The following is a 516,140-nucleotide window of genomic DNA, read 5'->3' as shown; positions in this document are numbered from 1 at the left end:
TTTGACTGGAATACTGGGGAGCTTACCAAATGGGGTAATGAATGCTTGACGTCATGTTTTTCTGTTAATTCTATTTCTCCCCCCGAGGAGGTGAACACGCTACCTGAGTTTGTTCAGGACTTCGCTGATGTTTTCTCTAAGGAGGCCTCCGAAGTGTTACCTCCTCATAGAGAATACGATTGCGCTATCGAATTGGTACCAGGAGCTAAGCTCCCTAAGGGTAGGATATTTAATCTTTCTTGTCCCGAACATGAAGCCATGAGAGAGTATATCCAGGGATGCCTGGCCAAGGGTTACATTCGCCCATCTACTTCTCCGGTAGGTGCTGGCTTCTTCTTCGTAGGGAAGAAGGATCGTGGTCTTAGGCCATGCATTGACTACCGTAACTTCAATAAGGTCACTGTAAGGAATCAGTATCCCCTTCCTTTGATTCCTGATCTCTTTAATCAGGTTCAGGGGGCCCAATGGTTCTCTAAGTTTGATCTATGGGGGGTGTATCACCTTATCCGCATTAAAGAGGGGGATGAGTGGAAGACTGCGTTTAACACGCCCGAAGGTCATTTCGAATACCTCGTCATGCCCTTTGGGTTGTGTAATGCTCCTGCGGTCTTCCAGAATTTCATAAATTAGATTTTAAGAGATTACCTGGGGGTATTTCTTGTAGTGTACCTTGATGACATACTGGTGTTTTCCAAGGACTGGTCCTCCCACATTGAGCATGTCAGGAAGGTGCTCCAGGTCCTTCGGGAAAACAAACTGTTTGTGAAAACCGAAAAATGTGTGTTTGGGGTACGGGAGATACCATTTTTGGGTCAAATCCTCACTCCTCATGAATTCCGCATGGACCCCGCCAAGGTCCAGGCTGTGGCGAAATGGGTCCAACCTGCCTCCCTGAAGGCGTTACAGTGTTTCTTGGGGTTCGCTAATTATTACAGGAGATTTATTGCTAACTTCTCGGTCATCGCTAAGCCTCTTACGGACCTCACTCGCAAAGGTGCTGATCTCCTCCACTGGCCCCCTGAGGCTGTCCAGGCTTTTGAGGTCCTTAAGAAGTGCTTTATCTCGGCCTCGGTGCTGGTTCAGCCCAACCAAATGGAGCCATTTATCGTGGAAGTTGACGCATCCGAGGTGGGAGTGGGGGCTGTCTTGTCCCAGGGTACCAGGTCCCTCACCCATCTCCGTCCCTGTGCCTACTTCTCCAGGAAGTTTTCGCCCACTGAGAGTAACTATGATATTGGCAACCGCGAACTCTTAGCCATTAAATGGGCATTTGAAGAGTGGCGCCACTTCCTGGAGGTGGCTAGGCACCAGGTAACGGTCCTTACCGACCACAAGAATCTGGTTTTCCTAGAATCTGCCCGGAGGCTAAACCCGAGACAAGCTCGATGGGCGCTATTTTTTACCAGATTCAACTTTTTGGTTACCTATAGGGCTGGGTCTAAAAATATTAAGGCCGATGCACTGTCGCGTAGCTTCATGGCCAGCCCTCCTTCGGAGGAAGATCCTGCTTGTATTTTGCCTCCTGGTATAATCATTTCTTCTATTGATTCTGATTTAGTCTCTGAAATTGCGGCTGATCAAGGTTCAGCTCCCGGGAACCTTCCTGAGGACAAGCTGTTTGTTCCCCTGCAATACCGGCTAAGGGTACTTATGGAAAATCATGACTCTGCACTATCTGGTCATCCAGGCATCCTGGGTACCAAGCACCTCATTGGCAGAAACTATTGGTGGCCTGGGTTGCCTAAAGACGTTAAGGCCTACGTCGCCGCTTGTGAGGTTTTTGCTAGGTCCAAGACTCCCAGGTCCCGACCAGCGGGCTTACTACGTTCTTTGCCCATTCCCCAGAGACCTTGGACCCATATCTCCATCGATTTTATCACCGATTTGCCTCCATCTCAAGGCAAGTCGGTGGTGTGGGTGGTAGTAGACCGCTTCAGTAAGATGTGCCACTTTGTGCCCCTCAAGAAACTACCTAATGCCAAGACGTTAGCTACCTTGTTTGTCAAACACATCCTGCGTCTACATGGGGTCCCTGTCAATATTGTTTCGGACAGAGGGGTACAATTTGTTTCATTGTTTTGGAGCGCCTTCTGTAAAAAGTTGGAGATTGATCTGTCCTTCTCCTCTGCCTTCCATCCTGAAACTAATGGTCAAACTGAGAGGACTAATCAATCTCTAGAACAATATTTAAGGTGTTTTATCTCTGACTGTCAATATGATTGGGTCTCATTCATTCCCCTCGCCGAATTTTCCCTTAATAACCGGGTCAGTAACTCGTCAGGGGTCTCCCCCTTTTTCTGTAATTTTGGGTTTAATCCACGGTTCTCCTCCGTCTCACCTGGTAGTTCCAACAATCCCGAGGTAGAGGTCGTTCATCGGGAACTGTGCACAGTCTGGGCCCAGGTTCAGAAGAACCTAGAGGCGTCCCAGAGCATACAAAAAACTCAGGCTGATAGAAGACGTTCTGCTAACCCCTTGTTTATGGTCGCTGATCTGTTGTGGTTATCGTCTAGGAACTTGCGCCTTAAGGTCCCGTCCAAGAAGTTTGCTCCCCGGTTTATTGGGCCGTATAAGGTCATTGAAGTCCTCAATCCTGTCTCCTTCCGACTGGAGTTGCCCCCATCTTTTCGAATACACGACGTGTTTCATGCCTCCCTCCTTAAACGCTGCTCCCCGTCCTTGGCTCCCTCGAGGAAACCTCCTGTTCCCGTTCTCACCCCTGAGGGGTGGAATTAGAGGTGGCCAAGATTGTGGACAGCAAGATGGTCCAAGGCTCCCTCCAGTACCTGGTCCATTGGAGAGGATACGGGCCTGAGGAGAGGACTTGGGTACCCGCCCGGGATGTTCACGCTGGGGTATTGGTCAGGAGGTTCCACCTCCGTTTCCCCAATAAACCAGGTCCACTTAGAAAGGGTCCGGTGGCCCCTCATAAAAGGGGGGGTACTGTAAAGGATCTGCCAGGCACAACTTCTGTATATACACCCATAGGTAATCAGTCTGCACCTGAGTCTATGTCTCTGAGACTGACTCCAGCTTCCACCACTCAGGATGGCAGGCTTAGGAGTGGGAGAGCCTATCGCAGCCTGGCCAAACGGAGCTAGCTCCCGCCCTCTGTCTATTTATACCTGCCTTTCCTGTTCCTCCTTTGCTTGTGATTCTTCTCGTGTGGTTTCCTGGCCCAGCTACAGCTTCTGACTATTTGATCCTGCTCCATACTGACCCTGGCTTTCTGACTACTCTCCTGCTCTGCGTTTGGTACCTCGTGCACTCCTGGTTTGACTCGGCTCGTTCACCACTCTTGTTGCTCACGGTGTTTCCGTGGGCAACTGCCCCATTTCCCTTTGCTTTGTGTTCCCTTGTCTGTTTGTCTCTTGCACTTACTGAGCGTAGGGACCGCCGCCCAGTTGTACCCCGTCGCCTAGGGCGGGTCGTTGCAAGTAGGCAGGGACAGAGTGGCGGGTAGATTAGGGCTCACTTGTCCGTTTCCCTACCCCTGTCATTACACTCTGGTATAGTTTTTTACGTTTCTTTTTTACGCTGTTCACCACATGCAATAAATAATATGTTTATACTTCAGGTCGCTATGGTCGCGGCGATACCAGATACGTATGGTTTTTGTTTTTTTTTCAATAATAAAGGGAACAGGGCGATTGTGTTTTATTTTATTTCTGGAAACTTTTATTATGTTTTCAAACTTATTTTTTTAAACATTTTTACACTTTTGTTCAAGTCCCACTAGGGGACTTGAATGTCCAACTGTCAGATTTTTTTTTCTAATACATTGCGCTACCTACGTAGTGCAATGTATTAGATCTGTCAGTTATTCACTGACAGCAAGCCGATTAGGCTTCGCCTCCAGGCGTTGCCTAATCGGCTTCCGTAATGGCAGAGCAGGAGACCATTGTGTCTCCTGTTGCCATAGCAGCAGTCGCCAGTCCTGATTGCCTGTCGGGGCTGGCGATCTGCTAGTAACCGCTACGATGCAGCAATCACTTTCGATCGCTGCATCGAAGGGGTTAATGACAGGGATCGAAGCTAGCTACGGTTCCTGCCCGTACAGGTGGATGTCAGCTGTAACATACAGCTGACTTCCATCGCTGATGACGCCGGATCAGCTCTTGAGCCGGCGCCATCTTGCCAGCGGCTACGGAAGCTGTTTAGGCTCTGCCGCAGGGCGGGGGCTTAAAGTTTTCCGTGCTAGGCAGACCGGGAGGCCAGTATTAGGCCTCCGGTTGCAAACACCTTAAATGTAGTGATCGCGTTTGACGGCTGCATTTAAGGGGTTAATGGCGGGGATCTAAGCTAATTTTGGTCCCCGCCATTACAGACGGATGTCAGCAGTTAGATACCGCTGACATCCGGGGATCATGACACAGACTCAGCTTCTGAGCCGGTGCCAAGCATTTGGCGTATGGATACGGCAAAATGCGGGAAGCACTAGCTTTCCATGGCGTACCCATACGGCAAATGTCGGGAAGGGGTTAAAGGTGGAAAAAGTTCTGAAATTATATATATATGAAATTGTGTTCAAAAGTGGACATACCCATAAAGAATGGTTTCTTGTACAATGGTAGGAATGTCTTCAATAATTTCCAGACCTTTACATTCTGCTGTTGACCTTGGTATCAATTGGAACATATAAATCTCTCACATAACCAGATGAACACAGTCCATATTGTATACAGGTATTGTAAAATATAGTTTTTATGTTATGTGTTTGCTCCTGATGGACATCATGTTACACCATGGCATTGCTCACTCATATATTGAAGCAACCTGTACATGTAATTTTCGTTTTACATCATTTTATAAGGCAGAAAAATAATTTTGGAACTTGTTTCATCACTAGATATTATTTTATACATTACAACATTAGAATATATAAAGCTACTACTATTAAAGGGGTTATGTGGGGGCCAAAAATTATTATCTGTGTAGTCGCTGCAGTATATGAGTACACTCGCTAATATACATTCCGGTCCCCCGTCGTGCTGATTCTGAGATTTTCATAGATTTTTATTGCACTGCCGGGGGACCGGAAGTCTAGTTGCACAGTCTTCTTTGATGACAATACAACTCTTCATGTGACCAATCCCGCTGTACCCCATGTACAAACAGGAGCAGTAGTACAGCGAGTACATGGAGTACAGTGGGGTCCATCACGTGACGAAGAGTCGTATCATCATCATAGAAGACTGTGCAACAAGACTTCCGCTCCCCCGGCAGCGCTATAAAAATCTATGAAAATCTCAGAATCAACGCAACAGGGGGACCGGAATGTATATTAGTGAGTGCACTCACATACTGCAGGGACCACACTGCTAATAATTTTTGGTTCACGCATAACCCCTTTAAATCCTAACAAATCCTTGTATATCACTGTGAGATTGTAGAGGAGATGTAGCCAAATATAATCGCATCTATTAAACCTGTTCATTCTCCCGTGTGCAATAAATAGTCTACTCTTGCATAAAATTAGCATAAAGACCAAATAAAGAACCAAAATGTAGGTCCTAGGACGGTGGATGTCAAACTTCTTCACCACAAACCAACTAGAGACCCCACATTGGTACCCTAACCAGTTCTCCACATGCATGTCACGTTACCAGACAGCAGTGGTCATGTTATTGGTCACTGTGGAATGGTGATGTGTCATCCGTACGGACCATACGTCAACAGTAAACCAAAAAATATACCCCATCCCATTGTATAGGCCCCACATCCCAAAGGAAGGCCCTCCTCTTCTCTATGTTAAGGAATGCTGGAAATGTAGCTAAATTCTCCTCTTTGCCGCATCAGTAAGGAAGGAAGGAAGGAAGTTGCTAACTTCTCCTCCTTGCAGCATCAGTGAGGAAGGAAGTAGCTAACTTCTCCTCCTATTTGGATTTAATAGACATCAATATACCGTAGGCGTCAGCCAGAGACATAACTGCATGAAAGGTAAGAAAGGTAAGACCTGGAATATTTAACAAACAAATGGAGCAGTTTTATTTTACACCCTGCGGCACAAGCCCTGAATAGTTTTTGTTTCATTTTCTAAGTATAAGCTTTCCCTGGTTTTAACCTTGGATTCTGCACATCAACTAATGCAGAAAGATATTGACTAAAACGACAACACGACCCGCTCGCAGTGAATAAATAAGAACCATCAAATACTTAAATTATATTTGAAAAGGTTTTTCCATTTTCAGCCACGATTTACTTATTGACATATGCGGGTAATGATAAATGTAGAGCTTTAGCTTTCTTTGTTCATTCTGTGGGGCTGGGGTTACACTCAGTTTTTTTTGTAGTGAAGCCGTTGCCACAGCATCTATATGAGAATACACAGTCATATGTACAGACAATTTTGATGCAACAATCGAGCAACAAAATATCACAAAAGACATCAAGGGTGAAAAAAAGTTGCAAGCACTATAGTTGCTATCGAAGCAGCCGGACTATCTGCAGTGCCTTCAGGCTGGGTTCACACCGTGCGTGTTTGTTGCATCTTAAACATGCGTTTTTGTTTTATGAACTCCCATTAAAAGACATGGGATTATTTCTACCCAAAAAAAAAAACGCATGTTAAAAAAACGCAACAAAATGACAGTGCGAACCCAGCCTTATATTACGAACCGTAGGTGTTTTTTTCCCCCATTGACCTGTAATAAGATTTCGTTTCCAAGAGTAGTGAGAATAGTTTTATATATGGGATAATGTAGCCTGTACTGTAAATTTTAAGAATATTCGGAGTTACCAATGAGGTCAGTAAATATATGAAAGCACAAGGTTGCCGTCTGAATGCATTTATACATGTGCTGCAGCATCTGAGGTGTGTATGATGATGTTCTGCAGCAGCTGAAGTGTGTATGATGATGTTCTGCAGCAGCTGAGGTGTGTATGATGTTCTGCAGCAGCTGAGGTGTGTATTATAATGTTCTGCAGCAGCTGTGGTGTATATTATGATGTTCTGCAGCATCAGAGGTGTAACATGATGTTCTGCAGCAGCTGTGGTGTATATTATGATGTTCTGCAGCACCAGAGGTGTAACATGATGTTCTGCAGCAGCTGTGGTGTATATTATGATGTTCTGCAGCATCGGAGGTGTAACATGATGTTCTGCAGCAGCTAGGACCCAGTACTGTCTAATCCACACTGCAGCTGCTGTATAACCTAATTTTAAAGAGAGAGGGAGCACTGCATGTCAGTCAATCAGTGTTTGGCACAGAAAAGTGACACTGCCTCCGCAGGAAGAAATAAGCAGCGCGTATGTGGTACCTTTCATCTCTGTGTAATTGTCAGATTCTGACATCAGACTGTGATGTTTATACAAATATTATTCACAAACATGTCTATGCAAAATCTCCATTGATGGGCATTATATACACATTGCTATGACATTATTATTATTATTATTATTATTATTATTATTATTATATGTAGTACTATGTTACATTTTGCTACATTCCACTTACCCTAAAAATTGAGAAACAATATGGTCTACCTACATTAGGCTATGTTCACACGGAGTATTTTGCCGAGTTTTTTGACGCGGAAACCGCGTAGCAAAACTCGGCAAAAACGGCCCGAGAACGCCTCCCATTGATTTCAATGGGAGGCGTCGGTGTCGGCGACATGCCCTATCTTCGGGCGCTTCCGCCTCTGACCTCCCATTGACTTCAATGGGAGGCAGAGAAAGCGTATTTCGCGCTGTTTTATGCCCGCGGCGCTCAATGGCCACGGGCGAAAAACGGCTCGAAAATCAGCGTGCAGGGAGAGGAATATCTGCCTCAAACTTCCAAACTGAATTTTGAGGCAGATATTCCTCCTGCAAAATACCCCATGTGAACATAGTCTTAAAGTGGATCTGTCATCAAGGGCAGCTTAGTATGGGGTCAGGTTTGCTCTTCTAATAGCCCAAAAAATATTGTGCTGTTTGGACTTGTATTCATGAGTCCGCTGTTCTCTTTTTAGGCTCTAATATTTTTTGTGCCGTTTGGGCTAATAGTAGAGCGGACCTGTCTACATACTATGCTGCCCTTACATAAGGCAGCATAGTGGAGATCTGGTAAATATATTTGTATACATTTAGACCACAAAGGTTGAATGTCCAGCTTTTCATGTAATAGGATATAAAGATATTTTAGTCCATATTTTATACATGTGATACACATAAATGTACTGCATGAATGTTCTTCAAAAAGCGATAAATAACCTTTCCTTGACAAAACAACACGCTTTAGGAATTCTTTGCCTCCCTTCCTCCCGTCGGCTGTATCTGCTGTACAAAACCGCTGCACAAATCCACAGCATAAAACCCTAATCAATATGTTTAGACATATTTTATATTCTCTTGCAACGTGCATGTGCTTTCGAGTCAGCGGGGAGATGTTATTTCCATCTCCCGGAGATGTAGTAAAGTACCTTTCCAGAAAAAAAAGACCCTTCCTACACCTCATTCCCATTCTCTGTGCATTCCTCTACTTATGTCTCGGGCTCCCATGCTTTGTGTATTCTTCTGGTTGTATTTCCGAGGGGCCTGTGGTGAATTCATAACACCATGTTATCAGGCATTTCTTTACATGGCTCGCAGTTATACTTCAGAAGCGGCCAGGCACTTTGAAGGAATACCAGAGGCACCCGTAATAGTTTTTTCAGTCCACGTTAGGAGACTTGACAAATAAAAGGAAACGGCGCACTCCTCCTAACCAATTACCGAGAGACCTGTCTAAGATCACATTTAGTTAGTGTGACTCTCGGAGAGCGATCCCGAGGGATAGAGCAATGAATAAGCACCTCATCTTGAGTGTGTAATTGTTTTGTAAAGCATTATTGCTGCATCCACATGATAATCAGGCTCTGTCATTGCAGCAAAAAATAGATGTTATTCGTACTTACGAGCGCAATATGTTTTTCTTGTTTTGTTCAGGATTTCGGAAAAAAACAATGCGAAAATGTCTCAATTTGTCATCCCTCATTGAATATGTTACTATGCATTGATCTTGTAAAGCTTATCCACTTCCTTAGCAGTCGCTTGAAATCCAATCTCATTTTTTTCCCCTACAATTCCGCTGATGTTTTGATATACTGATAACAAAAAATATACTAATACAACACACATAGAAAAGAATGGATGCACAAACCTTTTCCAGTCTTTTTGGAAAACCAAAAAACATAATCTACATCTTAACATCATGTTGTTTTTTAGGTCCGGCATTCTGCACTGATTCATTTCTTAATATATCTTCATAGGGTCGGATCTCCGTTTTCTGATACAGAGCTCCAAATCCCCTGTATAAACATAGAGTTAAATTATAATATATTGGCTGCCTGAGCCACCACTAGGGGGAGTTAAGGAGTTTACTGCATACAACTTATTCTGCTATTGTATAGTGAGAACTGCATTGTTAGCAAACAAGGGTGTGGAGAGGGAAATGAACACCAGACCCTGTAATCCTGGGTGGCAAAACCCAGCACCATAATGTATACCTCCTGGACGCCCATGATCGGGTCACAAAGTGGATGTTGCTTATTCAAATTTGCATACTAGTGGGATTTATTTGAATGTTTTATGGGCATTCCAGGGTGGATCGGGGCAGGACTTAAAAGTGTCCTGTGAAAAGGGGTGTAAATGTTGGGAGGTGTGATAATTGGGCCCATTTTATCTTTGCTATGAGCTCCCATGCTTTCTAAGGCTATGTCCACATTGGGAGCTTTCCTAACGTACATGCTAAACTTAGGGCAAAAACGTGATGTGGCGGGAATCACACATGCAATTTTTGAGTGCATGTAAAAGAAAGGAGATGTATAAGGGTATGTTCAAAAACGGCTGAAAATTATGGAGCTGTTTTCAAGGGAAAACAGCCTCTGATTTTCAGCCGTTTTTTAAGCAACTTGCGTTTTTTGCAGCGTTTTTTACAGGTGTTTTTGGAGCTGTTTTGCTATTGTGTCAATGAAAAACGGTTCCAAAAACGGCACAGGAAGTAACATACACTTCTTTTTATGGGGCGTCTTTTTACGCATCGTTATTTGAAAATGAGGTGTAAAATAACGGCCCTTCAGAACAGAACGCCATATTTCCTATTGAAATCAATGGGCAAATGTTTGTAGGTGTTCTGCTTCCGATTTTTCATCCGTTTTTCGTGACGTTTATGGGCCGAAAAACTGCTGAAAATAGCCTGTGTGAACATACTCTAAGGGCATGCCCTCACGTGGCGGATTTCCTCCGCAAATGTCCGCATCAATGCCGCACCTAATCCGGGTTGCGGATTACGGCTGCGGATCTGCCCAAAATGTGCAGTAAATTGATGCGGACTAGCTGCTGCGGACTGCGGTAAAAGTGCTTCCCTTCTCTCTATCAGTGCAGGATAGAGAGAAGGGACAGCACTTTCCCTAGTGAAAGAAAACGAATTTCATACTTACCGGCCGTTGTCTTGGTGACGCGTCCCTCTTTCGGCATCCAGCCCTACCTCCCTGGATGACGCAGCAGTCCATGTGACCGCTGCAGCCTGTGATTGGCTGCAGCCGTCACTTAGACTGAAACGTCATCCTGGGAAGCTGGACTGGAGACAGAAGCAGGGAGTTCTCGGTAAGTATGAACTTCTATTTTTTTACAGGTTGCTGTATATTGGGATCGGTAGTCACTGTCCAGGGGGCAGAAACAGTTACTGCCGATCGCTTAACTCTTTCAGCACCCTGGACAGTGACTATTTACTGACGTCTCCTAGCAACGCTCCCGTAATTCCGGGAGCCCCATTGACTTCCTCAGTCTGGCTGTAGACCTAGAAATACATAGGTCCAGCCAGAATGAAGAAATGTCATGTCAAAAAAGCAAGACGCATCCGCAGCACACATAACATGTGCATGACAGCTGCGGACTTCATTGCGGAATTTAGAATCTCCATTGAAGTCAATGGAGAAATTCCGCCATGAGTCCGCAACCAGTCCGCCACAACTCCGCAACAGCCCTAGCATGCTGCGGACACCAAATTCCGCTCCGCAGCCTATGCTCCGCAGCGGAATTTTACGCATCGTCTAAACGAACACTTCTAAATTTAAGTGGAAGTCAATGGAGAAACGGCTCCGCTGCGGATTAACGCTGTGTAGTGTCCGCAGCGGAATTCAAGTGAAATTCCGCCACGTGTGAACCCAGCCTAAGGGTGCAGTCACGTGCAGCAGATTTTGTTGCAGAAATTTCTTCGAGTAAGAACAGTTCCATTCATCTGAATGTGGTTGTTTCTGGAGCAGGTGTATTAATTTTTGCAAATTCAGAAAATTCTGAAAAATTTCTGCAACAAAATCTGTGCCGCGTGACTGCACCTTCAGGCTAGGATCACACACCCAGTTTTGATGCAGTTTTTTGTGCAGTTTTTGGAGCCAAAGCCAGATACGGATCCAAAAGAAAGTAGAGATATAAAGAAAAGACTGACACTCCTGTGTTTGGCTCCAAAAACTGAACCAAAATGGCACCAAAACTGTGTGCACCTAAAAGCCAGGATCACGCACAAAGTTTTAACACAGTTTTTGGTGCACTTTTTGGCAATGAGTTTTTTTTAGCCAAAACCAAAAGTGACCCAAAGGAAAAAAAAAAAAAAGACTGATGCATGTCCTTTCTTTTGTGCCAAAGTCCTGTGTTTGGCTAAAAAAAAAAAAAAATGCACCAAAACTGCGTGTGTGTGATCCTGGCCTTAGTCTTTCCTTTGTACCTTTCCTTCCATTTGGATTCACTTCTGGCTTTGGCTCATAAAGCTGCATCAAAAACTGCGCAAAAGACGGCATGAAAACCTGCATGTGTGATTCCGTGTTTACCACCGCCGGCAGTTTGGTGCTGGATTATTGGATTCCTGATGAATTGAAATTCAGTGTTCTTTGAAGTGTCTCCGTATAATCCCTTAATAGATTTGCATAGGACTGCTTATCCATTGGTTCATTATTTTGCATATTTTCTGGAATGCTCAGATTATTTGTGAAATGAGAGACAATATAATCTAATATAATAAATCGAATACAACATTACCTGGTGGAACCACTTACGTTGCGCCACATACTATATAAGTTGCATTAACGGAAGCTTCCGCGTATGCTCCATTACCTTAACTTGATTGATCGCAGCTGTGAGTGTATGATAACTGTTGGAAAAGTGGTAGGAAACGACTGCATTAGACGGTGCCGCGGCGTTATATTATATACCACACTAAATAGCTTATTGTTCGCGTCAAACCTGAGCGCCTTTGTACTGCCAATAACATCCTCATCACATTCTCGGCTCTCGCTGTTTTATCACCTCATTTTGGGGAGAAATATAGCTGCTCACTACTCACATAAAGCATAACATTGTCTTGTTTAAGGCATATTAACCATAAATAGTTGTTGCTACAGGAAAGAAAACATAATGATCTGTACAAATATATATGGAAAGAATTCTTTTGAACTGACAGGACATAAAATAAATAATTTACTTGTTTAAGTTCTCAGTACAGTGATTAAAGATATGTTTCCTATAGCTCCGTATGTTATTGGTGAGTAGATGCCATAAAACAAAGCAGGAATTGTATGTATGTGCGGGGAGGGGGAGGGGTGCATATTCTTATTAATAGAGTCGTCCAACAAACGATATTGAGCTTTATGCTGATTGGGGACACAGGGCGCAGTATCTTAGTGACTCTACGGTGGTTCTTTAGATTCCACGGTCTGGTTGGATTATGAAAATAGTTTTCTGTCATTTCCCATACACATGGCCATATTACAGTTGTATGGAGGTGTAGTGCAGCACCCAAGTTTATAGGGTCCTACTCTACCTCTGCATGCCTATGATTACATAGGGAGATGTACGGAATTTTTTTTCCTAGTTGCATTCAAATGGAAACATGGCATGCCGGAGATATTCTACCTGCGCATGACTCCATAGTAAGGAGCTGTATAGGAGCTATGCAAGGTAAATGATGCCGAAAGAATGCAAACAGAAAAAAGAATTGATGAATTTGGATTTGGGTGTTGGTGAAGACTTTTCATCATCCTGGCCGTATTACGGCACTGTGCGTTAGCATGAGGGTATGTTCGCACGGAGTGTTTTCAGACGTTTTTCGGAATTAACGTCCCGAAACACGGCTGGAAAATCGGAAGCAGAACGCCTCCAAACATCTGTAAAAAAATCCCGACTAAAAATAAGTGCATGTCACTTCTTGAGCCATTTTTTTAGACGTTTTTCATTGACTCTATAGAAAAACAGCTCCAAAAACGGCCGTAGAAAACGCTGCAAAAAACGCAAGTTGCTTAAAAAACGTCTGAAAATCGTGAGCTGTTTTCCCTTGAAAACAGCTCCATATTTTCAGACGTTTTTTGCTAAGAGTGTGAACATAGCCATATATGTAGAGCCGAGGATGGGATCGGAGCCAATCCTGGAAGATCAGGAAATCCTTGAGAACGTTTTCCCTGATCTCCCAGGATGGGATGTGATCCCATCGTTGGGTCTAAGTATATCGCTCATGCACAGAGACGTAATACGGCCATGTGTATGGAGCCTACGAAAACATTGGATGGCAAGGAAAACAAGTGGATCACTGGCCAAGTATAACCTATTGTTCTTGAAGGCACAAATGAACAAATAGTAGCTTTGTTATTATCATTATTATTATTATTATTATTGACATTTGAGAAGACTCAGATCATTGGACAATTGTTCTGAGAAAAAAGAGGAAGAGGACGGCCAGCAACAAGATGGATAGAGACTTGACTTTGCTTCCACAATCGAGTGACTTAAAGGAAAGGTGTCATGAATTTGAATTTTTTTTTTATCATATTGCTTTTAGTATGATAAAAAAATAAAATGTATTTATTTGTGTTTGTGTGTTCTACTTTTTTATTTTGTTTTATTTTTACTTCTCTATGGGGGCTGCCATTTTTTTTTTCATCTCTGTATGTGTTGATTAACGACACATACAGAGATGGAATACGGCACATACATCCCCATAGAGAATGCGAACGGGAGTCGTTCCATTCACTTCAGTGTACGCCGTCTGTGTGGGAACGGCGCATGCGCCGCTCCCACACAGACCAAAACGAAGCTCGTTAGCAGAGCGAAATCCGGCGCCATTTTCATGTGGACCGGATGCTGCTGCAGGACAGTCAGATGACGACTTCCGGCCACGGCTTCCGGACATATGTTCAACGAAACGAAGGCGCAAGGAATAGGAGCGGAGGCGGCAGCGGCGGCAGGAGCAGGTAATTTATGTTTGTGCATGTGATGTGTGTATTATGTTCATGTATCTTCGTGTTATACTGTCTGCTGAGCACTGTATCTAATCCTCCTACACTGTGCATTCGCTCAGAAAATGGCGGCACACAGTGTAGGAGGTTTGAAGATTCAACCACCTCCTTCTCCTGCCACTAGCCAGAATAAGAGAGGGGGGATTGTGTGAGGACACTAGAGCAAGTGTGTCTACCCCACAATTTGCATCATAAAGCAATGAGGTTGCTTTACCACATTGACCATGCTGCCATTTTGGGAACTGCTCCCTCTAGTGACCAGCACACGGAAATGTTATAAATTAGAATCTAATTTATAATATTTCCTGACTTGTGAAAAAATAAAAAAAATTAAAACAATGTGTAATCACTCAAAGGCTGGGTTCACACGACCTATTTTCAGGCGTAAACGAGGCGTATTATGCCTCGTTTTACGCCTGAAAATAGGGCTGCAATACGTCGGCAAACATCTGCCCATTCATTTGAATGGGTTTGCCGACGTACTGTGCCGACGACCTGTAATTTACGCGTCGTCGTTTGACAGCTGTCAAACGACGACGCGTAAATGGACTGCCTCGGCAAAGAAGTGCAGGACACTTATATACATTATGTGCGGGACACTTATATACATTATATGCAGGACACTTATATACATTATATGCAGGACACTTATATACATTATATGCGGGACACTTCTATACATTATATGCGGGACACTTATATACATTATATGCAGGACACTTATATACATTATATGCAGGACACTTCTATACATTATATGCAGGGCACTTATATACATTATATGCAGGACACTTATATACATTATATGCAGGACACTTATATACATTATATGCAGGACACTTATATACATTATATGCGGGACACTTATATACATTATATGCGGGACACTTATATACATTATATGCGGGACACTTATATACATTATATGCAGGACACTTATATACATTATATGCAGGACACTTATATACATTATATGCAGGACACTTATATACATTATATGCAGGACACTTATATACATTATATGCAGGACACTTATATACATTATATGCGGGACACTTATATACATTATATGCGGGACACTTATATACATTATATGCGGGACACTTATATACATTATATGCAGGACACTTATATACATTATATGCAGGACACTTATATACATTATATGCAGGACACTTATATACATTATATGCGGGACACTTATATACATTATATGCAGGACACTTCTATACATTATATGCGGGACACTTCTATACATTATATGCGGGACACTTATATACATTATATGCGGGACACTTATATACATTATATGCAGGACACTTATATACATTATATGCGGGACACTTATATACATTATATGCGGGACACTTATATACATTATATGCGGGACACTTATATACATTATATGCGGGACACTTATATACATTATATGCGGGACACTTATATACATTATATGCGGGACACTTATATACATTATATGCGGGACACTTATATACATTATATGCAGGACACTTCTATACATTATATGCAGGACACTTATATACATTATATGCAGGACACTTATATACATTATATGCAGGACACTTATATACATTATATGCGGGACACTTCTATACATTATATGCAGGACACTTATATACATTATATGCGGGACACTTATATACATTATATGCAGAACACTTATATACATTATATGCTGGACACTTATATACATTATATGCGGGACACTTCTATACATTATATGCAGGACACTTATATACATTATATGCGGGACACTTATATACATTATATGCAGAACACTTATATACATTATATGCGGGACACTTATATACATTATATGCGGGACACTTATATACATTATATGCGGGACACTTATATACATTACATGCGGGACACTTATATACAGGACACTTCTATACATTATATGCGGGACACTTATATACATTATATGCAGGACACTTATATACATTATATGCAGGACACTTATATACATTATATGCTGGACACTTATATACATTATATGCGGGACACTTATATACATTATATGCGGGACACTTATATACATTATATGCGGGACACTTATATACATTATATGCGGGACACTTATATACATTACATGCGGGACACTTATATACATTATATGCGGGACACTTATATACATTATATGCGGGACACTTATATACATTATATGCGGGACACTTATATACATTATATGCGGGACACTTATATACATTATATGCGGGACACTTATATACATTATATGCAGGACACTTATATACATTATATGCAGGGACACTTATATACATTATATGCGGGACACTTATATACATTATATGCGGGACACTTATATACATTATATGCAGGACACTTATATACATTATATGCGGGACACTTATATACATTATATGCGGGACACTTATATACATTATATGCGGGACACTTATATACATTATATGCGGGACACTTCTATACATTATATGCGGGACACTTATATACATTATATGCGGGACAGTTATATACATTATATGCAGGACACTTATATACATTATATGCGGGACACTTCTATACATTATATGCGGGACACTTATATACATTATATGCAGGACACTTATATACATTATATGCGGGACACTTCTATACATTATATGCGGGACACTTATATACATTATATGCAGGACACTTATATACATTATATGCGGGACACTTATATACATTATATGCAGGACACTTATATACATTATATGCGGGACACTTATATACATTATATGCGGGACACTTATATACATTATATGCAGGACACTTATATACATTATATGCGGGACACTTATATACATTATATGCAGGGCACTTCTTTGCAACGTAATTTGAGCCGTTCTTCATTGAACTCAATGAAGAGCAACTCAAGATTTACGAGCGTCACAGACGCCTCGTATATTACGAGGAGGAGCATTTACGTGTGAAACGAGGCAGCTGTTTTCTCTTGAAAACAGTCTGTCTTTTCACACGTAAATGCCTGCTATCGTGTGCACATACCCTTATAACGCAAAGTGCCCGTATACTTTAGATAGCTGTCGGTCGAACAGCTATTCCTACCGACTCCACCAGAAACATGTAGGCTCGGCTGAATGTTTTTTTCAATGGAGAGAGGAGAATAAATTGACACAAGATCATAGGATCGGGCATTTTGTAATCCAACGTGCCGGCTCTTCTTTCCCCCGACATATGCCATCTGGAAAGAGTCGAGAAACCTCCCCATACACATTAGAGAGTTGTCCAGTTCTGCTGAAATCATCGGGTTTGGCAAAAGTTCATCTAATGTGTATGGGCACCTTTAAGGCAGAAAAATTGTGGCTTCCAGATGTTTTCCAAAATAAAAATACATTGAAGGACCGATCAGATTAAAGCTTATTGTAATATTATCACATTACGGGATGTTACCCATCCCTTCTTCTGAAAATCACAGGCATGAATATCATCCCGAAACGTGTTACGATAGCAGTTTGGGATTATTACTTCGCAGATTGGTTGGGAGTCGAAAATATTGTCTTAGTTTAGCTGGCCATACACTTGAGATAAAAGTCAGCCGAACAATCTTATGTGTGTGGGGACTTTCCGAATGTTCCTCGGGGGCAAATGTCAAAGAATAGAGAGTTCGGGCATTTTAAATTTCAACATGCCCATTTTTTGTCACCGTCCCAGAGGTCATTTCCATCTCCTCATTGACATATATACGCAAGCTTGGCCGTCGGGAGAAATCTCTAGTGTATGTCCGGATTTACACACTGGGGCTGCCCGCACAACCGGAACAGGTGAGTAGATTGACTTCCCAATTACATTGATATTTTTGTAGTTGAGTTTTTGGTCTTTTTGTATTTTTCCAGTACAAACAATTCTGACTTAGTACAATTAAAAGTAATTTGTTTCCGTTAAAATACAGTAAAAATACTAGCGAATAAAAGCACCGCTGGTAATTATCATCCAGATTGGTTTCTAGTTCGGGAAGATCAGCCTGATTGAGACGTGACAAATTCTCTTTTGTTACGGGCAGGTTAGGTACTTGTATTTAATTGAATCAGGGAAATGAAAAAGAAATGAAATTCCAACTATAGATTCCAAATAATGGCGAAAACCTTAAAACCAAACAAAAAAACGACCTGACACAACGCTCCTTCACATACAACAACGATCGGAGACAGGCAGTGAAAGGTTAAAATAAATCTATCAACCCAAATCCTGCACTTTGCTGCTAAATGTAGACTTTGGAACATAGGCCAAGCATAAATATGTTTTTGTCACACAATATAGATAACTTTTCTTCAATTGCTGTCTTTCTTATCTGTTTCATTTCGTTTATTTTACTGAATGTGCCTAATTACTTATTAACAGCTCTCCTACCACGCCGCACGCCCTTCCACCCCCCGCCTGTGAGTTAAAAGTCAAATCTTATTAAATTTTAAAAGGAGGTTATTTCCGTAGACCTTTGGAAGGAGGTGGGTTGAGTGTGGCTGCATTTGCAAATTTTAGCAGATTGCAGTGGGGGAGGGGTTCCTGTGAAGAAACATTTGTTTCTTTGTTAGAATCCGTGTTGTGTCAGCAGTTACACGTGTAAGAAATGGCGAATGGTGTCAAAATAACATTTTGAATTTAGAGATGTTGCAGCTACAGTTACTTTTAGTAATTCTGTGACATTTCATGTGTTAAAATGTTGCTACTATCCTAGAATTCTCAGCTCTGCATTGTATAGGCAAAGGTTTCATGACACGTCCTGATGAGGATTTGCTGGGTACGGAGAGGAAATAAAAAATGGTAATTGTGTTTTATTCAGGGTGTATAAATATGAACGAGAGAGGAGGGGGGATTTATTTATGGGTTAGGTGCCTATACACATGATGAGGTCAGGTTCTCCGAAATGCAGAAATTGCTTTTGATTTGTTTTACATATATTTTTTGTGTGTTAGGGTATGTTCACACGGCCGTAAACGCTCGAAAAACGGCAGAAAAATCGGAAACGGAACGCCTCCAAACATCTGCCCATTGATTTTTATAGGAAACGGCGTTCTGTTCTGCGTGCATGTCACTTCTTGGGGCGTTTTTGGAGCAGTTTTTCATTGACTCTATAGAAAACAGCTCCAAAAACGGCCGTAAAAAACGCTGCGAATATCGCGAGTGGCTTAAAAAACTTCTGAAAATCATGAGCTGTTTTCCCTTGAAAACAGCTCCGTATTTTCAGAGTTTTTTTGCTAAGCGTGTGACCATATCCTAAGGGTATGTTCACACGAGGTCATTATGTCCGTAATTGACGGACGTATTTCGGCCGCAAGTCCCGGACCGAACACAGTGCAGGGAGCCGGGCTCCTAGCATCATACTTATGTACGACGCTAGGAGTCCCTGCCGCGCTGCCGGACAACTGTCCCGTACTGTAATCATGTTTTCAGTACGGGACAGTTGTCCAGCAGCAAGGCAGGGACTCCTAGCATCGTACATAAGTATGATGCTAGGAGCCCGGCTCCCTGCAGTGTGTTCGGTCCGGTACTTGCGGCCGAAATACGTCCGTCAATTACGGACGTAATGACCTCGTGTGAACATACCCTAAGTGTAAAAACCACGCGTATCCGACCTGGATCGCACGTACGTTTTTTCGGATGGAATATCCACTGCGGAAAGCAGCGGTAAAAAACGCTCATACTTACGTAGGTCGTTGTTATGGCGATGCGTCCCTCCATCGCTGTCTGATCCGGCCGCCCTGGATGACGCTGCTGCCCATGTGACCGCTGCAGCGGTCACATAGGGTGCAACGTCATCCTAGGAGGCCGGACTGCAGGAAGGAGGAGGGTGTTCTGGGTAAATCTGCTGCAAATACGCCGCAAAAGCTGCAACACTGGGCTTTCTGTTCAGGGTTTTGCATCCCCATTGAATTCAATGGGGGAAACCCACAACGGAAAATCAACAAAAGCGCAGAAATTCCGCACCGCAGGTCAATTTATTAACATTTACGCTGCGTGTTTTCCCCGCAGCATGGGCATGAGATTTTCTGAATCTCATCCACTTTGCTGCTACTGTAAATGCTGCGGAATTTCCGCACAGAATTCCGTTGCGGAAATTTCTCAGTGTTTACGCTACGTGGGAAACCGGCCTAAGGCCTCATGCACACGACCGTATTGGTTCTGCGTCCACAAAATCACGGGTCCATTGCTGTCCGTCAGACCGCAATAAAACCCTTGTTGTGCATCCGTGTGTTATCCGGGCTCAGGGATCCACAACAATTCACCAGTATTGGGGAATCCAGACTGTAAAATGACTTGTCCTGAGTTTTTGCGGTCCGGAGTTCCGTGTAAATCACGTTTGTGTGCATGGGGCCATAGAAAAGAATAGGTCCGCAATTAAAAATACGGTCGTGTGCATGAGGCCCAATTAAGCAAATAATATAATAATACATTTGAACTGCTGGATTGAACCGACCACTGAACTTAGGTTTAGTGTCTACGCCAGGACAATCTTCCGACGTATACTCCAGATGTATCTATGGACGGACCAGACGTATACCAAAAGGCCTTGTTCACACAGTGCAGATATTGCATGTATTTTTTAAGCCAAAACCAGGAACTGAACATAAACAGAGGAAATGTATAAAGAAAGGCCTTAGGACACGTTCAGACATGGCGGATTTGCAGTGGAAATACGCATCAGATTTTTCCTTCTCCGGTTTCTATAGCTTTTAAATTTACTCAGTGCTGATGTTGCAGAAAACAACGGTGTGTAAATGTCTTGCGATGAAGAATATACATTTCGCAGTTTGCTCAGTCTTTTGCAGAGAAGCAGCGAATTTCCACTTCGGATTTCAGCCTTTGCAAAGCAATGTCTAAAGCCCTTGGTAAGTCTTCTGCAAAATCCGCCACATCTGGATGAACCCTCACATATGCGGATTTTGCAGCTAATTTTATTCGTAATTGCCGCAAATTTGTGGCAAAATCTGCAGCGAAACATTTCTGCCAAGTCCGAATATGCCCTTAAAGTGTCTTCTCTCCTGGATCCAATTCTGATTTTGGCTTAAAATATACATGCAAAATCTGCATCAAATCTGCACTGTGTGAACAAGTCCAGAGAGTGTCCTTGCGGCATACATCTGGCGGGTATATGCCAGTATACCTTTTTTCAACTGTATAGGAAAGCGTAGTCAATACGCTTTCTAATACAAGGGCATCCGGCAAAAATGATGGGACTCCTGTACCTGGCACCTCATTTTATTTTGTGTTCATACTTGAGAAGTGTATACATAGGGATACAAGAGAGCTCCAAATCCCCCGCATAGACATATCAGATTTATTAAAGGGTAACTAAACTTTCAAAACACTTCTGACATGTCATAGCGACATGTCAGAAGTTTTGATCGGTGGGGGTCCGAGCACTGAGAGCCCCACGATCGCTAAAACGAAGCTGCAGGAGCTCTCAGGTGAGCCCTGTGCCCCTTCAATTATGATCATCTTTTCTCAGAAAGCCGAGCAGTTGGTGTACAGACTCATAGACTTTCTATTGCGCCTGTACACCAATTGTTTGGCTTTCCGAGAGAAGCCAATCAGAAACCCAGCGGCTCAGCGCTCACCCGAGCGCTCCTCTCACTTTATTTCAAATGGCAGCCTTAATATACAGATCGCTGGAGACAGATGCACCTCATTTATTAAGAGACGTACGCCTCTTAATAAATTAGGCGCATCTTTGCCTGTCCATGCGCCAAAAAGTCAAACCTGCTCTACCTACGAATTAGAGTGGATTTGCACTATAATTTACGCCAGTTTCTGGCGTAAATTGTAGTAAATTTGTTGGGCCACGGATGGCTTTGCCGCTTTTGCTAGGTTCCGGAAGCGGAGATGGCACAAAAAAAATTCTACATTTTTACCGCAAATTGCCACTTTTGTGCCATTTACAACTTTTCTTCATGAAAAAAATGCTGTAGAAAAGTAAATAATTTCTCTCCATAGAGTTAAAGGGCTTTTCCACTACCGGACAACTGATGACCTATCCACCGGATAGCCGGATCCCGCACCGATCAGCTGATTCGGCTGCCTGCGGGCGCCGGATGTCATTGCACAGTATATAATGTATGGAGCTGGAAGCAGTTGGCTTGTTCTGAAGCTACAGACACAGGGACTGGGGGAACGTGTATGCAAGTGGGTAAAGAATTGGTTAAGTGACAGAAAACAAAGAGTTGTTATTAATGGAACTTACTCACAATGGGTTGAAGTCAGCAGCGGGCACCACAAGGATCGGTGTTAGGCCCAATTATTTTTAATCTCTTTATTAATGACCTTGTGGATGGGATTGATAGCAAGGTGTCAGTTTTTGCTGACGATACAAAACTTTGTAGGATACTTAAAACTCAGCTTGACTTTAAAATATTACAGAAAGCTCTAGATAAGCTGGCAGCATGGGCAAAAACATGGCAGGTGAGATTTAATGTTGATCAATGTAAAGTAATGCACTTAGGACGCAATAATAGCATTAATTCATATACATTAAATGGAATAAAACTGGGGATAAAGGAAGACGAGAAGGACCTGGATATTCTGGTAACAAATAAGCTAAGCAGCACTCAATGTCAATCAGCAGCTGCAAAAGCAAATAGGATTTTAGAGTGTTTAAAAAGAGAGATAAAAACTTGTGATTCAAATGTAATATTAAGATCACCATCTGTGGGTATGTGGACCTACTAGGCCGCACCACCGTAGCGGGGAGGTACCTGGCCAGATAACAGAGTACCCAATAATACAAAGTCCATCACAAGGGTACCTGAATAGTCCAGACAGTCGCAGTGGCTAGGCACAGATGGTACTTCAGACGGCTGATGATGCAAAGCGTGGCAGATGATACCAGGCATGGTGTAACACGGCAAGCGTGACCAGCACAACATGACTCGGTAGCACGGGATGCAGGATACAGGTAGCAGGTACGGGAACACTGGGAACAGGATAACACTAAGGGACCATTTACAAGACTAACACTGGTAAACACAACGCTCAGGCAATGAGTGAAGGGGCAGGGCCCTTCTTATAGTCCAGGGTGTTCATGGGTTAAATGGTAATTATTTTCATGTGCGCGCGCTGGCCCTTAAAGGCCATGCACGAGCGTCTGCGCGCATCCTACGGGACACAGCTGAACGGAGCGGAAGTGAGCGCTGGTGTCTCCTAGGGAGGAGATGCGGCCCAGCGATCGCTGATTCATGGCTGCAGCCAGGGGGGGGGGGGGTGAGTAATCTGGATCGTCCGCGGCCATGGAAGCTACAATTACCACCCTATAAATCACTTGTAAGGCCACATCTAGAATATGGAATTCAGTTTTGGGCTCCACATTGTAAAAAGGACATAGAACTGGAGAGGATTCAAAGGCGGGCAACTAGATTATTAAATGGGATGGGAGGTGTCGCTTACAATGAAAGGCTACAAAAATTGCTCTTGTTCAGCTTGGAAAAAAGACGTCTTAGAGGTGATCTTATTAATATGTATAAGTATATGTGAGGTCAATACAGAGAACTAGCACATAATCTGTTCCTTCCAAGGACTCTACAAAGGACAAGGGGACATTCATTACATGTAGAAGAAAGATGTTTCACACATCAATATAGGAAAGGGTTCTTTACAGTTAGAGTGGTCAAACTATGGAATGTCCGACCCCAGGAGCTAGTGATGGCAGATACTATGTTAGCATTTGAAAAAAGGCAAGATGATTATTTATTGACGAATGACATTGAGGGTTATAATTAATCAATCAATGAATGATGGGTAATTTATTGAGAAAGGTTGAACCTGATGGACCTATGTATTTTTTCAACCTATGTAATTATGTTGCCTTTGTACAATCAAGATTAGTTTAGAGTTTATATTTCTTTCGTTTTCAGTTTTTTTGCAGATATACAGTAGTTATTCACATAGACGTCTGTGGAGTTTGGAGTTGTACTGAGCCTAACAGGGCACCTATAGACTTCTACGGATCTCTACTGTACCTCTGTATACATCTGATTTCATATGGAGGCATATAGAGGTTTTTCCATACAAATCGAAAATTAAGTACATTGCAACATGTTCCATCGGATGCCGTATTACGGAGGTGGTCTACCCTATAAGCACCACAAAGATAACCATACGACATGTGACTCCATGTACCATCGCACCGTCTTCTTCACCTGCCGTGTGTGAGTTCTTATGGCGAATTGCATTGAAATTGTTTATAATCTCTGTGCACAATTCTACCAGGGTTTAAAGGTAAACCTTTGAAATAAACACCAAAAAATTATCCCAAAACGCTACAATAAGACCAAATCAATCGTATCATAGAAAAAGACAAAAATACTTTATTGAGGACAAACAACACAGTTAGTCAAGACTCTTTAAAAATTACACCCATAAAAACAATGTACAATCAGTACAAAAAATAGACAGTGTTGAATATAAGGCAGGGCAAACAATGGTGATACTATGCATACAATATCAATGTATATAAACCATATTCCATGCGTATTACTATATTTATACCAACATTACACAACCTCCAACCTCAGTGGGACCATAATATCATCAATGGTAATAATCCATAAGACACGCATACCCAAACCCACCATGAGCCATTCCACTGCCACAACACTGTCAGAACACCCCAACGCGCGTTTCGCACCTGGCTTCGTCAGGGGGTCAGGAAGCCAGGTGCGAAACGCGCGTTGGGGTGTTCTGACAGTGTTGTGGCAGTGGAATGGCTCATGGTGGGTTTGGGTATGCGTGTCTTATGGATTATTACCATTGATGATATTATGGTCCCACTGAAGTTGGAGGTCGTGTAATGTTGGTATAAATATAGTAATACGCATGTAATATGGTTTATATACATTGATATTATATGCATAGCATCACCATTGTTTGCCCTGCCTTATATTCAACACTGTCTATTTTTTGTACTGATCGCACATTGTTTTTATGGGTGTCATTTTTAGAGTCTTGACTAACTGTGTTGTTTGTCCTCAATAAAGTCTTTTTGTATTTTTCTATGATACAATTGATTTGGTCTTATTGTAGCGTTTTGGGATAATTTTTTGGTGTTTATGCTATGTACGGGTTCCCATATGCGTAATTATATACATTGATTATATGACCTTCAAATAAATAGGTATTCTTTTTTGGTTAAACCTTTGAAATAGTATGTAGATAATTGCGGGTGAATTGCGGTCCCATTAATTTCTATGGGCCCATGCACAAGACTGTGGTTTTCATGGTCCATGCATTGCCTGAGAGCCTGGACCGCAAAAACATAGGACATGTCTTATTACGGCCGCATTTTGCGGTCCAGGCTCATTGAAATGAATGTACACAGCCATGTACACGGCCCGTGATTTGCGGGCGGCCCACGGGTGACACTCCGCGGCCGTCCGAGTCCCAAATCACGGCCGTGCACACCACTACATGTGTGTGCATGAGACCTAGACTGCAAGGCAATACAATATACAAAAATGGCGACAGCACTCTGCGAACGCTATGCCTTCTAAGCACTATAGATAAATAAATATGCATGACTGCTAAATCTACTTTCAATAGTGAGGTTCTTAGCGCACATTTTGATTAAATTGTGTGAGATATATATAGAAAAATGTCTATCAGTATGTTCGGTTCAACTTTCTAAATATATTTTATAAAAAATTATTTTTACTTTGTGAGATCCAGCTTCTTTGTATTCTGTAAACAGAGCAGCCGTATCTTGTGCTGAATCCTGTATCCGTCAGGTCAGCGGCGCTGACGGGTTCAGTGTCACGCAGGTTGGAGCTGTTACCGATCACATCTAAGTTCATAACTTAGATGTGATCGATAACAGGTGGATCTGAAATGCAGCATCCGCTGTCACTGAAGCCATCAGTGCTGCTGACCTGACAGATTCAGGTCTCAGCGCTAGATACAGCTGCTCTGTATACAGGATACAAAGCAGCTGTATCTCAAAAAGTACAAATAATTTTTAATAAAAAGTATTCAGAAAGTTAAACCAAACAGGCTGATAGATATTTTTATTTAAAAAAAAAAGCAAAAATTGTGATTTCAAAGGTTTACATAGCCTTTAAAACTAGAACAATTCTTATATGTTCAGGATCAAGGGAGGAACCTCAATGTACAGCAAATAAAATATACACCTTCCACATAAAACGTAGCTATGATTTCTTACTAGTAACTTGCTGCTGGTTATCTCAGGTATATATTTGGCCAACAAATTATAGCCTTATAATAAAAAACACCCTGCGCTTGGGGTTAAACTGATTTTTACTGGGCCGTTTGTTTGCTTACAGGTGCTATTAAGAATTTTACTGCTGTGCCAGGCAGAATCTGAGTGCTCTGCCATAGACGTGATCTACAAGACCCAGACTTCAGCATTTTAGCAAAAGTCTTCACCACCTAGAACGGAAAGGCATTTGACCTCTGCGGTCATTTCTAAAGTTTGGATCTAGCAAGTTTTTGTTAATTGAAAGAAGCTAGCAACGCGGGGGAGACTGTTTATGTTGTATTCTAGTTCAGGCCGGTCCGGTAAAATGGGATTTATCCATTAGACGTGAGGAGTGTAATACACAGTAAAGTAAGGGTATGTGCACACACACTAATTACGTCCGTAATTGACGGACGTATTTCGGCCGCAAGTCCCGGACCGAACACAGTGCAGGGAGCCGGTCTCCTAGCATCATACTTATGTACGACGCTAGGATTCCCTGCCTCGCTGCAGGACAACTGTCCCGTACTGTAATCATGTTTTCAGTACGGGACAGTTGTCCTGCAGCGAGGCAGGGACTCCTAGCGTCGTACATAAGTATGATGCTAGGAGCCCGGCTCTCTGCACTGTGTTCGGTCCGAAATACGTCCGTCAATTACGGACGTAATTAGTGTGTGTGCACATACCCTAACATGCCTGCCGTTCTCCATTCTAAAATGTGCAATGCATGATACAGTTAGAAAAATAAGAGTATTTTCACACTTAGCGCACACGCCGCTGATTTTACGTCCGGATTAGCAGGCAAAATATCTGCAGCGTATAACAGTAGCAGCAAACTGGAATCTCATCCACACGCTGCGGAAAATTGACTTTAGTGCGGATTATAAATCTGTAGCATGTCAATTTATGCTGTGAATTTGCTGCGCATTTGTTGCAGAATTTTTCGATTGAGTTCAATAGGAAAGTCAAATTCTGCAGCAAATGCCATTGTTTGGGGAATTTGCTGCATTTACGCTGCATATTGAAAGCAAATTCCGCAGGATGAAAAGATAAAAAATTCCTATACTCACCCTTTCGGGCATTGCTATAACAACGCGTCCCTGCACTTTCCGACTGCTCTTTTTCCAGGCTTCCAACTGTGATCGCATTTCAACACATGTGACCTCTGTAGCCAATCACAGGCTGCAGCGATCACTTGTGATAAAAGGTCATCATTGGCGAGCGCCTGAACTTAGAGCAGCTGGAAGAGCAGGGACGCGTTCTTATGTCAATGCCCGGAAGGGTGAGTATAGAAATTTTTTTATTTTACCAGCGGCTGTTTTCCGCAGTGAAAAATCCGGTCAAATAAATGCACACCATTTTGTGCGAACATTCGGCCGGATTTCTCTGCATGTTCTGTGTTGTATACGCTGCGGACAGGTAGGCCCGGTGTGACGGATGCCTGACAGCGGCATCACTATGGTATCTCATCAACTTGCGATCAGTGGTGGTTTGACCTGCGAATGAAGGGTCCATAGCTCGGATCTAGCGCTGCGACCCCTTCACTGATTTTTCCTGAGTGTAGCTTTGCAGGGAAAATTAATTCAGCGCCGTGTCCCCTTAATTGAAAGGATCGGTGGGGGTCCTAGAGTTCTGACCCACACCGATCATAAAGTGATGGCATATCCTAGAGACAAGCCATCACTTTATAATATAGGAATATCCCTTTAAGTTTTATGTTACTACAGTCGCATGGATTTTTCGCCAAAAATGAATGTATGTTACCTATTCTATGTCCCTCTGATAATTTGAAATAGTCCATTTGTATCTTTCAGAAGAAGCGTATTTAATGTCTGTTTCTAATGGTTTTGTCACAGAGCTGTATACTGTTAACAAGAATATATGGCTAAATATACCTTCCCGGGCTGGGAGAGAACGCTGATAGTAGTAATATACGTAATGGACTGACCAATTTGCAACCATCATTTAAGCTGTCAACTATTTTTCTACTTTTTCTTAAAGGAACATTATCAGAATACCGCTAGACATTATACCGCAGCCTCAAAAAACACATCGGCATATAGATATAAAAAACTATAAAATAAGTAAATCATTTAAACCTTAAAAAAAAAAAAAGATCTAAGGCCGAAGACCTTACAAAAAGGTAAAGAGAGCAAATGACGCCTTCTACATCTGCTCTAACAATAAGATCATTTTGAGGCGTCGAGGAAGCTGAGGTTGGGTCCAGACCTATTTTTTATCTGACAAATGACAGAAACACAGCTGTTAATTCGTCTAATGGAGACGTAATATAGAGAGGGGAGAATACAGGCAAGTGCTGGAGGTTGGATTTCCGCAGAGCTGAGTGGATCTGGATTACTTGCGTGAATGTACAAATTAAAATTAATCCGCTCCTGCTGAAACGAACACTTTTCGGATTGGACGACTTATGACATTTCTCCCAAGCACCATGTTAAATTGTTATTTAAAAAGACAGGTATCCTGTAATACGACTTTATTAGTATGAATTGTACAGCTCGCCGGGTGATATCTGCCTGATATTGTAGAATATAAAAGGTACAGTTACCATTGCCCTGGGATTCAGCAAGCAGAAAATCTCCTTTGTATAGAGGCACTAAATTTAGGACCCAGTCACATGTAGCATACTTGCCTTGCGTTTCCAAAATTTGGGAAAAATATTCTGCAATACGAGAAATCTGTCAGTATTGCGGAATATTTTTCTCATTCAACATTGTACAGTGCGAATCCATAATATTTTTATACTGTGGAAATGCAAGGCAAATAAGCCACGTGGGACTGCACTCTTATTCTGCTCTGATATCAACTCTGCCTGTGTTTAGCCGACCCATGTTGACCCCAGTGCAAAAGCTATACCTGAGCCCAGGGCCAGTGGGTCCACCCGGCAAGGTCGGCAGATGCCGGGGTCCACCGGATGGAGGAGGGCCCATTGCTGCTCTCTACATTACGTCCTGTGTAGTTTCTCTTACTCAGGACTATCGGAGAAGTTACATGGGGCTTTACAGTGTTCATTTAGGCTTCGTTCACATCTGCGCAGGGCTTCATTCATGGGTTCTGTCTGAGCTTTTCGTCAGGGGAACCCATGAACAGAACCCTGACTGACATAGTTTTCCGTTTGCATCACCATTTATTTCAATGGTGATGGATCCGGTGCAAACGGTTTCCGTTTGTCACCGTTGTTTAAGGGTTCCGTCGTTTTGACAGAATGAATAGCGCAGTCGACTACGGTATTCATTCCATCAAAACGACGGAACCCTTAAACATTGGTGACAAATGGAAACCATTTGCACCAGATCCGTCACAATTGAAATCATGGGTGATGCAAACGGAAAACTATGGTTTCTGTTTGTTTCAGACAGGGTTCTGTTTATGGGTTCCCCTGACGGAAAGCTCAGACGAAACCCATGAACGGAGCCCCGATGCCCTCCTTGCCTGGTATGTGAGTTTTGGTAGACGTCCTTCTCTTGTCAGGTTTGTAGTTGTGTCATATTATAATAGATCCATGGGATGTTCAAAGTTTGGGATATTTTTCATAACCCAATCCTGATCTATACTTCACCACAACTTTGTCTCTGACCTATTTGGAGAGCTCCTTGGTCTTCATGTTGCTTGTTTAGTGGGGTTGCCGACTCAGGGACCCCTTAGAATCGGTGTATTTGACGTTAATTGGTTTGACCAGACCATATTTAGGGGCTTTGTTTAAACAAGGTTTTTTTTTCTTTCATTTCACTGTAACAATTTGGAATAACTTGTCAGGTCCATTGCATAAAATCAAATTTCAAAAATTAATTTTAATTTCAGGTAGAAATGCGACAAAACAGGAAAACCACCAGCAGTGTGAACACTTTCCCAAGGCACTGTAGATCCACATGTCAATACATACACATTTACTTCTGGATTTCCAGGATATAGCCTTTAATTCTGTGGATGAAAAAAGACAAGTCTTTCCTGTACATTTTTCCTTCTTTTTAGAATCCACTCTTGGCTTTGGCCTAAAAAAAAGCTTACATTCAAAAACTGCATCAAAACTGCATGAGTCAATCCAGTTTAAAAAAAAATAAAAAATGCAGTGATGACTTGGGTGTCATGCATACAGCAGCGCCATGCGAATGGAGCTTGACTGGCACCACACTACGCAGCCATAGACATTGGGTGTGCCGCTGTATGGTTCCAGGGGTGAATAACTTTGTTATGCCGCATCCAATGGAGCATGGTGCCATTTTTTTCTGTCCGATTCCGTATGCCTCCTATATCATAGTTACAGTAAGGCCACATAGACTTCTAATTCGGAACTAGTACTGAGCCAGAATATGTCCATGTGCATGACCCCTCGGGAACAAGACCATTAATGTAGTCTCCAACATCCTGAGATCAGAACAAACTTTCTTTTAACTTCAACAGGAAAAAGGTTCTGTATTTAGACTTCAAAAAGATGCAAAAACACAGTAGAAGGAAGTTTTTACATTTGTTCTTGGAAAAAATAATGCAGCACTAATGCACCAAATGTAAAATGCAGTTATATTACCACCAGCGCTTATGTTTTTCTTAACCGCATCCAACATCCCTGTATGAACCCAACCTTAGCCCAATCTGACCTCATGTCTACATCAGTCCAGGCAGTGAGTAATTCTTGCAGCAATGTGAAAAACAGAATAGACCGGCGGTATGATAGCTTCCAATTAGTAATTATCACATTACTGCCATCTATTTGCTACTTCTTGCTAAGGCATAAATAAGATAAACCCACTGTACCTGGCATTGTCCTTATTTTGCCTGCTTTGATATTTTTATTTTTGTACGTCTAAGGGGACTGTCGGGTTTTGACAACCCTGTCCTATATACCTATTGAGATATATTCAACTAATACATTCCACTCTATTAGCTGAGGCTGAGTTCAAGGAAACCATGACACAGTGACGGAACATGAATGCAGCGCTATTCTTCTACCTGACAGGTTCTGCAACGGAGCCTCCGACACAGATGGGAACAGAGTCCATTGTGTTTTTGGTTTCTAAAAAGAAAAAAATCACTTCCGTCCCATAGGAATGAAATCGACCCATTCATGTGTTTTTGTCAACATATGTGTCAAATGAATGTAAAGACTGGTGTGAACCCAACCTAAATCTGGCCGGACACATGAGATAGCTGTCGGCTCATTTGGCCAACAGGTATCTGATCTGGCCTCCCCGTGGACATGCATGGTTACCTCGACCAAGGGGGCAAGGAATAATCCTCTGCCAGAGACTTATCTTTCGTGAGGATTAAACTGTTTTAATATGCAAAATCCTTCTTTTTCCGGCATATGTCTTCGGGGGACAGTCAGACGACGCTCATACACATTAGACCATTGGCCAATCCTACAGCAATGGGTGGGTTTGTCTGACTTTTATCTAGGGTGTATGGAGTGCTTTTGGGTGCACTCACATTGCCACAATCTTAGTGTTTGAAATATAGGGACCTAACGCCAGCAGAAAAAACAGGGATATGAATGAATTTTTAGACAGGCCGACCATCTAATGTGTATGAAGGAGATGATGATGTCATGGGAAAGAAGGATCGGGCATGTTGAATTTCAATGCCCGATCCTTTTGTTTTCATGGGAGATATAGTTAGGAATAGTTGCTCAGAGGACAGCTATTGAAAGTATATGGCCACCTTTTAGCTTCTTTTTCTCTTCTTTTTTTCTCTTTATTCCGAAATAGAATCTTAAGTTTTTGCAATTCTTTGGATTTCGAGAAGTTTATTAACTCACTACAGTCTTTATTAAACTTGTGGCTTTATATTGTTAGGATCTTAAATGGGTTTTCCCATAATGGACATTTATGACATATCCACAGGATGTCATAAATGTCTGATAGATGCGGGTCCCACCTCTAGGACCCGCACCTATCTCTAGAACGGGGCCCCCTAAACCCCGTTCTAGCTTTTGGTGCTAACGCTGTCTCCCGGCCACTTCCTGACTTTATGGTCGGGATATGGTCGGGAGTTATGGAAACAGCGTAGCTCAGCGAGTTACGCTGTTTGCGTAACTCCCGACCATAAAGTTTGGAAGTGGCCGGGAGACAGCATTAGCACCAAAAGCTAGAACGGGGATTAGGGGGCCCCGTTCCAGAGATAGGTGCGAGTCCCAGAGGTGGGACCCGCATCTATCTGACATTTATGACATCATATCTTGTGGATATGTCATAAATGTCTCTCATGGAACAACCGCTTCAACTACTAGATTAGACCTTGCCTTTGGTCAGGCTCCTTTTTGTCATGATTTATTAAATAATGTTTGCATAGTAATGGGAAAAGGGATAATATAGTTGAACCTAAGAGACCAGAAAGAGAAGTAGAATCGTTCTTACCCTTTCCAGTTATTTGTTAAGGGCAGACTCACAGCTCCCATGCTGTTTAGGCTTGGGAGCTGGTGACTATAGGGTATGTCCCCTTAAGGGATTTACCCAGCAGGCTTTTCCCCTAGGTAGGGTGGGGTTTTTGCTGGGTATCCCGGGTGGGCAATCCCACCCATATAAATTAGGATACACGGGGGAGTTGCTTCCTCTTGGACTCCCCTTTGGATTGTGGAAGGAACCCTCCCCCCGAAAAAAGTGTATTTCAAGGACTTGTATCGTTGTTAAGCAATGTCGTAGTTTCTTCTGTCAGCTCCAATTATGTTGTTGTATTTAACTTGGTTTGTTGGCAAGTGTGCCTTTGTTGTTACAGTGAAGGAAATAAGTATTTGATCCCTTGCTGATTTTGTAAGTTTGCCCACTGTCAAAGACATCAACAGTCTAGAATTTTTAGGCTAGGTTAATTTTACCAGTGAGAGATAGATTATATTAAAAAAACAAAACAGAAAATCACATTGTCAAAATTATATATATTTATTTGCATTGTGCACAGAGAAATAAGTATTTGATCCCTTTGGCAAACAAGACTTAATACTTGGTGGCAAAACCCTTGTTGGCAAGCACAGCAGTCAGACGTTTTTTGTAGTTGATGATGAGGTTTGCACACATGTTAGATGGAAGTTTGGCCCACTCCTCTTTGCAGATCATCTGTAAATCATTAAGATTTCGAGGCTGTCGCTTGGCAACTCGGATCTTCAGCTCCCTCCATAAGTTTTCGATGGGATTAAGGTCTGGAGACTGGCTAGGCCGCTCCATGACCTTAATGTGCTTCTTTTTGAGCCACTCCTTTGTTGCCTTGGCTGTATGTTTCGGGTCATTGTCGTGCTGGAAGACCCAGCCACGAGCCATTTTTAATATCCTGGTGGAGGGAAGGAGGTTGTCACTCAGGATTTGACAGTACATGGCTCCATCCATTCTCCCATTGATGCGGTGAAGTAGTCCTGTGCCCTTAGCAGAGAAACACCCCCAAAAAATAATGTTTCCACCTCCATGCTTGACAGTGGGGACGGTGTTCTTTGGGTCATAGGCAGCATTTCTCTTCCTCCAAACACGGCGAGTTGAGTTAATACCAAAGAGCTCAATTTTAGTCTCATCTGACCACAGCACCTTCTCCCAATCACTCTCAGAATCATCCAGATGTTCATTTGCAAACTTCAGACGGGCCTGTACATGTGCCTTCTTGAGCAGGGGGACCTTGCGGGCACTGCAGGATTTTAATCCATTACGGCGTAATGTGTTACCAATGGTTTTCTTGGTGACTGTGGTCCCAGCTGCCTTGAGATCATTAACAAGTTCCCCCCGTGTAGTTTTCGGCTGAGCTCTCACCTTCCTCAGGATGAAGGATACCCCACGAGGTGAGATTTTGCATGGAGCCCCAGATCGATGTCGATTGACAGTCATTTTGTATGTCTTCCATTTTCTTACTATTGCACCAACAGTTGTCTCCTTCTCACCCAGCATCTTACTTATGGTTTTGTAGCCCATTCCAGCCTTGTGCAGGTCTATGATCTTGTCCCTGACATCCTTAGAAAGCTCTTTGGTATTGCCCATGTTGTAGAGGTTAGAGTCAGACTGATTAATTGAGTCTGTGGACAGGAGTCTTTTATACAGGTGACCATGTAAGAGCTGTCTATAATGCAGGCACCAAGTTGATTTGGAGCGTGTAACTGGTCTGGAGGAGGCTGAACTCTTAAAGGTTGGTAGGGGATCAAATACTTATTTCTCTGTGCACAATGCAAATAAATCTATATAATTTTGACTATGTGATTTTCTGTTTTTTTTTAAATATAATCTATCTCTCACTGGTAAAATTAACCTAGCCTAAAAATTCTAGACTGTTCATGTCTTTGACAGTGGGCAAACTTACAAAATCAGCAAGGGATCAAATACTTATTTCCTTCACTGTATGTGTGTAAATTGTATATTACTCATTTTGTCCCTTTGTTTCTTTGTTCCTAGTCACAGCTGGCGGTGTGGAGGGGCCTTGTCCGTTCAGGCTATGGACGATGGAAGAACAGTCACCTGCCGTACCAACTAGGACGTGCCCACCGTGGCAGCGGTGGCGTGGCACGCGAGGTGACGGTTAATGTCAACGAGATTAAGATCTTCCGGTTTTAGCTGCGGACAAGGTTTTTTCCCTCCATGCTATAATAATAAAAGCTGTGGCCTACCCCCACTTCATACCCCCACTTCATACCCACACTTCATACCCCCACTTCATACCCACACTCTTGTGTCAGTTATTTGGGAGAAGACAGACCGTTCATTTATATCCCTTTAAAGCCTTGTTCACATGGTGTGTATTCTAAGCATTTTTGCCAAGTTTTACGCACCGAAAATCGCATGCTTTAAGATTCCCTTTTACATCAATGGGAAAACGCATTGTAGTGCATATGACGCGTTGTTTTTACGCGTACGTGTTTAAAAAACACGAAAATTCAGGTCAATTCCTGGCGTGTAAAATGCACCAAAACTGCGCCGATAATTCACCTAATTCCCATAGTCAGTGGGAGGCCTAATTACCGACCCAAAAAATGTGGCAAAAACACATCTAAAAAGCGGCAAAAACGCCTATACTTTAAAAAGCGTTTTTGACGCGTTTACACGTCGTTTTTTGTGAGCGCCATGTGAACAAGGCCTAAAGGTGATGTCTCAACAGAATGACCCACATCTATATCCCTTATTACGGTATATGGACGTCATAAAGGAGATCCCCAATCGGAACCCGCTCTATGAGCCAGAGTGGAGAGCTGCTAACAAGATGCGTCCCTCGCTCTGGCAGACTCCGGCAGTCCATGTCTTACATGGACGGCCATTAATTAGAGTGGGTACATGTAATAATACATTTGCCCTATAGTGGCCGCTGCAGCGAAAATAAGCAGCCAACCCAACAGACTCTGATTTTACGAGAGATCTTATGATATGTTCACACTACGTTTTTCCTGTTCATTTGTCGTATTTTACGGGAAAGCTCCCAGCGCACACATCGAATGCACCCATAGGCTCCAATTATAGCAACGAAGGCCAAAAGAGCTTCTTTTGGCCTCCGTCAGGTGGTATATATTTTGGGCATACCGTTTTTTGCTGAATAGAATAGTGTAGTCGACGACACCTTTTTTATGCCACAATAGCCTATGGGTGACGGATGTTACTGTATGGCATCCATCACTGGCCTTCATTTAACATATATGTAGGGAAGCTCCTGTGACACAACTGTCTTGCGGTCCCGGGGGATAGGGCTGATGTGCGGGTGGTGTGTGGCCTGGCCAGTTATGACAATGGGGCTGCCCCAGAGAAGCTCCAGCGACGTAGCTTTCCCAGGCTGCGAGCTTCCTGGCGTATACGTTAAATGGAGGCCAGTAAAAATAAATAACAGTGGCTTCCGTCACCCATAGGCTATAATGGTATCCTTTTTACGGATACATCATGCACAGGGTCATGAGAGTTCATGACGTATCCATTAAATGGATACCATTATAGCCTATGGGTGACGGATGCCACTATAATTCATCCATCACAGCATCCAATTACCGTATACGCCGGGAGATTTTTCCGGCGTATACGCTAAACGGAGGACAAAAAACGCAGTGTGCACAGTATCTTAACCTGTCCGGCTCTTTGTTAATCCCGACGAGGAGAGGTCTTTGTCACCCTTCCCCATTTGGCCCTGCATATAAAAGGAGGAATTACTCCATAGCTTTTGAATGTCTATGGTCAACTAGAAAAAAAACTTTGCAGTCATTAAGTACCAAAAAAATTAAAAAAGAAATAAAAAAAGGTTAAAAAAAAGTAAATATTTCCCAGGTTACAGAATCACATAAAAATGTGCCGGAATGAATATATACAGATGATAAGTATGTAAGAATCATTACATGCGATATTTAAGGAATGAAACCTGGTGATAATCCTCTTTAGTCCCTGATTTCCTAGGCCCTCAATAGAACAAGGAGAGCAATTACAATTAAGCTTAAATGTAGCACTTGTCTTTCAAAGAAACGCGGCATAAGGAGCGAGAGATGTGATCGATGGGATTAGCTGCACCAAACATTTTCACTTGTAAAATTCATACTTCAAATAGTGTTTGCACAGGCCGGGCAAGTTACACAAGGAGGATAAGAAAGCGCAGGCTGAGCCGCTCCCTAATATCCTGGATAAAAGCACAGTAAAAACACGAAAGAGGAACTTCAGGACTCGGAAATTAGGTCGTGAGACCATAAACCTGGTTGATTGAACCCACGCTCCTCCAGCTTTTGCTTACAGTTCTTTTGGGTAAATATTTGCATATTTCCCAGGAAACATTGTTTTCCATAATTCAGGTCTTTATTCGAGTGTATGGCCTGTCACCTGGATTACAGTGCGATTTCTAGGCAGCCGTGCTAATAAACTCAAGAGTCCTTTTTGTTTTGAAGAGGAACAGGAATGTAACTTGACACTGCTGCGCCCAGAGCAAAATCTACACCAAAACCTAAACTGTAAATGGAATGTAGCATCGGAAAATATAATATTCTTGAAATCAGGTTGTTAGTATAAACATAATTTTTTGTTTTTATTTTATTTATTTTTTGGTTGCAGCTATCCGCAGAGAAAAAGTCTTGAAATATTCCACTTTCCACACTGGAGTTCACACAATAGACTGAATTTTTTTTGCAGCTTTGCTGTGTAGATTGGGACAGGGTCAGCAGAAGGTGAGCGATTTAATGACCGTTCTTTTGTACTGCTGGTGGCCTAGATAATGTAGAATAGTAACATTATACACTGTACACACAGATGTATTCAGCTCCCCTGTCTGTGATGTCTTCTGCAGACATTATAAGGGTATGTGCACACGAGAAGTGGCTTTTACGTCTGAAAAGACAGACTGTTTTCAGGAGAAAACAGCTGCGTCGTTTCAGACGTAGTTGCTCGTCCTCGCATTTTGCGAGGCTTCTTTGACGGCCGAACATTTGAGCTGTTCTTCATTGAATCCAATGAAGAACGGCTCAAATTACGTTTCAAAGAAGTGTCCTGCACTTCTTTGACGAGGCAGTCAATTTATGCGTCGTCGTTTGACAGCTGTCAAACAACAACGCGTAAATGACAGGTCGTCGGCACACTACGTCGGCAAACCCATTCAAATGAATGGGCAGATGTTTGCCCACGTATTGTAGCCCTATTTTCAGGCGTAAATCGAGGCATAATACGCCTCGTTTACGCCTGAAAATAGGTCGTGTGAACCCAGCCTTACAGGAAATTTTCAGGTACTGCCCTGCCAGGACTGTCCTCCTAAGTGACATCACCAGAACTACATTTCCCTGCACTTCTTTGTGTCTTCTTGTCTCGGTTTACAAGTTTCGCTTCACCCAAAAGGAACCAGGAGCGGTGTGACAATGGGAGGGCCCCCATACCGACTGTCTGAAAGGGTCCTATGTAAGGCCGGATTCACACGAGCGTGTTCAGTCCGTGATATACGGTCCGCAGGTCGGCCTCATTTCCCGGACTGAGCACAGTGCAGGGAGCCGGGCTCTTATCGTCATCGTTATCTATGACGCTTGGAGTCCCTGCCTCTCCGCGGAACTACATGTTTTCAGTACGTGACAGTTTTCCCGCAGCGAGGCAGGGACTCCTAGCATCATAGATAACGATGACGATAAGAGCCCGGCTCCCTGCAGTGTGTTCAGTCCGGGAAATGAGGCTGACCTGCGGACCGTATATCACGGACTGAACACGCTCGTGTGAATCCGGCCTTAGTGTCAGTCTCTATAAAGCAGTAAGACCACAATGAACAAAGCTATAGGTCCATTGAGGGAGTGTCTGAAACTGTGTTGCAATGTATGGAACTGTCAGAGGAAAGATATAAAAAAAGAAAATAATAATAACGCCTTAAAGGGAAGGTGTCATGAATTTTTTTTTTTTATCATATTGCTTTTAATATAATATTTTCAAACATTTTATTTAATTGTGTTCTCATGTTTTACTTTTTAATGTTTTTTGACTCTTACTTCTTTTTTCCATCTCTGTATGTGTCGATTAACGATACATACAGAGATGGAATACGGCACATACATCCCCATAGAGAATGCGAATGGGAGCCGTTCCATTCTCAGTTGCGTGCGCCGTCTGTGTGGGAACGGCGCATGCACCGCTCCGACACAGACCAAAACGAAGCTCGTTTGTAGAGCGAAATCCGGCGCCATTTTCATGTGGGCCGGAAGCCGCTGCCGGACAGTAAGATGACGACTTCTGGTCGCGGCTTCTGGACATATGTTCAACGAAGCGAAGGCGCAAGGAAGAGGAGCGTAGACCAGCGGAGGGGGCGGCAGGAGCAGGTAATTTATGTTCGTGTATGATGTGCGTATTATGTTCGTGTATGTTCGTGTCATACTGTCTGCTGGGCCCTGTATCTAATCCGCTCAGAAAATGGCGGCACACAGTGTAGGAGGTTTGAAGACATTCAAACCCTTCCTTCTCCTGGCACTAGCCAGAAGAAGGGAGGGGGGATTGTGTGAGGATACTAGAGGAGAGTGTGTCCACCCCAAATTTGCAGCATACATCAATTAGGTTGCTTTACCACAGTGACCATGCTGCAATTTTGGGAACTGCTCCCTCTAGTGGCCAGCACATGGAAATGTTATAAATTAGTGTCTAATTTATAATATTTCCTGACTTGTGAAAAAATTAAAACAATGTGTAATCACTTAAATACTAATTGTTTAACTGAAAAAAAATTTATTATAATTTCTAGCGACACATTCCCTTTAACAACCACCCATTACTAACAGCTCCAGCTCTACGACCAGGATTGGAGGAACCTCCGATCCTGTCTGTTTAACCCTTTGATCACCATGGTCTGTGACTACGGAATGATCAAAGGGGACTCCACCTTCAAACAGTTCACCAGGTTTACCGGTGACCCCATCAGAAACTGGGGGACCCCCCTGCAGTCAGCCCTGGGGACATAGAAAGGACCTCAGGGCTGTCTGTTCAGTATGCCTGGCTGTTATAGGGACACAAAAAATAATGTACTAGCATACCACAGGAGTATGCCAATACATTATACGTTAAAAATAAAGATGTAAAATAGTAATCCCTAAATGACATTAAAACATTTTTAAAAATGATTTCATTTTTGTGCAAAATATCAATAAAAAAATTCAATTATTTAGTATAAAATACATTTTATTGCACATAAAATACATAAAAACAAAAAACCTACACTTATTTGGTATCCACACAATGGTAATAACCCGAAGAATTGATTTAACTGGTTATTTAGAGTGAAACGTGACCATTATAATTAAAGAAACAAAACAAAACAGTGGTAAAAATATTTTTTTCTAGATTCACGTGATGAAAAAATAAAAACACAAATTACACAGTAATTTTAATGTGCCCTTAAACTGCGCATAAAAATAAAAATCTATTTTTTCATAAAGTAAGGCCTCATACAGCTACGTGGCTGCTGAAATGCAAAATCCCAAAATCCCAAAATTTAGTTGGTCGAGCCCAAACATTGTCATTTTTTTTTTTGCCTGTTCGTTTCATGCAATGTTCAAAGCACAACATCAAGACGTGAGCAGGGGTGAATATAATAATATGGTTTGCCATTAACACACAGCTTTTTCCAAAGTCTTTTGCGCCATATTCTGCGTTCTTTAATTCTGTATCTTTCTCCAATGACTTACGGTAAATAATCAAAATTAAAAAACACATGTGACACAGATGCATTTCACATACTAGTCTAGAACTAAAAAATCCTCCTGCAAAAACACGCATTTTTTAGGTGTTTTTTGGTGCTTGGGTTCAACTATTTGTGAATGTTGTGCTGGCGCCACCTGCAGGACAGCAGCTGGGAATTGCAGGCAGGTTATGCCACTAATATATTAAGGAGGTCTAGAACTGCAGCCACCAGTTACCAATAATGAAATAAATAATCCTGACATGTATATGACTTCGGGATGCATGCCGCATGGTCTCTGCTCATTATTTGGATTAGTCAAACTAATTACCGGTTTCTGATATAATGTAATGGAAAAAAAAAATCATCTAATCTCCCGTACTGCAATACCCACAACATAATGTAAAACCGATATCCTGCAGGTTGTATTCCGTCAGTCAAATTTTGTTCTCTAGTAGCCATGGAAACCAGCGCGGTTCTACGAAGGAGACTTCTCCTGTGCACATGGCGAGTGGACTTAAGTTTACAGTGGTAAAAAAAATTGCAATAAAGAAATGTAAATTCTTTGAGAGGAAACATTAACCCTTTAGGTCGAACCTATTCAGGGCCTCAGGACAGAAAATGTTTTTTAATTTCTTTACCGCCACATTCTGAAAGCCAAAACGATCCCCCCCCCCCCCCCGCTATTCTAGCAGTATGATGGCTTGTTTTTTTGCAGGACGAGTTGTAGTTTTTATTGGTGTCTTTTTAGGGTGCATTTATTTTATTGGCTAAAGAAATTTTTGGGAGATGGGGTGAGAAAAAAATAGCAAATCCACCATGTTTTGTTTTTTTTGTTATAAATAATATTATCTTTATTCTACAGGTTAATATTAGGGCAGATTCAGACGAACGTTGCGTTTTTGCGCGCGCAAAAACGTGATGTTTTGCGCGCGCAAAAAACACTTGACAGCTGCGTGTGTCATCCGTGTATGATGCGCAGCTGCCATCATAGAGATGAGGCTAGTCGACGCCCGTCACTGTCCAGGGTGCTGAAAGAGCTAACTGATCGGCAGTAACTCTTTCAGCACCCTCGACAGTGAATGCCGAACACAATATCGAGAAACCTGTTAAAAAAAAAAAGAAAAAGTTCGTACTTACCGAGAACTTCCCTCCCGGCCGTTGCCTTGGTGACGCGCCTCTCTTGACATCGGGCCCCACCTCCCTGGATGACGTGGCAGTCCATGTGACCGCTGCAGCCTGTGCTTGGCCTGTGATTGGCTGGAGCTGTCACTTGGACTGAATTGTCATCCCGGGAGGTCAGACTGGAGGAAGAAGCCGGGAGTTATCGGTAAGTCAGAACTTCGTTCTTTTTTTACAGGTTCATGTATATTGGGATCGGTAGTCACTGTCCATGGTGCTGTCCATTTTTTTGCCAAGTTCGGCCGAACCCGGTGAAGTTCGGTTCGGTTGTCCGGGTTCGCTCATCTCAAAGACACTCCGTTTGGATGTTTGGAAACAGAAAAGCACGTGGTGCTTTTCTGTTTACATTCATCCTTTTGACAGCTGGTGCGCTGTTTCAGTCGGTTCGCACGGAAGTGCTTCCGTGCGACCTGCGTGGTTTTCACGCACCCATTGACTTTAATGGGTGCGTGATGCGCGAAATACACGGAGATATTGAGCATGTCGCGCTTTTTGCGCAGCGGACAAACGCTGCGCAAAAAGCACGGACTGTCTGTACTGCCCCATAGACTTGTATTGGTCTGTGCGTGGCGCGTGAAAACCACGCGGCCCGCACGGACCCAATACACGCTCGTGTGAATCCCCCCTTATGGTGATACTATATATGTATTTGATTTTATATGTCTTTATAAAAAAAAATATGTCAAGGTTTTAGGTGGGGACACTTTTTATTTTATTCAACTTTATTCTACTAAATAAAAAATTAAAATTGGTGGGGATATTTTTTTATAATTTACTTTATTATACTTAATTTTACATTTTTTTTTTTTGTCCCACTAGGGACTTAATACTACAATATAATATTGATATATACTGTATATAATGCGTTGGCATACTTAGTATTAGATGTTTTAAGAAATTGCTCACTGCAGACTCAGTGGCACCCCTTCCATAAAGGCAGATCACATGACTGCTATGAGTGGGGCCTGTGGTGGGAGGGGTGCCTCCCCTACTTCCAAAACATAAAGCCGTAGCGTTTTCCTGTATCCACCACTAGGGGGAGCTCACTGTTTAGAATTTTTTTTACAGGTCCGTAGCAGCTGTATAAATTCATATGCAATAAGCTCCCCCTAGTGGTGGTGGCAGATAGCCAGAATTTTGTCATTTAATTCTATGACTATATGAAGGGAATCAGGGGGTTTGGAGCTCTGTGTGTGGAAAACAAAGCTCGTACCCCTTTAAAACTATGTTAAAAAATTACAGTGGACATTCATTTTAATAAAAAGGTATGTCGGAGCTCTCAGTAGGGGGTAGGAACGATTCTGAGCTTTGCTATGTGACCTTATGTTTTCTGTGTACGCCTCTAGCGATAATACAATGAAACCTGAAGTTGTACAGTAAAAAAAAAAATGTCCAAGAGGCTGCCCATGTGGTTTCCATTGGTTCCCTTGTGGCCCCAGCGCAAGTTGGTCCGATCCGTTTTCCTCAGGACTCCACACATCATCCAATATGAGCGGACAAGGTGACATGAGATGATGGTGACATGAGATGATGGTAACAAGTGCTGGACACTCCTGTCGTGGTATGAAGAGGTCTGTTATATACGAACCTTTGCCAGGAGGGGGCCCCATTAAGATTTTGCTTTAGACAAAATGTTATGTATACCCCGGATCTGCTCAGAAAATATCCTTTTTGTGTCTATATTAATAGTCATATGAGAATTTTTTTTTAGAACAGGATTGTAGTCATGTATAGAGGACAATGACACCCATCATTTGCACAGGAGCGCTTCCATGTTAGGTAGGAAGTTGTTCTGTCTGCTTTGTAGGTTTTGGTTTGGACCGATATAATTCCTGATCGCTGTCTGTATTTACATTGCTAAAGGCGACAGGCTCCCTCTCAGACAATAGCAGCATTCTTGCTTTTGCCGTCTTCATTAAATGCATGTCAAGGTTGTGTCTTTGAATACTCCGGGTTTCTATGGCAAAATTGTTTTTAATATCAGTGAATACATTTTTCTTGAGTTTTCTGAGCATTTCGATAATTCACAAAAGGTCAGGAATATTTTGACATTAGTATATTGGGAGGATTTCCAAACACCTAGTATAAGGTGTAATGGTCTTAAAGGGGAAAACACTACATAGTGTTTTTACCTCTAAAACCATCTATAACATAATAATTACTTTCCTTACACATCGTGTCCATCATGTTTCAGTCTGAGAGCTGCAGCGTTTCTTTACGTTCTGGCTTATAGATGGTGTCCATTTTAAACATTTCCAGGAGGAATAACAGAGGAACAGAAAAACCCACCATGAAAAGATGCTCCAGAATTATTTCATGGGGAAAACAAGTATTTACTAAAAACAGACGGGTCAGAAGAGCTCTGTAATAGGTGCTCGGAGGTCGTCACTTCCATTGCAAATCACCAAAACAAGGAGCCTTTTGGCTCATTCATTCCACCACACCACAACCTTACTATAACATAAATCTGAAAATGTATAACATCACAGGTGTATCCTACACCGATCAGCCAAAACATTAAGACTACTGACTGGTGAAGTCAATAGACCAGGCAGTTCTTGAAGTTGATGTTGGAAGCAGAAAAAGTTGGCAAGTGTAAGAATCTGAGGGACTGTGACAAGGACTAAATTGTGATGATAGACAACTGGGTCAGAACATCTCAGAAACGTCCGGTCTTGTGGGGTGTTCCCGGTATGAAGTGGTTAAAACCTACCAAAAGTGCTCCAGGGAAGGACAACCGGTGACCAGCGACAGGGTCATGGGCGCCCAAGGCTCATTGATGTGTGTGGATAGTGAAGGCTAGAACGTCTGTCCAATCCCACAGAAAATCTACTGCAGCACAAATTACTGAGAAAGTTACTGCTAACTATGATAGAAAGATGTCAGAACACGCAGAGCATCGCAGCTTTCTGTATATGGGGCTGTGGAGTCGCAGAATGGTCAGAGCGCCCATGCTGACCCCCGTCCACTGCCGAAAGTAGTGATGGGGAGTTCACGAATGATCAGTTCAAAATGAACTGATGTTCAATGTGAACAAACTTATTTAGTTCACTTCCCTGGCAAAGATTAGTTCATCAGGAACTAATGCAAGTGGGAGAGTCAGACAGTGAGTGTGGGAGGAGTCAGACAGTGAGTGTGGGAGGAGTCAGACAGTGAGTGTGGGAGGAGTCAGACAGTGAGTGTGGGAGGAGTCAGACAGTGAGTGTGGGAGGAGTGAGACAGTGAGTGTGGGAGGAGTGAGGCAGTGAGTGTGGGAGGAGACAGTGAGTGTGGGAGGAGTGAGACAGTGAGTGTGGGAGGAGTGAGACAGTGAATGTGGGAGGCGTGAGACAGTGAGTGTGGGAGGAGTGAGAGTGGGAGGAATGCGACAGTGAGAGTGGGAGGAGTGAGACAGTGAGTGTGGGAGGAGTGAGACAGTGAGTGTGGGAGGAGTGAGACAGTGAATGTGGGAGGCGTGAGACAGTGAGTGTGGGAGGAGTGAGAGTGGGAGGAGTCAGACAGTGAGTGTGGGAGGAATGAGACAGTGAGAGTGGGAGGAATGAGACAGTGAGAGTGGGAGGAGTGAGACAGTGAGTGTGGGAGGAGTGAGGCAGTGAGTGTGGGAGGAGTGAGGCAGTGAGTGTGGGAGGAGTGAGGCAGTGAGTGTGGCAGTGAGAGAGGGAGGAGTCAGACAGTGAGTGTGGGAGGAGTCAGACAGTGAGAGTGGGAGGAGTCAGACAGTGAGAGTGGGAGGAGTGAGACAGTGAGTGGGAGGAGTGAGACAGTGAGTGTGGGAGGAGTGAGACAGTGAGTGTGGGAGGAGTGAGACAGTGAGTGTGGGAGGAGTGAGACAGTGAGTGTGGGAGGAGTGAGGCAGTGAGTGTGGGAGGAGTGAGGCAGTGAGTGTGGGCGTGAGAGTGGGAGGAGTCAGAGAGTGTGGGAGGAGTCAGTGAGAGTGGGAGGAGTGAGACAGTGAGTGTGGGAGGAGGCAGCGAGTGTGGGAGGAGTGAGTGGGAGGAGTCAGTGAGTGTGGGAGGAGTGAGACAGTGAGAGTGGGAGGAGTGACAGTGAGAGGAGTCAGGCAGTGAGTGTGGGAGGAGTGAGACAGTGAGTGTGGGAGGAGTGAGACAGTGAGTGTGGGATGAGTCAGACAGTGAGAGTGGGAGGAGTGAGGCAGTGAGTGTGGGAGGAGTGAGGCAGTGTGTGGGAGGAGTCAGACAGTGAGTGTGGGAGAAGTCAGTGTGTGGGAGGAGTCATACAGGGAGTGAGGAGTCACAGTGAGTGGGGGGAGTCAGACAGTGAGGACTGTGGAGCTGCTGTGCTCATTCACTTGCTGTCACATTACCACTTGCTTTTTAGTTCCTAATGCTGGTAAAGGAACGCTGCACACTGGCTACTGTGCCCCCTGCACCTCCCCCCCCCCTCTCTGTGGTAGGTGCTGCACTGCTTTTCAGCTATTATACAAATTCACTTAGTCAGTACCTGTAAACTACAATAGGTGGCGCTGTTTCATTGTGTCATATGCTTTATTGCACTAGACGGTCATGATTGGTTCTCCATGGCAGATTATTTCACAAATCACATGATACTTTCCCTATCGAGAGAAAAGAGAGTGCGTGCCTGTTTTACACGTTCCTCTATGTATTTTCTGTTTCCAATCACTTCTCCAGTGTCCCAGAGCTAAAGACACAATGAACTGAATGAACTGGTTCCTAGTGAACTAATCCACAAAATTAACTACATTTCCCATCACTAGCCAAAACCACCTACATCACAACTGGAGAACGGCACCTGGTCTGATTAACAGCGTTTTCTATGGCCGGCCAGGCGCGTGTGCGCCGCATACCTGGGGAAGAGATGGCACCAGGATGCATTATGGGAAGAAACCAAGTCAGCAGGGGCAGTGTGATGATCTGGACAATGTTCTGCTGGGAATCCTGGTGTCCTGATATTCATGTGGATGTGACACGTACCACTGACCTAAACATTGCTGCAGACAAGTACCCCGTCATGGCAGCGGTATTACCTAATGGCAGTGCCCTCTTTCAGCAGGATAATGCCCCCGCCCCACTGTCAAAAGTTGCTCAGGAATGTTTTGAGGAACATGACAAAGACCTCAAGGTGTTGACTTGTCTCCCCAGATCTCAATCTGATCGATCATCTGTAGCAGTTGCTGGAAAAAAGAAGTCAGATTAGAGAATCTTCATTATATGGTTCTATGGAGATCTTCTATTTAATAGCCATGTAAACCCTTGAAAGGTGTTTGTTGGTTGTTTTTTTTTCTCAAATGGAAACGGACAAATCAGTGTGATTGCTGCAACTTTATAACTACTTTTTATTAAAAATGATTTAACTTTGAGATACAGCTGCTTTGTATCCTGTATATAGAGCAGCTATATCCTGCGCTAAGACCTGAATGCGTCAGGTCCACACGACTGACTAGTTCAGTGAAAGCGGGTGCGGTGTGTGTGACACGCAGGAGCCACATGTTCTTCATCACATCTAAGTTCATAACTTTGGTCAGCGGGTCCGACAGATACAGGATTCAGTGCACGATACAGCTGCTCTACATACAGGATACAAAGCAGCTGTATCTCAAAGTAAAAAAAAATGTTTAAGAAAAACGAATAAAGCTGCAGAATCCACACTGAAGGACCTTTTTGGATATCTCCCAAAAGCGGTCTCTTCTTTATGAAGGATATGCCACATTGTGAAGTTTTGTTCAAAAGAGATCAATACACTCCAACATGGATGACATCAGAGAGCAATAGAGCACCATTACTGCCATGAATTTTTAGGCAGGCTAAAAGTACACAATAAAAAAAAAAAAAAAAAAAAAAGACACTGAAGTCCCCTTCCCACACATTCGGCTGGGCACATAGGACGCATGGACATGTACGCAGAGCACTGAATGGAGTTAGACCAGGGTCACGTCCTTACTCTAGACATGTGGCGAGCTGCAAAGAAATGACCTATAATTACATAGCAATGATTATAGGAATATTTCACTGCAGACCTGGCAGTAAAAATTCTCCATCCACATAGATCTACAGATCAGGGATGGATGCAAATATCTGATTCTCTGCTGAGCGTGGAACAAAAAGAGTCAATTAAACAGTTTAATGTAACAAAAAACCAGCAAGAGAAATATCAGAACAGTAAAGATAGAGCGTCCACAAGCGCCACCAGGTGGTTACAAAGTGGTAATGCACCTACAGAGAATGCAAGAGTACAGCAAGGGCCTCGTTCACATGAGCATCTTTCAAGTCTGTAAGGGTATGTTCACAGGGCAGCGTCCGTTACGGCTGAAATTACGGGGCTGTTTTCAGGAGAAAACAGCTCCGTAATTTCAGCCGTCATGGCATGTGCAGGCGTCTTTCGCTGCGTCCATTACGGACGTAAATGGAGCTGTTTTTCCATGGAGTCAATGGAAAACGGCTCCATTTACGTCTGAAGAATTGACAGGCACTTCTTTGACGCGGGCGTCTTTTTTTACGCCCCGCCTTTTGACATCGGGGGGCAAAAAAAAAATGACCGTCGGAACAGAACATCGTAAGACCCATTCAAATGAATGGGCAGATGTTTGCCGACGCTATTGAGCCGCATTTTTGGACGTAATTCGGGACTAAAACGCACGAATTACGTCCGTAAATAGTGTGTGTGAACATACCCTAATAGTTACATATTTAGAAGGGGAGGGATGTGGAGCTAATGTTAAGGGGATGGTCTGGTTTAGAAAACTGAGTGAATACAGTACGGTCTCCCATTAAGGACCCCCAGTGGCTACTAAGAGAGTCTCTAGATCTGGAGGACCCAACATGTCCATGCATTACATAAATAGCACATCGATTTCAATGGGCACTATGTAATACTTCATTTTACCTGTGGAAGTGCCGCAGGGAAATTGAGTACTTACTGCCAGGGCCCCCCCACAGATTATAGCTGGAAAGTACCAGCAGTCACAAAAAGCAATCAACCAAAACAGACTACCCCTTTAAAGAGGTTCTGTCACCACATTATAAGTGCCCTATCTTGTACATGATGTGATCGGCGCTGTAATGTAATGTAGTGGTTTTTATTTTGAAAAACGATCTGTTTTCACCATGTTAGGAGCGATTTTAGATTTATGCTAATGAGTTTCTTAATGGACATCTGGGCGTGTTTTTACTTTTGACCAAGTGGGCGTTGTACAGAGGAGTGTATGACGCTGACCAATCAGTGTCATACACTTCTCTCCATTCAGGTACTCCGATATCGTGATCTTGCGAGATCACTATGTGCAGCCACATACACACACATTAACGTTACAGAAGTGTCTTGAGAGTGAATATGCTGATATACAGAAAAAACAGAGTCTCAAAGGGCGCTGCTGCACATTACAAGTACACAGTATCCAAAGAACCTTGTTGGTCAGGCCTGACCACCTGACCAACAAGGTTCTTTGGATCCTGTGTACTTGTAATGTGCAGCAGCGCCCTTGGAGACTCTGTTTTTTCTATATATCAGCATATCTTCTGCGGTTTTCCTTGGAACACCGGCACGGAGTACTGGCAGCAGCAGAAACTATTCTCTCAACTGTCCGCTGTCCTCTTATCCTAGGTGAGCACCTATTTGGATTTTTGGATATTGTACCTCTATTGCCCGGGTAATCTACACTATGTGGCGCTGTGTTTTCTATTTCCTATTTGAGAGTGAATAGACATCACTACCAGCCAGGACGGGATGTCTATTCACAATCCCGACACTTCGGTAACGTTTGTGTGGGACTTCCAGCACAGCAAGCGTAATCTCGCGAGATCACGCTGTAAATGACAGCCCAGCGATCTCGATGTGCTGTAAGTCCCACAGAAACGTTACTGAAGTGTCGGGATTGTGAATAGACATCGCGTCCTGGCTGGTAGTGATGTCTATTCACTCTCAAGACACTTCAGTAACGTTAGTGTGTGTGTATGTGACTGCACATAGTGACCCTGCGTTGTTCACTATGTGCAGAGTACATGAATGGAGAGAAGTGCGTGACGTTGATTGGTCACTGATTGGTCAGCGTCATGCACTCCTCTGTACAACGCCCACTTGGTCTAAAGTAAAAACACGCCCAGATGTCTATTAAGAAAGTAATTAGCATAAAGCTAAAGTTGCTCCTAACGTGGTGAAAATAGATCGTTTTTCTAAATAAAAATCATTACTGTCACCTACACTATAGCGCCGATCTCCTTATATAGGAGACAGGGCACTTATAATGTGGTGACAGAGACTCTTTAAGTAATGCATTAATCTGCAGGGCCATATTTTCATAAATTTTGAGCCGTGTTTAGTGACTTGTCAGAGCAGCCGTGTCCGTTCAGTTGTCTATGTCCCCTCAGCTGCTCTGGTTATTTCTGAAACCGTGACAAGAGGGAGTGCAGCCTTATAGGTTATCATTTTGTATCATCTTCTGACATCTGTATCAATAACAGGGTGTCATTTTACCGAGATGATTTAAAAGGTGACGACCAATACGGCGGCACTTCCTTGGCTGCTGCTCTGACTCCTGATACATTAGTACATGACGCATTTTATGTTTTGGGATAGAAATCCTCTTAGAGCCCATGCACATTGGATGAAAGTAGTTTGAACTCGCTGACTAATGTGTATAGGGGTGTCCCTACCCTTCCCTGACAGCCATGTTGGACTTCCTTTGTTCCTGCGGAAGCTATTCCCTACTCTTCATTGATAACATGAATGCTTGGGTGAGCGGGCATGTGGCAGTCGGAAGGGCTATTGGCGAAACGAGTGTAAGTATATGGGGAGCTTTAATGAGATTGCAATAAGAATATTGCCACCTAGTGGGCAAATGTTTGAGAAAAATAAAAAAAAATTCTTCTGGGCTTGTCCCCCTCTTAAAACATTCATGTTGCACCTGAATAACACACAAGGACTCATTTCATATTATATATTTATTATTGATCTGCATAGTGATTTCTCTCATCATATCTGCGCAGTCAATTCCAGAGTGCACATTACGCGCTGTTAAATAGGTTAGAAAAACAAATATCATTAAAAAAAATGTATATGTCTAAACCTTTTTTATGATTATTTTTTTTTGTTTATTTTAAAAAAAAAATAATAATCCAGCACTCCCCCCCCCTGTGATGATGGGAGTCTCATGCTTTTATTTAGTGAATGGCCTTATCCAGTGTCTGAGGTAAACTTTTTGGTAATACATTACATAATTCTATCGTACTCTGATCAGGCGGCTGGGCGTGGTGTTACCTCCGGTGAGACTTTTGCGCTTGTTTTAATAACGTATCGAAATCTAAAGCTTCAAATTTATTTCTAACAGACGATGGGTCGTATTCTTTACAATTCGAATCTGGAAAGAAAAAAAAAAATCTCAGAAAAAAAATATATATTCTGTATATACAGTAATGGACAAAATCACGCAAACACCTCTTCTAATCCGTGCCATTTGGGCCATGCCCATTGCAGAAAATCCAGTAGAAAGCCAATCTAGTCAACATGGCACCATCATAGGATGCCAGCATTACACGCCCGCTCAGTCATGGAGGGGTTGACCACGCAAGCAAATGCCACGGATCATGAAAATGCCACGGATCATGAAAATACTGTAGTACAACTAGGAAAGAAGTGCCACGCTGCCTCTGGATGAAACAAAGCAGGAATAGGACACCATCTTTGTAATTGAAGACCGCTTCGCTTCGTGTCGGATCTGAACTCAAGCTCAACACATCCGGCGCAGGTGAGAACATGGTCGGTTTTGCCGCCTGGATCTGCACACGTGCCAGACGTGTTGGGCCAGATTTTTAGCTCCTGCACAGAAGCGGTGACCACCGAGGAAGCAGCCATACGGGTAACTCCAACGTGCGGCAGCAGGTGCACTTACAAAGCCGGTGCCCGCTATCAAGGTAGGTTATTAGCGGCACAGTTTGAGGACTTTTAGCAAATCTTCCCATAAAGTGGACAACCATATAAAAAGACCGTACCGTTTATTGGAAATCTTGTTGAAAGATTCTTAAAATTACCACGTCCACTTTTTAATCTAGCCCAAGACGGGACAAAATACGTGGTATCAGGTCAGTTAGTGAAAGACCAAGCCAGAGTTAGGCCGTCTTGACATATAGCAGCCCCGTGACATTTCACCTCAGCAGCAAGATGGTCAATGTAAGGAAATGTGAACCTAATAATGCGATAGTTACAAAGGTAAAAAGACACGTCCAACCAAGGGATGGCAGAACGGGAAGGGCATCGGGCAAGTTTTAGATGTGCGATGAATGGAAATGACTAACAGGAGGATTTTCCGAAGTTTAGTGCAAATTGCAATTTCTTTTGTTGCCTGAAGACTCAACGTCTCCTTCTCGTGACTTTAATAGGGACAGTATTATTGATACTACGGGGTGGAGTCCTACTCGAGCTCCATCATTAATAAGAGTGCCGTATATCTCCTATACTTTCATAGGGACAGACCATATTTTATAAGTCCTCATGCACAGGACTGTGTTCGCCAAACAACGGTGTTCGGTACGTGATATACAGACCGCATTTCCCAGACTGAACACCGTCCAGCGAGCCGGGCTCCTAGCATCAGTTATGTATGACGCTGTGATTTACTACCGTCCCGTACTGAAGACATGTTTCATTACGGGACAGTAGTCCCACGGGGAGGCAGGGACACCTAGCGTCATACATAACTGATGCTAGGAGCCCGGCTCCCTGAACGGTGTTTGGTATGGGAAATGCGGTCTGTATATCACGGACTGAACACAGTCGAGTGCATGAGGACCTATTTTTGGTCCTTGTACTCCCCCCGCCCCCCCCCAAACTATTACATCAAAATTTTGCATGTATAAATATGCCGTAGCATGCATCCAGACGTTGCCGTGTAATGGATGATTGCTAATAATCACCGTGTAGGTACTTACCCAAATCAACATAATTACTTTTACAGAATTGCCTTCTGCCTCCGAAGCAGAGATCAAAAGGCAACTCATCTGGAAGGCGCACTTGGTGTCCATTTTCTATAGCAGCAAAGGCTTCCCTGGTGCAGCGGTAAGTCACAAAGCCATAGTTATCACTGGCGAGAAACGAGAGCACCGCACGTTAATACAGAGATGTGTAAAAGGTAAAATGTCAATATTAGAGGGATTGTCCCAGCAGGACGTCCCCTTTAAGACAAATAAACAGCCTCTGGAGAGCTGCACAATTCCTTGGATTTTGGCAATATACGATTTCCCAGTAAATGACCCTCCTACGAAGCCGGGATGTGACGTCACCTTGTAGAAATGCTCTATACATGGAGGTTGTTCCCAACTAGACAATTTCTTTAAGCCGGGCAGCTGAAACCCCCGGGATGCTAAACATTTAGTAACATAGCATTACAAGCCACCCGCACGTAGTCACGCCGAGTCTGCCCGGTCCTGAGTACAGGTTGAGCCGTTCTATTAATTTACATTAGGCTACTTGTAGGTGGAGGGCCAGGACCTGTGCGAACGCCCCCCAAGAAGCCAGCAGGGTCCGCAGCAAAAACAAGGAGGCCAACGACAGGGTCCTACAGTTTAAGCTTTCGATACCAATAGCTTTATCAAGAACACTCACCCCTCCTCTCTGAAGTGAATGGTACATTCCTCTATATCACCGAAAACGGAGAATCGCCGTCTCAATTCTGATCTGGTCATTCGGTTGTTGATATTGCCGATGTACACAACTCTCCTCTCCTCCTGAAATGTCCGGGACAATCATATTAAAATGGCGTATACATACGTATCAAAAATACCCGACAGTAACCGCGATATACACCTAGAAGTCACAAATGGATTAGGCCTTCGTCACATTGTATTTCTGAACTACGTTTAACGTCTACGTCGGGAGCGCTCCTTTAGCCCCACAGAAGCCATGAGTGTCCTTTTGGCCTCCATCGGGTAGTATACACCGGCGAACCTGGTTGGAATACCACAATATTCTACACTTCTCCATCCTGAGAGACCTCCAACATACGGCGTGGTACATGTTTTTTTCCTAACATGGTAGCATATGGGTGACGGATGCACAGGTGTTTAAGGACGGGTGTCGCAATTTTTTATATATCAATTTGCTTTTAGTGTTTTATTAAAATAAATTGTATTTATTTGTGTTACTTTTTTTTTTTCCCTAACTTTTTTTTTTCCATCTCTGTATGTGTCGATTAGCGACACATACAGAGATGGAATACGACACATACAACCCCATAGAGAATGCGAACGGGAGCCGTTCCATTCACTATAGTGTACGCCGATTGTGTGGGAAAGGCGCATGCGCCGCTCCCACACAGTCCAAAAGGAAGGTCTTCGGCCGAGCGACATCCGGCGCCATTTTCATGTGGACCGGAAGCCACGGCCGGACAGTAAGATGACTACTTCCGGTCACGGCTTCCGGACATGTGTTCTGAAGTAAGGACTAGGAGCGGAGGGAGCGGCGGCAGGAGCAGGTAAGTTATTTTTGTGTATGTTCGTGTTATACTGTCTGATTACCACTGTATCTAATCCTACTACACTGTGTGTTAGCTCAAAAAATGGCGACACACAGTGTAGGAGGTTTGAACATTCAACCCCCTCCTTTCTCCTGGCACTAGCCAGGATAAAGGAGGGGGGATTGTTTGGGGACACTAGAGCGAGTGTGTCTTCTCCAATTTTGCAGCATAAAGCAATGAGGTTGCTTTACCACATGCCAATGCTGCAATTTTGGGAATTGCTCCCTCTAGTGACCAGCACATGGAAATGTTATAAATTAGAATCTAATTTATAATATTTCCTGACCTGTTGAAAAAATTAAAACAATGTCTTATGTATTTACTGTTTAACTAAAAAAAAACAAAAAACATTTTTCTAGTGACACATTTCCTTTAAATGTAGGATGGAAGTTCCTCGTGGCCGGAGTCACGGGGCAGGGAAGTAAATGGCCTAGTAAAGCTGCTGACATCACTGTATAAATAAGGTGTGACGTCAGGAATTTCCCCGGGCACAGCGCTTCATGTAGTGATCGGCCCTGTGGGTCCGGGCTTCCGCTGCAGGTATAGGATTGGTAGTCCGCCCGACGTATACCGCCGACGGAACGAAAAAGGTGGCCTTATACATATCATATACACTGTAAATCAAGGAGTCTATACACTATTCGGGTATGTTCACACGGGGCGGATATGTTGTGTAAACGTAGGCAGCGGATCCGCCCTCGTACCGGCAAGGAATTCTGCCCGAAGAACTGCAACAAACAGATTTTTGGGTGGACTCTCCGCTGCGGAAAAACTGCTGAAAAAAAAGTCAATACTTAACCCCAGGTAACGTTTTTTTTCTTCTTGATTTGCTATTTTTGCGGCAGAATTGCAGCTTTTTCGCCACAAAAATCACAGCATGTGCTATTGGTTGCAGGTTTGACCGCCCCATCAAATTCAATGGGGAAAACCCGCAACGTTTAAAAAAAACAAAAAAAAAACACACCGCAAGTCAATTAGTGAGCGTTTTTTGGGTGGATTTGCAGAGGAGAAGATATGCCAAACAGGTCATCCAGAATTATTACATACCAACCTTAAAGAGCCATTAAACCTGTAGAGATTTGCATTTTACTAGGGATCACGAGTTCAGGGATTTATTTATTTTTCGTCCCATTACTATAAACTAAAATGGTTGATAACAGGGAGCAACAGACTGCATTCAAGTGCGCTGCAAGTGCAGATATGAGACTTTCAATGTAAAGTTCCTTGTAAGACAGTATTGTATATCCCCTACTAGAAAAGAGCATCTTCCATATGTACTTTTGCAGGTCTATGGCCAAGTTGTAAGGACGTGCAGTATTTCTATCGCCCGTGGCTGGGAATACTTACTATGGCTCGCTCTTTGTGATACATCTTCCTCCTGCTAAAACTTTCCCTGGACTCGCACCTGTTAAAGAGACGTCACATTACCAAAGGCAAGCAAAACTACGACGACACATAAAACCCTATAACGTGCCATATAAATATACCTCCGGCTTCGGTATCTCTCCCTGTACGGTGAATTGGATCGTGACCTAGAGCGACTGGAAGACGGCGAGCACGACCGGGATGAGCAAGATCTAGAGGAGCTACTGGAACCGTAACTAGATCTGGAGGAGGATCGTGATCGGTGTCTACTTCTAGATCTGCATCTGGATCTAAGAAAAAGAAAGAGAACATGAGAAAGCCGCAAGCGATGGAGGAGATCAGACGGAGGTCACGCGCTTACACAGGCAGCTTCAGGCCCAAAAGCCTGCAATTGAATTACGGCTAGGTCCCCATGACAACACTTCCTGTCAGAACACAAGAAATCAAAGCGGGAGATTGCGTGGATCACCATCCACATATTCCAGCCAGTGGTTTGACGGACAGCGATCGTGAGGACCCAGCAAGCTTAAAACTTCAAGGTTCAAAAAGTTAATATCTGCAATACCCCCTCCCCAATGACACCCGTACAATTAATTTTTACGCTTTCAGTCTCCGCCGTTTTTTCTACGCACAAAACTGCACCCTGTAGCTGCAGCGCCGAGGCAGGAGCGGCAGAGTCAACGAGAAAACTCCTTAGTCATCGCCAATGGTAGGCAGCGATGGAGTGTTTTCTTTAACAAGCAGGCAGCAGCTGATACGTCTGCCCTACTGTGTGCATTCACCCCAGTCCAGGGTCTGAATACCTCTTAAAGGGGTAACCCGGTAATAAATTATACCCTATGCACTGGATAGGTTATAACTGATAAATCGGCGGGGTCCCACCTGCAAAAGCGCTGCCAGAAGTAGTCGAATGGATTGGCGTTAGAGCATGCGCCGTGCTACTCCCTTCAAAGCCTGTGGCATCCATCCATCCAACTCCTATCCACCGTCTTGTGGCTGGGAGGAGCGGGTGACACGGGGGACCCTTCTGGCGATCAGTGCTATCCCCCCCACCGATCTCCAAGCCATCGCCTATCCAGTAGATAGACGATAAACTTGTTATTACCAAAATACCCCTTTAACCCTGTTGGAAAAGATGGCAGGTGTCTTTTTTCCTTTTGCCGTAATCCACAAAACCGCATCTTTTTGCCATTTTGACGGTCGCGTGAATATACCCCAAGGCCTCATGCACACGACCGTAGTGGTTTTCTGGCCCGCAAATTCCTGGACATTTTGCAGATGAAATATCATCCGTAGTGCATCAGCGTGTCATGCGCAAAATGCGGGTCATAAAAAGCGCAAGGAAAATGATGCCGATTTCCTGTCATCACTTGAACGCAACATGAACACAAATTACAGATGACACACTGAGGTGTATCCGCAGTTTTCACGGGCCCATTGACTTCCATGGGCAAATCCGTAGCGAATTTGCGGGCCGTAATAAGACATGTCCTGAGTTTCTGCGGCTCATATTTGCGGTCGTGGAAGGAACCGTGAAAACCACGGTCGTGTGCATGGGCCCAGAGCAATGGATGGGTCCGCAATTCACCCGCAGGTTTATTGTGGACGCAGAAACACATACGTGTTCATGAGGCCTCAGTGTTTCAAGATAAATTCAGTGTCTAGAATGACCTAAATCCTCAAATGACACATGGAAGCATCAGTATAAGTTATAGTAACGCCTCGCTGCATAATCTGTATGTTTTTAACACTTTGTATCCCTAAATAATATTAACTTCAATTTCGGATGACAACGCGCTCCTCCTTGGCGGGAAAAAAAAATACTCAAAAATCCTTCAGGTAGTATTCTTACTCTGCTGGAGAATGTAGTACAAGCTCTGCCCCCCCTCTCCGGCATAGGGAGAGGGTAACAAGTCAGTCCAGACTGACGGGACTAACCCTCACAGTCCCGGTGCGACAGTCCATGGAAAACACCACATCTCGGATCACGAGTTCTGGTTATTTCACTCGAAAGTCTAATTCACGGCCCATCTGACAAACTACGTCCGACTGCACGTAACAAACCAGGTTTCTGGGACCCCATTCTAGATGAGCATCACACAGGAGCAATTACCAAGAATCCAGGAGACCTGCAACATCATTACTGTCTTACCTGACACAAGGGTCATTATATTAGCCAAGAGGAAAGTGACTGCCGGTCACTAAACACCAACCAGAATAATATTCAGCAACAGAGAAATCCCAAAACTAATACCGGGAAGAACGTCGCAAGCCGCCCCCCGTAACACTGACGGATATTGTTTGTCCCTCGTGTGAAACGATCGTCTCGGACGACAACATTTCTGGCAATATTGTGGGCAGGAATCTGCACTGTAATTTGGGCTGCCCGCCAGACGAATGCTCACATCTACACCGTCACAAAACGCCCAAACCTTATCAGGTAAAGCAAACAGAAATGAAGTGTCCAAAGCAAAACAACCCCTTTAATACATCACATAAATATGCCTCAAATAAGCAGTTATTTTAATTTAAAAAAAATAATGTGTATCAGTGTGTTTAATTCAACTTTCTAATTAGTTTTATTAAAAATTATCACTTTTTGAGATACAGCTACTTTGTATCCTGTATATACAGAGACCCGAATCCGTCAGGTCAGCGGGAATGACTGATTGAGTGTCTGCGGGTCCTGTTTGACACACAGGATCCACCTGTTATCGATCATGAGACACACAGGACCCGCTGACACTGAACCCGTCAGTCCTGCTGACCTTACGGATTCAGCGCACGATACAGCTGCTCTGTATACAGGATCCAGAGCAGCTGTATCTCAAAAAGTAAAAATTATTTTTAATAAAAACTAATTAGAAAGTTGAACCAAACACACTGATAGACATTTTTATTAAAAAAAAACAAAAAACAACAACTCTTGAAGGTGTACTTAGCCTTTGCGTATCAAAGACTGATCTAGCTTAGTGCCGGTAATCTCGATGTCAAAATCCCATTTTCTATGCCCCGCCGAAATGTAAAATATTACTTGGCTTTTCATCTAGTCACATAGCCGAAGTAATAACACTGCACAGCGTGGAAGGGAGCGAGTCACTAATACAATATCCGTTTTCATTTTGTGACTATACATCCGGTGTCATTTTTGCATGTGGTTGTGGTCGGGGGGGGGGAGATCATCCAATGCAATGTTAATTCTGTTATCTGTTCAACTTACCCAACCCTAAGCCTCACATATCGCCATTATAGAAGTGTAAAGCAGCGTAGTCACTGAACACATGTTTAAGGGCCTATTCACACCATCACCTATCCTGTAGTATAAGCAGATAGGACGTCACAAGATTTAACTTGTATTTCGGTGGTGGGACAAAAGAAAAACCTGCCGCACTAGAATTGTAAACTCCTCTACATGTAAGTGTGAGATTTATATTGTAGTTGATCATGCTTCTACATGTACTGTACATAGGACAACCAAAGGCAATGTATATACATGCATAGCAACTAGTCAACGTCATGTCTTTATACGGACGGCTATAGCTTAAAAGGGTAACTAAACCTTAAAAAAATTTGACATGTCAGAAGTTTCGATCGATGGCGGGCCCGAGCACGGAGACCCCCACCGATCACTAAAACGAAGTAGCAGAAGCGCTCAGGTTAGCGCTGTGCTGCTTTGTTTCTGATCGGCTTTCCTTGGACAGCCGAGCAAGTGGTGTATGTGCTCATAGACAGACTACTGAGCCCATACACCACATGCTCTGCTTTCCAAGGAAAGCCGATCAGAAACAAAGCGGCACAGCGCTAACCTGAGCGCTTCTGTCACTTCATTCCATCGAGCAGTGGGGTCTCAGTCCTCGGACCCCCATCGATCAAAACTTGACATGTCAAAAGTTTGTTACATTTTAATGAGGAATTTACAATACCAACAGATAAAGCTTAGGGTGTATTTACACTACATTTGCAGTGACATGGTGCCGACACATATGCTGAACATGTCTATAAGAAGTGTATATGTGTATCTCTCTCGCTATAGATCTATATTTTATCAGTTTTTATATATATATATTTATTTTTTTTAAAGCGGCTTGCTGTCAGTGAATGGAAACCTTCATAGTTCTTTCCAGAGCCGTTTACCCGTGAGCTGTGCCCTACATGACCAGGACAGATTTTCATCCTCCGGAAATAAGCAATGAATGACAAAGCAGAGATTTCGAATACGAATTTGATACGCAATGTATATTGAATAACTTTCATGATGCAATATTTGCTGAAATGGATAAACCACCTTTTAAAAAGGGTCTGTCCTCTTTCTACCACACATCGACTAATAGAGACGGGGATCCCTATCAGCACACCCAATCATTTCCCCGGCCTCCATGCAATGCATCATTTTGTAGGGTGGAGTGATCCAACGCATAGCGGCGAGAAAACCTCCGAGAACAAAGTCACGCGAGGACCCAATTACAAAGGGTTGCGCGCAGAGAGGACACGCCTTGAAATTCAGCACAAAACAATTAATTGCTCAATATCAAAAGAATCAAACCAGAAACTTACGTTCTTCTCCTCTTTGATGCCGGTGACCCTGACCGAGACCTTGAGGACGAGGAGGAGAAGGAGGACCTCGAATCTGAACGACTACCACTAGATCTGCCTCTCCAGGATTTTTGGGGACTGGGGGAACCCTTGTATTTCCTGTAGCAGCGCAGAGACCTCCGTGACCCCGAGGCACTTCCTTTTTTCAGATCAGTTCTACTCTCTCCATTTTCACTACGACAAGGCGAGGAATCCGGAGACATTAACACTGAACCTGGTGGTGGACTTTCGACTGCAGATTCTGCCATATTAGTCCTATGGTCCAGGGGATCACTGCTAGCTTTTTGGATGCCGTCACAAGGTGCAACAGGCTTGACGGGGCCACAGGTGGTGCTTTGGTTGGTGACCACCGAAGGTGCACTTGGCGCAGGCTGCTTTGAGCAGGCTTTGTTTTGCGGAGGTTTGTTGAATTGCACGATGGGCTTTATGGTAATATTTTGATGGTGCTTCACGTTCCAGCGGGAGCCTTCTTCACACTGAGACGGTGGGGCATGAGACGGAGAGGTGGTGGTGGCCCTGCTCTCCGTGCGCTGGCTCGATAGGATGCAGTAATCATGGTCACCAGAGGCCACATGTATGGGAGGCGACGCTACAGACGGAGCGCAGCCAAGATGGCGTTTTTTCAGACGGCTTTGTAGTAAAGGCTTCGGATCGATTAGTTTCGTAGTCTTCAGAGGCGAGCAGGTCTTCCCTTGGCCACGCAAAGACTTGGTAGTAAGAGGTCCCGCAGCGACAGACTTCCAGAGCTGATGAGGTGGAGTCGCAGGAGGGGTAAGACCTTGGAGATAAAAATGACTATTTTTTACAATGTGTAATATGACCTGGAGTCACTTCGTACTAATACAATATTACCTATAAAAATACTCTGCTTTACGGTTTATGTGCGGAGTCAGTTTATTTTCAGCTTTCATGGATATACGAAGCCGTTTAAAAAAAGATTCAGCTGGTCACCATTGGGAGATAGAAATCAGTCTGGACAACAGCTTGGCTCCAATTTGACAGATAAAACAGGTGGTGATGCCCCTCACCTGCTAGAATCAGAGGAGTCGGACTCCCCCATCGATGCTCCGGTGGTCTTTGTTTACGTTGCTGCAGCGATGACGTGCCGTACATCCATGTGACCAGTGTAGCCATTCATTGGCCTTAGCGGTGAGGCTTGTATGTACAGCGCAAGCGAGCGATGAGGCCAGTGATTGGCGGCAGTGGTCACGTGGACGTATGGCATGTCATCGCTTCAGCTGAGTCGATGGAAGACGTAAGAAATGAGTAATGGTAATTATTTTTTTTTGTCGCATTTCCTGCTGTTTGCCTAATTTTTTCAACTCCCGGACAACCCCTTTAAGTGAGAACACTCCTCCCGCCAGCAACAAGGGGAAGCTTCCTAAGGACTGATGAAGGGCTTGCCCACACGTAACAGAATTTCTCCGGAATTGCGGATGGAAAATACACGGCGGAATACAGTAGCAGCAAAGCGAACCACTGTCATCCACACGCTGCGGAAAAACTCAGTCCAGAAATCCACCTGCGGTGCGTCATTTTATTTCCGCAGCATGTCCATTATTGCTGCGGAAAGTGAATTCAATTCCTGCGTTTTTCTAATTTCCTGCGGAATTTGATGCAAAATTTCTTACAGGGGTGGAAATAACAGACCTTGAAATGAACCGCAGCAAAAACGCGCACTATTTTCGAAAGTAAAAAAAAAAACGCTGGAAATGGTGCAGGTTTTCCGCAGCGGATTGTCTGCTAGTTGATGCGTAAATTACTGCAGCAATCCCGTTACGTGTGGACAAGCCCTTATGATTCAGTCAAAAATGTGTATGGACTTCGCTCCCCCCTAGCGGTGGCTGAGTTTTAGGATTTACCTATAGCGGTGTGAAGGTAGGAAGGGGATTTGGATTACCCCCTATAAAGCTATAATATGATGGTAATCAGCAAAGCTCTGCTCAATTCAGAATTGAGCTTTATGTAATGCATGAAAAACAAAACAAAAAGTAACCTAAAAGCAGAAAGAGAGTAAAGCAAAGTATCGGAAGTTTAATGTAGATTACGTCCTATACTCACCGGCCGTATTCACCAACTCCGGTGGCAAAAGTATTTTTTTCTCCAGCGATCTCCCAGACCTGTCAAAGCAATAAAATGTATTACAACGACAATCACCGCTCACACAAGAGACACCAACAACAAGACGCAAACCATAAAGTGCTCTTATTCTTCATCCTTATTCTCTATGCATAGGTTCAGGTTCATTTTGGGGGGGGATAAAATAAGTTTAGAAAAATTGTGAAATTCAGAAACAGGCAACTAGTACAAACCAGGAATTCAGGGAATTGTAAATACTTTGTACATGTAGTTGTGAGGGGGCAAAAACAGTAATGCAAGCTACACAGCGGGCTATGGGATCCCTTTTAAAAGGGGTTGTCCAAGAATTAAAAAAAATGATCACCTATCCGTGTGTGATCGCTGGGGAACCCACCGCTGGGACACCCTCTGATCGACCGCAGCGAGAAGCTTGTATGTAGCGGTGGTTGAGCATTTGCTTGTCACTACATTCACCGTCTATGAGCGCTGTACTCGGATGTTTATGTCATCTCCATACACTTTGAATGGCGCTCGACCACTGCTCCATTTAAGGTCCTCCTCACTGCGGTCAAGCCGTGAGGAGAATCTGGGGTTTCGGGACTCCTGTTCTCATGATCGGTGGGGGTCCCAGTGATCAGACACTTATCACCTTTCCTGTGGATAGATCATTTTGGATTCTGGGACGACCCCTTTAAAAGGGTTCTGATGGTCTGCCCTGGTCTGAATCCTTGACTTTGTCTGGTACTTCAGCTCACCCAATCACTTGAATGGGTTGCGCTACAGATGTTTGTACACAATGAAGTGGACCCCCGCCGATAAACAGTCTATTATATAGGACCCTATAAACATTCACTGAAGTACTTTACAGCACCGTTCACAAATTTCATATTTACTCCATAACGACATTGTGCAGTATTTGTGTAAGTACATCGCTGCGTATTTTGCGTAGGCAGCAGTGTGTAGCTGTAGGGTAACTCTCCTACTTACCCTGAGTTTCCTACAGCCAATTTATCAGGACTTTGAGGCGGCCGTTCCTCCTCTTTAGCTGCAAAGAACCAAATGTGTTAAACTACTGTAATCAGGTTGGGGGGAGGGGAGGTCAACAGGTCATGTACAAAAAAAAATTTAATAGACTACATTATATGAAATCCAGAACCTGGAAATAGCATTGTGTTCTCAACTTCAAATTACTCTAAGCAAAGGGTAAACGGTAAAAAATATTTCTACCTTTGAGCACTTTTAGTTTACTCTGTAATACATTACTTATCCTGCGTTACAGCCTGTATTATACTCCAGAGCAGCACTCTCTATTCTGCTGGTGGAGTCACTGTGTACATACATTACATTACTTATCCTGTACTTATCCTGCGTTACAGCCTGTATTATACTCCAGAGCAGCACTCTCTATTCTGCTGGTGGAGTCACTGTGTACATACATTACATTACTTATCCTGTACTGATCCTGAGTTACATCCTGTATTATACTCCAGAGCTGCACTCACTATTCTGCTGGTGGAGTCACTGTGTACATACATTACTTATCCTGTACTGATCCTGAGTTACATCCTGTATTATACTCCAGAGCTGCACTCACTATTCTGCCGGTGGAGTCAGTGTGTACATACATTACATTATTATCCTGTACTGATCCTGAGTTACATCCTGTATTATACTCCAGAGCTGCACTCACTATTCTGCCGGTGGAGTCAGTGTGTACATACATTCCATTACTTATCCTACACTGATCCTGAGTCACATCCTGTATTATACTCCAGAGCTGCACTCACTATTCTGCTGGTGGAGTCACTGTGTACATACATTACATTATTTATCCTGTACTGATTCGGAGTTACATCCTGTATTATACTCCAGAGCTGCATTCACAATTCTGCAGGCTTCAGAACGGAAATAATCTAGTATCCCCTTCTAGTTTAGTGTTGGCACAAAATTCTCTCTGGTGATTTTTTTTTTTATTGGATTATATTTACAACATTATGCAGTATAGGACCTCAGCTAAACTCTTGGGGATATGACGGTCAACTGTTTTTATGACAACCATCAGAATAGTGAGTGCAGCTCTGGAGTAGAATACAAGCTGTAACTCAGGATCAGTATAAGACCAGATATACAATGTATATACAACGTTACTAAACTTTTTTTAACCATCGTATGAGAGGATGCTGAAAGGTTTTATATTTAGTTTCAGATTTTGACTGGGGGGGTGCCATTGCTGAAAACTTTGTTGCAAAAGTGTCAGCCCCTAGGACCATGCTATTCAAGACTCAAGCATGTATATGTGTATTGCTCCATATTAGTCTGATGAAACAATAACTTGCCACAAAAATAGAATATTTTTGGTATATAACTTCAGCAACCTGGTAAAAAAAAAATAAAAAATATCCACTAAACTTCAACAATCAACTCATTTGGTTTACTTTACGACGAAACTTGGGGCTGTTTATATCCTTCACAAATCTGAAAAACCCCTACTAAACGCACCAAACAGTAGGTGAGACAAAGTTTTAAGAACTGAAAGTTATCCTTTTCCACAGGGTTCTGCACCCAAATATTTTTGGCTAGAGAACCGCTTTCAAAAACCAACAAGAGCATGTTCACATGTGGCGGATTCCATCCATCTGAATGGGGTTGGCAAAAATTCACACATACGCTGTAGAAATGACCCCATTCAGATGGATGGAACAGATTTTGCTACATAATTATTATTTTTATGTATTTTTTAAGTATGAAATTTTTTTTTTTTTAAAAAAAAGGTCTCCGTTTATTATTCTCAGTGGTCGTCCACAATACTAGAGCGGGCTGCATCATAAAGGAAACCTGATAATTGTAGCAATCTTTACTGTAAACTTTCTCTGCGTTCTGTATGTCACTATGGTGACACATTCTAGAGCATTAACCCTGTGATGGGCGCAGGTTGCTTTGTCTAACGTAACCGGATGGTCTATACCGGTGCTCCATAAACTGCGACCAGGTTGTCACATTACGAGCACGCCGTCATTTTACAATAACATACTTTATCCCGTCAAATAGTTACTGCAGAGCAAGCTGTTCCCACCAAAACAGGCCCCCGTGCAGACTAAGCACATTCTCCCTCAGACAAAGAGGGTGCAGTTCCTGTATGTCAGAGACCAGGGGAACATAATTGGTTCATACACGAGAACGTGTTTGTGATAGGAAGAGGGGGGGAGGGGGGGGGGGGACACACCAAATCATCATTGTTAAAAAAGTTCAAGGTTAAAAACATCAACCCGTGCTTACCTTCAGACTTCTCAAACTGCTCTAACAAGCTGGTAAGATCTGACGCTTCGATACCTGGATTAAATAAGAAAGTCGATTAATATACTCATATTTTTATAAAAAAATATATATTTCAATCAGTGCGTTTGGTGCAACTTTCTAAACACTTATTAAAAATTATTTATACTTTGAGATACAGCTGCTTTGTATCCTGTATACAGAGCAGCTGTATCTAGCGCTGAAACCTGCATCCGTCACATTAGCGGGACTGACTGGTTCAATGTAAGCGGGTCTTGCGTGACCCACCGGTTATCGATCACATCTAAGTTATGAAACTGTCAGACGCGCAGGACCCGCTGTAACTGATCCCGTCAGTCCCGCTGACCTGACAGATTCAGGTCTCAGCGCTAGATACAGCTGCTCTGTATACAGGATACAAAGCAGCTGTATCTCAAAAAGTAAAATTATTTTTTTTCATAAAAAAGTAATTAGGAAGTTGCACCAAACACGGATAGACGTTTTTATTTCAAAAGGTGTACATAGACTTTAACCCGTTAGTGACCGGCCCATAGTGTTTCTACGTCGGTCACTAACGGGCCTTATTTCGATGCCATAGACTTTTTACGTCGCGGCATCGGAATAAGTAAACAGAGCAGGGAGCGGTCAAAACTCCCTGCTCTCAGCTGCCAGTGGCAGCTGAGGGCTGGGGGTGTCCCTGCTCTGCCGGGTGAGATCGATATTAGTATCGATCTCACCCGTTTAACCCCTCAGATGCGGTGCTGAATAGCGTGCACCGCATCTGAGTGGTTTTGGAGAGAGGGATGGAGCTCCCTCTCTCCCCCACTGACACCTGGTGATAAGATCGCCGAGTGTCTGTGTCTCCGATGGCAGCCGGGGGCCTAATAAAGGACCCCAGGTCTGCCTGTGGTGAATGTCTGCTAGGTCATGCCGTACAGAAGTATTGCAGTGTATTATAAATTCGATTGGAGGATCGCATAGTGAAGTCCCCTAGTAAAAAAGTTTAAAAAAGTGAAAAAGAAAAAAGAAAAAGAAAAAAAAAATGAAAAACCCACTTTTCCCCTTACAAAGTGCTTTATTATTAACAAAATAAAGTAAAAAAGTTACACATATTTGGTATCGCCGCGTCCGTAACGACCTCAACTATAAAACGTATTACATCATTTAGCCCACACGGTGAACGTCGTAAAAAAACTAAATAAAAAAACATGCAAAAATTGCTGTTTTCTTTGAATCCAGCCTTAAAAAAAAATGTGATAAAAAGTGATCAAAAAGTCGCATCTACTCCAAAATGGTACCGATAAAAACTACAAGTCGTCCCGCAAAAAAAAAAGCCCCCCTACAATTGCATCGGCGAAAAAATAAAAACGTTACGGCTCTTCAAATATGGAGACACAAAAACAAATAATTTTGAAAAAAAAGTGTTTTCACTGTGTAAAAGTAGTAAAACATACAAAAACTATACAAATTTGGTATCGTTGCAATCGCAACAACCCGCTGAATAAAGTTATTGTATTATTTATACCACACGGTAAACAGCGTAAATTTAGGACGTAAAAAAGTGTGGCAAAATAGCTGGTTTCTTTTCTATTCACCCCCCAAAAAAAGTTAATAAAAGTTAATCAATAAATAATATGTACCCCAAAATGGTGCTATTAAAAATTACAACTCGTCCCGCAAAAAACAAGATCTTATACAGCAATGTCGACGCAAAAATAAAAAGTTATAGCTCTTTGAATGAGACGATGGAAAAACGTAAAAAATGGCTTGGTCATTAACGTCTAAAATTGGCTGGTCATTAAGGGGTTAAAACAAAAAAAATCAAGGGGGGGGGGACGTGCTACAAGTGCAGCCATGAAATGTACACAACTATGTGCAAGGACCGCATCATACTTGGTTAGATATTTGCCCATCACAGACCGTTGCTTAGGGTGTCCCGAGGAAGAGTTGTGGTCGTCACCTCATTACACAGGACCACGGCAGGAAGAGAACATGTATAAAGGGTAGTTCATGCTCAGGACGCCCTTCTAGTCGCAAAGTCACTACAAATAGCTTCTCCCACTCTGGACAGCCAATGGGCATCGTGCTAGGGTTAGCGGTCACTTTCCCCTGTCAACCCCTTTAACTTTTTCGATGTGATCACAAGACTAATATGTGCACTTAAACGAACGGCCTCATCAGACAACCGGGAGACACAGCAGTAATCATCTGATCGGCGCGGGTCCGCTTTCCAAGATCAAACAGCAGACTACCGATTTTGCCAAGGAAATTTACCCATCTGGCCATTCAGATGAATCGCCTAACTCCGTCAGAGCGAGAGTCACTGCTTGTTAGTAGCTCCTCACTCTTGCTCGGAGGGGTCCCGAGTGAAGTACCCCCTCCATGATCTCCATGTTCTCGAATAGTCCTGATTGACTTTAATTATTAACCATATAGATCAGTGAAATCGGCAGCAGGTGTCTATCGTACATTGATCCTAGACTTTGGCGCTACAACCTGGCAGAACGTACAAAAACTGCTTCAATAGCAATTCCCGAACATACTTTATTCACATATCTGACACTCCTGCCCATTAGAGGGATTTTTAACACCATATTTCAGGCTCGTCAAATAATATGGATTACTGAAGTAATGCCCTGACCATAAGGCTATGTTCACATGGGGTGGAAAAGCTGCGTAAAGATGCACACCCTGCATACCGCAGAGACGCACCAAATTCTGGTGAACTTTTTCGGACGGAACGTCCTTTGAGGAAAACAGCACGTTAAAAAAACAAAAACCTCTATACTTACCCGTAGCCCTGGAGAGACATCCCTCGGACATTCTGCAGCCCGACCTGCTGGGAGGACATTTCATCCCATGTGACCACTGCAGCCTGTGATTGGCTGCAGCAGTCACATGGGATGAAATGTCATGCCAGGAGGCCGGGCTGGACGCAGAGATCTGGGTAAGTATAATCTTTTTTTTCTGAGTTGCGACTGACTCGCAGCTTTTCCGCCACGAAAATCACAACAACTGCTATTTGTTGCGGGTTTTACCTTCCATTGAATTCAATGCGAAAAACCCACAACAGAAAACCAGCGATTCCTCAGAGAAATTTACACGGCGATTTAAAAAAACGCAGCTAAGGTGAATTTGTGAACCGTTTATCAGCGGATTTTACACGCAGCGTTTGGAGATTTGTTCAAATCTCATCCACTTTGCGGATACTGTAATACATTGCGGAAAATCTGCAGTATTTATGCTGTGTGTGAACCCGGCCTTATATTAGTGGAGATGCACCTTGACTTTTTACCTGATTCCCAATTAAGACTTCTCTCTGGTTTCTTCTGATCAGATTCTGCTGTAGTCTGGAAGCTTTTCTCTGATGTACACAGCATTTCCACAGGCGGTAGGACGACCGGCTCCTTGGCTTCTTGGTTAGGCACTATACAGGCTGATGCCAGTTTATCTTTTGCCACTTCATGGGCAGTTACACTTGGTGCGGTTGGCATCATCTCAACTTTTGCTACAGGTAGAGGGGTTTGTTGTGCGGAAGATTTGTCTATTACAGGTGGGGCAACTTCCTGCACCTGAACATCTGCAAGCGCCATCTGCTTTGGCTGCGCCAGTTTTACGGCTGATACAGATGGTGACCCCTGAATACCCAACTGTGTATTCACAACGGCGGAGTCAGAGGACGGCTTTATTTGGAAGCCTAATTTCTGGGCTTTCTTCAAAATTTCCATTATTTTAATGACCACTTGGTTTGCAGATTTGACATCTGGAATAGGAACATTTGCCTTCTGAGAATCTGGGGGTGGCGCAGTTTGAGATTTCGCAGCCGCTATTATTGACAAGGACGTAGCATCAGACTTGAGAGCAGGACCCACGTGTGGTCCATCAGAGGTTGAAGACTTGATACTTGCAGGTTTCGGCTCTTTTGGCCCTCCGCTAGTCTCAGCCTTCAACACTGGCATCCTGCTCGTTTGTACTATATGAAGTGCCGCAGACTGGGTTCTGCGCTCTATAGGTGGGACTACACTTTCCGGCATCATCCTCTGATCTGACAGCGCATGGAGATTTGATGCACTAAAAGGAACAGACTTTTCTGAAGATTTGTGAAGGGAACGGCATTCTGGCATCCCTTGTGCCACTTGAGCATTTGACCAATAGAGTGCTGGTGGCCCCGAAACCCAACCAGTAGGATGTACTGGTGGCCCTGCGATAGGCGGAGGTGGAAACGGAGGCCAACTCATGACTGGTGGTGGTTGTACAGGCAAGATTGGTGGCATACCATTAGAGTAATGATGTACTGGTGGCAAAGGTGGCATGCCAGAATAAAAAGAAGGATGTGGAGGGACAGTAGGCCACGCAGGTGGATAAAATGGTGGCGGCAAATTAGGCTGGGGTGTAATCATTGGAGGTGGAGCAACACCCACAACAGATGGACATGGTTTGTCATTGCATTGCTTTACTTGCAGTGTCGTTGCTGCAGAAGCTGGATTAACAGGAACATCTTGTCCAGGAACACTGCTAGTCTTGTTTGGTGGGCACGGTCTTCCTTCTGATGGCTTACTTGGTTGTGTAGGTGCAATTAAACAAGGAAGTTCTGCCAACTCTGTAGGGGGCTCGGGAACGGTTGGCCATTTGCTACAAGACAGATTTTCCTGGTCTCGATCAGGGTTGGGTTTGCGGTGCTGAAGTCTCTTCCTATATTCGCTTAAGCTGACCGACTTGGGCTTTGCTTCTTTCGTCGGCTGCAAAGAATCACCATCCTGCACATCTTCAACTTTTGAGGGACCGGATTCTTCCATACTAGAGGACTCGGCAGCAACCAACAGGTCCTTACCGGACTGTAAACCCTCAACCTTGACAGAAGGATCTGGAGTCTCCTCAGATTTGGGCTTCTCAAGTTTTGGGTTTTGCTCTAAATCTTCAGCCACTACTAGTGTACTCTTGGCAGGTTGACTTTCTTTCGAAACCGGTTTTATTTTCCTGTCCGGCATTTTTTTTTCTGGGTTAGAACTGTCGAAGCTTGCACAAATTCTGGCTTTGGTGCGGCCGATCTTGGCTGAACGGAGCTCCATCTGGGAGTCCTTTTTCACCTGGTCCAATGTTTTAGTTAGCAAGTCAGATTCCTGTAAGGAAGGGTTACTGGGGCGGCTTGCAGGTGGTTGGGTGATAGTTTGCACGGTTATTGGTACCTCTGGAGATCGGACTTCAGCAGCACTCTTCATTTTACTTTTTGCCTTTGATTTAGCGGGTGGCTTATCTTTGCTGGATCGCTTTCCCTTCAATGGCAGCTTTTCCTTAGCAATTATGGACACAGTGATATCTGGTTCACTATTTTTCTTACAATCCGGAACGATTTCCTCCGAGTTACAAGTGTCGTCGTCATCGTCCGAAGACTTAACCACGACGTCAGGGGGCTGTGGAGATAAATCCTGTATTTTAGGCACAGTTGTGATAGTCTCGTAGTTCTTCTCCATGGGTTCTTGAACCTCATGTGATTTTTCTATACAATCAGTTTGTTCTTCATTATTCATTTCTAACTCTCGTACACGCTGCTCCGAGGAGGACAAGTGGTTAATTAGATTTCCGGTTTCAACATCCATTTCCTCCATACCATCCGAAGACTCGGAACAAAACACGTCTTCTGGTGGCTCCACCACTACGGGTACTTTTATACATTCTCCTTGGTCGGACACAATCTCAAGAAACACTTCATGGTTCAGGTTTTCATCATCCTCCGACTCTAGGCACGTGGTGATGGCAGGAAGGCAGTAAGGGTGCATGTATTTAACCAAGTCGTTGAGAGCGAAGTTTTCAGTGTTAATGATGCACGGTGTTCCTTGTTTTAAGATTTTCTCATGATCCAGGTCATTAATATCTGCTCCCGCATCCACAAATGCTAGTAAACTGGAGTTTTTATCAGTCATTTCCACTGGACTCGGCGCCTCCTCATCCTCTCCATCACTTCGTTGTAGGGTTTCCTCTGCTTCTGCCCTGCGAGGTAAACATCCCCTGACACTTGTATGTCTATTAGGTCTTTTTGGTGTAGAGCAGATAGTATCTGGAAACAGCTCCCAGTTTGGACCAGAATAGCGACCGTCTATCTGTAATGGAAGTATGAAAAGCGATCACCAAAAGTGGATCTACTAGTTGGAAATTGGCACCAACAACCAACGGTTCACCTATTGAAAAGGCTGGCCATTTTACTCACTTTGATAGGATTAGTTCTGCGCTGGTCACCCAGTGGGAACATCTCACGTTCAGGCGGCGTACGACACAAACTAAGGAACTTCTGCAACAAAAAAAGACAATGGGCCAAATTTATTATTACTGTCCTAAACTCAGACCACGCAGGCAGAAGATGCACCAAATCCATCACAGCGCTGCATCTTGCAGGACACTTTCTTATGCCACCTCTTGGTTGGCTTACTTTAGACCAATATATAGCGGCAAAATCTGGGCACAATTTGGCGCATCCTTTTCTAGTCTGATCAAAATGGTCTAGTGAGGCGCAAAAACTGTCTAAAACACATAAGCCTGGCACAAATCACATACACCAGTTTTTGTGGCGCAAATTGAGGCAGAATTTTGGCGCTTTGAACTTTGTAAAACTCCGGTAATGAATCAGATAGGTCCATACCTTCGATAATAGTTGAATAAGAGGGTATAAATAATTTCGCCTCCTGACAAGGATCCATGAACACCCCTACAATAGTTCTGTAACTACTACAAAAGTCAAAGACATTCGATTTATATCTGGACTTACCGCGCTGCCATCTCGATCTTTCGTTGACACCAGGAAGTCTGTATCTGGAATAGTGTCAAATGGTGACATGTTTTCATCATCCGCGTTGTCCAGGATCTCTGTTAGAGCGGTCAGGAGGGACAATTCATTCTCATCAAAATGACCTTTATGCTGCAAAAAAAGACATAGAACCATTTAAGATCAGCAGCCAATACAATATCCCATCCCCATCACATATCTGTAGTCTGGAAGTGTCCTCAATGCTCTAAGCCAAGAAGAGCCTAATAGAGGGCATAAGTTCGTAGGCCGCGGCTAGAAACGCTCCAGGCAAGAAGTGTCCTCAACTTGCTCCCGCTTTTTTGGTTATAGATCTGCCTTTCTTCTGCTCCACAGACCTTCCAAGAGGACAAGGCTCAACGTAGAGTTGCAGGAAACCCTCGATAACCCATTCGGATCCTCTGGCGCCATCTGCTCTATGTCTAGTTGGGTCACTTCCCTGCAGAGGATCCCTTCCCCTCTCCGACCTAAACTATTCTTCCAAGCGTTTGCCAACTACTGGAGGTCTGTTTAACAGCACACTACTATTCACTATGCTCAAATATTGTCCGGATTGCCACACAGTCCTGGAGATGCCCTCCTGTCCGGAGCTTGGGCTCTGGTGCCCAGGAACCAGATGTTTTGCCTACACCGCGAACGGCTGATCAGATGGGTCTCTTAGCTGGTCTGGAATGCCAGTCCCAGGTTTCATGACCTGAAAGACCTTGGGACCTGCTGTTTCATGCCTGCCATATGATCGAGACCTCAACTCTTACCTGCCTCCATGATCTTGGCTTATAGGACCCAGCACTCTCCAGTCTCATGGATATGGGTATGTCCTTGATCAGGACGTTCTCTGCCGTACGGTATTGAGCGTCAGTTTTAATTGGTTGTTTTTGCCTTCAGCTTTCCACTCGCCATAATCTTCACCCACCCCCCCCCCCCCCTGGGCGAAGACTCTTGATACCCAGTTCTAAATTGATTTGCTTGGCGCTGTGCCCCAGTTTCATTCTTTAAATTAGTTATCCAGAATATGCAGGGACCTAGGGATTATGTTGTCTTTATGTCCCCAACTCGATTATGATAAAACAAAAATAGAAAGAATAAATTTACATAGGTTCTAAAACCAGCTGCAAAACATCAATATCACGGCAGAAACGTGAACATTTTGGGAGTGGAATACCCTGGTCAAATGCAAGCACAGATAGATCGATTGTAGCACGCCTATGGGTCATACCTCCCCCTGTGATCCAGGATCGTCAATGATGGAAATGATAGAGTTGTCAATGTAGCCCTGGAAGGTTTCCAGGATTCCTCCTGCGTCCAGGGATGACAGAGTGAAATCAGAGAGGCCATCGCAGGTCTCGTCTTCCTCCAGGTCATGACACTGCAAAACAATGCATTTCTTAAACACACAGCCTACTGGAATAATGTGTTACGGCTACTCTTACACAATTGTGCCAAAGACACAAATAGTTTTTAGATAAGTTTAATACCTCATCGGTGACCAGGGATGGACAAAATACTACAAGTCAGATGAATCCAGGAGCCAAAAATATAATTTTTTTTAAGTTGCTAGTACAAAGAATTTTCAGAGAAAACAATGCAAAAAGTTAGGCACCTGCAGCAAATTTCTAGACACGTTGACTAGATGGCTTCTAGGATTTGAAAAGCGGTCTATAAACCCGCATTTGCATGTAGGATAACATTCTTAAGGCAAATGTCTGACCGAAGACAACTCCTTTAATCTTAGTCACGAGATGATCGTCGCACATCCTGAGATCCATGGCAATCCGCTGATTTTGCCGTCTGCTACTTATAGCGGCCACTACAGGAGAACGGTAGTATTACATGCAGCTATTTAAATAAATGGGTGTCAATGTAGTACTTGGGTGCATCAAGTCCACAAGACTTCTATTCTGGCTTATAGAGGGTGGTACGGACCAGGGTTATGAGCTGTTCAGATAGGACGACCCCCTTTGATATAGCCTGGCTTAGCTTTTTAGTACAATTGACTGACCTTTTTTTGGTTTGTCCTTGGTTAAATACCACATACGTAAAGCAAATATTTAGAGCGTTACGAGTAAACAAAGATGACAAATAGTTATGTTATTTTACGCCATTACACAGTAGAGCGAGAATAGTCTTCCGGTAGAAAGGAAATTAAATGCATTAACGTAGTAAGAATGACAGACAACACAAAATCTAAAGATATAGCCAAAGTAGTAAGTCTAACACAAGCCCAACTACCAAGATGTGGTGAGACAAGAAATACAGGTCAGGCAGCAAGCACCTGAAGCAACGCTCCGCGTGTAATACAGATGTAGAAACTTCAACGTCCAGACAAACATTAAACGCCAAAGTAAATTCACAGAGTGTTATTGTATACCAGCAAATACGGTATTCTATGTAAACTTCCTTCAAATACAGCGGGGGAGATTTATCACAACTAGTGCAAGGAAATAAGCTGATCCCAAAGTGTCTTCCTGCTGGGATCCCCAGCGATCAGCTATAATCTGTATCGAAACCTGGCAGTAAGTGTTCAATTTCCCTGCAGCGCCACCACAGGGTAAAGTAAGCATTACACAGTGCCTATTTATATCAACATGTTGTGACAGGACAGGTTCTCCAGAGCGAGAGACACTTTGTAATCGTTCCACATTCAGGCCAAGAGATGAGGATCTTGAACAGAGGACCCCCCCTTCATTAACCCAATACAGGATATGAGAAAAATGGGTTTTCCAAACTGGACAACCTCTTTAAGAACCACAGTTGCAGTGACCACAACAGTTTATACATGAGTTCCCAGCAGGGCCAATCAGGGCCATACAAAGAAATACCACTATATAGTGCCCACATCACACTGCCATATATTTCTAGCCCGGTCCCCAAGGGCCCTGAGCAATTGCCCAGTTTGCAACCCTTGAAAACTACCCCTAGTCATGCCGCACTCCATTGAAAGTCTTTATGGGAGTGTCCGGTCAATGCAGATCAGACGGCCCACTCATAAGCCGTCATCCAATTCCCTTTTGTTGCAGTCGTCACCCATTATATGGTCTTAACTGGCATCTAGGAGGAAGTTACTGTCATGTGATCCTCATTTGAGAATCTGATTGGATGGTTTAAATGCTCATTCGCATAAACGGTGGAAGGCCACCTTGTTGCAACATCTCAGATGTCCTTTAAGGATAATATTTTGATACCCCCCACATACGAGGGTCCATCACTTCGGCCACCAGGCTCAGGACGTATACACAGCCTTACTTGAGCCCTTCTCTTTGGCTCTCATACCTTCTCGTCATCCTCGCCTATGCGCTGTGTCAGATACATCTATGTGCTTTGTGTTTATGTCATACCCAGGAGATAAGTGATAATCCTGACAATCCAGCCCAAAAAAAAAAAAAAAAGATTGCAATTTTGGGCAAAGGTTGCAAATTGCTCCTAGTACCTTATCCTCTTAGCTCAGAGAATCTATAGATTGCCACCCTTTGCTCGGGACCTATCAGACCACCTCCTTAAGCAAATCAACATAACCTGTAAAATCAGACACGTTACCACAGATTCTAAACACGGACGTCCCTCAGAAGACCCAATGACAAATTACCTAAATTTCATGGTACAAAAGGGATTGTCTAGCAAATGGATTTACATGAAGCGTTCAGATGTACCTCCATCGAAAACTCCTCCCACCGTCAGTTTTTTTTGGACAGGAAGCAGCCGTATAAACACTACTTCCTGTCAGCCATGTTAGATCTCACGGGGCTCAGTTCTCTGTCACTGACACCCATAGAGTTGTTCTCCACCCTTCCTCTCTCTTCCCACATCCTCTTTGTGCAGAGAAATGCTTGATCGACAGCAAAATGCACAATGTTGACAGGAGAAATGTCACTACAACTCCAGAAGCTAACAACCCCCCAAAATAAACTTTGGGATATGAGGCAATACTCAAATTTAGCACTTCAGGAGCATCATGTAAACGTCCCTGTCTAAACTATACCTCAGGACCGGTACAATTTTCAGTGCTCTGAAGTAGATGGGTGATAAGTATATGACCACTGGAGGCTCCACCAATCACAAGAATCTCGTGTACCCTAAACGGAGTGGCATGTGCACAGCCGTTCCATTCTCCATAGGACTGATCGAGTACAGCACTCGCCTAGCTCCGACATTGAATGGAGTGGCTCTGCGCATGCTTGACCACTGCTCCATCCAAACTCGTCCCCACTGCAGTCATGCAGTGAGGAGTAACGGAAGGTCCAGTACCCTCGTTCTAGTGATCAGTGGGGGTCCCAGCAATCAGACATTTACAACCCATCCTGCGGATAATTGATAAAATGTCCCTCGAGAGATAATTCCTTTAAGTTTCAATTTTGCAGCACAGCGCGGGTGACTATGTGCCACCGTGAAGTCCAAGTCTAAAAATGACCTCACGGTGGAAAACCACTATCAATATGTAGCAAAAAGACAAAAAACACAGAGTCATAAAGTTGATCGAGTGATTCATTCATTTAGACGGTCAGTGATTCATTGTTTCATGTGGAGCTGTAAATTGTTACAATGAAATGACTCCGGGATAAATTGTTACTATTCGAAATTTAACGCTTTTCCTTTTAAACTTAAAGTAGTAGGACACAAAAACCATCACCTATCCACATGAGTACAGTGCTCGGCTATCTCTGTCAGTCCCACAGACCGTGAAAGGAGCACGCGTGACCGTCGCTCCAAACGGGGCACATGGGACCATTTTTTGTACAATTTAAGTTGAGACAGGAGTGCAATAGTGAGTGCCAACTAACCGGACCTGCTAGTTACTCTGGCACATGACTAGTTAACAGCAGCTCCCTAATGTCAACAAGGAGTAATGGAGAAACTCCACACATAGCACAAGTCTCAGCAGCAGGGCTGCGTGCACATGGCCGGGATACTCCCCATCCTGGGAACTCATACAACTAATACTCGACAGAAATACGGGGAAAAATCCACAGACATCAGCAGTCTGTGCCACACGTGGGCCCCACTCCCCCGCGCCCTCTGCTCTGCCTGCTGGAACATATGGAAAGAGCCATCCAGGGAGTCCTGCACTCCTCCACCAGTACAAGTCCTCATGTACACGTGTATATACCGCCAATACCAGCTGCAGCGGACACCCACTAGAACAAAAAAACTCAGCACTGCAGAGCCACCCGGGACCAACACACATGGCTGTCACAACATCGCAATCCAGAGGTGGCATTGAAACGTAACAACCGCAGCACCGCATGAGAAAAAACATGGCAGAGCTGTTGTGAAACTACAATTCCCAGCATGCCCTAACAGCCTTTGGCTGGAATACTAAAGTCATGGCCTGTCAGGGTATGCTGGGAGTCGTAGCGTCACAACAGCTGGAGTGCCGAAGGTTGCTGACCCCTGACTAGTCCTAAACTGGGACCAATCCTGAAGTCTCCAGCATGTGGCATTCTAGCTGTCCAGGCATGATGGGAGTTGTAGTTTTGCAGCCGCAGACCACTACTATGATGTATCAGGCTGGCCACATGATTCATCGCTACAATCATTATGGTTTAGGAAACCGTGCAAAATAAATAAAGTACATGCTGCACATCATATTTCAGCCGTAAGCCTCGGGTGCAATTTTCAGGCATATTATTGGTGGGGGTCCCATGCTCATGACCCCTCGATATTTGCTAGAATGGACAGATACTCCCTCTGTTGAGAATTTGGCGCAGTTGACTTCAATAGTCGCCATGTAGCACTACTATCCCACATGTAATCCCCTGCGAACATCAGGAGGCCGGACCCCCATTACAGACCAAGATCTTGCAATGGGAAGGGAACCCCTTTAATCAGCTCACAGGTGGCAGATATTTACTACTGACCCCTAACTTTTTGGGTTGTTTAATGGTCTATGGACCTGGAGGGGGGCACTGGCCCCTGAACTCTGCAGTAACAGGATTACATTATTATGGGAGGTCGGATCACTGACAGGAAGAGACCCGACTTGATGACCGGAGGCAGTCACACTGCAGATGATGAGAGTATTACTGGAGATGTTACATTGTGGCTAAGACGGTCACTCCAGCAACTTGTTGCCTCCTCCAGTCACGTTGTCCCTACAGCAGGCGGAAAAAACTGCACCAGACTGCTCTGTATGAACCTGCAATATTACCACGTAACCCTCACACAGGAGGAGAGTTCATACGTCAAAAGGGTAAAATCTGGGTCAAAACCGCGACGTGTGAACTCAGCCTTAGCGGGAGATAACAGGGCGTTTTTTTTGTCAGGCAGAATATTGCTTCAGGAATTTTGAGGCAGATTTTGAATTGCCAGCGTTTTTTTTTACGCTTTTTTTTGTCAGCGTTTTCTATTTAGCCGTTGAAACTAATGCGAAAACTGCCACAAACGCCCAAAACAAACTTTTTCCTGCATCTCATTCATTTCAATGGCAGCAGGTCCGAGGTGGTAACCCGCTCTAAGAAACAGAATGTCGCTTTTCTTTTCCAAAAGCAGCCAAAAGTCGCCAGAAGAAAATAAAGTTTCTGCATCCCAATAAATTCAAGAGACGATTCTTGGCGCTATTTCCCCGTTAAAATTAGCGACAAAAAAAAAAAGTGTGCAAACTGACCATTGAAGTTATTATGAAGTATTACAGACTGGGGGAGGAGTCTCCTCCACAGCTCCAGGTAATCAGGGATCATTGGTGGGATTATATAGGGGTACATTCCCACGACAAAAATCACGCCATGCAGTGTCCAATGGCTGCACGATTTGGCTGGGACTGTATAGAGTTATTATAGAGTATTACAGTCCAGGGAAGATTATGGGGCGTATGGGAAGTCTATTAGTGCAATTGAGGGGGGGCAGATAAATGATTAAGTTATTATAAACTATTAGTCTGGGGGGGCAGGTTGAAACATTAGTGCATATATTTGGGAGGGTCAAATAAAGTTATTAAAGTATTATGGGGAGGGGGATAAAGTTATTATAAAGTATTAGACAGGGCAGGTTGCAGCAGAAGCAGACATTATTATTAGGTGGAATATTCCATTATTGATATGGGGGGGGGAGATAAAGTTATTATAAAGTATAACAGTCCGGCTGTGCACACGCTGCCGGCCGCTGGATGATAATACTCATGGCAGTGTAAGCAGCGTGCACACTGCAGGCAGGTACCGGGGCGTCTCCTCGTCCTCCCGGGCTGTACACGTCTCCACATGTGGCCGGCAGCCTCCACGTGTGCCCCCGGCACCAGACACACAGAGTAGCGGCGGTGTCAGCGGCCGGGAGGGAGCGGCGAGGTCTCTTGGCCTGGCCCCGGCACACACACGCGTGTCCCTCCCATCCACGTGTCACAAGCAGCCGGCTCCCGCAGCGCTCTGCGACCCTCACAGCGGCGGCTCCGAGTCCGGACAGACTCAGCCGGCTGCGGCCTTGCTAGCGCAGTACCTGGAGAGGGCCGCCAGCGGTGAAGAGCTCCATTCCTCCGATAGTTAACGTCTCCTCGCCCGCTCCCCACCGCGCCGCCATCTTGGCCCCTCAGCTCCGATCCTGAGCCGGCAGCAGCAGCACAGCCGTATGGGAACACGTGGTCCTTGCCGCATGGGAGGGGGCGGGGACAGCCGTCAGTCACTGCCGGGAATAGAGGGACTGGGAGGGGAGGGCGACCATCTTGGTTGTGGCAGATAATCTCACGTGAGTTTGACTATGATGAGGATTTATCTGAGGTGTAAATAGTAGTCCTGTCATGGGGGGAACAAGATGCTCACACTCCTATCAATATGTATCATATAATAACATTAACTGCTACAAATCTAGTTTTATCACTAATCACAGAGAAATATTTTGAACAAGAATTAAAAAGTTAAAGAGGTTCCAGCGAAAGTGTAAATAAAATAGTGCCCCATAATAGTGCCAGCCACAGTGCCCCTAAAATAGTCCTCTTACAATAGTGCCAGCCATAGTTTCCCCATTAGAGTGCCAGCCAAAGTGCCCCAACAAGTGTCAGCCACAGTGCCTCTAAAATAATCCCCATACCATAGTGCCAGCCACAGTGCCCCTGCAATACTACCAGCAACAGTCCACCTAAAATAGTGATAACCACATTGCCCACTTTAAAGTTCCATCCACAGTATCACCATAAGGCCTCATGCACACGAACGTGCTCGTAATTACGACTCGTAATTACGGGCACGGGCAGCCGGGCGCTTTTGCGAGCCGTGCTGCCATTATAAAGTATAGCAGCACGGCCCGTAAAATGAAAAAATAGAACATGTTCTATTTTTTTAACGGCACGGGCACCTTCCCGTGAGAAAACGGGAAGGTACCCGTGACTAACAGAAGTCTATGGGCCCGTTATTGCGGGTCGTAATTACGACCCGCAATAACGGGTGTTTTTACGGTCGTGTGCATGAGGCCTAAGAGTGACCCTAAGGCCTTATTCACACGAACGTTTTTAAATCACGCGCGTCGCACGGACCTATGTAACTCAATGGGGCCGTTCAGACAGTCCGTGATTTTCACGCAGCGTGTGTCCGCTGTGTAAAACTCACGACATGTCCTATACTTGGCCGTTTTTCGCGCATCACGCACCCATTGAAGTGTGTCGCGCGTGATTCGCGCAACAGTAGATAAAGAAATGAAGGAAAAAATAAAAGCACTTCCTTCATTTCTTTTTCTAAACGCCAAAACCGCGTGTCATAAGGATGCGCGAAAATCACGCCACCACGCAGCAAACACTGCAGACACACGGAACTGCAACGTGCAAAAAACGCAGCATTTTTTGAGCGTGCAAAACGCACACGTTCGTGTGAATAAGGCCTAATCGTGGCAGCCATAGTGCTTTTTAAAAACATGCTAGCCACAGTGCCCACATTAGGGTACGTTCACACGGCAAACTATATGGAACAGCCTCTGATTTTCAGCCGTTTTTTAGGCATCCGCACGTTTTCATGCGTTTTTTACGTCCGTATTTGGAGCTGTTTTTCTATTGAGACAATGAAAAAAACGGCTCCAAAAACATCTCAAGAAGTGAAATGCACTTCTTTTTTACGGGGCGTTTTTTGACGTACCATTTTTACAGTCGGCCGCGTAAAAAAACGCCCGTCTGAACGAAACGCCGTTTTTCCCATTGAATCTGATTGGCTACTTTGGGCAACTTCTCCATTTTTTCTTTGCACCAATTTTGATAAATCTCCCCCATAGTCTTCATGGCTGCTTAGATAGTCGGCTGGTCCCGCTGAAATTTCGTCCGGTTCAGCCGACATTAATCTAATATGTATGGCCGCCTTTTCTACAGTATATATCTTAGGCCATACTAACAGAATAATGCCGGTACATCGGGCGCAACACAGAACCTATAAAGTGGTTCATTTGTGGTCAGACTTTATCGCTGTAAAGCAATGATTACACCACGTTTTTGCCCTACGTTTATCGTTAACGTTGGGAAAGCTCCCGAAACGTGTCCATAGGGCGCCATTATCCCGACGGAAGCCAGAAGAGTGTCCATTTGGCCTCCATCAGGTTGGTATACGTTGGTTTACCAATTTTTGTTGGAAGTATGGAGTAGCTTAGTAGATTGCTATTTCATACAATGGGATCCAGCAAAAGAACGTATGCTGCGTGGTATAAGTTTTTTTTAACATAGGAACCTATGGGTGACGTATGCCACTTTATTGCATCCGTCACAGGTATACATTTAATGTAAGACGTATACGTTAAACGGATACCATTATGGGTGATGGATGCCACTAGTAGGTTACCTATGTATAACATATAGGCCGAGTATACGCTAAACGCAAAGAGGATTTGCCGTTGGTTCGCTGTAAAATCTGCGGTGGATTTTTTACGTTACGTCTGGCCTGGGCCTAAGTGTTTTTTAACTGTATATATATATATATATAAATAATGCAATTTTTTCATCTCTTTCGGGTTTTGAAACACTCACTTTTGTCTCCACCCTATCATGTCCAGGGATCTGTATATAGAACCGCTAGTTATATTGTTTAATAAGGCGGCAATGTATATAATTATACAGAGAGTTTGTGTCTCACTATGATTTATCTGTATATTATTATAATTGCTTACGGACGGTTTTCCGTCATGGTTTCTGTAATTTTGCCTGACAAAACATGCTGCTGCGCTATTTTGTACAGCAAAACCTGCGGAATCTGGGACGGACGCCGCTAACGGAGCATCCGACGCAGATGTGAACAGAGTCCTAACTAAATAAAGTTAATAATCTTGATAAGTAAAATTGCAAATAAAATCTTTTTTTTTTTTTTTAAACAAACTTTAATAAATAAACAAAACATTCTATAACACATATTTGATACCATAATTTTGTTGACAAAGCGGAGTCAGGGTTTGTTTTTACAGGGTGAGCTGTAGTTTTTCTTGGTTGTATTTTGGGGAAGATATGGCTGTATTGCAGTGTATTATGCCTGACCGCTATTGACCACGGCATCTAATTGGGTTAAACGGCCGGGATCGGACATATCTTCAACCCCGGCCGTTGCAGCAATGTGCCAGCTGTCTGTTACAGGTGACGGACGCTGCTGATGGCGCAGGATCAGGTCCTGAGCCCACGCTATCATCTATGTCGTGAATGTACGGCTAACCGCTTTAAGGACCACTAGCCCATAATGTAAACATACGCCAGTTCTCCTGTTGCCCCCATGCTGACAGACTTGTGATCCCCCCTGGCACTTGTTTACTTGCCGGCAGCGGTGATGTCAGTATGGACGGGACGTCACATCCGCAGACAGTGATTGGCTGCTGCAGTCATGACTAGTACAATACGTCATCTAAACAAATATCAGCAGGGCACCAAAAAAATCGGGGAGGGGGGGGGGTGACAATTTGGGTCTTATCAAATAGTGCATTCAAATCAAATTTTTGCTGCAATTTTCGTGGTTTTTAAGCGATTTTGCGTAAATCAAGCCAAAAAAAAAAGCGTGTGAATAGACCCTTAGTTATTTTGAGACATGATTCCTGATTTTTTTTTTCAGAGCCCTTAGGCCGGGTTCACACGAGCGTGTGCGGTCCGTAAAATACGGATGTCGGCCGCATTTCCTGGTCCGAACACACTGCAGGGAGTCGGGCTCCTAGTATCATAGTTATCTATGGCGCTACGTGTCACTGCCTCGCTGCGGAAAACTGTTCTGTACCGTAATCATGTATTCAGTACAGGACAGTAGATCCGCGGGTCAGGCAGAGACATCTAGCGCTATAGATAAATACGATGCTAGGAGCCCGGCTCCCAGCAGTGTGCTCGGTCCAGGAAATGCGGGCGACTTACAGTCCGTATTTTAAGGACCGAACATGCTCATGTGAACGCGGCCTAAGGTTATAAGTGACAGATGCTGTTACACTGAAGTGCGGCCGTGATTCAGGCGAAAAACCATGCTGACATACGTTTTTACCATGAATCCGTGTTTATGATTAAGTCTGGGCGTTTTTTACAGGAAAAACACAAACGCACATTCCGAACCCACTCCAATACACAATCAAATCGCATGTCCGCACGTTTTTCACCCGCATCACGGCCGCTCTCTTTAATGTTTGTCCCAATAATGATCAAATATTATATTCATATAATATCTCTCTCCTGTGCTGTCCGCTCTCCCTGGTCTGCAGATCATTACGTTATAGTGAGACGAGCTGCAGACCGGGGAGTAACATTACTATGTACTCAGATGGCGCGAAACCCGAGCGCTGGGCTGCGTACTGCGCGCTGATTGGCTGTGTCGCGCCGAGACCACGCCCAGACGCTTGTTTTCCCGCGAATTCAGCAGCGTGTTTCCTGGGGCTGGGTCTTTACACGTGGTCGGGCCGAGGAGGAAGTGAGGGGCCCCGGTGACGTAGCGGCGGGGGTGAGCGGCCTCAAATGCATGAGACTTTCTGGGTATCCAGGGATCAGTAACCCTTTCATGGCTGTATCTTACTGCTATAGACTATCAGAGAGGATATAGGTTCCTGAGTTTAGTTTTTAGCGTAAATCTGCATTAAATAGTTCGTTGGGAGGTTTTATTTTGTGTGGTGACCGGGATCCACGCGATTACGATTATCGCACCGTGCAACTACAATAGGTCACAGTGCGATTTTGTATGTTATTGGGCAGAGGCGCTCGCTTGATGGCGCGTGCGTGTATTTTTTTCATAGACGGCAGCTACTCGGATCAATAAGGTGCGATCTACCCTGATTGGACGGTGTGATGATCGCCTTGAATGTATATATTGGCACTCCTGCTCAGGTGGTATATTGCCGGCTATACGTGTATGTATAATGTGTTCATTTTATGTTTGGCCCATTATTTATATATATTTATAAAAAGAAACCGTATGTGAATATTTGTAACAGTCCTGTAAGTTTCTATGAAGTTATAACAGATGTGATCGGCGCTGTAATGTAGGTGACAGCAGTGCTTTTTTTTATTTAGAAAACCTATCATTTTTGATGGAGTTATGACCTATTTTAGATTTATGCTAATTACTTAATGGACAACTGGGCGTGTTTTACTTTTTGACCAACTGGGCGTTGTGGAGAGAAGTGTATGACGCTGACCAATCAGTGACCAATCAGCGCCATACACTTCTCCCCGTTCATGTAATCAGCAACTAGTGATCTAGCTAGATCACTATACACCACACACACACACACACACACACACACACACACACACACACACACACACACACACACACACACACACACACACACACACACACACACACACACACACGTTACTGAAGTGTCTTGACCGTGAATAAAAAGTAGAGGGTTATCACAGCACCGAACCGCCAGGAGGGTGCACGCCTCTTCAGAACCTGGTCCAAGGTCCTCAAAATCAGGCAGAAAAATGGACAAAGAGGCAGCACTTCCAAAATGTAGAAAAACCTTCATTCACCCATGCAACGTTTCAATCCCTTTCTCAAGCATAATGCTTGAGAAAGATCCTGAGGGATTGAAACGTTGCATGGGTGAATGAAGGTTTTTCTACATTTTGGAAGTCCTGCCTCTTTGTCCATTTTTCTGCTTGACCGTGAATAGACATCACTACCAGCCAGGACGCGATGTCTATTCACAATCCCGACACTTGGGTAACGTTTGTATGGGACTTAATGACCGCAAGCGTGATCTCGCAAGATCACTATGTGCTGTGTAAATGAATGGAGTGCATGATGCTGATTGGTCACTGATTGGTCCACGTCATACACTCCTCTATACAACACCCACTTGGTCAAAAAGTAAAACACACCCAGTTGTCTATTAAGAAAGTCATTAGCAGAAATCTAAAATAGGTCATAACTCCATCAAATTTGATAGTTTTTCCAAATAAAAAAACCACTGCTGTAATCTACATTACAGCGCCGATCACATAATGTACAAGATAGGCCACTTATAATGTGGTGACAGAGCCTCTTTAATTGCGTAGTCTGTTGGGCTGCAAAAAAATCTACACAATGGTCCTCGGATACCAGGACTCCCCACGGCCAGTTTGCCTGGTGATTACTTTTTTCCTACATATTGGCCTCCGAATTGTCCCCATTTTAGTCAGTATAAGCTCCTGATGGAGAGGTCACTGGTAATGTTATAGACATGAGCGTAGGATCTGTGTTGGATCTGTATAAAGATTCCTGTCCTATTATTCAAGCTTCCTGCACTTTAAGAATTTCTATAGTCCGTAGATCCGTTTCATATGGCTGTAATATGCTGCGTTTTAGTGTTCGTAAAATGCAGGACTCACAGGCTCTCTGAGTGGGTGGGGGTAGCAGGACTCACAGGCTTTCCTAATGAGTGGGTGGGGGAAGCGGGACTCAGGCTTTCCTAATAGGTTGGCGGGGTAGCAGGACTCACAGGCTTTCTCTGAGTGGGCAGGGGAAGCAGGACTCACAGGCTTTCCTAATGAGTGGGCGGGGGAAGCGGGACTCAGGCTTTCCTAATAGGTTGGCGGGGTAGCAGGACTCACAGGCTTTCTCTGAGTGGGTGGGGGTAGCAGGACTCACAGGCTTTCCTAATGAGTGGGTGGGGGAAGCGGGACTCAGGCTTTCCTAATAGGTTGGCGGGGTAGCAGGACTCACAGGCTTTCTCTGAGTGGGCAGGGGAAGCAGGACTCACAGGCTTTCCTAATGAGTGGGCGGGGGAAGCAGGACTCACAGGCTTTCCTAATGAGTGGGCGGGGGAAGCAGGACTCACAGGCTTTCCTAATGAGTGGGTGGGGGAAGCAGGACTCGCAGGCTTTCCTAATGAGTGGGTGGGGGAAGCAGGACTCGCAGGCTTTCCTAATGAGTGGGTGGGGGAAGCAGGACTCGCAGGCTTTCCTAATGAGTGGGTGGGGGAAGCAGGACTCGCAGGCTTTCCTAATGGGTGGGTGGGGGAAGCAGGACTCCCAGGCTTTCCTAATGGGTGGGTGGGGGAAGCAGGACACGCATGCTTTACTAATGAATTGGTGTGGGTAGCAGGACTCACAGGCTTTCCTATTGAGTGGGCGGGGGTAGCAGGACTCACAGGCTTTCTCTGGGTGGCTGGGGGAAGCAGGACTCACAGGCTTTCCTAATGGGTGGGTGGGGGAAGCAGGACACGCATGCTTTACTAATGAATTGGTGTGGGTAGCAGGACTCACAGGCTTTCCTATTGAGTGGGCGGGGGTAGCAGGACTCACAGGCTTTCTCTGGGTGGCTGGGGGAAGCAGGACTCACAGGCTTTCCTAATGAGTTGGTGGGGGTAGCAGGACTCACAGGCTTTTCACAGGAAAATACTAACTACATTTCTAGCCCCTTGCGCCCCTCTCGGGTGTGACTGGCAGGCTTCCGTGTATCTGCATGTAGACATGGCAGCTATCGATCACTGTATTCTTTGTCAGCTGCGATTTGCCAAACGGCACAATATTTTTTGCATCTTAGTTTTACGCCGTTTACTGTGTGGTATAAATAACTTTATTCAGTGGGTCATTACAATTGGGGCGATACCAAATTTATGTAGATTTTGTAAGTTTTACTACTTTTACACAGTAAAAACACATATATTTTTTTTATTTTTCAAAAAATTATTTGTTTTTGTGTCGCCATAGTTTAGGAGCCATAATTGTTTTATTTTTACGCTAATGCAGCTGTATGAGGGCTTGTAGTTTTCATTGGTACAATTTTGGAGTACATGCAATGTTTTTATCAAATACATTTTTACGCCGTTCACTATGTGGGATAAATAACATAATAGCTTTATAGGTGGGGTCGTTACGGATGCGGCAATACCAAATATGAGCAATATATTAAAATATATATATATATATATTTTTTTCATATTAAAGTATTTTATAAGGGAAAAAGTGTTTTTTTTATTTGGGATTTTTATTTATTAATTCTATTAAAATGTTCAATTTTTTTTATTTTTAGTCCCACTAGGGGACTTCACTTTGTGACCTTCTGATTGCTTTTATAATACACTGCAATACTTCTGTATTGCAGTGTATTATTGCCGGTCCGTGTAAAACTGACAGGCACTTTCTAGGTCATGCCTCAGGCATCCACTACAGGCAGACCTGGGGGCCTTTGTTAGGCCCCCGGCTGCCATAGAAGACATCGGCACCCTGCAATTGCAGGATACCGATGGGATGAGAGAGGGAGCGCCCTCCCTCCAAAACAACTTGGATACGGCGTTCGCTATTGAGCGCCACATCTAAGGGGTTAAATGGGTGAGATCGATGTTGAAATAGATCCCGCCCGTTAGATCAGGTGCCCGGCTGTCTTTAGACCGCCTGACATCTGCATTAGCTGGCACAGGACACCTTTGCCGAGCTTATGACATAGCGCCGTGACAAGACGGAGCTCTGGCATAAGTACCCTTAACAGCCGCCGTGAAAAGGCGTATTGGCGGTCATTAAGGGGTTAGTGTTTTCCTATATCTTGGACAACCCCTTGAGCCCTAAGGCCCCCTGCACATGACCGTGCATTTGCGGGCCATGCTCCCATATAAAGTATGGGAGCACGATCCGTAAAAAGCAAAAAAAATAGGACATGTCCCATCTTTTGCAAAGCCTTTCTAGAGCCCGGACACTTTCCCGTAAATATTAGAGAATGTGTCCGTGGGTAATAGAAATGAATGAATACAGATGAATTCTGCGGTCGTGACTCGTGTGCATGGGGGCTAAGAAGGTATGGTAGTTTTTCTCCAGAATGAAAAACCTTTTCGGCATGTCTCCACTAGGTGGCGATATACACATTACAAAAATACTGTGGGGCAGAATGTGAACAACCTTTGCAATGAAGAAATACACATTTTAGCTTTCTTTTACGGATATACCAGAAACTGATACAGAAGTCTTCTACAATTAATCATTGACATGAAACTAATAATGTGTGAAACCTATTCCCCTGAATAGTCTACTATAAAAAAAACTGATTGATTTAAGAGTGGGTGCTTACGGCTTTATATTGCTAGTAACTTCAATAGGAGGTGTGGGGTATGAAGCAGAGGTGAGTGCATGTCTCCAATTTTTTTAGGTGGAAAAGAAAGACAAAAATACGTTCCGTACTAAAGTCTTGAAAAGCACGAAAGAGTACCCCCAAACCAGCAGAAAAAGGTGCCCATGAAGCAGTGCCCCAAAACACATCCAGCATGAAACCGTGCCCACCATGACAGATCCAGAATAAAAAAATGTGCGTGCAATACATAGCATGAAATTGCCCCATAACCGAACCGGCATCAAGCAGTATTCCCAAAACCGATCCAGTCTGAAAAGATGCCCATATATCAGAGACCGCATAAAACAATGCCCCCATAACAGAGCCAGCATGATAGTGCCTGCATAACCAAGCCAGCATAAAGCAGCGCCTGCATAAGAGCCATGATAAAAACTGTACCCCCATAACAGAGCTTGCAGGAAACAATGCCCCCATAAGAGAGTGCCTGCAACATGTCCGATCCCTTGTTCTGTCGGGAGCTAAGCCGATGCGAAAAATGTTGGCTCGGCTGAACGTGCCCGTTTATTAGGAAGTTGGAGGAGATAGCGGTCAGTTGACCGAGTGCCCGTCTGAAAGCCGAGCTGACATCCAGATTGTTTTCCATTGGTATCGAATTGTAGCGGCTTGTAGTGTAACTGGCTCCTAATCTCTTAAAGGGGTTTGGTTTTCCCCAGGAACAGCACCACTCTTGTCCATGGTCTGCGTCTGGTATTGCAGTATTCAAGTTAATGGGGCTGAGCTGCAAAAGTAGAAGAGGGGCATGGCTCGTTACAGTTATCGGAGTTGTGTCTTGTAACGAGTCGTTCACCTGTGTGTCCATCACATCAATAGGACAGATTTTTATCCCCTGGGAGTAAACGATGAAGATTCCTATTGAATGGCAGCAAGCAGAGATCTTGAAAACTGAGGAATTGATACAGCAAGTATATTGGAATTTTGTATAACTTTTAATTGTACAAAGAAAAAACGTTATTTGCTGAAACCGGGATTCCCCATTAATATAAGACACAGTGTAACATCCTGCTGCTGCGATGCGGACAACTGATCCAGTGACCTGAGTTGTGGCCAGTTTATACTATTGTAGATCTCCTGCTGTTCATGGTTCTCCTGTCATATTCCATCAGCCTCTGAGGTTTCCTCGGTATTACGTTGTCCTGACCAGTATCCGCCTGCTCCTATATCCATGTCACTCTGTACTGCTTGTACATGAGTCACCCTATAGTCATTCTGCGCCACGTGACCATTAAATGCATATTGATCGCCGTGTGTCATTTTTTTGTTCACAATCTTATGTGACGGTCTAGGAACATACCAGTACTTGTCTGACCCATTGTGCATATATATATATATGTATATATGACATCGCTGGTGATTAGCGTCCGGATATTAATCGAACCTCGGATGAATCATTCTATTCTATAGTTTAACCCCTTAAGGACTGGCCTATTTTGGGCCTTAAAGAGGACCTCTCACCTATCCTGACATGTCCGTTTTAGTAAACCATTGTATCCCCCATGTAATTTTCTTAGAATGCTACATTGTGCCATTCCTCTGTTATTCCTCCTAGAAATGTATGAAGAAATTTACTTCCGGATTTTACTATTGGGGGGGACGACGACGACGACTGATCCTGTCCAATCAGTGTTACAGGGTGTGACTGCTTAGGGACACACCCCTTTGACAAGGTGAATGATAAGACCGTTGTGCATAAATTTCTAGGAGGATTAACAGAGGAACGAAAAAATGCAGAGCTATATGCCATTACTTTTTTTTATATTGACATAGCTATATGAGGGCTTGTTTTTTGCAGGACAAGTTGTGTCTTTTGAATGGCACCATGTGGTGGTACAAAATTTTTTTTTTTAGGTGAACTTTTTTTTAACAATAAAATAATTTTTGTCAAAAAAATGGATTTATTAAACTTCATTCAACTTTTATTAATGCTTCGGATGCTCTGGCATTACCGCATAGGCAGATGTTTATGGTCGACCCAGGGGCCTTTGTAACACATTGGCACCTCATAATCACCTCACGAAGTACGGGTGGGCTTAGACTCTGCGGTTGCTATTGACCAGGGCTTCTAAGGGGTTAAATGGCCAGGATCAAAGGTTTCTCTGATTCGGGCCTGTTAAAGTGGGAGCCCAGTGATGGCATGGGTACAACTATTGTGCCCACGCGATCACCTTCTATGACCCCGCAATCACCTACTATGCCCACATGATCACCAGTACTTCCTAGTGCGTCATGGTGCCTTAGTGAAAGGCAATCCATGATGTACAGTTACGTCATGGGGCGTTAAGGACAAACTAAGGTCAAATTCTTTATATTAGTCAATGGCAGTCTGTGGCTATCAGGGCTTGCTGGGAGTTGTAGTTTTGCAACAGGTGGACAGCCGCAGGTTGGAAACCACCGGTTTAGTTTGCTACCTCCTTACAACCAACCTCTGCTAGCTCTGTACTGTCTTCCCAATGGGTCCAGACAACTACTGAGATATGATCCTATTGAGGAGATCATTGACTTTTATGGGAACAGATGTCTGGTGCACAGTGAGCGCCCACGTACTGATCATCCCGGGGGCAGTATGGGCTGGAAATTGTGCAACCTGCTACACTTTTTGCTCACCTTAAAAAAATAATAGACCGTTGATGTTCGCTTTGCACCAGAACCCTCTACAGCTAATTCGTGAGGTCAGTGATTTCCTTAATTTGATAATTTCTGTCCCCAATGGCTGAATAAATAGGCCCGTTTTAGACGTCTGTTATGCTGCAGTATATTAGCAAAGGTATTATAGCCGCAGTACCTGTATCTACCGGTTTTACTCGACCGAACTTAGACCACCATCGGGTTCAATCAAATCATGGGAGGTCTGGGTATTGTGGCCAAAATAAGTACACTAATATAGGGCTATAAACCATCTGTCTAAAACCGGCTGTATAAAACTAGTCAAAAACAGACAGAAGACCAATATTTTTGTCATAACTGGAAAAAATAACTAAAACAAACGAGACCTACAAACACAGTTGTGCATACAGCCTTAAAGGGTAACTAAGACTTCTGACATGTCAAAAGTTTAATCGGTGAGGGTCCGAACACTGCGACCCCCACCGATCGCTAAAACGAAGTGGTAGAAGCGCTCGGATGATCACTGTGCCGCTTTAGTTTCTGATCAGCTTTCCTCGGATCGGAATACAGACTCATAGGCTTTCCTCAGAGCTCAAAAGAAAGTCTATCAGAAACAATGCGGCACGGTGCTCACCAGAGTGCTTCTGCCGCTTCGTTTGATTGGTGGGGGGTCTCAGTGCTCAGACCCCCACTGATCAAAACTTTTGACACGTATATGTCAAAAAGTTCTTAAAAAGTTTATATACACTTTAAAGGACGAGTGTCGCGTAATTTTTTTTTTTTATATCAATTTGCTTTTAGTGTTTTATTAAAAAAATGTTTTATTTATTTGTGTGTTTTTGTATTTTACTTTTTTTTATTTTTTAACTTTTTGACTGTATGTGTTGATTAACGACACATACAGACATGGAATACGGCACATACAGCCCCATAGTGAATGCGAACGGGGCCCGTTCCATCCACTATGCTGTATGCCGTCTGTGTGGGAACGGCGCATGCGCCGCTCCCACACAGTCCAAATTGAAGGTCTTCGGCCGAGCGACGTCCGGCGCCATTTTCTTGTGGACCGGAAGCCGCGGCCGGACAGTAAGATTACTACTTCCGGTCGCGGCTTCCGGACTTGGAGCGGACTTGGCGGCGGCAGGAGCAGGTAAGTTATTTCTGTGTATGTACGTGTTTTAGTGTGTGTTTACTACTGTATGTTAACCTACTACACTGTGTGTTAGCTCATAAAATGGCGAGACACAGTGTGGGAGGTTTGACCGTTCAATCCCCTCCTTTCTCCTGGCACTAGCCAGGATAAGGGAGGGGGGATTCTGTGAGCTGACTAGAGCGAGTGTGTATTCTCAAATTTTGCAGCATAAAGCAATGTGGTTGCTTTACCACATGCCAATGCTGCAATTTTGGGAATTGCTCCATCTAGTGACCAGCACTGGGAAATGTCATAAATTAGAATATTTCCTGACTCGTGAAAAAAATGAGAACAATGTTTAATCACTTATACACTAACTGTTTAACTAAAAAAAAAAAAAAAAATTTCTAGAGACACATTCCCTTTAAATATATGAGAAATTGCTTAAAAAAATCTGTACGTAAATGTCAGGCAGTCTTTACTGAGCGAGTTGCAGTAAAATCTAGATCACGCCACCACTTTAACGTTTCCCTATGGAAAAAAGTTGCAAGTTACTTTGTGACCATCGTAAAAAATTCATGCTGCAAAGTTGCTCGCTACTTCAATTCCCATAGAGAAACATTGAGGTTCCAAATGTTATTTTAAAGCGACTTGTGAGCGACATTTTGTCGCCATGTAGCCTTACCCTTCTTCTTCGAAGACTTGTCTCCAAGTTAATGCCAGACGTGGTGGATATTGTAATTGCTAAAGACTGAAATGTACTACATTTGCATGTACTCAGGGCCGGCCTTAGGAGTGTGCGACCTGTGCCATTGCACAGGGCGCATCACTCCAGCAGGTGGAAGGGGGCGCTGCGCTGGCTCACTTCCTCTGCTTATTTTAGAGGCTTTCCGGCCGGGGCGCTTCTTCTCTCAGTGGCGTTGCTGGCGATGTAGCAGCCATAGCGGTTGCTAGCGGAGACACCGAACATGAGGGCGCATGTGCCGCCCATTGGGATGCCCCCCCCATGACAGGCGGCGGCGCCAGCAGTGACTGTGTCCATTACAGCGGTAGCCACGTTCAATAGTATTTGAATGATACTAATACTATTGAACACCATAGCAGAGCAGGGAGGTATCGCCCTGCTCTATCTACTAGCGCCACTGTAGCTCCCTGAAGGAACGGAATCCCCGCGTGGCCGGGGATTCTGCTCTTGGATGGAGCACTTGATGGCTCTGTCCATATATGGACAGTGACAACAGAGGCAACTCCTGAAGGGGAATCCCCAGCCACAATGTTCGTGGTGATTCGGCTCCAGGAGAAGCCCTTGATGTCACTGTCCATAAATGGACAGAGACGTCAGGGACTTTTCCTGCAGTGGAATCCCCGGTCACAGCGTCTGCAATGCTGTGGACGGGGATTTCTCTTCAGGAGTTGCCTCTGATGCCACTTTCCTGAAGGAGCGGAATCCCCCTACCTACAAGTGTGGGGGGCTGTGTGTCACTACCTACAAGGGGGCTGTGTGGCGGGCTGATGGTCATTTTTTTGGGGTGGCGGGCTGATGGTCATTTTAGTGTGAGTGGGGGGGGAGCTGGTTGTCATTTTAGTGTGGGGGGGGGGGGGGCTGATGGTCCTCAAGTGGTTTCCACCTCTGACCTCCAATTGAAATTAATAGGAGGCAGAAAATACCTGCGGCGCTCTTTTGGTGCTTTTATGCCGCATATTTTGCATTAGCTTCAATGGCTTAAAAAAACGCAAAAAAAGTCAAATAACACTTTCAATTCAAAATCTGCCTCAAAATTCCTAAGGAAACGGGACAATATACTGTGTCCTTGAAGGGGTTATAATATATTATTTATTAAGTATTATAATACTGTATGGGGGTACTAAAGGGGAATTATACTGTGTATGTGTGGGAGCACTATATAGGGCATCATACTTTTTTTATGAGGCATTTTTTCTATTATAGGGTGGGGCGCCGAGAAAATTTCGCACGGGGTGCCATCTACCCTAAGGCCGGCCCTACATGTAATATTTTGTTTATTATGCTATATAACTATATTCTGTGTATGAAAAGTCCATATGATGGAAAGATTGCCACCTCATACTACATATACTGTCTGCAGGAAGTAACTCTGATAACTACATGTTTCATGAAGATTTGCCTGGGCATCATATAGGGAGGTATGATCTGATTTATTAAGATTGCAGAGGTAAGAGTCATATAGATTATTCAAAATTGTGAGCCGGAGAGGCTGCAGACCGCGCTCTGTACAGCAGCATGCATATCACAGGCAGTGAGAAAGCTCCAGCTCACTGCAGGGAGAGGTTAGACATGAGCTGTTGGCAGTAGGCAGGAGTGTCACAATCTAGAGTTATGTTGGCCAGGTACTATACAGGCTCAGAACAAGGCACAGCACGAGATACAGGATATAGGAGGCAGGACAAGGGAACACTGGGAGCAGGAAAACGCTAAGAGACCATTTGCAATACAGACATGGGAAAACTACAACACTCAGGCAGGGAGTGGAAGGACGGAGCACTTCTTACAGTCCAGGATGGACAGGGGTTGATTAGGGAAACGTGTGTGAGCTGGCCCTTACAGGCCGGGGCCGCGTGCACACCTTACCAGTGAGAGCAGGACCAGCCGGCTGCGAGTGCTTGAGTCTCCTAGGAGGGAGACGCCGGCAGGAAGACAACGGACTGTGATAGTGGGCATCGCCAGGTAAGGAATGGCGGCAGTCCGCAACCATGGCCGTGACAGTAAAACCCCCCCCCCCCCCACACCCCCTCTTAAGTTCGGAGCGTGAGAGGCACTTCCTTATGAGGGTAGGAACATTGAGGTTCTCTTCTGGCGCCCAGGACCTCTCCTCAGAACCAAACCCTCTCCAATCCACTAGATAGAAGGTTCTTCCTCCTATTCTCTTATCGTCCAGAATCTCTTTTACCTCAAACACCTTAGACAACCTGCTGGGAGCAACTGCAGACCTAGGAGCTTTACTGAAGCGGTTCAGAACCACAAGCTTATGGAGGGATACATGGAATGAGTTGGGGATCTTGAGAGTGGGAGACAACCAAAGTTTATAGGATACAAGGTTAATCCGTTGCAGGACTTCAAAAGGACAGAGGAACATGGGAGCGGATTTGTGGGTGGGCATCTTGAGACTAATGTTTCTCGAGGATAGCCGGACCTTGACTCCAGGAGAGAACTAAGGAGGGACTTTTCTCCTTTTATCGGCGTGCTTTTTCATGCGGTCCACTGCTTGGAGAATCGCAGACTTGGTCTCCTGCCAGATGTGAATAAAATTCCCAAAAGAAGAATTTACTCGCAGGTACCTGAGTCATGGCTGGAACAGGAAGAGAAACTCAGATGCTGGCTGTACATGATGTAGAAGGGAGACGAGGCAGTAGACTCACTTGTGTGATTGTTGTACGAGAACTCTACCCAAGGCAGAAGTTGCACCCAATTGTCATGTTGGGCAGAAATGAAATGGCGGAAATAGTTCTCCAAAATTTGGTTGGTCCTCTCCACTTGACCATTGGACTGTGGGTGATAGGCAGAGGAGAAGTCCAGTTTTACATCTAAGAAGTTGCACAGGGCTCTCCAGAACTTTGATGTAAACTGCACTCCCCGGTCCGAGACAATATGCAGGGGAGGGTCGTGCAGGCGGAAGATGTGTAGAATAAACAAATTTGCCAGGCGAGGGGCAGACGGAAGGCCAGTCCGTGGGACAAAATGTGCCATTTTTGACGAACGATCCACTACTACCCAGATTGTAGTACATCCAGCAGAAGAAGGGAGGTCAGTGAAGGACTCCATTGCAATATGCTGCCAAGGGGCATCATGAATAGGCAGGGGTAGTAGCAGACCATAATTCGTACAAGAAGAGACATAGTCCGCAACATCACCAGGCAGAGTGGGCCACCGATAGTGACGAGCTATCAAATCCTGTGTTTTATGGTCACCAGTCAACTACTTTGGAGTTGTGGCCCCAGCGGAGAATTTTCAGCAAGACGGAAAAAAGTCTTTCCAGGCAGAATGTCTCTGATTTTCAGGGGGTTAGCAGCAATAATCCTAGAAGGGTCTATGACGTATTGACGGATCTTCTCAAAGTCATTGGTTTTGAAGGAGTGAGGGCGTCTGCCTTCACATTCTTGTCTGCAGGACGGAAGTGAAGCAAAAACTGAAATCGGGCAAAGAACAACGACCATCTGGAAAGCGTGGATTTAACCGTTGGGCCGACTGTAGGTATGTGAGGTTCTTGTGGTCTGTATAGATGATAATAGGATGACTAGCACCCTCCAGCAAGTGTCCCCACTCCTCTAAGGCCAACTTGACAGCCAGCGATTCCCGATCCCCGATGGAATAGTTGCGTTCTGCTGGGGAGAATAATTTTGAGAAGGAGCCACCAGCCATTATCTTGCCTTTGGAATTATTTTGGCACAGTAGTGCTCCCGCACCTACGGAAGAGGCGTCCACCTCCAGAAGAAATTGCAGGGAAGCATCAGAGTGATGGAGAACAGATGCTAAGGTGAAAGTTCTCTTGAGATCAGAAAACGCAGATTCTGCCTCTGGAGGCCAGACCTTGGCGTTCACCCTCTTTTTGGTGAGGGCCGAAATTGGGGCAGTCTGAGATGAGAAGTTCGGAATGAACTGCCGATAGAAATTTGCAAATCCCAGAAATCGTTGTATAGAACGAAGATCCTGAGGTCGTGGCCACTTTAAGACGGATCTCACCTACTCAGGATCCATCTTGAGACCACGGTCCCATGTAGCCCAGGAAGGGCAAAGCGTTCTTCTCGAACACACATTTCTTGAGTTTAGCATATAGACGGTTCTCCCTTAACTGCAAAGAGGACTTGGCGAACGTGCTTCCGATGTGTCAACAAATCAGGTGAGTAAATCAGTATGTCGTCCTGATAGACCACCACACAGACATGCAGTAGGTTTCGGGAAAATGTCATTCACAAATTCCTGGAACACAGCTGGGGCGTTACATAGTCCAAAAGGCATCACGAGATATTCAGAATGGCCGTCTCAGGTGTTAAATAAGGTTTTCCACTCGTCACCATTGCAGATACGGATCAAATTATAAGCTCCGCATAGATCCATCTTTGTGAACACCTTGGCCCCACAAATTAGATCAAAAAGTTCGGAGATGAGTGGTAGGGGTTACTTATTCTTGACCGTAATTTGGTTCAGACCCTGGTAGTCGATACATGGGCGAAGAGATCCGTCTTTTTTTTCACGAAGAAGAATCCAGCTCCTGCCGGGGAGGATGACTTCCAGATGAACCCTCTCTCGAGGTTCTCTTTAAAGGGAATGTGTCGCTAGAATTTTTTTTCAGTTAAACAATTAGTATTTAAGTGATTACACATTGTTTTAATTTTTTCACAAGTCAGGAAATTAGATTCTAATTTATAACATTTCCATGTGCTGGCCACTAAAGGGAGCAGTTCCCAAAATTGCAGCATAGTCACTGTGGTAAAGCAACCTCATTGATTTATGCTGCAAATTTGGGGTGGACACACTCTCCTCTAGTGTCCTCACACAATCCCCCCTCCCTTCTTCTGGCTAGTGCCAGGAGAAGGAGGAGTTTGAATGTCTTCAAAGCTACACTGTGTGCCGCCATTTTCTGAGCGACTGCACAGTGTAGGAGGACTAGATACAGGGCTCAGCGGACCTTATGTCCCATTTTTTTCTGCTGGTGTCTTTAAATTAGGAACGAAAAGTTCTAGTTAGGGACTCGCAAGGCACTGGGGACCCCTGACGTTGGGTTGCGAGCTTTGCGTATTTTGGCCAAAATAACAACTAATAGCCCATGTTTCTTGGATATTTTTACTATGTCTACTTTTTTTCAGGACGCGGCCAGGTCTTATATTTTGGGAGGGCATGATGTGCTGGCATTTGGTTTGGCATGCAGTGCACTCAACCTTAGCTAACAGTAGCGGCGTTACAAATAGGCTGTGATTCGGCAAGATATGCTATGCCTGACAACCAGCAGATTATCCCTCCACGTATTAGACATAGTACTGACACCCCATGTACTATTCACAGCACTGACCCCCATTCATCACACAGATATTTTTTTATTACATTATCACACAGTTCTGACACTTCCATACATAAACATTTATTTTTTACCATACATTCACACCCTAGCACTACACTAACACTGACACTCATTTATCGCACACTTGTGAGCACTTAGTTTGCCACTCCCCTCAAGACTAGTGGGAGTGGCTATCACTATTTAATGCACCCTCCTTCTGCAGCATTTTTTGACCGGTCTGCGTCCTGCTGGGAACGGGTTTTCACCCACCCACTTAGTAAGTATGGCCTTTTTTGTGGTTTTGCAGCAGACAGTATAACACGAACATAATACACACATCACATATTCGATCATAAATTTCCTGCCGCCGCCACCTCCGCTGGTCTACACTCCTATTCTTTGCGCCTTCGCTTAGTTGAATATATGGCCGGAAGTAGTCCTCTTACTGCCCGGCAGCTGCTTCCGGTCCACATGAAAATGGCGCTGGATTTCGCTCTACGAACGAGCTTCGTTTTGGTCTGTGTGGGAGTGGCGCATGCGCCGTTCCCACACAGACGGCGTACGCTTCTGAGAATGGAACGGCTCCCGTTCGCATCCTCTATGGGGTTGTATGTGCCGTATTCCATCTCTGTATTTGTCGTTAATCGACACATACAGAGATGAAAAAAAAAATATGGCAGCCCCCATAGAGAAGTAAAAATACATTAAAAAGTAAAAAATGAGAACACCATTAAATACAATTTTTGTTAATATTATATTAAAAGCATTATAATAAAAAAAATCATGACACCTTCCCTTTAACGTAGGCAGACATGGCTAGGGTCTCTGGCAGGGAGAGAGGATAAACTCGACCTCGAGGTGGCGAGGCATCAAAGTAACTCAACAGGGCAATCGTAGATACGATGGGGAGGAAGCGTCTCTGCCTCCTTACTGAAGACGTCTGCAAAACTGGCATATTGTGACGGTAGATCGGAAAGTGACTGAGGCAAAACAGGACGAACCTGTGGCAGACAGTGGGCAAGGCATTTGGGGCCCCATTGGAGGACCACTCCAGTCGAGGACCGGAGCATGTAGGCGGAGCCAAGGAAGGCCCAGCAGGACGGGGTTGATGGCTTTAGGCAGGATGAGGAAGGTGATCTGTTCTAAGTGAAGAACTCCGATTTGTCAACGGTTTAGTAATGGACACAATAGGATCAGGCAATGGCAGTCCATTCACAGAGGCAACAGCCAGGGGTCTCTCCAGAACAACTACTAAATCCAGCTGGATGAAATTTCAGCTGCTCCGGAGTCAAGGTAGGCTGTAATGACAGGGATAGGGAAACAGACAAGTGAGCCCTAATCTACCCGCCACTCAGTCCCTGCCTACTTGCAACGACCCGCCCTAGGCGACGGGGTACAACTGGGCGACGGTCCCTACACTCAGTAAGTGCACGACAGACAACCAGACAAGGAAACACAGAACAAAGGGAAACGGGGCAGTTGCCCACGGCAACACCGTGAGCAAAAAGAGTAGTAAACGAGCCGAGTCAAACCAGGAGAGTACGAGGTGCCAAACGCAGAGCAGGAGAGTAGTGAACAAGCCGAGTCAAACCAGGAGTGTACGAGGTACCAAACACAGAGCAGAAGAGTAGACGGTAAGCCAGGGTCAATACGAAGCAGGGACAAGTAGTTCAAGAAGCTGCAGCAGGGCCAGGAAACCAACAGAGAAGAATCACAAGCAAGGAGGAACAGGAAAGGCAGGTATAAATAGACAGAGGGTGGGAGCTAGCTCCGTCTGGCCAGGCTGTGATAGGCTCTCCCACTCCTAAGCCTGCCATCCTGAGTGGTGGAAGATGGAGTCAGTCTCACAGACATAGAAGCAGGTGCAGACAGATAACCTATGGGCGTGGATACAGAAGCTGTGCCTGGCAGATCCTTAACAGTACCCCCCCTTTTATGAGGGGCCACCGGACCCTTTCTAGATGGACCTGGTTTATTGGGGAAACGAAGGTGGAACCTCCTGACCAATACCCCAGCGTGAACATCCCGGGCGGGTACCCAAGTCCTCTCCTCAGGCCCGTATCCTCTCCAATGGACCAGGTACTGGAGGGAGCCTTGGACCATCTTGCTGTCCACAATCTTGGCCACCTCGAATTCTACCCCCTCAGGGGTGAGAAATGGGGACAGGAGGTTTCCTCGAGGGAGCCAAGGACGGGGAGCAGCGTTTAAGGAGGGAGGCATGAAACATGTCGTGTACTCGAAAAGATGGGGGCAACTCCAGTCGGAAGGAGACCGGATTGAGGACTTCAATGACCTTGTACGGCCCTATAAACCGGGGAGCAAACTTCTTGGATGGGACTTTAAGGCGCAAGTTCTTTGACGATAGCCACACCAGATCCCTGACCATAAACAAGGGGTTAGCAGAACGTCTTCTATCTGCCTGAGTTTTTTGTATGCTCTGGGACGCCTCTAGGTTCTTCTGAACCTGGGCCCAGACTGTGCACAGTTCCCGATGAACGACCTCTACCTCGGGATTGTTGGAACTACCAGGTGAAACGGAGGAGAACGTGGATTAAACCCAAAATTACAGAAAAAGGGGGAGACCCCTGACGAGTTACTGACCCGGTTATTAAGGGAAAATTCGGCGAGGGGAATGAATGAGACCCAATCATATTGACAGTCAGAGATAAAACACCTTAAATATTGTTCTAGAGACTGATTGATTAGTCCTCTCGGTTTGGCCATTAGTTTCAGGATGGAAGGCAGAGGAGAAGGACAGATCAATCTCCAACTTTTTACAGAAGGCTCTCCAAAACAAAGAAACAAATTGTACCCCTCTGTCAGAAACAATATTGACAGGGACCCCATGGAGACGCAGGATGTGTTTGACAAACAAGGTAGCTAACGTCTTAGCATTGGGTCGTTTTTTGAGGGGCACGAAGTGGCACATCTTACTGAAGCGGTCTACTACAACCCACACCACCGACCTGCCTTGAGATGGAGGCAAATCGGTGATAAAATAGATGGAGATATGGGTCCAAGGTCTCTGGGGAATGGGCAAAGAACGTAGTAAGCCCACTGGTCAGGACCTGGGAGTCTTGGACCTAGCACAAACCTCACAAGCGGCGACGTAGGCCTTAACGTTTTTAGGCAACCCAGGCCACCAATAGTTTCTGGCAATGAGGTGCTTGGTACCTAGGATGCCTGGATGACCAGATAGTGCGGAGTCATGATTTTCCCTAAGTACCCTTAGCCGGAATTGCAGGGGAACAAACAGCTTGTTCTCAGGAAGGTTCCCGGGAGCTGAACCTTGATCAGCAGCAATTTCAGAGACTAAATCAGAATCAATAGAGGAAATGATTATACCTGGAGGCAAAATACAAGCAGGATCTTCCTCCGAAGGAGGGCTGGCCATGAAGCTACGCGACAGTGCATCAGCCTTAATATTTTTAGACCCAGCCCTATAGGTAACCAAAAAATTGAATCTGGTAAAAAATAACGCCCATCGAGCTTGTCTCGGGTTTAGCCTCCGGGCCAATTCTAGGAAAACCAGATTCTTGTGGTCGGTAAGGACCGTTACCTGGTGCCTAGCCCCCTCCAGGAAGTGGCGCCACTCTTCAAATGCCCATTTAATGGCTAAGAGTTCGCGGTTGCCAATATCATAGTTACTCTCAGTGGGCGAAAACTTCCTGGAGAAGTAGGCACAGGGACGGAGATGGGTGAGGGACCTGGTACCCTGGGACAAGACAGCCCCCACTCCCACCTCGGACGCGTCAACCTCCACGATAAATGGCTCCATTTGGTTGGGCTGAACCAACACCGGGGCCGAGATAAAGCACTTCTTAAGGGCCTCAAAAGCCTGGACAGCCTCAGGAGGCCAGTGGAGGAGATCAGCACCCTTGCGAGTGAGGTCTGTAAGAGGCTTAGCGATGACCGAGAAGTTAGCAATAAATCTCCTGTAATAATTAGCGAACCCCAAGAAGCACTGTAACGCCTTCAGGGAGGCAGGTTGGACCCATTCCGCCACAGCCTGGACCTTGGCGGGGTCCATGCAGAATTCATGAGGAGTGAGGATTTGAACCAAAAATGGTATCTCCTGCACCCCAAACACACATTTTTCGGTCTTCGCAAACAGTTTGTTTTCCCGAAGGACCTGGAGCACCTTCCTGACATGCTCAATGTGGGAGGACCAGTCCTTGGAAAACACAAGTATGTCATCAAGGTACACTACAAGAAATACCCCCAGGTAATCTCTTAAAATCTCATTTATGAAATTCTGGAAGACCACGGGAGCATTACACAACCCAAAGGGCATGACGAGGTATTCGAAATGACCTTCGGGCTTGTTACACGCAGTCTTCCACTCATCCCCCTCTTTGATGCGAATAAGGTTATACGCCCCCCGTAGATCAAACTTAGAGAACCATTGGGCCCCCTGAACCTGATTAAAGAGATCAGGAAGCAAAGGAAGGGGATATTAGTTCCTTACAGTGACCTTATTCAAGTTACATTCGCCCCTCTACCGGAGAAGTAGAGGGGCGAATGTAACCCTTGGCCAGGCATTCCTGGAGAAAACATCAGCGAAGTCCTGAACAAACTCAGGTAGCGTGTTCACCTCCTCGGGGGGATAAATAGAATTAACAGAAAAACATGACGTCAAGCATTCATTACCCCATTTGGTAAGATCCCCAGTATTCCAGTCAAACGTGGGATTATGCAACTGCAACCAGGGAAGGCCTAAAACCAAATCGGACGATAATCCCTGCATCAACAGTACAAAGCACTGCTCCAAATGCATGGAGCCAACAAGGAGTTCAAAAACAGGGGTATGCTGTGTAAAATAACCATTAGCAAGAGGAGTGGAGTCGATACCCACTACTGGGACAGGTTTAGGCAAATCAATCAAAGGCATAGCTAGAGACATAGCAAATTCCACAGACATGATATTAGTAGAAGACCCTGAATCCACGAAGGCACTGCCGGTAGCAAACCTACCACAAAAAGAGACCTGAAAGGGAAGCAAGATTTTATTACGTTTCATATTTACGGGAAATACCAGTGCGCCCAAGTGACCTCCCCGATGATCACTTAGGCGCGGAAGTTTTCCGGCTGCTTATTCTTACGCCTAGGACAGGTGTTCACTTGATGCTTGTAATCCCCACGATAGAAGCAGAGACCATTCTTCCTGCGGAACTCTCTACGTTGTTGGGGGGACACGGAGGCCAGAGTTGCATAGGTACCTCCGAGTCTTCCGTGGAAGAACGAAGCAACGGAACCTCGGGAGGCATCATGGGGGAACTACTATACCTATATGGAGAGCACCAAAGGAGCAACGCCAGCCAAACCCCAATTCCCAAAGGTTGAACATTAATTAGATAAATATCTATATGTTAATATGAGGTATTCTAGAGGGAACAAGAGAAAGAGAGGGGGGCGGGACTTACAAGCCCTGAATAAACATGATAGTATCGGTGGGGATACACACTGAATGAATTATAAACCTAAAAACGGAGTCCGACACACCAAGAGTTGATTAAAAGTAACAAGTTTTATTAGAACAATTAACAAAAAGACAAAAGTTAAAGATGATTGCCACAGTGTAAAAAAGATACCAGACAATGATACCGATAATATTAGAGTTGTAATACACTAGGTAGCAGAGTGACACTGGAAAAATGAAGATTAACAATTGATTAATAAATAATTAATAAATAATTAATAAGTGTGAGTGTAGCCGTGATGCATAAAGTCCTGCATCCTATTCAATAGGTGAAGGCCACAATCAAGTGGTACATAATAATCATAGCCAGATGCAGGAGTACAGGCACAACAACAGATCACTCACACATATAAGCACCAATGGGTGTATGCATGAAAGTAATAGCAAAAAAGGTCAAAAGTAAAAGCTCTGAAATGGAGCAGAACACCTTACCCATGTCACAATCAGCACTGTCTGGCATCAACCCCGACGCGCGTTTCGGCCCTCGAGCCTTCGTCTGGGGGTGGTGTCAGAAAGTAGAGAGACGCTATTTGAACAGCACATATATAAAGACTTTGATGATCTTTTATATTTTATATTGTAGTTTATTATACACATCTGTTCATTATTATTACTATCTCATTTTTTCTGTTACACTTCAACCACTGTTGTGTACTTTTTGTATTGTTTGTGTATATTTTATTAAAGTCATATGTGCTTGTAATTCTTTGAATGTATTACATATCACACATGCAATTCGTTATTTTTGGTTATGTGAGGGGGTATACATGTGCATATATTATGTGTAATATGTATATCATTTACATATATAATTTTTGCTATAGTTTTTTACATGCTATATTATTTTGCATATATTCCTTTCTTTATGCATGTATATTGGTGTGTGTATGTGTATATATATATATATATGTATATATATATTTTTATGTGTATGTACATGCACTTTATATAACAATTGTTTTTTGTGTGTGTGTGTATATATATATATATATATTTACCTAAAGTAAACTGTAACATCAAAATTTATGTGGATTTATTTTATTTGATTGCATCTATATATGTTTGGTCTGAAAATATAGAAATATTTCTTGGCATGTGGGCATATATGCAATATAATTTATATCACATAATGTATATCATGTAATTGTAGTAGGGAAAGTAATAGGGACAGATTGACAAAGAATGAACTATGACCAATTCATGTTTATATTTATATTTTTATTCTCATTTCTTCATCAATTTTCTACCTTTATTATTTTTCATTTTTCTATTATTCTCAATTACATTCATTTACTTGTACTCATTTTTTCCTTCTTTTGCGTCATGTATATTTCGGACCAAATCTAATAAAATAATTTATTATTTTCCGACTTGTGCAATTCTATGCGCAAGTGTAAATTTATTATATATTTTTCTACTCACGGTTTATGTCGCTCCACTTTTCCTTGGTGCGCATGCGTGGCCTGTCAGTCTGGGTCTTCGCTGCCTCAGCCGGAGCATTGTGGACACGTGGTTTGCGTCTTCCGGGGCCTGGTGCCGTGCCTGGGATGCTGATACGCCGGAACCTCGTCCGGGTGTCTGTGTCCCTGGCCGGACTAGGCTGAGGGACGCGTGACCCTTGTTCCGGCGGCTGATACACCGGACTGTCGGGCGACGGCACACTACGTGTCAATAGTGATTTCTAGCAGCTTCAGCTGTTCCCCTTGTATCCCGATTGGCTCTTTGCTGTTCAAATAGCGTCTCTCTACTTTCTGACACCACCCCCAGACGAAGGCTCGAGGGCCGAAACGCGCGTCGGGGTTGATGCCAGACAGTGCTGATTGTGACATGGGTAAGGTGTTCTGCTCTATTTCAGAGCTTTTACTTTTGACCTTTTTTGCTATTACTTTCATGCATACACCCATTGGTGCTTATATGTGTGAGTGATCTGTTGTTGTGCCTGTACTCCTGCATCTTGCTATGATTATTATGTACCACTTGATTGTGGTCTTCACCTATTGAATAGGATGCAGGACTTTATGCATCACGGCTACACTCACACTTATTAATTATTTATTAATTAATCAATTGTTAATCTTCATTTTTCCAGTGTCACTCTGCTACCTAGTGTATTACAACTCTAATATTATCTGTATCATTGTCTGGTATCTTTTTTTACACTGTGGCAATCATCTTTAACTTTTAATTGTCTTTTTGTTAATTGTTCTAATAAAACTTGTTACTTTTAATCAACTCTTGGTGTGTCGGACTCCGTTTTTAGGTTTATAAGGCATCATGGGGGAGTCAGAAGAGAAAACACAAACGTTCACGTTGTCGTTCCCTGAGACGTCGGTCAAGTCGTACCGCTAAAGTCATAACCTGGTCTAGGGAGTCAGAAGAGGGATAGCTAACTAGCAGGTCTTTCAGGGCGTTCGACAGACCCAACCTATACTGGCACCTTAAGGCAGGGTCATTCCACCGAGAAGCTACGCACCACTTCCTAAAGTCAGAGCAATACTCCTCAACAGGTCTCTTACCGTGACGTAAGGTCACTAGCTGACTCTCGGCAAAGGCAGTGCTGTCAGTCTCGTCATAAATGAGTCCGAGAGCAGAAAAGAAAAGATCAACGGAGGAAAGTTCAGGGGCGTCAGGAGCCAAGGAGAAGGCCCATTCTTGGGGCCCTTCCTGGAGCCGGGACATAATTATAGCCACCCGCTGGCTCTCAGAACCTGAGGAGTGGGGCTTTAAACGAAAATAGAGCCTACAACTCTCCCGAAAGGAGAGAAAAGTCTTCCGGTCCCCTGAGAACCGGTCAGGCAACTTGAGGTGGGGTTCAAGAGGTGAGGTGAGGGGCACTACCATGGTAGCATCAGGCTGGTTGACCCTCTGACCCAGGGCCTGGACCTGTAGGGAGAGACCCTGCATTTGCTGAACCAGGGTCTCAAGGGGGTCCATAGTGGTGTGAGGGACCAGGGTAGAGTAGGTATATAGGCTTGTTATTATGTAATGACAGGGATAGGGAAACAGACAAGTGAGCCCTAATCTACCCGCCACTCAGTCCCTGCCTACTTGCAACAACCCGCCCTAGGCGACGGGTTGCAACTGGGCGACGGTCCCTACACTCAATAAGTGCACGACAGACAACCAGACAAGGAAACACAGAACAAAGGGAAACGGGGCAGTTGCCCACGGCAACAAGAGTAGTAAACGAGCTGAGTCAAACCAGGAGAGTACGAGGTGCCAAACGCAGAGCAGGAGAGTAGTGAACAAGCCGAGTCAAACCAGGAGAGTATGAGGTACCAAACGCAGAGCAGAAGAGTAGTCAGTAAGCCAGGGTCAATACGAAGCAGGGACAAGTAGTTCAAAAAGCTGCAGCAGGGCCAGGAAACCAACAGAGAAGAATCACAAGCAAGGAGGAACAGGAAAGGCAGGTATATATAGACAGAGGGCGGGAGCTAGCTCCGTCTTGCCAGGCTGTGATAGGCTCTCCCACTCCTAAGCCTGCCATACTGAGTGGTGGAAGATGGAGTCAGTCTCACAGACATAGAAGCAGGTGCAGACTGATTACCTATGGGCGTGGATACAGAAGCTGTGCCTGGCAGATCCTTAACATAGGCAGAGGAGGAATGTGATGTCTCTCCAGAGATGAGGGTCACAGGTATAGATAATTTGGAAGAGGTTTTGATGTTTGGCGTCGTCCCCCCTAGAGTTGCCTTTCCAACCAACCCTAGGTGCTGGAGTTTCCTGGCTTCTGTGGACATTGGCGCTCAAAATGGCCCTTAAGGCCGCAATACAGGCATAAACCAGAAGAGCGTCTGCACGGTTTCTCCTGCTTGGACAACTTGACTCTGTCTACCTGCATCGGTTCTTCAGGTACTGCAACAGGGGAAGGCAATAGTGGTCTCTGCAACGAGGGTGCTAATCTGTGAAACAGTCTCTCCTGCCGAACTTCCTGAGTGCGTTCCTGAATCCTCAGGTCGACCCGGGTGGCCAACAGGATGAGGGTATCCAAGGTAAGAGGGAGGTCGCGGGCTGCTATCTCGTCCTTGACGTGAGAGGACAATCCCTGCCAAAAGGTCGCCACCAACGCCTCATTGTTCCATGCCAACTCCGCTGCCAGGGTACGAAAAGAGATAGCCTACTCTCCTACTGTGGAGCCTCTTTGTTTGAGGGTTAGCAGAGTGGCTGCGGCAGAAGATGTTCGGCCCGGCTCCTCGAACACAGCACCGAAAGACTGCAGGAACAAGGCTAGGTTCGAGAATTCAGGTCCCTGTTGTTCTGAGATGGGGTTCGTTTATGCAAGGGCCTTGCCACCGAGGAGGGAGATAATAAATGCTACTTTGGCCTCCTCAGAGGGGAATAGATGCGCTCGTAGTCTAAAAGGAATGATGCGTTGATTGATGAACCCTCTACAGGCTCTAGAGTCCGAGTCATAGCTAGGAGGAAGAGGCAGTGAAACTGTGGATCCGGAACAAACAGGAGGAGTAACGGGCAGTGGAACGGCAACAGTCTCTGGAGGAGGAACTGGAGGTGGAACAGGGAGTTGATCCAGTCAGACCATGATGGAGTTTACAGCCTCAAGGAATTGATCCTGACATGCCCGTAAGTCATGCATATCCATCTGTATCCTCTGAACTGCGGTCTTAGGCTGGCCAGCGGGTTCCATGGCCTGAGCGTACTGTCACAATCTAGGGTTATGTGGACCCACTGGGCCACTCTGCCATAGCAGAGAGGCAGCTGACCAACTCACAGTCTACGCACAAAGTCTATGGTAGGAGTGTAGCACACGGGTACCTGGGATAGTCCAGATGGCAGCAAGGGCTCTGGCACAGATGGGGCTGGAGGTGGTGGGTTGCGCCAGACATAGCGGATGGTATCCAGAATGTCAGGCGACTGCCGACGTGGAGTATTCCAGCAGGCGAGGCAAGCTACGGCTCAGGTACTATACAGGCTCGGAACAAGGCACAGCATGGGATACAGGCTATAGGAGCCCTTCTTATAGTCCAGGATGGGCAGGGGTTGATTAGGGAAACGTGTGTGAGCTGGCCCTTTAAGGCCGGGGCCGCACATGCATCTTACCAGTGAGAGCAGGACCAGCCGGCTACGAGTTCTGACGTCTCCTAGGAGGGAGATGCCGGCAGGAAGACAACGGAATGTGGTAGTGGGCGTCGCCAGGTAAGGAACGGCGGTGGTCTGCGACCACGGCCGTGGCAAGGAGGACATTCCATGCAGTTACTATGAGGCCTTGAGTCTGAGGGGACCCATTTAGGTGCAGAAACGTTCATTTTCTAGGAAGATACACAATGTGCAGTCTAGCTCTGCTATGTGTTATTATTTCGAAAATCCGATATATCCTACTATTATCCAATTCCCTTGATTGCTATCTAATAGCTTATCATAGAGCGCCCCCTTACGTTTTTTTAATAATCCATCAGTAATTGTGAGCTATTGCATTCATTAGCTCAGTATCTTATATGCAATCCAATAGACCATAAAAAGCTGCTTTTAAGGTGGCAGTGGACACAGGTTGCACCTATGGTAGGTCCAACCCGTAAAAGTAGGTAATTTTTTTGTAGGGTACAATTGAAGTTACGCCCCTGCTTTTCATGGCAAATTCTTGTATGTCTATTTCGCCAGATTTGAGAATATGACACACATCCGACAAACTAATTTTTGCCGGCATGCCCCCAAGTGTATAACCCCACGTAAATACTTATATACTACATTACATACCAGTGGATGATTCCATGTTTTCTATACATACAACCTGAGAGAGGATTGTTGGGGCTAGCTTTGAAGCAGTACGTAGCTAAAAGGGGAGCAGAGAAAGTATTATCACACAGGCCCTGATGCCTAAAGCCAAATGCCCCTCTGCCACATAAGAGGTCACCAGAATTATAAATTGCACATGGTAGGTGGGGGCTGTTGCAGATTTTATTTTGGGGCGGACTTCAAGTTTTGCCTCTGGTTAAAAGAAAAATACCAGAAATCTGAATAATAATAAAAGCTTCATATTCCGTTATTGTTATGAGACCTGACAGATTGCTGGAGCAGAGCGGAGACTGACCATGCATGCAGTCACATGAACAACTTCTACTCATAAACAACAAACAGACAAGGTCACCGCGTAACACACCAATAACTGTGTATGGGCAGCGTTGTCAGCATTTCTTACACAGCATCGGGGGTGTTTACAGATGCCACAGCCGCTATTCTTTCCAGGTTTAGTTCGTTTTACTGGAGGAAAAAAAAAGTTACCAGAAGCTGCAACAACATGGTTTGTGTGATGTATTTATATACATTTTATATTTAAATTCTATGTCTCATGAAGGGCAAAAAAACTGCACCTTTGTTGTCAGAAATCTGATGTTACCTTTCTTTCTCTGCAATTGTCTTATATCTACCCCGCCACTTAAGGAGGCTCTGTCACCACATTATAAGTGGCCTATCTTGTGCATAATGTGATCGTCGCTGTAATGTAGATTACAACAGTGTTTTTTATTTTTTTTAAAAAACTATAATTTTTGACGGAGTTATGACCTATATTAGCTTTATGGTAATGACTACCTTAATGGACAACTGGGCGTGTATTACTTTTTGACCAAGTGGGCTTTGTGGAGAGAAGTGTATGACGCTGACCAATCAGTGACCAATCAGCATCATACACTTCTCTCCATTCATTTACACAGCACAAAGTGATCTAGCTAGATCACTATGTGCAGCCACATACACCCACATTAACATTACTCAAGTGTCCTGACAGTGAATAGACATCACTACCAGCCAGGACGTGATGTCTATTCAGAATACTGATACATCGGTAACGTTTGTGTGAGATTTACAGCAAGGCAAGCGTAATCTCGCGAGATTACGCTGTAAACTGTCATTTAAAACGAGATTACGTTTGCTGTGCTACAGAAGGGTCAGAATTCTGAATAGACGTCCCGTCCCGGCTGGAAGGAATGTCTATTCACTGTCAGGACACTTCAGTAACGTTAATATGTGAGTAAGTGACTGCACATAGTGATCTAGTAAGATTACCATGTGCTGCGTAAAGGAATGGGGAGAAGTGTATGGCGCTGATTGGTCAGCGTCATACACTTCTCTCCACAACGCCCACTTGGTCAAAAAGTAAAACACGCCCAGTTGCCCATTAAGAAACTCATTAGCATAAAGCTAATATAGGTTATAACTCCGTCAAAAATGATCGTTTTTCTAAATAAAAAAACTGCTGTAATCTACATTACAGCGCCGATCACATCATGTACAATATAGGCCACTTATAATGCGGTGACAGAGCCTCTTTAATATATAGTCCCCACCCAAAACATCCTCCTACGTAATCACCCCTGAATCATGATTAGTGCACATGCTGTACAAAGGACATGGGAAGATATGTCTTTATGCATGGCACAAAACATAATATACCAAAACTCTGAACTTCACCAGCACCCCCAGATTTTACAGCACTTAACACTTTACTAGCACGTTGAGACTTCACCAGTCTCCCCAGACTTTACCAGCATCCCCAGAGTCTCACACTTTACCAGTATCCACAAAAACTTCACCAGTACCCCCAGACTTCACCAGCACCCCCAGACTTCACCAGCACCCCCAGACTTACTTTTATGGCAGTGTGAGAGGTCTCCCTTTTTTCCATGAGGATAGGCAACAACATTGAGTTACTGCCCAGCCCCAGCTATATTGATTTAATGAAAACCAAAGTAGAAGGAGAAGCTAGCTACTTCCTCCCTCACTGATGTCAGCATTATACTGCACTTCCTTGTTTTTCAAAAGCAAAATTTTTGTTTTTGTTACTTATATGGAACCAGTGCCAGATTTAACAGGACTATATACGCTGCATTACTATCAGTCATTGTCCCCATTGGGACTCAATATCTTCATGATGAGGTGCATAGCTGCAGTACCAATCTCTTCCTCCAGATGGCAGTCCTGTTGATTACATTTTATATTAGCCTTCTGTTATTACAGCGCTAATATTATCTCCTTAAAGCTCATTACCTGAACACTGTCAGCAATTGACTTTTATTTATCTAACACTAATCAAAAATAGTTTTACATTGATTTGGTTATTAAAAGCGATCAGACGTTAATAAACATGACATTTTCAGATGTCTTGCATTTGTTGCCGTATTTGTGTGTTTTTACTAGTTTGTGGGGGAAGAGCATGTAGTGCGGGGAAAAAAAAGAATTTATATAAAGTCCCTTTGGGCCGAACATAAAAAAATAAAAATAATAATAATTTTTCAATATACATATTTCAATTCTCTGTTCTCCCGAAACTGGTCCCCTGTACTCCCACCACTCTTTGATGGTGAGGTGATGGGCTAGTGGACTAGTGATATCACAACATAGGTTTTTGTCCATAGGCCACAAACCAGTGTAATAAATAATTGTGTGTGTGTGGAAGGGGAGGGGGGTCAAATACTTTTTAGTCGTTCTGTAGATCTGCCCGTCCTATAATAAAACCTTTGGAGCAGGATATATTGGCAATCCCCTTACTCATCACAGACAACACCTTTCATATTAGAGCTGCTGCCTGCAGGGATCGGCCGATTGTCTGAGTCCTGATTTTCCCAGCGGAAAACCAAATCAGACAGATATTTCCCCTGCAGTGACCTCTGTAGGGCAGATGTAGTATTACATGTGGACCATTCAGTGTGCGCAGCGGGGCCCCTATAGAGAGTTACATGTGGTATGACCACCCCAACTCACTGCTTCTATAACCAAAAGAACAGTCCAGAATAAAACTGAAACACTGTGACATGCTTAGTGCAGGTCCTGAGGGGGCGGAGCATGACACAGAACACCAAAAATAGGAATCCTGCTCAATTCATACCCTGCAAAAGGCATAACAGAATAGCAGCTTTTTATTCTTTTTTTACATTTACAGGAGTCTCTACATTTATCGTCATCACCTGTATCATAATACCATTGTATGGAGTATTGGGGTGTCCGTATTTGGGCAGGTGAACACGAGCAGGAGACCCTCCGCACGCGTCAGGGATAATGTGCAGCCCCATATACCGCATTGTATCTCCTGCTGAGCTCTATTATGCTTCTACTTAATTATTTAGGGTTCTATCTGCTTTATGGCTGTTTATCTCCACTCCACATTTGTTTGCAGAGATTGTGCTGTCAATCATTTCTGCTCTCCTCCAACATTCATTGGAAACGTTATTCCTTGTTCGGAAATCCTGAATGCAGCGCAGGATGACAGAGTAGGAGGTTTTCATTTTCACATCAATCAAGCCTAAATCTGCAACTCTCTAATATACTTTGTGTTTCAAATTCTCATCGAGATCCGTGTGCTGTTCGTGATGCAATAATGTGTCATGGGAACGTGATTGCACTTTTCCATAGGATAAAGAGGTCGTTGCTAGTGCTCTAACCTTGCCCGATGCTCCCGGCCACCCGCTGTGCACTTGAATGGACCCTGGTTGCGGTGACCTGCACAGCAAATAGCCGGGCCGCCGCCATGTAGGAGAAAAGACGAGGGGACCCAAGACCATTTATTCTCAGGATCGGTGGGTCACAGAGATCGGGCACCCACCGACCATAATGGGAATATACCTTTAACAAGTGGTTACGGTACTTTTTCTTCCATAGTAGTGAGGCCATTCTCTTCTCGCGTGCATCCAGCGCTATCCTTATCAACAGGGCACATGCCACGTAGTAGAATATGGCACAGTTGGAAAACAGGTCCGACCTAGACTTGTTTTCCGGATTTTTTTTAGTTATGCCAGTCAATCATTCGGATGCCCTATTTTTATTATTATTTCTGCCACTAAATTGGTCCAAATACATTGGCAAATTTGCCCCGTAAAGTTGCCTCGTAAATCTTTACATTGCCATCAATGTCGGTGACTGTTATAATATAGACGTGCCCCTGCTCGGATCTGTTTTTAGATAATGATACGCGTCAGACTGCGGCGACTAACAAGCCCCTCCCCCAACACAACCTGGCAAATCAATCTGCCACTTTTTATAATTGTGCCCTAGTGCCAATAATAATATTTTTAGTATGACAAGTGCAACATTTCTTCTATTGTGTAATGAGTTTTATTTTATTTTAATCCGTCTGTTAATACATTTCCCTCGTGTGAGAATATCGATTGTCAGTGAACTAGTTTTATCAGTAAATGGTATGAAACATCACACCAGCCTCCGCCCATTATCTTGTGGGCAGGTTATCAACAAGACAGCGGGGAGCAGTACTGTGGTATAATTATACGTCTCACTTCCATGAGATGAATCAAATATCTTAGATCTACACTGACAACATGGTTCCCGTGACTCTTCCATAAAGGGGTCCTATGGTTGCCCGGTAGGCAGTGATCTGATGCAACGTACATGCACCCATCCTGATTATACCTCCACACACCCATCCAGGGCGGATCACATGCTATACAAAAAAACGGTGATAAATACGGAGCAGTTTTCAAGGGAAAACAGCCTCTGATTTTCATCCGTTTTTTATGCATCATGCGTTTTTTTACGGCCGTTTTTGGAGCTGTTTTTCTATTGAGACAATGAAAAACGGCTCAAGAAGTGACATGCACTTATTTTTTACGGGGCGTTAAAACGGCCACGTAAAAATGGCCACGTGGGGACGGAATACAGTTTTTCCCATTGAAATCAATGGCCCGTATTTTCACCCGCTTTTCGGGGCGTTTACGGCCCAAAAAATGGCTGAAAATAGGCCGTGTGAACATACCCTGACTTTCGAAGTGGCTATTACATAATATGCCACAAAATGCCTCCCTGCTGCCACGTCGTTTGCTACCTATGGGGCAATAGTGATCCCTGCTGCATTTTTCACACTTTTGACATACACAAAAAAATCATATTTTATACCCATACTCATATAGTTTATGAAAGTAGACACTACACATTGTATAAAAGCCACGGAGAAGATTACACTCATGGGCGCCTTCATGCAATTTTGCATCAAAGCGTAACTTTGTGTAAAAAATGCATAAAACTTTTTTTTTGGCCAATAGTCTGTTTTTGGAGCCGTTTTCAATAGAGTCTATGAAAAACTGCTCCAAAAACCACCCAAGAAGTGACATGCACTACTTTTTCGCGGTCGTTTTTTTACGCGGCCGTTTTTAATAACGGCCCTTCGGAAAAGAACACAGTTTTTCCCATTGAAATCAATAGGCAGATATTTGGAGGCGTTCTGCTTCCAATTTTTCGCCCGTTTACGGCCCGAAAATAGGCCGTGTGAACATCTGCTAAGTGCAGTCATTTAATGACATCTATCTACAAATTCTTAGGGAAAATGTAAAAGCCCGGACTGCTGGTAGTGAAAGGGTTACAGTGCAGATATTTTATATTAAGTATCTGCATGTACGGTTATATTGGCTACAGCCGGGTAAGGTTCCGTAGATCTATGGAACTGTTTTGTAAATTAATTATATGTCTCAGCTGAAGAAGTGAAATAAAATTGCTCAATGCAAGAACTACAATGCGAGTTAATAAGTCAATGATACATTCAGTTCTTGGAAGATACTTCAACATCTGCAAATGTTGCCTGGAATGGGATTAGCGGCAGCAATACTTATAGTAGAGAACGCGATGATGACATCTGCTGTGTGAAGGTCGGCTTCCGTAGGAATACATTGAGCCACACAATGTGAGTGATTCAATGCACCGATGACGTCATAACTGCACTTACAAAAATTTTCCCCTAAAAAATGTATTCTTTCTTGCCTCTTTATCAACTTTATATTCAATAATTTCTTAGATAAGTGTTCCCTAACCTGTCTCTCCAGCTGTTTCCAAGCAAAAACTCCCAGCATGGCTTAACAACTGGCATGCTGGGAGTTGTAGTTTTGCAACAGCTGGAGAGTCGCAGGTTGGGAACCATTGCCTTAGTCCTATTTGTTTCTAGGACAGCTGGATAACAATCATATCGCCCTCATTACAGCTCCCCTCAGGCCTTACCACCCAGCTTTTTCACAATTATACAATGCACCCATATCAGTTGATCACCATTTTTAAGATTGCTGCTTGCTGTCAGTTAAAACCATGTTTATATTCGGAGGCTACTCTTGCTCACATGATTTCTGATCTATTCAGGTACACTTTAAGCTGTGTTATTAAATGAACAGGGTAAGACATGCAAGGGGGATTCTCTCTAGTGGTTTATGGACCTCTGTGTCATGCTCTGCCCCCTTAGACCCTGCACTAATCATACCATACTGTATCAGTTTTGCCTGGAGTGTTCCTTTTAAAGGGGTTGTCCAGTCTAGAAACCCCATTTTCACATCCTATTACGGAGTACTGAGTTAATAGGGGGGGGGGGGGATCTCATGTTCAGGACCCTCATCTCTTGGCCAGAGTGGAGAGCGGTTACAAAAAGCTCTGGAGGACCTGTCCTGTCCTGAATTACACAGACAACACATAGATTTAAATGGACATTGTGTAATACTTAATCTCTCCTGTGGTAGCGCTGCAGGGAAACTGAATGCTTACTGCCAGGTCAATCCTGATCGCTGGTGGTTTAAGCATGGGGAAACTTTATCTGCTTATTCTCAAGGGACCCTACTAACAAGTAGGGACTGTCCAAAGCAGTGATCTCCATTAACATAATACTGAACAACTCCCATAATATAAAATTCAATGTAAATAAATGGCAGCAATAATAGGGTGTAAAGATAAAAAGAAAAGTTGTGTGAGTCACATGATGTTACGTGACGCAATGTCGCAAGTCGTCTTTTAACTGTGACCTATTGTTAGTCCTGTGATTTTTTTTATTTTTATTTTTTAAGTAAACTTTCCCTCTTCAAAGCGATTGTATCATCACAAGAAGAAAACAGTCACTATATTTTCCTGGAACGTCTCCAGTGTCTGAAGACAACGTTACATTCCAGGCTGAGGACTACAACAAAAACTGTGGAGTTGGAAGAACGCCTCACGTCATTGGCTCAAGCAGAGCCCTCTTTGACCCTGAACACCCCCCCCCCCCCCCCCCCCCCCCCCCCGCTGTTCTCAGACAGTAAAGTGTCTCCAAAAAATTCAGCACTCAGCAGCTTTCCTTACAGGAGGGGCTCGACCCTACACAATATATTGAATTCAGACCTTATGATTGAATCTGATGGTTCCACTATATTCCGCGTCCAACATTCCCGTGTGTGTCATGCGGACTGTGCCCATTGGGCCGATCAATGATGCACCATTTATACAGTCCGTTGTAATCAAGTCTCCAGTGTCTGCCAGACGGAGAAGCTGGTGCACTTTTTCAGGGGAAAGGTTTATGAGGTTTTTTCTGATTTCCTGCACGAGAAGAATTTTCTTTGTAGACATCGAGACATAAACTAGTTTCAATGGCCGCGTTTGAAGCCTCCATATAAAATGACGGCGGGCTGCAACGCGGCTACAGGAAACAATGCGCACTTAATTTACTCCAGCATTAATGTGAAATGTTGCTGTTCAGCACTCATGCCTCCTGTCGGCTTTTGATAAATGGCCCCCCACTATGTGTTTTACCTGCAGTCCCTTCTTTGCTCAGCATCCCAGTCTCCATGGTTACTGGGATCTGATACCCACAAGGCGCTTTCTGTAATTGTTAACACTTTCCGTCTTTAAGGACTCCGCATGAGTTCTCGTCATCTGCCCATCACTGCGTTCTTACAAGGAGTGCGTACTCGGCAGGCAACAAAGTGTTAATTCACAGCCTATCTGTAAGCAGCAGTATTGCTGTATGGATTTTATATGAGCAACTTGTTGCCAAAACTATAGATGATCCGCCTGTAGATAGATACATTTTTTCCCCCCTTTGTATGGGAGCGGGCGACGGGGTTCACTTTTCGCATCTTCAATATAGGGAATTTCTATAGTGTGTAACTGTCTATGCTTATTAATATCTTACCTGAAAGGAGCGCTCCAGCTTCCCCTACTCCTCAGCAAGGGCATGGGAACAAGGTTGTCAGACATGAGCTCTTTCCCTGTCTAATAAATGTCTATGGTCTAGAGGAATGCTTGTGATATAAGTAGACTTAGCAAAACGCTATCTTATCTATCTCTATATCTATCTAATATCTATCTACCTAATCTATCTAATAAATATCTATCTATCTATCTATCTATCTATCTATCTATCTATCTATCTATCTATCTATCTATCTATCTATCTATCTATCTATCTCATATCTATCTATCTATCTATCTATCTATCTATCTATCTATCTATCTATCTATCTATCTATCTCATATCTATCTATCTATCTATCTATCTATCTATCTATCTATCTATCTATCTATCTATCTATCTATCTATCTATCTATCTATCTATCTATCTATCTATCTATCTATCTAGTTTGACAACCACTAGTAGCAGGCTGAAGTGATCTGAGAGTTACCTTGTTATAAAAGTCATGACTATATTTTACTAGTTGTATAGAGCAATTACTCCTTATATACTGTATAGTGCAGCGCGTCAGGCACCTGTTTCACATTGACCTGTAAGTTTTTGATTGCACATGATTTCAGTCGAGTAATCTTGTTGATGTTCAACCTTGTTACTTGGAACCGTTTTATGCTTAATGTTTCTAGGTTGAGAATTGAGATGATGTGTATGAAGACTAGTGGTCCCAGTAACTGGAAACCAGTGGTATACCTTTTTTTTTTTTAAACTCGTTTTATTACGAACTGTTTCAGTAACAAGTATAAAAACAGTCACACATCACTAATTACAATATATGGCATGTTGGATCAAGGAGATGTACAAATAGCAAGTCAAGTAATGAGTACATATAAAGCATTTCAAAAAGATGATTTCCCACAAATAATGGCGCTTAGACTGGTTTGCTTGGACGTATGTATGACAATTGCAACAAAAAGACAAAAACCAAAAACAGATATAAAGGAAAACAAAACAACCTAGGACCCATGTTACCCACGAGCAACTGATAAATCCGGTACAGCAAGTTCATGGAGATACATAATAAAAATTTGTGGGTCACCTATATTACTATCTCACAGTATCTGGTGAACCAGCGGCGGGGTTGACTGTCAGAGGGGAGTTATTCCAAATATCCCAAACCTTAGAAAATTTAGTACTACAACCACGATTCAGAAATACAACCTTCTCAAAAGGTATTACAGAATTTACCAATCCCTTCCAATAACCAATGGATGGAAGTCGATCATTCATCCAATGTTGTGCTATTGTTTTCCGTGCTAGAAACAGAGTTTCTCTCAAGAAAATTCTAGTATGGTGATTCCATGTCTCCCCATCCAGTATACCAAACAAACATATCTTAGGACATAAAGGGATGCCTACATGCAATAAGGACGATAACAGGGATAGTATGTCGTTCCAGAAGTCCCTTATGACCGTGCATGACCATATCATATGCCAAAAATCTGCCTCCGGAACATGGCATCTCAGACAGTCTGAAGAAGGCAAACGACCCATTTTGTATATCCTAACCGGGGTCAAGTATGTCTGGTGTATTATATATAGCTGGATCATAGTTACATAGTTAGTACGGCTGAAAAAAGACACATGTCCATCAAGTTCAACCAAGGGAAGGGAAAAGGGAAGGAAAAATTTCATTTTATTGTTTGCGGATGGGGAAACCTGAAGATGAGACTCCAAAGTATCATCCCACTCATCTGTCTGAATGGTAGGAATCCATCGTTTAACCAGTGGTATACCTTGCAGATCTTGGGTTCCGTTACCTAACAATTTTAGTGTTCCACCATATTTGCTTACATTAATCTCTACAGGATTTATATGATCTATAAAAAACAAGATTATCTCTATAGGCTGTGGATTAAATAATTTGACAGCGCTCCCTGACTAATAGGAAATCCTCTGCACAGATATAGAGATAACACATAACATTCTGGCTACCTGCAGTTACCACTAGGGGGAGCTTAGGAGCTTACTTCTACACATTGAACTTAAAAGGGGGTTGTCCACGCATGACCACAGGATACGTCATCAGTATGTTATCGGTGGGGGTCCGACACCCAAACCCCGCACCAATCAGCTTCTCCGTTTCCTCTGTGTGCAGGATGTTATGTATGAAGTATTCGGAGCTGAAAGCAGATGGCTCAAATTACTGCATAGCGGTCATGCTGCAGAACTACAGCTCTGCTCCTAGTCACTTGAATAGGTGCGGGACTACAGCTTGGCCGCTGTTCCGTGACAGGAGCTATCTGCTATCGGCCAGGAGGCAGCCAGAGCAGCTGATCGGTGCGGGGTCCGGGTGGTGGACCCCCGCAGATCATATACTGATGACCTGTGGATAGGTCATCAGTTGTCCGTGCGTGGATAACCCCTTAATAATAACACAGTATGTATGCAGTAAGCTCCCTCTAGTGGTGGCTGCAGGTAGCCATGTTATGTTTTACCTGTACGTCTATGCAGGATATTTGGAGCTCAGTATCAGAAAAACTGAGCTCTGACCCCTATAATGATATATTAGGAAATTATTCAGCACAGAGTTTTGGACCAAAAAAACGATACGGCGACTAAAAGTGGAGATTCTCTTTAAACTGGTCCGTCCCGTTTTGTCACATAAGTGATTAACTTTAAAGGGGAAGTCCATGACTTGTAAGCAGATGACATCAAAGAGGGTTCCTAGGCTCCAATTTCCAGTTGTGGAGGATATATGTATGAAAACACGGCCTTCCAGATGTTATTTATTACTTATGACTACGCACACAAGCGTCCTGCGGTCTGCAAGCACCTGTTTATGGGCATGTGTGTTCTTCACCCATGAGTAATGCCTTCTGCTGCATCACTAAATATGTTGTGAGCCACTTCTGATGCCCGCTCTGTGCCCGCTCATCCCCTCCTCTAATCGCGATTGCAAGAATGACAAGAGCTGTCGTCTTATGTGTCAGGAAGCCCTCTCCGCTCTGTCCTTCTGTTGCTTCTCCCTATCAGATCTATTCATGCTTTGTGCCAGTTAAAACAGGTCACTGGACACAGTTTTGCTCTAATTCTCTCAATCTTCTTTACAACCCTTGGCTGCCGGATACGAGGCACTAAGGGATTGCTATGCAGCCTACGCCGGCACTAAAGGGTTCAAGTTCAGACTAGAAAATATATATATATCTCTAATTTGATAAGCGCTATCGACGTTCTAGTGCTTCCCAGAAAAATCATTCCAGACCTATGATCATCAATGATCGCCAGGATTTCCTTATAAGGATGACTAATTGTAGCCATTGTCTCAGGCATTCGCTACACAATGTTTTAAGGCCACCGATGACAAACAAAAAAGCAAATGCGACACATTGACAGATACATTTTTTTTTCTTGTTTCTATAATTGCTCTCATGAGGAAGAAGAAGGAGGGGAGACATTGCCCAGAATATCCCATTGGTCTCCAGCAGAAACCTCACCTCTAAGCTTGAGGCAGCGGGGGAGTCATACAATGATTAGCCCTGCCTTTTCCCAATGAGATAGCAAAGCAGAGGGTGCCTTTAGGGATTTACCGAGGTGGCTGACTAAGTAACACAAAGCCTAGGCGGCCAAGTGCAGATGTTCGGAGTTATCAGTCCAGTTATTTTTTCTTCTTTTTTTTTTTTTTCCTCCCCTTCTGTCCTCACACACAGTCCATCTTTATGCAGTTTGTACAGGAATGTAATGTTCTCAGCAGCTCAACATGCAGATCCAATCCTGTAGCCAGATCTGCTCAAATATGTAGCCACGAAGGAGTCAGGTTTCAAGAGTTTAGGAACTGGGCAGTTCACGGATTCAGAATCGAAGCATTTTTTTTTAAGCTAAGAATTCAGCTCAGTTGAGGTAGCAGTGTGCAAAAGGCACCTCTGCCACATAAGAATACACCAGTATTATAAATGGGATGATAGGTGGGGCCCCTGTTACAGATTTTGCATTAGGCCCAGAAGTTTGGGACCATGATGCAGTTAAAGGGGCTCTTCGCTTTGGACAATCCCTACTTCTTAGAAGGGTCCCTTGGCAATAAGCTGATCACAAAGTGTCCCCCTGCTGGGATCCCCAGCGATCAGGTTTAATCTGTGAGGAAACCTGGCAGTAAGTGTTTAATTTTTCTGCAGTGCCACCACAGGTGGAATTAAGTATTACACAAAGTCCATTCAGATCAGTGGGTTGTCTGTGTAATGCAGAACAGGTCAGGTCCTCCTGAGAGAGACGCTCTATGGAACCACTCTCTTATCTGGCAAAATGATGAGGATCCTGAACATGGGACCCCCGCTCTTAACTCAGAATTTCCTAATCGGGTGTATGAAAATTAGTTTTTCTAACATAGGCCCCATGCACACGAACGTGCTTTTGCGGCCGCAATTCCCCCGAAAATCCACGGGAGAATTACGGACCCATTTATTCCTATGGGGCCATGCACACAACCGTGGTTTTCATGGTCCGTGCATGGCCCGGGAGCCTGGACCGGGCATGTCTTATTACGGCTGTGTTCTGCGGTCCAGGCTCATAGAAAATAATGAGCGCGGCCATGTGCATGGCCCGCGATTTGCGGGCGGCTCGCGGCTGACAGTCCGCTGCCGGCTGACCCGAAAATCACGGTCGTGCACATGGCTATGTTCGTCTGCATGAGGCCTTAGACAAGCCCTTTATAAAAAGTTAAAACACCTCCTAACCTGGGCTGGAGTTCTTGCTTTGTTTCAGCTTCTCTATGGGGCAACCTTTCCTGACACCAGAAAAGGATGTTTAGAGTAGTTGTTATTTTTTCTAGTCAGGTGAGAGCAGACATTTTTTTACTACATTTAAAAGGCTCAAGCTTGGCTAAAGCTGACCGTACACTAGAGACTTCATATGGTCGAAAAGTCAGTTGACGGGCGCTAACGCCATAAGCCCCCCCTGTAGAGAATGCCATACAGCCCCCCCCTGTAGAGAACGCCATACAGCCCCCCTGTAGGCAACACCATACAGCCCCCCCCCTGTAGGGAACGCCATACAGCCCCCCTGTAGAGAATGCCATACCCCCCCCTGTAGAGAACGCCATACAGCCCCCCCTGTAGGCAACACCATACAGCCCCCCCCCTGTAGGGAACGCCATACAGCAACCCCCTGTAGTGAACACCATACACCCCCCCCTGTAGGGAACGCCATACAGCAACCCCCTGTAGGGAACGCCATACAGCCCCCCCCTGTAGGGAATGCCATACAGCGTCCCCCCTCCCAAAAAAATGCGACCTACAGTGTGTCCTACAAAATACATGTATCCCCTCTCCACAGGATCTCCACAGGATAGGGGATACATGTGTGATCGCTGGCATTGATAGGGATAACGGAGGACCGAAAGTCCCCCTGTAGTTCTCCATGACTAACCTCTGACTTCCGGCGTCTGCGCAGCTCAATAACAATGAAAGGAGCGCTGGTCACGCATGCGCACAAGCGCGACCGGCTCTCCATTCATTTCTACGGAGCTGCCGACACAGACCCCGGAAGTCCGAGGTTTGTGATGGAGAACTTCAGGGGACTTTCAGTCCTCCGTTCTCCCTATCAATGCCAGCGATCACACATGTATCCCCTGTCCTGTGGAGATCCTGTGGAGAGGGGATACATGTCCTGTGGAGATCCTGTGGAGAGGGGATACATGTCTTTTGTTTAATGGCAGAGCGGGGAGATACCTCTCTGCTCTGCCGTAGTGTTCAGTGGCGTCCCACTGTAGCAGCCATAGCGGCTGCTAGCGGAGCCTCCGGCCATGGTGGGGGCCCGTGCCGGCGGGCGACACGGGCCCCCTCATGCCGCGGGCCCTGTAGCAGCCGGTAGTTACGCCACTGTGTGCTAGGATGTCTGAGCTCTGGAGCAAAGTGTATCTGGAAATAATTTAACAATATTTGGCCGCCATTCAGTCCGCTGAAAAATTCTATAAGATAACTGAGAATTGGATCCATGTACTACACAGTATAAACTACAGCTGGCCGTAGATATTCAATAGCCATTGGCTGAATAATTATCCATTAAAACGGTTATGAACTCCATATGGCCAAACATACGTGTTATTTTAATAGTGGGGGAGATAAGCAGCAGCATGGAGCCGCTTATCTCTAGGAGAAACAAATAATAGGCTAGGTTAAAATTCATCAGATCCTTGTTTTTTCATTGCCTGTCTTTCAGCCCCCATGGACTTTAGATGGTTATCAGATACCATCTATGGCCAGTGCAAGGCTAGCCACATTGTCCAGATCAATATTTCCAATAATATTATCCCCTTATAATAAGAGCATTCTTATTGCATCCCTGTGTAAATTCATATTAATTGACTAGCATCATAACCCAATATTTCTTGTGTCTGGCCCTGACATGATGAATGCATTATTGCAGATCACTGCTAGCCTTTCACCTGCAATGTAGGATAATACAACAACAAGGGTTCTGACTTGTGCTGCACGGTAAAGCTGAGGAGGCAAGAAGACAGGTGACTTTATTATTTTGTGCAGCTTTAGGGTTAATGTTGCAGCAAATGGACTATTAGTTCCTATGTTCTAATTCTGATGATCTGGACTGAAAGTTCACAACATCTTGAGTTCTTTCCTCCCAAAGCCAAAATGTTAAAAATGTACAACAGCTAGGAGTTTTTACCATTACTGTACTTGTACTGCTACACCAGCACTTAATACACAAAGGGAATTTATTACTTTTATTGAACCACCCCCCCCCTCCTTTTGTTACTTGGTATGACCTGCTCAGAAGTGGGAAGAGAGGTGACAACTCCCCAGAGCACATTTCTGGTTTAGAAAACTGGTTGTCACTTTTCAAGCATTAACTACAGTAATACTTCACGGACAAAAATATTAATCTGGGTTGCTCTTTAAATGGGTTGTCTAGTTTTTAAAATCCATTTCCATATACTCTATTAAGGAATTCTGGGTAAATAGAAGGGGGTGCTCTGTTCAGAATCCTCATCTCTTGGCCAGAGTATAAAACAAAGTGTCTCTTGTGCTGGAGGACCTGTCCTGTCCTGCGATACACATCCCATTGATATAAATGGCACTGTGTAATACTTAATTTCCCCTGTGGGAGTGCTGTAGGGAAATTTAACACTTACTGCCTGGTTTCCAAACAGATTACATCTGATTGCGGGGGGATTATTTGTATCAGCTTATTCTTAAGGGACAAAGTATGGATTCTCCAAAGTGGAGAACTCCTTTATTGTCGATATTAGTCATTTGGCCTCCTATAACAATTTGCTGAGGCTCAAAATAACTTGAAGTCCAAACATTCATTACTGCTGAATTTGCGGAGTGATCAAAACTTTGGCGCAATTGGTAGATAATATCACAGAATAGTAGATGGCTGGGATCTGGTGATCCATCAGATTTGGCTGGTCTCCAGTTGTCTACTTCATCTCTGTGATGCTCTTCTTTTGGCAACTGAATCATAAATAAATCTGATCATGAAAGAAATTAGTAAAAGGAAAGAAGAAAAAATGGAATTTAAATTAAATTTAAATATTGATAAACAACAGAACCTATGGAATACAGCTGGCCTTACTATGACAACCCTCGTATGGACGTCATCGAGTAGATACTCATTCTCTTGCACTTTATTTTAATAGACGAGGGGATAAGAGGTTTTGCTTATCTATGGAGAAACAAAGGATACGAAAGCTTAAAATCCAACCTTTTGGCAGAAGATGGTCTGGTAGTCGCCACAGACATTTAGCCAGCCTTACACATTGGATACTTGTCGGACAGAAGATTGATCTTCAGCGATCAGTTGGTAAGCTCCCCCATAAACGTGTCCATTTTCCTTGGTTGTACAGGGACGTTGTTTTTATAGAGGGCACCAGAGTTGTCTGGCAGCTTTATAGTTTAAAGGGGGTTAAGTGGGGTCCAAAAATTATTCGCAGTGTAGCCACTGCAGTACGTGAGTACACTCATTAATATACATTCCGGTCCGCCAACGCGCATGATTCTGAGATTTTTATAGCGCTGCGGAGGGACCGGAAGTCTAGTTGCACAGTCTTCTTTGAAGACGATACGACTCTCCGTCATGTAACCGATCCCGCTGTACTCTATATACAAGCAGGAGCAGTTATACGACGAGTACATAGAGTACAGCGAGGCCGATCACATGACGAAGAATCGTATTCTCATCAAAGAAGACTGTGCACATGACTTTCAGTCCCCCGGCAGCGCTATAAAAATAATTTCAAATCTCAGAATCAGCGTGACTGGGGACCGGAATGTATATTAGCGAGTGCACTCACATACTGCAGTACCCCTTTAAAATTGTTGAAGATCTAAATCAACGGGACCTACCAATGAATATTTGTATGTGTATGATCAGGTTAAAGAGGACCGGTCACCTCTCCTGATTGTTTGTTTTTAGTAAGTTATCAATTTATTCATATATTTCTAGGAGGAATAACAGAGGAATCACATAATTCGTAGTTCTAAGAGAATATGTTTTCATGGGGAATACAAGTATTTTCTAAAACAGGCAAGTCGGGAGAGGTGACAGGTCCTCATTAGGAGAACATCATATCGATCTTTTAATGGAAAGTTCAAGGATCATATTAGGAAAGGGGAATTACATCGAGTGGCTACATATTGGCCAAGTACCTTCTCATGAAATTGTCGCTAGCATATTATTCACTCATATGATTCTCCTTCAAAAGTGGGATTTACAGTTTCAAAAAAATTAGATAGTGACCCTACAGTCTTTATCCACCACTGCGGCATGGGTAATACATTTCTAAATCTATTATAGTAAAGTTTTGTACACATAGGGTTAACTCTAGTCTATTCAGAGACTAAATTACATTAAAATATCATGGACATACCTGATAGATGAATGGGCTACATCTGACTTAAAGACTCGCTGCCTCTCCTGCCGGGTTTGTGAAGGGACTAAAGTCCGGCAAAAACCTTAGATAGCGGTCAGGCAAACGCTCACTCGGCTGACAGCTATTTCTCCTGGCCGCATATGCTGACCGTGCGTGTGTTCTCATCTTGGAGAGGGGTGCAAGCCGATGCCAGACACCTCTAATAGCTCTTTATCTCCTGTGAAATACAACCAGCCTGATTCTTCTTTCTCCCGACATCAGAGGAGTGTTGGGACACCCCCATACACATTAGATGGTTGACCGGTTACGCCATCGGCAGGTTTGGCTGACGTACATCTATTGCGTTTGGGCTCCTTTGAGCTGGTTACACAGTATATCAAGGTTGGCCAAACTCGCCAATTTCAGTGGGATCAGCGTACTAATATGTATAGGGGGGCCTCACAACTTTCCAACCAATCCTTCAATGATTTTCATATTTTAGGAGAAAGAAGGATCGGGCATGTCGTAGAGGACAAGCTGCTGCCTAATGAGTATGGCCAGCTTTAGGGTAGAATAGTGTGAAGTCAAATAAGGAAAGCAGATTTTACCGAATATATATTTAGAATTGGCTTTGTAAATAATAAAAAAGCAGTAGATAATTATCCAGACTTAAAGTGGCCATTAAAGTCGGGATGTGATAGCGGCATGGGCTAAATATCTCATGTGTATGGGGACATCCCTGATGGCAGATATGGGGATAGGGAAAAAGATTGGGCAGCGGCTTATTCCCTGCTCCACGTTGAGATAAACATGCATGCTCGACCGATCGATCGTCTATGTTTATGGTGGAGTCGGAAGAAATAGACGGCTGATCTCAAGTGTAGGGCCAGCTTAAAAGTGCCGTTAGGAGAAGTCTATACCAATCCAACATGAAGAACATGACCTAGATTTATGAGATCTTCAACTCAATATATTGTTGCTTTGCCTTCTCAACTACTTGGAGTAACATCATAAATGGAGATGAAAATATTTCCCTTTTCGAGAATTCGAAATTCCCGTCTTCTAATGTAGACGTTGTGATCTCCATCTTTGGCACTAAGCAGCAATGTGACTTTGCCGCAGAGCATAAAACGACCTTTACAACCCAAGAGAGAAACAATTTGGTCACCCCAGATGATAAAATTAAAAGACGTCAACCATCCATGTCATTGGAAGATGTAGAAAACAAGAACGAGTTGACGTCAACATCAATCCTCCCTGAGTGCTCTTTTTATGGAGTTTTTTGGCATATCGCACCTTGGGCCCTCTCTTGGCTGCCAAGCGGCGCTTGAAATCCTTTAATGTGCGTCTACATTAATGATGGGCAATGCCACTAAGTCTACATGCCATCAGAGCCGCCGTAAACTGCTTGGATGTCACCCAAACTCTGCATTAATTTTCTGCCTTGTTACAAAACAGATATCTCTATGGAGTGGAGCTTTGTTGTGTGACTGAGGCAGAGCCTTTTCTATAGGTTTTGATCCGCGTATTGCACGTTTTTTTATGTCTCGGTGCCTCTCCTTTGCTTTTTTTTTTCTCTTCTTTTGCCGTTGCGTGTACATTGCCTGTCTGTGTCTGTCAGCTTGTGTTAGAACACAGTATGTAACAGAGGAGAACACTCTGTGATGCAGTATCCCTTGTAGGACACCTACAACCGCTTCTCCCCGTCTGCCTGTCGTCCTCTCCAATCAAACGAGGGCGCAATCATCAAGTCAAAGTCGCCCCCTACCCCCCCATATTACCATTTATGTATATATCTTTCTATATATGTGTGTATGTGGGTGTGCGTCACACGCTTGTTATTCATTGCACCCATTCTATCTTCTTCTCTCTCTCTCTCGCACTCTCTCTCTCTTCCTTTTCTCTCCCTCTCTCTTTCACTCAGGTCACTTTGACAAGCTCGCTCTCCTCCCACTAGCATTGCAATTAGCATATTAATAAACCACAGTACTGCCAGCAGAGAGAGAGAGCGGAGAGCGAGCGAGACACACACAAGCACACATACAGAGACAGAATAAAATTCCTTCTGCCTGCTTCCTCTGAGGCCCAATTTCTGCCTTTTAGGGGGGCTTGTTTTGTTCTTTGAGATCTCACAAGGGCATTTTATGCCAGGAGCCTTATCTGTGGGCAACCAGTACCTGCTCGTCTCCAGACCAGGCATGTGAAGATGTCAGTGGGTTGCGCATGTCCTGGTAAGTGTTTTCATTTTGCTTCTTCTTTTTTTTTTTTTGGGGGGGGGTGTTTAATTAACTTGAAATCAATTAGGTAAAGATATGACGGCATTTGCTGCAGGAGTCGGGGCCTTTGTTATTTCTTGCAATGGAGTCCATTTAATTTGCGAAAGTACCTGCTTTATTTTTATACCTAGTGGGGGCGACGGACAAAAATTCCCAGAGTTCCGAAATGTCAGCCAATCAGAAGTGCTTCTGGACTTTTGACCTTAGGTCATGGGGGTTATTGCCATAAGCTCATTTGAGACAATACTCATTGAATGACGTTAACAGATATTGTCATAGGGCTGATTATAGTCTCCGCAGAGGAGCGCAACTTCTTCTCTCTCTGGGCACTTAACCGTACAAGCCTAAGTCATTATCCACCCCCCCCCCCCCCGCACCAAATCCTGTGCCCCCTCCAGGGGTTACTAAAGGTTGTTGCCAGTCCTGCCGTCAGTGAAAGACCCATTTTGGACCTAGTTTGAATGACATGCTTGTGCGTTTCCTTCTCTGCTATTCTAAGTTAACTCCTACGGTGCTGGCGAGGCAAACTACCTCATAGTCATCCAGTTGCCGGAGTCGCCTGTTGATCCCTAACGCTGAAACCCTAAAAGGGTGATACGATCGGTATTATTCTAAGGCTGCTGTGATTGCTGAAGGATTGTAGAGATTCACTTTAAGTCAAAGTAGCTTTGCTTTCTGGATCTGAAGAAGCGGTGGACTTACTGCAGACTGGGGCACATCTTGTCTGGGTATACATATTTCTTGCCGTGTTTAGCAAGGACACCTTTCCGGAGTAGTATGCACTGCGCTTATATCTGCAGGGACTCATTAGAGGACTATTTAATGGTGTTGCTGCTGAATGGGGGTTTAAATATGGAACGCTGCGTGTCTTTAACAATGCCCCCCCCCCTCTCCCTACAGACTGAACTCTATAGCAACAATGTTACTCTGTGTTTGTTTTGGAGATCAGATGGATACATTGTATCGTTTTTTATGGGGCGGTTCTAAAAAAAATATTGTATGTTTTCATTTTTGGTGTTCGATACTTATGTCAACAAATGCAACTTTTTGACTGTTTTTGCCGATCTATCACCTTTGGCCCCAGTTGGTTTCTTTAGATCAGAGTAATGAGTCGTGACTGATATTGTGGTCTCCACATAACAATACCACAATCAACTAGGGAAGATTTTCCACAATGTTTTGCGGACTGAAATAGATCTGGGGCAGGACCTGTTCTGGTTACGTCTGTCTCAATGATATCAGTAGATTTCTCACAATTTTAGGTTGATGTTTTGGTTCAACGCATTTTTGTTTTTGGATCTATCGTTTTTTCGCATTCTGGGTACATGTTAAAGGGCCTTAAAGCAGTATTCTCATAAAGGACATTTATCACCTATCCACAGGTAATAAATGTATAATCACTTGGGTCCCCACTGCTGGGACTCCCACCTATTATTAGAATAGTGGTCCCGAGTTTTACATCCATCCTCACCGCAAGACCACAATGAAGAGTTTGGAGCGACGGTCGGGGATGAGCGATGCCGCTCCATTCAAAGTCTATGGGACTGAGGTAGACAGCAGCGCGCATGCTCATCCGCCACTCTAGTCAAATTCTTTATCAAAATAATCGTACAGTGTGCAGAAACGGGGGAATCGGAACCCCCGTTCTAGTGATCGTTTGGGGTTTCCAGTGATGGGGCCTCCAGCAATCATATATTTATCACCTATTTTGTGTATATCTATAAATGTCCTTTGTGGGAAAACCCTTTTAAGGGCATAGTGGGTATCATGTTAAACAATTTGTGTGGTTGTAAATGGCTATAAAAATGTCTGCGTTAAATTCACAGGAGTATATATAAGAAATATATTGTGTAACAGTCATCACCTGGTCTACATTCATAGGTGGCGCAACAATAGACATAAACTTACATAGACAACAATAGAATACAAAAGTTAGTTGCAAATTTTTGGGCGTATTGACTAACTCCAGGGATTTATCCAGCCGTGCCTTGCACTGTGTATAAATAAATATATCACATGAGGAACTATAACCACATCCTCGTTTCAAAAAATTAATGGTTGTGTCTAATAAGGTCTGTTTTACCTGCTATAAATTTTGTTCTCTGCTCTATTTCTACATTGCCCTTCCAGCAATTTGCAGCCCCAATTCTTTTTATACATGACCCCATTATATTATTAAATTACTGGAGGGCCATGGGTTTAAAGAGGTTGTCCAGTTCAGAAAACCCATTTTAAAATACCAAATTTTGAATTAATAGGGGGGGATCTCCCATTTAAGACCCTCATTTATTAGCCAGACATAGACAAGAGTGTCTCTTGCTCTGGAGGACCCGCCACATCCATTCATTACGCAGGCATCCAATTGATTTCAATAGAAGCTGTGTAATGCTTAATTTCTCCTGCTGTGGCGCTGTTGGGAAGTTGAACACTTGCTGCCAGGATCCCCCACAGATTAAAGCCCATTGCAAGGGGTCTTTCCCTGCAGCGCCACCACAGGTGAAATGAAGCATTACATAGTTCTCATTCAAATCAATGTGACAATGGTCCTCCAGAGAGAGACAGAGAGACACGCTGTGTAGTCACTCTCTGATCCAGCTAATTGTTCTGAATGTAAGACCCCCCTCTAATAACTCAAAATGCCCTAATAGAGTATTTGAACAACTTTGTAAACAACATTTAGCCTAGAAGGCAGCACAGACGTTCACCAGTCCGTGCTCCTGTATCTCTCAAAAGAAGGATAAACAACTAAAAGTCCTGCAACATGTTATGTTCTGTTACAATCGGAGGTAGACTTTAATAAAAAAGTGCGTCTCCAATTGTGTTGTTTTTTTTTCTTTGTTGGCTTTGTGTCAGACAGAACGTAGTCAACAAACTGGTAAGGCTTTGTTCACATCTGCGTCAGGGCTCCATTCCGTCGGCGCTTTCTGTCGGAACGGAGCCCTGACTGACACAAACGGAACCCGACAGAACCCCTGTACAACTGAGACAAACGGAAAGCATTGACACCAGATGCTTCACCATTGAAATCAATGGTGATGGAAATGGAAACCTCTGGTGTCACTCTGTGTCACTCAGGGCTCCGTCGGAATGGAGCCCTGACGCAGGTGTGAACAAAGCCTAAATTTGGTAGTAACACTAAGGGCTCTACATACTAGATTTATGTTGTTTCTAATCGTAAACAAAAAAAATAAATTAAAAAATGCATTATTATCCGTGAACTTAACAGCTAAAACGCTGTCTGTCACCTCTGGCTGATATTTTTTGGGTAAAATAGGACAGGGAGTAAATAAACTGTTTCATTCCACTATTCACTATTGCAGTGACTTATACCGAATATTGATGGCTCACTGTATTAAATGAGAATTTAATATTAACCCCCCTTCCATATACCCTATAAGGGCATATGGATGTCATAGAGCGGGTCCCCCACTCAGGCACCCAATCTATGAGCTAGAGAGAAGTGCCACTTACAAGGGGACCTGATCATTTGACTGGACGGCATGTAATACTAGATTTCCTCTGTAGAGGCCACTGCAGGGAAAATGTATGGCCAGCCGCAGCTTTGTCCTAGCGGGCGAGGGAGGGGGACACCTGCGGTTACAGCTGATTACTGTGCTGACTTTATTTTATTATAGACGCCCGCTTTAATATTTGTGTTTTGCGAATTAAAATGGAAATGAAACAATGTTACTGATTTGCTAAAATAGTCTATACATGTTGGTGTTGAATGGTTGCCATAATACGTTGTGAATGATAAACCGTTCCAAATCTCCTGCTGCTTCCCACTAAAATGGGGTTGTGTTGCAGTTCCCTGCACAGTCGGCGGCCGGAAGGGCCGCTGTGGATGGAATAAGCCGATGAAACCTCAGTCTTTGGTTCATTTTCACCAACGGTCGGATCCCCACCAATAATAATATTATGGCATATCCTGGTGATATGGCATTACATTATACATTATTAAATGGGAATACCCCTCTAAGAGCTATCAGCCTGGCGTCCATGACACAAGAGAGATTTTTTCTGCTGCTGTGTTCAGCACAAAAAAAGTTACCTACCCTGATACATTGTAACAAGCCCAGCAGCTGTGTGAGCAAGACTAAGTCAGGGCAGGTTTTCACAAGAGTGTTAATATTCGCTGGCAGCAAGCAGAGACCTTGATAATGGTGAGGGAAATAAAATACAATGTATATTAAAAAGTTCCTTTCTTTTAGGTCCTTTCACATGGGCCAATTATCAGGCAAACGCTCAATGATCGGCAATATGAAAATATAATATTGATATCTGCGCGTTCTTGTGTTGCTGGAGGCCTGGCTGAATATTAATATGATGTACTATTATGGTACTAGTAATATCTTGTCCGTTGTTCTTGTCCCTTCATGACTATGATGGATTCCTCCACCAAACTGATTGTTCCCAGCATTGAAAGGACCACAAGTACAGCTGGATTCCAATAGTCCAACATCTATGGGACAAGTGTTTCTGGACTCTCAGAGTTTCCAGACTGTGAGTCTTTTAGAAACAGGAATACTTATAGTCTGGAAAACCAAGAAGTAAAGACTCTGGTCTCCAGTACCGGATGTCTTCAAGTGTACGTCTGATCAGGGGGAATTCTGGACCATCTGGTGCTTGACTGTTGGTCTTTTGCCAAGATGAAGAACATGTATTTATGTATATATACAACGTATTGCTTATTCATGTCTTGCATTCAGTAATATTATCTATCTATCTTTTCTAAGTATATATCTATCTCATATATATCCATCTATCTATCTTGTACACAAGAAAATGGCGACCGCACTCTGTGAACACCAATGGCACCTAAGCACTATCAATAAATAAATTTGCATTACTGCTAAATCTACTTACAATAGGGAGGTTCTTAGCGCACATTTTGATCAAATTGTGTGAGCCCACCTGCCACAACAACCGTCCTCTATAAGGTGGGTCCCTACTCTGCACATACACCCAGAACTGGGACTAAGCCTACATATTTTTGGGGATCATAGGAACCAGCATTAAACTAATTAAAATCACCCAGTGCGAAATGGGAGGAGTGCAACATCAAAAAATGGAGGCAGTCACCAACCGCACATATATGCAATACATAAGAGACAAGAGAGTTTGATCAGCACATTCCAGCAAAGTGAAACAAAACGTGTATACATGTGCAAGTACTCCTGTGACTGCAAAACAATACAGTACACAAGATAATGGCGACAGCACACTGCGAACACAAATGGCACCTAAACACTATCGACAAATAAATATACATTGCTGCTGAACCTACTTACAATAGTGAGGTTCTTAGCGCACATTTTGATCAAATTGTGTGAGCCCATCTGCCACGACAAGGCGACCTCTATAGGTTCCTACTATCCCCAACTATAAGTAGGCACAGTCCCGGTTCTGGGTGTATGTGCAGCGTAGGGACCTACCTATAGAGGACGCCTTGTCGTGGCAGGTGGGCTCACACAATTTGATCAAATATCTCATATCTATCTATCTCATAATCTATCTATCTATCTATCTATCTATCTATCTATCTATCTATCTATCTATCTATCTATCTATCTATCTATCTATCTATCTATCTATCTATCTATCTATCATCTATCTATCTATCTATCTATCTATCTATCTATCTATCTATCTATCTATCTATCTATCTATCTATCTATCTAGTAATGAAGGCAGTGTAATTATGAATGATGTGGATTTGGTAATGACATTACTTTGCTGGCAGTGGCTAAACATTGTTATCTGTGGGTCGCGACGTCTGCTCTTCTATACAGGACCCACAGACGCCTGCTTTATAAATCTCTCATCTCATTGTCCCAGGCAGACTGGCGTTTGCTGTACCTGCAGTTCTTGCGGAAGCTTTTACAGATTCTATTTTAAATTCTGTTTACAGGGTCATCTTTCAAGGATGTTGGTTTAACTGTATTAGAAAAAACCTCAAACACCATCTATAGAATACAACCAGTGTTTGATATAGTGATAACTTAAAAACCTCTGAGGTTACAGGAATCGTGACATATTTATGATTACCATGGGATAGCATTCATATTAAGTAATGACAGGGATATGTTGTATCTGTCTGATCAACATAGTTTTTTCATATTCCAGATGCCAAGTTGAATGGCTGTGATGATAATTGTACTGTGTCTATCAGTCCATATACACACAGGGCGCAGTTCTAAGCCAGCTGTTTTCTTTATGTAAAAATGGGACTAATTTAATCTTCATAAGGGAGGGGGCCAAATCCCCTGCTTTCCTTCACACAGCCATAGAGGTAAATGATAAAATTCTAGCTTCCTGTAGCCACCACTAGAGGGAGCTGACTGCATACAAATGTATCATTAAACTCAATAATACATTTGCCTTTGGTAAGCTCCCCCTAGTGGTGGCTATAAGCAGCTAGAATTTTATAATTTAACTCTATGTTCTGACCCCTATAAAAATAGATTATGACATTAATCAGCACATAATTTTGGACCTAACAATGAAATAATGTTGATAGTTGGAGATACATATAAAGGGGTTGTATAGTTAATAAAACACTTTTTTTTATACCCTATTAGGGAATTCTGAGTTAATAGAGGGGTTCCTCTGTTCAGGATCTTTATCTCTTGGCATGAGTAGAGAGCGGTTACAAAGGGCGTCTCTCTCTCTCTCTTTCTGTCTCTCTCTCTCTCTGTCTCCTGCCCTGTCTTACACATGATTGATTTGAATCGGAACCATGTAATACTTAATTTCCCCTGTGGTGGCGCTGCAGGGAAATTGAACATTTACTGCCAGGTTTCCCAATATATTACTACTGATCGCTGGGGGTCCCCTATGATCAAGGGACCCTTCTAACAAGTAAAGATTGTCCAAAGTGTAGCCACAGCCAACAAAATTTTACAAAATATGCAATTTTTTCCCCATGTTTCTTTCCTCTTATATTTCTATGAGATCCTAAATCTCTTAAAGCAGAAGTTGCCAACTATTTTAGGACCACCATTCCAAAAATACTTTCACAGCGATCTTATAATTATGTGTTGACCGTATATGTCCTCAAAGTGTCTTTTCTAATAGGTTACGGCTTCATTTCATGTTTGGACTTAATCAATATAGCTAGTGCTTGCCATACAGGACCCAATATTATGCCCATGTGATCAGGATGTGAATCAGGCCTTGTAGATCATGAGTATATTGCAAAATGATTTTTTTCTAATATTTTTAATACGTAACGACTAAAACAAAAAATATATATGAATAACTACAAGACCTTGAGTTTCCTGCTGTTAATACTTTTAGGCCAGATTCACACGAACGAGTGAAAAAGTGCAGTTTTTTCACGTCTGAGTTGCACCCATGCAGGACCGGTATTCACGGATCCCTCATATACTTTAGTCTATTGAGGAATCCGTGAAAATGGGCGAAAATAGGACATGTCCTATCTTTTCACAAGCCCTTGACACGATCCGTTAAAACAACGGCCATGTGAACAGCCCCATTGAAATACATGCGTCCATGTGACGGCCGCTAAAAAATAAACGGCCGTCACGCGGACTCATAATACGTATATCTGAATAAGCCCTTATTCAGACATTTTTAGTTATATCTGTTCTTGGGATAGCAGAGTGACAACTAATATGGCGGCCATTACAGCCCTGAAAGGGATTGTCACCCAGCTTTCCCAGGATACTAAAGGGCAATTATGTCACGTGGGACCCTGTTATAGCAGCTATATGTCATCCAGCTTTTCCAGAAACAGATAAGTTAACACGAGACTAAATAGAAATTTGACAGAAAATAAGCTATACAACTCTGTGTGAGTGCGTACTGGCCCCTTACAATGTGGGCAAATAATATTATGAAATTTAAAGAGGATCTATCCCCTATCCTGTCAGTTTAAGTAAGTACTTTTATTTCCCATGAAATTCTGTAGCATCTCTTCTAAGAATACGTTGTGCCATTCCTCTGTTATTCATCCTGGAAATTAATGGAAAAATATCGATAACTGAGTGTTACTATCTTCCTGGTCAGAGGGGCGTGTCCCTACACACTCTGAAACTGTAAGCACTGATTGGACAGTGTCAGTCTGTGTAGGGACACACCCCCAGCTGGTAACACCCAGTTGTCAATTTATTCATACATTTCTAGGAGGAATAACAGAGGAACAGCACATTGTAAAGTTCTAAGAAAAGATGCTCCAGAATTGTTATTTCATGGGGACCACGGGTATTTACTAAAAATAGACATGTCAGGAGAGGTGGGCAATTTTCTCATATTTTTTCTTCATGTACGTGTTACCAGTTTATAGTGAACTCTGCAACTTTATTAAGCCAGACAAAAGTGTAAGTAAACGAATTTCTGCTCGGAGAAGTCACGTCCAATAAGACAAAGACTTCATTTCTAGTTTGTTGTGAATCTTCTCGGTGGGGGGCACGGAGGACAGGGTAGAGAAAACAACCGCTGCCAATTTAGCACCGAAAATCTTGTAAAAGACAAAAAAACAAGCTGATCCAGAAGAAATTCCACAAAAATCGCACACTAATCAATCCCACAGGGACCCGACATTCAAAGAGCCTCACGTCACAGGCATCTCCTCGCATATTGTCTAAAATCACATTTTGTCTACAAGCAGCAGCCCAGCTCTGATGTCTGAAACAGAAACGCTTTGACTCTTAAGACCATCTTTACAAAAACGCAGCTTTTTTTCCCCCCTTTAATTATTCATCCAGGAGACGACAGGGCATTAGACTACATCTGGTATCCGGCATCTTGGCCTATAGAGAATAGTGTGATCATTCCAGACCAGCAATCTTAAGAGCAGGGCAGTCCTGGGAAGCCATGCTGTTTTACCGCCAGACATCTGCACGCTGTCGCCAAGTTAACACTTTATTATTGTATAAAAACGATGATATAAAAGGACGTTAGACTGAAAGATTTGGATAAAAATAAGAATGTTGCATTGTAGATTTTTATAAGAAAATTTAAAGGAATGTCTCATGTATTTGATTTTGGCTTCATGAATTAGATGTAAGTCTGTAGAAGACAAATAATGTGTTTGTTTCCATTTCTTAAATGTTTTAGCAATTTATTTAGTATTTTTTTTAAACTTCCCTAGGGTCAGCCATATTGAAAACGCACACTTCCTTCCTGTATTGTCTAGACAGTGCAGCAGAGTGTGAGTACTTTACGGCTGCTGCAATGAATGGTAGTCAATTGACAGAAATGTGTCATCGATTATTAGGTAGTGGTTATAGTAGTAGTAGTAGTAGTAATAGTATCATAAATAATGGAGTACAGCTCCCTTTCCCAGAGACCAGGGAATGATAGGGGCAGAGGTGTAACTGGAAGCTTCTGGGCCCTCATACAAAATCTGTATTAGGCGGAAATGAAGTTTTTGTCCTATTGAACGTGACTTACAATGCACCATTCTCATATGACAGAGGGGCCTTTTGGCCCCTTCCAGCATCAGGGGTCAGGTGTGACTGCTACCTCTGCTTCCCCTTTAATTATGCCCTGGACAGGGGAGCTGAATACAGAGACTTATCTATGTGTATAGTGTTACTCTCCTGCCTTATCTAGGCCTTTAGCAATAAAATAGAGCTGTCATTAAATCACCCACCCTCTTATGATAATGAGATGACTCTGCTCATAATGTCCCCATCTATACAGCAAAGCTAACACGTGAGCTACAGAAAACAGGAAGTGTCAGCCTATTGTGACTGTTTAAGTGGCCAGTGTGAAAACTGGAATAGTTCAAGAATTTTTATGTGGATAGTAACATCATTTTTTTTTAAACAAAAAAAACAAACATATCCAATTTTAAAAAAAACTCTTTGTTCATAATAAAAACCTGATTTGAATAATATGTAATTTTTCATTCCTTTGGCGCAGGGCACTGTTCCCCTGTTCCCTCGTACTCCTATTTAGAGGTGCCATTCCTCTGTTCCAGCCACACACAAACCTGTAAAATTCTTGGCTGCCTGTTAGCACCACTAGGGTGCTGATCTGTATGCAGCCTCAATTCAATTAAATGGGAGCCATACACAGCTGTATACAGATCGGCCCCCTAGTGGTGGCAACAGGTAGAATTTTACAGGTTTGTCTGTAGGAGGAACAGAGGAACGGCACTCTGTACTAAAATAACACAATAAAATTAGCAAATATATTAGGAAAATGTTCCAAGTCATTTATACAGCTGAGAAAAACTCATAATGGTAGGTGCCCTTGAAGCACACATTTATTGGTGGTTTTTGCAGATTTATTAGCTTGTCCATTAACTTTTCTCCAACTTTGTAGACATTTTAGGAAATATTATAGAGTGGCACCAACAAGATACAGGTGCATTCATGGAGGTCTATATTCCTTTTATTCCATGATGTTGATCTGAGATTATAGTGGTTATCTCACTATAGACAATGAGGGCATATCGATATCCAATCGGTATGGGTCCGACCGCTGTGACCCCTGCTGATCAGTGCTGTACACATTTGGCTCTTTTCGGAGGCCATTGACTATAATGGGCCATTTATGCAGCCACTGAAAAATTGGAGTGGAACCATCAGGATCAGCACTTTTCTAGCACTTGTAGAGATTGGCTGGGGTCATAGTGGTTGGACCCTCACTGGTCGGACAGTGAAGGCAAAACCCTTTAATTGTGTATTATTTCACCAAGACCCAACACATTTGTGTAATAGAATTATTTTTGGATCTCACGCATCGTCCGTGATGTCACCGGTTGCCGGACATTGATTACCCCATTACAGCCTTGAAATGAGTTGTCTCCACGGTTTGCTTGGTTATGGTTGACTGTAATTGTGATTTTCAATGGTGTCAGTACTGATCAGCTTTCCACAGTCATGGCTTTTTGGAGAGAGATCAGATTAGCTATATGGGCAGCCTTCTCACTTCCTAACATCCAGTATTCTCAGTGTTCTGAATAGGAAAGGGTAAGCTCAGTTCCCAGTGTCTATATATATATCTCAGCCGATGGTGTGTGAGAAGGAAAACAAGACTTTCTGTCTCATTCAATGCCTGGCAACTCTATTGCAAAATCTCTACCATGGAAAATATTTAAAGGGCAATTCCATTTAGATATAAAAAAAATCTCTTACCTCGGCCGGCCCATATTGTAATCTACAGTGGGAAGTTTCATAGTGGTTTGTGCTGGTGTAGTAAACTTATTGCGCTTAGTTTGTCTGGACAGTGGTTAAATGCATTTAAATGGTGACAACCAATTTTCTAAGCCAGAAATGTGCCCAGAGCAGTTGTCACTTCCCATCCCCCACTCTTCTTGGCAGCTCATCAAAAGTACATAACTTTGCAGAGGGTGACGGCACGCGTAACCTCCTCCCAGGCGAAAAGAATAATTTCTCCATCCTGAGGCATGATGGGAGTAATATACTAGACCTTATTATAATGGCTATTGGGTCATGTTACTCATACGTTCCAGTTTTCCCACGTTACTTTGGGTGTTAACCACTGGATTATGTAAAGAAGTTGTCTAGGTGGGACAAACCTTTTCCGATTTGCAGGTTACCCGGTGTCACGCTGAAGATCCTGCTGATGAGACCTCCTGTGGTCAGCTTCTATGCTAAAGGTTGCCATACACCTTAAATAGCTGTCGGCTGGAAGCTCATTTGGCCGACAGCTATTGCTCCTGACCCCCTCATACACATGCACGCTCGGCGGAGCGTTCATGTGTACCCAATGGGGACAGGGGAATAAGCCACTGCGCGAGACTTATCTCCTGTGAGAACAAAGGACTGGGCATGTTGAAATCTGACATACCCCATCCATCTGTCCCCCGACATCTGCCATCGGGGGAGAGTCGGGACACTCCCATACACATTCGATGTTAGTCTTATATGTATGGGCACCTTAGGAGAATCATTGGGTGCCCATCAATTTCAGTGTATGAGGTAGTCCTCCTTTCAATTAGATAAGCCATTAAAGTCTCATTGGTGGATGTACAACCACTGGCAAAGTCACCAATCTTGACAATGAGGGCGATGGATTCCCTGTCTGTACATACACGTGGTCACTCTCCATTATAGTCTATGGGAGAACTACATAACCAACAGAGTAAGCGGAGCTAGACTTCCCAAAACGTCGAAGGCGCTAAGCAACACATAACCCCTCACTGTATTTTGGACTAACTTGAGAGAGCTCAACTAAGAACAGGGGGCTGTATTTCCATTTTGAACTAATTCTCCTTTCAGCGATCACCTAGTAGGGAGTTTTAAGGGCAATGCTCCATGGGAAATAATATTAGCTCTAGTCCCAAGTGTCACCTATAGGTAGCTACCTTGTAAGTCAATGTCCAACTCTTTAAAGAACCTTAAAACATGACTGGGGTTATGAGCTAGAGCCCGATCTGTGGACAGCACTGTTTCGGTGTTGTTGCTCCTCATCAGTACAGAGTAGGTTTCTGCTTGACAGTGTGACAGTACTGATTCCCCTTGTGGAGAGTATTTTCCTATAGGTGGCACTAGTGAGATTCTTTTCTTCCATTTGGAGGAAAGCTGTTTTGCAGCCAACCCGATTGGCATTTTAGGGGGCATTTCGAGGGCTGTTTGGTGGGTCCAGGGTGACGCCCACGAGGAGAAACTTCCACCGTGTTTGTATCCTGCTTGTTTCCTTATGTGGGGATCCTTATTTTTAATGGAGTTGGCCCTAATTCCAACATATTTATATTTTTCCACTCCAAATATTGTTCCAAGAGACTGCCGTAGGAGCCCTGGCTGATCACCCATGAAAATAAATACGCCGCGTGGTAGCGTTGTTATGCTTTTTAACCATGTAAGACACGCTACCGGATCTCGTGTATCTGAAGTCTGATGTACCACCTGTCATCTCTATACGAGCTAAGGGGATTATCAAATTCTGCAAGCTATGCCAGCTCCTTTCCTATTCTGATCTGTCTGAAATGCAGCCAACAAGTATTGGTTGAGATGAAGTTTGGAAGCTTTCATGTGGTCCTAGCAGAAGTGTATATGATAGTTATATCCTCCTGTCAACATACATATCCGAAACACTATTTATTTTTTAGAATATTTGGGCTTGGATCCATACGATGAATTTGACCACACGTCTTTATGACACAGCAGCCCCGTAGCAACATTTTAGCCATAGGAATGAATGTCATTGAATTTATTGACTGCCGTTTGGGTGGGATAGGCCTGTTGCAGTTGCATTTTGAAGGATTATTTAATACATTTGACTTGGTTAGTAAGAAGAAGGGAACATATGGAAGGGAGCGTGACTGCAGGATCAGACTACACAGGGTTGGTTTGTAGTCTGTAACCATGGAGACGTATAGGTGTGCAAAGGAGCTTTAGACATAAAACAGTAATTTATTTATGAACACTAAAAACGGCTTCATTTTATATTGTAGATCATTTGGAGCAATTAAAAATATATTATTGCATCCATCATTTAACATACATTTTTGAATTTGTACAAAGGTACCATTTTGGAGGTGACTAGAAAAAAATGAGGGGTGAATAACGATTTACAGCAAACAGTTTCTTAATACTCTGATTTGTTATTTAAAGGGGTTTTCACATCAGAGGCATTTATGACATATCCACACGGTATGTCATAAATGTCAGATAGATGCGGGTCCCACCTCTGGGACCTGTACCTATCTCCAGAACGGGGTCCCCTAAACCCCGTTCTAGCTGTTTGTGCTCACACTGACATGATCGGGAGTTACGGAAACAATGTAACTCGCTGAGCTACGCGGTTTCCGTAACTCCCATAGTAGTAAATAGCAGTTACGGAAGCATGTGAGCTACGCTATTTCCGGAACTACTATACAATTCTATGGGAGTTACAGAAACAGCGTTCTAGAGATAGGTGCAGGTCCCAAAGGTGGGACCCGCATCTATCTGACCTTTATGACATACAGTGTGGATATGTCATAAATGTCTCTAATGGGAAAACCCCTTTAAGGACTATCAATGGTCACCTGAATGAACTGCTTAGGCCTTATTCACGCAAACGTGTAATACGTCCGTGTGACGGCCGTTAAAACAACGGCCGTCCCACGGACCTATGTAATGCAATGGTGCCGTTCACACGGCTGTGTTTCAACGGACCGTGTGAAGGGTCCGTGAGAAAATAGGACATGTCCTATTTTTTGCGCTTCACGCATCCCTCCGGAGACTCGACTCGACTAACGCGACCCGCAGAGTACAGCACAGATGCGCCTCGGACGTGAAAAACTGCAGTTTTTCACATCTGAGATGCGCAATGCTCATGTGAATCTAACCTAAACGAAAAGATTTCTCAACCAGGGCCAGAATAGGGGGTAGGCTGAGTAGGCAGCTTCATAGGGCTCCATTGAGAGTGGGTTTGAAGACTTCCCCATCTCCAAAAACATGCAATGCCTTTGTGTTGCCTCATTCTGTGTATACAACATGAGACATTTATGGCATATCCATAGGATATCCAATAAATGTCCATGCGCTGGTTGTTTCTATAATTCCTATAGACTATAATAGAGAGAGACGCGCACATTCTTGGCCAGGTTTACTCTTCTACTCCTACGCAGACACTGATATCCTATGCATACGCCATGAATGTCTCTAGTTACAATATCCCATTAAACAAACATTTACTTCTACAATGTAGCATTATGCCTAGTTCAGGGCCCAAGGGGGTGGTGCATGACACAGAGATCCCGCCCACTCAGGCCCTGCCGTAGGCATAACAGTGTATCAGTTTTGCACGGAGTGTTCCTTTGAAGTGGTTGTACAGGATTAGAAGATAACTGGCTGCTTTCTTCCTGAAACAGTGCCATCCCTGCCCATACGCTGTGCCTGGTATTGCAACTCAGCTCCGTTGAATTGAATAGGACTTAGCCGCAATACCACACGCAACCTGTGGACAAGTGTGGCACTGTTTCTGGAAGAAAGCACCCATGTTTTTCTAATCTGGCAACAACCCCTTTAAGGTACACAAAACAGAATAAAATGTAGCAAGAATTATATTGTAAGCTTAAATGGGATTTCAATTTCAATTTACTATTCCACTAACCTATTCCAGGGGATAGGTGATAAATGTTAGTTCAGTGAGGGTCCATCCACTGGGACCCCACCGATCAGCCAACCATCGCTCCCCACCAGCGTGTCCACGGTGAGGAGGAGTTTGTATGGAACAGTGATTGAGCATGTGCACTGATTTTATCTGCTGGAACGCTGCTCCATACTAACTGGGGCCCCGACCATGTAACTCCCGACCAAAAATCAGACCCCCACCCATCACCTTGTTCAGGATTCGAAAAAAGGGTCTGCTTATTTATTTTTTTTACAAAAAAAATGGTCTATCCACATCTGTCCATTGGCTGGGTTCAGATGAATGCAGATGAGCTGCAATACTAGACACAGCCTATGGAGAGGAGTGGCGCTGTTTCTAAAAAAAAAAACATACATTTTTTATAATCCTGGACAACCCCTCTGATAACCCCACAAGACCTGGACGGCCATCTGAACGGGTCCTTGAACAAACTTTAAAATGACTCTCCTTAAAAGCTTACAATCTAATTAAAATGCGGGTGACTGTGGGCTCTTCGGCTCTTTTGCGGGGTAGGCAGAACAGCTAATCAACATATGAAATACATTTCCGCACAAGCCATGAATGGTTTGCTGCTGCTGTCAATTATATGGGAAGATAAAATTTACCTCATCAAGGTCATAGCGAGAATATATTAAATCAGACTTTGCGCAGTGATGACAGCAAGTGACCCTAAACCGCAGGATTGTCCTTATAATGGGGTGTAATGTCTCTTTGCGACATCCGCTTCCTAAATAGACACCTGATTTAACCCTTGCGGTAAAACCTCAGGCTGTACGCAGTATATAGGGGATTGCCTCTTCCTAGCGTAGTAGATATTGATGTTGCGGTCCGGCGGAAACATCATATTGAGTATCAGATGACATTATTAAATGTGTCCGTCTATAGGAAACACTGAGAGACGCGGGACAATAAGCGGAGAGATTTAAGATGATCCGTGAGATTGGGAGATATAGAGGATCATATACAATGCTGAGAGATATAGAGGAATAGATTAACAAGGAGATTGAGAATCTTAGCCCGGTGGTTTTACTTGGGCAGATATTCCCGCATTTACCACCTTAAAAATGACAATACAGCTTGTCGATCGGCGCTCGATTGCTCCCTTCAAACGGAGCAATGATCGTTTAGCATGGGGACGAGCAATCATTAATATGATCGTTCATGCCAATGCATTTGCATCATGACGGCAGGACATCTCGCTGTTTACACTAGTGACCATTTGTTTGGCCACATAAAAGAAGCGATCAACCCATGAATGAGCGTTTGCTTGTTCATTGCCTAATGGTTGCCCTAATTACTAAGGGCAATGATCGGAAACGAGCATTCGTACGAACGTTCGTTCACCCAATCATTGGCCCACGTAAAAGGGCACTTAGTCTGGGTTTCCAAAGGGGTTTTTTTCATTGCAGTTTTGATGTGCTTCTTAATTGCCTAAAAAGACGCATTTTAAAAAACACATGTGTTTTACTATGATTTGCCGTGATGTTGTGGTGCATTTTTCGGTCTTTTAGTTATTACAGGTGAAGCACATGGATCAAAGTTCTTCATCTGTAATAGCCGCACGACCGAAAATTGCATTGTTAAATCATGGTAAAAGGGTTTTTAAAATGCAATTTTTAAAGCAATTAAAAAGCACAACAAAACTGCTGTAAAACGGAATAACTTAGATGTGATCATTATTAGCTGCATTCTGTGTGTCAGAGTTTTGCAGGACCAACTTTCACCGTGGCCGTCAGTGCAGCTGAACTGTCAGAATCGGCTTTGACGGCAGGATACTGCTGCTCTGTATACAGGATACATAGTAGCTGTATCTCAAAAAGTAATTTTTTTCTTATAAAAAAAAACAATTTAAAGGAGCAGTCCCAAAATTAAATGTTAGCACCTAACCACAGGATGGGTGATAACATGCTGATCGGTGGGGGTCCGACCGCTGAATGAATGGCGCAGCAGGTCGCACATGCGCTCTGCTGCTCTATTCATTCTCTACGGCACTGCCGGAGATAGCCGAGCACTGTATAGCTATGTCCAGCAGTCACATAACCAGTGAATGGAGCGGCACTGCACATGCGCAACCTGCTGCTCCATTCATTCGGAAGAACGGGCCCCCATTATCGTGATCGGTCGGGGTCCTATCTGTCAGACCCCCATGTTATCACCTATCCTGTGGTTAGGGGATAACATTTAATCATGGGACAACCCGTTTAAATATCATTTCAAATCCAATAAAACATTGATTTATTTAAAAAAATAAAAATAAATGTTGGCTTCAAAAGTGTACGTTGCCTTTAAGGCAGGTCAGGTAAGAGATAGCAGGATAATTTTGTTTCTTCTTACAGGTTAAAGCAAGAGCCACCCAACCAGCCCTTATCATAAGTTTAATTGTGGTGTTTTGTTATAAGGCGGGATTGTGGCCCTTCACACACACATGGAGTCGGTAGCTATGGGCCACAGCGAGATAACCAGCTGTGGGAGACCAGCTGTGTTGATAGTCCCCAATTCGGACAAAGATTGGTCAGGGTGCCCCAGCGTTGGCTCAGGGGAAGCAAGTGGAGGTGTGTGGGCACCACTGGGTCCTAGTCAGTGAACGGACTGAGGCAGGCATGCCCCAGTCCATTGTGTGAGGTGCCGTAGTTGGTCATGTTCACCCAACTGAGCTGTATGGTATTGTAAGTAAAGAGTGGCTAGCGCCACAAATGAATAGCCACAATGTTGTGGTTGTGTGGTTATTTGTTAGATGAGAGGGGGTTTAACGTGTGTCCTCCTTACCAGCTATTGAAAGACTATTGTTATCTATTAGTATAGCTGTATAACTTTCATCTTTCACCTCTACTGATTGGACCAACTGGATTTCTATAGGATCTTGCTTGGGGCTAGTCTACAGTGTGTGTGTACAGGTCTTCATCCTAAACCCCCACAAGGAGTTTTAATCTTTACTGGAGGGAATCCACAAGTAAGAATTTCTTGGATAGTTTCCAGTAAGAACAGCTGACCAGAGTAAAAGGGGCTATCCAGTTTGGACAATCTCTTTGTTTTAGAATTTTCTATCATAGATAAGATGATTACAGGTTGTCCCGTTGCTGAGGCCCCCAGCAATCAGCTATAATCTGCGGGGGAACCCAGCAGTAAGTATTTATTTTCCCTGCAGTGCCCCCACAGGAGAAATCATGCATTACACAGTTCCCATTGAAATCAATGGGCTATCTGCAATGCATGGACATGCTGGGTCCTCCAGATAGAGCTGCTTTCTGTAGCCACTCTCTGATCTGGCTAATAGATGAGGATCCTGAACAGGAGACCCCTATCTAATGGTTCAGAATTCCCTAAAATGGGATTTCTAAACCGGAAAACCCCATTAACGAGAAATTCTTTACAGAGCTGTCAGGCAGAATTATAGCCAGGAAAAGCCAAAGGTTCGGGCAGACTGTGTTCGTTCAGGCCCAAGTTGGAAAAGGAGCTTGTCCACTATTACACAGAGACTTGTTTTTTTTTTATCATTCCATACACAGGACAGATCATCAATGAGATCAAATAGAATATTTTGTAATTGATCCCTTAAGAAATAGTGGCAAGTGATCGACTACAATGACCGCTCGAAATGGGGTTGCCTTCTGCTAGACCTTTGGGGCCCATTATTGAGTCAGAACCTGGGCCCACCGGAGGATTCTCCGGTATACTGGTGGGCCAGTACAACCCTGCTCCTTAGTAGCCAAATTAGATGTAAACCTATATGCGAGATTCGGGCTAATTAGTATTAAATGAAGTTTGATACATTTCTTTCTTTTGTTCATGTTGACGAGTAGCTTGTTACAATGTATTTAAGTCCAACCATTCGACTATGACTTTCTGGATAAATCTATGAGCCATGAAGTAATACATATCTTACTTTGCTCATTAGCTATAGGACGTGAGCATCTAGGTTGTTCCCCTGGGCTGTTTAGTATGGATTCATGTTGATGATGTGATGTTATGTATCATCTTGACAGCAGTAAACAGACAAAATCTAATATGATAAAAATGAGAAAGTCAATGTAGAAAGTATTACCATCAACGCAAACATCAAATGTGGAGACATTAGGAATAATCCTAAACTAATTCGTTTGGGGTTTAATTTAAAATAATTGTGCGAAAGTAAAACAATGTTCTAAATAAATGACTGATACCTAAAGGATAGAGTCATTCTATAAATTACATACTCGAAGACATATCATTTATGCGTGTCATCCCCACCATTATAAGTGAAGAGCAAAATATAATAATTATTGTGAGGGCCTAAATAAAGGAAGATCAAAAGGGGCAAGTGCCCCAGGGTCTACATCATCTAGGGACCTCCACCGCCATCCTTTTGGTGATTTACAACAGGGTTTAACTACCGATCTCTGAAACCCAGGACCTCAGCAGTGTTATCTGGGCATTGTATAGCACTATAATGTAGGCAGTGTATGGCGGTATAATTAGGGCACTTTGTGGTTGTATTTTTTAGGAAATGTATTGTGGTACTATTTGGGTATTACATAAAACTCTTATTTGGGACATGTATTGTGGTATTTGGGCACTATATGGTGGTATTATTTGGGCACTGTATGGTGGTTTTAGTTGAGCACTATATGGTGGTATTATTTGGCTACTATATGGTGGTATTATTTGGGCACTATATGGTGATTTTATTTGAGTACTATATGGTGGTATTATTTGAGCACTATATGGTGGTTTTATTTGAGCACTATATGGTGGTATTATTTGGGCACTATATGGTGGTATTATTTAAGCACTATATGGTGGTATTTGAGCAGTATATAGTGGTTTTATTTGAGCACTATATGGTGGTATTATTTGGGCACTATATGGTGGTATTATTTGGGCACTATATGGTGGTATTATTTGAGCACTATATGGTGGTTTTATTTGAGCACTATATGGTGGTATTATTTGGGCACTATATGGTGGTATTATTTGAGCACTATATGGTGATTTTATTTGAGTACTATATGGTGGTATTATTTGGGCACTATATGGTGGTATTATTTGAGCACTATATGGTGGTATTATTTGAGCACTATATGGTGGTATTATTTAAGCACTATATGGTGGTATTTGAGCAGTATATGGTGGTTTTATTTGAGCACTATATGGTGGTATTATTTGGGCACTATATGGTGGTATTATTTGGGCACTATATGGTGGTATTATTTGAGCACTATATGGTGGTTTTATTTGAGCACTATATGGTGGTATTATTTGGGCACTATATGGTGGTATTATTTGAGCACTATATGGTGGTTTTATTTGAGCACTATATGGTGGTATTATTTGGGCACTATATGGTGGTATTATTTGAGCACTATATGGTGGTATTATTTGAGCACTATATGGTGGTTTTATTTGAGCACTATATGGTGGTATTATTTGGGCACTATATGGTGGTATTATTTGAGCACTATATGGTGGTATTATTTGAGCACTATATGGTGGTTTTATTTGAGCACTATATGGTGGTATTATTTGGGCACTATATGGTGGTATTATTTGAGCACTATATGGTGGTATTATTTGAGCACTATATGGTGGTTTTATTTGAGCACTATATGGTGGTATTATTTGGGCACTATATGGTGGTATTATTTGAGCACTATATGGTGGTTTTATTTGAGCACTATATGGTGGTATTATTTGGGCACTATATGGTGGTATTATTTGAGCACTATATGGTGGTATTATTTGAGCACTATATGGTGGTTTTATTTGAGCACTATATGGTGGTATTATTTGGGCACTATATGGTGGTATTATTTGAGCACTATATGGTGGTATTATTTGAGCACTATATGGTGGTTTTATTTGAGCACTATATGGTGGTATTATTTGGGCACTATATGGTGGTATTATTTGAGCACTATATGGTGGTTTTATTTGAGCACTATATGGTGGTATTATTTGGGCACTATATGGTGGTATTATTTGAGCACTATATGGTGGTATTATTTGAGCACTATATGGTGGTTTTATTTGAGCACTATATGGTGGTATTATTTGGGCACTATATGGTGGTATTATTTGGACAATGCACAATATTGTTATTTCTGCACTTCATAATTTATAAGTTTTTCAAAAACTATTATTGTGTTTCTGCTACTATTTGTAATCCTTTATTATATTGTAGCTGTATAATTTACTAGTCTGGTTTTCCTGAGCTCATCTCCTATGCCTTCCCTCCAGAAAAAAAGAAGGACAATGTTTTTGCCCAAGGGCCTTCACAGGCATCTATCCAGCCCTGGTCATTGTGAAGTATCAAAATGTTTAAACTATGGTTAAAGTGATAACATTACAGATAAATGCCGGTAAACGAGCACCGATCGGCGATGTATCACGTCGAACTGCGTTCATTTAGCTCCATTTACGTGGAGCAATTAGCAAACTACACGAGGACGAAAGAGATCGTTCATCCCCATACAGTTTGCATCACTGTCGGCAGCACATCCCCTGTTCACAAGAGGAGTTATGCTGCAGACAACCATGATTTTTTGGACCACATAAAAGATGTGATCTGACGACAAATGAGCGTTCCGTTCCCCCCGATCATCGGCCCGTGTGATAGGGCCTTCAGGCGTTATTCCAGACGGAATCTAGCAAGTTATAATAGCCCAATTCTTTATTAAACCCAATGGTACAATTACATTAACTGTAGGGGTTTAGCACTACTTCCCCCCATTTACTCACAGCTATGACACTCCTGCACGGTGTCAAACTGCTGTACCATGGACCCACCTGACAAAATGAATCTGAGGGCCCACTGTCCAGCTATATTACAGGTGGATGTCTCCTTTTAATTATTTGGGTGCATTATTCTGTAATAACTGAACACAGGCCATATAACCAATAAGAATTAATTTTTTTTTTTGTGAAATAATCCCCCAAAAATTAACAGACCCCAAAGGGGCAAGGCTCATACAAGTGTCCCCCAAACTGGGAATTTCTGGGAGGTTTTTTGGCGTTCCTGGTCGGATATGTTATGGTCCTTTTAATTGTCCTCTGGTGTGTCTGTCCGACCCTTCTGTATTCTCTCTGTCTGCAAAGCGGACAACAGGTTATCATATCGTGCAAAAAAATAAACCCGTTGCCTCCCAGTCCAATATGGCGGAGGGGAGATTGCTGCAACTGCATCTCCAACTATCTAGTCCCGGCTGTTTTATTTATCTGGACGGTCCGGACTACGTATATATCTGAGGACAGGACTATGAAAATATCCCACCTGTGTTTGGATACACTATAAATAGACACTAAACCACTTGTACTAAAGGGCAGCGCCGGGGCTATGAGAAGTTCACATCGAGCTCGTAACTGTACCATTTCCACAGCAACAGAGTTGTGAGGTCACAAGCAGAAAATCATTAAATCATGGAGGATGAACACGGAGCAGCAGTGATTCAGATGTTACAACACGCTGTAAGGGAAATAAACCCCGCAGATCAGTATAGAGCCGCATCCCTCTAATGACTGCACCGTCTAATGACAACGCCGCTCTGCGACGAGACTTTTGTGTGATTTAGTCGGTAGGATTTGACCCTGATCCGACTAATCTGCAATATTTTTCGGAACAGTCACATAGGTAAACGATATATGAAATGATGGAAATAATTTCCAGGGTGATTGCAAATTTTCGCATTTGCAAAGCCATGTGCATGGGTGGGGACTGTAGAGCGGCCAACGGAGTCCCTATGGTTCTGTAGTATGGAGCCATAGGCACTCCATGTGCCACCGTATGGTGACTCCATATGCCAACGTATTCTCCCCTAGATCCATGGTACCACTGTAATATGGCTGTGGTGGAACACATTGCTCCACAAATTGATGGGGGATTGCTACAGAGGGGGACAGAGGTAACCGTTGCGCCCGGGACTGGTACCTGGGGGGGCTCAAAGGGTTCTCGTCCACATAAGAAGACGTCAGTATTATAAATGGCACATGGTAGGTGGCCCGCAATGTTAAATATTTTGCGTTGGGGCTCAGGGGCTTGAAGTTACGTCTATGGATGAGAGATAAGCGGTTGCCAGACACCAGTGGTGCTGCTCATTTCCTGGGCCAACAAAAAGATTGGATGAGATAAAGTTAAACTTGTAAGATCCTTGTCTGATCCAACTGCACATGTTGTGAGCCTCATCAACATTAGATTGTTGGCAGATCCCATATGATCATCCGTTGTCATCAATCTATTAGATTTGATTTTTCTGGCCGCTTCTATTGTGTGCCCGAAGATAAGAGGCACCAGAGGTGTCTGGCAGCCACTCAACCCACCATCTCCTCAAGGATTTATATGGTCATTTGGCCGATCATCCAGCAATTATCTAATGAGTATGGCCAGTCTTATTCACGAAGATACAGTGATATGGATACGGCATGGGTTGGGGTAGAGAGAAGGGTTAAAGGGGTTTCCCCATCAGAGACATTTATGACATATCCACAGGATATGTCATAATTGTCAGATAGATGCGGGTCCCATCTCAGGGACCTGCACCTATCTCTAGAACGTGGCCCCCTACACCCCGTTCTGCCGCTCTGTGTTGCGGCTGAAGCAGGAAATTTCTGACCATGAAGAAATTCATTGTAGCCCTGCTGAGCTGCGCTGTTTCCGTAAGTCCCATTGAACTGAATGGTAGATACGAAACAGCATAGCTCGCATGTTACACTGCTTCCGTTACTGCTATTCACTACTATGGGAGTTACGGAAACAGCGTAGCTCAGCGAGTCAGGCTGTTTTCATAACTCCCGACCATGTAACCAGGAAGTGGGCGGGTGGCAGCGGGAGCAGAAAAAGGTAGAACGGGGTTTAAGGGGGCCCCGTTCTAGAGATAGGTGCAGGTCCCAGAGATGGTACCCGCGTCTATCTGACATTTATGACATATCCTGTGGATATGCCATAAATGTCCCTGATGGGAAAACCCCTTTAATATATCGGTTTCCTTTATTTTTCGGGGATCATTGGAGGATTTAAAGGGAATATAAATCCCACACAACACATTCCCTGCAGACTTCTATGGGAAGATGCAATATTTTGTTCTTCTTGCTGATCGAAACACCAAGGTCTCATACACACGACTGTTTTATAGGTCCGTACAATACATAGAAAACTATGTCCCATACTTTACCTCTGGATTCATCTAAACAATGGTGGCATTCTCCATGGCATGCCGAGTTATGGGGATATTCTCCCCGGGGGCGATTAGAAGGCATCGAGCAGCAACATACAGTGGCACATGGAGCACCTCCAGGTCCATAATACTGTAAGAACTCTGTGCTCTTACAGCCGTGTACATGAGACCGGACGCTGGCCATAGCAATATGATAAAGTCACCAAAATCCGCCAATTTTGGCACGACCGACATTCTCATGTGTATGGGGGCCTCCAGACTCCCCTGACGGCACATCCTTGGCTCCTGACGGAGAACTGCTGCTGCTACTAGAGATGTCTGCCAGCAGCTTATCTCCCTCCCCCCGTTTAAATAAACATGTCCACTCAGTGTTTCGGCTGGCAGTTATCACACATGCATTGCTGGTTTAAGGGGTTGTCCTGGATTAGATAAACATGGCTGATATTTTTCAAAAACAGCGCCACACCTGACCATGGGTTGTGTCTGGTATTGCAGCTCAGCTCCGCTGAAGTTAATGAAGGTGAGCTGTAATACCATACACAGCCTGTGGACAGGTGTGGCGCTATTTTTGGAAGAAAGCAGAATTTTTTTTATAATACCGGACAGCCCCTTTAAGGGTCTATTCACTCTGTGGGGTCAGATCACGATTTAAAAAAAAAAAAAAAAGCATAGCCAGGCTGCTATGTAGACTAAAAGCTTTACCGCCCCATACACTGCCCTACGCAACTGCACAGTACAGCGCTCTGCTTTCTCCGTCCAATCTCTAGACTTTGAATGCAGCGTCAGGGTGCAAGCGTGACCACATCTCCATTCCAACTGGTCGTGCGTTGAGGAGGAACTAAAGATCCCCGTTTTGTTGATCGGTGGTGATCCCACTGATCAGACATTTATCAATAACCCTGTGGACAGGTGATAAATGACGATCTTGGCACAGACCCTATAAATAAATTCCAAGAAATCCAAGATCCAGTGCACAGCCCGCCATCCTCCAGACAGCCAGGGCCAAAAGTGGGTACCAGGTATCAATATGAGCTGTCATCCCATCTTCTATATAAGGGTATGTTCACACACTAGACTAAAAACTACTGAAAATACGGAGCTGTTTTCAAGGGAATTTTTCGCTGCGTTTTTTACGGCCGTTTTTGGAGCTTTCTTCAATAGAGTCTATGGAAAACGGTTCCAAAAACGTCCCAAGAAGTGACCTGCTCTTATTTTTCGTGGCCGTTTTTTTATGCGTAAAAAAAACGCAGCGAAAAAAGCTCAGTCGGAACAGAACGCCGTTTTCCCATTGAAATCAATGGGCAGATATTTGGAGGCGTTTACGGCCCAAAAAATTGGCGAAAATAGGCCGTGTGAACATACTCTAAGGGTATGTTCACACGGCGGGGGTCCGTAACTGCTGAAATTACGGGGATGTTTCAGCCTGAAAACATCCCCGTAATTTCAGCCGTACCGGCATGTGCAGGCGCTTGAACGCCGCGTCAATTACGGCCGTAATTAGCGCTGCTATTCATTGGAGTCAATGAATAGCGGCTCCAATTACGGCCAAAGAAGTGACAGGTCACTTCTTCTACGCGGGCGTCTATTTACGCGCCGTCATTTGACAGCGGCGCGTAAATATACGCCTCGTGTGAACAGACAAACGTCTGCCCATTGCTTTCAATGGGCAGATGTTTGTCAGCGCTATTGAGGCGCTATTTTCGGGCGTAATTCGGGGCAAAAACGCCCGATTTACGTCCGTAAATAGGCCGTGTGAACATACCCTAAGAGTGACCCCCTTAGATCTCCATAGAGATCGGACATGATCACTTATTGGACCCACGTTGGGTGAGACATTACATGGGTTGGGGGAGTTACATCCCATAGATATATATAGTGGCTTACTGACAGTAATAAAGCTTCTATACCTACCACATTGATTCCCACCTGAAAAAAATCACCAAACCACATCAATCAGTAATTAGCAGTAATTTGTCTACCGCCAATTAAAGTAAGCGTCTAATTGGTTGCTATGGTAGATTCTAAATGCAATGTTTGAGTCTCGAATAATAAATGGAGCTTGCGGAAAACTATAATAGGCCTTTCATGTTTATAAACCTTTTATTGTAAGCGTCGCCTAAACGTTCAATGTCTGACAAATGGTAAATCATCATTATAATATGATTATAATTTTAAAAAATAAAAATAAAAATATTGACAATTAGTCACACAATTGTCCTTTAATGTGTTTCTTTACTTTGGACAATCCCTATTTGTTAGAAGGAACCCTTGAAAATAAGATGATCGCAAAGTGTCCTACTGCTGGGACCCCCAGCGATCCGCTGTAATCTGCGGATAAACCTGGCAGTAGGTGTTCAGTTTCCCTGCAGCGCCACCACAGAAGATCTGAAGCATTACACAGTGTCTATTCATATCAATGGTTTGTGTGTATAATACAGGACAGGACAGGTCCTCCAGAGAGAGAGCGAGAGACGCTCTTTGTAACCGCTTTCCACTCTACCCAAGAGATGAGGATCCTGAACATGGGACCCCCCTCTATTAAATCAGAATTCCCTGATAGGGTGTATGAAAATGGATTTTCTAAACTGGAGGACCCATTTACAAGGTTTACTTACAAATAACATTTATCACCTCTCTATAGAATAGATACATGTTAGATTGGAGGGGGTCTAACTGCTGGGACCCCCACAGATTACTAGAACTAAGAGTCCTTGGGCTTCTCCACTCTATTTATTGGTTGGGGGTCTCAGCAGGTCAAACTCCCAGAGATCTACTGTTTATTATCCTATGGTTAACTGATAAATGTTATTCATGGCGGAACCCCTCAAATTTACTAATAAAGCATACCATGTACTAGTCTTAAAGTGAATTGCCAAATTCTAACAGCACAACATTTTTAGGTCTAACATTTGGGGCTGATTACATTTATAACATATGATTATAGTAGTTGGAGCTCTGTTATTCTGATACAGAGCTCCAAATTCCCTGCACAAATATAGCCTGAAACCACCACTAGGGGGAGTTTAGGCTTAATCCATTAGGTTTTTAATATTCAATGTACAACTGTATACACTAAGCTCCCTCTAGTGGTGGCTGCAGGAAGACAAAATTTAATCAATGTTTATGTTTTTGCCGTCTATTTGGAGATGTGCTTTAGAGAAACGGAGGTCTGGATGCTATAAAAATATTTTAAAAGAATTTGCACAAAATTTAGCATGTCATTGGGGGTGGACTTTGTCCTATGACCCGCATGCTCGCTAAATTGAAGGGGCCATGGCACCTTTAATATTCTATCCAGTCATTTCTCAGATACCTTGGTGTCTTACAGGGAAACAGATGCAAGGCGACACCACTCAAGGGCAACCATTAGGTCAGGTCGATGCAGTTTTTTTTTTTAGCCAAAACTAGGAGTGCATCATAAGGAGAGAAGTATTAAAGAAAAGCTTAGTTATTTCCCTATTTTTGGACCCAATCCTGGTTTTGTAAAAAAAATTAAAAATAAAATAAAAATCAATACTGCACCATGTGAACCTGGACTTACAATGCCCAATGGGGCCGTCTTTCAGCCTTACACAGACTCTGAATGGCATATAAATCTGCATTGCTGTTTAGCGAGTTACATTCCATGCTCTCTCTGTAAATGTGTCAGTCATCACTGTTGTACGGCATTCTATTCATTCTTCTGCTGACCAGTAAAACATTTCAGTAATCAATTTCACCCCAATTGGTAAGTTTTTTTAGATTAAGGCCGGGTCCACATATAGCGTAATAAATCTGGCACGGATTTTGCTGCAAATCATCGTGGAATACGCATCAAAATCTGCATGTGTTACGTGCAAATTTTGCAGCGGATCGTGCTGTGGATACACACTGTAAGGGTATGTGCACACACAAACTCAAAAACGTCTGAAAATACGGAGCTGTTTTCAAGGTAAAACAGCTCCTGATTTTCAGACGTTTTTTAAGCCACCCGCGATTTTCTCGGCGTTTTTTACGGCCGTTTTTGGAGCTGTTTTTCTATAGTGTCTATGAAAACTGGCTCCAAAAACAGCTGAAGAACTGACATGCACGTCTTATTCGCGGCCGTTTTTTTACGCGGCCGTTTTGAAAAACGGGCGCAAAAAAAACGGCCCGTCGGAACAGAACGCCGTTTTTCCAATTGAAATCAATGAGCAGATGTTTGGAGGTGTTCTGCTTCCGATTTTTCAGCCGTTTTTCGGGACGTTTACGGCCCAAAAAATGGCTGAAAACACTCCGTGTGAACATACCCTTAGGGTGAATTCTGCAGGGAAACTCCGCAACAGAATGGACATGCGCTGGATTTAAAAATCCGCAGCATTCTAGTTTTTACGCACTGATTTTTTTCCATTACATGTGGATGGGGTCTTTTATGGGGTCTTTATAGAATAGTGGGTAAAATCATTCGGATCCTATGAGAAAACGTCATCCCATCTGCCTGTCTATGGTCAGCCGTACAGTCAGCGGCAGTCCTATCGGATTCTTTTCTAATAGATAACTGGAAATCCAGCCAGTATCAGCGCAAATTAAAAACTCCTAAGCTCAGATAGTTAAGACGAAAACCAGCCCGCTACTACCGCCTTCCGAAAAAACTAAAATAAAGGCTGCATATGGGACTCGGACTTAACTCTTCGTCGTCCAGAAGACCTTGTCCCTAAAAAAGGCCTATGCACTTATCTGTACCCACTCATTACTATCATCCCTTGTATTAATTTTTTTTTTATGGGGCAGTGGGAGAAAAAAAGCGAATGTCGAATGCAACAAAGACATGAGACAGAAGCGAACGCCATCTCGCTTATTTTTCTCCTTGTGCTTTAAATTTTTACCCTGGCTCACGAGAAAAGTCATGTGACTTTCTGCTTGAGGAAGCAGAGAGCTGGCAGCTTCCAGAGGGAGAAAGAAGTAGGAGGAAGGTGGGGGAAGGGGCAGCTTAAGCTTAATGGGGAGCAGAGCAATGCAAAAAGGAACAAAGCAGGAAAAAAAATAAAAAAAGCCTTGTGATACAGATAGGGATGCTGAATCATAGCATTGCTGAACAGAACCGTGTAAGGAACGTGCTGGGAGCCAGGGGGTCAATAACAGAAGCTAATACTCCATTCCCCATAGCTTTGTATTGGGGTCAGCTGTATAGCAAAATTAAAGGCGTCGAAGGTCCAAGTGAGGGCAAGATCTGCACATGTACTGAGAAAAGGAAGCCGACCGACCTGGGAATAGCAGCTGCTGCATTACATCCTTGTTATTTATTTTTTTTTGCAAATTATTCTTCCAGTAAGGCCGGCAAAACGAGTTTGGGATTTTGTGATGGGACTCGTTCTATGATGCATTATTATAGATCATGCGGCACTTATATTAGCACTTGGGGACACAGTTGATGTATTAGATCACTCTCAGTCTGTGACCTTCTACTATAGAGGCAGACCAGGCAGCTGCCATGGGGAGAATGGGGCCCCCATTGGTGCTCATTGGGCACACTTGTGAACATTTAAGAAGAAACATCAGGGAGATTCTACCAAAGTCGATGCAGAGAGGCAGAAATGGGATAAGGAATTCAGAAAGACATTTTTGGACACATGCCCCGCCCATTTAGATAGGACACGCCCCTACCCACGGCATTTGAATCCCAAATAGTACATATGACCCCCTTTTCCCATCCCAAAATGAATACAGACTCCATAAACTATTACAGATTCCAGCCAGACACCCTAAATAAATAGGGACCCGACAGAGCCCCTGATCTAATACAGGCCGCAGACCGGACTTCCCCTAAAGACCCTAAGAGAGAAGACTACCCCGAAAGACCTCAGACCAGACTATGCCTATAACACAGACCCCAGACCAGGCTATCCACTTATACAGACCCCAGACCAGGCTATCCACTTATACAGACCCCAGATAAGACCATCTCATTATACAGATCCCAAACCTGACTATACTCTTATACAGACCCCAGAACAGACTGTCCCCTTATACAGACCCGACTATCCCCTTATACAGACACCAGACTGTCCCCTTATACAATACCCGACTATCCCCTTATACAGACCCCAGACCAGACTGTCCCCTTATACAGACCCGACTATCCCCTTATACAAACCCCAGACCAGACTATCCCCTATACAGCCCCCAGACCTGTCTATCCCCTATACAGAACCCAGACCAGACTACTATCCCCTTATATAAACCCCAGACCAGACTATCACCTTACATAGACCCGAGACCAGACTACTATCCCCTTATACAGACCTCCAAATCCGACTATCCCCTTATACAGACTACAGACCAGACTACTAACCCCTTATACAGACCCCAAACCTGACTAACCCCTTATACAGTCCTTAGACCAGACTACCTCTATACAGACCCCAGACCGGACTACTGTCCCTATAAACAAAGCTCAGACCAGACTATCCCCTAATACAGAGCCCAGACTAGACTACTGTCCCCTTAATACAGACACCCCAGACCAGACTACTATCCCCTTATACAAACCCCAGACAGTTCTTTACAGTTAGGCTGTATTTACACCTTCATATTAGCGCTTAGGTCATGATCCTTCCATGGGCAGTTAATGGGTTAATGCAGCCATAAAATGGTGCCCGATAGGTAGCAATTAGGAGAAGTGGCAACTTTCTATACCTGATCCTTCCTCCCTGCATCGATCACAGGACTTACAATGGAGGAGCAGTGCTGTTTTTGGAGAGCACACCCTGAACATCTTATCCGGTGCTTCCTATGTGCATACTTACTCACCTTTACATCCAAAATTGCGGAACATTTTAAGCCCCACCCCGTTCCAATTGGGAACACCCCCAAGTAAGAACTGTAACGCACAAACTCATCCCTTTTCCAGTCTACAGGATGGTAAGAGGGAATGAGAACTGTTGTCAAGCATGCAAAGTGCCGAATAACCTATTCTATAACTTAGCTGCTTATGCACAAGATGTCCAGGACTTGCTCCTACATCTCTACGGCTCCTCCCCCGAAGAGCCGTGATCGATGATCACAAAATTTCGCCCTGTCCCTATTGCTGCCATATAGCACAGTTTTATAAAAGTAGAAGATCCCTTTAAAAAGACGGCAATTATAATAGAAAGCTAGCTACACCCAATACATAGACGTTCCTTTACACTTCTTGCACACGACCGAGTTCGGGCGGTGAAAAACGGCCGCATTTCCCGGCCCGACTGCGGTACAGGTGAACTCCTGGCATCATAGACATTTATGATGCTCGGAGTCTCTGCTTCCCCACGGAACTGCTGTTCTGTACTGAACAAAATGATAGCACGGCCGACACACGGACCGTTTTTCACGGCCCGAACTTGGTCGTGTGCAAGAGTTGTTATAGTGTGTATTAGTAATGGCAGCCATATTTTTGTCACCCAGAAATAGATATAATTAAGAAGCGGTTGGATAGAATCCAATGTATAACAAGAGGACTGGTCATTATTTGGTCCTTTCTGGTGCTAATCATGGGTGCAGATGGGTATAATGAATGAAATGCCTATACGGTGCGGTATGCCGAAACCATGGATGAGCGTAAAGAATGGGTTAATGAAGGGTCACCTCCGCTCGCAGTCCAGGCTATGCTGATGTCCCTGGTGCTCCATCCACTGCTCATACTTGGCCGCACATAACTCAGTGCGACAGGCGCTTCAGGGAGGGAGCCGGGCTCATTGTGCAGCAGAGAAATTGAATTTACTCTGACCTGTGGGAGTATAGATGTACAAGATCAGTGCGGGGGATGTGAAAGAAGTAATGACCAAGGATCGGGCAAAGTTTTACTACAGATATGTAGAGGGACAGTCCATATCAATCCACAAGTCTGTGGGTAATGGCTGATACCTGCGAGTATACATGGCAATACAACCCTAGAATAACAGCCTCAAAATCTGAGGTCCAGCAGAAGACAACCCTGTTTGGTGCTGACTCTTGAGCAAATCACTTAGGCCCCATGCACACGACCGTAGATTTCATCCATCCGTAAATACTGTCCGTAAATACAGATCCGTAGTCATTTATAGTCATCTGTAAATCATCCGAATATACGGAAGAGTGTCCGTAAATACGGTCCATAGTGCATCCGTAATGCATCCGTATTTACGGATCCACAAAAATAAATGATATGCAACGTCTAAAAATCTGCCATTGCCTATCAAAGCTTCCATATTTACAGATGACTACGGGTACACACCGATAGCCGTCCGTAATTATGGAAGCGACCATAGACTTTTATGGGGAGTCTGTGCCATAATTACGGACAAAAAAAAGGACATGTTCTATAATTTGTATCGCACGGACACCCATCCGTAAGACTATGGAAAGGTGTCCGTAGCCCAAAGAAATTAATGGGTCCGTAATTACGAATGAAAAATACGGATGTGTGCATAGGGCCTTACATTGAGGCTTTTTCACACGGAGTGTATTTGACGTGTTTTGCCGTGTTTTACGCACCGAAAAACGAGTAAAAAAAACCCACATGCTTTAAGCTTCCCATTGACATCTGTGGACATGGGAGTCCTAATTACATGCCCAAAAAGCGCACCGAAAACACGTAAAAAACGCAGCAAAAAAAGTGTCAAAAACGCGTCAAAGTTACAATAGCCGAAGCTTTAGTGTAACTTTGCAGAATCACTTCTAATAGATATATATATATACACACATTTTTATCTAAATATACATGTACACTCGCTAATATACATTCCGTCGCGCTGATTCTGACATTTTCATAGACTTTCATAGCACTGCCGGGGGACTGGATCTCTATTTGAACAGTCTTCCTTGATGATGATACGACTCTTCGTCACGTGACCGACCCCGCTGTATTCTATGTACGCATAGTACTACTGCTCCTGCTTATACATAGAGTACAGCGGGGTCCGTCACGTGACGAAGAGTCCTATCGTCATCAAAGAAGACTGTGCATCTAGACTTCCGGTCCCTCGCCAGCGCTATATAAGTCTATGAAAATGTCAGAATCAGAGCGATGGGGGACCGGAATGTATATTGGCGGGTGTACTCACATACTGCAGTGACTACACTGCTAACAATTTTTGGTCCCCACTTAACCCCTTTTAATGATAAAATTCTGTATGCCTGTAGCCACCACTAGGGGGAGCTTACTGTGTTATTATTGAATTCAATTTATAACCGTAAGCTCCTGAGCTCCCCCTAGTGGTGTATGCAGGCAGCCAGAATTTTATCATTGACTTATGGCACGGTGAGGGGACATTCTGCTCGCAGTATTATTTATTATGTTTACTCTGCTGGCACTAAAAATGGGGTTAGTGAATTTCTTTAATAAGGTGTTTCAGATATCATGTCTCCCGTAAAATGATTCTTAAAGGGTAACTAAACGTTCAACAAACTTCTGACATGTCAAAAGTTTTTATCCGTGGAGGTCCGAGCACTGGGGCCCCCACCAATCGCTAAAACGAAGCGTCAGAAGACATTCTATTGAGCCTGTACATTGCTACATCGGCTTTCCAAGAAAAGCCGAACAGAGACCAAGCGGCTCAGCGCTCACACAAGCACTTCTGCCGCTTCCTTTTAGCGATTGGTGGGGGTTTCTGTGCTCGGACCCCCCCCCCCCCGATCAAAACTTCTGACATGTCACTATGACGTCAGAAGTTTGTTGACCGTTTAGTTACCCTTTAAAAGTAGGCAAGTATGTCCTACCTATGGTTTTCTTTAAAAAACTGTCTTCAGCCAACCATCATAGACATTAGGACGGAAATCATTCAGTAGTAACGAACGTCTATTAGCAGCTTTAGATAAATCAAAGTTGTACATAAAAAAAAGAGAACTCCAAAAATAAAATGGGCCCTCATCCTGTTGTGGGGTCACACCAACCCAAGACTTGTCAACTCTCCCGACTTTACAGAAAGTCATCCTATTTTTAGCCTTCCCACCTGGTCACCCGTTGATATATAATTTTCTCATAAAAGAAAAAAATAAAATAAAAAATCGACATGTATACTTACCCTCCTCGCTCCCGACTCTTGCTCAGCTCCGGGCATTGTTACACCGGGTCCTGACGCCGTCAAGCTCAGAAAGTCCTGAGTCGCCCGTACCTCAGCAAGATATGGGAGGGAGGAGCGTAAGCATAGGGTCTGGGGTCTGAAAATATTTAGGATGTCTAGTCTGGGGTCTAAATATAGTTAAGGACATGGTATGGGGTCTGATATTAATATAGAGGGCCGTAGTATTTTTAGCCACACCCTTTTATATATGCCACACCCTCGAAAGGCCGCTCCTATTATTGCCGTGACCCGCTGCTCAAGCATCACTCTGTGAAGGGCTCTCCCAGGTTGACATCCCTGCAGCCCATCCCTGCACATAGAGCAGGAGGGCACGTGTTTGTTTGCCCCTTTGTGAAGGACAGCATCATCCTCGGGCAAGTTCCTCCTTTGCTAGAGGTTCAGATGGTTAGATCTGAGGTTGACGGCAACCATGGGGCCGAATTCAACTGGGGCCGCAATATTCCCAAACAACTTGGCGGAGAGAGTATGAAGAAGCGCATATTTTATGCTCCCCAGATATAGTAGAGAACATCTGCGCTCCATCTGACCTACAAAGACTTGTTTACTGCGGCAACTATCAGGAACCCCATCGCTGGCCCTTGTCACATCTTATGGGGCTGATACATTCCATTCACCTGAAAGCATATGCACATCATGATTGTTTCAACACGCTGCTAAACATGAAGCACCGGCAGCACGAGCGCACGCACAATAACAACGCAAGTTACTTCATGTATGAGAAAAATTCATCACCCGTCCCAGGAAGTTCATTATCATACTATTCATTATCGGACTATTACTAATCATCATATGCAATTGAGCGGAGAAGTTTCTCACCAGAACCAGACATATATATATATATATTTATTTTTTTTATATTAAAGGGGCTCTTTGAGACCACATCAACCCATTGGCTATAGAGTCTGCCATATGGACGTACATGTGCAAATGTCCATAGAGCTGTGGTCTCCGAAATCTCAAAAACGGGACTGGAGTTGGAACAAAGTTTAATTTTATATACAGTATATGATGTATATTATAATATAGGAGCGGACATATCATATCTTCAACCTGTGCCACGGCAGTGGACCCCAGTAGACCAAGGGACCCGCCATGTTTAAAGACAGATGATGGTATTTTCTACTAGTTTGCATAGAAAGGACTGCGCTAATGTCCCATGTCTTATGGTTTGCAGTCCACCAAAGAAAGTGCTGAGGGTTTTGGTGATCGATAATATGCCTTTTACTGTTGGCTGTTGGAGAGCAGGGGGTCCATAGTTCTGCACAGGGGCCCTATGTCTGCCAGATCTGTGAACTTCATTGATATTTGTTGTGGTAACTATACATAGGGCGTATTATGTACCATAGAGGCAGCCTATATAGCTGCTATGGGGTTTATGAGGATAGGGACCAGCCCTCACTCCCCTCTCCCTTGATATGGACTATGAGACACCCCACTCCAAGTTTACAGCCATGTTATTAAATGAGGGGAAAGCAGCCAAAGTCTAATACCACCCTTCTCTTCTTAGGATAAGAAAGCGGGTTGGAGGGGCAACAAGCTCTGTGGCCTTCTGTTTTTTTCATAGAAAAGGGAATGAGACTAAAAAAAGCCCCTTTGTTGTGCCGACGGCGGGGATCTGGGAGGTCGGACCACCCCTGATCAAACATTGAAGGACTATCTTAAGGATAGCCATTAAAGTTAAAGTCCTGGAAAACCCCTTTAAAACATAACATTATGTCTGCCTGCAGTTACCACTAGGGGGAGCAAAAGAGCTTACTGCGTACATTGAACTCAATGGTAACACCGTATGCAGTAAGCTCCTAAGCTCCCCCTAGTGGTGGCTGCAGGCAGACAGAATGTTATTATTTGACTGTGTGTCTATACAGGAGATTTGGAGCTTTGTATCAGATGATCTGAGCTCTTACTGCTATACAGATATAATAAGAAATTAATCAACACAGAATTGTTGATTATTTAGATGAATAAAAAAAACTAAACGGAGTCGATATTCAGTTCAAAGTAACCACAGGTGCAATTAATTTTTTGCCTGATACAACCAATTAAGAACCCTTGTAACAATAAGGCCCTATGCACACGAACATATTTTTGCATTTTTTTTTTTGCACTAATTTTACCTCAATTTTCCGCAGCAGTAGTTATAATAATAACCCGACAGAATTTAGAGCCCACATAATATTATTTGCAAAACAGTCAGAAAAATCTCATGTGCTGAGATGAGGATTTTTTTTTTTGTCCCACAGTCACAGATTAAATATTTAGCCCTGAAAAGTCCTTGGAAGGTGCAAGTCAGCAGTGGTGAATTCTACAGCTTTGTATTCAGCATCTCTAATTGTCCTTCAGTAAATCCTGAGCTGCATATGTGTAAATAATCAATGATTTACAGGGAACTACCAGATAATCAGCGGCTGAAATATTTAAAGGACTTGTTTGTTTCAGGTATAGAAAAAAGAAGAAAGTCCTTAAAGTGGTTGTCCATTACCGGACAACTGATTATCTATCCACCGGATAGGTCATCAGTATATGATGGGTGGTGGTCCGACACCCGGACAACGCACAGATCAGCTACTCCTTGCTTGCAGATAGACCTGGGGGCCCATCTGATGGGCCCATCTGCGATACTATGGACTATGCAGGTATAGAAAAAAGAAGAAAGTCTTTAAAGGGGTTGTCCATTACCGGACAACTGACTATCTATCCACCGGGTAGGTCATCAGTATATGATGGGTGGGGGTCCGACACCCGGACAACGCACAGATCAGCTACTCCGGCTGCCTGCGGGCACCGGATGTCATTGCACAGTATGCCATGTACGGAGCCGGAGCAGTTGGCTTCGTACATTGCATAGCGGCCGTGCTGCAGCTCTGCTACTATTCACTTGAATACTGCAGCTCAGCCGCTATTCCGTGGCCGGAGCATCTACCTCCTACATGGACATCTGGTGCCCGGAGGCAGCTGGAGAAGCTGATCTGTGTGGGGTCTGAGTGTCAGACCCCCACTAGTCATATATTGATGACCTCTCCGGTGGACAACCTGCCGCTTGCAGATAGACCTGGAGTCCTATGGGCCCCTTCTGCAATACTATGGACTAGGCAGGTATAGAAGAAAGTAGAAGGAAGTCCTTAAAGGGTGGACAACCCCGGTAGTGGACAACCCATTTAAACCTCATGCACATTTCGAAACACATGGAGTCAGGAGTTTAGCTACAGGGGGTGCAGAGGTATCAAATACACCTGGGCCCTGAACGGCCACTCTGCTATAAATGGCGCATGGTTAGTGGGGGTAACATAACAGATTTCACATTGGGGTCCAGGAGCTTCAAGTTACACCTCTGTATAGAGTCTCTATGATTCTGTATTAGGGACACGTAACCAGTCGGTGTGCCGATATATTGTGCCTCCAGGAGGCACCATAATCTACCTCCGTAATACGCATGCAATGAAACATGCTACAATGCTATGTATAAAACCAACATGCTACATATGAAATCAGAGGCACACTGAAATACAGTATGAAGCCCATAGATTTCTATGGGCGGCGTATTACAGATCCGTATAAAACACAGATCTGTAATAAGTAGACCTTACACTACACTACATTACACTACACTACACATAGATGCGTTTGTTTCTGGCAATTAGATACAGACTTTCTATATAAGGAGAACATTTTAAAGTAGGGGTTTTACTAGGAAGCTAACCAAATATTTTAAGGCTGTTGCATAGCGATAGGCTCGGCAGTCATTGGGTGACTACTCGGATTCTCCTTGCTCTCATAGAGACCAGTGTAGTCACTCTTCAGCATTGCGCACCACCGGCAGGATTTCACCTGGCAAAATGGTCACTAATCTCTGGAAAACACTAATTAGGTAACAATTGTTTTATTTTTTGGTTTCATAGCGTGGATTTGATGTTGTCTTGGCCAGGACCTGCTGAAGGAGAGAGCTGCAAATGTATAAATAATGTAATTTTTTTTTTCTTTTTTGGCCTGTTGTATCTGTTTTTCTACGAGGTTGCGTCAGTCAGAACATGTAGGTTCTCCATAGGGTGAGTGTCCTCCCTGTGGATCTGCGCTCAGTGGCTATCACAGGCAGTAAATAAGTGCCGCAGGTGAATGCTATATAAACACTGGGAGATAATCAGGTGATCTCAGTGTATAATCGGAAGGAAAAATAACAGCTTATGCCTCCAGGTTACAGATTATGCAGACACATTCATGATTCCCACTAACATATCGAGATACTTTTCTACCTGCTGAAGTCACTCCATAGATTACCATTAACACTAGAAGTAGGGAAAAAAAAAAAATAAGCTGGCGCCCAAATTTTTAAGAAAGGTTTTTATTTTACGTTTAATTTTCCAGTTGTACATTATATTTACCTATAGAAAAAACTGATCCTGAAAGTCGAAGGTCTATGGGTCCTGGCAGAGTATAGGGGCGTAAGGTTATCTATGGAAAGAGGGACTGTCTAAAATTCTTAAGAGAGGGGTTATCTGCTTTGGACAATCTATTTTGGTAGAGGGGTCCCACGACAATAATCTTTTTACAGGGTTGTTGCTACGTTTTCCTATATTTTACAGTGATTAGCTGTGATCTGTAGGGAAAGTTAGCAGAAAGTGTCCACCTGCAGCGCCACCGCAGGGGAAATGAAGTATTACATAACTCTTATTGAAACCAATGGGCTGTGAGTCCTCCAGTGCAAAGGTCCTTTTAGATGGGCCGTGAAAATGAATGCCGATCAACCAGACAGCTCGTTGATCGGTACTTGTTCGCTCTTTCACAAGAAGCTATGATTGGTTATGTATGGAGACGAGCGCTCATGACTACAATCGTCCCCATACATTTCCATCATGTCGGCAGAGCATCTCCCTGATTACACAGGGAGATGTCCTGCCATCAACGAGCAGATCAGCCGATGACCCAGCGTTTGCCCGATCATTGGCGTGTGTAAAAGGGCCTTAAGAGATGTTCTTTGTGGCCGCTCTCCACTCCACTAAATTAGGGAACTTAATGGGGACACTCCTTTAGTAATTTAAGCTGCCCATATACTATAATAACGGTCAGCCAAACACTCGTTCAGCCGACAGCTATACCTCCAGACTTCACCCGGCCATATCCTACATGTCATAGAAAGAAAGAAAGATACGAAAGAGAGAGTAACAGGAGCAAAAACTTGCACATAGTCAATGACATATAAAGACTCCATGACCCAGTAGTTTCCCAGGAACCAAACTGCACATTTAGGTATGACCACTTAGCCCCATCCACCACACTATTAGGGCATATGGACATCATAGGGATGGGTTCCCCGATTGGGATCCACCACTATGAGCCAGAATAGGGAGTTCTGGCGGACTGCTGCCATCCTTGCATTAAGTAGGCAGCCATTCATCTGAACAGCCGCCATGTAATACTACATTTCCCCTGTAGCGGCCACTGCTGGGGAGATGCCCGACTGGCTGCTGGAAAAGCCAAGAGCAGGACATAGGACAATTAGCTGATCGTCCCGATCGCCAAATTTTTAAAAGGGGTTGTCTCTGATCACAAAACCCCTTTAACATTGAGTATGGCAGTCTCATACCCTGTCCCCTCCAGTTGGCCAATACAGCTGAAAAAGAGTAGTAGAAAACACCTCTACTTATCTTCACATATGGGAAACCTCGGGGAGTTTAAACATTTTTTTTGGGGGGGGGGGGGCTTAAAAAAACAGAAGTGGTTTCTTGAGAATGGTCTATAGGTAACAGTAAATACTACAATTTTCAAGTAATCATATTTTACGCCACTGTCTTGATGTCAAGATATCAAAAATGTGTTATGCAATTAGACTGCATTTTCTTTTACACAATACACCCGTGGGAACAATTTAGGACTTAACGTCCAAGTTCTTTTTCTTCCCTTTGCAATTCTTTCATAAAACAAGTAATAAAACAGCCTCTTCTCATGGCAGGCGATGAGATATTCCCAGTGGTGAGGTTTGTTCCACATGTCTCTTGTGTTCTTCACTTATCCTGTGATGATCATCGTGTCGCCAGGTGATTGTGACCTTGAAAAAGAAAAGATGTCGCCGGCTTCTTAGCTCCTTACCAGGGTGCCATATATTTTTTTTCTTTGGGGCATGTCTCAGAGGAATATCAGTGCAGAAATTCGGGGTATGAAGAGACTTCAGTGTATGTAAGAACAGTGTACTGGCAGTGGATGGATGATCCTTTATTCAATCACACACCCATGCCTTGAGAATCTGCTAGTATAGGAACCTGGTTGGGGAATATAACCCTGGTATTATGACTGGTTCTTTCCCAAAAAGTAAATTCTTAAGCCACAACCAGGTTGGCACTGGCTCGACTGAGCTGCGGAGTCTAACCCCAGCCTTAACCCCCGCAAGGAGATATGGTCTTTCCCAGTCGTACTACCAGGTCGTGGTCCTCAGAGTAGTCACCAATTTTCTGTAGCAGAATCAGAGATGAAGTCAGGAACAAAGGCCGGGGTCATCACCAGGAGAGCAGTCACGATTCAACAAGTCAGGGGAGGAAGCAAAAACGAGGTCCAAAAACAAACCAGGGGTCAAAACCAGGAGATCAAATCTAAGGTAGTGGGACAAGAGCAGAATCCAGTAACACGGCAAGGTCAAGGTTCGCTTTAGAGTCCAAGTTATTGGATACATGCAGTTTCTATTGCCAGTTATTAGGGGTATATGTGTAGGGGCGTTCTCATCCTTTAAGCTGGCCATACACATAAGAAAGCAATTGGTCCCATCTGCCCCAACCTCCCCATAAACACGCACGCTCGGATGAGCCAAGTGTGTATTTTTATTTGGTAGGGGAGTGGGAGACAAGCCGGTGTCAGACACTTCTGACAGCAGCTTATCTCCTGATACAACAGTGTGAGACCTCCATACGCATTAGATTGTTGGCGGTTCTAATGGGTTTCTCATTTATCTAATGTGTATGGGCAACTTTACACTCCAAAGGAGCAGAAAGTGCTGTGAAGGAGCCTGAGGATATCATGGCGGCCGACAAGGCTCAGCGAGTCGAGATAGTTCAGGATGCAGTTTGTAGTCGTAGCTAGGTTTTCCTTTCACCAGGTCAAAGATTTAGTTTGCTGCCCTAGCCCTACATTTATATACCCTGGCCAAGGCAGAGTGGCTTGTTGGCACCCCCCTCCCATGCATTACCCAGGGCACGTGGCTTCCCAGACCCCTTACCAATTGGCACTTTGAATGGTGGTATTCATTTCTTGCACTTGCACCATTATTATGGCATCTAGTAGATGGCGCAATGTAGAGGGCCTGACCGGCGATTATTTTTTTTTTTAGGATTTCTCGTTTCAAGCCGTAGAATTCACAAAATGATCTATTTTGCAGCTTCTCATTTTTGTGCAGAAAAATAATAACACTAATAGTTTGTCTGCAATGAAAGGAAGATAAGAAATATACGTATGTTACAAGTGGCCAAATTACCCCATTACATAATGAATATTACCAAATGCAACAAATTAACAAATCGAATTTCCTACTTTAAAGCCTTTCTAGCAGCATTGTAACGCGTACGGTGCGGTGATTGTACTACAGTTAATAAGACTTTAATCTACGAAATAATTAACTACAATTGTCGCTGATAACAATATAAATACAGATTTTTTTTAGATTCACAGTGCATAAAAAGAATAATTACCAAACTCTGCTAATTCTATTTAAACGTATTCCAAAAAAATAAATGCAGATGTCTCCTCCCTTACTTTCTCTCTAAGGCTCTGTTCACATTTGCGTTGGAGGTCTCCGTTGAAGGTTTCCGTTCGTTTTGTGGAACAAAAAAAAAGCGCAGCATGTTGCACTATTTTGTTTGGCAAAATGACAGACACCATGATGGAAACTAAAGGAACCCATTAAAGTCAATAGGTTCCGCTGTGCGCCGTTGGTTCCGGATCCGGTGGCAGCGGTTTTCCGTTGTTCTACTCTTATGACAGATCAGAATGGAAAACCCGAACTCAGATGTGAACGAAGCTTTAATCCGATAGAACCTATACATCTTGGGTTCTGTCAGATTAAAGGTTCGTTCACATCTGCGTTAAGGTTTTCCTTTGTTCTGCTGTGTCATAGGAGCAGAACAACGAAAAACTGGAGCCACCGGATCCACGGTATGACCGGAACCAACTACGCCCCATGGGACCTGTTGACTTTAATGGGTTCCGAGAACATTAAAAAAATTTTATACTTCTGATGGATCATCCATCAGTTATCCATCGCCCAGCAATACCCATGTTAAATATAAGGTATACATCACAGCCATCCAGTAAGGAATGTATATGTTAAACGTATACGTTTTCTTAACATGTGAGTCAATAGGTGAAGGATGGCCAATGGATGACATGTATCAGAAGAACCCATCTCTCTGAAACTCCTACGTTAAAAAAGTTTACATTTAACGTATACGTCTTTTTACTGGATGGCTTTGACTGTTGACTGACAGATGCCATCTGTCGGCCATCCATTGCCTTTTTTTAAAAAAGTATACGTTTAACGTAGACTTTTTTACTAGACGGCGCGAGATTGTATTGAATTGGTATCATGACAAATTGTATAACTTAATGCAATTCAAGAATAAAGTAAAGGTGGACGGTTCTGAAGAAAGACATGTCTGTGCCGGCCCTGGGCAACAAGCAAAGTATTTCCCCACCCTCCTCCATTTTTAGACAATTTTTTGCATAAATTAAAAATTCCTGGTGGTCGAGGGTGCCAAAAGGGTAAATTGTTAATTTCCTGCTGGTCTAACACAGGGAAAGAGTTAATTTTAGATTCCCTGGTGGCTTAACGCAGTGAAGGAGTTAATTTTACGTTTCCTGGTGGTCTAGCGGAGAGTAGGGTTTAATGGCAAATTTAAGTTGCTCCTGAGGGGGTCTAGGAAATAAGGCTCTGGGCAATTGTCCATGTGCCACCCCCGAAAACCAGCCCTGCGAATGTGAATTCCACTCAGGATGTTTAGAATTGAAGTCGAAAAATTGTTTAAACAACCATCAAGATGTGAGGCGACACATGAAATCACACAGTGTTAACGTACGTCCACCACCAGCTCAAGTCACCTTACTCTTCCAGAAGAAATGCATTATCTAGTGTAAGCATTCCTAGGAACCAGCCTCAGCACCAGATGCCTCCCGGCTCTCAGACTCGCTGGCTCCAGACTCATGTTACTACAGAGAGTGCCCGTGCCTGGATTCCTGTCCGTCATTCTGTACAGTCATTATATACTGTATCGCTAGGGGCATACACAAACCTCACAATAGGCAAATGTATAGTAGCTTTCACCTACTTGCCCAACAGGCAAACTTCAAGGTACTCGTCCACTTCATGGTCTTTCGAAACACCAGCAAAGTTTTTCTGTACCTAGTTGTACTTATCAGTGGAGCAACTTGAAAGTTCAGTTCTGGGTTAACTATTACGTAAAAAAAGGGGTTATTGACCCAAAGGGGTCTCCACCTGCCAGTTGCCTTCAGCAGTTCCCAGACATGACATTGCAGTTTTTAAAGTTTTTCCCTTTTACGTACAAAAGGGGTAATTGCCCCAAAACTTATTTCCCACTCCCAGTTTGCTTCAACAGTTACAGTAACAGACAAGGCATTGGAGTTTTATGTAAAAAAAAAAAATGGGTAATTGCCCAAAGGGGTCTCAACCTTTCTTCTCTTCTGCAGTTCCTAGACATGAAATTGGAGTTTTTCAAGTTTTACGTAAAAAAGGGGTAATTTCCCAAATGGGCCTCCACCTCCCAGTTCCATTCAGCAGTTCCCAGACACATAATTGGAGTATTTAAAGATTTTAAGTTTGACGTAAAAAAAGGGATAATTACCCAAAAGGGTCTCCACTTCCCAGTTCCCTTTAGTGGTTACCAAACACGACTGGAGTATTTAAAAGTTTTAAATAAAAAATGGCTAATTGCCCAAAAGAGGTCTCCACCTCCCAGTTCCCTTCAGCAGTTCCCAGACATGAAATTTGAGTTTTGAAGTTTTATGTTAAAAAGGGCTAATGGCCCAAAAGGGGTCTCCACCTCCCAGTACCCTTCATCAGTTACCTGTCTCGACAAGTGTACGTCCAACCATGTAATACTTGAAGCTTTTACTAATATATATTAATAAAGGTTGGAGCTCTGTTCTCCTTGTTCAACGCTCGGATGCCCCATCTACCTGAAGCGCTAACTACAAGAAATCTGATGTCCGAGCGTCCATGTTTATGGCCATACATGTTACCCCAGCAGGGAGTGACTGGCGGCTCTGGGCTGGTGGTTGAGACATCATAGTGCCCCGCTGTAAAGGAGGCAGGGACAATGGTGGCAAGTGAGTGGAAAGGTATTGGTAAGTATTTTGGAATATTTTTCCTTTTATTTTTGTATCTTGCCCCTTAGCAAGAGCTGGAAACCCCAGAAAGCCCTCACATTATATGATAGGGTTATTTACAGCACACATACAGCACACACACCATGTACATACAGCGCTCACACTGCCCCCTGTTCATGGAACGAAGTGTCCAAAAAAGTGGCAGCACCCTTCTTTCGTGCCACCTCTCTATGGGCCACCACGCTATTTTATTCTGTGTCCACTTTGCAACCTTTTGCATTTTGATATATCGCTGTGGCCTATGAGGAGAGTTTTGTGTTCACGCTTTTCTATTATGCCGCTTCTCTTACCATTGCTCTTGGGTCGGTCTAAATTTAACACATTACATCTTATATATGAATTACTCAGCAAGGAGACTCTTACTGACTCTTCCGTAATTACAGACATATTTTACACCCTGACAGTCACTGGGCTCATATAGAAGTCTTCACATTGGGTAGACAATGCTGTCAGGGGGTTGGAAATTCTCAGTGATAGTTATGTAAAATATTATATATAATTTATCGTCTGATGTAATGCAATCCTAAGTACTTATCAGCAGTGCCCTACATATGCCCACAATTACTTTTTACTATAAAATATCACAAATAGCCTAATGGTCACTTAATGGAAACTCATGGCTCTGATTTGATTCCAGGCATCAGCAACAGGCTAACCTGGGTAAATGCCAGGGCCCACTGGGCATGGGAGGGCCCATAGTGATCTGGATAAAAATACTCTATAATTGTCAAACTGAGAGTGCGGTAGACAGGGGGCCTACTCTGTCTCACATACACCTTAAGCTGGCCCTAAACAAGGGGGCAGGATCCGTGAGGCAAACGAAACAAGGTTTTTTGTTTTTGGTGGCGAACCTCCAAGACGTTTTGCCGCCACATCCATCCTTCTCCTGTGCCCATCTCTAATTATGTAGATCGGCACAGGAAGAGGAAGTTACATGAAACAGTCACTGATTGGCTACACACATGTAACTTCCAGTCTCTGTTCTTAAAACTCTGCATTGTGCCATTCCTCTGTTATTCCTCCTAGACATTTATGAATAAATTGACAACTGGGTGTTACTAGCTGGGGGTGTGTCTCTACACAGACTGACACTGTCCAATCAGTGCTGACAAAGTGAGACTGTAGGGACACGCCCCCTTTGACAAGGGTAATGGTAGCACACAGTTGTCAATGTATTCATAAATTTCTAGGAGGAATAACAGAGGAATAGCACAATGCAGAGTTCTAAGGAAAGAATGTCAAGAATTGTTATTTCATGGGGAATACAAGTACTTACTAAAATAGACGTGTCAGGAGAGGCGACAGGTCCTCTGTAAGAAATAGTGGCAAGTGATTGACTCCAAAATCAGCTCTAAATGGGTTTGTCTTCTGCTGGAGCCCATTATTGTGTCAGAGAGACAGAGGCATTCAACTGAGAATATAGGAGAGATCTCCTCAAGGGAAGCGAATAATCGCGAAACGCGCGTCGGGGCGCACACACCGATCGTCTGGGAACTCATTAAGACTGTACATGGGTGAGTTTATCATGCCTACTCCTGGAGTTTCAGGGGATGGCTTACTTATATCTATTTAGTATATCCATGCTTCTTGTCAGGATAATTTTTTGACCCTGCAGCAGCCATAACTCTTGCACTGCACTTTCTAAATCATTGATACTCTTGCCTGTAGATTTATACTGGTAAATGGCTTACTACCTATAATCTGGGTTTCCCTGATACACTGCCAGAAGCTGGGCGTTGTGAAGAGAAGAGGATGTTACTTCTCATCAGAGTGCCCAGCTAGTAAAAGTATTAAAAACGCCCCGATGTACGCACATAATACACGCCCACTTGGACTTTTACTTTTAAACACACCCACTTGGACTTTTGCAAGCCTCATTTGAATAACTACAAAAATGGTCATAACTTGGCCAAAAATGCTTGTTTTTTAAAAATAAAAACGTTACTGTAATCTACATTGCAGCGCCGATCTGCTGCAATAGCAGATAGGGGCTGCAAAATCTGGTGACAGAGCCTCTTTAAGGGGTTTCGAAACTTTCTAAACACTATTGTGCATACATGCAGTATGCTGATAAAAAATACAGAGCAAGTCTATGTACAGAAGAGTATATACACATAAAAAAGCGCACAATATGTACATGTCTTCCCATGCAGAGAAGCTGCCTGAGAGTAAATTAACAAACACTAAATGCAAGTGATCCCTGGGGCCTGTTCTCAGTGACTACTTTTTGCTGTATTATTAGTAAAGTCGTGTCTTCACATGAAGTTGGTCCTCGGGATATTGTATTAACACACTATTGTTGCAAAAATGCTGGATTTTTTAGCATTTCACTCATAGGCTGGATTGAGTTTAGTGTAAACTCTAAGAATAGGAGGAGAAGAGGGGAGTGGGAGGATAGAGCAGGGGTTATGCATTTCTATGACGCCTGGGTGACTATGTGACTAAATTATAGCTCCATATCTGCTAAAAACTGTCTGCTTTAAGTTATCTAGTTCGGAGGCTAACTAAGGTGTGTGTGTTCACATCAGCGTCGGTTACTGGTAAGGGGTTCAGTCGGACCTTTCTGTCGATCAACCCCTCAACGGAAAGGAAAACGGAAACCATAGGTTCCGTTTGCATTACCATTGAATTCAATGGTAAGGCTTCTGCTGCTAATGGTTTCCATTTGTCACCGTTGTGTAAGGTTTCTGTTTTTTGGACGGAATCAATAGCACAGTCGACTGCGCTTTTGATTCTGTCAAAAAAATGGAACCCTTTCATAACGGTGACAAATGGAAACCATTAGCATCCGTCGGCACTGAGATCAATGGTGATGCAAACGGAAGCTATGGTTTCCGTTTGCCTTTCCGTTGAGGGGTTCCCCCGACGGAAAGCTCCGACAGAACCCCTCAAGAGAAACACAACTCTGATGTGAACAGGCCCTAATAGATCGGAGGCTTATCTCATAGGCTAGATTGAGTGTCCTGCACTTCTTTGACGCTGGCGTAATTTTACGTGCCGCCTTTTGACAGCGACGCGTAAAATTACACCTCGTCTGAACAGAACATCGTAAAACCCATTGCAAGCAACGAGCAGATGTTTGTAGACGTATTGGAGCCGTCTTTTCAGGCATAATTCGAGGCGTAATTCGAGGCGTAAAACGCCTGAATTACGTCTGAAAATAGGTTGTGTGAACATACCCTAAAGGCTGGATTCACATGAGCATGTTCGGTCCGTAAAAAAGTCCCGGACTGAACACAGTGCAGGGAGCCGGGCTCCTAGCATCATAGTTATGTACAACGCTAGGAGTCCCTGCCTCGCTGCGGGACAACTGTCCCGTACTGTAATCATGATTACAGTACGGGACCGTAGTTCCACGGAGAGGCAGGGACTCCTAGCGTCGTACATAACTATGATGCTAGGAGCCCAGCTCTCTGCACTGTGTTCGGTCCGGGACTTGCGGCCGAAATACGTTCCGTCCATTACGGCCGCAATATGCTCGTGTGAACCCAGCCTTTTCGCTGTGTTTTTCGCTGCGTTTTTGGAGCTGTTTTCAATGAAAAACTATTGTCCATGAAAAACGGCTCCAAAAACGTACGAAGAAGTGACATGCACTTCTTTTTCGTGGCCTTTTTTTTTACGCGGCCGTTTTTCAAAACGGCTGCGTAAAAAAACAGTCAATCAATGGGCAGATGTTTGGAGGCGTTCTGCTTCCGATTTTTCAGCGGTTTTTCGGGCGTTTACGGCCTGAAAAAAGTCCGAAAATAGGGCATGTCCCTTCTTTTTCCAGCGAGGCGGTTTTACCAATGTGTATCAATAGGAGGCATTTTCGGGCGGTTTTTGACGAGTTTTGCGGAGCGGTTTCCGCGTCCAAAAAGCTTGCCAAAATACTGAGTGTGAACAGGCCCTAAGCAAAGCTCCCACAATGCCCTGTTTTCTAGTAACAGGAAACCAGCAGAATTATGAATTTATCTTTAGCTGTGATTGGAGAAGAAAGCCTCATCAGTGCAAAAGAAGTCAAGCAAAGTATATTACAAAGTTATTCCGCATTTTCTGACGATTTTATCTGTGGAGTGTTGTAAATCGTTGTTGAAAAGTTGAGTTTTCTTTTTTTTTTTAAATAAGAAGTGAAATGTCTTATCGTGCTGCTCATAATAGATTACTGCAGATTTACTTAGATCTTCTTCCTATATGACAAAGCCCCTTACCTGCCCGCACTGAGGACCCCAGGGATTCTCACAGACTGCAAATCAAATGCTGGTTTTACCCATCTTCATAGATTTACACTTGTCTTATCTCCTTAGTGTTGTCTATGGTTTTCAGTTCATGTTCCCCAGGCTTTGTACACCATTGCAACCATTTGTTTTAAGGCTACAATACATCTAATTTAAAAAAATAAAAATTAAGCTACCGTTTTGTGTATACAGCTCCTATGCAGACCTATGTGTCTCCATGGTTACAGACTACAAACAAACCGGGTGTAGTCTAATTCTCAATTTATCCTTTTCATCTGTTCCCTATTCCTGTAGGTTGGAATGCAGGTTAGCAAGAAGTGGGGGAGAATAGTCTGTAAGGCTGGGTTCACACGACCACATTAACGTCCGTAATGGACGGACGTATTTCGGCCGGAAGTCCCGGACCGAACTCAGTGCAGGGAGCCGGGCTCCTAGCATCATAGTTATGCACGACGCTAGCAGTCCCTGCCTCGCTGCAGGACAACTGTCCCGTACTGTAATCATGTTTTCAGTACGGGACAGTAGTTCCACGGAGAGGCAGGGACTCCTAGCATCGTACATAACTATGATGCTAGGAGCCCGGCCCCCTGCAGTGTGTTCGGTCCGGAACTTCCGGCCGAAATACGTCCGTCCATTACGGACGTTAATGTGCTCGTGTGAACCCAGCCTAACAGTGGAGACACATGGGTCTGCATAGGAGCTGTATACACCAAAGAGTAGGAGATATTTAAACAGGACTTTTAATCAATCCCGATTTCAATTCAGTTGAACATCAATGTTTGGTGGGTGGGGGTCTGACTCCCTCAACCCTCACCGATCATCAGATTGAAGACCCCAATGATTATGCCGTTCCTTCCTGGCCTACTGCTGCTGACACAGCTGAAGGCTTGTTATGGGGTTTCAGTGTAGGAAATCCTTTGCGAGCTAAACAAAGCAGCAGCACAGATAGACTGGGTTCACACGAGGTCATTACGTCCGTAATGGACGGAACGTATTTCGGCCGCAAGTCCCGGACCAAACACAGTGGAGGGAGCCGGGCTCCTAGCATCATAGTTATGTACGACGCTAGGAGTCCCTGCCTCGCTGCAGAACAACTGTCCCGTATTGTAATCATGTTTTCAGTACGGGACAGTAGCTCCACGGAGAGGCAGGGACTCCTAGCGTGGTATATAACTATGATGCTAGGAGCCCGGCTTCCTGCTGTGTGGTCGGTCCAGGACTTGCGGCCGAAATACGTTCCATCCATTACGGACGTAACATGCTCGTGTGAATCCAGCCTTAGGGTATGTTCACACGCAAACTCAAAAAACATCTGAAAATACAGAGCTGTTTTCAAGGGAAAACAGCTCCTGATTTTCAGAAGTTTTTTGAGCAACTCGCGTTTTTTGCGCCGTTTATCGCAGCGTTTTTAACGGACGTTTTTGGAGCTGTTTTCTATAGAATCAATGAAAAACGGCTCCAAAAATGTCCCAAGAAGTGACCTGCACTTCCTTATCGTGGCCGTTTTTTTTTACGCGGGCGTTTTTCAAAACGGCCGCGCGAAAAAATAGCCCGTCTGAAAAGAACGCCGTTTTTCCCATTGCAATCAATGGGCAGATGTTTGGAGGCGTTCTGCTTCCGATTTTTCGGCTGTTTACGGTTCGAAAAACGGCAGAAAATAGGCCGTGTGAACATACCCTTAGTAGAAAGTAACACATTCTGAGCTTACTGAGCCGCACATGATCTGGATTGTTTCTATTCACTGACAACAAGCAGATATTTAGCAAAATGGTGAGGGATGGACACACAAGGTATGTTAGAACGTTGCAGGAGTTTATTATACCATGGATAGAGGGGTTGTCTCATGTTTGCTGCAAGTCTATTTTCTCTAACCCCCAACGATCAGCTGTTATCACCAGGGAAAGCCCCATCTGGCCAGTCAATTCTCCTATAGCGGCCACTGCAGGAGAGATGTAGCATTACATGGCGGCCATTCAAATGAATAGCCATCTATATAATGAATGGCTGGGCCTGGTCCAAAAGAGTGGATGTCATTCTTCCATTTGGAAGGAAAAGGAAACCCGAGCCGGGTCCCTACCCCAAATACATCCACTGTATATACCCTAATATCTATCTATCTATCTATCTATCTATCTATCTATCTATCTATCTATCTATCTATCTATCTATCTATCTATCTATCTATCTATCCATAACATGAGGTGAATGTTTTGCCCCAGTGGGCACCATTCCCAGGCTGCAGGGGGCAGCATTATGGATGAAATACAGTTTATCCTTCGGGTATATTCACACGCCGCAGATTTGTTGCAGAATTTCTGCCATTGTCCCATTTATCCGAATGGGATTTGCTTAAATCCGTTCTGCAGAAACAACCCGATTCACATGTACGGTATAGCTTTAAAAATAAATGATAGAATAATCTGCCTCATGTGAACATACCCTTATACTTTCCCATCTCCATTTTTTTTTTGGGGGGGGGGGGGCTTTTTTGCCTCCGGTACCACACATTTCGTTCATGGGACATGCACCTATTGTCTACGATCCCAAGCTAAGTGATTACAATCTGTGTACAGCGCTGGAGAACATGTTGGTGCCATATAATAGGTAATATGGCAGCGGTGCCCGCGCTGTGCCCCCTCCGTTCACGCTCCGTCTGTCGTGGGTTAATACAGATCGCTCCACTTTTTGTCAGCGGGCGATGTTTAGTATGCACACGGCATATCGGGATCTGAATGATTTCCTTGGAACGGTCTGTCTCCATGGGCACAGTCTGCACGGCTGTAGCATATGGGATATGTTTGTGCAGCGTCCGCGTGTGTGCGCGCGCGCGCCTGTGTACATGTGTTTGCTGAATTCCCCGGCTGCCCGTGACGTGCGCTGCAGAGTTTCAGCGTCTCGCTGCTCACATGTATCTCACATGTGACACCAAGAAGAGAGTTAAGAATTAACTCGTGCCCCATTTTTCTTCTATACCAGGATGACCAAATATAAAGCGGCGAGATATTCAGCCGAGGCAGGCAGGAGAATCAATGGCTGCCGATCCTGTTTATCACGGACAGATGTTTCGCAGCGATTACGCTATGGCCTCGATTATAGGTAGAAAACGGGGCTGGAGCGAAGATGAAGAAATGCAGGGTGCGATAGAAAACACAACGTGGGGCTGGGGGGGGGGGGTTATTAAAGGGGTTGTATGACTTTTAAAAAAATGGCTACTTCCTTCTACTTCATAGAAAGTGCGCCATCATTGTTCATAGTTTAGGTCTGGTATTGCAGCATTCAAGTAAATGGGGCTTAGCTGCAATACCAGACACCGCCTATGGACAATGGTGGCGCTGTTTCTGAAGGAAAGCAGCCAAGTCCTTTAATTCTCGCCCTCTGTGATACTAGTCTGGCATTATTTTCCCCAGTGCAGCGTACGCCAGATTTATCAACAGTGCTTAAAGTTCATCTTTTTACAGATCCAACTATTGTAAAATCTTATTATATTCAGTTATTGCAGTGTCCAGAGGAGTCGTCACTAAGCTTTCCAAAGACCCTGAATGCTATATAAAGCTGTATTATTGGGCAGAGTAAAATAAACTCTCAATCTGTAAGTGTCAGTCCTTACTGTAGCTCTGGCATTCTATTCATGAGCCATGAGTCTCAGGATGAACAGGTTTCTAGGTCCCTTCCAGATGGGGCATTAATGAAATGTATGAAATTCTGGGAGGACTGGTTAAAATGAAATTCAATTGGAATGAATCATTTAAAATACAACAATGCAGAATTTTTTTGCAATCCAAAATCATAGATTTTAATGCGCCGTCATAGAAAAAAATGACCAGCAATAACATGCATTATCGCTCTGAAATCTACCGTAGATTGCACATAAATAAAGTAATTTTCATAAATAGCGCCACTCTAGTCCATAGGTTGTGTCTGGTATTGCAGGTTAGCCCCATTCAAGTACATTAAGCTGCAATACCAGTCCAAACCATGGACAAGAATGGCGCTATGTATAAAAAAAAAAATTGACTATTTTTTTCTAATTTGATACAACCCCTTAAAACTCCTCCATGGGTCCACTATAGGTTTTGGAAAAAATTATTAAGCATCAAAACTGCACAGTGTGAACCTGGTCCGAGTGAGATTTAGAAGTTTTTGGAGTTCCCCTTTAAATAATACAAGGAAAGTTCATTTAGTAAACAGGTACGTAATCTTAATCTTCTACGTGCCATTAGCCAGGGGCTGTTTCTTCAGTTTTGTGGTTGGAAAGATAAATAGACTTTGGATGTTTTCACCTTTTCTATATTAGGAGGAAAGTTTTTGCCCCTCCCCATGAAGATCCAGTTGCACAAGAAGTTATTTTTGATTCTTTCCAACTTAAACCCCTCAAAAACAACCGATCCCTACGGGATGATCCTCCAGCTTGTGGTGGGTCTGCAAAGCATGTGTACGGTGGGCTATAGGGGTAAAAATTCACCCCCCAGCAGGAGTTATGGAAACAGCATATTTTAGCGAACTTTGCTGTTTCCGTAATCCAATCCACCTTGCCACTGAGTCTCTGCCTGAATTCAGCGGCCAGCAGCCATCAAGCAAGGACGAGGGACCCTAACCCCCGATCTGGCACTGTCATCTGTCAGATAAATCCTATGGAATTACCATAAATGTCTTAGATGGGAATACTCCTTTAAATGAAAAAATTATAGGTACAGCCACCACTAGAGGGAGCTTACTGCACACTGGGTTATTATGAAGTTTAATGTATAACAGTATGCTCCTAAGCTCCCCCTAGTGGTGACTGCAGGAAGACAGAATTTTATTATTAACTCTATGGCCCATTTATCAATGTATTGGTGTCAGTTTTTTAAATAAACTGTGACAAAAATTGTTGCAAATCATTGCCAAAGTTGTTAAAAAATTTCACTCGCCAATACTGGAAAATGGGGACGTAGTCACAATGGAGAGGGCGTGGTGTGCGTTTTTTTTTTTTACAGATGAAACAATTATTTCCCAAGTTTCACCTGTAAAAACCGCACAGGTGAAAATCACATTGCAAACCGTGACAATTCATGGTAAAACCGCGTGCATTTTTGCCACGATTTTTATGCGTTTTTATCGCACGGACAAAAACGTCTCATGTAAACGCACCCTTTATAATACTGGGGACTTCTTATATGAAAGAGGGGCCATGGGACCGCAAGGCCTGGGTGGAACGGTTACCCCTACTAGCTACGCTCCTGGTAAGCATAACTTTTCTGGGCTGATTCATGGACATTTTTTTGGCGATGTGACCGCACCACGTATGGATATATAACGTTATTATTCATATGCAACATTTCCTGCCAGGTGCGACCGGACTGGCTTTAATTACATGAGACGTTTTTATCACCGTTTTTACAAAAATGACAAAAATTACCCTAAAATAAAACATTTCATTTATGGTGAGACGTTTTCCAGAGATTTGTGCCAAACCAAAATTTCGCCATTTCTGCAGATGAAGAAGTGCCCCTCCCCCTCTTTTGTGTTTTTCTTTCTCGCCGCCGCTCAGGTTGATGTGTTTGTCAGTAATTTGGGAGCGCCGAGCCAATGACGTATCCTCCTGCACGGGCTGCTAATGGCCGCTCATTACCTGGGATAATGAACATGTGCGCTCTTCATACCTGGGGATTCCACGCAGAGCTGCTATTTCGTGCCCATGGCCCTTCACCTTGAAACAGGTATCCAAGCAACTGCCTCATACAGGGAAAAGCTCCAGACAGCAGCCAGGCACTACATGTTATCTGTGTTATACCATTGTTGTAGCGCAACCTCCTGCATTCCGGAAAAAAACTGGGATGTTACGTTGCATTCTGGGAGCCGTAGTGTAACAAGACTGGGAAAAGCACAGGATGACCTGATTTTTCAGTATTTATAGAGTCAACTGCTGATATTACACTGCAAGTCTTACATGAATAAAGCTTCCACGTTTTTCTGTTATGTTTTGTGTATCACTCAACATTTCAGGATCTCTGCTTGCTGATAGTGAATGGAAACATTCTTCTTTATATTCAGAGGCTGATGACTGGTCCTGCTCACAAGGCTGCAGTTTGTTATGGTGTATCAGCGCAGGCCGTCCTCTGTGAGATAACTAAAGCAGCGGTATAAGGGCTTATTCAAATGTCGCAGATTTGTCACAATTTATGGCATGATTTTTTTGCAGGCAAAAAGTTACAAAACCATGAAGTGTGAATAAGTCCTAAATCTCGCTCCTGTTGTGAAACTTCCGGGCTGACTCTTGACAGGGAATGTTCACAGGTAGCATTTCTGAAGAATTTTGGGGTTGGGGGAGAAATAAATGAAAATTGTCAACTGTGAATAATCCCATACAGTGTAATAAACTGTCAGCTGTGTGAGCGGACGAGGTCAGGACCTCTTTTTAGCCTAGTATATAGCAATGTTTTCATTCAATGACAGCAAGCGGAAGTAATCAAAATGGTAAAGCACTACAACATGAAGGTGAAAATCTATAGAGAGTGTTAGGCCAGATTCACAAGGAACATGGGGAAACTCCAACTTGATCATTTGAAATTTTTCACGTCCGAGGTACCCCCGTGCGGGTTCCGTTTTCACGGATCCTTATAGGACATGTTCTATTTTTCGACTGACCCTTCACACGGTCCGTTGAAAGAACGGCCGTGTGAGCGGTCCCATTGAATTAGATAGGTCCGTGTGACGGAAGTTGTTTCAACGGCTGTCATACGGACGTATTCAACGCTCGTGTGAATCAGGCCTTAGGCCGCGTTCATATATGCAGTTTTTGGTGCAGTTTATTTTTATAAGCCAAACCAGAAGTATGCTGCGTATTCTGTGTGGAGATGCCGCGTGTTTAGCCCATAGACTTCTATGGGGAGAATAAATTCCGCACTAAAATACGCAAATTGAGTTTTGCTGCGATCTTAAAAAGGATTTATTAAAATTCCTCTGCAGATTTTCTGATATGAAAAATCTGCCGTGTATCCGGCCTGTGGGAACATACCCTTAGGTTATATTTACCCACAGCGTTTACTTGTGTTTTCGGTGGAGTTTTTAGCTTGGTTTTCTGACCAAAAACGTTGCGGAAAAATGTTACTTTAAACTTTAGAGAAAAATTTGGCGTTTTTGGGTTTTGTGGTGTTTTTTTTTCCAAAACGCAGCGATTTCTAGATATGTTGTTTTTTTTCTATAAACTTCTCTATAGAACTTCAAAAACGCCAGGAAAAAATCCTGTACAAAAATGTCACAAAATAAAAAAACACCATTAAAAACACATAAAAATGGCTGTAAAATACGGAGCTGTTTTCAAGGGAAAACAGCCTGTAATTTTCAGCCGTTTTTGAAACCACAAATGTTTTTTTGCGGCCGTTTTTGGAGCTGTTTTTCTATTGACATAATGAAAAACTGCTCCAAAAACGGCTCAAGAAGTGACATGCACTTCTTTTTACAGGGTATTTTTTTACGCGTGTCTTTTTAAAAACGGCTGCGTTAAAAAATGCCCCGTCGGAACGAAACACCGTTTTTCCCATTAAAATCAATGGGCAGATGTTTGGAGGCGTTCAGCTTCCGTATTTTACGCCCCGAAAAACGGCTGAAAATAAGCCGTGTGAACGTACCCTAAGGGCAAAGCCACACGTGGCGGAATTGCTCTTGAATTCCGCTGCGGACACTCCGCAGCGTTAATCCGCAGCGGAGCCGTTTCTCCATTGCCTTACACTTTTATTTAGAAGTGTTCGTTTAGACGAGGCTGAAAATTCCGCTGCGGAGCATAGGCTGCGGTGCGGAATTTGGTGTCTGCAGCATGCTCTGTCTGTTGCGGAGCAGTGGCGGACTGGTTGCGGACTCATGGCGGAATTTCTCCATTGACTTCAATGGAGATTCTAATTTCCGCAATGAAGTCCGCAGCTGTCATGCACATGTTATGTGTGCTGCGGATGCGTCTTGCTTTTTTGCCATGACATTTCTTCATTCTGGCTGGACCTATGTATTTCTAGGTCTACAGCCAGACTGAGGAAGTCAATGGGGCTCCCGTAATTACGGGAGCGTTGCTAGGAGACGTCAGTAAATAGTCACTGTCCAGGGTGCTGAAAGAGTTAAGCGATCGGCAGTAACTGTTTCTGCACCCGGGACAGTGACTACCGATCACAATATAGAGCAACCTGTCAAAAAAATAGAAGTTCATACTTACCGAGAACTCCCTGCTTCTGTCTCCAGTCCGGCCTCCCAGGATGACGTTTCAGTCTAAGTGACGGCTGCAGCCAATCACAGGCTGCAGCGGTCACATGGACTGCCGCGTCATCCAGGGTGGTAGGGCTGGATGCCGAAAGAGGGACGCGTCACCAAGACAACGGCCGGTAAGTATGAAATTCGTTTAATTTCACTAGGGAAAGTGCTGTCCTTTCTCTCTATCCTGCACTGATAGGGAGAAGGGAAGCACTTTTCCCGCAGTCCGCAGCAGCTAGTCCGCATCAATTTACTGCACATTTTGGGCAGATCCGCAGCAGAATCTGCAACGCAGATTCTGTGCAGCATTGATGCGGACAGTTGCGGAGGAAAACCGCCACGTGGGGGCATGCCCTAATACTCCTTTCTTCAATTTACAAATGATCTGCCTAAGGCTGGATTCACACGAGGTCATTACGTCCGTAATTGACGGACGTATTTCGGCCGCAAGTCCCGGACCGAACTCAGTGCAGGGAGCCGGGCTCCTAGCATCATAGTGATGTACGATGCTAGGAGTCCCTGCCTCGCTGCGGGACAACTGTCCTGTACTGTAATCATGTTTTCAGTACGGGACAGTAGTTCCACGGAGAGGCAGGAACTCCTAGCGTCGTACATAAGTATGATGCTAGGAGCCCGGCTCCCTGCACTGTGTTCGGTCCGGGACTTCCGGCCGAAATACGTCCCTCAATTACGGACGTAATGACCTCGTGTGAACCCAGCCATAGGTTGGGTCTGGCTTAGGGTATGTTCACACGCACTGTTTTCAGACGTAATTCGGGTGTTTTACGCCTCGAATTACGCCTGGAAAAAACGCCCCCTAATACGCCTACAAACATCTGCCCATTGCTTTCAATGGGAATTACGATGTTCTGTTCCCACGAGCCTTTATTTTACGCGTCGCTGTCAAAATACAGCGCGTAAAATGACGGCTCGTCAAAAGAAGTGCAGGACACTTCTTGGGACTTTTTGGAGGCGTTTTTCATACACTCTATTGAAAAACAGCTCCAAAAACGGCCGTGAAAAACGCGAGTACTTGCAAAAACGTCTGAAAATCAGGAGCTGATTTTCGGACGTTTTGCTCACTGCGTGTGAACATACCCTTAGGTTTTTTTGCTTAGAAAATGTGACACGCTTTATAAATTTGGAACAGGTTGGCTGAAAATCTGCTACTTTCAACGGAATTGTGGGAAAAAAATTCTGCAGCAATTCCAATATGTGTGGACGAGCCCTTACACAACAGCCTGTCCGGCACTGCAGGGAGAGGTGCAGGGACTTTTCTCGTCCTGTTTTGGATAATCGGCGTAAGGACCTGTATCTGCAATATGTTGTCCTCACATAGCAAAGCATATTCAGCTGACAGATCCCCTGTAAGGGTCAGTTCACACGTAGTGTAAATACTGCAGGTTTTCAACAACGTATGTTGTTGCGGAAATTCGGCAGCATATTACAGTAGCAGCAGAGTGGAGGAGATTAGAACAAATCTGCGTAGATGAGAAGCGGAAAAAACGCTCTGAAATTGACCTGAACTTCGGCTTTTTAATCCGCAACATGTCAATTGTATTTGCTGCTTTTTTGTTGCGTGTTTTCCCCATTGAATTCAATGGGGAGAGAAAACCCGCAACAAATAGCAGATGTTGCAATTTTTGCCGCGGAAAATCTACAATTCCGCCACAAAAATTGCAACTCTAAAAAAAAAATATTATACTTTTGTGCTTCTTCGTTCAGGACGGCCTCCTGGGATTACGTTTCATCTCATGTGACCGCTGCAGCCAATCTCTGCAGCCAATCTCTGCAGCCAATCTCTGCAGCCAATCTCTGCAGCGGTCACATGGGATGAAACGTAATCCCAGGAGGCCGGCCGGCAGGACGTCAGAGGGTAAATATGGTCGTTTTTTTTTTCACTTCTGTTTTCCGCAGCGGACAGTCCGGCCGAAAAACTGCACCAAAATGTAATGCGGTTTCTCAGCCGGAATGCCCAGCGGCCGCAGCGGTGGATTCGCTGTTTACTTTTAAGCATTGTATCCGCCCTGTGTGAACATACCCTAAGATTTATTCAAAGCAGGCAACATCTTTAAGGGTACATCGACCCATGGCGTAAACGCAGCGTCATTTCCGTCCGCATTTTATGTGCGGAAATTCCACCGCGCATTACAGTAGCAAATTGGATGAGATTTTAACAAATCTTATCCACATGCTGCCAAATAAAACACAGAAAACACATGTGAAAATGAAACTGCGCTGCGGATTCTCAATCTTCAGCTTGTCAATTTCTCTGGCAAAAACGCGGCAGAATTTCTGCACGGAAAATCAGGACGTAAATCCAAAATGATGAGCGCAAGTGATGAGACAGAACCAGCAGAAAGCTCCCTGTACATGATTGTATGGTAAAGGGGGATTTGTTTGTAAATGAAGCGTTTGCTGCCCCCTAGTGGAAGATATTGGGTACTGTGCTACTAAGTTTTTCTGTTGCTGATTCACTAGGAAAACGGAACAGATACAGTAATTCCGCACTGTACAATTATTTCATGTTACATCGGCTGTACTTAGACCAATTTTAATTGTGTGCTCACAATACGGACGGACGATGGAGGATGCATTTGTTGGTTCAGCAGCTTTGCAGCAATAGTGGAAATTCTCCCGTGGGATGGGAAACATTGACTCGCCCACGATTTAGTTGCTTGTGGTTTATAATCAATCTTTCCTTATTATAAGGGAAATCAACTTCGTGCTGAGCTTGTGATGGGCAGCTAATTTAAACAAGCTAACATGCAGTGTAAAGCATGGAGGATAGATAAAGCAACTATCTTTGGATTTCAATTGTGTTTCTGAGATCAAATCCTGAGGAGGAGGGGAAGAGGTTAATTAAGAACATGTTTTCCTCAAGTGAACTGAGACTAAATTAAGCCACAAAATATAATACCCACTGCAGAGATTAATAAATCTATATAAAGGATGACCCCCAACCACAGATAACCTCAGATTAGATTCTTGTGGGTGAAGGCCGGCGACAACATTTTACTCTCCATTAGATTTGTGCATGTGCTATAATTGCTACTATATGCCGACTACCATTAATTAGATTAAAGGGGTGGTCCACTACCTGACAAACTGATGACCTGTTCACCGGATACGTCATCAGTATATGATCAGTGGGGGTCCAAAACCCGGACCCCGCACCGATCAGCCGCTCTGGCTCCCCCCGGCACCGGACGTCCATGCTGGAGGCAGATGGCTCCGGTCACGGAATAGCGGCCGAGCTGCAGTATTCAAGTGAATAGGAGCAGAGCTGCAGTTCTGTAACACGGCCGCTATGTAGTGCACGGAGCCATCTGCTTCCAGCTCCGTACACTGCATACTGTGCAATGACATCCGGTGCCCGCAGGCACCCGGAACAGCTGAACAGTGCGGGGTCCGGGTGTCGGACCCCCACAGATCATATAATGATGACCAGTGTCGGTCATCAGTTGTCCAGTAGTGGAAAACCCCTTTAAGCAACCATAGAAAGCAACCCCCCTCCCCCCCCCAAAAAAAACAAAACGATATTCCAAATGTCATCGATCCCGTGGGATTAGGATACGTGGTCATTGATTTTTCTAGACCAACTGTAACTTTGAAATATTTGTAATACTTTTGAGATATATTTTTGCCTGCATTTCGTTCTATCTAGTATTAATATGGTTATGTTGCCTCCCGATACTATGAAGATTTGTACCTGTTCAACATACCCTTAAAGTTGTATCCCAAATGCCACATAGGAACTCTTGAGAAAGGGGGGTGTGCTGACTTATTCTTTGTTCCTGTGGAGATAAGTGGCGCCAAATGTGTTTTTTATTGGCTTATACTTCTCGCCCTATGGCAATAAACATGCTATGATAGGCCAATCTAATCATGCATGTGTATAGGGGAATTAGGAGGAATAGCTAGTTTGGCCGACAGTCATACCTACTATTAGGGTATGTTCACACAGTTTATTTTCGGCCGTTTTTCGGGCTGTAAACGGCTGAAAAATCGGAAGCAGTGTTGAAAAATGGCCGCGAAAAAGAAGGGAATGCCACTTCTGGAGCCGTTTTTCATTGACTCTTTAGAAAAACTGCTCCAAAAATGGTCGTAAAAAATGCCACGAAAAACGCGAGTTTGCTTATAAACGGCTGAAAATCAAGAGCTGTTTTCCTTTGAAAACAGCTCCGTATTTTCAGAAATTTTTTGCTAAGCGTGTGAACATAGCCTTGATAATAAAGTGACATCATTCAATTTCGCTGTAGGTTGTAAAATGAAATGTGTTGTTTTTCTGACCAGACTGCAGTGTAACCTGTTTGACCACTAGATGTCAGCACAGGTAAAAACTCAAAAAGTTATGATTTATTTAATGACAAAACAATAATAAAAACTACCCAAAAAATATATTTTATCACAATAAAAATATGATTGAAAAGTTATGTCTCCCTTTAAATCTGAGACTGGTTACTAGGGATGTGTTGTCTGACAACCTTATTGATAATAGTGTCGTTGCTAGGCAGTGTACCCCTAGCAACCAGTGTGTGGGATTTAAAGGAGAAAAGCAGCTTGGCACCATGCCGTTCCTCTTCTCACGCTGCCGTATTAATTTTATTTTTCTAAAAATAAATTTAGGTGGAGAACCTGTAAATCTCAAGAACACTAGTCTATTACAAACTATGAGCGGATCTTCCAAATTTCTTTTCTTCATTGATTCTCTAAAGTACAAATCACAGTCAGCCGATCAATTCTACCAGAGAAATAACTTTGGCGCCATTGCAAAACCTGTAACAGGACCCCCACCCACCATCTGCCATTTATAATAATGGTGTCTTCTTTTTGTCACTGATAGCACCTGGAACCCATTCATGTTAATGAACCCATGCACACTTCCGTTATTTTGACGGCTCTGTTGTTCCGTTCCGTCAAAAGTCGAGCATGTCCTACTTTTGTCATGGCACGCACGCGGCACGCGGAAGGCTTCCGTGTGCCGTCCGTTTTTGACCGATCCATTGCCCTAGCAGTGGCAGGGCATGCCAAAGTTCACAGACTGGTACATGTGACAAGTTCAAATAAAGTTCAATACCTTCCGTTTTTTTTAACGGAAACACGGAAGCACAACGTCCGTTTGAAACGGAAACATGGAACGGACACGGAGTACATACGGAAACCACACGGATACCATAACGGACACACGGATCTGTGAGAAACTGACGTGAAAACGGTGATGGACTTTCTGGGTCAACTTGACCACTAGGACATGAATGGCCCTCGATAAAAGATAATCCCTCGCCCATGTTACCTACCACCACCAGTGAAGTTTTTCTCCTGCTGGATTTAATTTAATTTCTTAAAGAGGTTATAAAACCCATTTTCATATACCTATTTGGTAATTCTGAGTTAATAGTGGGGTGGGGGGTCCTCTGTTCAGGATCCTCATCTCTTGGTCACAGTGGAGAGCAGTTACAAAGAGCGTCTCTCTCTCTCTCTCTCTCTCTCTCTGGAGGACCCGTCCTGTCCTGCATTAACGAGACAACAGGTTGATAGAAATAGGCACTGTGTAATGCTTCATTTTCCCTATGGTGGCGCTGCAGAACAATTGAACACTTACTGCCAGGTTTTCCCACATGTCTCAGCTGATCACCGGGGATCACTGTGATCAGCTTATTGTCAAGGGACCCATTGAACACCTTTAAAAAATGTATACAGCTGCTTTGTATTCTGTATACAGAGCATCTGTATCTTGTGCGCTGAGACCTGAATGCGTCTCAGCTGGACTGATGGTTACAGTGACAGCGGCTCATGGTTGTCTCTGACACGCAGGATCGAGCTGTAATCTATCACATCTAAATTATGAACTTAGATGTGATCGGTAACAGCTCGATCCTGTGTGATAGATTACAGGTCAATCCTGCGTGTCAGAGACAACCATGAGCCGCTATCACTAACCGTCCGTCCCGCTGACCTGACGGATTCGGGTCTCAGTGCACGATACAGCTGTTCTGTATACAGGATACAAAGCAGCTGTATCTCAAAAAGTCTAAACAATCTTTAATAAAAAGTAATTAGAAAGTTGCACCAAACACACTGATACGTATATACACACACCCACACACACACATTATATATATATATATATATATATATATATATATATATATATATATAATGTGTGTGTGTGCGTATATATATACACATATGTGTGTATATATATGTGTCTATGTGTGTGTGTGTGTATGTATCAGCGTAATTTTTGGAATGTACGTCTTAGGCCGAATTGAGACGTACGTACGTACATATACATACATACATATATATACACACATATATATATATATATATATATATATATATATATATATATATATATATATATATAACATTTTCAAAGGGGTACGTGGCTTTTAAAGGCGTCTTCCCCTCGATCTCTAAGGCTGCTATGTGCATGTATTAGATGGGATTTCAGCCGGGGTATCATACTAAGGCCAGATTCACACAAACGTGGGGAAACTTGGACATAAAAAACGTGAAGGCCCTAAGGCGTGGGTTCCAGTTTCACGGATCCTCAGAGACTATGGAGGGATCTGATCTGTGAAAACGGAAGAAAACAGGACATGTTCTATTTTTCAGCAGAACCTTCATACGGTCCGTTGAAACAACGGCCGTGTGAATGGCCCCATTGAAATACAAGCGTCTGTGTGATGGCCGTTGTTGTAACGGCCGTCACACGGACATACTATACATTCGTCTCAATTCGTCCTAAGACGTACATTACAAAAATACTTCAATTTAGCGTTCAGTAAATTAATCATTAGGACCATTCAATGTAAGGAGTAAGTAAATATAGCAGAAGTTTGGAGAACATTAGTAAATACCATAAGATTTGTAACTCCTTCTGATCCAGTAAACTGACTTGCTTAAAACGATCTGTTTGACAAAATGCCCATGGAAATGATAGGAATATATTGTCTGCTAGGACGCCAGACGAGACAAATGGTTTCCAGCTATCCAGCATCACACCAGGGGAAAGGGGAATCTACATGACACAAAGATTCTTTTTTTGTCAGGCCCCACCCCCTTAGACCCCACCCCCTCAGGCTCCGCCCTGAGCAGAACACCATAAAAGTGTTCCTCCAAGTATTATTATTATTTATCTCCTTACTTTTATATTCCCCTCACTTTCCTCTTAATGGTATTTTATATTATGTACCTTTCAGAACAATTTAAGGAAACCAATTGAATTTTTTATTTTATGTCGCTAGTTCTTCTTTACCGTATTTTCACGCTTACAGTGTATTTACCTCATAACGCAGCGCATGGCTCGAAGCATTTAAACCAGAAAAAATCCTAAAGATGCAGTAAATAGCTATGAAATTTCACTGTAATCCAATAAAACGCATCTGTGCTGCGTATAACGGTAAAATCACATCTCAGGCGCAGGTTCTGCCGTCACTTATTAAGATATTGTACATTAGAATGTTCTTTATTACATTGTATACTATTATTACTATTATTATTATCATCTCGTTGTCATCCTCCTGTACTAGTCTGCGTGGAAATGAAGTGTAAATCATTGCAGTATTGTTTCTGACGTACGTTACAATCTGTAATTATATGTTACTAAACACAAGACAGACTGCTGGAAAGGAATACAACATAAATAATATGCAAGAGATGCTAATATCAGTGCTAGGGGAAGGTAATAAAGATATAAAACACAAGTGATGCTAATACACAGTATATATAAAAAATGCACAAGTGATAATAGTATCAATATAATACATAAGTGATGCTAATATAGATATAATACACAAGGGAAGGTAATATAGATATAATACACAAGGGAAGGTAATATAGATATAATAGACAGGGGAAGGTAATATAGATATAATACACTAGTGATGATAATATAGATATAATAGACAGGGGAAGGTAATATAGATATAATACACTAGTGATGATAATATAGATATAATAGACAGGGGAAGGTAATATAGATATAATACACTAGTGATGATAATATAGATATAATAGACAGGGGACGGTAATATAGATATAATAGACAGGGGACGGTAATATAGATATAATACACTAGTGATAATAATATAGATATAATACACAAGGAAAGGTAATATAGATATAATACACAAGGGAAGGTAATATAGATATAATACACAAGGGAAGGTAATATAGATATAATACACAAGGGAAGGTAATATAGATAAAATAACTAGTGATGCTAATATAGATATAAGACACTAGTGATAATAATATAGATATAATACACAAGGGAAGGTAATAGAGATATAATACACTAGTGATGCTAATATAGATATAATACACAAGGGAAGGTAATATAGATATAATACACAAGGGAAGGTAATATAGATATAATAACTAGTGATGCTAATATAGATATAAGACACTAGTGATAATAATATAGATATAATACACAAGGGAAGGTAATAGAGATATAATACACTAGTGATGCTAATATAGATATAATACACAAGGGAAGGTAATATAGATATAATAGACAGGGGAAGGTAATATAGATATAAGACACTAGTGATAATAATATAGATATAATACACAAGGGAAGGTAATATAGATATAATAGACAGGGGAAGGTGATATAGATATAAGACACTAGTGATAATAATATAGATATAATACACAAGGGAAGGTGATATAGATATAATAGACTGGGGAAGGTAATATAGATATAATACACTAGTGATGATGATAATATAGATATAATACACAAGGGAAGGTAATATAGATATAATAGACAGGGGAAGGTAATATAGATATAAGACACTAGTGATAATAATATAGATATAATAGACTGGGGAAGGTAATATAGATATAATACACTAGTGATACAAAATTACAGTATTGGATTTGTTGTTTTTTTTTTTTCCCCATTCACCCCTTAAAAATGTTTCAAAAAGTGAATAAAATTATATGTACCTTAAAATAGTGGCAATAAACTATATCTCGGCCCGCAAAAATTCTTGATTTCATTGTGCAAAAGTAACTGAAACGATCCGTTATATAAAGTTATCGTGTTATTTATACCACAAGGTAATCCGCTTATAATAAAAAACAAAAAACAATGGCGGAATTTCAGTTTTCTTTTTCAATTCACCCCCCAAAACAAATGAATAAAAGTGAATCAATAAGTTACATTTACTACAAAATAGTGGCAATAAAAACTACAACTCGTCCAGAAAATAACAAGCCCTCATACAGCTACATGGACGGGAAAATAAAAATGTTACGTCTTTTGGAATGCGGCAATGAAAAAATGACATAAAATCGCTCAACCCTGAAGGCACAAAATAGGCCGGTACTTCACCTCCCCATACATGTGCAGCTGAGTCCAGTGTGTAATGGGGAGGGCTGCACAAACCCTGGGGCACTTTACATTTTGTTATCTGCCCTCCTCCATTATTTAGATATCGGTGCCGTTATATTTGGCGCCCGATATTTAAATAACCCCCTGAACTGTCCAATCAGCAACGGAAAGTGCCACAGCAAGAGCTGGAGAGAGGAGAGCGTGTGCGCGCGCACACTCTCACTGTTCAGCTCTCGGCAGACAAGGACAAGACTCATCCCCTGTGAGAGATCACAGTCTTGTCCTTGTCTGCCGAGAGCTGAAGAGTGAGAGCGTGTGCGTGCATGCGCGCTCTCCTCTCTCCAGCACTTGCACTGTCCGTCAATCGCGACCGCAGCATCTGAGGTGTTTAGAAAGAGTGGGGCGCCCCCCTCCGACAGCTCATCGCCCCCCCATCTGCGGCGATGGTTATTATGGTAGCCCAGGGGCCTAATGAAGGCCCCCAGGACTGCCTTCACCCTGCCTCTGTTAAAGGGAAAAAAAAACGTTCAACAAACTTCTGACATGTCATAGTGACATGTTAGAAGTTTTGATTGGTGGTTTTGATTGGACAGCCGCTTAGTTCCTGTTCGGCTTTTTTCGGAAACCGATGTAGCGGTGTCCGGACTCAATAGAAAGTCTATGAGCCCGTACACACCTACATCAGCTTTCCGGAAAAAGCCGAACAGAAACGAAGCTGCTGAGCGCTCACACGAGCACTTCTGCCGCTTCATTTTAGCGATTGGTGGGGGACTCCGTGCTCAGACCCCCACCAATCAAAACTTCTGACATGTCACTATGATATGTCAGAAATTTGTTGAACGATTGCCTGTGGCTGGGCTGAACAGAAGCCTGTAAAAATGACAATTTACTGCAATACATCAGTTATGGCTCTTGGAAAGCAGGGAGTAAAAAACAAAAACGAAAAATCAAAAAATGGCCTGGTCCTGAAGGGGATAAGGGAATATACACCCATAATACGGCATGCTATGGAGAAGCCACAATTTTTTTCCTGATGGATTCATATAGAATCCGACATTAAAAGATTCAGAGACATATAGAGTCTTAGGCCTAATTCACACGACCGTGTTCGGTCCGTCATATACGGTCCGCCTGTCGGCAGTATTTCCCGGACTGAACACAGTGCAGGGAGCCGGGCTCCTAGCATCATAGTTATGTACAACGCCAGGAGTCCCTGCCTCGCTGCCGGACAACTGTCCCGTACTGTAATCATGTTTTCAGTACGGGACAGTAGCTCCACGGGGTGGCAGTGACACCTAGCGTCATACATAAATATGATGCTAGGAGCCCGGCTCCTTGCACTGTTTAGGGTCCCTGAAATGCGGCTAACATGCGGTCCGTATATCACGGACTGAACATGCTCGTGTGAATTAGATTTTATAGTGCGCTATGAAATCCTTATTACAGCTTTATACAGCTCAGAACTTGTACAGAAGTGTAAATATTAGCATAAAATCCTGCAATCAACTTGCATTTACTGAAGAAGTAACAGCTTCAAAGGGTTTTCCCATAAGATCGCTCTGGAGGACATTACACGGACAACACATTTATATAAATGGACAGTGTAATGCTTCATTTCACCTGTGGTGGTGCTGCAGTTAAATTTAACACTTACTGCCCGGTTTCCTCAAAGATGACAGCTGATCGCTGGGGCTCCCAGCTGGGATACACGTTGTGATCAGCTTATTATCTAAGGACCTTTTTAATAAGTAGGGATTGTCCAAATCTAAAAACCCTATAAAGACTGCGGCTCCTTGTGGAAGTGGTTTATAATATTGCGACTGATACAGTGATTTTACTCTGTTTTAATATATTTACAAGGTTGACCAGAGCTGTAAATATGCCTGTGTGCATGAGCCCTTAAGGTCCTTTTACACGGACAAATGATCGGGAATATAAACGCTTGTTCCCTACCATTGCCCTGTGTAATCATGGCAGGGGAAACCCTCGTTCATCGGCTGATCGCATCTTTTATGCAGCAATATATTTTATTGTTGTCAGCAACTGCCGATATGTTGCAAATGCATAGGGACGAGCGATCATAGTGATCACCGCTTGTCCCCACCATACACAGTTTCTTGTGAAAGGAGCAAATGAGCGTCGATCAACGAGCAGTCTCATTGATTGGCGCTCGTTTTCACAGCCCATAAAATAAGGACCTTTTCTTATGTGGTTTTATCATAGGTGGTGGGGCAGGAGTGGGGCCCAAGCTGAACTTTTACACCAGGGCCCATGAGCCTTTAGCTGCAACTCTGGGCGGTCCAAAAGTTTAGGTGCATATATACAAATCAATGGGCCCAAGACCTTTCAGGCAATAATATCGGAAGTCTGTTCAGCTGGGAATAGACATCACATGAGCTCTGATTGTAATTTGCAGGAAGCGAAGGTTTACACACCAGATAGTCAGACCATGCGGCTGGTATGGGGCCCTTTGAGAACGGGGGCCCTAGTTGGTCCCATCTATTTTCCTACTGGTTGGTAAGAATCGGTGCAGGACTCCCCTTTGCAGTGGAACTGCATTGTTCGCAAACAAGAGGATTGGTCCGAGGGCCATGAAGGGGAAAACAAACACCGGGCCCTTCTGTTCTGGGTGGAAAAATCCAGCATTATAATGGCGGGGGGACTCATTCTAATGTTTGGAACCCTTCTCTTCTATATATACCACTGGCAGAGCGTCTTGTATATTGCACCGCAAAACCCTTGATTTAAAGTTTGATGGCCTATGTTTACATAGGGAATGATTATATTATATGACTATTATGTCGTACTACTTGTGGTTCAGAGGTTACTACCTAATATCTGTGGTTGTCTAAGGTGATGTTGGGGTGAATATAGATTTATACACACTGGTCTAGGGTGTTTCATCTAATATCCTATAATTTTATTTTATTTAATCTAAATCGGTCTACGGTTCTTTATAGGGTTCGGAGCTTTGGTTTCCTGATACAGAGCTCTAAATCCTCTGCTTTTTTTTTTTTGCCATAGCGCTACATGATCAAATTCTTTCCCCACTAGGGGGAGCTCACTGCATAGCGGTTTATACAGCTCCCATAATAAATTCATATGCAATGAGCTCCCTCTAGTGGTGACAGAATTTTAGCATTTTACTCTATCTTTCCATCTGAATTGCTCAGAGGGGGGTTTCCAGGTACTAGAAGCAGGCCCATCTGGTAGGTATAGGTTTTCCTACTAAATTCTATTTATTAGGGCATTGAATAGAAACTCTTTCATTTGTCACGTTCCCTTTGGTCCACATTTCCCTGTGTCTGAGTTTCCGGCTTTGCAGCTTTTCTATAAACACACGGGAACCATTCTTTGTAAGGGAAAATAATATTTTATTGTATTTGATACAGTAGAAAGAAGAATCAGTGGAAAGCTCTGCAATCGCGCAGGAGTCATATGGATAGTTCTCCGAGGGCGCTGAATAGTATTTCTTTAAAGTGGAATTATACGCCATCGGAATCGTTTAGCCTTAATTAATTAACGACCTTCAAACAATCAGTTGTCTTTCCAGCCCCCATTTGTTCTGTTGAATTGAACAGACGTGCCCCAATTATACCATACTCAACAAGTAATTCAATCACAAAACACAAAAAGGATATTAATGAAGGGTTCTTATGTTGTCACTTGCGTGTAATTAAACACCTTTTAATCACCGCTAACACTGGCCACACAGGTCGACATGTTACTGTGGATTACAATCTGATTCGTAGAGTTCATAGAGAGTCAAATTGCACAGATCTGATTGGATTAACATGCCTCCTATACCCTGGATGGATAGGATCAGAACTTCACACAGACCAATCGGAGTTTCCATTCTAAAACCAAACGTTGACTATTTATATAAAAAAGTGTTTCTTTGATTTCTATTTTACAATCGATATATTTCATACAATTTATTCATTTAAACTTTAATATAATGTACATAAAAAGTTGAGTCACTGCGCACAGACATTGCATTACTAATCTTGTACTGATGCTGAATGAGGGTATGTTCACACGGCCTATTTACGGACGTAATTCGGGCGTTTTAACCCCCGAATTACGTCCGAAATTACGGCTTGAAAGCGTTGACAAACATCTGCTCATTGAAAGCAATGGGCTGACGTTTGTCTGTTCACACGAGGCGTATATTTACGCGTCGCTGTCAAAAGATGGCGCGTAAATAGACGCCCGCGCCAAAGAAGTGTCATGTCACTTCTTCAGACGTAAATGGAGCCGTTTTCCATGGACTCCATGGAAAACCAGCTCCAGTTACGTCCGTAATGGACGCGGCGTTCAAGCGCCTGCACATGCCGTCACGGCTGAAATGACGGGGCTTTTTTCTCCTGAAAACAGCCCCGTAATTTCAGCCGTTACGGACGCTGCCGTGTGAACATACCCTTACAGTCTTTGTTATACTCCAGAGCTGCATTCACAATTCTGGTGATTGCCGTTGGAAACTGTCAACAAGCTTGTTGACAAAAAAACCCTCTAGGCCCTGTTCACATGGACTATTTTGACGAGGTTTTTGGCGCGGAAACCGCTCCGCAAAACTCGTCAAAAACCGGCCGAAAATGCCTCCCATTGATTTCAATGGGAGGCGGAGGCGGTTTTCTCCTGCAAGCGGTAAAACCGCCTCGCGGGAGAAAGAAGGGACATACCCTATCTTCGCACGGTTACGCCTCTGACCTCCCATTGACATCAATGGGAGGCAGAGAAAGCGTATTTTGGGGAGATTTTTGCCCGTAGCACTCAATGGGCGCGAGTGAAAAACGCCGGTAAAAACGCTGAGAAAATCGCGGCAAACGCCGTGCAGGAAGGTCAAAATCTGCCTCAAAATCCCAAACTGAATTTTGAGGCAGAATTTTCCTCCTGCAAAAAACTCTGTGTGTCCTGCGGTGCGTTTTTTTTAATCCGCAGCATGTCAATTGTATTTGCGGAATTGCTGCTTATATGTTTTGGGATTTCCCCATTGAATTCAATGGTGGGGTAAAACCCGCAACAAATAGGAGATGTTTTGATTTTTGCGGCGGAAAAACAGCGGATCCGTGGCAAAAAACGCAACTCACAAAAAAAATTATCTTATATTTACTCAGAACTCTGTGTTTCTTTGTCCAGGCCGGCCTCCTGGGATGACGTTTTATCCCATGTGACCACTGCAGCCAATCCTAGGTTGCAGCGGTCACATTGGATCAAACGTCATTTCAGGAGGCCGGCTTGCAGGACGGCAGGGGGAAGCGTCGCCATGGCTACAGAAGTATCAAACTTTTTTTTCATGTGCAGTTTTCCACAGCGGACATTCCGGCCTGAAAAACTGCACCACAATTTGGTGCGGTTTTTCGGTTGGCTTGAATTCACTGCGGTGCCCAGGGCGGATACGATGTGTGCTTTTACGCAGCATATCCGCCCTGTGTGAACATACGCTAATAGTTGATCTGAGTTCCTATAATCCAGGGGTCAGTTAGTTTTTCCTACATCAGATTACTGTACTGTTTTAGATAGGATTTAAATTCAATCTCCACCTTTTACCACCATGTCAAAATTGTGTCCTGAATCATTCCTTAATATATCTATACAGCGGTCAGAGCTTTGTTTTTTCTGATACAAAGCTCCAAATCACCTGCAGATTTAAAAGATCACATTCTGTCTGCATGCAGCCACCACTAGAGGGAGCCTAAGAGCTTACTGCATATGGTTTTATAATAGAGTTCAATGTATAATCAGTATGCAGTAAGCTCCCCCTAATGGTGGCTGCATGCAGACAGAATTTTATATTTTAGGCCATATTCACACATTTAGGATTCTGTCAGGGTTTAGATATGGATTCCATGCCTAAATCCTGACAGAATCTACTAGTATTCCATCGGGGTATTCTACACGTCATTCACATGCTCCAGAAACAATATTCACGGAATAATGAGAATGGGGCTAATGCACATGCAGATTTCTCCTGCGGATTGTCTATAAAATCCATAATGGATTTACCTATGGCAAATTTGTACCATTTGAACATAGCCTAAAAGGTACGTTCTTGCCGGATATGTGGAACTCCGTATTAGAAAAACGGAGCTCTAACCAATATAAAGATATATTAAAAAATTAATTGGCACAGTATTTTAAAAGCAATGTTTACATTAAAATAAAAACTGATCCAGGGCTGATATTGTTAAGCGTTAAGGGAAAGTATGGAGCGCGCTCACGGGCTGAGCACGCTCCCTACTGAGCGGGTGTCAGGTGTATGTTACAGCTGACACCTCACTGCAGCGGGCAAAATCAATAGCGACCGCGGCATCTAAGGCATTAGAAAGAGGAGGTGGCCCCCTCCGACATCCCATCGGCCTCCCCGCGACGCGATCGAGGGGTACCAATGGTTGTCATGGCAGCCTGGGAGCCTAAGGAAGGCCCCCAGGTCTGCCATCTCTGTGCTCCAGAGGCAGGGCTTAATAGAAGCCTTTCAAAATCACAATATACTGAAATACATTAGTATATAGTGCAAGCGATCCAACGATCAATGGTTCAAATAAAGTTATTTTTATGTTAAAAAAAATATTTATATTAAAAGTTACATAAAAACCTTTTCCCCATCTTTCTCTAAAAGTAATATTTCAAAAAAATATAAAAAATTAACATAACTGGTATTGCTGCGTACGTAAAAGTCAGAACTATTGCAATATAACTTTATTCAACCCACATGGTGAACGCAGTAAAAAAATATATAAACGCCAGAATCACTGTTTTTTAGCTCTAAAAAAATGTATTAAAAAGTGATCAAAAACTCGCATATACTCCAAAATGGTACCAATAAAAACTACAGCTCGCCCCTCAAAAAATAAGCCCTCACACCGCTCAATCGACCGGAAAATAAAAAAAGTTATAGCTCTCAGAATACCTATGTCGACAAAAAAATTATTTTTAACAAATATTTTTTTCCTTGTAAACTGGTAAAACTTTAAAATACCATATAAATCTGGTATCGCTGTTAACCTACCAACCCTGCTGAATAAAGTTGACATGTCATTTTTACCGCACGATGAACGCATTAAAAATTTAACCCAAAAAACAATGGGGAATTGCTGTTTTTTTGCCCATTTTACCCCACAAAGATTTTTTTTTTCAGTTTCCCTGTACATTATATAGTAGAAATAAACGCTGCCATTAAAAACTACAACTCGTCCTACAAAAAAAACAAGTCCTTATATGGCGATATCAACGAAACAATAAAAAAGTTATCGCTTTTGGAAGGCGGGGAGGAAAAAACAAAAATGAAAAAATGAAAATTGTCTTGTTATTAAGGGGTTAAGATAGGGCTACATTATGGAAAAAAAAATGTCATGCTACCGTGACAGTAAAATTGCAGAAAATTTAAACATGCTAGAAATTTTACATGTCATTTCTTTCTCTGTAGGGGGAAACATAAATTGCACACCACTTGCAAGAAAATTTACAGTTGCGTGTAATTTCTTTTATTCCCTACGAGGAAAAAAAAAACAAAAAAACAACAAATTGAATAGTAAAAACATGATGGGTGGCAGCAAAAAACCTCAAATGTCCAAAATTGCATGCAACTTTCTTGTAGAATTGAATAACTTTAGTTGTCCAACTTTTTTTCAATCTCAAATTGCTTTGAAAAGTCATTGGGGGAGTCCAAGCCATAGTTCACACAAGCTGCCGTATGGAAGTGTAGAATTTTTTATTTTTTTTGCCACGGTTTTGTCCACAATTGTGTTGCAATGGGGAAAACTGCTACAAAAAAAAAATGCAACCGAGTCCAAATCGAATGGTTTCCAATAGCACCGTGTGAACGAGATTTCATATTAACCCACTCACACTGTCACATCTTACCAATACAAAATCTAGTCTGGAGGGGACTAAGTGAATTTTTGTACTTCGTCAACAGGTGGCGCTATTAATCTTGGAGAGTACAGATCTTATTCAGTATTGCTAGATGCAGAAACACAATTTCCCATAAGCACCTAGTCATATCCTTGGCTTTTATTGCATAAAAAAAATTACAAAATTTTTTTTTATTTTTATTTAACTTTTTAAATTTTTTTATTCAATTGTTTGTTTTTTTGGTATTGTGCAAATGTTGCTACTAAATGTAGTGGACAATGCACAAACAATATGGAAAAAAACTTAAAAAAGAGCAGCAGAATGTATAGAAAAAAGTGCTCCACCCTAGACTGCCACATCTCCGGATTGCAGACTGCCCTGGAAGAGGGCACTTTTTTTTTTTTTTATATATATATATATATCCAGGGCACTGGCTCTACATGTCCATTTTGAATATTGGGCTGAACATTTCCTATGCCTATCCTGCCAGGTCACCCCCTCTCTACCTGGGTACATAAGTGATGGTTCCAACGCTTCTACTATTCTTTGCTGACACCACTCAATTTCCATAGGAGCTTGGAGATCACATAGCGTCATCCACTGCCGGCAGGCGTCAGACTTATTAATGATCAATCTTTTGCAGAAAATTTTAATTTTGTAAAAAATGTTACCCATTGACTTTGATACTACTGTTTGAAATTTTTGACGCTTTTCTGCTACATAGTTACCATAGAAGCAGCTCCAAGAATGGGATCCGTAGGGAAGGGAGGAATCATATTTACCTATCCTGAGCAATGTCCCGGTCTTTCCGGCTCTCCCCATCTTCCTGGTACCGGTAAATTGTTCGGTACCAGTGTCACAGCAACGACCAGGAGGACCGGGGCAGTGCCCAGAATAGGTTATTAACCCACACTACCGTTTTTGGTGAATCCACTAGAAATCCACATGTATTTAAGAGGGTAGTCTCCAAACAGACAACCGCTTTAATATGAGACCCATCATGGATATGGCTGATATTGCTCGGGGAAAGTTAGCGTTGACTGCTCGTTTTCCCTGCAGCGCCCGCTACAGGATAAAAGTAGTATTACATGCCGTCATTCTTAAACTTCCTATTATATGATCTGTTTTTTACGCTCCCTGCAATGTCGTCTACACAGGTTCCTCTGCATGCACAGAACACTTCCATTGCTGTTTATTGAAGTATCCCAGGTCTCCAGTCCAGGCCATCGACACCATCTATATGGACAGTCTTTATGTAAATCAACAATTCCATCCCACACGACCGCTGTGGGCCCTGAGCTACTGCCCAAAGTGTAGAATCCCTTTAGTTTTCCTTTGTATTATAAAGTCTTGTACTATGTAAAATAATCATTATTCTACATTCATCCTGATATTTTAGTGGATTTGGTATTTTTGGGTAAAACCAAGGCTCCAGAAAATCTCATCATGGCCGCCTTATAACAGTAGGTATTTACAATAGTTAATTTCCATCACATATAAAAAAAAAAAACATGGAGGTTATTTTTAGGATGGCAGACAATAGAGTTAGTATGAGCAGGGCCCTGGAAAAAAAAAAATTATGTACCTCCAAAATAACTATGCCATTCAGTGTCCAAATAATACAAAAATAGTGCCACTATAATACCACCATATAGCCCCTAAATAATAACACCAGTGTATAAATATTACCAAGCAGAGCCCAAAAACAGTGCTATACAGTGCCCACTAATACCAGTGGCATACAGTGCCCCCATCTTTAGCAGCAGTCACAGTTCTCCAACGTGTCGTGCCAATTGGAGTGGTTCTACATGTCTCTTCTTAAATTTAGGTTGTAAATCAGGAGGGAGGTTTCAGGACTTTTTGCTCCTTGTGGCCAGCATGTGCTCCTATATATGGGCACTGGGTGAAGACAGGGTGGCCTAGAAGCGATTTCCTTTTTGCCACATGCAAATTGGTTCTCTTTGGTTCTAATGGTCAGATGTTCCCCCATTTGTCTCAATACTCCCGCCACTAGGGGCACTGTTATTTTGCTAACCCTTGATTGATGTTTCACTATATATTACACAGTCAAAGAAATACCAGTTTATTTGCAACTTAAGGCTGGGTTCACACGTGGCGAAATTGCACTTGAATTCCACTGCGGACACTCCGCAGCGTTAATCCGCAGCGGAGCCGTTTCTCCATTGACTTCCACTTTTATTTAGCAGTGTTCGTTTAGACGATGCGTACAATTCAGCTGCGGAGCATAGGCTGCGGAGCGGAATTTGGTGTCCGCAGCATGCTCTGTCTGTTGCGGAGCAGTGGCGGACTGGTTGCGGACTCATGGCGGAATTTCTCCATTGACTTCAATGGAGATTCTAAATTCCGCAATGAAGTCCGCAGCTGTCATGCTCATGTTATGTGTGCTGCGGATGCGTCTTGCTTTTTTAACATGACATTTCTTCATTCTGGCTGGACCTATGTATTTCTAGGTCTACAGCCAGACTGAGGAAGTCAATGGGGCTCCCGGAATTACGGGAGCGTTGCTAGGAGACGTCAGTAAATAGTCACTGTCCAGGGTGCTGAAAGAGTTAAGCGATCGGCAGTAACTGTTTCTGCACCCTGGACAGTGACTACCGATCCCAATATACAGCAACCTGTAAAAAAAATAGAAGTTCATACTTACCGAGAACTCCCTGCTTCTGTCTCCAGTCCGGCTTCCCAGGATGACGTTTCAGTCTAAGTGACGGCTGCAGCCAATCACAGGCTGCAGCGGTCACATGGACTGCCGCGTTATCCAGGGAGGTAGGGCTGGATGCCGAAAGTGGGACGCGTCACCAAGACAACGGCCAGTAAGTATGAAATTCGTTTACTTTCACTAGGCAAAGTGCTGTCCCTTCTCTCTATCCTGCACTGATAGGGAGAAGGGAAGCACTTTTCCCGCAGTCCGCAGCAGCTAGTCCGCATCAATTTACTGCACATTTTGGGCAGATCCGCAGCGTAATCCGCAACCCGGATTAGGTGCGGCATTGATGCGGACAGTTGCGGAGGAAATCCGCCACGTGGGGGCATGCCCTAACAGACGGTCACACTCTCCACTAGGACCTCGTGTCGCTGGGCTGTACTAAACCTGCTGCACCGGTTCACACTGAGTTTTTTGCAGGAGGAAAATCTGCCTCAAAATTCAGTTTGGAATTTTGAGGCAGATTTTCCTCTGACTGCACGACGACTTTTGCGGCATTTTTTGCCCGCGGCCATTTAGCGCCGTGGGCATAAAACGCAGCGAAATACGCCATCTCTGCCTCCCATTGATGTCAATGGGAGGTGAGAGGCATAAACGCCCAAAGATAAGGCATGTCCCTTCTTTTTCCCGCGAGCCGATTTTTCCGCTCACGGGAAAAAAAACGCCTCCGCCTCCCATTGAAATCAATGGGAGGCATTTTCGGCCAGTTTTTTGGCGCGTTTTGCGGCGCGGTTTCCGCATCATAAAACTCGTCAAAAAAACTCTGTGTGAACTGACCCTTATACTTTTTGTTTTATTTTGTTTCTAATGTTTTACAGTGAAATGTTAATGACTTCTTTGTACCAATCAGGGTCACACAATCCTTTTAAAAATGTCTGCCGTCACAGAAGTTCTATGAGAATATTGCATATTTGGGCACAGGGAGTGGATTTTATACATTTTTTTTAACTTTGGGATATGCCAATCAGTTAGTTCTGGAGCAAGGTACAGGCACGGGTGGGCATATGATTTGTGCAGCTCATGTAGACTTCATGAAGTTCAGGGCTGTCTGGTTTTCAGGGGATGGGGTAGTAGTACAAGGTCCTTGACCCTGATGCTAAATCTATGACAGGGCCCGACATTGACCATGTGCCATTTATAATATTGGTGTCTCTTTATGTGGCAGTGTGGCCGTTGCCCCCTCACCTAGGCACCAGTGATGGTGCAACTGCTTTCTCTGCACCTCCTATAGCTACACCCTAGGTTCATTGATAACCACTGTTGCCTTGCAGGTCATGGGAATATATAAATTGATTCAGTCCAGCTCAACATTTCCAGCGAGTTACCATGTTCTTTCTATGAGGGTTTCCTCTGGTTCCTCACCAAAATCTGAAAACTTGGGTTTCTATATACGGTAATTGACAATAAGATGGCGAGACCCACTGAGCGCCGGGGGTTGTGCAGCTCACATGGACCCCTTGTAATATGTTGCCCCCTCGTACTGACATTTTTTCCGCGGGCCGGATGGTGATTCAGTGCTTCGAGGTCTTGCCTTGCTCCACGGGGGCCATGAGACAATATTTGCAGCAAGCTTGTTTTTTCTCAATGTGTTTGCACGTTTTTGCTCTGATGTTTTAGATGAATTGGCTTCCCATGAAATAGGCCCTAACTTGACATTTGATTGTGATCCCCATGGGGGTCGGGGACCAGTGGGATTGTATTCTCTATTTATCACTGGTTCATATGTTGGTGCTATATAACTTCCGAGTAAATAAATAACTATATGGAGCTTGAACCCATGCCTGGCGCAAGGCGGTGTTCTGGTAATTGGCGCCTGCTATGACAAATAGATAAGAGGCCGCTTACAAAGCTCTGCTGAATTGGCCCATCTTGCTTTAGGCCCAAAGCTGTATGCATGGTGCATTGTACAATAGACTTGGCCGTGTTGTAGCATTGAAGGCTTTGTCTTTGGAGAATGACCCCCATGATCTGCGAACACATCTAGGCTTTGTACCAAGCCTGGAAAGAGGGGGGCTTCAGTAGCTCTTATCAATGTTGCTAATGCGGATTGCTGACTTAGTCCCTGGGGAGCCATTTCCCTCCCCCACCCCCTCGTTCTGCTGGCTGTGGTGAGCGAGGCTGGGCTGCTATCAGCTCTCCCTCAGGTTGAAGAGATGGTTTCCTGTGGTAGAGGGCGGGGTGTTCATACAACCCTCAGTACACAAGGCAAGCTCAACACGAGCTGTCACCGCAGCCGGTACCCATCCTGTGTTCTGTGCCATGGTGGCCCCCTGTGCATGACAGTAGCACAGAGCGGAGGACAGAGATAATACAGGTGTCTGAAAAGAGGAATTCCTCCTTCCTCCTAGTGCAGGACCCTCTAACAAATGGCCGAAGACTTTGACATCGCAGGTAAGAAAAGTGACATTGGCGGTCTGAAGTATTTCAACGGCGCGTCCAAGAATTGGGACACACGCGAAATGGTTAACCGTACCGTGAGACACCACCCAATTAGTCGTGCCGTGGTATTTAATGGATTTGTTTTTAGTATTGCATTGTACAGTCCGGATGGTCCAGCAACCCATATGAGAAGGGGTTAAAAAAAAATGTGTGAAACCGGCCTATGTTTGCACGGTCCGTTCCATCCTAAGAGGAAAGGGTTAATGTCAAGTGTTTTTTGTGGTCTTGTGGGGTCATCTTGCTGGGACGAGGTTCCATAGTGGATCCTCCATTATTACAGTAATTATGAGTCACGTGACGCGGGTGTTGGTTTACATAGGATCCGGCTGCGTAGGCGTATATTATAACTGGATATTATATGATGTGAATGTTATGTTTGTTGTGTTCAATGTCTCCACCATATATTTGTACACCTGGTGTATATAGCGAGCGCATTGTCATCACAATATTATATTCCAGTAGGACGATGAATCGTAAAACGACAAAAGTTTGCATTCTGCTGAATCACCACACAGGGCTGTTTATACGTAAAAACAAAATGAATAATATGTCATTTGTAATGATCAGACAAGATTGTTAAGCGCCAAAATTGAGGGGGCAATGTGAAAGCAACATGTTACTGGTCCCCATCTGAGCCAGGCGCCACTGCTGCGACTAAACCAAGTCCATATGATTAAGTCCATATCTCCAAGCCCATGTCTCCGAGCCCATTTCTCCGAGCCCATGTCTCCGAGCCCATGTCTCCGAGCCCATGTCTCCGAGCCCATGTCTCCAAGCCCATGTCTCAAAGTCTATATCTTCAAGACACCTATGGTGTCGATTAATTCTCTGGTAACTCAAAGAACTTGGACAGGAAATATTAACCGGTCCGATCCATCGGTCACCCAACAGCAGCCCTTGGCTGGGGGTCTGCCATGCCTTGTAAACAGACATTAGCTTGTTGGGAATCCCATTGAAATTGTCAGGATCTGCCCACATAAATCTGTGGCGGCTGTGAACTAATGAGGCAATTCTGTGTACATTATATCCGCACCATACAAAATGTCAATTTTAGGGAGTGGCAAACTGAGCAATTGCCCTGGGCCCCCATTTCCTATGATGCCCTAAAGGATTAGACCCTCCAGGAGCAACCTGAGAGTGGAGCTTGTAAACCTTCACCGCTCTGGACCACCAGAGACCTCATTATCCCCTTCACTGTTTGGGCATTGTATGGCGGTATGGTTTGGACACTGAATGAGAGGTTTAGTTGGGCACTGAATGGTATTATTGTGTTGGAAATATATGGCAGTGTTATGTGGGAACTATATGGTAATATTATTTGGTTACTGTATGGAGGTATTTAGGCACTATATGGCAGTATTATTTGGGCACCGTGGCCAGGGCCGCCATCAGGGGGGTATTAGGGGTAGTGGTGTGAGGGGCCCGGCCAAACCTAACTGAAAGGGGGGCCCGGCAACTGCCGCAACATTCTTTTGGTAGGAAAAAACGGGCCCCTGTAATGGGGCCCGTTTTTTTCACCAAAAGAATGTCGTGAGCTGCTGCTGCTGCGGGCCCCCTCCCCTCGTCATGGGGGGCCGTCAAACAGTCCGCCCGCGCGCGCACCCGATCGCGCGCACAAGGAAACTCCCGCGCGTGCGCACTCGCGAGCGCGCACCCACGAACGCCCGCACTGGAGACCGCCCGCGCGCGCACCCGCGATCGGCCGCGCGCGCACCCGCGAACGAAGCGCGCGCAGCCGCGGACACACATGGACAAAACTTACCTGGAGCCTGGCTGGAGGTGAAGGACTGGACGTCTGGACCGAAGACCTCGCCTGGAAGACATCGCCGGAAGAGGACTTGAGTGGGAGCAGCTCTTCTGACACGGTGAGTCAATTATCTCAAAGTGCTGTTTATGTATGGCCCTGTTCACACAGTATTTTGCAGGCAAAAAAAAATCTGCCTCAAAATTCCTTAAAGAATTTTGAGGCAGATTTTGACCTGCCCACACTATCTTGCCGCGTTTTTTTGCTGTGTTTTTTGCTCGCGGCGATTGAGGACAGCAGACAAAAAACGCAGCGAAAAATGCATTTTCTGCCTCCCATTGATTTCGATGGGAGGTCAGAGGCGGAACCGCGGCAAGAATGGACGTGCTGCTTTTTCTTTTTTCCGCAACTGGCTCCCATTGATTTCAGATTACATCAATGGGAGGCGGTTTTGGAAGTTTTTTGGTGCTGATTCTGACGCAGCGTCCGAGTCAATATCAAGGCCAAAAAACTCTGTGAACTTGGCCTTATTGTTAGGGCTTATTCAGACGAACGTGTAATACATCCGTGCAACGTGCATGATTTTCACGCGCCTCGCACGGACCTATGTTACTCTATGGGGTCGTGCAGACGGTCAGTGATTTTCACGCAGCGTGTGTCCGTGTGTCCGCTGCGTAAAACTCACGACATGTCCTATATTTGTGCATTGTTCGCGCATCACGCACCCATTGAAGTCAATGGGTGCGTGAAGATCCCGCCCAGCACTTCCGCAGCCGTATAAACTATGAATGAAAACAGAAAAGCACCACGTGCTACAAACATACAAACAGAGTGTCATAATGATGGCGGCTGCGCGAAAATCACGCAGCCGCGCATCATACGCTGCTGACACACGGAGCTGTTATGGACCTTTTGCATGCGCAAAACGCCACGTTTTTTGCGCGTGCAAAAAGCACATGCTCGTGTGAATCCGGCCTTAGGGTAGGAACACACTAGGCATGAACACTGCGGATTTTATGCAACACATTTTATTGTGGATAATCCGCAGCGTATCACAGTCGCAGCAGAGTTGATTAGATATGAACAAATCTCATCCACACGCTGCAAAAATAATGGACCTGCAGTGTGGCTTTTGGCTTTTTAAGTCGCAGCGTGTCAATGTATTCTGTGGGATCGCTGCTCCTCTGTTGCGGAAATGCTGCGGTTCTGCTGCAAAAATCACACATGAGAAAAAAAAAAGGTACTTTTTTAAATTGATAAAAAGTTTAGACTTGCCCCGGCCGTAGTCCTGGTGACGCGATCCTCTATTCTTAGCGCAGCCCCGCCTCCTGTCATGACGTTTCATCCCATGTGACTGCTGCAGCGGTCACATGGTCTACAGCGTCATCCCAGGAGGCGGGGCTACATTCAGAAGAGAGAGATGCGTCACCTAAACTACGGCCAGGGCAAGTCTAAACTTTTTTTCCCTGCAGGATTCCCGCAGCGGACACGCCTCCCGAAACCTGTGCCACTATTTGGTGCGGTTTTGCTGGCAGAATTCCCTGCGGCTACCGGGGCGGATAAGCTGTGTAGTTTTACTCAGCATATCCGCCTAGTGTGTCCCTTATGATGTCGCTCCTGGAGCTGCTGCCGGTCTCTAAATAGGCAGTTGGTTCAGTAGAATTTGGAATTATTTTTTTTTTGTGAACCAGCTTAAAAAAATACAAAACTTTTGTGTTAGGGCCTGTTCACATCACCGTTCGCTTCCGTTCCGGGGTTCCGTCTGAGGTTTCTGTCGGGTGAACCCCGCAACGGAAAGTGAAAGTGACAGCTTCCGTTTCCATCACCATTAGCGCAGTCGACTACGCTATTGATTCCGTCCGAAAACCAGCCGGAATGGTGACGAACGGAAACCATTAGCGATGTTTCCGTCACCATTGAGATCAATGGTGACTGAAACGGAAGCTGTGCTGTCACTTTCACTTTCTGTTGCGGGGTTCACCCGACAGAAACCTCAGACGGAACCCCGGAGCGGAAGCGAACGGTGATGTGAACAGGCCCTAACACAAAAGTTTTGTATTTTTTTAAGCTGGTTCACAAAAAATAATAATTCCAAATTCTACTGGACCAACTGCCTATTTAGAGACCGGCAGCAGCTCCAGGAGCGACATCATAAGGGACACACTAGGCGGATATGCTGAGTAAAACTACACAGCTTATCCGCCCCGGGAGCCGCAGGGAATTCTGCCAGCAAAACCGCACCAAATAGTGGCTCAGGTTTGGTGCAGGGAAAAAAAGTTTAGACTTGCCCCGGCCGTAGTTTAGGTGACGCATCTCTCTCTTCTGAACGTAGCCCCGCCTCCTGGGATGACGCTGTAGACCATGTGACCGCTGCAGCAGTCACATGGGATGAAACGTCATGACAGGAGGCGGGGCTGCGCTAAGAATAGAGGATCGCGTCACCAGGACTACGGCCGGGGCAAGTCTAAACTTTTTTATAAATTTTAAAAAGTGCCTTTTTTTTTTTTCTCATGTGTGATTTTTGCGGCAGAACCGCAGCATTTCCGCAACAGAGGAGCAGCGATCCCACAGAATACATTGACACGCTGCGGCTTAAAAAGCCAAAAGCCACACTGCAGGTCCATTATTTTTGCAGCGTGTGGATGAGATTTGTTCATATCTCATCCACTCTGCTGCGACTGTGATACGCTGCGGATTTTCCACAATAAAATGTGTTGCATAAAATCCGCAGCGTTCATGCCTAGTGTGTTCCTACCCTAAGGCCGGATTTACACAAGCGTGTGCTTTTTGCGCGCGCAAAAACGTGGCGTTTTGCGCATGCAAAAGTTCCATAACAGCTCCGTGTGGCAGCAGCGTATGATGCGCGGCTGCGTGGTTTTCGCGCAGCCGCCATCATTATGACACTCTGTTTGGATGTTTGTAGCACGTGGTGCTTTTCTGTTTTCATTCATAGTTTATACGGCTGCGGCAGTGCTGGGCGTGATTTTCACGCACCCATTGACTTCAATGGGTGCGTGATGTGCAAACAATGCACAAATATCGGACATGTCGTGAGTTTTACGCAGCGGACACACGGACACACGCTGCGTGAAAATCACTGACAGTCTGAACGGCCCCATAGAGTAACATAGGTCCGTGCGAGGCGCGTGAAAATCACTGACAGTCCGCACGGCCCCATAGAGTAACATAGGTCCGTGCGAGGCGCGTGAAAATCATGCACGTTGCACGGATGTATTACACGTTCGTCTGAATAAGCCTTAACAATAAGGCCCAGTTCACAGAGTTTTTGGGCCTTGATATTGACTCGGACGCTGCGTCAGAATCAGCACCAAAAAACTTCCAAAACCGCCTCCCATTGATGTAATCTGAAATCAATGGGAGCCAGTCGCGGAAAAAAGAAAAAGCAGCACGTCCTTTCTTGCCGCGGTTCCGCCTCTGACCTCCCATCGAAATCAATGGGAGGCAGAAAATGCATTTTTCGCTGCGTTTTCTGTCTGCTGTCCTCAATCGCCGCAGGCAAAAAACGCGGCAAGATAGTGTGGGCAGGTCAAAATCTGCCTCAAAATTCGGTGCGCGGTTCCAGGCGGGTGCGCATGCGCGGGAGTTTGCGGGTGCGCGTGATCGGTCGCACGGGCGGCGGTGTTTGACGGCCCCCATGCTACCCAGGGCCGCCATCAGGGGGGGTATTAGGGGTACTGATGTGAGAGGCCCGGCCAAACCTAATTGAAAGGGGGGCCCGCAGCTCATGACATTCTTTTGGTGAAAAAAACGGGCCCCATTGCAGGGGCCTGTTTTTTTTCTACCAAAGGCAAGTCGCGGCAGTTTGCCGGGCCCCCCTTTCAATTAGGTTTGGCCGGGCCTCTCACATCAGTACCCCTAATACCCCCCCTGATGGCGGCCCTGGGTAGCATGATATAGTGCTGGACGGAGTACCGTTAACAGGCGGTGCCACGGTAGGGGGGCCCAGAAAATTTAGCTGTAGGGGGCCCTGAAATTCCTGATGGCGGCCCTGACCGTGGCGTAGCTATAGGGATAGCAGCAGTCTCAGTTGCGACCGGGACCTGAAGCACCACTGCTGTCCACAGTTATTGTACATACTGGGGTCTATGTAGTAAACTACATGGGCCCTTGTTGCTACAGTAACATCTCTATATACTTAGCCTCCTTGCTCCCGAGTCGGGTTCTTTTTGGCTTCGGACGCAGAGCTGTACGGCATCAGGACATGTATGTGGGGTGCACGCAATGTTGTGATGCTGAATGGCGACAGGATCCAGCATTGGGCCCGAAGAGAACCCGAATCAGGAGGGAGAGGACCTGATTTAAGAGCAAGGAGGGTAGGTATATGGATACTGACTGCTGGGGCCCTGTATCTAATCCTATCATGTGTGATACTGTCTGTCAGAGCTCTGTATTTAAGCCTATCATGTGTAATACGGTCGACTGAGGCCATGTATCTAAGCCAATCATGTGCGATGCTGTCCGCTAAGTCGCTGTATCTAATCCTATCATCTGTGATACTGCCTGCTGAGCTGCTGTATCTAATCTTATGTCATACTGTTTTCTTAGCTGTGTATCTAATCCTGTAATGTGTGATACCATCTGCTGAGCTGCTGTATCTAATCCTATCATGTGTGATACTGTCAGCTAAACCGCCGTATCTAATCCTATAATCTGTGATACTGCCTGCTGAGCCGCTGTATCTAATCAGTATGCGTCATACTGTTTTCTTAGCTGTGTATCTAATGCTGTAATGTGTGATACCGTCTGCTGAGCTGCTGTATCTAATCCTATCGTGTGATACTGTCTGCTAAACCGCTGTATCTAATCCTATAATCTGTGATACCGTCTGCTGAGCTGCTGTATCTAATCCTATCATATGTGATACTGTCTGCTAAGCCGCTGTATCTGATCTTATCATGTGTGATTGCTTAACTGTCTTTCTAATCCTATTATGTGTAATACCATTTGCGGAGCCAATGTATCTAAGCCTATCCAGGGGTGTAGCTACAGGGGTTGTAGTCTTATAGATATGCCGTCTTTGAGATATATATATATATATATATATATATATATATATTTTTTTTTTGGGGGGGACGACATATGTCTGAAGGCTTGTGCCCCTGATTTTTAAAGACCCTAGAAATGCCCCCGGCTTATTGTGCTGAATTGATGGGTCACTTAAGGGACCCTGCTATGCAGCTGAACGTTACAAGTGCTCCGCTGCTGCGAAGAAAATGTATGGGGATCCAAGAAGAAATTTTGCCCGTGAGCCTTTGTCTATGTCCCTGCTTGGGCACACAATGGCATTGTATGGCAGTATTCAGATATAAATATTGGGGTATAAAGTACATGTGTATTTTTAAGCGTGTTGTAAACTTTCTTTCTTGCAACTAAATGTTTATTAACCACAACAATCAATGTTCAAATGCAAGCTAATAGTATGTATCGTGGTGGACCCTATGTGGTGTCTGGCTCAAAACACCATGAAGTACTACAGATCCCAGCATTAAAGGAGTTGTCCCACAAAACATACGTAACCTTTATCCACAGGATAGAGGATACCTGTGTTATCACTGGGTGTCTGACCGCTGGGACCCCCAGAGATAAGGAGAAAAGGTGGACCGAAAGTCTCCGAAGTGCTCCATGAGAAGCTTGTGACTTCCGGGGTCTGTGTCCAGCAGCTCCCTAGAAATTAATGGAGCACCGGTCACACTTCAGCGCATGCATGTCCGGTTCTCCCTTTATTTCTATGGGGCTGCCAGACACACAAGCCGGACACAGACCCCGGAAATTCCAAGCTTCTCATGGAGCACCTCAGGGGACTTTCGGTCGCCCGTTCTCCTTATCGCTGGGGGTCCCAGTGGTCGGACCCCCAGCGATCACACATGTATCCCTTATCCTGTGGATAGGGGATACATGTGTTTTAGGGGGACAACCCCCTTAACCAACACCCAGAAAAATTAAAAAAAAATCCTGTCGAAGAAGAATTCTTTGGAAGTCTAATGTAGTAGGAGTTATTTCTCTTTGACATGTATTGCATTCCAAAAAGGACTATTCTACCTGTGGCATACCGAGGAGTATACGGCCATCACTTCAGCCCTATCTATGTTACAAACATGGCATCTTAACACATGTGTTGCAGGGAGATAGACATCATCAACATGTGTCTTCAGCAGCAACTGATCTCCTCTACACCTAAAAAAAACACAGTGACAATCTAATTTAGACCAAAAGTGAGTGTTTTTGTTTTTTTCTTTTACGTTTCGCATTTTTGGCATAATTTCTTCATGGATAATTAAATATGAACATGAACTTCAGCACAGTGAATGGGGCTGTACTGCAGTTCCTAGAGGTTGGAGCCCCACTTATCAGAAAGTGATAGCATATCCTAACAATATGCCATCACTTTTTGGGAAGGGAAACCCCTTTTAATGATCTTAATAATTCAGCCATACATTGTGATCATTATGTAACATACCAGATCCTGTTTCACACACTACAGGAACAGATTCAGTCGTCTATGTCTGTGAACATTGAGAGGATGGAAGGGTGTTCTCACTGTGGGTGGCCGGGTGACAGAAAAATAGCCATATGAGTGCTGATATGGCTGACACTGCTAGCTGTCTGACAGCTACTTCCTGTTCCAGAAACTGAAAGCAGGAGAAGTCTGGATCAGAAACGCTTGAGCTCACAAGAAAAAGACAGTGCTCATAGTTATTGCACATAAGGATTCAGGGGCACAGTCAAGTTTTCTGGATGTTTTTATACCTGTTTATACCAGTATTATGTGTGCAACACTGGTTGAATCTGAATCTTTAGAATAATCTGTGAACTATTTTTTTTAATCGTTGTAAATAATTATTTCGTTTTGGAATAACTGGTTATTGTTAAACACCATTATCAATATTGGATCATCTATGAATTGAAATTGAACCTATTAAAGGGGTTGCCACATCTGGCTCCGCTGGCGATCAGCTGAACCCCCAGCAATCAGCTATCACCAGGGTAGCCACACATCTCTTCAATATCGGCCACTGCAGGAGAAATGTATTATTACATGGCGCCGATTCAAATGAAAGGGAAAGCATGTAATATATGGTCCAACTGAGTTCTCCTCTCTGGCTAATAAAGAGGGGGTGTGTCCCGAGCAGGGACTCCCCATCTATGGTGTCCATATGCCTTAATAGACAGTGATTGTTCTAATTTTGATTAGCATTTGAGGTTGGCTTATGAGAGATGACTCCTTTGAGTTTGGAGCCACTGGGATGATCAGTTGATTGCCATAGGTCCGGCTCCCCGCACCACTGACAAACCGTAAACATGGACGTCTTGAGTCCGCCAGATTGGAAGACACACTTACAGAGCAGTCTCCGTTCTGTTTTATAGATGGGGGGGGGGTCCTGAGCAGGCCTTAGGGCATATGGCCAGGGGTCATGTTCATGAGACAACCACTATTTAATGGATTGTCCAGCTTAGAAAACCCATTTTTCATACACCATATAAGGGAATTTTGAGTTAATAAAGGGTGGGTCCCATGTTCAGGATCCTCATCTTTTTTTTGCCAGAGTGGAGAGCGGTTACAAGGAGCATCTCTTGCTCTGGAGGACCTGTCCTGTCCTGCATTACCAAACAACACGTTGAATTCAATGGGCAATGTGTAATGCTTAATTTCTCCTGTGGTGGCGCTGCAGAGAACTTTAACACTTACTGACAGGATTCCGTACAAATTACAGCTGATCGCCGGTGGTCCCAGCAGAGGGTCACTATGTGAACAGATGATTGCCAAGAGACCCTCCTAAGAAGTTGAGATTGTCCAAAGTGGAGAAGCCTTTAAGTCTGTGCCCAGCTTGTGAATTACTGAATGGTAATTTCTGCTTAGCTAGTTTTATATTCATTTGTTTCAAAAGTATTGGACAAGGGAAGAAGAGGAGAAGGCTCATAAAACAAACATTTGGCTATGAAGGAATTAACCTTAGTTGTACACTATTTAGAAATATTTCATACATAATATAGCAGCTTTGCTTAATCTATAAAACGTTTTCTCTAACCATAAGATATCTAGTCACACAGGCTGATTTATATTTCAATATTGCACAAGCAATGCACTCTATAGGCGTATGTACCGGCTTATATTGATTGACAGCAAGGGGCAGAGAGACATTTAAAGGGATAAACTTCTCTCAGGAAGGAAGAGATGCATTATAGGTATACATTAATGATGTGATGTGGTTTGGGGAATACACACGTGAGCTTACTGCTGAAGAATTAGCTACCATGCTGGAATCCAGGAACCGCCCATTCCCTTTTATTATTCATTTCATATCAAATAAAATTCCCTTAATTCACACTATCCAAAGTAGAAGCAAATTTGCAAACCGTTTTGACTGAAAAAAAAAATGCTACCGTTTTGTGTGTACAGCTCCTATCCAGACCGATGTGTCTCCATGGTTACAGACTACAAACAAACCCTGTGTGTAGCCTGATCCTGCAGTCATGTGTTCGTGTCTTAACAAAGCCAAGATTGCTTTGATAGACAGATCCCAACAACTTCTGATGGATCTCCCTTTTAACGTGGTCTGTCCGTTTTATATCGGGGTTCTGAAAAAATGCCAATGTGATCAGCGCCTTATTCTATTGTCATCTTTTCTTGATGACCTTTGGACAGAAGAAGAGGAGGCAGATGGAAGAAAGTAACATATGAATGCAGGATCTGACTACAAAGGTTTGTTTGTAGTCTGTAACCACAGGGACACATAGGTCTGCATGGGAGCTTTATACACAAAACGGTGGGAGATTTATTTTTTTTGCAAAGTTGCTTATTTTTGAGAGAAAAAATATTTGGAAAAGTGTATGTATACTTTAACACCAGAGCTCATGACTGCATGTGCAGGAGGAGAAAAGTGGCTTCAGGACACCTCTTATATTTGGGAAACAAAAGGATCCGACCGTGAAAATCCAACCTGTTTGATACTTTTCCTTTAACATCAGATGACTCGGGAGCATTGGTCAAAGCAGGATTTGTCATGAAAGATCTAGTATTCAGCAGCAGCTTAAGCGCCTGCTCATAAACCTGGAAGTAATAATTTCCGGCATTGGGATTAGATGTTGAAATATTTTTAATGGATGAGAAAATTCTGATAATTTACTGTCACTTTGTTCCTGGTAATGCTCGTCTAATAGAACGTTACTGTACATTGTAGGTTAAAGTTGAAGTCTATTTTCTCTCAATGTGATGAATGCAATCTATTGTCCTCTGGTATCATCCATTTCAAACTAGGGAGAAGATGTCTATAGAGTTCTTCAATGACTGACTGGGAGTCCAAAAAAATCCCTGCCAACATAATCACTACTTTTTGTAACAGATCTCCATTGCTGAGAACCTTCAGATATATATATTTTTCCTTGATATGTATCAAATATATTAAAGGGGTATTCCCATTACGGCAAATAAATGTATTAATTGTATAATGAAAAGTGGTACGATTTTCTATTATACACCGTGTTCCAAATTATTATGCACATTGGATTTAACCCGTTAGTGACCGCCAATACGCCTTTTAACGGCGGCCACTAACGGGCTTTAATCTGATGCATATGCCTTTTTACGGCGCTGCATCAGGATAAAGTAAACAGAGCAGGGAGCCGTCAAATCTCCCTGCTCTCAGCTGCCAGAGGTAGCTGAGGGCTGGGGGCGTCCCTGCTCTGCCGTGTGAGATCGATATAAGTTTCGATCTCACCTGTTTAACCCCTCAGATGCAGTGCACAATAGCGAGCACCGCATCTGAGTGGTTTTGGAGAGAGGGAGGGAGCTCCCTCTCTCCCCCACCGACACCCGGCGATATGATCGCCGAGTGTCTGTGTCTCCAATGGCAGCCGGGGGCCTAATAAAGGCCCCCAGGTCTGCCTGTCATGAATGCCTGCTAGATCATGCCTCTCGCATGACCTAGCAGATGCCTGTCCGTTTTAAACGGACAGGCAGTAATACACTGCAATACAAAAGTATTGCAGTGTATTATAATAGCGATCGGAGAATCACATAGTGAAGTCCCCTAGTGGGACTAGTAAAAAAGTAAAAAAAAAGTTTAATAAAGTTATTTAAAAAAAAATTTGAAAAAAAAATGAAAAACCCAGCCTTTCCACTTATAAAATGCTTTACTATTAAAAAAACAAAATAAAGAAAAAAGTTACACATATTTGGTATCGCCGCGTCCGTAAAGACCCCGACTATAAATCTATTACATTATTTAACCCGCACGGTGAACGCCGTAAAGAATTTAATAAAAAACTATGGAAAAATTGCTGTTTTCTGTGAATCCTGACTTTAAAAAAATGTGATAAAAAGTGATCAAAAAGTTGCATCTACTCCAAAATGGTACCAATAAAATCTACAAGTCTTCCCGCAAAAAAAAAAGCCCTCATACAACCGCATCGGCAAAAAAATAAAAACGTTACGGCTCTTCAAATATGGAGACACAAAAACAAATAATTTTGAAAAAAAAGCGTTTTTACTGTGTAAAAGTAGTAAAACATACAAAATATATACAAATTTGGTATCGTTGCAATCGTAACAACCCGCTGAATAAAGTTATTGTGTTATTTATATCACACGATAAACGGCGTAGATTTAAGACATGAAAAAGAGTGGCGAAATTTCAGGGTTTTTTCTATTCCCCCCCAAAAAAAAGTTAATAAAAGTTAATCAATAAATAATATGTCCCCCAAAATGGTGCTATTAAAAAATACAACTTGTCCCGCAAAAAACAAGACCTTATACAGCTATGTCGACGCAAAAATAAAAAGGTTATAGCTCTTGGAATGCGACGATGGAAAAACGTAAAAAATGGCTTGGTCATTAAGGTTTAAAATAGGCCGGTCATTAATTAAGTGTCATAAACATTTAATTATTAGTTTTTCAATGAAACTCATGGATGGTATTGTGTCTTAGGGCTCTTTGGATGATTGTAATCAATCTCAGACACCTGTGATAATTAGTTTGCCAGGTGTGCCCAATCAAAGGAAAACTACTTAAGAAGGACGCTCCACATTATTAAGCAGACACAGGTTTCCAGCAATATGGGAAAGAAAAAGGATCTCTCTGCTGCAGAAAAGTGTGAAATAGTGCAATACCTTGGACAAGGTATGAAAACATTGGATATTTCTAGAAAACTTAAGCGTGATCATCGTACTGTGAAAAGATTTGTGGCTGATTCAGAGCACAGACGGGTTCGTTCAGATAAAGGCATAATGAGGAAGGTTTCTGCCAGACAAATTAATAGGATAAGGAGAGCAGCTGCTAAATGCCATTGCAAAGCAGCAAACAGGCATTTGAAGCCGCTGGTGCCTCTGGAGTCCCGCGAACCTCAAGGTGTAGGATCCTCCAGAGGTTTGCAAGTGTGCATAAAGCTATTATTCGGCCACCCCTAAACAATGCTCACAAGCAGAAACGGTTGCAGTGGGCTGTGAAATACATGAAGACTGATTTTCAAACCGTGTTGTTTACTGATGAGTGCAGTGCAACCCTGGATGGTCCAGATGGATGGAGTAGTGCATGGTTGGTGAATGGCCACCATGTCCCAACAAGGCTGTGACGTCAGCAAGGAGGTGGCAGAGTCATGTTTTGGCTGGAAATATGGGGAGAGAGCTGGTAGACCCCTTTAGGGTCCCTGACGGTGTGAAAATGACCTCTGCAAAGTACATAGAGTTTATGACTGACCACTTTCTTCCGTGGTACAAAAAGAAGAACTGTGCCTTCTGTAGCAAAATTATCTTCATGCTTGACAATGCACCATCTCATGCTGCAAAGAATACCTCTGTGTCATTGGCTGCTATGGGCATAAAAGGAGAGAAACTCATGGTGTGGCCCCCCATGTTCCCTGACCTCAACCCTATTGAGAACCTTTGGAGCAAAATATCTATGAGGGTGGGAGGCAGTTCACATCAAAACAGAAGCTCTGGGAGGCGATTCTGACATCCTGCAAAGATATTCAAGCAGAAACTGTCCAAATACTCACAAATTCAATGTAACTTGGCCTGTTACGTTTTTTTTTATTGAAAGAGCTTTTGATTTCTGTAAATATGATCTCCTGATGCTGCAAATTCAACAAATTACAATTTTAGTTCTCTTTACAACCTTTAAAATGTTTTGATCTCTAAGGTGCATAATAATTTGAAACAGGGCATTTCGAGTTTTTTACTTCTAAAAAAAATCTGTTATCATTAGATTTGTTCAATAAAATTTGCATTATATTCCAGCAGTTGATGGCTTGACGATTATATTGACTGTCATTTGCATCGACTATTTAGGAAAATCAGCGAAAAATAACATTTGCATAATAATTTGGAATGCAGTGTACTTTATGCATCAATTATTCAAAGTGTTCAAGATCTCTCTTGTAGTCATTGAATGGAAAGCATCATTGTTTACTTCCAGAGGATAAAAAAAAAATCCTGACGAAAATAAGTTATTTGAAAGAGACACCTTGGTGCAAAGCATCCTCGAAAACCCCCAAAAAACGTTCAGCCCCAAAATTAATTTCGGAAAATTCACTCATCTTTATACAACAGTACTGAGCAGTGTAGCTGTGAATTGAACACTGATATAAGAGAGTAAAAACACTTACAAGAAGTGGTAACAGCATCTCTGTGTGTCTGTGCCTCTCTTTAACTTTGCTCCTGCTTCCTCCTCCTCCTCTCTCCATAGACTTCTATGGGCAGCAACTGTAACCTGATCCAAATGAGCTGATAATCCGTCTTCATCTCTGCCTCACTGGATATGTATTTTTGCAGTGAATAAAGTAATCAGTGCAGGAGGCAGGGAGGAGGGGAGAGAAGTCCAATATGTAAAGAAAGATGCATTTTTATGTAATAAGATATATTACAAAGTTTCTTATATTTGCTTGTACTATTGATTAATGGGGGAAAAATTGTAAACAACGGTTACACTTTAATTAAACTTTTTATGCATGTTATGACCCCCCCTAAGTGTGCCCATGGATATAGGCAGGGATACTTTGGCAGGTTTGCCATTTGGGAGATTGGGAGAACTTTATGACAACCCATGTGGGAGTTGAAATTGCAGCCATATTCATTATCTCCCAACTTTCCCAGAAACAGATATAGTAGAAACAGCTTGACAGCATTTGACAGGAAAAAAAAAACAGGGTTGATCTTTCATTTCTGATTACATGCATGCAGGGCCGGTTACATATAGACCCCTTGGGTGACATAGTCATAGTGGGTCCATTGCCTACCCCACCCTCAGCTTGACAAACAGAGCATTGTTATCCAGATCCTTATGGGCCTCCAACCACTGGGTTCTGGGATGTGCCCAATTTTGCCTGCTTTGCAAGTATATGTTGGTTAGTGTTGTGTTTTAACCAATGAATGACGGCCATATATATGTACCATTTTACGGTGCTGGAGTATTAATGGCTAATAAACCTGGCATCCTCGACACACTTTTACTTTATCCACCAGTAACAGGGATAGAGGCATAGCTTTCCCTTGGCGGGTGCCGCCCGGATTACCATTCTCCTTGTGGATTAATTTATAAGGCGGTGGAATAAGGGATCGTGGTTATTTTTACACTGGAATAAGAATAATTCCGTAGTGAGAATCCCCCCCCCCTCCCGCTGTCAGCTGCACTTGTATTTACACCTTTATGACCACCAAGCCCACTGATCCAGAGAATGCACAGAGTTTTGTTATTTATTTATTTGGGACACGGCCATCTGTCCCTTTTTTTGTCACCAGATCGGTTTCCCCTCTCTGCCGCCTGTGAACATGGATTACTGATGACCTAAAGGCAAATCTGTTGCAGGGTTGGGATGAGAGGGACTGAATAACAAAGGATAAATTGTGTCACGTCCTTCTCTGCTTGTACAGCATCATCCTGACACTATCCACAGGGTTCTCTCTATAGATAATTCTATACAATATTTAGGATCTAATAATCTGTATGTATCATATGATCCAGTCCCAACTGTGCCTATAGTATGATATTTATACAAGTATTCATATCATTGCTTGCCATCACCATTTGTTAGTTTTCCATTAGTTATATAGCGGCGACATATTCTGTAGCACTGTACAGAGAATAAAATCATTATTAACGCTAAATGGCATCAGTGAGAAAGTAGGTAATTATTTTTTAAATACTCAGACTATATCCCCATATCAAAAGCAACAGTGCCCATATCTCAGCCATAGTACCCCCTTCACTGCCACAGTGCTCTTATCATGGCCATGTAGGGTGTGTGGGGGGCACCAGATGGTGTAGTGCCTGATGCAGGTTGTGTTGAGGAATAGATGGTACGAAGACAGGAGTGATGGCAAAACATGTCTGGGTGGCTGTATATTTGTCGCGGACAGGGCCAAGGGCACCCCTTTCTTGATGCAAGGGGTTGGTCTGGCAATTCAGGCCTAGTAGGCCACAAAGTGGCAACTGCAGGCTGTGTCACTTCGAGTCTGCGTAGTGCCCCTTGAGATGGTGGTTGCAGGTTGCTGATTCGGGGGCCTCTATAGGCCTGATTTGGGAACGTCTCTTCCCTTAGTATTGCACTATTCTGGAGACTGCAGTTACATCTCTGTCTGACTGGCCTTAAAGTTTATTTTATGTTCCCACTCAAACCGCCTAGCTCTCCTTATAGTGTGGGCTGCCACCCCACGCACTGCTTGCTCTTCAGGACCTGCTGCCAGTACAGGCCCAACGATGCAGCCTAGCCCGGTTCTCACCAGTCTTTTCTAGGCTCCTCAGCACCAGTCTCTATTGGGTCGGTCCTCCCGGCTTCTCCCACTGTACTCTGGTCACTGCTTAGCTTGCCGTCTCAGACCTTCAGTCAGTCTCTCTGCTCTTTGAAAAATGTGGCGCACTTCTGGCAGTCGTGGCCCAGTCAGTGTCCCAACCAGAATACCAACCAGTACAGCAGATATGTCTACCTCCGACAGCAGCCTCCTTATTTAGAGCTCTCTCTCTGCCTCTCACTCCTGCAGCTTCAACTCTGCCAGCAGCTTGTCACTGCTTCTATCTCCACCAGCACTGCATCTTGTCACTGCTCCTCACTCCCTCCTGCACAGACTTGTTACATCCTGGGCTCTGTATTTTGCGTTCCCTGCTGTTTTATGCGCTAAGCTCTGCCCCATCCCAGCGCCTACAATTTAGATAGTACCAGCCAGCCAACCATCTCTTGCCAGTTCTGCAAGGAAACAGATTTAAATCAACATAACAGGAGCACAAAACTATACACAGTACAATCTACACAGTGCAATATACACAGTGCAATATACACAGTGGCTGGACTGACCGTTCCTCCTCCAATGCTGTCATCATAGTGGCCCGACTGACCACTGAGTGAGCGTAAACTATTAAGGAAAATACACAAAATCAGAAGATAACAGCAGACAACAGCACATCTTAAAGGTACAGTGTACTATTATAATTGCACACTATTTACAATACCACAGAGGGCATTTAAGGCAACATCTCTCTGTAACTTGGGGATTTATTTCCCCGCTTTAAAGCCACAGTACATACAGTACCTGCTACGCAGCATTAGTGCCTCCATGACAGCCACAGTACATGCAGGAAAGCCACTGTACACACTTGGTGTCCACTTCACAGCTATAGTGGCCTCCTCAATGCCCTAGTGCCTCATTTATTGGCATAGTACCCGGAGTATAGCCACAGTTCCCCCTTCACTGCCATAGTGTCCCAGTCACAGCACCTTTCATAGCCACAGTACCCCAAGTACAGCCATAGTGCCCCATTCACAGTCCTAGTTCCTCCATCATAGCCGCAGTGTCCCCGTCACAGCACGCCATCACAACCGCAGTGCCCCCGTCATAGCCAATATGCACAAATACCTTCCTCTTCCATGTTCTGTTTCTGCTCTAGTGACATCGGCCTTATATCACTCTTGCATCCGGCACTATGCAGAAGACTTCACTGCTCTGATCTTATTTCAGGACACCGAGGGAGAGAAGACGAGTGTGACTGAAAACAATGCTAACCACTGACCCGCACCTCCCGGCTGCCCGTCCCATATATCTAAGGCCTCATGCACACGAACGTGCTTTTGCGGCCGCAATTCCCCCGAAAATCCACGGGAGAATTGTGGCCCCATTCATTCCTATGGGGCCATGCACACGACCGTAGTTTAAACGCTCCGTGCATGGCCCGGGAGCCCGCACCGCAGAAAGAACGGACATGTCTTATTACGGCCGTGTTCTGCGGTCCGGGCTCATTAAAAATAATGGCCGATTTGCGGGCGGCTCGTGGCTGACAGTCCGCTGCCGGCCGACCCGAAAATCACGGCCGTTCACATGGCTACGGTTGTGTGCATGAGGCCTACTTTGGTAATAACTTTATATTGTATGACACCACTGTGCCTAGTACACTCTAGTTGGTATGCTAAAATGTTAAGATAAATTATAAGTAGGTGGATTACAGCTCTTCGGGTAAAGTGTTAGAAATTCTATTCAGATATTTCTTGGTTATTGCAACAGCTGGGAGGCAATCGATATGGCCGCCATTACAGGGATTGTCACGCAATATTTCCATATTCCACAATGGTCAAATCTTCCAAGTTACTTAGTAAAATACTTTACAGTTGTATCACTGGATAAGTTATCAGAGTTACCATTCAGGAGTCTGGACGACATTAAAGGGGTTGTTCAATTTCTGCAAATGAATTATTTTTTTGCATAATTAAAAGTTGTAAAATTTTCCAATATACTTTCTGCATTAATTTTTCATGGTTTTCAGGATCTCTGCTTGTTGTTATTCAGTAGGAACATTTATTGCTTACGTCCAGCGGATAACATTCTGTCGATGGTCATGTGATGGATACACAGATACACCTGTTTGTCCATCACATGACCTTATAACAAGCCGTACGCCTTTGTGTCCATCACATGACCATGTAACGAGCCATGCACCTGTGTGTCCATCACATGACTATGTAATGATCCGTGCACCTGTGCGTCCATCACATGACATTGCAACAAGTCCTGCACCTGTGTGTCCATCACATGACATTGTAACAAGCTGTGCACCTGTGTGTCCATCATATGACTATATCACGAACTGTGCACCTGTGTGTCCATCACATGACCCTGAACAGAATTGTATCCACTGGACTAAGCAATGAAGGTACCTAATGGATAACAACAAGCAGAGATCTTGAAAACCATGCGGAATCAATACTGAAAGTATATTAAAATTGTATAACTTAAAGAGGCTCTGTCACCACATATAAGTGCCCTAGCTCCTACATAATATGACCAATCAGCGTCATACACTTCCCTCCATTCATGTCCATTTGTACTCAGCACAACGTGATCTCGATGTGCTGTGCAGCTATTGAGTCCCACACAAACTTTTCCGAAGTGTCGGGAGTGTGAATACACATCGTGTCCTGGCTGGGGGTGATGTCTATTCACTCTCAAGACACTTCAGTAAAGTTAATGTGTGAGTAAGTGACGGCACAGCATGATCTCGCGAGATCACGCTGTGCTGAGTACAAATGGATAAGAATGGAGAGAAGTGCATGATGCTGATTGGTCGCTGATTGGTCAGCGTCATGCGCTCCGCTGTACAACGCCCACTTGGTCAAAAGGTAAAAAACGTCCAGTTGTCTATTAAGAAAGTAATTAGCATAAATCTAAAATTGCTCATAACTTGCTCAAAAATTATCGATTTTCAAAATAAAAACCACTATTATCTACATTACAGCGCCAATCAGATTATGTAGGAGACGGGGCACTTATAATCTGGTGACAGAGACTCTTTAATTATACAAAAAATAGCATTCATTTGATAAAGCAAAACATCCCCTTTAGTGTAATAATGTCAACCAGCTATCCCAGAAATTGGTATAACTATGAAATGGCTGAAGGGAACTTTTAATAACTTGACTAAAAAGGACGATGTAAAGGGGTTCTCCTTAGTATAGGCCATCAGTGTTTGACCAGCGGGGGGTCCTGCGAGCGCCGTGTCCCCTTCATTGTTTACAGGTGCATCTGTATGGGTGGCTATGCCTGGTACAGCAGCTCATCCCATTCACGTGGACGGGACGAGCTGCGGTACGAGGCACACTGTACAGGAAAGCTGCTCTGCATGTGTAAATAGTGAAGCGGACGCGGGTCCTTGACGTCAGACGCCACCGATCAACAAACAAGGAGAGGGTTGGATCCAGCGTGACTTGAAGTTAAAATGGAACCTGGTTCCAAGTTTAATTGGGTCGAGTTAAAACAGGATCAAAAATAGAAGAGTGAAGTCCTGGAGTATAAGGAGAGGTATCGTAGGTATGGGGAGCCTACGCGTTTCAGACGCTTCCTGCGTCCTTAACCTCAGCCATGCGGGATCATTCATGCAAGTCTCCATCTAAGGTGAGCTGGGGGTTTCCCTCTAACTATTATCCAGCCACCGATCAACCATTCCAATGAATAGGCCCCTCATTGGACCATTCGTGTCATGTTGGATAATGTTAGCATAGGTTTCATTTAGAAGGATATATCTCATAGCGACCGGATCTGATTATGAGCAATTATTGCGATAAGGAAAAAATGCTGGACCCTTAGTTATAGCGATCAGATCGTATACGGCCAGCGATACTGACGATCTCATACTGTGGCATGAACCGTTGATAGATGAAGAGGGATCTACATCTTTGGTATTTTTTGGGCCATATAAATTACAACATTACACCAAATATTACACCATTTAAATTGACAGAAGTCCCAGCGTGTTACCATGGCAACTACAATGATTTGCATCAACTAAGGAACTGGCATAAAACTCAGCGGAGAGGGAAATCAGCAAGCGGCGCACGGCGTACAGAGCGCGCAGGGCTACGTGCATGTGATTACACACATTTATGGATTACAGATTCTTTTAACACTGTATTAAATCTTATAGGGATTTGGATTTTTAAAGGGCACCCAGTATGTGTTGAACATATGCAGGGTTGGTGGAGACCCCTGGGCAAAAAGTTTGGTGGAAGTTCCCATCCCACCTCAGGGACCACCTGAATCCCTATTATACATTCCAGCAAAAAAACAAAACAATAATGGTATATCCATATGTGGACACAGCCAGCAGGGGGCTCCTAAGGGCCCCTTGGTCTCCTAGAGTGAGTTGCTGATCATAAAGCGTTTTCTTTATGGGTGAGATTATGTCACCAGTAAAGCCGGCCTTACATTTTATAGCGCCCTGTGCCGCACATTTAGTTGGTGGCACTCCCCCAATATGGTTTATGGTCATACAGTGTAAAAAATAAACCATATGATACAGCGCCTAATTATTAGCGTCATACGGTATGGTGCCATATGTGAGCCACGTAACACTTCCATGCAGTTTTGCTGCCACCATACATTGCACAAATAATATGCTATAGAGTTCCAAAATACGTTCGTAAGTACCATAATACAGTGTTAAAATAATAAACAGACGTACAGTTACCAAATAACAGCTCCATAAATGTAATCTGATAAAAATTGATATAGAATGTCTAAATAATGCTGCTGCTATACAAATAATAGCAAGATTTCTTGTGGTCAACAGCCTCGGGTGGCAGGCAATCTGTGGCGTCCCCTTTAGCAGGGGTGGCTGATGTATCCTAGAGCCTTCTGGTTTCCTAGTCCTTAGTGTCCAATGGTTCGTTTCCCCAATCTGTTCTTTTTGTCCAGGATTTGTTACCCCAGCCCTCCCTTCATGTATTTTTTTTGTAATGGGAGGCCCACAATCTCACATACTAATTAATGTTTGCCTACCTATTCCATATAACCTGTTTCTTTTAGGGTATGTTCACACAGGGCAGATGCGCTGCGTAAAAGTGCCTGCATGGAATTCCGTTCGGAAAAGCGCACTAGTGCAGTTTTTCAGCCTGGAATGTCCTCTGTAGAAAATAGCAGGTAAAAAAAAAAAAGGCCATACTTATCTGTAATCATGGCGACGCGTCCCTCTAACGTCCTGCAGAACCGGCCTCCTGTGATGACGCTGTAGTCCATGTGACCGCTGCAGCCTTTGATTGGTTGCAGCAATCACATGGGATGAAATGTAATCCCCCGAGGCCGGGCTGGACGCAGGAGCCTAGAGATCTCGGTAAAAATAGGTTTTGTTTTGAGTTGCGATTTTTGCGCCGGAATCGCAGCCTTTCCACTGAAAAAATCGCAAACATCCTCTATTTGTTGCAGGTTTTACCTCCCCATTGAATTTATTGGGGAAAACCCGCAACAAAAAAGTAGCGATTCCACAGCATAAATTTACATTCTGCGGATTAAAAAAACGCACTGCAGGTCAATTTATGAAGGGTTTTTCGGCAGGTTTTTTATGCAGCGTCTGGATGAGATTGCTGCTGTGTTACGGTGCGGAATTTCCACAATGGAATACGTTGTGGAAAATCTGCAGTATTCACGCTATGTGTGAACCAGACCTTGGTGACACCCCGTATCCTGGCTTATTATGTAGTGACAGACGATGATCATTGAGAATGGAGGGACTGTCAAATGACAGCCACTTTATGGCTTGCAATGGCCAAAAACATTGAAATTTGGGATTACTATTCTCTGTTCTTGATAAACATTAGTTGTTCCATCTGGACAAACCCCTCTTAGAATGATACTGCTCCAGTGATCCGCTGATCGCTGTGGGATCAGCTTCTCTTACCTGTGTGGCTGATGGAGGGGAAATGTAGTATTATGTAGTGCCCATTCAAATGAATGGGTGACCATGTAATTCATGGTCGCTTCAACTGCGCCAGAATGGGAGGTGATGATCAGGGTACCCCCTGTACCATGTCCATATTAGGGATGCACGATGCATCGAAACTTCGATACTGTTTCGATACTCTGCATCCCCAAACGGTTCGATACCGCTATTTCCTGTATTTCAATACTTAGCTGCGCAGCCTCACAGCTCAGTATAGTAACACATGAATGTATGAGAGCGGGGTTGCGGCTGTGTAATACAGTCATTGCCCCACTCCTGAGTCCTGATAACAAGTGCGCGGGGTCAGTGGCAATGAAGACAGAACATGGCGGGCGCTCTACACCCCCATGTTCTGTCTTCAGTGCCTGCGCCGCCGCTCATTAGTGCAGCGCCGGCCGCATGACCTCAGGCTGACTGCGCGAGCACTTCCTGTCAGGAGCGGGGCAATGACTGTATTACACAGCCGCAGCCCCGCTCTATAACGGCGGAGATCAGAGAAACCTCTCATCCCCGCCGTTATTCCCCTGAATGCTGCGATCACAGCGGACTGCAGCATTCAGGGGAAAATGAGAAGGGGGGGGGGGATGCCCATGGATCGCGTCACAGGGAATTCCTGTGACGCGATCGAGGGCCATACCATATATGGGCAGACAGCCCAGGGTCTATTGACGGACCCCAGGGCTGTCTTACCATATTTCCTGTTGTTAGGGCATACTTAGGTTATGTCCTAACAACTGCCTGTATGCTATCCGTCCACAGGCTGATGTACTGGCACATATCTGATATATGTCACTACATTAACGTTTAAAAATAAAGTAAAAACAAAGTAATGTTAAATTTAAAAAAAATACACATTCACCTTTTTTACAAGAAACATTAAAATAAGTCTCAATACATAAAATATTCACACATTCAGTATTGGCGCGGCCGTAATAACCTGCACAACAATTTTTTTTTGCATCATTCATAATGTGTACGCTGTAAAAAAAACAAAACTGCTTTCTATCACTTATTGTGAGGCACGAGGTGCGAGGATGAATTTAACCTCCATGTTCCTCACATTAATAGTAATTAACCCCATCATGTACCTTACATATTAACCCATTATGACTGAGAAACATGATGGGATTAATTACTATTAATATGGGGCGCGTTCAAAATTCATCATCGCACCGCGCGCCTCACATCAGAAAACGGAAGAAGTTTTTTTTTTATTACTGTTGGCAAAGTATTGAAATTGGTATCGAAATCGCAATACTAAACGAAGTATCGGTATCGAAGTCCAAATTCCGGTATCGGGACATCCCTAGTCCATATGCCTTAATATTGCAAATAGGGAGCATCTGTCCAGATGGGGCATCTCTGTCTGTGAGTCCTCCAGTGTCTGCTGTTGGAGGACACAGGTCAGACATACAGTATAAAGATTTATCAAAAATAGCGTAAGGGAATTTAGAAAAGTTGTCCATGGAATCCCATAAGGTCTTTAATGGAAGCAATAATGGGTTCAAGTTAGATAACGGTGTGATATTGTGGCTGACGTATCCCTCTGGGGTCGCATGAAATCTCATGTGAACATGCAAATTTTTTATGCAACTGCAATAATTGGAATTTTTTTTTTTTTGAAAATTACGACAATCGCATGCGATTCCCCCTATAGGGTTAGATAAAATGTTCTCATATTCTCATATGTGGCAGAGGGGTCAGTGGGCCTCTCTCAAGCACTAGGGCCCGGATGAAACTTCAGCCCCTTCACTTACACCTCTGCAAACAGACAGTTGTCCAGATTAGAAAGTGTATGAAATTAGAAAAAAAAAAAGGATCTGTTTTTTTTTCCCCCCAAATAGCGCCACTCTTGTTTATGGGTTGTGTTTGGTATTGCAGCTCAATTCCATTTAAGTGACACAGCCCATAACCAAGAGTGGCAGTGATTGCCGAAAAATAAAACGCAGCTCAGACTCCTTTTTGTCCCACCAGATGTTGTACAGACGCTGTTTTTCCTCCACCGCTGTCAATTCAGTCTGGAGATCTGGATCGCTGTATACGGATCCGTGAGAAAACTCCGTACAGGACTCATGCGAAAACAAAAACAGTATCACCCGGAACTTACGGAGCGCCGTATGTCACCGTAGTCATTTGCGGAGATGAACAGGAAAAATTGTCGGTTATTCCCCATAATAAGGGGATTGGGGGGGGGGTCCCTGCTGCTCATTCTTTATTATAATAGTGATAATGGGGATCGCATTGGGAATATTTCTATCCAGGTCGGATGATTGTAACAAATCGGGGACGTTGGATTTAGTTTTTCATGTGAACCCTACTAGGACCGTATTAGGATTCTGCAAATATTGACAGCAAGTGACAGTACAGTAAGGTTTCCTCCGCACTACCTCCCCCCTCTCCTCTGTGTACAATGAGAAAGCAGAGGAATAACCTCTCTCTCTTGCCTTTTGTTGTCCTCCCTGCCTATGACTGCTCCCGCTCCCTCCCAGCCTCTTCCTCCTCCTCCCTCTCCTGTATTCATGAGAGTCAGAAAGAGAGGAGTAGCCCTAGAGAGCAAGTAGCAAGGAGGAGGAGGGGGGAAGGGTGCAGGACAGGCCACCTCCTGGGCCTCTTTGTGGGAGACACTGAAAGGGGGGGGTTAATGTGGGAGTGAGTGAGAGAGCAAGCAAGCAAGCAAGCACCCTGCAAGCTCCTGCACTCAAGACTTCTGCAACAACCCATCAGAGGGCCCACAGGCAGCAGCCAGGAGCAGGGCTGGCGTTTGCAGGAGCAGCCATTGTTGCATTGCAAACAAAGGGGGGAAAAAAAAAAAAGCAGGCAACCCTCCTCCACCTTTCCTGTTCCCCTCAGGCTGCCATTATCCATAGCTCCGGCTAGGCCTCCAGTTTTTACATGACATTTCCCTTTGGCCTGGATCCCCCTACAGACATGTTTTAGCTCTTTTGGAGTCTCTTGGTTTCTTTTTTTTTTTTTTTTTCTTCTTTTGCTGTTTTATTTCTTCAGGTGAGTGAACTCTATAAAAAGGGGGGTTCTACTTTAAATGCCTGATTTTATTATTTTTGGTTGTGTGTTGTGGGTTTGATTTGTATACTTCACATTGGTGACAGAGGCCTGCAACACATTGCTTGGTATGTAATGTCTTCCAGGCCTCTCTCACAATGAAGGTGTTCTCCTTTTATTTAAAGCGACAGCGTTCATACAAAGTGGAACTGGGTGTCATTCATTTTATGCTCTTGTTGTATTACTTTGTTACATTTTTGGTGTTTTTGAATAATATATACTTTGTTGCAATTCTCTTCAGATGTTGTTACAGTGATCATATATGCACGTTGTTATTGCATACCCCATGTATAAATAGTAGATGTGGCCGGTATAGCTTGTTGTATATACTTTAGGCTATTTTGCTATATGATGTGTGACTCCGATGCTCTGTCCAGTGTTCTCCTTTAAATTGGAATCCGTTCAATTATTCCTTGAACTCATGGGTCACCTTCTGCTGGCCATTTCATTAACCACTTCTGAGACGAATATATAAGTCAATCCGGCTATAAACTTATTAAGTCGTCCCTCCCCCCCTTACAGGATTGTTGCTTGTTGTACTGTATATATACTCATTCATTGTAAAGTGGCACATCCATGTGTATTCTCATGTGCATATTGTCTCCTAGAAGTAGGCCAGGCATGAAGGAGTTAATGAGAGCTCAGAGGAAGCTGATAGTGGCCCCCCCCCCCCCGCCCACCTTTTTTGCTTTTCATTCCCATCCCCCTTCCTTTTTTACTGTTGCTTTACAGCTTGATAATCTCTGCTTTCTAAAACAAATGATTGCTTCAAAGAAAATAAACCGCTGTATCCTGCTAGAGAACGGACATAAAATATAAAAAAAATAGTTATTTTGTAAAAAAAAAAAAAAAAAAAATACCTGTGTGTTGGATGGGTGTGAGTCAGGGGCGAGAGGCTTCATAGGTTTATTTCTGTATTTGATATTCTGCCCCCTATAAAATATTCTAACCAGATAATGGAAACATCTTAATTTGCGCTTTTTTTCATTAAGGCCATTTCATTTTTTATTTTATTTTTTTGTAGTATTTTTATTATTTTGTATTTGTAATATTTGTAATTTTGCATTGAGAAGCTACTTTTGCGTTTTTACATTATTAGTAGTATTTTATGTTTGGTATATCTGTTTTGTTTTATTAGTAAATGTTGTTATTCTGTTACATTGTTTATTATTTAATTAGAAATTTTCCATCAATAACATTGTAGTTATTAGTCTCGTATTCTGTCTGTAGTAACGTTAGTAATAACTGGGCAGTCACGCAGGAAAGTTGACAAACTACGTTAAAGTTTACATTGGAGAGAAAAAAACAACCTATGCTATTCTGGACACCCAAAACCAACAGAAACCTGCTGGAACCAAACATCAGAGTGAACACGACCTAAGGCCCCATGCACACGACCGTAAAAAATCTCCGTAATTACGGACCTGCCCGGTTCTATTGGCCCACGGACACCATTCCGTATCGCTACGGATATGTGTCCGTGTCGTAGAACTGTGCCGGGAATTATGGAGCATGTCCTACTCTTCATTTTTCACGGGCCATGCTCCCATACTTTGTAGGCCTCATACACATGTCAGTATTTTGCTTCCGTATTTGGAAGCCAAAACCAGTAGTGGAATATAAACAGAGAAAACCTCCTGGTTTTGGATTCTAAATACTGACCAGAATACTGACTTGTGCATGAGGCCTTAGGCCCCATGCACACGAACGTGCTTTTGCGGCCGCAAATCCCCCAAAAATCCATGGGAGAATTGCGGCCCCATTCATTCCTATGGGGCCATGCACACGACCATGGTTTCCACAGTCCGTGCGTGGCCCGCGAGCCCGCACCGCAGAAAGAACGGGCATGTCTTATAACGGCCGTGTTCTGCGGTCCAGGCTCATAGCAAATAATGGCCGCGGCCATGTGCATGGTCCGCGATTTGCGGGCGGCTCGCGGTTGACAGTCCGCTGCCGGCCGACCTGAAAATCACGGCCGTGCACATGACTACGGTCATGTGCATGAGGCCTTAGGCTGGATTCACACGGCCGCGTTCAGTCTGTGAGATATAAACCGTATATCGACCGCGTTTCCCAGACCGAATAAAGTACAGGGAGCCGGGCTCCTAGCATCATAGTCATCCATGACGCTGTGAGTCCCTGCCTCCGTGTGGGAATAATGTCCCATACTGTAATCATGTTTTCAGTACGGGATAGTAGTTCTGCGGGAGGGCAGAAACTCACAGCATCGTGGATGACTATGATGCTAGGAGCCCGACTCCCTGTACTGTGTTCGGTCAACAAACGGTCCGTATCTCACGGACCGAACCCCATGTGAAACCAGCCTAAGGCCTGATTCATACTGCTATAAAACGGCTGTAATGTGGGGTAAGGCTACTGAAAATGCACAGCGGAATACGGTAGCAGCAAAGGGAAAGCAGAAGTTTTCAACACAGAAAATTCACCTGCGGTGCGGTTTTTCAAAAAAATTTGCAGCATGTCAATTTCTGCTGCGGTAAATGCGCAGATTTTGAATTCAATGAAAAAGGAGAAATCTGCAAGCAAATCCTCTTGTTGTGGTTTTTGCTGCAGGTTGATTAAAACCCCCCCACTATACTTGCCTTCCATGGCAACCCTTCCCTGGTCCCCTACCAGTGTCTGTACTCCCTGCCTCCATGTTATGTTGCTGCAGCAGTCACATACGACAACACGTCATCGCTTTGCCAGGGGAGGTGAGTATAGTGTTTGTTTGGTTTTTTTTAGACACTTGGCTATTGTCCAAAGGGAAGTCTTCACCAAAATCCATACAAATTTCCCTGCAGATTTTTTTTTTTTTAAAACATTTTTTTATTAACAGTTTTCACATTTTCTTATAAACATTTCACGCAAAGGTTGCGTCATAAGTGCTCAGCACTCAACTTTCATTAAATTAACATTGAATTAAACAAAACATAACATACAAACATGGCATAAGTGTCGATCTTCATATAAACAGAAAACATGACTTCCCCCATCCCCGACACGACTTAGGTCATCAATAAGTAGCTACGTTTCATTTATCCCCTGACTAGATCAAAGTTGCAGACCCCCTAAAGTGCCTGCCAAGAGCTGCGTATAATACCACGCTGTGTGCCTGAAAGGCGTAACAATTTCTACTACCTCGGCCGCTGTGCACTGCGATTCTATGAATATTTGCCATTTATCGAATAGCTTCTTGGTTCCCGTTTCCTTCCGTCTTTCCACCTCCACCCTCTCAAGAACTAATAACTGCTTCAGGCGAGACACTATCAGGTCTAACCCCGGCGTGTCTGTTTCTAGCCATTTACTCAGGAGGCATCTGAAGGCCACCAGTAAAATCGTGTGCACCAGCAGGGGAGGAGACCTCACCCCTCGAGCACCCTCTTCCTCCGGCGGTCGCGCCTGATGGAACAGCAGCGCTTGAGGCGTCATTGGGAGTTTCGTTTTCCAATGATCCGAAATATATTTGTGTACCATCACCCAAAATCGTTTAGTATGAACACACCCCCATACTCCATGCCACAAATTCGTCAGGGGGGTGTTGCATTTGGGACAACACGTAATGCGGTTGGGGAAGGATTGTGAAGGCAAAATATTAAAGCCATATATAGCTGAATGCATCCATTTAAAATAGGTTTCCCTCCAGCTCTCGTTTATAACACTCCTCCGTACCGTCTCCCAACCCCCCAATATGATCTCACTTATACCTGGATCTTGAGTCCATCGTTCCCAGACTTTGAATCTAACCCTTGATTGCGGACGAACAAAACCATCCCCCAGTGCTCGATACAACCCTGAAATAGTCGCACGCACAGTCGTTGGACCTATGACCTCATCTAGAGTGTGCGAGGTGGCTTCCTTATTCAAATCCCTGAGCCTAGAGGTGCAAAATGATCGTGCCTGAAGAATTTGTAAAAAATTAACCCTACCCTCTAGGGATCTAAGTTTAGCGGTGATTTCCGCCCCGGTTAACCATCTCCTGTCCTCTATATGCATAAGATCCCCTGCGTTATTAATGCCTACAGTCCCCCAAGAGGCAAATCTGTCTCCCTTGCCTACTCCCGGTAGAAATTCTGGGTGTCCGCCCAACGGCATATGTTTTGATAGCAGGTGAGGTAGGTCAAAGTTCTTACGTACCGCTTTCCAAGCTAGGACTGTATCTCTCAATACAGTGGAGGTTTTGAGACGGCACGGAAGAGAAGCAACTCTACAATGTAGCAAAGCCTTCAGGTTCCAGGGTGAGGCATACTCCCCCAACAGATCTAAGTTGGAATAATGGCTCGTTTCGTGAAGCCAATCTACTACATGACGAAAGAGACATGCCACGTTATAGCCCCTGATATTCGGGAAGTTCACGCCCCCTTGTTTGCCCATCATGAGCTTGGTGAGTGCAATGGGAGGCCTTTTTCCTGCCCATATAAATTTTGTGAATGAGGAAATCCGTTTAGAGACATCCACATGTTTCAATAGGAGAGGGAGTGTTTGAAGGGGGTATAGCAATCTGGGGAAACTAACCATCTTGATCAGGTGGCACCTCCCCAGGAGGGACAACGGCAATTGGCACCATCGGGTGAGTTCCGCTTGCATTTTTTTAAATAACGGGGGATAATTTAGGCCATACAGGGTGTCTGGCACCTTCCCTATCTTGATGCCCAGATAAGTAATGCAGTGTTCAACCGGGGATATCCCACACCCCAAGGATTGCCAAAAGGTCTTAGGCAATGGTTTGCCCAACTCCAGCAGTTCGCTTTTAGCTAGGTTGACTTTTTATATCCCGAGCATTGCCCAAATTCCTGTAAAAAATGAAAAACCAGCATTAAATGCTCTTGAGGATTTGACATAAAAAGTATAACGTCATCAGCAAACAGGGCTAACTTAACTGCCAGAGACCCTACCTGAATACCTCTGAACATATCGGATTCCTCCAGGAATCTAGCCATAGGTTCCAGTGCTAGATTGAATAACAGGGGCGACAGGGGACATCCCTGCCGGGTTCCTTTATGCAATTGAAAGGGATCCGACAGAAATCCTGAGGCGTGAACGCGGGCCTGGGGATTATTGTAAACACCCTTCAAGAAGAGCCGGAAGGCTCCCTGGACATTCATTTTGTCCAGCACCATCCCCAGCCATTCCCACTGTATGTTATCAAAAGCTTTCTCTGCGTCTAGCGCTGAGTGCCGGCCGGGTACCTGGCTGGGGATCGTGCCTGACTGTTTCTAGCACCGTCAACACCTTATGTAAATTAGTCACTGCTGCCCTGCCCTTTACAAATCCTACTTGGGATTTTCCCACCAGTGTGGGTAGATACGTAGCCAGACGATTGGCCAAAACTTTTGTGAGTAATTTCTGGTCTTGGTCGATCAGTGATATAGGACGGTACGACCCCGGGTCAAGAGGATCCTTCCCCTTCTTGGGTAATACCTTTTTTATATGTGCTTTTTTGGCCTCTGCTGGGAGAGCACCGGTTCTTAGTAAAATATTATAGTATGCCACCAAGATAGGGCTAATTTCTTCTCTCAGGGACTTAAAAAAAACTCTCCTGTAAATCCATCTGGACCCGGGGCCTTTCCGTTGGATAAGGTCTTAATGGTGCTCTGGATTTCCTCTAAGGTAATCTCTGCGCTCAAGTAGTCGTTCTGCTCCTGAGTGAGCCCTGGTAGCTTTACCTTCTCCAAAAATTCCCTACCTTTTTGGGGGTCTATGGGCGTGTCTGAGTAAAGGGCTTGAATAGTATTTACTTAATATAGTGTTCATTTTTTTTGGGTCTGATGTAGGATTTCCGTTGGAGTCATTAAGTGTTGAAATGTGTGACGGTGCAAACCTTCCCTTCGCTAGTCGCGCTAATAATTTGCCCGCTTTATTGCCGAAACGCATTAGATCAGCATCAAATTGGGACCGATAAATACTTTCTCTTTTATCTAACCACTGATCAAATTGCCGCTTGGCTTCCCTCCATTTCTCCCCCAAAGATGTTGATGGAGAGTGTAGAAATGCTGTGTATGCACACCGTAATCGGTCACTCGCTGCCTTGTACCCTTCGGTAGTCTTGCGTTTAAGATTAGACATAAATTGCATAATTTTCCCTCGTATTACCACTTTGGCTGTACGCCAATACAGTGACGGGTCCGAACGATGTGATGCATTATCCCCATCATATTCCGTCCACCACCCCTTTTAGCTTCTGTAGAAAGCCCTCATCCTTTGCCAGAAAGGAGGGGAACCTCCAAATAAAATCCGTTCCCCTAGCTACTGTGTCGGCCAAAGTAATGGTAACCGGGGCATGGTCCGAGATAACGATATCCTCAATCGCCGCTTCACGTAACCGTCGAGATAAGGCGTCTAACTAGCAAATAATCAATACGCGACCATGACTGATGGACATGAGAAAAATGCGTGTATTCCCGCGCATCAGGGTGTAGACTCCTCCAAGCATCTGTTAGGGCCGTGTGTCTTAAAAAGTCTGGCAAGATCTTATCCCTATTTCTCTGCGAACTAGTCCCTGCGCTCCTATCTTCCCTGGAGGACCTTACAGTGTTAAGGTCTCCTCCTAGAATTAAAAGCCTAGTACGATCCTGCTGGAGTCGGGCTTCCAAGTGACCAAAAAAACCTGTGTTGACCGCATTTGGGCCATACACATTATGAATACTGATAGTTTCCCCTGCATGTTCCACCACTAGATGGATCCAACGGCCCTCCTCATCACGCTCCTGGGACACCAGCGTAAAGGTAAAATTTTTGTGTACCAAAATTATAACTCCCGCCTTACCATCCCTTGCCGGCGAGCCAAAAACCTGACCCACCCAGAATTTTTGCAAATAGTTAATTTCTGGCTCGGTAAGGTGAGTTTCCTGTAATAGGGCTACATCTGGGTGTAATCGTTTCATGTGTTGCAAAAGTTTGGTCCGTTTCTGTGGGGACCTCAGCCCCTTAACGTTCCATGAGATTATTTTCATGTTATTGGGCAGTGCATAAGATGAGCTAAAATGTCTAAAAGTCGTGATAGGTTCGGGGAGTCGGATCCATCTTTTCCCAAAAGCCATGCGTAAACATTAAGAACGTAGCCAAAACCCGGCTTAGAAACCAAAACTAAACTCCATATCAAGGCCATCGGGCCATTATCTAAAAAAAACGAAAAATTACCTGCGGCAAGGGTCATCAGCCCCTTAATACCCATTGGCGTAAGAGACTTCACTTTTTTCTGTTGTGCCAAAACACGTCCCTCTCCCCCCCCCCCCCACCCCCAGACCTGCATATATATCATCTTCAATGAGTAAGCTGCACCTGCCCTTACCACCTCATTAACCCTTTGCCGCCGATACATAAATTTATACAATCTTATACCATCGGTCTAACATCTTAGAGTCCGTTTGAACTATAACATAACGTGTCAAAATGAACCCTGCTCCACCGCTAGACTTCCCTGCCTCATTTTCCAGAATCCCCTACCGAACCTTCCCCAAGTATGCGACCTGTGGCAGATATAACTAATCCCTTGCATAGGGGAGGCATTGTATCATTCCCGGTCGAGCACGCCCACAAGGAGAGATCTCAGAGCATGCCCTAACTCACTCTCTAATCCCCTGCAGTGGAAATGCGGGAAAATATCAAAATGCATACATTTTAACATTAGGTCAGTTGCTGACCGAAACAAGGTGCCTTAAAAGACCGCCAAATGCAGCCATCAGAACTTTAAGATTATCTGCAAACTTATCTGCAGACGATCGGAACCTGCGATTGATCTACAGCGTCCACATGACCATCACATCAGATAAAATGGTGCTGAGAAAACTTCGCCCATCAATCAGGAGACATAGATCGGGTGCGGTCCCGCGGTCGCCTCTGCGGCTTCGGAGAGTCCCCTCCATTTCCGGATCGACCTCCCCGGGATCTTCCTGGTGTGGGCATTAAAGCTTCTGCCCAGGTTCACTCCATATCTAGTCGATTCCGTTTGACTTCTCTTGACTTGCGATGTGGACTGTGTGCTGGACTGAGATGCTCCTCGTGCTGGGGTCTGTGTCTGCAGAGCTCTGCAAGTGCGTCCTCCGCTTCCTTCGTTGTGGTGAAAATCTTGGTCCGCCCGTTTTCTTGAAACACCCGTAAGATGGCTGGGTACTGCAGGTTAAAACGTACTTTCGCTTGGAACAGTGCGGTACAGATCTTGCTGAAAGAACGTCTGCGTTTTGCGACCTCCGTAGAATAGTCCTCGAAAAGTAGCACTTTCATGCCCATTATTTCCAAAGGACGCGATCTGCTGCGGCATGCCTTCATAAGTGCCACCTTATCATTGTAATCCAACAGCTTAAAGATTGCTTGTCTGGGACGAAGCGAACTGTTGTCATCCGCTGCTGGGAGATTTCTGGGGTCCGGCCCCACTCTGTGCGCCCTCTCCACCCGGCAGGGACGTGGAAGACCTAAAGCTGCTGGCAATGTCCTCTCACATAGTCGCTGTAAATCAGAAGGGATCACCGCTTCTTTCAGACCCACCAGTCGTAGGTTGCTCCTCCTGGAGCGGTTTTCCAGATCCTCCACCTTGTCCCCCAACTGCGTAGTAGCAGACAGCACCACTTTAAATTTGGATTGCAGGCGCTCGTTTTCATCCTCCAGCAGCGTTATACGCTGTTCTAACTCATCAGTCCTGGAAGTGACTTGTGCCAGCTCCGCATGCACGCGGTTCAGGGAATCTTGCACCGTTTTTTCCAGTGCCTTTTGCAGGTCTGGCGCTATCTGCTTGGCCACTTCACGGGCCAGGGCTATATAATCAATAGGTGCAGGATGAGAAGAGGCTATGGGTTCTGCAGGGCTTGAAAGCTGGGACTGAGGCTGCTGCAGCTCATCATCCTGTGTGTGTATAGCAGGGGAGCAGTGTCGGGAAGCGCCGCCATCTTACCTCCCTTTTCCACGGCCGCGGCTGAGTCTTCCATGGCTGGCTTATGCGCACTTCTGAGGAGGTACCTGTCCATACAGGCACCACCGGGTATGTTCCTGTGTGCAGGGCTGGTGGCTTAACAGCTGATTGTTGCCGCCGGAGCGACTGTTGCGGGAAAGCAGGCTAGACGGGAGCGGGAGCTCAGTCGCTCGCGTCCTGCATCGCCGGAACCGGAAGTCTTCCCTGCGGATTTGCTACGGAACTTTTCCGCAGCAAATTCGCTACATGTGAACGTAGCTTTAAATGCAGCCGCAAGTCCCAGTTCGACCACTGGTTTAATGACTTGAACGAACAACATCATCATCTTTGATGCTGTTAGTTCGGTTGGGCTGGCCGTAATACAGACACTAAAATGTAGCTGCATTACGGCCGTCTTAATGAGATCTTTGGCTGCGTTCACACATCGCATGTTTGCAGAATTTCAGTGGCAGAATTCACACAGGATTTTAGACATGCTGCAAATTTCTTCATTCCCAGCATGCCCTATAGGTTGCTGAAATGACAACCATTGCAAATCAATAACGTGTGGATTTCTAGGCTGGTTCAGCAACATGTGGGTGACGGGATGTGTGATCACAGCCTTTGGTTGAAGTCACACATAGAGGTAGATTTTATTTTTTCTATGTTTTCTTGGCCACGCATAAAAACCAGTTGGCGAAACACTACTTAAAAATCTATCTGGCCAGAATCCGCATGGAAAAAAACTTCTGCATGGGTATATTCACACGTGATACTTTTTTTTTTGTTTTGTTTTGTTTTAAAACGACTAAATCACGATGCAAATGATTCTCGTTCCGATTTAAATTAAAGGGGTTTTCCCAGATCAAAAATGATCACCTATCCACAGGTGATAATTTTCTAACTGTTTGGGGCCCCACCGCTGATCGTGAGAATGAGACTCCCGAACCCCCATTCCTCCTCACTGCTCGACCACAATGAAGAGGATATTGAATTAGAGTAGTGGTCGAGCATGCTGCTCTGCTTCTCCATTTAGTCTATGGCAGGGGTATCAAGCAGGTGTATCTAGTATAGGCTCTGCTCCAGGACTCTGTGGAATTCCCTGACATTGCTGTCCACATATGGACAGCGATGTCTAGGGCTTCCCCAGAGCTGGAGAGTGATGTCAGGAGCACAGCTGAAGTACCAGGCAGAGTGCTCTGAGACTCCAGCTCTGGGCAAGCCCCTGACATCACTGTCCATATAGGGCACTGTGGCAGCATCTACAGAGGGCACTGGCATTATCTATGGGTGGGTGTGTGGCATGATCTACCGAGGGCACTGTGGCATTATCTACATTATCTTAAAAGGGGCTGCCCAATCTTGACATTTGTGTGTCTGCCAAACGCTGCCAACTGAGCCGCCGGACTGCATTTAGCGACACTTAAACTGGAGAACTGGAATGTTGAAATGCGGCCCGTCAACTTCTAATTTTTTCTATATGTGGCCCGCTTACCCGGCCGAGTTTGAGACCCCTGGTCTATGGGAATGACGGAAACAGCCGAATACAGTGCTGTGCTGTTTTTATCACCCTCCTACACGATAGAGGTGCAGTGAGGAGTATCTGGAGGTTCAGGTCTTCGACCTCGCGATAGGTGTGGGTCACATCTATCGGAAAATGAGCACTTTTCATGTGGATAGGTAATAGTTTTTGATACTAGGAATACACCTTTAATGAACAGTTAAAAACTTCATTTAACGGCACTGGTATATGGCCGCTAACGTGTTTCTATGCACTCAGACGGTCACTGTCTCCTTGGCGATGCAAACTGAAAATATAAGTGAGCCAATATTGCACTGTAGCGTGCTAATAAAAGTTATGTATAAGTTATGTATCAATAGCGCGGCATGCACGGTTCTGATATATGGCGGCACACGAACTCTGGAAACAGCAGTATTATACAGGCTACACCTCAGACAGAACTGTCGCTACCTCTCCGCTGTCTGCTAAGACCCCGGTCACACTTGTCCGATTTGCCAAATTCTGAATCAAATTCCTAGACAATCCGCATCCTGTGCATGTAAATGGGGTTTCCGCAACCAGTGTCCGTGATGTAGAATATTTCCATGCAGAATTTGTTCTGCACAACAGGAAAAAATCTTCCGCGTAAATAAGTAGCATGCAACGGAATTAGCCCTATTAAATGACCGTAGGACTAATGCTCGTGTAGATCTGCTGTGTGCCCGCAGCACATCCATGGCAAAAATCATTGGGTAAGCTTCGGATGTCTGCCACGGAAATACATTTTGGATTGACTCTATTGTATCTTAGCCTGTTTAGGAACGTATTGGCTGGTCAGGCCTAGTTCACATCTGCGTTCGTTCGTTCCATTGTTTTGCTCTGCCGGAGGAGCAGAACAAGGGCATAACCGGATGAGCTGGTTACGTTGCATCACCGACGCCACCGTTGGAACCCGTTGACTTTAATGGGTTCGGTCGGTTTTCCTTCTGGGTGTGTGTGTGTGTGTTGTTTTTACCAGAAACAGTAGCACAGCATTCTGCGCTATTGTTTCCGGTTTTTTTTCTGCGTAATCTGCGAGGGACGCTCCTGATGGAGCCTCCAATTCAGATGTGCACTAGGCCTTAGTCTAGCTTAAAATGTTTTTGTAAATATTTTGCTGTCATTTTTACGGTACACTGGATTTTCGGTGCAAAATCCGCACCAAGCATCTGCCGCTCATGTCCTAATTGACTTGAAAATTCATTGTGTATGACCAGGTTTTGGCAGCAGCTATATTTCAGCTCCATGCCATACGGAGGTCAGTAAGGCCATGGTCACACGTCGATACTTGTCAAAATCATGAGCAGCTACTACACAAAGCCTAGTTATAAAACGGTTTCCCTTTGCCGTTGACTCTGGTTTTACCATAAAACAAAAATGCTTGCCGCAAACTGGATCTAACCGCGTGTAATCGTGGTGTGGTTGGATCATTTATGTTGAGCCTCTGATTGACAGAAGTGCTGAATATGGCACAAGGTTTTCAAACATATTGGAAAATCTTTGCAATTTTTTTTGATCTTTCTGTCGTGGCATTGGTTCCCATATGTTACCAGTTTTTGTAATAGTGGTCATGTATTTGGTTTTCTATAGATTTACTAGAACTAAAAACTGCTGGTCAAACAAGGGTTTTTGTGTCTGTGCTTCTAGGGGAGAACACAGCGGCACAACGAGTGGGACTCTGTGCCGCTGTATAGACTTTACCGTGTGCATGCGACTTAAGCAGACTATATGCCAGTAAAATCCTGGAGATTTTAGGATCCAAGTGTGGGACCCTCAATGGCAGATGGGGTGAATGATTTTAGCTGGTCCAGCGTCAAAAATGCCCATTTGTTTTGTGCATGCTTTATAACTTTTTTCTTAATTGCTACTGGAAAAATATTTCTTGTTTTGGGAACCTTTTTTTAATTATTTTCTTTACCAAGTCTCAAAATATCTGAATGATTGCAGGAAGTTTGTTGGAGCGTTCTTATGTGCACAAAAGGCAGGAATAGTCAAAATGCTGTAGACTTTAGGAGCCAGTTAGACCCCTCAAGAAACCAATATGACTTTGTAGGTGGATGACTATAAGAATTTTCATAGGCCGAAAAACAACCCAAAAAGTTGGGTCCAAGTATCTGACTTCTAGATGCCTTGGGTCACTGGTACCTGTAATTTGTCTAGTTCTGGCATAAGCGCTACTTCTTTTGGGGATCTGTTCTATAAATATTGACTAAAAAATTAGTACGTACAAAAATTAGTTTTTTTAAGCTGCTTATATGGAAGCTGAAAAAATATTTTCGGCCAGCAGTTATCGCTACAAATCCCCCCCCCCTTACCTTCATGGTCGGCTGAGTATAGGAAACACTATAAGTCGGCCTTACAAATAAGACCTGACTAATTGCACCAGACTCCTAAGGAATAGGACAGCCGTTGTAGTTATGGCCATACTTTGGCCACTTTGCCACATTAGAGGAAAGTGATTCATCTGGGTCTCCCATTTAGAGAAGCAATCAGGACCCGGGAACTTCAGGAGATGTTTCTGCACCAAGGGTGCCTGACATTGCTAAACATGGTTGGTAGATCATTGTATTTTTTTATTGTGTGCATTCTTTGATTATCCCCAGAGAACGACATACTATGGGTTTATTAACGTGTTTTATGGAGACTTGTAGAACATGGGAGTTGGGCTATGTATTTCCTCAACAACTGGAGACGCCAGTTTCCTATTCCCTGTGTAGCGCAGGAGCTCCGTGTTTACTGGTTTCTTCCTGGTGAGCAAGTTTTAATAGCTGGGAAGTCTTATGATGCCAGGAATAGATCTGCTAATCGCACGAGATCCTCCCACACTCTCCTCGGTCACGTGTACGATGGAAACTCTCTTGTTTCTTCAGCCTCTAAGCTTCTGTGGTATTAAACAAGATTATTTTATTGATGCTGTGGAACTTGTCAAGGTGTAATACGGCAAGTTTCAGAATTTCTTTCAAGGCTTTGACTGTGCCGAGACCTGTCGGGTGTATTGGTTCTTTTTGTTCTATAAGTAAATGTATAAAAATGGCCATCCCAGGGCACAAGGCCCAGTCTCCAACCCTATCCATCCTGTGTAGATAACAAGCATGGTGTGATCCTTGCTCAAGCTTTCCATTTGTTTGGCTTCAAGTGTTGTGATTCTTGTGGGGAAGGGGGCCCCTTTACAGGTTATTGCCATCTATAGCGAAGAGGGGCCAACTTGAGCTGGCCCCCTTTCAATGGACCTCAAGCAGCTGCTTGGTACGAGCTAGACTATATGACTTGAGCTGACCACAGATGAAAAATAGCTGTTGGCCAAATGATTGTCCATCTGTCTGCCATCTTCCTCCGCTTCTCTCGACCAAACGAGTTTGTTATTTCTATGGTGAAGGATGAGTGGCTGATAGACACCTCTGGTGCTAAATATCTTGGGGTAAACAAAAACTAAAGATTGAGAATCCACCTGTATGATCACGGTTTCCCCCAATGGGAGTAGTCGGGGGAGCAGTCAAACTGTTCCAGTAGGCTTGGAATTGTGGTTGATCCCACAAAAAATGTCATGGCTACTGAGGCTCATGCACATGACTGTGTCACGTCTCCGTTCAACCCCCTAAATTGTATGGAGCATTAATGAAGCACTCACAGGTGTATGGGACCGTACTGAACCACTTTATTCCTCAGGTGTTGCATGTTCCATCTGATGCTATTCTAGAGGTATTCTCAACCATACGTGTCTGTGTGGTGGCATATAGAGTGCCTCTGTAGCATGGAGCCAAGTGACTCTGTGTCCCTCTGTACGGACTCTTTGCCAAGCGCATGATGCCATAAGGGTATAGTCACATTTGCGCTGTTGTTTAGATTTTTCTGTCCCGTCATAGGAACAGAAATATTGTTAGGGCTGGATCCATCACATGACAGTTGCCAACTGCACCCTATAAAGGGAAGGTGTCATGAATTTTTTTTTTTTTTATCATATTGCTTTTAATATGATATTAACATAAATGTTTGTGTTCTCATGTTCTACTTTTTACTTTCTTTGACTTCTCTATGGGGGCTGCCATTTTTTTTCATCTGTCAATTAACGACACATACAGAGATGGAATACGGCACATACATCCCAATAGAGGATGCGAACGGGAGCCGTTCCATTCTCAGATGCGTACGCCGTCTGTGGGAACGGCGCATGGGCCGCTCCCACACAGACCAAAATTAAGCTAGTTCGCAGAGCAAAATCCGGCGCCATTTTTATGTGGACAGGAAGCCGCTGCCCGACAGTAAGATGACGACTTGCGGTCGCGGCTTCCGGCCATATGTTCAGGCGCAAGGTATGGGAGCGTAGACCGGCGGCAGGTAATTTTGTGTATGTGATGTGTGTATTATGTTCGTGTGATACTGTCTGAGCCCTGTATCTAATCGTCCTACACTGTGCAGTCGCTCAGAAAATGGTGGCACACCGTGTAGGAGGTTTGAAGATTCAAACCCTTCCTTCTCCATGCACTAGCCAGAAGAAGGGGGGGGCGGATTGTTTGAGGACACTAGAGGAAAGTGTGTCCACCCCAAATTTGCAGCATAAATCAATGAGGCTGCTTTACCACATTGACCATGCTGCAATATTGGGAACTGCTCCCTCTAGTGCCCAGCACATGGAAATGTTCTAGATTAGAATCGAATTTATAATATTTCCTGACTTGTGAAAAAATTAAAACAATGTGTAATCACTCAAATAATAATTGTTTAACTGAAAAAAAATAATCATTCCCTTTAATGGGTTCCGTCGGGTTTCTATTTTTCCTGAACAAAATAGCGCTCCATGCTGCTGGTTTTCTCTGGGATTTTTGGTGTCATCTGCACCGAGAGCTTCTAATAGAGCCTCCAACGCAGATGTTAACAAAGCCAAACCGGTACTGCATTGAGTTGGAGCTGTCCTTGGACATTTGTGAAATTGGAGTGTGGGGAAAAAGTCGGGAACTCAACAGAAGATTTGCTTTAAAAACCCTCTCCATTTAATACAACCCCGTTATGATGATGTACTTGATTTTGCTTCTGTCGGGATATATTGACTCCGCAGATCTTGCTGTTCTCTTTTTGAATGTTTTATGTCAACATGTGTTTTACTTATTACCTTAATAAAAAAAAAGATTGACACATATTCACATTTTGATAAAGTGCTCAAATCCTTCTATATTATAACTACAAGGAACAAATAAATAAAAAGTTTAATATTTATGGTGTCCTCTTACACAGTAGGTACTATTTTATTTGGTAACCAATTGACATGGGATTTCGGCAATTCATTCCCTCGTACATCTTTTTAAATAGACAGGGGACTTAGGCTCTGCTCGTGGCTTTGTTTATTCAGAAGCCACGATGCACAGACGGATCCATTGTATTGACTTATAATGGGGTCTGTTAGGTTTTATCGTAGTGTCCATTGTATCGACGGGGACCTTCCAACGCAAATCTGAACATAGCCTTAGTACTTGTGATATTGTGAGGTTTCTCTAGCACAAAGTGATGTAAAACGTTCCAGCCACCACATAATCTTTCATTGATTTCTTTGTAGGAGACAAATGGTGATCGGACTGGGAATATATATAATTTTTTTTTTTTTAATTCTAGCTAGACCTAAATCTATCCCGCTAAGGATGGAGTTTAGCTGTTACATGACTATGTGATGGGACATTGAATTGGGGTGAAATCCAATATATATTTATTGATCTAAGGAAATTTGTTGCAGAGATTATGGCCACTAGTTGTTACAAAGTGGAAACCATACTGTAAAGCTGGCCGTTGACATGAGATTTAAACTGGTTACCAGCCGCGTGACACTTTTTTTTTTTGTTATGGTTAACTACTAGATAAAAAATAAATCCAATGTGGAAGAACAACATTTTGACAGATTGACTGTTATCTGTGATTTGTACGAAAGAACTTGGCCAATTATTGGTGGACAATTGGGGAAAAAAGTTGAAATTGTCCGGGCCATTTTTTATGCCTTTGGGGATATTTGTGCGATGTAAAAATGTCTGAGCGTTTGTCTTGTAAAGTGGCTACTTCTGCTGTTTCTTCTCTGATGTGAATGTCTTAACTAAATTCCATGTAAGGCCTTATTTACACGAACGTGTTAAACGTCCGCGGGACGGCCGTTGAAACAGCGGCCGTCCCACGGACCTATGTAATTCAATGTGGCCGTTCACACAGCCGTTGTTTCAACGGACTGTGTGAAGGGTCCATGGGAAAATAGGACATGTCCGTTCTTTCCGCGCATCACGCATCCCTCCATAGACTCAACTATGGGGGATGTGCTCGTGTAAATAAGCCCTAAGTTTACAGGTCACTAATAAAAAAAGTTGTATCCCGGTGGGAATGTATTTACCTCTTGGTAAAATGAAGGCTCATGGTGTCAGAATTCTCTCGGTCCGTATTATATGAGCACTATATTATTGATCCGTAATCTGGCCATATGTGTAAGGCCTGACCCTAATAAACCTCCCGCCCTTTTACAAAGCACTTCATAAAATAAAATGTAAAAAAATGTAATGTACTGTGTACGGCCAGTTTAGGGGTCTCCCATGATCTGTGGGTACACTTATACTTGCATCTCCAACATCCCATAAGGGATGGGCCAATTCCGCCAGAAATTTGCTATTGCATTTTAACTTTTTTTTTTTCTATTGCTATCGTTGTTTTGAGTATTCATTCCAGCCTTTACGGTAGGAACACACACGGCGTAAACGCTGCGGATTTTCCACAACCAATTGCAGAAAATCTGCAGCGTTATTACAGTAGCAGCAGTGTGGGTGAGATATTAACAAATCTCGTCCCCAGACTGCAGAAAAATGCAGACACAAATACCGCACGTAAATTGACCTGGAGTGCAGTTTCTTCAACTGCAGCATGTCGATTAATGCTGCAGAATCGCAGCTCTTCTGTTGCGGGTTTTCCCATTGAATTCAATGGGTTGCTTAAACCCGCAACAAAGTGGTATGTTTCAATATTTGCGGCGGAATGACAGTGATTCCGCTGCAAAAATCGCAAGAAAGAGAAAATAAATTAGTTATGCTTACCCAGAGTTCCCTGCTTCTTCTCCAGGCCTTGTGACCACTTCAGCTAATCACAGGCTGCAGCGTCACATGGCCTGGAACATCATCCAGGGAGGCTGGAGGGGACGTCAAAGGAGGGAGGGGGTAAGTATGTAATTTACGCAGCGGAATTTACACCCAGAAAACGAACCACGGTATGGTGCGGGATTTCGGACGGCATTGGTGTTCAGGGCTGATATGCTGCGCAGTTTGACGCTGTGTGTGTGTTCCTACCCTTAAAGTCATAGTACTGGAGTATCACCTTTGTGTGTTAGCTGCTGAGACTCACCATTCTTCCCAGGACTCCAGTTTGGTCATATTTATTTTCAGACTTCCCGACCTGCCATTAATGACCACTGCGTTCTCATTCACTCATTACTGGCAGCAACATCTCCCATCCGGTCAGAACTTGACTGTGATCGGATCCGTGATGTTCATAGTGAGGCTTTATTCAGACGAACGTGTACATCGTCCGTGTGACGGCCGTTTTTTTCTTTTTTACGGCCATCACACAGCTGCATGTATTTCTATGGGGCTATTCACACGGCCGTTGTTTGAACGGCCCGTGAAAAAATAGGACGTGTCCTATTTTCGTCCGTTTTTACGCATCCCTCGATAGACTCATCTGAGGGATCTGTAAAAAAAGGGGTCCTGACCGGGTACAAATCTACACGTTTCACACACGTTCGTCTGATAAAGTCCTAATTTTGGGACCCAAATCGTTATTTAAGGGTTCTTCCACTTGTAGCAGTGGTAGTACAGGAGGTTGGATGTTCCTGGGCAGAAACAATTGGTGGTGGGCCTTATACCAAGACCCCACCTGACCAGCTAACATAACCACGTATAAGTGAGACCGTACATGCACATGGCCCACTCCACTAAAATCTTTTAGGCTCCGGAGACAGCTGAGCTAGCAGCTCTCTTTGACTTGATTGGTGTGAGCCACATTCATACATGCCACTTTTCCACCTGTTTTTGGCTTTATAGGTTTGCTTAACGGCTATAGGGAATCCTCGTTTTCCAATAAGGGGGGTGGGGTACTAGACGGGAGCAATGCATGCACTACCCAGATAAATAGTAACTACCAGGGTCATTCATAGAAAATATTGGACCCCATAGCAAACTTTTAAAAGGCATCCATTGGTCAGCAGCTTTTCTGACCTGCAGGTGGATGTGATGATGTCATCGCATTTCGCCTGCCTGTGTGGAAACTGGGCACCTGGTAGGCCGGAAGATAAAAGTAGCCTGCATGCTGATGGGTGACCGACTTCTTCCGATCCAGTAGTTACAATACCAACCGGAAGAACCAGCCCGGGCAGGAACTGGAGGTCCTCAAGGTCATAGAGGCGTGAGGGCACTCCCTCTGATCCCGACCTGGTAACATTGGACTACTTCTTCAGTATTTTACCTCAATGGCAAAATATGGACACGATGCATAAATATGTGCGAATTTTCCATACAGGTTTTCCAGTGGCAAATCCGCAGCATAATAAATGAGACCGCAAGTAATCTCCTCTACACGGTGCAGAATATTTCCGCACGTCAATTGACCTGTGGTGCGGATTTTGCGTTTCCGTGTAAGAATTGTATCTGACAAAAAAAAAACAAAACGCACCAACATTTTCAGCATAAAATCTGCATCAAAATGTAAAAACGTAGGAAAAAAACGTACTATGAAGTTCAGACTTTACCTGTTTATCTGTGTTTTTCGCATCAAATTCCGCAACGTATGCATATAGCCGAACTGTGATTTTGTATTTTAGTAATAATTGAACTTTGCAGTAAAAAATCTTTGATTTTATTGAATAATTTTTTGATATTTTAACTTTGTAATTTTACATTATTTTTTTATCTTGTCGACTAGATCGTCTGCTACACGCAAAGAATACAAGGAGATTTCTCATTCATTATTATCCATGAAAATTTTTGTTTAAAAGGCCCCTTGACACAGATTTTTAAACTAACGATCAATGGTCTGAAAAATCGCGGGCCAGTATCCCACAAGTACGTGGTGATGATGATTATGAGGATTGGGAAGGCGGCTGTTTATAGCTAATATAATGGATTATACTCATTAGAATCTCGCACAAGGCCACACCTCCCAACTGTACCGTTTTTTTGTCCCACAGAATGGACCTGAAAGGGGGTGGGATTTTACAAATGTGCTCCCAAAATAGGGAGGTCTTGGGGGCATTAGCAGGTGGGCCAAGTGGGGTCTTAAAATGTCCTGTGAGTAAGGATTTAAATGTCCCCGCTATCACGTGAGCAATTCATGACTGACCCGCTGGGTCTAACTAGATCCAGTTCAGCTCTGTCTTCTCAACCTTATTTTGAGGGACATATAATTGCAGTGCCTCGCAGCAGTGGGGTGCTGTGTTTGATATATACGTTTTTACTATTTACGTACAAATTGGAGAAAAAATTGTGTATCTATACCGAGATATTCTCCATAATACGGTGCCGCATGGAGGCACGCAGAGCGCATGTGGCTCTGTAATGCGGAGCTGCAAGGACTCCGTGTTCTTCCGTATACACTTTGCCACGAAGATTAGGCCTTTTTGCTTTTTGTTTTTCTTATGAAATCTTTTTTTTTTATTTAACCCCTTAAGGACGCAGCCTAGTTTTTGGCCTTCAGGCTCAGAGCCCATTTTTCAAATCTGACATATTTTACTATGTGGTAATAACTTCAGAATGCTTAAACCTATCCAAGCGATTCTGAGAATGTTTTCGCGTGAGACATTGGGCTTTATGTTAGAGGTAAAATTTGGTTGATTTAATTATTTATTTATTTTTTTCAGTGTTTATTTGTGAAAAATATAAATATTTTGAAAAAATAGCATTTTTCTAAATTTAAATGGATCTACTTGTAAGACAGATGGTTATACCACCCAAAATAGTTACTAGTTCACATTTCCCGTATGTCTATTATATGTTGGCATCATTTTTTGAACATTCTTTTATTTTTCTAGGACGTTACAAGACTTCGAACATAAGCAGCAATCCCTCATGTTTTGAATAAAATTTCAAAAGCCTTTTTTTTTAGGTACTAGTTCCGTTCTGAAGTGGTTTTGAGGGGCCTATGTATTAGAAACCCCCATAAATTACCCCATTTTAGAAACTAGACCCCTCAAAGTATTCAAATCAGCATTTATAAAGTTTATTAACCCTTTAGGTGTTTCACAGGAGTTTGAAGAGACTCTGTCACCACAGAAGTGCCCTATATTGTACATGATGTGATCGGCGCTGTAATGTAGATTACAGCAGTGTTTTCTATTTAGAAAAACGATCATTTTTGATGGAGTTATGACCTATATTCGCTTTATGCTAATGACTTTCATAATGAACAACTGGGTGTGTTTTACTTTTTGACCAAGTGGGCGTTGTACAGAGGAGTGTATGACGCTGACCAATCAGTGACCAATCAGCGTCATACACTTCTTTCCATTAATTTACACAGCACATAGCGATCTAGCTTATATCGCTATGTTCAGCCACATAAACACACTATAACATTACTGCAGTGTCCTGACAATGAATATACATTACCTCCAGCCAGGACGTGATGTGTATTCAGAATCCTGTCACTTCTGTAGCGTCTCTGTGATGTTTACAGAAAGGCAAGCGTAATCTTGCGAGATTACGATGTAACCTGTCATTTCAAACGAGATTATAAGAAACTGTAATTATAAGAGCCATAACTTTTATTTTATTTTTTCCATCAATAAAGCCGTGCGAGGACTTGTTTTTTGCGTAACGAACTGTAGTTTTGATCAGGACCATTTTTAGGTACATGCAACTTTTTGATCTCTTATTTAATTTTTGGGGAGGTGAAGTGACCTATTTGCATAGTCACATATTTGGTATCGCCGCGTCCGTAACGATCCTAACTATAAAGTTATTACATTATTGACCCGCACGGTGAACGCCGTAAAAAATAAAATAAACATTGCAAAAATTGCAGTTTTCTGTGAATTCTGCCTTAAAAAAAAAAAATTAGCAAAGTCGCATTTACTCCAAAATGGTACCAATGAAAACAATAAGTTGTTCGGCAAAAAGAAAAAGCCCTCACACAACTGCATCGGTGTAAAAATAAAGTTATGGCTCCTGAAATATGGAGACACAAAAACAAAATTTTGAAAAACATAGAAAATCTATACAAATTTGGTATCGTAACAATCCGCTAAATAAAGTTATTTTGTTATTTATACCACACGGTAAACGGTGTAATGTTAGGACAACCCCCCCCCCCACCCCCCAAAAAAAAGTTATTCAATAAATTCGATCTACCCCAAATAGTGCTATTAAAAAATACAACTTATACAAGACCTTATACAGCGATGTCGACGCAAAAATAAAAAAGTTATAGCCCTTTGAATGAGACGATGGAAAAACGTAAAAAATAGGCTGGTCATTAAGGGGTTAAAATACCTTTTCAAATGTTTACATAGCCTTCAAGCTCATGTTTATTGTACTTGGTTTTTATGATCTCTTGTTGTACCATCTTCTCCCCTCGAAGGAATGTTTAGAGGGGAGAATGTCTTTATAATACTGAAATCGAATGTTGGTGTTTTTTTTTTTTTTTTTTTTTTTGTTCTCCCAAATTCATATAGGAAGAAAAACCAACCCCACACGTTTCTTTGGCCAGGGTCTCCATTCAATACGTTCCGTTTCGGCCGACATTTATCTTGTTCTTCTCGCCCTTCAGGGGAATTACATTTACGTTATAATTACTCAGCGTTTTTGTAAACGAGCCCGGCATAGTCTATTTTCCCGCATTGTACATCAGCAGAGCTTTCCTGTTTTCCCATGGAGTGTCTGCTTTAGATTTGCAGAAAACAGCATATAGTTAATGTTTTTAAAAGGTTTCCGGTAGTAATAGGGAAATGGACAACCAGCTAATGAGGTATAACTCCCCGAGGAGCGCAGGGGGATGTATGAACCATGACGCGCGTGTCGTACTTTAGTTATTTGGAGTGTATTGTAAAAAGCGGTTTACGTGTAATTTTATTTCTTTAGGATATTTTCCTCCTTTTTTTTTTTTTTTTTTGGGGGTAATTTTTTGAAATGGTCTACAGTGAAATGCAAAATGTCTACATACATATGGTGTATATGATGAGTGATGGGTTTTATCACAACTCTCTGGTATAGTGGGTGACTACTCTGAGCTCCACAGGAGCGCGTGGAGCGGCTGGAAGACGCCTGTTTTTGCCTGAAAGAAAAGTTTGTTGCAGAGTGTAAAGGGGCATCCTAAAGAAGTTACTGATGACCGAGCAGCGGTGGGTAAAATGCAGCCGTATTGTGGCAGTCTGTAACTGGCCTGATGTTTGAGCGACAAGGACTGTTCTCTTGAAGAGGTGTGTGTTTTATTTGGGCTGTTTTTTTTTAATTTTTTGTCCATGGGCTGTGTGTGGTATCGCACCCCAAGGTGTTTCGCTCAAAACTGGATTGGCACCGTTCTGTCAGCCGTGAACGGAAAAAGCAGCTTTGCAGAAGTCTTGCTCCAAACTATTCAGCCTGTGTTATCAATCCGATTTTCTAAAATTAGTTTTTAGGTGTAGGATCTCCAGGTAATGATATTTAGTGTCATTTCATTAATGGAGAATTTAATGATACTATAACACTTTTAGTGACGTAACTGAATTTTTCCTGGACGTTTCTGGTCTTTCTTATGGGGTGTTTTTTTTTTTTTCGTTCTTTTTATATTATTATTATTATTATTATTATTATTATTATTATATATCTTCTTTTTGGAATATTTTCTTCTTGGCGCCACTCCTGACTAGGTGCTGTATAGAAAAGTGCAACACACCCCCATTTAAGTAAATATAAGATTTTTCTTATTTTGGTCTCCGATCAATGGTTTCGATCGGTGCCCAGACTAAATGTACGACCAGGATAGACAATCCATGTTTGTTCAGTGGGGGTGGACCCCTGGGACACCCGATGATCATCATAATGTAGGGGTGCCTCTATCATTTAACTCATGAATACACCGAACTTCTAGTTATGAGTCCAGTGTCAGAGTTGCCAACCTCCACTTCAGAAATATCTGGACAACTGAGCTAAAAATCACGGACCAAAATGTTGCCTGTGCTAGGAGTGACTCTCCAATCACAGCTCCGCTTGTAGCTTTCCCCCGCTAACTTAGGTGATATTTTCCCTAATTAGTCATTGACTTAGCTTTTTTTCTCTCCATCTGGCCCAGACCACTGTGACGACTTATTCCAGCCACGAGTCGTCTCTGCAGAATTTGGTACACAGACGTGTTGGTTTCTCGCTTTTCCAGCACCCTCCACCGCTATATCCCATCCTCTAAACAAACTCCTAATCCACAGTGCCCCAGGTGGTAATAATCACTCAGTGCTCGACACAATAAAAGTGCCCCTACGTAACCGTGCCCCGTTTGTACCCCCTTGTAGATAGCGCCACACAGGCCCCCTCCCCTTGTACTTAGCGCCACACTGCAAGCACACGTCTGCCTGACGTGAATCACCGTTAGGAGGTGCCGAGTAGGTCACATGGCGCAGCGGCGGAGTTCCACTTCTGACTGTGGTCGGTGACGGCCAGGGAATGGACCAGTCCTGTCACCTGACCTCATGTCGCTGACGTGAGGTCAGGTGACTGGATTGGTCCACTCCTGGCACCGACCTCACTTAGCAGCGGCCTGCATATTTTCAGACTATGCCCGGCCGCGGCCTACTCTAACTTTGCACTGCACATGCACATTTTGGCGCATGCGCAGTGCAAAGTTCCGGGAGAATGAGGAAAAGTCCCGGACGGTGCTTTTTTTCTGCCAGACTCTACGGATGGCAGAAAAAAAAACACCCATTTTTGCGGACTGTCCGTAAATTTACTGATGGTTAGCAACACTGTCCGGTATATTCTTTGATCACTCTTCGACAAAACAGCACAATATTATTTTGTGTTTTGGATAATGGGACTATGTACCTGTCCCTGTAATAAGCTGCTCTTACATAGGGAAGTGTAGTCTGATGGCCGAGCCGCTGGAAGAATATAATTATGTTGTCTGTACAACCAGTGCAATAATGGAAGTCACACGTGGGTTAATCATCGGCAAATTTTATTGTGCGATCTCCTTTTTTATTAGAATTTTTATTCTTGCGATCGTGTTTGTATTTTTTTCCTCATAGAATTTGTGCTTCCATCTGTCTCTGCTTAAATTATTCCCTTAAAATTTATTTAAATTATAAAATATTTGCCGTAAAATGAATATGGAAATATGGTGGATGTTTATTCGCATCTGCTGTTTTTTTTTTGTTTTTTTTTCTTTCTATTGTATGTTTTTATAAAACGGTGAAGTAACAGATATAAAAGGTGCAACGTTACTAGGAAGGTGGGCAGCTGAATAATAATGGGGTCGTCTGTGTGTAGAGTTTGTGGCCGGGTGACGGCTGTTTTTTTTATTACCAATTGAAATTCAGCTTAAAAAAGACAAAAGGCAGAGAGAGGTGTCCCTACAAGCCGCCCTGCCGGGGAACAAAGGATGTGGGTCACCTCACTGGGGGAGGGGGTAACCTCAGTCTGTCGCATGCCATGATGATGTGGGCTAGAGATTTTTATTCCCGGATACAAGGACAGACAATATATCTACATATTTATATCTGGGAATCCGATTTCAATCTGTAATTTTATTTTTTAGAAACTTCTGTGCAAATATAATAATGAATGTGTATTTTCTGGTAGTTACGGGTAATATTGTCATAAAAATATTTGTACCCAACCAGGGGTTTTATGGTCTAATGTTTTTTGCTAGGCGATTTTGTATGAATTGTGGTTTCATAAAGAAATAAACGTTACTTATTGGACTCCTTTTTGTGTGTTTATCGAAAATAATATATATATATATATATATATATATATATATATATATATATATATAAAATCAGAATGGTCTGACAGTAAGACAGGCCTTGTTGCCAATAGCAACCAATCCGTGCTCAGCTTTCATTTCTGAAATATGCTCCGGAAATATGAAAGCTTCCTTGTGATTGGTTGCTATTGATAACAAGTCCACTTAATAGTTTGACGAGTAAAGTCGCAAATTTTGCCACTAAAATCTTGCCCGTTATCGCTTGCAACATTTTAGCAGCGTAGTTTATGCAAAAAACTGTTTTGAATTGTTCTGCAATTGTGGGTTTTCAGACATATACCCTGTCAAAACGCCCAATCTAATGCTCGTGAAGAGGTTTGTCAAGCACTAGAAAAACATAGCTGCTTTCTTTCAAAAACAGCGCCACACCAGTCTATGGGTAGTGTATGGTTTTGCAGCTCAACTCCATTAATTTCAATGGAGCTGCGCTGCAGTACCAGACACAACCCATGGACAAGTGTGGCGCTGTTTTTGGAAGAAAGCAGCCATGTTTTTCTAATCCTGGACAAACCCTTTAAACACAAGTGACAGCCGTAGCGCTCCTTCTATTACCTAGGGCCGTCATGAGGCCATTGTTAGTACAGTGATGGCAGCCAGGGCCGGCATTTATCACTGCCGCATGCGTAGCATTGTGCTTATATGCGCGTGCAGTGTCTGAGCGTGCGTAAGCAAGTACACACATACTACTGTGTAGGTAGCGGGGATAAATGCTGGTCCTGGCTGCCATCATGGAACCACCAATGAAAGTCTACAGGTGCGGGAGGTCGCCTCCTTTGTTCGTGGCAACATTCTAGAAGAGTAGACATGCAAGGCGTAAATTATTCACCCTCCTGACAAGTTTTTGGGATATCGGTCTCCTTTCTTTCTGGTCCTCAGGTTATCCCAAACAAATGCTCCCACTTTCTAGTACGCATCTGAACGGCTTCTCCATCTCTTCTGGATTCCTTATAGATATCCCTTCTACTCATGGTGGATTATGATAAGTTGCAGTACAGACAACGTGCACATGACGCCTAAGTACTGGTGGTATAAGGGTACTGCCTGATGTAGAGTAAATACTGCAGAAATTCCAACCGGAATTTCCGTGCAGAAATTCTGCAGCGTTTTCGCAACATTAAGTGACCACCTGTAGAATAAAATTACGTACAGAGTCGTTTTCTGCACGTCTCTTCTGCGGGTTTTTTCAGCAGCGTGTAGACTAGATTTGTTAACATCTCACCCACTTTGCTTCTAATGTAATCGATGCGGAATTTCCCACAGTATTTATGCTATATGTGGCCTTACCAGAGTTGCCAACATTTTAACATTTTTTTTCCAGGGACGCTTAGGGTGTGGCGTCTTTGGTGGGTGTGTCTTATGGGGGCATGGTTTATCTGATGGGTGTGGCAAGTGGGGTGTGGCCTTCCAGTATTTCTGCATACAAAAAACGAACAAAATCTCTGCACTAGTTTGGCTGACAACTACTATGGTGGCCGGTATGTCTCTGGTTATCCGGTTGTTACAGGCGGGTGATTTCTCACTTTATCACTAGGACTAGGCGATATGAGCTGACCACTACCGGTAGCGTAAAAACCAGCATAGATCGTGCCACGCTCAGTGCCTCTTGTAGATGGTACTCCACACTGCCCCCCCAGTAGATATTGCCACACACGGCCCTCCCCCTGTAGATGGTGCCACACACGGCCCTCCCCCTGTAGATGGTGCCACACACAGGCCCCCCCTCTGTAGATACCCCCTGTGAGAATTCCACTCCTAGAGAGATCCCTGACTTCCCTGTCCATATAAGGGCAGTGACGTTAGTGGCACCTGCTGCAGCGGAATCCCCGGCCAGGTGTCTGTTGGTAATGCTCTGGCCAGTGATTCTGCTGCAGGAGGTGCCCCTGATGTCACTGCCCTTATATGGACCATGAAGTCATGGGCTACTCCTAGAGCACCTTCTGCAGTGGAATCCTCGGCAGGGTGTCGGCAACGCTTTGGCCGGGGATTTCACTTCAGGAGGAGTGAATGGCAGAGGAGGAAGCATAAAGTTTCCTGCTCTACCATAGTATTCAATTGTATCTGTGTCTTGAGGATGCAGATACAATTGAATGTAGCAGCTGCCTGGATGGTCTCTATATTTGGGACAGTTGGAAAGTATGCCTTACCCTTATACTACCAGTACTTTGGTGTCATGTGCATGTAGTCTATACTTCAGTACACAGAGTCCCTATGGTTCTATACTACAGAACCATAGATGGTGCTGCTGTATGTTGTATTACAGAGGTATTAATGCTTTTAGGGAAGAATATTGCCGTAATACAGCATCCAAAAGGAACAGGAGCAAAAATCAAATTGTGAAATGTAAGGCATACAGGAATTCAGTATACGTCTATAATATATGATCCATATTATAGCTACCATACAACTCGGAACTTGTACAGCGCTGTAATACGACCATGTATATGAAATGATGGTGCTATAAGGGATGGTTCACATCAGCGTTGGGTTCCATTTTATGTTTCCGTTTATCTATTCAGTCAGAGGAACAGATGAACGGAAACTATAGCTTCCGTATCAGTTTGTTTCTTTTCCGGACAGTTTCCTGTTACGTTTTTTTACGGAAACAATAGTATAGTAGCCTACGCTATTGTTTCCGTGAGAAAAATGGAAACTTTACTGAACGGAAACCAACTGAAGCATTACAATGGTAATGAAAATCGAAGCTGCTCTCCGTTTGGCTCTCCGTTTGGCTCTCCGTTTGGCTCTCCGTTTGGCTCTCCGTTTGGCTCTCCGTTTGGCTCTCCGTTTGGCTCTCCGTTCATCTGCTCCTCTGACGGAATAGTTGAACGGAAACCCCTAACGGAACCCGAACACTTAGGTGAACAGGCCCTAACTTTGTGGATTTTAGCCAGGCTCATACAGCACATGATGCAGTTTTAGATTTGGAAACAAGGCCTGGGCACTATTCTCTGTAATTTCTCCCTGTTATCAGCCATTTGGAGGCTGTCTCTTCTTCAATGATGGGAGGGGGCATCTTTCTGGACTTAATATGACTTGCTACTTTCTCCGTTGCCGAAAACGTCCACAAACAAATAGGAAACGTTTACTTCCCTCCGTGTGAAGAACATCAGCATCTCGTTCTATAAGCGGCTCTCTTATAAACTGCAGACGTTAGTGGTCACACGTCTCCATCAGGGAACAATTCTGGACAGGTGGCTAATTGTATTTCTACGGTCGGTGTAGTTTACAACATAACCCAGTTAGTCAACTTGTACAGGTTATGACGCAACCAAATTCATGCACGTTGCGCTGATTATATACGTATGGCACCGGTAATCTATGGCATTGTTGATGCATCGGAAATTAAATGTTGCCGTCATCCTAATTGTCTAATTAAATTCCAAAAGTACAAATGTGTCCATGATCGCCTCCAAAAGACCTTATGTGATTATCTCACCGTACAGTTGTGGGAGTGGCCTATCGAAAGCGCAATTACGGGTGTACATGGAGTCTGTTGGGTTTGGTAGTGGATTACAGGATAGAGTCACAGAGCTGGAATTTGTTACTTTGCACACTGAGATACTATAAAGGCTCTCCACTAAAAATAGACAAACCATATACTGTATAATAGTATAGAGTATATAACAAAATGGGCTGTAACAATGTTCTTTTATTATTATTTTATAAATGACGTTTTGTTGTTTTCTTCTAATACAGGCTGTTCCTCCAAGTCATTCAAGCTGTACTCGCCAAAGGAGCCCCCCAACGGCAACGCCTTTCCCCCCTTCCACCCAGGCACAATGCTGGATCGAGATGTGGGGTAAGTACTCACCTTCCTGATTATTTCTCTTCTGCACTAATGATTTTTCACCTTTTTTAGTTTTCCTGTGAGAAGTCTTGATGGCCTATCCTTATGATAGTCCATCAGTGTTAGACCGGGGGCAATGTAATCCCGTACAAGCAGCGGTGTCCGGTTCTGCAGCTCAGCACTATTCTAGTAAACGGGACTGAGCTGCAGTACCAGGCACAGCCACACGTTTGTATGGCGCTTTCCCTGTGTAAATAATTAACCTGTTAATGACCAGGTGTGTTTAGCCCTTAACGAATAAAACATTTTTTTCATCACCACCTTCCAACAGCCGTAACTTTTTCTGTCTGTAGCTGCATGAGGGCTTGTTTTTTTTTGTGGGATGTTCTATTTTCAATTGCCTCATTTGGGATACATATAGAATTTATTAATTCTCATTAGCTTTCGTAAATTATTCATAGAAGGGAATGCTAAAAACCCAATTTTTTTTCAAACCTTGTTTACCGTGTGGTAAAAATAAGATGTTGACTTTATTCTATAAATCGGTACGAATGCAGCGATGGCAAATATGTATAGAGTTGTTAAGATTGCGACGGTTCCTAATATATATATATATATATACTCACTCTAATAGATTAACCATTTGGGGGAGCAACTTTTTGATTTTTATTAAATGTTATCAACCCCTTACAGGCCACCCACTGTCTTTTGACGGTGCAGGTCCCCAGTCTACAGCAAAGTCTTTTGGCATCCAGTCAGCATTCCTCCTCTAAGCAGGAACTGAAACAAACATCTCCTGCACGTAGAGAAGCCTTCTGAATACAGCTCGAATCAGAGGAGACCCCGACCCCAGCTGTTTAACTTTTGATCGCCACTGTTTGTGATCAAAGGGGACTCCCCTCTTGCATCGTGTCACTGAAAATCCAGTGATGCGATCAGAGACTGGGGTGACCCTCTGCAGTCAGCCCTGGGGACCTAGAAAGGACCCCAGAGCGGTTTGTTCTGTAAGCCTCCCGTTAGGGCACACTATATGCTGTATGTATACTGTGTCATAGTGACGGTGTCATGTATTAGTATACAGGAATATGCTAATACATTATAAATAAAAAAGCTGCAAATTAGAAGTTAACCCTTCATAGGATAAAAAAAGTAACGAAGTTTATAAAAGTCCAAAAAGTCATTATTTTGCATAAAATATATTTTATTGCCCATACGTTACGTAAAAAGAAAACCTACACGTTTTGGGTGTCTACACGACGGTAATAACCTGAAGAATTATTTTAACAGGTTATTTAGCTTGAATGGGATAAAAAAAATAAACCCTCCAAAAAAATCATGCCAAATTTTTTTTTCTACCCCCAAACCACACAGAAAAAATAAATTCCTGGGTAAAACAAGGCCTCATAGCCTCACATAGTATTCCATAGCATTACTGCCTGTCAGTGCATCGTGGCATGACCTAATAGGCGGTAACCGATGGCAGACCTTGGGGGCCTCGCTATTGGGTTGCCGGTGGGCTCATCCAGTGAGCCTCCTCCCTCTCTCAAACACCTTAGATACCACTGTCATCCTTGACCGCAGCATATAATGGGTTAAACTGCGGGGATTGGACCTGTGTGTGTAACCGCTGCGCTCCTGCTTCTGATCTTGTGGATTCTGTGTCCGTACCCACGAGATCCCAATGACTGCATGTCCATCGCAAAGCAGGAAGCCCCAGACTTTAGTATAAGGACTCCTCCTTTAGACTTTGGTATGAAAATATGGATGTGCAATACGGAGAATTTTTTTTATTTTATTTTTTACAATTTTTTTTAAAATTTTAGTTTTTGTTTCCATATTTTGTTATGATTTTGTTATCCCGATTTTGGTCAGATTTTTTGTAAAAGGATAAACTAATTTAAGGCATGCTCACACCGCGCTAAAAAAATTACGTGTAAACGCGCTTGCATTTGTGAAACTTTTTAAAATACAGTTTATACCGCGTTTTCCACGTGTTTTTTTATTTTTTATTTTTTAATGTTTTTTCGGTTTTCTTTTACACGTTTTGTGTGCACTTTTTGCGTGTTTTTTTGGCATGCAGTTGGGACTTTTATTGACTATGGGAACATTTGGCACGTTTTACACGTCAAGGAATGATGCTTTATTTACACTACCTGCGCTTTCCCATTGATTCGAATGTGAAGCGTATTTCGGCGGGTAAAACTTGACAAAATACACGTCAAATACGCGCCGTGGTGAATGTTGCTGAAATACGTATGATAAAAGAACTGCACAAATACGCACATGTGAACTATGTAAAAACGGAACATGCATTTTTATACTCAACCCATCTGTTGGAACATGCTGCATATCGAAAAATACGTCCTGTGCATAAAAAAACGGATAGGTGAATAAAACCATTTAAATGTATTGGCGCTGTTTTATCAACGAAAAAAGAAAACGTATTAATATGGACCAGAAAAATGAAAGTGTGAACGAGCCCTGAAAGTCAAAATGCTGTTTCATTGCTAATAGAATAAAATAATTTTTTTTTTTGTTTAAGGGGTCATGGTGCTCCCTGACTATAAGTTATACATCTGATGGTAGATTTCCATGTAATGTCTAATATTCTGTGAATGTAGGTTCAGCAAATCTTATACCTTCACCCCATGGTCCAGTGTTCAGCTCTTTATTAGTGACCTTTTGTTATGATTTTAAAGTTTTTTGTTTTTTTTCCATCAGGGACATTTCGACATATCCACGGGATATATCAGATTGATGCGTATCCCACTTCTGGGACCCGCACCTATCTCTAGAACGGGGCCCCTAAACCCCGTTCTACCTCTCTGTGCACCGGCTGACTCATGTGATGTCCGACCATGAAGAAGGAAACGGCATAGCACGCTGACCTACGCTGTTTCCGTAAGTCCCGTAGAACTGAACAGTAGTTACGGAAATAGCGTAGCTCGCATGCTATGCTGTTTCTGTAACTGCCATTCACTACTATGGGAATTACGGAAACCACGTAGGTCAGCGAGCTACTCTAAGTAACGACCATATAACCTGGAAGTGGCTGGGAGTCCGCAGTAGAACAGGGTTTAGGGGGCTCAGTTCTAGAGATAGGTGCAGGTCCCAGAGGTGGGACCCGCATCTATCTGACATTTGACACATACCCTGTGGATATGTCATTAATGTCCTTGATGGGAAAACCAGTTTAATGGATCATTTGTGTTCAACAAGTTCCAAGGTAAAAATTGTAACGGCTTTGTGCTTCCTGTGTGTTACATTATGGTTTCCACATTGTAGCAACCTGTGGCTGATCTGATGATAAAAATATTAATGAATCGGCAAATGTCTCTCCATTCAGTTTGGTTCCCAATTCGAGAAAAAGCGGAATCCACCGATTCTTTGTTCCGGTGGTTTGGTAGCGGTTTGTTTTCTGATTGAAATAATCATGGACACTTGGCTGAGATGAGCGCGTATGTTTTATGGGAAGACCAAACAAACATTTAGCCAAGAACTATTTCGTGGTTGCCTTTAGTTATATCTACAGGGCAATCATCCTGAACGCATTTTGTGTTTAATTTAGTAACAGAAATGTAAGTTCTCCAGCTCGGCATGTCTGATCTGTGTGGTGTCCGGCCTGTGGTGTTCAATAAAAATTAAAAAAAATTAAACTTCTATTGCTGCGTCGGAAAAAATATTCTTTTATTTTCTCTTTAGACCGACTCCGATGTATCCTCCCACATATCTGGAGCCTGGCATAGGGTAGGTACATTAAGATTTCTTGCTTTTTCTATTTAAATGTACTAAAAAACACATTTAAATTTATTCTTAAATGAAATCTGATTAAAGGCGTTATTCGGTAAGTGCCATTTTTTTTTAGTGGTTGCAAATGAGAGAAAAAAAGCAGTGCTACCTATCCTTGCCCCCGGCGATCCAGCGCTGTCGCTCTGGCGGCTGTCCTGGTGCTTCATTACATACACATAGCATGTGGCTGCTGCAGGCAATCAGCGGGGTGCTTTAGTGACTAATGGCCACTGAGCCCTCTGATTGGCTGCAGCGGTCACACGCTACGTGAATGTAAACAAGCACCAGGACAGTCGCCGGAGCTACAACGCTTTTTTGTTTCATTTGTAGCCCCTAAGAAAAAAAAATGGCGCTTCCTGGAAAACACAATAACGCCGGCAAAGATGGGGAATGTGGTATAAACAATTACTGATAAATCTGGGTTTGGGCCAAATGGCACTTTTTTTGTGCACGTACGAATGTCAGAAAAAGTGGGTGGAGCTTCAGAGTCGCGACGAGCACAAAACAAAAAAAAAACATTCTGAAAGTGTTCATACACGTAGTATAAAAGTTGCAGAAAACAATGCGTGGTCTGGCATTGAGATTACCGTAAACCAGTGCACCCTGTTGATTGATCTGGCGCATGCTGCATGGAGGAGAGAGATTGGCGCACTGCTTGCATGGTGCGTCCGTATTGATATACAAAACAGTGGTGGAGATGTGTCCATAGCAGTCTGCCCCAGATTTCTCAAGCTGAATTAGCGGAGGGCAGTACTCCACTTTGTCTGCCATATTATCCTTCTTTTTTTTTTTTTTTTAAGGGAGATTTTATACATAGAGTAAAAAATGTGCTGTTGAGCCAGCCTGAAAAACCACCCCCAAATCCCCAAAGTCTTTTTGCATAGCAATGGATGAAATCCGTTGTGAAAATCTAACCGGGCATTCTGTGGGTATTTTACACGGTTTGTGAATGGGGTTTGGAAAAACTCATATTGATTGGAAAATATTCCAAAAATACCTTGATAAGCTGGCCGCCTGGGCAAAAACACGGTAGAGGAAATTAAATGTAAATAATGTCCCTAAGCTGCAGGAAAAGTATTAATTCATATACATTAAATGGAAGCAATCTGGGGATAACTGCATGAGAGAAGGAACTGGGTTTTCTGGTTACAAGTAGGCGAAGCGGCAGCACTCAATGCCAAGCTGCAGCTGCAAAGGCAGATCAGATTCTAGGGTGTATAAAAAGAGTTTAAAGATTGCCCCTCTAAATTACTTGTATGACCCCCATCTCGAATATGGGATTCAGTTTTTGGGGCTCCACATTGTAAAAAGGATATAGGGGAACTGGAGAGGGTTCAAAGGCCGGCGACTGGATTGTTAGATGGCATGGAAGATTTATTTTTTACAATGAGAGGCTAGAAAAATTGGGCTTGTACAGCTTGAGGAGGGGGGAAAGACACCTTAGAGGTTAACTAATTTACATGTATAATTATGAGTGGTCAGTACAACGAACTGGCACATTATTTATCCAGGGAATTATACCAAGGACCAAGGGACATTCATTGCGTGTGGAGGAAAGACGATTTAGGCATCCAATATACAGTAGGAAAGGGTTCTTTACGGTTAGAGTAGTTAAACTATTGAATGCCCTACCCCAAAAGGTAGTAACAGCCGATACAATGACCGTATACAAAAAAGGGCTAAAATCTTATCTGATTACAGATGACATGGAGGGATATAAATAATTTAGCATTGAATGATGTATGATTGATTTAAGAAAGCTTAGACTTGGACGTGTGTATTTTGAGTTTATGTAACTTGGTAAATTGCATCGTACTGCGGTTTCCGCATCCAATATTCCTCAATAAATAGGCTTTGTGAGCACAGCTTAGAGGGGATGTCTGGTTTACGAAATCTTGTTATGGAATTCGGAGTTATTGGGGGGGGATCTCAATCAGAACCTTCAACTATTCGCCAGATAAGCGCATTTCTTGACCGCTTATGACATGGCATGCAATAAGTTGCCTTGGAGCCCCAGCCTTAGAGGATACCCCCAGGCAAGACTGATCAACTGTGTTATGCCCAGTGCGGGGCCTGTGGAGAAGGTGCACTAGGCATGACACAGTCTATCAGTTTTGTCCAGAGTGTTTCTTAAAACTTGTCATTGGTTTAACAATAAACATTTAAAGATGATCGTTAACGACTATCATTGTGTCTGTGGGTCTAGAACAATTAGTCTTTATCCAAGGAAACTTGTTCTAACGTCTTTCTTTGTTCTGTTAACAGAAGACATACACCGTATGGGAACCAGACAGACTACAGAATATTTGAACTGAACAAACGTCTACAAAATTGGACAGAGGTAGGACGTGCTACGTTTTCATTTGCCATGAGCGAATATTGTCTATACGTTTTGGGATGACCAATAGTTAGTGAAACTTCCCCATAAGACTCCTAGACTGAATTTACTTTGATTTTTTTTTCCCCACAATTACGGTCTATGGAAGCAGCCCAGCTATAAGCAGACCACCCTCTAATCTGACCAAAGCCCACTTTTTTAAGCACATTTTTGGGTGGGAACATCTTTGAAAATACCACAAAGAGATCTACATGCGCTGTGGATCATCTGGATGTTGATGTGCACCGCATCACCGGACATGAAAGAGCAGGATGAGAGAACTTGCTTGGCATATCAGGGGAGAGAAGCTGCCAGCATCGCACCGCATCATTGGGGCAGAGCGAGAGCAGGACCATTTCCAGCACCAAAGAGCGTCATTGGAAAGGATGGATTAGGAGGGGGAGGAGGAGGGAGGCTGTCAGAGAAGGAGAGGGTGCTGCACGCACCATGATTCACGCATCACGCTGCACTGAACAGCCTGTGGGATTTCTGGGCAGGGAAGCCTGCAGACTGCCACTGTGGTTTCAAGGTTAGCAGAGAGGGGGAGTTATGGGAAGTGGAGCCTGACTGGGGTCTAAGAATAAGGGGAGCCATTGTACTGTCTGAGATGGAGCTAGGGGATTTAGGAATGCTGGGGACAAGGAATGAGAGGGGGAGCCCTAATGGGGACCAGTAATGATAGAGGAGCCATGCTGGGTACCAAGAGGGGAACCATGCTGGGGAACCTATTTTAGAGGTGAGCCATGGTGGGGACTCTGAATAGGAGGGGGGAGCCATGCTGGGTTCTAAGAACGAGAGGGGGGAGCCATGCTGGGTTCTAAGAACGAGAGGGGGGAGCCATGCTGGGTTCTAAGAACGAGAGGGGGGAGCCATGCTGGGTTCTAAGAACGAGAGGGGGGAGCCATGCTGGGTTCTAAGAACGAGAGGGGGGAGCCATGCTGGGTTCTAAGAACGAGAGGGGGGAGCCATGCTGGGTTCTAAGAACGAGAGGGGGGAGCCATGCTGGGTTCTAAGAACGAGAGGGGGGAGCCATGCTGGGTTCTAAGAACGAGAGGGGGGAGCCATGCTGGGTTCTAAGAACGAGAGGGGGGAGCCATGCTGGGTTCTAAGAACGAGAGGGGGGAGCCATGCTGGGTTCTAAGAACGAGAGGGGGGAGCCATGCTGGGTTCTAAGAACGAGAGGGGGGAGCCATGCTGGGTTCTAAGAACGAGAGGGGGGAGCCATGCTGGGTTCTAAGAACGAGAGGGGGGAGCCATGCTGGGTTCTAAGAACGAGAGGGGGGAGCCATGCTGGGTTCTAAGAACGAGAGGGGGCAGCCATGCTGGGTTCTAAGAACGAGAGGGGGGAGCCATGCTGGGTTCTAAGAACGAGAGGGGGAGCCATGCTGGGTTCTAAGAACGAGAGGGGGAAAGAGAGCTGTTTTTGTGGGCTGTACATATTTGCTGACTGCATTACATGCTTTAACCTGCATTCTTTGTACCTTTTGTCTTTGAGAGGACCACCCCCAGAAAGACAATTTTTCTGTGCAATTTGGGGGGGGGGGGGTCTGCTCAGTTTGTATATCCGTGTCATGTGTTTAGCACTTGTATTAGGTAATTAGAGCTTCTGTTTACAGGAATGTGACAATCTCTGGTGGGACGCCTTCACCACAGAATTCTTTGAAGATGACGCCATGTTGACCATCACGTTTTGCTTGGAAGACGGACCAAAGAGATATAGTGAGTATTGTAAATCTTAGTTGGTGTCTCTAGTACTTCTTAGGGAGAGTTAGTGATATGATGTGATTTATGTTGATAAAAGGATTGGATGAGATTTTTTTTTAAAAAGGCTGTTTTCTTGCAGAAACTGCGCCACTCATGTCCATGGCCTGTGTGTGGTATTGCATCTCGGTGCCATTCATGTAAATGGGTTGAGCGGAAATACCACACAGTGTCTATGGTCAAGGGTGGCGCAGTTTCTGAAATAAAGCTCTATGCTATAAAGTGTACTTTAAATGGGTTGTCTGCTTTGGGGAACCCCTTCCTAGGAGTCCAGTCCTCCAGTTACTCACAGATCGCAGTGTGTTGTATAGTCCGCTTTGACTTTTGGGGAAAACACTTTGTAAATGAAGCATTACACGGCACCCACTGGAAGAATTTGCTCTTCCAATGTAAGTGACATTGGCACTCTGCTCTGAATAATAGTGGGTGGTCCATTACCTCCATATACCCTAATAGTCATATGGAGAGGGGTAGTCTAAAGCAGAATTTAATTTAAAGTGTAGATTTGGCTTTGGTGAGCCTACATTAACTTACCCTACTATATATTTAATCATAACTCTTCCATTACAAGCGTGAGATATCTGATAATAAGTTGGATTTGGAAGGTACTGATTCTTCTTGTGGAGATCCGAATCTTAAGGGCAATGCGCTCTGGGAAAAAGCATGCAAAATAGCTCTACTCCAGCAGGAAGAAAACAGTCTCTAGTGCCACCTATAGGTGATTACCCTGTAAGTCAATGTCCAACCCTTTTTTTATAGAGCCTTAAAACATGACTCGGGTTAATGGCTGAACCTCCGACACCATCTGTAGTCCGCACTGTTCAGAGTTGCTGCAAGTAAATTGGGAAAGCGACCAGAAAAAAGGTGCCGTTTACAGCAGCCTGTGGCCATCTGTGGCAGAGGCGTAACGTGAAGCTCCTGGGCCCTAATGCAAAATCTGTAAAGGCCCCCACTTACCATGTGACCTTTATAATACTGGTGTCTTATATGGCAGAGAGGTATTTTACCCCTCTCAGGTGCCAGGGTCGGGGTGCTACCGTCGCATGTTGTCTATTTATGTAGCACGACTCTGGTAAGAACTGAAATGACATGACTTTGTTTTGTGTCGCTTCAGCAATTGGACGGACGCTTATTCCCCGCTATTTCCGCAGTATATTTGAAGGTGGAGCCACAGAGCTGTATTACGTCTTGAAACACCCCAAGGAGTCATTCCACAATAACTTTGTCTCTCTTGACTGCGATCAGTGCACGATGGTCACACAGCATGGCAAACCCATGTTCACGCAGGTAAGATCACTCCGTCAGCAGAGGAGGATTTAGGATTGTCCCGTCATAAATCCATAACCTAAAGCTTAAAGGAGCACTCCACTTTATTTTTTTTATTGCACCCTCCATTTGTACATTGGTGTTTCAGTGGGGTGCTGTGTGTAGCAATACTTAACGACCCCTGCATCTTGTCATTTTTCTGGGTTCAGCGCCGCTCACGTAGTCTTCATTCTGACCTGGTCTGGAATCGCTGCTTTTCAGAAAACCGGAAGTCCGGCTCTCCATGCTTTCCTATGGGGCCTTTTTTTTTTGTTGCACACTGCACCCCACTAAATCACCAATGTACAAATGGAGGGTGCAATAAATAAAGTGAGTGGAGTGCTCCTTTAATCAGAATGAAATAAAAGATGACGAAACTTTCTAATTTATTTTGTTTCAATCTTTTGCCAAGATCTCTACTTGCTGTTCGCAAATGGAAACATTTTTGTTTACATGAACAGACTGAAAAATGGTACAAACCTAAAACTTCACAGCTGAGGTTTTGCTTTAATGTATCCAGTCTAGGAGTTCCAGGCTAATGCATTTTGCCTACATTGATACATTGTAGCTAGAGATGACCGAATTTCCCAAAATTTTCGGGGCCGATTCTATGGAATCGGCTGTTCAGTTCGGTCCGAATAAATTCCCTGCGAACCGCAAGTACCCCGATTGCCTTGCCTGATGACTCTTAGGACTGTATCCAAGTTGACTACGGTCCTAGACGACGTTAGAAAGTCAAACAGGGTAATTGGGGCACTTACGATTTCACCTCTAAAATAAAAAAAATACAATACTCCTCTTCTCTGGTCTCCCATTGCGAAGCGTCCCTACTGGCCGCCTGGGATTGGCTGCAGCGGTCACATGGTACAAAACATCGTCCTCTCAGACAGCCAGCTGGGACGTGTCACTACGAGAGACAAAGTATGGAGTTATTTTTCCTTAAATCTTCTTCTTTTTCTAATCTTTAAAGGGGTTTTCCAATCCTTTTTTTTTTTTTTTAAATCAATGCAATGTTGCTCTATTAATATATTAGTGCACTCTGACTATCTTTTTCCTGATAATAAATGGTTTTAGTAACATTACTCCCTATTGTTTACCTTGAGAGGTTTGTTTTGCTCAGTAAGTTCATTCCTCTTCTCTTCCTGTGTTTCTCCTCCCTGCATGCACTGCTCTAGTCCCAGCATGCAATGTGCATGCAGCAGTGCACTTGCTCCGCCTACTACACCCAGCTCTACTAACTTCTGCAATCTCAGTCTTCATTTTGGTGCTCTCATTCTATTACTGATAGCACAAGCTGAAATCACTGGATATCTGCGTTTTTAACCTCTTAACGCCGAAGGGCGGATATATCAGTCCTCTGCAGCTGCTAGTTCGCGCAGGAGGAGGGATATATCCGTCCTGTGATGGCGCGGGTACTGCCAGTGTACCCACACGATCAGCGGCAGGAGCACGGCTGTTATACACAGCCTGGCTCCTGCTGCAACTGCGGGAATCGAAGCGCGCTCCGATTCCGGCAGTTTAACCCATTAAATGCCGCTGTCAATAGTGACAGCGGCATCTAATGTGTATGACAGAGGGAGGGAGCTCCCTCTGTTTTATACTGACAGGCAATAATGCTTTGGTATACGAAGTATACCAAAGCATTATATATGCGATCGGCACATCGCATAGTGAAGTCCCCGGGTGGGACTAAAAAAAAAATGTCAATCCGTTAAATAAAGTTGGTGAAAAAACAAAAAAAAAATTACAGTGAAATACTTTTTTAAAGTAAAAGTGTCAAAACAAATCACACATACACATATATGGTATCCCCGCGATCGTAACCACTTGAACAATAAAATTAACACATTAATTAAACCGCTGGATGAACGGTGTCCAAAAAAACAACGGCAAAATTCGCTCTTTTCTCCCATTCCCACCATAAAAAATTTAATAAAAATTAATCTAAGTCCTATGTACCCCAAAATAGTACTAATGAAAACTACACATTGTCCCGCAAAAATCAAGCCCACGTACGGCCACATAGACGGAAAAATAAAACCGTTACGGCTCTTGGAATGCGGTGATGCAAAAACAAGTAATTTTTTTCTAAAAGGGTTTTTATTGTGCAAAACATAAAACCTTTACATATTTGGTATCCCCGTAACCGTGCCGAGCCATAGAATAAAGTTAACATGTTATTTACGCTGCATAGTAAACGGCGTAAATTTATAACGTGAAAATCAATGCTGGAATAGCTGCTTATTTTCAATTCTCTCCTAAAATAAAGTTAATAAAAGTTAATATATTATATGCATCTAAAAATGGTACAATTACAAAATACAACTCGTCCCGCAAAAAACAAGCCCTTATACGGCTATGTCGACGGAATAAAAAAAAAGTTACGACTCTTGGAATGTGACCGTGAAAAAAACAAAAATAATCCTTGGTCATTAACGTGCAAAATGGCCCGGTCATTAAGGGGTTAAACGGTTTGAAGAGGTCTTGTGGTACCAAAACAGTGGAAACCCCCAAAAGGTGCCCCCATTTTGGAAACTAGACCCCTTGAGGAATCCATTGTAGTTTTCTTGGGGTGCACGCGGCTTTTTGATCAGTTTTTATTCTATTTTTAAGTGGCGCGGTGACTAAAAAAACAGCAATTCTGCTATTGTTTTTTTATTCTATTTTTGTTACAGCGTTCACCGTGCGCTATAAATGACATTCACTTTATTCTGCGGGGCGATACGATTAGGGCTCATTTACACGAGCGTGTTATACATCTGTGCAACGCGCGTCGCAGGGACCTATGTTAGTCTATGGGGCCGTGCAGCCAGGTGCGTGATTTTCACGCAGCGTATGTCCGCTGCGTGAAGCGCACGACGTCCTATATTTGTGCGCTGTTCGCACATCACGCACCCATTGAAGTCAATGGGTGCGTGAAAACCACGCATGTGGCACGGAAGCAATTCCGTGGGACGCGCGTGATTCGCGCAACAGCACTGTAAAGGATGAATGAAAACAGAAAAGCACCACGTTCTTTTCTGTTTACAAACATCCAAACGGAGTGTCATAATGATGGCGGCTGCGCGAAAACCAGGCAGCCGCGCATCATAAAGGGCTGACACACGGAGCTGTTAATTGCCTTTTGCGCACGCAAAACGCCGCGCTTTTTGCTTGCACAAAATGCACACGCTCGTGTGAACTCGGCCTTACGGTGACACCAGATGTTTATAGTTCTTTTATGTCTTATGGCGTTTGCACAATAAAATACGTTTTGTAAAAAATCATTCACTTTTTGTGTTACCTTATTCTAAGAGCCAGAACTTTATTATTTTTCCATCAATAAAGCCGTGCGAGGACTTATTTTTTGCGTAACGAACTGTAGTTTCGATCAGGACCATTTTTCGGTACATGCGACTTTTTGATCTATTTTTAATAAATTTTTTGGGAGGTGAAGTGACCAAACAATTGTGATTTTGGTACGGTTTATTATTATTTTCTTTTACGCCGTTCACCGCGCGGGATAAATAACGAAATAATTTTGTAGTTCAGGCCGTTACGGACGCGGCGATACCAATTATGTATATTTTATTTATTTATATATTTTTATTAATAAAAAAGGACTGATAAGGGAAAAAAAGGGGATTTTTTTTTAACTTTTATTTTCTTATTTTTACACATCTTTTTTTTTTTTACTTTATTACTTTGTCCCACTGGGGGACTTGAGGGCAGGAGGCCCTGATCGCTATTATAATACAATGCACTACATGCGTAGTGCAGTGTATTAGAACTGTCAGCTATTCACTGACAGCAAGCATAGTGGGTCCTGACTTTGTCAGGACCCATTAGGCTTCCGTCGATGGCATAGCCGGACGCCATTGTTTGGTGTCCGGTTGCCATAGTAACCATCGCCGGCCGCTATCGTGTAGCAGGCCGGCGATGGTAACTTAACCCCTAAAAAGCCGCGATCTCTATTGAACGCGGCTTTTAAGGGGTTAGACAGCGGGGACACAGCGATCGGTCCCCGCTGTAGGAGCTGCGGCAGCTGCTGTAAGAGACAGCAGCTGTCACAGCTCCTGCACCTGTCGGGAAGACGGCCGAAACGGCCGTTATTCCCGCAACTTCGTATTCCGTCGGTAATTTATAAGGGGTTATAATTTCACAGAGCATGCGCGGTGGAGTGTGTTAACCACGCATGCTCTGAGATAAAGAAGCACGTGGTACGGTTACGTCATTTGTGACGTAACCGTACAGTGTGAAAGCCGGAAACCGGAAGCAAGGCAGAAGACTAAATGGACGGGTCTGCACAGGAAGTGCAGATTTTGCTTCACTAAGGGGGCGGTGACGGAGGAGGATATACGACGCTACAGCCATCTGATGAAACGTAAGTACATTGTAAAGTTATATCATTTTCATTGTTTTATTTAAATAAATGTAATTTTTTAGTTCCGGAATACCCCTTTAAAATGGTGACCAGTGGCCACCATTTTTCCTTTTCGTGCACCGAAAAGCCAAAAAGTTTCAGATTTCGTCAAAACTTTCGGGAAATGCTGACCCGACTCTCTCATCTGTAATTGTAACAAACCCTCTGCACAGGAGAGAGGTTTGGGCTCTTGATGTGTTTAGCTCATAGGGGATTGTCTAGACTGGATGCAGTTGGATTAGGGCTTTTACGGATGTAAACAAGAACGTTCCTTTTGACTGACCGCAAACCGTGATCTTGAAAATGGTGAGAAACTAAAACAGAAAGTATAATAGACATAACCGCCCAACTACAAATCTTGGTATGATATAAGGTTTGTTTATAACAAATATGTTTAGATTTATGCATTGCTGTTTACACACGGAGATTTGCTGCCGACGAGCCACCGTCATTTTTTATGCGTGAAAGATGCGATCAGCCCATGAAAGTGCGTTTTCTCATTGATGGACCAATTGGTTTTGGTACTAATTCAAGTATGCACAGAGGTTTGACATACTTCGTATTGACAGACGTGGAGGGAAGAGAGAGCAGGACGTGCTCATACTTATATGTACTCTGGGTGACCGGGTGACCAAACACAGCTCTCCATAGCCTTTAATGTGACAGACCCTGAAGAGCAGCTCTGGAGCACAAATGTCTTCTATAACCAGCATGATCAAATGGAAGTTTTATTATTTGGCGCTTTAAGGGGCTTTGTTGATATGAATGACAGTCGGTGAGAGAGCGGTGCTGTATCTAGTAATCTACAGACGGCACAACAAGACCAAATTGTCGTAATGCCATCTAGTGGTCATCCAGGAGTATAGCTACCTTGTAATTTTTTTCCGTCTTTTAATTAACCCCCACATTGTCAAGCATAAACTCATATGTTCACATTATTTTTGTAGGTGTGCGTAGAGGGGAGGTTATACCTGGAATTCATGTTTGACGACATGATGAGGATAAAAACGTGGCATTTCAGTATCCGGCAACATCGAGAGCTTATTCCCCGCAGTATCCTTGCCATGCATGTAAGTCCAATTGAGACAAAAGAACGACACTTAAAGAGGTATTCCCATCTCAGACGTTTGTCTTGTCCTATAGATATGCCATAAATAGGCCACAGAGCTGGGACCCTCACCTATGTGCTGCGCTGCGCTCCCCATTTCTCTATGGAAATTACGGAAACTGCCGAGCGCGTCTGAGATGGGAATACCCCTTTTTAATATATTAAAGTGCACCACCTACTTTCTCTGCTGAACGTTACGTTCAGAATACCATATTGATATTTCATAAAGGATGAATTACATCATGAGGCTCAAAGCGCTTCATGGTTCAGTGATGTTCCTATTGAATAGATATGGGGCTGACAAAATGGCCTTCTCCTCTACCTCTTGGAGATGGATCCACTTTAAAATAATGAAAAGTGAAATTTATTTTTTTTTCCCTTTAATTAAAGGCCCAGGACCCCCAAATGTTGGACCAGTTGTCAAAGAACATCACAAGATGTGGACTTTCAAACTCTACGCTCAACTACCTCCGAGTAAGTAAATGATGGTTCATGTCCAGTATCGAACTCCGGGAATGCAGCACCTGCCCTGCCAAGCACATAGGATGTATCTGTATGCCAAGGCCTTCGAAACGACGTAAACCACCGTTTCGTTCAGGGGTTAACTTTTGTTTTTTTAATGTGTGTTTTTCCATAGCTGTGTGTAATTCTAGAGCCCATGCAGGAGCTCATGTCCCGGCACAAGACCTACAGTTTAAGCCCCAGAGACTGCTTAAAGACGTGTCTATTTCAGAAATGGCAAAGAATGGTAGCGCCACCTGGTGAGAATTTATAAGAACTGCACTTCTCGTTCCGCCATTGGTGCAGGAAGTCTGTGACATTTTTACCTCTCGTGTCATTTCTCCAGCTGAACCGGCCCGACAGGCTCCTAATAAGAGGAGGAAAAGGAAGATGTCTGGTGGGAGCACAATGAGCTCTGGAGGGGGCAACACGAACAACAGCAACAGTAAGAAGAAAAGTCCGGCCAGTACCTTCGCCCTCTCCAGCCAGGTACCTGTAAGCATCACCTTTTAATTTTTTTCTTTATACCCCAAATGCCTGACCTTTTATCTGCCTGCCCTAGTTATACGCTATAAAGTGACGATAGTAATGAGCACAGTATAGCAGACAAATTACTCATGGGCATCAACCTGCCTTAAAAAAAATTACATCTGCAATTTGATTGGTCGCTTTGGGCAATTTCACTATTTTGATTTGCACTTGATTTTTATGAATCTACCCCAATGTGCTATTGTCCAGGTCAAATTTGCCATCGTCTGCCTAAATCGCTAAATGTGATGGAATATTTTTAAGAGCGAGTGTCACTTAAGACATTTAAGTCTCTATTCTTATGTCTTTGATCTTAAAGAGGTATTCCCATATTAGACATTTATGGGTCCCCGAACTGCAACCCCCCCCCCCCTCCAATCCCGCCTAACCGGTCGCTTCATCCAGGTGGAAAACAAATGGAGCGGTGGTCAGGATTACGCAAATAGACAAGCTTGTTGTGCTTCGCTGTTGGGACCCGCTTACTGGGGATAATGTAGATACGCCATAAATGTTTAGGATGGGAGTACCCCTTTAAGAAAGGGTTTTTGCCAGGGGTACACGCAGTCAAAGTTGGTTGCTTGTAAAAAGTGCAGCTTATATAAGAGGGTTTGGTGATGTCTGAGATGAAATGGGGATCATGGGGGGGGGGGAGGGGGGTTTAGCCTCTAACCAGACTGTAATGGTTGATAACCGAGACCAATAGATTGTATTCAGCTGCATCAGAAATTAGGATTTTACTATTTTTATATAGATACAATCTACTATCTGCGTAAATGAATTTCCTTATTTATCTTATACTGATCCTGTATTATAGTCCAGAGCTGCGTTCACAATTCTGCCGATCGTCATAGAAACGCTGGCAGGCTTATTGCTACACACCCCGAACACCTTAGCTGAGTTTCTATAAAGCAGGGGAACACTTAGTTTTTGCCCTACATCAGATTACTGTACAGAGCCTGGTGTAACACTACGCTTCCCATAATGACAGGACAAATATTGAGCCAACAAGGAATACTGGGAGATCTCCGCTCTGAAGCATTCACAATTGTGAATGCAGCTCTGGAATATAATATTTTCTGTAACTATAAAGTATAAAATGGTGTTTAGAGGTGGACCTGCACTTATGCTTATTTACACATATAATTATAGCAAAAAAAAAAAATTACATATATACAGATGTAGCTGTGCTGGGATTTGACTTCTCATGGTAATATCACAATGTGTTATCGGTAATTAAACACAAGACTTGGATACATCGGTGAGAGGTTCTAGTCATTCAGATGCTTGACATTAGTGCAGAAGTTCTGTGAGAAGGTGTATGAGGTGTCCCTCTGAATGGTATAGGAGGAAAGCATTGCTTTATTTTGGGGCTAGGTGATATGTGCTGACCTCTACTGGTAGCCTAAAAACCAGCGTAGATAGTGCCACATGAAGTGCCCTTTGTAGATGGTGCCCCATACTGGCCACGTATGATAGTGCCACACACTGCTTCCTGTAGATAGTGCCTCACAGTGTCTTCTGCAGTTAGTACCCTCTGTAGATAGTGCCCCCCAAACTATGCGTCATATCAAGTCCAGAATCAGCGCAGCGTCTAGCAGGGAATTTCCGAGCACTTCATGCTTCCCTCTGCTGACCAGCTTTATGGAGATGCTGATTTCATTTTCCAGCAGGACTTGGCACCTGCCCACACTGCCAAAAGTACCAATACCTGGTGTAATAACCACAGTATCGCTGAGTCTGATTGGCCAGCAAACTCGCCCGGTCAAAACCCCAAAGAATCTATAGGGTATTGTTAAGAGGAAGATGAGAGACCCCAGACCCAACAATGCAGACGAGCTGAAGGCCAAGATCAAAGCAACCTGGGCTTCCATAACACCTCAGCAGTGCCACCTTCATGCAAATGGAGCCCCGACCAATCCTCTGTACAACGCCCACTTGGTCTAAAGTAAAAACACGCCCAGTTGGGCATTAATAAACTAATTAGCATAAAGCTAAAAATCACTCCTAATGTGGTAAAAATAGATAGGTTTTCTAAATAAAAACCACTGCTGTTATCTACATTACAGCGCCGATCTCCTTATGTAGGAGACAGGGCACTTATAATGTGGTGACAGAGTCTCTTTAATATTCTAGTTTTCTGATCAACATTAGAAGAAAAAATGCTGGAAATAGATCCCTCTGTGTGTAATGAATCTATAGAATATGTGAGTTTCACCTTTTGAATTTAATTACTGAAATTAACTTTTTGATATTCTAGTTCATTGAGAAGGAATAGTACATGCAATGCTGAGATTTCGTACGTGTCTTATATTAGTTCTATAATAATAATAATTCTAAGTATTAATGATGAAGATAAGTTATTATTTTTCCCTAAGCCCCTTCCTGCAAATGTGTATTATACTCTCCAGAGCCGAAGCTAGCGCGCAGAGCCAGATCTGCTATGAAATCAGGTTCTCCATAGCTTAAGGGGATATCTAGACTAGGAATGTCAGTAGATAAGATTTATCATAGGAAACTGGTTCACAATTCCTGGAAACAGGCAGTCAAGGGGAACCTGACGACAAGACAGCTTTGTTCTCCTCTCAGAAACTTCTTGTGTTTTATGAAGTGTGAGTTTTCATGTCCAAAGGGGAACCCAGACATCATTTACTGGCTTCTTTGCTGTACATGACTTGTACTGGTCCTGGCTTTTACAGGCTGTATAATGGCCCATTCACGACTGCATTGAAAATGGTGCAAATTTCCAGCATTCCCTGCTTGATCAGAGTCTTTTCAGAGCAAGAGTTGCTCTCTGGAAAATGTCGTCCTCTTTACACCAGGCACTGGACGGTTATCTGATCGAGGCAGTACATTTTCCTACATGTATTATATAAGCTCAGCCATGGGCGGGTTCCCATATATCTGGCAACATGGCGTAGTTTTCCTCCGGCGTGGTACAGAAACACTGGAGGGAAAATGATCCCATGCTTTCCCAAGGGAGCATTTCTGCCATCCATGGCATCCGTATCTTAGCTTGGACAGAAAAACTTTATATGACGCGTTTTACAGTCTGCACCGGTCCAGCATTCGTGGCTGAAGTGCGCAAAAATTGGCATCCGTTGTGTCCAGCTCAGGCTAAAAAAAAACCTGTCTGGATGCAACTGATAAAAATGAACCCAGACTAAGCTTTTAAGAGTGTCTCTGTCCACAAGCTTGCTGACTATTTCCAATAACATCCAGCAGAATTATGAAGGTTGCTCTGAAGTATAATCTAGGCTGTTACTATGGATCAGTACAAGATAAGTAGTGCAATGCATATGCATATGCAGAGTTACCCAACTTTTTATGTAGCTAATCTCTTCGTTTTCTGAAAGTAAAACAGTGTTTAAAGGTGAACATACCCTTTAAGAGTTCACTTACTGTATATGGGGAGATTTATAAAAACTACGGTAATTTAAGTAAAGATGGTTTCTCCCAGTTACCAATGGTTGCAACTTTAATTTTGTAAAGGGCCTCTGAGAAATGGGAGCTGAATTCTGAATGATCCATTTTTCTTTTGCACTAGGTTTTATAAATCTGCTCAATCTCCCGAAAGGTACTGATTCTCCTTGCAGTGATCCAGGTAAAGTTAGGGAGTCCTTAAAGGAGTTTTCTGGAACTTTGATATTGATGGCCTATACTCAGGATACGCCATCAATATCATATTGGTGGAAGCTACGACTCCTAGCACCCCCACCGATCAGCTGATTGAAGTTGGTATTTACCATTGTTTACCAGGCACAGCTCCACGCATTTGGTAGTGGCTGTTCCTGGTATCGCAGCTCAGTCCCAATTACTTAAAGGGACTGAACCGAAGTGAGCTGCAATACCGGGCACGGCCACTACTAGATCCTAAGGATGGGCCATCAATATCAAAGTACCTGAAAAGGCTTGGGAGTAATCTTTCTACGACAGTAGTGCAGCCATAAGAGTAATGCCACTGAGTTATAGAGTAGTACTGTGTACTGAAAGTGGCATATGTCTTCTGTGAGTATCTGGAGAATCCCACCTCAGTATTTATTAACCTGCTGAATATTATGGAGTGAATCATTATTTCTATTTATTTGTATGTAATGAAGAAGCAGGACTGTCCCCCCTGAATGTCTCTGAATGTTCCTCTATAATAGTCCTTGTGTAGCAGATCTATGTAATGTAAGCACAACGCACCCAAATAAGCACAATCTGCAGCAGAAAGTATATTAGAATTAACACAGGGTCACATCTGTGCACTTACTGCTTCTGATATATATATAATCTCACGACTTAGTAAAGTGGAGTCAAATGCAAGAACTATGAGAATTCTTGATCAATGGTCCGTTTTTGTAAAAAAAATTTGGGGGACATTTGTGGAAACTACTGCACAGGTAAATCTAATCAGATTCCTAGCAGCTAATTTAGTCTGGGTTTACATGTTGTGTCTGCTTTGGACAATTCCTTTAGTGCTCTGAAAATAAGCTTATCGCAGGTTATCCTGCTGCTGGGACCCCCAACAGTCAGCCATAATCAGTGGGGAAAGCCAGCATTAATTGTTCAATTTCCCTGCAGCACCACCGCAGGAGAAATTAAGCATTACACGGGATCAATGGAGTTTTCATGTAATGCATGGACATGCTAGGTCCTCCCATTGACACACACTCTTTGTAGCCTCTTTCAAATCTGGCTAATTGAGTCCTGAATGAGGGACTCCCCTTTATGAAATCAAAAGTACCCTAATAGGGCAGTTGAAAATTGGGTTTTCTAAACCAGACAACCCTTTTTTTTTTTTTAAATGTATTTTCTTTTTCTATTAAAATTTTCAACGACACATGTCTTTCCATCATGATTACACTGGGTTTGAAGTGCCCCTGAATGATTTAACGTACCGGTATAAATTCCCTGTGCAAAGTTTTTTTTACAAATGTCACCATTTTTGTCTGTCTTATATTAATGAAATCTTTGCTACCTGCATTTAACTCCATCTGCTGAGTATATACCTGCCAATAGTCCCAATTTTAACAGGTCAGTCCTGAATTCTGTAAGAGGAGGAGCCTAATTCTATTGGAAGTGGGTTGGATATAATTATAATCTCCTGTTTTGGGACTTCTGAACAGTATAGACGCATGGTGGGTAGAGATGAAGCTCAGGCAGAATTTGCATCAATGTGACGAGACCCTTTCAAGGTTCATACCAGGAGTAGATCTGGGTAATGCGTAACACATGCTTCTATGTAATGACTGTAGGGCTTTAATCCTACATCCCTTACGTTACATGCATTTTTGCAGGCCTCCGCTTTCCCCTGACCTCCAAGAAGCCGCTTCTGACCACGCGTAGTAGTGGAAGGGAGGGACACGCCTCTGCCTTGATTATGTTTCTGGAACTCTTCCCTTTCAGGATGTAATGGTGGTGGGCGAACCAACCCTTATGGGAGGAGAATTCGGGGATGAAGATGAGCGACTGATAACCCGCCTGGAGAACACTCAGTTTGATGCTGCCAATGGAATTGACGACGAGGATAGCTTCAATAACTCCCCCGCACTAGGCGCCAACAGCCCCTGGAACAGCAAACCACCTTCAAGCCAAGAAAGCAAATCGGAGAACCCAACCTCACAGGCTTCACAGTAAAGATAAAACAAAAATAGAATAAAATATATATATGTGTATAACAGGCCGAAGTGGAGGAACAAAATGTTTGTTTTAAAATAAAAGTCGAGAAAAAGAAAAAAAAAGTTGAAACTTCTCTACCTGTAAATTGAAATAAAAAAAAAAAAGACATTTTAAAATTAACCCCTTTGCTGCAGGTCATACCTTTTTAGGAAAGGGGTTACTGCGAGAGGAACTGAGGTACTGTGGACCAGTAACTGCATATGAACAAAGTAGGTGGGGGGGAGGGGAAAGCTGGTGAGGGGGTTTGTAAATTTAATGTAAGTCATAGGGTGGGAAGGGTTCATCATTCGCACTGAAATGCTAGCGGGCTGTCCTGTTGCGGCCCGGCTCATGGACAAGTGACCTCACTAAGGGCGTTTACTAGTAAATTTAGTCCAGCTTCAATTTTGTCCACAATCTGCAATTATCTGTTTTTTACAGAAATGATAATTTTGGGAATTTAAGAAAACAAAATAATGGCATCTAACTTCTCTAGATTAATGCCTAATAATTGAATATAGGTGGCGCCATGCTTCCAGAAAGGCTGGGAGATGAGTCTCTATGCCCTGTCATGGGCATGACAGTAAGACGATGTACACACGCTGTGTTTTTAGGCGTATTTTGGGGCATAAACGCCTCAAAATACGCCTGGAAAAATACTAGCGAAACGTCTAGAAACATCTGCCCATTGAGTTCAGACAAAGCGTTTTTTTTTTATGCCACTGTTGTAAAAAACGCCCCGTAAAAAGGAGCACGTCTTGAGCCGGTTTTGGAGCTGTTTATCATTGTGTCAATTGAAAAACCGCTCCCAAAAAAAATATTTTCGGCTAAATAATATTCGCATCATTAAAAGGAGTATTCTTTTTTTCCAATGCCATCTTAATTTTTTTTAAATACATCCAAAAAAAATCACTGGCACCCATATCTAAATTAAGGCCTTGTCCATTCTAAGACTAATTTCACGAAGTCTCCGATCAAATAAAGCCCCTTAGAAGTAGGTACAACAATATGCGCTGTCTAATTACTAATATATGCTTTTATAGCAGTTCGTTTTTTTTATAGAGCTCCAAATCTGCCACCACTAGGGGGAGCTTACTGCACACTGTTAGAGCTCAATGTATATGGTAAGCTCCCTCTAGTGGTGGCTGCAGGTAGCCAGAGTTTTATCAATTTTATATCTATGCAGGAGATTTGAAGTTCCGTATCAGAAAAACAGAGCTCTGGCCCCTATAACGATATATTAAGAAATTAATCGATTCATAATTTTGGACTAATTTAGACTAAAATACCACATGGTGGACATTCACTTTGAAGGGGTCCTTCGCTATTGCTATTTCCGGATGTGCAGCTAAAGTAGATCATTGGGTCTCCATTGGCTATGTCCTGTGCAGATATGACCATACCTACATAGGGAATAGAGTGGCTATGTGGAAATGCCACTATATACGCAGGTATGGACCTATACTGGAGATCTAGTAAGGTTCTTTGTCTAGGAAGGGGCAACAATGGACCCCTGTAAATTGTACTGGTTGAGCGAAGCTTTGTAGATGTAAGACTATGACCTCACATGTATCCTCCTCCTTCAGGTAGCTTGGCATGATGTGGGCATTAATTAAATAATTATTGTATTGTGTAAGGCATTTTTATCCATTTTTATTTTTTTTAATTTCAGCTCATTGTACATATTCATTTTATTTCTTTCACAAATTTCAATATTTAGCCGTTGCAGCCTCCACAGTGCCTCGTTCTTGCTTGCTTTTTTAATTATTTTTTTTTTTAATTCTGTTTTATTTTTGTTTTTTTATTTTTAAATATTATTATTAAAAAAGAAAAAGTAAGTTAAAAAAAAATTGCTGTCCTGATTTTGTACTGGCTTATTCTATATCTCTGGGGAATCTTGTTTTATACAGTTCCAAAAGCTTCAAACCAAGGAAAGACTTTGCCGAAATTCCTTTGTAATCCCTTAAGAATGGAAGAGAAGAGACACCTAAGACTCACGCTCTTCCCTTCTATGTAAAGTTGTGTGATAATATCCCCCCCCCCTCTCTCTTTTCTCCTTACCAACCTGTTCTCTCGCTTGGGTTTATGTATCTTGTGCCTGTACATTTCCGCTCAGTAGAAGCCGTGTGTAATTTTAGTCTTAATGTATTATCATTTAGAAAATATTCATTTTTTTTATTTTTTTTAATATATATATATATATATATGTATAGGGTGTATGATATTTGGGGGAGGGGGATTTTCTTGTGTCTCCATAATGAGGACTGTAATAAATGGGGGTTTATTTTTCGTCACCAGTTCTCTGTAACCATGTGATGTTCAATGGTCTAGTTTTCATTCGTGTGTGTGGGCCAAAGCCCCTTTTTTCTAGGGTCTTCAGTCCAAATTAGTCTTGTTAAAAGCAAAAGAATGAAAGCGGTAGCTTTAAATTTAAAGGGGTACTCTAGGGTTTACTGCTTCTTGATGCAGGACTAATAGGTCTCCCTACTCATAGGGATTAGAGCGGCTGTGTTCCCTCTGCAGGTAAAGACGTATTCAATGGAGACACGATTGTTTGTATCCGTTTGCAGCAATAGTGGAGAACGCCTTTAAATTTAGGAATGTTGCATTGTAAAATTGGCTTTAATCAAATTGTTTTTTGTTTTATATTTTTCTATCTTTGGCCTTGGGTGCAACCCAGAACTGCTACATATAAAACGGTGTCTAATGCAAGAAGAGAACAAACCAGGGGAAAAAAAGCCATGTTTTTGGTAAACTCGTGGTTGTCACCAAGCCATCCCCCTAATCCTACTCTCTGTGCCACTCATGACACACAAAATTAGGATCTGTTCACATTCCGTTTTGTATACATCTGCAGCGTACCTTGAGGCCACTGGCCTCCAAGTGTAAAAAATATTTATAAAAAATGTATACCGTGCAGATTTTTACATTTTAGCCTTAGCCGTAGGAATTCAGTCACACCAGACTGTTTTGGAACTAGCCGTGTAATCCTGGCCTGAGGTTTCTCGGGCAGATTCCATCAATTTTGGCAAAAATTTAATGACATGGGGGTTCTCAACATCTGCTGTTGGGGGTAAATGAGGATCAGACCTGACTCCATTTTTTTTGCCCAGAAGATAAATTGCTTCAAAGGTCTTTAGTGACCATTGAATTCCCAACATTTATTGAAATAAATTTGGACCTCAGCCGAACCATTTGTACATGTTTGACATCTAAAGTCTCAAAGGGGTTGTCTTGTTTAGAAAAGTCTGACGAGGGTCTCTCGTTCAGCACCCTTCTCTATTAACCAGAGTGGGGAGTGGCTACAAAGAGTGTCTCTCTCTGGAGGACCCAGCATGTCTGTTGATTACACTGACCGCTTATTTTTTTCGGTTGGTACTGAGTAATACTTCATTTCCCCTGTGGTGGTGCTGCAGGGAAATTGAGCACCTGCTGCTAAAGTTCCACCACAGATCACTGATCTGAGGGTTTCCAGAAGGGGGGGGGGGGGTGGCGGCACACTGTGATCCACTTATCTATCGAAAAAAAGATTGTCCAAAGTGAACTATCCCTTTAGTTTTAAGCGCCACCTGCTATTATGGCTATTTTATTTCTGTTATTTATATAGCACCAACACATTTCATAGCGCTGTACAGAAGTTGTCCCCAGTGGGGCTCACAATCGAAGTACCCTATATGTATATATTTTTTTTAATATTCCATAGATTCTTCAGCGCTACAGTTACTATCCGTCAGTCTTGAGGCACATTCACATTGTTGTGGTTTGATAATAGCCATAAAAATGCAGGTAGAATTTGTCTAATGTAAAAATAAAATAAACACTCCATTTTCTCTCATCAATTGTGCTTACTAGGAATTAAATTGTGCTCTGTGATGGACCCATGATAATCCCAAGAATTTGGAAGTGTTCTGCTATTTCTTAGCGACTAATGCAATCGTAGGTTAACCATAGAGTTCAGTAAAACTAACCAATGTACCTGCAGCCTTCAGACTCTAATTGGATGAAAATTACTTTCTTAAAGGGGTTGTCCGCTTTAGAAAACTAATTTTCCAACACCCTATTATCGAATTTTAAATAAATAGATTGCGGTCCTCCGTTCAGGATCAATGAGAACTGGGTAAATGCTCCATTTCTCCTGCGGTGGCGCTGCAGGAAAATTGAGCTGCCAGGTTTCTCACAGGTTAGAGCTGATCGCTGGGGGTTCCAGCAATGGGACAACCAGTAAATCTGTATATCGTCAGGGGACCCTTGTAACAAGAGGCAATGTTCAAAGGTGATATCGCCTTTAACTTTATAATGCAGAGGGTGAGTCAAAAGTCACAAACCAACCAAATATCTGTATATGCAAAACAATCGCCCAGTAGTTATATGGTTCCTTTTTGTTAAGATGTTTTCTGTTTTAGATCTAACAAGTGGGATGATAAATTACCATGCAATCGTTTCATGGGCAGAATGAGTTAATCTTTAACATATTCACCACAAAACGCTAACTAAATTTATACTTGGACATGTTACAAATTGGATAGAATTCTTTTAAAGGGTCCATATTGCCCCGTGGGGAGCCTGAATTATTTTTTTTCCACTGCTCTGAACTTTGTGGTTGGTGATTTTTTTTTTTTTTATTTGTGATAAGTGGACGTCTTGCGTCAGTCCTGTACAGTATTAGTCCAGGGCGGTCTCGTGGCAGGCGATATGGTTATTTGTACAGTGAATAAGAAGTGACTTGTACTAGTCACACCACAGATTGTCCAAAAATTACAAACTAAAAAAAGTGCTCTGTTAGAAGCGGAGTCTGCAAGTTACGTAAATCCTGATTTATTGTGTAATAAGAGGAAACCATCCCTTTCACTCTCTAAAAGTAAACCTAATTACAATAATTTTCTACAATTTATATAATTGCCCCAAGTACACTTTTTTTTTTTTAATACTATAAATGATAAATTAATTTGCATAACATTTTTTGGCCATTCCATCTTGTAATGTTGATGCTGGCCACTAGGAGGGCTCTAATGCCACAAATTACATTTTTCCAAAAAGTTTCTTGTTAAAGGGAACCTGTCAAACTTCCTTACTCCTTATAAATAGAGCTCAATCTGTTAAGGGCTACAAGAAAGTATGCTAGGACTCCTCTCAGTCCACAAAGTGCAGGGGAATACAAGGTGGAAAGCTATTCTATAACCCCCCCGATCAGCGCTTTAAGACTCTAATAAGGGTGTCCAATTGTTCAGATTTCTTAGGGATCCTTTAAAATGTGACAAATGTTGAGGATCCCGTCCTGGTGCAAAAAATAGCATTTGTCTTTATTTTTAGGAAACCCCAATTTTTTTTTTAATGCAGTGACATTGGGCAAAAGATCTGATACAGCTGCTGCCAAACGCCAGACTTTTTTGCTTGGTCTATTCTCAAAACAGAGGACTGTGTAATAATGAAATGCACCTCGCTGATTCTGTTCTCACCAATGGTAATGGCTGGGGTCCAGAAATTCGGAGATTTGTGTGTATAAAAGTTAAGAGGTTCAAAAGTAAATCCTTGAGTGGTGGAGGGGAAAAGTTAATTATTAACCAATTTCCTTAACTGTCCCCTTCCCAAAAAGAACCAATGACCTTATTGTTTTTTTGGAAAACACAAGGTCATGGACTCCTTGCGTTCTGATTGGCTGCATTCTTCGGCCAGGATCACACTGTTTTGATGCCGTTTTTGACTTGGTTTTCTCAGCCAAAGCCAGAAGTGCATCCAAATTGAAGGAGAGGTGTCAGTCTTTTCTTTATACAGCTCCTTTATTTTGTGTCCATTTCTGTGTTTGGCTAAAAAAAAACTGAGCCAAAAACTGTGTATGATCAGGGCCTTACCACTGGAGGTAAACATGCGCTGGACCAGAAGGTCTTTCTACTTTGACGACATATCTTTCAAGCTCTCTTTTATATTGTGTTGAATATAGTTCAATTTGTTTTTGTTTTTAGCTTATCTTAGTCCGGTATTTATATGGATGTTTATTACTGACCGCGTTCACGCTTTTGCTTTTAACATGGTTTTTTTTCCACTTTTTTCCTTTTAGTTCTGTCTTCCCTACAATCTACAATGTAATCTACAGCAATACATTCACTGTAAACCCATGTCATATTTCTATGTATAGCTCAACTGGGGTGGTAATGGAGGAGACCTGTAGAATATATATATGTATATATAAATGTGCGTGCTACATTATATTTTTTTGGTTCTTACAAGGTGCAATGTACAAGGTCAGAAAATGCCATGAACCCTTTCCTGTTTAGGATTTTTATGTTGTGAAATGGTGACCTTTTTGACCATCCCTTTCCCCCCCCATTGACCTGTAGACTTTGCCAATGATCAGCGCACTCACATGACAATGCGTAGTTTGTGCCATTGAGTCCTGTATGGTACCAATAAAAATCCAGTTTCGTAATGTTCATTTGAATCATTGTACTCACCACCCTCCCCTCGTTATTCAGGCCTCTGAATCGGAGGTTCTTCTCTTTATAAATATATTGTATAATAAACTCTACTTGGGTTTCTATGTGTGAACATTTCCACTCTGGTTTCCTCTTTTATTATTGAATAGGTGTGTGTTTTAGTCTTGTTCTCTAATGTGACATGATCGCAATATATCTGTTACAAGCTACAGATGTGGAGCACCACCCCCCCCCCCCCCAACGTGACCCCAACACTGGACATGGCCATAATACAATTCTATTATGCTGCTATACATAGAACACTATAACCCCCAACATGACCTGACCACTGGACATGACCATAATACAATTCTATTACACTCTATACATGGAACACCACAACCCCCCCAACGTGACCCCAACACTGGACATGATCATAATACAATTCTATTATATATTGCTATACATAGAACACTACAACCCCCAACATGACCTGAGCACTGGACATAATCATAATACAATTCTATTATACTCTATACAAAGACTACACCTCCCAACATGACCCCAACGCTGGACATGATCACAATACAATTCTATTATTTCCTATACATAGAGCACTGCAACCCCCAACATGACCCGTCCACTGGACGTGACCATAATACGATTCAATTAGACTCTATACAAAGATTACATTACCCAAAATAGTCCAACTGGACATGACCATAATGTAATTCTCTTCTACTCTATACATAGAACACTACAACCCCCAACATGGTCCAAGCACTGGAGATGATCATAATACAATTCTGTTATACTCTATAGATAGAGCACTACACCTCCCAACGTGACTCGACCACTGAGTATGTTGACACGGCTTCTTTTCAGCTGTTTTTTGGGTCGTAAACACCCCCAAACAACGGCTGAAAATACGGAAGCTGAACACCTCCAAACATCTGCCCATTGATTTCAATGGGAAAAAATGCGTTTTGTTCCGACAGGTTTTTTTTTTACGTGGCCTTTTAAAAATAACGGCGCATAAAATAGTGCTCCGTAAAAAGTGCCTGAGCCGTTTTTGGAGCAGATTTCATTGGGTCATTAGAAAAACAGCCGCAAAAACCGCTTGAGGCTGGGTTCACACGAGCACATTAACGTCCGTAATGGACAGAACGTATTTCGGCCGCAAGTCCCGGACCGAACTCCGTGCAGGGAGCCGGGCTCCTAGCATCATAGTTATGTACGACGCTAGGAGTCCCTGCCTCTCCGTGGAACTACTGTCCAGTACTGAAAACATGATTACAGTACGGGACAGTTTTCCTGCAGCGATGCAGGGACTCCTAGCATCGTACATAAGTATGATGCTAGGAGCCCGGCTCCCTGCACTGAGTTCAGTCCGGGACTTCCGGCCGAAATACGTCCGTCCATTACGGACGTTAATGTGCTCGTGTGAACCCAGCATGATGCTTAAAAGGCTGAAAATCAGAGGCGGTTTTCCCTTGAGAACAGCTCTGTATTTTACAGCTAGTTTTTGTTTAGCGTGTGAACACAGCCTAATACAACTCTATTATTCCCTATACATAGACCACTACACCACCCAACATCACCCGATCACTAGACGTGACCATAATACAATTCTATTATACTCTATACATAGACCACTACACCACCCAACATCACCCGATCACTAGACGTGACCATAATACAATTCTATTATACTCTATACATAGAACACTACACCTCCCAACATGACGTGTCCAGAATACTATTCTATTATACTGTACACACAACGCCACATGTCCTAATTGATATAATACAGTTCTATTTTACACACAGTTCAGCTACATGGAAGAGCACTTTGCTATGTGAATAAATAATATCAGTAATCTATTTTGGGGAGCATTGCGGAACTATTCTAGTGTATCTATATAGTGATAATACATAACATTCTGGAGCCATATTTGAACAGCTGTCAGATGAGGAACTGCTCCTTTTTAAATTCTACTTTCAATGGGCGATAGGAAACCCCAATGTCACGAGCTTACACACTAGATTTCAAGATCAAAAGGATAAACTAATTTTCTACACATAAACGTGGTATAGTACACAATCTAGGGTTGTAGTTTAACAACTCTGATAACTCTGCATCGTTACGGCTTCTGTGGGCGCTCCAACAACAGAATACAGGCTGCCATCAATGGCGCCTGCAGACAATGTGATCTTTCCTACAACCCTATTTACGATCTGAATTGCTTTGTTGTCTAGCACGGATAACTGCTTTTCAGATTGTGGTAGATCCTGGGTTGGGAACTGTGCATTATTATCTCCCCACCCCATTAGCTATAGGGTCTGTAATAAAGTGCTTTCTGACCAAATCTTCTGCTTTGCTACACTGCCCCATTCTGAGCTGCAATACCACGCACAACCTGTGGACAGGTGTAGCACTGTTTCCGGAAGAAAGCAGCCATGTTTTTCAAAACCTCGACAACCGCTTCAAGGGCTGGGTTTTCACAGGGCTGTGATGATCCCTCTAACGTGGTTACATAACAGTGTGATATTGTGGCTAACGTATCCGGGTCTCATGAAATCGCCTAATAAAAAACGCGTATTTTTTTTTCCTCCACCGGGTCCTATAAAAACCACATGCGATATTGTGTAATCCCGATTTTACGGGAGATTACAATGCAATTCACGCTTTTTATGAGAGATGTTAAAGTGTAGCTAAACGTTTGACAAACTTCTGACATGTTATAGTGACATGTCAGAAGTTTGGATTGGTGGGGGTCAGAGCACGGAGACCCCCACCAATCGCTAGAACGAAGCAGCTGAAGTCCATACACGATACGATTATTTCCGGAAAAAGCTGAACAGACGTGAAGCGGCTTGAGTTCAGGTGTTTCAACCATACACACCCATTTATAACAGGTACATACAATCAAGCACACAGCCATGCAATCTTCATAGACAAACATTGCTAGAAAAACAGGTCACACTGAAGAGCTCAGTGACTTTACATTTGGTACCGTCATTGGATGCCACTTTTGCCACAGGTCAATGTGTGAAATTTCTGATCTGCTAGATCTCCCCCAGTCACATGTAAGTGTTATTATTATCTGCCAGATCTTCCCTAGTCACCTGTAAGTGCTATTATTCTAAAGTGGAAGCGTCTAGGAGTAATAACCGCTCAGCCACGAATCAACAACTCACAGAGCCGTGCTGCTGAGTTCTGAAGTGTGTGATTCATAAAAATTGTCTGTGACCTGTTATATCACTCACTATAGAGATCCACAATGCCGGAAGTAACATCATCACCAGAACTGTGTGTCCGGAGCTTCATGAAATGGGTTTCCATGGTCGCTGCACGCAAGCCTGAGATCGTCATGCACAATGCCAAGTGGCAGCTGGTGGGGTGTAAAACATGTCACCACTGCACTCTGGAACAGTGGAAACGTGTTCTCACATTTTACTTTCTGGCAATGGCATCGAGAAATCTGGATTTAGTGGATTCCAGGAAAACTCTACCAGAATGCATAGTGCCTACTGTAACATTTGGTGGAGGAGGGATAATGGTCTGTTTTCAGGGTTTGTCCCATATTTCCAGTGAAGGCTAATGGTAATGCTACAGCATACAAAGACATTTGACACACATGGAGCTTCCAACTTTGTGGTAACAGTTTGGGGGAAGACCCTTTCTCGTTGACTGTACCCGGGTGCGTAACTAGAGTCTTATGGGTCGCAGGGCAAATTTTTGCGCCTAGCCCCCTCCTATCATTGCTTTTATGCTCGAGCCCCAGTGGCGTTAGGAGTCTGAGACAACAAAACTATAAGACCATTTTCTATCTGTGATAATATACCTCTAAATTCTATAGTGTATATATATATATATTACATAAAGTTACCACATAATTCACTATACAAGACACAAATATCATTATACTGTTACTGCACAAAACCCAGTATACCATGGCCAATATTACCAATGATGCCACTATACAAGGGATAAATAAAACTGCCACACCATGAGCTCATATTACCCCAATTAGTGACTGTATAATACCACCATATTGTTACTAAATTATACCTCCACACCATGACCACATATTACCACCCCATAGTGACTATAATACCACCACACTGTTACTAAATAATACCTACACACCATGAGCACATATTACCCCCAATTAGTGACTGTATAATACCACCATATTGTTACTAAATAATACCTCCACACCATGACCACATATTACCACCACATAGTGACTGAATAATATCTATACTGTTACTATATAAAAACCACTAAACAAAGACCAATATTACCACCATATAGTGGTAGGTACCAGTCCTACATAGGCACTCAGAACACCATATAAGTGAACACAATACATTAACATCCAGTGACTCACAGGAGACGTCTTCTCAGATTGGAGTCATTCGCTTTCCTCATAGGGCATGGCTAGACATATTCACATTACCTATATTAATGTCAGATCCAAGACCAGACCCCTAAATTAATGTCAGACCCCCTATATAAATATGAGACCCCAGACCGGACCCTACATTAATATCAGACAGCAGACCAAACCCTGTTAAAATATTTAGACCACATCAGACCCCTTTTTCAATTTCAGACAAAAAAATAATATTCAGACCCCAGACCAAACTATATACTTACCTTCCTCGCTCCCGGTTCTAGTTCAGTATCGGGTGCCGCTGCACTGGGTCCTGACACCCGGAGCAGAACAAGAGCCATGAGTGAGGAGGGTAAGTATATGGGACAGGATTTTATTTTTTGCTGTGCCCTATTTTTAGCCTCCCGGGTGGCTGTGTGATGGGTGCTAAAAATATGGTGATTCCCGGTAGAACAGGGAGAGTTGACACGTCTGTCCAACACCTTTGGGATGACTTAGAACACCGATTGCGAACCAGACGTTTTGGTCCAATATCAGTGCCTAAACGTGTGTTGCTACTTGCATGTGGTAGCTGTTGCTACCTTTTTCCTTTTTTGTTTGTTTTTCATTGTATTGTCTATATCTATATTTCCTGGAACACCTCAGTGCTATAGGAGCATATTATCCCCAGAGGCTGCACCATTATCAAGGTGAGTCGGTAATTATCGAGCCACGCACACAGGTGAAAGGTACCTATGGAAACTAAATAAATCTCATGGCGTGTTTACTTTAAGTTGCTGCTCCTTGTATCACGCTCCTAAGTAAACCTACGTGTTCAGTTGGTCTGTGTGTTTCTTGCACCATATACACCTTAAGGCCTTATTTACACGAGCGTATTTCACGTCCGTGATACGCGCGTGAAAATCACGCACGTCGCACGGACCTATGTAAGTCAATGGGGCCATACAGACATTCCGTGTTTTTCACGTAGCGTGTGTCCGCTGCGTGAAACTCACTGCATGTCCTATACTTGTGCATTTTTTTGCGCATCACGCACCCATTGAAGTCAATGGGTGCGTGAAATTCACGGACATCACACGGACGCACATCCGTGTGCTGTGCGTGATTCCCGCAACAGTTGCTCAAGAAATGAAGAGAAAAAGAAAACACCTCCTTCATTTCATTTTGCATACGTCAAAACCACGTCGTGTAAGGGTCTTAAAAAGCTTCATCTGAATGAGGCCTAAAGAGAGAATGCTGACCACAACAGCCAATGAGATTACAGCTGACATTTTTGGTCGTAAGGGTAAGTTCACACGTAGCGTAAATACTGCAGATTTTCCGCAACAGAAAATCCGCAGCATAATATAGTAGCGGCAAAGTGGATGAGATTTTAACAACTCTCATTCACACGATGCGTAAATGCTGAGCAGAAAAAGACGCTCAGAAATTGACCAGCGTTGCGTTTTTTTAAATCAGCAGCATGTCAATTGTATTTGCATAAACGCTGCATATTTGTTGCGAGTTGTCCCCATTGAATTCAATGGGGAGGTAAAACCCGAGACATATAGCAGAACTTGCGTTTCTTTGCGGCAGAAAAGCAGCGATTCCGTAAAAAAAAAAAAAACGCAACTCAGAAATAAAATTAAATCTTATTCTTACCCAGAGTTCTGTGTTTTTTCGTGCAGGCTGGCCTCCTGGGATGATTGTGGTTGGTTACAGCAGTCACATGGGATGAAACGTCATCCCAGTAGGCCCGGCTGCAGGACGATGAAGGGACGTGTCGCCATGGCTACGTCAGCATGAATCTTTTTTTTTCTTTTTAGGTGCAGTTTTCCACAACGGACATTCCGGTCGAAAAACTGCACCACTATTTACTTTTACGCAGCGTATCCGCCCTGTGTGAACATACCCTTAGGCCTTATTCACACGAACGTGTCCGTTTTGCACACGCAAAAAACGGCAGCAAAAAAAAATGAAGGAGGGGTATTTCTTTTTCTCATTATTTCTTTAGCAACTGTTGCGTGAATCACCGAGAACACACGAATGTGCGTTCGTGATTTTCACGCACCCATTGACTTTAATGGTTGCGTGATGCGCAAAAAACTCACTAGTATAGGACATGCAGTGAGTTTCACGTAGCGGACACACGCTACGTGAAAAACACTGAATGACCCCATTGAATTGCATAGGTCCGTGTGACGTCTGTTGTTTTAACGCGCGTAACACGGACATGAAATACGCTCGTGTGAATGAGGCCTAAAGCTTACAAAATGTAGATCGTGATCTAATTGTTTGCTTTGCTCCACCTTTTGTCTGCGTTAGTTTCCATAGCTTGAGGGTATGTTCACACGTAAAGTCAAAAACGGCTGAAAAGTACGGAGCTTTTTTCAGAGAAATCAGCCTTTGGCTATGTTCACAAGGAGTTTTTTCGACGCGGAAACAGTTTCGCAAAACTTGTCAAAAACGGCCCGAAAATGCCTCCCATTGACATCAATGGGAGGCAGAGAAAGCATATTTCGCTGCGTTTTATGCCCGCGGCGTTCAATGGCCGTGGGCGAAAAACGCCACGAAAATCGGGGTGCAGGGTGAGGAAAATCTGCCTCAAACTTCCAAACGGAATTTTAAGGCAGAATTTCCGCCTGCAAAAAACTTTGTGTGAACACCGCCTTTGATTTTCAGCCGTTTTTGAAGCTGAAAACATTTTTTGAGGCGTTTTTTGGAGCTGTTGTTCCATTGACACAATGAAAAACAGCTCCAAAAACGGCTCAAGAAGTAAAATGCTCCTTCTTTTTTACGGGGCGTTTTTTAAAATGGCGGCGTAAAAAAACGCCCTGTTTGAATGAAACGCCACTTTTCCCATTGAATGAAATGGGCAGATGTTTGTAGGCGTTCAGCTACCGTTGTTTTCAGGTGTATTTCAGGACGTTTACGCCCCGGAATACGCCTGAAAACACCGCATGTAAACATACTCTAAGGTTATGTTCACACGGCAGCGTCCAATACGCCTGAATTTACGGAGCTGTTTTCAGGCGAAAACCGCTCCTGAATTTCAGACGTAATTGTTCGTACTCGTGTTTTTCGCGGCGTCAATTACGGACGTAATTGGAGCTGTTTTTTAATGGAGTCAATGAAAAACGGCTCCAATTACATCTCAAGAAGTGACATGCACTTCTTTGACGCGGGCGTCTTTTTACGCGCCGTCTTTTGACAGCGGCGCGTTAAAAAAAAAGCCCGTGTGCACAGAACATCGTAAACCCCATTGATTTCAATGGGCAGATGTTTGACGGCGGTTTGGAGCCGTAATTTCGGACATAATTCAATGCGTAAAACGCCCAAATTACGTCCGTAAATAGGGCGTGTGAACATACCCTTAGGCTTAATTCCCATCATGTTTGCGTCCATTGCTGGAGTATATACAGTATATGCTGACATGCCCATAGCTTATGCCAAAATGGTGTAAATACAACTAAGGGCTTATTCAGACGAACGTGATATACGTCTGTGCAACGCGCGCGATTTTCACGCGCCTCGCACGGACCTATATTAGTCTATGGGGCTGCGCAGACAGTCTGTGATTTTTGCGCAGCGTGAGTCCGCTGCGTAAAACTCATGACATGTCCTATATTTGTGCGTTTTTCGCGCATCACGCACCCATTGAAGTCAATGGGTGCGTGAAAATCACGCGCACCACACGGAAGCACTTCCGTGTGACGCGCGTGATTCGCGCAACAGCAGTAAAAAGTATGAATGAAAACAGAAAAGCACCACGTGCTTTTCTGTTTACAAACATACAAACAGAGTGTCATAATGATGGCGGCTGCTCGAAAAGCACGCAGCCGCGCACCATATGATCATGACACGGAGCTGTTAAGTGCCTTTTGCGCACGCAAAATGCTGCGTTTTTTGAATGCGCAAAACGCACACGCTCGTGTGAATCCGGCCTCAGGCTCATTCTCCACAGTGATTTCATGTGTCAGGATTATCGCGCTTTGTGATCGCGGCAGGTTGTAGTGCGATATCATACATTATGGGCATTCATTTTAGTCTATGGGGGTCGTATAAAATGACATACTGTTGTATTTGCCTGGAGTTGCTAAAAATTCAACAATGGTACGGCAACATTAGGATAAGGCCCCACGGAGGAGCCGCCAGCCGCACCAACATCCTGTCTGGTGCAGCTGTCAAATTTCTTGTTAATGGCTGCGCATTGTTGCATGTAGCAAATCTCATCCACTTGCCGGAGAAGAAATGGAAATTGACCTGCGGTACAGATTCTCAAACTGCAGCATTTCAATCTATCTTGCAGAAATGCTGCAGAATTTCCCACAGTATTTGCACAACGTGTGCAGAAGCTCTAAGTATTCCGTAACATGATTTTTTCTGTGGGTCTTTCACGTTTTTTACTGTGATTTTTGCAACAAAACCAGCGTGGTTTGTATCAAATATTGATCGCAAAATAGTGATCAATATAAAGCTGTGTAAAAATTTCCTTATACAGATCAAGTACATGTAACATCTGGTCGCTGTATTATATTTCCCCCGCTAGGCCCAAAAGAAATCTAGAGCTTGCACAAAATGGAGCAGTTGCCCATAACAACCAATCAGATCCATGCTTTCATTTTGTAACCTCCACCAGAAAAATGTCAGCTGGGATGTGATTGGTTGCTATGGGTTACACCTTCATTTTATGCCTGCTCTGGTTGCCATACAGGATGTGCTGTATGTTCTTGAATTATCAGCCTGTTCTCGTTAGCAGTGGGATCATTAATGAACAACATGTGTGCGACCATCTCAGGGCAGCTGATTCTCACCTGAAACCCCTCACACCCGGCAGTCATGGAGGACATAGTGACACCCTGCTTATGCCTTTAAGTCATTTCTATAGTATTCACTGTGGTACGGAGATAGTTTCATGTATTTCGCCGTTTTCTGAGCTAACGCATGGTTGAGTACAATGTCTGCAAAAATGGCGCAGTTTGCTTGTTGTATAGACGTGCAAATACGAGACAGACGCTTTCTAAACATGGCGTCCGTGCTTGTACAATTTTCAGTGTTGTTTCATCGCTTCTTAGCTTACATTCACACGAGCGTGACAGATTTCCGCGCGTTGCGTTTTACGTTGTGATTTGTAAGTGGCGTGTGTTTTGCAGGCACTTTTTTTTTTTAATGTAGTTAATGTGTGAAACGCACCAATATAGGACATGCATTGAGTTTCACCCCACGGACACTTGCTGCGTGAAACCTCACGCGTTTGTGAATAGCCCCATTGAAATCAATGCACGGCACACGGACGAGAATCACGCTCGTCTGAATGAGCCCTTACGGTTTGTGGGGTCATCGTTTAGGGCTCATTCAGATGAGCGTGTTCCTTGTCCGTGTGCAGTGCGTGGAAATAACTCACAGCACGCCGACCTATGCAATTCAATGGGGCCATTCACACATATGCTGTTTTTCATACAGCGTGTGTCCGTTGCGTGGAGCTCACTGCATGTCCTATATTGGTGCCTTTTCACGGACAGCACCCGGATGCGTCAAATACATTGAAAAGCAGAGAAATACATAAAAAAATGAAGTGCTTGCACGGACATGAAAAACGCATGCTACACACAAAGCACACTGATGCCAATACGCAACGCACACTAACAAGAAATGGCGTTTTTTACGCATGCAAATCGTACACGCTCGTCTGAATGTAGCCTTAGGGCTTATTCAGGCGAACGTATAATACGTCCGTGCTACGCGTGTGATTTTCACGCGCGTAGCACGGATCTATGTTAGTCAATGGGGCCGTCCAGACTGTCCGTGATTTTCACACAGCGTATGTCCGCTGCGTAAAACTCACGACATGTTCTATATTTGCCCGTTTTTCACGCATAACGCACCCATTGAAGTCATGTGTGCGTGAAAACCGCGCACGGCACACGGACGTACTTCCGCGCTACAGTAGTCAAAACCATGAATGAAAACGGAATAGCACCACGCGCTTTTCTGTTTACAAACATACAGAGTGTCATAATGATGGCGGCTGCGCGAAAATCACGCAGCCGCGCATCATACACTGATGACACACGGAGCTTTTAAGGACATTTTGGTACAAGTTCTCTGTGTTGGAGCTCGTAGAAATCTAAAATGTCGCAAATATTCACAGGAGACTACCATGTACATGTAATGCGTCACGTTTAGTAATGGCGTAATTTGCACATAAGTAATTGGAGAGGGTAGTCGGTGAGAAATGCGTTTACTTTCTTTTTAACCCCTTAAGGACGCAGCCTAGTTTTGGCCTTAAGGCTCAGAGCCCATTTTTCAAATCTGACATATTTCACTTTATGTGGTAATAACGTCGGAATACTTAAACCTACCCAAGCGATTCTGAGATTGTTTTCTCGTGACACATTGGACTTCATGTTGGTGGTAAAATTTGGTCGATATATTCAGTATTTATTGGTGAAAAATTGCAAAATGTAGAGAAAATTGTGAAAAAATTGCATTTTTCAGATTTTAAATGCATCTGCTTGTAAAACAGACGGTTATACCACCCAAAATAGTTACTAGTTCACATTTCCCATATGTCTACTTTAGATCGGCATCGTTTTTTGAACATTCTTTTATTTTTCTTGGACGTTACAAGGCTTAGAACATAAACAGCAATTTCTCATATTTTTAAGAAAATTTCAAAAGCCTTTTTTTTAAGTTACCTCTTGAGTTCTGAAGTGGCTTTGTGGGGCCTATGTATTAGAAACCCTGATAAAACACCCCATTTTAAAAACTAGACCCCTCAAAGTATTCAAAACAGCAGTTAGAAAGTTTTTTAACCCTTCAGGCATTTCACAGGAATTAAAGCAAAGTGGAGGTGAAATTTGCAAATTTCATTTTTCTTGCTGAATTTCAATTTTATTCATTTTTTTTCTGTAACACAGAAGGTTTTACCAGAGAAACACTACTAAATATGTATTGTCAAGATTCTGCAGTTTTTAGAAATGTCCCACATGTGGCCCTACTGTGCTCGTGGACTAAAACACAAGCCCCAGAAGCAAAGAAGCACCCAGTGCATTTTGAGTCCTCTTTTTTATTAGAATATATTTTAGGCAGCATGCCAGGTTTGAAGAGGTGTTGAGGTGTCAAAACAGTAGGAATCCCCCAATAGTGACCCCATTTTGGAAACTACACCCCTCAAGGAATTCATTTAGGGTTGTTGTTACCATTTTGACCGCACAGTTTTTTCACAGCACGTATTTGAATTGGGCTCTGAAATTAAAAAAAATTCATTTTTTCCAATAAAATGTCATTTGTGATCAAAATTTCTTATTTTCACAGGGAACAAAATACCCCATTTTGTTGCCCAATTTGTCCTTAGTGTGGCAATACCCCATTTGTGGTGATAAACTGCCGTTTGGGCCCATGGGAGGGCTCAGAAGGAAAGGAGCGCTATAGGTTTGTTGGAGTCCAGATTTTGTTGGATTGGTTTTCGGGTGCCATGTCGCATTTGCAGAGCCTCAGAGGTATCAAAGCAATGGAAACCCACCAAAAGTGACCCCATTTTGGAAACGACACCCCTCAAGGAATTCATTTATGGTTGTTGTTAGCATTTTGACCACACAGTTTTTTCACAGCACCTATTTCAATTGGGCTGTGACATTAAAAAAAATGAAATTTTTTCCAATAAGATGTAATTTTTTACCAAAATTTCTTATTTTCACAGGGAACAAAATACTCAATTTTGTTGCCCAATTTCTCCTGAGTGCATCAATACCCCATTTGTGGCAATAAACTGCCGTTTGGGCCCATGGGAGGCCTCAGAAGGGAAGGAGTGCTGTGTGTTCTTTGGAGTACAGATTTTGCTGGTTTGGTTTTCGGGTGCCATGTCGCATTTGCAGAGCCCCAGAGGTATCAAAGCAATGGAAACCCACCAGAAGTGACCCCATTTTGGAAACTACACCCCTAAAGGAATTCATTTATGGGTAATGTGACCATTTAGACTCCATAGTTTCTTCACAGAACTTATTTGAATTGGGCTGGGAATTAAAAAAATATATATTTTTTCCAATAATATGTCATTTTAGCTCAAAAATTCTTATTTTCACAAGAAATAAAATACTCAATTTTGTTGCCCAATTTGTCCTGAGTGCGGCAATACCCCATTTGTGGTGATAAACTGCCGTTTGGGCCCATGGGAGGGCTCAGAAGGAAAGGAGCGCTGTGTGTTTGTTGGAGTACAGATTTTGCTGGATTGGTTTTCGGGTGCCATGTCGCATTTGCAGAGCACCAGAGGTGTCAAAGCAATAGAAACCAACCACAAATGACCCCATTTTGGAAACTACACCCCTCAAGGAATTCATTTATGGGTGTTGTGACCATTTTGACCCCATAGTTTTTTCACAGAACTTATTTGAATTGGGCTGGGAATGAAAACAAAATTATTTTTTTCAAATAATATGTAGTTTTGGCTGAAAATTTCTTATTTTCACAAGAAACAAAATACCCCATTCTGTTGCGCAATTTGTTCTGAGTGCCGCAATACCCCATTTGTTGTGATAAACTGCCGTTTGGGCCCATGGGAGGGCTCAGAAGGAAAGGACCACCATTTGGCCTACTGGGGATTTTCTAGTGCGAAGTCATGTATGCAGAAGCCCCTGAGGTACCAGTACAGTTGAAACCCGCAAGAAGTGACCCCGTTTTAAAAACTACACCCTTAAGGCATTCATCTAGAGGTGTAGTGAGCATTTTGACCGGAGACCTACACCCCATAAACTGTAATGTGGGTTCTCCCGGGTATGGCAATACCCTACATGTGGCTGTTATCAGCTGCCTGGGTACACAGCAGGGCTCAGAGGGGAAAGACGAGGGGGGATAAGCTGTGTGGAGTGCATCAGGGTAAGTAAAATTGGGGTAAATTATAAACCAAGGGATGTATGATAAATTTTAAAACACTTTCATACAGAGCTCTGGTTATTCGGGACACGTGTCACATTGATATATTGTGTCATCCATTATCGCCCTCTTATAGCAGACTTTGCACCTCTTTTGACTTTTTCCCTTCTTGCCAGTTTGGGGAACTTCTCCTGGAAAGTGTTGCCCTGGTACGATGCGTGTGGGCCCGCTTCCAGAAGTACTGGGTGCCCCCCCTTCTTGGTCCCTAAAGATTAGGTTCTTGATAATCACCTCTTGAAATTCCAGGAAAGTTCCCGTCTGGCCTGCACATCGACGTAGCACGTACGCATTGTACAATGCCATCTGTATGATGTGCCCGGCCAGCTTCTTATACCACACCGCATGGCGCTGTAGGGCTTCAGGGCTTGATCTTACAAGTCCATCCCTCCCATGTACCTATTGTAGTCCAGGATGCAGTCTGGTTTGGGGGTGGCCTTTCCTTCATATAGCCTAAATCTGTAGGTATACCCTGATGCACTCTCACAGCTTATACATCTTCACGCCATACCTTGCCCTCTTACCCGGCAGGTACTGGCGGAATTGAACCCTCCCTTTAAAATGTACCAGGGACTCCTCAATAGAAATACACTTCTCGGGGGTGTATGCTTGGGAAAACCGGGCACTGGAACGGTCTAATAGGGGTCTCCGTTTATACAAACGGTCAAAACTGGGGTCATCTCGGGGTGGGCACGGCTCATTATCAGTATAATGTAAGAAGCGAAGTATTGCCTCATTTATTTATTTTTTTAGGTTCCAGTTCAGTTCTGAAGTTGCTTTGAGGGTCCCATATATTAGAAACCCCTATCAAATACCCCATTTTAGAAACTAGACCCCTCAAAGTATTCACAACAGCATTTAGAAAGTTTATGAACCCTTTAGGTGTTTCACAAAAATTTAGAGCAAAGTAGAGGTGAAATTGACATTTTTTTTTTGTCAGAAAATCCTCTTTATACCATTTTTTTTTATAACACAAAAGGATTTATCAGTGAAACGCAACTTAATACGTATTGCCCAGATTCTGCAGTTTAGAGAAATATCCCACATGTGGCCCTCGGGCGGTAATGGACTGAAGCACCGGCCTCCGAAGCAAAGGAGGACCTAGTGGATTTTGAAGCCTCTTTTTTATTAGGCACCATGTCCGGTTTGAAGAGGTCTTGTGGTGCCAAAACATTGGGAACCCCCCAAAAGTGACCCCAATTTGGAAACTAGACCCCTTGAGGAATCCATTGTAGTTTTCTTGGGGTGCATGCAGCTTTTTGATCAGTTTTTATTCTATTTTTAGGTGGCGTGGTGACTAAAAAACAGCAATTGTACGATTGTTTTTTTTACTTTTTTTTTTTACAGCGTTCACCGTGCGCTATAAATGACATATTCACTTTATTCTGCGGGGCGATACGATTACGGCGATACCAGATGTTTATAGTTTTTTTTATGTCTTATGGCGTTTGCACAATAAAATACGTTTTGTAAATAATCATTCACTTTTTGTGTTACCTTATTCTAAGAGCCATAACGTTTTTATTTTTCAATCAATAAAGCCGTGCGAGGACTTTTTTTTTGCGTAACGAACTGTAGTTTCGATCAGGACCATTTTTAGGTACATGCGACTTTTTGATCTCTTTTTATTCAATTTTTTGGGAGGTGAAGTGACCAAAGAATTGTGATTGTGGTACGGTTTATTATTATTTTATTTTACGGCGTTCACCGTGCGGAATAAATAACAAAATAATTTTGTAGTTCAGGCCGTTACGGACGCGGCGATACCAATTATGTATATTTTATTTGTTTTTTATATATTTTTATTAATAATAAAGGACTGATAAGGAAAAAGGGGGATTTTTACTTTTAATACTTTTAAATCTTTTATTTTCTTATTTTTACACATCTTTTTTTAACTTTTTTTTTTAACTTTATTACTTTGTCCCACTAGGGGACTTGAGGGCAGGAGGCCCTGATCGCTATTCTAATACACTGCACTACATGCGTAGTGCAGTGTATTAGAACTGTCAGCTACTCACTGACAGCAAGCATAGTGGGTCCTGACGTTGTCAGGACCCACTAGGCTTCCGTCTATGGCATAGCCGGACGCCATTGTTTGGTGTCCGGTTGCCATAGTCACCATCGCCGGCCGCTATCGCGTAGCAGGCCGGCGATGGCAGCTTAACCCCTAAAAAGCCGCGATCTCTATAGAACACGGCTTTTAAGGGGTTAATCAGCGGGGACACAGCGATCGGTCCCCGCTATAGGAGCTGTGACAGCTGCTGAACAAGACAGCAGCGTCACAGCTCCTGTATGTGTCGGGAGGACGGCCGAAACGGCCGTTAGTCCCGAGACGTACTATTACGGCATGGAGCGCGAACGATACAGCTGCCATGACGTAATAGTACGTCAAGGAGCGGGAAGGGGTTAAAATACACGCTTATTATATCTTGTGCATTTCTAATTGTCTGATTGTGACACAGTCTGGGCCCCCCCGTGATCTAACCGCGCCCGCGCGTGTATAAAACAATACAAATCTATATTGCACATTTTATTAGTAGTTTAGAACACAAGTAACAAACATAAATAATGCAAATAATCTCCATATTTAACAACTGAGTATAACACAAAGCACTCATGTAAATAACTTATACTGACTGTATCGTGCTACGCTGCTTCTGTAACTGACATTCATTTCTATAGGAGTTACGGAGGCGGCGTAGCTCCGCGAGCTTTGCTGTTTTTGTAACTCCCGACCATTTAATCCGGAAGAAGCAGGAGCCGAAAAAGGCTGAACAGGGTTTATGGGGCCCCGTTCTAGAGATACTAACAAAAATGAAAGAGATCCTGGGTAGTTGGTGGGCGCAATACACAATACTAGCTAGTTGCCGTTAGGCAAAAAAGCCCTGTTTTCCAACTACCATAAAGATAGATAATAAATAAATAAAGTAAATTCTTTAATGTGCTATATATAGCAATATGACAGACCACATGAAAATTAATGGGCAGCTGTCTTGCATACGTTCACCCGGCAATCAAGCAGTGACAATTTTAATTTTCATGTGGTCTGTCATATTGCTATATATAGCACATTAAAGAATTTACTTTATTTATTTATTATCTATCTTTATGGTAGTTGGAAAACAGGGCTTTTTTGCCTAACGGCAACTAGCTAGTACCGTTCTAGAGATAAGCGCAGGTCTCAGAGGTGGCACCCGCATCTATCGGACATTTATGGCATAGTCTGTGGCATCCTATAACTGTCCACTGAGCTCCACTGCAAACATTTCCTACAGACCGGGCAGCAACCACTACCTCCTAGTTCTTATTTTCAGTCCGTCCCCTTCACGACGCCCAGCGCACACACTAAAAAAGAACCGGCAGGCTCAGGGGGTGGATCAAGAAGACCCCTAACACTGCTTGGCTAAGAGGCTCAGCCAACCAGTATTAGGCTTTCAGCAGCGGAGCTATCCCGGATCAATAACTGGTCAGAATATAGAGATGCTCTTGCTAGGTGCAGCTTGGTGCGGCACTCTCTATCTGGTGGTCTTGGTCACCTAGTGAGCGTCACTGTCAGATGTTGCACTGCATCTGACAATGATGCTGGTTACTAGGTGACAAAGACCACCAGACCGAGCAAGCATCGCCAGGCCCCTCCCCTCCTAATACGTTTTCTAAGTAATAGATCGATGCAGCAGACAGAGGGGGTCCCCTTCCCTCCCACCATGTGCACTTTCGGCAACTCGCAGATCGGGGCCCCGAATGTTATTGATGCCGATCTATGCGCACAGTGTTTAGGTCAGCTGAGTGGGCCCCTGTGCAGCTGGAACGGCTGCACTGGCTATATGTCCACCCCTGGGACTGTTTCTTTTTACGCCTCCTGTATGCAGTGTTCATACAGAGTTTTTTGCATTGATTTTGACTCAGAAACCACATCAGAATCAGTCCAAAAATATGGCTAATTCGACCCCCATTGATTACAATGGGGAGGGGGGGGGGGGTATAGGTGTTTTGTTTTTTTCCTGGGTGGCTTTTAGTGGCTCACGGAAAAAAAAAAGCTCCATTTCCTTTCTTGCCATGTTCTCCGCTACTGAACTCCCATTGAATCAATGGGAGGCAGGAAAAACCTTTTGGCGCTAGTTTCTGAGCGTTTTTCGCTGCGTTTTTGCCCGAGGTCCTTGCATTAGCTTCAATGGACGTGGGTAAAAAAAAAAAAAAAACGCTGTAAAAAAACCTAGGCAGGTCAAAATCTACTTCAAAATTCCTGAAGGAATTCTGAGGCAGTTTTTTTTACTTTATTATGTCCGCAAATATGAACACGACCACGAGTCAAATGACCTGAACTAACCAAGTTTCTTATGATGCTGTTGGTTCGGGTCATCAGACCCGTGTTTGAACCCGGATTTGCAGCCGTAACAGGATGGAATTAAATCACCAGGTAAGGCTCTGAAATCGTTCATTTTTAGCCACATTCCATATTTTCTTGGTGACATCACATGAGGGCGAGAATCAGTTCTGTCACTCGCAATCGGATCGATCTGAAGCAAAAAATAAGTTTTCCAGCATTTAGTCGCATTTATCTTAATCATTTAATGACCAGCCTATTTTGGGCTTTCAAAGGGGTTTTCCGAGTTGTTGTAAAAATTTGCATGGTAGGAGGGATGCAAAAAAAAAAAGAGAGCCATTGCTCGGCTCACAGATCCCCCGTTGTTCCAGCGCCGCCGCTTCTGGTCCTCCCCGCCTCTGTGTATTGACATAGCTGCAGCGATGATGTGCTTGTATACCTGTGCTCACCGGCGGTCACCGCAGCCACATACACAGTGCTCAAAGATTGCCTTTGATTCTATTGGTCATGAGACTGATCACCAGGATCAGGGCAGCACTCAGGAGCTGCTGGGTCTAACTAAATCCAACATAGCCCTAAGGCTTTGTTCACACGACCAATTTTCAGGCGTAAATGAAAACACGGCTCTAATACGTCGGGAAACATCTGCCCATTCATTTCAATGGGTCTTTCGATGTACTGTGCCGACGACCTGTAATTTTACGCGTCGCTGTCAAAAGACGGCGCGTAAAATAACAGCCTCGTCAAAGAGGTGCAGGACACTTCTTGGGACGTAATTTGAGCCGTTTTTCATTGACTTCAATGAAGAACAGCTCCAAATTACGTCCGTAATGGACACCTCGCAAAACGCGAGTACGAGCAATTACGTCTGAAATGCAGGAGATGTTTTCTCCTGAAAACAGCTCCGTAATTTCAGCCGTAATTGACGTTATCGTGTGCACATACCCTAAGGGTCAGTTCACACGTTGCGTAAATGCTGCGGATTTTCCGCAACTGAATTATTTGCGGAAAATCCGCAGCATAATACAGTAGCAGCAAAGTTGACGAGAGAGAACAAATTTCATCCACAAGCCGCGGAAATTGACATGCGGTGCAGAATTTTATTCGGCAGCATGACAATTGTATTTGCATAAACGCTGCTTATTTGTTGCAGGTCTTCACCATTGAATTCAATGGGGAGGTAAAACCCGCAACAAATAGCAGTTCAATCCAACCTATATACAATGCATGTAATTCCATTATCTGAACATCTTATTGATCCCAACAAGTAACAGCTGTACTCATACAGTATATGTGAAAACCTATTCATGACTTTAAGCTCATTAAAAATAAATACTTTATTTCAAATTATTAAAATAAAAAATGACTCCACCTGATGAAAAAAAGATCACCACTACAGGGATGTCCCATACAAATATCATGTAATGCAAACGTATCGAACCATTACATATATTGCACGAAAAAATCTATCAATGTAAATACAGTTTTTGTGTGTGTATATATCTATCTAATATATATTTATATTCAGTATGATGCTAGATTGCCAGTGGCAAGTTAATATATAATCAATGGTACAGATGCTCATAAGCCACTATTCAAATAGCCAGAGTTTTACCACATATGAAGTTTAAAGTGCTAAGTGCAAACCTTGATATATTATACCAAAGCCCCACATCAATGCATCACCTATACTGATCAGTCATTTCTCGTTCGCTGAAATGGCATTCTTCCCCCGACGCGCGTTTCGGCTTTACACCTTCGTCTGTGACATCCCTGTAGTGGTGATCTTTGTGTCGTCAGGTGGAGTTGATTTATTGTTAAATTTTAATCATTTGAAATATAGTATTTATATTTAATGAGCTTAAAGGCTCAGTTATTAATAGGTTTTCATTAACAAATAGCAGTTGCTGTGTTTTTTGCAGCTTGGTTCACAACGATTCCGCCACAAAAAAAGCAACTCATAAAAAAAAAAAAATCTTGTTTCATCCCATGTGACAGCTGCAGCCAATCACGGGCTGTAGTGACGGCCACATGGGATGAAACATCATCCCTGGAGGCCGGCCTGGATGACGTCAGAGGGCCGGTCTCCTGGAATGATGCTTCTTCCCATGTGACCACCACTGCAGCCAATCACATGCTGCAGCAGTCTCCTGGGATGAGATGCTGAATGCTGCAGTTTTCCGTAGCAGACATTCCGGATGAAAAACTGCAGCAGTTTGGTGCTCTTTTTCGCCTGTAATTCCCTGCGGTGCACAGGGCGGATACACCGCGTGCTTTTATGCAGCGTATCCGTCCCGCGTGAACTCAGCCTTCGGGTGCATTCACACATCATGGTCATATAGCCGTTATGCTGCGATATTGGGCAAAATGTGGCAAAAGCTGCGATGAGACTGCGATGTATGAATTCACTTAAAGGATGTCTGTACACGCAGCGTTGTGACAAAAAATGTTGCGGCCAGGAGTTAGCTTGCAACCACTAGAAAATTAATAAACTCACTACAAACAGGGCAGTTTTTTTTTTATTGTCTTGCGTTTTATTTATTGTGTATCCCACTTAGAGGGAAGTATAATGTACTGTAATAACAATATATAAAAAGAATACCCCCAATAATCTTTTCTGACCTTTGAGGGTCAATCCATAAAAAGCATAAAAGTAGAAAAATTCATATAAAATGAACACCCCCCCCCCCCCCCCCACACCAATTGTTGCCATATCGCTTGCTATAACCAAATCATGTTTTCAGTACAGGACAGTAGTTCCACGCAGAGGCAGGGACTCCTAGTGTCGTACATAACTATGATGCTAGGAGCCCGGCTCCCTGCAGTGTGTTCGGTCCGGGATTAGCGGCCGAAATACGTTCCGCCCATTACGGACGTAACATGGTCGTGTGAATCCAGCCTAAGACTCAAACTAGGAACCTTATAATGGCAGCGGTGTTGTATCGGGCAGCTCCAGGACGCTCGTAACCCTGTCAACTTAGGCCCCGTGTACACGACGTAGATTTTGTCCGTAATTATGGATCCATTCACTTCTATTTCCCACAGACCACTTCCCATATATTTATGGGAAGGTGTTCTTGCCGTAGAAAGGCTCCACAAAAGATAGGACGTGCTATTTTTTTGCTTTTTATGGAACGTGCTCCCATACTTTTAGATGGCAGCATGGCCCACAAATGTGGGTGGCTGTCTGCGGCCAGCCGTGCCTGTAATCACGGACAGTGATTACGGGTACGGTCGTGTGCGGGGGGGGGGGGGCCCTAACGTAGAGCCCATCAGATTCATATCCTTTTCACCAGATATTGGTCTCAATGGATTCTCATAAATACAAAACTTTTATCCTGCTTCTCGAGTCTGGACAGCTCTCTACTTCTTTGTTTGAGTTTCCATCTTGTAGAATGATGTGGAGACTCTGGGGGTATTGTAAGAGGTTGTTTAATGTGGCTGCTTCTCTTAAATTACCCCATATTGGAGAGATATTATCTTTAAAACCATTGAGTATGCTGGACTGTGGGAAGACTATGAAAAGGATAGAGATCACAACAGTGAAGGATGTTTTTTTTTTTTGTTTTTTTTTTGAGGTGGACCATTTTTAATACAGGAACATTGCTCCTCTAGAGACTTTGCATATAGTTATCTACAGATAAAATGAGCGTGTCATGATGTAAAGTGTAAATTTTTTTTTTTTAGACTTGACCGTTTTCCTGTTCTTGATTGTATTATAAAGAAGATGAAGCCAATAGGAAGGTTATCCATATTATACAGGTTGAACATCTGAAAAAATTCCCTCATCGATCTAAGCTGAAATGGCAAAATGACTTGGGAGGTCTATCAGATGAGAAATGGTTAATTCCGTCTTCGAAATATACCCAAGCTTCCCTACAATCCCAAATTTATATTGTACATCGGTTGTACCAAAACTTCTCGTCAAAATGAGTTGTAAGTTAGACAATAGTTCTTCAATGTTTATTGAAAGAAGATTGCTTTGGAGATGCCTGAAGCTATATCGATTTTTGGGATAGTGTTATTGATAATATTAACTGGATATTTGGATGTAAAATCTTTGCAGAAAGTACTTTATGTATTTTGGGAGTCTCCGATATTATACAGATACCTTCAATAGACGGTGAAGCGATACAAAAATTATTATATGCCGCAAGAAAGTTGATTTGCAAGGTATTGGCTATCTAGGGACGTCCCCACATTATCACAATGGAGTAACTATCTATTATATCTTGATGTTTAAAAAAAAAAATGGATTGTAGGAAAAAGGGAAAACAAAAAAAATAATTCATAAAAATATGGGAAAAGTGGATATTTTCCTTATCCTCTGAAAAGAGTGGTTTTTTTTTTTGGTCTAATTTATATTGTATATATGGGTTAGGATACATTTCTTTTTCCCCTCCACTGTGGGGTACTGGGGGAGGGGTGGAAGGTATTGTATTTTTTCTTGATATGTACACTTATGATTATGTCATGAATATATTGTAAAATAATTACTTATAAAAATGTTTTTTTTTTTAAAAACACAGAGCCCATTGCTTAACACAAAGAACTTGAGGTCACGTCCTCGAAAATAATAGATCTGAAGCAGCAACTGGATCAATATTGGGCAAACAAATCCAGGCGCATGTTGGCTGACCCTGGCAGCATCTCACAGCTTTAATCTCTGACAAACAGTCGTTCTGTATAGGACACAAAGGAAAACTCCAGCTGTAATACCAAACAACAGGCTAGACCTGCCATGGAGACTTATCCTGTGTTTTCTATTAAAGGGGTTACCCCATTAATTCAATTGTAATTAAATTGACACCCTATTTATAAATTTTTGATGTTCCAAGTTAGTTACATTACTCCTTGTAGCACCCAATACTGTTGCTGCTCATCCCCTTTTAGAGCGCCCAACTTTTAGCTGACAGCGTCCTCGGCGGTGAGATCCCTGCTGGTGAGCAGGCTATCCAGTCATCGGCAGCTACTTCTCCGGTTGGCACGCACAGTGGCATCTTCAGCTTCTCTGGCAAGCATAGCAAAAAACGGATGATTGGATAGCCGGCTCCCCAGCAGAGAATCCTCTGCTGTCACCGAGGAGGATGTGCATGCTTGCCCGTTGTTGAAGAGCGCCACGGCGCCTTCAAAACAGCTGATTGGCGGGGGTGCTGAGAGTCGGACCCCCACCGATCAGATGTTAATGGACTATCCTGATGATAGGGCATCAGTTATTTATGACTGGACATCCCCTCTAACTATGGTGCATGTAACTTCTGTGGATTTCAGGGCACTCTGCAAAGGATGAACATAGCCTTAAAGAGGCTCTGTCACCAGATTATCAAATCCCTATCTCCTATTGCATGTGATCGGCGCTGCAATGTAGATCACAGCAAAGTTTTTTTTTAGTTTTTTTTAAAACGATAATTTTTGCTTAAGTTATGAGCAATTTTATATTTATGCAAATGAGCCTTTCTAATGGACAACTGGGCGTGTTTTCTCTTATTTCCAACTGGGCGTGTATTGTGTTTTTACTTCTTTGACTGCACAATCACACTGTGCTGTGGATCATGCTGGGCTGGAACAATGAGAAGTGTAGGACGCTGATTGGTCACTGATTGGTCAGCCTCATACACTTCTCTATACAACACCCAGTTGGTAAAAAGTAAAAACAGTTGTCTATTGAGAAACTCATTAGCATAAATCTAAACTAGCTCAGAACTTGCTCAAAAATGATAGTTTTTCAAAATAACAACCACTGCTGTTCTCTACATTCCAGCGCCAATCAGATTATGTAGGAGACAGGGCACTTATAATCTGGTGACAGAGCCTCTTTAAATCACATTTCCAAGGGCATATATACTATAGACACTGCCCTTGTCGCTGATTTATGGTTCAATGAAGAATACAGGCTGCCCTCCATGTAAGTGGTAGATATGCACCTATAGGGACAATATACCAGTATGTGCTGGCATTTCCATAGACCCATGTACATGCTCTATGCCTGTTTTGGGGCTCATGGAGAGGATGTCCCTTTCCCCCATCGAAATGTATGTTGTGAACCTGTGAAGGATTCCTACTCTACATAAACAACATAATAAAACAAGGGGTGGTTGGAGGGATTGGCACGAGGTGGCGTTACATTTTTGACCATGGTGGATGGTGTTGGGGCCAATCTTCTTCTAGCCTGGGTGGATCTTGCAATAAGACTCTCAGTCCATCAGCAAGAAGAACTGTGTAACAAAAGGAACTTTCATAAGGTGTTACTTCCCCTTAAAATATATACTTTTTTTTTTTTTTTTTTTTATCAAATCTTTGTTTTATTGAAAATATACAACAAGATGAACAGTAGAAAAGAAAAGCATCCGCACATAGATCACGGGAAACCGCAGATAAATCTCACGGCACGCAGGCCGAAGTTCTGTTCAATAATGATCATGCAGGAAGAGAAACAATAAACAATAAAGTAGAAACGTTAGTAACAATAAACTGGGTACCCATGTCAGAGCGTGAGAAAAAATTAGATACGATAGAGATACAGAGAGAGAAAGCCAATGTTAAAATATATACTTTTTAATCACGTGCACTGTTGCTGCCTTTGAAAATTCACATTGATGGTAGTTGTAGGAGACCTCACAAGGAGGAATGATCTTATCACACTCTGCTGCAAGCTACAATCTGCACAAAGGTAAAATATGTGAGTTCCGTAACGTAAGCCTTACTAACGGGTGAGCATAAGATTGCGTCCCAGAGATAATGTGGTAGAGCTGGGGTATGAACATTGTTTATTTTGCTGGAAGTGTTCCAAGAAGTATTGTCTGCTCCTCCTTGTGCAATATTATCACAACTGACCTGTTTCTACAACTTTAGAATAGTGATTCATTGTGTTACCAAGCTCTAATATAATAGGAGTGTCGATCTGTAATAATGAGTGAATTTTTTTACTTCGGACCATATTAAGGGCTCATCCACACGGCCGTATTACAGTTCTGTACAAGGTCCAAGTTATATGGTGAGGTTAAATGGCATCTATAAAAGTCCATAGGACCATACTGTACCTCCAATTTCTTACAAAGAGTTGTTGTTTTTTTGTCAAATTCATATGACTAGCATATGAAGGCGCCATGCGATGGCACACTAAGTGCCTGCAGTTCCATAGTACTAGTACTGGGATGTAGGGACTCAGGGTGACACTGTTCATGGCTGTGCTGTGTGCATGAGGGCAAGTGATCGAGAAAAAAAGTTATAAAAAACACCACAAAACATAAGGCTGTGAATGGTTATAATTTTACTTAGCAGTTTCTTAATTATAACAGAATCTGGTAAAGCTGGGTGATAACCAATGTGGTCGCCATCACCGCGACCACAGTGCTGCTCCGTTGTTCACCAGACTCCTGAATGGTAAATCTGAAGAACTGGGTGCTTTTATGGCGACCACATTGGTCATTCCTGCCCCACATACAGCTATAAATAATAAATAGCTAAAAAAAAAATTTCTGACGACTTGACTGAAGAGGACAACTGGAGTACTTCAAATTTTTTTTTTTTAGCCCTTTAGGACCGGCCTATTTGGGGTCTTTAGAACAAAGCGTCTTTTTTTCTTTTTTTTGCAATCCGGGAGACAGAACTTATTTTTTTTTATTTTTTTTATTCTTACGTCAATGTGACCGCATGAGTGCTTGTTTTTGAGAAACGAGTCCTATCTTTTTATAGAACCATTTTGGGGCACATGTAGGGTTTTGATTAACTTTTATTGGCTTATATTTGTCATTTATTTTTATGCCATTCACCGTGCAGCACACACAACTTGTCACCTTTATTCTTTGGGTCAGTTCAAGTACTGCGATCCCAAATCTGTATAGATCTGTATTTTTTTTTTTTTTATAATGTTTTACTACTTTTGCACAATATGAGAATTTCATAGAAAAAATAGCTTTTATGTCATTGCATTCCATGAGCCATAACTTTTTATTTTTCCATTGCTCTATCTGTATGTGGGCTTGTTTTTTTGCTGGACGAGTCATATTTTTGAATAGAACTATTATGCGGTACATATAAATTATTGATTAACTTTTATTTACTTTTGCGGGGGATGGGTAGAAAAAGACCCTCCTCCTCCTCCTCCTCCTCCTCACATGCACTCTGCACTGTGAGGAGGAGAGAGAGTGCGCGAGCGACGGTAGACCCGGCCATCACTCGGGACACATTCCGGTGATGGCCGTGTATTACCCGGCCCCATAGACTTCTATGGGGGCCGGGCACCCTGCCGAAAATAGGGCATGTCCTATTTTTTGATGGCCGGTTTTCCCGGCCGTCAAAAAATCGGTCGTGTGAATAGCCCCATTAGGGGTCTATTATTCCTAATGCAGCCGGGTGCCGGCCGATTTATGAACGGCCGGCACCCAGCCGGGAAACCCTGCCGTGTGAATGAGGCCTAAAAGAGGCTCTGTCACCACAAATTATAAGTGCCCTATCTTCTACTTAATGTGGTCGGCGATGTAATGTAGATAACAATACTGTTTTTTAGTTTAAAAAAAAATAAAAAAATGTTTTTCAAGGCATTTATGAGCAATTGTAGATTTATGCTAATGCCTTTCTTAATGCCCAACTGGGCGTTTTTTAACTTTTGACCAAGTGGGCGTTGTAAAGGAGTGTATGACGCTGACCAATCAGCGTCATACTTCTCTCCATTCATACTCAGCACAGCGTGATCTCGTGAGATCAAGCTGTGCAGCGATTAAGTCCCACACAAACATTACCGAAGTGTCGGGATTGTGAATAGACATCGCCTCCTGGCTGGTAGTGATGTCTATTCACTGTCAAGACACCAGTAAAGTTCATGTGTGTGTATGCGACAGCACAGCATGATCTCGCTAGATCACGCTGTGCTGAGTATGAATGGAGAGAAGTGTATGACGCTGATTGGTAACTGATTGGTCAGCCTCATACACTCTTTACAATGCCCACTTGGTCAAAAGTTAAACGCCCAGTTGGGTAATAAGAAAGTAGCATAAATCTAAAATTGCTCATAACTTCCTCAAATATAATTGTTTTTCAAAATAAAAACCACTGCTGTTATCTACATTACTGCGCCGATCACATTATGTAGGAGATATGCCACTTATAATGTGGTGACAGAGCCTCTTTAACCCCTTCCCGACATTTGTCGTATGGGTACGCCATGGAAAGCCATGACTTCCCGCAAATTGGCGTATCCATACGCCAAATGTTTGGCACCGGCTCAGAAGCTGAGCCGGTGCCATCATCGCTGGATCTCAGCGGTATCTTACAGCTGACATCCGGCTGTAATGGTGGGGACTGAAATTAGCTTCGATCCCCGCCATTAACCCCTTAAGTGCAGTGCTCAAACGCGAGTGCTGCACTTAAGGTGTTTGCAGCTCATCGGAACCCCAGCAATGAAATTGCCGGGGTTTCCGGTGGCTGCAATGGCAACCAGAGGTCTAATACTGGCCTCCTGGTCTGCCTAGCACAGAAGCTGGTCAAGATCCTCCCGGCGGCGGAACCTGATCGGCTTCCCTAGCCGCCGGTAAGATGGCGCCGGCTCAGGAGCTGATCCGGCGTCATCAGCGGTGGAAGTCAGCTGTATGTTACAGCTAACATCCACCTGTAACGGCAGGAACCGGAGCTAGCTCCGATCCCTGCCATTAACCCCTTTGATGCAGCAATCGAAAGCGATCGCTGCATCTTAGCGGTTACTAGCAGATCGCCAGCCCTGACAGGCAATCAGGACTGGCGACTGCTGCTATGGCAACAGGAGACACAATGGCCTCCTGTTCTGTCATTACGGAAGCCGATTAGGCCCTCGCCGGGAGGCGAAGCCTAGTCGGCTTGCTGTCAGTGAATAACTGACAGATCTAATACATTGCACCGTAACGACCTGAGGTATCAAAATATTATATTATTTATTGCACGCTGTGAACAGTGTAAAAAAAACTTTAAAAACTATACCAGAGTTTCTGTTTTTTGGTCACTTTGCCCTACAAATATTGGAATAAAAAGTGATCAAAAAGTCGCACGTATTCAAAAATGGTACGTATAAAAACTATAGCTCGTCTCGCAAAAAACAAGCCCTCATACAGCTCCGTCGACAAAAAAATTAAAAAGTTATGGTTCTCACAACTTGGCGACAGAAAAAATACATTCTTTTTACAAAAGTAATTTTATTGTGCAAAAAGTTGTAAAACATAAAAAAGTTCTATAAAATAGGTATCGCTGGAATCGGACTGACCCGCAAAATAAAGTTAATATGTAATTTATAACGCATGGTGAACGCTGTATAAAAAAAACGAAAAAAGCTATGCCAGAATTGCGTTTTTTTTTTTGTTTACCTGGCCTCCCAAAAAATAGGATAAAAGGTGATCAAAAAGTTGCATGTACCCCAAAATGGTACCAATAATCGCTGCAGCTCATCCCACAAAAAACCAGCCCTCATACCACTACATCTATGAAAAAATAAAATTAGTTATGGCTCCAATAAGTCAGGAAATAAAAATTACGCAGTTGTGCCGGCCCGAGGGGAACATTTCTTCTGTTTCAAAGGGCGATTTATCAAGGACCTAAAATTAGGGAACCAGGAAGGGGAGGGCCCAAACCTATCCGCTGAAAGCAACGGTGCCCGTATTATACCAGGACAACACTTCCCAGCAAAATTCACCAAACTGCAAAGGTGCGGAGTGTGGACCAAAAGGGGCATAAGAAAGGACGCCATGTATCAGTGCGACACCGGCCTGTGCAGAAAGGATTGCTTCACAGCATAACACACATCTATGGATCACTTTATTGTTTTTTTACCCCATTATTATACCACCTGACTATGCCCCTGATATACTCTGCCCAGCTTACATGTACCCCCACATTATAAACGGAAACACCAGCAATACTCAAACAAATCTACTACCAAGCCAAATCCGCTCTCCAAAAGCCAAATGGCGCTCCCTCCCATCTGAGCCCTACAGTGTGCCCAAACAGCAGTTTCCTTCCACATATATGGCATCGTCATACCTGGGAGAACCCTTTTAACAATTTTTGGGGGGTGTGTCTCCAGTGGCATAAGCTGGGCATGACATATTTGCCACTGAAATGGCATATCTAGGGGAAAATATAAATTTTTAATTTGCACCATCCACAGCGCATTCATTTATGGAAAAGACCTGTGGGGTGAAAATGCTCTCTACACCCCTTAATAAATGTCTTGAGGGGTGCAGTTTCCAAATGGGGTCAATTCTCAGGGGTTTCTTTTTATTATTTCACATCTGAGCCTCTGCAATTGTGAACCAATACTTTGTAAATTGCCAATTAGGCCTCAATTTCGCGTGGTACGCTTTCATTCCTGAGCCTGGTCGAATGTCCAGGCAAAAGATTAGGGCCACATGTAGGATGTTTTTAAAACTAGGAAACCCAGCATAATAATTAGAGAGCTGTCTTGTTATTAGTGTAGTTTCCAAAATGGGGTCACTTCTGGGGGGTTTCCACTGTTTTGGTCCCACAGGTGCCCGGAAACCAATCCAGCAAAATCTGTACTCCAAATGGCGCTCCTTCCCTTCTGAGCCCTGCCATTTGCCCAAACAGCAGTTTATGACCACATATGGGGTATTGCCGTACTCGGGAGATATTGCTTTACAAGTGTTCTTTTTTTTTTTCTTCCTTTACTTGTTGAGAAAACAAAGAATTTGGCGCTAAAGCTACGTCTTATTGAAGAAAAAGGATGTTTTTATTTTCACTGCCCAATTCTAATAAATTATATGAAACCTCTATGGGGTCAAAATGCTTACTACACCCCTAGATGAATTCCTCAGCGGTGTAGTTTCCTAAATCGAGTCACTTTTTGGGTGTTTCATTGTTTTGTCCCCTCAGGGGCTTTGCAAATGCGACATGGCCTCCGCAAACCGTTCCTGCTAAATGTGATCTCCAAAAGCCAAATAGCGCTCTTTCTCTTCTAAGCCCTGCCGTGTGTCCAAACAGCCGTTTATTACCACACATGGGGTATTGTTTTACTCGGGAGAAATTGCTTTACAAGTTTAGCGGTGCTTTTTCTCTTTAGTCCTTCTGGAAATGAGAAAAAAAAATTGCTAAACCTACATTTTCTTTGAAAAAATGTAGATTTTAATTTTCATGGCCTACTTCCAATAATTTCTGTAAAAAACCTGTGCGGTCAAAATGCTCACTATACCCCTAGATAATTTCCTTGAGGTGTGTAGTTTCCCAAATGGGGTCACTTTTGGGGGATTTCCACTGTTTTTGCACCGCAAGAGCCCTTCAAACCTGACATGGTGCCTAAAATATATTTGAATAAAAATAAGGCCCCAAAATCCACTAGGTGCTCCTTTGCTTCTGAGGCCGGTGCTTCAGTCCAGTAGCATGCTACGGCCACATGTGGGATATTTCCTAAAACTGCAGAACTTGGGCAATAAATATTGAGTTGCATTTCTCTGGTAAAACTTTCTTTTTTATAAAAAAAAAAACTGGATTAAAAATTCATTTCTGCAAAAAAAGATGAAATTTGTAAATTTCACCTCTACTTTGCTTTTAATTCCTGAGAAACGCCTAAAGGGTTAAGAAATTTTCTAAAGCACCAACTTGTAGACGCGTGGCGGGTTCTGCATCCCTCAACCAAAGACTACACGTACTATTCGGCACCACACAATTCCTACTCTAGGTTGGATTAATTTTCCTGCGTCATACACATCTCCCTAGCCTTACATCGTCTTCAATAGAGGACATAACGATATCTGATCATGCCCTTATCACTCTCACCCTAGCTCGCCCAACGGCCCACCCTCGTTCTTGGCAGTGAGTGGCGACTAAACGAATCGCTCCTACAAGACCCGACAGTGGTCTCTGATGTTCGCAGGGACCCCTGTGAAGTACTTAGACACAAACAACACACCGGGGATGGACCTTTTTTGTATTTGGGAGGCGCACAATTGCGTGGTGCGCGGTTCCCTTCTAAGAATCGGAGCCAAATTTAAGAAGTAGCGGACGGCTAACCTTCGGGACTTATTGTCCCGAATACATAGACTGGAGCAGTCTCATAAGGTATCTCAGGATCGGGTATTAGGGGCAGAACTGGGGCAGTTGAGGGAGCAGGTACGTACACTTTGTCTCGCAAAGGTGAAGGCCACCCTAGTTAAATGTAGACGGCACTTCTACGAATTCAGTAATAAACCCAGTAGGACCCTGGCCCGTGCTCTTCAGAAAACCTGATCGCGTATCTACGTCCCACACGTCCTAGGCCCACATAATGAACGGCTGCAGCTCCCACACGACATTTCAGAGGCCTTCCGTGCTTATTACCACTCTCTCTATAACCTCCCGAAGCCATCTTCCTCTCTGGAGGGCGGCAGTCAGCTGGGAAAGATCGAGCAGTATCTTCGGTCCTCAGGGATGAAATCTATCCCACTAGACAATATTGCGGCCTTGGAGGCCCCCATCTCCCCAGAGGAGTTGTCATGGGCCCAGACGGCTTGTCCCTACCATACTACAAGACCTACTCAGACGTGCTCACGCCCCACTTCATCCGGGCCTTTAATTCGCTCACCGAGGGGGGCTCCATCCCTGGAGACACTGATTTTCATTTTATGCCTGGAACCCTTGTTGTGCCATATCCGCTCCAACCCAGATATTACAGGCTTGGACTTGGGAGGCAGATCCCATAAGGTTGCCGCCTACGCGGACGATCTACTCTTCTTCCTCACAGCCCCTAGAATTTCCTTGCCCAACCTGATGGCAGAGTTGAGTAGATACTCGAGATATCCAACTTCAAAATAAACTACCAGAAGTCAGAGGCTCTTAACATCTCGTTACCACAGACTCTGGTTACTGACCTGTCGGAGTCCTTCTCTTTTAAGTGGGCAAGGGACTCGCTTAAATACCTGGGAACCCGACTTCCCAGTGATCTATCTCGCCTTTATGCGGTGAACTTTCCCTCACTTCTTCAACGTATAAAGGCCAACCTGGATTCTTGGACGTCGGGCACCTTTACCTGGTTTGGTAGGTGTGCGATTTTTAAAATGAACATTTTACCGCGGATTCTGTATCTTCTACAGGCCCTACCGATACATATCCCACGCCCGTTCTTTCAATCCTTGCTTTCCCTTGTGCACAAATTCATATGGGCAGGAAAACCGGCGCGTGTTGCCCGATCCTTGCTTTTTCGTTTAAAGGGGGAGGGAGGCATTGGTCTTCCGGACTTTGTCTCCTACCATTACGCCTCCCACTTGACACAAATTTTAGACTGGTTCCGACATGGCGGGATTAAAGAATGGGTATCTATGGAACAGGCTTTTATGACAGTCCCTTTACAGGCACTACCTTGGTTGGGTAGACATGTTCCCCTGGTAGCATGGACACACCCGACAATAGGTCCCGCCCTTGCAGTTGCGGCACGGGTATTTCCTCGGGCGTAGTTCTCGCCGTCCCCCTCCCCGATGTTCCCGATTTTGGGCAATCCTGCTTTTCCACCTGGACTGGACAGTGGCCCATTTCAGCTATGGTTGAGGGCTGGTAAGGGACGGGCCGCACACTTTTTGCAGGATGGGAGGTGGATGTCGAGCGCACAACTACGCTCTTTGTCTGACCCGGTCCCTTTCTCGGCGTGGCAGGTTACCCAGTTGCGACATTTCCTGGTGTCATTAGAACATCCTGTGGCGCAACCGCGAGACTGCTCCCCTTTTGAACTCCTATGTACTAGCACGGGCACGATCCGTCACTCGTTGTTCAGACTTTATACTCTCTTGATCTCACCCTCCAATTTGCCTCCACCCCCTTACCTGCTTAGCTGGGAGAGGGACTTGGGCGAGACATTCACCCCTGAACAAAAGGAACGCCTGTTCACCATGACGCATAAGTCCTCTTTGGCCAGCAGATTTCAGGAGGCAGGGTTCAAGATTCTGTCCCGTTGGTATAGGGTGCCTTCCAGATTGCATGCAATGATCCCGGCGGCCTCGCAATTATGCTGGTGATGTGGTGACCATGTGGGTACAATCATGCATATTTTTTGGGACTGCCCACTCCTGACTGGGTTCTGGTCTGAGGTGTGGCGCATTTCCTCTAAATTTACAGATTTCCCACTCCCACGGTCCCCGGGCCTCTTCCTGCTCCATCGGTGTGAGGTACCTCTGCCTACGTATAGACGCTCGGTAGTTCGCCATTTGGTGAACGCGGCTAGGGCATGTGTTCCTGCACTGTGGAGACAATCCTGTTCCCCGTCAGTGGGCATGTGGTTCGGCAAGATTCAGGAGATCATGAGAATGGAGGACCTCACGGCATCAATGAAAGGGTCCCATGCTTCCTTCCTTAGAACATGGCGTGAATGGATGAGATTTCAATCAACTGCGGAATATAAGACCGTCATGGCCTCTTGAATTCACTCCTAGATCCGGTGTGTCAGGTCAGCTCCCCCCCCCCCTTTTTTCCCTTTTTTACCCCTCCTTCCTACTGTCTCTGCTTTTCTTTTTTCCTCTTACTGTTCTCATGTTCACTTCTGGAGTATTATGCACGGCTGCGGGTTCAGGGTGCATATCAGAGATTCTTTCATATTTGATTCAAGCGATGTAGTAATTTCATGTGACCCCATGCACTTATGTCATGCTGATAGCCGGACCTGTGGCCTGTTGACTGTTTTGCACTGGCATTTTCCAATTGTGTTGTGTATACTTTGTGTTACAAAATAAAATGAAAATAAAAGAATTTCCCCCAAAAATTTTTTTTTTCTAAATGCTGTTTTTGAATACTTTGAGGGGTGAAGTTTTTAAAATGGGGTGACTTTTTGGGGGTTTCTAATATATAAGGCCCTCAAAGCCACTTCACAACTGAACTGGTCCCTGTAAAAATAGCCTTTTGAAATTTTCTTGAAAATGTGAGAAATTGCTGCTAAAGTTCAAAGCCTTGTAACATCCTAGAAAAATAAAAAGGATGTTCAAAAAACGATGCCAATCTAAAGTAGACATATGGGGATTGTTAGTTAGCAACAATTTTGTGTGTTATAACTGCCTGTCTTACAAGCAGATACATTTAAGTTGAGAAACATTTTTGCAATTTTTCGATACATTTTGGTGTTTTTCACAATTTAAATACTGAACATATCGAGCAAATTTTGCCAGTAACAAAGTTCAATGTGTCACAAGAAAACAATCTCAAAATCGCTTGGATGGGTGAAAGCATTCCGACGTTATTACCACATAAAGTGAGACGTGTCAGATTTGAAAAATGAGGCTCTGTCAGGAAGGTCAAAAGTGGCTAAAGAGGGAAGGGGTTAAGGTCTAAAAAAGTCCAGTATCAAGGGGTTAAATATCAGAAAATAAATAGCTAGATCATTTAAAAAAAATCCTAAACACACTTCCTAATTCTATCCTAAATGTCGACAGGATAAAACGAGACCAGACAGGCAGAAACTGCGCTAAATCTATCGCAATGTTGCACGCGTATAATAAAGTTGGTGCAACTCGCTGGGTATGTTAGACACTTTTTTTTCTTCCTTAGACCACCTTTTAGCTGGCGTACTGTACATCAATATCTTGCGCCAAATGTATTGCGCACGCAAATAAAAACTTTGGCGCATTTTTACTTTTTTAGAGACTTTTCAAAACGGTCTAGGAAGGTGAAGGAGTGTCAAACACATAATAAATTTGTCGCACGTCAGGTATGCTGCTTTTTTTTTTTTTTTACACATTTTGTGCCAGAATTCTGGTGCATTTTGCTTAGGCCCCATGCACACGACCGTGTCCGTAATCACAGCCAACGATTGCGGGCACGGCAAGCCAATGGCCAGCCAACGAATTATAGGAGCACAGCCCGTTAAATACGAAAAATAGGACGTGCTCCATAGTTCCCGGCACGGACACCCATCCGTAGCGCTACCGAAAAGTGTCCCCAACCAATAGAATCAAATGGGTTCGTAAAACGGCGGACCGTTGTACGGTCCCCAGTTTTATGGTCGTGTGCATGGGACCTTAGGCTCCATGCACACGACCATATTTTCATCTATCCCGAAATACTGTCCGTAAATACGGTCCGTATTGCATCCGTATTCAATCTGTATTTACGGATATGAAAAAAAGAGGGAGGATGCAAATGATGTCATCTGCATGTTGCATAGAAAAGCTTCTGTAACTACTGACAAGGATAGGACCGGTTCCATCGTTTTTTCAGAACGGAAATACTGAAAGGTCTCCGTGGCCAATAGAAATAAATGGGTCCGTAACCACTGATGAAAAATACTGTCGTGTGCATGGAGCCTAACCCCCCCCCCCCCCCCCATTGTTTCTCTTCTACAGACTTAACCCCTTCGGGACAAAGCCATTTTTTTGATTTTTAATTTTTCACACCCCGCATTCCAAGAGCCATAACTTTTATTTTATTTTTCCATCAATAGAGCGGTGTGAGGGCTTATTTTCTGCGGGAGGAGTTGTAGTTTCTTTTGGTACCATTTATAGTTCCATATAATGTACTGGGAAACTGAAAAAATTATTTGCGGGCTGAAGTTGGGAAAAAACTGATTCCTCAATTGTTTTGGGTTTCGTTCTTACGGCTTTCTCCGTGCGGTAAAAATGACAACGTCCCTTTATTCTGTGGCTCAACACTATTACTGTGATACCAAATGTATATAGGTTTTTATATATTTTACTACTTTTATTCATAATAAACTTTTTGTTAAAAAAAAAAATGTTTTGTGTCGCCACATTCTGAGAGCCATAAGTTTTTTTTATTTTTTCACCGGTTGAGTGGTGTGAGGGCTTATTTTTTGCGGGACGAGCTGCAGTTTTTATCAGTACCATGTTTTAGTACATATAACTTTTTTATCACTTTTTATTACTTTTTTTTTTCTTTTTTTTTTTTTAGAGCCAAGTTGACCAAAAAACAGCGATTTTGGTGGTTTTTTATTTTTTATGGCGTTCACGTGCGCTTTAAATAACGCTATATTGTAATAGTTGAAACTTTTACGGACGCAGCGATACAAGTTTTGTTGACTTTTTTTTTTTTTTTACACACTTTTTTATTAGTTTCCGTAGGGGACTTGAACCAGCGTTGGATCGCTGGTACCACATACTGCAATACTAACGTAGGGCTTGGCAGAGTGAAGGCAGCCCTGGGTGCCTTCATTATGCCCCTGGGCTACCATAACAACTGTTGTCACCCCCCGATCTCACTGTGGGTGGGGAGGGCGATGAGCTGTCTGAGGGGGCCGCCCCTCTCTTTTCAACGTTTCAGATGCTGCGGTCACAATCGACCGCAGCATTTGAGGAGTTAAACAGTCAGGAACTGTGCGAACTCTGCTCCCAGCTGTTAGTCCCGGGTGTCGGCTGTAAAATACGGCCAACACCCGCAGCATACGGAGCGTGCTCCAAACATCACCCCCCGCGCGCGCACCCGGACGTAATAAAGGGTAAATAAACTCTCAAAAAGCTTTTGACATGTCATAGTGACATGTCAGAAGTTTTGATCAGTGGGGGTCCGAGCACTGGGACCCTCACCAGTCACTAAAACAAATCAGAATCACTCAGTTAAGCGCTGTGCCGCTTTGTTTCTGATCAGCTTTACTCTGAGTGGCGTACAGGCTCAAAAGAAAATCTGAGTCCGCACACTGCTCTATCTGATTTCCAAGGAAAGCCAATTATAAACCAAGTGGCACAGTACTCCACCGACTGATCCTGTAGCTTCGTTTTAGCGATCAGTGGGGTCTCAGTGCTTGGACCCCACCAATCAAAACTTCTGACGTGTCACTGTGACATGTCAAAAGTTTTTTGAGAGTTTAGTTACCTTTTAAATCTAATTATTGGAACTAAAATGCCATACTGTACAAGACTTTCCCTTTAAACTACTCCACTTGCTGCTCCTGCTTGTTCTTTCCCCTTTAAATTTTACTTTATTGAATAAGAATACCCTTCGCACAATGGGGCTGAGGGTGCCATGGGGAAACGTGCAGCGGATTGTGGGTTCAGTTAGTGTCCTGCCCACTTACTACGTCATCAGACTGTTTTGTTGTGAATATGGTTATTGGTTGACATTGATGGGTGGCTTTGAATTATGGGATAATATATGGTTTCTGTGTCTATAATTACCACTGACACCTAGGAACATGGTGGAACAATGGAACCTCCTGCCTCACAATCTCCATACTGTCTATAGATATGTGCGCATTGAGTCTCTTGTGACTGTCATAAGTTGGTTGTCAAGTGAACTGTTTTTCATGTATTACACAGTGGGGGGTTGTCCCAGAATCCTAAATGGTTACCTATCCACATCATAGTTGATAATTTTACAATCACGGAGGGCCCCACCGCTGGAAAGTGCTCTGAGTCCTCTGCTTCCAGCTCCAACTACTGCATACCCTTCAAAACGTCCGGCGCCCGCAGGCATCCGCAGCAGCTGATCGGTTCGGGGTCCGGGTGTCGGACCCCCACCGATCATATACTGATGACCTATGCTGTGGATAGGTCATCAGTTGTCCGGTCCTGGACCACCCTTTAAGGTGTAAATGGCAAAAATCCCATAAAACTTATTTTCCTTTTGGAGAACCCCTATGCCGCCTTTTTGAGTGGATTTAGGCTATTCCTGGGGCAGTCAGGATGTTATCATTCAACTCTGACTGTGTAAATCAAAGCAGGGGATTTATAGCTGAGTATTACAAAACTTGATTCCTATAATGATATATTAACCCCTTCCTGCCGCAGCCATTTTTCGAATTTTCCTTTTCGCTTTTTCTCTCCCCACCTTCCAAAAGCCATAACTTTTTTCTAAAATAATGTTATATTGTAATATTTCGGACTTTAACGGACGCGACGATGCCAATTATGAAATGAGATATATCTAATTGTCGTGTTGTTTTTTTTTACTTTGCTTTTATAATTTTTATATATATATATATTTATTAAAAAAAACTTTATTTACTTTCTTTAAAAGGGACATCAACCAGTGATCTTTATATCGCTTGCACTATATACTGCAGTACTATGTATTGCAGTGTATCATAATCTTAATAGCAGTGCAAGGATGGCAGACCTGGGGGCCTTCATTAGGCCCCCAGGCTGCCATGACAACGATCGGCACCCCGCGAACGCGTTGCGAGTGCTTGACTGCAACGGCTTAGATACCGCTTTCTCTATTTACTATGATATCCAAGTGGTTAAACGAGCCGGATTATCAGGAAGGGGTTAAGAAATAAATCCGTACCGAATTCTGGATTGTTTTGATTAAAGAAAACTATACATTATCTTATACAAGATCTTGCATCCATTCAATGATATTAGTAATGGGGCTGTGATGACCTCTGATTGTCACTTCCAATGGAAAACTTTGTGCAAACTTGGAGAGTTTCAAGAACATTCTAGATTTTAAAAATGATCGTTTTTCAAAATAAAAACCCCTGTTATCTACATTACAGCGCCAATCAGATTATGTAGGAGATAGGGCACTTATAATCTGGTGACAGAGCCTCTTTAAGATGATTCTATAGCTGCATAAACATGACCTATAAATACATAGACTATATGTAATCCCTCCATTCTGTATACTCTAGCTTTGATAAATGACTTGCAAGTTTCTCCATCAGTAGAAATGGTTGATTATTAACAGTATTCTGTAATCCATTGTACAGGCCATTAAGTCTTGGAATGAAAGGGCTCGATCAGAATGTGATGGATCAACCAGCGAAACAGTATATACCACACCTTCTAAGGGCTTATTCAGACGAACGGGATATACGTCCGTGCAACGCGCGTGATTTCCACGCGCCTATATTAGTCTATGGGGCCGTGCAGACATGTGCGTGATTTTTATGCAGCGTTAGTACGCTGCGTAAAAGTCACGACATGTCCGTTCTTTGGCCGTTTTTCGCGCATCACGCACCCATTGAAGTCAATGGGTGCGTGAAAACCACGCATGTCACACGGAAGCACTTCCGTGCGAACTGCGTGATTCGCGCAACAACTGTGAAAAGGATGAATGAAAACCAAAGCACCACGTGCTTTTCTGTTTACAAACATCCAAATGGAGTGTCATAATGATGGCGGCTGCGCGAAAATCACGCAGCCGCGCATCATATGCTGCTGCCACACGGAGCTGTTATGTGCATTTTGCGCAGGCAAAACGCCGCGTTTTTTGCGTGAGCAAAAAGCACACGCTCGTGTGAATCCAGCCTAATGGTGGGAAAATATCCCCCCCCCCCACACACACACACACACCCTTATATCGACATTTTTTTCATTTGCATATTTTGTGGCCGACTTGCGTAATATGCCCCAAAAGCAGCAACACTTGCTATTTGTTGCGGGTTTTACCTTCCTATTGTATGAATGGGGAAAACCTGCAACAAAAGAGCTGCGATTTCGCAGCATACATTGACATGCTGCGGATTTTTAAAAACGCACCACAGGTCAATTTATGTATGTGTTTCCGCTGCAGTTTATTTCTGTAGTATGTGCATGAAATTTGTTCAAATCTCAACCACTTTGCTGCTACTTTAAATGCTGCAAAATTTACGCACAGAATACCGTTGCTGAAATTCCACACGTTCAAGCTACGTGGGAACCCGGCCTTATAAGGGTTCATTCATTCAGATGTTGTAAAAATGGCATAAAAAATCATAATAAAAACGCATGCAGTTTTAACTGCACCTCAAACACATCTGAATGGTTCCTAAGGCCTCATGCACACGACCGTAATAGCATTTACTGTCCGCAAATACGGATCTGACTGCTACGGAGACACATCGGTAGCCGTCCGCAATTGCAGAAGCGCCCAAAGACTTCTATGGACGAGTCCGTGCCGCAATTGCGGACAAGAATAGGACATGTTCTATATTTTGCGGATCACCTCTTCTGTAATTACGGATGACAATTACGGTCGTGTACAAGGGGCCTAAGGGGAAAAATACAATGCCAACTATTATTCGTTATGTCACAGCATTAGAAAAACACATATGGAAATCCTGGATCCAAACAAAAGGAGATGGAAAGCCTCCAAGCTGCAAACGTGCCAGCGCTTATTAACCGCAACTGAACTGGAACGTCCACATTATTACCGGGGGTGGGGGAGTCTTGGCCAAACTTTTACGTCACCTTGAGGCTGGATGTTTCTGTCCCATCCCTTTAAAATCACAAAAAGTCACAAGTCCTGCCTCCTGCACAGCCTGGGGGACATGGGAGCTGCTAAGAAGCAGAGCTGAGAGGTTTCCTCCTCACTAGTCCTGTGCAGCTGAGTCACATTATACAATTGTGCCTGTTTACCTCTGCCCAGGGCGCAACCTTCACACAATGTTACCCACGCTCACACACTAGCAGCCAGCAGAGCCGGGTAAGTACCTGCTGCACAGCTCTGCTCTCTTCTTACATTGTCCCCCCTTTTCTATTGTTTTTGTATTTTTTTTTCATTGCACCATTTGTTGCCTTTTCCGTCTTGTTTTCTCTCTAAAAATTTCAAGACAATAGTCCAGGGAACTGCTGTAGAAACTCTTCTGAAATCCTTGGAGGTTATGTAGCTCCGGGATGTAAGATCTTTGATCCTTTTCTTGTCTAGTAAATCCTCTGCGCGTTTGTAGACCGTTAAAGAACATCTGGACTATTGGAAATGTCGCAATTTGTTCTAAAAATGTGCCCTTTTTTTGTTAATATTTTTTTTTTAAATATTTTTTTTTTTAATTCGTAATTTGTCTCAGCACTACGACCCATGCATAAAAATGCCCCACAGTGTTTGAGAATATATCTCTGTCACACAGCTTTTTTTTCTTCTGTGCATCGGCAAAATTATGGATATGACGTGACTGGACAGTTTACAGGGGCGCATAGCTGTTTTTTAGCAGTCTAGTATGTGATACATCCTCGTATATCATGAGACGTTTTGGTGCATACTTCACATGGCTGAGACAAATAGTTTGTAATTGCCAAATCATCTGCCTTTTTTTTTTTTTTTCCATTTCTGGATGGTTTTTAGACATGATGCTTCTATCATAGTGATGAGATCTGAGATCATTGAAGTATAATACTGGGGCAACATGGCGAATATTATGGTTACGGTGTTTATTTATTTATTATTCGGGAAAAAAGTTGCAAGTGATCTAAGAAAAAATTAAGACTTTTTGGAAATTTTGGTCCATTTTTTTTAAATTCAATTTTTGTTTCCCTCAAAGGGAAAAAATGTGATGACTTGCAACCACGACTTGTACACTGCTTAAAGGGGTTCTCCAGGCATTTTATATAGAATATCCTTAGGATAGGTCATTAATATCAAATCTGTGGGGGTCTGACTCCCCGCTGATCAACTGATTGAAGAACTGCAGCATTCATCGCCATGGCCTCTTCAATTTTTACCTGGCATAGCGCCGTATCTATCCTTACCGGATGTACCTGGGAATGCACTTTAGTACCAACCACTTGAATAGGACCGGAACTGCAATCACAGGCACAACCGCTAAGGTTATATATGGCGCTGTGCTGGTAAACTGGGAAAAGGCTGCGTTGACTAACGCCATGGTCCCATCAATCAGCTGATCAGCGAGGGTGCCAGACCCCCACCGATCTGATACTGATGATCCATCCTGAAAAGGCCATCAATATAAAATGCCTGGAGAACCCCTATTTAAGTCACTGTGCTGCACTCGGCCTTAGGCCTCATGCACACGACCGTAGTGTTTTTCTGGTCCGCAAATTCCAGGACCGTGTTCCGTGAAATGTCATCCGCAGTTCATCCGTATGTAATCCGCAAAATGCGGATGAAAAAAAAAAAAACCTAGGTAAAACAGGATGACGACAGAACACATTCCCGGTCGTCGCCTAGCAACATTTCCGCAAATCCGCAAACTGCGGATGACGGAGGTGTATCCGCAATTTCCACGGGCCCATTGACTTCTATTGGCATGTCCGCATCGAATTTGCGGCCCGTAATAAGACATGTCCTGAGTTTCTGCGGCACGAATTTGCGGACATGCGGAGACCCGTGAAAACACGGATAGTGTGTATGGGCCCATAGAAATGAATGGGACCGCAATTCTCCCGTGGATTTGCGGGGGAATTGCGGACGCAAAAACACGGTCGTGTGCATGGGGCCTTACAGTATGTTGAAAGGTTTCAGTAGTAGGCAAAGTTGTAGCCAGTCTTTCCTTCACCTAGCCATGTATCTAAACACCCTGGCTAAAGTAAAGTGGCTGGTCAGCGCCCCTTTTTCCAACCAGCGCTTGGGGCAAATGCCCTGCCGGCCCTCCCTAGCTACATCCCTGGTCTAAAGTGCCATGGGAGGGGGGTGAACGGCAGCTATTACACTAGAATACACATTCCCTCTAAAAATAAACAGCTAATATATAGTCCTTAAGCGGTGAAGGATGTATCAGGGACATAAGCTGCAAGAGTCGGTGTAGCCCCCCCCCCCATGCCTTGGGCACCAAGGGGGCTCGTACCACACCCTGTTCAAATATGGTCAAATACAAACAATCACGGACTGTGATAATTGACAGCTGTGTACACGACCAGAACAATCACAAGGGATTGATTGAAAATTTCTGGGGAATTGCTTACAAATTTTAGTATTTTCTGTGTAAGTATATTACACAATATATTGATATAACCAGGAACGGAACTGAAGAAATCTGTATGTCTCCTCTCCTAGATCCAATTCTAGTATTCGCTTAACAAATGCATGCAAAATCTGCATCAAATCTGCACCGTGTGAAGTAGTCCTTGGATGTAGGGATGGGAAGATAAAAGGATTGTGTTAAAGCTATTGACAAAAACGTCATAATTAATATCTGGAATAATGTAAAAAAAATAAGTTTTCAAATGCAATGTGAGCTGCTACAATAAGACTATTCCAACTCCTTGGGGAAGACTTGTCACGGCCACAGGAAACTGTCAACCAAATTCCCAGAGAGCTGTATCCCGGCAACTGGGTCGTTTCTGGAGTTTATTGCTATTAATTTAGAATGTTAAAATGTAAAATAAGGATTTGAGTGTTTTATTGTAGGTATTTTCTATTTGCTTGTGGATGGTCTTGAATTGAACAATTGTCCTTTGAAAAGTGCAGCCTTGTCTTCAGGGTTGTATTTACCGTATTTTATTGATTTAACGTATTTGAAGAACCTTGTGAAAAGAATAGGTGCGGTTTTATAGCTGACGCCAGGATTAGAGAACCCACCAGATAGCACAGGCACCAGCTCAGGGCTCCGAGCAGCTGGAGATGCCTAGTAAGTGACCGAAAAAATATTTTTGTTTCTACTAACAAATTAGATGCTGTTAAGGATTCCTGAAGTCTTTTAACCCCTTTCCGCCGCAGCCATTTTTAGGATTTTCACTTTAGTTTGTTCCTCTACACCTTCCAAAAGCCATAACTTTTATTTTACTACTCTTACGAGGAAAAAACTTAGAGGCTCTGTCACCAGATTTTGCAACCCCTATCTGCTATTGCAGCAGATCGGCGCTGCAATGTAGATAAGAGTAACGTTTTTATTTTTAAAAAACGAGCATTTTTGGCCAAGTTATGACCATTTTTGTATTTATGCAAATGAGGCTTGCAAAAGTCCAACTGGGCGTGTTTAAAAGTAAAAGTCCAAGTGGGCGTGTATTATGTGCGTACATCGGGGCGTGTTTACTACTTTTACTAGCTGGGCGTTCTGACGAGAAGTAAACTAGTGGGATCGCGCTCCTGCAGGATCCTGCTTGTTACACTAAAGTGTCGGCTGTAAGATACAGCCGACACACCCGTTCTATGGAGCAGGGTCAGCCCGTGAGCCCACTCCATACACTCCCAACTGACATGCGCAATATGTATACGGCGGATGTCTGGAAGCGGTTAAACGAATGCAACAAAATGGAAAGCTATTAGTGGAATAAACTTCTTTGAGATTGCCCAGCGTTTGTTTCCCCATTCATGACAATTGAGCCAATCCCCCATTGCTTGTTGACAATGCAGTTCCTCGGGGGAGGGGAGTCCTGCACAGGTTCTCACCATGGGTAGCAAAAGGGATGGGACCAACCAGGGCTGGGCCCCCCTCTCTCCAAGGGTCCCAATCTCGGCTCCAATGTTCTTGTCATGTTTAATTTTAGCCACATATTATATTTTGACAATTTTACACCAATTCTCACCCTAGAAATTCTAGATAAGTTCTGCTTAGACCTCATGCACACAACCGTGTACATGGTCCATAATAATAATAATCTTTATATAGCGCCAACATATTACGCAGCACTTTACAATTTAGAGGGAACATGAAACAAAGAATATCAGACATTACATACATTAAACCTGGGGAGTGAGGACCCTGCTCGTAAGAGCTTACAATCTATGATTACGGGAACGTACGTGCCGCGAAACGTCAACCGCGAGCCGTCAGCAATCCTGAACCGCACACACAAAAGATGTGCATTGATTTCAATGAGCCCGGACCACAGTTGTGGTCAGTAAAATTACATGTCCTATTTTTTGCGTTTCGGGCAATGCATGGACCATGGAAACCACAGTCGTGTGCATTGGCCCGTAGGATAGAATATGTTCTATACTATCCGCAATTGCGGATTGTGTGTATGAGGCCTTCTACTAACCCATCGTCTTAAGGCCTTATTCACACGAGTGTAGAATACATCCATGTGATGGCCGTTAAAACAACGGCAGTCATACGGACACATGGTTTTTGATGGGGCTATTCACACGGCCGTTGAAAAATAGAACCTGTCCTATTATCTTCCATTTTCACAAATCCCGCACGTCCAAGTTTCCCAGCGCTCGTGTGAATCTTGCCTAAGTTACCTAGTTTGATGGACCACTTCAGTCAAAATAGGAGACTATTGCTGTGGTTGTATGATACGAATTAGGGGTATTTTTAGAGCGCCTACATCAAGCAATTGCTGATCTGTTCCTCCTCCATTTGAGCGCACAGTTTAACTTCCACATCACAGACTTGTACAGCCACATTATTTGGGTCTCTGTAACACAAATAAGGTCTAATACATGGTATAATAAAACACATAGTTGGTATTTAGGGTCTGGAAATGTAAAAATATTAGGTCCGGTCTATATAGTGGTGCTCCCAAATAGTCTGCTGCTCCTCACAGGTCTTCTCCTCCTTAAAAACACACTAACATCACCAAACAAGGGGGTGGGGGACCAGATCATGGGTCATGCTGCCCTTTACTGCAGGAGACAAAAGCGCTCCCGGCCTAGAGGGGCAATCACATGATGGGGATTTCATTTTGATATTATGTGGACCACGTTCCACTTTCTACGTCAGTGTGCCAATGTTAATCTTGTCCACACCTGTACACCACCTTTTAGTAACCACAATCTTTTCCCCTGGTCTAAGGAAGTAGCAAACCTATTTTTGCTAACAATACGTTTTTATGTCACGCCAATTTAGATAAGGTCATTTTCTTTTTTCTTCATAAAATGCAGTTTATTGAAGCATGACTCGGTAATCCTTTTATGACTTGCTTTTCCCGCCTTCTGCAGTGCTTTAGGTTTTCCATTTATATGTTGCTATTACCAGCTTGCTGTCAGTGATGTTTAACCCCCTTCCTGCTGCAGCCAGTTTTCAGATCTTCATTTTCGTTTTTTCCTCCACACGTTTCAAAAGCCATAACTGTTCTTATTGTTAACCCAATGGAAACCTCCGATGGAACCCCTTAACGGAAAGGAACGGTGATGTGAACACAGCCTTAGAAATTTAGCAGCAATTTCTCACATTTTCAAGAAAATTTCAAAGGCTATTTTTACATGGGGTAGTTCAGTTGTGAAGTGGCTTTGAGGGCCTTATATATTAGAAACCCCCAATAAGTCATCCATTTTAAAAACGGCACCCCTCAAAGTATTCAAAAGAGTTTAGAAAGTTTCTTAACCCTTTTAGAAGTTTCACAGGAATTAAAGCAAAGTAGAGGTGAAATTTACAAATTTCATTTTTATTTTTATTTTTTGCAGCAATTAATTTTTTAATCCATTTTTTTGTAACCGTTTCACCAGAGAAACAAAGCTCAATATTTATTGCCCAGATTCTGCAGGTTTTAGAAATATCCCACATGTGGCTCTAGTGTGCTAATGGACTGAAGCACCGGCCTCAGAAGCAAAAGAGCACCTAGTGGATTTTGGGGCCTCCTTTTTATTAGAATATATTTTAGGCGCCATATCAGGTTTGAAGGGCTATAGCGGTGCCAAAAAAGTGGAAATCCATCAAAAGTGACCCCCAATTGGGAAACTAGACCCCTTAAGGAATTTCTCTAGGTGTTGTGACAGGACCAGGGGAAAAGTAGTGGACGGAGTATACATCTCACCCAGGTTCCTGTCATATACATTTTAAAACAACCACTGAATTGAGCTAGAAGGAAAATGTGTTTTCCTTGCTCAAGGTTTTTCTGGAAAACCTGTGTAAAAGGGCCTGGTTGTTGGAATAGGGAGAGTTGGGAGGGTTCCTATTCCACTAGCCACTTCAGGTATTGCATTGTGGCTAATTACCTGCACAGCTGAGGTGCTTTACATAGAGTCCGAGTTCACAGTCTCTCTCTCTGCTCCTGGGAAAGCTGGATGTGAGTAAAGCCACTGTGGTGTTGTGTTTGGGAGTTGGAGCTCTAGGCTCAGCTCTGTGTAGTTAGGAACTGCATGTTAGTTAGTGGCCAGACGGCCCAGGATTTACTTTATGTATTTATTTGTTTTCTGCTACGGCTTTTCTACCTAATAAAACTGGCTGAGGCCAGTAGTACTACACTGTGACTGGACTGTACTCTGTTCTTACTGTGCCAAAAGTGCCTGTCTACCCCAGGAGACAGCGATCCCGTGGGCTGCCCTCTTAGGCTGGGTTCACACGACCTATTTTCAGGCGTAAACGAGGCGTATTATGCCTCGATTTACGCCTGAAAATACGGCTCCAATACGTCGGCAAACATCTGCCCATTCATTTGAATGAGTTTGCCGACGTACTGTGCCGACGACCTGTAATTTACGCGTCGTCGTTTGACAGCTGTCAAAAGACGACGCGTAAAATTACAGCCTCGTCAAAAGAAGTGCAGGACACTTCTTGGGACGTTTTTGGAGCCGTTTTCTCAGACTATTGAAAACAGCAGCGAAAACGGTGCGAAAAACGCAGCGAAAAACGTGAGTTGCTCAAAAAACGTCTGAAAATCAGGTGCCGTTTTCCCTTGAAAACAGCTCCGTATTTTCAGACGTTTTTGGCTCAGCGTGTGAACATACCCTAAGGCTGGGTTCACACGACCTATTTTCAGACGTAAACGAGGCGTATTATGCCTCGTTTTACGTCTGAAAATAGGGCTACAATACGTCGGCAAACATCTGCCCATTCATTTGAATGGGTTTGCCGACGTACTGTGCAGACAACCTGTCATTTACGCGTCGTCGTTTGACAGCTGTCAAACGACGACGCGTAAATTGACTGCCTCGGCAAAGAAGTGCAGGGCACTTCTATACATTATATGCAGGGCACTTCTATACATTATATGCAGGGCACTTCTTTGCAATGTAATTTGAGCCGTTCTTCATTGAACTCAATGAAGAGCAGCTCAAGATATACGAGCGTCACAGACGCCTTGTATATTACGAGGAGGAGCATTTACGGCTGAAACGACGCAGCTGTTTTCTTCTGAAAACAGGCTGTCATTTCAGCCGTAAAAGCCAGCTAGCGTGTGAACATACCCTAACAGTGTATAGTGAGCATTTTGACTCCACAGGTTTTTTGCAGAAATTATTGGAAGTAGGCTGTAAAAATGTAAAATCTATATTTTTTTTCAAAGAAAATTTAGGTTTATCTAATTTTTTTTTTTTCTTTTTTAAATTTCCACAAGGACTAAAGGAGAAAAAACAACATTTGTAAAGCAATTTGTCCCGAGTAAAACAATACCCCACATGTGGTCGTAAACTGCTGTTTGAACACACAGTAGGGCACAGAGGGGAAAGAGTGCCATTTGGATTTTGAAATGGTTTCTGGGCGCCATGTCACATTTGCTGAGCCCCTGTAGTACTAGTACAGTGGAAACACCCCAAAAGTGACTCCATTTTGGAAACTACACCCCTTGAGGTATCATCTAGGGGTATAGTGAGAATTTTGCCCCCCAAAGGTTTTCTTCAGAAATGAATACACAGTGGAGGATGCAAAGTGAAAATGTTCAACTTTTCCACTGATATGCCTATTCACCGCATAATATGTTGTGCCCAGCTTGTGCCACTGGAGAATCGTACCCTATAAATTCTTAAGCTTGTTCTCCCGGGTATGGTAATGCCTTGCTTGTGGATGTAAACGGCTGTTTGGGCACACTGTAGGTCTTAGAAGGGAAGGAGCGCCATTTGTAGCGTGGATTTTGCTTGGTAGTAGTTTTGTTTGAGAATTACTGGTATCTCAGTTTATAATGTGGGGGCATATGTAATCTGTGTGGAGTACATTAGGGTATAATAATGGGGTTGTAGCGTTCACGGCCACGCACCGCCGGGATTACTCACCCCCCCCCCCCCGGCGGCCGCAGCCATGGACCTGTGAGCGCTCGCCCACATCTTCTCCCCAGGGGATGCCAGCGCTCACTTCCGTTACGGTCCGCTGTGTCTCATGCCCGGCCTTAAAGGGCCAGCGCGTACATGGGAATTATCCTTAATTAGCCCATGATCACCCCAGACTATAAGAAGGGCCCTGCCCCTTTGCTCATTGCCTAAGCGTTGTTGTGTTTTCCTACGTTAGTGTTGCAAATGGTCCTTTAGTGATATCCTATTCCTGTTGTTCCCGTACCCTGCTACCTGTACCCTGTATCCCGTGCTATTTCTTCCTGTGCCTTAAACCTGTTTGGAGTCGTGTTGTCCCACCTACTGTTTTTCACCAAGTCTGGTGTTTGCGGTCAAGGTCCCATCTGTGCCTAGCAGTTGCTGCTGTCTCAACCACTACAGGTACCCTTGTGCTTGGACTATTTATATATTGACTTGGTACTCTGTTGGCTAGCTGCTATCCCGGTACGGCCCAGTGGGTCCACATGCCCACAGATCGTGACAGGGGTAAATAATACAATAATCCATAGATGTGTGGTACGCTGTGAAGCAATCCGTTATGCACAGGCCAGTGTCGCACTCATAAACTACTCTTTCTTATCCCCTTTTGTAACACACTGCACCTTTTGGGGACTTTTCCTTCTTTTGTAGTTTGGAAAATTTTGCTGGGACAGTGTTGCTCTGGTATAATACGGGCGCCCTCGCTTCCACCATGTCCCTTTCCTTCCTGGTTTCTAAATACTAGGGCCCCGAAACTGAAGAAATGTTCCCCTCCGGCCTGGACATCGGGATGTCTTTTCATCTCCGCATTACTAGTACCATAGCTTTTTTTTTTTTTTCGGTTGATGGAGCGGTGTGGGGTCTTGTTTTTTGCGAGACAGACTGTGGACAAGCAATTGTGGAATGTTTTTATTATTATTTTTTGTTTTTTTCCGCCATTCACCATGCGCCATAAATTACATGTTAACTTTATTCTGCAGGTCGATACAATTACAGTGATACCAAATTTATATATATATTTTTTTTTCATGTATTGCAGCTTTTGCACAATAAAATCACATTTAAAAATAATTTTTATTTTTTAACTTTTTTATTTTTTTATTTTATTTGTCCCACTAGGGGACTTGAAGGCCTGCACCTCTGATTTCTTTACTGATATATACTATTGATTCGCTGACAGCAAACCTGTGAGGACCCACCGCAGGCAGAGCTGGAGGCAACCTAGCGATTGTGTTGCTCGGCTGCCGGACGGCTCAAAACCCCTCAGATGCTGCACTCTCTATTGGGGTTAATCGGCCGGACCGGAGACTAGCTTCGATTCTGGCTGTTACAGCGGGATGTCAAATGTAATATATTATGGCTGACACCCGGTGTTAATGATGTGGGCTCTGCTTCTGAGCCCGCACCATTACCGCAACGTAATGGTACTGCGCGTTGTGGGAACTCCTGCCTGACAGTGCCGTATATATATACGGCGGGCGTCAGGAAGGGGTTAATGACCAGCGAAATTGTTTTAGTTTTTGCCCCTCTGCCTTTCAGTAGTCATAAAATAAGGCTACGTCAATCAAAGTTATGTGGGAGATGTTTTGTTTTTTTCTGAGCAGTTTTAGGGGTACAAATAAATGACTGTGTGGCGTGAATATAGAAAAAGTGATATTTCCGTATTTTTTTTGCGCCGTTCACGTTTCACGCTAAATAACATATTACATTTAGTTTTTCAGGTTATTATGGTTGTGTAGGTTTTTGGTTCTAATGTAATGTATGGGCAATAAAATATATTTTATGCTCAATAATGACTTTTAATTTTTTTTTCAAGTGGGCGTTTTATTTTTATTTTATTTTTTAATCCAATGTAGGGATGACCTTGCCAACTATATTTTATACTTCTAAATTATTAGCATACTTCTATATGGTAATACATTATACTGTATCACTATGACACAGGCTGCTGTTAGGGCAACACATAGTGTTTCCTATCTACAGGCATACAGAACAGACAGCCCTGGGGTCTTTTCTAGGTCCCCAAGCCTGACTGCAAAGGGTCCCCACAGTCTACAATCGAGGTATCGGATTTCCGATGACGCGATCGAAGAGGGGAGTCCCCTTTGATCATATACCGTGCCAATCAATGGGTTAAACAGCTGGCATCGGTTCTCAGAGAAGCTTTGTGAATACAGCTGGGATTGAAGTACAGTAGATGTTAGTAACCGCTCTCTTGAGCACTCAAATTCTTTTCTACAGCGATGCCGAAAGATGTTGCTGTAAAATCTGGACCTGCACGGCCCACCTTCAAAATACAGTCGGGGGCGGCTTAATAGACCATTTGGTAAATGGCTTAGTCTGACTTTCCTTGAGCGTGGGGCTAAAATCACTGTCATATAGGGGTGGGATTGAAATTTTTAACGGTATTCCGGCATGTTTGACAAAGAAACCGGTACGGGGAAGGGGGTTTGCAGTGTAGTGCGCCATAGGAAATTATTTCTACTCTAATAATCAAATAAAACTATTACAATGTCAAATATACTGTATATTAATGTAAAAATCTAAACTAATCTTTGTGTATGTATCAGCAATATCCTATAAACTTTCCAAACTTTTATGTGGCTCCCTGTCTAGCATGTTTAACTGGATTGCCACACCATGTATATTCTATACGCATACATACCTACCTATTGTACCCACACTTGCTCCGTTCCAACGTTCCATCAAAATTTTCCGTCGTAACGGAGCCCTGACTGACCCAAACGGAAACCAGAGGTTTCCGTTTCCATCACCATGGATTTCAATGGTGACGGATCCGGTGCCAATGGTTTCCATTTGTCTCCGTTGTGCAGGGGTTCCGTCGTTTTGACTAAAACAATAGCGTAGTCTACCATTTACACCGGATCTGTCACCATTGAAATCAATGATGATGGAAACGGAAACCTGTGGTTTCTGTTTGTGTCAGTTAGGGCTCCGTTCCGACCGAAAGCTCCGTTGGAACGGAGCCCTGACGCAGATCTGAACGCAGCCTAACTCTTCACTGTCCTAGACTACAAAGGAAAGTAAAAATAACCCCATCACTACCTTTTAAAGGCTATGTACACCTTTTGAAGGCTATTTCTTTTGTTTTTGTCTATTTATATAAAAATGCTGTCAGTGTGTTTTGTTCAACTTTATAATTAGTTTTCATAAAAAATTATTTTTACTTTGCGATACAGCTGCTTTGTATTCTGAATACAGAGCGGCTGTATCTAGCGCTGAAACCTGTACCTGTTAGGTCTGCGGGACTGACGGGTTTAGTGTGAGTGCATCTTGCGTGTCTCTGCAGGACCCGCTGACACTGAACCCATCAGTCCCACGGACCTGCCGGATTCCGGTCTTCGCACCCAACGCAGCTGCTTTGTATTCTGTATTCAAAGTAAAAATTATTTTTAATAAAAACTAATTAGAAAGTTGCACAAAACACACAGAATTTTATATGTATGTGTGTGTGTGTGTATATATATATATATAATCTCTCTTTTGAAGGTGTACATAGCCTTTTATCTCCAAAGAAATTACACTAAACCTGCTCTCTGCCCTAGTCTACCAAGGATTTGAAATGGATGCGAAAAAGTGGTCTAAAATGGTGAGTGGGCATATGGACTGGCATTGTCTTGATGGGACAACTCCTTTCAAGTGGATCTGGCCTTTAAGATGTAATGTGGAGTACAAAAGAAAACCCACACCCATTTACCACTGGGTTATAGAAAGAAATAAAAAAGGATTATTTCTGATTTAGGCGATTTGCATGAGTGAATGTGATCTGTAAAAAGTGAGTCACAACCTAATCACCAAGGAAGTAAAAACACTGAGGCAACAGATTATATATAGAGCCTGGTTATAAACTACAAAAATACTACAATCCCTGAGTGTAATGTATATAAAGTCTACTGTTGTTCCCCTTGTCTTCTCTGACAGGTGTTCGGGGCATGGATAAGGGGCTGAAGGTGTCTGGTTGCTATATATATATATATATATATATATATATATATACACACACGTCTGTTTCGGCATCTAAGGTTGACACGTCCTTGAGGCAGGAAACAAAGCCTTGGAGTTTTTCTGTCTGTGTTTATTGTAATTTTTTTTTTTATGTGATAAAAACTTCATGGAATTTAAATTCTAAACCCGAAACTTCTCAGCTTATTAGAGGCTCAGTGCTCGGACCCCCACCGATCCAAACTTCTGACATGTCACTATGACGTCAGAAGTTTTCTAAAAGTTTAGCTACCCTTTAGGTCACAGACCTATATATTGCATATATTCTGTAGGGATGTGTTGTTTTAAAGAGTTGTGTTTTTTTTTGTTTTTTTGGACAACCCTTTTTTTAAAGCTGTACTGAATCACCGCAGGTCCGGCTTCACAAACACCTGGGGTAAGCTGCGGCCAGCCATAAATTTCTCCTGTGAGGGAATAAAAAGTTTGTCCACTGTGAACAACATCTTGTCTTGCCTGTAGATCCCCCTCTCCTGGGGTAACTAGTTCATCAGCGGTTTCTAGGTGGAGCGCTCATCCGATAACTATTTACCCTTCAGCAAGGCCATATTTCAATTTTTCCATATAGGTTTGAGAAGCAGAACTGTGTGGAAGAGTCAACAAGGTTATGAAATGTTTGCATTTGCCACTTTGATAAATAGAAATCCATAGTCACGGATCAGGAAGCTATTTATTATTACTTATCTTAACGTGCCATTTAAGTTGGTTATCCCAGAATCTACCATTTTCACGTATCCAGAGGATAGTTGATGAATATCTGATGCCTTTACGATCGCGAGAACTAGGGTCCAGTAGCCGCTGTTCCTCCTCGCTGCTTGACATTTGAATGGCGCGGCGGTCAAGCATGTGCGATGCCGCATTTTTCAAAGGCTATGGGACAGAAACTTGACAAACTGCCGAGCGCTGTACTAGGTCCCATAGACATTGAATGAAGCAGTAGATGCATGCTCGACCGCCACTCCATTCAAGCGCCTCACTGCAGGGAGGTGCAGTGAGGAAGATCTGGGGGTTTGGAACCCTCTGTTCTCACGATCGTTGGGAGTCCCAATGGTTGGGCTCCAATGGAACAACCCCTTCAATTCCAGGGCACTTGAAATATATAACTTTAGACAATAAACTCAACATGGCCGTGAGATATCTGCGAGACGATGGTGTGAGGAGCAGAGAAGGAGGTCCTGTGAGGACTGGAGATTGTGTGGGGAGATATCAGGATATTAGGGCAGGGTTGTATGGAGGGACAGGTTGTGGACAGTCTTGTATGTCATGGTTTTAAACTAAATTCGCTGGGCAATGAGTAGTCAGTAAAGGGATTGGCAGACGTGGGAGGAAGTAGAGGAATGAGGGTAGCGGTAGATTAACCGGGCAGAGGAGGATGAATTGGAGGGGTGCGAGAGTGTTGTATGGAAGGATGTTGCAGTAGTCTAGACAGGAGATGATGAGAGCATGTACAAGCACGGTGTGTTAACTCCGGGATGAAAAGAGAGTGGACTACAAAAATTTTTTGAGGTGGAGATGGCAGGAGGTGGTAATGGTCTGGATCTGGGGTTTGAGGAACAGAGTGGAATCTAAGGTTATCCTGAAGCAGCAGACTTGTGAGACTGGGGAAAGTGTGGAGACATTAGATGTGACTGATAGTTCTTATGAGGAGGATGAGTGAGAGAGGGAAAAGTTGAGGAATTCAGTTTTTTTCTCCATGTTAAGTTTTAGAAAGCAGGAGGAGATAGCTGATAGACATTCAGGGACTCTGGATTGCAGAAAAGTAAGAGGCAATAATGCTTAAGTATACTAAAAGTGATCAAAATCGCATAATAAAGTCTTCGGCTTCGTTCAAATCTGTGCCAGCTTTCCATCGGAATTTGATCCCTGACTGACGCAAACAAAAACTACGCTAATGATTCCGTCAAAACGACGGAACCCTTGCACAACTGAGACAAGCGTAAACCATGAGCACCGGATCTGTCTCCGTTTGTCAGTCAGGGTCCCGTTCTGACGGAAAGCTCCGACTGAACGTTGGACCCTGGCGCAGATGTGAACAAAGCCTAAGTGGGCCTAAAAACTTTAGGAAATAGAAAATGTGTCTAGAGAAAAACAAGTTTTGTTGTTTTTTTCCCACAAGAAGTGGTTTTGTTGTGCAAAAGTGCGTTTTAAAAAAAATACTTATTTGATATTGCCATAATTGTACCGATCCATAAAACAAATTGAACACGTTTTTGTTTTTTTATGCTGCGTAGTGAACGTATATTTTGTTTAAAAAGGGCAGAATTGCTGTTTTTTTCCATTCCCCCCCAAATAGGTAATAAGTTTTATGCACCCCAAAATACCGTCATTGAAAAAACAAGCCCTCATACAGCTATGTCAACGGAAAAAAAGTTATGGTTCTCAGAATGCGGAGATGCAAAAATAAAAAAAATTACTACAGTTTTTAATGGCAAGCAGCCCGATCTTAAGCGGTTAATATGTGGACCTGGCAATAGACACTGCGCTAACATGCCCGTATTGTCTAACAGAATCCAAAATATGAGAAATATGTCACAGGTTTTTATAAAGTCCTTTATTTGTTTATAAGTAAAAGGCTAAAAGGCAATCTATTTCCTGAAGGGTATCACGTCCTTTCCATATGAGAGGTGCGTTCAGTATCAGGACTATATATCCGCAATAGTAGTAACCCTGTGGGACAAAAATAACGGTCATTTAAAAAAATATATATATCTGAAATGTTAAAGACCTGTTGGGATCAGTGGGGTCCAGTGGCTGAATGCCCCACATTTCCATCACTAGAGCAACTAACAGCAACTTGCGTGGCTTAAATGGGTTGTCCCATAATCCTTATTGATCACCTATCCACAGGATAGGTGGGGGTCTGACAGCTGGGACCCCCACTAATCACAAGGACGGGCTCGCCTTGCCGTTCCTGGGAGCCTCATGGGAATAGAGCAGTAGTGCACATGCTCGACCACCGCTCCATTAATTTTTATGGGGCTGCTGAGTGCTATCTTCGGCCTCCCCATAAAAATTCATGTAGGGGTGGCCGAGCGTGCGCACTACTGTGTAATTCCGATCTGGCTCCCAGGAACGGCGAGGCAAGCCCGTTCTTGTGATTGGTGGGGGTCCCAGTACCGATCAGATATTTGTCAACTATCCTCCCCTAGTATGCGAATAGGGGAGATTAGGAAAAAAATGTACCTTTTTAGGGTCCTCTTACACGGCCCGACGTGGGCAGTGTAAACAAGTGCCGACCAACAAGACAGCTCATTGAACGGTGCTTATTTGCTCCTTTCACAAGAAGCTATGTATTGGGATGAGCGATTTGTTACTCCGATCGCTCATCGCCATACGTTTCTATCAAGTCGCAGGACAGCACGCAAGGCAACGATAACCGATCTGATCACACAAGGCAATGATCGGGAACAAGCGTTCTGGGAATTGGCCTTTGTTAAAGGGCCTTAATGCTTGTTTGTTTGATGCTCACCTATTCGGCCCCAGTGAATGCTGTTTGGATAAGCACTAAATTCACCCTTCTAGATTTTTTTTAATGCATATTTTCTATGCAAAAAAAAGTAAATTCCCGTGTCAGGCACCTTCAGACTCTGCCTAAGGCAGTGTATGGATTTTGCCCAGAGTGTTACTTGGAATTTCTCTGGGTCTTGTCCTCCTCCTGATTTTTCCTCCTTGTGCAGGATTGTTATTATAAAACCTAAACTGCGCAGTACCTGACACCCACAGGTTTCAACATTCAGATGTGCGCTGGAAGGCATCCGCTTCACCTTGGTACACAGCCATTCCCCTGGTCATTTGCATGAAAGCAGGTTGTATTCTTCAGTGCTCATACACATTCATCTGAACCTGCCTTTAGGTGCTACATTTTCAAAAAGAGTCAATGTTTTTAGACCTGGAAGATGAGAACTGGCCTTATGTATATAAGATCAGACACGTTAATTTTTACAGCTATTTCATACGTCCCCAAATGTCCGGATTCACACGAGCGTGTCCGTTTTGTGCGCGCAAAAAATGCGGCGTTTTGCGCGCGGAAAAGGTCCATGTGTCATCAGCATATGGTGCGCGGCTGCGTGATTTTGGTGCGCAGCCGGCATCGTGATGACACTCTGGTTTTATGTTTAATGCTTTTCTGTTTTCATTCATTGTTTTTACTGCTGTTGCGCGAATCACCCGGAAGTGCTTCCGTGTGCCGAGCGCGATTTGCACGCACCCATTGACTTCAATGGGTGCGTGCAGCGCGGGACACGGCCAAATATAGGACATGTCGTGAGTTTTACGCAGCGGACGCACGCTGCGTGAAAGTCACGGACTGTCTGATCGGCCCCATTCACTAACATAGGTCCGTGCGACGCGCGTGAAAATCATGCCCGTAACACGGACCTATTATACGTTCGTCTGAATAAGCCCTTATACAGTTATGCTGAAAAGTGGGAAGTTTTGTGGGAGTTCCTGGGTGATCGGGGACAGTGCTTAAAACTGTCCCGCAAATGGGTACTCAATGGTTGGAAAGTATTCTATTATGTTGTACAGTATTCAGGGTATGATGTACACCACAGGTCCGTTACTTTAGCCCTTGAAAAGGTGAACACGGGGTTGTCCAGGACTTTAAATTGTCCACTTTAATCCTTTAGGATAGGCCATCAATAAATGATCGGTCAAGATCCGATTATTTATCCAGGACTGTACATGGGACTGTGCGTGGTACTGCAGCTCGGAGCAGAACTGCAGTTCCAGGCGTAACCACACTCCTGTAAGGCGCACTATCTTGATATACATGTAATGGGGGGGCTTTCACAAAAGTGGGTTTAAGCGTGGACTAGTACCCCTTACACAATAGCGCACTTAAAAAAACTGCCCTCTGTTGCTGTACGCGTCAACCAATGAAGCTTACAGGACATTCTTCTTGTCTTTTGCATTATACCGAAATGTTGCTAAACTGCTTTTAATCACAGGTACTGTGCCTTTAAGGAATATTATTGTGATTGAAACTGTTTTAAGGTGGAATTTTTATGGTTTTGTTTTTTTTAGCAGAAATCTCCCAGCATTCCTTCCTGGCTCAATGTCTGAACAGCGCTCGATCTGTAAATTTTCATTTAAGGAGGTGTAGTCTATGTGCAAGCTTCTCAACAGTTTACGATCGCAACCAGCAGAATTGTCATGCATTGTCTATGTTCACACGCTTAACAAAAAAACGGCTTAAAATACGGAGCTGTTTTCAAGTGAAAACAGCCCCTGATTTTCAGACGTTTTTTAAGCGTTTTTGCTGCTTTTTTTTACGGCCGTTTTTGGAGCTATTTTCCTATTGAGTCAATGAAAAACTGCTCCAAAAAGTGACATCTACTTCTTTTTACGCGGCCGTTTTTTTTTTTTTTTAAATCAATTGTCAGATGTTTGGAGGCGTTTAGCCCCTGCAGTTTTTCGGGTGTTTACAGCCCGAAAAACGCCTGAAAATAGGTAGTGTGAATATACCCTGTGAGTGATCATCTAGCTGACATCTATCCTGTCTACAGGGAAGAGAAGAGGCGATACAGGCAGAGAGAGGCACGGGAGCTAATCTAATTTCCTTCATGATATATCATATTTATGTTGAAAACAAGCTATTTTTCACTGTTATCAGGCTACGGACAGACCGGCAGGACTGTAGTCTTCTTTAGTTGGATGAAAGACAGGCAGTGGAGAAGAATAATCCGCACCCCCCCCTCCCCCCCATCAGTACTTTATCCCACATAGTTTCACTGCCTCCAGATACAGAAATCCATATGTGACTAATGTAAGAACGTCTTGTATAAAAAGCACTTTTATAATCTACTGTCCCGAAACGTCTTTACTGCCACATAGTAAAAAGTTACTGTGAATAATTTTCAAAATGCAAATTGGATTTTGGTGCGGCTTTCTCTGATAATTGTCCTATCAGACCCTCGGAGGCCCCCCGGCTGTGAGTTTGGAATGTGGGCGGGGGAGATTTAAGAATTTTGAAAGATAAAGTTAAAGTGTCTTCATTTTGCAGATAATTTAGGGATGAGCGTCCTTGGGTCCTGCAGCACAGGCCCGGACTAGCATTAAAGGCATTTTCTGGTTGTTTGTTTGTTTGTTTTTTAACTCGTTTTTGTGCTTCCTTTTTTTAAAAATTTTTTATTTTTTCTTTTGCAGGAAATCCTTGTGTTCTTAGGAAGGAGAACCCACCTGCCCGAGGAACTGGAAACTTCTCCTGTAAACGTAGAACTTCTTACAAATCGCAGAACTTTCACTCGGGATTTATTTAATTTCATTAAAAAAAAGTAGAAATTGTTTTTTTTTTGTTTTGTATGGATCCAGAATTTTTGAAAATGTAAAGATTTTTTTTTTTTTTTTACAGTATGTTGCTGAAAGACTGAGGATTTGGTTGCTCTGGAATTTTTTCAGCCACATTAGATTTACAATTGTGAGACACTCTGCATGACCTCGGTCTCCAAACAAAAGACGGGTTTGGTGACTCCCAGAAGTATCTGTAGAACAGGTGCTCTTCATATATAGGTTACTGTTCGGGTCTCTATTCTTCAGGATCCTTGATTATTTTTTTGCAACCTCCAAGTCTTTGTTCTTAACACCACGAAAATGGAGTACGGAAACCTGACAAATCCATCCTATAGTCCAGGAGCTGCCCCCGAAGATGGGTCGATGGAAATCTTTAGCAGCATGGTCCATTCATACCTGAATCTGGTTCAGAGAAACACCTTCCCACCTGGTAAGTCGACTAATATTTATTCATTATTGACAATTCAGAAAGCTTTATAGATGCAAGAGAGAGAATGGTTTAGTTCACTGACATCAAGCAGAGATCTTGAAACCGAGAAGAAGTGAAACACAATGTATGGAGTTGCTGATATTTTCAATCTACGATGTTTAAGCTGTAGATAGAGAACACCCCTTTAAAATGGCGTTTATGGGATCTGGAAAGTGCTGGATTATCAAGTGTTCTGGATTTCCAGATGGCCATAGAAAACAGCCCGTAATGAAAAGTTAATATAAAATCTGTGTTTTAAAGGGGTTTTCCAGCCCCAAAAAATTGATGGCCTATTCTCAGGATAGGCCACCAATAGCTGATGGGTTGGGGTCCGACTCCCGGGACCGCCGCCGAACAGCTGTTTTGAAGGGGGTGTAGCGCTCATATGAGCGCTGCTTCCCCTTCATTTCTACTTGCTGACTGAATTGTTGACACGGATGTAGTGGCGATTCACAGGTATTGCAGCCGCCTTCTCCCATTCACTTCAATGTGAAAAGGCTGCAATACTGTGAATTTCTGCTACATCTGTGTCAACGATTCACAGTGAGCAAGTAGAAATGAAGGGAATGCAGCGCTGCACCCCCTTCAAAGCAGCTGGCCTGGCCAATCCGCTATGGATGGCCTATCCTGAGGATAGGCCATCTGTTATTAGGTGCTGGGAAACCCCTTTAAGGGCATGTTCACACGCTTACTAAAAAAAAGTCTGAAAATACGGAGCTGTTTTCAAGGGAAAACAGCTCCTGATTTTCAGCGTTTTTTTTAGCAACTCTCGTTTTTCGCTCAAAAAGTGACATGCACTTCCTTTTCACGGGCGTTTTTTAATGGGACCGTTTTTCAAAACGGACGCGTAAAAAAATGGCCCGTCAAAACAGAACGCAGTTTTTCCCCTTTGAAATCAATGGGCAGATGTTTGGAGACGTTCTGCTTCCGATTTTACGGCCCGAAAAACGGCCGAAAATAAGCAGTGTGAACATATCCTTACAATAATTGGTCATCTATGCTTCTGGTTTGGTGAAATTTATTTTCCAATTCTATGGTGGTAATAGATGTCGGACTCTTTCTGTACTATAGGGTGCCAGAATAAAAGAATATTATTATTTTTTTTTTTTTAAGGAAACTTCATGAATAACAATTCCTAATATGATGGTATTGTCAAATATGAAAATAACCCTGCAGTGTATCCGCTTCTACCCTGGTGAACCTCCTGGTGTCTGTTTTCGATGCCTCCGTCATAGTATTCCCAACCCCGTACCTTTCCTTCATGCTTATATGGACCAGGAGCCTCTAGGGTAGAACTGGACACCAGTGTATGGCCCCTGTAGTTCTTTTTGGGTACACACCCTGTTAATAATACCATGCCACATTATCGTTTTTCTGATCATTCTCTGAAAATTTTGCCTCTAAGTCCCGGGGCAAGTCAACGGCTTTAAAAATTTGGTTACTTCTTTGGCATCATTGCAAGACTCGCCACGTTTGTGTCCTATTTCCATTCCACATTTTCATATTTTCTTGTCTGACATGCAAATATCTCAAGCCTTGCTTGAAAAGGAAATTTATTTGGAACACATTAAAAACTTAGACGCGAGTATATTTTATTTTAAAAGGACCACAAGGTCTGTCATCTGCTGTGCAGTGGAGTGTAAATTATTCTCTGTTATCAGTCATTTCAGGCTGGGGCGAGGCAGATGGTAGTTTGTCTTTAAAGTGTACCCCCAGTTACAACCTCCCACCTGACCCAACATTGGGTGTGGAGAGACGCTACTACATGAAGCCCGGAGAGTATCGTGCCTGGGTCCTATTAGAGTATGATTGACAGGAAGTGTAGAAAAGTCCCTGCTCCTCATCATAACTACTTTATAAAAATGAAATCATAAATAAAAGGGAGATCGGATCTCCTCAACATTCTATGCAAGAAGTCCGCTTCTGCTACTTCTACTGTCATTTCTTAGGGTGCAAAACGTGCCGCCAGCTATCGAAGGTGTGTGACCTCTAGGGCAGCCGTGTTTAATGGTATTATTACACGTATATATTTTTTCTCTAATTCTTCTCCAACTTCAAACGTCTGTCATTATTCCGAGACTAATAGTTAATTTCCAATGAATTGGAGCCAGATCTTTTTAAAATGTAGCCCTGGGCAGGATAACCTGTCTGACCTCTACTTGACCATGAATTAGGATGTTCTATATAACTCTACTATTCATCCTTCTACTCTCTGAAAGATTAACTAAACCCTAGAAATGAAAAAGTTTAAAAAAAAAAAGAAACAAAACAAACAAACAAGGTCCTGTTCGCATGGACTTTTTTTGCAGGCGGAAAAATGTGCCTCAAAACTCCTTAAGGAATTGTGAGGCATATTTTGACCTGCCTGCACTCTCTTTGCTGCATTTTTCGGCCGAGGCCATTGAGCGCCGCCAGCAAAAAACACAGCGAAAATCACTTTCTCTGCCTCCTATTGATGTCAGTGGGAGGTCAGACACGGAAACGCAAAAGAAAGGGCATGACGCTGATTTTTCCCCGTGAGCGTTTTTTTCCGCTTGCAGGAAAAAACGCCTCGGCCTCCTATTGAATCCAACAGGAGGTGTTTTCGGACGTTTTTTGGCATGGTTTCCGCGTCAAACGTGCCAAAGAACTCTGTGTGAACAGGGTCTAAGACTTTCTGCAACTTTTCTTGCAGCAATCTGGGTTCCCTTTTGGCTAAAGACTATCTGAGATGACATGGCAGGACAGAGGTTACTTGATGTGAACAGCTGGAGAAGTTTTCTGCTGCAGCAAGCTACCGCTCAGCCAGAAAAAGTAGCCTTAGCACCGTCCCTTTTTACAAAGTTGTTGTTTCACATGCAATAGCACTGGAGCAGAAAAGTATGATTAACCCAACTGATGCCTCTAGAGCAATAAACCCCCCCAGCCTGAAGTGTCTGTGGTGCCCTCTTCAGCAAGGGTGGCTTATGTGATCTGTGTGACCACACAGGTCACATACTTAAAGGTGGCTTCACACTCTGGGTTTTTCGGAAAAAGTCATGTTTTTTGTGGAGTTTTTGCTGGTAAAAACGCTGCGTCCAGATGTCCGCTTGAAGTCAATGGGGAAATATAAAACGCATTACAAACATTATGGTTTTTTGGTAGCAGTTTTTGGCTCAATGGCTTTTTTTTTTTTTCTAAATCGCAGCAAGACTGGCTTTAATGTTTTTTTGTTTCAGAACAGTGACTTTTTTTCTTCCACAGACCTCCATGGATGAATTTTTTTGAAGAGGCAAAAAAAAAACGTGTTTTTTTTTTTTTTGTTTTTTTTTTATGCATTACATGATCTTTGTGTCACATAATTTGCAAAATGAAAAACGCCACACAAAATAAATGCAGGTAGTAAAACACAGTTTAAAAAAACCCATAAAAGACCACATGTACAGTTTTCCTAAAAAAAAACTTTTTACAATTTTTTTTTTTTTTTTTTTTTTTTAGCAAAAAAGACAAAATGCAGCACAAATAGTGTGTGTGGCTTGCGACCGGCCTATAGAGACTATAGAGACCACATATCCGCTTAGATCAGTGGCCTGTAACCTGGAGCTCTCTAGTTGTGGCAAAACTACAACTCCCATTGTTCTGTCGTATCTGGAGAGTCATACGTTCGATACTCTAGACTGTGAGAAGTTACTTATTTGCCTTGTGACTGTTCTAGATAAGACACAGATAAGGCTTTTTCTGCTTTTTCATGCTTGACGTATTTCTTGGGTCTCGGTTATATGAATGAAAGCAAACACTACAACAATGCTGCTATACACAGGTGTTATAAGTCCCATGTAAATGTACAAACGGAAATGCAAACAATTGTGATGGGACCTGCAATGCACATTGAAATTATCTTTTATATTATCTGTTCTTCTAAGAAATGCGAAGCGGAATAATTAGTTACATTCAGGGATGGGTAAAGGGCCGCCATCGTGGATTTCTGGGCACCTTACAGCCAAGGAGCTTGGGCCCAGGGCCCTAGATTCCTTTCATTATTCAGCGTGGGGGTCAAGAGGGGACACGTTGGCAGGGGCTGCTAGGGGACTTTTCTTATTTGTGGCTGGGCCCCTGATGGCAATGCCGCCTGTGTGGCCCTACATATTTGCAACTTAGTGGCCAAGTAGGTAAGGTCCCCACAACCAACCTACATTATATTGCCCCGATTGCCAATTCCTACTCATTATTAAATTGCATGTAAGTGACTGAGCTTGTGAATTTTACAACCCACAATTATCTGTGGATTGTAAGGGTCAGTTCACACGGCGGATTTTGCGTGGCGGGCCTGCCGCAAAATCCGCCGCGGAATTATTCCTGCCGTCGGAAGGAAGCTTCCTCCTGCAATTAACACCAATGGGAGATTTCGGGCTGAATCCGCCTGAAGATCAGGCATGAAGGCTTCTTTTTCCTGCTAGCTGAAAAAAAAATCAGCTAGTGGGAAAATGAAGCGTCCAACTCCCATTGAAATTTAACAGAAGGCAGAATTTTGCGGTGGGTTCCGCCGAAAAAAAACGGCCGTGTCCACAGGGTCTTAGAGAGACATAAGGAAGTGCTCTATGATTAGATATTAAAGAGCAAGGGTCCCTATACTGTTCTTACACAGGGACCCTCTGCTGTCTACCCCCAATTTTATTGATGCTTTATTTCAGTGGTAACGGATCATTTCCATCTGAAAACACCAATAAATATCCTTAGTCCTCTTCTTTCAGGTTCTGTCGGCAAAGCAAGGTGACAACCAACATGGCCGTTATGACTACTCGGACAACTTTCCTTGAGAACTAAACGGCAAATTTACCTAGTCATGAAATGGTAGAGTCCGATGTATCCGTATAAGACTAGGAAGATTTACCATTCCGAACTCTGGAAAAGCTGCCAACCATATGGGTGGTCTTATTGGATGTCGCCCAGCTTTCCCTAAAGCAGTTATAGATGCAAATTGACCTAGTAGAGTCTTAACAATTTGAAAGCACAACAAGAAATTGTTGACCGCTAGAAATTTAATATTCTATCCGTTTCGATATGTAGAAATTCAGGTTTTTCTTCTACATATTTTTCCTCACTGTCTATTATAAGTAATGAGACCAGTGCAATGTTACACTCCGGGTTATGGTTTTATAGAGCGCATGATTCATCATCTTCACAATCATAAATCATTAAGAATGTCTGTCTAGTTTAAAGGCTATGTAAAAAAACATCAAAAAGCAGGATAGGATCTTACTGTTAATACAGTATGTCTCTTTATTTAGTAGTTTGAGAGCACAAGGGTGAACTGTGATTAAAACCAATTGCCGTCCTGCTCACTGTAATATGAATACCCAGGGGCTGCCAACCTAAAGGTATGAGCATCCAATGAGTTTGATTAATATATCAATACCTGATACCTACATGGGGTATTAATGAAGAAGGCTGCAGAGTGCATTGAGTGGCATAAAGAGCTGGAGACCCAAAGCTCATTCAGAAAGGTACACCCTTGTGCATTCAAAGTACTAGATACCCTAACAAAGTTATGAAAAGATCATTCAACAGCTACTAACCTGCTTATGGTTAGTTTCCAAGCTGCAACAGGGAAAAAATTTAATGGAAAAAAGGAGATTATATAATAAAGATATGATATAGAGATGTATTGGTCGACCACCGAGCCCACGTTTAGCTAAAGTCATCTTCATTGTAAACGCTGCTGACAACCAGTTTTCACAAGCAGCCGTTTCAGGAACTTTTGTGAGCACTTTGCTTTGCGTTTTTAGGTCCAGTCTAATGTCACTATTTGTGACGAATGAAACCATTAAATCCTCTGTGCTCCTTACATGATTGCCTTCATTTTCTTGCAGAATTTCTCGAACAGGTGATTAAAACTCAGAAATTTGACAGCATTGATCCGAAGAAGGTAATTTGTCATCTTCTTCTTCCTTTTTTTTTTTAAAGGACTATAGTAAACCTAAAAGCAGCAAAAGCCATTTTGGGGTAAGTCAATGGCCCACATTTATTATTATGCAGTTTACGCCTAAAGTCTCAAATGGGGACATGCAACAAATTTCACTCCAACAAAGATACCCCAGTAAATGTAGGGCAATATTGATAACTATGCTTCTTATCTGTTTAAAGGGGTTGTTTCATGGAGACCATCCCTGTCCATATGCCCTGTAAGGGCTTGGGACCCCCTCTATGAGCCAGAGGAGAGAGCCGCTCTGGTAGACTCGAGCCATTCATGTATTATATGGACGGCCTCATGTGAATGGCCACCATGTAATACTGCATTTCCCCTGAATGTCTGGCTTGCCATGGCAAAATCGGCTATTTAAAAGGAGCGTCAGGAGCCAACTCCCATATAAAAGGGGTTGTCTGTGATTTGACTACCCTTTTAATGGGGTTATGTGGGGACCAAAAATTATTAGCAGTATTTGAGTACACTCGCTAATATACGTTCTGGTCCCCCGTTGCGCTGATTCTGAAATTGTCATCGATATTTTTTTTTTTTTTTTTTTTATAGCGCTGCCAGGGGACCGGAAGTCTAGTAGCACAGCCTTCTTTGATGATGATAGAGCTCTTCGTCATGTTACCTCCCTCGCTGTTCTCTATATACTCACTCTACTACTGCTCCTGCTTGTATATGGAATACATATTAGCGAGTGTAGTCATATACTGCAGTGAGCACACTGCTAATAATTTTTGGTCTCCGCATAACCCCTTCAAGGCTAAGGCTTCTTGGTGACTTTTTTGATTGTACGGTGGCCATAGTAAACTCGTGGGTCCTCACTAACTCAATGTTTTTCCTATAACTGAAAAGTCACGTGAAAAGCGACCATGGTTGGGGTTCGTGAGGTCATCGCAGGTCGTCCATGACTTTTTTTTCCCCCAGCATGAAACATTGAGGTCAAGTTTACTGGCGACTATCACACAATCAGGATTTGCTGTGAAGCCCTAGTCTGTTAAATGTGATACATGAAAGTATATGTCAGGTTTGCATGTACAGTATCTTAAAGCAAGTCTTTAAAACGACAACCACCTAAGTGAGAAACGCGTATACTAAGCCAAGTCTCAAGAAGGTGGAAGCCTGGCACTCTTCTAGAAGGTAGCTCGAGACATACCCTGCAAATCTAGGGTTTCCAGTAACTGCCCTGTCATCTGTCTAAAGCGTAAAGAGCACTCTATCGGCGCAGCTCTGGATGTGAGTGGAGAAGACAACTCAAAATCAGTAACACAAAGTAGTTGACATTTTATGCAGACAGAAATGCTCAAAATGAAGTTATGGTTTTAAGTCTATGGTTCTCAGTTGGTGGACTACAGGTCCCAGCATGCTCTCTAAGACCTGATCTAGATTTGTACTGTCTGAAAACTTGCAGAGGTTTACATCACATCAGACCCATGTACATTTCCCAGCTTCCTTTCCTGTAGATACAGCAGCAGAATAACCAGCTGCACCCTGGCTTCCCGCAGCGAGCCGTCCACACAATGCCCTGACACACAAGGAAGAGGAAATCTCTTCTGCCCGGGAAACCATTGTTGGTCACCGGACGTGCTGGTTTCCCCTGCACCTCTTACAATGGCCGTCACTTCTGTCCGGTGCAAGAGGGCTACAAAAACACACACACACACACACACACACACACACACTGCATGCCGGGAAACCACACAGACTTCAGTATTCTCATATTTGTAAATTGGTAATTTCTACAATTTGTTTTGTTTTTTATTTTTTCAATTTCCTATATATATTTTTTTTAATTGGCACTGGGAGGGGAGTGCGCAAAATGTCATACCTCACCAGAGCTGCCTTTACCCCTATTCTTTTCTATTATTTGAGGATTTATATGTTGTTCGTCATTTTCTTCTCTCCCCATAGAGTTTGTATGGAGTGAATGCTCGAATGCCAGACAACCTGCTCCCCACTGTGTTCGTACCCGTAAGGAGAAATGGGGGACTCCCTTTTCACTGTAGAAGGGATGAAAGCCGCAGCAAAATTTGCACGCAACACAATCCGCTATGTGTGTGCATACCGTAAGGCTTTGATCACACGGCAGATTTTCAGGTGTATTTCGGCACGTAAAACGCTCGTATTACTCATGCCGAAATACACTTGATATTGCCTGCAAACAGCTTCCCATTGATTTCAATGATCAATACTGTAAGCTGTGTAATTAATACAAGGTGTATTTTTAAGATACTGAATTAAAAACTGCTTCGTAAAAAAGTGACCTCCTTTCTTGAAGCATTTTACATGCTGCTTTTTCCTGTTGACACTGAATATACGCCTCAAAATAGTTTTCAAATATACTTGGAAAATAAAAAATTCCTTTGAAATCCTGGCGTTTTGTTACCTAATTTTCAGAGGCTGTTTTCTCTTGAAATCCGCCTCGTATTTTTCAGCCTGAACATACGCCGTGCGAACATAGTCAGAAGATGGCCATACACCTTAGATAACTGTCGGCTAACCGCTATTCTTCTCGACTCCACCATACACATGCATGCTCGACCAAGCGTGCATGTGTTCACAGTGGGGAATAAGCTGCTGCCAGACTCCTCTGGAGGCAACTTATCTACAATTGCATAGAATTAAGCTTGATGAAAGCCAATATGACCGATACTTCTTCGACCCAACCTATGCCGTTGTGGCAGAGTCAGGACATTCCCATGTACATTAGATGGTTGGCCGGTCCTGCCGAAGCCGGCATGTTTGGCCGATGCTCCTATAATGTGTATGGGTTCTCTTATCCACTTATGTGTTTGATATTGCAGAACTCAAGTGAATGAGGCTCTACTTTAATACCAGACACAGCCTATGGACAAAAATGGCGTGGTCCCTGGGGAAAGAAAAGCAGATTTTTTTTTTTTTTCCCAATCTCATAAAAGGGATCGATCAGGGTCTCTCAGTAAGTTTTAACGACAAGAATTGTGCAGTCTAGTCTTTTTTTTTTTTCTTTAAAAATTACGGAAAACCCATATAGCCCGCATTAGCGCAAGTTTGATCAGCCTTAAAGGGGTATTCCGGTTACAACAAGTTACCCCTAATCCGTGGGGTAAAGGGTAACTTGCTGATCGGTGGGTGTCCGATAGCTGGGAGCCCCACCGTTTACAAGAACGAGGGTCCCGTACCACTTGTTTAAACTGAGCCACAGGTTGCTCATGCGTACTGCTGCTCCATTCTCTATGGTAGTGCCGGAGATAGAGTGCGGTGTTGGATATTTCTGGCTCTGCCAGAGCGTCAATGGTGCGGCAGTGCGCATGAGCAACCTGCCGCTCTGTTCAAACGAGGGGTTCGGGTAAGCGGTGGGGGTGCCAGCTGTTGGACACCCATCGATCAGCAAGTTACCACCTACCTTACGGATAGGGGGTAAATTGTTGTAACCGGAATACCCCTTTAATTGCTGGACTGGGTATTCTGTTTATATTCTCTCTTTACCAAAGGTTTTTCCTGGAGAAATCCTGAATTATTTAATGATGTGTTTTGATCAGCTGTAAAAAAAAAACACCAAGTGGGATAATAAAACAATTACACTGATGGACATTAACCGTAGTTCATTGCTCTAATATGAAAACCATTTTCCTGAGCCTTTTTTGCTGCCGAGCCGATGACTTATTCGAAGGCATAAAGGGTTCAGCTGACTGTAAGAATGATCATTATACCATAAAATTTTATTTCAATTGCTGCTTTCTCAGAAGTATGAGGATATAACAGTCAAAACCGCGCAGTAAAATGTTAATCTAATAATCTGGAGGGCTCCACCGTAATCCCATTTATGACTGAATTCATGTAAAAGTACAATTGGACACGTTTCTCATGGTTGTGGTCTGGACCATGAGGCATTGTGGAGGCAGTGCCACATTAAAAGCTCTTTTAGCTTCGAGGATTGCTCCTCTGCTGTGCAGGGGAGGAGGAGTGATCCCTAATTTTGGTGGAGAATGCAGGAAAACTACAGTTGCGCTTAAAGTCCCAGAGAATTCCTTTAACATTGTCGGTTTCTTTTGCTGCAACTTGTCCCATTCGTTTGAATGGGACTGAAAAGGAAGAACAGCAGTACCAGGTACAGGCACTCATAAGTACGGACTAGCCACTGGACTGTGCCTATGCAAGTACCATGTGATCACCCCTTAAATGGGTTGTCCGTAATTTTCACGGCCTATAGGGAACTGGCCCTCAGTACCCTCACCTATAAGCAGAACGCTGTTCATATCAAGACACTGCGCCGCTCATGAGTGTGGCTATGCCTGGTACTGCAGCAGTGCACTGACCTGCAGTACCAAATACAGCCACACTCGTGTACAGTGCTGTGCCTGAATGGGACCAACCCACCGATCAAACATTGATGGCCTATCCTAAAGAATGGCCATCAATGTCAAAGTCCTGGAGAATCCCCCAAAAAAATTTCAAGAAATATTACTACTTTGATAGCCTAGGGATCTATGGTACGGGCTGTGCCATGTGTTTGAGGCCTTATGTGTCCTATTTAAAGGTGGTTTTACGTGGCTAGATTTCCCGTAATGATCGTCGATATAGCACGTTGATCAGCACTCGTTTTCTCCATTTACATGGAGCAATGATCGGAATGTATGGGGATGAAGGATCGTTCATCCCATACATTTGCATCCTGTCGGTAGCACACGAGAGGATGTGCTGCTGATCAGCGACAATTTTTTTTTTTTTACCCGTATAAAAGTGGTGATCAAGCAATGAACCCCATGATCCGGAATGAGTGTTCGTATGAGCGCTGGTTCATCCGATCATTGGCCCATGTAAAAGGGCCTTAAGGTATTTATCCACTGCCTAAAACTGATGATGAAGAGATGATTTAATTTTACTGTATGCTGTAAAGCGAGATGCTTTTTTTGGATATAGCCTTTTTGACTACTAGATGCCAAAACGTGTGAAAACTGTAATATTTTACAATATATTTTTACATGGATAGACATGACAAAATAAAAAAACAAAACCAAAACAAAAAAACACATTATTATAACTTTGAGAGCGATTCCTAACTGATGACCCTGAGGAATCACATGTTTTATCTTCATAGTACCCAGCTTTACTCCACTACAGCAACTGCATACATATATTATTATCCGATACTTAGGCAGAAATTATCCTCTTGCAGACGTATTCTGCGGACAGCCGCTTCGGGTGTATTCACATGTTGTGGTTTTTTGGGAATTTTAAAATGTGATTCAACTACAACATGTGACCTATTGACTTCCTGTCTGGATGACCTCATAGTTACCTGTACAGGTGTGGTCACCGGAACTTGTATCTACTGTATGTTACTACTAAAGTCCCTCCCATTCAGGAAAGAGGAAGTTTTAGGACATGTTCACGCGGAGCTAAAAAAAAACCGACATGTAAACGTGTCCAATACACAAGCGTTTCTTTTGAAGAGCTTTTTAAAACACAGGCATTTTCCACGTGTTTTTTGACCAGTTTTGTGCGTGCTTTTTGCACGTTTTTTGGCACGCAATTAGGACTCCCATTGGCTAAGGGAACTCTTGACGTGTTTTCGGTGCGTCTTTTTACGTCTCAAAGAATTGATCTGAAGCTGCTTTTTTACACTATGCGTTTTTTTAAAAAACTCTTGTGTAACAAAAACGGGTTGCATGTACTAACTGCGCACTTTCTCGTTGATTTGAATAGGAAGCTTAATAAAACGTAAATCGTGCCGAAATACACGCAGTGTAAACGGCCTTGGAAGGCTGCACATAAAATCACACACCTTCAGAATACAAACAAGCAAGACAAGAGGGAAGATCCAGGAACAAGAAATATTAGACAGACGTTGGGAGGAAATGTATCAAAAATAATTCAAAGTAGGAGTTTGCTATAGCAACCAATCAGATTGTTCTTTCAATTCAAAAGGGCCTCTAAACAATGAGAGCTGGAATCTGATTGGTTACTAGGGGCAACTTTTCTATTTTTCCTTTGCACCAATTTTAATCTCCCCTGGTTTTTAGCAATATTCCTGGAAACCAGGAAGACCACCTGAATAGGAGCTGTAATTTATTTGTATATTCTATAAGTAATATATCCTATATCCTTGCTCTCCAACCAAGAACAAGCCCCTTACCTGACCGCCCCTTATATACCCCTATCCCCCCCGCCCACTTTACCTGACTAGCTAATTGTTCGGCAGGCTTTTCCCGCCGAAATGCCCACTTTTCACCCCAGATGGGCTCCCAGCCATGTCGGAGCTGCAAACCATGTGGCCGCTGCTGTTTTAATCCCTTATGGATGGCTAACGGACACGCATGGCTTCCCTTATGCCTCCTTGCTCAGACTTTGCCCCGAGCTCGTCACTCTTTTTGCTTGTGTCCTGTAATTTTCCGAATCCCTTTCATGGAGTTTGTTTTCCTTTTGCAGGTCTTTGTCGAAATGTTCCCTATTGTTTAAAGGTGTAGGCTTTCTCATATTTGCATTGGTTTTGTCAATATTTTACCCTCTACTGGGTTCAGTGAGCGTCCATAACCTGACTTGTTTTGTCACATACGAGAAGGCGTTTTCTTGACAGATCATTGTATCAACAGACTGGCGTCTAGCCATACTTATTGTCGTCCTTTCTAAGACGTCTCTGTGAAAACACTCCTTTACGCCTCATGCACACGGCCGTGCCTGTAATCATGGGCCTGTAATTGCGGGCACTGCCGCGGACAGCCACCCGGCTTTTCGGCCCGTGCTCCCGGTGTCCGCGGCCAATAGAACTGAATTGGTCTGCAATTATGGATAATTTTTATGGTCGTGTGCACGGGGCCTTAGCATGCATTACGATCATATATCCATAGCACTTGAGTGTTCAATTTAGAACACGACTCCATGGACTTTTTGGCGCCCCCACTGGCACCTACCACCAAAGAAACAACCCATCTACTGTTTTTTTTTTTAAATAAAAATTTAAGTAAGCCTTATTTTGTAATATTTTATTTGTTGCTATTACACTTTTTTATTTTCTGTTTTATATCTGGATTTCCTCTATAAGGTGGAGATGCAAAAAAGAATGACAAAGTATTTCCATTGATACATAATACTATGTGCACGCGGTTTATGGAGTATGAGGAGCTAAATCCTTTTTGGAGTTGTATATGTAGAAGATTTGGGTTTACATTTTGTTGACAGTCATTGGTTGCAGTCCAGATAAATCAGACATTAAGGCTGGATTTACACGAGCGTGTGCGCAAAAGGTACTGAACAGCTCCGTATGTCAGCTGCGTATGATGCGTGGCTGCGTGATTTTCGCGCAGCCGCCATCATTATGACACTCTGTTTGTATGTTTGTAGCACGTGGTGCTTTTCTGTTTTCATTCATACTTTTCACTGCTGTTGCGCGAATCACGCGCGTCCCACGGAAGTGCTTCCGTGTGGTGCGCGTGATTTTCACGCACCCATTGACTTCAATGGGTGCGTGATGCGCGAACAACGCACAAATATAGGACACGTGAGTTTTACGCAGCGGACACGCTGTGTGAAACTCACGGACAGTCTGCACGGCCCTATAGACTAACATAGGTCCGTGCGAGGCGCGTGAAAATCACGCGCGTTGCACTGACCTATTATACGTTCGTCTGAATAAGCCCTCAATGTTATGTAACACTCTAGGTCAATAGTCTCTAACTTGTTGTTTTCCAGCTGTTGCAAAACTACAACTCCCAGCATGCCCTGACAGCTTGCGGCTGGTTTTTGAGGATGATTCAGGACTCATGAGTGCTCATTACACTATTAAAAAGACCTAAACTCTACAGCAACTCCCAAACTTTGAATAGTGCCACTGTAACCCAGACTCCCCCGTGTATACAATATTCTCATAGGCGTCTCAAAAACATCTCCAATGTGGTGGTTACACATTGCGGAATCATGTTTGTATGGAATCCATATGCAATTATCCACATTGTGGAGAGTTTCCTTGCAATTCCTTTAGTATAGCTGGGTTAACCGGCTGGTTGTGTTCTGGTCTGGTTAGTTGCTGATATACGACAAATGTTCTGTCCCATTTGGTGGACACAGTGGTTGTCTTATGGATGATGTAGACCAACCATGATGCTCGTACATTATAGCATTCGACTCTGGTCTTTTGTACCCAATGTTGTTAGCCTGCCCTCCAGTTATTTTGTGAGAATTTTTATAAAAAAATACAGTTTTTGGGTTTTGTCCTGTAGAAACACTCAAGATGAAGTGGTGGATAAATAACGGACTACTTATAACTCTTTTGGGGCTTCCATACGAACGTGGGACCTTACATTATCACTCGAGTTGACCCTTGGGTTTGTTATCTGTAAGGTGGGGTAGATCTCGGTGAGGGTCACCCCAGCCATGGGAAAGAAATGCTCTGGTTGGCCCAGTCTATGGATCCATACTGACCTTCTTCGCAGACCCTATTGCGTGCTATGTTCTTGACCCTAAGGTTTAGCTGTCATTATTAGTCATTTGTGTGTTTTTGTGTGTGTGTGTGTGTGTGTGTGTGTGTATGTATATATATATATATATATATATATATATATATATATATATATATATATATATATATATATATATTTAATATTGTACTTATATTTAGGTCCTGATGTATGAGGTGGGCTACCTTGTAGCTCTAGCCATTGGCCTGGTCTTTATTATTCTGATGACATTGATCGGTGTGTTCTTCGCTTGCTGCCGCTGCTGTGGAAATTGTGGTGGAAAAATGTATCAGAAAAAGACGAAAAATATGACCTGCAAGAGGAGGTTTCTGTACTTTTTCCTGCTCATCATCACTCTTGTTATTCTGTAAGTATAGAAACAGTCCTTTTTTATATTTGATTTGATTCCTGAACAAAATGAATCTAGAGATGACTAGGGATTATTCTCGTCTGCAACTGAAGAAATTATATTTTTGTAGAAAGTCTGTTACCATGAAGATCCTTTAACATTAGGGCATTCTAAATGGGGGCCAGTGAATCCATTTAATGACCCCTGTAGTGGTCCTTTTAGCCAGTCAGAAGCTCTAAGAGGTATGATCTTAAGCAGACTACTTTTCAAAACACTGCTGGTTGCCCTCGGAAACAGACAACAGTTTATCTCAACCTCCTGTCAGACAAGTGTCCGAATGGCTGAGCTCTGTGTACCTATCATCTGACCTCCCACAATGCATTGCTCTGGTAACCGGAAACCAGCAGAATCTTAGATTTAGCTTTAAACATTAATAGTAAAGACGACTCCATAAAACGAAGAATTTACAAAATTAATCCACATTTTATGTAGATTTAAGTTTTGCTAAAAGGGGTTGTCTCCTAAAGACCTCTCTTCCATATATCCCTTTAGGGCATATATGGAAATAATGGGGAGGCCCTGCTCCCCTCTGCAAGGTATAGTGGAGAGCTGCTGATGAAGAGTGGATCTTGCTTTGGCGGACCTGGTCGGCCCATGTGTTGATATTTGGAATGGCAGGCATATAATTCTACATTACCCCTACAGTATTCATTGCATACTGACATAAAATTTGGTTTTCAAGATCTCTGCTTGCGGTCCTTCATTGTTTACATTTAGGGTACATCCACACACAGCGTGAAGACTATGGAATTTCAGCAATGGATTTCATAGCAGAAAATCCACGACGTATTAGGCCTCATGCACACGAATGTGTTTTTGCGTCAGCAATTCACCCGAAAATCCGGGGGTCAATTGTGGACCTGTGGTTTCCACAGTCAGTGCATTGGCCAGGAGCCCGGATTGCAGAAAGATAGGACATGTCATATTACGGGCCGCATTTGTAGTCCAAGCTCATTGAAATGAATGTGTCACGTGTGCATGGTCTGTGATTTACGGACGGCCCGCGGATGAGACTCCATGGCCGTCCGTGTCGCAATCACGGCTACAGTCGTGTGCATGAGGCCTTGGAGAAGCAGCAGAGTGGATGAGATTTGACTAAAACGCATGCACGTGCTTCGGGGAAAAATCAGGCGAGAAACCGTTCATAAATTGACCTGCGCTGCATTTTATTTTATTTTTTTAACCTGCAGTATGTAAATTTATGCTGCGGAATCGCTGCTCTTCTGTTGCAGATTTTCCTCATTGAATTCAGTAAGGAGGAAAAACTTGCAACAAATAGCACAAATGTTGTTGTTTTTGCAACGGAAAATCATGAAAAAAATAAAAATAAATTTTGATTAAAAAAATTAATACTTACTCCCTCCAGCCGTTGTCATCGCAAAGCATCCCTCTGTTCTCTGTGCAGCCAGCCTCCTGAGATGGCGTTTCATCCCATGTGACTGTTGTAGCCAATCAGAGGCTGCAGAGGTCACATGGGCTGCAGCGTCATCCCAGGAGGCAGGGCATGCACGGAGAACAGAGGGACTCGTTGCTATGACAATGGCTGGGGGGGTAAGTATTGGCTTTTATTTATTTTTTTCATCACCATTTCTGCAGCGGAGATTCTGCCTGAAAATCTGCACCACAATTTTGTGCGTTTTTTTTGTGTCTAATACCCTGTAGGTCCTAGGGCGGACAAGCTGCATACTTTTATGCAGAGCATCCACCCTGTGTGAACATAACCCTATGGGGGTACAAATCTGTCCTGGTCATGTGATGGACGTCTAGGTGTACGGCTCGTTATAAGACCGAACCATTCATGTGATCACGTGACCAGGACAGATTTTTACGCACTGGAAGGAAATAAAGAAGTTTCCTATTGAATGAAATCAAGCAGAGATCTTGAAAACCATGAGCAGGAAATACATAAAGTATGGTATATCTTTTTATAACACAATAAAAACCCTTTGTATGCTGAATCCGTAGTTTCTATAGAACCATAAAACTGTTTTACACTTAATAGCTGTGAATTTTGAATTGATGACGTTGATTTCCTGTCGTTTGTCTCTTACTCAGGGCCGGTGACATTTGCGCATTTTATAGCAACAGCAAAATAAACAACGCAGTCTACAGCAGTTTCAAGTCCTTCAATGATACAGTGAACAACCTGAAGACCTATGTCAATTCAGTGCCCCAGGTACAGTACCAAGTTATTGTAACCCTGCACTACTGAACCAGGTGTAGCGAACACTACAACTCCCAGCATGCCCTGCCAGCTAACTTTACAACAGCTAACTAGACATAGGCCGGCTGTAAATCCCACCACTCCCCTGGAGAACATCCTTTATTGAGCTGTACCATCTGCTGAGTCAATGGGAGGATAAAACAGGGACCGGAAAATGCCGGTTTTATGGCTGGTTACCTGGTGGAATAAGCTGTAAAGATTTATTGGGGCTTTAAAACAAAAGTCAATGACCTGATGGTACAGCAATAAAGCAAACACCTTCTGGGGAACTGGAAAGCTATCGACCTAAAAATACATGAAAAAGTAGGGACATTTACCGGCAGACAAGTGCGTGAGCGACTAGTATAGCGGGACGATTCCCGGCACCCTCCAGGGACGATTGGAATGACGAGGTGTTTGCATTCAGTTACGGTAAAATACGCGTGCTGCATGTTTTACCATCCATATGGGTGTTACAGAAGTGAGAGCCTCATGTCTCGCCAGTAGTGGTCCAGGAAGCTGAGATTCATGGTGGTGTTTGATTACACATTAAAACCGCTTATTTCCGTTGTTCTGCTCCCTCAAAGGACCCAAAAACCTGAAATAAGTTTCCGTCAAACCACCCATTTTTCTATGGGTTTAGTTTTGGCGTCCACTGTGCTCGGTTATGTTCTGTTCTGTCAGGTTTCCAATGATGACGGATACAAATGGATGTGCCTTGCGTTTATATCCGTTAGGCTATGTTCACACCTGCGTCAGTGTGTACTGTTGATTTTGCTCCCTTTAGAGGAGCAGAACAAGGGAAGAACAGAAGCAATGGTTCCATTGTCTTAAATGGGTACCATCGGCTTTGCGTCAGGGCGTCCGTGATTTTACCGGAAACAATAGCACAGAATGTTGCACTATTTTATTTATTTCAGTTACTTATATAGCGCCAACATATTACGCAGCGCTGTCTTTTACTGTCCCCATTGGGGCTCACAATCTAAATTCCCTATTGGTATGTTTTTGGGGTGTGGGGGTACCCGGAGGAAACCCACGCAAACACAGGGAGAACATACAAACTCCATGCAGATGTTGTCCTTGGTTGGATTTGAACCCAGGACCCCAGCGCTGCAAGGCAACAGTGCTAGCCACCGTGCTGCCCCCTATTGCTTCCGGTAATCCCAGCTGGATTTGCAACAGAGGCCCCGAACGGAGCCTCCAACCCAGGTGTGAACATTATACATGACATTTAACAGGTCCGTTGATTTTTTTTTTTTTTTTAACTGCACATGTACAGAATAAAAATAAAAAAATACTAAAAAGCGGATCAGTGAAAGATAGCGAATACCTGATATTAAACTGAAACAAACGGAAGGTAAAGTGTCAGTTTTATTGACGGATCCTGCCAATGGATTCTTAAAATAAGGAAAATTTTACCTCCCGTTGCTTTCAGTTAGGCATTTACACAGATCTGCTAAAACGGAAGGCACGACGTAGATGTAAATGAAGCCTTACTGCCGGTTCACATCTGCGTTGGAGGCTCCGTTCGCATGCTGCGCTATCAGACCATGGACACTCTGACGGAAAGCTGACAGAACTCATTAAAGTCAATGGAACCATTGCGTCCGGTTTTCCTTTGTTCTGCTCCCCTGACGGAGCAGAACAGAATGGTCCGACACAGATGTGAGCGAAGTCTTAGCAGTCCCTGTGCCGGTCTGTGACATGGAGGAAATACTGTGATCCCTTCACATCATAAGCAGGTAGAGGGACAGCAGAAGGCAACTCTACTGTAGGAGGACCTCACCAGAGAACACCTGATATCTCCGCTCCCTGAGCCCTGGGAATGTGAAATTTTAGGTTGTAAGATAGTTGGACTTTCAATTTTGAAAAAATATATTAAAAAAAGTCCAAAATGTTCATAGAAAGAATTAATGGCAAGTGTCAATGTATAAATACAGTATTAGGAGGCGGTGGTATCCATTGTAGGACAGATCCTGCAACCACGGAAAACACAATGCAAGTGTGAACAGAGCCTTAGGGGTGATCTTAAACATGTCCATTACAGACTTTTCTCATGGTCCTGATCTAGGGCAGGGGGAGGGCCAGTTGTCCTGTTCTGCTACTTCACCATGAATAACTCCTAGTATAAACCGTGCAGTGTGAGTAAGGACTTCGTCGGTAATCCCGTCAGATTTTATAGCGAGAATAGCGTTGCATGCTGCATTATTTTTCCTGTCAAAGCAGCAGATACCACGCTGGAACTCGTCTGACCCCATTGTAAGTCAGTGGGGTCCATTGGGTGCCGGTGGTATCCGTCATATGACGGATCTAGCAGAGTGCTGTGACTTCCGTTCTGAATGGAAGCCACAAAGCAAGTGGGAACATAGCCTAAGATTCCTGGATAAATGTGATCATACATTTTTTTTTTTTTTTCAGGATGTTGACATTATTATCAATTCAAGCAGTATTCCTATTACTTCGGCCAACAGCAGCATTATTGGTAAGTCCATTAAGGTTAAAATCCCACCAAATATAAGTCCTGGAGTTTCAATTTGGCTGTTTCTGGCTTCTTCATTTGTGGGTGACTATCAATATGGCCGCCAGGACTGCTCCCACAAGAATTTTACCCCCGTTTCAAACTTCTAAATAGAAAAACTGCTGTATTGTACAACAATGCACCCCTTCCCCAGTACCCATATCATATGGGACATATCACTACATAACTCGGCATATATACTGCTCAGAACTCTAAGAAAGCAGTTTTCCAAAAGTAAGATCTAACTAAGAAGTAGCTGGGAATTTCCACAGCTCAAATACTTCTATTGACTTTTTATCTTGTTGTGTTTTTTTTTATTTTTTTAATCGTGTTATTTGAATAGGTATCGGTCCAGTTCTTGGAGGGATGATTGAAAGTGCTGTCGAGAAAGTGGCAAATAAAACGCTGAATACAATTCAAGGAACGGTGGATGGTAAGAATTCATGTGTTGACTGTATACATAATACATACACAATGTCATAGACTCCATCGCCATTAGTATAGCAGCTTCTGATTATCTCGGGTATAGGGTGTTTTCCAATCAAACGGCACGAAGTTACAACCCTCAGGGTTGCGACTTCATCTAAGCTCTATCTTCAGTCATTTCCAGACCCATTACAGACTTCTAGTTTAATTTTTTCGCGTAATTTTGTATATGACTTAATCATCTAGATGTGATCGGGGTGACGTGGAGCAAAAAATCCCACTTCTGGCCCTAAACTTTATTCTACACGTCACTCATTACAGATATCCTAGATGCTATTGAGTTATCTATTTAAAGGGACTTTTAAGAACCTGCCCCATCTTGTCCATGGCTATGACTAGTATTGCAGGTCATACTTATTCAAATGAATGGGGAGGCAATAGCAAACTCATGAGTGGAGGTGTTTTCTGGCAAAAAAAACAAAGACCCTTTTTTGTCATTTTAAAAGTGTATTCCCAACTTGGATATTTATGGCATGTTTGGCTGTTTCGGTAACTTCCATGAAAATGAATGGATGGAGAAGTCACTGTTCTTAACACAGGTGCCTAAAAAATGCTTTTATGACCTGTAAATCAGATATATTGTTGGGTTGAGCTGCTCCCTATTTCAATCGGGAGATGGTCATCATGCATCGTCTATTACAGTCTGAACTGGTTATGTTCAACCACAGAATGTGTGAGTGTTTAACACTTAAAGGAATTTTCCCATAATAATAATAATTCATCACCTATCCACATGATAGGTGATACATTTTCACTTGGTGGAGGTTTGACCACTTGGACCCCCGGCGATCCTGAGAACGGGGTTCCCCGATTGCCCTATGTGAATGGAGCAGTACTGTGCATGTTCAGCCACCATTCCATTCACTTTCTATCGAACTGTCTGAGAGCCCGGCTAAAGTTTATATGAATCTAGCCTTTAAGTTGAATATTTGGCCTTGTACTGTATGGCCATCATTCCACAGCACCATACAAGGCCAGATACTTCTGCTCATTCTAAGGGTTGAGTGGTAAGATATTCAGAACCTCCTGCAACTTGACCATCCCCTGTAGTGCCCATTTTAATTTGTTTCTGTAATTGTGTACAAAGCCCATTGGCGGATTTTGGTCTTCCGACTTGCTTTGTCAATTGTGAAAGGATTTATTAACGTTGGCTGCAATATTCCCATAAGTACTGTGACTAGTACACCACAAGACATACATTTCATAAGTTAGCAAGACATAGGGGACAAATGTAGGAAAGTATGGCTGCAAGGTCAGACTACACAGGGTTTATTTGTAGTCTGTTTCCATGGAAACACAGGTCTCCATAGGAGACCTCGTATTAAACACTCTTATCGTAGAAATTGAGTATCATTGTGCGAACCTGTGGCTGAGATTGGGTAATAAAACAAGCTGTTTGCTTTTTAGAATATTTGTACAACAGAGAAAACATTTATACTGAAAGAACCTTGAGATTTAGAGTGCTTATCGTAAACCAACACAAATTAACCTGTCTGAACTGGTCCTGTAGTAACTTCCTGTGCCCTCCCGAACTTGTTAACCCCATCATTTCAAGCACCCTTTTACGCGGGCCAGTTATTGGGCAAACGATTTTTGATCATTGCCCCGTGTAGACAGGGCAACGATCAGCCGATTACTATTACTGTAGCGTGTAGTTACTATATTGATGATCTATCATCAATATAGTAACTACACGCTACAGTAATAGTGATTTAAAGGGGTTGTCCAATTTAGAATTTTTGTTTTTCTCCATAAAAACCTATTAGAGAGGGGGGTCCTCATTTCAGGATCCATTTTTCACATCTTCGTCCCTGTTCCCAATGGGGCTCACAATCTAATTTCTCCTATTTCGGCCATGTTTGCACTTGAACTAATTTCCTATGATAGTCCATTTCCCTAACAGTATATTTTTGGAGTGTGGGAGGAAACTAAAGAAAAGTCAGGTCCTCGTAAAACTTTGAGAGACGATGGTGGAAGAATATGAATGGAGTGTGCCTATAAAGGTGGTTGCTGGTTATACACATTATATAAGGGGTTAAGTAATGTTCTCTTATCAGGAAGTAACATTGGGAAAAAAACATATGCAGTCATGTGTATAGAGGCGTTCTAATTCCTGGCATGCAGATTAAAAACTGATCTGGTTATAACGTCCCACGCTTTGTCTCTTTTATACTACCGCAAATCTGCTTGTTTGATCGAGATAAAGACCAGCTTAAAGCGTGAGATCGAGGTTTATGTTTTGCTACTGGAATGACTACCTATTACAGTCTGTGCTATTTTAATCTTGGTTTAATGTAATTTATTTATCAAAAGATAAATCAATTAGCCAGGGGTGGGCACAGACCACAGGGGCCCCTGTGCAAGAACAGTGTATGAAGCCCTTGGTTTCAAACCAGTGATGTACATACTCTAGAATGCATAGCAAGAAGAACAATTTCGGCCCTTCTAGGTTCTGCTTGCTACCTACACACTCTTAACCGCCCAGGAGAAGAGGTCCTCAGACCCCCACACTATTTTTATGACATTGGTACATTTTCTACTTTCTTGTATGCTAACATTGTCGAACCAGTGGAGATCACATCTCTTTATAGATTCTCACGAACCATAAAAATGGTACTAGACCAACTTGGAATGGGCCCGTCTCTCTAGGGGCCCATAGCAGCCATGTTCGCTACCTCCATGGTATGTACGTCCTGGTTTCCAACTGCTAATTTAATGAGTATGGGGTGCTTGTTATGGAGAATTTTCTTTATGGCTCCCTAAAAAAATATCACTGGTCTGCCATTCCACCACTCTGCCATTTCACCAGTAACTGGCCCCTGGGTGATTCCAAGAATGAGCCAGTCCTATTTATGATCCTCAATGGGGAGGTAGCTGTGCAAGCTTAGGAGTAAGGCTCGGGCTACACTATCACTTTTGAATAAAATTGTGATACAACCACAACGTTTCCCTGACTAAACTAGTTGTGGATGACCTTTTGACCATGGAAAAAAAAAATCTGACTGGGTCACACTTTTTGATGGCCACAAGTTCGGCCCTGACCTTGTTTTCCCTAGGGAAACAAAGTCACATTGTGGGCGTGGGAATGTCATAATTTTACTATGAATCACGTACGGGTCCGTGTAGCTGCGGAGCCCTAACTACCACTATCATTAAAAGGTTTCCATAACTAGTTATGGGAAAGACCCATCTGGATCTCCATCGATCAAACTTTTATGATGTCCTAAAGTGTTTTTGGGACAGTCCATGTTTTACAATGGTGGTACCCCTACCAAAAGATCTTGCTGCTATGATTCCCCCAATTAGCTGTTTGTGGTAGGGGAGCCACCATTTTCAAAATGTTTTTTAGTGCCTTCAAGGGAGATAATGCCCTAGAAGGACATATGACAAATGCATTGTCCTAAAGCAGATAACTCCTTTTTAAATTGGCTTTCTTACCTGGTATCGCATCCTCCGGAACAAATTAATTCTATATGCCTGAGAAAACACAAGACTCAAAAAAATAACGCCTTTGGTTACGATTTTATAATTCGTTCACTATATGGCATTATTATTTATTTTATTTCCTTTTTGTAATTCCAATGGTTAAAGCAATAATTCTCCCTCTTCTTTTCTTATAGACCTAAATTCCACTGCAATAGCCTTGAGAAATGTGAATGATTCATTTAACGCCCTGCGAAGCACCCAAGATCAGCTGGCCCAGAATCTCACCACAATTCGAAATCGAATTAATCAGACGCTCACGTCATGCGGCAGCTCGTGTTCTCCTAATCCTTCAATCAGCGACCTGGACATAGACGCCAACTACCAAAGTGTAAGTGTCAAACATTCACCACGTCGTTTTCCTTTGTAACGTAATTACTGCTCTAAAAAATGGCCAATAAATACGACGTGTCTTCTTCTGTCAGTTGTTAAAAATTCTTCTGTTTTTGTTAAATCTTTTTCCTGTTGTCACTTTTGGAGGAAAAAAACTGTTATAACCGAGAGAATTGAGATATTTTGCGTTCACTTTTTTTTTTGTTTTCATTCAAAAATAAATATTTTTTTTTAGAATTGGAGAACAAAGCAAAAAGTAAAGTTGCAAACGACCTTATGACTAATCCAAAAACATTGGTTATTTAAATGGGGATTTGTGATTTATATAATAATTTTATTTCAGATCTGTTAAAATAACAAAACAGCCCATGCTCTTCTGTTAAATTCCCTGTTGTTCCTGTTCTGATGGTCGTGTGATCCTCATTGGTCTTTGTTTACATTGCAGCAGTGATGACGTGTTGTGCCAGAACATGAACGCTGCTGCAAATCACTGGCCGCAGCAGTCACGAGCAGCACATCCTGGCATTACCGCTGCGGCTATTGTTGATTGGCCGCAGCAGTCATATTGGGGGCCATGATACTGGAGCGGTGAATGATTTAACAGCTGTTTTTTTTTTAATTAAAGCTCTGAACTACCCCTAAGTTTAGTACTAGACCCCCAGCATTCAGGAAGGGCTGTCGTATTCTGACGTCTGGGACCACACCAACCCTAAGAATGAAAAGGGATCCAATCCTAAGGAAGCGCTGTGACTCCTTCTGATTTCCTCTGCACAGCAATGCTCTATTGTCAACCCACTTTTGCAGGGAACTGCACTTGAGTCAGTCCCTTTGACTTGACCCCATTGGTTGTGAGGATCGGCAGGTGTCGTGGGAATACTCCTTTATTTTCTTGCATTAGTCAGATTGTGATCAATGCTGCAAACTTCCAAACAAATAAAAATTTGAGCTAGTTAAGAACCTTTATTGTGGAGCAATCGAAAGTAAATCGGCATCAAAATCTGACTAAAAATGATGTAAGATAATTATGTCCACTCAGGATCCCCTCTACGAGCTTGAATGGAGAGCCGCTCTGGTGGACTTGGCCGGCAATACATTATATAGTCAGATGGATGAGCGCCATGTAATGCTACATTTCTCCAGCAGTGGACGCTGCAGGAGAAATGTATGGTCAGACGCGGCTTCTCACTGATCACTGGGCCATCTTCTATGTAAAAAGGGTCTGTCTTTGTAAGGCAACCCCCATAGTAACTATACAATAAGTGAAATCTGCAGCAAATCCGGAATGTCTGCATATGGCCTATACTTCTGGAACCATATTTGTAATTTCTAGGTTAAGGTGCCCTCTACAATTTCATTTTATCTGTTTGGGAAACTACAAATTTTTGTTTGAGTTCTCTTTAAACTCAATTAAAATAAATTTTATTAACTGTATATTTACAGATACCAAGTTTTACTGACCAGCTGAAAACCATTGATGATTTTTTGAACTCCGGAATAGGAGACAATATCCAGAACGTAAGTTTGATGTTTTAGTCTTAGCTCGGATTTTCTTCACCCTGACTAAAAATGAAGCTGCCCTAGCCCTATATCTAGATAGCCTGACCAAGGTAGAATGGCTGATTGGGCTTGAAATGATCATAGTGCCCTCCTTTGTTTTGAGTGTGGGGTTTAGTTATACATTATTTCAGTTTTACTGTAAAAAAATATACATACAATTCTTTGGAGTCCCAGGAGATCAGCCTTCTCACTCTCTATCACAAAGCTCGGATCACACTTGGCTGTAAGGCGACTTACTGCAGCAGAAGCCCTCCGCCACTTCTCTGTCTGAAATAGGAGAACAAAAAAAAACAACTAAAACCTACACCCCTTAGCGAAGCGACATCCCCTCAGCCAGACAAAAATGGAAGAGATCTCGTAGAAATTAACCCTGTGTTCCAACAAGATTGTTTGTTTTGTTCATGGGTTTCAGAAAATCCTGAACGCGGACCAAAACTGACCAAGTTTTTCTTGTTTACTTTTATTATTAATTTCTAGGTGTACTGTTCCTTTAATTTAATGTTTTACGGGCAAGTGCTTAACGTTGGGTAGGACATTCTTGTCTAGAACCAGATCCAGGAGTCATATTGATTTATTTCTCTTGAGTTCCTGGTGGTCTTGTATCAAGACAAACACACTTGAAACTGGCCTACTATAGTGAAAGGGCAATCCTTTAATAAGGGGTGTAGCTATAGGGGTGCAGAGGTAGAAGTTGCACAGGCCCTGGTGCCTGAGGGGGCCAAAAGGTCCCTCGGTCCCACATCGTTGCTAGGGGGCGCTGTTGAAGATTTTGAATTGTGGCCTAGGAGTTCAAGTCACACCTCCGCATATAATATTGATCTACGCATATCTTGGTCAGTGTACACATTGAGAGTCTGGCTTTCATCTGTCCAGTCGTTAATTACTGTTTGCACCATATAACAGCAATGATCGTGTATTTTTTGGGATCATAATGGAGAATATTTATAAAGATCAGTGCAAGGGAAGTGTAACATAACCAATCAGATTCTAGCTCTAATTTTTCAGATGCCCTTTGGTAAAGGAAAGCAGTGACCACATTGGTTGCTATGGATAGCTGCTTCTCTTGCATTATCTTTGACCGTGATTGAAAACTTTGGATATTTCCTCTAAATTCCGGAAAGTTGCAAGAAATAAAAAAAAAATGTGTTCTTTTCTTATTCCTGTCTTGTTCTGCCACTCCCTGATGATTTGGTGTATATACTAGGCCTAACTTACATACTGGTGTATACACGGGTCTGGCGGGGGACTGGGAACACAGGACAGGAGGAGTATTTTAATTGTAGGTTTATTAGAATTTGATTTCTCTGTTTCGTGCATATTTTTGTTGTTTGGGGGAAAAGTCCAAATCTCGGGTAACCCTTTTAATGTACGTAAATGTATCATTTGCGTGTTTGGAATATTAATTTAATATTAATTTGACTACAGGCTCGTCAGACACTTAATGACATTCCTCAGATGGTAACCAATCAGACCAAGACTTCTGTGCAAAGTAAGCCAATCAACATCTAACCTCCTAGTTCTGTAAATGGCCAGAACAAGTCCCCATAATGACAGCCAAAGTACCGCCATCAACCATGCCAGCAAAGTGGCCCACGTAAACAACAGTGCCGGCATAGCCCTGTCACGGTTTTATTTACTGTAACTAGATCAAAAACCCTGTGCTATATATTTTTATAATATATCTTTATCCCCTGCTTCCCTTCACAATGGGTTCTGGAGGACTGCGGATAGGCCATCAATGGTAGATCAGCTTGAGACCCCCCGTCTATCGGCACAATCAAAGGGCCATGGTGCTCCTGCGAGGGCCGCATCCCCTCCAATGTTCACACCGGCACAGTGGCTCATCCGTATGGTTGGCTGTGTCCGGTACTAAAGCTCATACCTGACAACCGTCCCAATTTTGGCGGAACAATCCTAAGAGACCACAAAAGGGATCTGGTTATGCACATTTGTCTGAAAGTGGGCGTTTCTACAGTTTTGAGGGTGTCCCTTGGGGGGCTTAAATGTCCCGATTTTGGGAATTTAAATATTGGTAAGTATGTCAAGGAGGTATGTCCCAGAGTTAGGACCCCACCAATCGGACATTCATGGCCTTTCCTAAGCATAGTCCAGGAGAACCCCTTTTAAATGATAAAATGCTGCCACCACCACTAGGGGCAGCTCATTGTACATATATTTATACAGCTCCCATTATTGAGTGCAATATAAATACATGTTCGGCAACTAGTGGAAGCAGTCAGCAATTTTGGACAATCCCTGAGATTAGACCAGGATTTTTCAATCCTAATTTGGAGCTACTAAGCCTAAAGTCGCAGCAAAATAGAGATACAATAGACAAATAAATATCTATCCAGCGGTTGGCTGCCGTAGACCAGTCCTTCTTCCGTTAATAAGTAACAGTGTTGTGAATGAGATCAGGAGTAATCCTTGTGGTTGACTTGTATACGCCTTAACTGATCACATTTTATTTTGCAGAGGTGCAAGATCAGCTGGTAAATATAGAAAAGAAAATTCAGGAGGCCAGGAACAGCTTTTCTATTGTGGATAAACTGAATGAAGTGAATTCTTATTTTGATTCGGCAACCAGCAATGCAAACAAATATAAACCGGATGTAGAGAAATATGAATATTACAGGTAAGACGTGGATCTGTCATTCGGTATACTTAACAGCAGTCAAGGGTTTATGCAAATTAGTTTTTCTGTTTCGGCCTATTTTGGGGAGGAGCGGTCCTGGGTGAGATGAGGGCGGGGCTATAATTGTCCTGCAATTTGGGATTTAATTGTTGAGGAGTATGTATTCCCCTCTTGGCTCACCTAAGAACCAACATCAGTCAGTCATCAACTACAGGTTTCTTGTTTGGGACTCCAGTCTTAAAAAATAATCATCCCCATGGGCCTGGATACAAAAGTTCAGCCTGCCCCCCCCCCTCCCCTCCTCAATGACTGATCCAAAATCTTTCTGTTTTACATGTTAAACCTACAATTCACTCAGCGGACATGTCTCCGTATCTTCCTTTTTTGTCATCTGCTGCCCGCCTATGTGTCCTAAGTCTTCCCGTCTCACAGCAGCGGTGGCGGCCAGCTTGTAAGTGTATGAGTCAGGAGACATAGGTGCAGGCACGCCATGTAATAACTGAAGCTGGCACCTGTCCCAGGCCACCATTGTTTCTAGCAGAAAATGAAGACTACCCCCAATGGTGGCCTAGGACAGGGTCCGGCTTCAGACAGGAGGTGGCAAGGGGCATTAGGGGCCCATTAGGCTTTGGGGCCCAGTTGCAACTGCAACCTCTATAGATACGCCGCTGCACCCAGCTTCACAGAAAGAGATCTGGTAAGCCGCTGAACAGAATTTTTTTTTACAATTTTCAAAAGAGGATGACTGACTAGTGATTATTTTTACTTTTTTATATCCGGCAATACGCCCATCGTTTACTTGCAGATCAACAAACGTGAGGAGGGGCTGTATTGAAAAAAAAAGTATCTAAACACTAATGTTCATCTAGTCCATCAACTCGGACGGCGACCGAGAATAAATTAGGTGGGAAAGCATAATCGATACAACATCAAAGTTTTCCTTTTGTGTTCCCTACAGATGGATAGTCGGGGTCTGTCTCTCCTGCATAATTCTCCTGGTAGTTGTATGTAACCTGTTCGGTTTGCTTTTCGCTCCATGTGGTCATAAAGTGAGCGTGGATCCCACAGAACGGAACTGTGCATCTAATTCAGCGGGAGACTTCTTTATGGCGTAAGTAAACATAGTACAAGTGCTGAGACACTTCCCGATATGCAGCTATCAACGTTCAATCTTGGTCTTAAAGGGGTTTTCCCAACTCAGACATTAATAGCATATTTTACGCAATTTTAGTAAATGTTCCCCATTGGGCTAAGTGATAAAACCTTGCTACCTGCAGCCACCACTAGGGGGAGCTTACTGCATATGGTTTTATTATTGAGTTCAGTGTATATGCAGTGAGCTCCCTCTAGTGGTGGATGCAGATAGATTTACTTTAAAGGGTCACTATAATTTCATCCTCTCTGACGGGGTAGCGGTACAAGACGCAAGGCCTCTGCTGCAAAGCCCCTATTAATCAGAATATAAGCTATGCAGCAGAGGATTTGGGCATCACACAGTTGCCATGGTGGAGGTCCTAGCACCGAGACCTCCACTAATACTGATGGCTCGTTTCTATGACATGCCAAAAGATAGAATGATGTCCACAACGGTGGTGCCTGGGTCTGGTAATATATGGCTGCCATATCTTTTGCATTGTTGAATTAACCATGTACTTCGTATAAGTTGAACATTGCTATCTAATATTCAAGGTAAGCCTCATGAGGTTTGTACTTTCTCAAGAGACCTGAAAATAATTCACTGAATAATACACTATACTGCATGGTTCCTGCGGCCAACACTAGGAGGCAGTGTAGATCCGATACTATTTAGGACTATCCTTTATGTGAAGTGACTCTTATTTGCTTGCAGAGGAGCCGGATTCAGCTTCATTTTCGCTTGGCTTCTCATGTTGGTGACCGCGGTGCTGTTTGCTGTTGGAGGAAATGTCTACACATCCTTCTGTAAACCGTGGAGCAGTCAACAGCTGTATAAGGTGACTCTTATATTCTACTGTCTGGGCAAAGTTTCCTGAATGACGAGTGTCCTTGTAAAGTTGTTCAGAATATACAATACAGAAAATACATCGTATAACACTGGGACCAGGTGACGTCTTCGATTTCATCGTGAGATATAGTATCATGTTCAAGAATAGCCATGCCATCTAAAGAGCATATCCACCTGAAAGCTAAGTCGCTCATAAATATGTCCTTGTGTCGTCCTCTCCTGTCAAGTTCTGGAGTACTGCCTATTCCATTGATTTACATATATATAGCGAGAGTTAAAGATATATTATATTTATTATTATTATTACTTTTTTTTTTGGCCAGATTGTTGATGACAACTTCAATCTAAGCAAGGAGCTGAATATAGACCTCAATAACCTGAACCTGACTACTCTGTATAGGTAGGTAAAACACAACTTCATACACACAAATCATATGGCGTGTTAGAGTAATTAAATAAATTGTATAAATGTTATCAAAATATCTGCATTATATCCAATGAGGTGTTTTTTAACCCCTTCCCGCTATGTGACGTAATAGTCCGTCACAGGAATTGTCCTGTTAACACAAACTGACGGACTATTACGTCACAGCATTAACCGGGTACTGTGTCGGCAGACAGGTCTGCAGACACTGTTTTAAAGCAGTGATAGCTTAACGCTATCACTGCATCAAGGTCAGGACCGGAGCTAGCCTCCAATCCAGCCGATTAACCCCTTAGATGCAGCCCTCAAAACCGAGAGCTGCATCTATGGTGTTTACAAGCATGGCAACCGGAGCCCTAATAATGGCATCTTGGTCTGCCATGTACGATCGCCTATTAGGCCCCGCCCACAGATGGGATCCAATGGGCTTGCTATCGGTGAAGGACTGACAGCTCTAATGCATTGCACTACGTGGGCAGTGCAATGCATTAGAGTAAAGATCAGAGGTGCAGGACCAAGTCCCCTAGTGGACAAAAAAAAAGTTGAAAAAAGTGTACAAATAAAAGTTTAAAGTTAATAAAAACAAACACTGCCTTTTTTCCTATAATAAGCTTTTTATTATTGGAAAAAAATGAAAATGTTAAAAACCGTACACATATTTGGTATCGCCGCGTCCGTAACGACCCAAACTATAATAATATTTTAAAATAAAAAAAAACAAGAATCACAGTCGCATGTACCCCAAAATAGTACCAATAAAAACTACAACCCGTCCCGCAAAAAACAAGCCCTTATGCAGCTTTTTTGACTGAAAAATAAAGTTCTGGCTCTCAGAATATGGCGACACAGAATGTGCAGAGTGTCCAAAAGCGGATAAGATTAGGCACCATTTATCACAGCGACACTGGCCACATATGTCTGAAATATTTATTTACCGCATTATTATACCCTCTTATTATTCCCTGATGTTCTCCGCACAGATTACATTTGCCCCCACATTATAAACTGAAATACCAGCAAAACCCCAAACAGAACAACTAGCAAGCAAAATCTGCACTCAAAAAGCCAAATGGCGCTCCCTCCCTTCTGAGCCCTACAGTGTGCCCAAACAGAAGTTTACGCCCACAGATCTGGCATCGCCATACCCGGGAGAACCAGCTTGGCAGTTTATGAGATATTTGTCTTCGGTGGCACAACATATTGCGCACTAAAATGGCATATCAGCGGAAAATTGCAATTTTCACTTTGCACCATCCGCTGCACATTAATTTCTAATAGAAAAACACCTGTGGGGGCAAAATGCTCACTACACCCCTTTAAAATGCCTTAAGGGGCGTCGTTTCCAAAATAGGGGTTACTACTTGGGGGTTTGTTTTGCTATTGGACCTCAGAGCCCTGCAATTGTGAGCCAGTGCTGTGAAAATCACCAAAATGGACCTCAAATACGCATGGTGCTCTTCACTTCGGAGCTCTGTCATATGTCCAGGCAAATGTTAAATGAGGGGTGTAGTTTCTAAAATGGGGTCACTTCTTGGGGGCTTCCACTGTACTCTGGTACCTCAGGGTTTTGCAAATGCGACATGGTGCCCAAAAAACAATCCAGCAAAATCTGCATGCCAAATAGCGCTCCTGCCTTTCTGAGCCCTGCCGTGTGTCCCAACAGCAGTTTACTACCACATATGGGGTATTGCCGTACTCTGGAGAAATTGCTTTATAAATGTTGGGCGGCTTTTTCCTCTTTATCCCTAGTGAAAATGAAAAAATTCTACTTTTTAGTGGAAAACATGCTGATCTTCATTTTTAAGGCCTAATTCCAATAAATTTTGCAAAACATCAGTGGGGTCTAAATGCTTCCTATACCCCTAGATTCCTTAAAGGGAATGTGTTGCCAGCAAAACCATGTTTGTTTTTTTTTTAGTTAAACAGTTAGTGTATAGGTGATTAAACATTGTTCTAATTTTTTTTTTTTTCACGAGTCCGGAAATATTATAAATTGGATTTAATTTATAATATTTCCCAGCACTGGTCACTAGATGGAGCCATTCCCAAAATTGCAGCATTGCATGTGGTAAAGCAACCACATTGCTTTATGCTGCAAAATTGGGTAAAAATCCCTTGCTCTAGTGATCTCTCAGAATCCCCCCCTCCTTTATCCTGGCTAGTGCCAGGAGAAACGAGGGGTTTGAACGGTCTAACCTCCTACACTGTGTGTCGCCATTTTTTGAGCTAACACACAGTGTAGAAGGTTAACATACAGTAGTAAACACACTGAAACACGAACATACATAGAAATAACTTACCTGCTCCGGTCCATCCGCTCCGTCTGCTGCCGCTGCTCCATGTGCACAAGTCCGGAAGCCGCGACCGGAAGTAGTAATCTTACTGTCCGGCCGCGACTTCCGGTCCACAGGAAAATGGCGCCGGACGGCGCGCATTTCAAATTGAACTGTGTGGGAGCGGCGCATGCGCCGTTCCCACACAGCGGCGTACACGATAGTGGATGGAACGGGCCCCGGTCGCAGTCCCTATGGGACTGGAGCTGCCGTATTCCATGTCTGTATGTGTCGTTAATCGACACATACAGAAATGGAAAAAAAAATGGCAGCCCCCATAGGGAAGAAAAAGTGTAAAAATAAAAAAAAGTAACACACAAACACACAAATTAATCCAAACGTTTTTAATAAAGCTTTAACATATTAAAAAAAATATTTGGGTGACACTGTTCCTTTAAGAGGTGTAGTTTCCAAAAAAGGGTCACTTTTGGGGGGTTCCTACTGTTTTGGTCCTGCAGGCACTTTGCAAATGTGACGTGGGACCCGAAAACCATTCCAGCTAAATTACCCCTGCCGTGTGTCCAAGCAGCAGTTTATGACCACTTCTGGGGTATTGCCGTAACTGGGAGAAATTGATTTTCAAATGTTGGGGTGCTTTTTCTCCTTTATGCCTTGTAAAAATTAAAAACTTCTACATTTTATTAGAAAAAATGTAGATTTTCATTTTCACGGCCTAATTCCACTAAAGTCAGCAAAAAACCTGTGGGGTCAAAATGCTCACTATACCTCTCGATAAATTCCTTGAGGGGTGTAGTTTCCCAAATGGGGTCACACTTGGGTGGTTTCCACTGATTTGGTCCTTCGGGGGCTTTGCTAATGCACCTGAAAATCATTGCTGCAAAACTTGAGTTCAAAAAGCCAAATGGTTCTCCTTCCTTTCCGAGCCCTGCCGTGTGTCCAAACAGCAGTTTATTACCACATATGGGGTATTGCCGTAATCGGGATAAATTGCTTTTCAAATGTTGGGGTGCTTTTTCTCCTTTATGTGTTGTAAAAATAGAAAATTTCTTTGTTTTATTGGAAAAAATGTAGATTTTCATTTTCACGGCTTCATTCCATTAAATTCAGCAAAAAAAAAAATGGGGTCAAAATGCCCACTATACCCCTTGATAAATTCCTTGAGGGGTGTAGTTTGCCAAATGGTGTCTTTTTGGGGGTGTTTCCACTGTTTTGGCGTCACAAGACCTCTTTAAACCTGACATGGTGCCTAAAATATAATCTAATAAAAAGGAGGCCCCAAAATCCTCTAGGTGCTCCTTTGCTCCGGAGGTCTGTGCTTCAGTCATATCCCACATGTGGCCCTAGTGTGGTAATATTCTAAAAACTACAGAATCCGGGCAATAAATATTGAGTTGCGTTTTTCTGGGTAAACCTTCTGTTACAGAAAAAAAAAGGATTAAATATGAATTTCTGCAAAAAAAAATAAAAATTTGTACATTTCATCCCTACTTTGCTGTAATTCTTGTGCAACGCCTAAAGGGTTTATAAACTTTCTAAATGCTGTTTTGAATACTTTGAGGGGTTCAGTTTTTAAAATGGGGTGTTTTATGGGGGTTTGCATTGTATGGGTCCCTCAAAGCCACTTCACAACTGAACTCATCCCTGTAAAAATAGCCTTTTGAAATTTTCTTGAAAATGTGAGAAATTTCTGCTAAAGTTCTAAGCCTTGTAACGTCCTAGAAAAATAAAATGACGTACAAACAACGATGCCAATCTAAAGTAGACATGTGGGAAATGTTAATTAGCATTTATTTTATGTGGTATTACTATCTGTCACAAGCAGATAGATAGATTAATATTTTGAAAAATGCACATTTTTGCAGTTTTTCGCTAAATTTTGGTGTTTTTCACAATAAAATACTGAATATATCGACAAAACTTTTGTCCAATGTGTCACGAGAAAACAATCTCTGAATCGCTTGGATAGGTAAAAGCATTCCGAAGTTATTACCACATAAAGTGACACATGTCAGATTTTAAAAATGGGGCTGCGTCCTGAACGTGCAAACTAGTCCATGTCCTTAAGGGGTTAAGATTCTCTTAAAACATGACATTCCCCATCATTTGAAAACATAGGATAAAGATGACGTCATCAGGCATTCCAAACTAATGACTTCCAGATGTTCTTGAAGAGATTCAAGGAGGAACAATCTTGTTCCCATATATAGAAGTGAACATACACATTGTATTCTTGGCATCATCTGATTGGTTAATGTGTGTTAAGTGAAAGCATCAACCTATAAATAAAGGCTCCGCCCACAGCCATTTTTGATTTCTGTACATCAAACCATTGTATGTGCAATCTCTCCCGATCTATCATTTTTGTACATATGAATGAATCCAGGACAAATTCTGTTACGGAGAAAAGGAACTCCAGAGTGATGGGGATTCATTTGACAGGCGCCATAGTAAAACTCAATATAGACTCCACTCCTCACCAAGAGCTCCACCAAATCTAATACATCTTTATTAAATTTCTCCATTATTCAGATTAACGACATAAAATATCTGTTATAGGAGAGTTCTGTTTTTCTAAATTGAGAAATTATAGAATTCTGCCTGCATGTAGCCACCACTAGGGGGAGCTAACTACATAAAGTTGCAGATAGCTAGTAAAGAACTCAATGGGAGCTATATAAGGCCTTCCACACATGCGCATGTTTGGGCCGTGATATATCTGATTCGTATGTCGACCGTATTTCCCAGACCGAACACACTGCAGGGAGCCGGGCTCCTAGCATCATAGTTATCTATGACGCTAGGTGTCACTGCCTCGCTGTGGAACTACTGTCCCGTACTGAAAACATGATTACAGTACGGGACAGTTGTCCCGCAGCGAGGCAGGGACACCTAGCGTCATAGATAACTATGATACTAGGAGTCCGGCTCCCTGCAGTGTGTTCGGTCCGGGAAATGCGGCCGACGTACAGACCGTATATAACGGACCAAACACGCTTGTGTGTGAGGCTCCTAAATCTGTATGCAGTGTGCTCCCCCTAGTGGTGACTGCATGTCCATTTCTGAGGAAATCCTTTACGTGGCTTAGTTGGCAAACATTGATCTTGCAAAGGAAAATTCAATGAAAGACAAATAACGTTAGGAAAATCCTGTATGAAGACTCCTGCATGTATATCCTCTTAGCTGCTGCGCCGTTTTCTAAGCAGTGACTACAATGTGTTTGAGACTTTACTTGGCAACAAAGCCCATGGCCCAAGGGTGACAACCCCTGATATCCACAGTTTTGTAGAGATCCAGTATTGTCACTGATAAGGAAAAGAACTGCTAGTAATGCACCCTGATCCTGTATAGATCGTCACCACTCAGCTTTTCTTCTGCTCTTCTCTTGCAGTGACTGTCAGAAGGATAATTCCCTGTGGAATACACTAAATCTGAACTCGGTATACAATCTGGATGACTATCTCAATATCAGTGAGGTGAGTATAGCTGAATCCCCAGCAATTGTTACTAATAGTACTAGGCTTGGGGGACCCTTCTGTTGTCCACATGTCAACTCTTCCGGTCTGTGCTCTGGTCGTCTTTGGCTCTGTATTTGGGACATTGAGTAGCCCCATATCCCCATGTTTCATGACTTTTTGGAAGGACCATCTCAAACTCGGGCATACAAACTCCATGCAGATATTTCCTTGGATTTAATTGAACCCATGGTCCTAGTCCTACAAGGCAACAGTACTGACCACTGAGCTGCTGCCCTATTGGCACATAAGAATCTAATGTGACTCTAAATCCAATTAGTTTGCGTGCTGCCAAATGAGCGTTTTCTTCCCAGGTCAGAAAGCAGCAATTACTTTCTACATTTATAAATCTGCATGTGAGTCTATGAGGCGACAGTCATGTGCGGCCGCAGATAATGGGGTCCCCAAGCACAAGAGCATGTTTGTGTATGTTCGTGTTATACTGTGTGATTACCACTGTATCTAATCCTCCTACACTGTGCATTCGCTCAAAAAATGGCAGCGCACACAGTGTAGGAGGTTTGAACATTCAACCCCCTCCTTTCTCCTGGCACTAGCCAGGATAAAGGAGGGGGGATTGTTTGAGGACGCTAGAGCAAGTGTGTCTTCTCCAATTTTGCAGCATAAAGCAATGAGGTTGCTTTACCACATGCCAATGCTGCAATTTTGAGAATTGCTCCCTCTAGTGACCAGCACTGGGAAATGTTCTAAATTAGAATCTAATTTATAATATTTCCTGACTTGTGAAAAAATTAAAAAAATAAGAACAATGTGTAATCATTTATGTACTAACAGTTTAACAAAAAAAAAAAAAAAAAATTTCTAGCGACACATTCCCTTTTAATGACTTGATCTTCCTTCTTTCCAGTACACAGGTGACGTGAACTCAACACTAGATAACACCAATATTAATATATCGAAAATCACTTTCATGAGCCAGAGTCAGAAAGACAAAGTCACTAACATATCCACATCCGGAATAGATGCTTTAGACTTCTCCAACTTCAACCAGCAGGTATGAAAAACCTCGGCCTGGACCTAACCGCTCGGCGTATATGTTCTCCGGATGAATGGTTACCAAGTTGGATTACGGCTCGGTTCACATCTGCGTTGGAGGCCCCATTAGTAGCCTCTGTCGCAGATCCAGTCATAAATACCGGACACTATGACGAGACACTTGATGGAACCCACTAAAGTCAATAGGTTTGATCGGGCGCCGTTGCTGGCTGTTATCTGATGGATCTGAGAAGTCCATTATCTTCATTATCCTGTTCCTTTGACAGAACAGAATAACGGAAATACCGACAGATGTGAACAGAGCCTAAAAGGGTTTTCTCAAAGTAACCACCATGTCTGGTCAGTGGAGGTCTGGCCGTAGAGCCACTACTCCTTCTACTTCTGAGCAGTGTCAATCCCGACTAGATGTTATTAGTGGAAAAACTCCATGCATGGGAGATATACCGATGTTTTTGACATTTGACTTTGGTGGCAATTCAATTGAACCTACCACCCGGGCAAACCTCTTTTTGGTTTTTACTTCTGTACAGTGCTGCAGTAATTCTGAACTAGTGGGGGCAAGCGTGTCATTAAACTGCCTCCCATATAGACCCCTCTCCTATGTGATCGCGGCCAGCCATTCAGCAGAACCAAAAAGAGCAACGAACTTTCCTCCTGTCAAGGGAAGAGTCCCCTGTTTTTAGTTTTGTGGGGGACCATTCTTTTAATATCCGCAGTTGCGCCCACTAGTTCAGCTGTGGCAGGGCAAAGTACAGGCCGGCTGCTTGTTGGGTTGAGCACAGTCTTTGCAGTATATGAGTAACACATTTATTCTTATTTCAGCTATCCAAAGGCAACACCAAAACTGATCTCGCAAAATTTGCAGCCGATTTGGACATCCTGGCTACGGTAAATTATTAAATGCTGGCAGATGGCGTATTGCTGTTATATGGTGTCGGAGACTTCAAACATATATAACACTGAAGCAGCTTCTTTTTTTGGGGGGGGGGGGGCAATAACATGTAGGACAGTGGTGACCAATCGATGGCTGCCTATATGTGGCCGGGTGCCACTGTCGCTGGAGAAGTGATCTGTGACGAAGACCACATACACACGTCCGTGCAGTATTTACAGTCTATAAATACTGCACGGATTGGCCGCAGAGTGTCATCCGTAAATGCGGAAAATAGGACACGTCCTTTTTTTTTTTTTTTTTTTGCAGCTCGTTTCTACGGCCCGGACACGCACCCGTAAATATATGGGAAGGTGTCTGTGCCCGATATAAATGAATATGTAAGCATTTTATCCAAAAATCTACGGACGTGTGCATGGGGCCTTACAATGTTCTGGGTTCTCTAAGGGGCAGCAAAACCCTGGTGGCCATTTTTAAGAGGGCACTGTAGATGTTGTGGGCTCTAAATGTGCCGTGGTTGGCATGGCTCATGTTCTGCACAGGCCAACACACATGCACGATGGCATAATAATAATAAAATAATTATAATAATACTACAGGGTTTAAATGCTGCAAATCAAACATATGTATATGAGCTCTATATGTATATAAATGTCTTCCCCTTGGGCTGCATCTGAGACCCCAATACTGAAGCGGATTGACCACCACTGCTCTAGAAGAATGCAGCCAGTCCTTGTATTGACCCATAAATCAATGCATTATAATTGTGCACTGCCTGACTATGATTGCAATAGGCAACAGCACCCTAAAAAAAACAAAAACGGATAGAACTAAAAAGTTAGTAAATGGACTTTATGATGGCATGTATGTTATGTTTTTATTTAAGTAAAATGGAGAACGTTAAACTGCCCCACCCCCAAAAAAAAACAAAAAACCAATGCCACTCTTGTCCATTCGTTGTGTCAGGTATTGCAGCTCAGCTCAATTCACTTGAATGCTGTAATACCTGACACAGCCCATAAACAAGAGTGGCGCTGTTTATGGGAAAAATGATGAACCCCTTTTAAGTGCCGTATAAGACACTTTGGGAGTAAGACCCCCATAGTATATTCTACTAACACTATAGGCCTGTAGGTGCACATTTTAGGCATTGTAATTACTAGATTCCTATGACACTGAGGATGTTTGGGTTCTGTAGTATCCAGTGGGTAAACGCCTGCACAGTCCGTTTGAAGGTAAGCTAAAATACCCATCAATGGGTTACTCCAAGTTCTAGAAAACGGGACTACTTTTTTTTTTTCTTAAATTAAGAAAACACTGCCACTCTTGTCCATAGGCTTTGTCAGGTATTGCAGCACAGCCCTATCCACTCAAATGGGGATGAACTGAAATCCTGACCCAACCCCAGGACAAAAGTAAAGCAGTTTTTGCCTAATCCTGGAAGCCCTTTTAACCTCCAGTCTATGAAAAATACATAAATGCAGGCAAAATAAAATTCTAAAATGCTCTGCTGTTCATATTTTACCCTATTCCTCCCTCCTCGCGCCTTATGAACAAGGAGGGAGAGGTTGCTGGAGAAGAGATGACTACCTCATCTGCTACCGCTGACCATACTCCAGTTCCGCATCCATTGAAGTACAAGTCCTTAGAGTCCAGTGCTAATAAGGAACTGAATGTCCGGATGATGGCGGGCAGGGAGGGGTAGAGTTGTGCGGTCTAGCCCAGGAAATCCTTCCCCTTCCATTTATCGCTATAATGGCTGCCTATGGTTATTATATCCGCGTAGTCTTCGCTCTGCTGGGAGTAGTAGTTTTACTACGCGTCTGATTTATTCTTCCTCAACAGAAAAATGCGACATATGAGAATGATTTCAAGAATGAGGCCGACGCTTTACGGAACGTCCAAAATTCAATCGACACCATAATGGTCCCACAAATTGTAAGTCTATTTTACGGTTTGAAGGGCTGGATGATCTATTCTGTATTTATCTGTACATCTATGTGACTGTCATGTATACCTGATGGGTGTGCTGCTTGTATATAGTGCATATGATCTAATTGATGATAATACAGCCACCTATTGCCATGATTTCATAGGATCGGAGTGACTACTAGACATACCATACGATATTTCCTAAACTTTTTTTTTTTTTTTTTTCTTCCAGAAAAGTATTAATATAAGTATTGTCAATTTACAAGCAAAAGCAGCACAGATACCGGTAAGTTCAAGTTTCAGTTTGATACCTAGCGGGATAAATGCTTGATACGAATGACGAAAACTTAATGGCCCACATTTACTAAGTATTTTATTCAAACCGTTGGGGTGAACTGCACCCAAAACAAGTCACGCGGTAAGAATTGGGACTTTTTTCGTCACTCACCAAGTTTGAAAAGTGGACGTGTCCAAGAATACGTCGTTTAGGCCACAGAAGTGAAAAGGCACAAATTTTGGCGCAAATCTACACCTGTTCATGGCTGCCGTATATCTGTTTTTCCGACAGAGTGCAAAGTAAGCCAGATTTATTAAGACGTGCGCTTTTTTAAAATCATTTTGTCGCAAATCACTCTACCGTAAAAGACGCCAATCTTAGATATTGTGGGCCAGTCAATCATTACTATATTATTATAACATTTATGTAAAATACACACTGAGGCCTTATTCACACGAGCGTGTTTCTCCTCCGTTTTAATAACTAACCGCACACTGACCCATGCAATTCAATGGGGCTATACACACAGCCTTGTTTTGTTCACGGAGCGTGTGTATGTTGCGAAACACTCACCACCTATCCTATTCTTGTTCGTTTTAATGGGCATGTCTGGTCCGCAAAAGTCTATGGGTGCAGGAAAAAAAACTGACCACACGCAGGCGACATCCAGGAGGAGCTTGTAGCGGGGAAACGTGGATGAGCAAATCGGATGACACACGGAAACCACACTGACGCAACACGGACAGCCATAAGGATGAAAAATGGCCTGTTTTTGTGCGGACGCAAATTGGACACGCTCGTGTGAATGGGGCCTGAAGGAGAATTCCTAAGGTCTTATTCAAACAACAGGGATAATCGGCCAAGTGACTGCTTTTTTTTAATTTATTTTTTTAACCGCTGTCACATGGCTGCATTACTACAATCAATGCATATCAATGGAGCTATTCACACAGCCGTTTTTTTAATGGACTGGGAAGAAATAGGACACGTACTACTTTTTGCCCGTTTTCCCGGATCCCTCTATAGACTCAATAGACTTGAGTGATCCATGAAACCAGGTCCAGCATGGGTGCTAATCGGTCGTGGAAAATCCAGTCGTGTTGCATTGGTATCTATGGAAAGTCTTTACCTTCAGTAGTGGTGAAAAGTGGTACTGCAGATGACCAAAAACTGCAATAAAAGGTTGTTACAACCACATAAAGGAAATATATTACTCATAGGTCAATGTTAAGGTGTAGACTCACGTAATATATTTTTTACTCTCTTTGAATACAGACGTCCTTAAATGACACCATTAAAGTCATTGATGCAGCTCAGCTATTTGTGGACACCCAAGTGGTTGGCATCGTGAAGAATGTAAGTTCTGTAATATGAAAACTGCAGGATTAATATACACACTGCTGCAGTTTGAGGGTGTTTGGCTAAAATATTATGAGCAATTCCTATATATGGGAGGGGGGTCTCAGGACCCCTCTGACAAGCGGTTCTCGCTCTGGCAGACTAAAGCTGTCCATCTATTACATGGTCGGCCACCCATCCGAATGGCCCCATGTATTGCTACATATTCCCCTGGGGCCCGATATACAGCTGAATCTTCCCCTAGCAAAATCAGCGGTGTGCGAGGGGTCTCAGGAGATGGACGGCTCACATTAAATAGGGATGTCTGTGAAAAGACAACCCCATCTAACCGTCACTGCATGCTAGGAGTTGTAGTTCTACATCTACTGTAGACCACTGTGCAATTGTATTGCTTAAATGGCAATTGACCGATACAATGTACCTATGGGTTTATAATCCGAAACCATATGGCCCGTGTGCTGCTGTAAAGTCTCTGCTGTAAAGTCTCTGCTGTAAAGTCTCTGCTGTAAAGTCTCTGCTGTAAAGTCTCTGCTGTAAAGTCTCTGCTGTAAAGTCTCTGCTGTAAAGTCTCTGCTGTAACGTCGCTGCTGTAAAGTCTCTGCTGTAAAGTCTCTGCTGTAACGTCTCTGCTGTATACATGATGACTGAATATAATTTATGCATTCAATTCGTTTCTTCTTTTGTAAATTTAGGAGACCAGAAACTATCTAAATAAAATATTGGGATATTTTGAGTCATACATTGTTTGGACAAAAAATATGGTGAGTGGCGAGTAATTAGTTTTTTCCAAAACTTGTTGAAAAAATGTTTGAAAAAAATAAATAAAATTGTAGCCATTTATTTAATAAATCCTGTATCAACCTGATTCATCATATACACTTGTGTTCTTATTTTATTAGCTGACTCAAAATTTAGCTCGGTGTGGACCTCTAGCCACCGCTTTGAAATCTGCCGAGGTCATTGCCTGTCAGTATCTTGTGGACTCTTTGGTAAGAAAACTTCAAACAAATACTTAAATGTGTATAAATATTTACATCCCGATGAATCCTTCTACAAGGAAAATCATCCTGATCGCTGCAAATCTGCAGTGTCTGCCCCTTTAACAACCAGAGCCTCTATATTATAAAATATCGCAATCTTGGTTGGATCAGGGGTGAAATGACCAGTGTATGAGCATCTTAAAGCAGTTCTCTTGCGACGATATCCTTTTTCCGTATGTCCTATGAGGTCATAGACTTTATATAGGGCTGTCCCGCACTTGAGAGCCCCCTACAGGAGCTAGAATGTAGAGCTGCTTAGTAAGAGCAGGTCCCTCTCCGGCAGATCCTGGCCATTCTTTAGAGTTGCTGGCATATCGGCTGTGGGATGCTCTAGGCAAAATGTATGGCCAGATGTGGCTACCCCCAGCGATAGCTGACCGCTGAGGGTTAGAGAACTTCTATTTGAAAGGGTCTTTGAGGCGACCCCCTTTAAGGCTTCATACACACTGCAAAGCTGTACATGGAGTCTTTATGGGTTTGTATTAGAGTTGTATGTAGTCCCTGTGCCGCCGTATGGTGCCTGTGTATGGCTGTAGTGCTTCTACTGGACAAAACCTCTAATAGGCTATGTTCACACAGGGCGGGTACACAGCGTATCTGCCCAGGTGGCCGTAGGGAGTTCCAGCCAGAAAACCGCACCAAATTGTGGTGCGGTTCTTCGGCCGGAATGCCTGCTGCGGAAAACTGCACGTTTAAATAAAAAATAAAAAAATTGATACTTGCCCCCTGGCTTCCTGCAGACTGGCCTCCTGGGATGAAGTTTTATCCCATGTGACTGCTGCAGTGGTCGCATGGGATGAAACGTCACCCGAGGAGGCCGGCCTGAGCGAAGAAACACCGAATTCTGAGTAAGTAGAAGTTGTTTTTGTTTTTTTAGAGTTGCGATTTTTTTAGTTCTTTCTTTCCGCTGCAAAAATAGCAACATCTGCTATTTGTTGCGGGTTTTACCTCCCCATTGATTCCAATGGCGAAAATCCACAGCAGAAAAGAAGCAATTACGCAAATACAAGTGACATGCTAGGGAATAAAAAACGCAGCACAGGCCAATTTCTAAACGTTATTTCCGCTCCTTATTTACGCAGTGTCTGGATGAGATTTGTTCATCCACTCTGCTGCTACTGTATTATGCGGCGGATTTTACGCAACAGAATTCGTTGTGGAAAATCCACAGTATTTGCACTACGTGTGAACTTACCCATATACGGCATGAGATGGTACATCCCACGATTTATTTTTCTTGTCTATTCCGTATGCAAAAAAACCGCTGTATAAGATCAGTGAAACACCGAGCCTTGGTATGGACGTATTTAAGTTTGCCACATTCCGGGTCTGCACAACACAAATCCATAATGTGGCTGTGTCCATTGGCCCTTAGGCTTTAATTGTATAGATTAAATATTTTTTGAGTTGCTCTGGTATATTTAACCTTTTGGGAGTGAGCGGGTAGTAACTAGGGGTGCAAAATGCCCCTCTGCCCCATGTGAGGAGACTTCAAGTTCTGTTGCTGGGTGCCAGTGCATGTTTGGGGAAAAGAGTGCTAGACTAGATGGGTCTTACAGTAAGGGGTTAATTCATTTCTATGTCCCCATGCTAGGCAGGGGTGAACGTGGCAAAAAGTTTTCTGCAGTGATAATCAATCATTGTTGTTTTTTTTTTCCCAGAATGCATTCTGGTTCAGCCTGGGCTGGTGCACGATTTTCTTCATTCCCAGCATTATCCTGGCAGTGAAATTGGCAAAACACTACAGGAGGATGAAAACCTCTGATATCTACGAGTAGGTGATCATACCGATTGTCCATCGAGGTTCTGGGTTTGTGGGTTTTATTTATTGGTTGCTGCTATTTTAATTCCATTCCTTTTACCTGTGAACCTATTGTATAAATAGCGCCACTTCTATCCATTGGATGTGTCTGGTATTGCAGCTCACCCTCGATCGCTTGAACAGGGATGAGCTGCAATACCTGAAATAGCCCATGAACAAGAGTGGCGCTGTGGCAACAACTTCCATAGGTGCTGACACAGCTGATACCTAATATTCTAACCAGCTATTTCTGAGACGCCGCACAAAAGTTTTGGCAATTGGGCACTGCCCAAGGGCACAAAGCATTAGGTGGACTTTATTGCCATGCGGCCCAGATGATTTTAAGTCCACCCCTGCAGAAATATGTGGATCCTGCCACATAAGTGTTGATAATCTCATGTGTATGGGAACAAACAGTCAGTCGACGTCTCCCGTTGGGTAAATTGTTTGAAGATTAAAATGTCCGTTTCTTTTCGTGGGGAATAAGCGGTGCCCAAGGTACCTCTCCCCTATATTGAAGTGACTTTCAGGGTGTCTATGGGGGTTGGGGGTGACAGCTGTCAGCAGAGCGCTCTCCTCTCACGTGGATATAGGCAGTGATATATGTTCAGGACATTTTTATTTCGTTTTTTTTTTTTTTTTTTGCTGCTTATTGTAATATTTATTATTTCTGTTTTAACTTCTGTTAATATTTTTGTCTTGTTTCTACAGAGATCCCAATAATCACATGGAGATGTAAGTGCTACGTGTATATAATAGTATATCTGATCTATAAGGTTCATCTTATTTGGGGACGTGTTGAAATTGACACAGAACGCTCCAGATTTCACTGTGTAATTTTCTGACGATCATGTAGTTGGGGGAAAAAAATATTGGGCATCTAAACTGTCGAATTTCTGAGACGTCATAGTCTGAGGACTGAGACCCCCACCTGTCGCAAAAACGAAGCAGCAGAAACGCTCAGGTGAACACTGAGCCGCTTAGTTTCTTATTGGCTTTTCTTAGAAAGCCCAGCGAGCGGTGTACAGGCTCATAGACTTTCTATTGAGCCCGTACACTAGTACTTGCTCCGCTTTCCGAGAAAGCCGGTCAGCGCTTCTGCCGATTTTTGTTTTAGCTATCAGTGGAGGTCTTGGCGCTCAGACTCCCACCGATCAAAACTTCTGACATGCCACTGTGACATGTCTAAAGTTTTTGGAAAGTTTAGTTACCCTTTAAAGTGTGAGTGGTTGCAGAAGATGCTATTTTCCATCACACCACTAGAGGGCGATCTGCACACAGTTCTCCAATACGGCATTGCAGGGGTTAGCAACCTTTGGCACTCCAGCTGCTGTAAGGGTATATTCACACGGCAGCGTCCGTAACGGCCGAAATTACTGGGCTGTTTCCAGGAGAAAACAGCCCCGTCATTTCTGCCGTAACGGCATGTGCAGGCGCTTGAACGCCGCGTCCATTACGGACGTAACTGGAGCTGGTTTTCCATGGAGTCCATGGAAAACTGCTCCATTTATGTCTGAAGAAGTGACATGACACTTCTTTGGCGCGGGCGTCTATTTACGCGCCGTTTTTTGACAGCGACGCGTAAATATACAACTCGTGTGAACAGACAAACGTCATCCCATTGCTTTCAATGGGCAGATGTTTGTCAACGCTTTCAAGCCGTAATTTCGGACGTAATTCGGGGGTTAAAACGCCCGACTTACGTCCGTAAATAGGCCGTGTGAACATACCATTAAACTACAAATCCCAGCAGGCTCTCACCTGCCAAAGGCTTTAAAGGTGTTTTCCACGATCGGACAACTGATGACCTATCCATCGGATAGGTCATCAGTATATGATTGGTGTGGGTCCGACACCCGGACCCCGTGCTGATCAGCTTCACCGGTTGCCTCCGGGCACTGGACGTCCATACCTGAAGCAGATGGCTCCGGTCATGGAATAGCGGCCGAGCTGCAGTATTCAAGTGAATAGGAGCAGAGCTGCCGCTATGCAGTAGTTGGGGCCATCTGCTTCCGGCTCCAACTACTTCATACTGTTCAAAACATCCGGTGCACGGAGGCAGCTGAACGGTTTGGGATCTGGGTGTCTGACCTGCGCCGATCATAAGCTGATGACCTTTCTGACTTTGCAGCATTTATCAGTTTTTCTTTGGTTAGATCTAAGTGACTGGATTCTAAATATTTAAAGGGGTTGTCCAGGATTTAAAAAAAAAAAAAAAGTCTCCCCCCTCCCCCAGGAACAACGCTTATCTTGTCCATGGGTTGTGTTCGTTATTGCAGCCTAGCCCTATTCACTTTAATAGAGATTATCTGCAATACCAGACACAACCCATGGACTAGAATGGAGTCGTTTCTAGGAAAAAATAAAGAGATGAAAGTAATTTTACTTGCGAAGCTGATTTATTTTTTGACTGTGTTTCTTAGATCTACATGAACTATTCTGTAGTAATTATGTTATATTCCCCAGAGACGTTGACACTACGGCACCCAATCACTGAATATGAATGTTTCAGGATGGGCTCCTTTCAAATTTAAGACCTCTACAAGTTTGTTTAATAGATATGAGCATCAGCAACCCTATAGAAAAACCGCTGACCTGGTGGTCGGAATCTGTTACTCATTATCTTGACCTGTAACAGTGCACTGCTTCATGTCTCCTGTAGGAGTGCTGCAGGGGCATCGAACACTTGCTGCCTGGTTCCTTTGCAGATTACAGCAGCGCATCTCTGGACAGAGGTGTAACTTAAAGAGTCTCTGTCACCACATTATAAGTGCCCTATCTCCTATATAAGGAGATCGGCGCTGTAATTTAGGTGACCGTAATGCTTTTTATTTAAAAAAACGATCTATTTTCACAACGTTAGGAGTGATTTTGGTTTATGCTAATGAGCTTTCTTAATGCCCAAGTGGGCGTACTTTTACTTTCGACCAAGTGGGCGTTGTACAGAGGAGTGTATGACGCTGACCAATCAGCATCATGCACTCCTCTCCATTCATTTACACTGCACTAGCGATATAGTTATATCACTATGTGCAGCCTCATACACAAGCCCTAACATTACTACAGTGTCCTGATAATGAATACACATGACCATCCAGCCTGGACGTCATGTGTACTCAGAATCCTGACACTTCTGACTCTTTTCTCTGAGATTCCGGCAAGTGAAACCAAATCTCGTTTAGCTCCGTAATCTCGCGAGATTTGGTTTCACTTGCCGGAATCTCACAAAAAAAGATTCAGAAGTGTCAGGATTCTGAGATTCCGGCAAGTGAAACCAAATCTCGCGAGATTACGGAGCTAAACGAGATTTGGTTTCACTTGCCGGAATCTCAGAGAAAAGAGTCAGAAGTATCAGGATTCTGAGAACACATGACGTCCAGGCTGGATGGTCATGTGTATTCATTATCAGGACACTGTAGTAATGTTAGGGCTTGTGTATGAGGCTGCACATAGTGATATAACTATATCGCTAGTGCAGTGTAAATGAATGGAGAGGAGTGTATGATGCTGATTAATCAGCGTCATGCACTCCTCTGTACAACGCCATGGACGTAATCTGCTCGTGTGAATCCAGCCTAATAATGAAAAGGGATAGTCCACATCAAACAACCCATTTAAAGGCTATGGCCGCCGTGCAGTGCCAATCCTGGCAGTCTCCATACCCTCCACTCTCCCCCTGAATATGAATCTAAGCTCAATTCTACTCAAATAAAAAAAAATCATAATTGTGCTGGGATTGGCTGTTTTTCTCTTCACATACATGCAATAAAAATAGCCGTCTAACGCTGCATAACACACTATCAGAGCGTGTGTGTGTGCGCGCGTGTGTGTGTGTGTGTGTATATATATATATATATATATATAATTTTCCCTCCTGCAGACACTCATTACCACCACTAGGAGGCAGGATGAGTTACCATAGAGGACGGTAGGAGCCACAAGGGAAATTCCACTGTTTGGTACACTGACAAACCTGTTTCAGCCTGAAATCCCCTGTCTTGTATTATAATTAGATTATTTGGAGCCAGCAGTTTCGCCCCGGCCTGGCAGAGAATGCAGCGATCACTTATGTCTCAAGACGTGATCTCTGGACTCCTCGTGATTAATGTTTGGAGCACTTAAAGGGGTATTTCCATCTCGGACACTAATGGCATAGCCACAGAATCTTATGATGTGCCCATATAGGCTTGAGTGGGGGGTCTGTGAGCTGGGTCCATATTAATCCCCTCCCAAAAAATAACTGGCGCTCTGTAATGTGCCCAATCCCCACCAATGCTGCTCGGAAGTTGCCTAAATATCTATCTAAAATTTAGATGGGCAGGTCCTTCAGGACGCCACGGCCTGCATTTATGATTCAGTTTCTAACTTTTTTTTATTTAAAAAGTTTCCTCTAAGATTTGCACCAAAATTTGCGATATCTGTCTACTCAAAGAAAACGCGGGAGAAAAATGGGTGCGGACAAGCTGCAAACGTACATTTAGTCTCCAGTATGAAAGACAAAGGTTTTTTTTTTTTAAAAAACTGCAAATTAGTGGCACAATGTACCTTCGCTTCTGATCCGCTTTCATCGGAAAGCCAAGCTAGCGGTATACGGACTCCGATACTTTCTATTGGGCCGTACACTGCTCCGAGGAAAGACCATCAGAAACAATGAAGCATTGACTCACCCGAATGCTCCTGCCGCTTCATTTCCGTGATCTATGGGGGTCTCAATGCTCGGACCCCGACCAATCAAAATTTCTGACATGTCACGATGACTGACACTGGGTTATGCCTAGTGCAGGGCCTGAGGGGGTGGGGCATGAACACCTCAGGCCCTGCACTAGGCATAACACAAAGACAATTCCTGTGTCATGCTCCGCCCCCTCAGGCCCTGCATTAGGCATAACCGTTTTGCTTGGAGTTCTCCTTTTTAAGATTAGGACTGGACTTTTTTGTCTTATAAAAGCCAAGGCAAACTTCTCTTGTTATGGCTACCGGAAACGTCATTTTATTAGAAGAGATTACATGAATAATTACAATCGTGTATTCCTCCTTGCAGGACGTCCACATCCCAGCAGTTCCTAATCCCTCGAGTTACTGCAAAATCGTGAAGAGCCACCAACAGTGATGAACCGCAGAGGACATTACACGGCACTATCCAATATGGCGCCCGGCCTCCATGATGGTGTTGCCCTCCTGGAGACTTTTTGTGTTTTTCTTCTTGAGAGGACGTATTTATTGATGAAATTGTATTTATTTTCCAATCCTATTACTTTGATACACTGGATGTGATGAATTGTATTGTGGGTGAGATGAACCCAAAAACGTGAAAAAAAAAAAAAGTGATTTCTTTGTGGGGTGGAGGGTTCCCCCTGGTTTGTTGTGTGTTTTATAGATGTACAGAATAGAGCGCAGAGCTGTACGAGCCGCCAATGAAAGTAGATTCTGCTGACGGAGGATCAGGCAGCGACTGTGACCTGTGAGTTCTGATTTTTATACCGAGATGTAAAGTATTTTTTCTCTATTTTGCTTTTGAAATGAGATCATTATTTTTTTTAGAACATGATTTTAAGTTTATTTGCAAATGTGGTCTGGATAAAGCTCATCGTTTGCAAACCGTGTGTCCCGCCATTATATGTGTCCTTCTCCCTCACTCAGTGTGTGACGTGTATTTGTAACAGCACCTTAGTTTTATCTATTAATTTAGGTCATAAAATGTCAGCCTTTCTGGGCAAAATAAATTTGTATGTCTTCAGATAACCGTACCAATCTGTGTCGTTCACATCTGTGCCAGGGTCCCATTCCGTCGGAACGTGACCCTGACTTACACAACAGGAACCAAAGGTTTCCGTTTCCATCATCCTGGATTTCAATGCTGACTGATCCGGTGCCAATGTTTCCGTTTGTCTCCGTTGTGCAAGGGTTCCGTCATTTTGACCAAATTAATAGCGTAGTCGACGGAAACCATTGGGAGCGGATCCGTCACCATTGAAATCCATGGTGATGGAAACTGAAACTAGTGCAGATGTGAACGAAGCCTAAAATACCGTAGACCTGAATTCCGAGCAAAAAAACCTTAAAGGGACACACCAGCCAAAACTGATAATGCCCTATGCTTTGTGCACGACCTGTGGGGGCGGTGCATGACACAAGAATTCTATTTTTGGTGTACCGCCTCCTCAGGCTTAAAAAGTTGCGCCTTTTAATTGGTTTATACACTTTTGTTTCAGCCAGAGCTCCATATCCCTGCATTGACTAAATAAAAAGGTCTTGCTTCTTGCAGTCTCCACAAGAGGGAGTTTAGTGTATACTGTATTATTATTGAGTTCAATGTATAAACGGTATGCAGTGTGCTCCCCCTAGTGGTGGCTTTAGGCAGCCAAAATTGTATAATTTAATATTGCAATGGCTTCAGTTTGATATATTTATCGTACAATGGTCTTTCCTGGGCCATTTAAACCGAAACCACACAACCTACAATGCTACAGATGGTCCAGATCTGCAGTGCCGCTGCGTATAATTGGCTGGAAGACCGAACCAAACTCAAAAACATCTCAAAATACGGAGATGTTTATAAGGGAAAGCTCTGCCAGGGGCTGGAAGTCTAGTGACACAGTCCTCTTTGACGATACAACTCTTCGTCATGTGACCAACCCCGCTGTATTCTATGTACTACTGCTTATACATAGAATACAGGGGGGGGGGGGGGCTGGTCACATGATGAAGAGCCATATCTTCATTCAAGACGACTGTGCCACTAGACTTCCGGTCCACGGGCAGCGAATAAAAACGTATGAAACTCTCAATTGGCGCGATAGAGACCGGAATGTATATTAGTGAGTACTTACATATTAGCAGTGTAGTCACTGCGGTAAGTTTTGGTCCTCACATAACCCCTTTAAGGTCCTATATACATTTTTGTTAAAAAAAAATAAATCTGTTTTGTACAGAAACATTTTTCTGTTAACTTCTACAAGACTTTATACTCCAAAATCCGATCTGGAGGTTCTGTCTGAGCGTTAATTCTGAGGCGTGCGCTTCTGCGTTAGTCGATGGAATGTAACCAATAGAAAATGATGCCGGGGGCACTTTACTTTCAGAGTCTTATTGTCTTCTGGTAATAAAAGGCTGATTATGTTACCCAGCCCCCGTCCGTGATGTCTCATGTGATCCTCATCCTTAGATCAGTTTGTTTTTTTTAAATTCCAAGATCTGCGGTTTCATAAGAGGAATCCCTCAAAACTACAAAACTAGGCCATAGAGGCTGCATACAGGACCATAAGACTGGATTCACACGAGCATGTTCGGTCCGTAATGGACGGAACGTATTTCAGCCGCTAATCCCGGACCAAACACAGTGCAGGGAGCCGGGCTCCTAGCATCATACTTATGTACGACGCTAGGAGTCCCTGCCTCTCCGTGGAACTACTGTCCCATACTGAAAACATGATTACAGTACGGGACAGTTGTCCGGCAGCGAGGCAGGGACTCCTAGCGTCGTACATAACTATGATGCTAGGAGCCCGGCTCCCTGCACTGTGTTCGGTCCGGGATTAGCGGCCGAAATACGTTCCGTCCATTACGGACGTAACATGGTTGTGTGAATCCAGCCTAAAAGTGATGGCATATCACTAGCAGAAAAACCAAAGGGTCTCTCACCGATCATAATCTTAACACTCTGCCATTGTACCCTTAAAAGGGGTATTGCCATAATATAATCACCTGTCAAGATCCTGTTACGCTAAAGTCGCACTGTATTCAGTGTGTACGGTCGGCATACGCCAAACGTGTCCATAGACCACCTATGGGTCTGATGAATGTCCTTTTGGCATCCCCGGTCTGACATCAGTAGATGCATTTTATTCATTTTTTTGGCTGCATAGGTACTTTTCACGTTGAAGTTTAGGAATTTGTACAATTAGATCACATGAATTCTGGGTATGTGACCAGGCTGTGAAAGTCCTGCCTCAGGCCAGGTTCACACATAGCGCAAATACTGTGGAAGTCGATGGGAGGTAAAACCCACAACAAATATCAGATGTTACAATTCACAACTCAGAAGAAAATAAATGATACTTCACCAGATGTCTCTGCTCCTGTGGCCTTCCCGGCCTGCAGGAATGACGTTTCATCCCATGTGCCCGCTGCACTAATCACAAGCTGCAGAGGTCACATGGGCCGCAGCAGGATCTCGAGAGGCTGCACTGCATGACAACGGAGGGACACGTCGCCATGACTACGGCTTGGGGTAAGAAGTTTTTTCCTAGCGCTGCTTTCCGCAGCAGAAATTGCACCTGAAAAACTGCACCACAATGTGTTGCGGGTTCTAGGTCGGATACGCTGCAGTTTTTGTGTGTGAAGCGGGTATGATTAAGACTGGCCCAGTGTAGAGTAAAAGAGCCTCAACCACTTCATCTAGGGATTGGTGGGATCCCAGTTGTCAGACCCCCCAATGATCATGGAGTTTTAGCATAGCCTAGGGGTTTTGCCATAGTTTCAGATTATAATGCTGATGAGATCCACCTGTCAGCAAAACCAAGGGGTATTCAAATAAACTTCTATAGATGACAAGTCCTGGGAAGCCTTCACTGCACAGAACAAATATGTGGGTTTACACAGTAGAATTGGGTCCTGATCTTGTTATTATTGTAACAAGAGAATATTTTTGGATACAAACGTTTAACTACTGTAAATGTATCACAAATAAATGGGACCATGTCTGGCTTGTGATAGGAGACTTGGTGTGGAGTGAGTGGTGTAACTCCTGTACTGACCCTGTCATTAAAAACACGCACGTCAGAGTTGGGGGGACCAATCAATAGCACAGTCGACTACGCTATTCCACCGAAAAAACAAACCTTACGGAACAGACAAATGAAAACCATTAGCAACGGAAACATTACCATTAAATAAATGGTAATGCAAACAGAAAGCTATGGCTTCCCCTGACTGAAGGGTCTGACAGAACCACGATGCGGAAGATGTGAACGAAGCCCAAGTCCATAATGTTCCTGCGTGTGGCCAGGTCTCCACTGATAAAGGGCAACAGAACCCCCAACTTTGTGTTCAGTGGGTTACCAGATGCTTGGATCATCAATCACTTCTCAGACATCAAGATCTTATCCCCTATTGATAAAAGTCCCCAGCAACTAGTGTCTATGGGGGGAAGGGAGTGAGGGGGTGTCAATCTATCTAATATACTGCCCCCTAAGGACAAGAGACGTGGAACAAAACGAGGAGACTTCATGTCGGACTAGATTTGCTCTTTAAGAAAACTATAACCCTGCCAATTATTAAACTTTCTGCCATTCATCGTTATATAAACCAAAGTCCAAACCTCACGTAACCTGCACCAGCGGTTCCCAGACAGTGCTCACTATAGACAAAAAGGCTCCAAGTCCCTAGATAAACCCACATTATCCATCTCCCACAGAGAAGAAAAACTGGAGTCATTTTTCTGGAAACAGCGCCACTCTAGGCACTGGGCTGTGTCTGGTATTGCATAATTTAAGTGAATGGGGCTGAACTGTAATAGCAGAGACAGCCCTTAGACAAGAGTGGACACTCTATTGGCCTTCGTCTGATGATGAAGCCCTGTGGACACTTTTAGCCTGTATGCCAGGAGCTTTCCCAACTTACAAGTTAAACAAACAAAAAACGAGATGTGAACAGGGCCCAAGATGACGCTCCTGGGCCCCAATGCAAAATCTGTTACAGTAATACATGTGGCTTCAGAAAAGCTCAAATCCGCTTCTGAACATAGCCTAAACTAGTGAGGACACCATCAAACAGCACCCCATATCTCAGCTTCCACAACCTGAATCTTTAGGCTTTCACTGGTCATGTGCTTTTTTTTTTTTTTACCAATTTCAGGCCTCATTCACACACAGATTTTTCTGGCAATTGAAACTGCATAAAACATACTTCTAAAAACACCCAGCATTATTAAAATGTGACATGATGTACCTACATTTTTTTAATGCCATTTTTAAAGCTTATGGAAAATAACGCCCCCCCCCCCCCCCAAGAAAAGCCTTAGCTAGAGCATGCTGCTTGGTTGTTAGGAGCAACAGCGCCAATTTTGCTAAATGTCCCCAAAACCATCCGGCCCTTTACAGAGGTCTTTGACTCCAGTCATCTGAGAAAGATCTGGCACTTCAGCTCCCAGTGACTTAGCAGGGCACCAATTTAAGGAGCCATGGTGGAAGGTAATGGGGTTATACAAATTTAGGGGGAAAAAAATGGCTGCTTACTTCCAAAAACAGCACCACACCTGACCTGTCCATGGGTTGTTTCTAGAATTGCAGCTCAGCTCTATTGAAGTGACTGTAGAAGAGCTGCAGTGCCACAAATGACCTGTGCACAGGTGTGGCGCTGTTTCGCTGTAATGAGCCATGTTTTACCAATCTTGCCCAACTTCTTTAAAGACTTCTACACAGCATGACTCGTGCCTTCCCTTCAAGACGGCCGGGTGCTGTGCATATCTTCATACAGGGTGAAAGCGATTCCCTGCGTGGAAGAACACATTATACGCCTTCTGTGGAAGACGACTTGTTGGCTCCAGATGAGAGAGCGCATTATAAAAGATCCTAATGTGAGGTCTGAACATACAGATCCCTCTTGTCCGCAGCACTTGGAATTTTGAGAATGTTTTTACGCATTTAAGAGCAAATACTTATATTATACACGTCACAGACTGGAAAATCTAAACGTCTCCCTCATGGAATAAGAAAAAAACCAAACTACGTGACTTATGGCTTTACATAATACTGGGTACAAGAAATCACATCACATGACCACCATCTCATGCCGCAAGACATATCCCATAGAGGATATAATGGTGATATAGGGCTGAGCTGCAATACCACACGTAACCTGTGGTATTGTGTGGCGCTGTTTTTGGAAGTAGGTAGCTATGTTTTTCTAAGTCTGCACAAACCCTTTACAATAAGGACGTCACTAACACCATAATCCGGGTTCTGTAGGGGCACATGACGAATCACATTAAGCTTCTCATCCAGTAAGTGGCTCTGACTTCTGTTTTTGAAATGTAGATTGTATGTCACATGATCGTTTTCAGAGCTACTTACTGGCTAAGAGAGATACACCATGTGACCCCTGAAGATGTGGGTTCTTTGCAGCCTCCTCTTTGCGGACCACGTAGTGTATGTAATGACCCTCACTAGTAGAATGCTATTAGGATGTCACCCTGATGCACTAATGGAAAGAGGTCGTCATGGCGACGTTACATTGAAACACAAGAATCAATAGGAGACATCCGAAGAGATGCCCATATGATGAATGTCAGCCGAACTGGCTAACCAACTAATGTGTATAGGGGTGTCCTGACTCTCCCCCGACAGTAGACATCATGGGAAAGAAGGATCAGGCATGTTGATACCCGACCTACTCGATCCTTTGCTCACACAGGGACTAACCCGCTGCGACAGGTGCCTCTTCCCATTGAATACACCTGTGTGCTCGGTCAAGCGTGTGTATGGAAGGGCCGGGAGCAATAGCGGTCAACCAAACGGGTTATCTAATGTGTATGGCCATCTTTACACCACTCAATGCCGGCTATTCTGGTGCACCTACAGCTCGCTCCCCCCTATCCCACTCCCATGTCACTCATGAGGGTCCGGGAAGATGAGATATGTGGAGATTAGTTTTAGCCGTCCCTGTGTTGCTGGTCATATTGGAGGACACAATGCGAACAGAAACATAAGGCCTCGTTCAGACGGATGTAGTGTAGCAGCATTTTACAGGCCGTATGGCTGGTGATCTATGTAAATTTACAAACCGTGAGGATCTGGATCTTGCAACCATAAAATGGACCCAAAAAGGCAGTAGGATTAGGCCATCTGAATGAGTCCTCGGGGCAGATTCGTTTTTTGAGGGTTTTAGTTAAAAGGAAAAAAAAAAATGCCTGACACGGAGGGGACACTAAGATATTGGCATCTGCTGCAGTCACCCCTGTATTGTAAGGTGCGCAGGTGCTTGATGTATTGCAGAGCTATGAATGTGGCCAGAGGGTGACAGAATTTAAGTAGGAATGTGACAAGTGTTTGCTGTGCGATAACACAGGGGGGGGGGTCTTCTGCAGCAGCGGGGGCCGAGGATATTATAGAGGTAGTTTATGTTAATGATAGGTTCAGATCAGGACCTTCATTACCGGGCGCCACTCATCATCTTCCATCACACAGACGGCATTCATCCGCGCACACGTCACCAGCGCGGCCATTACTCGGAGCCGTTCTCCCTTCAGCGTTTCCCGTCAGTTGATTTCAGGTCACATTTCCTCGTAACCAGATCCAATAATAACCATTATCTGCTCCTGGTAAGAGGTCACGTTACCCCTCCATTAACTGCGCAGAGACATCCTAATGTGCTGCCACATAACAGAAAATCCTAGATCTAAAAATAGTCTGAAGAATCATTATTATCCGTCACTTACTGTATATAATGTGAGGCATCGGGTGACAATCAATATAACAAAGACATGAAGCGCGGAGAAAAGACAGTAACAAGCAGTCATCATAAAACCTAGACAATCCTCAACCTAAGTATTAAACCTTACACCCTCTCAAACGTTCCTGACCACAAAATTCTACAGAGCGGCCATCCAGATTCTAACCATGGTCCCCGAGCTGTAACCATTGTCAGCCATATTGGAGAGAATGGGCACCTGGAGGGTCACCCAGCCCACATACAAACCCCTGCTCTCTCCATTCTCCACATTATCAATCTTGTGTATTTCTCCCATAATCACATCCCTGTGCCTTCTCCGCCTACATGAAACCAAAGATATGGCATCCCACTCTGGAGGTCGCAATGCGCCCAAGACAGCCCAACTGCACCCTGGGAGATAGAAATCATTGGAGCTGGGGGGGGGGGGGGAATCTCTATTACCTTCAATGGTAGGAGCAGTACAGGGATTTATCAAACCTAGTCCACGGGAAAAAGTGGAGTTTTTGCCCAATACTGTTGTATCAACCAATCCAACACTGCCCTGTTATTCAGAGGTCCCGGATTGGTTGCTATGGGCAATTAAATAACTTTTTCCCTTGTGTTTTGATAAATCTCCTCCTCCTTTAAATAAAAAAAAATAAATTAATTTAGCGTTCCCTATAGGAGCATCCTATACGTGCTACATACATAGAGGTCACTGGATTTGACACCTCACCCTGATTATTGCTATAAGAACACAGTCCACATTACAGATCCATTCAGTGCAGGACAAACCATTGTTACCACCGTCCAGGAATGGAAAATATATCGTAGAGCAACTTAGATCACATCAGTAGCCAACTTGACTTCAGTGACCGAACAACTAGCAGGGGTCAGAAACCTCCGTCACTCCAGCTGTTTTAAAGCTACAATTCCCAGCATGCCCAGACAGCCTTTGGCTGGAATAATAAAGCCTTTGGCTGGAATAATAAAGCCTTTGCCTGCCAGGCCATGCTGGGAGTTGTACTCCACAACAGCTGGAGTGTCAAAGGTTGCTGACCCCTGCTCTACTGCAATGGTCTCCAGCTATTGCATAACTCCTACTCCCAGCATGTCCTGACATGCAGCTGGGAGTTGTAGTTTTGCAACAGTTGGCAAACTGCAGTTGAGACCACTATTCAGCCTTGTTCACATGATGCAGATTTTGCATTTCTTTAAGCCAAAACCAGAATTGGATCCAGGAGAGAAGACCTTCCATATATTTCTTCTGTTTAGGTTGCAAAATCTGTGGCAAATCAGCACTGTGTGAACAAGGCCTGATGCACACGACCGCGGCGATCCTGCGGTCCGCAAAACCATACATCCGTTGCCTGTATTTGCGGTCTGTTTGTCCGCTAAAAACCTTCCGTACCGGTTTGTCCCTAACCTCTGAGTAGGTCACATTATCTACAAATACGGACAGTAAAATGACAGGTCGTGAGTTTTTGTGGTCTGTATTCTAGGCTTGCACAAAATTGCGGATAGTGCACAGACGAAAAAACCACGGTTGTGTGTATTAGGCCTAAAGCAGAATGGATCGGCTGCGCACCATCAATACTGGCGGACAAACTTCAAATACCACGAGACTTACAGTTAAAAGAATTTATTTCTCTTAATACCATAAAACACGGCAATATTAAAAGGTGCTTTATCTACAGCCGGCTGCACGTACAATACAATAGACGTCTACCGCTACACCGCGTGCGACTAAACACACAACCAACAGTCCTCATGCCCAGTGCTCCATTAAAGGGGTATACTCAATTCTGGAGAACAGAGGTCACCCGGACTTAGTGAGGCCGTCACATCCAGTCGGAGAAGGAACGGTGAGGCGGCTGTGCGCGCGCGCGCGCTCGCTCCTAATTTACTTCTATGGAAAACAGTAAGCATTCTCTCCATTTATTCTCCACCAGGATTGCCGCGGCCTCACCAGGCGGGACCCGCACCTATAGACATTTATCCTGAGTATCTGCCATAAATGTGAGTTGAGAATACCCCTTTAAATGAAAAAGACGGCATTAATAAATATTTATACAACGTCTATAGGAATCATTGTTCAGTGCGGTCTTATTTATTCACGAGAACTTATCAGGTAACAGTCTTCAGACGAGCAAACCTCCACCAGACCAACAATACAGGATGGAGTTTACAGGGGGTTCATGATTTTATGTCAAAGCTTAAAGGGGTATTCTCATCGTATAAAGAGATGGCGCATTGCTAGGACGATCACTTCATAAATCGGATTGGTCCGACCTCTGGGATCCCGACCAGCCCTGACAATGAAGTGGCAGCAGTGCCGATTTATGCTTTAATAATTGCATAACGGACAGGTCTACAACTTTCTAATATACTTTGTGTAATTCACCATTTCAGGATCTCTGCTTGCTGTCCGTGAACAGAAACAGATGTAAAAACTTGTACAGACAGCAGCTGACTGCTTTTTTACAATTGTAACTAGTTATGCGATCCTCTGAGCTAAACGGCTTGGAATCTAGACGAATGCGTTTTACCTGCACCAATACATTGCAGCAAACTATCGTGATAGGAGAAAGATGTGTGCTGCTGATGTATTTAGAAGAAGATTGTCTAGACTGGATACAACTGTAACAAACCCACAGCTGTGACTGGTATTAGGTCAGCAGAGTTTTTCAACCTCTGGATGTAAACAAATACTGCCATTTTCAGACAGCAAGCAAAGATCTTGAAGAAGGTGCAGAATTTAAATATAAAGTGTGTAAATATATATAAAAATTGTAGCGCTGTGCATAATACAGCAAATAAGCTTTATAGTTACATAAAACTGGAAAACCCCTTTAGGCTATGTTCACAAGGAGTATTTTGCCGAGTTTTTTGGCGCGGAAACCGCGTCGCAAAACTCGGCAAAAACGGCCCGAGAACGCCTCCCATTGATTTCAATGGGAGGCGTCGGCGTCTTTTTCCCGCGAGCAGTAAAACTGCCTCGCGGGAAAAAGAAGCGACATGCCCTATCTTCGGGCGCCTCCGCCTCTGACCTCCCATTGACTTCAATGGGAGGCAGAGAAAGCGTATTTCGCGCTGTTTTATGCCCGCGCCGCTGAATGGGCGTGGGCGAAAAACGGCGCAAAATTCGCCACGAAAATAGGCGTGCAGGGAGAGGAAAATCTGCCTCAAAGTTCCAAACTGAATTTTGAGACAGATATTCCTCCCCCAAAATACTCCGTGTGAACATAGCCATAAAATAAAAACAAAAACACACAAAATGAAACACAAAGTAGATAGAACACTGATCTATAGAGGTTCTTGATCTAGATTTTTGGAGCCATAAGAATAGTTTGGGTACTGCCAAGCACCCTTGTCCCACCTCAGCCACCCGATCAGTCAAAAATTTAGCATTGATCAGAAGACGTGACTAAATCGGAGACAGACCGGTTGTTAGGGACACGCTGCCCGACAACCTCAAATGACGGCGACATGTCCTTAGCTTCTAGTCTCGCAAGACAAGTGGGTCAGAGTAAGGCTGGATTGTATTTCCAGCAGAGAAAGGCAAATGGTGCTTGGCAGCAGTCACAGCATGACGTCCTCCATCTCAGGCTGCAATATTGATTTCCTATAAATACATTTAAAGCGAATTCCACTCTTGAACACCATTGTTTGTTTTTTTTCTTCATCTAGACAGGTCAAAAAAATCTGCGCTCATTAATTTCTTAACACATCTATATAGCAGATGGAGCTCAGTTTTATGATCCAGAGCTCCAAATCCCCCATATAGAGTTTAAATTCTTGCTTCCAGCAGTCACCACTAGAGGGAGCTCACTGCATACGGTATTATGGAGTTTAATGCATCAACATATGCTCCTCAGCTCCACCTAGAGGTGGCTGCAGGAAACGGAAATATTACCATTTAACGCAAGGTCCATTCAGGCGATTTGGAGTTCTGTATCATTAAGAAATTCATCAGCGCAAAATGTTCGGCATATAAATTACAGTGCAAAAGCTGGACAATCACTTTAAGGCAATTTCAACCACCACCATCATAATACTGGCACGTTATAGGGTCTGTATTACCACTGCCACATGCAGTTGTGCTGGATAGATCCGGAGTCACTATAGGATCTAAGTTCGGCTCTGTAGGGCCATAGGTGGACCAGGTTACACGAGTGAAATACACCTGTGTCTATACCATATACTCTTCAGGGCTTCCACAAACAAAACCCGACTGCATGCAGCTGAACATGCTTTGGTAATGAGAACCGCACTACTACTCGTCCTATGCGAATACTGCAATAACTTATAATGCATTGGTCGAGTAGATGTCATTGGGAGAGAGATCGTCCCCATTCAGTAAAGGACTATGAGTAACAGACTTGTTTGTCCGCCGTGGAGCGGCCGGAGGAAACGTTTGTGTTGGAAAATTTTCGTCTTTCCTGATCTGGTTCTGTAAAACTTTATTCAGAAGAGGTTTAAGCAACCCAACAGTCAAATGTGCTCCATCACTGCGGGAAAATGGTGCTGGGTCAGTCTCGGTTTTGGGCATATTCTGAAGGACGATCCGTAAGAGGTCAGTGGCGGTCAGATCGTCAGGGCAGATCTGACAGAGCTGGTTGATGTAGGAGTCCAAGTGTCTGCGCTTGATGAATTCTATCAATAGTGTAATAAAGATGTCCTTAGCGATGAGGGGACTGAGCTGTGAGAACTTCAGAGTCTCCTCGATGACCCTCGGCCAACGTTGCAGAGCAATCAGTATATGAATGGCCTGAATGATGGCCTGCGGCCGCCCGCTGCACAGCAGGATCTCCACTTCCAGGTCCACGTTAGTGTTTTCCTTACGCCTCCCCAAAACGGATAGCGCCCTTTTATATAGCGGCGCCCCTTCACAGTTATCTTTGGCCATAAAGTTCCAACAAAGACCCGAGCAGTCTTGGGCATGCTGAACAAAAGTTGGAAGCCACTTGGGTTTGAAAGTACAAAGAGACTGACAGATGACCTCAAACAGTGGAGACATGCCATTATGAGAGCCGTCCCCGGACCCTGACGGGACGGGACTCAACACTTTCTTCCACAGGTCGGCGGTGGCTCGGATGACCAGTTTACCATCTCCGTTCAGCAGAAACTGAAAGTTATTCCTTAGAGACATCCAGGCAGCCTTGGGGAAAGTGCTAAACAAAGAGTTAATATACAGCAGACTGTCGCGGTCCGTGTCCGTCTGAAGGAGCCGCGTGATCTCGTGATCCACCAGCTCCTTGCAATACTTCTCGATATCGTCTCCGGAAGCGTTAATGATGCAGGTCTTGAGGAGTTCCAGACTTCTGAAACTCTGCAGCTCGTTGTTCATGTTGCTCAGCAGATCGGCGTACTGCGTTTGATCCTTGGACTTGCCGTTTTTCTGGTTGAGGATCGCGGACAAGGTGATGGGGGCCTGGAACATCCCGCCTTTCTTTAACTCCGGCACGGTCAATTTAGCGTTGCTCAGGCTTCTTCTTTGGTAGTACTTACAGGCCTCTTCATAAACCATGTCTAGAAACGAAGGCTCGGACTTCCCATCGTCTTCAGTGACGGTAGAACAGCCGATTCTATAGATGCCGTTTTCCGTTTGCAGCTGGATATCTTCTGTATCTAATACTCTCAGGAAAAACGCTTCATCCGCTGGGAGTAGTTGCTTTCCCAGAAGCCTCCCTGTATGAATATCTATAAGGAACACTGTTGTATCTACTGCACAAGCCAAGATGTTCTCAAATATCTGCATTCTGATCTGGGCTTCAGCTACCGCCTCAATATTATAGACATGCCTGGCACCGCCGTCTTCACAGAGTACATAGATCTGCCCGGTAGTGGTCAGAAGAAGCAGCTGCCCAGTTCTGGTGACCACTGAGTGGAGTATTGCTGGGGACATCTTATAAGACAGGAAGCCGGCGTATTCTAGAACCATCTTCTTAAAATCGCCCTCAGTAAGCGCCTTGCTGTGCAGGATGCCTGTGGTTGGGGTGGTCATGGTCATCTTGTCTTCCAGGAGGGAGTATATGAGGAGCGGATGAGAGCCAGTGTCCGGTATCATGAAGATGTGGCTATGGGAGGAGAGCATGGTGTAGTAGGGGCTGTGATGGAGGACAATCTTCATGCTGCCCAAGGTCACCTGTTGTCCAAAGTGAATGGGGGAAAAAAAATAATAAAAATGAATAAAAAATTGGTAAAAAATTCAGACGATTACGCAAAACGAGGCAAAGCAAAAAAGTGGATAAACTAGAACATAAAAACGTCACCATCAATATCTAAAAGGTGTGTAGACTTTTGCAACCCATGTTATTGCTCCAATGTATCCGAAATAAAAATTTGTCTGGATTAAAAAAATATAAAAAAAAAAATAAAAAAAAAATGCTATCGTTTTGGGTCTACAGCACCTGCGCAGAGCTGTGTCTCCATAGTAACACTATAAACAAGTCCTGTGCAGTCTGCTCCTGAAGTCATGTGACCACTCTTCTTACTAACTTAGTCCGCGGAAGAGGGGGATGAGGTGTTACATGACTGCAGGAGCAGACTACACAGGGTTTGTTTGTAGTCTGGACCCATGGAAACAGCTGCAGACAACTGTAGATATTTTTTAACCCCTTCCCTACATGTACAGCACAGCGGGCGAATCTTCCCTGCACTTCTCTATACACGTACAGACCGCAGCATCTAAATGGTTAGGCAGACTGCGGTGTGCTGCTGGGTTGCTATGTCAGCCAGTGACCCAGCAATAGTCCCCAGCTCGACCAGATCAGTACACCTAATAGGCTCGGTGCGTCCTGCGCTAAATGTTGTATGTATTCCAAAATGGTAAAATGAAAGCTACACCTTGTCCCACAAAAAAGACCTCACGCCGCTCCGTCAACAGAAAAATAAAAACGTTGAAGATTTCAGTTGCAGACAGAACATGGAAAATGCAAGAGGTAATCAAAAATTCATCAGTCTCCAAAAAAAAAATCTTAAAATTTCAGATCTGGTCAAATTTTCATGTAGTGGACAGGAAGATAAAAAAAAAAAAAAAAAAATTATGGCGGCAAAAAAATTTTTTTGTTTCAAATTTTTTTTTTATTGAAGTCATAAAAACAAACCCTCAAAACTATATCCGTTTATTATCGCTGTAATCATACTAAGGCTTCGTTCACATCTGCGCCAGGGTCCAGTTAGGGAACGTGACCCTGACTGACGCAAACCAAAAGGTTTCCGTTTTCATCCCCATTGATGTCAATAGTGACGGATCCGGCGCCAATGGCTTCCATTTGTCTCCATTGTGCAAGGGTTCTGTCGTTTTGACGGAATAGCGTAAAAGTTGCTATTGATTCCGTCAAAACGACGGAACCCGTGCACAACGTTGACAAATGGAAGCCGTTGGCACCGGATCCGTCACCGTTGAAATCAATGGGGATGAAAACGGAAACCTTTTGGTTTCCGTTTGCGTCAGTTAGGGTCACGTTCCGACGGAAAGCTCAGACCGAACGGGACCCTGGCGCAGATGTGAACGAAGCCTGAACCATTTATACCAAATGGCGAACGCCAAATTTTAAAAAAATGGAAATGGTAGAATTAGGTCCCCCTCCATTTCCACCCAAAAAGACGATTAGTTAAACATTACAAAATGCTGCGGTCACAAAACTACAACTAGTCCGGCAAAAAGCATCCGAAAAAATAAAACCGTTAATAACTCAATGGTTGAGAAAGTCTACACACCCTTATAACATCAGGAGATAAATATTTATATGTATAATACATGACCGATCCCTTCAGTCCACAGATCAGGGGTGGGGGGATCCCAAAAGTCGGCCATCAAGTCTACCTAAAGCCCTTCTGCACAGGTTGTAGTCTGTTACCATGGAAACACATAGCTCTGCATAAGAGCTGTATACAAAGAACAGTAGGAGTCAGAACCCAATGCACTGGACACTAGTGTGATGACAGGCTCTGGGGGGCCCTCTAGAGGTGGGGGCAGGTTATACACTTACTTGCTGACCACACATCCGGAGGGGCCGCCGGCAGATGCAGTACATGTACGGGCTGGAGGACGCCTGGGGCTTGGAGGGCGCCCTCTCCTCACACCACACCAGGTCACCGCCACTACCGCCGCACACAGCCACCACCCGGGCCCGGGGACTGTTACACAGATCCAGGGACTGAAGGAGAAGCCAGGTCTTGCTGGAGGACCCCCGTGGAGGGCTCCATACATCCGCCCGACCGTTCTCCCATACCAGGCACAGCAGCCAGTCCTGCGGGCAGTGTGTGAAGAGAAGCCCGCATAGCTGAGGGGAGTCCCGGCTCGGCCAGCTCTGCTCCAAGTAAGCCCCGGGAAGCGGGATGTCAGTGGTCAGCCGCGGGAAGGACAGCAGCCTCCTCCGCCGCAGAAGCCAGATAAGCAAGTGTCGTCCGTCCGGGCTGCAGAACAGCCGGGAGTCCCCGGGCGGGGCGTGTAGAGCATCCCGCAGGGCCTGCTGCCGCCCGAAGTCACTGTAATCTGATAGAAGCTGCGGAGGCCTGAAGTGCGTCATCCCGCAAACCGCCCGTTTATCCCGGCATGGCTGCTCCAGTCAGCTCCCTCTCCTCATCACAAGACTGACCACCGCCTGATTTCCGGATCACCTGTGACGGGCGGGAGGAGCTCTGAGCAACGCGAAACCTGATTGCGGGTTGGGAACCAGCTCGATGACCAATAGTCTTTGGTTCACGTGACAAAATCCATAAATATTGACCAATGACGTGAAGGTTTTATAGATGTGGAGGCGTGGTTTGAGGGAAAAATATTTGTCGTCGTCATTTCAGAGGAGCGGCTGTAGGATGACAGAAGCGGAGGATTGGTGGTTGGAATGTACCATTAGAATTGTAAACAGGGGAGGCAGCGTGTAGACGGGAGCCTGGAGTAAAGACTCAAGAATAAACACTGGCGCGGATCACCCCTCTTCCTTGACTTGCTGGGTTCCAGTCCTGTATCCTGGCTGATGCCCGACTGGAGCTGCTGAGGTCCTGCCGCCTGTGAGGGGGGTTGTGTGTTATTGGTGAGTATTGTGCGGGTACCCGGATGTGGAGCGGTGACCGGAGGCTTCTATGGACTCTGTGGGCGAGGTTGTGGTAGGGGCAGAGGTAGGAGCCGTGTACTTGCAGGCGTAGGCCGCATGTGGACAGGAAACCATGCTGAGCAGGGAAGGCTGGGCAATGTGTGGCTGGGAGAACCACTAGTCACAGGAGCCCCTATCACAATATACCTTGTGTTACAATTCCTCCCATTTTTCAAGATCTCTGCTTGTTGTCAGGAACTAGGAACACTCATTGTCAAAAGCCTGTACAGATCTACTTCTCACAGCTGAGGTCTGGTTACAATGTATCCAGTCTGGACAATCCTCTGGACTCTAAAGTGATACATTTTACCTGCACTGATACATTGTAGCAAACTATCATTGATTAGTGCTGCTGCTGTTTTTAGGCTGTTAACGCTAGTGTCGTGGCTTCTGTTTATAATGGCGTCACGACGGGTATCGGTTTCTGACCAAATCCCAATAAATCACGACGAACCCTGTCGAGTAATAATGGCGTCCTTCTGCGTTCTCTCAGGGTTTGCGTATTTTTGATTGCGAGAAAACGGACAGACTGAGAAAACATGGAACAGGGAATCCTGTATCCGATTCTTGGTACAAGCGATCCCTTATAATTAACCCCTTCCTGCTCAGGAGCTGTGCGCAGAGTGTCAGCTGTAACGTCCATTTAACCCCTTAGATGCTGCGGTCAATAGCAACCGCAGCACCTGAGTGGTTTTACAGAAAGAGCGTTCCCCATGGCAGTCGGGGGAATAACATGGGCCTCCAGGTCTCCCCTATAAGTAAACCTATTAGGAAGTGGCCAAAAAAAGTAAGAAAAAGTCCCATGTGCCCCAAAATGGTGCCAATAAAAATGACAACTAATGTTACGCCGCCGAAAAAAATAAAGGTCTGACTCTTAGGCCCTGTTCACATTGAGTTTTTTTTGGCGCTGTTTTTGACGCGGAAACTGTGCCAAAAAACGTCTGAAAACGCCTCCAATTGAGATCAATGGGGGGCGGTGTTTTCCAGGCAGCGGGAAAAAGAAGCGTCAGGCCCTTCAGGCATTTCTGTCTGATATCAATGAGAGGCAGAGAAAGCGGTTTTCGCGGCGCTCAATAGCTGAGGCAGATTTTTCCCCCTGCTAAAAAACTGTGTGAACAGGGCCTTAGGCTATATTCAGTCGAATGTGTGCGAAATAAGTCATGAAAAACGGCTGTTTTTCATTTCTGATTCGCACCTGTGAGGCATCCGTGAAAACTGACAAAATTAGGACATGTCCTCCATCCGCAGCGCCCGTTACGGCTGAAATGACGGCGCTGTTTTCAGGAGAAAACAGCCCCGTCATTTCAGCCGTAACGGCATGTGCAGGCGTCTTTCGCTGCGTCCATTACGGACGTAAATGGAGCTGTTTTTCCATGGAGTCCATTTCCATTTACGTCTGAAGAAGTGACAGGCACTTCTTTGACGCGGGCGTCTCTTTTACGCACGGCCGTTTGACAGCGGCGCGTAAAAAAATTGACCGTGTGCACAGAACATCGTAAGACCCGTTCAAATGAATGGGCAGATGTTTGCCGACGCTTTTGAGCCGCATTTTCGGACGTAATTCGAGGCTAAAACGCCCGAATTACGTCCGTAAATAGGGTGTGTGAACCCAGCCTTACAATGAAGCAACACGTAAACAAGTTATAAAAGATGAAAAACGTAAAAAAATAATGGTAAAGGCCACGTTTCCTTGGCTGCGCCAGTCTCTGGTTTAGTGACCTATTTCGCTCTTTTTGGACTTTTTTTTTTTTTCTGGGTTCAGGAGAGAAATTTTAAAATAAATTCAGATGACGGATTTGGATTTGTTGGCCTGGGCTACGGCCAATGAGGAGGCCCAGATAGAAAGAAAAAAAATGGAGAAGCTGTGGGTCTAGACCAGGACGTCTCAAGCTTTTTCCCCTGGGCCTCATCGGCCAGAACATGGTGGTGAAAATCACGCGCAGCACGCGGACCCAGTGATTACAATGGGGTCATTTACACATGCGGGAGTTTTTCACGCACCTGCGCGCCCATTGAAGTCAATGGGTGAGTGACAATCACGCACAGCACACGGATACACATCTGTGTGCTGTGCGTGATTTGCGCATCAATTCCATTGAAAAAAAAAAAAAGATGTGCTTTGCGAGGGCGTGAAAAACAAATGTCGCTCGCAAAGCACACTGATGCATAACGCAACGCACAAGGACGAGATTCACGTATGTTTTTCACGCACGTGAATCTGATACACTCGTGTGAACGTGGCCTTACTCTACGGGTCGTAACAATTTTTATAAAAAATGTTAACGTTTTATTTAAAGACGACCTGTCATCAGTGGGTTGTTTTATTTTATTTTTTTTGCAAACCATTTACATGCCCTTATTCCCCATAATCTCCTAATTCCTGCACTATTTTTCACCCCATATTGGACCTTTTCGTTGTCCCGCTACGGCCGGCGCTCCATACTGGCGCCTAATATGCAAATTACTAGCATTGGTACAGGGAGGAGGAGACCTAAGCTCTCCTCAGTGGGCGTTGTCTTTTCCCCCGCTGTGACGCCGTCCAATCAATGCTGCTCCGGAACTGGTAAATCTCGTGAAATCAGCATGTCTTCTGTATCGCTGTGAAGAGGTCCGCATTGATTGGACCGCGTCACAGCGAGGGAGAAGGCAATGCCCACTGAGGAGAGCTTAGGTCTTCTTCTTGTAAGAATTTTTCTCTTTTCCATCCTCAAAGGCTGTGTTCACACCTGCGTTGTGGAGTTCCGTTGTTCTGCTCCGTCAGAGGAGCGGACAAGGGAATAGCGGAACCAACGGTTGCACAAAGGGCACCGAAACCTATTGACTTTAATGGGTTCTGTCGGCTTTCCATTGGGGCGTTTGTGATTTTACCGGACACAATAGTAAGGCATTCTGCGCTATTGTCTCCGGTAAAATTCAGTAAACCCTGCCGGATCTGCAATGGAGACCCCTAACGGAGCCTCCGACGCAAATGTGCACAGCGCCTTACTCTAAGGTTAGGCGCAATAAATGGAATACAAGAGTGAGTGTATAAAGAGTGAAACCGTTATTCTAAAACGTATATGGAGATGTGTACAGAGGCCGTCATGAACAATAATTACGTTCCACGTTCTAGTGACCGTACGTGGACTCTCCACACATTCCGGTAAAGGTACTTTTACACCGGCCCATTTTGGCCGGTGCAACAAGCGCCGATCAACAAGACAGTCGTTGATCGGCGCTCATTTGCTCCTTTGACAAGGATCTATGATCAGTCATGTTACTCCAATCACTCGTTCCCATACATTTCTATTATGTCGGCAGCGCGTCTCCGTGTTTACACAGGAAGATGTGGTGCCGACGATTATATTTTGGGCGTTTAAAACGATACGATCAGCCGATGAGTGAGTGTTTGCTCGTTCATCGGCCGATCCTTGTCCTGTTTACACAGGGCAATGATTGGGAACGAGCGTTCTGTGAACACTCATTTGCCCAATAATTGGCCAGTGTAAAAGGGCCCTAAAGGGAACCTGTCACCGGCATTTCACCTATTAATCCAGCAATGCCTGGTGGAAGTGGGTGAAAAATAACTTTTCTGGTACCTATAATGATCTCCTGAGTTGCTCTGAATCTGTTTAGTATTCAGTTTTTTAATGTTCCCGCATCGTATGCTAATGAGCATAAGTCATATCTTCGTTCCTTTCCGAGCTAACCCCGCCTCCTTACTTTTGATTGTCGCCTCCCCCCAGCACACACAAAATCCCACGCTTGCGCATCGATGTCCTGGTGCGTGCGCACAAGGGGACACCACAGCGGCGCACGCGCAATAACTAGATCTGAGGCCCGGACGAAGCAGGGAAGGGTGTCTGACCGTATATGACGGGCGCATGCGCTCTATCTCAGATGAGATTTCATCATTCAGGGCGGGCCGGTTTTCGGCGACGGGCGGGCGTAAGAAGAACGAACGAGACTGCCGGATTATTACAATAAAAGGCCCAAAATGTTTGCAGACCGTTCTTTACTGTTGGAGGAGGAATAAAGGAGCGGGGATAACGGCAGTGAACTTTTGACAGACGCAGCCAGCGAGGGGGGAGTAGTGTTCAATAGGTGAAATGCTGCGATAACGCCGCAAAAATCGCAACTCAGGAAAAAAAGAGAAATCTTATACTTACCCACAATTGTGTGTTTCTTCGTCCAGGCTGTCTTCCTGGGATGACATTTCATCCCATGTGACCGCTGAAGCAAATCACAGGCTGCAGCGGTCACGGGATGAAACTTAATTTCAGGAGGCCGGCCTGCAGGACGGCAAAGGGATGCGTCGCCATGGCTACAGATAAGTTTGAAACGTATTTTTTTTTTTTTCGCAGTTTGTTTTTTTGGGCTGAAATTCCCTGCGGCGACCAGGGCGGATATGCTGTGTGCTTTTACGCAGCGTATGCGCCCTGTGTGAACATAGCCTTACACTGACCGGTATAATACAGAAGTATTGCGGAATATTACGAATCGAACTAGGGCCGGGCAATTATGACCTAAATCAAAACCACGATTAATTGAACATGTAACCTCGATTACAATTGATGAATGATTATTTAGGCCACACCCTTTTTGCCTGCCACGCCCCCTATTCACAATTGAATTAATATTTATTCCCGGAGCCTGCTGTATACTACTGTATATAAAATACATCCTGACACTGACACACACAGTAAAAAGCCCCTATAGTTGCCCGCACGCTGTATAAAGATTCCCATAGCTGCCCCCATGCTGTACAAGGCCCCCACAGCTGCCCCCAATGGTGCCTGATAAAAAAATAATAAGATCCCTCTCCTCCTGTGGCCTGTGCAGCGCAGACCAGCGCGATGACGTCACTGCCTCGCCTCCAGTGACACATAGTGAATGGTAGAGCAGAGACCTTACGGCCGATTTAATTGCGCTGAATTTCGATTTATTTTTCTATTAATTGCCGAGCCCTAACTCGAACTCTAAAACTGTTGTTATTTAACCCCTTCAGGACGCAGTCCGTTTTAAAATTTTCACTTTTGTTTTTTTCTCCCCACCTCTCAAAAGCTATAATTTTTTTTCTTTTTCCGTCTATATCGCCATACGAGGGCTTGTTTTTTCCAGGACAAGTTGTAGTTTTTCATGGTACCATTTATTGTACTGCATAATGTACTGGGAAGCTGAAAAAAAATTATTTGTGGGGTGAAACGGGCAAAAAACGATTACGTCATATTTTGGGGGGGTTTTGTTTTTACGGCGTCCATCAGGCGGTAAAAACGACATTCACCTTATTCTACAGGTTGATACGATGACGGCGATACCAAGTTTATAGGTTTTGTTTTATGTTTTGTGTCGCCGTATTCTGAGAGCCAGAACTTTTTTATTTTTCCGTCAATTTAGCGATGTGAGGGCTTAAAGAGGCTCTGTCACCAGATTTTGCAACCCCTATCTGCTATTGCAGCAGATCGGCGCTGCAATGTAGATTACAGTAACGTTTTTTTATTTTCAAAAACGAGCATTTTTGGCCAAGTTATGACCATTTTTATATTTATGCAAATGAGGCTTGCAAAAGTACAACTGGGCGTGTATTAGGTGCGTACATCGGGGCGTTTTTACTTCTTTTACTAGCTGGGCGCTCTGACGAGAAGTATCATCCACTTCTCTTCAGAACGCCCAGCTTCTGGCAGTGCAGACACACAGCGTGTTCTCGAGAGATCACGCTGTGACATCACTCACTTCCTGCCCCAGGTCCTGCATCGTGTCGGCACCAGAGGCTACAGATGATTCTGCAGCAGCATCAGCGTTTGCAGGTAAGTCGATGTAGCTACTTACCTGCAAACGCCGATGCTGCTGCAGAATCAACTGTAGCCTCTGGTGCCGATGTGTCCTCGCTCGTCTGACACGATGCAGGACCTGTGAGTGACGTCACAGCGTGATCTCTGGAGAACACGGCTGTGTCTGCACTGCCAGAAGCTGGGCGTTGTGGAGAGAAGTGGATGATGCTGATTCGTCACAACGCCCAGCTAGTAAAAGAAGTAAGAACGCCCCGATGTACGCACATAATACACGCCCAGTTGGACATAACTTTAAACACGCCCAGTTGTACTTTTACAAGCCTCATTTGCATAAATATAAAAATGGTCATAACTTGGCCAAAAATGCTCATTTTTGAAAATAAAAACGTTACTGTAATCTACATTGCAGCGCCGATCTGCTGCAATAGCAGATAGGGGTTGCAAAATCTGGTGACAGAGCCTCTTTAAGTTTTGCGGGGCGAGCTGTAGTTTTCACTGATACCATTTTGGGGTATATGCGACTTTTTTATCATTTTCTATTTCATTTTTTTGGAGCGCTAAGGTGACCAAAAAACAGCAATTTGCGTGTTTTATATATATATATTTTTTACAGCATTCACTGAGCGGGTTAAACAATGCTATAGTGTGATAGTTCGGACTTTTACGGATGCGGCGATACCAGTTATGTTAACTTTTTTATTTTTTTTAACATTGATTTAGGGGAAAATGTGAAAAGGGGGGTTTTTGAACTTTTAATACTTTATTGTTTTTGGAACATAACAAAAATCTTTAACCGTTTTTTACTTTTTTTATTAGTCCCCCTAGGAGACTTGAAGCAGCGATCGTTGGATCGCGTGCATGATATACTGCAATACTAATGTATTGCCGGAGGCAGAGCTTCAAATGAGTATAAAGATGGCGGACCAGGGGGCTTTCGTTCGGCCCCCAGGCTGCCATAGTAACCGTTGTAACCGGCCGATCGTGCCGTGGGGGGGGGCCCGCGATCGCGTGTGTTAGGGGGCGCCCCCCTGATTCTAACACTTTAAATGCCGCGGGCACGATTGATCGCTGCATTTAAGGTGTTAAATGGGCACCCGCTCATTGCAGGGAGGTGTCGGCTGCGTGTAACAGCCTTCGCCCGCTCTGTATGGAGCGAGCTCGGCCCGTGAGCTCGCTCCATACTTCCCCTTAACCCTCATTGTGTACAGTTACGTGATTTTGCGTTATAGGGTTAAGCTGCATGGTGAATGTTGTAAAAAATTTAATACAAAAACTATGGCAAAAGTGCTTTTTTCTGTTCATTTCGCCTTTCAAAAAAATGTCATAAAAGTAGTCTGTACCCCAAAATGGTACCAATAAAAGCTGCAAGTTGTCCCGCAAAAAAACAAACTCTAATACGGCTACGTCAGCGATTAAAGAAAAAAGTTCTGACTTTAGAATATGGCGACGCAAAATTAAATACTTAAAAAAAAAAAAAAGTCCATAGGATCGGTGATAAATGTAAGATCAGTGCGGGTCGGATCGCCGGGGCCCCCCTGATCACTAGGATGGCTGGACCCAGCATGTCTGTGATGGGTAGTTGTATAGAGCGATGGCCCAGCATACGCACCTCCGCTCTGTGTGATAGGGAAACAGCCGCGCGTTTCTAACACATTGGTTGGAGTCCCACTGATCTGATGGGTAATATAGGCCCTATTACACCGAACCGACAATCGTCCGGTGCAACAAGACATCATTGATCGGCGCTTGTTTGCTCCTGTCAGACGGAGCTATGGTTGGGGATCCGCTGGTCGTCACTCCGATCGCTCCTCCCCGTACATTATTATCATGTCGGCAGCGCGTCTCCTGTTCACACACCAAGATGTGCTGCCGACAACGATAAAATGTAACTTTTTTAAAACGATACGACCAGCGGATGATCCGGCGTTTGACCGTTAATCTGCTGATCGTTCCCCGGTTTACACAGAGCAATTATCGGCAGCGAGGCCTAATGGAGTTAAATGTAATGTCTCTGTATTCACCAGCACCGCAAATGAAATCTTCTGTTCCCTGTTATCAGCCACCGGGTTGTCTATAGTGTTCTTCAATGGGATGAGTGATGGGGAAAGTCCAGATAACTCCCGGCCCCCGCGATCACTACTTTATCACGTGCCGTGAATCTCCAGAGACATTTCATTTCCATCTTGTATGCCCGTCCTGTTCTTTATTACATTTCTGTAATGGGATTATTTCATGTCATGTTGTGGTCTGTAATGTCATTTATTTATGAGGCGTCCTCTGTTCTGACCACAGCGAATACACAGAATTGTATCGTGATGTTATTCCTACAAGAACCGCCTGTACAAATGTGGATCTAGTGTAATCAGTGGGGTCACCGGCGGGTCCAAGACGGGGAGAACAAAGCATGTATGAGCTGGTGTATCTAAGCCTATCGAGGGGGATACTGTCTACTGAACTGGTGTATCTGAGCCGATCGTGTCATGCTATGCTATTTACTGAGTTACTGTATCTAAGCTTATCATATGTGATAATGTCTGCTGAGCTAGTGTATCTAAGTCTAGCATGTGTGATACTGTCTATTGAGTGGTGTATCTAAGGCGATCATGTTGGATACTGTCTACTAAGGCGGTGCATCTAATCCCATCATGTGTGATACTATGCTGCTAGGTTGATGTACCTAATTCTATCACGTGTGATACTCTCTACAAAGCTGGTGTATCAAAACCGATCATGTGTCATATTGTCTGCCGAGCCGACGTAGCTAAGCCTATCGTATTTGATAGTTTGCTGCTGAGCCGGTGTATCTAAGCCTGTCATGTGTGATACTGTCTACTGTGCCCATGTATCTAAATCTGCTGGTGTTTCTAAACCTATCGTATGATATTGTCTACGGAGTCGTGTATCTAAGCCGATCATATGTGATACTGTCCCCATGTATCTCAGTCTATGATCTATAATACTGTCTACTGAGCCGGTGTCTAAGACTAAATCAATGGGGTCCATTGTACGAAGGATCCAGTAGAGCGTTTTGGCTTCGTTACGAACGCGTGTGAACAGAACCTAATCCTGTCGTGTGTGTGCGCGTGATGCCGTCTGGTGAGCCCGAGTATCCAAGTATCTAAGCCTTCTGTCCTGCCTAAGCCTAGATAATCAGGTCTTCTCACTGATCATAGCAAATGATGATTTGATGATCCGACCATAATCGTATATTTACTCCGGACTGATCGTGGCATCGAGCCTTTAGACCGCCCCATAACCCATATTCATTAGTTTTTATTAGCAGCAAAGGAAACGATCGCTGAAAATGCAAAGCGATTTACCGTCCGTCAGTTCATGTGCGTTTTTGTTTTTTTTGTTGATTTTATTTCATTCCAATATTCCACAGATTATGCTTAAACCATGGCGCAAGTAGAGAAGAAAGTGGGGCTCCTCCGGAAGTCGTCCGCCTCCAAAAAGCCTCTAAAAGAGAAGGTGGTGTTGATGTATGATGAGATCTTCACGGTAAGAGGATTTTCATGTTTATTTTTTTGGTGTGTATTTTTTTTATTTTATTTTCCATGTGGTGCCCGGCGTTTGGCATCAGTAGGTATTGTCGTGTAGCACTTGGTATAGAAGCAGATGCTGGGCTGTGACCGGATAGACGGCGGCTGCTTCTGCATGGAATTGTTGTACTGCAGTTGTTGTATACACAGTGGTGTCACATTATTATGACCAGCAGCTTATATCCAGAGTGACCGCCGTGTGCAGCACGGACCGCAGTAGACGGGCGGGGAGTGACTCTATAAGGCGCTGGTCGGTGGTCTCCGGTATCTCGCGCCTCGCTGACTGCAGAGCATCCCACATTTACTGGAGCGTGCGTGGGGGAGCGTCCATAGCGCAGACAAGACAATTGAGGTCCCACAGATACTCAATTGGGTTCAAGTCTGGCGAACTAGGGGGCCAGGGAAGTACTTGGAGGTCTTGGTCGGGCTCTTCCAGCCACTGTCGGACATTTCTAGCCGTGTGACATGTCGCATTGTCCTGCAGGAAGATTCTGCCCAAGGGAAGACAAACGGCACGTATGGGGGGACGTGATCTACAACCATGGATTCATACCCAAATCGCTTCAGAGCCGTCCACATGGAGGAGTGACCCAGAGAATGGCAGGAAAAAATCCCCCCAGAACATAACTCTCCCGCCACCGGCTCGTGTTCCTCCAGCAATGGCTAAAGGGGGTTTGTTCTTTGCTGTTTTTTGCCTGACACGCCAACGTCCATCCGTTCCATGAAGCAGAAAACGTGATTCATCGGAGAAGGCAACCCTGTGCCAATCATCAGTGGTCCAAATCCGATACTGCCGTGCAAATTAAAGAGGCTCTGTCACCACATTATAAGTGCCCTGTCTCCTACATAAGGAGATGGGCGCTGTAATGTAGGTGACAGCTGTGCTTTTTATTTTAAAAACCGATCTATTTTCACCACTTTATTAGCGATTTTAGCTTTATGCTAAAGAATTTGTCAATGGACAACTGGGCGTGTTTTACTATTGACCAAGGGGGCGTTGTACAGGGGAGTGTATGACGCTGACCAATCAGTGACCAATCAGCATCATGCACTCCTCTCCATTCATTTACTCATTCGCGCATAGGGATCCTGCTAGATCACTATGTGCTGTCTTATACTGACACATTAACGTTACTGAAGTGTTTAGACAGTGAATAGACATTCCTTCCAGCCAGGACGCGATGTCCATTCACAATCCCGACACTTCGGTAACGTTTCTGTGGTACTTACAGCAGAGCAAAGCGTAATCTCGCAGTAACCTGTCATTTACAGTGAGATCTCGCAAGATTACGCTTGCTCTGCTGTAAGTACCACAGAAACGTTACCGAAGTGTCGGGATTGTGAATGGACATCGCGTCCTGGCTGGAAGGAATGTCTATTCACTGTCTAAACACTTCAGTAACGTTAATATGTCAGTATAAGTCAGCACATAGTGATCTAGCAGGATCCCTATGCGCAAATGAGTAAATGAATGGGGAGAAGTGCATGATGCTGATTGGTCACTGATTGGTCAGCATCATACACTCCTCTGTACAACGCCCACTTGGTCAATAGTAAAACACGCTCAGTTGGTCATTAAGAAAGTCATTAGCATAAAGCTAAAGTCGCTCCTAACGTGGTAAAAATAGATAGTTTTTCTAAATAAAAAGCATTACTGTCACCTACATTATAGCGCCGATCTCCTTATGTAGAAGACAGGACACTTATAATGTGGTGACAGAGCCTCTTTAAAGCCTTTTTTTCTGATGCAGCTTTGTTACATTGGAGCAGTGACCATCCGTCTGCTCCGGAGCCCCATACGCAGTCTGGTGCCCCCTGGTTGATTGTCACAGTGAGCTGCTCCGCTGTAGCGGGTCATTCGGCCTTCGCGCACCTTCCTAGCCGACGTTCACCTCTCACATCAATGGCACGTGGCGCTCCACAGTTTCCATGTCGGTTGTTGCCAATGGCGCCATTTCTCCACTCGCGATACACTGTCACCACAGCAGCACGCGAACAGATCACAAACTGCGCTGTGTGAGAAATACTCCACCCTGGCCGAAAAGCCAATAATCATCCCCAATTCTGATAAGTCGCCCCTTTACCCATGACAATGAGTGATATGTGATGAGACAGCCGACCGCACACCTTATATACCCACGACACATCACTTCCTCCATGGGCTGCCGACGTCACAAGCAGGAGCTGGTCATAATAATGTGACGGAACGGTGTTATAAAATGTAGTATTACAGCGACCATGTAAAGCAAGGACACCCCAGAGCAGAAGTCGCTGCTTGTTATCCGCCGAATATCTACCTACTATTGATTCATATACATTAAGGGTATGTGCACACGTAGTGATCAAAAACGTCTGAAAATCCAGAGCTGTTTTCAAGGGAAAACAGACCCTGATTTTCAGACGTTTTTTGACCAACTCGCATTTTTCGCGGCGTTTTTCGCGCCGTTTTCGCGGCGTTTTTTACGTCCGTTTTTGGAGCTGTTTTCATTGGAGTCTATGAGAAAACAGCTCCAAAAACGTCCAAAGAAGTGTACTGCATATAATGTATAGAAGTGTCCCGCATATAATGTATATAAGTATCCCGCATATAATGTATATAAGTGTCCCGCATATAATGTATATAAGTGTCCCGCATATAATGTATATAAGTGTCCTGCATATAATGTATATAAGTGTCCTGCATATAATGTATATAAGTGCCCCGCATATAATGTATAGAAGTGTCCTGCATATAATGTATAGAAGTGTCCCGCATATAATGTATAGAAGTGTCCTGCATATAATGTATATAAGTATCCCGCATATAATGTATATAAGTGTCCCGCATATAATGTATATAAGTGTCCCGCATATAATGTATATAAGTGTCCTGCATATAATGTATATAAGTGTCCTGCATATAATGTATATAAGTGCCCCGCATATAATGTATAGAAGTGTCCCGCATATAATGTATAGAAGTGTCCTGCATATAATGTATATAAGTGTCCCGCATATAATGTATAGAAGTGTCCCGCATATAATGTATAGAAGTGCCCCGCATATAATGTATATAAGTGTCCCGCATATAATGTATATAAGTGTCCCGCATATAATGTATAGAAGTGTCCCGCATATAATGTATAGAAGTGTCCCGCATATAATGTATAGAAGTGTCCTGCATATAATGTATATAAGTGTCCCGCATATAATGTATAGAAGTGTCCGGCATATAATGTATAGAAGTGTCCCGCATATAATGTATAGAAGTGTCCGGCATATAATGTATAGAAGTGTCCGGCATATAATGTATAGAAGTGTCCCGCATATAATGTATAGAAGTGTCCGGCATATAATGTATAGAAGTGTCCCGCATATAATGTATAGAAGTGTCCGGCATATAATGTATAGAAGTGTCCGGCATATAATGTATAGAAGTGTCCTGCACTTCTTTTGACGAGGCTGTATTTTTATGCGTCGTCGTTTGACTGTCAAACGACGACGCGTAAATAACAACAGGTCGTCTGTTATTGAGACGTATTTCCAGACGTAAAACGAGGCAAAATACGCCTCGTATACGTCTGAAATTTGGCCGTGTGAACATACCCTTACAAGTTCTCGTTTTCAATGGTTTCTATGGGAACAGACAGAGTCCGATCTTCATGTTGCCATGGTTTTATATCCGTATAAAAAAAAATCGTAATTGATGAAGCGCGCCCTCGTAATGAGCAGGTTGCTTCAGGCTCAAGAAGTGGCATTGTTCCGCGCAACAAGCGACCCAAGCGCTGACCTGTGCAGCTACAATGATGGCCATTGTCTTTTCTGTATTCATTCCTTCAGATAATTACCAGGAGTGTTTACCGTATTGACGAGAAATCTTATTAAACATTATTACATCCGCATTGCCAGGAATCCATAGATGCTCGGATGAATAAGGAGATATGATGGCCTCAGTCCTCTGTCTTTGGGATCAACCCACGTTTATGTAATGTGTATAGACCGCTTTACTGGCACACTGCATAATAGGGGTGCGGCTAATCTGTTTGGGGCGTGTCTGTCGACAAGCTTGTGGACTGTTTCCAATAGCGACACGCAGAATTGTGAAGATCTGGGCTATAATACAGGCTGTAATAAGGCAACAGTCCTGTAACCATCACCATTGCGATTACATTGACCAGTTTTACTCATTGTTTGTTTGTTTTTCAGAAAGATGATCCAACCAAAACTAACCCCCGATTTTGGGATGAGCTTTTTCTTATGAAGGTAGGAGCATCTAGAGCACAGTATCATTGCCTCCGTTTGCTCTGAGGACAAGATTACAAACCTTACAATATCCTAACCTCCTCGCCTTAAGCATCTGGCATCTTTAACCCTTTGTAATTTTGCACTGACCAGGTCAATCTGGAATATCTAGAAGCCAAGTTGGAATCGCTCGATGGGGAAGAATTAATGAAGATAAAGGATAATATTAACAGTCTGTTCCAGCATTGTATCCAGGCCCTGAAGGCCGAGCACCAGATCCGAGTGGTCAACTCCTTACAGGTAAGGCTGGGCTCGCACCGGTGTCGCCGATTTCCCTTGTTCTGCTACGTCAGAACATTACTGCTGGATTACTGGAAACCGTCACCATGTTATTGGTTCATAAAGTCAACGTACGGATGCTGAATATATATATATAATGTCTTGGTGTTAATATTATTTCGTTCTAATAGAGGTGTATGGATATATTCGGCTCTAGTGGTATTCTGTCCGCCAAACTGAGGGAAACCTGACGGAACCCATAAAGTCAATGGGTTCAGTCAGGTGCTTTTGGTGTCCATCATGCAAAACTCTGACTCTTCCGTTATTTGTGTCATTTTTCTGCAAAGATGGAGCAGAACAACGGAAATAGTGATGCAAGTGTGACCCGAGGTTTATCTGTATATTTGGACCCAGTCATTGAAGTCTAAGAGAGATGCATCAGATCATGTGCACCGCATATCCATCATAGACTGTTATAATGGAGAGTGTAACCACACGTGTGGAGCCAATTCTTCGCCAGAGGCCGGTGTCCAGGCGCCGCTGTTCTCTCTCTCTCTATGGAAGTCTATGGAAGTTGCTATGTAGCCGATTGCACTCACCGCTTATCTCCCATAGACTATTCTAATGGAGCGTGATCACACATGGCTCCAGCTAGAACAGTGACTGGACTCTTTCTTGGGATCAGTGGGGTACCAGCAGTCAGACCCCCACAGATCAGAGTTTTATAGCATATGAAATCTATAGGCCATCAATGTTTTTTGAAGGGTAATGGTTTCAGTTTGTGGTGCAATTAACGATATCTACAGGTTTTTTTTTTTAACCTTGTTTCTGTAGACGCTATGCGCCCTCATACGTGGAGTTCATCAGAAGAACAAGCCGACGTCCGGCTTTGATATTATTAACATGCTGATGGGTTTTGACAAGGCGGAACTACGTATGAAGGTGAGAGGGGAAGCCTTAAATATGGTGTCATCTCCACTTCACGTAAATATATGTACAAGTGACATAAAGATCTGGACACGGGGACAAGGAGTGGAACATTAGTACATGGTTGTAATGTGGGAACAACAAATGCTCGGTATAGGTACATTAAGGGTATGTTCACACTGGGCCGATACGTTGCGTAAAAGCACACCGCGTATCTTCCCTGGACGCCACAGAATTCCGACCGGAAAACCTCACCAAATTGCGGTGCAGTTTTTTGGTCGGATTGTCCGCTCCGGGTAATAGCACGTAAAAAAAAACATACTTATCCATAGCCATGGTGACCCATCCCTCCGACGTTCAGCAGCCCGGCCTCCTGGGATGACGTTTTATTCCATGTGACCGCTGCAGCCTATGATTGGATGAAACGTCATCTCTGGAGGCCGGGCTGGACACAGGAGAAAAAGAGTTCCGGGTAAGCATAAGTTTATTTTTTTTCCTACTTGCAATTCTTCCGCAGCAAAAATCGCAACATCTATTTGTTACAGGATTTACCTTCCTATTGAATTCAATGGGGAAAACGTGCAACAGAAAAGCAGCGAATCTGCAATATAACTTGACATGCTGCGGATTAAAAAAACCGCACCACAAGTCCATTTATGAATTTTTTCGGCGTTTTTTTTTACTCGGCGTGTGGAGGAGATTTGTTTAAATCTCATACGCTCTGCTGCTACTGTGGATTTTACTCCGTGAAATGTTGCGGAAAATCCACAGTATTTACGCTACGTGTGAACCCGGCCTAATTGAGTGGTCACACTTTGTACATTTCTTCTATCTGGCATCAATGGGACCGTAAACGTGTCAGATTATCAAATATTTAGGATTATTGGACGGTCATTGACCGTATATAAAAACGTACTAGTAAGGTCAGGGAAATGTGAAAAAAAAGTGCAACATTAAAGGGGGTTTCCAGTTATAAGTAATTGATGTCCTCCGGATAGGTGATCAATAGCTGATCAGTTGGGGTCCAACACTCGCACCCCCGCCGATCAGCTGTTTTGTGGTGGCGGTTCACGGTATTACAGCCTTCTCCCATTCTGGTGTCAGCGATTCACAGTACGAGCAGCTATAGGAATGAAGGGGAAGCAGCACTTGCATGAGCGAAGTGGCCCCTTCAAAGCAGCTGATCGGCAGGGGTGCCGAGTGTTGGACCCCCACCAATCAGGTATTAATGGCCTATTCTGAGGATAGGACATCAATGTTTTTTATAACTGGAAAACCCCTTTAAATGTTTTCTGGAAAACAGCAGACCCTTTTTTTTTCTAATTGTACATCCCCTTTAACCCAAAATCTGCTGCTGTACCTTGAGGTTAAGGCTACACGGCCACTTTGGTTGCACGACATGAAGGTCGCAATGCGTCATCGCAAGTAATGATTGTAAATTTGGTCGTGTTACGGCATACGACTTAATGTGACTAACACAACAATCGCAAAAAACCCAAACCTGTTGGATTTTTGGTCGCATATCACATGCAACTTCGCCCGCAACTGCGCCTCATTTGCGACTTATTACTGTTTCCTTTTTTGTTTGGGCGGCTTTTGGATGCCGCAAAGCCCAAATCGCATGCAACGCTCAACCAAATCGCACCCTAAAATGGACATGCGACCGCAAGCTGCAGAAAAATCACAAACCTTTTATGTCGCGCTGCTCGTGTTCTACTTGATGTCGCGTGACCAAGGTCGCCATGTAGCCCCGGCCTGCGTTCAAAACGTTTTGCATCAAGGGTCTAAATATCAGTTTGCTAATGTTTACAGCACTCTTGATGATCATAACAATAATTATAATTTGTTATTCATTGTAGAAGTTGTATGATTATCATTCATGAATCATGTTTTCCCATAGAATTTGATGGAGAGTCTGGATATTCTGCTGTGTGGGGAGGGCTCGGAAAGCCTGAAGTGTCTCTGTCTGAAGCTGCTTCTCTGCTTAGTCACTGTGAGTGATGTTAATACATAGATCTTGATGGTTTGGAACAAGCACAAAGTCTGGGAAAAGTTTTACTCCTTGGTTCAAGAAGGTGTATATAGGTCTTGTTATACACGTAAATATATAGCAGAAATCAATCTATCAAGGCAGTCACAAAACATTAGATTCTAAAAACTCTGTAGTGTAAAAGGGGTTTTCCGATCTTTAAAAATTGTATGCAGATGGTGTAACTGCAGTCACTTAATGTGCTGTCTGTAGCTGAACTGCCTCTGTAAGCCAGTCTTACATGCAGTCACTTGACTACTGCTGGTGTTTATCTCCTGCATATGTGATGTCCCATATACTGAACACGTGGTCATCTTCCCCCTCCCTATAGTGTACGGGACGTCAGACATCGCATGGCTCTGATCTCCCCTGCTCTGTCTTTGGAGGGATCATGTTTCACATGCTGGACAGCAGATAGTGCAGGGTATAACAGAAGAGTTGTGTCTCTGTAGCAGATAGTGCTGTAATTACTCACTATCTTACAATATACAATAGAGGGGCATGCAGACAACTGTGCATAAAGTAATGTCTGTCAGAGCAGTGAGGAATCATGGGAACTGTAGTCCTTTACATGTAATCCCACCCAGAGCGAGCCCTAGCAAACTGAAAACCGTGCTGCACAGAGGTGAGCAACATAACAAAAATGAAAAAAAATAACTTCTGAGCATTGGTGGCCTCACCAGGTGATTATTCAGACACGTACAGGTAGTATTCTGTGTTTTTCATTCGCTCCGAAAACCCCTTTAAGGAAGAGCTCCAGGCTAAACTGGTAAAGAAAAAATTCAGAAGGGGCTCAGGGTGCTATTGGCGGGGGTCCCAGTAATTGGCCGTTGCGGTAAGCATGTGTACGTATACAGCCACTTGCTTATGTGGGAAAACCCCTTTGATGACTTTTGCTGCCCTCCATGATGCTAATAACGATCCATGCGCAGAATATATAATATTACGTTTATTTTATGTTTCAGGTGACCGATAACATCAGCCAGAACACTATATTGGAATATGTAATGATCAATAGTATATTTGAAGCGATCTTACAGGTATGTGCCCCTATACGTTCGGTTTATGTGGACCGTGTCAATGCTGTTTGTATCTGCACTGTGCGGCATGTGGCAGAGCCCACAGCGGTTATCAGCGCATGATTCCGGAATGAGCGGTTTATTTATTGATCATTTTGACTGGATCTACCTCCCGGTCTAATGTCTCTGGTGCCTGGGCTACCTTTGAAGGATCCAGTAGGACAGAAACTTCCTATCCAATCCGTTTATCTCACCCTGAGATCCTCCAGTGGTGTCTAGCGGCTGCCGACTGACCTCTGTCCCGCCCTTCCCCCGTGCTCTATTGAAATAACCTGCATATCCACCCTATATCTGGACCCCCTTGTAATCACATATAGTGTAACATTGATCAATACACATCAGATATGTCAGTGGATCCTGATTTTTACAGGGACAGCGATCTCTTCTATCGATCGCCAGCCTTTGTCTAAATCGGAGACATAATAGTTTATTATTATACTTTACTACACATATTATATTACTATATTTTTTATACTGTGTTTGGTTTTCTTGTGTTTCAGATTCTGTCCCATCCTCCCAGCCGCAGGGAACACGGCCACGATGCTGTGGTATTGCTGGCACTTCTAGTGAACTACAGAAAATATGAAGTGAGTGTTCTTATGTGTTTTATAGAAGAACGTTTCTTCTATATAGGGGTTATAGGACCTTCTTCATAGGAGGCCAATGAACATATGGAGTGTGAAAGAAAACTGGAGGATACCCACATAAATATAGGGAGGAGATACAGGGACCAGCCATAACATTAAAACCACCTCCCTAATATTGTGTAGTTTCCCCTCTTGTCCCCAAAACATCTCCGACCCATCGAGACACGGACTCCACAAGACCTCTGAAGGTTCCTGTGGTATTTGGCACCAAGACGTTCGCAGCAGATCCTTTATATCCTGTACATTGTGAGGTGCGGCCTCCATGGATCGGACTTGTTTTTACAGCAAATCCCACAGATGATCGATCGGGTCGATATCTGGGGAATTTGGAGACAAGTCATCCCCTTCAACTATCTGTCATTTTCCTCAGACCATTCCTGAACAATTGCGATGCCCTGCGTATTCTGACACTTTTCTATCATAGCCGGCAGTAACTTTTTCAGCGATGATCATTGGGCGCTCGTGACCCGGTCACAGGTTGTCGTTCCCCGGAGCACTTTTGGTAGGTAATAAGCGCTGCATACCGGGATCACCCCACAAGACCGGACTTTTTGGAGAAGCTCTGACCCGGTCGTCTAGACCTCACAATTTAGTCCTTGTCACAGTCCCTCAGATCCTTACACTTGTCCATTTTACCGACTTCCAACATCAACTTCAAGAACTGCCTTGTCACTTGCCGTCTAATATCCCCCACCCCCCCATGTCAGGCGTCATTGTGAACATGTCATCAATGTTATTCACTTCACCTGTCAGTGGTTTCCTGTTATGGCTGGTCGGTGCACACATCGCGGTGTTACTCTCATCCGCCAAGTCAATAAGCGCTAGGCCACCATTCATCTACCAACGTACGGCCAGTGGTGGTACCCTTTATGTAACGGTGGATCCAATGAAACGTTATAAAGACAATTACTGATCCAGTGAGTCAGACATCCCCGCGTAATACTGGCACTTAATCCGTAAGTGAAATGGCCGGATCTCATTAGCCCCTTGGACAAGATTCCACCAGGTTTCGTTGGCGCTCTGGTCGTCTGCCAAACCCATTTTTTTACTGTAAGTGTCACCAGGATTCGGTTGCTTGGAGTTTTACACCTATTAAAAAAAACCTGTTGCAGTTTCACATCTTTTTACACTGATCATCGTAAATGATGTTTAGAAAAATTTTTGTATATTGTTTTCCAGAAAAATAAAATTGAAAAAATGGATGCACAAAAGACTAGAGGGTGGGAGAAAGGGATGTAATATGTTTTATTTTTGCGTCTTTTTGTATTTGTAATAATGATTTGTAAATAACTAGCATTTAAAAAAAAAAAAATAATTTTTTTTTTTAATATATTGTACAGGTTGTTTCGGTCATAAGGATACCAATTGTGTCTATTTTATGTCTTAGGACTTTAATGTTAAAAATGTTTTACTTTTTTTTAAACAAATTGTTCTTTTTTTTTAAATCAATGTTTTATCTGATTTTAAATAGATAAAAAAAAAAAAAAAATGACTTCCAGCTTCCATGTATCCTGTATAGATAGAGGCTGTATTGTACGGTCAAAGCTGCGGCTGTCGGTTCTCTCGCTGCAAGCTGGTCCTGCGTCCCTCTCTTCATAAACTTAGACACGCAGGCCCCGCTTTCAGCTGAGCCGTCAGTGCAGCTGACCTGACGGAATCGGCTTTGACAGAACAATACAGCTTCTATGTATACAGGAAACATAGAAGCTGTATCTTAAAAAGTCAAACTTTTTTTCTAATGAAAAATAATTTAAAAGTTGTTTAAAATCTGATAAAACATTGATTTATTAAGAAAAAAAATTGACTTCACGTTTTTAAATATGTTTCTTTGTCTTGATGTGGAAAGATTTCTGTCTATTTTTGATGAATGCAATGTCTATTATCTCCGCTCTGTAGTAATCCATTCCTCTGCTCCTTACCTTCCAGTCTGTGAACCCGTACATTGTCAAGTTGTCCATCGTGGATGATGAGGGGACTTTGAATGTAAGTACAATATTGGTGTCCTCTTAAAGGGGAACTAAACGTTTGAAAAACATTTTGACATGCCAGAAGTTTTGATCGGCGGGGGTCCAAGCACTGAGACCCCCACCGGTCGCTAAAACAAAGCTGCAGAAGCGATCAGTTGAGCGATGTGCCGCTTTGTTTCTGATCGACTTTCCTCGAAAAGCTGCGCGGGCAGTGTATGGACTCATAGACTTTCTATTGAGCCTGTACATCGCTCTGGGGAAGCCGATCAGAAACTAAGCGGCCCCATTCACCCGAGCGACTCTGCCACTTCATTGTAGAGATCGCTGGGGGTCTCCGTCCCTTGACCCCCCCCCCCCCCACCACTGATCAAAACTTCTGACATGTCACTATGACATTTGAAAAGTTTAGCTACCCTTTTAATCTTGTTGATTATTCCTTCACATAATTATATCCTATATTGTAGTAATACCATCTTGTTATTATTCTAGGGAATGGGACTGGTAATTGCCCGTGCGTTAATTGAATACAACACGTATGTACACAGAGCGGCACCGCGTTTTATCTGTCTGTATTGTTATGGCTCATGTCTTTATAGGAGGGTTGTGGAGTCACTAGATGTCTGCGCACATTGATGAGAGCGCAATGGTCTGCATTTAAGACGTCCATTAAACATGAGTCTGGAAATACTCGGAATGTATCACTCCGAGGGCTGCCACACCGTTGCGTGCGTCACCCATAGACCACCATTGGATAAATGCCACCATTGTATATCATATGGTATAAGTTTTTTTCTTTTTGCGGCGCCGGACTGCTTAGGAAAGCGCAGCATGCTGCAATACGTGGCCTGATGAGAGTCACAGCTTGTCGTGGGAGGATAATGAGCTTGTTAGAAAATCTTTAATATAAACATAATATTCCTAATTCATAGAAAACAGAAGGATGGCGTTCAACGTTCATGTCCCAGGAGTACAATGGGTTTTGACTGACCGGCTGATGTGCCGCAGATTGTTCTTATTGAGACATCGACCCATCTGTGATCGTCAAAAAAATTACCAGTCAGGCCCCTTTAAGAGCATCTACGGCCTGGACCATGCGGTGCCTCGCAGCCAATCAGACCGAGAGGAACATGCATTTGAATAGAGTGCGCACTTCAAAATGGCACCCCAAACCGGAGTTTAACACCCCATTTAGAATTTACTGTAGCGACCCCTGACGTGATTCAGAAAGATCGTCTCATAAATGCTGTTTCCTAAAGGGGTCGGTCTGGTAATCGTTTCCATTTTAAGCTTTTTTTGGTTCCTATTTAGGTTGATCTTTAGAAAGGAGTATATATGGAGTAGACGTTTCCATATGGAGTAGACGTTTCCATATGGAGTAGACGTTTCCATATGGAGTAGACGTTTCCATATGGAGTAGACGTTTCCATATGGAGTAGACGCTTCCATTTGGAGTAGACGCTTCCATATGGAGTAGACGCTTCCATATGGAGTAGACGCTTCCATATGGAGTAGACGCTTCCATATGGAGTAGACGCTTCCATATGGAGTAGACGCTTCCATATGGAGTAGACGCTTCCATATGGAGTAGACGCTTCCATATGGAGTAGACGCTTCCATATGGAGTAGACGCTTCCATATGGAGTAGACGCTTCCATATGGAGTAGACGCTTCCATATGGAGTAGACGCTTCCATATGGAGTAGACGCTTCCATATGGAGTAGACGCTTCCATATGGAGTAGACGCTTCCATATGGAGTAGACGCTTCCATATGGAGTAGACGCTTCCATATGGAGTAGACGCTTCCATATGGAGTAGACGCTTCCATATGGAGTAGACGCTTCCATATGGAGTAGACGCTTCCATATGGAGTAGACGCTTCCATATGGAGTAGACGCTTCCATATGGAGTAGACGCTTCCATATGGAGTAGACGCTTCCATATGGAGTAGACGCTTCCATATGGAGTAGACGCTTCCATATGGAGTAGACGCTTCCATATGGAGTAGACGCTTCCATATGGAGTAGACGCTTCCATATGGAGTAGACGCTTCCATATGGAGTAGACGCTTCCATATGGAGTAGACGCTTCCATATGGAGTAGACGCTTCCATATGGAGTAGACGCTTCCATATGGAGTAGACGCTTCCATATGGAGTAGACGCTTCCATATGGAGTAGACGCTTCCATATGGAGTAGACGCTTCCATATGGAGTAGACGCTTCCATATGGAGTAGACGCTTCCATATGGAGTAGACGCTTCCATATGGAGTCGACGCTTCCATATGGAGTAGACGCTTCCATATGGAGTCGACGCTTCCATATGGAGTCGACGCTTCCATATGGAGTCGACGCTTCCATATGGAGTCGACGCTTCCATATGGAGTCGACGTTTCCATATGGAGTCGACGTTTCCATATGGAGTCGACGTTTATATAGGCTGGTCAGACCTCTGATCCTTCGCTCGGACACATTATATTTAGTAATCTTACAATTATTTTCTCTCAGTCAATACCGGGACAAGGAGGAGGAGACCCAAACCGGCTTCTTCTCTGCCTTGACGAGTATGGTGAGTAACCTAAAAATCTACAAATGCAGCAGTTCACGGCCGGATAATGACAATCTTGGGGTGGGGGCAATTACAGACCATCACAGAGAGGAGAAGACTGGTAGGGCTGTATATACCTCTGCTGTCATATTCTGAACTGCGGTGATGACGTCATCACTCGCACTAATCTGGGGCGAGTTCTTCAACAAGCAGAGTCTTGATAGAATTGGGTACCTGACTTCTAGACACTTCATAACTAAAGCTTCTTCTTATATGGAGGATTCCACAGCTTAGATGAGCTTCATCTTAAAGGGGTATTACAGTTACAGCAAATAAAGGTTGCTCTTGGCATAATGAAAAGTTATACAGTTCTCTAATATACTTTCTGCATCAATTCTTAAAGGGACACTCCGGCCAAAACGAAACTTTCCCATGTGCTCCATTCTGGTGTTCCATGCGTCAGTCTCTCCCTTGTTCTTTATCTCTATATACCAGACTGTGACGGTTGCTTAGCAGCAGTGGGAATCTGACTCGTGACTACTTTCTCTTCTTGAGTCTATGGAGATCTATGTGTCACCCATCACAGGCTTCAGCAATTCCTGTACCCCACTAGTATTACATTGGGGGGACGGGACAGAAACTTCTATCATCAGAAATGGTATGGTCTGTAGCTGGTCATGTGATGCTGTGCTGAAGCATCATAGGATTGATAGCAAAGCAGAGAGGAAGAGAAAGCTGGGGAAACCTAAGAATCAAGATGGAGGCTTTTTCTAAGCGCAGACAAGGCAGCAGTTCAAAAAGTAAGTACAGTATATAGAAAAGAAGTGTAGTTCAGTATACAGCCAGGTGGGGGGTGCAGACATGGGAAGTTGTGTTATCACTGGAGGTCTTACTTAAAGGTTTGCGAGATCTCTGCTTGTTCTCCTTATATAATATCAGTCCTGGTCATGTGATGGACACAGGTGCACGACTTCTTACAAGGCACGGCTCTGATGCATGTACTGTGACAGGTTGAATCCACACAATGTTTGCAGTATCCTCTGGGCATGACAGCTGACAGCGCATATGTTCAGCATATCCATAGGCCCACAATCACTCGACAGAGTGTCATTTTGGCCTCCATTGGGCTGGTATACGTTGATATACCTTCTTTTTTTTTTTTTTACTGTATGGCATGGCGCAGTCTGCTGCGCTATTCCATGCAGCGGCATTCCACAATAAAACGCGTGGTATACGTCTTTCTAATAGCTATTGGCGACAGATGACACTTAATTCCTATACAGTGGCATCAGTCAGGGGTGTACATGGGGGGAATACTCACAAAATATACCTCCAACAGTGTGATTAGACCCTAACTAGTCCTGCACCTTGGTGACAATCACATGACCAGGACAGGTTTTTATCCCTTGGGAGTAAACCATGAAGGTTCCTATTGAATGACAGCAAGCAGAGATGTTGAAAATGTGATGCAGAAAGTATACTGGAAAAAAAAGCGAGAAAATCTGAACTGCTTGCTTTTGGCTTTAAACGTGTCCAATTTAACAAGATTAGTTACGATGATGTTTCATGGGATCTGACCTGCAAACAGTCGTCCCAAATTCTAGTCTTATATTTCCACAGGAGCTATATCGGACTGACGGGGAGTTTAGAAGCAGCTGACCAAGTAATTCCCATATAATACAATGACCTGAGCAGTTGCAATTCTCTTTGTTTCCACAGGTAGGCAGTATGTTCATAGCAGATGCGGACGAAAAAATCTCTGTACAGTAAGTTTCCTTTGTGCTATTTAAGCAGTATATCACAACTTATTCCATATCCCTGCACACATCTGTTACCTGTGCAATTTGCGATCTACCGTCCTTTGAAACACACACACACACACACACACACACACACACACACACACACACACACACACACACACGCACGCGCTAGGGTCTCATAGAATACTATTTAACTTATCCGACCCCATTGGGGCTAAGCTGCAATACCAGACACGGCCAATAGGACAAGGGTGGCGCTGTTCCTGGACTTTTTTTTTTCTCATTCCATTCAGCCTGTTTTTATTTTACTCTCTGACTGCGGTTGTTTTGTCTTGAACAGAACCAATGAAGCCATTTTACTAGCACTTTATGAAGCCGTACATCTCAATAGGAACTTCATCACTGTCCTGGCACAGGTCAGTCTATAATACATCCTCATTGGCTTTTAAAATATTACTGTGTATTACATGGCTACGGGACAAATATATTTATGAGGCAGTATCATGTTTATTTATGTGCAGCGTGCTGAAGTCGGGGACTGTTGTGGTGCACTTATAATGGACAGTCCAAGCCTATAAGGAGAAAAAATATATTTTGAAGGGCATTTTCAACATTGCAACCAAACTTTTAATGGCAAAAGTCACCTACCGTCTACAGCGCCTATGCAGACCTTTGTGTCTCCATGGTTACAGACTACAAACAAACCCTGTGTGTAGTCTGAGCCGGCAGTCATGTGTTACTGCGCTCCCTCCTTCCACTCTAAGGGTATGTTCACACGCTGAGAGGCAGTTACGTGTGAAAAGACAGACTGTTAACAGCTGCCTCGTTTCACACGTAAATGCTCCTCCTCGTAATTTGCGAGCCGTCTGAGACGCTCGTAAACCTTGAGCTGCTCTTCATTGATTTCAATGAAGAACGGCTCAAATTTCGTGGCAAAGAAGTGTCCTGCATATAATGTATATAAGTGTCCCGCATATAATGTATATAAGTGTCCCGCATATAATGTATATAAGTGTCCTGCATATAATGTATATAAGTGTCCCGCATATAATGTATATAAGTGTCCCGCATATAATGTATATAAGTGTCCTGCATATAATGTATATAAGTGTCCCGCATATAATGCATATAAGTGTCCTGCATATAATGTATATAAGTGTCCCGCATATAATGTATATAAGTGTCCCGCATATAATGTATATAAGTGTCCCGCATATAATGTATATAAGTGCCCCGCATATAATGTATATAAGTGTCCCGCATATAATGTATATAAGTGTCCCGCATATAATGTATATAAGTGTCCCGCATATAATGTATATAAGTGTCCCGCATATAATGTATATAAGTGTCCTGCATATAATGTATATAAGTGTCCCGCATATAATGCATATAAGTGTCCCGCATATAATGCATATAAGTGTCCCGCATATAATGTATATAAGTGTCCCGCATATAATGTATATAAGTGTCCCGCATATAATGTATATAAGTGTCCCGCATATAATGTATATAAGTGTCCCGCATATAATGTATATAAGTGTCCTGCATATAATGTATATAAGTGTCCTGCATATAATGTATATAAGTGTCCCGCATATAATGTATATAAGTGTCCCGCATATAATGTATATAAGTGTCCCGCATATAATGTATAGAAGTGTCCCGCATGTAATGTATATAAGTGTCCCGCATATAATGTATATAAGTGTCCCGCATATAATGTATATAAGTGTCCCGCATATAATGTATATAAGTGTCCTGCATATAATGTATATAAGTGTCCTGCATATAATGTATATAAGTGTCCTGCATATAATGTATATAAGTGTCCCGCATATAATGCATATAAGTGTCCTGCATATAATGTATATAAGTGTCCCGCATATAATGTATATAAGTGTCCCGCATATAATGTATATAAGTGCCCCGCATATAATGTATATAAGTGTCCTGCATATAATGTATATAAGTGTCCCGCATATAATGTATATAAGTGTCCCGCATATAATGTATATAAGTGTCCTGCATATAATGTATATAAGTGTCCCGCATATAATGTATATAAGTGTCCTGCATATAATGTATATAAGTGTCCCGCATATAATGCATATAAGTGTCCTGCATATAATGTATATAAGTGTCCCGCATATAATGTATATAAGTGTCCCGCATATAATGTATATAAGTGTCCCGCATATAATGTATATAAGTGTCCCGCATATAATGTATATAAGTGTCCCGCATATAATGTATATAAGTGTCCTGCATATAATGTATATAAGTGTCCTGCATATAATGTATATAAGTGTCCCGCATATAATGTATATAAGTGTCCTGCATATAATGTATATAAGTGTCCCGCATATAATGTATAGAAGTGTCCCGCATGTAATGTATATAAGTGTCCTGCATATAATGTATATAAGTGTCCCGCATATAATGTATATAAGTGTCCTGCATATAATGTATATAAGTGTCCCGCATATAATGCATATAAGTGTCCTGCATATAATGTATATAAGTGTCCCGCATATAATGTATATAAGTGTCCCGCATATAATGTATATAAGTGTCCTGCACTTCTTTGCCGAGGCAGTCCATTTACGCGTCGTCGTTTGACAGCTGTCAAACGACGACGCGTAAATTACAGGTCGTCTGCACAGTACGTCGGCAAACCCATTCAAATGAATGGGCAGATGTTTGCCGACGTATTGCAGCCCTATTTTCAGACGTAAAACGAGGCATAATACGCCTCGTATACGTCTGAAATTTGGCCGTGTGAACATACCCTAACTGTCTGTACATTGATGAGCAGACAGAGAGGAGGCCGTGATAACCGGATCAGACTACACAAAAGGGTTGTAGTCTAATTGTGGACACACAGAGCTGCATACACAAAACGGCATGTGATTTTTTTAATCAAGACTAAACCCTAGCTTATTTAAAGGAACGAAGTGTTATCGATCCTGATAATAGGTCATGAAATATCCATTAAAGGGACACTATCTCATAAATATATATATACTATGGATATGCGGTATGTATTTATGATTATTTCTTTAACGTGTCCCCCTTTTTGACTTGTACTTAGAGTCATCCTGAGATGGGGTTAGTTACGGTACCAACCACCCCTCTCCCAACTACACCCACGACCCCGCTGGGTACAACGTCTCCTTCCTCAGATGGTATAGTAGGCATTTATATCCTGCCCTGCCTTTTATATACGGTCATTTTTAAATCTATGTGGATGAAATAATATTTGTTGTCCCGCAGTCATCGGTCCGGTGGAGCTGCCCCTTGATGCTGATGTCCAGTCGAGTAATCTGCTCATTACCTTCCTGAAATACAGCTCCATTGTGATGCAAGATACAAAAGGTAAATGATGGGAATCTACATATGATGCCGCTTATCTCTTGGAGGGGAGCAAAAGGCTTGGACAGGAAAAATCCATCCAGTAAGATCCATGTTTTCTCTAACATCGGGGGAGCATTATGTCTATGGTCATCTATACAATTCTGAGTGCCAGGTAATGCTTCATTTGAGGACTTGCTGACCACTAACCACAGTGATTAAAAAACAATCACCAGGGACTTCAGCAGCGGTCCCCGTCCACCCGTACGGTTAGTCACCTGACCTCTTCTGACGCTGACTGAACACATTAGAGAAATGTCACACAATTCTGCGGATTTTGGCAGGTCACTTTCCTACGTGTATCATGGTAGAACGGCCAATTACTGCATGCCTGATCCTATGTTTCACCTGGAGATCAGAGGTGTCTGACAGCCGCTGATCCCCCATCTCTATCAAGCTATAGCTGTGCTGACACTTGTCTTAATGGGGTTTTCTGGGCTTTTCATTTAAAGAGGCTCTGTCACCACATTATTAGTGCCCTGTCTCCTACATAAGGAGATCGGCGCTGTAATGTAGGTGACCGTAATGCTTTTTATTTAGAAAAACGATTTATTTTCACCACTTTATTAGCGATTTTAGATTTATGCTAATGAGTTGCTTAATGGCCAAGTGGGCGTGTTTTTACTTTAGACCAAGTGGGCGTTGTACAGAGGAGTGCATGAGGCTAACCAATCATACACTTCTCCCCATTCTTTTAGGCAGCGCATAGGGATCCTTTTAGATCACTATGTGCTGTCTTATACTAACACATTAACGATACTGAAGTGTTTAGACAGTGAATAGACATTCCCCGGGATGTCTATTCACAATCTCTGCACTTTGTTACTGTTTCTGTGGTACTTACAGCAGAGGAAGCGTGATCTCATTGTAACCTGTCATTTACAGCGTAATCCCGCGAGATTACGTTTGCTCTGCTGTAACTACCATAGAAACAGTAACGAAGTGCCGGGATTGTGAATAGACATCCCGTGGAATGTCTATTCACTGCCTAAACACTTCAGTATCGTTAATGTGTTAGTATAAGACAGCACATAGTGATCTAAAAGGATCCCTATGCGCTGCCTAAAAGAATGGGGAGAAGTGTATGAAGCTGATTGGTCACTGATTGGTCAGCCTCATACACTCCTCTGTACAACGCCCACTTGGTCAATAGTAAAACATGCACAGTTGTCCATTGAGCAACTCATTAGCATAAAGCTAAAATCGCTAATAAAGTGGTGAAAATAGATTGTTTTTTTTAAAAATAAAAAGCATTACTGTCACCTACATTACAGCGCCCATCTCCTTATGTAGGAGACAGGGCACTTATAATGTGGTGACAGTTTCTTTAACGCCATCATTATATGATCGGTGAAGGTCTAACCCCCACCAATTGCCGTCTGTTGTTCCACACGGGCCATCAGCTATTGCTTACACTGGTCATATTATTCTCACTACCGTCCTGCATACCGTATCGATCTCTATTTTTGTTTCATTTGTCTCTGCCAGGGACTACAATCCTAGGGAATCCCCTTACGCAGACTTTGGCCCTGGGAAATCTCCCGGACAGTGATGTCAGGAGCTTCCCCAGGGCCGACGTCCACGGGTAGAGTGCGTCCAATATTCTGCCAGAGGACTCCGGCGTTGGGATTATCCTGACGTTAACTGAACTTCCCAATGTAGACGTCTAATGTATACCTGCGACCTGTCACCCAGAGGCTCTAATGTTAAAAAAACAAATACCATGCAGTAGTTTTGTGGGATCCTTCAGAATAGAATAGCTGATAAATACCTTCCCAATGGAGACCTAAAGGACGATCTTTCCTTCTGCGTCGGGCTAATGGCGCTCTATTAACACATTTATCGTGTACGTACATGATGAACGTAGGGCGTAAAGGGGGGGCCTCCGATGGGATCTCGTACTCAGTCATGTCTTATGTGTTGTAGATGAACATCGGCTTCATAGCGGCAAGCTCTGTCTAATCATCTTAACCTGTATTGCTGAGGTAAGTCAGATTTTAGCCTTCTTTGAGTTACATCCTGTATTATACTCCAGAGCTGCATTCATAATTCTGCTGGTTGGTTTTGGAAACCGTCAACACTGTGTTGGCAGACACACCCCTAATACGTTAGTCAATCTCTCCTATAATAGTTCTCTTTGCTGCACGGTTTGCTGTAGGTTTCTGTCCGGTCTGGGTATGGATTAGGCTGCAGTGACTTTTTCCCCACATTTACTAAAACTAGCGGCTCTTTCGCCGGTCTTAGTAAAGGAGATAGTTGTCTTAATTTGTGCTAAATTTCTAAAAAGGCGCAAACCTCCTAATCCATTTGGCGCATTTTCGGCTATTTAATTAATTTGACGTAAAGTGTCTCCTTGGAAACCCAGCGCACTTTACACATCACTTTCAAAATTGGCGAGTGATGAAAAGCCCCAATTTTTTGCACAAATTTATCGCATGTCACCATTCGCAATATATTCTTGGCCCAGTTTACACCAAAACCTGGTGTAAGCTGCTTAGTAAATTTGAGCCGTAATGTCACACGCCTGCGATGTCAAATTGCTGCAGTCCTCAATGACGTGATTGATGGTTCTTGGCGAGCTTAAACACAGGACGCACATGTTGTATTGTAAGGGTCTATTTATGCGATGCGGTGAAATCTTGGTCTTTGCCATTAAATTTCCCCTCAATTTTGTGAAAAACTAGATTTGGCCGCACCCTGTGAATGGACCCTTAGGCCCTATTCACACAAGCGTGTCCGTTTTGCGCACATTACAGTTCCGTGTGAAATCCATGTACAGTGCGCGCCTGCGTTTTTGACGCACGTATGTCGCCTCTTATTTATTTTTAGTTTTTTTTTTTACGTCGGGACAAAAAACTCAAGGTGTTTTTTCTTTTTCTCATTTATTTAGCAACTGTTGCGTGAATCACAGACAGCACACGGATGACGTCCGTGTGCTGTCCGTGATATTCACACACCCATTGACTTCAATGGGTGCGTGATGCGTGCAAAAAATGCACGCAAAAGAACAGGACATGCAGTGAGTTTCACGCGTCGGACGCACGCTGCATGAAAAACACAATGTCTGAATGGCCCCTTTGAATTGCATAGGTCCGTGTGACGTCCATTGTTTTAAAGCGCGTAACCTGGACGTGAAATACGCTCATGTGAATAAGGCCTTAGGCTACATTCAGAAGAGCGTGTCCAATTTGTGGGTGTAAAAAAGGCAACATATTCCTATATTTCATGTCCGTGTGCGTTGCGTATTGGCATCAGTGTGGCATGCGTTTTTCACATCTGTGCAAGCAATTAATTTTTTTCTCTCTGCTTTTCTTTAGTAATTGATGTGTGAAACACGGACAGCACACATATGTCGTTCGTGTGCTGTCCGTGGTCTTCACGTGCCTATAGACTTCAATGGGCGACTAGGTGCGCAAAACGCACCAATATAGGACATGCAGTGAGTTTCACGCAACGGACTCTCGCTGCGTCAAAACTCACGCATGTGTGAATGGCCCCATTGAAATGAATGTGACCGTGTGCTGTCAGTTATTTTGACGCACAGCACACAGACGAGGTACACGCTGGTCTGAATGAGCCCTTATAGATTAACATTCACACGTTTTGTGTCCGCACAGGACCAGTATGCCAACTCCTTCCTACATGACGACAACATGAACTTCCGTGTGAACCTCCACAGGATGGTGAGTGTGTTCACTTTAGAACTGGAAATCAATGAAAATTAGATAAAATGTACAAAATATCACTGAAAAGGGCCGCACTTGGTGATACAAGGGCAGGTTATATACTAGTTCCCAGCAGGATGCAGACCAGCTACAATGGAGGAAGTAGCACCGGTGCAAAATACTGATCCACTCACACCGACCCTTCAGGAGGGGGTGGCTGCTTAGTATGATCATTGCACACAGATAAGGTTTATATAAGGTGCCAGTTACATGTAGTTCAGCATGCTGGCTAGCATCCTATTGGCTTATACAGACAAGAAATGTTACCATGAACACAGCTGTATTGGGACTAGGGACAGTTTTCCTAAATATAGAATGTTTTAAAGGGATAGTCCGCCTTCACAACCAATTTTAGTTTTTTATTATTGCTTTAATGCATCTTAAATAAAACGGAATCAACGTTGCAAATAGTGACTTGTGTCGCTATGGTAACAGACTACAAATAAACCCTGTGTTGTCTGATCCTGAAGTCATATTGCAACACATTTCTTCTTCTTCTCCTCCTCCTCCTCCCTCCTCCAATATGAACTCGTTGAAAATGGTGCTGGCATTGAAGCATAAGCAAAGAATGAGTGGGGCAGGCATTGAGGAGGCTGTGGACCAATAGGATGCCTCAAACCCAAGTGTATGTCAGAAGTCCCGGGTTTGAGGCATCCTATTGGTCCACAGCCTCCTCAATACCCACCCCGTTCAATTATTTTCTTACGCCTCAATGCCCGCCCCATTTTCTTCGCGTTCATGCTATTCCTCAGTGCTCGTGCGCTGCCTGTACCGAAAATTTTAGTGTCCCTGGAAAACCCCTTTAAGTAAATTCCAGGTAGTTGAAACTGAGATTTCTAATCGAATAGACAGATTTTCTTCGGGTTCCTCTGAGAACTGCAGAACAAACTGTGTTAGGGCGAATTTACACGAACGTGTGCGTTTTGCTCGCGGAAAAGGCACTTGACAGCACCGTGTGTCAGCCCCGTATGATGCGTGGCTTCGTGATTTTCGCGCAGCCGCCATTATTATGACACTCTGTTTGTATGTTTGTAAACAGAAAAGCACGTGGTGCTTTTCTGTTTACATTCATAGTTTTACTGCTGTTGCGCCAATCACGCGCGTCACACGGAGGTACCACCGTGTGGCATGCGTGATTTTCACGCACCCATTGACTTCAATGGGTGCGTGATGCGCGAAAAACGCCGAAACAAAGGACCTGTCATGAGTTTTACACAGCGGACTCACGCTTGCCAAAAATTACTGACAGTCTGCACGCCCCCATAGACTGGCATAGGTCCATGCGACGCGTGTGAAAGGCACGTTCGTGTAAATCCGCCCTTAATCCTGAGGTCATATCTGATTCTTCTGGAGGCCGCACCAGACTGAACATTTCTCAGCGCTGACTTTCTGATGGATCTCTCAAGGTTCACTTTCCATTTCTTGTTCTCCAAATCTTTGCAGCCCATGAGGCATCGGAAAAAAGCAGCAGACAAGAACATACCCTGCCGACCGCTGGTGTGCGCTGTGCTAGGTGAGCGACTTCATTCTCCGTCTTCTGTATTCTCTCAATATCTGATTTAAACTTCTAAAATTCCATGTCCCCCCCCCCCCCCCCCCATGTGCACGGTGGGATTTTAGAATTGTAATTATCCCTGAGATTTATTATCTATTTATAAAAATCCAAGATAAGTGAGAAATATGTAATCCTCATGTGAACGCAGCAGGACCAATATGGGAGACCTGTGTATGTAATGGGGCTATTTTGGGGTCACACACTTGGCTCATCCTCTTTTCTTTTCTTATAGATCTGATGGTGGAATTTATAGTCACCCACATGATGAAGGAGTTTCCTATGGACTTGTATGTGTAAGTTTCTCACACACAATGGATGTCACGCAGGCGGTTCATCACCAGGGAGGCCGGCCATACAAAGTGTCTGTTGAATAACAAAACCCTTGTCAGTATAGATTAAAAAAAAAAAAAAATTATGTCCAGAACAATGGCAAACTGACACTTAGGGTCCTGGAACGACGCAACCCTAACTCTCCCGTAAGGATGTAGTTTTAACCCTGACACTTGGGCTCCCGGAACGGTGTAACCCTGACACTTGGGGTCATGGCACTATTAGGGTATGTGCACACACACTAATTACGTCCGTAATTGACGGACGTATTTCGGCCGCAAGTACCGGACCGAACACACTGCAGGGAGCCGGGCTCCTATCATCATAGTTATGTACGATGCTAGGAGTCCCTGCCTCTCTGCAGGACAACTGTCCCGTACTGTAATCATGTTTTCAGTACGGGACAGTAGTTCCACGGAGAGGCAGGGACTCCTGGCGTCGTACATAAGTATGATGCTAGGAGCCCGGCTCCCTGCACGGTGTTCGGTCCAGGACTTGCGGCCGAAATACGTCCGTCAATTACGGACGTAATTAGTGTGTGTGCACATACCCTTACACTGATTGACTTGCTTAACTAAGTTTTTAGAATTTATTTTAAGTGAACCTCTGGCCAAAAACTCCACTTAACAAGTTCCAAGATCACACACCCTTCTACTGTTGGGGATGATTATTTGGCCAGTTGTCATGAGCCACACGGGAGCGACTTTTGCCAATGGAGCTTGTTACACAGTTACATAGTTTGTACGGTTGAAAAAAGACACAAGTTCAACCAAGGGATGGGAAAGGGGAAGTAAAAAATTTCTGCACATAGGAGCTAATATTATTTTGTTCTAGTCTGATAGGGGATAGCGAGAGATCACAAAATCGGCAGCAACAGGAATAATAATAATAATAATGATGATGATGGATGTAGAGTGCCAAGACTGAATGGGAACCTGTCGCCAGCTTTTCACCTATTAAACCAGCAATACCTGGTGGATGTGGGTCAAAAATCATTTTCTAAGTCGGCTCTGTAGCTTTAGTATTCAGTTTTTTGTTTTTTTTTTGTGTTCCCGCTCCGTATGTTAATGAGCAGAAGTCATATCTTCATTCCTCAAGCCTTTCCATGTTAACCCCGCCTCCTTACTTTTGATTGACAGCTCCTCGCCTCCCCCCAGCACACACGAAAACCTGTGCTTGCACATCGATGTTCTGGTGCGCGCGTTCAACTGGACACCCTAGCGCGCACGCGCAGTAACTTAGATTTGAGGCCCAGTTGAAGCAGGGAAGGGTGTCGGACAATACATGATGGGCGCATGCGCTCTATCTCAGACAATATTTCGTCATATAGGGCGGGCCAGTTTTCCGCGGTGGGCGGGCATAAGAGGAAGAACAAACGAGACTGCCGGATTATTACCATAAAAGGCGCAAAATGTTTGACCGTTCTTTACGTTCAGAGGAGTATCGGAGAGGGGATAACGGCAATGAACTGTTGACCGCAGCGGCCAGCGAGGGGTGGGGGGAGTTCAACAGGTGAAATGCTGGTGACCGGTTCCCTTTAAGGCAAAAGCAGACTTTTCAGTATTTGCCCGGAGTTACTCTTTTAGGTGACCACTGATGTATATTAACCTATATGTGATCCTTTTATCGCTGTCTGAACAGCGATGTAGGTAAATAACCAGGATTGTGTTCTGTCATTGTAGACGTTGTATACAGATTATTCACAAACTCCTGTGTTACCAGAAGAAGTGCCGGGTGCGGCTGCATTATACCTGGAGGGAGCTGTGGGGAGGTACGTCCCATCCTAATGGGTGGATTACTCATATTTGGATTCTCAGGGATTCCTGGGACCTTTAGTCCGCCAGAAACTTGCCCATGAATCCCGATCGCTTCTCCGGCAGTTGATTCTCTTAACATCGACTCTTACCTCGTTTCTGTTCTTTGCAGCTCTGATAAATTTGTTGAAGTTCGTCATGTCCTACGAGACCGTTCTCCTGGCCAGACACAACATCTTCACTCTGGCGTTGATGGTGAGTATCGCTGTATACATGATATATACTCTGACGTCTCTGTGGCCGGTCAGGCTTGCATTCATTCTCCCATCTGGAATGTCCATCACCCTCATCATCCTCCATTACATCAATCCCGTCTCTGTAATTGTAATCTCTGACACATTGTAATACGTGGGGTTTCTTTAGGATTCTTCTTTGTCCTCGATTCTAAACGCTATATATATTTTTTTTTTTCTTTGCTTTTACAGGTGGTCAATCTTTTTAATATGTTTATCACCTACGGAGACACTTTCCTTCCAACCCCCAGCAGCTATGACGAGTTATATTATGAAATCATCCGCATGCATCAGATTTTTGACAACCTTTACTCTATGGGTAAGAACTGACATGGCGGTGACTAGAGTTCATAGGTCTCTGTTCCCATTGCGTTTAAGCCTATGATCGGGTTATGTGCCGGAAAAGCTCCTAGTGCGTACGCCATAAGTACCCATAGGACTGCATTCACCCGGCGGAAGCCAATAGGTTGTCCCTTTGGTATCCGTTAGGCCGGTACAACCGTTCAGAAAAGCATAATCTGTTCTGTTTAACATAGGCGGCTATAGGCGACGTACGCAACGGTTTGCCTTTACAGTGGTATACGTCACAGCTTTCCCTCGGAGGTATACGCCAGGAAATACTCCCAACGTAGTATACCTCCAAGGAGGGGCTCAATCGTAGTAGGAACAGAGCCCAACAAAGGCTGAAATCTTGAGTGAGTTCATCTCCCACATGATTTGGCCGGTATACGGTAAGATGGAAGGATTGTCCCTACTCCTTATCCCTGGACTCCAGCTGGATTATTACGTCCCAATTGCAATGTTCTTAGGATGTCATGGTTTTTGGCTCGGCTCGCTCTGTCACCCCATTGGTGCCCGGCAATGCGATCACAGAAAGCTGGTGGATTGCCATGGCAACCTGGGGGCCTAACAAAAGGCCCAGGCCTGCCAATGCTATATGCCTATTAGGCTGCGCCAAAGGTTTATTACTCGCAATAACGCTGTAGTATACTCAACGAGCTCTGCTGTTTCCGCACTCCCAAACACCTCGTCAGTCAGTGGCCAGAGAGTTAGAGAAGGTAGAACGGGGACCCCGTTGTAGAGATACGAGTGGGTCCCAGAGCTTGGACCTGCATCTATCGGACATTAATTTATATAGTAATTTACTTTTTTTTTTTTTTTTAGTGCTTCGTCTTTCTACCAATGCGGGACAGTGGAAGGAACCAGCCAGCAAAGTGACCCATGCGTTGGTCAATATCCGGTATGAGACCTGCGCTCGTGATCAGTCGCTGACCGTACAGCAGCAGCAGCTTTTATTGCTCTTGATTTGGGTTAAATTTAGAAAATCTCATCCACTATCAAGTTACTACTTCGGGAAGGTCACGTGGCCTTTTCCCTGTATTGGGCCAGGGCTTGCCTGTGATTTCAGTCGCACCGTTCCAGCCAAAATTGGGTTGCGCAATTAAAAATGAATGATGCCGCTGCTGCGTAACTTTTTCATTCTTGGCCCAAAATCTAGTAAAAGTGAATAGGAAATGTCAGGCAATCGGAGGAGGGCAATCTCTGCGCGTCTGTCGTACAGGCATTAGTTGCATGTAAAGTTCTACTCCATGCATTCCTATGGATGTGTCCATCTATTCCAGGCGTCATGTGTATTCGTTTATCTTAAAGGAGACATCCCCTCATATTTTGTTTTTAACCCATATTCTTCTTCTGATGCCACTATTGTCTGGAAATCATTTTCTACTCCTTGTGAGTGTGGGCCTGGTCGAGGGAATGGGTCTAATATACAATATGGGATTTCTGTGATTCTCCTGTCATGATAGAGTTGTGTATTAATATCAATTTCTGCTTTTATCCAGGGCCATTATAAATCACTTTAATCCAAAGATCGAGTCCTATGCTGCTGTGAATCACATCTCACAGTTATCGGAGGATCAGGTACGCTCCTTTTTATTTTCTAAGCGGGGGCGGAGTTAGTTATTGCTCAGGGGTGTGGACACGCGTGGTAATGTAATCGAGTTTGTAATCGTATAATGTATGTTTGGGTTTTAGTCCCCCCCCCACCCTTTAAACTTTGTGTGAACGACAGGTATTAGAAGTCGTACGCTCCAACTATGACACCCTGACCTTAAAACTTCAAGATGGACTCGATCAGTATGAACGATACTCTGAGCAGCATAAAGAAGCCACTTTCTTTAAGGAGCTGGTAAGTTTTCCAATGAATTTACATTATTAATATCCTCATCCTATAAGACTATTCCTAACTTTGGCCACCATATCCCACCCCTCATTTCACATAATCCGATATCCGATACTTTTTTTTCTTCCAGGCTCGATCAATTAGTATCAATGTGCGGAGAAATCTCGCCTTCAACACCCTGAGCCAAGAGACACTACTGAAAGAATTCTCCACCATCTCCTGAGACCTCCCAAGATGTGCAGCTACCAGGAGTAATGTTCATCATCCTGCACTAGGGGGCGACACTCGTGTTTATTTCTCCTTTAAAACATGGCCTGATTATTATGGACAGACAAGTATTGAAGTCAGCCCCTGTGCCAGCTCTGCGGAGGATGTGGAGAACAGCCGGGAGTCATCCGAAGAAAATCTAAAAAAAATGTTCCTTTTCTGTTTTTGAATTTTTACAATAAATATGAATCCCGTTCCGGAGCTTCAGATGGAGGGGCTGGAGGATTCCGCAGCACAATATGAAATTGGTTTCTCCCCTTTGGATTGTGATAAATAAAATATTCTGTTAACATCGTTAATTTCTGTGTATGTCCCACCTTAAAATGGAAAAAAATATTATTATTTTTTTTTTTAATGTATGTTAACTTTTGCCTTTATTAAGGCTGTATTCTCATTGGTTGTTATGTGAACCCTAATATGTCCCCTACCAGATTTTTGCTGTCCAAGATCAAAGGGGTTGTCTGCTTTGGACAATCTACTTGTAAGAACTGATCACAAAGTGTGTGGAAATCAGGCAGGAAGTGTTTAATTTCCCTGCAGCACCACCACAGGGGAAAGTAAGCATTACACTGCACCCAATTAAATGAATGGGTTGTCTCTGTTAAACAGGACAGGTCCTTTAGAGAGAGAGAGAGAGAATTTTCTTTGTAACCTCTCCCCACTAACTATGGCCAAGAGATAAGAATCCTGAACGGGGACCCCCTTATATTACCTTAGAATTCCCTAAAAGGCTGCATGGAAATGGGTTTCTAAACTGGGAAACCCCTTATAAGATCTGTAGTTAACCCCCACAAGGATTTAAAGAACACCAAAGAGAGAAACCTTGGGTCATGCCCCGCCCCCTCAGACTCTGACTACACTTATGACAAGTGCACAGTGTATCGGTTTTGTCCGGAGTGTTTCTTTAAATTAATCTTTTCAGGCCGTGTGCGTTTTATTTGAGGATGGAACTGTAATTGTTCTGAAGTTTGACAGTAGATAGAAGTGTAATAATCCAGTGTAGGGATCATCCCGATTACTGGCCTGAAGGCAGCAGTAAGTTAAGAACAGATCTACCAATCACAAGCCACGTACCTTGACTGGGCCTGCCAAATTCACTCGCTCCATTTATCTGGGTCAGATTGTACACAGATCTGGTTGCTTTGATCACAGATGTTGACCGTATGACGTCTTCCAGCTGCTCTTTTGCATATTTTTTATTTATTTGTGTTTTTATTTCGTTCTGTTTCTGAATGTTAGGATTTCTATTGTGATCGACGTTTCTTACTGCTTTGGGAGCGATGCTGTCTGGGGATGTGATGTTCTTCATTCAGGGTGAACAATGTTTATATAATGAACGTTCAAGAAAGATGGAAATAAAGCAGAATTTCTGTTTTAACTTATATTGACCAATGATCTTTATTATTATTATTATGCGGTGGTTTTATTATATTTATTACATCTTCCTTTGTTCTACCCACGTTCAATAGCAAAACAACATGTTATTTATGAAACCGATACAAACTGCGATGTAACGTGACGTGAGTCATTCATTTTCCGGTGTGCTGCCACCTACTCCAAATGGCCTGTCAATCAAATGACCTCACTTCCTGTCTCAGTGACCACGTTGTCTCTCGTCTACTGACGGACCTGACTGGTGGTCACAGATGGTAAATCACATGGACTCCTGGGACTTTCCACCCATAAAGACCGGAAAAGCAATAGAAGACGACTCCCGGTTCTGGGTTAAATTGGGAGGACGTGTTCTCAAACTGGGGGATGGAAAGAGGGTCTTGACGTCCTGGCACGTCCGTGCATGATGTGATCAGACTATTGGTTATGGGGAACGGTGATGCTTCGTTTTCCCGATGCGGCACTGAAGGGATATTGACCGCTTGCTCCTCAGGGACTCCGGTTCTTGAGTCTATAATGAGGATTTTTTTGCTTTGTCCAGAGGGGAATCATTCGTGTAGAGATGAGCAAATCCTTATAAATTCTGTTCTCCATTTATTCAACATAATGTAACCACTAATCTGTAACCTGGTGAATTGAGGGGGAGGCGGCATAAAGAAGAGAAATGCGTGTACCATGTCCAGCAAGTTCTCATGCCGCCATTTTCATAGATGTAGTGCAATCTGCGACATTCTTTGCCATATCCTAAACCAATAAATCCTATGACCGTATTGATAAATCTCCCCCAATATATATATATATTCGTCCCCAGCATCCGACTTCTAAATCTTGCTCACATAGGACACTGCTGTGGTGGTGAAGCGGAGATGTCGGCAGAGTTACGCCGCCCTGTGTGAGCGACGTATGTTGCGGTGAAGTGGCGCTGGGCATGGGGATATGAATCATAAGTGATAAAGTAGCAGGAAACGTTGTAAGAAGTATATGAAAGACTCGTGTGCGCGCCATGTAAATGAGAGCACCGACCCGGACCGCACACATTTTGGCCTTTAAGATCGCAGGATTATTTTTTTAACTTTTGATTCGCTGCTTTCCAAGAGACTTAACTTTTCTGTCTCTGGCTGAATGAGGACTTGTCTCTTCTGTGGGATGACACATATATTTTACTAGAAATGTTTTTGGGGTGCATATAAATTATTGATGAACTTTTATTCTGTTCTGAGGGGGGGGGGAGATGAGGAAAAAAAACAATTTCCCCTTTTTTTTGCATGTGTTTTTTTTTTTTTTATACATATATAATTTCATAATTTCTATTATTTTTTTGGGGGATGGAAAAAAATAAATTCTGCGGTCGCTCTTTGTAGTTTCTTTTTTTACGCCGTACACCGTATTGTTTAGGTAACATGTTGACGCTTTTTCTGGTATGTTTTTTTTTTTTTTAAAACCAAAACTTTGAGACTTTATTTGGTGCCTGGCTGGCCTTCACCTGGGGCAGAGATTCAGTTCCCTGCTCTAGCTGAGTGGCTTGTTGGTGTCAGTCCACTATGGCACCCAGCGCCGCAGGGCGCACGCTTCACCAGCCCCTCCCTCAGGTTTGCACCTACTCCAGAGCAAAACTGATATACTGTGCGCAGGGACAGACACTGACAGCAGGGGACCCCTTTGCAAGGATAGAATATGAGGGATTAATCTTGAATAGTCCGAATACAGCCCCAGGTACAGATTACAGTCCCGTAAATGTAAACTAGTAGAAGGCAGCCACGATTTAAGGTGAACATGTGACCCCCCCCCCCCCCCCGACCTACTGTGCCTCTGTGCAACTGCACATATGGTATGTCCACCCCTGATACTGTGTTGTGCCCAGTGAAGTCTGTAGGGGGCGGGGCATGACAAGGATTCTCTCCAGGGTTCTATTTAAATCCCTGTGTCATGCACCTCCCCTTCAGGCTTTGCACTAGTCATATCAGTTTTCCTTGGAGTGTTCCTTTAATTTCTAGTTTTCAGTCAAATTGACAGAATACGTTTATACATTTCTTATTATAATGTGTACAGAGACTTAGTAGTGAATGTTCCGGTGTCTATATACTCATCTACTTAAAGAGGCTCTGTCACCGGATTTTCAAACCCCTATCTCGTATTGCAGCAGATCGGCGCTGCAATGTAGATAAGAGTAACAGGTTTTTTTTTTCAAACTCCCCCCTCCTCCAGCAGTTCCACCATTGTTCTTAGTAATCTCTCTGCCAAACTTACTAGACGCCACTGGCGATATTGACGGCAGTATCTAATGGGGTTAAACAGGCAAGATCAGAGCGTTCACCAAAGCTGCCTTTGACCTCCGGAGTGTGACTGTCTATTATTCCCTGTGTCTCCTATTTCTTGTTAGGGTCAGTTCACACAATGCATAAATACTGCAGTAGCAGCGAAGTGGATGAGAGAGCACAAATCTCATCCACACGCTGCATACGTGCTGACCGGAAAAAACGCTCAGAAATTGACATGCGGTGCAGAGTTTTATTCGGCAGCGTGTCAATTGTATTTGCGTAATCGCTGCATATTTGTTGCGGGTTTTCCTCATTGAATTCAATGGGAAGCTAAATCCCTCAACAAGCGGTTGCTGCGTTTTTTGTGGCAGGTTCGCAGCAATTCCGCCGCAAAAAAACGCAGCTCATGGAAAAAAAATAAAAATCTTAATACTTACCCAGAAGTCTGTGTTCCTCCCTCCAGCGCAGCCTCCTGGGATGACGTTTCATCCCATGTGACCACTGCAATCAATCACAGTCTGTAGCGGCGGTCACATGGGATGGAACGTCATCCCAGGAGGCCGGCCTGGGTGACGTCAGAGGGCCGGCTTCTTGGGATGACGTTTTATCCCATGTGACCACTGCAGCAAATCACAGTCTGTAGCAGCGGTCACATGGGATGGAACGTCATCCCAGGAGGCCGGCCTGGGTGACGTCAGAGGGCCGGCCTCTTGGGATGACGTTTTATCCCATGTGACCACTGCAGCAAATCACAGTCTGTAGCAGCGGTCACATGGGATGGAACGTCATCCCAGGAGGCCGGCCTGGGTGACGTCAGAGGGCCGGCCTCCTGGGATGACGTTTTATCCCATGTGACCGCCGCTGTAGCGGTCTCCTGAGATGAATGCTGCAGTTTTCCATAGCGGACGTTCCGGGCGAAAAACTGCACCACAGTTTGGTTCAATTTTTTTGCCCAAAATTCCCTGCGGCGCACAGGGCGGATACACTGTGTGCTATGACGCAGCTTATCCGCCCCGTGTGAACGCCGCCTAAATCTACCAAATGTAGGTCACCAAGTAGTAGGATACAGCTGTAAGGGAGTATGACAGCAGGATCAGACTACATAGGGTTATTTGTTGTCTGTAACCATGGAGACACACAGATCTGCATAGGAGCTGTAGACATAATACATGATAGACCTGCATGCATCCTTGGGTGAATAATTACATATTTCTGCATCTATAAAGTTATATTGTTGTCATTCCTCGCTGAGCGCTTTGCTTATTAACAGTTATTGTTATAATCACTCATTTTTGGATTGCTTCATACGACCTGAACGTTATCTGTGATGTATTCGATTTGTAACCTTCAGAATGTAGAGTCGGGAGGGTTTTTGTTGATTCTGAATCCCGCACGCTCACTCTTTCTCCATGTAGGATGCAATAATGTCTCTAAGCAGTTGCAATTCTCTCAGTCTCCACCGGAGGGCAGTGTCTTCACACCAGAGGCACAGCAAAAGACCTGTATAATAAAAGTTCCTATAAAGGGATAAAAACAACACAAAATAAATTTTTGGGTACAAAAAAAAAAAAAAGGCTTAAAGTTAACAAAATATGACAAATCATTACTACAGCAATAGCAGATTTTTAAAGACATTTAAGCTGTGACCTTCACTGTATTAAATGGCAAGAGAAACCTGGGCGACGACCCTTGTGGGACCCAGTCGTATCAGTTATCACCCAGCTTTCCCAGGAACAGATACTGTATAACCCAAAAAGAGTATAATATTAAAACGGCAACGTGCTCCGTAACCTGGGGAAGGAAATTGAGCTGTTTGCCCATTATGATTAGCAAGACCGGGATCTGGGATAATCACCCTGGATGCTCGGTTACCCATACCTCCGAATATTTTTTAGTCCCCTTCCCTGTTTTGCCCAGTAATGTACCTTTTTGGGGCATATTTGCATAAGGTCCACCCCCTTTAAGATCCGTTTCGCTGAACAATCCCGCAAAATACTAGATGTTCGGAGGTATAGGATTATATGCTTTGGACAATCCTGTTTTGTTAGAAGGATCCCTTGACTACGGACTGATCACAGGCTGTCCGGCTCCTTGGATCATCAGCGATCACTTGTAATATATCACTAAGCTCTTTTTTTTTATATCTCATTTTACTTTTCTTTTCTCTTTGATAAATCTTTCATTTCACTTTTACTCTTTGACACTTTTGCTTTCACTTTTTCTTTGTTTCTGTTTTCACTTTCCTTTCTCTTTTTCCTTCTCTTCCACTTCCTTTTTACTTTCTCTTTCATTCTTCATTTCCTTCCCTTTGTTTCCCTATAGCCTTTGCTTGCACTTTTCCTTTCATATAACATTTTCCTTCCATTGCCATTCCTAAACCCATAACCTTTCACAAATCTATCCTTTTCCTTTCATTTATCTTTTACATGTGATGAATGGGACAGTCGCAGAAAATTCAGCAACAATTCTGCCGCTTGTGAGTATACCCTTATCCTTCTCATTAGCTTTCCTTTCTATTAGGCCAGATTCACACGAGCGTATTTGGTCCGTCATATATACGGACAGTATGCCGGCAGTATTTCCCGGGCCTAACACACTGCAGGGAGCCGGGCATCATAGTTATGTACGATGCTAGGAGTCCCTGCCTCGCTGCGGGACAACTGTCCCGTATTGTAATCATGTTTTCAGTATGGGACAGTAGTTCCATGGGGAGACAGGGACATCTAGCGTCATAGATAACTATGATGCTAGGAGCCCGGCTCCCTGCAGTGTGTGTGAAGCCCGGGAAATACTGCCGGCACGCGGTCCGTATATTACAGACCAAACGCACTCGTGTGAATCCAGCCTTACATTTTATATTTTCCTGTAACTCAGGATCAGTACAGGATAAGTAATGTATGTACACAGTGACTTCCACCAGCAGAATAGTGAGTGCAGCTCTGGAGTATAATACAGGATGGAAAATAGAAAAAATATACAAGGGTTCACTCACTGCGTTTCCCCTGCGTTAATCCATACGTTTATCCGGACCACGTTGTGAATGATGATGGCGCTCGAAGATATCTCAAGAGAAATCCTGAGTCGACAGCAGGTTTATAAGGCAATGAAAAGCGGTGTATCCAGTACTCTTGTAAAAAAAAATTGTTTTATTCGGTCATATTTAAAAACAGGACAAATAAAATTATAATCCCGGGACCACGCTTACGCGTTTCAAACCTCTAGGGTTCTTAATCATAGCTACTTAATCGTATACTTGGGTAAAGTGGCTATAAGTAGCTGTGCCTAGAACTACTATAAAGCTGTGGAGCTGACAGGAGGCGAAGGTTGACAGCGCTTTAATTGGCAGGGGTCACTGTGGGCGGACCACCACTGATTGGACATTGATTTCATATCCCAGCGATATGACATCAATGTCTCATGTGAGATAAATCTTTTTATAAATCAGATCCAAAAAGTGTAAAAAAAGGTGCCGCATAATGTCCCCTAATAGCCCCGTATACAATTGTGCCCCATGTGAACATGCACCATATAGAAAGTGCCCCCTAATAAAAAGTGGCTAGTTTAGATTATGCTAACCTATCCTCGTTCCCGTAGGGAGTCCAGCGCCGCCTCTCCTCGCCCCCCCTGCATGGACAGTGTGCAGCCTCACAGCCTGGGAAAGATGTTGTCGCCCAGCTTTTCCAGAAAAAGTTATATCTACGAAATGCAAGCGCTAAAAGATATATACTCATGAAAGAGCAAAATTAAATCCAAGAACTAGAAGCTAATGAGGTGCAGCCAATGGAACAAGACGATGCACTTAGGATTGGACGCGAATGTCTGCTGTACAATCTACTATACATTGCGCGGCGCGGAGCCAAGAAAAGACGACAATCCCCAAAGGTCAGACACTGATGTTGGGGGGAGATGGTCTGGCTCGCAATCGGCGTTCCAATTCATCCTAAAGGTGTTGGATGGGGTTGAGGACAGGGCTTTGTGCAGCCACCCGAGTTCCTCCACGACAAGCTCACCTAACCATGTCTTTATGGAGCTCGTTGTGTACACAGGGGCATTAACTTTACCCTTCACTGGAAATAAGGGGCCAAACCCTGAAAAACAGCCCCAGACTATTATCACTCCTCCACTAAATGTTGCAGTTGCACAATGTATCCGGGGGGGGGGGGGGGGGCAGTGTTCTCCTGGCATCCGCCAAACCCAGATTCCTCCATCAGACTGCCAGATAGTGAGACGTGATTAATCACTCCAGAGAACACGTTGCTTTGGAGTCCGGTTTTGTCGTGCTTTACACCCCGTCAGCTTCCACTTGGCATTGTGCAGGGTGATCTTAGGCTTGTGTGCAGTGACCATGGGAACCCGTTTCATAAAGCTCCGGACGCACAGTTCTGGTGCTGATGTCACTTCCAGAGGTAGTGTGAATCTCTATAGTGAAGCATACAACAGAAGATAGACAATTTTTACAAATCACGCGCTTCATTACTCGACGTCCACGCTCTGTGAGTTACGTGGTCTATTGCTTTTTGACTGAGCCGTTATTGCTTCCAGATATCCACTTCACAATAATACTTACAAGTGTTTGGGGCAAACGTAGCAGATAATAATAACACTTACAGGTGACCGGGGCAGATCTGGCAGATAATAATAGCACTTACAGGTGACTGGGCTGATGTAGTAGATAATAATAACACTTACAGGTGACCGGGGCAGATCTGGCAGATAATAATAGCACTTACAAGTGACTGGGCTGATGTAGTAGATAATAATAGCACTTCCAGGTGACCAGGCAGATCTGGCAAATAATAATAACACTTACAGATGACTGGGTCATATCCAGCAGATACTAATAGCACTCACAGGTGATCAGGGCAGATCTAGCAGATAATAAAAACACTTACACGTGACTGGGTCATATCTAGCAGATAATAATATCACTTACATGTGACCGGGGCAGATGTAGCAAATAATAAGAACAATTACAGGTGACTGGGTCATATCTAGCAGATAATATCAGCACTTACAGGTAATCAGGGCAGATCTAGCAGATAATACGAACACTTACAGGTGACCAGGGCAGATCTAGTAGATAATAATAACACTTACATGTGATCAGGGCAGATCTAGCAGATCAGAAATGTTATTAACATGGCAAAGGGAAGTCACTGATCTCTTCATTACGACCCATACTACTAGCAATGTTTCTCTATGTAGATTACATGGCTGTGTGCCAGATTTTAGGCCACCTGTTTGCAATGGGTATGACTGAAATACCTGAACTCGATAATTAGAAGGGGGGTCCAAATACTTTTGTACGTATAGTCTATGTTAATCTTAGTCGCCAACAGAGGAAGCTGAATCAAATGCATATGTATTTATACAGTTGACAATGACTTCAATGGGAGCTTTATCTGTATACAGTGATCTCCCCCTAGTGGCGAGTGTACGCAGACAGACTTTTATCATTTAACCCTATGCCTATAGAAATGTATTATGACGTTAATCAGCAAATATTTTTTCTCTCTCTGAAGCTTTAATTATCAGTTGGTTCTCCTGGGATTTATGTATAATAATTGTCACCCGGCTAAAGTTCTGCACATGGACCTGGCTTCTAGGATCGCAACCAGTAGGAAGACGCCACTTATACCTTCCCGCATCCTTGTATTTTTATACAATGCTTTTTCATGCAAGCGAGGCAAAGAACTGTTTTATTTTCCATGTGTTTTTTAAGTAAGACTTGTAGTCCATTCTACCCCAGCGGGAGGAAGAGTCATGCATTATATATGCTGCCACCCACAGATCTGCTGTCTATAATATAGTAGGGGACATCCGTAATAATTCTTGCTGCCAGGTAGCTGTTTCTATAAAATTCTGCCATTGATTGCTCTCGCTACCCCAGGTACAGCTGACATTAAAGGAATTGTACAGTTTTCTGTAAACAAATTGTATAATGAAAATTCTGCAACTTTCTAATGTACTTCGTGTATCAATTTCTCACCGTTTTCTACATCTCTGCTTCCTCTCAATGAACAGAAATGATTCTGCTCTGTAACACTAAACAAGACATGCAGTTAAGTGGGTGGCAGCACATTATTATTATTCAGACATGGTTCAAGTCTCTGAATGTAAAGAAGGTTACCTTTTACTGACAGCAAGCAGAGATCTTGAAAACTCTGACAAAGTGAAAGTTATAGAGTAGCAGAACCTTTCATTCTACGATGATTAAGCTTTGTTCACATAAAACACCAAAACAGCAGCTGAATAAGTTATTTCATTAGGAGGGAGATAAGCAGCTTCTCAACACATGTGGCGCCGCTTATCGCATTACATCAAACAGGTTCAAATCCAACCCGATAGAGGTCACCTGACTGTCTAATGTCTATGGCCAGTTCTATATACCACTATGCATTGTGCAGGATATACAGACGCGTCTCTGGCGGCCCCGGCACCTGGAGTTCAGCTTGCAGCAGGTTTATCAGTATTAAATAACGGGAGCTTCATTCAGAGAAACACAAGCAGAGCTGCTACTCCGATGCTTATTTTTAGCTATTTCGGTTTCCATGGAAATTCAGCCCCCCCTTCCCCGGACCCTTTTCCTCGATGAAAGCTGGGGGTTTATACTTTAATCCGGTCCTGAGATTGTCTTATTTATCAAAAGTAAACCAGAGAAGTCCATTATCTCTATGGACAGAGGTACAATCCCGTGTGACCTATGTTATGAGCAGCGGTGAATGGCAGATGTAGTGGTGCCGGTTGTGTTTGATGGAGTGGGGATGAGTATGTGGCAGCGGCTGTGTAATGAGGCTGAGGATTGGGGTCGCACACTCTGCTCTTCACCTCTTCTCTCCACCATAGTCCCTCACGTGATGCGGGAGGTTTGTAAGGCTCTGTAGAAGTCCCATCTGATGCTCCTCGGAGTCCCGTCACCGGGGACGGCAGGACGCAACATCTATGAATAGCAAACACGTTGTCAGGATAGATTTATGTTTTTCGTTGCGTTTACTTTTCGCTGTCTTTTAGATTTCAGTAAGATGTGTGCAGGAGCTGAGCTTTACCAACCCCTTGTTCTTCAAGCAGAGCCGTCAGTGCGCAGAACCCACAGCAGCCGGACCCTTACTCACACGATCGGTTCAAGGTCCTTTCTTGCTTAGGGGTCGTGCTTCCTAAAAGTGGTCTTCGCACTCACCGCCCCCTCTCTGGTGCCTACAAGGTGGATGCAGATGTCAAGAGATAGATGTACTCTAAAGGGGTTTTTCCGACCATTAGGGGTGTAATTCTAGGGGGTGAAAATGTTGCATCTGGAACCTGGGGGTCTCTTTGCCCCATACGGCGACACCAGTGCTAGAACCACCAATTGTAGTACAGAGGCCCAGTTTAGAGGCATACAGTAGCTATATCAGGTGCAGAGGTAGCAGTCGCACCCGGACCCTGTGACCTGAAGGGCCCAAAGGGCCATCCGTCACATAAACAATACACCAGTATGATAAATAGCATGTGGTCCGTTGTGGGCATTGGGGCCTAGGACCTTCTATTTACATCTCTGCCCCCTGTTTTACAAAGAATAGGTCATAAAACATTAAGGTTATGTTCACACGGCAGCGTCCGTAACGGCCGAAATTACGGGGCTGTTTCCAGGAGAAAACAGCCCCGTCATTTCAGCCGTAACGGCATGTGCAGGCGCTTGAACGGCGCGTCCATTACGGACGTAACTGGAGCTGGTTTTCCATGGAGTCCATGGAAAACGGCTCCATTTACGTCTGAGGAAGTGACATGACACTTCTTTGGCGCGGGCGTCTATTTACGCGCCGTCATTTGACAGCGACGCGTAAATATACGCCTCGTGTGAACAGACAAACGTCAGCCCATTGCTTTCAATGGGCAGATGTTTGTCAACGCTTTCAAGACGTAATTTCGGATGTAATTTGGGGGTTAAAACGCCCGAATTACGTCCGTAAATAGGCCGTGTGAACATACCCTCATTGTGCGGGCCAAAGACCCGTTAGGACTTGTAGGTTTGCATGGACTGGTACGGAAATCTCCACATTCAGTTTCAATAGGGAAAGACCGGACATGTGTAGACTGCTCTGACCTGGTGAACTGGACTTGGGGTTTGTAAGCCAATTCTTTTACCTATTTGCTTAATTGCAATATGGCTGACATGTAATCTATCTGTATTTTGCATCGGCGCCATCTTCATCATCATTATCTACATCCCGACTACAAATGTCAGGAATAGTGGCAAATATGTGTGAACATTGATGTAGATGGTGATTGGAGTTTACGCTGTCTCCATGACAACACTGCACCTGACAGAGATCAGAAGTGGACATGTTGTCATCAGATTCTCTCAGTAGTGCAGACTCAGGCTTCGGGCCTATAACTTCAATCGATCATATCTCAGCCTAGAAATAACGTATTAAAAAACGGTTTTCACATTTTGAATGTTTACCAAAGCAGCTTTTTAGACATTTCTGGACTGATTCACTTTTAAATTCACAACAGGTAAAGGCAAGTACTGTATCTCAATTATTATATCAGTCATTATGTCATAATCATGGGCGTTGGGAGGATTCCTAGTCATTTTCGCATCCTAATATTATATTTAACACTTGTTTAAAGTCTTCTTCTCGTCAGGATGGAGCCTGCAGCTGCGCCACCAGTCATGAAGTGGCATCAGACAGCTTCGGTGACAGATGGTGCTTATATTATACTAGGTTTGCGGCAGGCGATGGTGTGTGGAATTGGTGACAGATGGAAAGCAATCGTGTGGAATACATGACAGGATCGGGAGGAGCAGAAAGTAGAAACTGTATACAGGACACAACATTTTAAGTGCCGCAAGAAATATTGTGGAGACGCAGCCAATTTTCGTTTTTTTATTTTTGTTTTTTTTCCTACCCGACTTCCGAAACAATAACTTTTTTATTTTTTGTTGACATAGCCGTATGGGGGCTTGTTTTTTGCGGGACGAGTTGTAATTTATAACACCACCAGTTAATATACCATATAATATACTGGAAAACAGAAAAACAAGTTCGTTGTGGGATGAAATGGGCAAAAAACAGCGATTCTGTCATTGTTTTTGGGTTTTGCTTTTACAACGTTCACTGTGTGGTTAACTGTATTCTATGGGCCGATACGATTACGGCTATGCTAAGATTTATATTGTTTTTTTTTTATATTTCGAATACTTTTACAAAGAAAAAACTAATTGTTAAAAAAAAAAAGGGTTTTGTGCCGCTGTATTTTGAGAGCCATTATTTTTTTTATTTTTCCGTCGAGTTAGTGGCGTGAGGGCTTATTTTTTGTGGGACGAGGTGTAGTTTGTATTGGTACCATGTACATTTGGGGGTACTTGAGAGTTTTTGATCACTTTTTTGGGGGGTGCTAAGATGACCAAAAGACAGAAATTCTGGACTTTTATGGATGTGGTGATACCAGTAATCTTATTTTTTGTTTTTTTACATTACTTTAGGGGAAAAAAATGTAAAAAAGTTTTTATTTTAAACTTGAAAAATTTTTTTTTGCACATTATAAAAAACTTTAACTGTGTTTTACTTTTTTTTTTTATTTGTCCCACTTGGGACTTGAATCATTGGATCGCTTGCACAATATACTGCAATACTAATGCATTGCATCAGGCAAAGATGGCAGACCTGGGGGCCTTCGTTAGGCCCCTAGACTGCCATGACATTCATCGGCACCTTGCAATTGAATCGCAGGGGGAGGATAGGCTGTAGGAGGGGTCCGTCCCCATCTTTCTAAGCGCTTAAATGCCACAGTCGCATTACATCTAAGGAACGTGTACAATATTTTTATTTCATCTAAATAGGTCCAGAATACTTTATAGGGATCACAGATTTTTTTTTTCCTGATACAGAGCTCCAAATCCTCTGCTCTTACACAACCATTGAGTTAAATAATAAAATAAATAAATAATAACGTCTGTGGACAGACCACACAACATTTTGTACTCCGTTTAGATCCAAAGCGGCGTTGTGCAACGTGTAAGTCCTAAAAACAATTAGAAAGTAAGACCTCAGCTGCTAGGTCACATGTCCGACAGCTGGGTGGAGCTAAATTGCTGTCTGTTTCCAATGGCAACCAACAGAAATTTTAAAGGAGCTGTGTATATGAATTAAGCAGAAACCAACATGAAACAACTCAACTTGATGCAAAGTTTTTGGCAAGTTATTTCCAATTCAGTAACGAGATCGGAAGGAATAATGAGGTAAGGAGTCAGTACATGCCATTATCCTTTTTGTGGTGTAGGAGATTGAGAGTGTAGCAGAGCTGAGTTTGTCATTTGACACAACTCATTACAATATCATGTCTTGCGGTCAGTGATTTACATAGGACTAGATAATTGTAGGTTAGCACAATGACAAATTCAGCTCTGCTACATCTCTATGGATTTTTGCTGTAACTCTGCCGCTTTATCGTCTTGTCAAAGGAGTCATCCGTGTGTGGTGCAGTGAAATGTTTGTATTGTATTGATTTTCCCTATTCTCTGTTTTGTACAGTATCACATAGAAACATACGAGGGTAAAGACACAAACACGATGCATTATTAACGGTAATGACGGTAACTTTAGAGTAGACCTCTGATACACCTTCCAGCTGCACCTCATTGTAACCGATGACTTCATTCTCCCAATGATTTCCACCAAAAGAGGAACAAAAGAGGGGATCAGCGAGAACGATTAAGCGTATTTGATCTCATAAATTATGTAATCCCGCATCAACCCATGGAAATCTCTAACAGATGGCAGTGATAGCCATTTATACAGGCATTTTAATCTATCAATGTGGGTCACTAACTACTCTTGATCTGTGCAGCTGGGATAGCACTAAAGCCTTGCTATAATATTCTTTGCTGCATTCATTGCTATATCTGTGTATTTAAAGGGCATTTCCACCGAAAGTTAAAATTGTATATAATGTTTACATTTTTTATTTATATATATATTAAGGTCCAAAATTCTGTACTGGTTCATTTTAGAATATATCTTTACATGGATCAGAGCTCAAAATCCCATGATTCCCTTCACAAAACCATAGAGATAAATGATAAAATTCTGGCAACCTCCAGCCACCACTAGAGGGAGCTCACTACATATGGATTCATACAGCTTCCATTAAACTCAATGATAAATCCAAACACGATGTTTTCCTAAATTTTCCCTATTGGTGGATGCAGGCAGCCAGAATTTGATTAGTTTATGGCTCTGTCTCATGAAGACAACCCCTTTTGAACTGGAAACCGGATCGGTGATCAACTGATCACTGCAGATTTACTTTCTCTAACCTCCGGCGATCAGTTGTTATAACCAGGGGAGGCCGTTTCTGCCCAGACTTTCAAATGAATGGCCATTCATATAAAGCATGGCAGGCAGGGTCCGTCAGAGACAAAGGGGTCCCGAACAGAGACCCCCCTTTTATGACACCACCATTTCCTAATAAGACATATTGTCTAACTGAGACAGCCTGTTTAACTCATTGAAGACCAGGACAATTTCCTCTTTGCATTGCATGTTAGTCATAACCTTTTTATTTATGGTCGATGTATCTGTATGAGGTCTTGTTTCTGCGGGACGAGTTGTAGTTTCTTTAGGTGCCATGTTAAGGCGGGTATGCATCATTTTTAGAAAATAATGTGAAAATAAGCCATTTTTACCAATTTTTATTTCTTAAAAATTACAACCAATTTGATAAAGTTTATGTAAAAAAACAAAACACGGCAATTTGTGTGGAATTTCCATTTCACACCATTTCCAAGACCTTTGATCTCTGTCAGTGAATGGAAACATCCTCCTTTACATCCAGAGGCTGTAAGTCCTTCCAGACCAACTGTTGCTGACACAGCTGAAGGTTTGTGTAGGCAATTCTCTGTGAGCGAAGCATTAGAACACTGATACATTGTAACGCAACCAGAGTTGTAGCTAGGCTGTCCTTCTCCCGGGGCAAAGACTAAAGTCTGAGTCTTGTTAGCAACTCCTTGGAACCCAGCAGCCAGGGCACATGTCCCCCCAGCCCTCTTCTAGCTATGTCCTTGAACACAACTGTGAGTTTGCGAGTAGGATATGGTCTGGAATGTTTCTGTTCATGGACAACAAGCAAAGATCTTGAAAATGGTGAAACACAAAGTACATTAGAAAATTGCAGAATGTTTCATTCTATAAGAATTATGCTTTATTTATATAAAATCTGCCCAAAAAAACAATGCAGGTAAAAATAGAATTCAATATGGATTATTCAGGAGTTCCCCTTTAGTGTTGTTTCCGAATTTTCTTTACTTTTTCAGTGTTTTATCTGTTTCTGGAAGAAAAAATGTTAAGACTCTTTGAATTTGTAAAATTTTCCAATTACCTTTTTTTTTTTTTTACAAGATATTGATGGAATTGATTTGTTTTTTTCTTAAGAGGAGTAAACCGAGTTGTAGTGTGCACATCAATCACGTATTCCTGACAAAAGTCATTCTAAGTAATTCTTTATTAATACATTAGTAAATCTATGAAATCTGCCGTCCCCCTGGCCCATCGCTGACAAGTCTGGAAAGTTTTATTTATGTTTCATCAGTTCAGAATGAATAAGAGGCATTGAGGGAAACAACACATTTCTTTTAACCTTTCAACCATGTAAGGATCCTTAAAATTAATGTCCACCCTTGAGTACAATTTCTCTTAATAGGTCCAATATTCTGTGCTGATTAATTATATAATAAATCTTTATTGTGGTCGGAGCCTCAATTTTTCGGACACAGAGCTCCAAATCCCCTGCATAGACACAGAGTTAAATTATGCAATTCTACTACCTACAACTACCACTAGAGGGAGCTTATGAGTTTACTGCATACTGTGCTATTATTGAGTTCAACAGATAAACAGTATACAGTAAACTCCTAAGCTCCCCCTAGTGGTGGCTGTAGGCAGCAGCAGAATTGAATCATTTAACACCTCTGTATTTGCATTTGGAGATCTGCATCAGAAAAACAGATCCAACCACTATAAAGATATAGAACAAAAAAAATTAATTGGCACAGAATTTTGGACCCCAAAATATGATACACTGACATATGGAGACCCTGAAGAATGACACACTGACATATGGAGACCCTGAAGAATGATACACTGACATATGGAGACCATGAAGAATGATACACTGACATATGGAGACCCTGAAGAGTGACACACCGACATATGGAGAACCTGAAGAATGACACACTGACGTATGGAGAACCTGAAGAATGACACACTGACGTATGGAGACCCTGAAGAATGACACTGACGTATGGAGACCCTGAAGAATGACACTGACGTATGGAGACCCTGAAGAATGACACACCGACGTATGGAGACCCTGAAGAATGACAAACTGACGTATGGAGACCCTGAAGAATGACACTGACGTATGGAGACCCTGAAGAATGATACATTGACGTATGGAGACCCTGAAGAATGACACACTAACGTATGGAGACCATGAAGAATGACACACCGACGTATGGAGACCCTGAAGAATGACACTGACGTATGGAGACCCTGAAGAATGACCCACTGACGTATGGAGACCATGAAGAATGACACACTGACGTATGGAGACCCTGAAGAATGACACACTGACATATGGAGACCCTGAAGAATGACACACTGACATATGGAGACCCTGAAGAATGACCCACTGACATATGGAGACCCTGAAGAATGACCCACTGACGTATGGAGACCCTGAAGAATGACACTGACGTATGGAGACCCTGAAGAATGACACTGACGTATGAAGACCCTGAAGAATGACCCACTGACGTATGGAGACCATGAAGAATGACACACTGACATATGGAGACCATGAAGAATGACACACTGACATATGGAGACCCTGAAGAATGATATTCTGACATATGGAGACCCTGAAGAATGACCCACTGACATATGGAGACCCTGAAGAATGACACTGACGTATGGAGACCCTGAAGAATGACCCACTGACGTATGGAGACCCTGAAGAATGACCCACTGACGTATGGAGACCCTGAAGAATGACCCACTGACATATGGAGACCATGAAGAATGACACACCGACGTATGGAGACCCTGAAGAATGACCCACTGACATATGGAGACCCTGAAGAATGACCCACTGACGTATGGAGACCCTGAAGAATGACCCACTGACATATGGAGACCATGAAGAATGACACACCGACGTATGGAGACCCTGAAGAATGACACACTGATGTATGGAGACCCTGAAGAATGACCCACTGACGTATGGAGACCATGAAGAATGACACTGACATATGGAGACCATGAAGAATGACACACTGACATATGGAGACCCTGAAGAATGACACACTGACATATGGAGACCCTGAAGAATGACCCACTGACATATGGAGACCCTGAAGAATGATATTCTGACATATGGAGACCCTGAAGAATGACACTGACATATGGAGACCCTGAAGAATGACCCACCGACGTATGGAGACCCTGAAGAATGACACTGACGTATGGAGACCCTGAAGAATGACCCACTGACGTATGGAGACCATGAAGAATGACACTGACATATGGAGACCCTGAAGAATGACCCACCGACGTATGGAGACCCTGAAGAATGACCCACTGACATATGGAGACCCTGAAGAATGACACTGACATATGGAGACCCTGAAGAATGATACACTGACGTATGGAGACCCTGAAGAATGACCCACTGACATATGGAGACCCTGAAGAATGACACTGACATATGGAGACCCTGAAGAATGACCCACTGACGTATGGAGACCCTGAAGAATGACACTGACATATGGAGACCCTGAAGAATGACACTGACATATGGAGACCCTGAAGAATGACACACTGACATATGGAGACCCTGAAGAATGACCCAGTGACGTATGGAGACCCTGAAAAATGACACTGACATATGGAGACCCTGAAGAATGACCCACTGACGTATGGAGACCCTGAAGAATGACCCACTGACATATGGAGACCCTGAAGAATGACACTGACGTATGGAGACCCTGAAGAATGACACTGACGTATGGAGACCCTGAAGAATGACACACCGACGTATGGAGACCCTGAAGAATGACAAACTGACGTATGGAGACCCTGAAGAATGACACTGACGTATGGAGACCCTGAAGAATGATACATTGACGTATGGAGACCCTGAAGAATGACACACTACCGTATGGAGACCATGAAGAATGACACACCGACGTATGGAGACCCTGAAGAATGACACTGACGTATGGAGACCCTGAAGAATGACCCACTGACGTATGGAGACCATGAAGAATGACACACTGATGTATGGAGACCCTGAAGAATGACACACTGACATATGGAGACCCTGAAGAATGACACACTGACATATGGAGACCCTGAAGAATGACCCACTGACATATGGAGACCCTGAAGAATGACCCACTGACGTATGGAGACCCTGAAGAATGACACTGACGTATGGAGACCCTGAAGAATGACACTGACGTATGGAGACCCTGAAGAATGACCCACTGACGTATGGAGACCATGAAGAATGACACACTGACATATGGAGACCATGAAGAATGACACACTGACATATGGAGACCCTGAAGAATGATATTCTGACATATGGAGACCCTGAAGAATGACCCACTGACATATGGAGACCCTGAAGAATGACACTGACGTATGGAGACCCTGAAGAATGACCCACTGACGTATGGAGACCCTGAAGAATGACCCACTGACGTATGGAGACCCTGAAGAATGACCCACTGACATATGGAGACCATGAAGAATGACACACTGATGTATGGAGACCCTGAAGAATGACCCACTGACGTATGGAGACCATGAAGAATGACACTGACATATGGAGACCATGAAGAATGACACACTGACATATGGAGACCCTGAAGAATGACCCACTGACATATGGAGACCCTGAAGAATGATATTCTGACATATGGAGACCCTGAAGAATGACACTGACATATGGAGACCCTGAAGAATGACCCACCGACGTATGGAGACCCTGAAGAATGACACTGACGTATGGAGACCCTGAAGAATGACACACTGATGTATGGAGACCCTGAAGAATGACACTGACGTATGGAGACCCTGAAGAATGACACACTGATGTATGGAGACCCTGAAGAATGACCCACTGACGTATGGAGACCATGAAGAATGACACTGACATATGGAGACCCTGAAGAATGACCCACCGACGTATGGAGACCCTGAAGAATGACCCACTGACATATGGAGACCCTGAAGAATGACACTGACATATGGAGACCCTGAAGAATGATACACTGACGTATGGAGACCCTGAAGAATGACCCACTGACATATGGAGACCCTGAAGAATGACACTGACATATGGAGACCCTGAAGAATGACCCACTGACGTATGGAGACCCTGAAGAATGACACTGACATATGGAGACCCTGAAGAATGACACTGACATATGGAGACCCTGAAGAATGACACACTGACGTATGGAGACCCTGAAGAATGATACACTGACGTATGGGAACCATGAAGAATGATACACTGACGTATGGAGACCCTGAAGAATGACACACTGACATATGGAGACCCTGAAGAATGACACACTGACATATGGAGACCATGAAGAATGACACACTGACGTATGGAGACCCTGAAGAATGACACGCTGACATATGGAGACCATGAAGAATGACACACTGACGTATGGAGACCCTGAAGAATGATACACTGACGTATGGAGACCCTGAAGAATGACACACTGACGTATGGAGACCCTGACGAATGATACACTGACATATGGAGACCCTGACGAATGATACACTGACGTATGGGAACCATGAAGAATGAAATACTGACATATGGAGACCCTGAAGAATGACACACTGACGTATGGAGACCCTGAAGAATGACACACTGACGTATGGAGACCCTGAAGAATGATACATTGACGTATGGAGACCCTGAAGAATGACCCACTGACGTATGGAGACCCTGAAGAATGACCCACTGACATATGGAGACCCTGAAGAATGACACACTGACATATGGAGACCCTGAAGAATGACACACTGACGTATGGAGACCCTGAAGAATGACACACTGACGTATGGAGACCCTGAAGAATGATACATTGACGTATGGAGACCCTGAAGAATGACACTGACATATGGAGACCATGAAGAATGACACACTGACATATGGAGACCCTGAAGAATGACCCACTGACATATGGAGACCCTGAAGAATGACCCACTGACATATGGAGACCCTGAAGAATGATATTCTGACACATGGAGACCCTGAAGAATGACACTGACATATGGAGACCCTAAAGAATGACCCACCGACGTATGTAGACCCTGAAGAATGACCCACTGACATATGGAGACCCTGAAGAATGACACTGACATATGGAGACCCTGAAGAATGACACTGACATATGGAGACCCTGAAGAATGACACTGACATATGGAGACCCTGAAGAATGACACACTGACATATGGAGACCCTGAAGAATGACCCAGTGACGTATGGAGACCCTGAAGAATGACACTGACATATGGAGACCCTGAAGAATGACCCACTGACGTATGGAGACCCTGAAGAATGACCCATTGACATATGGAGACCCTGAAGAATGACACTGACATATGGAGACCCTGAAGAATGACCCAGTGACGTATGGAGACCCTGAAGAATGACACTGACATATGGAGACCCTGAAGAATGACCCACTGACGTATGGAGACCCTGAAGAATGACCCATTGACATATGGAGACCCTGAAGAATGACACTGACATATGGAGACCCTGAAGAATGACCCACTGACGTATGGAGACCCTGAAGAATGACACTGACATATGGAGACCCTGAAGAATGACACTGACATATGGAGACCCTGAAGAATGACACTGACATATGGAGACCCTGAAGAATGACACACTGACATATGGAGACCCTGAAGAATGACACTGACATATGGAGACCCTGAAGAATGACACACTGACGTATGGAGACCCTGAAGAATGACACTGACATATGGAGACCATGAAGAATGACACTGACATATGGAGACCCTGAAGAATGACACTGACATATGGAGACCCTGAAGAATGACACACTGACATATGGAGACCCTGAAGAATGACACACTGACGTATGGAGACCCTGAAGAATGACACTGACATATGGAGACCATGAAGAATGACACTGACATATGGAGACCCTGAAGAATGACACTGACATATGGAGACCCTGAAGAATGACCCACTGACGTATGGAGACCATGAAGAATGACACACTGACATATGGAGACCCTGAAGAATGACCCACTGACGTATGGAGACCCTGAAGAATGACCCACTGACGTATGGAGACCCTGAAGAATGACCCACTGACGTATGGAGACCCTGAAGAATGACACACTGACATATGGAGACCCTGAAGAATGACCCACTGACGTATGGTGACCCTGAAGAATGACACACTGACGTATGGAGACCATGAAGAATGACCCACTGACGTATGGAGACCCTGAAGGATGACCCACTGACATATGGAGACCCAGAAGAATGACACACTGACGTATGGAGACCCTGAAGAATGACCCACTGACGTATGGAGACCCTGAAGAATGACCCACTGACATATGGAGACCCTGAAGAATGACACACTGACATATGGAGACCCTGAAGAATGATATACTGACATATGGAGACCCTGAAGAATGACACTGACATATGGAGAGCCTGAAGAATGACACACTGACATATGGAGACCATAAAGAATGACACACTGACGTATGGAGACCCTGAAGAATGACACACTGACATATGGAGACCCTGAAGAATGACACTGACATATGGAGACCCTGAAGAATGACACACTGACATATGGAGACCCTGAAGAATGACCCAGTGACGTATGGAGACCCTGAAGAATGACACTGACATATGGAGACCCTGAAGAATGACCCACTGACGTATGGAGACCCTGAAGAATGACCCACTGACATATGGAGACCCTGAAGAATGACCCACTGACGTATGGAGACCCTGAAGAATGACCCATTGACATATGGAGACCCTGAAGAATGACACTGACATATGGAGACCCTGAAGAATGACCCACTGACGTATGGAGACCCTGAAGAATGACACTGACATATGGAGACCCTGAAGAATGACACTGACATATGGAGACCCTGAAGAATGACACTGACATATGGAGACCCTGAAGAATGACACACTGACATATGGAGACCCTGAAGAATGACACTGACATATGGAGACCCTGAAGAATGACCCACTGACGTATGGAGACCCTGAAGAATGACACTGACATATGGAGACCCTGAAGAATGACACTGACATATGGAGACCCTGAAGAATGACACTGACATATGGAGACCCTGAAGAATGACACTGACATATGGAGACCCTGAAGAATGACACACTGACATATGGAGACCCTGAAGAATGACACACTGACGTATGGAGACCCTGAAGAATGACACTGACATATGGAGACCATGAAGAATGACACTGACATATGGAGACCCTGAAGAATGACACTGACATATGGAGACCCTGAAGAATGACCCACTGACGTATGGAGACCATGAAGAATGACACACTGACATATGGAGACCCTGAAGAATGACCCACTGACGTATGGAGACCCTGAAGAATGACCCACTGACGTATGGAGACCCTGAAGAATGACCCACTGACGTATGGAGACCCTGAAGAATGACACACTGACATATGGAGACCCTGAAGAATGACCCACTGACGTATGGTGACCCTGAAGAATGACACACTGACGTATGGAGACCATGAAGAATGACCCACTGACGTATGGAGACCCTGAAGGATGACCCACTGACATATGGAGACCCAGAAGAATGACACACTGACGTATGGAGACCCTGAAGAATGACCCACTGACGTATGGAGACCCTGAAGAATGACCCACTGACATATGGAGACCCTGAAGAATGACACACTGACATATGGAGACCCTGAAGAATGATATACTGACATATGGAGACCCTGAAGAATGACACACTGATGTATGGAGACCCTGAAGAATGACCCACTGACGTATGGAGACCATGAAGAATGACACTGACATATGGAGACCATGAAGAATGACACACTGACATATGGAGACCCTGAAGAATGACACACTGACATATGGAGACCCTGAAGAATGACACACTGACATATGGAGACCCTGAAGAATGATATACTGACATATGGAGACCCTGAAGAATGACACACTGATGTATGGAGACCCTGAAGAATGACCCACTGACGTATGGAGACCATGAAGAATGACACTGACATATGGAGACCATGAAGAATGACACACTGACATATGGAGACCCTGAAGAATGACACTGACATATGGAGACCCTGAAGAATGACCCACCGACGTATGGAGACCCTGAAGAATGACACTGACGTATGGAGACCCTGAAGAATGACACACTGATGTATGGAGACCCTGAAGAATGACACTGACGTATGGAGACCCTGAAGAATGACACACTGATGTATGGAGACCCTGAAGAATGACCCACTGACGTATGGAGACCATGAAGAATGACACTGACATATGGAGACCCTGAAGAATGACCCACCGACGTATGGAGACCCTGAAGAATGACCCACTGACATATGGAGACCCTGAAGAATGACACTGACATATGGAGACCCTGAAGAATGATACACTGACGTATGGAGACCCTGAAGAATGACCCACTGACATATGGAGACCCTGAAGAATGACACTGACATATGGAGACCCTGAAGAATGACCCACTGACGTATGGAGACCCTGAAGAATGACACTGACATATGGAGACCCTGAAGAATGACACTGACATATGGAGACCCTGAAGAATGACACACTGACGTATGGAGACCCTGAAGAATGATACACTGACGTATGGGAACCATGAAGAATGATACACTGACGTATGGAGACCCTGAAGAATGACACACTGACATATGGAGACCCTGAAGAATGACACACTGACATATGGAGACCATGAAGAATGACACACTGACGTATGGAGACCCTGAAGAATGACACGCTGACATATGGAGACCATGAAGAATGACACACTGACGTATGGAGACCCTGAAGAATGATACACTGACGTATGGAGACCCTGAAGAATGACACACTGACGTATGGAGACCCTGACGAATGATACACTGACATATGGAGACCCTGACGAATGATACACTGACGTATGGGAACCATGAAGAATGAAATACTGACATATGGAGACCCTGAAGAATGACACACTGACGTATGGAGACCCTGAAGAATGACACACTGACGTATGGAGACCCTGAAGAATGATACATTGACGTATGGAGACCCTGAAGAATGACCCACTGACGTATGGAGACCCTGAAGAATGACCCACTGACATATGGAGACCCTGAAGAATGACACACTGACATATGGAGACCCTGAAGAATGACACACTGACGTATGGAGACCCTGAAGAATGACACACTGACGTATGGAGACCCTGAAGAATGATACATTGACGTATGGAGACCCTGAAGAATGACACTGACATATGGAGACCATGAAGAATGACACACTGACATATGGAGACCCTGAAGAATGACCCACTGACATATGGAGACCCTGAAGAATGACCCACTGACATATGGAGACCCTGAAGAATGATATTCTGACACATGGAGACCCTGAAGAATGACACTGACATATGGAGACCCTAAAGAATGACCCACCGACGTATGTAGACCCTGAAGAATGACCCACTGACATATGGAGACCCTGAAGAATGACACTGACATATGGAGACCCTGAAGAATGACACTGACATATGGAGACCCTGAAGAATGACACTGACATATGGAGACCCTGAAGAATGACACACTGACATATGGAGACCCTGAAGAATGACCCAGTGACGTATGGAGACCCTGAAGAATGACACTGACATATGGAGACCCTGAAGAATGACCCACTGACGTATGGAGACCCTGAAGAATGACCCATTGACATATGGAGACCCTGAAGAATGACACTGACATATGGAGACCCTGAAGAATGACCCAGTGACGTATGGAGACCCTGAAGAATGACACTGACATATGGAGACCCTGAAGAATGACCCACTGACGTATGGAGACCCTGAAGAATGACCCATTGACATATGGAGACCCTGAAGAATGACACTGACATATGGAGACCCTGAAGAATGACCCACTGACGTATGGAGACCCTGAAGAATGACACTGACATATGGAGACCCTGAAGAATGACACTGACATATGGAGACCCTGAAGAATGACACTGACATATGGAGACCCTGAAGAATGACACACTGACATATGGAGACCCTGAAGAATGACACTGACATATGGAGACCCTGAAGAATGACACACTGACGTATGGAGACCCTGAAGAATGACACTGACATATGGAGACCATGAAGAATGACACTGACATATGGAGACCCTGAAGAATGACACTGACATATGGAGACCCTGAAGAATGACACACTGACATATGGAGACCCTGAAGAATGACACACTGACGTATGGAGACCCTAAAGAATGACACTGACATATGGAGACCATGAAGAATGACACTGACATATGGAGACCCTGAAGAATGACACTGACATATGGAGACCCTGAAGAATGACCCACTGACGTATGGAGACCATGAAGAATGACACACTGACATATGGAGACCCTGAAGAATGACCCACTGACGTATGGAGACCCTGAAGAATGACCCACTGACGTATGGAGACCCTGAAGAATGACCCACTGACGTATGGAGACCCTGAAGAATGACACACTGACATATGGAGACCCTGAAGAATGACCCACTGACGTATGGTGACCCTGAAGAATGACACACTGACGTATGGAGACCATGAAGAATGACCCACTGACGTATGGAGACCCTGAAGGATGACCCACTGACATATGGAGACCCAGAAGAATGACACACTGACGTATGGAGACCCTGAAGAATGACCCACTGACGTATGGAGACCCTGAAGAATGACCCACTGACATATGGAGACCCTGAAGAATGACACACTGACATATGGAGACCCTGAAGAATGATATACTGACATATGGAGACCCTGAAGAATGACACTGACATATGGAGAGCCTGAAGAATGACACACTGACATATGGAGACCATAAAGAATGACACACTGACGTATGGAGACCCTGAAGAATGACACACTGACATATGGAGACCCTGAAGAATGACACTGACATATGGAGACCCTGAAGAATGACACACTGACATATGGAGACCCTGAAGAATGACCCAGTGACGTATGGAGACCCTGAAGAATGACACTGACATATGGAGACCCTGAAGAATGACCCACTGACGTATGGAGACCCTGAAGAATGACCCACTGACATATGGAGACCCTGAAGAATGACCCACTGACGTATGGAGACCCTGAAGAATGACCCATTGACATATGGAGACCCTGAAGAATGACACTGACATATGGAGACCCTGAAGAATGACCCACTGACGTATGGAGACCCTGAAGAATGACACTGACATATGGAGACCCTGAAGAATGACACTGACATATGGAGACCCTGAAGAATGACACTGACATATGGAGACCCTGAAGAATGACACACTGACATATGGAGACCCTGAAGAATGACACTGACATATGGAGACCCTGAAGAATGACCCACTGACGTATGGAGACCCTGAAGAATGACACTGACATATGGAGACCCTGAAGAATGACACTGACATATGGAGACCCTGAAGAATGACACTGACATATGGAGACCCTGAAGAATGACACACTGACATATGGAGACCCTGAAGAATGACACACTGACGTATGGAGACCCTGAAGAATGACACTGACATATGGAGACCATGAAGAATGACACTGACATATGGAGACCCTGAAGAATGACACTGACATATGGAGACCCTGAAGAATGACCCACTGACGTATGGAGACCATGAAGAATGACACACTGACATATGGAGACCCTGAAGAATGACCCACTGACGTATGGAGACCCTGAAGAATGACCCACTGACGTATGGAGACCCTGAAGAATGACCCACTGACGTATGGAGACCCTGAAGAATGACACACTGACATATGGAGACCCTGAAGAATGACCCACTGACGTATGGTGACCCTGAAGAATGACACACTGACGTATGGAGACCATGAAGAATGACCCACTGACGTATGGAGACCCTGAAGGATGACCCACTGACATATGGAGACCCAGAAGAATGACACACTGACGTATGGAGACCCTGAAGAATGACCCACTGACGTATGGAGACCCTGAAGAATGACCCACTGACATATGGAGACCCTGAAGAATGACACACTGACATATGGAGACCCTGAAGAATGATATACTGACATATGGAGACCCTGAAGAATGACACTGACATATGGAGAGCCTGAAGAATGACACACTGACATATGGAGACCATAAAGAATGACACACTGACGTATGGAGACCCTGAAGAATGACACACTGACATATGGAGACCATGAAGAATGACACACTGACATATGGAGACCCTGAAGAATGACACACTGACGTATGGAGACCCTGAAGAATGATACACCGACGTATGGAGACCCTGAAGAATGACACACTGACATATGGAGACCCTGAAGAATGATACACTGACGTATGGGAACCCTGAAGAATGATACACTGACGTATGGGAACCCTGAAGAATGATACACTGACGTATGGAGACCCTCAAGAATGATACACTGACGTATGGGAACCCTGAAGAATGATACACTGACGTATGGAGACCCTGAAGAATGATACATTGACGTATGGAGACCCTGAAGAATGACACACTGACATATGGAGACCCTGACGAATGATACACTGACATATGGAGACCCTGACGAATGATACACTGATGTATGGGAACCATGAGGAATGAAATACTGACGTATGGAGACCCTGAAGAATGACACACTGACGTATGGAGACCCTGAAGAATGACACACTGACGTATGGAGACCCTGAAGAATGACACATTGACGTATGGAGACCCTGAAGAATGACCCACTGACGTATGGAGACCCTGAAGAATGACACACTGACGTATGGAGACCCTGAAGAATGACACACTGACGTATGGAGACCCTGAAGAATGACCCACTGACGTATGGAGACCCTGAAGAATGACACACTGACATATGGAGACCCTGAAGAATGACCCACTGACGTATGGAGACCCTGAAGAATGACACACTGACGTATGGAGACCCTGAAGAATGACACATTGACGTATGGAGACCCTGAAGAATGACCCACTGACGTATGGAGACTCTGAAGAATGACACATTGACGTATGGAGACCCTGAAGAATGACCCACTGACGTATGGAGACCCTGAAGAATGACACACTGACGTATGGAGACCCTGAAGAATGACACACTGACATATGGAGACCCTGAAGAATGACACTGACATATGGAGACCCTGAAGAATGACACACTGACGTATGGAGACCCTGACGAATGATACACTGACATATGGAGACCCTGAAGAATGACACACCGACATATGGAGAACCTGAAGAATGATACACTGACGTATGGAGACCCTGAAGAATGACCCACTGACATATGGAGACCCTGAAGAATGACACACTGACATATGGAGACCATGAAGAATGACCCACTGACGTATGGAGACCCTGAAGAATGACACACTGACGTATGGAGACCCTGAAGAATGACACACTGACGTATGGAGACCCTGAAGAATGACACACTGACGTATGGAGACCCTGAAGAATGATACACTGACGTATGGGAACCCTGAAGAATGATACACTGACGTATGGAGACCCTGAAGAATGACCCACTGACGTATGGAGACCCTGAAGAATGACCCACTGACGTATGGAGACCCTGAAGAATGACACTGACATATGGAGACCCTGAAGAATGACACACTGACGTATGGAGACCCTGACGAATGATACACTGACATATGGAGACCCTGAAGAATGACACACCGACATATGGAGAACCTGAAGAATGATACACTGACGTATGGAGACCCTGAAGAATGACCCACTGACATATGGAGACCCTGAAGAATGACACACTGACATATGGAGACCATGAAGAATGACCCACTGACGTATGGAGACCCTGAAGAATGACACACTGACGTATGGAGACCCTGAAGAATGACACACTGACGTATGGAGACCCTGAAGAATGACACACTGACGTATGGAGACCCTGAAGAATGATACACTGACGTATGGGAACCCTGAAGAATGATACACTGACGTATGGAGACCCTGAAGAATGACCCACTGACGTATGGAGACCCTGAAGAATGACCCACTGACGTATGGGAACCATGAAGAATGTTACTCTGAGACTTAAAGCACAGTACAGTACAAGAACAATTAAACTTTGGGGGGTTGCACAGTGGGTGCTCTGTGCCCACTGTCCTAACTGGTCTAGGGCATCTTTTAGTGTCAATGTCTTATGGCAGTATTGTGAGAGACTAGACATGGACCGCACAATCCACAATATATACGTTGATCTGAGCCGCTAGGCATAATTTAGAAACATGAACATGAGGTTCTTTGTAAACATTTTGATCAAACTGTATAAGCCCACTTGCCACTTCACGGCGACCTCTTTAAAGTGGGTCCCTACTCTATCGGCTGCAGCACCGCATGGCGGCCCCCGCCACCGCAGCACCGCTCCCGCAGAGGGAGCGACCCAGTGGTCCAAAAGCACCCATGCTAACAGACCGTGCCAAGCCTCCTTGGCTCTGGGCCACGTCCCCCCACAAGTGCAGCACTACAGTAACAGACACCACCATACAGCACCACAACATGTGAACAGATGGAATGAGCTCACCTTGCCATGCGCCCCCAGTGGCCAACTGAGAGCACAAGCAAGAGTAGGAACACTTATGAGGTCATTCCTGAATTAAAATCAGCTGGGTATTATTTCAAATGCGTGGAGTGCTGGTACCAAGTAAAACAAAGTAAATGAGGGGGATACACTATACAATGTTTAGTTTCTCACAATGCTGTCTTATGGCAGGGTCACTAGCAGTAAAGAAACATTTCAGACGTCCTATGAGATGAGCCGTTGTACTCTAGATTATGATGTAGAGAATATTAGGAAATTCCAATGTGCATTATTGTTCTCATGAAGTTTTCATCATGACAAGTCAACAATAAGGCTTAGACTACGTGGCGACTCTCGGTCACCAGGCGGCCGGGTGAGAAGACAGATCATCGCTGTTGCACGACAATTGCAAGAATTCCAGTATAGTCGGAATAATAGTAGTCGTTGCAGGTCATCCCCAACTTTTTCCCCTATAGGCTAACAATGCAGTTTTAGGACCGTGCACCCTCTCCAACTCAAAAACATTTCCCGTGTCCGTCCACTCCTCGCACACAAGATTACCAAAAAAAACTAGCACACACGTTGATAACATCCCGGCTAGACAATTATAACACCCTCCTTTAGGCCTGATTCACACAAACGTGTTAAACCTCCGTGGGACGGCCGTTGAAACAGCGGCCGTCCCACGGACCAATGTAATTCAATGTGGCCGTTCACACAGCCGTTGTTTCAACGGACTGTGTGAAGCGTCCGTGGGAAAATAGGACATGTCCGTTCTTTTCACGCATCCCTCCATAGACTCTGATCTATGGTGGATGCGTGACATCGCGTCCCGCAGCGCTGAGCACGGATGCACCTCGGACGTGAAAAACTGCAGGTCCGAGATGTGCAGCGCGCGTGTGCATGAGGCCTTACACATTTCTAATCTATCCTTAACTCTGCTGCATGACTGACCTCCCTCTCCTCCCATTCTTTTAATGTCACTCCCTCTGCCGGTCCCTCCACCGGCGTCCCATTACACAAAAAATCCAATACAAAATTCTCACCTACATAACCCTGTCCAACCTTCCCCTGTCCAACCTTCCCCTGTCCAAACTTCCCCTGTCTTGCACTTCTCTAAATCACAGATGCCTTCTTATACGCAACATTCTCCCTACTACTCTAATGACCCCTCACAGAAGGCTTCTCTCGTGCTTCCCCTCTTTTCTGGAACTCTCTCCCTCATTCCATCCAACATTACCCAACCCTCCAAATCTTCAAATACTTATTAACTACTAAGCTCTTCTGATGTGGATATAACTTGTAACGCTACAACGCCTGGTAAATATACAACCCGGCCTAAAGAGTATTCCAGCACTGCCTCCACCTGACGTGTCTACAGCTACTTACTCCATTTCCTGACCTCTTTTATCTACTCCCTATTCCTTAAAGGCTATGTACGCCTTTGTAAGCCATATATATATATATATATATATATATATATATATATATGTATATATAAAAATGTCTATCAGTGGGCTTAGTGCAACTTCATAATTAATTTTTATTAAAAATAATTTTTACTTTTTGAGATACAGCTGCTATGTATCCTATATACAGAGCAGCTGTATCGTGCGCTAAGACCTGAATCCGTCAGATCAGCGGGACTGACGGTTTCAGTGTCAGCGGGTCCTGTGTGTCTCTGACACGCAGGATCGAGCTGTTACCGATCACATCTAAATTATGTACTTACATGTGATCGATTACGGATTCAGGTCTTAGCGTATGATACAGCTGCTCTATATACAGGATACAAAGCAGCTGTATCTCAAAAAGTAAAAATTATTTTTAATAAAAACTAATTACAAAATTGCACAAAACCCACTGATTGACCTTACTTTCCAAGGTTTACATAGTCATTAAAGATGGTGAGCGCCTATGGACAGGGTTTCTACCTAATGTATCATGTAAACAATGTTTCACTTGTCTGTACACAATGTTCAGCAATTGTTACAATGTGTTATCCCAATATGATGCTGTGTAAAGCGCTGCGGAAGCTGATGGCGCTATAGAAATAATAATATATCAAGTCGCTCTTCTTCTCCGTTGTAATCCCATCCCCTGTACATTGGGCGGACACAGTCTTCAGTCTTATTACACTGGATGATTTTGTTGTTTGTTCTCCAAATGTTCTATTCTCCCCGCTCTGCCAACCCCGTCAATCAGCTTCTACCACTAATGACATTCATCTGAGACAATCAACTTCCCAATGCCGTATGTTCTCTGCAGAAAAATACTCAGTCGAGAGCCCTCATTACTGAGAGTCTCCAGAATTGGGTATGAACAGAATATCCGACTATAAAGTCATCAATGATCATCTGCTGATGTGTGCGTGACTGTGTACAGAAATATATGTATACAGATGTGGCAGAGCGGAAGCGGATAATAACGCAGCTCCATGTAAAACCACAAATAACAGATCATGATTTCACAATGAGATGACAAAGCCAGCTCTGCTACATATCTTTTTTTTTTTTTTTTTATCACATTTGTTTTTATTGAGTTTTTCAAATCGAACATACAAGTAAGCAGGAACTAAGCTTACTTACAAAACTTAACATAGTAAAAATAGAAATAAATTTACATAACTTAACATAACAAAGGTATCAGTACAATATCATAGCTTTGTGTACAATAAATCATTATGAACAATAAAACAATAAGTAAGGGAATACATCAGGGAGTCTCAATGGTATTTTTGCACAATAATATATGGTTTGTATGTGTGAATATCCATAAATCTAGTGTATCGCATTACAATACTGGCTGGAGGTCCAAACATCCCACATGTTATCAAATGAGCTTTTTTTATTTAAAGAAGAGGCGATCATAGATTCAAACCAGCAGTTGTTGTTTATTCCCTGAATAATTTCTGACAAGGATGGGATTTTATTGGTTTTCCAGTATTTTGCTATTTTGAATCTAGTCACTATAATAGTGTGTAGGATAACTGCTCTGTGAGTGCGATCATACTTGTCGGCACCAATTGCCAACAAGCATAATGGGGCATCTAGGATAATTGGGTAACCACATATATTTGACAGAAAACGACCCATTTTTCTCCACACTTCCAGGATATGTGGACACTTCCACCAGATGTGCAACATAGTGCCTGTATTACTACATCTCCAACACTCTTTTGATTCTTCGTAAAATTTATGAAGTTTCTCCGGGGTGAGGTACCATCTATACAAGAGTTTTCTGGCTGTTTCAATATGATTAGTACATCTGGAGATCGATGAGACAGCATAGAAGGCCGAGTTCCATTGATCTTCAGATATAGTGACCTCAAGATCATGTTCCCACTTTTGTTTGTATATATGCAAGTCATTTGGGAAGGAGTTTAGTAAAAATTTATAACATTGGGAGATATTACCTCTGGAGGATGAGTTATTTGCTAACCATTTGCTTAATTTGGATTCTGATGTTGGGAGAGGTTTGGGTATGGATGTCAGTGCATGCCTAATTTGTAGATATTTATAAAAGTCATGTTTCTGAATATTGTACATTTGGGCCAGAGTTTGGAAGGGTATCAGGATGTCATTTTCCCATAAATCAGACATGAGGAGTAATCCATTAGCCATCCAAGTAGAGATGTCAAGATCTGGAATGAGAGCCACCAGTAGTGCAATACTAGATTTCTCATAATCCGTAGAATACAGGCTATGTTTAATAACTAGGTGGTGCCATAACTCCGTGATTGCCCTTATTGTTGGATGTGTGGACCTCATATGGTTCCCAAATAAAGAGGAAGCAGATAGGGATATTGCTAATGAGTGCCTTCCCAATACAGATGATTCAATGGAAACCCAATGTTTAGAAGCATCCTGTGACCATAACGATTTTAATTGGTCGAATATAGCGGCTCTATAGTATTGTAATAGAGTGGGACATCCCAATCCCCCCTCACGCATGGGTCTGTAAAGAATATCTGCTTTAACTCTTGATTTGGTTTTCCCCCATACGAATCTCATTAAGATGGATTGGAGTTTATTTATGAAAGTGTTTGTCACAAATATGGGAACATTCCTAAAAGTGTATAGAATCTTAGGAAGAGTTAACATTTTGATGGCAGCTATTCTACCTAACCAAGAAACACCGTGGTGTTTATAGTTATGTAGGTCCTCAATGATTTTCTTGTGGAGAGGAATATAATTTTGGTCAAACAATTTTGAGACTGGAAATGTTAGATTAACCCCTAGATAAGGCAGGGCGTCTTCCACCCATTTGAAGGGGAATGATGCTTTAAGTTGTGCTACCATTTTCTGGGAAAGCCCCATATTCAGAATTTGTGACTTAGAAGTGTTTATTTTGTAGTAAGACGCATTACTAAATTCTGATAAAACTTTACTTATTTCTGGAAGGGACGTGGTTGGGGAAGAGCATATTATTATTACATCATCCGCGAACAGACCTATACGGTGTTCCTTTTTCCCTATTGTGATTCCAGAAATTGAACTAGAAGACCTTATTTTCTCAGCCAGAGGTTCCATTAAAAGCGCAAAAATTAAAGGGGACATGGGACATCCCTGTCTAGTTCCATTTGTAATGTCAAAGCGTGAGGATAAAAATCCGGCTGAGTATACGGAGGCGGAAGGACCGGAGTATAGAGCTAAAATGGCTTTCCCAAACGGGCCCACTATTCCTATTTTATCCAGAACCGACTCTAGATAACCCCAATGGATCCTATCAAAGGCCTTCTCTGCATCTAATGATAGGAGCAGAGAAGGGGTGTTATGCGTTTCTGCATAGTGAAGGATGTTGATTAGTCTTCTAGTTCCATCTACCGTTTGTCTATTTTTAATAAATCCTACTTGATCAATATTGATTAGAGAAGGAAGGATATCAACCAGCCTGTTGGCCAACACTTTTGAATATATTTTCAAATCGCAATTTAGCAAAGAAATTGGTCTAAAATTTTCGGGTCTGTCAGGAGATTTACCTGGTTTCGGGAGGGTAATTATTAGTGCTTGTAGCATTTCTTTAGGAAAACGACCTGAAATAGTGGCCTGATTGAACATTGATACTAGGTGAGGGGCTATAATCTGAGAGAACTGTTTATAATATTCGTTTGTTAGACCGTCTGGTCCGGGAGATTTATTAATCTTGAGTTGTTTAATGACATTTTGTACCTCTGATAATGTGAATTGTGCATTAAGGAGTGTCATTTGATCACTCGGGATCGACGGTAAATTGACCGAATCTAGAAAGCCATCTATAAGTTGCTGCGTAGGTTGTTTGGTGAGAGGATCTTTGTTTAAATTGTATAAATGACCATAATATTCAGCAAAGGCTTCAGCTATCCCCTGTGGGTTTAAGATTTTATCCCCAGATGGTTTAAAAATATAGGGTATTTTAGCCTTCAATGTTTTGTTTTTAAATTTGTTAGCTAACATCTTCCCAGCCTTATTACCCTGCCAGTAATAGATCATTCTGCTCCTTCTCAGGGCGTATTCACACTTGTGGTATAACAATTGGTGAAGTTGTGTTCTTAATTGTTTTAATTCGATTGTTAGACCTCTCGTGGTTCTCTTTTTATTAAGATCTTCTAATTTCTTAATTTTAAGCAACAATTCTTCTGTTTTAGCTAATCTTATTTTCTTTGCTGTTGCCGCAATTTTGATAAGGTGACCTCTGATTACTGCTTTGTGTGCACACCAGTTGTTAAAGGTGGACGTGTCATCCGGTTTATTAGTTTCGAAAAAGTCAGTCAACGCTTTGTTTATCTGTGCATTGTATTCCTCTTTGTTTAGTAAGGAGTTGTTTATGCGCCAGGGGGAGGTGGGAACTCGATTATATTGCTCATTAATAGAGATAGAGACTGGGGCGTGGTCCGACCAAGTGATTGTCCCGATGTTAGGGTTGATCACACGCTGGAGTAACCATTGGTCAGCAATAATAAAGTCAATTCTAGAATAGCATTTGTGGGGGTGAGAGAAAAAAGTATAATCTCTTTCTGAGGCATTACAAGTTCTCCACGTGTCATAGAGATTTCCCCTGAATAAAATGTTATAGATATCTGTGTTTTTTTCTTTTGGTTTGCTCCTACTCTTGTCTAATTGAGGAATCAGTACTTTATTGAAGTCCCCACATAGTATTAGGGAACCAAATTTATTATTCTCAATTCGTTTAAGTAGACGTTTGAGAAATCTGCCTTGATGCTTATTAGGAGCGTATAATGAGACCAAGGTGTATTTCTCATTGTTAATAAGGCACTGTATGATTACAAACCTATCACATTTATCATAAGTTACTTGTATAAGTTGAAAGGCCACAGAATTTTTGATAGCAATCAACGTCCCCTTTTTCTTGCCTGAGTTTGGGGTACAAAAAATATGGGGGAACTGTGCATTTTTAAGCCTGTGGATGTCTTTCTCCAAGAGGTGTGTCTCTTGTGCACATAACACATCACATTTCAGCATTTTACACTCTTTCCACATGAGAGAGCGTTTGAATGGACTATTAAGGCCCTTCACATTCAAAGATGATATTTTAAAGACCATTATACCCTAAGAAAGATCGATACTGTGTACTCTTGTAGCATACCTGATCTCTAAATATCTCCCCTACGTGAGTAATATTATGTGAGTGAGGACCGCTCATCTCCGTTATTCCCCAACAAGAAAGACTATATGTACATAACGCATTTTTCTTATCAATCAGTAGTGATACCTTGTAACATAAAAACCTGAGAACACATATGAAAATATGTTCAAATATATCTAGCCAACTCCTTGTAAAGGTAGTTGGCCTCATGGGGGGGGGAAGAGACACAACACGTGTAACATAAGTGCCTTCCTAGCCCACATGGTTATTTAAAGGCACAGTACAACCTGCAGCAATAAGATTATCAAAAAGAAAAAAAAAGGATATCAGACAACACCGTGAGTTCCTTATTCTGGATTCAACAGGGAGTCCAAAATTCTTGCTGGGTCATTCTCCTCTATATTCAATCAGATTGAAATCAGGGATTCTTAGGAGATCCAACCTGTGTCCATTCCTGGGATAATACCGGTGGTTTCTTTTTCGCCATCATTTGATGATCTCGAGGCTGAAAGTCGGGAAACCATTTTGCTAGAAGAGACGCTGCTTCTTTGGGTGTGTGAAGGACATGGGTGGCTCCATTTTTCGTGATGAGGAGCTTGACCGAGTAACCCCATTTATAGGGAATTTCTTGGTCACGTAGATGCTTTGTGAAAGGCGCAAATTCTCTTCTGCGATTCATCGTGGTTGGTGATAAATCTGCGTACAACGAGATGCCCACAAACCGCTCAGGGATGTCGTTATTTTTAAACGCCGACTTCAAGATGGCCTCTTTTGTTTGATAGAAATGGATTCTTGCCAGAACATCTCTCGGCGTTGTTTGCGGTAGATGTTTGGGTTTTGGCAATCTGTGTACTCTATCAATCATCAAATCTCTTTGATCCGCCTCTGGGATTAAAGCAGAAAAATAATCAATCAGGAACTCTCTGAGCTGCGCTGGCATGATGGATTCCGGTATACCGCGGAAACGAATGTTGTTCCTTCTGGAGCGGTCTTCCAAGTCAGCCAATTTTAATTTTACTGCTAGCATGTCTTCATCTGTCTCATTTTGAGCGTCCACTAAAGTATTAAAAGCAGAGGAAAATTCATCCATTTTTGTTTCAAGATGAGCTGTGCGATCACCAATATCTCTAATGTCCTTAGACAGTGTGGTAAAGGCAGTTTGGAAATCGTTTTGCATGGATGTCCTTAATTCTGACAATAGACTCCTCATATTAGATAAGGTGATGGCTGATTCCTCAGACGGGCTGCTTTCCCTAGATTTCCCCAGATTGGGCAGACTAGGAGGGAGAGAGACTGACCTGAAATCCAGTGCATACAGCTTGTCTGGTGTGCTTGAAGTTCCTTCCACACTTGGACTGCCTGCTGTGCAATGTGCTGCCTGGGAGAGGATAGGAGCTCCTAGGACCGGAGCGTTTTCCTGCAGAGTGTGGCCGGCGCCATTTTGTGAGTTTCCCGCCGGGGGATAGAAGGACGTGAGTTTAACCGGGGCAGCCGGTTTAGATCTTCCTCTCACCATCCCTGCTGCTTTGTGGCTACTTCAGGAGTCTCCAGGTATATTTTTGTGTCGGTATCCGACCTTTAAGGGTGGTTATGAGCCGCTTTATCTGAGGCTAGGAGAGGAGCTCAGACTTATGTGACCGCTCTCCTCGGCATCCGGACACGCCCCCCCCTGCTACATATCTATCCATCTATTCATCCATACAGCAAGGGGTCAAAACCAGGAGGTCGAAGTACAAGTACCAGACGACAACCACAAGGAGCAGTTCACACTGCGTTTTATCGGCGCTGATTTTGACGCGGAAACCGCGTTGGAATCAGCGCCAAAAAACACCCGAAACGGCCTCCCGTTGATTTCAATGGGAGGCGGAGGAGTTTTTTTCCAGCTCGCGCCTTTAGCTGCTCGAGGGGAAAAAAAGGCGACAAGCGCTTTTATCTCGCAGTTCCGTCTCTGACCTTCTATTGAAATCAATTGGAGGCAGAAGAGAAGATATAGACAGGGGGTGCGAAAACTTGTGCCTAAGGCCTTATTCACACAAACGTGTTATACGTCCGTGCTACGCGCGTGATTTTCACGTGGATGCTGCCGCTATTGATGAGACGATTACCTGGTCGCCTTTGATGAATGGAGGAGGGTAATGCTGTGTGTTTGGTACCTCTAGATAAGACACCACTAGTAGTTTGTCATGCCATTCCTCATGCCCTCATTAATCCTGCCTGTCAGGGAAGCAGTGGCTTCAGATGACAACACCTGCAACTTTCTAATTTTAGTTCTGCTGACTGCAGTGTCTTGTGTTAATTAAATGAGACCCGCAATCCCCAGTTTTCTATTAAGATGTGTCTTATAAGTGGTGAGCGGATCAATAAGTAGGGTACGGTTAAGCCCAGATACTTCATTTCCCTGGGTGAATACACACACAGGATAACAAAATAACAGTGCTACAAAATAGGCCATAACCTATGGTAGAACAGTTGTTTTTTTTCCAGGAGCAGCGCCACTCTTGTCCATAGGCCGTGTCTGGTATTGCAGCATTGAATTGAATGGAGCTGAGCTGCAATACCAGACACGCCCTATGGGCAAGAGTGGCGCTGTTCACCTTTTTTTTTTTACTAATCCCATACAATCCCTTTTACAAGCAGAGAAAAAATAACTTATTTCTTGAAGAAGTCCATTTTTTCTGACTATCGTTTTTTAACTATTGGTGGATTTGTACTGTTTGGATACATGGAGGCATGGACCTCAGAATAATTCTCTTTAGTGCGCCCAAGGAACCACCGATTGTCTGGTGGGCCAATCCAACGCTGGGCAGTCCCTAGTGACTCAGGATGAGGTGGAATTGGGAGGCAATTTTGGGGCTTGTCATAATGTGATCACCCATTACGGCCTCACTTATTTCTGCTATGAGGACCCCCTCTGTGTGTGCTCATTTTCTACTGACTTTGTTCATCTTTTGTCTAAATTTGACCTTCTTTATTGTTACTCTCAGTCAATTGTAGGTAATATTTATCAGCTCTTCGGGACCCCCTACCATCCACCTGTTTCCATTCAATTAGTCTTTAAGGACCCATTACCAATATAAAATAAATTGGCAAGTAATAGGCAGACGGTCGAGGTTATTACTTTGTCGGAGCGTCGCCTTAATAATATAAAAGCCTAATTGTTTTCCATGATCAATTATTTAGTGTTTGCATTGCAGAGAAAGGTGGGAAGGTTTATGAATCTTCTACAGGGAGAGGGTGATCTATAAGGGCACGTTCAGACGTGGCGGAATTTTTCCGCTGTAAATGTTGGGGCAGATTCGGGGCAATTACGCAACAAATCTGCAGCAACATTTGCATATTTGACAGGTAATTCAGACGTTGCAGAAAACACAGCTGACTTGCCACAGATTTCAGTTTTTGGATTGCAAAGGCTGAAATCCGCAGTGAAATTCCGCTTCTTCTCTGCAATAGACAGTGCATGCTGCGGAGGGGAAATTCTGCACCGCAACCTACGGTCCGCAGTGGAGTTTTCCGCAACGTCTGAACTAACTTTCCTAAAAATGTATAGAAACAAATGTAAAAAACGGCCGCAGGAGAATTCCACTGCAATTCCGCCACGTGTGAATGTGCCCTAAGAAGGAAAAATCTAAGGCCTCGTAAAAATGTATGCAGCCATGTCAATATATATATACAGTTTGGTCCAGAATTATTTGGACAGTGGCACAATCTTCGTGATTTGGGCTCTGCTGCCTCCACATTGGATTTGAAATGAAACAACTGAGATGCAATTGAAGTGGAGACTTTCAGGTTTAATTCAAGGGGTTGAACAAAAATATCCTGTGAAACGTTTAGGAATTGCAGCCATTTTTCTACACAGCCGCCTCATTTCAGGGGCTCAAAAGTAATTGGACAAATTAACTTTACCAGAAATAAAAAATTTTTTTGTAATACTTTGTAGAGAATCCTTTGCAGGCAATGACGGCCTGAAGTCTGGACCCCATGGACATCACCAAACGCTGGGTCTCCTCCTTTGTGATGCTTTGCCCGGCCTTGACCTGCCTAGGTAGAGTCGTGTGTTAACCTTAGACCATACTATCCCCCCACCCCCATTTAGTAAAGACACATGACACCGAGGTTGGATGTGAAATGGCCACAGCAGCCGTTTATTAATTTCACAGTTTTATAAAAACAATTTAAATCCGAAACATTCGGATAACTAGTTAGGAATCCACCAGAGAATTCCTCCTAATAATTCACATGACCCAACATGGGTCAGAATCATAAATAACAATTAAACGTTAACATTAACCCGAGCAGAGGAAGTCCTTGAAGCCCCTTCAGATGTTCCTTTCAAGAACACACCGAATTAGCCATCTGCAAACCACCAATTACCTCCAGCCGTAAACCAGCTCGGAAGCACCGTTCACCTCTGCAGATGGCTCCAACCACTAGAAGTCCACTTCAAGGGGATAACACCCGATGAAGCCCTCAAGTGATATACCGACCACTAGAAGTCCACTTCAAAGGGATAACACCCGATGAAGCCTTCAAGTGATATACCTTCTACCAGAAGACCACTTCAAAGGGATAACACCCGATGAAGTCTTCAACCATGTACCTTTTTTGGGGGACGCATACCCCCGATGCGACCCCCCCACCATTTTGTACTGACTGGCCTCAAGGACTCCCCCCGCCACCGCGAAACAGGCCTTGACCACCTTAAGCCTGTGAGTTCCTCCACACCACCACCGCCCTTTCTATGCCTTCTGCTATCGCCAAGCTCCAAAGATCAATGCCAACCTCGGTCAGATGAACCCCGTCACTTCTCCAGAAATTCCCCACTCCTGACTCCAAATCCCTATGCCTCACGCAAATGCCCCCGTTCTTTGCCACAAAACGAGACACCGCCCGGTTAACTTTTATGCGAGCCTTATTGACTCTCTCCACCGATCTAGCTAACCGCCAATGCTTTCTTGGGACTATGTCCGACCACACTACCACCAACTTGGGATAAGATACCCACAAACACAACATATCATGTTTGATATCCCGCACCAACTCACGAAAAGGGCGGACTCCTAAATCATTCCCACCCACGTGCAACACTAGAACCTCCGGAACCCTATCAAGCCGCACATATGTCTGGAATTCCGCCAACACCCTGTTCCAAGACATACCTCTAAAACCCAGCCAATGCACAACCGCATCCTGTCGCGGAATGCGCAACTGGCGACCATCCGGGCGGACGTCCGCCCTCAAAGCCCCCCAGTGCACGTACGAATGACCCATCAACCACACCAGACAAGGAGGCGAATCTGAAACGGAAAACACAGTTAGGCACCACCATATAACATTTTCAAACATAAACAACAAAATTACAACATATGGGGGCGGACATAGGACTTAAACCTTTTAGACTCCCAACGACCAATACGCCTCACCCCCTCGTCATCCAACCCCCAGCGCCCCGCTTCCGTTGCTGCGCCAATCCGGAAGGAATGAGATGAATATGAGTCTGCCGCAACCCCCACTGCCGTCAAACATTTTTTAAATACAGCTCCAAACTGAAACCTGGACAAAAACGACCCGTCCTCATGACGTAACAAAGGCAAATCTGGAGACCCCCTGTTTCTCGTAAAACCCCGCATGCACTCCACTGGACACATGACCGACCCCGGGAGAGCGAACAAAACTATCAGTTTACCCTTCCCTACTTGGTCAGTTTTAGATCTACGCAACCATACCTCCAGCCGATCTGCAAAAAGGCTCACCTCCCCAGATCTCAGCCCCCCTGCCTGTTTAGTACTTGGCGACACCAACTCACCTATTCTAAATGCTCCGAAGAACGCTAACGAAAAAGCCAACCGGAACAGATCCATTTCATCTGAAGAACGACATACCGATGCTAATGAACCCCCCAACGAGCCAAGCAACGCAAACGACACCGGCCTTCTACTATCCGCCTCCACCCTACCTCTGCGCAACCCCTTCAAAGCCTGCGATACCAGAAATTCCTTCGATACATCCCGCAAGCCCCGCAACTTAAGCCCAAACGCCACAGCAGATATGAACCGGTTCACCTTCGCTACTGAAAACCCCGCCTCCCAGGCATCCCCTAACCAATACAAAAGTGCCACCAACCTGTCTCTATCCGTATTGACGTCACCCAACTCTCTTACCCACTCCTCCCACTGCCTCCAACAAGCAGCATAAGCACTCCACGTCGTGCGCGCCAAAGACCTTTGTAACAGCTGCTCTACGGGACCGATACCAGATCCCAAAGATGCTCCGGACAAGCCAAACCGAGACGTTCCGCTCCCGGGGCCAATTGCCGAAACCGGTCCCACTGCGAGCGAGAAAGAGAATCAGCAATACAATTCCGTACACCCGGGACATGCACCGCCACCACCCACGCGTTCAACGACAAACACACCAACACTAAATGTCGCAACAATTGAACTACCGGAGGAGAAGACGCCGTGATGTTGTTAATGGCAAGCACCACCCCCATGTTGTCGCAGTAAAAACGGACCTTCTTATCCCTGAGCCTGTCCCCCCAAATGGTAGCCGCCACCACGATGGGAAACAGCTCGAGCAGGGCCAGATTCCGCGTGAGTCCACTGGACACCCAGCTAGCCGGCCATTGACCTGCGCACCACGGACCTCCCCCGTAAGCTCCAAAGCCACCCGCCCCAGCCGCATCCGTGAAAATATTCAAATCACTCGTATCCTGCGCTGGGGCCATCCATAGCGAGCGACCATTGTACTGGCCCAAGAAGTCATCCCAAACCTGAAGATCAGCTCGGTGCTCCTCCTTGAGCCGCACAAAATGATGCGGCGCACGCACTCCCGCCGTTGCCGCCGCCAACCTTCTACCAAACACCCTTCCCATCGGCATAATCCGGCAAGCGAAATTCAACTTCCCCAGCAGCGACTGAAGCTCCCTCAGCGACATTTTCTTCCTTCTACAAGCCCGTCGAACCTCCAGCCTCAAAGCACCCAACTTATCCGCCGGGAGACGACACTCCATTGCCACCGAGTCTATTTCGATTCCCAAAAAACAAATCGTCGCTACCGGGCCCTCCGTTTTTTCCGGCGCCAAAGGAATCCCAAAATCCCTCGCCACCTTCTGTAGAGCATGAAGCAGATTACCGCAAACCGGCGAACCCCCCGGGCCAACGCACAAAAAATCATCCAAGTAATGGATCAACGAGTCGACCCCGGATGCCCCCCTCGTTACCCACTCCACGAAGCTACTAAACGCCTCGAAGTATGCACAAGAAAGGGAACACCCCATCGGAAGGCACCGATCCACGTAAAAAGCCCCATTCCAAAAACAACCCAACAGCCGTTGGCTTTCTGGATGAACCGGCAACAACCTGAACGCCGCCTCGATGTCAGTTTTTGCTAGCAGCGCCCCAGGACCCGCAGCCCGCACTAACCCCACCGCCTTATCGAATGAGGTATAAACTACGGAACACAACTCGTGATCAATCCCGTCATTTACCGACGAACCTTTGGGATACGATAAATGTTGAATCAAACGAAACTTTCCGGGCTCGCGTTTAGGGACAATACCCAAAGGGGACACAACTAAATCTTTTACCGGCGACTCAACAAATGGCCCCGACATGCGACCCAACGAAACTTCTTTTAACAACTTTTCCGACACGACTTCCGCATGCAAGTAAGCCGATTTTAAATTCCTCCGCGTAACCGGAACCTCATAAGGAGGTGGAGGAATAACAAACCCAACACGAAACCCTTCATAAAGCAACTTAGCTGCCGCCCTATCCGGATACTCATTTAGATAAGGGGCCATCCTTTCCACCCTCACCGGCGACACCCCCTTGACCAGTCCCGTGCTGGTTCCCTGACCTCTTTTTTCGCAGGCATTTTGCCGCCCCGTGTGATGCACCATTACACTCGGAGCACACGTGCTTGAACTTGCACGTGGCCCCGAACTTGCACTGACCTTCATTAAATTGCCAGCAAAACCCCGCCTTTCCCCCGCCGCTTTGTCCACTCTGACTAGACTGGCCTCCCTGGCCACCGCTCCCGGGAAAGGGCTGCCTAACCGGAGCCGTTACCCGTAACCAGAGAGCAATATCCTTCTGGTCCCACCGAATCGCCGGCCGAACCGCCTTCCGCTGACGGAATTGCTCATCATATCGCAGCCACGCCTGACCCCCATACGCCCTATGAGCCTCCCCAATGGCATCAAAATAACAAAACAGCGCCGAACAATTTTCCGGCGCCTTTTCCCCTATCACACTAGCCAATATGGCGAACGCCTGCGACCAATTAACGAACGTCTGCGGGATCAGCCTATACCGCCGCCGTTCCTCCTCGTCCTTTTTACTCTCATCCCGCTTGCTCTTATCCAAATTAAATTTAGCCAGCGGCAAGAGAGAAAAAATTTCAACATATTCGTCTTTCCAGATCCGATCGCGCACCTCCTGCTTTAAATGCGCACCCAACGGACCCTCAAAACAAACATACACCTCCCCCCGAGCACGATCGTCCATACGCACTCGATCGCCGTCCTTCTGTGCCTCGGTCTGTACCGACACCGCGACCGCCTCTCTAACCGCCACCGCAGGACGCGCCTGTAACGATCCCACGTCCCTGGGGCCTTCCCAAACTATCGCAGGAGACACTTCCGTTACTACCGGCGCCGCGGCCCTATCCAGGCGCCCCACCAGCTCCCGTAAGCAACCCACTAAATCTGCCAAACCCGCTCCGTCGCGTCCGCCCGCGCCACTACCAGCCCCCGATGCAATGCTAGCAGCCCCCCCGCCGACACCCGACATAAAAATCGCTGGATAAGACAATGATGGAGTTATCCACTCACCGGGCTGCACAGGCGCTGTGTTCCCGTCAGCCGGACCATCCTGACCTCGACGATACACGTCCAGTTCACCTTCCTCCAGTTCTTCTCTCGCCGACGACTGTCCCTCCCAACGACCTCTTCGGAACGGGGATGAGGACGCGCTGACCAATGGGCCGGCAACCTGCCGCCCGACCGCCGGGACCCAGACTTCCGACCTGACCTGTTGCCTCGACGTCGCTGCAGCTCTAGGCGTCCGTCTAGACGATCCTGACGAAGCCTGCCCCCTGGCCGGAACATCACCATGCGGGGCGGCCGTACCTTGTTCTCCACGTCTTCCATCTGATGGGGGAGGGGTGACAGGGAGCCCAGCCTGCGACTCCCTGCTTACCGCCGGACCCCGTCGCGGCCTGGGATTCCTGCCAGGACGCAGGGCCTGGGAAGGGGCGGTCCTCCCAGCTGCCTGGCCTGCAGCGTCCGGGATCGGGCTCCCTCTGCGACGCCGTGTCCGCGGGACTACCTCCGGACTGAGGCGCTCTGGAGGTCGGGACCGCCGAGAGGGACGGGTCGACCCAGCCTGCATCGCCGTCCCCCCTGGCACCGCTCTCTGCCTGCCCAGCGCAGGAGCGGTTGTTGCCGACTCCCCCCCCGCCGCCATAGCCATGCTCGTAAGGGGGCCGGGGGAGGGGAGCCTGTCCCTTTCAGCAGACCCCGAACGCCGTGCCCGACGTGGCGAAACGGCGTCCGGGATCCTCGTTATTGCAGCCACGGTCTCCTCTAGCCATCCGGGACCGTGGTGCACAGCAGCGGCCCGCAGCCGCTCTAACATAATGGCTTCTGCCATTTCTAAAAACCGGGCAACGGGGAGCTTGCTTACTCTATGTTACTCCTCCCGCTGCTTCCGGCTCAATGCCGAGAAACAGCGGGAAGCGCAGTAACAGCCCCCCCCGTCCCCCTTAACTCCTCCCCGTCCCTCCTTCAGCTCCTTCCAACCCAACTTTCCCTCACCTCATTAACCCTTTCCCTACCAGGACGGTCATGCCGGCTTCCCTTAACCCTGCGGCTGCGTCCAGCCTCTTCTTTACTGCAGCGTCTTCAGTTGTTGCTTGTCTGTGGCTCTTTCTGCCTTAAATTTTGTCTTAAGCAGGTGAAATGCTCGATCGGATTGAGATCTGGTGACTCGGCCATTGCAGAATATTCCACTTCTTTGCCTTATAAACCCCTGGGTTGCTTTCGCAGTAAGTTTTGGGTCATTGTCCTTCTGTCCTGTGAAGCGACGTCCAATCAACCTGCTGCATGTGGTTGAATCTGAGCAGAAAGTAAATCCCTGAACACTTCACAATTCATCCGGCTGCTTCTGTCTTCAGTCACATCATCAATAATCACTAGTGACCTAGTGCCAGGCAGCCATGCATGCCCATGCCATCACACTGCCCCCCACCATGCCATCACACTGTCCTCACCATGCCATCACACTGCCCCACCATGCCATCACACCGCCTCCACCCTGCCATCACACTGCCCCCACCATGCCATCACACTGCCCCCACCATGCCATCACACTGCCCCCACCATGCCATCACACTGCGCCCCACCATGCCATCACACTGCCCCCACCATGCCATCACACTGCCCCCACCATGCCATCACACTGCCCCACCATGCCATCACACTGCCCCCACCATGCCATCACACTGCCCCCACCATGCCATCACACTGCCCCCCACCATGCCATCACACTGCCCCCACCATGCCATCACACTGCCCCCCACCATGCCATCACACTGCCCCCACCATGCCATCACACTGCCCCCACCATGCCATCACACTGCCCCACCATGCCATCACACCGCCTCCACCCTGCCATCACACTGCCCCCACCATGCCATCACACTGCCCCCACCATGCCATCACACTGCCCCCACCATGCCATTACACTGCGCCCCACCATGCCATCACACTGCCCCCACCATGCCATCACACTGCCCCCACCATGCCATCACACTGCCCCCCACCATGCCATCACACTGCCCCCCACCACGCCATCACACTGCCCCCACCACGCCATCACACTGCCCCCACCATGCCATCACACTGCCCCCACCATGCCATCACACTGCCCCCCACCATGCCATCACACTGCCCCCCACCACGCCATCACACTGCCCCCACCACGCCATCACACTGCCCCCACCATGCCATCACACTGCCCCCACCATGCCATCACACTGCCCTCACCATGCCATCACACTGCCTCCACCATGCCATCACACTGCCTCCACCATGCCATCACACTGCCCCACCATGCCATCACACCGCCTCCACCCTGCCATCACACAGCCTCCACCATGCCATCACACTGCACCCACCATGCCATCACACTGCCTCCACCATGATTTACAGAGGATGTGGTGGCTTTGGATCATGAACCGTTCCAAGCCTTCTCCATACTTTCTTCCTCCCATCATTCTGGTCCAGGTTAATCTTCGTTTCCTGCTGTTCCAGAACTGAGCGGCTTCTTTACATGTTGTTTGGCAAAGTCTAATCTGGCCTTTCTATTTTTGAGGCTGATTAATGGTTTGCACCTTGTGGTGAACCCTCTGTATTTGCTCTCACGAAGTCTTCTCTTTATGGTAGACTTAGATACTGACTCACCTACTTCCAGGAGAGTGTTCTTCACTTGGGTAGATGCTGTGAAGGGGTTTTTCTTCACCATAGAAAGGATTCTGCGATTATCCATCACTGTTGTCTTCCGAGGACGTCCTGGCCGTTTGGAGTTCACGAGATCACCAGTGAACTCTTTTTTTTTTTTTAAAGAATTTATCAAACTGTTCATTTGGCCGCTCCTAATATTTGTGCTTCTCTCTGATGGATTTCTTTTCATTTTTTTTTCCAGCCTAACGATGGTCTGTTTCACTTGCATTGACAGCTCCTTTGACCTCATGTTGTGGGTTCACAGCAACAGCTTCCAAATGCAAATGCACCTGGAATCAACTCAAGACCTTTTACCTGCTAAGGGCCTGTTCACATCAGCGTTCGCTTTCCATTCAGGGGTTTCGTCGGAGGTTTCCGTCATGGAACCCCGCAACGGAAAGTCAAAATGAAACCTTCCGTTTGCATCACCATTGATATCATTGGTGACGGAAACATTGCTAATGGTTTCCGTTTGTAACCGTTCTGGCAGGTTTCCATTTTTTCGATGGAATCAATAGCGCAGTCCACGTAAAATAACGGCCCGTCGGAACAAAACACAGTTTTTCCTATTGAAATCAATGGGCAGATGTTTGGAGGCGTTCTGGTTCCAATTTTTCGTCCGTTTACGGCCCGAAAAACGGCCGAAAATAAGCCGTGGGAACATACCCTTATGATTCCAGCTCTGCAGCCTGACAATGCAGAATTAACCTTGTAAGGCTATGTTCACACGGACTATTTTGCAGGAGGAATATCTGCCTCAAAATTCCGTTTGGAAGTTTGAGGCAGATTTTCCTCTCCCTGCACGCCGATTTTCGCTGAGTTTTTCTCCCCATTGAGCGCCTCGGGCATAAAACACCGCGAAATACGCTTTCTCTGCCTCCCATTGAAGTCAATGGGAGGTCAGAGGCGGAAGCGCCCGAAGATAGGGCATGTCGCTTCTTTTTCCCGCAAGGCAGTTTTACTGCTCGCGGGAAAAAGACGCCGACGCCTCCCATTGAAATCAATGGGAGGCATTTTTGGGCCGTTTTTGCCAAGTTTTGCGACGCGGTTTTCGCGTCAAAAAACTCGGCAAAATACTCCGTGTGAACATAGCCTGTTCTGCGGAGAAAGAGATGAACGAGATTCCAAACGGAAAACATGTTTTAGATGCTTTCCGTTTGACTCCGTTCCCTAGGTTTCCGTTTTTGACAGAAGCAAAAGTGCAGTCTGCAGCAGACAGAAAACGGAAACCTAAAGAACAGAGGCAAACGGAAAGCATCAAAAACAAAAGAATTATCATTGAAATCAATGGTAATTCTAACGGAAGTGATGCTTTCCGTTTGGAATCTCATTCATCTCTTTCTCCGCAGAAGAGAGATAAACAAACTATAACGGCAGTGTGAACGGAGCCTAAATCTAATTCTTAAGGGCCGGAAGTAAAAGATACTAAAGAACAGAAAACTAAACAAAGTCGTGATCCATGAACAGTAATTCATCACAAAGGCCGGGTATATGCCACATTGTGTTATTGACTGCCGGGTATATGCCACATTATTGTGTTATTGACTGCCGGGTATATGCCACATTGTGTTATTGACTGCCGGGTATATGCCACATTGTGTTATTGACTGCCGGGTATATGCCACATTGTGTTATTGACTGCCGGGTATATGCCACATTATTGTGTTATTGACTGCCGGGTATATGCCACATTGTGTTATTGACTGCTGGGTATATGCCACATTATTGTGTTATTGACTGCCGGGTATATGCCACATTGTGTTATTGACTGCTGGGTATATGCCACATTGTGTTATTGACTGCCCGGTATATGCCACATTGTGTTATTGACTGCCGGGTATATGCCACATTGTGTTATTGACTGCTGGGTATATGTCACATTGTGTTATTGACTGCCGGGTATATGCCACATTATTGTGTTATTGACTGCCGGGTATATGCCACATTATTGTGTTATTGACTGCTGGGTATATGCCACATTATTGTGTTATTGACTGCCGGGTATATGCCACATTGTGTTATTGACTGCCGGGTATATGCCACATTGTGTTATTGACTGCCGGGTATATGCCACATTGTGTTATTGACTGCTGGGTATATGCCACATTGTGTTATTGACTGCCGGGTATATGCCACATTGTGTTATTGACTGCCGGGTATATGCCACATTATTGTGTTATTGACTGCCGGGTATATGCCACATTGTGTTATTGACTGCCGGGTATATGCCACATTGTGTTATTGACTGCCGGGTATATGCCACATTATTGTGTTATTGACTGCCGGGTATATGCCACATTGTGTTATTGACTGCCGGGTATATGCCACATTCTGTTATTGACTGCCGGGTATATGCCACATTCTGTTATTGACTGCTGGGTATATGCCACATTCTGTTATTGACTGCTGGGTATATGCCACATTGTGTTATTGACTGCTGGGTATATGTCACATTGTGTTATTGACTGCCGGGTATATGCCACATTATTGTGTTATTGACTGCCGGGTATATGCCACATTATTGTGTTATTGACTGCCGGGTATATGCCACATTGTGTTATTGACTGCCGGGTATATGCCACATTGTGTTATTGACTGCCGGGTATATGCCACATTGTGTTATTGACTGCCGGGTATATGCCACATTGTGTTATTGACTGCCGGGTATATGCCACATTCTGTTATTGACTGCCGGGTATATGTCACATTGTGTTATTGACTGCCGGGTATATGCCACATTGTGTTATTGACTGCCGGGTATATGCCACATTGTGTTATTGACTGCCGGGTATATGCCACATTGTGTTATTGACTGCCGGGTATATGCCACATTGTGTTATTGACTGCTGGGTATATGTCACATTGTGTTATTGACTGCCGGGTATATGCCACATTATTGTGTTATTGACTGCCGGGTATATGCCACATTGTGTTATTGACTGCTGGGTATATGCCACATTGTGTTATTGACTGCCGGGTATATGCCACATTGTGTTATTGACTGCTGGGTATATGTCACATTGTGTTATTGACTGCTGGGTATATGTCACATTGTGTTATTGACTGCCGGGTATATGCCACATTATTGTGTTATTGACTGCCGGGTATATGCCACATTGTGTTATTGACTGCCGGGTATATGCCACATTGTGTTATTGACTGCCGGGTATATGCCACATTGTGTTATTGACTGCCGGGTATATGCCACATTGTGTTATTGACTGCTGGGTATATGTCACATTGTGTTATTGACTGCCGGGTATATGCCACATTATTGTGTTATTGACTGCCGGGTATATGCCACATTATTGTGTTATTGACTGCTGGGTATATGCCACATTATTGTGTTATTGACTGCCGGGTATATGCCACATTGTGTTATTGACTGCCGGGTATATGCCACATTGTGTTATTGACTGCCGGGTATATGCCACATTGTGTTATTGACTGCTGGGTATATGCCACATTGTGTTATTGACTGCCGGGTATATGCCACATTGTGTTATTGACTGCCGGGTATATGCCACATTATTGTGTTATTGACTGCCGGGTATATGCCACATTGTGTTATTGACTGCCGGGTATATGCCACATTGTGTTATTGACTGCCGGGTATATGCCACATTCTGTTATTGACTGCTGGGTATATGCCACATTGTGTTATTGACTGCTGGGTATATGCCACATTGTGTTATTGACTGCCGGGTATATGCCACATTGTGTTATTGACTGCCGGGTATATGCCACATTCTGTTATTGACTGCTGGGTATATGCCACATTGTGTTATTGACTGCTGGGTATATGTCACATTGTGTTATTGACTGCCGGGTATATGCCACATTGTGTTACTGACTGCCGGGTATATGCCACATTGTGTTATTGACTGCTGGGTATATGTCACATTGTGTTATTGACTGCCGGGTATATGCCACATTATTGTGTTATTGACTGCCGGGTATATGCCACATTGTGTTATTGACTGCCGGGTATATGCCACATTGTGTTATTGACTGCCGGGTATATGCCACATTGTGTTATTGACTGCCGGGTATATGCCACATTGTGTTATTGACTGCCGGGTATATGCCACATTGTGTTATTGACTGCCGGGTATATGCCACATTCTGTTATTGACTGCCGGGTATATGTCACATTATTGTGTTATTGACTGCCGGGTATATGCCACATTGTGTTATTGACTGCCGGGTATATGCCACATTCTGTTATTGACTGCTGGGTATATGTCACATTCTGTTATTGACTGCCGGGTATATGTCACATTATTGTGTTATTGACTGCCGGGTATATGCCACATTGTGTTATTGACTGCCGGGTATATGCCACATTGTGTTATTGACTGCCGGGTATACGCCACATTGTGTTATTGACTGCTAGGCAGGGCTGGTGTCCCAATTGGCCGCTCTCTTCCTCCCCACAGCACAGTGCACTCCCTGAACTATACAGCCTAAGGCCCCGTTCACACAGAGGATTTTCCTTCAGGAATTTTGAGGCAGATTTTGACCTGCCTGCACTTTCTTGGCACGCCATAGTTTGTTGATACCCCCCCCCCCCCCATGCTCTGTACACTTTGGAATTATTTGGGCATAGTACACAGAATTATTTCAGCAGTGTCATTTAGCGGTGTGCATGTAAAAATGTTTCCTTTTTGGGGGCCTTGTGATTTCTGTGTACGCCGCCGCCCGCCCACGTCCTCCGTAACAGCGCGGGATCGGCTCACACAGCTAAGGACAATCAGAAATACTAAGACCTATGGCAAGGACCAAACAAGGGGTCTGAACATGTTTGCCCCTCCGCTACTGTGTAGTTCAAGCAAATACATTTTAAAATTACTGTCACCCTCATAGGAAACTATAACTCCCAGCATACCCAGACCCTCAGGACCTGCTGGGAGTTGTAGTTTTCCCCATAGAGTGCATTCAACAAGGAACTTTTAGGGGTATTACAATCTTGCAAAGTGATGTGATATCGCTAAGATGTGCCGTTACTATATGATTGGTGGTAATCCGGTCTCTGGGACCCCCACATGAGAATGAAGGGGCCGCAGCGCTCATCTAATACTGCGTCTCTTTCACTGTTTTTCCTGCATATCACCACCACCCCGGTATATGCGGCGGTACAAGGAATTGCAGCACGACCCCATTCACTTTAATGTTGCAGTCACGGCACAGCGGGTGACCGAGATGCCGCAGTACAGGGAAAAACAGTGAAGGGGACAGAGCGCTAAATAAGCGCTGCCGCCCCTTCATTATTTACCAGGCACAGTAACTCTGCCTGCTGTTATATCTGAGTAACTGTAGAAATTTATCATGGTTTTCAAGATCTCTGCTTGCTTCTATTCAGCAGAAACATTCATTGTTTATTTCCAGTGGATACAACTCTGTCCACGGTCATGTGATGGGCACACAGGTGCTGGGACTATTGGGGTATGTTCACACGCAGTGTTTTCAGACGTAATTCGGGCGTTTTACGCCTCGAATTACGCCTGAAAAAACGCCCCTAATACACCTACAAACATCTGCCCATTGCTTGCAATGGGATTTACGATGTTCTGTTCCCACAAGGTGTAATTTTACGCGTCGCTGTCAAAATACGGCGCGTAAAAAGACGCCCGCGAAAAAGAAGTGCATGTCACTTCTTGGGACGTTTTTGGAGCCGTTTTTCATTGACTCCATTGAAAAACAGCTCCAGTAACGGCCGTAAAATACGCCGCGGAAAACGCGAGGACTTGCAAAAACGTCTGAAAATCAGGAGCTGTTTTTGCCTGAAAACAGCTCCGTATTTTCAGACGTATTTTGATAAGCCGTGTGAACATACCCTAAGAAAACACAGCTCTGATACATTGTACTGTAACGATCCCAGCACCTGTGTGCCCATCACATGACCCTGTAACGATCCCAGCACCTGTGTGCCCATCACATGACCCTGTAACGATCCCAGCACCTGTGTGCCCATCACATGACCCTGTAACGATCCCAGCACCTGTGTGCCCATCACATGACCCTGTAACGATCCCAGCACCTGTGTGCCCATCACATGACCCTGTAACGATCCCAGCACCTGTGTGCCCATCACATGACCCTGTAACGATCCCATCACCTGTGTGCCCATCACATGACCCTGTAACGATCCCAGCACCTGTGTGCCCATCACATGACCCTGTAACGATCCCATCACCTGTGTGCCCATCACATGACCCTGTAACGATCCCAGCACCTGTGTGCCCATCACATGACCCTGTAACGATCCCATGACCTGTGTGTCCATCACATGACCCTGTAACGACACCTGCACCTGTGTGTCCATCACATGACTCTGTAACGACACCTGCACCTGTGTGTCCATCACATGACTCTGTAACGACACCTGCACCTGTGTGTCCATCACTTTACCATGAACAGAACTTTAGCCACTGGAAGTGAACAATGAATGTTCCTACTAACAACAAGCAGAGATCTTGAAAAACATGATGAATAATAACAGAGAGTATATTGGAAAATTGTACAACTTCTACTGATACCAAAAATAACATTCATTTGCTGAAACCGGACGACATCTGTAATGGGACGGAGTTGTAATTCCCGGTGCAGCGGTGACTGTGATATATACTGTGTCCGTGCTGCACTCACCACCTTCTCATAACCTACAAGAGCACAAATATATTTCACATTCACCCCACAACAAGTGAGCCTGTGCTTCCAAGTGCCAGGGCGGAATTTCAGCCCCAGTCCGGTCGTGCTGCCAGGTATGTGCCCCAATCTATTATTGACTGCCGGGTATATGCCACATCGTGTTATTGACTGCCGGGTATATGCCACATTATTGTGTTATTGACTGCCGGGTATATGCCACATTGTGTTATTGACTGCCGGGTATATGCCACATTGTGTTATTGACTGCCGGGTACATGCCACATTGTGTTATTGATTGCCGGGTATATGCCACATTGTGTTATTGACTGCTGGGTATATGCCACATTGTGTTATTGACTGCTGGGTATATGCCACATTGTGTTATTGACTGCCGGGTATATGCCACATTGTGTTATTGACTGCCGGGTATATGCCACATTGTGTTATTGACTGCTGGGTATATGCCACATTGTGTTATTGACTGCCGGGTATATGCCACATTGTGTTACTGACTGCCGGGTATATGCCACATTGTGTTATTGACTGCCGGGTATATGCCACATTCTGTTATTGACTGCCGGGTATATGCCACATTCTGTTATTGACTGCCGGGTATATGCCACATTGTGTTATTGACTGCCGGGTATATGCCACATTGTGTTATTGACTGCCGGGTATATGCCACATTGTGTTATTGACTGCCGGGTATATGCCACATTGTGTTATTGACTGCCGGGTATATGCCACATTGTGTTATTGACTGCCGGGTATATGCCACATTGTGTTATTGACTGCCGGGTATATGCCACATTGTGTTATTGACTGCCGGGTATATGCCACATTGTGTTATTGACTGCCGGGTATATGCCACATTGTGTTATTGACTGCCGGGTATATGCCACATTGTGTTACTGACTGCCGGGTATATGCCACATTCTGTTATTGACTGCCGGGTATATGCCACATTGTGTTATTGACTGCCGGGTATATGCCACATTCTGTTATTGACTGCCGGGTATATGCCACATTGTGTTATTGACTGCCGGGTATATGCCACATTCTGTTATTGACTGCCGGATATATGCCACATTGCAGTGGCGTAACTACCGCGGTAGCAGCAGTAGCGGCTGCTACGGGGCCCGGGGCTTGAGGGGGCCCGGTGGCGCCGCTAGCAGCCGTTATGGCTACTACAGCGGTAGCGTCGCTACTGTGGGGCCCGCGACGCCGAGCCTTACACAGGCCATCTCATGCCTGTAGGTGTCGCTAGCACCGGAGGGGGCCCCAGTGCTAGCGGCAGCCAAATACATGAATGGCCGGGCATGTTCCGTGCCTGACCATCCAGTGCCTTACAATGACACTGATTGGCTAGCGGCGCGATGACATCATCGCGCCGCTTCCATGCTTGGAAGGTGCTGATTGGCGGGGCAAGTCATTCTGCCCCGCCAATCAGCGTCATTGGAGGACGCTCGTTCAACTCCTGCAGACATGCTCAGAAGAGAGCATGTCTGCATCGCCAGTGAACAGCGTGGGAACCGGAGAATGTGAGTATGTCAAGTTTTTGTTTTTTTTCCCCTCATAAAAATGTGAATGGCATTATCTATGGGGGGGGGGGGTCATCTTTATGTGGGCTATTATATATAGGGGGTCTATATGTGGGTCAGTAGCTACAGGGGGGGTCTATATGTGGGGGTGTGGGTCATTTATATACAGGGGGAGCTATATGTGAGACACTATATACAGAGGTGGGCTATACGTGGAGCACTAACTATAGGGGAAGCTATATGTAGGGCAGCACGGTGGCTCAGTGGTTAGCACTATTGCCTTGCAGCTCTGGAGTCCATATGTGGGCACTATCTACAGGGGCTTCTATGTAGGTCACTATCTACAGGGGACATGTTGTGTGTTTGTGACAGTTATATTTAGATGTGTTGAGAATTTTAACTTCGTTTTATAGGTGCAGAAATGTTTTAAAAGTGAGAAGCTGAAGACATCTAAACGGAAAACTGCAGAAATGGGTCATGGCCGGGAGAAATCCATCATAGATGTCTGAACCGGAGGGAGAAGAAAAGAACTAGAATCTGAGACGTCACCGGTGAGTCACTTAATGTAAATGTTTATTCTGCCTCTAATCAGTATTGTAGTCACTGTATGATCTGCAGCGAGATGATGGTGATAGGATTTTTTTTGTGAAACCGCATCTCCCAGCATATCCTTACCATTGTTCCGGCCATGCTGGGAGCTGTAGTTTTACGCCGTACAAACTTATACGCAGTGGCGTAACTACCGCTATAGCAGCCGTAGCGACTTCTACAGGGCCTGCAGCATGAGGGGGCCCGTGCCACCCGCCGGCACGGCCCCCTCCCATGGCCGCAGGCTCCGCTAGCAGCCGCTATGGCTGCTACAGCGCGACGCCACTGAAGGGGTTGTTCCTACATAAGACATGTATCCCCTATCCACAGGATAGGGGATACATGTGTGATCGCTGGCAGCGATGAGGAGAACGGGGGACCGAAAGTCCCCCCTAAGTTCTCCATGACAAACCTCGGACTTCCGGGGTCTGTGTCGGCAGCTCCGTAGAAATGAATGGAGCGCCGGTCGCGCTTGTGCGCATGCGTGACCAGCGCTCCTTTCATTTTTATTGAACTGCGCAGACGCCGGAAGTCCGAGGTTAGTCATGGAGAACTTCGGGGGACTTTCAGTCCCCCGTTCTCCTTATCGCTGCCAGTGACCACACATGTATCCCCTATCCTGTGGATAGGGGATGCATGTCTTTTGTAGGACAAACTATAGGACGTTTTTTTTTGGGGGGGGGGGGCTGTATGGCGTTATCTACAGGGGGGGCTGTATGGCGTTATCTACAGAGGGAGTCTGTATGGCGTTATCTACAGGGGGGCTGTATGGCGTTATCTGCAGGGGCTGTGTATGGTGCTATCTATAGGGGGGCGCTGTGTGGTGGAATCTATAGGGAGGCACTATCTACAAGGGGGGGGGGGTTGTGTGATACCCAGCAGAGGGGGGGCCCCAGTCAAAAGTTTGCTATGGGGCCCAGTCTTTCCTAGTTACGCCCCTGCCACATTGTGTTATTGACTGCCGGGTATATGCCACATTCTGTTATTGACTGCCGGATATATGCCACATTGTGTTATTGACTGCCGGGTATATGCCACATTGTGTTATTGACTGCCGGGTATATGCCACATTCTGTTATTGACTGCCGGGTATATGCCACATTCTGTTATTGACTGCCGGGTATATGCCACATTATTGTGTTATTGACTGCTGGGTATATGCCACATTCTGTTATTGACTGCCCGGTATATGCCACATCGTGTTACTGACTGCCGGGTATATGCCACATTATTGTGTTATTGACTGCCGGGTATATGCCACATTCTGTTATTGACTGCCCGGTATATGCCACATTCTGTTACTGACTGCCGGGTATATGCCACATTATTGTGTTATTGACTGCCAGATACATAATACTCATAACAGTAAGGGTATGTTTTCGCCCGCGGGCATAAAACGCAGCGAAATACTCTTTTTCTGCCTTCCATTGATGTCAACGGGAGGTCAGAGGCGTAAACGCCCAAAGCTAGGGCATGTCCCTTCTTTCTCCCGCGAGCCGGTTTTACCGCTCGCGGGAGAAAACCGCCTCCGCCTCCCATTGAAATCAATGGGAGGCATTTTCGGCCGGTTTTGCGGCGCGGTGTGAACTCCCCCGTTAAAAGTGACAGCACAGACCCTCAGTAGTAGTGAGTCATAGGGCCCCAATTTACCCCCATAAGGCCTTATTCAGACGAACGGGATATACGTCCGTGCAACGCGCGTGATTTTCACGTGCGTCGCACGGACCTATATTAGTCTATGGGGCCGTGCAGACATGTGCGTGATTTTTACTCCGCGTGAGTCCGCTGAAAAAAAATCACGACATGTCCGTTCTTTGGGCGTTTTTCGCGCATCACGCACCCATTGAAGTCAATGGGTGCGTGAAAACCACGCATGCCACAAGGAAGCACTTCCGTGCGACCAGCGTGATTCGCGCAACAGCTGTGAAAAGGATGAATGAAAACCGAAAAGCACCACGTGCTTTTCTGTTTACAAACATCCAAACGGAGTGTCATAATGATGGCGGCTGCGCGAAAATCACGCAGCCGCGCATTAAATGCTGAAGCCACACGGAGCTGTTAAGTGCATTTTGCCGCGTTTCTTGCGTGTGCAAAACGCACATGCTCGTGTGAATCCGGCCTTACAGTGGAGTGGACGACGGTTATTCCAGCAGGCAGCATCAGCAATTGGGCATTTATGTTCTAGACTGCCTCTTGGTGTTCCAGATCAGTCACGATGACACCTGTTGACCTGGGACAGTGGAAGGTTCTCTGGGTGCTCTAGAACAATGATTCTATAACCCGTGTAGTGCATGAAACCCCCAAAAACCTACAGAAATGACCGAGGAACCCCTTTCTGTAAGGGTATGTTCACCCGGCTTATTTTCGGCCGTTTTTCGCGCCGTAAACGGTGAAAAAATCGGAAGCAGAACGCCTCCGAACATCTGCCCATTGATTTCAATGGGAAAAACGTCTTTCTTGTCTCGACGGGCTGTTTTTTTTATGCGTTAAGAAAACGCCCACGAAAAAGAAGTTCATGTCATTTCTTGAGCTGTTTTTGGAGCCGTGTTTCATTGACTCTATAGAAAAACCGCTCCAAAAACGGCTCTTAAAAACGCGAGTTTGCTTAAAAAATTGCTGAAATTCAGGAGCTGTTTTCCCTTGAATACAGCTCCGTGTTTTCAGACGTTTTTTTACGAAGCGTGTGAACATACCCGAACTGACGATGGTGCAGGGTTTACTATGGAGTGGGACTGTTTGGCTGCCGGTTACAATGGATCTCCCTGATCGCTGGGGCCACGTCCTTCCTCAGTCATTACCCGTATTCCTCATGGGGAACACTGGAAACCAGAGGAACCCAATTTAAGAAATTCTGCTGTAAAACAAGATCTCAGTGAGACTCAGGACCCCAGATTAACATCGTGCCCCCCCCCCCCCCACCGATGTCACACTGACTCTGCCCTAGAACCAGGCTAAAGTGTTTCAAAGCCAAGTAGCCCGTGACCAATACATCTCAACTAAGTACACGATGTGCGAGCGCACGGTGGTCGGGATGTTAATATTTCATGCTGTTTTCCTCATTTATATTTGAAGTTTAAAAGAGGGAGGGGGACGTCTTACTTCATGCAGCGAAGCCACATCGTAGAAGGTGTGAGGAGGGTGAGGGCATGTCTCCAACTATAAGAGACAGGGAAAAGTCATGTAAACAATGTAAGCTATCCACATCTTGTTTCATGTGCCCGAATGTCTCTACAACAGAGCATGCCACAGTTACCCCATAATTGTCAGACTTTTTGTCCTATTACAGTGCCCTCAGAACAGCGCCAGCCCGTGTCCCCATTTTTAAGCCAGTGTCCCCATAACAAAGCCAACTTGTCATAGCATCCTATAACAAAGGCAGCTTGTCACAGTGCCCCCATAACAGAGCCGGCTGGTCAGGGTGCCCCCATAACAGAGCCGGCTGGTCAGGGTGCCCCCATAACAGAGCCAAGATCAAACGGCAGAAGAGGAAAGGAGATTTCTGCAACTGGAACAATGGGCCATAACAAGAACCACGTCAACCTGCAGTGCACCCCAGGGTACACATAACCGGGTGAGTAATTATGTCTTAGTACAATATCATCTAATGCCTCGTCCTCCATATCACACACACAGCGATTGTGAACAATGTCACATTGACGCCTCGTAACAACCATACACTGACACTTCATACTCCTGGACAAACCAAAGCCCACTGACGTCTAGAGCCCTAGAAATATGCCCAATTGGTGGGTGCCATTTATGTTGGAACCTAGAATAATACCATGCTAGCACCAGATGCCCTAGTACATTACCACAGTGACGCTGCGTGCCCCAGAACAATATTACTCCTCACTAGATGCCACATATGAAGGTGACATTGTTTTCTTAGAACAGAAAAAGATCCAGTGTGTGGCCCTAGTCCTGTATATAATATCCCGGCCAAGGCAGAGTGGCACATGCCCTGTATCTTCATCTACATACTTGTCCTTCAGTACAAAAGATCTGCACATTAATTTCTGGGGCCCCTAAACAACTGAGCAATTGGGGCCCCAGAACAATAACAATCTTTGCAAATTCCTTACTCCATTTATTCTGCCAAACGTGAATTGGCAGCAAATCTTGACAAATCAATTCTACCGCTCTACCTGGGAACCCTAAGGGCCAGTTGACAGAGTTTTTTGCGCTGATTTTGATTTGGAAACCACGTCGGAATCTGCGCCAAAAAACTTCCGAAACCGCCTCTTATCGATTTTTTTTTTTTTTTTCCTACCCGGCAGCTTTTAGCCACAGTTCCGCCTCTGACCTCCCATTGAAATCACTCGGAGGCAGAGAAAATGTTTTTCGTAGCGTTTTTTGCCCCCGGCCCTCAATGTCTGCTGGCAAAAAACACGGTAAGAAAGTGCAGGCAGGTCAGATTTTTTCTGCCAGCAAATTCCTCCGTGTGAACAGGGCCTAAAGGTGGTCGTACAGC

At 43.8% G+C, this 516,140-nt stretch overlaps 5 protein-coding genes and 1 long non-coding RNA gene across 16 annotated transcripts; 4 read left to right on the top strand and 2 right to left on the bottom strand.

Annotated features, from left to right (window-relative positions):
• Positions 1-50,654: 50,654 nt before the first annotated feature.
• On the bottom strand, positions 50,655-79,873 carry PPRC1 (PPARG related coactivator 1). Its single transcript, XM_075843022.1, has 14 exons — positions 79,729-79,873; positions 73,526-73,675; positions 72,274-72,423; positions 71,719-71,799; positions 68,809-71,611; positions 65,517-65,570; positions 63,228-63,285; positions 62,223-62,281; positions 60,123-60,939; positions 55,691-55,858; positions 55,551-55,608; positions 53,294-53,415; positions 52,621-52,772; positions 50,655-51,053 (listed from the first exon to the last, which is right to left on the bottom strand). The coding sequence occupies exons 1-14, from the start codon at positions 79,807-79,809 to the stop codon at positions 50,950-50,952; spliced, it is 4,857 nt and encodes a 1,618-aa protein (XP_075699137.1). The 5' UTR covers positions 79,810-79,873; the 3' UTR covers positions 50,655-50,949.
• A 48,803-nt stretch (positions 79,874-128,676) lies between these two features.
• Positions 128,677-286,856, top strand: LDB1 (LIM domain binding 1). 7 transcript variants are annotated; one of them, XM_075843019.1, is made up of 12 exons: positions 128,677-128,972; positions 263,061-263,163; positions 266,854-266,898; positions 269,206-269,281; positions 270,934-271,036; positions 272,193-272,365; positions 277,733-277,855; positions 278,284-278,367; positions 278,531-278,654; positions 278,741-278,883; positions 282,467-282,523; positions 284,311-284,397. In XM_075843019.1, the coding sequence occupies exons 1-11, from the start codon at positions 128,948-128,950 to the stop codon at positions 282,473-282,475; spliced, it is 1,008 nt and encodes a 335-aa protein (XP_075699134.1). In that variant the 5' UTR covers positions 128,677-128,947; the 3' UTR covers positions 282,476-282,523; positions 284,311-284,397. The 7 variants fall into 7 exon arrangements, with proteins under 7 accessions (XP_075699134.1, XP_075699133.1, XP_075699131.1 ...); XM_075843018.1 differs by having other exon boundaries at positions 278,741-278,889; XM_075843016.1 differs by lacking the exon at positions 282,467-282,523 and having other exon boundaries at positions 128,679-128,972; positions 284,311-286,856.
• A 13,212-nt stretch (positions 286,857-300,068) lies between these two features.
• LOC142664081 (prominin-1-A-like) lies at positions 300,069-400,545 on the top strand. Of its 4 annotated transcripts, none has more exons than XM_075843013.1 (26): positions 300,069-300,253; positions 349,227-349,286; positions 349,432-349,800; positions 355,668-355,723; positions 364,365-364,570; positions 366,668-366,788; positions 369,237-369,300; positions 369,680-369,769; positions 373,443-373,636; positions 375,079-375,153; positions 376,621-376,684; positions 377,671-377,830; positions 378,789-378,941; positions 379,680-379,803; positions 380,138-380,214; positions 385,921-386,005; positions 386,913-387,059; positions 387,884-387,949; positions 389,799-389,891; positions 390,118-390,171; positions 391,438-391,518; positions 392,214-392,282; positions 392,421-392,510; positions 394,223-394,335; positions 395,074-395,097; positions 399,404-400,545. In XM_075843013.1, the coding sequence occupies exons 3-26, from the start codon at positions 349,671-349,673 to the stop codon at positions 399,453-399,455; spliced, it is 2,388 nt and encodes a 795-aa protein (XP_075699128.1). In that variant the 5' UTR covers positions 300,069-300,253; positions 349,227-349,286; positions 349,432-349,670; the 3' UTR covers positions 399,456-400,545. The 4 variants fall into 4 exon arrangements, with proteins under 4 accessions (XP_075699128.1, XP_075699126.1, XP_075699127.1 ...); XM_075843012.1 differs by lacking the exon at positions 300,069-300,253 and adding an exon at positions 330,753-330,902; XM_075843011.1 differs by having other exon boundaries at positions 349,227-349,800.
• A 7,872-nt stretch (positions 400,546-408,417) lies between these two features.
• HPS6 (HPS6 biogenesis of lysosomal organelles complex 2 subunit 3) lies at positions 408,418-415,709 on the bottom strand. The gene is made up of 2 exons (XM_075843007.1): positions 414,789-415,709; positions 408,418-412,939 (listed from the first exon to the last, which is right to left on the bottom strand). The coding sequence occupies exons 1-2, from the start codon at positions 415,326-415,328 to the stop codon at positions 411,098-411,100; spliced, it is 2,382 nt and encodes a 793-aa protein (XP_075699122.1). The 5' UTR covers positions 415,329-415,709; the 3' UTR covers positions 408,418-411,097.
• Positions 414,792-455,564, top strand: ARMH3 (armadillo like helical domain containing 3). 2 transcript variants are annotated; one of them, XM_075843008.1, is made up of 26 exons: positions 414,792-415,832; positions 425,049-425,164; positions 429,391-429,447; positions 429,580-429,726; positions 430,540-430,647; positions 432,533-432,625; positions 433,627-433,701; positions 434,241-434,327; positions 436,314-436,370; positions 436,844-436,887; positions 438,860-438,920; positions 440,619-440,665; positions 441,003-441,078; positions 443,757-443,850; positions 443,939-444,040; positions 446,003-446,061; positions 447,694-447,759; positions 449,245-449,314; positions 449,589-449,649; positions 451,369-451,457; positions 451,613-451,695; positions 451,926-452,052; positions 452,898-452,973; positions 453,575-453,653; positions 453,805-453,921; positions 454,046-455,564. In XM_075843008.1, the coding sequence occupies exons 2-26, from the start codon at positions 425,063-425,065 to the stop codon at positions 454,136-454,138; spliced, it is 2,070 nt and encodes a 689-aa protein (XP_075699123.1). In that variant the 5' UTR covers positions 414,792-415,832; positions 425,049-425,062; the 3' UTR covers positions 454,139-455,564. The 2 variants fall into 2 exon arrangements, with proteins under 2 accessions (XP_075699123.1, XP_075699124.1); XM_075843009.1 differs by lacking the exon at positions 414,792-415,832 and adding an exon at positions 415,841-415,917.
• Positions 455,565-466,451: 10,887 nt separating this feature from the next.
• LOC142664115 (uncharacterized) lies at positions 466,452-468,605 on the top strand. Its single transcript, XR_012851202.1, has 3 exons — positions 466,452-466,537; positions 467,935-468,054; positions 468,347-468,605. It is a non-coding gene; the product is annotated as an uncharacterized LOC142664115 (long non-coding RNA).
• The last annotated feature ends 47,535 nt before the right edge of the window (positions 468,606-516,140 follow it).

Source organism: Rhinoderma darwinii, chromosome 11, assembly GCF_050947455.1.
Source record: "Rhinoderma darwinii isolate aRhiDar2 chromosome 11, aRhiDar2.hap1, whole genome shotgun sequence".
Lineage (NCBI taxonomy): Eukaryota > Metazoa > Chordata > Amphibia > Anura > Rhinodermatidae > Rhinoderma > Rhinoderma darwinii.
Note: the sequence above shows the minus strand (reverse complement) of the source record. Positions and strands in the feature narration are given on the sequence as shown.

Bases quoted from the DNA above. Each gene is read 5' to 3' on its own strand.
- ARMH3 (XM_075843008.1), top strand. From the start codon at position 425,063: ATGGCGCAAGTAGAGAAGAAAGTGGGGCTCCTCCGGAAGTCGTCCGCC. The intron at 429,448-429,579 runs GTAGGAGCATCT...TGCACTGACCAG, and splicing joins ATGAGCTTTTTCTTATGAAG to GTCAATCTGGAATATCTAGA. The intron at 453,654-453,804 runs GTACGCTCCTTT...TGTGAACGACAG, and splicing joins CACAGTTATCGGAGGATCAG to GTATTAGAAGTCGTACGCTC.
- PPRC1 (XM_075843022.1), bottom strand. From the start codon at position 79,809: ATGGCGGCGCGGTGGGGAGCGGGCGAGGAGACGTTAACTATCGGAGGA. The intron at 53,416-55,550 runs GTAAGTATTCCC...CGGACATTTCAG, and splicing joins ATCACAAAGAGCGAGCCATA to GAGGAGAGGAGAGTTGTGTA. The intron at 52,773-53,293 runs GTGAGTGTTCTT...GTTTCTCGCCAG, and splicing joins ATTCACTTCAGAGAGGAGGG to TGATAACTATGGCTTTGTGA.
- HPS6 (XM_075843007.1), bottom strand. From the start codon at position 415,328: ATGACGCACTTCAGGCCTCCGCAGCTTCTATCAGATTACAGTGACTTC. The intron at 412,940-414,788 runs GTAAGTGTATAA...TTTGGACAACAG, and splicing joins TCCGGATGTGTGGTCAGCAA to GTGACCTTGGGCAGCATGAA.
- LOC142664081 (XM_075843013.1), top strand. From the start codon at position 349,671: ATGGAGTACGGAAACCTGACAAATCCATCCTATAGTCCAGGAGCTGCC. The intron at 366,789-369,236 runs GTACAGTACCAA...TTTTTTTTTCAG, and splicing joins ATGTCAATTCAGTGCCCCAG to GATGTTGACATTATTATCAA. The intron at 389,892-390,117 runs GTAAGTCTATTT...TTTTTCTTCCAG, and splicing joins CCATAATGGTCCCACAAATT to AAAAGTATTAATATAAGTAT.
- LDB1 (XM_075843014.1), top strand. From the start codon at position 128,948: ATGTCAGTGGGTTGCGCATGTCCTG. The intron at 271,037-272,192 runs GTGAGTATTGTA...GTGTCGCTTCAG, and splicing joins AGACGGACCAAAGAGATATA to CAATTGGACGGACGCTTATT. The intron at 272,366-277,732 runs GTAAGATCACTC...TTATTTTTGTAG, and splicing joins GCAAACCCATGTTCACGCAG to GTGTGCGTAGAGGGGAGGTT.